General features: G+C 37.5%; 22 protein-coding genes, 3 long non-coding RNA genes and 11 other non-coding genes across 50 annotated transcripts; 10 read left to right on the top strand and 26 right to left on the bottom strand.

The window, feature by feature from the left end:
* Nucleotides 1–104,663: 104,663 nt before the first annotated feature.
* Nucleotides 104,664–126,474, bottom strand: lonp2 (lon peptidase 2, peroxisomal). The gene is made up of 15 exons (XM_039691774.2): nucleotides 126,121–126,474; nucleotides 124,225–124,459; nucleotides 122,431–122,562; nucleotides 122,192–122,314; nucleotides 121,949–122,106; nucleotides 121,520–121,614; nucleotides 118,166–118,424; nucleotides 116,142–116,283; nucleotides 114,254–114,404; nucleotides 113,942–114,068; nucleotides 113,442–113,569; nucleotides 109,162–109,280; nucleotides 107,628–107,835; nucleotides 106,844–107,028; nucleotides 104,664–106,767 (listed from the first exon to the last, which is right to left on the bottom strand). The coding sequence occupies exons 1-15, from the start codon at nucleotides 126,351–126,353 to the stop codon at nucleotides 106,546–106,548; spliced, it is 2,517 nt and encodes an 838-aa protein (XP_039547708.2). The 5' UTR covers nucleotides 126,354–126,474; the 3' UTR covers nucleotides 104,664–106,545.
* A 2,119-nt stretch (nucleotides 126,475–128,593) lies between these two features.
* Nucleotides 128,594–136,134, bottom strand: il34 (interleukin 34). Of its 2 annotated transcripts, none has more exons than XM_039693403.2 (7): nucleotides 135,834–136,134; nucleotides 134,294–134,403; nucleotides 132,830–132,936; nucleotides 132,053–132,130; nucleotides 130,725–130,925; nucleotides 130,087–130,249; nucleotides 128,594–129,423 (listed from the first exon to the last, which is right to left on the bottom strand). In XM_039693403.2, exons 2-7 carry the CDS (start codon nucleotides 134,331–134,333, stop codon nucleotides 129,380–129,382), a joined length of 633 nt encoding a protein of 210 aa, XP_039549337.2. In that variant the 5' UTR covers nucleotides 134,334–134,403; nucleotides 135,834–136,134; the 3' UTR covers nucleotides 128,594–129,379. The 2 variants fall into 2 exon arrangements, with proteins under 2 accessions (XP_039549337.2, XP_088972545.1); XM_089116419.1 differs by lacking the exon at nucleotides 135,834–136,134 and adding an exon at nucleotides 134,481–134,665.
* Nucleotides 136,135–138,358: 2,224 nt separating this feature from the next.
* sf3b3 (splicing factor 3b, subunit 3) lies at nucleotides 138,359–161,062 on the bottom strand. Its single transcript, XM_039692066.2, has 27 exons — nucleotides 160,904–161,062; nucleotides 160,303–160,424; nucleotides 159,204–159,359; nucleotides 158,950–159,120; nucleotides 158,663–158,835; nucleotides 156,948–157,089; nucleotides 156,097–156,209; nucleotides 155,676–155,813; nucleotides 154,998–155,101; nucleotides 153,483–153,648; nucleotides 153,039–153,134; nucleotides 152,777–152,849; nucleotides 150,435–150,586; nucleotides 150,097–150,252; nucleotides 149,853–150,008; nucleotides 149,596–149,739; nucleotides 148,636–148,758; nucleotides 148,396–148,550; nucleotides 147,739–147,913; nucleotides 145,515–145,720; nucleotides 145,213–145,369; nucleotides 144,760–144,885; nucleotides 143,309–143,521; nucleotides 143,117–143,215; nucleotides 141,657–141,800; nucleotides 140,151–140,255; nucleotides 138,359–139,154 (listed from the first exon to the last, which is right to left on the bottom strand). The coding sequence occupies exons 2-27, from the start codon at nucleotides 160,370–160,372 to the stop codon at nucleotides 139,014–139,016; spliced, it is 3,654 nt and encodes a 1,217-aa protein (XP_039548000.1). The 5' UTR covers nucleotides 160,373–160,424; nucleotides 160,904–161,062; the 3' UTR covers nucleotides 138,359–139,013.
* Nucleotides 154,150–154,226, bottom strand: LOC120494327 (small nucleolar RNA SNORD111). The gene has a single exon (XR_005625844.1). It is a non-coding gene; the product is annotated as a small nucleolar RNA SNORD111 (small nucleolar RNA).
* On the bottom strand, nucleotides 156,296–156,373 carry LOC120494326 (small nucleolar RNA SNORD111). The gene has a single exon (XR_005625843.1). It is a non-coding gene; the product is annotated as a small nucleolar RNA SNORD111 (small nucleolar RNA).
* A 1,959-nt stretch (nucleotides 161,063–163,021) lies between the features above and the next one.
* Nucleotides 163,022–194,805, top strand: st3gal2 (ST3 beta-galactoside alpha-2,3-sialyltransferase 2). Of its 3 annotated transcripts, none has more exons than XM_039692068.2 (8): nucleotides 163,022–163,349; nucleotides 171,565–171,704; nucleotides 176,260–178,155; nucleotides 179,322–179,515; nucleotides 184,834–185,013; nucleotides 186,278–186,323; nucleotides 186,483–186,602; nucleotides 188,001–194,805. In XM_039692068.2, the coding sequence occupies exons 3-8, from the start codon at nucleotides 177,682–177,684 to the stop codon at nucleotides 188,172–188,174; spliced, it is 1,188 nt and encodes a 395-aa protein (XP_039548002.1). In that variant the 5' UTR covers nucleotides 163,022–163,349; nucleotides 171,565–171,704; nucleotides 176,260–177,681; the 3' UTR covers nucleotides 188,175–194,805. The 3 variants fall into 3 exon arrangements, with proteins under 3 accessions (XP_039548002.1, XP_039548001.1, XP_039548006.1); XM_039692067.2 differs by having other exon boundaries at nucleotides 171,565–171,694; XM_039692072.2 differs by lacking the exon at nucleotides 171,565–171,704 and having other exon boundaries at nucleotides 176,260–176,400; nucleotides 176,887–178,155.
* A 1,600-nt stretch (nucleotides 194,806–196,405) lies between these two features.
* Nucleotides 196,406–210,588, bottom strand: LOC120493789 (alanine--tRNA ligase, cytoplasmic). Its single transcript, XM_039692642.2, has 21 exons — nucleotides 210,494–210,588; nucleotides 207,598–207,765; nucleotides 207,327–207,515; nucleotides 207,050–207,195; nucleotides 206,773–206,964; nucleotides 203,115–203,259; nucleotides 202,899–203,044; nucleotides 202,708–202,816; nucleotides 202,423–202,573; nucleotides 201,589–201,713; nucleotides 201,147–201,291; nucleotides 200,882–201,060; nucleotides 200,679–200,792; nucleotides 200,311–200,517; nucleotides 199,905–200,089; nucleotides 199,479–199,587; nucleotides 198,266–198,379; nucleotides 198,052–198,171; nucleotides 197,884–197,970; nucleotides 197,664–197,777; nucleotides 196,406–197,179 (listed from the first exon to the last, which is right to left on the bottom strand). The coding sequence occupies exons 2-21, from the start codon at nucleotides 207,739–207,741 to the stop codon at nucleotides 197,000–197,002; spliced, it is 2,901 nt and encodes a 966-aa protein (XP_039548576.2). The 5' UTR covers nucleotides 207,742–207,765; nucleotides 210,494–210,588; the 3' UTR covers nucleotides 196,406–196,999.
* A 1,455-nt stretch (nucleotides 210,589–212,043) lies between these two features.
* Nucleotides 212,044–226,102, bottom strand: tgm2l (transglutaminase 2, like). Of its 3 annotated transcripts, none has more exons than XM_039693007.2 (13): nucleotides 225,962–226,102; nucleotides 218,491–218,667; nucleotides 217,650–217,880; nucleotides 216,990–217,108; nucleotides 216,227–216,355; nucleotides 215,837–216,014; nucleotides 215,103–215,241; nucleotides 214,772–214,875; nucleotides 214,433–214,675; nucleotides 213,486–213,752; nucleotides 213,232–213,392; nucleotides 212,697–212,833; nucleotides 212,044–212,569 (listed from the first exon to the last, which is right to left on the bottom strand). In XM_039693007.2, exons 2-13 carry the CDS (start codon nucleotides 218,603–218,605, stop codon nucleotides 212,392–212,394), a joined length of 2,001 nt encoding a protein of 666 aa, XP_039548941.2. In that variant the 5' UTR covers nucleotides 218,606–218,667; nucleotides 225,962–226,102; the 3' UTR covers nucleotides 212,044–212,391. The 3 variants fall into 3 exon arrangements, with proteins under 3 accessions (XP_039548941.2, XP_039548942.2, XP_039548940.2); XM_039693008.2 differs by lacking the exon at nucleotides 225,962–226,102 and adding an exon at nucleotides 223,838–223,948; XM_039693006.2 differs by lacking the exon at nucleotides 225,962–226,102 and adding an exon at nucleotides 219,795–220,127.
* trnal-cag (transfer RNA leucine (anticodon CAG)) lies at nucleotides 224,017–224,099 on the bottom strand. The gene has a single exon. It is a non-coding gene; the product is annotated as a tRNA-Leu (tRNA).
* Nucleotides 225,019–225,101, top strand: trnal-cag (transfer RNA leucine (anticodon CAG)). The gene has a single exon. It is a non-coding gene; the product is annotated as a tRNA-Leu (tRNA).
* Nucleotides 226,015–232,679, top strand: pllp (plasmolipin). The gene is made up of 4 exons (XM_089116420.1): nucleotides 226,015–226,146; nucleotides 229,104–229,277; nucleotides 229,379–229,483; nucleotides 231,970–232,679. Exons 1-4 carry the CDS (start codon nucleotides 226,015–226,017, stop codon nucleotides 232,075–232,077), a joined length of 519 nt encoding a protein of 172 aa, XP_088972546.1. The 3' UTR covers nucleotides 232,078–232,679.
* On the bottom strand, nucleotides 232,655–235,822 carry arl2bp (ARF like GTPase 2 binding protein). Its single transcript, XM_039693011.2, has 7 exons — nucleotides 235,554–235,822; nucleotides 235,213–235,282; nucleotides 235,071–235,132; nucleotides 234,752–234,858; nucleotides 234,566–234,651; nucleotides 233,799–233,895; nucleotides 232,655–233,594 (listed from the first exon to the last, which is right to left on the bottom strand). The coding sequence occupies exons 1-7, from the start codon at nucleotides 235,672–235,674 to the stop codon at nucleotides 233,487–233,489; spliced, it is 651 nt and encodes a 216-aa protein (XP_039548945.2). The 5' UTR covers nucleotides 235,675–235,822; the 3' UTR covers nucleotides 232,655–233,486.
* A 1,772-nt stretch (nucleotides 235,823–237,594) lies between these two features.
* arih1 (ariadne ubiquitin-conjugating enzyme E2 binding protein homolog 1 (Drosophila)) lies at nucleotides 237,595–254,530 on the bottom strand. 2 transcript variants are annotated; one of them, XM_039693274.2, is made up of 14 exons: nucleotides 254,037–254,530; nucleotides 252,169–252,236; nucleotides 251,924–252,068; nucleotides 247,283–247,375; nucleotides 246,316–246,371; nucleotides 245,730–245,796; nucleotides 244,642–244,748; nucleotides 244,304–244,346; nucleotides 243,002–243,073; nucleotides 242,785–242,915; nucleotides 241,649–241,706; nucleotides 241,289–241,549; nucleotides 241,097–241,209; nucleotides 237,595–240,089 (listed from the first exon to the last, which is right to left on the bottom strand). In XM_039693274.2, exons 1-14 carry the CDS (start codon nucleotides 254,319–254,321, stop codon nucleotides 240,005–240,007), a joined length of 1,584 nt encoding a protein of 527 aa, XP_039549208.1. In that variant the 5' UTR covers nucleotides 254,322–254,530; the 3' UTR covers nucleotides 237,595–240,004. The 2 variants fall into 2 exon arrangements, with proteins under 2 accessions (XP_039549208.1, XP_039549207.1); XM_039693273.2 differs by having other exon boundaries at nucleotides 241,640–241,706.
* Nucleotides 254,531–257,457: 2,927 nt separating this feature from the next.
* Nucleotides 257,458–270,194, bottom strand: prmt2ip (PRMT2 interacting protein). 2 transcript variants are annotated; one of them, XM_039693272.2, is made up of 4 exons: nucleotides 269,958–270,194; nucleotides 265,130–268,033; nucleotides 261,673–261,709; nucleotides 258,736–258,923 (listed from the first exon to the last, which is right to left on the bottom strand). In XM_039693272.2, exons 2-4 carry the CDS (start codon nucleotides 267,990–267,992, stop codon nucleotides 258,872–258,874), a joined length of 2,952 nt encoding a protein of 983 aa, XP_039549206.2. In that variant the 5' UTR covers nucleotides 267,993–268,033; nucleotides 269,958–270,194; the 3' UTR covers nucleotides 258,736–258,871. The 2 variants fall into 2 exon arrangements, with proteins under 2 accessions (XP_088972548.1, XP_039549206.2); XM_089116422.1 differs by lacking the exons at nucleotides 261,673–261,709; nucleotides 269,958–270,194 and having other exon boundaries at nucleotides 257,458–258,923; nucleotides 265,130–268,022.
* Nucleotides 270,195–274,815: 4,621 nt separating this feature from the next.
* ppcdc (phosphopantothenoylcysteine decarboxylase) lies at nucleotides 274,816–283,339 on the bottom strand. 2 transcript variants are annotated; one of them, XM_089116423.1, is made up of 6 exons: nucleotides 282,938–283,339; nucleotides 281,682–281,777; nucleotides 281,396–281,524; nucleotides 281,131–281,299; nucleotides 280,807–280,899; nucleotides 274,816–275,152 (listed from the first exon to the last, which is right to left on the bottom strand). In XM_089116423.1, the coding sequence occupies exons 1-5, from the start codon at nucleotides 283,076–283,078 to the stop codon at nucleotides 280,826–280,828; spliced, it is 609 nt and encodes a 202-aa protein (XP_088972549.1). In that variant the 5' UTR covers nucleotides 283,079–283,339; the 3' UTR covers nucleotides 274,816–275,152; nucleotides 280,807–280,825. The 2 variants fall into 2 exon arrangements, with proteins under 2 accessions (XP_088972549.1, XP_039549354.2); XM_039693420.2 differs by having other exon boundaries at nucleotides 280,793–280,899; nucleotides 282,938–283,338.
* A 591-nt stretch (nucleotides 283,340–283,930) lies between these two features.
* hacd3 (3-hydroxyacyl-CoA dehydratase 3) lies at nucleotides 283,931–289,052 on the top strand. Its single transcript, XM_039692733.2, has 11 exons — nucleotides 283,931–284,139; nucleotides 285,374–285,416; nucleotides 285,496–285,569; nucleotides 285,702–285,866; nucleotides 285,935–285,983; nucleotides 286,077–286,187; nucleotides 286,384–286,511; nucleotides 286,622–286,734; nucleotides 287,939–288,045; nucleotides 288,134–288,265; nucleotides 288,459–289,052. The coding sequence occupies exons 1-11, from the start codon at nucleotides 284,059–284,061 to the stop codon at nucleotides 288,533–288,535; spliced, it is 1,080 nt and encodes a 359-aa protein (XP_039548667.2). The 5' UTR covers nucleotides 283,931–284,058; the 3' UTR covers nucleotides 288,536–289,052.
* Nucleotides 284,832–286,174, bottom strand: LOC148977432 (uncharacterized). Its single transcript, XR_016145386.1, has 3 exons — nucleotides 286,038–286,174; nucleotides 285,339–285,924; nucleotides 284,832–284,862 (listed from the first exon to the last, which is right to left on the bottom strand). It is a non-coding gene; the product is annotated as an uncharacterized LOC148977432 (long non-coding RNA).
* On the bottom strand, nucleotides 289,005–296,221 carry ints14 (integrator complex subunit 14). The gene is made up of 12 exons (XM_039692732.2): nucleotides 296,120–296,221; nucleotides 295,378–295,666; nucleotides 295,141–295,248; nucleotides 294,072–294,227; nucleotides 293,076–293,194; nucleotides 292,824–292,966; nucleotides 292,502–292,594; nucleotides 291,463–291,607; nucleotides 291,155–291,288; nucleotides 290,653–290,771; nucleotides 290,496–290,561; nucleotides 289,005–289,709 (listed from the first exon to the last, which is right to left on the bottom strand). The coding sequence occupies exons 2-12, from the start codon at nucleotides 295,597–295,599 to the stop codon at nucleotides 289,455–289,457; spliced, it is 1,560 nt and encodes a 519-aa protein (XP_039548666.1). The 5' UTR covers nucleotides 295,600–295,666; nucleotides 296,120–296,221; the 3' UTR covers nucleotides 289,005–289,454.
* A 261-nt stretch (nucleotides 296,222–296,482) lies between these two features.
* slc24a1 (solute carrier family 24 member 1) lies at nucleotides 296,483–311,688 on the top strand. 2 transcript variants are annotated; one of them, XM_039692110.2, is made up of 11 exons: nucleotides 296,483–296,785; nucleotides 297,602–298,795; nucleotides 300,757–300,819; nucleotides 301,243–301,351; nucleotides 305,145–305,195; nucleotides 305,391–305,474; nucleotides 305,980–306,068; nucleotides 306,871–307,131; nucleotides 307,217–307,306; nucleotides 307,430–307,596; nucleotides 308,134–311,688. In XM_039692110.2, the coding sequence occupies exons 2-11, from the start codon at nucleotides 297,752–297,754 to the stop codon at nucleotides 308,381–308,383; spliced, it is 2,208 nt and encodes a 735-aa protein (XP_039548044.2). In that variant the 5' UTR covers nucleotides 296,483–296,785; nucleotides 297,602–297,751; the 3' UTR covers nucleotides 308,384–311,688. The 2 variants fall into 2 exon arrangements, with proteins under 2 accessions (XP_039548044.2, XP_039548045.2); XM_039692111.2 differs by lacking the exon at nucleotides 305,145–305,195.
* A 58-nt stretch (nucleotides 311,689–311,746) lies between these two features.
* Nucleotides 311,747–349,370, bottom strand: dennd4a (DENN domain containing 4A). 3 transcript variants are annotated; one of them, XM_039692105.2, is made up of 31 exons: nucleotides 349,129–349,369; nucleotides 342,964–343,305; nucleotides 341,284–341,530; nucleotides 340,390–340,459; nucleotides 339,863–340,032; nucleotides 338,988–339,226; nucleotides 338,802–338,868; nucleotides 338,609–338,667; nucleotides 336,717–336,861; nucleotides 336,453–336,628; nucleotides 335,234–335,334; nucleotides 333,997–334,218; nucleotides 333,237–333,382; nucleotides 332,698–332,724; nucleotides 330,266–330,399; nucleotides 329,052–329,184; nucleotides 328,735–328,941; nucleotides 328,473–328,601; nucleotides 326,230–326,374; nucleotides 323,767–323,889; nucleotides 321,726–321,845; nucleotides 319,972–320,840; nucleotides 319,519–319,744; nucleotides 317,194–317,285; nucleotides 316,932–317,107; nucleotides 316,743–316,848; nucleotides 316,092–316,310; nucleotides 315,824–315,941; nucleotides 314,796–314,958; nucleotides 314,639–314,703; nucleotides 311,747–313,526 (listed from the first exon to the last, which is right to left on the bottom strand). In XM_039692105.2, the coding sequence occupies exons 2-31, from the start codon at nucleotides 343,284–343,286 to the stop codon at nucleotides 313,390–313,392; spliced, it is 5,154 nt and encodes a 1,717-aa protein (XP_039548039.2). In that variant the 5' UTR covers nucleotides 343,287–343,305; nucleotides 349,129–349,369; the 3' UTR covers nucleotides 311,747–313,389. The 3 variants fall into 3 exon arrangements, with proteins under 3 accessions (XP_039548039.2, XP_039548041.2, XP_039548040.2); XM_039692107.2 differs by lacking the exon at nucleotides 321,726–321,845 and having other exon boundaries at nucleotides 349,129–349,370; XM_039692106.2 differs by lacking the exon at nucleotides 332,698–332,724.
* Nucleotides 349,371–354,618: 5,248 nt separating this feature from the next.
* trnaq-cug (transfer RNA glutamine (anticodon CUG)) lies at nucleotides 354,619–354,690 on the bottom strand. The gene has a single exon. It is a non-coding gene; the product is annotated as a tRNA-Gln (tRNA).
* A 404-nt stretch (nucleotides 354,691–355,094) lies between these two features.
* On the top strand, nucleotides 355,095–360,294 carry rab11a (RAB11a, member RAS oncogene family). Its single transcript, XM_039692632.2, has 5 exons — nucleotides 355,095–355,287; nucleotides 356,585–356,780; nucleotides 357,142–357,335; nucleotides 357,468–357,548; nucleotides 358,029–360,294. Exons 1-5 carry the CDS (start codon nucleotides 355,248–355,250, stop codon nucleotides 358,163–358,165), a joined length of 648 nt encoding a protein of 215 aa, XP_039548566.1. The 5' UTR covers nucleotides 355,095–355,247; the 3' UTR covers nucleotides 358,166–360,294.
* Nucleotides 359,203–474,158, bottom strand: megf11 (multiple EGF-like-domains 11). Of its 3 annotated transcripts, XM_089116424.1 has the most exons (26): nucleotides 473,897–474,158; nucleotides 452,304–452,424; nucleotides 450,455–450,578; nucleotides 445,764–445,865; nucleotides 445,181–445,281; nucleotides 433,150–433,242; nucleotides 401,103–401,349; nucleotides 399,360–399,480; nucleotides 397,464–397,600; nucleotides 396,327–396,539; nucleotides 394,091–394,265; nucleotides 388,183–388,303; nucleotides 386,988–387,151; nucleotides 386,749–386,851; nucleotides 380,217–380,363; nucleotides 377,913–378,047; nucleotides 371,826–371,954; nucleotides 371,045–371,173; nucleotides 370,214–370,342; nucleotides 369,894–370,022; nucleotides 368,477–368,710; nucleotides 367,939–368,057; nucleotides 366,879–366,933; nucleotides 365,080–365,139; nucleotides 364,257–364,466; nucleotides 359,203–362,929 (listed from the first exon to the last, which is right to left on the bottom strand). In XM_089116424.1, the coding sequence occupies exons 3-26, from the start codon at nucleotides 450,568–450,570 to the stop codon at nucleotides 362,754–362,756; spliced, it is 3,345 nt and encodes a 1,114-aa protein (XP_088972550.1). In that variant the 5' UTR covers nucleotides 450,571–450,578; nucleotides 452,304–452,424; nucleotides 473,897–474,158; the 3' UTR covers nucleotides 359,203–362,753. The 3 variants fall into 3 exon arrangements, with proteins under 3 accessions (XP_088972550.1, XP_088972552.1, XP_088972553.1); XM_089116426.1 differs by lacking the exon at nucleotides 371,045–371,173; XM_089116427.1 differs by lacking the exon at nucleotides 370,214–370,342.
* LOC148977433 (uncharacterized) lies at nucleotides 429,970–453,726 on the top strand. Its single transcript, XR_016145387.1, has 4 exons — nucleotides 429,970–430,121; nucleotides 430,254–430,354; nucleotides 431,056–431,166; nucleotides 453,018–453,726. It is a non-coding gene; the product is annotated as an uncharacterized LOC148977433 (long non-coding RNA).
* Nucleotides 474,159–477,402: 3,244 nt separating the features above from the next.
* Nucleotides 477,403–491,275, top strand: map2k1 (mitogen-activated protein kinase kinase 1). The gene is made up of 11 exons (XM_039683934.2): nucleotides 477,403–477,806; nucleotides 486,457–486,667; nucleotides 487,304–487,450; nucleotides 488,090–488,167; nucleotides 488,288–488,339; nucleotides 488,435–488,559; nucleotides 489,069–489,276; nucleotides 489,718–489,782; nucleotides 489,900–489,958; nucleotides 490,294–490,339; nucleotides 490,428–491,275. The coding sequence occupies exons 1-11, from the start codon at nucleotides 477,724–477,726 to the stop codon at nucleotides 490,539–490,541; spliced, it is 1,188 nt and encodes a 395-aa protein (XP_039539868.1). The 5' UTR covers nucleotides 477,403–477,723; the 3' UTR covers nucleotides 490,542–491,275.
* A 341-nt stretch (nucleotides 491,276–491,616) lies between these two features.
* Nucleotides 491,617–495,210, bottom strand: rpl4 (ribosomal protein L4). The gene is made up of 10 exons (XM_039683935.2): nucleotides 495,096–495,210; nucleotides 494,260–494,431; nucleotides 493,972–494,078; nucleotides 493,334–493,472; nucleotides 493,011–493,135; nucleotides 492,793–492,922; nucleotides 492,455–492,611; nucleotides 492,149–492,232; nucleotides 491,850–491,970; nucleotides 491,617–491,775 (listed from the first exon to the last, which is right to left on the bottom strand). The coding sequence occupies exons 1-10, from the start codon at nucleotides 495,096–495,098 to the stop codon at nucleotides 491,680–491,682; spliced, it is 1,134 nt and encodes a 377-aa protein (XP_039539869.1). The 5' UTR covers nucleotides 495,099–495,210; the 3' UTR covers nucleotides 491,617–491,679.
* Nucleotides 492,040–492,108, bottom strand: LOC120487899 (small nucleolar RNA SNORD18). Its single transcript, XR_005624510.1, has one exon. It is a non-coding gene; the product is annotated as a small nucleolar RNA SNORD18 (small nucleolar RNA).
* LOC120487900 (small nucleolar RNA SNORD18) lies at nucleotides 492,334–492,401 on the bottom strand. The gene has a single exon (XR_005624511.1). It is a non-coding gene; the product is annotated as a small nucleolar RNA SNORD18 (small nucleolar RNA).
* Nucleotides 492,674–492,743, bottom strand: LOC120487903 (small nucleolar RNA SNORD18). Its single transcript, XR_005624514.1, has one exon. It is a non-coding gene; the product is annotated as a small nucleolar RNA SNORD18 (small nucleolar RNA).
* Nucleotides 493,807–493,906, bottom strand: LOC120487901 (small nucleolar RNA SNORD16). The gene has a single exon (XR_005624512.1). It is a non-coding gene; the product is annotated as a small nucleolar RNA SNORD16 (small nucleolar RNA).
* On the bottom strand, nucleotides 494,153–494,219 carry LOC120487898 (small nucleolar RNA SNORD18). The gene has a single exon (XR_005624509.1). It is a non-coding gene; the product is annotated as a small nucleolar RNA SNORD18 (small nucleolar RNA).
* On the bottom strand, nucleotides 494,504–494,601 carry LOC120487902 (small nucleolar RNA SNORD16). Its single transcript, XR_005624513.1, has one exon. It is a non-coding gene; the product is annotated as a small nucleolar RNA SNORD16 (small nucleolar RNA).
* A 378-nt stretch (nucleotides 495,211–495,588) lies between the features above and the next one.
* zwilch (zwilch kinetochore protein) lies at nucleotides 495,589–503,746 on the top strand. Its single transcript, XM_039684148.2, has 19 exons — nucleotides 495,589–495,745; nucleotides 495,896–495,935; nucleotides 496,015–496,104; nucleotides 496,202–496,320; nucleotides 496,403–496,593; nucleotides 496,711–496,790; nucleotides 496,882–497,037; nucleotides 497,142–497,213; nucleotides 497,376–497,469; nucleotides 497,617–497,669; nucleotides 498,462–498,564; nucleotides 498,649–498,728; nucleotides 498,828–498,984; nucleotides 499,144–499,172; nucleotides 499,268–499,404; nucleotides 499,619–499,714; nucleotides 500,035–500,150; nucleotides 500,255–500,351; nucleotides 503,553–503,746. Exons 1-18 carry the CDS (start codon nucleotides 495,696–495,698, stop codon nucleotides 500,344–500,346), a joined length of 1,755 nt encoding a protein of 584 aa, XP_039540082.2. The 5' UTR covers nucleotides 495,589–495,695; the 3' UTR covers nucleotides 500,347–500,351; nucleotides 503,553–503,746.
* lctlb (lactase-like b) lies at nucleotides 500,504–509,359 on the bottom strand. 2 transcript variants are annotated; one of them, XM_089116428.1, is made up of 15 exons: nucleotides 509,150–509,357; nucleotides 508,862–509,051; nucleotides 508,567–508,727; nucleotides 508,389–508,476; nucleotides 508,191–508,300; nucleotides 506,286–506,414; nucleotides 506,102–506,197; nucleotides 505,960–506,014; nucleotides 505,722–505,883; nucleotides 505,375–505,646; nucleotides 505,065–505,191; nucleotides 504,564–504,763; nucleotides 503,424–503,487; nucleotides 501,802–501,846; nucleotides 500,504–501,668 (listed from the first exon to the last, which is right to left on the bottom strand). In XM_089116428.1, the coding sequence occupies exons 2-15, from the start codon at nucleotides 508,989–508,991 to the stop codon at nucleotides 501,553–501,555; spliced, it is 1,755 nt and encodes a 584-aa protein (XP_088972554.1). In that variant the 5' UTR covers nucleotides 508,992–509,051; nucleotides 509,150–509,357; the 3' UTR covers nucleotides 500,504–501,552. The 2 variants fall into 2 exon arrangements, with proteins under 2 accessions (XP_088972554.1, XP_039540083.2); XM_039684149.2 differs by lacking the exon at nucleotides 501,802–501,846 and having other exon boundaries at nucleotides 509,150–509,359.
* Nucleotides 509,360–510,579: 1,220 nt separating this feature from the next.
* On the bottom strand, nucleotides 510,580–513,009 carry snapc5 (small nuclear RNA activating complex, polypeptide 5). The gene is made up of 4 exons (XM_039684150.2): nucleotides 512,874–513,009; nucleotides 512,258–512,373; nucleotides 512,107–512,181; nucleotides 510,580–511,447 (listed from the first exon to the last, which is right to left on the bottom strand). The coding sequence occupies exons 2-4, from the start codon at nucleotides 512,345–512,347 to the stop codon at nucleotides 511,274–511,276; spliced, it is 339 nt and encodes a 112-aa protein (XP_039540084.2). The 5' UTR covers nucleotides 512,348–512,373; nucleotides 512,874–513,009; the 3' UTR covers nucleotides 510,580–511,273.
* An 18,540-nt stretch (nucleotides 513,010–531,549) lies between these two features.
* On the top strand, nucleotides 531,550–548,869 carry LOC148977434 (uncharacterized). The gene is made up of 3 exons (XR_016145388.1): nucleotides 531,550–531,649; nucleotides 536,608–536,698; nucleotides 547,942–548,869. It is a non-coding gene; the product is annotated as an uncharacterized LOC148977434 (long non-coding RNA).
* The last annotated feature ends 27,847 nt before the right edge of the window (nucleotides 548,870–576,716 follow it).

Consider the following 576,716-nt stretch of genomic DNA (forward strand, 5'->3'; position numbering starts at 1 on the left):
CGAAATTTTGAATTTTGATATCTCAGCTCTGGAAGGGTCTAGATCATCCATTTTTGCACTCAGGTCTAAGTCTCACAGCCCTCTATCAGAATCCAGAGTTTTGAGAAGATTGGAGAAACTTAATTTTTCGCCCAAAAATGAAAAAAAACGAAAGGGGTAACACTGTCGTTTTTTTTTCGGGTCGAAATTTTGAATTTTGATATCTCAGCTCTGGAAGGGTCTAGATCATCCATTTTTGCACTCAGGTCTAAGTCTCACAGCCCTCTATCAGAATCCAGAGTTTTGAGAAGATTGGAGAAACTTAATTTTTCGCCCAAAAATGAAAAAAAACGAAAGGGGTAACACTGTCGTTTTTTTTTCGGGTCGAAATTTTGAATTTTGATATCTCAGCTCTGGAAGGGTCTAGAGCCTCCATTTTTGCACTCAGGTCAAAGTCTCGTGGCCTTCTATCAGAATCCAGAGTTTTGAGAAGATTGGAGAAACTTAATTTTTCGCCCAAAAATGAAAAAAAACGAAAGGGGTAACACTGTCGTTTTTTTTTCGGGTCGAAATTTTGAATGTTGATATCTCAGCTCTGGAAGGGTCTAGATCATCCATTTTTGCACTCAGGTCTAAGTCTCACAGCCCTCTATCATAATCCAGAGTTTTGAGAAGATTGGAGAAACTTAATTTTTCGCCCAAAAATGAAAAAAAACGAAAGGGGTAACACTGTCGTTTTTTTTTCGGGTCGAAATTTTGAATGTTGATATCTCAGCTCTGGAAGGGTCTAGATCATCCATTTTTGCACTCAGGTCTAAGTCTCACAGCCCTCTATCATAATCCAGAGTTTTGAGAAGATTGGAGAAACTTAATTTTTCGCCCAAAAATGAAAAAAAACGAAAGGGGTAACACTGTCGTTTTTTTTTCGGGTCGAAATTTTGAATGTTGATATCTCAGCTCTGGAAGGGTCTAGATCATCCATTTTTGCACTCAGGTCTAAGTCTCACAGCCCTCTATCATAATCCAGAGTTTTGAGAAGATTGGAGAAACTTAATTTTTCGCCCAAAAATGAAAAAAAACGAAAGGGGTAACACTGTCGTTTTTTTTTCGGGTCGAAATTTTGAATGTTGATATCTCAGCTCTGGAAGGGTCTAGATCATCCATTTTTGCACTCAGGTCTAAGTCTCACAGCCCTCTATCATAATCCAGAGTTTTGAGAAGATTGGAGAAACTTAATTTTTCGCCCAAAAATGAAAAAAAACGAAAGGGGTAACACTGTCGTTTTTTTTTCGGGTCGAAATTTTGAATGTTGATATCTCAGCTCTGGAAGGGTCTAGATCATCCATTTTTGCACTCAGGTCTAAGTCTCACAGCCCTCTATCATAATCCAGAGTTTTGAGAAGATTGGAGAAACTTAATTTTTCGCCCAAAAATGAAAAAAAACGAAAGGGGTAACACTGTCGTTTTTTTTTCGGGTCGAAATTTTGAATGTTGATATCTCAGCTCTGGAAGGGTCTAGATCATCCATTTTTGCACTCAGGTCTAAGTCTCACAGCCCTCTATCATAATCCAGAGTTTTGAGAAGATTGGAGAAACTTAATTTTTCGCCCAAAAATGAAAAAAAAACGAAAGGGGTAACACTGTCGTTTTTTTTTCGGGTCGAAATTTTGAATGTTGATATCTCAGCTCTGGAAGGGTCTAGATCATCCATTTTTGCACTCAGGTCTAAGTCTCACAGCCCTCTATCATAATCCAGAGTTTTGAGAAGATTGGAGAAACTTAATTTTTCGCCCAAAAATGAAAAAAAACGAAAGGGGTAACACTGTCGTTTTTTTTTTCGGGTCGAAATTTTGAATGTTGATATCTCAGCTCTGGAAGGGTCTAGATCATCCATTTTTGCACTCAGGTCTAAGTCTCACAGCCCTCTATCATAATCCAGAGTTTTGAGAAGATTGGAGAAACTTAATTTTTCGCCCAAAAATGAAAAAAAACGAAATGGGTAACACTGTCGTTTTTTTTTCGGGTCGAAATTTTGAATGTTGATATCTCAGCTCTGGAAGGGTCTAGATCATCCATTTTTGCACTCAGGTCTAAGTCTCACAGCCCTCTATCATAATCCAGAGTTTTGAGAAGATTGGAGAAACTTAATTTTTCGCCCAAAAATGAAAAAAAACGAAAGGGGTAACACTGTCGTTTTTTTTTCGGGTCGAAATTTTGAATGTTGATATCTCAGCTCTGGAAGGGTCTAGATCATCCATTTTTGCACTCAGGTCTAAGTCTCACAGCCCTCTATCATAATCCAGAGTTTTGAGAAGATTGGAGAAACTTAATTTTTCGCCCAAAAATGAAAAAAAACGAAAGGGGTAACACTGTCGTTTTTTTTTCGGGTCGAAATTTTGAATGTTGATATCTCAGCTCTGGAAGGGTCTAGATCATCCATTTTTGCACTCAGGTCTAAGTCTCACAGCCCTCTATCATAATCCAGAGTTTTGAGAAGATTGGAGAAACTTAATTTTTCGCCCAAAAATGAAAAAAAACGAAAGGGGTAACACTGTCGTTTTTTTTTCGGGTCGAAATTTTGAATGTTGATATCTCAGCTCTGGAAGGGTCTAGATCATCCATTTTTGCACTCAGGTCTAAGTCTCACAGCCCTCTATCATAATCCAGAGTTTTGAGAAGATTGGAGAAACTTAATTTTTCGCCCAAAAATGAAAAAAAACGAAAGGGGTAACACTGTCGTTTTTTTTTCGGGTCGAAATTTTGAATGTTGATATCTCAGCTCTGGAAGGGTCTAGATCATCCATTTTTGCACTCAGGTCTAAGTCTCACAGCCCTCTATCATAATCCAGAGTTTTGAGAAGATTGGAGAAACTTAATTTTTCGCCCAAAAATGAAAAAAAACGAAAGGGGTAACACTGTCGTTTTTTTTTCGGGTCGAAATTTTGAATGTTGATATCTCAGCTCTGGAAGGGTCTAGATCATCCATTTTTGCACTCAGGTCTAAGTCTCACAGCCCTCTATCATAATCCAGAGTTTTGAGAAGATTGGAGAAACTTAATTTTTCGCCCAAAAATGAAAAAAAAACGAAAGGGGTAACACTGTCGTTTTTTTTTTCGGGTCGAAATTTTGAATGTTGATATCTCAGCTCTGGAAGGGTCTAGATCATCCATTTTTGCACTCAGGTCTAAGTCTCACAGCCCTCTATCATAATCCAGAGTTTTGAGAAGATTGGAGAAACTTAATTTTTCGCCCAAAAATGAAAAAAAAAACGAAAGGGGTAACACTGTCGTTTTTTTTTTCGGGTCGAAATTTTGAATTTTGATATCTCAGCTCTGGAAGGGTCTAGAGCCTCCATTTTTGCACTCAGGTCAAAGTCTCACAGCCCTCTATCAGAATCCAGAGTTTTGAGAAGATTGGAGAAACTTAATTTTTCGCCCAAAAATGAAAAAAAACGAAAGGGGTAACACTGTCGTTTTTTTTTCGGGTCGAAATTTTGAATTTTGATATCTCAGCTCTGGAAGGGTCTAGAGCCTCCATTTTTGCACTCAGGTCAAAGTCTCGTGGCCTTCTATCAGAATCCAGAGTTTTGAGAAGATTGGAGAAACTTAATTTTTCGCCCAAAAATGAAAAAAAACGAAAGGGGTAACACTGTCGTTTTTTTTTCGGGTCGAAATTTTGAATGTTGATATCTCAGCTCTGGAAGGGTCTAGATCATCCATTTTTGCACTCAGGTCTAAGTCTCACAGCCCTCTATCATAATCCAGAGTTTTGAGAAGATTGGAGAAACTTAATTTTTCGCCCAAAAATGAAAAAAAACGAAAGGGGTAACACTGTCGTTTTTTTTTCGGGTCGAAATTTTGAATGTTGATATCTCAGCTCTGGAAGGGTCTAGATCATCCATTTTTGCACTCAGGTCTAAGTCTCACAGCCCTCTATCATAATCCAGAGTTTTGAGAAGATTGGAGAAACTTAATTTTTCGCCCAAAAATGAAAAAAAACGAAAGGGGTAACACTGTCGTTTTTTTTTCGGGTCGAAATTTTGAATGTTGATATCTCAGCTCTGGAAGGGTCTAGATCATCCATTTTTGCACTCAGGTCTAAGTCTCACAGCCCTCTATCATAATCCAGAGTTTTGAGAAGATTGGAGAAACTTAATTTTTCGCCCAAAAATGAAAAAAAACGAAAGGGGTAACACTGTCGTTTTTTTTTCGGGTCGAAATTTTGAATGTTGATATCTCAGCTCTGGAAGGGTCTAGATCATCCATTTTTGCACTCAGGTCTAAGTCTCACAGCCCTCTATCATAATCCAGAGTTTTGAGAAGATTGGAGAAACTTAATTTTTCGCCCAAAAATGAAAAAAAACGAAAGGGGTAACACTGTCGTTTTTTTTTCGGGTCGAAATTTTGAATGTTGATATCTCAGCTCTGGAAGGGTCTAGATCATCCATTTTTGCACTCAGGTCTAAGTCTCACAGCCCTCTATCATAATCCAGAGTTTTGAGAAGATTGGAGAAACTTAATTTTTCGCCCAAAAATGAAAAAAAACGAAAGGGGTAACACTGTCGTTTTTTTTTTCGGGTCGAAATTTTGAATGTTGATATCTCAGCTCTGGAAGGGTCTAGATCATCCATTTTTGCACTCAGGTCTAAGTCTCACAGCCCTCTATCATAATCCAGAGTTTTGAGAAGATTGGAGAAACTTAATTTTTCGCCCAAAAATGAAAAAAAACGAAAGGGGTAACACTGTCGTTTTTTTTTCGGGTCGAAATTTTGAATGTTGATATCTCAGCTCTGGAAGGGTCTAGATCATCCATTTTTGCACTCAGGTCTAAGTCTCACAGACCTCTATCATAATCCAGAGTTTTGAGAAGATTGGAGAAACTTAATTTTTCGCCCAAAAATGAAAAAAAACGAAAGGGGTAACACTGTCGTTTTTTTTTCGGGTCGAAATTTTGAATGTTGATATCTCAGCTCTGGAAGGGTCTAGATCATCCATTTTTGCACTCAGGTCTAAGTCTCACAGCCCTCTATCATAATCCAGAGTTTTGAGAAGATTGGAGAAACTTAATTTTTCGCCCAAAAATGAAAAAAAACGAAAGGGGTAACACTGTCGTTTTTTTTTCGGGTCGAAATTTTGAATGTTGATATCTCAGCTCTGGAAGGGTCTAGATCATCCATTTTTGCACTCAGGTCTAAGTCTCACAGCCCTCTATCATAATCCAGAGTTTTGAGAAGATTGGAGAAACTTAATTTTTCGCCCAAAAATGAAAAAAAACGAAAGGGGTAACACTGTCGTTTTTTTTTCGGGTCGAAATTTTGAATGTTGATATCTCAGCTCTGGAAGGGTCTAGATCATCCATTTTTGCACTCAGGTCTAAGTCTCACAGCCCTCTATCATAATCCAGAGTTTTGAGAAGATTGGAGAAACTTAATTTTTCGCCCAAAAATGAAAAAAAACGAAAGGGGTAACACTGTCGTTTTTTTTTCGGGTCGAAATTTTGAATGTTGATATCTCAGCTCTGGAAGGGTCTAGATCATCCATTTTTGCACTCAGGTCTAAGTCTCACAGCCCTCTATCATAATCCAGAGTTGTGAGAAGATTGGAGAAACTTAATTTTTCGCCCAAAAATGAAAAAAAACGAAAGGGGTAACACTGTCGTTTTTTTTTCGGGTCGAAATTTTGAATGTTGATATCTCAGCTCTGGAAGGGTCTAGATCATCCATTTTTGCACTCAGGTCTAAGTCTCACAGCCCTCTATCATAATCCAGAGTTTTGAGAAGATTGGAGAAACTTAATTTTTCGCCCAAAAATGAAAAAAAACGAAAGGGGTAACACTGTCGTTTTTTTTTCGGGTCGAAATTTTGAATGTTGATATCTCAGCTCTGGAAGGGTCTAGATCATCCATTTTTGCACTCAGGTCTAAGTCTCACAGCCCTCTATCATAATCCAGAGTTTTGAGAAGATTGGAGAAACTTAATTTTTCGCCCAAAAATGAAAAAAAACGAAAGGGGTAACACTGTCGTTTTTTTTTCGGGTCGTAATTTTGAATTTTGATATCTCAGCTCTGGAAGGGTCTAGATCATCCATTTTTGCACTCAGGTCTAAGTCTCACAGCCCTCTATCATAATCCAGAGTTTTGAGAAGATTGGAGAAACTTAATTTTTCGCCCAAAAATGAAAAAAAACGAAAGGGGTAACACTGTCGTTTATTTTTCGGGTCGAAATTTTGAATGTTGATATCTCAGCTCTGGAAGGGTCTAGATCATCCATTTTTGCACTCAGGTCTAAGTCTCACAGCCCTCTATCATAATCCAGAGTTTTGAGAAGATTGGAGAAACTTAATTTTTCGCCCAAAAATGAAAAAAAACGAAAGGGGTAACACTGTCGTTTTTTTTTCGGGTCGAAATTTTGAATTTTGATATCTCAGCTCTGGAAGGGTCTAGAGCCTCCATTTTTGCACTCAGGTCAAAGTCTCGTGGCCTTCTATCAGAATCCAGAGTTTTGAGAAGATTGGAGAAACTTAATTTTTCGCCCAAAAATGAAAAAAAACGAAAGGGGTAACACTGTCGTTTTTTTTTCGGGGCGAAATTTTGAATTTTGATATCTCAGCTCTGGAAGGGTCTAGAGCCTCCATTTTTGCACTCAGGTCTAAGTCTCACAGCCCTCTATCATAATCCAGAGTTTTGAGAACATTGGAGAAACTTAATTTTTCGCCCAAAAATGAAAAAAAAACGAAAGGGGTAACACTGTCGTTTTTTTTTCGGGTCGTAATTTTGAATTTTGATATCTCAGCTCTGGAAGGGTCTAGATCATCCATTTTTGCACTCAGGTCTAAGTCTCACAGCCCTCTATCATAATCCAGAGTTTTGAGAAGATTGGAGAAACTTAATTTTTCGCCCAAAAATGAAAAAAAACGAAAGGGGTAACACTGTCGTTTTTTTTTCGGGTCGAAATTTTGAATGTTGATATCTCAGCTCTGGAAGGGTCTAGATCATCCATTTTTGCACTCAGGTCTAAGTCTCACAGCCCTCTATCATAATCCAGAGTTTTGAGAAGATTGGAGAAACTTAATTTTTCGCCCAAAAATGAAAAAAAACGAAAGGGGTAACACTGTCGTTTTTTTTTTCGGGTCGAAATTTTGAATGTTGATATCTCAGCTCTGGAAGGGTCTAGATCATCCATTTTTGCACTCAGGTCTAAGTCTCACAGCCCTCTATCATAATCCAGAGTTTTGAGAAGATTGGAGAAACTTAATTTTTCGCCCAAAAATGAAAAAAAAACGAAAGGGGTAACACTGTCGTTTTTTTTTTCGGGTCGAAATTTTGAATTTTGATATCTCAGCTCTGGAAGGGTCTAGAGCCTCCATTTTTGCACTCAGGTCAAAGTCTCGTGGCCTTCTATCAGAATCCAGAGTTTTGAGAAGATTGGAGAAACTTAATTTTTCGCCCAAAAATGAAAAAAAACGAAAGGGGTAACACTGTCGTTTTTTTTTCGGGTCGAAATTTTGAATGTTGATATCTCAGCTCTGGAAGGGTCTAGATCATCCATTTTTGCACTCAGGTCTAAGTCTCACAGCCCTCTATCATAATCCAGAGTTTTGAGAAGATTGGAGAAACTTAATTTTTCGCCCAAAAATGAAAAAAAACGAAAGGGGTAACACTGTCGTTTTTTTTTCGGGTCGAAATTTTGAATGTTGATATCTCAGCTCTGGAAGGGTCTAGATCATCCATTTTTGCACTCAGGTCTAAGTCTCACAGCCCTCTATCATAATCCAGAGTTTTGAGAAGATTGGAGAAACTTAATTTTTCGCCCAAAAATGAAAAAAAACGAAAGGGGTAACACTGTCGTTTTTTTTTCGGGTCGAAATTTTGAATGTTGATATCTCAGCTCTGGAAGGGTCTAGATCATCCATTTTTGCACTCAGGTCTAAGTCTCACAGCCCTCTATCAGAATCCAGAGTTTTGAGAAGATTGGAGAAACTTAATTTTTCGCCCAAAAATGAAAAAAAAACGAAAGGGGTAACACTGTCGTTTTTTTTTTCGGGTCGAAATTTTGAATGTTGATATCTCAGCTCTGGAAGGGTCTAGATCATCCATTTTTGCACTCAGGTCTAAGTCTCACAGCCCTCTATCATAATCCAGAGTTTTGAGAAGATTGGAGAAACTTAATTTTTCGCCCAAAAATGAAAAAAAAAACGAAAGGGGTAACACTGTCGTTTTTTTTTTCGGGTCGAAATTTTGAATTTTGATATCTCAGCTCTGGAAGGGTCTAGAGCCTCCATTTTTGCACTCAGGTCAAAGTCTCACAGCCCTCTATCAGAATCCAGAGTTTTGAGAAGATTGGAGAAACTTAATTTTTCGCCCAAAAATGAAAAAAAACGAAAGGGGTAACACTGTCGTTTTTTTTTCGGGTCGAAATTTTGAATGTTGATATCTCAGCTCTGGAAGGGTCTAGATCATCCATTTTTGCACTCAGGTCTAAGTCTCACAGCCCTCTATCATAATCCAGAGTTTTGAGAAGATTGGAGAAACTTAATTTTTCGCCCAAAAATGAAAAAAAACGAAAGGGGTAACACTGTCGTTTTTTTTCGGGTCGAAATTTTGAATGTTGATATCTCAGCTCTGGAAGGGTCTAGATCATCCATTTTTGCACTCAGGTCTAAGTCTCACAGCCCTCTATCATAATCCAGAGTTTTGAGAAGATTGGAGAAACTTAATTTTTCGCCCAAAAATGAAAAAAAAACGAAAGGGGTAACACTGTCGTTTTTTTTTCGGGTCGAAATTTTGAATGTTGATATCTCAGCTCTGGAAGGGTCTAGATCATCCATTTTTGCACTCAGGTCTAAGTCTCACAGCCCTCTATCATAATCCAGAGTTTTGAGAAGATTGGAGAAACTTAATTTTTCGCCCAAAAATGAAAAAAAACGAAAGGGGTAACACTGTCGTTTTTTTTTTCGGGTCGAAATTTTGAATGTTGATATCTCAGCTCTGGAAGGGTCTAGATCATCCATTTTTGCACTCAGGTCTAAGTCTCACAGCCCTCTATCATAATCCAGAGTTTTGAGAAGATTGGAGAAACTTAATTTTTCGCCCAAAAATGAAAAAAAACGAAAGGGGTAACACTGTCGTTTTTTTTTCGGGTCGAAATTTTGAATGTTGATATCTCAGCTCTGGAAGGGTCTAGATCATCCATTTTTGCACTCAGGTCTAAGTCTCACAGCCCTCTATCATAATCCAGAGTTTTGAGAAGATTGGAGAAACTTAATTTTTCGCCCAAAAATGAAAAAAAACGAAAGGGGTAACACTGTCGTTTTTTTTTCGGGTCGAAATTTTGAATGTTGATATCTCAGCTCTGGAAGGGTCTAGATCATCCATTTTTGCACTCAGGTCTAAGTCTCACAGCCCTCTATCATAATCCAGAGTTTTGAGAAGATTGGAGAAACTTAATTTTTCGCCCAAAAATGAAAAAAAACGAAAGGGGTAACACTGTCGTTTTTTTTTCGGGTCGAAATTTTGAATGTTGATATCTCAGCTCTGGAAGGGTCTAGATCATCCATTTTTGCACTCAGGTCTAAGTCTCACAGCCCTCTATCATAATCCAGAGTTTTGAGAAGATTGGAGAAACTTAATTTTTCGCCCAAAAATGAAAAAAAACGAAAGGGGTAACACTGTCGTTTTTTTTTCGGGTCGAAATTTTGAATGTTGATATCTCAGCTCTGGAAGGGTCTAGATCATCCATTTTTGCACTCAGGTCTAAGTCTCACAGCCCTCTATCATAATCCAGAGTTTTGAGAAGATTGGAGAAACTTAATTTTTCGCCCAAAAATGAAAAAAAACGAAAGGGGTAACACTGTCGTTTTTTTTTCGGGTCGAAATTTTGAATGTTGATATCTCAGCTCTGGAAGGGTCTAGATCATCCATTTTTGCACTCAGGTCTAAGTCTCACAGCCCTCTATCATAATCCAGAGTTTTGAGAAGATTGGAGAAACTTAATTTTTCGCCCAAAAATGAAAAAAAACGAAAGGGGTAACACTGTCGTTTTTTTTTCGGGTCGAAATTTTGAATGTTGATATCTCAGCTCTGGAAGGGTCTAGATCATCCATTTTTGCACTCAGGTCTAAGTCTCACAGCCCTCTATCATAATCCAGAGTTTTGAGAAGATTGGAGAAACTTAATTTTTCGCCCAAAAATGAAAAAAAAAAACGAAAGGGGTAACACTGTCGTTTTTTTTTTCGGGTCGAAATTTTGAATGTTGATATCTCAGCTCTGGAAGGGTCTAGATCATCCATTTTTGCACTCAGGTCTAAGTCTCACAGCCCTCTATCATAATCCAGAGTTTTGAGAAGATTGGAGAAACTTAATTTTTCGCCCAAAAATGAAAAAAAAAACGAAAGGGGTAACACTGTCGTTTTTTTTTCGGGTCGAAATTTTGAATTTTGATATCTCAGCTCTGGAAGGGTCTAGAGCCTCCATTTTTGCACTCAGGTCAAAGTCTCACAGCCCTCTATCAGAATCCAGAGTTTTGAGAAGATTGGAGAAACTTAATTTTTCGCCCAAAAATGAAAAAAAACGAAAGGGGTAACACTGTCGTTTTTTTTTCGGGTCGAAATTTTGAATTTTGATATCTCAGCTCTGGAAGGGTCTAGAGCCTCCATTTTTGCACTCAGGTCAAAGTCTCGTGGCCTTCTATCAGAATCCAGAGTTTTGAGAAGATTGGAGAAACTTAATTTTTCGCCCAAAAATGAAAAAAAACGAAAGGGGTAACACTGTCGTTTTTTTTTCGGGTCGAAATTTTGAATGTTGATATCTCAGCTCTGGAAGGGTCTAGATCATCCATTTTTGCACTCAGGTCTAAGTCTCACAGCCCTCTATCATAATCCAGAGTTTTGAGAAGATTGGAGAAACTTAATTTTTCGCCCAAAAATGAAAAAAAACGAAAGGGGTAACACTGTCGTTTTTTTTTCGGGTCGAAATTTTGAATGTTGATATCTCAGCTCTGGAAGGGTCTAGATCATCCATTTTTGCACTCAGGTCTAAGTCTCACAGCCCTCTATCATAATCCAGAGTTTTGAGAAGATTGGAGAAACTTAATTTTTCGCCCAAAAATGAAAAAAAACGAAAGGGGTAACACTGTCGTTTTTTTTTCGGGTCGAAATTTTGAATGTTGATATCTCAGCTCTGGAAGGGTCTAGATCATCCATTTTTGCACTCAGGTCTAAGTCTCACAGCCCTCTATCATAATCCAGAGTTTTGAGAAGATTGGAGAAACTTAATTTTTCGCCCAAAAATGAAAAAAAACGAAAGGGGTAACACTGTCGTTTTTTTTTCGGGTCGAAATTTTGAATGTTGATATCTCAGCTCTGGAAGGGTCTAGATCATCCATTTTTGCACTCAGGTCTAAGTCTCACAGCCCTCTATCATAATCCAGAGTTTTGAGAAGATTGGAGAAACTTAATTTTTCGCCCAAAAATGAAAAAAAACGAAAGGGGTAACACTGTCGTTTTTTTTTCGGGTCGAAATTTTGAATGTTGATATCTCAGCTCTGGAAGGGTCTAGATCATCCATTTTTGCACTCAGGTCTAAGTCTCACAGCCCTCTATCATAATCCAGAGTTTTGAGAAGATTGGAGAAACTTAATTTTTCGCCCAAAAATGAAAAAAAACGAAAGGGGTAACACTGTCGTTTTTTTTTTCGGGTCGAAATTTTGAATGTTGATATCTCAGCTCTGGAAGGGTCTAGATCATCCATTTTTGCACTCAGGTCTAAGTCTCACAGCCCTCTATCATAATCCAGAGTTTTGAGAAGATTGGAGAAACTTAATTTTTCGCCCAAAAATGAAAAAAAACGAAAGGGGTAACACTGTCGTTTTTTTTTCGGGTCGAAATTTTGAATGTTGATATCTCAGCTCTGGAAGGGTCTAGATCATCCATTTTTGCACTCAGGTCTAAGTCTCACAGACCTCTATCATAATCCAGAGTTTTGAGAAGATTGGAGAAACTTAATTTTTCGCCCAAAAATGAAAAAAAACGAAAGGGGTAACACTGTCGTTTTTTTTTCGGGTCGAAATTTTGAATGTTGATATCTCAGCTCTGGAAGGGTCTAGATCATCCATTTTTGCACTCAGGTCTAAGTCTCACAGCCCTCTATCATAATCCAGAGTTTTGAGAAGATTGGAGAAACTTAATTTTTCGCCCAAAAATGAAAAAAAACGAAAGGGGTAACACTGTCGTTTTTTTTTCGGGTCGAAATTTTGAATGTTGATATCTCAGCTCTGGAAGGGTCTAGATCATCCATTTTTGCACTCAGGTCTAAGTCTCACAGCCCTCTATCATAATCCAGAGTTTTGAGAAGATTGGAGAAACTTAATTTTTCGCCCAAAAATGAAAAAAAACGAAAGGGGTAACACTGTCGTTTTTTTTTCGGGTCGAAATTTTGAATGTTGATATCTCAGCTCTGGAAGGGTCTAGATCATCCATTTTTGCACTCAGGTCTAAGTCTCACAGCCCTCTATCATAATCCAGAGTTTTGAGAAGATTGGAGAAACTTAATTTTTCGCCCAAAAATGAAAAAAAACGAAAGGGGTAACACTGTCGTTTTTTTTTCGGGTCGAAATTTTGAATGTTGATATCTCAGCTCTGGAAGGGTCTAGATCATCCATTTTTGCACTCAGGTCTAAGTCTCACAGCCCTCTATCATAATCCAGAGTTTTGAGAAGATTGGAGAAACTTAATTTTTCGCCCAAAAATGAAAAAAAACGAAAGGGGTAACACTGTCGTTTTTTTTTCGGGTCGAAATTTTGAATGTTGATATCTCAGCTCTGGAAGGGTCTAGATCATCCATTTTTGCACTCAGGTCTAAGTCTCACAGCCCTCTATCATAATCCAGAGTTTTGAGAAGATTGGAGAAACTTAATTTTTCGCCCAAAAATGAAAAAAAACGAAAGGGGTAACACTGTCGTTTTTTTTTCGGGTCGAAATTTTGAATGTTGATATCTCAGCTCTGGAAGGGTCTAGATCATCCATTTTTGCACTCAGGTCTAAGTCTCACAGCCCTCTATCATAATCCAGAGTTTTGAGAAGATTGGAGAAACTTAATTTTTCGCCCAAAAATGAAAAAAAACGAAAGGGGTAACACTGTCGTTTTTTTTTCGGGTCGAAATTTTGAATGTTGATATCTCAGCTCTGGAAGGGTCTAGATCATCCATTTTTGCACTCAGGTCTAAGTCTCACAGCCCTCTATCATAATCCAGAGTTTTGAGAAGATTGGAGAAACTTAATTTTTCGCCCAAAAATGAAAAAAAAACGAAAGGGGTAACACTGTCGTTTTTTTTTTCGGGTCGAAATTTTGAATGTTGATATCTCAGCTCTGGAAGGGTCTAGATCATCCATTTTTGCACTCAGGTCTAAGTCTCACAGCCCTCTATCATAATCCAGAGTTTTGAGAAGATTGGAGAAACTTAATTTTTCGCCCAAAAATGAAAAAAAAAACGAAAGGGGTAACACTGTCGTTTTTTTTTTCGGGTCGAAATTTTGAATTTTGATATCTCAGCTCTGGAAGGGTCTAGAGCCTCCATTTTTGCACTCAGGTCAAAGTCTCACAGCCCTCTATCAGAATCCAGAGTTTTGAGAAGATTGGAGAAACTTAATTTTTCGCCCAAAAATGAAAAAAAACGAAAGGGGTAACACTGTCGTTTTTTTTTCGGGTCGAAATTTTGAATTTTGATATCTCAGCTCTGGAAGGGTCTAGAGCCTCCATTTTTGCACTCAGGTCAAAGTCTCGTGGCCTTCTATCAGAATCCAGAGTTTTGAGAAGATTGGAGAAACTTAATTTTTCGCCCAAAAATGAAAAAAAACGAAAGGGGTAACACTGTCGTTTTTTTTTCGGGGCGAAATTTTGAATTTTGATATCTCAGCTCTGGAAGGGTCTAGAGCCTCCATTTTTGCACTCAGGTCTAAGTCTCACAGCCCTCTATCATAATCCAGAGTTTTGAGAACATTGGAGAAACTTAATTTTTCGCCCAAAAATGAAAAAAAACGAAAGGGGTAACACTGTCGTTTTTTTTTCGGGTCGTAATTTTGAATTTTGATATCTCAGCTCTGGAAGGGTCTAGATCATCCATTTTTGCACTCAGGTCTAAGTCTCACAGCCCTCTATCATAATCCAGAGTTTTGAGAAGATTGGAGAAACTTAATTTTTCGCCCAAAAATGAAAAAAAACGAAAGGGGTAACACTGTCGTTTATTTTTCGGGTCGAAATTTTGAATGTTGATATCTCAGCTCTGGAAGGGTCTAGATCATCCATTTTTGCACTCAGGTCTAAGTCTCACAGCCCTCTATCATAATCCAGAGTTTTGAGAAGATTGGAGAAACTTAATTTTTCGCCCAAAAATGAAAAAAAACGAAAGGGGTAACACTGTCGTTTTTTTTTCGGGTCGAAATTTTGAATTTTGATATCTCAGCTCTGGAAGGGTCTAGAGCCTCCATTTTTGCACTCAGGTCAAAGTCTCGTGGCCTTCTATCAGAATCCAGAGTTTTGAGAAGATTGGAGAAACTTAATTTTTCGCCCAAAAATGAAAAAAAACGAAAGGGGTAACACTGTCGTTTTTTTTTCGGGGCGAAATTTTGAATTTTGATATCTCAGCTCTGGAAGGGTCTAGAGCCTCCATTTTTGCACTCAGGTCTAAGTCTCACAGCCCTCTATCATAATCCAGAGTTTTGAGAACATTGGAGAAACTTAATTTTTCGCCCAAAAATGAAAAAAAAACGAAAGGGGTAACACTGTCGTTTTTTTTTCGGGTCGTAATTTTGAATTTTGATATCTCAGCTCTGGAAGGGTCTAGATCATCCATTTTTGCACTCAGGTCTAAGTCTCACAGCCCTCTATCATAATCCAGAGTTTTGAGAAGATTGGAGAAACTTAATTTTTCGCCCAAAAATGAAAAAAAACGAAAGGGGTAACACTGTCGTTTTGTTTTCGGGTCGAAATTTTGAATGTTGATATCTCAGCTCTGGAAGGGTCTAGATCATCCATTTTTGCACTCAGGTCTAAGTCTCACAGCCCTCTATCATAATCCAGAGTTTTGAGAAGATTGGAGAAACTTAATTTTTCGCCCAAAAATGAAAAAAAACGAAAGGGGTAACACTGTCGTTTTTTTTTTCGGGTCGAAATTTTGAATGTTGATATCTCAGCTCTGGAAGGGTCTAGATCATCCATTTTTGCACTCAGGTCTAAGTCTCACAGCCCTCTATCATAATCCAGAGTTTTGAGAAGATTGGAGAAACTTAATTTTTCGCCCAAAAATGAAAAAAAAACGAAAGGGGTAACACTGTCGTTTTTTTTTTCGGGTCGAAATTTTGAATTTTGATATCTCAGCTCTGGAAGGGTCTAGAGCCTCCATTTTTGCACTCAGGTCAAAGTCTCGTGGCCTTCTATCAGAATCCAGAGTTTTGAGAAGATTGGAGAAACTTAATTTTTCGCCCAAAAATGAAAAAAAACGAAAGGGGTAACACTGTCGTTTTTTTTTCGGGTCGAAATTTTGAATGTTGATATCTCAGCTCTGGAAGGGTCTAGATCATCCATTTTTGCACTCAGGTCTAAGTCTCACAGCCCTCTATCATAATCCAGAGTTTTGAGAAGATTGGAGAAACTTAATTTTTCGCCCAAAAATGAAAAAAAACGAAAGGGGTAACACTGTCGTTTTTTTTTCGGGTCGAAATTTTGAATGTTGATATCTCAGCTCTGGAAGGGTCTAGATCATCCATTTTTGCACTCAGGTCTAAGTCTCACAGCCCTCTATCATAATCCAGAGTTTTGAGAAGATTGGAGAAACTTAATTTTTCGCCCAAAAATGAAAAAAAACGAAAGGGGTAACACTGTCGTTTTTTTTTCGGGTCGAAATTTTGAATGTTGATATCTCAGCTCTGGAAGGGTCTAGATCATCCATTTTTGCACTCAGGTCTAAGTCTCACAGCCCTCTATCATAATCCAGAGTTTTGAGAAGATTGGAGAAACTTAATTTTTCGCCCAAAAATGAAAAAAAAACGAAAGGGGTAACACTGTCGTTTTTTTTTTCGGGTCGAAATTTTGAATGTTGATATCTCAGCTCTGGAAGGGTCTAGATCATCCATTTTTGCACTCAGGTCTAAGTCTCACAGCCCTCTATCATAATCCAGAGTTTTGAGAAGATTGGAGAAACTTAATTTTTCGCCCAAAAATGAAAAAAAAAACGAAAGGGGTAACACTGTCGTTTTTTTTTTCGGGTCGAAATTTTGAATTTTGATATCTCAGCTCTGGAAGGGTCTAGAGCCTCCATTTTTGCACTCAGGTCAAAGTCTCACAGCCCTCTATCAGAATCCAGAGTTTTGAGAAGATTGGAGAAACTTAATTTTTCGCCCAAAAATGAAAAAAAACGAAAGGGGTAACACTGTCGTTTTTTTTTCGGGTCGAAATTTTGAATTTTGATATCTCAGCTCTGGAAGGGTCTAGAGCCTCCATTTTTGCACTCAGGTCAAAGTCTCGTGGCCTTCTATCAGAATCCAGAGTTTTGAGAAGATTGGAGAAACTTAATTTTTCGCCCAAAAATGAAAAAAAACGAAAGGGGTAACACTGTCGTTTTTTTTTCGGGGCGAAATTTTGAATTTTGATATCTCAGCTCTGGAAGGGTCTAGAGCCTCCATTTTTGCACTCAGGTCTAAGTCTCACAGCCCTCTATCATAATCCAGAGTTTTGAGAACATTGGAGAAACTTAATTTTTCGCCCAAAAATGAAAAAAAACGAAAGGGGTAACACTGTCGTTTATTTTTCGGGTCGTAATTTAGAATTTTGATATCTCAGCTCTGGAAGGGTCTAGATCATCCATTTTTGCACTCAGGTCTAAGTCTCACAGCCCTCTATCATAATCCAGAGTTTTGAGAAGATTGGAGAAACTTAATTTTTCGCCCAAAAATGAAAAAAAACGAAAGGGGTAACACTGTCGTTTATTTTTCGGGTCGAAATTTTGAATTTTGATATCTCAGCTCTGGAAGGGTCTAGATCATCCATTTTTGCACTCAGGTCTAAGTCTCACAGCCCTCTATCATAATCCAGAGTTTTGAGAAGATTGGAGAAACTTAATTTTTCGCCCAAAAATGAAAAAAAACGAAAGGGGTAACACTGTCGTTTTTTTTTCGGGTCGAAATTTTGAATTTTGATATCTCAGCTCTGGAAGGGTCTAGAGCCTCCATTTTTGCACTCAGGTCAAAGTCTCGTGGCCTTCTATCAGAATCCAGAGTTTTGAGAAGATTGGAGAAACTTAATTTTTCGCCCAAAAATGAAAAAAAACGAAAGGGGTAACACTGTCGTTTTTTTTTCGGGGCGAAATTTTGAATTTTGATATCTCAGCTCTGGAAGGGTCTAGAGCCTCCATTTTTGCACTCAGGTCTAAGTCTCACAGCCCTCTATCATAATCCAGAGTTTTGAGAACATTGGAGAAACTTAATTTTTCGCCCAAAAATGAAAAAAAAACGAAAGGGGTAACACTGTCGTTTTTTTTTCGGGTCGTAATTTTGAATTTTGATATCTCAGCTCTGGAAGGGTCTAGATCATCCATTTTTGCACTCAGGTCTAAGTCTCACAGCCCTCTATCATAATCCAGAGTTTTGAGAAGATTGGAGAAACTTAATTTTTCGCCCAAAAATGAAAAAAAACGAAAGGGGTAACACTGTCGTTTTTTTTTCGGGTCGAAATTTTGAATGTTGATATCTCAGCTCTGGAAGGGTCTAGATCATCCATTTTTGCACTCAGGTCTAAGTCTCACAGCCCTCTATCATAATCCAGAGTTTTGAGAAGATTGGAGAAACTTAATTTTTCGCCCAAAAATGAAAAAAAACGAAAGGGGTAACACTGTCGTTTTTTTTTTCGGGTCGAAATTTTGAATGTTGATATCTCAGCTCTGGAAGGGTCTAGATCATCCATTTTTGCACTCAGGTCTAAGTCTCACAGCCCTCTATCATAATCCAGAGTTTTGAGAAGATTGGAGAAACTTAATTTTTCGCCCAAAAATGAAAAAAAAACGAAAGGGGTAACACTGTCGTTTTTTTTTTCGGGTCGAAATTTTGAATTTTGATATCTCAGCTCTGGAAGGGTCTAGAGCCTCCATTTTTGCACTCAGGTCAAAGTCTCGTGGCCTTCTATCAGAATCCAGAGTTTTGAGAAGATTGGAGAAACTTAATTTTTCGCCCAAAAATGAAAAAAAACGAAAGGGGTAACACTGTCGTTTTTTTTTCGGGTCGAAATTTTGAATTTTGATATCTCAGCTCTGGAAGGGTCTAGATCATCCATTTTTGCACTCAGGTCTAAGTCTCACAGCCCTCTATCATAATCCAGAGTTTTGAGAAGATTGGAGAAACTTAATTTTTCGCCCAAAAATGAAAAAAAACGAAAGGGGTAACACTGTCGTTTTTTTTTCGGGTCGAAATTTTGAATTTTGATATCTCAGCTCTGGAAGGGTCTAGATCATCCATTTTTGCACTCAGGTCTAAGTCTCACAGCCCTCTATCATAATCCAGAGTTTTGAGAAGATTGGAGAAACTTAATTTTTCGCCCAAAAATGAAAAAAAAAGAAAGGGGTAACACTGTCGTTTTTTTTTCGGGTCGAAATTTTGAATTTTGATATCTCAGCTCTGGAAGGGTCTAGATCATCCATTTTTGCACTCAGGTCTAAGTCTCACAGCCCTCTATCAGAATCCAGAGTTTTGAGAAGATTGGAGAAACTTAATTTTTCGCCCAAAAATGAAAAAAAACGAAAGGGGTAACACTGTCGTTTTTTTTTCGGGTCGAAATTTTGAATTTTGATATCTCAGCTCTGGAAGGGTCTAGATCATCCATTTTTGCACTCAGGTCTAAGTCTCACAGCCCTCTATCAGAATCCAGAGTTTTGAGAAGATTGGAGAAACTTAATTTTTCGCCCAAAAATGAAAAAAAACGAAAGGGGTAACACTGTCGTTTTTTTTTCGGGTCGAAATTTTGAATTTTGATATCTCAGCTCTGGAAGGGTCTAGAGCCTCCATTTTTGCACTCAGGTCAAAGTCTCGTGGCCTTCTATCAGAATCCAGAGTTTTGAGAAGATTGGAGAAACTTAATTTTTCGCCCAAAAATGAAAAAAAACGAAAGGGGTAACACTGTCGTTTTTTTTTCGGGTCGAAATTTTGAATGTTGATATCTCAGCTCTGGAAGGGTCTAGATCATCCATTTTTGCACTCAGGTCTAAGTCTCACAGCCCTCTATCATAATCCAGAGTTTTGAGAAGATTGGAGAAACTTAATTTTTCGCCCAAAAATGAAAAAAAACGAAAGGGGTAACACTGTCGTTTTTTTTTCGGGTCGAAATTTTGAATGTTGATATCTCAGCTCTGGAAGGGTCTAGATCATCCATTTTTGCACTCAGGTCTAAGTCTCACAGCCCTCTATCATAATCCAGAGTTTTGAGAAGATTGGAGAAACTTAATTTTTCGCCCAAAAATGAAAAAAAACGAAAGGGGTAACACTGTCGTTTTTTTTTCGGGTCGAAATTTTGAATGTTGATATCTCAGCTCTGGAAGGGTCTAGATCATCCATTTTTGCACTCAGGTCTAAGTCTCACAGCCCTCTATCATAATCCAGAGTTTTGAGAAGATTGGAGAAACTTAATTTTTCGCCCAAAAATGAAAAAAAACGAAAGGGGTAACACTGTCGTTTTTTTTTCGGGTCGAAATTTTGAATGTTGATATCTCAGCTCTGGAAGGGTCTAGATCATCCATTTTTGCACTCAGGTCTAAGTCTCACAGCCCTCTATCATAATCCAGAGTTTTGAGAAGATTGGAGAAACTTAATTTTTCGCCCAAAAATGAAAAAAAACGAAAGGGGTAACACTGTCGTTTTTTTTTCGGGTCGAAATTTTGAATGTTGATATCTCAGCTCTGGAAGGGTCTAGATCATCCATTTTTGCACTCAGGTCTAAGTCTCACAGCCCTCTATCATAATCCAGAGTTTTGAGAAGATTGGAGAAACTTAATTTTTCGCCCAAAAATGAAAAAAAACGAAAGGGGTAACACTGTCGTTTTTTTTTCGGGTCGAAATTTTGAATGTTGATATCTCAGCTCTGGAAGGGTCTAGATCATCCATTTTTGCACTCAGGTCTAAGTCTCACAGCCCTCTATCATAATCCAGAGTTTTGAGAAGATTGGAGAAACTTAATTTTTCGCCCAAAAATGAAAAAAAACGAAAGGGGTAACACTGTCGTTTTTTTTTTCGGGTCGAAATTTTGAATGTTGATATCTCAGCTCTGGAAGGGTCTAGATCATCCATTTTTGCACTCAGGTCTAAGTCTCACAGCCCTCTATCATAATCCAGAGTTTTGAGAAGATTGGAGAAACTTAATTTTTCGCCCAAAAATGAAAAAAAACGAAAGGGGTAACACTGTCGTTTTTTTTTCGGGTCGAAATTTTGAATGTTGATATCTCAGCTCTGGAAGGGTCTAGATCATCCATTTTTGCACTCAGGTCTAAGTCTCACAGCCCTCTATCATAATCCAGAGTTTTGAGAAGATTGGAGAAACTTAATTTTTCGCCCAAAAATGAAAAAAAACGAAAGGGGTAACACTGTCGTTTTTTTTTCGGGTCGAAATTTTGAATGTTGATATCTCAGCTCTGGAAGGGTCTAGATCATCCATTTTTGCACTCAGGTCTAAGTCTCACAGCCCTCTATCATAATCCAGAGTTTTGAGAAGATTGGAGAAACTTAATTTTTCGCCCAAAAATGAAAAAAAACGAAAGGGGTAACACTGTCGTTTTTTTTTCGGGTCGAAATTTTGAATGTTGATATCTCAGCTCTGGAAGGGTCTAGATCATCCATTTTTGCACTCAGGTCTAAGTCTCACAGCCCTCTATCATAATCCAGAGTTTTGAGAAGATTGGAGAAACTTAATTTTTCGCCCAAAAATGAAAAAAAACGAAAGGGGTAACACTGTCGTTTTTTTTTCGGGTCGAAATTTTGAATGTTGATATCTCAGCTCTGGAAGGGTCTAGATCATCCATTTTTGCACTCAGGTCTAAGTCTCACAGCCCTCTATCATAATCCAGAGTTTTGAGAAGATTGGAGAAACTTAATTTTTCGCCCAAAAATGAAAAAAAACGAAAGGGGTAACACTGTCGTTTTTTTTTCGGGTCGAAATTTTGAATGTTGATATCTCAGCTCTGGAAGGGTCTAGATCATCCATTTTTGCACTCAGGTCTAAGTCTCACAGCCCTCTATCATAATCCAGAGTTTTGAGAAGATTGGAGAAACTTAATTTTTCGCCCAAAAATGAAAAAAAACGAAAGGGGTAAGTAACACTGTCGTTTTTTTTTCGGGTCGAAATTTTGAATGTTGATATCTCAGCTCTGGAAGGGTCTAGATCATCCATTTTTGCACTCAGGTCTAAGTCTCACAGCCCTCTATCATAATCCAGAGTTTTGAGAAGATTGGAGAAACTTAATTTTTCGCCCAAAAATGAAAAAAAAAACGAAAGGGGTAACACTGTCGTTTTTTTTTTCGGGTCGAAATTTTGAATGTTGATATCTCAGCTCTGGAAGGGTCTAGATCATCCATTTTTGCACTCAGGTCTAAGTCTCACAGCCCTCTATCATAATCCAGAGTTTTGAGAAGATTGGAGAAACTTAATTTTTCGCCCAAAAATGAAAAAAAAAACGAAAGGGGTAACACTGTCGTTTTTTTTTTCGGGTCGAAATTTTGAATTTTGATATCTCAGCTCTGGAAGGGTCTAGAGCCTCCATTTTTGCACTCAGGTCAAAGTCTCACAGCCCTCTATCAGAATCCAGAGTTTTGAGAAGATTGGAGAAACTTAATTTTTCGCCCAAAAATGAAAAAAAACGAAAGGGGTAACACTGTCGTTTTTTTTTCGGGTCGAAATTTTGAATTTTGATATCTCAGCTCTGGAAGGGTCTAGAGCCTCCATTTTTGCACTCAGGTCAAAGTCTCGTGGCCTTCTATCAGAATCCAGAGTTTTGAGAAGATTGGAGAAACTTAATTTTTCGCCCAAAAATGAAAAAAAACGAAAGGGGTAACACTGTCGTTTTTTTTTCGGGGCGAAATTTTGAATTTTGATATCTCAGCTCTGGAAGGGTCTAGAGCCTCCATTTTTGCACTCAGGTCTAAGTCTCACAGCCCTCTATCATAATCCAGAGTTTTGAGAACATTGGAGAAACTTAATTTTTCGCCCAAAAATGAAAAAAAACGAAAGGGGTAACACTGTCGTTTTTTTTTCGGGTCGTAATTTTGAATTTTGATATCTCAGCTCTGGAAGGGTCTAGATCATCCATTTTTGCACTCAGGTCTAAGTCTCACAGCCCTCTATCATAATCCAGAGTTTTGAGAAGATTGGAGAAACTTAATTTTTCGCCCAAAAATGAAAAAAAACGAAAGGGGTAACACTGTCGTTTATTTTTCGGGTCGAAATTTTGAATGTTGATATCTCAGCTCTGGAAGGGTCTAGATCATCCATTTTTGCACTCAGGTCTAAGTCTCACAGCCCTCTATCATAATCCAGAGTTTTGAGAAGATTGGAGAAACTTAATTTTTCGCCCAAAAATGAAAAAAAACGAAAGGGGTAACACTGTCGTTTTTTTTTCGGGTCGAAATTTTGAATTTTGATATCTCAGCTCTGGAAGGGTCTAGAGCCTCCATTTTTGCACTCAGGTCAAAGTCTCGTGGCCTTCTATCAGAATCCAGAGTTTTGAGAAGATTGGAGAAACTTAATTTTTCGCCCAAAAATGAAAAAAAACGAAAGGGGTAACACTGTCGTTTTTTTTTCGGGGCGAAATTTTGAATTTTGATATCTCAGCTCTGGAAGGGTCTAGAGCCTCCATTTTTGCACTCAGGTCTAAGTCTCACAGCCCTCTATCATAATCCAGAGTTTTGAGAACATTGGAGAAACTTAATTTTTCGCCCAAAAATGAAAAAAAAACGAAAGGGGTAACACTGTCGTTTTTTTTTCGGGTCGTAATTTTGAATTTTGATATCTCAGCTCTGGAAGGGTCTAGATCATCCATTTTTGCACTCAGGTCTAAGTCTCACAGCCCTCTATCATAATCCAGAGTTTTGAGAAGATTGGAGAAACTTAATTTTTCGCCCAAAAATGAAAAAAAACGAAAGGGGTAACACTGTCGTTTTTTTTTTCGGGTCGAAATTTTGAATGTTGATATCTCAGCTCTGGAAGGGTCTAGATCATCCATTTTTGCACTCAGGTCTAAGTCTCACAGCCCTCTATCATAATCCAGAGTTTTGAGAAGATTGGAGAAACTTAATTTTTCGCCCAAAAATGAAAAAAAAACGAAAGGGGTAACACTGTCGTTTTTTTTTTCGGGTCGAAATTTTGAATTTTGATATCTCAGCTCTGGAAGGGTCTAGAGCCTCCATTTTTGCACTCAGGTCAAAGTCTCGTGGCCTTCTATCAGAATCCAGAGTTTTGAGAAGATTGGAGAAACTTAATTTTTCGCCCAAAAATGAAAAAAAACGAAAGGGGTAACACTGTCGTTTTTTTTTCGGGTCGAAATTTTGAATTTTGATATCTCAGCTCTGGAAGGGTCTAGATCATCCATTTTTGCACTCAGGTCTAAGTCTCACAGCCCTCTATGATAATCCAGAGTTTTGAGAAGATTGGAGAAACTTAATTTTTCGCCCAAAAATGAAAAAAAACGAAAGGGGTAACACTGTCGTTTTTTTTTCGGGTCGAAATTTTGAATGTTGATATCTCAGCTCTGGAAGGGTCTAGATCATCCATTTTTGCACTCAGGTCTAAGTCTCACAGCCCTCTATCATAATCCAGAGTTTTGAGAAGATTGGAGAAACTTAATTTTTCGCCCAAAAATGAAAAAAAACGAAAGGGGTAACACTGTCGTTTTTTTTTCGGGTCGAAATTTTGAATGTTGATATCTCAGCTCTGGAAGGGTCTAGATCATCCATTTTTGCACTCAGGTCTAAGTCTCACAGCCCTCTATCATAATCCAGAGTTTTGAGAAGATTGGAGAAACTTAATTTTTCGCCCAAAAATGAAAAAAAACGAAAGGGGTAACACTGTCGTTTTTTTTTCGGGTCGAAATTTTGAATGTTGATATCTCAGCTCTGGAAGGGTCTAGATCATCCATTTTTGCACTCAGGTCTAAGTCTCACAGCCCTCTATCATAATCCAGAGTTTTGAGAAGATTGGAGAAACTTAATTTTTCGCCCAAAAATGAAAAAAAACGAAAGGGGTAACACTGTCGTTTTTTTTTCGGGTCGAAATTTTGAATGTTGATATCTCAGCTCTGGAAGGGTCTAGATCATCCATTTTTGCACTCAGGTCTAAGTCTCACAGCCCTCTATCATAATCCAGAGTTTTGAGAAGATTGGAGAAACTTAATTTTTCGCCCAAAAATGAAAAAAAACGAAAGGGGTAACACTGTCGTTTTTTTTTTCGGGTCGAAATTTTGAATGTTGATATCTCAGCTCTGGAAGGGTCTAGATCATCCATTTTTGCACTCAGGTCTAAGTCTCACAGCCCTCTATCATAATCCAGAGTTTTGAGAAGATTGGAGAAACTTAATTTTTCGCCCAAAAATGAAAAAAAACGAAAGGGGTAACACTGTCGTTTTTTTTTCGGGTCGAAATTTTGAATGTTGATATCTCAGCTCTGGAAGGGTCTAGATCATCCATTTTTGCACTCAGGTCTAAGTCTCACAGCCCTCTATCATAATCCAGAGTTTTGAGAAGATTGGAGAAACTTAATTTTTCGCCCAAAAATGAAAAAAAACGAAAGGGGTAACACTGTCGTTTTTTTTTCGGGTCGAAATTTTGAATGTTGATATCTCAGCTCTGGAAGGGTCTAGATCATCCATTTTTGCACTCAGGTCTAAGTCTCACAGCCCTCTATCATAATCCAGAGTTTTGAGAAGATTGGAGAAACTTAATTTTTCGCCCAAAAATGAAAAAAAACGAAAGGGGTAACACTGTCGTTTTTTTTTCGGGTCGTAATTTTGAATTTTGATATCTCAGCTCTGGAAGGGTCTAGATCATCCATTTTTGCACTCAGGTCTAAGTCTCACAGCCCTCTATCATAATCCAGAGTTTTGAGAAGATTGGAGAAACTTAATTTTTCGCCCAAAAATGAAAAAAAACGAAAGGGGTAACACTGTCGTTTTTTTTTCGGGTCGAAATTTTGAATGTTGATATCTCAGCTCTGGAAGGGTCTAGATCATCCATTTTTGCACTCAGGTCTAAGTCTCACAGCCCTCTATCATAATCCAGAGTTTTGAGAAGATTGGAGAAACTTAATTTTTCGCCCAAAAATGAAAAAAAACGAAAGGGGTAACACTGTCGTTTTTTTTTTCGGGTCGAAATTTTGAATGTTGATATCTCAGCTCTGGAAGGGTCTAGATCATCCATTTTTGCACTCAGGTCTAAGTCTCACAGCCCTCTATCATAATCCAGAGTTTTGAGAAGATTGGAGAAACTTAATTTTTCGCCCAAAAATGAAAAAAAACGAAAGGGGTAACACTGTCGTTTTTTTTTCGGGTCGAAATTTTGAATGTTGATATCTCAGCTCTGGAAGGGTCTAGATCATCCATTTTTGCACTCAGGTCTAAGTCTCACAGACCTCTATCATAATCCAGAGTTTTGAGAAGATTGGAGAAACTTAATTTTTCGCCCAAAAATGAAAAAAAACGAAAGGGGTAACACTGTCGTTTTTTTTTCGGGTCGAAATTTTGAATGTTGATATCTCAGCTCTGGAAGGGTCTAGATCATCCATTTTTGCACTCAGGTCTAAGTCTCACAGCCCTCTATCATAATCCAGAGTTTTGAGAAGATTGGAGAAACTTAATTTTTCGCCCAAAAATGAAAAAAAACGAAAGGGGTAACACTGTCGTTTTTTTTTCGGGTCGAAATTTTGAATGTTGATATCTCAGCTCTGGAAGGGTCTAGATCATCCATTTTTGCACTCAGGTCTAAGTCTCACAGCCCTCTATCATAATCCAGAGTTTTGAGAAGATTGGAGAAACTTAATTTTTCGCCCAAAAATGAAAAAAAACGAAAGGGGTAACACTGTCGTTTTTTTTTCGGGTCGAAATTTTGAATGTTGATATCTCAGCTCTGGAAGGGTCTAGATCATCCATTTTTGCACTCAGGTCTAAGTCTCACAGCCCTCTATCATAATCCAGAGTTTTGAGAAGATTGGAGAAACTTAATTTTTCGCCCAAAAATGAAAAAAAACGAAAGGGGTAACACTGTCGTTTTTTTTTCGGGTCGAAATTTTGAATGTTGATATCTCAGCTCTGGAAGGGTCTAGATCATCCATTTTTGCACTCAGGTCTAAGTCTCACAGCCCTCTATCATAATCCAGAGTTTTGAGAAGATTGGAGAAACTTAATTTTTCGCCCAAAAATGAAAAAAAACGAAAGGGGTAACACTGTCGTTTTTTTTTCGGGTCGAAATTTTGAATGTTGATATCTCAGCTCTGGAAGGGTCTAGATCATCCATTTTTGCACTCAGGTCTAAGTCTCACAGCCCTCTATCATAATCCAGAGTTTTGAGAAGATTGGAGAAACTTAATTTTTCGCCCAAAAATGAAAAAAAACGAAAGGGGTAACACTGTCGTTTTTTTTTCGGGTCGAAATTTTGAATGTTGATATCTCAGCTCTGGAAGGGTCTAGATCATCCATTTTTGCACTCAGGTCTAAGTCTCACAGCCCTCTATCATAATCCAGAGTTTTGAGAAGATTGGAGAAACTTAATTTTTCGCCCAAAAATGAAAAAAAAACGAAAGGGGTAACACTGTCGTTTTTTTTTTCGGGTCGAAATTTTGAATGTTGATATCTCAGCTCTGGAAGGGTCTAGATCATCCATTTTTGCACTCAGGTCTAAGTCTCACAGCCCTCTATCATAATCCAGAGTTTTGAGAAGATTGGAGAAACTTAATTTTTCGCCCAAAAATGAAAAAAAAAACGAAAGGGGTAACACTGTCGTTTTTTTTTTCGGGTCGAAATTTTGAATTTTGATATCTCAGCTCTGGAAGGGTCTAGAGCCTCCATTTTTGCACTCAGGTCAAAGTCTCACAGCCCTCTATCAGAATCCAGAGTTTTGAGAAGATTGGAGAAACTTAATTTTTCGCCCAAAAATGAAAAAAAACGAAAGGGGTAACACTGTCGTTTTTTTTTCGGGTCGAAATTTTGAATTTTGATATCTCAGCTCTGGAAGGGTCTAGAGCCTCCATTTTTGCACTCAGGTCAAAGTCTCGTGGCCTTCTATCAGAATCCAGAGTTTTGAGAAGATTGGAGAAACTTAATTTTTCGCCCAAAAATGAAAAAAAACGAAAGGGGTAACACTGTCGTTTTTTTTTCGGGGCGAAATTTTGAATTTTGATATCTCAGCTCTGGAAGGGTCTAGAGCCTCCATTTTTGCACTCAGGTCTAAGTCTCACAGCCCTCTATCATAATCCAGAGTTTTGAGAACATTGGAGAAACTTAATTTTTCGCCCAAAAATGAAAAAAAACGAAAGGGGTAACACTGTCGTTTTTTTTTCGGGTCGTAATTTTGAATTTTGATATCTCAGCTCTGGAAGGGTCTAGATCATCCATTTTTGCACTCAGGTCTAAGTCTCACAGCCCTCTATCATAATCCAGAGTTTTGAGAAGATTGGAGAAACTTAATTTTTCGCCCAAAAATGAAAAAAAACGAAAGGGGTAACACTGTCGTTTATTTTTCGGGTCGAAATTTTGAATGTTGATATCTCAGCTCTGGAAGGGTCTAGATCATCCATTTTTGCACTCAGGTCTAAGTCTCACAGCCCTCTATCATAATCCAGAGTTTTGAGAAGATTGGAGAAACTTAATTTTTCGCCCAAAAATGAAAAAAAACGAAAGGGCACTGTCGTTTTTTTTTCGGGTCGAAATTTTGAATTTTGATATCTCAGCTCTGGAAGGGTCTAGAGCCTCCATTTTTGCACTCAGGTCAAAGTCTCGTGGCCTTCTATCAGAATCCAGAGTTTTGAGAAGATTGGAGAAACTTAATTTTTCGCCCAAAAATGAAAAAAAACGAAAGGGGTAACACTGTCGTTTTTTTTTCGGGGCGAAATTTTGAATTTTGATATCTCAGCTCTGGAAGGGTCTAGAGCCTCCATTTTTGCACTCAGGTCTAAGTCTCACAGCCCTCTATCATAATCCAGAGTTTTGAGAACATTGGAGAAACTTAATTTTTCGCCCAAAAATGAAAAAAAACGAAAGGGGTAACACTGTCGTTTTTTTTTCGGGTCGTAATTTTGAATTTTGATATCTCAGCTCTGGAAGGGTCTAGATCATCCATTTTTGCACTCAGGTCTAAGTCTCACAGCCCTCTATCATAATCCAGAGTTTTGAGAAGATTGGAGAAACTTAATTTTTCGCCCAAAAATGAAAAAAAACGAAAGGGGTAACACTGTCGTTTTTTTTTCGGGTCGAAATTTTGAATGTTGATATCTCAGCTCTGGAAGGGTCTAGATCATCCATTTTTGCACTCAGGTCTAAGTCTCACAGCCCTCTATCATAATCCAGAGTTTTGAGAAGATTGGAGAAACTTAATTTTTCGCCCAAAAATGAAAAAAAACGAAAGGGGTAACACTGTCGTTTTTTTTTCGGGTCGAAATTTTGAATGTTGATATCTCAGCTCTGGAAGGGTCTAGATCATCCATTTTTGCACTCAGGTCTAAGTCTCACAGCCCTCTATCATAATCCAGAGTTTTGAGAAGATTGGAGAAACTTAATTTTTCGCCCAAAAATGAAAAAAAACGAAAGGGGTAACACTGTCGTTTTTTTTTCGGGTCGAAATTTTGAATGTTGATATCTCAGCTCTGGAAGGGTCTAGATCATCCATTTTTGCACTCAGGTCTAAGTCTCACAGCCCTCTATCATAATCCAGAGTTTTGAGAAGATTGGAGAAACTTAATTTTTCGCCCAAAAATGAAAAAAAACGAAAGGGGTAACACTGTCGTTTTTTTTTTCGGGTCGAAATTTTGAATGTTGATATCTCAGCTCTGGAAGGGTCTAGATCATCCATTTTTGCACTCAGGTCTAAGTCTCACAGCCCTCTATCATAATCCAGAGTTTTGAGAAGATTGGAGAAACTTAATTTTTCGCCCAAAAATGAAAAAAAAAACGAAAGGGGTAACACTGTCGTTTTTTTTTTCGGGTCGAAATTTTGAATTTTGATATCTCAGCTCTGGAAGGGTCTAGAGCCTCCATTTTTGCACTCAGGTCAAAGTCTCGTGGCCTTCTATCAGAATCCAGAGTTTTGAGAAGATTGGAGAAACTTAATTTTTCGCCCAAAAATGAAAAAAAACGAAAGGGGTAACACTGTCGTTTTTTTTTCGGGTCGAAATTTTGAATTTTGATATCTCAGCTCTGGAAGGGTCTAGATCATCCATTTTTGCACTCAGGTCTAAGTCTCACAGCCCTCTATGATAATCCAGAGTTTTGAGAAGATTGGAGAAACTTAATTTTTCGCCCAAAAATGAAAAAAAACGAAAGGGGTAACACTGTCGTTTTTTTTTTCGGGTCGAAATTTTGAATTTTGATATCTCAGCTCTGGAAGGGTCTAGATCATCCATTTTTGCACTCAGGTCTAAGTCTCACAGCCCTCTATCATAATCCAGAGTTTTGAGAAGATTGGAGAAACTTAATTTTTCGCCCAAAAATGAAAAAAAACGAAAGGGGTAACACTGTCGTTTTTTTTTCGGGTCGAAATTTTGAATTTTGATATCTCAGCTCTGGAAGGGTCTAGATCATCCATTTTTGCACTCAGGTCTAAGTCTCACAGCCCTCTATCAGAATCCAGAGTTTTGAGAAGATTGGAGAAACTTAATTTTTCGCCCAAAAATGAAAAAAAACGAAAGGGGTAACACTGTCGTTTTTTTTTTCGGGTCGAAATTTTGAATGTTGATATCTCAGCTCTGGAAGGGTCTAGATCATCCATTTTTGCACTCAGGTCTAAGTCTCACAGCCCTCTATCATAATCCAGAGTTTTGAGAAGATTGGAGAAACTTAATTTTTCGCCCAAAAATGAAAAAAAACGAAAGGGGTAACACTGTCGTTTTTTTTTCGGGTCGAAATTTTGAATGTTGATATCTCAGCTCTGGAAGGGTCTAGATCATCCATTTTTGCACTCAGGTCTAAGTCTCACAGACCTCTATCATAATCCAGAGTTTTGAGAAGATTGGAGAAACTTAATTTTTCGCCCAAAAATGAAAAAAAACGAAAGGGGTAACACTGTCGTTTTTTTTTCGGGTCGAAATTTTGAATGTTGATATCTCAGCTCTGGAAGGGTCTAGATCATCCATTTTTGCACTCAGGTCTAAGTCTCACAGCCCTCTATCATAATCCAGAGTTTTGAGAAGATTGGAGAAACTTAATTTTTCGCCCAAAAATGAAAAAAAACGAAAGGGGTAACACTGTCGTTTTTTTTTCGGGTCGAAATTTTGAATGTTGATATCTCAGCTCTGGAAGGGTCTAGATCATCCATTTTTGCACTCAGGTCTAAGTCTCACAGCCCTCTATCATAATCCAGAGTTTTGAGAAGATTGGAGAAACTTAATTTTTCGCCCAAAAATGAAAAAAAACGAAAGGGGTAACACTGTCGTTTTTTTTTCGGGTCGAAATTTTGAATGTTGATATCTCAGCTCTGGAAGGGTCTAGATCATCCATTTTTGCACTCAGGTCTAAGTCTCACAGCCCTCTATCATAATCCAGAGTTTTGAGAAGATTGGAGAAACTTAATTTTTCGCCCAAAAATGAAAAAAAACGAAAGGGGTAACACTGTCGTTTTTTTTTCGGGTCGAAATTTTGAATGTTGATATCTCAGCTCTGGAAGGGTCTAGATCATCCATTTTTGCACTCAGGTCTAAGTCTCACAGCCCTCTATCATAATCCAGAGTTTTGAGAAGATTGGAGAAACTTAATTTTTCGCCCAAAAATGAAAAAAAACGAAAGGGGTAACACTGTCGTTTTTTTTTCGGGTCGAAATTTTGAATGTTGATATCTCAGCTCTGGAAGGGTCTAGATCATCCATTTTTGCACTCAGGTCTAAGTCTCACAGCCCTCTATCATAATCCAGAGTTTTGAGAAGATTGGAGAAACTTAATTTTTCGCCCAAAAATGAAAAAAAACGAAAGGGGTAACACTGTCGTTTTTTTTTCGGGTCGAAATTTTGAATGTTGATATCTCAGCTCTGGAAGGGTCTAGATCATCCATTTTTGCACTCAGGTCTAAGTCTCACAGCCCTCTATCATAATCCAGAGTTTTGAGAAGATTGGAGAAACTTAATTTTTCGCCCAAAAATGAAAAAAAAACGAAAGGGGTAACACTGTCGTTTTTTTTTTCGGGTCGAAATTTTGAATGTTGATATCTCAGCTCTGGAAGGGTCTAGATCATCCATTTTTGCACTCAGGTCTAAGTCTCACAGCCCTCTATCATAATCCAGAGTTTTGAGAAGATTGGAGAAACTTAATTTTTCGCCCAAAAATGAAAAAAAAAACGAAAGGGGTAACACTGTCGTTTTTTTTTTCGGGTCGAAATTTTGAATTTTGATATCTCAGCTCTGGAAGGGTCTAGAGCCTCCATTTTTGCACTCAGGTCAAAGTCTCACAGCCCTCTATCAGAATCCAGAGTTTTGAGAAGATTGGAGAAACTTAATTTTTCGCCCAAAAATGAAAAAAAACGAAAGGGGTAACACTGTCGTTTTTTTTTCGGGTCGAAATTTTGAATTTTGATATCTCAGCTCTGGAAGGGTCTAGAGCCTCCATTTTTGCACTCAGGTCAAAGTCTCGTGGCCTTCTATCAGAATCCAGAGTTTTGAGAAGATTGGAGAAACTTAATTTTTCGCCCAAAAATGAAAAAAAACGAAAGGGGTAACACTGTCGTTTTTTTTTCGGGGCGAAATTTTGAATTTTGATATCTCAGCTCTGGAAGGGTCTAGAGCCTCCATTTTTGCACTCAGGTCTAAGTCTCACAGCCCTCTATCATAATCCAGAGTTTTGAGAACATTGGAGAAACTTAATTTTTCGCCCAAAAATGAAAAAAAACGAAAGGGGTAACACTGTCGTTTTTTTTTCGGGTCGTAATTTTGAATTTTGATATCTCAGCTCTGGAAGGGTCTAGATCATCCATTTTTGCACTCAGGTCTAAGTCTCACAGCCCTCTATCATAATCCAGAGTTTTGAGAAGATTGGAGAAACTTAATTTTTCGCCCAAAAATGAAAAAAAACGAAAGGGGTAACACTGTCGTTTATTTTTCGGGTCGAAATTTTGAATGTTGATATCTCAGCTCTGGAAGGGTCTAGATCATCCATTTTTGCACTCAGGTCTAAGTCTCACAGCCCTCTATCATAATCCAGAGTTTTGAGAAGATTGGAGAAACTTAATTTTTCGCCCAAAAATGAAAAAAAACGAAAGGGCACTGTCGTTTTTTTTTCGGGTCGAAATTTTGAATTTTGATATCTCAGCTCTGGAAGGGTCTAGAGCCTCCATTTTTGCACTCAGGTCAAAGTCTCGTGGCCTTCTATCAGAATCCAGAGTTTTGAGAAGATTGGAGAAACTTAATTTTTCGCCCAAAAATGAAAAAAAACGAAAGGGGTAACACTGTCGTTTTTTTTTCGGGGCGAAATTTTGAATTTTGATATCTCAGCTCTGGAAGGGTCTAGAGCCTCCATTTTTGCACTCAGGTCTAAGTCTCACAGCCCTCTATCATAATCCAGAGTTTTGAGAACATTGGAGAAACTTAATTTTTCGCCCAAAAATGAAAAAAAACGAAAGGGGTAACACTGTCGTTTTTTTTTCGGGTCGTAATTTTGAATTTTGATATCTCAGCTCTGGAAGGGTCTAGATCATCCATTTTTGCACTCAGGTCTAAGTCTCACAGCCCTCTATCATAATCCAGAGTTTTGAGAAGATTGGAGAAACTTAATTTTTCGCCCAAAAATGAAAAAAAACGAAAGGGGTAACACTGTCGTTTTTTTTTCGGGTCGAAATTTTGAATGTTGATATCTCAGCTCTGGAAGGGTCTAGATCATCCATTTTTGCACTCAGGTCTAAGTCTCACAGCCCTCTATCATAATCCAGAGTTTTGAGAAGATTGGAGAAACTTAATTTTTCGCCCAAAAATGAAAAAAAACGAAAGGGGTAACACTGTCGTTTTTTTTTCGGGTCGAAATTTTGAATGTTGATATCTCAGCTCTGGAAGGGTCTAGATCATCCATTTTTGCACTCAGGTCTAAGTCTCACAGCCCTCTATCATAATCCAGAGTTTTGAGAAGATTGGAGAAACTTAATTTTTCGCCCAAAAATGAAAAAAAACGAAAGGGGTAACACTGTCGTTTTTTTTTTCGGGTCGAAATTTTGAATGTTGATATCTCAGCTCTGGAAGGGTCTAGATCATCCATTTTTGCACTCAGGTCTAAGTCTCACAGCCCTCTATCATAATCCAGAGTTTTGAGAAGATTGGAGAAACTTAATTTTTCGCCCAAAAATGAAAAAAAAAACGAAAGGGGTAACACTGTCGTTTTTTTTTTCGGGTCGAAATTTTGAATTTTGATATCTCAGCTCTGGAAGGGTCTAGAGCCTCCATTTTTGCACTCAGGTCAAAGTCTCGTGGCCTTCTATCAGAATCCAGAGTTTTGAGAAGATTGGAGAAACTTAATTTTTCGCCCAAAAATGAAAAAAAACGAAAGGGGTAACACTGTCGTTTTTTTTTCGGGTCGAAATTTTGAATTTTGATATCTCAGCTCTGGAAGGGTCTAGATCATCCATTTTTGCACTCAGGTCTAAGTCTCACAGCCCTCTATGATAATCCAGAGTTTTGAGAAGATTGGAGAAACTTAATTTTTCGCCCAAAAATGAAAAAAAACGAAAGGGGTAACACTGTCGTTTTTTTTTCGGGTCGAAATTTTGAATTTTGATATCTCAGCTCTGGAAGGGTCTAGATCATCCATTTTTGCACTCAGGTCTAAGTCTCACAGCCCTCTATCATAATCCAGAGTTTTGAGAAGATTGGAGAAACTTAATTTTTCGCCCAAAAATGAAAAAAAACGAAAGGGGTAACACTGTCGTTTTTTTTTCGGGTCGAAATTTTGAATTTTGATATCTCAGCTCTGGAAGGGTCTAGATCATCCATTTTTGCACTCAGGTCTAAGTCTCACAGCCCTCTATCAGAATCCAGAGTTTTGAGAAGATTGGAGAAACTTAATTTTTCGCCCAAAAATGAAAAAAAACGAAAGGGGTAACACTGTCGTTTTTTTTTTCGGGTCGAAATTTTGAATGTTGATATCTCAGCTCTGGAAGGGTCTAGATCATCCATTTTTGCACTCAGGTCTAAGTCTCACAGCCCTCTATCATAATCCAGAGTTTTGAGAAGATTGGAGAAACTTAATTTTTCGCCCGAAAAATGAAAAAAAACGAAAGGGGTAACACTTTGATTTTTCGGGGTCGAAATTTTGAATGTTGATATCTCAGCTCTGGAAGGGTCTAGATCATCCATTTTTGCACTCAGGTCTAAGTCTCACAGCCCTCTATCATAATCCAGAGTTTTGAGAAGATTGGAGAAACTTAATTTTTCGCCCAAAAATGAAAAAAAACGAAAGGGGTAACACTGTCGTTTTTTTTTCGGGTCGAAATTTTGAATGTTGATATCTCAGCTCTGGAAGGGTCTAGATCATCCATTTTTGCACTCAGGTCTAAGTCTCACAGCCCTCTATCATAATCCAGAGTTTTGAGAAGATTGGAGAAACTTAATTTTTCGCCCAAAAATGAAAAAAAACGAAAGGGGTAACACTGTCGTTTTTTTTTCGGGTCGAAATTTTGAATGTTGATATCTCAGCTCTGGAAGGGTCTAGATCATCCATTTTTGCACTCAGGTCTAAGTCTCACAGCCCTCTATCATAATCCAGAGTTTTGAGAAGATTGGAGAAACTTAATTTTTCGCCCAAAAATGAAAAAAAACGAAAGGGGTAACACTGTCGTTTTTTTTTCGGGTCGAAATTTTGAATGTTGATATCTCAGCTCTGGAAGGGTCTAGATCATCCATTTTTGCACTCAGGTCTAAGTCTCACAGCCCTCTATCATAATCCAGAGTTTTGAGAAGATTGGAGAAACTTAATTTTTCGCCCAAAAATGAAAAAAAACGAAAGGGGTAACACTGTCGTTTTTTTTTCGGGTCGAAATTTTGAATGTTGATATCTCAGCTCTGGAAGGGTCTAGATCATCCATTTTTGCACTCAGGTCTAAGTCTCACAGCCCTCTATCATAATCCAGAGTTTTGAGAAGATTGGAGAAACTTAATTTTTCGCCCAAAAATGAAAAAAAACGAAAGGGGTAACACTGTCGTTTTTTTTTCGGGTTGAAATTTTGAATGTTGATATCTCAGCTCTGGAAGGGTCTAGATCATCCATTTTTGCACTCAGGTCTAAGTCTCACAGCCCTCTATCATAATCCAGAGTTTTGAGAAGATTGGAGAAACTTAATTTTTCGCCCAAAAATGAAAAAAAACGAAAGGGGTAACACTGTCGTTTTTTTTTCGGGTCGAAATTTTGAATGTTGATATCTCAGCTCTGGAAGGGTCTAGATCATCCATTTTTGCACTCAGGTCTAAGTCTCACAGCCCTCTATCATAATCCAGAGTTTTGAGAAGATTGGAGAAACTTAATTTTTCGCCCAAAAATGAAAAAAAACGAAAGGGGTAACACTGTCGTTTTTTTTTCGGGTCGAAATTTTGAATGTTGATATCTCAGCTCTGGAAGGGTCTAGATCATCCATTTTTGCACTCAGGTCTAAGTCTCACAGCCCTCTATCATAATCCAGAGTTTTGAGAAGATTGGAGAAACTTAATTTTTCGCCCAAAAATGAAAAAAAACGAAAGGGGTAACACTGTCGTTTTTTTTTCGGGTCGAAATTTTGAATGTTGATATCTCAGCTCTGGAAGGGTCTAGATCATCCATTTTTGCACTCAGGTCTAAGTCTCACAGCCCTCTATCATAATCCAGAGTTTTGAGAAGATTGGAGAAACTTAATTTTTCGCCCAAAAATGAAAAAAAACGAAAGGGGTAACACTGTCGTTTTTTTTTCGGGTCGAAATTTTGAATGTTGATATCTCAGCTCTGGAAGGGTCTAGATCATCCATTTTTGCACTCAGGTCTAAGTCTCACAGCCCTCTATCATAATCCAGAGTTTTGAGAAGATTGGAGAAACTTAATTTTTCGCCCAAAAATGAAAAAAAACGAAAGGGGTAACACTGTCGTTTTTTTTTCGGGTCGAAATTTTGAATGTTGATATCTCAGCTCTGGAAGGGTCTAGATCATCCATTTTTGCACTCAGGTCTAAGTCTCACAGCCCTCTATCATAATCCAGAGTTTTGAGAAGATTGGAGAAACTTAATTTTTCGCCCAAAAATGAAAAAAAACGAAAGGGGTAACACTGTCGTTTTTTTTTCGGGTCGAAATTTTGAATGTTGATATCTCAGCTCTGGAAGGGTCTAGATCATCCATTTTTGCACTCAGGTCTAAGTCTCACAGCCCTCTATCATAATCCAGAGTTTTGAGAAGATTGGAGAAACTTAATTTTTCGCCCAAAAATGAAAAAAAACGAAAGGGGTAACACTGTCGTTTTTTTTTCGGGTCGAAATTTTGAATGTTGATATCTCAGCTCTGGAAGGGTCTAGATCATCCATTTTTGCACTCAGGTCTAAGTCTCACAGCCCTCTATCATAATCCAGAGTTTTGAGAAGATTGGAGAAACTTAATTTTTCGCCCAAAAATGAAAAAAAACGAAAGGGGTAACACTGTCGTTTTTTTTTCGGGTCGAAATTTTGAATGTTGATATCTCAGCTCTGGAAGGGTCTAGATCATCCATTTTTGCACTCAGGTCTAAGTCTCACAGCCCTCTATCATAATCCAGAGTTTTGAGAAGATTGGAGAAACTTAATTTTTCGCCCAAAAATGAAAAAAAACGAAAGGGGTAACACTGTCGTTTTTTTTTCGGGTCGTAATTTTGAATTTTGATATCTCAGCTCTGGAAGGGTCTAGATCATCCATTTTTGCACTCAGGTCTAAGTCTCACAGCCCTCTATCATAATCCAGAGTTTTGAGAAGATTGGAGAAACTTAATTTTTCGCCCAAAAATGAAAAAAAACGAAAGGGGTAACACTGTCGTTTTTTTTTCGGGTCGAAATTTTGAATGTTGATATCTCAGCTCTGGAAGGGTCTAGATCATCCATTTTTGCACTCAGGTCTAAGTCTCACAGCCCTCTATCATAATCCAGAGTTTTGAGAAGATTGGAGAAACTTAATTTTTCGCCCAAAAATGAAAAAAAACGAAAGGGGTAACACTGTCGTTTTTTTTTCGGGTCGAAATTTTGAATGTTGATATCTCAGCTCTGGAAGGGTCTAGATCATCCATTTTTGCACTCAGGTCTAAGTCTCACAGCCCTCTATCATAATCCAGAGTTTTGAGAAGATTGGAGAAACTTAATTTTTCGCCCAAAAATGAAAAAAAACGAAAGGGGTAACACTGTCGTGTTTTTTTCGGGTCGAAATTTTGAATGTTGATATCTCAGCTCTGGAAGGGTCTAGATCATCCATTTTTGCACTCAGGTCTAAGTCTCACAGCCCTCTATCATAATCCAGAGTTTTGAGAAGATTGGAGAAACTTAATTTTTCGCCCAAAAATGAAAAAAAAACGAAAGGGGTAACACTGTCGTTTTTTTTTTCGGGTCGAAATTTTGAATGTTGATATCTCAGCTCTGGAAGGGTCTAGATCATCCATTTTTGCACTCAGGTCTAAGTCTCACAGCCCTCTATCATAATCCAGAGTTTTGAGAAGATTGGAGAAACTTAATTTTTCGCCCAAAAATGAAAAAAAACGAAAGGGGTAACACTGTCGTTTTTTTTTCGGGTCGAAATTTTGAATGTTGATATCTCAGCTCTGGAAGGGTCTAGATCATCCATTTTTGCACTCAGGTCTAAGTCTCACAGCCCTCTATCATAATCCAGAGTTTTGAGAAGATTGGAGAAACTTAATTTTTCGCCCAAAAATGAAAAAAAACGAAAGGGGTAACACTGTCGTTTTTTTTTCGGGTCGAAATTTTGAATGTTGATATCTCAGCTCTGGAAGGGTCTAGATCATCCATTTTTGCACTCAGGTCTAAGTCTCACAGCCCTCTATCATAATCCAGAGTTTTGAGAAGATTGGAGAAACTTAATTTTTCGCCCAAAAATGAAAAAAAACGAAAGGGGTAACACTGTCGTTTTTTTTTTCGGGTCGAAATTTTGAATGTTGATATCTCAGCTCTGGAAGGGTCTAGATCATCCATTTTTGCACTCAGGTCTAAGTCTCACAGCCCTCTATCATAATCCAGAGTTTTGAGAAGATTGGAGAAACTTAATTTTTCGCCCAAAAATGAAAAAAAACGAAAGGGGTAACACTGTCGTTTTTTTTTCGGGTCGAAATTTTGAATTTTGATATCTCAGCTCTGGAAGGGTCTAGATCATCCATTTTTGCACTCAGGTCTAAGTCTCACAGCCCTCTATCATAATCCAGAGTTTTGAGAAGATTGGAGAAACTTAATTTTTCGCCCAAAAATGAAAAAAAACGAAAGGGGTAACACTGTCGTTTTTTTTTTCGGGTCGAAATTTTGAATTTTGATATCTCAGCTCTGGAAGGGTCTAGAGCCTCCATTTTTGCACTCAGGTCAAAGTCTCGAGGCCTTCTATCAGAATCCAGAGTTTTGAGAAGATTGGAGAAACTTAATTTTTCGCCCAAAAATGAAAAAAAACGAAAGGGGTAACACTGTCGTTTTTTTTTCGGGTCGAAATTTTGAATGTTGATATCTCAGCTCTGGAAGGGTCTAGATCATCCATTTTTGCACTCAGGTCTAAGTCTCACAGCCCTGTATCATAATCCAGAGTTTTGAGAAGATTGGAGAAACTTAATTTTTCGCCCAAAAATGAAAAAAAACGAAAGGGGTAACACTGTCGTTTTTTTTTCGGGTCGAAATTTTGAATGTTGATATCTCAGCTCTGGAAGGGTCTAGATCATCCATTTTTGCACTCAGGTCTAAGTCTCACAGCCCTCTATCATAATCCAGAGTTTTGAGAAGATTGGAGAAACTTAATTTTTCGCCCAAAAATGAAAAAAAACGAAAGGGGTAACACTGTCGTTTTTTTTTCGGGTCGAAATTTTGAATGTTGATATCTCAGCTCTGGAAGGGTCTAGATCATCCATTTTTGCACTCAGGTCTAAGTCTCACAGCCCTCTATCATAATCCAGAGTTTTGAGAAGATTGGAGAAACTTAATTTTTCGCCCAAAAATGAAAAAAAACGAAAGGGGTAACACTGTCGTTTTTTTTTCGGGTCAAAATTTTGAATGTTGATATCTCAGCTCTGGAAGGGTCTAGATCATCCATTTTTGCACTCAGGTCTAAGTCTCACAGCCCTCTATCATAATCCAGAGTTTTGAGAAGATTGGAGAAACTTAATTTTTCGCCCAAAAATGAAAAAAAACGAAAGGGGTAACACTGTCGTTTTTTTTTCGGGTCGAAATTTTGAATTTTGATATCTCAGCTCTGGAAGGGTCTAGAGCCTCCATTTTTGCACTCAGGTCAAAGTCTCGCGGCCTTCTATCAGAATCCAGAGTTTTGAAAAGATTGGAGAAACTTAATTTTTCGCCCAAAAATGAAAAAAAAACGAAAGGGGTAACACTGTCGTTTTTTTTTTCGGGTCGAAATTTTGAATGTTGATATCTCAGCTCTGGAAGGGTCTAGATCATCCATTTTTGCACTCAGGTCTAAGTCTCACAGCCCTCTATCATAATCCAGAGTTTTGAGAAGATTGGAGAAACTTAATTTTTCGCCCAAAAATGAAAAAAAAAACGAAAGGGGTAACACTGTCGTTTTTTTTTTCGGGTCGAAATTTTGAATTTTGATATCTCAGCTCTTGAAGGGTCTAGAGCCTCCATTTTTGCACTCAGGTCAAAGTCTCGTGGCCTTCTATCAGAATCCAGAGTTTTGAGAAGATTGGAGAAACTTAATTTTTCGCCCAAAAATGAAAAAAAACGAAAGGGGTAACACTGTCGTTTTTTTTTTCGGGGCGAAATTTTGAATGTTGATATCTCAGCTCTGGAAGGGTCTAGATCATCCATTTTTGCACTCAGGTCTAAGTCTCACAGCCCTCTATCATAATCCAGAGTTTTGAGAAGATTGGAGAAACTTAATTTTTCGCCCAAAAATGAAAAAAAAAACGAAAGGGGTAACACTGTCGTTTTTTTTTTCGGGTCGAAATTTTGAATTTTGATATCTCAGCTCTGGAAGGGTCTAGAGCCTCCATTTTTGCACTCAGGTCAAAGTCTCACAGCCCTCTATCAGAATCCAGAGTTTTGAGAAGATTGGAGAAACTTAATTTTTCGCCCAAAAATGAAAAAAAACGAAAGGGGTAACACTGTCGTTTTTTTTTTCGGGTCGAAATTTTGAATTTTGATATCTCAGCTCTGGAAGGGTCTAGAGCCTCCATTTTTGCACTCAGGTCAAAGTCTCGTGGCCTTCTATCAGAATCCAGAGTTTTGAGAAGATTGGAGAAACTTAATTTTTCGCCCAAAAATGAAAAAAAACGAAAGGGGTAACACTGTCGTTTTTTTTTCGGGGCGAAATTTTAAATTTTGATATCTCAGCTCTGGAAGGGTCTAGAGCCTCCATTTTTGCACTCAGGTCTAAGTCTCAGAGCCCTCTATCATAATCCAGAGTTTTGAGAACATTGGAGAAACTTAATTTTTCGCCCAAAAATGAAAAAAAACGAAAGGGGTAACACTGTCGTTTTTTTTTCGGGTCGTAATTTTGAATTTTGATACCTCAGCTCTGGAAGGGTCTAGATCATCCATTTTTGCACTCAGGTCTAAGTCTCACAGCCCTCTATCATAATCCAGAGTTTTGAGAAGATTGGAGAAACTTAATTTTTCGCCCAAAAATGAAAAAAAACGAAAGGGGTAACACTGTCGTTTTTTTTTCGGGTCGAAATTTTGAATGTTGATATCTCAGCTCTGGAAGGGTCTAGATCATCCATTTTTGCACTCAGGTCTAAGTCTCACAGCCCTCTATCATAATCCAGAGTTTTGAGAAGATTGGAGAAACTTAATTTTTCGCCCAAAAATGAAAAAAAACGAAAGGGGTAACACTGTCGTTTTTTTTTCGGGTCGAAATTTTGAATTTTGATATCTCAGCTCTGGAAGGGTCTAGAGCCTCCATTTTTGCACTCAGGTCAAAGTCTCGTGGCCTTCTATCAGAATCCAGAGTTTTGAGAAGATTGGAGAAACTTAATTTTTCGCCCAAAAATGAAAAAAAAACGAAAGGGGTAACACTGTCGTTTTTTTTTCGGGGCGAAATTTTGAATTTTGATATCTCAGCTCTGGAAGGGTCTAGAGCCTCCATTTTTGCACTCAGGTCTAAGTCTCACAGCCCTCTATCATAATCCAGAGTTTTGAGAACATTGGAGAAACTTAATTTTTCGCCCAAAAATGAAAAAAAACGAAAGGGGTAACACTGTCGTTTTTTTTTCGGGTCGTAATTTTGAATTTTGATATCTCAGCTCTGGAAGGGTCTAGATCATCCATTTTTGCACTCAGGTCTAAGTCTCACAGCCCTCTATCATAATCCAGAGTTTTGAGAAGATTGGAGAAACTTAATTTTTCGCCCAAAAATGAAAAAAAACGAAAGGGGTAACACTGTCGTTTTTTTTTCGGGTCGAAATTTTGAATGTTGATATCTCAGCTCTGGAAGGGTCTAGATCATCCATTTTTGCACTCAGGTCTAAGTCTCACAGCCCTCTATCATAATCCAGAGTTTTGAGAAGATTGGAGAAACTTAATTTTTCGCCCAAAAATGAAAAAAAACGAAAGGGGTAACACTGTCGTTTTTTTTTCGGGTCGAAATTTTGAATGTTGATATCTCAGCTCTGGAAGGGTCTAGATCATCCATTTTTGCACTCAGGTCTAAGTCTCACAGCCCTCTATCATAATCCAGAGTTTTGAGAAGATTGGAGAAACTTAATTTTTCGCCCAAAAATGAAAAAAAACGAAAGGGGTAACACTGTCGTTTTTTTTTCGGGTCGAAATTTTGAATGTTGATATCTCAGCTCTCTGGAAGGGTCTAGATCATCCATTTTTGCACTCAGGTCTAAGTCTCACAGCCCTCTATCATAATCCAGAGTTTTGAGAAGATTGGAGAAACTTAATTTTTCGCCCAAAAATGAAAAAAAACGAAAGGGGTAACACTGTCGTTTTTTTTTTCGGGTCGAAATTTTGAATGTTGATATCTCAGCTCTGGAAGGGTCTAGATCATCCATTTTTGCACTCAGGTCTAAGTCTCACAGCCCTCTATCATAATCCAGAGTTTTGAGAAGATTGGAGAAACTTAATTTTTCGCCCAAAAATGAAAAAAAAACGAAAGGGGTAACACTGTCGTTTTTTTTTTCGGGTCGAAATTTTGAATTTTGATATCTCAGCTCTGGAAGGGTCTAGAGCCTCCATTTTTGCACTCAGGTCAAAGTCTCGAGGCCTTCTATCAGAATCCAGAGTTTTGAGAAGATTGGAGAAACTTAATTTTTCGCCCAAAAATGAAAAAAAACGAAAGGGGTAACACTGTCGTTTTTTTTTCGGGTCGAAATTTTGAATGTTGATATCTCAGCTCTGGAAGGGTCTAGATCATCCATTTTTGCACTCAGGTCTAAGTCTCACAGCCCTCTATCATAATCCAGAGTTTTGAGAAGATTGGAGAAACTTAATTTTTCGCCCAAAAATGAAAAAAAACGAAAGGGGTAACACTGTCGTTTTTTTTTCGGGTCGAAATTTTGAATTTTGATATCTCAGCTCTGGAAGGGTCTAGAGCCTCCATTTTTGCACTCAGGTCAAAGTCTCGTGGCCTTCTATCAGAATCCAGAGTTTTGAGAAGATTGGAGAAACTTAATTTTTCGCCCAAAAATGAAAAAAAACGAAAGGGGTAACACTGTCGTTTTTTTTTCGGGGCGAAATTTTGAATTTTGATATCTCAGCTCTGGAAGGGTCTAGAGCCTCCATTTTTGCACTCAGGTCTAAGTCTCACAGCCCTCTATCATAATCCAGAGTTTTGAGAACATTGGAGAAACTTAATTTTTCGCCCAAAAATGAAAAAAAACGAAAGGGGTAACACTGTCGTTTTTTTTTCGGGTCGTAATTTTGAATTTTGATATCTCAGCTCTGGAAGGGTCTAGATCATCCATTTTTGCACTCAGGTCTAAGTCTCACAGCCCTCTATCATAATCCAGAGTTTTGAGAAGATTGGAGAAACTTAATTTTTCGCCCAAAAATGAAAAAAAACGAAAGGGGTAACACTGTCTTTTTTTTTCGGGTCGAAATTTTGAATGTTGATATCTCAGCTCTGGAAGGGTCTAGATCATCCATTTTTGCACTCAGGTCTAAGTCTCACAGCCCTCTATCATAATCCAGAGTTTTGAGAAGATTGGAGAAACTTAATTTTTCGCCCAAAAATGAAAAAAAACGAAAGGGGTAACACTGTCGTTTTTTTTTCGGGTCGAAATTTTGAATGTTGATATCTCAGCTCTGGAAGGGTCTAGATCATCCATTTTTGCACTCAGGTCTAAGTCTCACAGCCCTCTATCATAATCCAGAGTTTTGAGAAGATTGGAGAAACTTAATTTTTCGCCCAAAAATGAAAAAAAACGAAAGGGGTAACACTGTCGTTTTTTTTTCGGGTCGAAATTTTGAATGTTGATATCTCAGCTCTGGAAGGGTCTAGATCATCCATTTTTGCACTCAGGTCTAAGTCTCACAGCCCTCTATCATAATCCAGAGTTTTGAGAAGATTGGAGAAACTTAATTTTTCGCCCAAAAATGAAAAAAAACGAAAGGGGTAACACTGTCGTTTTTTTTTTCGGGTCGAAATTTTGAATTTTGATATCTCAGCTCTGGAAGGGTCTAGATCATCCATTTTTGCACTCAGGTCTAAGTCTCACAGCCCTCTATCATAATCCAGAGTTTTGAGAAGATTGGAGAAACTTAATTTTTCGCCCAAAAATGAAAAAAAAACGAAAGGGGTAACACTGTCGTTTTTTTTTTTCGGGTCGAAATTTTGAATTTTGATATCTCAGCTCTGGAAGGGTCTAGAGCCTCCATTTTTGCACTCAGGTCAAAGTCTCGTGGCCTTCTATCAGAATCCAGAGTTTTGAGAAGATTGGAGAAACTTAATTTTTCGCCCAAAAATGAAAAAAAACGAAAGGGGTAACACTGTCGTTTTTTTTTCGGGTCGAAATTTTGAATTTTGATATCTCAGCTCTGGAAGGGTCTAGATCATCCATTTTTGCACTCAGGTCTAAGTCTCACAGCCCTCTATGATAATCCAGAGTTTTGAGAAGATTGGAGAAACTTAATTTTTCGCCCAAAAATGAAAAAAAACGAAAGGGGTAACACTGTCGTTTTTTTTTCGGGTCGAAATTTTGAATTTTGATATCTCAGCTCTGGAAGGGTCTAGATCATCCATTTTTGCACTCAGGTCTAAGTCTCACAGCCCTCTATCATAATCCAGAGTTTTGAGAAGATTGGAGAAACTTAATTTTTCGCCCAAAAATGAAAAAAAAAGAAAGGGGTAACACTGTCGTTTTTTTTTTCGGGTCGAAATTTTGAATTTTGATATCTCAGCTCTGGAAGGGTCTAGATCATCCATTTTTGCACTCAGGTCTAAGTCTCACAGCCCTCTATCAGAATCCAGAGTTTTGAGAAGATTGGAGAAACTTAATTTTTCGCCCAAAAATGAAAAAAAACGAAAGGGGTAACACTGTCGTTTTTTTTTCGGGTCGAAATTTTGAATTTTGATATCTCAGCTCTGGAAGGGTCTAGATCATCCATTTTTGCACTCAGGTCTAAGTCTCACAGCCCTCTATCAGAATCCAGAGTTTTGAGAAGATTGGAGAAACTTAATTTTTCGCCCAAAAATGAAAAAAAACGAAAGGGGTAACACTGTCGTTTTTTTTTCGGGTCGAAATTTTGAATTTTGATATCTCAGCTCTGGAAGGGTCTAGAGCCTCCATTTTTGCACTCAGGTCAAAGTCTCGTGGCCTTCTATCAGAATCCAGAGTTTTGAGAAGATTGGAGAAACTTAATTTTTCGCCCAAAAATGAAAAAAAACGAAAGGGGTAACACTGTCGTTTTTTTTTCGGGTCGAAATTTTGAATGTTGATATCTCAGCTCTGGAAGGGTCTAGATCATCCATTTTTGCACTCAGGTCTAAGTCTCACAGCCCTCTATCATAATCCAGAGTTTTGAGAAGATTGGAGAAACTTAATTTTTCGCCCAAAAATGAAAAAAAACGAAAGGGGTAACACTGTCGTTTTTTTTTCGGGTCGAAATTTTGAATGTTGATATCTCAGCTCTGGAAGGGTCTAGATCATCCATTTTTGCACTCAGGTCTAAGTCTCACAGCCCTCTATCATAATCCAGAGTTTTGAGAAGATTGGAGAAACTTAATTTTTCGCCCAAAAATGAAAAAAAACGAAAGGGGTAACACTGTCGTTTTTTTTTCGGGTCGAAATTTTGAATGTTGATATCTCAGCTCTGGAAGGGTCTAGATCATCCATTTTTGCACTCAGGTCTAAGTCTCACAGCCCTCTATCATAATCCAGAGTTTTGAGAAGATTGGAGAAACTTAATTTTTCGCCCAAAAATGAAAAAAAACGAAAGGGGTAACACTGTCGTTTTTTTTTCGGGTCGAAATTTTGAATGTTGATATCTCAGCTCTGGAAGGGTCTAGATCATCCATTTTTGCACTCAGGTCTAAGTCTCACAGCCCTCTATCATAATCCAGAGTTTTGAGAAGATTGGAGAAACTTAATTTTTCGCCCAAAAATGAAAAAAAACGAAAGGGGTAACACTGTCGTTTTTTTTTCGGGTCGAAATTTTGAATGTTGATATCTCAGCTCTGGAAGGGTCTAGATCATCCATTTTTGCACTCAGGTCTAAGTCTCACAGCCCTCTATCATAATCCAGAGTTTTGAGAAGATTGGAGAAACTTAATTTTTCGCCCAAAAATGAAAAAAAACGAAAGGGGTAACACTGTCGTTTTTTTTTCGGGTCGAAATTTTGAATGTTGATATCTCAGCTCTGGAAGGGTCTAGATCATCCATTTTTGCACTCAGGTCTAAGTCTCACAGCCCTCTATCATAATCCAGAGTTTTGAGAAGATTGGAGAAACTTAATTTTTCGCCCAAAAATGAAAAAAAAACGAAAGGGGTAACACTGTCGTTTTTTTTTCGGGTCGAAATTTTGAATGTTGATATCTCAGCTCTGGAAGGGTCTAGATCATCCATTTTTGCACTCAGGTCTAAGTCTCACAGCCCTCTATCATAATCCAGAGTTTTGAGAAGATTGGAGAAACTTAATTTTTCGCCCAAAAATGAAAAAAAACGAAAGGGGTAACACTGTCGTTTTTTTTTCGGGTCGAAATTTTGAATGTTGATATCTCAGCTCTGGAAGGGTCTAGATCATCCATTTTTGCACTCAGGTCTAAGTCTCACAGCCCTCTATCATAATCCAGAGTTTTGAGAAGATTGGAGAAACTTAATTTTTCGCCCAAAAATGAAAAAAAACGAAAGGGGTAACACTGTCGTTTTTTTTTCGGGTCGAAATTTTGAATGTTGATATCTCAGCTCTGGAAGGGTCTAGATCATCCATTTTTGCACTCAGGTCTAAGTCTCACAGCCCTCTATCATAATCCAGAGTTTTGAGAAGATTGGAGAAACTTAATTTTTCGCCCAAAAATGAAAAAAAACGAAAGGGGTAACACTGTCGTTTTTTTTTCGGGTCGAAATTTTGAATGTTGATATCTCAGCTCTGGAAGGGTCTAGATCATCCATTTTTGCACTCAGGTCTAAGTCTCACAGCCCTCTATCATAATCCAGAGTTTTGAGAAGATTGGAGAAACTTAATTTTTCGCCCAAAAATGAAAAAAAACGAAAGGGGTAACACTGTCGTTTTTTTTTCGGGTCGAAATTTTGAATGTTGATATCTCAGCTCTGGAAGGGTCTAGATCATCCATTTTTGCACTCAGGTCTAAGTCTCACAGCCCTCTATCATAATCCAGAGTTTTGAGAAGATTGGAGAAACTTAATTTTTCGCCCAAAAATGAAAAAAAACGAAAGGGGTAACACTGTCGTTTTTTTTTCGGGTCGAAATTTTGAATGTTGATATCTCAGCTCTTGAAGGGTCTAGATCATCCATTTTTGCACTCAGGTCTAAGTCTCACAGCCCTCTATCATAATCCAGAGTTTTGAGAAGATTGGAGAAACTTAATTTTTCGCCCAAAAATGAAAAAAAACGAAAGGGGTAACACTGTCGTTTTTTTTTCGGGTCGAAATTTTGAATGTTGATATCTCAGCTCTGGAAGGGTCTAGATCATCCATTTTTGCACTCAGGTCTAAGTCTCACAGCCCTCTATCATAATCCAGAGTTTTGAGAAGATTGGAGAAACTTAATTTTTCGCCCAAAAATGAAAAAAAACGAAAGGGGTAACACTGTCGTTTTTTTTTCGGGTCGAAATTTTGAATGTTGATATCTCAGCTCTGGAAGGGTCTAGATCATCCATTTTTGCACTCAGGTCTAAGTCTCACAGCCCTCTATCATAATCCAGAGTTTTGAGAAGATTGGAGAAACTTAATTTTTCGCCCAAAAATGAAAAAAAAAACGAAAGGGGTAACACTGTCGTTTTTTTTTTCGGGTCGAAATTTTGAATGTTGATATCTCAGCTCTGGAAGGGTCTAGATCATCCATTTTTGCACTCAGGTCTAAGTCTCACAGCCCTCTATCATAATCCAGAGTTTTGAGAAGATTGGAGAAACTTAATTTTTCGCCCAAAAATGAAAAAAAAAACGAAAGGGGTAACACTGTCGTTTTTTTTTTCGGGTCGAAATTTTGAATTTTGATATCTCAGCTCTGGAAGGGTCTAGAGCCTCCATTTTTGCACTCAGGTCAAAGTCTCACAGCCCTCTATCAGAATCCAGAGTTTTGAGAAGATTGGAGAAACTTAATTTTTCGCCCAAAAATGAAAAAAAACGAAAGGGGTAACACTGTCGTTTTTTTTTCGGGTCGAAATTTTGAATTTTGATATCTCAGCTCTGGAAGGGTCTAGAGCCTCCATTTTTGCACTCAGGTCAAAGTCTCGTGGCCTTCTATCAGAATCCAGAGTTTTGAGAAGATTGGAGAAACTTAATTTTTCGCCCAAAAATGAAAAAAAACGAAAGGGGTAACACTGTCGTTTTTTTTTCGGGTCGAAATTTTGAATGTTGATATCTCAGCTCTGGAAGGGTCTAGATCATCCATTTTTGCACTCAGGTCTAAGTCTCACAGCCCTCTATCATAATCCAGAGTTTTGAGAAGATTGGAGAAACTTAATTTTTCGCCCAAAAATGAAAAAAAACGAAAGGGGTAACACTGTCGTTTTTTTTTCGGGTCGAAATTTTGAATGTTGATATCTCAGCTCTGGAAGGGTCTAGATCATCCATTTTTGCACTCAGGTCTAAGTCTCACAGCCCTCTATCATAATCCAGAGTTTTGAGAAGATTGGAGAAACTTAATTTTTCGCCCAAAAATGAAAAAAAACGAAAGGGGTAACACTGTCGTTTTTTTTTCGGGTCGAAATTTTGAATGTTGATATCTCAGCTCTGGAAGGGTCTAGATCATCCATTTTTGCACTCAGGTCTAAGTCTCACAGCCCTCTATCATAATCCAGAGTTTTGAGAAGATTGGAGAAACTTAATTTTTCGCCCAAAAATGAAAAAAAACGAAAGGGGTAACACTGTCGTTTTTTTTTCGGGTCGAAATTTTGAATGTTGATATCTCAGCTCTGGAAGGGTCTAGATCATCCATTTTTGCACTCAGGTCTAAGTCTCACAGCCCTCTATCATAATCCAGAGTTTTGAGAAGATTGGAGAAACTTAATTTTTCGCCCAAAAATGAAAAAAAACGAAAGGGGTAACACTGTCGTTTTTTTTTCGGGTCGAAATTTTGAATGTTGATATCTCAGCTCTGGAAGGGTCTAGATCATCCATTTTTGCACTCAGGTCTAAGTCTCACAGCCCTCTATCATAATCCAGAGTTTTGAGAAGATTGGAGAAACTTAATTTTTCGCCCAAAAATGAAAAAAAAACGAAAGGGGTAACACTGTCGTTTTTTTTTCGGGTCGAAATTTTGAATGTTGATATCTCAGCTCTGGAAGGGTCTAGATCATCCATTTTTGCACTCAGGTCTAAGTCTCACAGCCCTCTATCATAATCCAGAGTTTTGAGAAGATTGGAGAAACTTAATTTTTCGCCCAAAAATGAAAAAAAACGAAAGGGGTAACACTGTCGTTTTTTTTTCGGGTCGAAATTTTGAATTTTGATATCTCAGCTCTGGAAGGGTCTAGAGCCTCCATTTTTGCACTCAGGTCAAAGTCTCGCGGCCTTCTATCAGAATCCAGAGTTTTGAAAAGATTGGAGAAACTTAATTTTTCGCCCAAAAATGAAAAAAAAACGAAAGGGGTAACACTGTCGTTTTTTTTTTCGGGTCGAAATTTTGAATGTTGATATCTCAGCTCTGGAAGGGTCTAGATCATCCATTTTTGCACTCAGGTCTAAGTCTCACAGCCCTCTATCATAATCCAGAGTTTTGAGAAGATTGGAGAAACTTAATTTTTCGCCCAAAAATGAAAAAAAAAACGAAAGGGGTAACACTGTCGTTTTTTTTTTCGGGTCGAAATTTTGAATTTTGATATCTCAGCTCTTGAAGGGTCTAGAGCCTCCATTTTTGCACTCAGGTCAAAGTCTCGTGGCCTTCTATCAGAATCCAGAGTTTTGAGAAGATTGGAGAAACTTAATTTTTCGCCCAAAAATGAAAAAAAACGAAAGGGGTAACACTGTCGTTTTTTTTTCGGGGCGAAATTTTGAATGTTGATATCTCAGCTCTGGAAGGGTCTAGATCATCCATTTTTGCACTCAGGTCTAAGTCTCACAGCCCTCTATCATAATCCAGAGTTTTGAGAAGATTGGAGAAACTTAATTTTTCGCCCAAAAATGAAAAAAAAAACGAAAGGGGTAACACTGTCGTTTTTTTTTTCGGGTCGAAATTTTGAATTTTGATATCTCAGCTCTGGAAGGGTCTAGAGCCTCCATTTTTGCACTCAGGTCAAAGTCTCACAGCCCTCTATCAGAATCCAGAGTTTTGAGAAGATTGGAGAAACTTAATTTTTCGCCCAAAAATGAAAAAAAACGAAAGGGGTAACACTGTCGTTTTTTTTTTCGGGTCGAAATTTTGAATTTTGATATCTCAGCTCTGGAAGGGTCTAGAGCCTCCATTTTTGCACTCAGGTCAAAGTCTCGTGGCCTTCTATCAGAATCCAGAGTTTTGAGAAGATTGGAGAAACTTAATTTTTCGCCCAAAAATGAAAAAAAACGAAAGGGGTAACACTGTCGTTTTTTTTTCGGGGCGAAATTTTAAATTTTGATATCTCAGCTCTGGAAGGGTCTAGAGCCTCCATTTTTGCACTCAGGTCTAAGTCTCAGAGCCCTCTATCATAATCCAGAGTTTTGAGAACATTGGAGAAACTTAATTTTTCGCCCAAAAATGAAAAAAAACGAAAGGGGTAACACTGTCGTTTTTTTTTCGGGTCGTAATTTTGAATTTTGATACCTCAGCTCTGGAAGGGTCTAGATCATCCATTTTTGCACTCAGGTCTAAGTCTCACAGCCCTCTATCATAATCCAGAGTTTTGAGAAGATTGGAGAAACTTAATTTTTCGCCCAAAAATGAAAAAAAACGAAAGGGGTAACACTGTCGTTTTTTTTTCGGGTCGAAATTTTGAATGTTGATATCTCAGCTCTGGAAGGGTCTAGATCATCCATTTTTGCACTCAGGTCTAAGTCTCACAGCCCTCTATCATAATCCAGAGTTTTGAGAAGATTGGAGAAACTTAATTTTTCGCCCAAAAATGAAAAAAAACGAAAGGGGTAACACTGTCGTTTTTTTTTCGGGTCGAAATTTTGAATTTTGATATCTCAGCTCTGGAAGGGTCTAGAGCCTCCATTTTTGCACTCAGGTCAAAGTCTCGTGGCCTTCTATCAGAATCCAGAGTTTTGAGAAGATTGGAGAAACTTAATTTTTCGCCCAAAAATGAAAAAAAACGAAAGGGGTAACACTGTCGTTTTTTTTTCGGGGCGAAATTTTGAATTTTGATATCTCAGCTCTGGAAGGGTCTAGAGCCTCCATTTTTGCACTCAGGTCTAAGTCTCACAGCCCTCTATCATAATCCAGAGTTTTGAGAACATTGGAGAAACTTAATTTTTCGCCCAAAAATGAAAAAAAACGAAAGGGGTAACACTGTCGTTTTTTTTTCGGGTCGTAATTTTGAATTTTGATATCTCAGCTCTGGAAGGGTCTAGATCATCCATTTTTGCACTCAGGTCTAAGTCTCACAGCCCTCTATCATAATCCAGAGTTTTGAGAAGATTGGAGAAACTTAATTTTTCGCCCAAAAATGAAAAAAAACGAAAGGGGTAACACTGTCGTTTTTTTTTCGGGTCGAAATTTTGAATGTTGATATCTCAGCTCTGGAAGGGTCTAGATCATCCATTTTTGCACTCAGGTCTAAGTCTCACAGCCCTCTATCATAATCCAGAGTTTTGAGAAGATTGGAGAAACTTAATTTTTCGCCCAAAAATGAAAAAAAAACGAAAGGGGTAACACTGTCGTTTTTTTTTCGGGTCGAAATTTTGAATGTTGATATCTCAGCTCTGGAAGGGTCTAGATCATCCATTTTTGCACTCAGGTCTAAGTCTCACAGCCCTCTATCATAATCCAGAGTTTTGAGAAGATTGGAGAAACTTAATTTTTCGCCCAAAAATGAAAAAAAACGAAAGGGGTAACACTGTCGTTTTTTTTTCGGGTCGAAATTTTGAATGTTGATATCTCAGCTCTGGAAGGGTCTAGATCATCCATTTTTGCACTCAGGTCTAAGTCTCACAGCCCTCTATCATAATCCAGAGTTTTGAGAAGATTGGAGAAACTTAATTTTTCGCCCAAAAATGAAAAAAAACGAAAGGGGTAACACTGTCGTTTTTTTTTTCGGGTCGAAATTTTGAATGTTGATATCTCAGCTCTGGAAGGGTCTAGATCATCCATTTTTGCACTCAGGTCTAAGTCTCACAGCCCTCTATCATAATCCAGAGTTTTGAGAAGATTGGAGAAACTTAATTTTTCGCCCAAAAATGAAAAAAAAACGAAAGGGGTAACACTGTCGTTTTTTTTTTCGGGTCGAAATTTTGAATTTTGATATCTCAGCTCTGGAAGGGTCTAGAGCCTCCATTTTTGCACTCAGGTCAAAGTCTCGAGGCCTTCTATCAGAATCCAGAGTTTTGAGAAGATTGGAGAAACTTAATTTTTCGCCCAAAAATGAAAAAAAACGAAAGGGGTAACACTGTCGTTTTTTTTTCGGGTCGAAATTTTGAATGTTGATATCTCAGCTCTGGAAGGGTCTAGATCATCCATTTTTGCACTCAGGTCTAAGTCTCACAGCCCTCTATCATAATCCAGAGTTTTGAGAAGATTGGAGAAACTTAATTTTTCGCCCAAAAATGAAAAAAAACGAAAGGGGTAACACTGTCGTTTTTTTTTCGGGTCGAAATTTTGAATTTTGATATCTCAGCTCTGGAAGGGTCTAGAGCCTCCATTTTTGCACTCAGGTCAAAGTCTCGTGGCCTTCTATCAGAATCCAGAGTTTTGAGAAGATTGGAGAAATTTAATTTTTCGCCCAAAAATGAAAAAAAACGAAAGGGGTAACACTGTCGTTTTTTTTTCGGGGCGAAATTTTGAATTTTGATATCTCAGCTCTGGAAGGGTCTAGAGCCTCCATTTTTGCACTCAGGTCTAAGTCTCACAGCCCTCTATCATAATCCAGAGTTTTGAGAACATTGGAGAAACTTAATTTTTCGCCCAAAAATGAAAAAAAACGAAAGGGGTAACACTGTCGTTTTTTTTTCGGGTCGTAATTTTGAATTTTGATATCTCAGCTCTGGAAGGGTCTAGATCATCCATTTTTGCACTCAGGTCTAAGTCTCACAGCCCTCTATCATAATCCAGAGTTTTGAGAAGATTGGAGAAACTTAATTTTTCGCCCAAAAATGAAAAAAAACGAAAGGGGTAACACTGTCTTTTTTTTTCGGGTCGAAATTTTGAATGTTGATATCTCAGCTCTGGAAGGGTCTAGATCATCCATTTTTGCACTCAGGTCTAAGTCTCACAGCCCTCTATCATAATCCAGAGTTTTGAGAAGATTGGAGAAACTTAATTTTTCGCCCAAAAATGAAAAAAAACGAAAGGGGTAACACTGTCGTTTTTTTTTCGGGTCGAAATTTTGAATGTTGATATCTCAGCTCTGGAAGGGTCTAGATCATCCATTTTTGCACTCAGGTCTAAGTCTCACAGCCCTCTATCATAATCCAGAGTTTTGAGAAGATTGGAGAAACTTAATTTTTCGCCCAAAAATGAAAAAAAACGAAAGGGGTAACACTGTCGTTTTTTTTTCGGGTCGAAATTTTGAATGTTGATATCTCAGCTCTGGAAGGGTCTAGATCATCCATTTTTGCACTCAGGTCTAAGTCTCACAGCCCTCTATCATAATCCAGAGTTTTGAGAAGATTGGAGAAACTTAATTTTTCGCCCAAAAATGAAAAAAAACGAAAGGGGTAACACTGTCGTTTTTTTTTTCGGGTCGAAATTTTGAATTTTGATATCTCAGCTCTGGAAGGGTCTAGATCATCCATTTTTGCACTCAGGTCTAAGTCTCACAGCCCTCTATCATAATCCAGAGTTTTGAGAAGATTGGAGAAACTTAATTTTTCGCCCAAAAATGAAAAAAAAACGAAAGGGGTAACACTGTCGTTTTTTTTTTCGGGTCGAAATTTTGAATTTTGATATCTCAGCTCTGGAAGGGTCTAGAGCCTCCATTTTTGCACTCAGGTCAAAGTCTCGTGGCCTTCTATCAGAATCCAGAGTTTTGAGAAGATTGGAGAAACTTAATTTTTCGCCCAAAAATGAAAAAAAACGAAAGGGGTAACACTGTCGTTTTTTTTTCGGGTCGAAATTTTGAATTTTGATATCTCAGCTCTGGAAGGGTCTAGATCATCCATTTTTGCACTCAGGTCTAAGTCTCACAGCCCTCTATGATAATCCAGAGTTTTGAGAAGATTGGAGAAACTTAATTTTTCGCCCAAAAATGAAAAAAAACGAAAGGGGTAACACTGTCGTTTTTTTTTCGGGTCGAAATTTTGAATTTTGATATCTCAGCTCTGGAAGGGTCTAGATCATCCATTTTTGCACTCAGGTCTAAGTCTCACAGCCCTCTATCATAATCCAGAGTTTTGAGAAGATTGGAGAAACTTAATTTTTCGCCCAAAAATGAAAAAAAAAGAAAGGGGTAACACTGTCGTTTTTTTTTTCGGGTCGAAATTTTGAATTTTGATATCTCAGCTCTGGAAGGGTCTAGATCATCCATTTTTGCACTCAGGTCTAAGTCTCACAGCCCTCTATCAGAATCCAGAGTTTTGAGAAGATTGGAGAAACTTAATTTTTCGCCCAAAAATGAAAAAAAACGAAAGGGGTAACACTGTCGTTTTTTTTTCGGGTCGAAATTTTGAATTTTGATATCTCAGCTCTGGAAGGGTCTAGATCATCCATTTTTGCACTCAGGTCTAAGTCTCACAGCCCTCTATCAGAATCCAGAGTTTTGAGAAGATTGGAGAAACTTAATTTTTCGCCCAAAAATGAAAAAAAACGAAAGGGGTAACACTGTCGTTTTTTTTTCGGGTCGAAATTTTGAATTTTGATATCTCAGCTCTGGAAGGGTCTAGAGCCTCCATTTTTGCACTCAGGTCAAAGTCTCGTGGCCTTCTATCAGAATCCAGAGTTTTGAGAAGATTGGAGAAACTTAATTTTTCGCCCAAAAATGAAAAAAAACGAAAGGGGTAACACTGTCGTTTTTTTTTCGGGTCGAAATTTTGAATGTTGATATCTCAGCTCTGGAAGGGTCTAGATCATCCATTTTTGCACTCAGGTCTAAGTCTCACAGCCCTCTATCATAATCCAGAGTTTTGAGAAGATTGGAGAAACTTAATTTTTCGCCCAAAAATGAAAAAAAACGAAAGGGGTAACACTGTCGTTTTTTTTTCGGGTCGAAATTTTGAATGTTGATATCTCAGCTCTGGAAGGGTCTAGATCATCCATTTTTGCACTCAGGTCTAAGTCTCACAGCCCTCTATCATAATCCAGAGTTTTGAGAAGATTGGAGAAACTTAATTTTTCGCCCAAAAATGAAAAAAAACGAAAGGGGTAACACTGTCGTTTTTTTTTCGGGTCGAAATTTTGAATGTTGATATCTCAGCTCTGGAAGGGTCTAGATCATCCATTTTTGCACTCAGGTCTAAGTCTCACAGCCCTCTATCATAATCCAGAGTTTTGAGAAGATTGGAGAAACTTAATTTTTCGCCCAAAAATGAAAAAAAACGAAAGGGGTAACACTGTCGTTTTTTTTTCGGGTCGAAATTTTGAATGTTGATATCTCAGCTCTGGAAGGGTCTAGATCATCCATTTTTGCACTCAGGTCTAAGTCTCACAGCCCTCTATCATAATCCAGAGTTTTGAGAAGATTGGAGAAACTTAATTTTTCGCCCAAAAATGAAAAAAAACGAAAGGGGTAACACTGTCGTTTTTTTTTCGGGTCGAAATTTTGAATGTTGATATCTCAGCTCTGGAAGGGTCTAGATCATCCATTTTTGCACTCAGGTCTAAGTCTCACAGCCCTCTATCATAATCCAGAGTTTTGAGAAGATTGGAGAAACTTAATTTTTCGCCCAAAAATGAAAAAAAACGAAAGGGGTAACACTGTCGTTTTTTTTTCGGGTCGAAATTTTGAATGTTGATATCTCAGCTCTGGAAGGGTCTAGATCATCCATTTTTGCACTCAGGTCTAAGTCTCACAGCCCTCTATCATAATCCAGAGTTTTGAGAAGATTGGAGAAACTTAATTTTTCGCCCAAAAATGAAAAAAAAACGAAAGGGGTAACACTGTCGTTTTTTTTTCGGGTCGAAATTTTGAATGTTGATATCTCAGCTCTGGAAGGGTCTAGATCATCCATTTTTGCACTCAGGTCTAAGTCTCACAGCCCTCTATCATAATCCAGAGTTTTGAGAAGATTGGAGAAACTTAATTTTTCGCCCAAAAATGAAAAAAAACGAAAGGGGTAACACTGTCGTTTTTTTTTTCGGGTCGAAATTTTGAATGTTGATATCTCAGCTCTGGAAGGGTCTAGATCATCCATTTTTGCACTCAGGTCTAAGTCTCACAGCCCTCTATCATAATCCAGAGTTTTGAGAAGATTGGAGAAACTTAATTTTTCGCCCAAAAATGAAAAAAAACGAAATGGGTAACACTGTCGTTTTTTTTTCGGGTCGAAATTTTGAATGTTGATATCTCAGCTCTGGAAGGGTCTAGATCATCCATTTTTGCACTCAGGTCTAAGTCTCACAGCCCTCTATCATAATCCAGAGTTTTGAGAAGATTGGAGAAACTTAATTTTTCGCCCAAAAATGAAAAAAAACGAAAGGGGTAACACTGTCGTTTTTTTTTCGGGTCGAAATTTTGAATGTTGATATCTCAGCTCTGGAAGGGTCTAGATCATCCATTTTTGCACTCAGGTCTAAGTCTCACAGCCCTCTATCATAATCCAGAGTTTTGAGAAGATTGGAGAAACTTAATTTTTCGCCCAAAAATGAAAAAAAACGAAAGGGGTAACACTGTCGTTTTTTTTTCGGGTCGAAATTTTGAATGTTGATATCTCAGCTCTGGAAGGGTCTAGATCATCCATTTTTGCACTCAGGTCTAAGTCTCACAGCCCTCTATCATAATCCAGAGTTTTGAGAAGATTGGAGAAACTTAATTTTTCGCCCAAAAATGAAAAAAAACGAAAGGGGTAACACTGTCGTTTTTTTTTCGGGTCGAAATTTTGAATGTTGATATCTCAGCTCTGGAAGGGTCTAGATCATCCATTTTTGCACTCAGGTCTAAGTCTCACAGCCCTCTATCATAATCCAGAGTTTTGAGAAGATTGGAGAAACTTAATTTTTCGCCCAAAAATGAAAAAAAACGAAAGGGGTAACACTGTCGTTTTTTTTTCGGGTCGAAATTTTGAATGTTGATATCTCAGCTCTGGAAGGGTCTAGATCATCCATTTTTGCACTCAGGTCTAAGTCTCACAGCCCTCTATCATAATCCAGAGTTTTGAGAAGATTGGAGAAACTTAATTTTTCGCCCAAAAATGAAAAAAAACGAAAGGGGTAACACTGTCGTTTTTTTTTCGGGTCGAAATTTTGAATGTTGATATCTCAGCTCTGGAAGGGTCTAGATCATCCATTTTTGCACTCAGGTCTAAGTCTCACAGCCCTCTATCATAATCCAGAGTTTTGAGAAGATTGGAGAAACTTAATTTTTCGCCCAAAAATGAAAAAAAAACGAAAGGGGTAACACTGTCGTTTTTTTTTTCGGGTCGAAATTTTGAATGTTGATATCTCAGCTCTGGAAGGGTCTAGATCATCCATTTTTGCACTCAGGTCTAAGTCTCACAGCCCTCTATCATAATCCAGAGTTTTGAGAAGATTGGAGAAACTTAATTTTTCGCCCAAAAATGAAAAAAAAAACGAAAGGGGTAACACTGTCGTTTTTTTTTTCGGGTCGAAATTTTGAATTTTGATATCTCAGCTCTGGAAGGGTCTAGAGCCTCCATTTTTGCACTCAGGTCAAAGTCTCACAGCCCTCTATCAGAATCCAGAGTTTTGAGAAGATTGGAGAAACTTAATTTTTCGCCCAAAAATGAAAAAAAACGAAAGGGGTAACACTGTCGTTTTTTTTTCGGGTCGAAATTTTGAATTTTGATATCTCAGCTCTGGAAGGGTCTAGAGCCTCCATTTTTGCACTCAGGTCAAAGTCTCGTGGCCTTCTATCAGAATCCAGAGTTTTGAGAAGATTGGAGAAACTTAATTTTTCGCCCAAAAATGAAAAAAAACGAAAGGGGTAACACTGTCGTTTTTTTTTCGGGTCGAAATTTTGAATGTTGATATCTCAGCTCTGGAAGGGTCTAGATCATCCATTTTTGCACTCAGGTCTAAGTCTCACAGCCCTCTATCATAATCCAGAGTTTTGAGAAGATTGGAGAAACTTAATTTTTCGCCCAAAAATGAAAAAAAACGAAAGGGGTAACACTGTCGTTTTTTTTTCGGGTCGAAATTTTGAATGTTGATATCTCAGCTCTGGAAGGGTCTAGATCATCCATTTTTGCACTCAGGTCTAAGTCTCACAGCCCTCTATCATAATCCAGAGTTTTGAGAAGATTGGAGAAACTTAATTTTTCGCCCAAAAATGAAAAAAAACGAAAGGGGTAACACTGTCGTTTTTTTTTCGGGTCGAAATTTTGAATGTTGATATCTCAGCTCTGGAAGGGTCTAGATCATCCATTTTTGCACTCAGGTCTAAGTCTCACAGCCCTCTATCATAATCCAGAGTTTTGAGAAGATTGGAGAAACTTAATTTTTCGCCCAAAAATGAAAAAAAACGAAAGGGGTAACACTGTCGTTTTTTTTTCGGGTCGAAATTTTGAATGTTGATATCTCAGCTCTGGAAGGGTCTAGATCATCCATTTTTGCACTCAGGTCTAAGTCTCACAGCCCTCTATCATAATCCAGAGTTTTGAGAAGATTGGAGAAACTTAATTTTTCGCCCAAAAATGAAAAAAAACGAAAGGGGTAACACTGTCGTTTTTTTTTCGGGTCGAAATTTTGAATGTTGATATCTCAGCTCTGGAAGGGTCTAGATCATCCATTTTTGCACTCAGGTCTAAGTCTCACAGCCCTCTATCATAATCCAGAGTTTTGAGAAGATTGGAGAAACTTAATTTTTCGCCCAAAAATGAAAAAAAACGAAAGGGGTAACACTGTCGTTTTTTTTTTCGGGTCGAAATTTTGAATGTTGATATCTCAGCTCTGGAAGGGTCTAGATCATCCATTTTTGCACTCAGGTCTAAGTCTCACAGCCCTCTATCATAATCCAGAGTTTTGAGAAGATTGGAGAAACTTAATTTTTCGCCCAAAAATGAAAAAAAACGAAAGGGGTAACACTGTCGTTTTTTTTTCGGGTCGAAATTTTGAATGTTGATATCTCAGCTCTGGAAGGGTCTAGATCATCCATTTTTGCACTCAGGTCTAAGTCTCACAGACCTCTATCATAATCCAGAGTTTTGAGAAGATTGGAGAAACTTAATTTTTCGCCCAAAAATGAAAAAAAACGAAAGGGGTAACACTGTCGTTTTTTTTTCGGGTCGAAATTTTGAATGTTGATATCTCAGCTCTGGAAGGGTCTAGATCATCCATTTTTGCACTCAGGTCTAAGTCTCACAGCCCTCTATCATAATCCAGAGTTTTGAGAAGATTGGAGAAACTTAATTTTTCGCCCAAAAATGAAAAAAAACGAAAGGGGTAACACTGTCGTTTTTTTTTCGGGTCGAAATTTTGAATGTTGATATCTCAGCTCTGGAAGGGTCTAGATCATCCATTTTTGCACTCAGGTCTAAGTCTCACAGCCCTCTATCATAATCCAGAGTTTTGAGAAGATTGGAGAAACTTAATTTTTCGCCCAAAAATGAAAAAAAACGAAAGGGGTAACACTGTCGTTTTTTTTTCGGGTCGAAATTTTGAATGTTGATATCTCAGCTCTGGAAGGGTCTAGATCATCCATTTTTGCACTCAGGTCTAAGTCTCACAGCCCTCTATCATAATCCAGAGTTTTGAGAAGATTGGAGAAACTTAATTTTTCGCCCAAAAATGAAAAAAAACGAAAGGGGTAACACTGTCGTTTTTTTTTCGGGTCGAAATTTTGAATGTTGATATCTCAGCTCTGGAAGGGTCTAGATCATCCATTTTTGCACTCAGGTCTAAGTCTCACAGCCCTCTATCATAATCCAGAGTTGTGAGAAGATTGGAGAAACTTAATTTTTCGCCCAAAAATGAAAAAAAACGAAAGGGGTAACACTGTCGTTTTTTTTTCGGGTCGAAATTTTGAATGTTGATATCTCAGCTCTGGAAGGGTCTAGATCATCCATTTTTGCACTCAGGTCTAAGTCTCACAGCCCTCTATCATAATCCAGAGTTTTGAGAAGATTGGAGAAACTTAATTTTTCGCCCAAAAATGAAAAAAAACGAAAGGGGTAACACTGTCGTTTTTTTTTCGGGTCGAAATTTTGAATGTTGATATCTCAGCTCTGGAAGGGTCTAGATCATCCATTTTTGCACTCAGGTCTAAGTCTCACAGCCCTCTATCATAATCCAGAGTTTTGAGAAGATTGGAGAAACTTAATTTTTCGCCCAAAAATGAAAAAAAACGAAAGGGGTAACACTGTCGTTTTTTTTTCGGGTCGTAATTTTGAATTTTGATATCTCAGCTCTGGAAGGGTCTAGATCATCCATTTTTGCACTCAGGTCTAAGTCTCACAGCCCTCTATCATAATCCAGAGTTTTGAGAAGATTGGAGAAACTTAATTTTTCGCCCAAAAATGAAAAAAAACGAAAGGGGTAACACTGTCGTTTATTTTTCGGGTCGAAATTTTGAATGTTGATATCTCAGCTCTGGAAGGGTCTAGATCATCCATTTTTGCACTCAGGTCTAAGTCTCACAGCCCTCTATCATAATCCAGAGTTTTGAGAAGATTGGAGAAACTTAATTTTTCGCCCAAAAATGAAAAAAAACGAAAGGGGTAACACTGTCGTTTTTTTTTCGGGTCGAAATTTTGAATTTTGATATCTCAGCTCTGGAAGGGTCTAGAGCCTCCATTTTTGCACTCAGGTCAAAGTCTCGTGGCCTTCTATCAGAATCCAGAGTTTTGAGAAGATTGGAGAAACTTAATTTTTCGCCCAAAAATGAAAAAAAACGAAAGGGGTAACACTGTCGTTTTTTTTTCGGGGCGAAATTTTGAATTTTGATATCTCAGCTCTGGAAGGGTCTAGAGCCTCCATTTTTGCACTCAGGTCTAAGTCTCACAGCCCTCTATCATAATCCAGAGTTTTGAGAACATTGGAGAAACTTAATTTTTCGCCCAAAAATGAAAAAAAAACGAAAGGGGTAACACTGTCGTTTTTTTTTCGGGTCGTAATTTTGAATTTTGATATCTCAGCTCTGGAAGGGTCTAGATCATCCATTTTTGCACTCAGGTCTAAGTCTCACAGCCCTCTATCATAATCCAGAGTTTTGAGAAGATTGGAGAAACTTAATTTTTCGCCCAAAAATGAAAAAAAACGAAAGGGGTAACACTGTCGTTTTTTTTTCGGGTCGAAATTTTGAATGTTGATATCTCAGCTCTGGAAGGGTCTAGATCATCCATTTTTGCACTCAGGTCTAAGTCTCACAGCCCTCTATCATAATCCAGAGTTTTGAGAAGATTGGAGAAACTTAATTTTTCGCCCAAAAATGAAAAAAAACGAAAGGGGTAACACTGTCGTTTTTTTTTTCGGGTCGAAATTTTGAATGTTGATATCTCAGCTCTGGAAGGGTCTAGATCATCCATTTTTGCACTCAGGTCTAAGTCTCACAGCCCTCTATCATAATCCAGAGTTTTGAGAAGATTGGAGAAACTTAATTTTTCGCCCAAAAATGAAAAAAAAACGAAAGGGGTAACACTGTCGTTTTTTTTTTCGGGTCGAAATTTTGAATTTTGATATCTCAGCTCTGGAAGGGTCTAGAGCCTCCATTTTTGCACTCAGGTCAAAGTCTCGTGGCCTTCTATCAGAATCCAGAGTTTTGAGAAGATTGGAGAAACTTAATTTTTCGCCCAAAAATGAAAAAAAACGAAAGGGGTAACACTGTCGTTTTTTTTTCGGGTCGAAATTTTGAATGTTGATATCTCAGCTCTGGAAGGGTCTAGATCATCCATTTTTGCACTCAGGTCTAAGTCTCACAGCCCTCTATCATAATCCAGAGTTTTGAGAAGATTGGAGAAACTTAATTTTTCGCCCAAAAATGAAAAAAAACGAAAGGGGTAACACTGTCGTTTTTTTTTCGGGTCGAAATTTTGAATGTTGATATCTCAGCTCTGGAAGGGTCTAGATCATCCATTTTTGCACTCAGGTCTAAGTCTCACAGCCCTCTATCATAATCCAGAGTTTTGAGAAGATTGGAGAAACTTAATTTTTCGCCCAAAAATGAAAAAAAACGAAAGGGGTAACACTGTCGTTTTTTTTTCGGGTCGAAATTTTGAATGTTGATATCTCAGCTCTGGAAGGGTCTAGATCATCCATTTTTGCACTCAGGTCTAAGTCTCACAGCCCTCTATCAGAATCCAGAGTTTTGAGAAGATTGGAGAAACTTAATTTTTCGCCCAAAAATGAAAAAAAAACGAAAGGGGTAACACTGTCGTTTTTTTTTTCGGGTCGAAATTTTGAATGTTGATATCTCAGCTCTGGAAGGGTCTAGATCATCCATTTTTGCACTCAGGTCTAAGTCTCACAGCCCTCTATCATAATCCAGAGTTTTGAGAAGATTGGAGAAACTTAATTTTTCGCCCAAAAATGAAAAAAAAAACGAAAGGGGTAACACTGTCGTTTTTTTTTTCGGGTCGAAATTTTGAATTTTGATATCTCAGCTCTGGAAGGGTCTAGAGCCTCCATTTTTGCACTCAGGTCAAAGTCTCACAGCCCTCTATCAGAATCCAGAGTTTTGAGAAGATTGGAGAAACTTAATTTTTCGCCCAAAAATGAAAAAAAACGAAAGGGGTAACACTGTCGTTTTTTTTTCGGGTCGAAATTTTGAATGTTGATATCTCAGCTCTGGAAGGGTCTAGATCATCCATTTTTGCACTCAGGTCTAAGTCTCACAGCCCTCTATCATAATCCAGAGTTTTGAGAAGATTGGAGAAACTTAATTTTTCGCCCAAAAATGAAAAAAAACGAAAGGGGTAACACTGTCGTTTTTTTTCGGGTCGAAATTTTGAATGTTGATATCTCAGCTCTGGAAGGGTCTAGATCATCCATTTTTGCACTCAGGTCTAAGTCTCACAGCCCTCTATCATAATCCAGAGTTTTGAGAAGATTGGAGAAACTTAATTTTTCGCCCAAAAATGAAAAAAAAACGAAAGGGGTAACACTGTCGTTTTTTTTTCGGGTCGAAATTTTGAATGTTGATATCTCAGCTCTGGAAGGGTCTAGATCATCCATTTTTGCACTCAGGTCTAAGTCTCACAGCCCTCTATCATAATCCAGAGTTTTGAGAAGATTGGAGAAACTTAATTTTTCGCCCAAAAATGAAAAAAAACGAAAGGGGTAACACTGTCGTTTTTTTTTTCGGGTCGAAATTTTGAATGTTGATATCTCAGCTCTGGAAGGGTCTAGATCATCCATTTTTGCACTCAGGTCTAAGTCTCACAGCCCTCTATCATAATCCAGAGTTTTGAGAAGATTGGAGAAACTTAATTTTTCGCCCAAAAATGAAAAAAAACGAAAGGGGTAACACTGTCGTTTTTTTTTCGGGTCGAAATTTTGAATGTTGATATCTCAGCTCTGGAAGGGTCTAGATCATCCATTTTTGCACTCAGGTCTAAGTCTCACAGCCCTCTATCATAATCCAGAGTTTTGAGAAGATTGGAGAAACTTAATTTTTCGCCCAAAAATGAAAAAAAACGAAAGGGGTAACACTGTCGTTTTTTTTTCGGGTCGAAATTTTGAATGTTGATATCTCAGCTCTGGAAGGGTCTAGATCATCCATTTTTGCACTCAGGTCTAAGTCTCACAGCCCTCTATCATAATCCAGAGTTTTGAGAAGATTGGAGAAACTTAATTTTTCGCCCAAAAATGAAAAAAAACGAAAGGGGTAACACTGTCGTTTTTTTTTCGGGTCGAAATTTTGAATGTTGATATCTCAGCTCTGGAAGGGTCTAGATCATCCATTTTTGCACTCAGGTCTAAGTCTCACAGCCCTCTATCATAATCCAGAGTTTTGAGAAGATTGGAGAAACTTAATTTTTCGCCCAAAAATGAAAAAAAACGAAAGGGGTAACACTGTCGTTTTTTTTTCGGGTCGAAATTTTGAATGTTGATATCTCAGCTCTGGAAGGGTCTAGATCATCCATTTTTGCACTCAGGTCTAAGTCTCACAGCCCTCTATCATAATCCAGAGTTTTGAGAAGATTGGAGAAACTTAATTTTTCGCCCAAAAATGAAAAAAAACGAAAGGGGTAACACTGTCGTTTTTTTTTCGGGTCGAAATTTTGAATGTTGATATCTCAGCTCTGGAAGGGTCTAGATCATCCATTTTTGCACTCAGGTCTAAGTCTCACAGCCCTCTATCATAATCCAGAGTTTTGAGAAGATTGGAGAAACTTAATTTTTCGCCCAAAAATGAAAAAAAACGAAAGGGGTAACACTGTCGTTTTTTTTTCGGGTCGAAATTTTGAATGTTGATATCTCAGCTCTGGAAGGGTCTAGATCATCCATTTTTGCACTCAGGTCTAAGTCTCACAGCCCTCTATCATAATCCAGAGTTTTGAGAAGATTGGAGAAACTTAATTTTTCGCCCAAAAATGAAAAAAAAAAACGAAAGGGGTAACACTGTCGTTTTTTTTTTCGGGTCGAAATTTTGAATGTTGATATCTCAGCTCTGGAAGGGTCTAGATCATCCATTTTTGCACTCAGGTCTAAGTCTCACAGCCCTCTATCATAATCCAGAGTTTTGAGAAGATTGGAGAAACTTAATTTTTCGCCCAAAAATGAAAAAAAAAACGAAAGGGGTAACACTGTCGTTTTTTTTTCGGGTCGAAATTTTGAATTTTGATATCTCAGCTCTGGAAGGGTCTAGAGCCTCCATTTTTGCACTCAGGTCAAAGTCTCACAGCCCTCTATCAGAATCCAGAGTTTTGAGAAGATTGGAGAAACTTAATTTTTCGCCCAAAAATGAAAAAAAACGAAAGGGGTAACACTGTCGTTTTTTTTTCGGGTCGAAATTTTGAATTTTGATATCTCAGCTCTGGAAGGGTCTAGAGCCTCCATTTTTGCACTCAGGTCAAAGTCTCGTGGCCTTCTATCAGAATCCAGAGTTTTGAGAAGATTGGAGAAACTTAATTTTTCGCCCAAAAATGAAAAAAAACGAAAGGGGTAACACTGTCGTTTTTTTTTCGGGTCGAAATTTTGAATGTTGATATCTCAGCTCTGGAAGGGTCTAGATCATCCATTTTTGCACTCAGGTCTAAGTCTCACAGCCCTCTATCATAATCCAGAGTTTTGAGAAGATTGGAGAAACTTAATTTTTCGCCCAAAAATGAAAAAAAACGAAAGGGGTAACACTGTCGTTTTTTTTTCGGGTCGAAATTTTGAATGTTGATATCTCAGCTCTGGAAGGGTCTAGATCATCCATTTTTGCACTCAGGTCTAAGTCTCACAGCCCTCTATCATAATCCAGAGTTTTGAGAAGATTGGAGAAACTTAATTTTTCGCCCAAAAATGAAAAAAAACGAAAGGGGTAACACTGTCGTTTTTTTTTCGGGTCGAAATTTTGAATGTTGATATCTCAGCTCTGGAAGGGTCTAGATCATCCATTTTTGCACTCAGGTCTAAGTCTCACAGCCCTCTATCATAATCCAGAGTTTTGAGAAGATTGGAGAAACTTAATTTTTCGCCCAAAAATGAAAAAAAACGAAAGGGGTAACACTGTCGTTTTTTTTTCGGGTCGAAATTTTGAATGTTGATATCTCAGCTCTGGAAGGGTCTAGATCATCCATTTTTGCACTCAGGTCTAAGTCTCACAGCCCTCTATCATAATCCAGAGTTTTGAGAAGATTGGAGAAACTTAATTTTTCGCCCAAAAATGAAAAAAAACGAAAGGGGTAACACTGTCGTTTTTTTTTCGGGTCGAAATTTTGAATGTTGATATCTCAGCTCTGGAAGGGTCTAGATCATCCATTTTTGCACTCAGGTCTAAGTCTCACAGCCCTCTATCATAATCCAGAGTTTTGAGAAGATTGGAGAAACTTAATTTTTCGCCCAAAAATGAAAAAAAACGAAAGGGGTAACACTGTCGTTTTTTTTTTCGGGTCGAAATTTTGAATGTTGATATCTCAGCTCTGGAAGGGTCTAGATCATCCATTTTTGCACTCAGGTCTAAGTCTCACAGCCCTCTATCATAATCCAGAGTTTTGAGAAGATTGGAGAAACTTAATTTTTCGCCCAAAAATGAAAAAAAACGAAAGGGGTAACACTGTCGTTTTTTTTTCGGGTCGAAATTTTGAATGTTGATATCTCAGCTCTGGAAGGGTCTAGATCATCCATTTTTGCACTCAGGTCTAAGTCTCACAGACCTCTATCATAATCCAGAGTTTTGAGAAGATTGGAGAAACTTAATTTTTCGCCCAAAAATGAAAAAAAACGAAAGGGGTAACACTGTCGTTTTTTTTTCGGGTCGAAATTTTGAATGTTGATATCTCAGCTCTGGAAGGGTCTAGATCATCCATTTTTGCACTCAGGTCTAAGTCTCACAGCCCTCTATCATAATCCAGAGTTTTGAGAAGATTGGAGAAACTTAATTTTTCGCCCAAAAATGAAAAAAAACGAAAGGGGTAACACTGTCGTTTTTTTTTCGGGTCGAAATTTTGAATGTTGATATCTCAGCTCTGGAAGGGTCTAGATCATCCATTTTTGCACTCAGGTCTAAGTCTCACAGCCCTCTATCATAATCCAGAGTTTTGAGAAGATTGGAGAAACTTAATTTTTCGCCCAAAAATGAAAAAAAACGAAAGGGGTAACACTGTCGTTTTTTTTTCGGGTCGAAATTTTGAATGTTGATATCTCAGCTCTGGAAGGGTCTAGATCATCCATTTTTGCACTCAGGTCTAAGTCTCACAGCCCTCTATCATAATCCAGAGTTTTGAGAAGATTGGAGAAACTTAATTTTTCGCCCAAAAATGAAAAAAAACGAAAGGGGTAACACTGTCGTTTTTTTTTCGGGTCGAAATTTTGAATGTTGATATCTCAGCTCTGGAAGGGTCTAGATCATCCATTTTTGCACTCAGGTCTAAGTCTCACAGCCCTCTATCATAATCCAGAGTTTTGAGAAGATTGGAGAAACTTAATTTTTCGCCCAAAAATGAAAAAAAACGAAAGGGGTAACACTGTCGTTTTTTTTTCGGGTCGAAATTTTGAATGTTGATATCTCAGCTCTGGAAGGGTCTAGATCATCCATTTTTGCACTCAGGTCTAAGTCTCACAGCCCTCTATCATAATCCAGAGTTTTGAGAAGATTGGAGAAACTTAATTTTTCGCCCAAAAATGAAAAAAAACGAAAGGGGTAACACTGTCGTTTTTTTTTCGGGTCGAAATTTTGAATGTTGATATCTCAGCTCTGGAAGGGTCTAGATCATCCATTTTTGCACTCAGGTCTAAGTCTCACAGCCCTCTATCATAATCCAGAGTTTTGAGAAGATTGGAGAAACTTAATTTTTCGCCCAAAAATGAAAAAAAACGAAAGGGGTAACACTGTCGTTTTTTTTTCGGGTCGAAATTTTGAATGTTGATATCTCAGCTCTGGAAGGGTCTAGATCATCCATTTTTGCACTCAGGTCTAAGTCTCACAGCCCTCTATCATAATCCAGAGTTTTGAGAAGATTGGAGAAACTTAATTTTTCGCCCAAAAATGAAAAAAAAACGAAAGGGGTAACACTGTCGTTTTTTTTTTCGGGTCGAAATTTTGAATGTTGATATCTCAGCTCTGGAAGGGTCTAGATCATCCATTTTTGCACTCAGGTCTAAGTCTCACAGCCCTCTATCATAATCCAGAGTTTTGAGAAGATTGGAGAAACTTAATTTTTCGCCCAAAAATGAAAAAAAAAACGAAAGGGGTAACACTGTCGTTTTTTTTTTCGGGTCGAAATTTTGAATTTTGATATCTCAGCTCTGGAAGGGTCTAGAGCCTCCATTTTTGCACTCAGGTCAAAGTCTCACAGCCCTCTATCAGAATCCAGAGTTTTGAGAAGATTGGAGAAACTTAATTTTTCGCCCAAAAATGAAAAAAAACGAAAGGGGTAACACTGTCGTTTTTTTTTCGGGTCGAAATTTTGAATTTTGATATCTCAGCTCTGGAAGGGTCTAGAGCCTCCATTTTTGCACTCAGGTCAAAGTCTCGTGGCCTTCTATCAGAATCCAGAGTTTTGAGAAGATTGGAGAAACTTAATTTTTCGCCCAAAAATGAAAAAAAACGAAAGGGGTAACACTGTCGTTTTTTTTTCGGGGCGAAATTTTGAATTTTGATATCTCAGCTCTGGAAGGGTCTAGAGCCTCCATTTTTGCACTCAGGTCTAAGTCTCACAGCCCTCTATCATAATCCAGAGTTTTGAGAACATTGGAGAAACTTAATTTTTCGCCCAAAAATGAAAAAAAACGAAAGGGGTAACACTGTCGTTTTTTTTTCGGGTCGTAATTTTGAATTTTGATATCTCAGCTCTGGAAGGGTCTAGATCATCCATTTTTGCACTCAGGTCTAAGTCTCACAGCCCTCTATCATAATCCAGAGTTTTGAGAAGATTGGAGAAACTTAATTTTTCGCCCAAAAATGAAAAAAAACGAAAGGGGTAACACTGTCGTTTATTTTTCGGGTCGAAATTTTGAATGTTGATATCTCAGCTCTGGAAGGGTCTAGATCATCCATTTTTGCACTCAGGTCTAAGTCTCACAGCCCTCTATCATAATCCAGAGTTTTGAGAAGATTGGAGAAACTTAATTTTTCGCCCAAAAATGAAAAAAAACGAAAGGGGTAACACTGTCGTTTTTTTTTCGGGTCGAAATTTTGAATTTTGATATCTCAGCTCTGGAAGGGTCTAGAGCCTCCATTTTTGCACTCAGGTCAAAGTCTCGTGGCCTTCTATCAGAATCCAGAGTTTTGAGAAGATTGGAGAAACTTAATTTTTCGCCCAAAAATGAAAAAAAACGAAAGGGGTAACACTGTCGTTTTTTTTTCGGGGCGAAATTTTGAATTTTGATATCTCAGCTCTGGAAGGGTCTAGAGCCTCCATTTTTGCACTCAGGTCTAAGTCTCACAGCCCTCTATCATAATCCAGAGTTTTGAGAACATTGGAGAAACTTAATTTTTCGCCCAAAAATGAAAAAAAAACGAAAGGGGTAACACTGTCGTTTTTTTTTCGGGTCGTAATTTTGAATTTTGATATCTCAGCTCTGGAAGGGTCTAGATCATCCATTTTTGCACTCAGGTCTAAGTCTCACAGCCCTCTATCATAATCCAGAGTTTTGAGAAGATTGGAGAAACTTAATTTTTCGCCCAAAAATGAAAAAAAACGAAAGGGGTAACACTGTCGTTTTGTTTTCGGGTCGAAATTTTGAATGTTGATATCTCAGCTCTGGAAGGGTCTAGATCATCCATTTTTGCACTCAGGTCTAAGTCTCACAGCCCTCTATCATAATCCAGAGTTTTGAGAAGATTGGAGAAACTTAATTTTTCGCCCAAAAATGAAAAAAAACGAAAGGGGTAACACTGTCGTTTTTTTTTTCGGGTCGAAATTTTGAATGTTGATATCTCAGCTCTGGAAGGGTCTAGATCATCCATTTTTGCACTCAGGTCTAAGTCTCACAGCCCTCTATCATAATCCAGAGTTTTGAGAAGATTGGAGAAACTTAATTTTTCGCCCAAAAATGAAAAAAAAACGAAAGGGGTAACACTGTCGTTTTTTTTTTCGGGTCGAAATTTTGAATTTTGATATCTCAGCTCTGGAAGGGTCTAGAGCCTCCATTTTTGCACTCAGGTCAAAGTCTCGTGGCCTTCTATCAGAATCCAGAGTTTTGAGAAGATTGGAGAAACTTAATTTTTCGCCCAAAAATGAAAAAAAACGAAAGGGGTAACACTGTCGTTTTTTTTTCGGGTCGAAATTTTGAATGTTGATATCTCAGCTCTGGAAGGGTCTAGATCATCCATTTTTGCACTCAGGTCTAAGTCTCACAGCCCTCTATCATAATCCAGAGTTTTGAGAAGATTGGAGAAACTTAATTTTTCGCCCAAAAATGAAAAAAAACGAAAGGGGTAACACTGTCGTTTTTTTTTCGGGTCGAAATTTTGAATGTTGATATCTCAGCTCTGGAAGGGTCTAGATCATCCATTTTTGCACTCAGGTCTAAGTCTCACAGCCCTCTATCATAATCCAGAGTTTTGAGAAGATTGGAGAAACTTAATTTTTCGCCCAAAAATGAAAAAAAACGAAAGGGGTAACACTGTCGTTTTTTTTTCGGGTCGAAATTTTGAATGTTGATATCTCAGCTCTGGAAGGGTCTAGATCATCCATTTTTGCACTCAGGTCTAAGTCTCACAGCCCTCTATCATAATCCAGAGTTTTGAGAAGATTGGAGAAACTTAATTTTTCGCCCAAAAATGAAAAAAAAACGAAAGGGGTAACACTGTCGTTTTTTTTTTCGGGTCGAAATTTTGAATGTTGATATCTCAGCTCTGGAAGGGTCTAGATCATCCATTTTTGCACTCAGGTCTAAGTCTCACAGCCCTCTATCATAATCCAGAGTTTTGAGAAGATTGGAGAAACTTAATTTTTCGCCCAAAAATGAAAAAAAAAACGAAAGGGGTAACACTGTCGTTTTTTTTTTCGGGTCGAAATTTTGAATTTTGATATCTCAGCTCTGGAAGGGTCTAGAGCCTCCATTTTTGCACTCAGGTCAAAGTCTCACAGCCCTCTATCAGAATCCAGAGTTTTGAGAAGATTGGAGAAACTTAATTTTTCGCCCAAAAATGAAAAAAAACGAAAGGGGTAACACTGTCGTTTTTTTTTCGGGTCGAAATTTTGAATTTTGATATCTCAGCTCTGGAAGGGTCTAGAGCCTCCATTTTTGCACTCAGGTCAAAGTCTCGTGGCCTTCTATCAGAATCCAGAGTTTTGAGAAGATTGGAGAAACTTAATTTTTCGCCCAAAAATGAAAAAAAACGAAAGGGGTAACACTGTCGTTTTTTTTTCGGGGCGAAATTTTGAATTTTGATATCTCAGCTCTGGAAGGGTCTAGAGCCTCCATTTTTGCACTCAGGTCTAAGTCTCACAGCCCTCTATCATAATCCAGAGTTTTGAGAACATTGGAGAAACTTAATTTTTCGCCCAAAAATGAAAAAAAACGAAAGGGGTAACACTGTCGTTTATTTTTCGGGTCGTAATTTAGAATTTTGATATCTCAGCTCTGGAAGGGTCTAGATCATCCATTTTTGCACTCAGGTCTAAGTCTCACAGCCCTCTATCATAATCCAGAGTTTTGAGAAGATTGGAGAAACTTAATTTTTCGCCCAAAAATGAAAAAAAACGAAAGGGGTAACACTGTCGTTTATTTTTCGGGTCGAAATTTTGAATTTTGATATCTCAGCTCTGGAAGGGTCTAGATCATCCATTTTTGCACTCAGGTCTAAGTCTCACAGCCCTCTATCATAATCCAGAGTTTTGAGAAGATTGGAGAAACTTAATTTTTCGCCCAAAAATGAAAAAAAACGAAAGGGGTAACACTGTCGTTTTTTTTTCGGGTCGAAATTTTGAATTTTGATATCTCAGCTCTGGAAGGGTCTAGAGCCTCCATTTTTGCACTCAGGTCAAAGTCTCGTGGCCTTCTATCAGAATCCAGAGTTTTGAGAAGATTGGAGAAACTTAATTTTTCGCCCAAAAATGAAAAAAAACGAAAGGGGTAACACTGTCGTTTTTTTTTCGGGGCGAAATTTTGAATTTTGATATCTCAGCTCTGGAAGGGTCTAGAGCCTCCATTTTTGCACTCAGGTCTAAGTCTCACAGCCCTCTATCATAATCCAGAGTTTTGAGAACATTGGAGAAACTTAATTTTTCGCCCAAAAATGAAAAAAAAACGAAAGGGGTAACACTGTCGTTTTTTTTTCGGGTCGTAATTTTGAATTTTGATATCTCAGCTCTGGAAGGGTCTAGATCATCCATTTTTGCACTCAGGTCTAAGTCTCACAGCCCTCTATCATAATCCAGAGTTTTGAGAAGATTGGAGAAACTTAATTTTTCGCCCAAAAATGAAAAAAAACGAAAGGGGTAACACTGTCGTTTTTTTTTCGGGTCGAAATTTTGAATGTTGATATCTCAGCTCTGGAAGGGTCTAGATCATCCATTTTTGCACTCAGGTCTAAGTCTCACAGCCCTCTATCATAATCCAGAGTTTTGAGAAGATTGGAGAAACTTAATTTTTCGCCCAAAAATGAAAAAAAACGAAAGGGGTAACACTGTCGTTTTTTTTTTCGGGTCGAAATTTTGAATGTTGATATCTCAGCTCTGGAAGGGTCTAGATCATCCATTTTTGCACTCAGGTCTAAGTCTCACAGCCCTCTATCATAATCCAGAGTTTTGAGAAGATTGGAGAAACTTAATTTTTCGCCCAAAAATGAAAAAAAAACGAAAGGGGTAACACTGTCGTTTTTTTTTTCGGGTCGAAATTTTGAATTTTGATATCTCAGCTCTGGAAGGGTCTAGAGCCTCCATTTTTGCACTCAGGTCAAAGTCTCGTGGCCTTCTATCAGAATCCAGAGTTTTGAGAAGATTGGAGAAACTTAATTTTTCGCCCAAAAATGAAAAAAAACGAAAGGGGTAACACTGTCGTTTTTTTTTCGGGTCGAAATTTTGAATTTTGATATCTCAGCTCTGGAAGGGTCTAGATCATCCATTTTTGCACTCAGGTCTAAGTCTCACAGCCCTCTATCATAATCCAGAGTTTTGAGAAGATTGGAGAAACTTAATTTTTCGCCCAAAAATGAAAAAAAACGAAAGGGGTAACACTGTCGTTTTTTTTTCGGGTCGAAATTTTGAATTTTGATATCTCAGCTCTGGAAGGGTCTAGATCATCCATTTTTGCACTCAGGTCTAAGTCTCACAGCCCTCTATCATAATCCAGAGTTTTGAGAAGATTGGAGAAACTTAATTTTTCGCCCAAAAATGAAAAAAAAAGAAAGGGGTAACACTGTCGTTTTTTTTTCGGGTCGAAATTTTGAATTTTGATATCTCAGCTCTGGAAGGGTCTAGATCATCCATTTTTGCACTCAGGTCTAAGTCTCACAGCCCTCTATCAGAATCCAGAGTTTTGAGAAGATTGGAGAAACTTAATTTTTCGCCCAAAAATGAAAAAAAACGAAAGGGGTAACACTGTCGTTTTTTTTTCGGGTCGAAATTTTGAATTTTGATATCTCAGCTCTGGAAGGGTCTAGATCATCCATTTTTGCACTCAGGTCTAAGTCTCACAGCCCTCTATCAGAATCCAGAGTTTTGAGAAGATTGGAGAAACTTAATTTTTCGCCCAAAAATGAAAAAAAACGAAAGGGGTAACACTGTCGTTTTTTTTTCGGGTCGAAATTTTGAATTTTGATATCTCAGCTCTGGAAGGGTCTAGAGCCTCCATTTTTGCACTCAGGTCAAAGTCTCGTGGCCTTCTATCAGAATCCAGAGTTTTGAGAAGATTGGAGAAACTTAATTTTTCGCCCAAAAATGAAAAAAAACGAAAGGGGTAACACTGTCGTTTTTTTTTCGGGTCGAAATTTTGAATGTTGATATCTCAGCTCTGGAAGGGTCTAGATCATCCATTTTTGCACTCAGGTCTAAGTCTCACAGCCCTCTATCATAATCCAGAGTTTTGAGAAGATTGGAGAAACTTAATTTTTCGCCCAAAAATGAAAAAAAACGAAAGGGGTAACACTGTCGTTTTTTTTTCGGGTCGAAATTTTGAATGTTGATATCTCAGCTCTGGAAGGGTCTAGATCATCCATTTTTGCACTCAGGTCTAAGTCTCACAGCCCTCTATCATAATCCAGAGTTTTGAGAAGATTGGAGAAACTTAATTTTTCGCCCAAAAATGAAAAAAAACGAAAGGGGTAACACTGTCGTTTTTTTTTCGGGTCGAAATTTTGAATGTTGATATCTCAGCTCTGGAAGGGTCTAGATCATCCATTTTTGCACTCAGGTCTAAGTCTCACAGCCCTCTATCATAATCCAGAGTTTTGAGAAGATTGGAGAAACTTAATTTTTCGCCCAAAAATGAAAAAAAACGAAAGGGGTAACACTGTCGTTTTTTTTTCGGGTCGAAATTTTGAATGTTGATATCTCAGCTCTGGAAGGGTCTAGATCATCCATTTTTGCACTCAGGTCTAAGTCTCACAGCCCTCTATCATAATCCAGAGTTTTGAGAAGATTGGAGAAACTTAATTTTTCGCCCAAAAATGAAAAAAAACGAAAGGGGTAACACTGTCGTTTTTTTTTCGGGTCGAAATTTTGAATGTTGATATCTCAGCTCTGGAAGGGTCTAGATCATCCATTTTTGCACTCAGGTCTAAGTCTCACAGCCCTCTATCATAATCCAGAGTTTTGAGAAGATTGGAGAAACTTAATTTTTCGCCCAAAAATGAAAAAAAACGAAAGGGGTAACACTGTCGTTTTTTTTTCGGGTCGAAATTTTGAATGTTGATATCTCAGCTCTGGAAGGGTCTAGATCATCCATTTTTGCACTCAGGTCTAAGTCTCACAGCCCTCTATCATAATCCAGAGTTTTGAGAAGATTGGAGAAACTTAATTTTTCGCCCAAAAATGAAAAAAAACGAAAGGGGTAACACTGTCGTTTTTTTTTTCGGGTCGAAATTTTGAATGTTGATATCTCAGCTCTGGAAGGGTCTAGATCATCCATTTTTGCACTCAGGTCTAAGTCTCACAGCCCTCTATCATAATCCAGAGTTTTGAGAAGATTGGAGAAACTTAATTTTTCGCCCAAAAATGAAAAAAAACGAAAGGGGTAACACTGTCGTTTTTTTTTCGGGTCGAAATTTTGAATGTTGATATCTCAGCTCTGGAAGGGTCTAGATCATCCATTTTTGCACTCAGGTCTAAGTCTCACAGCCCTCTATCATAATCCAGAGTTTTGAGAAGATTGGAGAAACTTAATTTTTCGCCCAAAAATGAAAAAAAACGAAAGGGGTAACACTGTCGTTTTTTTTTCGGGTCGAAATTTTGAATGTTGATATCTCAGCTCTGGAAGGGTCTAGATCATCCATTTTTGCACTCAGGTCTAAGTCTCACAGCCCTCTATCATAATCCAGAGTTTTGAGAAGATTGGAGAAACTTAATTTTTCGCCCAAAAATGAAAAAAAACGAAAGGGGTAACACTGTCGTTTTTTTTTCGGGTCGAAATTTTGAATGTTGATATCTCAGCTCTGGAAGGGTCTAGATCATCCATTTTTGCACTCAGGTCTAAGTCTCACAGCCCTCTATCATAATCCAGAGTTTTGAGAAGATTGGAGAAACTTAATTTTTCGCCCAAAAATGAAAAAAAACGAAAGGGGTAACACTGTCGTTTTTTTTTCGGGTCGAAATTTTGAATGTTGATATCTCAGCTCTGGAAGGGTCTAGATCATCCATTTTTGCACTCAGGTCTAAGTCTCACAGCCCTCTATCATAATCCAGAGTTTTGAGAAGATTGGAGAAACTTAATTTTTCGCCCAAAAATGAAAAAAAACGAAAGGGGTAACACTGTCGTTTTTTTTTCGGGTCGAAATTTTGAATGTTGATATCTCAGCTCTGGAAGGGTCTAGATCATCCATTTTTGCACTCAGGTCTAAGTCTCACAGCCCTCTATCATAATCCAGAGTTTTGAGAAGATTGGAGAAACTTAATTTTTCGCCCAAAAATGAAAAAAAACGAAAGGGGTAAGTAACACTGTCGTTTTTTTTTCGGGTCGAAATTTTGAATGTTGATATCTCAGCTCTGGAAGGGTCTAGATCATCCATTTTTGCACTCAGGTCTAAGTCTCACAGCCCTCTATCATAATCCAGAGTTTTGAGAAGATTGGAGAAACTTAATTTTTCGCCCAAAAATGAAAAAAAAAACGAAAGGGGTAACACTGTCGTTTTTTTTTTCGGGTCGAAATTTTGAATGTTGATATCTCAGCTCTGGAAGGGTCTAGATCATCCATTTTTGCACTCAGGTCTAAGTCTCACAGCCCTCTATCATAATCCAGAGTTTTGAGAAGATTGGAGAAACTTAATTTTTCGCCCAAAAATGAAAAAAAAAACGAAAGGGGTAACACTGTCGTTTTTTTTTTCGGGTCGAAATTTTGAATTTTGATATCTCAGCTCTGGAAGGGTCTAGAGCCTCCATTTTTGCACTCAGGTCAAAGTCTCACAGCCCTCTATCAGAATCCAGAGTTTTGAGAAGATTGGAGAAACTTAATTTTTCGCCCAAAAATGAAAAAAAACGAAAGGGGTAACACTGTCGTTTTTTTTTCGGGTCGAAATTTTGAATTTTGATATCTCAGCTCTGGAAGGGTCTAGAGCCTCCATTTTTGCACTCAGGTCAAAGTCTCGTGGCCTTCTATCAGAATCCAGAGTTTTGAGAAGATTGGAGAAACTTAATTTTTCGCCCAAAAATGAAAAAAAACGAAAGGGGTAACACTGTCGTTTTTTTTTCGGGGCGAAATTTTGAATTTTGATATCTCAGCTCTGGAAGGGTCTAGAGCCTCCATTTTTGCACTCAGGTCTAAGTCTCACAGCCCTCTATCATAATCCAGAGTTTTGAGAACATTGGAGAAACTTAATTTTTCGCCCAAAAATGAAAAAAAACGAAAGGGGTAACACTGTCGTTTTTTTTTCGGGTCGTAATTTTGAATTTTGATATCTCAGCTCTGGAAGGGTCTAGATCATCCATTTTTGCACTCAGGTCTAAGTCTCACAGCCCTCTATCATAATCCAGAGTTTTGAGAAGATTGGAGAAACTTAATTTTTCGCCCAAAAATGAAAAAAAACGAAAGGGGTAACACTGTCGTTTATTTTTCGGGTCGAAATTTTGAATGTTGATATCTCAGCTCTGGAAGGGTCTAGATCATCCATTTTTGCACTCAGGTCTAAGTCTCACAGCCCTCTATCATAATCCAGAGTTTTGAGAAGATTGGAGAAACTTAATTTTTCGCCCAAAAATGAAAAAAAACGAAAGGGGTAACACTGTCGTTTTTTTTTCGGGTCGAAATTTTGAATTTTGATATCTCAGCTCTGGAAGGGTCTAGAGCCTCCATTTTTGCACTCAGGTCAAAGTCTCGTGGCCTTCTATCAGAATCCAGAGTTTTGAGAAGATTGGAGAAACTTAATTTTTCGCCCAAAAATGAAAAAAAACGAAAGGGGTAACACTGTCGTTTTTTTTTCGGGGCGAAATTTTGAATTTTGATATCTCAGCTCTGGAAGGGTCTAGAGCCTCCATTTTTGCACTCAGGTCTAAGTCTCACAGCCCTCTATCATAATCCAGAGTTTTGAGAACATTGGAGAAACTTAATTTTTCGCCCAAAAATGAAAAAAAAACGAAAGGGGTAACACTGTCGTTTTTTTTTCGGGTCGTAATTTTGAATTTTGATATCTCAGCTCTGGAAGGGTCTAGATCATCCATTTTTGCACTCAGGTCTAAGTCTCACAGCCCTCTATCATAATCCAGAGTTTTGAGAAGATTGGAGAAACTTAATTTTTCGCCCAAAAATGAAAAAAAACGAAAGGGGTAACACTGTCGTTTTTTTTTTCGGGTCGAAATTTTGAATGTTGATATCTCAGCTCTGGAAGGGTCTAGATCATCCATTTTTGCACTCAGGTCTAAGTCTCACAGCCCTCTATCATAATCCAGAGTTTTGAGAAGATTGGAGAAACTTAATTTTTCGCCCAAAAATGAAAAAAAAACGAAAGGGGTAACACTGTCGTTTTTTTTTTCGGGTCGAAATTTTGAATTTTGATATCTCAGCTCTGGAAGGGTCTAGAGCCTCCATTTTTGCACTCAGGTCAAAGTCTCGTGGCCTTCTATCAGAATCCAGAGTTTTGAGAAGATTGGAGAAACTTAATTTTTCGCCCAAAAATGAAAAAAAACGAAAGGGGTAACACTGTCGTTTTTTTTTCGGGTCGAAATTTTGAATTTTGATATCTCAGCTCTGGAAGGGTCTAGATCATCCATTTTTGCACTCAGGTCTAAGTCTCACAGCCCTCTATGATAATCCAGAGTTTTGAGAAGATTGGAGAAACTTAATTTTTCGCCCAAAAATGAAAAAAAACGAAAGGGGTAACACTGTCGTTTTTTTTTCGGGTCGAAATTTTGAATGTTGATATCTCAGCTCTGGAAGGGTCTAGATCATCCATTTTTGCACTCAGGTCTAAGTCTCACAGCCCTCTATCATAATCCAGAGTTTTGAGAAGATTGGAGAAACTTAATTTTTCGCCCAAAAATGAAAAAAAACGAAAGGGGTAACACTGTCGTTTTTTTTTCGGGTCGAAATTTTGAATGTTGATATCTCAGCTCTGGAAGGGTCTAGATCATCCATTTTTGCACTCAGGTCTAAGTCTCACAGCCCTCTATCATAATCCAGAGTTTTGAGAAGATTGGAGAAACTTAATTTTTCGCCCAAAAATGAAAAAAAACGAAAGGGGTAACACTGTCGTTTTTTTTTCGGGTCGAAATTTTGAATGTTGATATCTCAGCTCTGGAAGGGTCTAGATCATCCATTTTTGCACTCAGGTCTAAGTCTCACAGCCCTCTATCATAATCCAGAGTTTTGAGAAGATTGGAGAAACTTAATTTTTCGCCCAAAAATGAAAAAAAACGAAAGGGGTAACACTGTCGTTTTTTTTTCGGGTCGAAATTTTGAATGTTGATATCTCAGCTCTGGAAGGGTCTAGATCATCCATTTTTGCACTCAGGTCTAAGTCTCACAGCCCTCTATCATAATCCAGAGTTTTGAGAAGATTGGAGAAACTTAATTTTTCGCCCAAAAATGAAAAAAAACGAAAGGGGTAACACTGTCGTTTTTTTTTTCGGGTCGAAATTTTGAATGTTGATATCTCAGCTCTGGAAGGGTCTAGATCATCCATTTTTGCACTCAGGTCTAAGTCTCACAGCCCTCTATCATAATCCAGAGTTTTGAGAAGATTGGAGAAACTTAATTTTTCGCCCAAAAATGAAAAAAAACGAAAGGGGTAACACTGTCGTTTTTTTTTCGGGTCGAAATTTTGAATGTTGATATCTCAGCTCTGGAAGGGTCTAGATCATCCATTTTTGCACTCAGGTCTAAGTCTCACAGCCCTCTATCATAATCCAGAGTTTTGAGAAGATTGGAGAAACTTAATTTTTCGCCCAAAAATGAAAAAAAACGAAAGGGGTAACACTGTCGTTTTTTTTTCGGGTCGAAATTTTGAATGTTGATATCTCAGCTCTGGAAGGGTCTAGATCATCCATTTTTGCACTCAGGTCTAAGTCTCACAGCCCTCTATCATAATCCAGAGTTTTGAGAAGATTGGAGAAACTTAATTTTTCGCCCAAAAATGAAAAAAAACGAAAGGGGTAACACTGTCGTTTTTTTTTCGGGTCGTAATTTTGAATTTTGATATCTCAGCTCTGGAAGGGTCTAGATCATCCATTTTTGCACTCAGGTCTAAGTCTCACAGCCCTCTATCATAATCCAGAGTTTTGAGAAGATTGGAGAAACTTAATTTTTCGCCCAAAAATGAAAAAAAACGAAAGGGGTAACACTGTCGTTTTTTTTTCGGGTCGAAATTTTGAATGTTGATATCTCAGCTCTGGAAGGGTCTAGATCATCCATTTTTGCACTCAGGTCTAAGTCTCACAGCCCTCTATCATAATCCAGAGTTTTGAGAAGATTGGAGAAACTTAATTTTTCGCCCAAAAATGAAAAAAAACGAAAGGGGTAACACTGTCGTTTTTTTTTTCGGGTCGAAATTTTGAATGTTGATATCTCAGCTCTGGAAGGGTCTAGATCATCCATTTTTGCACTCAGGTCTAAGTCTCACAGCCCTCTATCATAATCCAGAGTTTTGAGAAGATTGGAGAAACTTAATTTTTCGCCCAAAAATGAAAAAAAACGAAAGGGGTAACACTGTCGTTTTTTTTTCGGGTCGAAATTTTGAATGTTGATATCTCAGCTCTGGAAGGGTCTAGATCATCCATTTTTGCACTCAGGTCTAAGTCTCACAGACCTCTATCATAATCCAGAGTTTTGAGAAGATTGGAGAAACTTAATTTTTCGCCCAAAAATGAAAAAAAACGAAAGGGGTAACACTGTCGTTTTTTTTTCGGGTCGAAATTTTGAATGTTGATATCTCAGCTCTGGAAGGGTCTAGATCATCCATTTTTGCACTCAGGTCTAAGTCTCACAGCCCTCTATCATAATCCAGAGTTTTGAGAAGATTGGAGAAACTTAATTTTTCGCCCAAAAATGAAAAAAAACGAAAGGGGTAACACTGTCGTTTTTTTTTCGGGTCGAAATTTTGAATGTTGATATCTCAGCTCTGGAAGGGTCTAGATCATCCATTTTTGCACTCAGGTCTAAGTCTCACAGCCCTCTATCATAATCCAGAGTTTTGAGAAGATTGGAGAAACTTAATTTTTCGCCCAAAAATGAAAAAAAACGAAAGGGGTAACACTGTCGTTTTTTTTTCGGGTCGAAATTTTGAATGTTGATATCTCAGCTCTGGAAGGGTCTAGATCATCCATTTTTGCACTCAGGTCTAAGTCTCACAGCCCTCTATCATAATCCAGAGTTTTGAGAAGATTGGAGAAACTTAATTTTTCGCCCAAAAATGAAAAAAAACGAAAGGGGTAACACTGTCGTTTTTTTTTCGGGTCGAAATTTTGAATGTTGATATCTCAGCTCTGGAAGGGTCTAGATCATCCATTTTTGCACTCAGGTCTAAGTCTCACAGCCCTCTATCATAATCCAGAGTTTTGAGAAGATTGGAGAAACTTAATTTTTCGCCCAAAAATGAAAAAAAACGAAAGGGGTAACACTGTCGTTTTTTTTTCGGGTCGAAATTTTGAATGTTGATATCTCAGCTCTGGAAGGGTCTAGATCATCCATTTTTGCACTCAGGTCTAAGTCTCACAGCCCTCTATCATAATCCAGAGTTTTGAGAAGATTGGAGAAACTTAATTTTTCGCCCAAAAATGAAAAAAAACGAAAGGGGTAACACTGTCGTTTTTTTTTCGGGTCGAAATTTTGAATGTTGATATCTCAGCTCTGGAAGGGTCTAGATCATCCATTTTTGCACTCAGGTCTAAGTCTCACAGCCCTCTATCATAATCCAGAGTTTTGAGAAGATTGGAGAAACTTAATTTTTCGCCCAAAAATGAAAAAAAAACGAAAGGGGTAACACTGTCGTTTTTTTTTTCGGGTCGAAATTTTGAATGTTGATATCTCAGCTCTGGAAGGGTCTAGATCATCCATTTTTGCACTCAGGTCTAAGTCTCACAGCCCTCTATCATAATCCAGAGTTTTGAGAAGATTGGAGAAACTTAATTTTTCGCCCAAAAATGAAAAAAAAAACGAAAGGGGTAACACTGTCGTTTTTTTTTTCGGGTCGAAATTTTGAATTTTGATATCTCAGCTCTGGAAGGGTCTAGAGCCTCCATTTTTGCACTCAGGTCAAAGTCTCACAGCCCTCTATCAGAATCCAGAGTTTTGAGAAGATTGGAGAAACTTAATTTTTCGCCCAAAAATGAAAAAAAACGAAAGGGGTAACACTGTCGTTTTTTTTTCGGGTCGAAATTTTGAATTTTGATATCTCAGCTCTGGAAGGGTCTAGAGCCTCCATTTTTGCACTCAGGTCAAAGTCTCGTGGCCTTCTATCAGAATCCAGAGTTTTGAGAAGATTGGAGAAACTTAATTTTTCGCCCAAAAATGAAAAAAAACGAAAGGGGTAACACTGTCGTTTTTTTTTCGGGGCGAAATTTTGAATTTTGATATCTCAGCTCTGGAAGGGTCTAGAGCCTCCATTTTTGCACTCAGGTCTAAGTCTCACAGCCCTCTATCATAATCCAGAGTTTTGAGAACATTGGAGAAACTTAATTTTTCGCCCAAAAATGAAAAAAAACGAAAGGGGTAACACTGTCGTTTTTTTTTCGGGTCGTAATTTTGAATTTTGATATCTCAGCTCTGGAAGGGTCTAGATCATCCATTTTTGCACTCAGGTCTAAGTCTCACAGCCCTCTATCATAATCCAGAGTTTTGAGAAGATTGGAGAAACTTAATTTTTCGCCCAAAAATGAAAAAAAACGAAAGGGGTAACACTGTCGTTTATTTTTCGGGTCGAAATTTTGAATGTTGATATCTCAGCTCTGGAAGGGTCTAGATCATCCATTTTTGCACTCAGGTCTAAGTCTCACAGCCCTCTATCATAATCCAGAGTTTTGAGAAGATTGGAGAAACTTAATTTTTCGCCCAAAAATGAAAAAAAACGAAAGGGCACTGTCGTTTTTTTTTCGGGTCGAAATTTTGAATTTTGATATCTCAGCTCTGGAAGGGTCTAGAGCCTCCATTTTTGCACTCAGGTCAAAGTCTCGTGGCCTTCTATCAGAATCCAGAGTTTTGAGAAGATTGGAGAAACTTAATTTTTCGCCCAAAAATGAAAAAAAACGAAAGGGGTAACACTGTCGTTTTTTTTTCGGGGCGAAATTTTGAATTTTGATATCTCAGCTCTGGAAGGGTCTAGAGCCTCCATTTTTGCACTCAGGTCTAAGTCTCACAGCCCTCTATCATAATCCAGAGTTTTGAGAACATTGGAGAAACTTAATTTTTCGCCCAAAAATGAAAAAAAACGAAAGGGGTAACACTGTCGTTTTTTTTTCGGGTCGTAATTTTGAATTTTGATATCTCAGCTCTGGAAGGGTCTAGATCATCCATTTTTGCACTCAGGTCTAAGTCTCACAGCCCTCTATCATAATCCAGAGTTTTGAGAAGATTGGAGAAACTTAATTTTTCGCCCAAAAATGAAAAAAAACGAAAGGGGTAACACTGTCGTTTTTTTTTCGGGTCGAAATTTTGAATGTTGATATCTCAGCTCTGGAAGGGTCTAGATCATCCATTTTTGCACTCAGGTCTAAGTCTCACAGCCCTCTATCATAATCCAGAGTTTTGAGAAGATTGGAGAAACTTAATTTTTCGCCCAAAAATGAAAAAAAACGAAAGGGGTAACACTGTCGTTTTTTTTTCGGGTCGAAATTTTGAATGTTGATATCTCAGCTCTGGAAGGGTCTAGATCATCCATTTTTGCACTCAGGTCTAAGTCTCACAGCCCTCTATCATAATCCAGAGTTTTGAGAAGATTGGAGAAACTTAATTTTTCGCCCAAAAATGAAAAAAAACGAAAGGGGTAACACTGTCGTTTTTTTTTCGGGTCGAAATTTTGAATGTTGATATCTCAGCTCTGGAAGGGTCTAGATCATCCATTTTTGCACTCAGGTCTAAGTCTCACAGCCCTCTATCATAATCCAGAGTTTTGAGAAGATTGGAGAAACTTAATTTTTCGCCCAAAAATGAAAAAAAACGAAAGGGGTAACACTGTCGTTTTTTTTTTCGGGTCGAAATTTTGAATGTTGATATCTCAGCTCTGGAAGGGTCTAGATCATCCATTTTTGCACTCAGGTCTAAGTCTCACAGCCCTCTATCATAATCCAGAGTTTTGAGAAGATTGGAGAAACTTAATTTTTCGCCCAAAAATGAAAAAAAAAACGAAAGGGGTAACACTGTCGTTTTTTTTTTCGGGTCGAAATTTTGAATTTTGATATCTCAGCTCTGGAAGGGTCTAGAGCCTCCATTTTTGCACTCAGGTCAAAGTCTCGTGGCCTTCTATCAGAATCCAGAGTTTTGAGAAGATTGGAGAAACTTAATTTTTCGCCCAAAAATGAAAAAAAACGAAAGGGGTAACACTGTCGTTTTTTTTTCGGGTCGAAATTTTGAATTTTGATATCTCAGCTCTGGAAGGGTCTAGATCATCCATTTTTGCACTCAGGTCTAAGTCTCACAGCCCTCTATGATAATCCAGAGTTTTGAGAAGATTGGAGAAACTTAATTTTTCGCCCAAAAATGAAAAAAAACGAAAGGGGTAACACTGTCGTTTTTTTTTTCGGGTCGAAATTTTGAATTTTGATATCTCAGCTCTGGAAGGGTCTAGATCATCCATTTTTGCACTCAGGTCTAAGTCTCACAGCCCTCTATCATAATCCAGAGTTTTGAGAAGATTGGAGAAACTTAATTTTTCGCCCAAAAATGAAAAAAAACGAAAGGGGTAACACTGTCGTTTTTTTTTCGGGTCGAAATTTTGAATTTTGATATCTCAGCTCTGGAAGGGTCTAGATCATCCATTTTTGCACTCAGGTCTAAGTCTCACAGCCCTCTATCAGAATCCAGAGTTTTGAGAAGATTGGAGAAACTTAATTTTTCGCCCAAAAATGAAAAAAAACGAAAGGGGTAACACTGTCGTTTTTTTTTTCGGGTCGAAATTTTGAATGTTGATATCTCAGCTCTGGAAGGGTCTAGATCATCCATTTTTGCACTCAGGTCTAAGTCTCACAGCCCTCTATCATAATCCAGAGTTTTGAGAAGATTGGAGAAACTTAATTTTTCGCCCAAAAATGAAAAAAAACGAAAGGGGTAACACTGTCGTTTTTTTTTCGGGTCGAAATTTTGAATGTTGATATCTCAGCTCTGGAAGGGTCTAGATCATCCATTTTTGCACTCAGGTCTAAGTCTCACAGACCTCTATCATAATCCAGAGTTTTGAGAAGATTGGAGAAACTTAATTTTTCGCCCAAAAATGAAAAAAAACGAAAGGGGTAACACTGTCGTTTTTTTTTCGGGTCGAAATTTTGAATGTTGATATCTCAGCTCTGGAAGGGTCTAGATCATCCATTTTTGCACTCAGGTCTAAGTCTCACAGCCCTCTATCATAATCCAGAGTTTTGAGAAGATTGGAGAAACTTAATTTTTCGCCCAAAAATGAAAAAAAACGAAAGGGGTAACACTGTCGTTTTTTTTTCGGGTCGAAATTTTGAATGTTGATATCTCAGCTCTGGAAGGGTCTAGATCATCCATTTTTGCACTCAGGTCTAAGTCTCACAGCCCTCTATCATAATCCAGAGTTTTGAGAAGATTGGAGAAACTTAATTTTTCGCCCAAAAATGAAAAAAAACGAAAGGGGTAACACTGTCGTTTTTTTTTCGGGTCGAAATTTTGAATGTTGATATCTCAGCTCTGGAAGGGTCTAGATCATCCATTTTTGCACTCAGGTCTAAGTCTCACAGCCCTCTATCATAATCCAGAGTTTTGAGAAGATTGGAGAAACTTAATTTTTCGCCCAAAAATGAAAAAAAACGAAAGGGGTAACACTGTCGTTTTTTTTTCGGGTCGAAATTTTGAATGTTGATATCTCAGCTCTGGAAGGGTCTAGATCATCCATTTTTGCACTCAGGTCTAAGTCTCACAGCCCTCTATCATAATCCAGAGTTTTGAGAAGATTGGAGAAACTTAATTTTTCGCCCAAAAATGAAAAAAAACGAAAGGGGTAACACTGTCGTTTTTTTTTCGGGTCGAAATTTTGAATGTTGATATCTCAGCTCTGGAAGGGTCTAGATCATCCATTTTTGCACTCAGGTCTAAGTCTCACAGCCCTCTATCATAATCCAGAGTTTTGAGAAGATTGGAGAAACTTAATTTTTCGCCCAAAAATGAAAAAAAACGAAAGGGGTAACACTGTCGTTTTTTTTTCGGGTCGAAATTTTGAATGTTGATATCTCAGCTCTGGAAGGGTCTAGATCATCCATTTTTGCACTCAGGTCTAAGTCTCACAGCCCTCTATCATAATCCAGAGTTTTGAGAAGATTGGAGAAACTTAATTTTTCGCCCAAAAATGAAAAAAAAACGAAAGGGGTAACACTGTCGTTTTTTTTTTCGGGTCGAAATTTTGAATGTTGATATCTCAGCTCTGGAAGGGTCTAGATCATCCATTTTTGCACTCAGGTCTAAGTCTCACAGCCCTCTATCATAATCCAGAGTTTTGAGAAGATTGGAGAAACTTAATTTTTCGCCCAAAAATGAAAAAAAAAACGAAAGGGGTAACACTGTCGTTTTTTTTTTCGGGTCGAAATTTTGAATTTTGATATCTCAGCTCTGGAAGGGTCTAGAGCCTCCATTTTTGCACTCAGGTCAAAGTCTCACAGCCCTCTATCAGAATCCAGAGTTTTGAGAAGATTGGAGAAACTTAATTTTTCGCCCAAAAATGAAAAAAAACGAAAGGGGTAACACTGTCGTTTTTTTTTCGGGTCGAAATTTTGAATTTTGATATCTCAGCTCTGGAAGGGTCTAGAGCCTCCATTTTTGCACTCAGGTCAAAGTCTCGTGGCCTTCTATCAGAATCCAGAGTTTTGAGAAGATTGGAGAAACTTAATTTTTCGCCCAAAAATGAAAAAAAACGAAAGGGGTAACACTGTCGTTTTTTTTTCGGGGCGAAATTTTGAATTTTGATATCTCAGCTCTGGAAGGGTCTAGAGCCTCCATTTTTGCACTCAGGTCTAAGTCTCACAGCCCTCTATCATAATCCAGAGTTTTGAGAACATTGGAGAAACTTAATTTTTCGCCCAAAAATGAAAAAAAACGAAAGGGGTAACACTGTCGTTTTTTTTTCGGGTCGTAATTTTGAATTTTGATATCTCAGCTCTGGAAGGGTCTAGATCATCCATTTTTGCACTCAGGTCTAAGTCTCACAGCCCTCTATCATAATCCAGAGTTTTGAGAAGATTGGAGAAACTTAATTTTTCGCCCAAAAATGAAAAAAAACGAAAGGGGTAACACTGTCGTTTATTTTTCGGGTCGAAATTTTGAATGTTGATATCTCAGCTCTGGAAGGGTCTAGATCATCCATTTTTGCACTCAGGTCTAAGTCTCACAGCCCTCTATCATAATCCAGAGTTTTGAGAAGATTGGAGAAACTTAATTTTTCGCCCAAAAATGAAAAAAAACGAAAGGGCACTGTCGTTTTTTTTTCGGGTCGAAATTTTGAATTTTGATATCTCAGCTCTGGAAGGGTCTAGAGCCTCCATTTTTGCACTCAGGTCAAAGTCTCGTGGCCTTCTATCAGAATCCAGAGTTTTGAGAAGATTGGAGAAACTTAATTTTTCGCCCAAAAATGAAAAAAAACGAAAGGGGTAACACTGTCGTTTTTTTTTCGGGGCGAAATTTTGAATTTTGATATCTCAGCTCTGGAAGGGTCTAGAGCCTCCATTTTTGCACTCAGGTCTAAGTCTCACAGCCCTCTATCATAATCCAGAGTTTTGAGAACATTGGAGAAACTTAATTTTTCGCCCAAAAATGAAAAAAAACGAAAGGGGTAACACTGTCGTTTTTTTTTCGGGTCGTAATTTTGAATTTTGATATCTCAGCTCTGGAAGGGTCTAGATCATCCATTTTTGCACTCAGGTCTAAGTCTCACAGCCCTCTATCATAATCCAGAGTTTTGAGAAGATTGGAGAAACTTAATTTTTCGCCCAAAAATGAAAAAAAACGAAAGGGGTAACACTGTCGTTTTTTTTTCGGGTCGAAATTTTGAATGTTGATATCTCAGCTCTGGAAGGGTCTAGATCATCCATTTTTGCACTCAGGTCTAAGTCTCACAGCCCTCTATCATAATCCAGAGTTTTGAGAAGATTGGAGAAACTTAATTTTTCGCCCAAAAATGAAAAAAAACGAAAGGGGTAACACTGTCGTTTTTTTTTCGGGTCGAAATTTTGAATGTTGATATCTCAGCTCTGGAAGGGTCTAGATCATCCATTTTTGCACTCAGGTCTAAGTCTCACAGCCCTCTATCATAATCCAGAGTTTTGAGAAGATTGGAGAAACTTAATTTTTCGCCCAAAAATGAAAAAAAACGAAAGGGGTAACACTGTCGTTTTTTTTTTCGGGTCGAAATTTTGAATGTTGATATCTCAGCTCTGGAAGGGTCTAGATCATCCATTTTTGCACTCAGGTCTAAGTCTCACAGCCCTCTATCATAATCCAGAGTTTTGAGAAGATTGGAGAAACTTAATTTTTCGCCCAAAAATGAAAAAAAAAACGAAAGGGGTAACACTGTCGTTTTTTTTTTCGGGTCGAAATTTTGAATTTTGATATCTCAGCTCTGGAAGGGTCTAGAGCCTCCATTTTTGCACTCAGGTCAAAGTCTCGTGGCCTTCTATCAGAATCCAGAGTTTTGAGAAGATTGGAGAAACTTAATTTTTCGCCCAAAAATGAAAAAAAACGAAAGGGGTAACACTGTCGTTTTTTTTTCGGGTCGAAATTTTGAATTTTGATATCTCAGCTCTGGAAGGGTCTAGATCATCCATTTTTGCACTCAGGTCTAAGTCTCACAGCCCTCTATGATAATCCAGAGTTTTGAGAAGATTGGAGAAACTTAATTTTTCGCCCAAAAATGAAAAAAAACGAAAGGGGTAACACTGTCGTTTTTTTTTTCGGGTCGAAATTTTGAATTTTGATATCTCAGCTCTGGAAGGGTCTAGATCATCCATTTTTGCACTCAGGTCTAAGTCTCACAGCCCTCTATCATAATCCAGAGTTTTGAGAAGATTGGAGAAACTTAATTTTTCGCCCAAAAATGAAAAAAAACGAAAGGGGTAACACTGTCGTTTTTTTTTCGGGTCGAAATTTTGAATTTTGATATCTCAGCTCTGGAAGGGTCTAGATCATCCATTTTTGCACTCAGGTCTAAGTCTCACAGCCCTCTATCAGAATCCAGAGTTTTGAGAAGATTGGAGAAACTTAATTTTTCGCCCAAAAATGAAAAAAAACGAAAGGGGTAACACTGTCGTTTTTTTTTCGGGTCGAAATTTTGAATTTTGATATCTCAGCTCTGGAAGGGTCTAGATCATCCATTTTTGCACTCAGGTCTAAGTCTCACAGCCCTCTATCAGAATCCAGAGTTTTGAGAAGATTGGAGAAACTTAATTTTTCGCCCAAAAATGAAAAAAAACGAAAGGGGTAACACTGTCGTTTTTTTTTCGGGTCGAAATTTTGAATTTTGATATCTCAGCTCTGGAAGGGTCTAGAGCCTCCATTTTTGCACTCAGGTCAAAGTCTCGTGGCCTTCTATCAGAATCCAGAGTTTTGAGAAGATTGGAGAAACTTAATTTTTCGCCCAAAAATGAAAAAAAACGAAAGGGGTAACACTGTCGTTTTTTTTTCGGGGCGAAATTTTGAATTTTGATATCTCAGCTCTGGAAGGGTCTAGAGCCTCCATTTTTGCACTCAGGTCAAAGTCTCGCGGCCTTCTATCAGAATCCAGAGTTTTGAGAAGATTGGAGAAACTTAATTTTTTGCCCAAAAATGAAAAAAAACGAAAGGGGTAACACTGTCGTTTTTTTTTCGGGTCGAAATTTTGAATGTTGATATCTCAGCTCTGGAAGGGTCTAGATCATTCATTTTTGCACTCAGGTCTAAGTCTCACAGCCCTCTATCATAATCCAGAGTTTTGAGAAGATTGGAGAAACTTAATTTTTCGCCCAAAAATGAAAAAAAACGAAAGGGGTAACACTGTCGTTTTTTTTTCGGGTCGAAATTTTGAATGTTGATATCTCAGCTCTGGAAGGGTCTAGATCATCCATTTTTGCACTCAGGTCTAAGTCTCACAGCCCTCTATCATAATCCAGAGTTTTGAGAAGATTGGAGAAACTTAATTTTTCGCCCAAAAATGAAAAAAAACGAAAGGGGGTAACACTGTCGTTTTTTTTTCGGGTCGAAATTTTGAATTTTGATATCTCAGCTCTGGAAGGGTCTAGAGCCTCCATTTTTGCACTCAGGTCAAAGTCTCGTGGCCTTCTATCAGAATCCAGAGTTTTGAGAAGATTGGAGAAACTTAATTTTTCGCCCAAAAATGAAAAAAAACGAAAGGGGTAACACTGTCGTTTTTTTTTTCGGGTCGAAATTTTGAATTTTGATATCTCAGCTCTGGAAGGGTCTAGAGCCTCCATTTTTGCACTCAGGTCAAAGTCTCGCGGCCTTCTATCAGAATCCAGAGTTTTGAGAAGATTGGAGAAACTTAATTTTTCGCCCAAAAATGAAAAAAAACGTAAGGGGTAACACTGTCGGTTTTTTTTCGGGTCGAAATTTTGAATGTTGATATCTCAGCTCTGGAAGGGTCTAGATCATCCATTTTTGCACTCAGGTCTAAGTCTCACAGCCCTCTATCATAATCCAGAGTTTTGAGAAGATTGGAGAAACTTAATTTTTCGCCCAAAAATGAAAAAAAAACGAAAGGGGTAACACTGTCGTTTTTTTTTTCGGGTCGAAATTTTGAATGTTGATATCTCAGCTCTGGAAGGGTCTAGATCATCCATTTTTGCACTCAGGTCTAAGTCTCACAGCCCTCTATCATAATCCAGAGTTTTGAGAAGATTGGAGAAACTTAATTTTTCGCCCAAAAATGAAAAAAAAACGAAAGGGGTAACACTGTCGTTTTTTTTTCGGGTCGAAATTTTGAATTTTGATATCTCAGCTCTGGAAGGGTCTAGAGCCTCCATTTTTGCACTCAGGTCAAAGTCTCGTGGCCTTCTATCAGAATCCAGAGTTTTGAGAAGATTGGAGAAACTTAATTTTTCGCCCAAAAATGAAAAAAAACGAAAGGGGTAACACTGTCGTTTTTTTTTCGGGTCGAAATTTTGAATTTTGATATCTCAGCTCTGGAAGGGTCTAGAGCCTCCATTTTTGCACTCAGGTCAAAGTCTCACGGCCTTCTATCAGAATCCAGAGTTTTGAGAAGATTGGAGAAACTTAATTTTTCGCCCAAAAATGAAAAAAAAAACGAAAGGGGTAACACTGTCGTTTTTTTTTTCGGGTCGAAATTTTGAATTTTGATATCTCAGCTCTGGAAGGGTCTAGAGCCTCCATTTTTGCACTCAGGTCTAAGTCTCACAGCCCTCTATCATAATCCAGAGTTTTGAGAACATTGGAGAAACTTAATTTTTCGCCCAAAAATGAAAAAAAACGAAAGGGGTAACACTGTCGTTTTTTTTTCGGGTCGTAATTTTGAATTTTGATATCTCAGCTCTGGAAGGGTCTAGATCATCCATTTTTGCACTCAGGTCTAAGTCTCACAGCCCTCTATCATAATCCAGAGTTTTGAGAAGATTGGAGAAACTTAATTTTTCGCCCAAAAATGAAAAAAAAACGAAAGGGGTAACACTGTCGTTTTTTTTTCGGGTCGAAATTTTGAATGTTGATATCTCAGCTCTGGAAGGGTCTAGATCATCCATTTTTGCACTCAGGTCTAAGTCTCACAGCCCTCTATCATAATCCAGAGTTTTGAGAAGATTGGAGAAACTTAATTTTTCGCCCAAAAATGAAAAAAAACGAAAGGGGTAACACTGTCGTTTTTTTTTCGGGTCGAAATTTTGAATTTTGATATCTCAGCTCTGGAAGGGTCTAGAGCCTCCATTTTTGCACTCAGGTCAAAGTCTCGTGGCCTTCTATCAGAATCCAGAGTTTTGAGAAGATTGGAGAAACTTAATTTTTCGCCCAAAAATGAAAAAAAACGAAAGGGGTAACACTGTCGTTTTTTTTTCGGGGCGAAATTTTGAATTTTGATATCTCAGCTCTGGAAGGGTCTAGAGCCTCCATTTTTGCACTCAGGTCTAAGTCTCACAGCCCTCTATCATAATCCAGAGTTTTGAGAACATTGGAGAAACTTAATTTTTCGCCCAAAAATGAAAAAAAACGAAAGGGGTAACACTGTCGTTTTTTTTTCGGGTCGTAATTTTGAATTTTGATATCTCAGCTCTGGAAGGGTCTAGATCATCCATTTTTGCACTCAGGTCTAAGTCTCACAGCCCTCTATCATAATCCAGAGTTTTGAGAAGATTGGAGAAACTTAATTTTTCGCCCAAAAATGAAAAAAAACGAAAGGGGTAACACTGTCGTTTTTTTTTCGGGTCGAAATTTTGAATGTTGATATCTCAGCTCTGGAAGGGTCTAGATCATCCATTTTTGCACTCAGGTCTAAGTCTCACAGCCCTCTATCATAATCCAGAGTTTTGAGAAGATTGGAGAAACTTAATTTTTCGCCCAAAAATGAAAAAAAACGAAAGGGGTAACACTGTCGTTTTTTTTTCGGGTCGAAATTTAGAATGTTGATATCTCAGCTCTGGAAGGGTCTAGATCATCCATTTTTGCACTCAGGTCTAAGTCTCACAGCCCTCTATCATAATCCAGAGTTTTGAGAAGATTGGAGAAACTTAATTTTTCGCCCAAAAATGAAAAAAAACGAAAGGGGTAACACTGTCGTTTTTTTTTCGGGTCGAAATTTTGAATTTTGATATCTCAGCTCTGGAAGGGTCTAGAGCCTCCATTTTTGCACTCAGGTCAAAGTCTCGTGGCCTTCTATCAGAATCCAGAGTTTTGAGAAGATTGGAGAAACTTAATTTTTCGCCCAAAAATGAAAAAAAACGAAAGGGGTAACACTGTCGTTTTTTTTTCGGGGCGAAATTTTGAATTTTGATATCTCAGCTCTGGAAGGGTCTAGAGCCTCCATTTTTGCACTCAGGTCTAAGTCTCACAGCCCTCTATCATAATCCAGAGTTTTGAGAACATTGGAGAAACTTAATTTTTCGCCCAAAAATGAAAAAAAACGAAAGGGGTAACACTGTCGTTTTTTTTTCGGGTCGTAATTTTGAATTTTGATATCTCAGCTCTGGAAGGGTCTAGATCATCCATTTTTGCACTCAGGTCTAAGTCTCACAGCCCTCTATCATAATCCAGAGTTTTGAGAAGATTGGAGAAACTTAATTTTTCGCCCAAAAATGAAAAAAAACGAAAGGGGTAACACTGTCGTTTTTTTTTCGGGTCGAAATTTTGAATGTTGATATCTCAGCTCTGGAAGGGTCTAGATCATCCATTTTTGCACTCAGGTCTAAGTCTCACAGCCCTCTATCATAATCCAGAGTTTTGAGAAGATTGGAGAAACTTAATTTTTCGCCCAAAAATGAAAAAAAACGAAAGGGGTAACACTGTCGTTTTTTTTTCGGGTCGAAATTTTGAATGTTGATATCTCAGCTCTGGAAGGGTCTAGATCATCCATTTTTGCACTCAGGTCTAAGTCTCACAGCCCTCTATCATAATCCAGAGTTTTGAGAAGATTGGAGAAACTTAATTTTTCGCCCAAAAATGAAAAAAAAACGAAAGGGGTAACACTGTCGTTTTTTTTTCGGGTCAAAATTTTGAATGTTGATATCTCAGCTCTGGAAGGGTCTAGATCATCCATTTTTGCACTCAGGTCTAAGTCTCACAGCCCTCTATCATAATCCAGAGTTTTGAGAAGATTGGAGAAACTTAATTTTTCGCCCAAAAATGAAAAAAAACGAAAGGGGTAACACTGTCGTTTTTTTTTTCGGGTCGAAATTTTGAATGTTGATATCTCAGCTCTGGAAGGGTCTAGATCATCCATTTTTGCACTCAGGTCTAAGTCTCACAGCCCTCTATCATAATCCAGAGTTTTGAGAAGATTGGAGAAACTTAATTTTTCGCCCAAAAATGAAAAAAAAAACGAAAGGGGTAACACTGTCGTTTTTTTTTTCGGGTCGAAATTTTGAATTTTGATATCTCAGCTCTGGAAGGGTCTAGAGCCTCCATTTTTGCACTCAGGTCAAAGTCTCGTGGCCTTCTATCAGAATCCAGAGTTTTGAGAAGATTGGAGAAACTTAATTTTTCGCCCAAAAATGAAAAAAAACGAAAGGGGTAACACTGTCGTTTTTTTTTCGGGTCGAAATTTTGAATTTTGATATCTCAGCTCTGGAAGGGTCTAGATCATCCATTTTTGCACTCAGGTCTAAGTCTCACAGCCCTCTATGATAATCCAGAGTTTTGAGAAGATTGGAGAAACTTAATTTTTCGCCCAAAAATGAAAAAAAACGAAAGGGGTAACACTGTCGTTTTTTTTTTTCGGGTCGAAATTTTGAATTTTGATATCTCAGCTCTGGAAGGGTCTAGATCATCCATTTTTGCACTCAGGTCTAAGTCTCACAGCCCTCTATCATAATCCAGAGTTTTGAGAAGATTGGAGAAACTTAATTTTTCGCCCAAAAATGAAAAAAAACGAAAGGGGTAACACTGTCGTTTTTTTTTCGGGTCGAAATTTTGAATTTTGATATCTCAGCTCTGGAAGGGTCTAGATCATCCATTTTTGCACTCAGGTCTAAGTCTCACAGCCCTCTATCAGAATCCAGAGTTTTGAGAAGATTGGAGAAACTTAATTTTTCGCCCAAAAATGAAAAAAAACGAAAGGGGTAACACTGTCGTTTTTTTTTCGGGTCGAAATTTTGAATTTTGATATCTCAGCTCTGGAAGGGTCTAGATCATCCATTTTTGCACTCAGGTCTAAGTCTCACAGCCCTCTATCAGAATCCAGAGTTTTGAGAAGATTGGAGAAACTTAATTTTTCGCCCAAAAATGAAAAAAAACGAAAGGGGTAACACTGTCGTTTTTTTTTCGGGTCGAAATATTGAATTTTGATATCTCAGCTCTGGAAGGGTCTAGAGCCTCCATTTTTGCACTCAGGTCAAAGTCTCGTGGCCTTCTATCATAATCCAGAGTTTTGAGAAGATTGGAGAAACTTAATTTTTCGCCCAAAAATGAAAAAAAAACGAAAGGGGGTAACACTGTCGTTTTTTTTTCGGGTCGAAATTTTGAATTTTGATATCTCAGCTCTGGAAGGGTCTAGAGCCTCCATTTTTGCACTCAGGTCAAAGTCTCGTGGCCTTCTATCAGAATCCAGAGTTTTGAGAAGATTGGAGAAACTTAATTTTTCGCCCAAAAATGAAAAAAAACGAAAGGGGTAACACTGTCGTTTTTTTTTTCGGGTCGAAATTTTGAATTTTGATATCTCAGCTCTGGAAGGGTCTAGAGCCTCCATTTTTGCACTCAGGTCAAAGTCTCGCGGCCTTCTATCAGAATCCAGAGTTTTGAGAAGATTGGAGAAACTTAATTTTTCGCCCAAAAATGAAAAAAAACGTAAGGGGTAACACTGTCGGTTTTTTTTCGGGTCGAAATTTTGAATGTTGATATCTCAGCTCTGGAAGGGTCTAGATCATCCATTTTTGCACTCAGGTCTAAGTCTCACAGCCCTCTATCATAATCCAGAGTTTTGAGAAGATTGGAGAAACTTAATTTTTCGCCCAAAAATGAAAAAAAAACGAAAGGGGTAACACTGTCGTTTTTTTTTTCGGGTCGAAATTTTGAATGTTGATATCTCAGCTCTGGAAGGGTCTAGATCATCCATTTTTGCACTCAGGTCTAAGTCTCACAGCCCTCTATCATAATCCAGAGTTTTGAGAAGATTGGAGAAACTTAATTTTTCGCCCAAAAATGAAAAAAAAACGAAAGGGGTAACACTGTCGTTTTTTTTTCGGGTCGAAATTTTGAATTTTGATATCTCAGCTCTGGAAGGGTCTAGAGCCTCCATTTTTGCACTCAGGTCAAAGTCTCGTGGCCTTCTATCAGAATCCAGAGTTTTGAGAAGATTGGAGAAACTTAATTTTTCGCCCAAAAATGAAAAAAAACGAAAGGGGTAACACTGTCGTTTTTTTTTCGGGTCGAAATTTTGAATTTTGATATCTCAGCTCTGGAAGGGTCTAGAGCCTCCATTTTTGCACTCAGGTCAAAGTCTCACGGCCTTCTATCAGAATCCAGAGTTTTGAGAAGATTGGAGAAACTTAATTTTTCGCCCAAAAATGAAAAAAAAAACGAAAGGGGTAACACTGTCGTTTTTTTTTTTCGGGTCGAAATTTTGAATTTTGATATCTCAGCTCTGGAAGGGTCTAGAGCCTCCATTTTTGCACTCAGGTCTAAGTCTCACAGCCCTCTATCATAATCCAGAGTTTTGAGAAGATTGGAGAAACTTAATTTTTCGCCCAAAAATGAAAAAAAAACGAAAGGGGTAACACTGTCGTTTTTTTTTTCGGGTCGTAATTTTGAATTTTGATATCTCAGCTCTGGAAGGGTCTAGATCATCCATTTTTGCACTCAGGTCTAAGTCTCACAGCCCTCTATCATAATCCAGAGTTTTGAGAAGATTGGAGAAACTTAATTTTTCGCCCAAAAATGAAAAAAAAACGAAAGGGGTAACACTGTCGTTTTTTTTTCGGGTCGAAATTTTGAATGTTTATATCTCAGCTCTGGAAGGGTCTAGATCATCCATTTTTGCACTCAGGTCTAAGTCTCACAGCCCTCTATCATAATCCAGAGTTTTGAGAAGATTGGAGAAACTTAATTTTTCGCCCAAAAATGAAAAAAAAACGAAAGGGGTAACACTGTCGGTTTTTTTTCGGGTCGAAATTTTGAATGTTGATATCTCAGCTCTGGAAGGGTCTAGATCATCCATTTTTGCACTCAGGTCTAAGTCTCACAGCCCTCTATCATAATCCAGAGTTTTGAGAAGATTGGAGAAACTTAATTTTTCGCCCAAAAATGAAAAAAAAACGAAAGGGGTAACACTGTCGTTTTTTTTTTCGGGTCGAAATTTTGAATGTTGATATCTCAGCTCTGGAAGGGTCTAGATCATCCATTTTTGCACTCAGGTCTAAGTCTCACAGCCCTCTATCATAATCCAGAGTTTTGAGAAGATTGGAGAAACTTAATTTTTCGCCCAAAAATGAAAAAAAAACGAAAGGGGTAACACTGTCGTTTTTTTTTCGGGTCGAAATTTTGAATTTTGATATCTCAGCTCTGGAAGGGTCTAGAGCCTCCATTTTTGCACTCAGGTCAAAGTCTCGTGGCCTTCTATCAGAATCCAGAGTTTTGAGAAGATTGGAGAAACTTAATTTTTCGCCCAAAAATGAAAAAAAAACGAAAGGGGTAACACTGTCGTTTTTTTTTCGGGTCGAAATTTTGAATTTTGATATCTCAGCTCTGGAAGGGTCTAGAGCCTCCATTTTTGCACTCAGGTCAAAGTCTCACGGCCTTCTATCAGAATCCAGAGTTTTGAGAAGATTGGAGAAACTTAATTTTTCGCCCAAAAATGAAAAAAAAAACGAAAGGGGTAACACTGTCGTTTTTTTTTTCGGGTCGAAATTTTGAATTTTGATATCTCAGCTCTGGAAGGGTCTAGAGCCTCCATTTTTGCACTCAGGTCTAAGTCTCACAGCCCTCTATCATAATCCAGAGTTTTGAGAAGATTGGAGAAACTTAATTTTTCGCCCAAAAATGAAAAAAAACGAAAGGGGTAACACTGTCGTTTTTTTTTTCGGGTCGTAATTTTGAATTTTGATATCTCAGCTCTGGAAGGGTCTAGATCATCCATTTTTGCACTCAGGTCTAAGTCTCACAGCCCTCTATCATAATCCAGAGTTTTGAGAAGATTGGAGAAACTTAATTTTTCGCCCAAAAATGAAAAAAAAACGAAAGGGGTAACACTGTCGTTTTTTTTTCGGGTCGAAATTTTGAATGTTTATATCTCAGCTCTGGAAGGGTCTAGAGCCTCCATTTTTGCACTCAGGTCTAAGTCTCACAGCCCTCTATCATAATCCAGAGTTTTGAGAAGATTGGAGAAACTTAATTTTTCGCCCAAAAATGAAAAAAAAAACGAAAGGGGTAACACTGTCGTTTTTTTTTTCGGGTCGAAATTTTGAATTTTGATATCTCAGCTCTGGAAGGGTCTAGAGCCTCCATTTTTGCACTCAGGTCAAAGTCTCGCGGCCTTCTATCAGAATCCAGAGTTTTGAGAAGATTGGAGAAACTTAATTTTTTTTCGCCCAAAAATGAAAAAAAAAACGAAAGGGGTAACACTGTCGTTTTTTTTTTCGGGTCGAAATTTTGAATTTTGATATCTCAGCTCTGGAAGGGTCTAGATCATCCATTTTTGCACTCAGGTCTAAGTCTCACAGCCCTCTATCATAATCCAGAGTTTTGAGAAGATTGGAGAAACTTAATTTTTCGCCCAAAAATGAAAAAAAAAACGAAAGGGGTAACACTGTCGTTTTTTTTTTCGGGTCGAAATTTTGAATTTTGATATCTCAGCTCTGGAAGGGTCTAGAGCCTCCATTTTTGCACTCAGGTCAAAGTCTCGCGGCCTTCTATCAGAATCCAGAGTTTTGAGAAGATTGGAGAAACTTAATTTTTTTTCGCCCAAAAATGAAAAAAAACGAAAGGGGTAACACTGTCGTTTTTTTTTTCGGGTCGAAATTTTGAATTTTGATATCTCAGCTCTGGAAGGGTCTAGATCATCCATTTTTGCACTCAGGTCTAAGTCTCACAGCCCTCTATCATAATCCAGAGTTTTGAGAAGATTGGAGAAACTTAATTTTTCGCCCAAAAATGAAAAAAAACGAAAGGGGTAACACTGTCGTTTTTTTTTTCGGGTCGAAATTTTGAATTTTGATATCTCAGCTCTGGAAGGGTCTAGAGCCTCCATTTTTGCACTCAGGTCAAAGTCTCGCGGCCTTCTATCAGAATCCAGAGTTTTGAGAAGATTGGAGAAACTTAATTTTTCGCCCAAAAATGAAAAAAAACGAAAGGGGTAACACTGTCGTTTTTTTTTTCGGGTCGAAATTTTTAATGTTGATATCTCAGCTCTGGAAGGGTCTAGATCATCCATTTTTGCACTCAGGTCTAAGTCTCACAGCCCTCTATCATAATCCAGAGTTTTGAGAAGATTGGAGAAACTTAATTTTTCGCCCAAAAATGAAAAAAAACGAAAGGGGTAACACTGTCGTTTTTTTTCGGGTCGAAATTTTGAATTTTGATATCTCAGCTCTGGAAGGGTCTAGAGCCTCCATTTTTGCACTCAGGTCAAAGTCTCGCGGCCTTCTATCAGAATCCAGAGTTTTGAGAAGATTGGAGAAACTTAATTTTTCGCCCAAAAATGAAAAAAAAAAACGAAAGGGGTAACACTGTCGTTTTTTTTTCGGGTCGAAATTTTGAATTTTGATATCTCAGCTCTAGAAGGGTCTAGATCATCCATTTTTGCACTCAGGTCTAAGTCTCACAGCCCTCTATCATAATCCAGAGTTTTGAGAAGATTGGAGAAACTTAATTTTTCGCCCAAAAATGAAAAAAAAACGAAAGGGGTAACACTGTCGTTTTTTTTTCGGGTCGAAATTTTGAATTTTGATATCTCAGCTCTGGAAGGGTCTAGAGCCTCCATTTTTGCACTCAGGTCAAAGTCTCGCGGCCTTCTATCAGAATCCAGAGTTTTGAGAAGATTGGAGAAACTTAATTTTTCGCCCAAAAATGAAAAAAAAATGAAAGGGGTAACACTGTCGTTTTTTTTTCGGGTCGAAATTTTGAATTTTGATATCTCAGCTCTAGAAGGGTCTAGATCATCCATTTTTGCACTCAGGTCTAAGTCTCACAGCCCTCTATCATAATCCAGAGTTTTGAGAAGATTGGAGAAACTTAATTTTTCGCCCAAAAATGAAAAAAAAACGAAAGGGGTAACACTGTCGTTTTTTTTTCGGGTCGAAATTTTGAATTTTGATATCTCAGCTCTGGAAGGGTCTAGAGCCTCCATTTTTGCACTCAGGTCAAAGTCTCGTGGCCTTCTATCAGAATCCAGAGTTTTGAAAAGATTGGAGAAACTTAATTTTTCGCCCAAAAATGAAAAAAAAACAAAAGGGGTAACACTGTCGTTTTTTTTTCGGGTCGAAATTTTGAATGTTGATATCTCAGCTCTGGAAGGGTCTAGATCATTCATTTTTGCACTCAGGTCAAAGTCTTGCGGCCTTCTATCAGAATCCAGAGTTTTGAGAAGATTGGAGAAACTTAATTTTTCGCCCAAAAATGAAAAAAAACGAAAGGGGTAACACTGTCGTTTTTTTTTCGGGTCGTAATTTTGAATTTTGATATCTCAGCTCTGGAAGGGTCTAGATCATCCATTTTTGCACTCAGGTCTAAGTCTCACAGCCCTCTATCATAATCCAGAGTTTTGAGAAGATTGGAGAAACTTAATTTTTCGCCCAAAAATGAAAAAAAAGCGAAAGGGGTAACACTGTCGTTTTTTTTTCGGGTCGAAATTTTGAATTTTGATATCTCAACTCTGGAAGGGTCTAGAGCCTCCATTTTTGCACTCAGGTCAAAGTCTCGCGGCCTTCTATCAGAATCCAGAGTTTTGAGAAGATTGGAGAAACTTAATTTTTTCGACCAAAAATGAAAAAAAAAACGAAAGGGGTAACACTGTCGTTTTTTTTTCGGGTCGAAATTTTGAATGTTGATATCTCAGCTCTGGAAGGGTCTAGATCATCCATTTTTGCACTCAGGTCTAAGTCTCACAGCCCTCTATCATAATCCATAGTTTTGAGAAGATTGGAGAAACTTAATTTTTCGCCCAAAAATGAAAAAAAAACGAAAGGGGTAACACTGTCGTTTTTTTTTCGGGTCGAAATTTTGAATGTTTATATCTCAGCTCTGGAAGGGTCTAGAGCCTCCATTTTTGCACTCAGGTCTAAGTCTCACAGCCCTCTATCATAATCCAGAGTTTTGAGAAGATTGGAGAAACTTAATTTTTCGCCCAAAAATGAAAAAAAAAACGAAAGGGGTAACACTGTCGTTTTTTTTTTCGGGTCGAAATTTTGAATTTTGATATCTCAGCTCTGGAAGGGTCTAGAGCCTCCATTTTTGCACTCAGGTCAAAGTCTCGCGGCCTTCTATCAGAATCCAGAGTTTTGAGAAGATTGGAGAAACTTAATTTTTTTTCGCCCAAAAATGAAAAAAAACGAAAGGGGTAACACTGTCGTTTTTTTTTTTCGGGTCGAAATTTTGAATTTTGATATCTCAGCTCTGGAAGGGTCTAGATCATCCATTTTTGCACTCAGGTCTAAGTCTCACAGCCCTCTATCATAATCCAGAGTTTTGAGAAGATTGGAGAAACTTAATTTTTCGCCCAAAAATGAAAAAAAACGAAAGGGGTAACACTGTCGTTTTTTTTTCGGGTCGAAATTTTGAATTTTGATATCTCAGCTCTGGAAGGGTCTACAGCCTCCATTTTTGCACTCAGGTCAAAGTCTCGCGGCCTTCTATCAGAATCCAGAGTTTTGAGAAGATTGGAGAAACTTAATTTTTCGCCCAAAAATGAAAAAAAACGAAAGGGGTAACACTGTCGTTTTTTTTTTCGGGTCGAAATTTTTAATGTTGATATCTCAGCTCTGGAAGGGTCTAGATCATCCATTTTTGCACTCAGGTCTAAGTCTCACAGCCCTCTATCATAATCCAGAGTTTTGAGAAGATTGGAGAAACTTAATTTTTCGCCCAAAAATGAAAAAAAACGAAAGGGGTAACACTGTCGTTTTTTTTCGGGTCGAAATTTTGAATTTTGATATCTCAGCTCTGGAAGGGTCTAGAGCCTCCATTTTTGCACTCAGGTCAAAGTCTCGCGGCCTTCTATCAGAATCCAGAGTTTTGAGAAGATTGGAGAAACTTAATTTTTCGCCCAAAAATGAAAAAAAACGAAAGGGGTAACACTGTCGTTTTTTTTTTCGGGTCGAAATTTTGAATTTTGATATCTCAGCTCTGGAAGGGTCTAGATCATCCATTTTTGCACTCAGGTCTAAGTCTCACAGCCCTCTATCATAATCCAGAGTTTTGAGAAGATTGGAGAAACTTAATTTTTCGCCCAAAAATGAAAAAAAACGAAAGGGGTAACACTGTCGTTTTTTTTTCGGGTCGAAATTTTGAATTTTGATATCTCAGCTCTGGAAGGGTCTAGAGCCTCCATTTTTGCACTCAGGTCAAAGTCTCGCGGCCTTCTATCAGAATCCAGAGTTTTGAGAAGATTGGAGAAACTTAATTTTTCGCCCAAAAATGAAAAAAAAACGAAAGGGGTAACACTGTCGTTTTTTTTTTTCGGGTCGAAATTTTGAATTTTGATATCTCAGCTCTGGAAGGGTCTAGAGCCTCCATTTTTGCACTCAGGTCAAAGTCTTGCGGCCTTCTATCAGAATCCAGAGTTTTGAGAAGATTGGAGAAACTTAATTTTTCGCCCAAAAATGAAAAAAAAACGAAAGGGGTAACACTGTCATTTTTTTTTTTCGGGTCGAAATTTTGAATTTTGATATCTCAGCTCTGGAAGGGTCTAGAGCCTCCATTTTTGCACTCAGGTCAAAGTCTTGCGGCCTTCTATCAGAATCCAGAGTTTTGAGAAGATTGGAGAAACTTAATTTTTCGCCCAAAAATGAAAAAAAAAGGAAAGGGGTAACACTGTCATTTTTTTTTCAGGTCGAAATTTTGAATGTTGATATCTCAGCTCTGGAAGGGTCTAGATCATCCATTTTTGCACTCAGGTCTAAGTCTCACAGCCCTCTATCATAATCCAGAGTTTTGAGAAGATTGGAGAAACTTAATTTTTCGCCCAAAAACACTGTCGTTTTTTTTTCGGGTCGAAATTTTGAATTTTGATATCTCAGCTCTGGAAGGGTCTAGAGCCTCCATTTTTGCACTCAGGTCAAAGTCTCGCGGCCTTCTATCAGAATCCAGAGTTTTGAGAAGATTGGAGAAACTTAATTTTTCGCCCAAAAATGAAAAAAAAACGAAAGGGGTAAGTTTTTTTTTCGGGTCGAAATTTTGAATGTTGATATCTCAGCTCTGGAAGGGTCTAGATCATCCATTTTTGCACTCAGGTCTAAGTCTCACAGCCCTCTATCATAATCCAGAGTTTTGAGAAGATTGGAGAAACTTAATTTTTCGCCCAAAAATGAAAAAAAAACGAAAGGGGTAACACTGTCGTTTTTTTTCGGGTCGAAATTTTGAATTTTGATATCTCAGCTCTGGAAGGGTCTAGAGCCTCCATTTTTGCACTCAGGTCAAAGTCTCACGGCCTTCTATCAGAATCCAGAGTTTTGAGAAGATTGGAGAAACTTAATTTTTCGCCCAAAAATGAAAAAAAAACAACGAAAGGAGTAACACTGTCGTTTTTTTTTCGGGTCGAAATTTTGAATTTTGATATCTCAGCTCTGGAAGGGTCTAGAGCCTCCATTTTTGCACTCAGGTCTAAGTCTCATGGCCCTCTATCAGAATCCAGAGTTTTGAGAAGATTGAAGAAACTGAATTTTTTGCCCGAAAAAAAACAACAACAGTGGTACCCCTTTCGTTTTGTTTTTTTTTTTTTTGTGAGAAAAAATACGTTTCTCCAATCTTCTTGAAACTCTGGATTCTGATAGAGGGCCATGGGACTTAGACCTGAGTGCAAAAATGGAGGCTCTAGACCCTTCCAGAGCTGAGATATTGAGATATTTATAATGGCATAAATGCTACATGGGACCTCAATATCTCAGCTCTGGAAGGGTCTAGAGCCTCCATTTTGGGGGGATCGACCCAAAAAAAAAAACGACAGTGGTACCCCTTTCGTTTTTTTTTTTGTGCTAAAAAATAAGTTTCTCCAATCTTCTTGAAACTCTGGATTCTGATAGAGGGCCATGGGACTTAGACCTGAGTGCAAAAATGGAGGCTCTAGACCCTTCCAGAGCTGAGATATTGAGATCCCACGTAGCATTTATGCCAGTATAAATATCTCAATATCTCAGCTCTGGAAGGGTCTAGAGCCTCAATTTTTGCACTCAGGTCTAAGTCCCATTGTCCTCTATCAGAATCCAGTGTTTAAAGAAGATTGGAGAAACTTATTTTTTCGCACCTTGAGGTAAGCTAAAACATATCAAAAATTAATTTCAAAGTGAACCATCCCTTTAATATAAAATATTTAAAATATTCATATTTAAGTTGCGCTTTAGATTCAAGTCAAATCCATATGTTCTTTTGGCCGGAAGTTATTTTACTTTATAAAGTTTTAAATATGGATATTTTTCTTACACCTCCATCTTCCTCATTACTCCACATAAAGTCAACATCTGAGATAGTTTCATCAGTTAAATGTTCAAGCACTTCAGAACTGTATATTCTGCACATGAAAAAGTTTCATCTGTGATATATGTATTTTTTTCAATCAGCATTACTGAAAATGTGACTTCAGTAACAGGCTTTCAAACCTACTGTCCATTCTAATGGACAGACACATTTTAAAAAATACAGATTGTACAGATTCCAGTTCTACAGTTGATTTTTAACTTTAATTAATAAGTTCAATCTTTCTATTTTACATACAAACTATAAAATACTGGCAAAAATATATACAAAATGTAAATACACCATAGAAAATGTTGCTTGCTTCTGTGTTTGGAGTCGAGTGCTACCATGCTTCTCTTCAATGTAGAGGTTTTTTTATATATAATTACTACATGCAGAGCTTTACTGGCATTTGATTGGATGACAAACGTCCAATCTCATGGACTGCAGGCTTTAAACAAGGTGAAATGCTCCAGAAGTTAAAAAAAGGGGGCTGACATGTGATGTCCATTGTAATGGACGCAGGGTCTGAATGGGTCAAAGGATAATCTTATGTTTTATTTTTTTATGTATCACAAACGTCTGAATTTATAATACTAAATGCTTTGGAAAGTATTCTACATGTTTAATAAATGTTCCAGCTGCCTTTGCTTACACAAGGAAACAGTATGGGAAAGCGCACCCAGGTAAAAATAAGAACTTGACAAATTCTACAAACAATTTTAGTTTGCCAACTGTTAATAATAATAAATATATATATAATATAATTATATATGCAGCAGGCGCATGACGGCAGAGAGGTAAGGTATTATATATGCAGCACGCGCACGCGTTGTTTTAGTGTAAATATTTATTTTTGTTAATTATAAATGTAAAATGATGGAAAGCTATGAAATCATATTTGTTAATTTGGGCCATATTCACAAAACATCTTAAAGCAACACCACGTAACTTTTCCTCAGTGAATTGTCCTTTACTGCTGTCATAAAAAATGTAGCCTAACACATCCTACTGTCGCACGCTCGCTGTTTATCCAGCACCAGCTTTTAAATCATGATGACAATTCAAAAGCCAAGTGGCTGCTAGGTATCTTACATGTAGTTGCAGTCTACTGTCGAGTAGGCTCCACCTATCGGCAATTGTAGCGCTTACCGTAAAGCAAGTCAAATTTGTAGTTTACTTGTCTCATTCGGACTACAGAAACGCGAACCGATGTGGCAATCTTACATAGCGTGGTTATATCAGATAAAGGACCACAAAGCGGTGGCATAAGAGCATTTCACCATGTCACGACTTGAACCACTCAAACGATTTTGAAAACATTTTAAGGTAAAACTTTAAGGCTAAAAGTAGCTCTTAACTTGATTCAGGAGAAACTCTTAAAAATAATAGGGGTCTCAGTCCTAATTTTAGTTAGACCCATTTGTTTTGGCTTAGTTACAAACAATAGAGAGAATAAAACATTCCGGTCAAGTTGAAAATAATGTCCTATTGTCGGCTCCAATAGCCTTGTGGGCACCTCAGGTGACCCGAGTTCGAGTTCAGACTCCTATGCCGCCTTCGCTTCCTGTCTACTCATTGTACTATCATAAAAAGGCAAAAAGCCAAAAACAAATCTTTAAAAGAAAATAATATTCGATGTGGCAGTTCAAGTTCATACTTCAAGTGATCGAGCAGAGTAAAATAAACGCATTGAGGGCTTTGAGCTCGGAATTTAGCCCAAACCCAAAGCCCCCCATTTATATATATATACATACCTCCTCTCGAACTGATTGGATAGACCATTTGAAAAAAATTCTATATTTGAATATTGCAACATAACTCGTTCTGCAATATTTCTGTGATTAAACCACTGGCAGAGATCGCTCCCCTATCAGCCAATCACTGTGGGCATAGTTAGTGTGTTGACATCATCCATAGCAATGAGGTCAGTGCCACCCTTTCTCCAGCTGGAGAAGCTTAAGATTTCTCTCTGTTTCTTAGCAAAAATTGGTCACCGAAGCTTTAGGTAGACTATTTTTGCGAATAGGTTTTCAGAGGAAACTCTTAACTAAGAACTTCCCTTACTGCTTATTTAGGAGAACTCTTAGTGGTAAAATGTTTTGTGAATACAGCTAGTGGTGCATTTAAAAATGCTGATCTAACTAAACATAAATGGTCAGATTATTTTACCATTATGCTATTGAATGGTCATTGCTGCAATGGTGACTGTAAATTCATAAAAAAGAAAGAATGATGGTTTGAAGGAGCAACCAATTCTAGGAACATTTCCTGTACAGACACAATGAGTTTTCAGACAATTATTTGATGCTAACCTAAATTTAAAATTCCTTTTAAATTGTACTTAGTTGTCACCATGCAAAATTAAAATATTCCAGCCCTCATATCAAAGAACTTTGATATTCATTCATTTATTTCATGAGGATAACTAAATATGTTTGTTAAATCGCAACTTTCAAAAAAATCAAAATAAAGCTGGATTAGTATCATTATCTACAGTATAAATTGTCAGACAAATTTAGTTGTAAGTTCTATAGGAACAAAATTATACCCACTCTCTTATTAATTTTATTATTTATACCCGCTCTATTATTAAATTAGAGGTTATTAAATCAATGAATTAGAGTACAAGCGCCTAAAGCTTATAAGTGCACAATGATGACAAACTAAGTGCAGAGTGTTCAACTTTCTCTAAGAGAAAAAAAAGGTTTCATATCTAGCAACAACAGTCTCAGAGTTTACTAACAACTTGTGGATGACTGACAGCTGAGGGAAAGCCGCCATCAAAGGCCGCATTCAGGACTTCATCCAGAGTGCTGGCGAAAACAAAATCCAGATCAGTTCGCACATGGGCTGGGATCTCCTCTAAATCTTTCTCGTTGCGCTTGGGGATAATAACGCGTTTCAGATTGGCCCGGTGAGCTGCCAAGACTTTATCCTTTATTCCTCCTACCTGTAGAGAGACAAGATATATCATGTCAGCTCGGACATTCAGCATCTCTGATGATGAACGGTTTAAGGTTGCTCACCGGCAGAACCAGTCCTCTCAGAGTGATCTCTCCTGTCATGGCCACATCAGAGCGCACCAGACGCCCACTCAACAGTGAGGCCAGGCACGTTACTATGGTAACACCAGCAGAGGGTCCGTCCTTAGTGACGGCCCCTGCCGGGAAGTGCAAGTGGATATCGGTACCCTCCAGGGGATCAGCGCTGCCTACAACATCATCATTCAAACACAAACATTGTGATAAAGCAGTCTCGCTCAATCAACTGTGAACATAAAATGTGGTTGAACTAAAAGCGGAGTCAAGCACAACTTATGTCCATAAATGACTGCTGTAAGTATAGTCTCATACAAAGGTTTGGGGTCAGTAATCTCTTATTTGGAAAAAATAAAACATTTTATCCAGCAAGGATGGATTCAATTTATTAAAAGGGGCAGTAGTGCAATGTTATAAAAGACTATTTTAAATAAATGCTATTTAGATTCCTTTAAAAAGTCCTGACATTATTTTATACAGTTTCCACAAAAATATTAAACAGCACAACTGTTTTCAGGAGAAATTGATTGATGTTTCTTGAGCAGCAAATCAGCATATTAGAATGATTAAAGACTGGAGTAATGATGCTGAAAATTCAGCTTTACCATCAAAGGAATAAATTACATTTTAAAATAATATTCAAATAGATCAAATGTAATAATATTTCACAATATGAAATATTGTTTTTTCTGTACTTTTTACCAAATAAATGCAACCCAAACTTTTGAACGGTAGTATACATATGTTTGGATAGTCAATGTCTATTACTAACCATTGGAGAGGAAGTAAGTCTTGGCATTGCTGCGGAGCCAGCTGATCGCTAGATGGGCAGATTCCTTCATGACATCCCCCAGCTGCCCCGTCAGGGTCAGCTGACCTTCTCCTTCCATACGACTGGCCTCCACAAACATGATCTCTCCACCCATAGGAGTCCAGGCTAGCCCGATTGCCACACCTGGTAGGGTCAGTCGCTCTGAGACCTACAAACACATACAGCTCTGATTACATACTTCACATGCTTATCTTAACATGGCAAAACAAATTATGTACATATATATATATATATATATATATATGAACTACCAGTTTTGGATCAGTAAGATTTTTTATGTTTTTAACATACATCTCTTCTGCTCACCAAGGCTACAATTATATGATTAAAAATACCAAACAGATACTTTTTCAAAAAGTATCACTACTTTATCAAGCAAATTGATACTTTTTCAAAAAAAGTCACCACTTTTTCAAAAATGAATCACTACTTTTTCAAGTGAATCGATACTTTTTCAAAAAGTATAATGTAACAAAATGTAACAAATGTATATTAACACTAATAAGTGAATGTAATAAGTACAATTTGTAACTATAATTACATTGTAATAAATGTATAATCAGACTGCAACAAATGTATAATTACATTTTTACACTACTTTTTCCAAAAAGAATCGCTACTTTTTTCAAAAAGACTTTTTCAAGTGAATCGATACTTTTCAAAAAGAATCGCTACTTTTTCAAGTTATTCGCTACATTTTCAAAAATGAATCGCTACTTTTTCAAGTGAATCGATACTTTCATAGTTCTATACAGTTACATTGTAATAAACGTAGAATTACATTGTAACGTATAATAAGACTAAAAAATTTATTATAAAAAAATTCTATGAAAAAAAATATTTAAAAAAATTCTCAATTTTAAATTTTTTTAACTTCAATTAAATCAAGGAAATTTCTCTGGCATTTGTTTCTTTTTGCTGTATCAAAAAGGTACCGAACCGTGACACAAGTGCATCGTATCGAACCGAACAGTGAATTTTGTGAACCGTTATACCCCTATGTATCCAAAGCAACTTACAAATGAGAACAACAGAAGCCCCATTAAAAGACAGACAGCTTGATTTTATACATGTCCCTTTCAAAAAATTAAACTTTTGCCTGTTTATATACTTGGTAAACTAACTTCAGAAAGCCGAATGCTAACACAAGGGTTTGAAGGAGAAGATGTGTGTGATAGTTCAGTAGAACTGAAACAGGCTACTCTCTGACTGCCTCTGGTCTTCCCCTGTCCCGTCCCCATAGGCATGGCAGGAATGCAGCCTCCATTACTAAGAGGAGAGAGCACTTTTCGGAGAAACACAACAGCACACACAGGGCCGGACAAATGAAGAATAAAAAATTTCCTTCAGAGACACAGAAAGAGGTGCAACCCAATTTGCGTAATGCACTATTCTAAGCCATTTTGTTGTAGTATAAATAGTGTTCACAGTGAATATTGCAAAAAGAAAAAGTGCGCATTTGTTTAATACTAACCTCCATTTCAAAGAGTGGCGGTCCAAGAATATCCTTAAGTGCAATGTGGTCAATAACGATTGGCATCTCTGGAGGTGCCGCTATCTCAGAATCCTCCACCTTGTTCTCTGTATTCTGGTCTAAGGGATATAGATAGAGGGAAAAGGTGGGAAACTGGCGAAAACTTTTTTTCTTAAATTTAAACCTGTACAACTGGTGTCAAAGTAAAAGAGGTTTGACATTTCATGAACTAAAAGTAAACTCCATTTAAGCAGAGATAAAAGCATATTTAGAAAAGTGAATTGCAAGAGGGGAAAAAAGCACCAGCACATCAGTTAACATGTCTATTTGAGGCTTTTCAGTCAGGAAAGTGACAGACGTTGAGGCCGAAGGGGGGGAAGTGAACAGAAAATGCGAGAAAGAGAGCTGTCTGAAATAATGGAGAATTATAGGCTGTAGAGAAATGCCACAGGGGTCCAGCTAAGGCGGAGAGCAGGTGCTATCTTAATTTTGGGAGGAAATAAAAAGGTATTATATCTTTTAATATCATACATAATAAGGAAAGCAGCTTTAGGGTGTATTTACAGAGTGTGTTCATGTGTTTATTTTTCTGAAAGCAAGTGTTGTGTATTAGCCCTTGGCAAGACATACAATTATGTACATGCCCCTTGCTGCCCACAAGTCATGTGACCAGACTGTTAATGACATGCAAAGGAGGCGAATCATGTTCTGAGAACAAAGAAGGAAACAGCATATCTCATTCTTGAAAGTTATAATAAACTGTATTAAGATTTTATAGTGCATGATTGGTCAGTGCACATTCTTCCAGGGAAAAAAGTTTTCCACCTTATTTTTTACTAACATAAACCAAGACAATCGAGGACAAAAAAATTATTTTTTAAAAAAATTATTAACCAATAATATCATAGCTCACTTTTCATAATGAATTTAATTCCGAAGGATAAAATTAAGTCCTGCCCAGCATTATTTTTGTCTTATTTAACATTATTTAACTTATTTAACATTATTTAACTATATCTTTCTTCGATCAGAAATGATTTTACAGAATTTATCATATTTATTTTATCATTGCAGGTGGAATGTAAATGTAAATGATTAGTCCCTGCATATTTTTTTAATAATTTTGAAGCAGCACTTTTTATTCAATCCAAAGCACAAATAAAAATATTTATTATTATTGTTAATTTAATTCATTTTTATTTCATTTAAACCCAAGAAAATATATTTTATTATAATAATGAAATAAGTATGATACTTTTAATTACTATTTAAGTATTTATTTTAACTTTTTTATTTAGTTTACACATTAGAAAAACGAATAGTGCTTTTACAAAAATGCTGCATTTTTATATTAATTATATGGAGCACAACGCTTCATGAGGACATGCATGTTGGTCACATGACCAGACAAATTCTTCTTGTTTTATTTATTAGTAACTGAAAACTTTTGCCTGATGCTACATGCACAATATATTCCATATCACGTTTTTGAATAGTTTCACAAACCAAAAGTACACCTTTAAAAAGCATCAGACTTTCTGCTACCTGACCAACTAATTCTTTCAATTTCCTAAACCATAAGAGGGCCGAAATGTTCTGAGAGTGGATATAACAGCAGGAAGCACATGAGACAGCTGTCATGATGTAAAAACTAGGAATAACACCTGCTACAGCGAGCAGCAGACAGAGCCAGAGAAACTGAATACAAAATAAAGCAAAGCCAAAATGAACCCCTGACCCTCGTCACTCTAAATCTCATCTCACACATGGGCCATGCAGGAGAGGATTGGGAAACAGAGTTGGGGTACATTAAAATCTAAACAGAGTGTTAACTGGCCTGGCTATTGCTTCTGTTATAGAGGAGCAGCTGCAGCGGGACAGCGAAGGGGGGTTGTAAGGCCGTCTGTTAGCACGCTTTACCCTCCTCCACCCCTCTGGGGGCCCATGTTTAGAGAGATTGATGACCAATATGTGCATGTGTGTACTGAGGTTCTCATAATGTGTGAGACTAGTTTAACTGACTGTACGTTAGATATTTTCTCAGCATGGGTTTCCTACACGTGCTCTTTAGTCTTTAGAGGTTGTGTGTACTTGATTCTGTCTGTGTGGCACAGCAAGGGTAAGTATGTGTTATGGATTGTGCTGAAGTCAGTCATCTGTATGTGGCAGAATGCTAAACCATTCCTGAGTTGCTGCTGTTGGGGAGCGAAGCACAATACACTTACAGAAACATTTCTTGAGTTAAATACATCCTTACAAAGTGTCTTAACAGCTGCGAACCTAGTGGTTCATCAATATAGGGATTTATAAGGACAATACAGATTCCAATCATATCTAAATAGCAGGGTGGAGCCGACATAAAGGGAACTACTACAAACATTAAATGGCCAAAAGGCTAAATCTTTCCAGATTTTTTGACTCATTTAAATTTTGTAATTAAATGTTTTTGAACAGTGTTTAATAGTAAGCAGTGTTTCCCCAACCATTGTTTTGGAGGGGTGGCCCAGTGCAGTTTCATTTACCTCACACACACACATACACACACACTAAAACAAGAGGCCTTTGCAAATATTGAAATATGGCCATCTTCTTTAAGCATGACTCTTTGGATTTATATGATATGGTAACACTTTACAATAAGATTCCAATTTTAGCTTTAACTAAGGTTAATAAATGTTGTAGAAGAATTGTTAGTTTGTTAATATCAACATTTAGTAATACATTTTAAATTTAATCTGTTACAATTGAATTGCTCAAATATTAATATATGCAGTAAAAACGTATATTACATAATGCATAGTTCATGAAAGCTAGCTAATACATCCTTGTTAACAAATGGGACTTGCAAATTGGTACCTATGAAATTTACATATGTTTATAGGTTATAGCTAAAGAATAATAGTTGACCTGTAATATTTTAATGTTCAAATAATATTAATGTAGAGTTTGTTCTGTAGAACTTCTCATTTGAATGTATTCATATTTATATATTTATTTCATTTAGCACATTTCAGTTCAGCACTGTTTTACTTGGAGTGTTATGTTTGTTTTTAATCCAGCATCCATTAAAAAAAACTATCGGTCGATTAATCGGTTATCGGCATGTACGGTCAAACCTAAATATCGGTATCGGGAAAATCCACTATTGGTCGACCTCTAATTAAAACTTTATTTTCATGTTTTAATTTTAACAGTAGGCTAAAGCTCATTGTGCAGCACGTTGTTTGACAAAAAGTTTGTTTAATTTCATATGGTAAAAAAAATTTAATTAATGTTTTACCTCTTCATTTGATCACTAGAAAAAACACAACACCAAATTTGTGTAAGAAAATAAAACATTTCATAGAATCTTTTAATTAAATATTGTATAGGCTAAGTTTAATAATTGTATTAGTTTCATGATTTTAATTAATTAGACATTCAAATTTTTATTGTGGCGCTAAAATTATTTTATTTTTTTATAGCGCTTTCACAAATATATATATTGTTTCTAAGCGGCTTGCTTTGACATGTCTTTTGATTACTAAAAATGTTACACTAAGTTTCCTTAACACGCCCGCTCCGCAACACTAGTAGTTTCGTGGGGTCTACCACCCTGCCTGAAAAAAATCCTTGGGGAAACACTGGTAAGTGTTTTATAGTTAGGTAATGCAACATGTTTCCAGAAGGAATGTGATGATGATGACGATGACATTTTCCCATTGGCAATGCTGCCTATCAAATGCTTACACTCGTCTCGTCAGTCAGCTCGCCTCACTCACGTCATGTGATAAATCTTACTTCTGTGCACTGCTTTGAGCAGACGTGTTTTTAATTAATCGTATTGTCTGTTTTCTAACGGAACTAAACCATTTTTACTACTATAAAAAATCAAAACAACAGCGGGGGGCTGTGCAAGTGAGGTAATCGGTGTACGGCTGAACACAGTAACACCGACCATCACAGCAAGCCTAGTTTCCAGCAACATGTACCTTTTCCTGTTCTCAAAGAAAGCAAAATACTGCACAAAGTGTCATCCAAGCCAACCAGAACATACTTATCATGTAATGTGTAGCTATGTGGTGCAGTATTTTAATCCAATCAGACTTCACTGTTGGTGGAGACAGCCATCGAGATGCATCAAAGACCAGAACACACTGGGACAGACAGTTTTCAATCTTTGCCCAAAGGCTACTATCATCAATCCAGAGTCTACGACTGAAGCAGAGCCTGGGGGAGCTGTTGTAATTCCAGCCATAAACTACAATGATGTGTGAGAGGAAAAAAAATCCCACTTTTACCTGCAAGCTGTTCCGTGGGGGACTCTGCTCTAGAGACCTTATGACCTTCAGCGACCTTCACAGCCACCGCTCGACAGATGGCTCCGATCTTCCTCTCCAAAGAGCGCACGCCTGCCTCCCGTGTGTACCTACAAACACATTCACACACAAATCTTTCTGTCATTTACTGCTGGCACTGCTGGGCCAGGGTCATGTATTGATTGCTTTTTAGCAGATAATCATCCCCAAATTAGCAATCTCTGAGGTAATTAATTAGTTTGCAGTGCAAATGTCTCTAATTGACGATCCCTGGTGTACTACAGACTTTTAGAGGAGAAGTTTGGCAGCCTGTCTTAAGATACGGTTTTGAAGGAGAGCGTGAGACAGCAGAGGATCTAGTTTATAGGAGGAGACCTAAACTGCCACACTGTTCCTGTTTAAAGTGCCATTATCAGCCTGAACCTTGAATCTTCAGAACACAAAACGCATGTGTGTGTGTGTGTGTGTGTGTGTGTGCATACTTGCTGATGATCTCGTTTGTGGTGTCCTGTGGGATCTGGAGCTGTTGCGGGGTCAGCCCATGCTGCTCCAGCTGATGAGGGATCAGGTGCCGATGGGCGATTTCTACCTTCTCCTCCTGGATGTACCCTAATGAGACACACATGCTGATATTCAGAACACAAATTACTATCAACCAATCAAGCATTCAACTACAAAACCATCTGCTCAGTTGTAGGATAGACATAATTGAGTTAAAAATATTAATCATTAAAAATGTCACATCATCAACACCACTTCCTGCTGTGTTTTTTTGTCCGCTATTGAACTCTGACCTGGCACCTGGAGGACTTCCATTCTGTCCAGCAAGGCAGGGGGGATGGTGGCCATGGTGTTTGCGGTGGCAATGAAGAGGACCTGCGAGAGGTCAAATGGCACGTTGAGGTAATGGTCGGTGAAGCTGTGGTTCTGCTCCGGGTCCAGAACCTAAAAAATGACCACAGTTAATTTGCACAAATTTAGGTATTAACACAAAAATTAGATTTAGAAATAGATCTCATGATGAACTGTTGATAATTCAATCATGATTCTCATGATTTGGACTGCTCTGGCCTGAGGAGGTAACCATAGCAACAGGCTCCTCAAACCACTTCTGTTAGAATCAACACTGGATGGTACATCGACAAAACAAACACGGTCATTATTGTTTTATTAAGGATTCACATATCATCATACAGTTCCAAAAAAGCTTCCCTTCCAATCTGTTATTAATATGTTAAACATTAAACAATTTATTAAAATCATATTTTTTACAACACCATTACTAATCTTTAATTACATCTGAACTGTCATCTGAACTAATTACACCTCACACATCTGAACTATACTTCATCATGGTAAGGGTGAGTGTTTACCAAAGCATTTCTTGACAAGTCCTCTTTTTTTCAATAGTTTGCTATGGGAGCCAGTAGAGTGTCTACTCCATGCTAAATATCGCGCTTGGCTTGTTTAGCTAATCATGAGTCGATTCTTTAAAAAAATTCGTAAGTTTTGATTGTAAGCATTCACACCAAGGACAATAATTATAACCATAATGATAAAGATAAAGTTTTAAAAAACATTCTCAATTTAAAAGTCCACACCACAACTATTATAATGGCACAGTTGAATGATATCATTGGAATCACTTTTCAGAGCATTTTTTTTCCCGCAAATGAATGAGCCTTTGTGTGAACAGGCATTTAGTCAAGTAATAACACCGCTCCGAGATGCACCATGAGGTATGACACATGAGATGAGTTATGTGCCGAATTTTAATACTCAGGGTTAAGGGTTTAAAACAAGATCGTTATAGCTATAAACAATCATCTTTCAAATATTTATTTTGAAATGCTGTATACTATCAGCCTGTGACAAGCTAAATCACAGAGCTAAGCTTTCTGCAGAGTTTGTTGTCAGGTCATGTCTGCCGCCCTGTGATGAACTTTCCTATCTCCTGATCCTATCTGAACCTCAATGAAAGCCTCACATGCTTTACAGTAGGAGATGAACGTCACTGTCGTGATGCTTTTTGAGTGGCGATCTTCTGATTACGCGATGCAGACTGCTGATCTATGGAGAAATTGTAAGATACAATTCTCTCCCTCTGAATTATTGTAAAAGTATGTCATGCCAAGATTAAGATCAGATACATGGATGTTCAGAGCATGCATGGAAAATATTTGGATATTTATCTCAGTAAATAGTGATGTGTATGTGATCTTGTGTACAGCAACTAGTACACAATACAACCTATGGTATGTGAGCACTAACCTTGCATGCAAAATGATCTTGTAGACCACACATGAAAACATTTAAAAAAAAAAAAAACTTTTTCTTTCAGTATCCTGGCATATGTCATGCAGTGAGTCTGGGTAATACCATCCTGGAACAGAGCGAAGTGCCCTGTCGGCTTTACACTATTCCATCTCAAGTTTTTCAATTTGAAATCAGATCACAGTATCACATCCATCGAGTGCCTTTTAAAACTTTTATTTAGCCTTAAACATTTATACATCCAGCCTTCCATCCTTTCATCCTTCCCTAGTACATCCATCCAGGCAAACTTTATTTTTATATTTCCCTATGACTTTTTATGTATGTATTAGGATTTTCTTGTAGTGTGAGACTGTGGTCAATACAAGGCAAGTAGAAGTGCTGTAACCTAGATGTAGTTTCTCTCACCTCCAGCAGGGCGGCAGCAGGATCTCCCTGTAGGCTCTTCCCAAGTTTGTCCACCTCATCCAATAAAAAGACAGGATTGTTTACCCCAACAGTCTTCAGTCCATTTATAATGCGGCCAGGCATGCTACCTACGTACGTGCGTCTGAGGACAAAAACACGTGGAGATAAAGTTGGACTGGGGAAAAAATTGCGAGATGGAGAGGTAAAAGATGGAGTGGAACATGACAAAAAAAAGATCTATATCAGGACTGAGGTGTGCAAAAAAAAAAAAAAAAGGTCTATATCAGGACTGAGGTGTGCAAAAAAAAAAAAAAAAAAAAAAAGATCACAATCTTGCAACTGTTATGATGCAGTTCTATTCAGGTCACTGTACTTTTGGTTGTCAGTAGGTGTTCCTGCTCCTGGAACATAATTGGTGGGCTGAGTAGCTGATCAAAAAAAAATAATTAAATGAATAACGTCTTGACAATGTTGCTGGATGGCGCTTGAGTGCATCTGATGGGGTCGAAAACATAAACTGTAGCATTTCATCCCACTGAACTTCCAAATAGGCAGGATACAAAGACAGACAGGATGGAGTTGTGCTCTAATTACAGTCATTAGGGGGTGTAAGACTGTCATTAAACTTAAACACCCCACTGTAGTAAACTAATGCAGACTCTTTTAAAGAAAGGTGTTGTGAAGAGACAAACGCAGAGTTTAAGGGGGAAGGTCTCGTAAGAGGACACATTTTCCGTAGGAGAGTGTGAGGTTTGACATTGACCAATCAGAAAACACAGAGGCTCGTCCAGGCCTGCAGGGTGTCGTGATGTTATCACCTTCTAGTTTCTATAGTGACAAGAGATCAAAGGGAACATCAAAAGAAATCACAATGCAGGTCAAGGTTTAAAGTTTCTCTTGTCACTGAAAGGTCACTACATCACGTCTCTTTGGTGGGTTCATCATTGCCTCACACCTCAATCTGACACATCTATATCACTGCAAGCTTCACATGTTGGTTATGACTCACCATTTGATTGCAAAACAAAGCTTGAATGGCTTGAGGTTTAAACGTCTGAAGGATCTTGGATTAGTAACGTAACACCTGAGTTAATCACAGTAACATGAGGGTTGGGTAACAGGGTTTTAGCAATGTGGTGGAAACCTTTTTTGTTTATATAGTAAACAGTTTAAGGTCATTATGGGTTTTTTTGGTAAGAAGTAATACTTTTATTCAGCAAGGATGCACTACGTTGCGACAAATTGACAGTGAAGACTTTTACATTGTTATAAAAGAAAAGGTCTGTCAAATAAATAATGTTCTTTTGAACATCTATTCATCAAAGAATCCTGAAAAAAAAGTATTCTAAGTGTCCCACGACACACTACGTCAAATGGATCGTGCCAAAATCAGGCTAAAATCGGACAGTATGGGCTGTCAATCCTTCAAAAAGAACTTGAGGTAAAATATTGTTTTCTTATATATTTTTACTTTTAGTCTTAACGTTAGCACCATCGTCTCTCTTTCGTTTGGCCATTTTTGAAAGTTGTGTACGAAAAAGCTTCTGTGCTCCTATTGGTCAACCTCATACATGTGACGGAACCGTCGTGGACGACCGTTAAAAAAATTAAACATGCTAGTCTTTTTGTCGTGATGTCGTGATGTAGGTTGCCGCCCACTATGACAGAGATGATATGATCGAATCTTGCGTCACGACGCCCGTTGTCGTTTACGAATCCCCACGACACCCTACATCAAACGGATCGTGCCAAAATCGGGCTAAAATTGTGTGATCTGAACCAGGCATTACAGACCTCAAACTATATGTATTATTCGTGCAGACTTTTGGCAAGTCTGGTTCACACAGCTTATTCTGGCCAAGAACAGCTCACAAAAGGACTTGACCTGCATGTACAATGACCAACTACAGTTTCTTCCTCAAAGCAGTCTGACACTGAGGTTATATGTATCATGTACCATTGTCTGTTTAAAGATCAGACTTTGAGTCTACTACCATTATCCATTATGATGACCTCTTTCTTACCTGTGGCCACGGATGTCAGACTGATCACAGACTCCCCCCAAGGCGATGCGGTGGAACTCTCGACCCAGTGTGCGAGCGATGGAACGCCCAACGCTGGTCTTTCCCACACCGGGGGGTCCTACAAAACACAGTATGGGACCCTTGAGGGTATTCTTGAGCTGCCGCACAGCCAGATACTCCAGCACCCTCCTCTTCAGCTTCTCCATGGCATAGTGATCATTATCCAAGAGCACCCGCGCTGCACGGATGTCCAGGCAATCTAAGTGGATAACAATGAAACATTTAATAGAATTAAAATATTGAGTATAATAAGATTTTTCTAAATGAATACTTTTATTCAGAAAGGATGCATTGCATAAAAAGTGACACTAAAGACAATTATAATGTTACAAAAAATTCAAATACATTTTCTTTTGGACTTTTTATCAAAAACAGATGCATCAGGGTTTCAACAAAAATATTAAGCTGCACAACTGTTTTCAGCATTTATTATAATATGAAATGTTTCTTGAGCACCTAATCAGCATATTAGAACGATTTCTGAAGGATCATGTGACACTGAAGACTCAAAATGTATTCAAATATAAAAAATTTAAATTATAATAATATTTTACAATATTACACTTTTTTACAGTATTTTTGATAAATGCATCATTTGATAAAATAAATGCAAAAAGACTATTTTTCAAAAACATTTTGCAAACCCTAAACAGTTATTGTAGCCCTTGATTGCACGCATGATGTAAAAATTGGGAAAGGAATGTGAGTATTTTATCAAATACATATGCATCTCCACTACCTCATGTAATAAGATACAGACATATGTGCAGCTGTCTCATAAAGTAAAACTTAAACTGGGCACAGAATTTTCTTTATGGTTCTCACAAATCATGAATCGTCCATTTCTTCATTTACAGGAGAACATTCCTGTAAGGGCAGACCTCTCTATTCCCAGCTTTCAGATGCTGATATAAACCACTAAATCAGTTTTCTTCTAATGCTGTCCCCACCCTTGAGTGCTGAGCTTAAAAGACTGTGAAATGCACTTCGTGTACATGAGACTTTCCCAGCAGAATTCCAGCCTCAAGGTCTGTAACACATTTAGCAAGGGAAATTCAGAGGTGTGTGTATGGGAGCATTCAATCACATGCGCATGTTTGTTTGAGCTCTTCGTAGATAGTCAGAGATCCTATTTCAAGGCAAGCTATAAGCTTAGGATAATAGGTAATGCATACACTTTTTTACATGGCTTTAAGTCTGCCAGTAAAATTGGCAAAACAAAAAATAATAGCTGCAATCATCCACATATTATATTACATATTATAAAACAAAACAGAAAATTAATGAATAGAAAGGTGTTTAATGTTTCTCAACATATGGTTCAACACTCTAGCTATGCTTGGCAGGATCATGTACTGTACTGGAGTCCCTCATGTGGCCATGCACAACATGAAAAGAATAACACGTGTAAACAGCTCAAATGCCTCAAAAGCAATTCACTCACAAAATGAGGTAAAAGTCTCCCTCTGCTGATGGCTAAGCAGTGTAAGCAGACTCTACGATTGATTTTACATGAAAAGCTTAACTAAAACGTACAAAAATGTTATCAACAATTAAAAATATTCTAAAAATGTATTTAACATAAAATTTAATTAAACTACAATGCTTTAAATTAATTTTCCAAAAGTTTATTATGCATTTAGTGTATATATACACTACAGTTATTTTATGAATATACTAATACTTTTATTCACAAATAACATTAAATTAAATAAAAATTAAGAGTTGTTATATTCATAATATTATATTATATTTATATATATAATATTTGTTTTTTAAACGTTCTATTTATCAAAGCATCCTGGAAAAAAATGCATCACCTTTTAAAAAATATTAAGCAGCCCAACTGTTTTCAACATTGATGATAATAATAAATGTTTCTTAAGCACCAAAATCAGCATATTAGAATGATTTCAAAATCATCATGTGACACTGAAGACTGGAGACTTAAATTACATTTAAAAACATCAAAATATAAAACAGTTCTTCTTTATTGTCATGAAATGACTGTTTTACTGTATTTTGATCAAATAAATGTAGCCTTTATGAGCATGAGAGATTTTTTTCAAAAACATTTTAAAATCTTACCGACCCAAAACTTTTGAACTGTAGTGTACAAAACATTGGTAAAACATTAGCATGGGTCATTTAGAAATATACAATATATCTACAATTAAAAATTGTCAAACAAATAGTTACTAATTTTTAATTTAAACATTTATGTATGGATGGAGTAATTAACATTATGAAATACTACAATAAATAATGCTATAGTTTGACTTAATTTAATAATATAATGCTACATACATACATACTTATATTTAGTATTATATAAAATATATTAATATAATAATTTGAGGTTTAATTAATGCCCGACGAGGTGTCCATTGTCAGGTTTTAATGGACGACGGCGAGGCGTGAACCGGCCGATGCGCAGCGGAGGACGGTTGCCTCCGCCGAAGTCCATTAAAACCTGACAATGGACACCTCGAAGGGGATTAACCCGCTTATAACATGGTCACTTGCCAAATAAAACATTTTTAAAACATTAGCTGCAAGTGTATATTTTAATTAGGCTAAATCTAGTTTTTTTACAAATAATAACTCGCCTGGTTTATTTAGCAACCAGAGATATTTATAGTCCGCTGAGCTTGTAGAACCCTTCAGGTTCAAAAATAAATTTTTTTATTTTTTTATTACACATAAAACAATTAATCAAACAAGCTTCTTAGGCTTGAAACGCTGTATTCTCCTCCTGCCTTGGTTGTCTGGACTGCTGCGTAAAACTCCCGCAGGGTCTCATTCAGAGCAGCAGCGGTGTAATTTTCTTTGTGACGTTTCTCCGTTTTATTCACATTTTTCTTTCTTCAGCAGCATCCCAGTCGTCAAAGTGGTCATATTCTCCATAAATGTTAAAAGAAATAACAAAGTCGCTCATTGTTGTATTAGTAGGCTATGTAATATCTAACTAACGTTAGATGTTTGTTTTGATAGAGCAAATTGTTAACGGATACTTTGACTGCCTGTTGCTATGGTTACTCACAGCTGTTGTGGGCAGCGCATTTATTTATTAATTTCGAATAGTAAACAGGCAATTTCACCAGAACTACTTTCCTAGGTGTCCTCTATCACTTTTTAACGGACACCCTGCAGCCAATCAGAATCGAGTATTCACCCAGACCATGGTATAATAGTTAATAATAGCTTATAACAGTTGCACTCCAAAACCAAAAATGCATGTATACAAAAATACAAATACATTTTATTTCATTTTATATTAGAAAGCTTTCTTACCTGTAGTGCTCTTGCTCCAGGGCAGCTCTACCATCATCTCCAGATAGTTCCGGGTGAGGGCATACTCTGGCATGGACTGTGGCATCTTCTTTAAACTGTGGCAAAAAAAATGTGTTGTAGATGAGGAAGAAATCCATATAGGATGCAGCTGAGGAGGGGGAGTCATGAATGTAGTAGTTTACTTTATATTAGCATAATAGTAGTATACTTTATTGACTTTATTTATAAGATAAACTGTTATTCAGCATTTGTACAGATACAGGAACAAAGGAATTCTTATATGAATGTGCCATTAATTCAAATAATGATTAAACTGTAAAGAAAATGACTTCATTTGAATCAGTCTAAAAACAACTGCAAAAAGTCCCTTGCTGTCTATTGCGTAGGCAACTGTGAAATGCGGTTTAGTCTGAAATTACCAGTACATACCGCCTGAGCTCCTTGAGACACACGCGCAGTGCAGCTTCTGGCATAGCTGCTCCCTTCACCTTCTTCTCCAGCAAAACATTGTCATCCCCATCTTCATCCTCCTCATCCAGCGAGAACTGACGACCTGGGAACACACCACCTTTACGGATGGCCAGCACCTAGGAGAAAGGACAAGAACTGTGATAGTCCAGGAAGTTGTGGAGGAAGGTGACTGTGCAGAAAGAGAAACAAATGCTGGCCTACCCTTTTGTCATCATCAGGTCTGAGTTTGCGTGTCTTTTGCAGTAACTTGAGCCCTTCAATTTGTCTGGTGAGCAGAGGAAGGGCCTTCTTAAACCGTTCCTCCAAGTCTATTGCATCCAGCACCTGACAACAGCACATTCAGAAAACACTTATAAAAACAAATGTGTTTAGGTTTAAACATGGTGCATGATCACAGTAGGACTCTAACCCTTGCACAATAACCCTTATTACTGTCGCACCTGCAGTTTCTCTTTGTTGGAAGTGCGGATCATGGAGGCCAGGACATCCGGTAGGGTTTCTCTAGGCAGACTGTCCAACAGACGCCGGAGTTTAGCCACCACAGGCACAGACATGTCCAACATCCCAACCAGCTGGACAAAGAGAGGCCAGAGAACACGGTCAATACACTGAATGAAAAGCCTACATGCAATGAATCATTCTGTATCATTTGGCAAAGAATGAAGCCTTTACATTCATTCAGTTTCAATGATGACTCATTGTATAGATGATTGGTGCCAAAAGAGAAAACCACTCACAATTCCATTCATCTTTTCTTCAGTCATAAAAAAAGAATGTCTTTGACTTTTTTTAACATATCTTTTATATTTTCTGAAAACTTTGACTGCCATCAATTACCAATATTTGAATTTATCAAAAAATGTATCAAATTCTAATGTTGGTTATCATACCTCAAAGAGGTAATTGGTAAAAATGTAAAAAAAAATAAATAAATAAATAAATATTCAATCTATATATATATATATATATATATACATATATATATATATATATATATATATATATATATATATATAATTAATCAATTGATTAATTAATTATATATACGTATATATATATATATATATATATAATTAATTGATTGATTAATTAATTATATATACTACTATTGATATACATATATATATATATTAGGGCTGTGCAAAAATTAATTGCGATTAATCGCATCCAAAATAAAAGTCTGTGTTTACATAATATATTTGTGTGTGCTGTATATAATTATTTTGTATATATAAATAAATACACACACATGCATGTATATTTAAGAAAATGTGTTATTCATATATAAAATATTTATATTTATATAATATAGATTATGTATTTTTATATATATACAGAATTTAAGCGCAAATAATTCTTAAATATATACATGCATGCATAGGTATTTATTTATACAAAATAATTATATACAGCACACACAAATATATTATGTAAACACAGACTTTTATTTTGGATGCGATTAATCGCAATAAATTTTTGCACAGCCCTAATATATATATATATATATATATATATATATTACCATTAAAAAAATCAGGGTCAGTAAGGTGGTTTTTTTTAAGGAAATTAATACATTTATTCAGCATAGACACATGTAATTATGGAAGCATGTTTCGGCCACAGGAAAAAAAATAATTCAAAGATAATTGTAACTTTTTATCTCACAATTCTGACTTTTTTCTCACAACTGTGAGAGATTCAGAATTGCAAGATATGAACTCACAACTGTGAATTTAAATCACAATTTGGAGAATTGTGAGATATAAACTCGCAATTGCGTGTTATAAAGTCCAATTCTGAGGAAATAGACTTTTTTTTTCAGCATTAAATTTTTTTTTCTCAGAAAGTTTATATCTCACAATTCTGCCTTTATAACACACAATTGCGACTTTATATCACACAATTCTAAGAAAAAAAGAAGGGTCATGAAGGATATGTGACACTGAAGACTGGAGTAATGATGCTGAAAATTCAGCTTTGCCATCACAGGAATAAATTATATTTTTTTAAATATTACACAGTCACTTTGATCTGTAATAATATTTCACAATATTACTGTTTGTTTTTGGTCAAATAAATGCAGCCTTGGTGACCAGACTTCTTTCAAAAACATTTACAAAATCTTACTTAATCTTATATTACACACAGGTGTATCAAGTGAATAATATCTGTGACTTGTGGAAAAAGTTATTTTTATAGACTGTTAACAAAATCACATCACAAACGCTGCTGACCTGTACAGCGGCCTGATGGAATCTCTGTGCCAGTTCTCCCAGCTCTCCAACAGCCGGATCTCCCTCTGTGTACTGCTCCAGCTTGTCTAGCTGTTCCACCTCTGCCATCGGGAAAGGTCTCTCTCTAAGCAGTTGGGTCACACGAAAGCGACACAAGCCCGTAATGAGCAGTGTGTAGTGTGGTTTTGGCCAGTTGCTGCCTACGACCTGTACTGCCAGTCCTGCTGTGCCAATACTGAGACAGAAGACAGAAGCAGAGATATATACAGTACTGTGTAAAAGTTTTAGGCCACCATTAGATGTTGTTTTAGCAATGGTATAATCACTATATATAATTATTTCACAGTCTCTTTATTGGAATATGACCAGAAAATATGGCTCCTATAGGCTAAAGTGGCAAGTATTTCTCTTAAACATATCAAATGGAAAAGGACAGGAAGAACAAGAAAAGTTTCGAAATCTGATAACTCACGGTGTTCCGGACGGCTGTAAATTTCTACTCACTGTGTTTCGGACAGGTAGAAAGAGTCATTTCTAATCTAGAACGCATACATCTCAACAACTATAAGCTGGGTTGATCGGAAGCGAAAGAGGACGAGGCAAAGATGACACGGATAGGCTATATATAGATGCAATGACGTGAAGTGTTTATTTAAAGAATTTGCGGAAAACGGTCTAGTGTCCGGAATACTGTGATGTCCGGAATACGAGTCTACGTTAGACGTTTCTGAGAGTTTCTACTTTGAGAAACAAGTCCAGGAGGTCACATTAAATCAGAGATGCCCAAACTAGGGCCCGCAGGCCAAAGTTGGCCCGTGGTATCCTTTGATTTGGCCCGCCATACCATTCGAGGAGAGGGGACTTCTTTAAAATGCCAAACTTTACAAATAAAACTGCATTAGTTAATCAGATTGAAGTTGTTATATATTAATTTTAAATATTATAAAATAAATAAACCCATAGCAACTTTAATGTAATACCGTTTGATTTATGATGCAAAATTTACTTTTGGCCCACGGCCCACAATCAAGTTTGATTTTTGGACCTTCGCCCTTCATAGGAAAAAGTTGCATTTATTGTTTTGCAATAAATTCACCCCTGCAATAAATAATGATTTTTGCTTAAAGAAGCCAGTTTGGTCTGATTTTTTGTTTGTTTTACTTTTGTGTACATAATTCCTGTATTTTCTGTATGTATCTTAATAAAGAGAGGACATTAAAACATTGTTAAAACAAAAAAGCTGGTGGTGGCCTTTTGCACAGCACTATATATATATATATATATATATATATATATATATATATATATATATATATATATATATATATATATAGCCTATATATATAGCGACTTTCAACAATTTGTTACATTTGTCATTTATATGACTTCCAGGCCTGTATTCCTTTCTTATATGTAAATCTTTAAATCTTTTACATTAAACCCTGACTGGTTTACCCTGACTGACATTGATCGCTGAGCAGAGACTCGTTAGGTTAAAGTCCATCTGTTGCTCAAACGATTATTCTAGAAAACAAACACTGTCGCTACAGCAGGTCTCTAGCATGTAAAAAACATTATAATCAGGCATGTGGTTAATGTTTATACATTATTCAACTAAAACACACAAAGCTACAGTTTAGTGAATACAATATTATAATGTCTCAATGTCAGTCATCATCACCAGTACAAACATTTATATGGTAATGGTTACCATTGGTAACCATAAAGATTTCGGGAAAATATCAAAGTTACACATTATAAAATAAAGTTTATAATACAATAAAAGTAACTTATTTATTATAGAAGCATAATAAATGACTATGGTTTCATAACGACAGTTGCATCACACTGGACCTGCAGCGGGTTTGACAGTCTTGACAGCGCAGACCGACCAACCTGTGCAAAGACGGGAGCTCATCGCTGTCGTGCTCGGGGTCTCTAGTGTTTGGAACAATCCCTATGATGGTGCTCTTCAGCGAGGTCCCCTTTAGCAGTCTGCTCTTCACCAACTGCATGTTTCTCGCCGTGTCGACGCTGATTCTCATGGTCGAGCCGGGTAACAGCACTCCATCATGAGTACACAGCAGAGGCAGCCGGCTGGGTATTTGAATACCACTGTTGGATGACATTGTGCAAAGGCTGGGTAGACGTTTAAAGTTTAAAACTTGTATTCGCAGTGAACTACGGGTGTAAGGATGCCTTCATCATCTGACAGACTGGACAAAACGATAACAGGAAGTTGGAACTACGGCAGATAAACTAGAACAATCTTTGGAGTGCAAACGAAACGCCTACTTTTGAGAAACCCCGCGGAACGTGGCCAAATGTACACTGTGTACTCTCTTACTTAGGGGACGACATTGCAAAATCAGAAAAAAATATTGGAACATTTGGCTAAAATGGCTAAAAATTCACGCGGCAGGGGTAAAATCTTTAGGATAGATGGCCCAGGCCCAATGATAAATTTGGAAATTTTGTAATCACAATTTTTATTCTCTTTTATAGCTATTCAATTCTATTCTATTGACTAGCTTTTGTTCTACTTTTTAGAGGAAACAGACAAGAGCAAAAAGGTTGAGAACCACTGCTAAAGAGGACAGAAAAGGTCCAGCGCTTCACAGGATCAAAACAAGCAATTATTATATATTATTATAAGTTCTATTATAAATTATTATAAGTATTCATTAATATTTTTAATTACCTTTTATTTTTATATTTTCAGTTTTCAGTTTAATTTGAGTTTGTTTTAGCTATATATATATATATATATATATATATATATATATATATATATATATATGATTATGAGTAAAAATAAAGCTAATCAGAAATATATATATATATATATATATATATATATTTCTTATTAGCTTTATTTTTACTCATAATTAGTTCAACTTATTTTATTTCAGTTATTTGCCAATGCAATATTTCTAGTTTATTATTATTTTAAAAATGCAAAAGTTTTCTTTTAGGGTTAGAGTGTTTATAATCAGCTATATAAAATAATTTAGGGTAACACTTTATTTTACTGTCCTGGTTACATACACTCACCCAAAGGATTATTAGGAACACCATACTAATACTGTGTTCGACCCCCTTTCGCCTTAAGAACTGCCTTAATTCTACATGGCATTGATTCAACAAGGTGCTGAAAGCATTAGAAATGTTGGCCCATAGTGATAGGATAGCATCTTGCAGTTGATGGAGATTTGTGGGATGCACATCCAGGGCACGAAGCTCCTGTTCCACCACATCCCAAAGATGCTCTATTGGATTGAGATCTGGTGACTGTGGGGGCCATTTTAGTACAGTGAACTCATTGTCATGTTCAAGAAACCAATTTCAAATGATTAGAGCTTTGTGACATGGTGCATTATCCTGCTGGAAGTAGCCATCAGAGGATGGGTACATGGTGTCCATAAAGGGATGGACATGGTCAGGAACAATGCTCAGGTAGGCCGTGGCATTTAAACAATGCCCAACTGGCACTAAGCAGCCTAAAGTGTGCTAAGAAAACATCCCCACACCATTACACCATCACCACCAGCCTGCACAGTGCTAACAAGGCATGATGGATCCATGTTCTCATTCTGTTTACGCCAAATTCTGACTCTACCATCTGAATGTCTCAACAGAAATCGAGACTCATCAGACCAGGCAACATTTTTCCAGTCTTCAACGGTCCAATTTTGGTGAGCTCTTGCAAATTGTAGCCTCTTTTTCCTATTTGTAGTGGAGATGAGTGGTACCTGGTGGGGTCTTCTGTTGTTGTAGCCCATCCGCCTCGAGGTTGTGCGTGTTGTGGCTTCACAAATGCTTTGCTGCATACCTCGGTTGAGTGGACAGTTCAGTCAAAGTTGCTCTTCTATCAGCTTGAATCAGTCGGCCCATTCTCCTCTGATCGGCCCGTCTGGCACCAAAACCATGCCACGCTCAAAAATGCTTATATTACCTTTCTTTCCCATTCTGACATTCAGTTTGGAGTTCAGGAGATTGTCTTGACCAGGACCACACCACTAAATGCATTGAAGCAACTGCCATGTGATTGGTTGATTAGATAATTGCATTAATGAGAAATTGAACAGGTTTTCCTAATAATCCTTTAGGTGAGTGTACTAACCCTCAACCAAACTGTAATCCTACAGTGAGTACATGTTGTTAATTAATATTATTCAGTATTTAAATATGTAATTACACTTGTCTCAATAAAGTGTAACCTAATTTAGCCAATGTCGTCACCTTCATAAAAAGTCTTCTGATATCTATCCCTGATATTGTCAGGTACTGTATGTGTGTGAAAGGTGAGTGTGTTTGTAAAGTAACCAAACCCATAGCTTCAAACAAATGATACATGTGAACACGAGGGGGTGATAGTGGGAGATTTATTTCCAAGCCATGTTACAACAGTTACCAGAACATTCTGTGGCAGGAGTCCAAATAAATAAACTAGATTAAAATCTGTGTATAAAACATATGCAAACCTGATATCAAACCCTATTGGTCACCTTAAAAAGCTTTTTATTGGACTACTTTGGTGCAAACTTTCAACATTAAACCAGCAAAGCACAAAGTAAAGAGCCAACGGGTAAAAGCAACAGTGCCGACTAAGCCAGCAGTCAGCACAACATTTGCATGCAAATGATATGTGGACAAAAGAAGCTCCATGTAACTTATACATCTTCCCTAAAAATGTCCAAGAACATTTACAATGTAGCTTGATAATATACTGTTTTGGCATTCACCAAGGACAAAATATTTAATTTCCTCAGAAATATAAGTCACAGTGGCAAAGACTTTTTTGGAATTACCAATAGAAAATACTACAGCGAAGAGTCAAAGCATGTCTCTTCCATAGAACATGAATCTTTTTAGCAAAATACTACATCGATATGCAAGTTTGCGGGCGGGTGGACGGAGGTGCGAATGTTCTGAATGATGGAGAGCAATAGCTGCAGGGTCATTAGAGTGTCTTCCAAGTGGTGCGACGGTTGTTGGAGTTTTTTCCATATGGACAACACCGGTGGAGACAGTCAATGACTTCACTAGGACAAGAGGCACACAAGCATGCTGCGTGTCACTACATAAACAGGTAACACCCTTTTACACCAACACCAGCAACATGAAACAGGATCGGATCCGCTTAGATCTGCTGCTATGTTGTTTTCTTCTCTTTCCTCCGGTTGAGGACTTCACAATCTATAAATATACAAAGAGAATGAGCTCAGAAAAGTGGTCATATATTGGTGTCACATATAAAGATAACAAAAACAATGTACATGATCATACTTGTCTTTCTCCCAAAGAATTGGTAGAAAGCATAGACCGGGGCATGTTCAGACTAGTAAAAAACATGTGGGCTTCTTAAGGTACTCTACATCCTTCAGACAACCTCAAAGCCTGAATCATGCCACGATCTCATTCATCATGGAGGGGATAAAGATGTTGATTCAATCCCCTAAAAGTTTTTCTCATTCACAAAGGCTGATTTTTGACCACAGACATGCACCAACAAGCAGCAAATGTTTCCTTTTGCTACTGTGTGCATACATTTTGGGGTTGCGTAAGGTTATCAACAAAAACTTGGTGGACTGGTGGAAGAACCCTTCTTGCGGTTGGACTCCAAAATTCCCCAACTGTTCCAAGTGGTAGCAATCATTAGATGGACCTCAACAGTCTTGCCTCAAACCCTCAATGAGTAAGTCAGTACCATCATTCCCAAAAAAAATTCCAAATGTAAAAACAAAGTAGTCTCTGTTTGTTGAATTACTTCACTGGGTCTTTTAACCGATCAATGTTTAGCAGATCAATATTCTACAGTCCTACAAATGTAAAAACAAACAATAAGTTCCATTCACTTACAATCATAATTGTCATCCTCTTTTGAGAAGCACTCTTTGAATAGGCAAAGCATGGTCCGATAACTGTTATCCAGTAGTGACTTGGGTTTCACAGACTTCCATCCCTGGTAATATGGGTCCGTCAATCGATCCCGGATGTTTTCTATGCTCTCTGGAAGAACTCTCTTTTTTGAAAGACACAAACATTTTGACATGATGAATTTAAATACTAGACAAATTGCTTGCATAAATAACATCAGTAACACAGATCCACAGATTACCAAATCTAAGCCCCAATGTAAAAAAAATATTTGCATGATTTGTAATCATAACATTTTTTTCTTTTGTCAAATCAACTTAAATAATTTATGTAGCTCATATAACATCATATTTGGAGTTTCTGATGATTAAATCAATCTCCTTCATTGTATTAACTCAAATTTTCAATTTCAATCAACTTAAAATTTTAAGGTTACCTAAAGGCAACCAGGTTACTTAATTTTTTAAGTTAAATATGTATATGGGGGGTTTATTTTCCATTAAAACTGTATTCATAAAGCAGAAAAAGAAGTTAGCTTTGGGATACTGTGAGCAGTGGCTGCCAGAATGATTTACAACGTAATGCTGTTGAGAAAGTAGAAATGACCTCATTGTTCTAACCTCTGGATCTACTGGATTCGAATCATGAAATTTTGCCTGAAAATTTCTGAAGAGGTTCTCCAGATTGAAGAGGTATTTACGCCGTGTAGGATGTCTCTCTGGCAGCACCCTTAAAACCCTCTTTATACCCTGCTGACTAATCAAAAGCCACAAATCCTGTAGATCTCTCTTCTGCACAGGTTCATCTTCATTACTCGTATTCTAGATAACAGAGAGAGTGAGAGATGAAGAGAGGAGGAGAAGAAGAACTATAATGAGGGAAATGTTCAGTTATATTAGAATGGTTGTGATCTATTAGACATGTATTCTTTTAGTGTCAGAATCTCGTAATATTGAAGAAAAAAATAGTTTTAAGGTCACAGGAGTTACACAGCAAATTTACAATTTATAAATAATTTAAAAAATGTAACTATTTTGTGTTCTGATACATTTTTCTATTTTTTCCCCCTTTATACAAGAAAAAAAACACAATTACCGAGGTTATTTCTACAATAAAACAGGAACATTATTATTAATATAGATCAAAAATTATTATTATATAGCTATCAGTTCTGGAAATAAAAATCTTTTATTCTCCAAATATTTTTTTATTTCCCCCTTTTTATAACAGAAACTATATAGAATATAACAATATAACTTATAATAACTTATAATTCTTAAGAAAATTACCTTTTGGGTTTGGGTTTAATATATTCAGTCCATTCACTCAAATAAAATTTAAAGAAAAATTATTTCCATCATATATATATAGCCTATATATACATCCATTCTTCAACCATAGGTGGCTCCGATTTTAATCATTTTCTATAATCTTTCTTAATTTAATGCTATTTTAAATTAAATTTTGACATAAAGGTTTCATTCTTAATTCAGTCAAATTGAATATTCAATTTTCATTATTGTATGTTGTAAAATATTTATGCATAGTGGTAGTATATGTTTGTATATATATTTGGATGCTGTAGTACATTTATGTACAGCCTTATAAAAATGTTATAGTAAAATAATACATTTTATATAATACTATAATACAATAATTGACAGTGTTATGAATTGTAATTAGAATTGTTTCGGTGAGATTCACCCCTGTTTATTTGCAAATGTTGAGTCATATGCCTTCAAAGCCGTGAGAAACCCTAAAATTGTGACTCCAATCTGACTCTTTTTGTAAGTCACGACTCACGAGTGTTCAAATCTCGGGTGAAAGCCGGCAAACAGGAAAAATGAGCTAATTAGTGTGGGAAGTTGTGGCGAGTGTGGCTTTAAGCCATGATGGAAAGTGAGTCAGAGGTTTAGTTGGGGACAGTGTCAGTAGGATAAAGACTTACCAGTCTGCTGATGTTGCGTAGTCTGAACACCTCCTCATAATGCACTTGAATAGTATAGTTAATAGGAAAGTTCATTTTCTGTAAAAAAAAATAAAATCAAAAATAAATGTAAAACCTCGCATCCTGCCTCATGCTATACATTTATACAACCATATTTTCTTCTTTTTTATATGTCTGTTCTCAATATCAATATCTTGTTCAGAATATAACACTACCCCTGGTTTCACAGACAAGGCTTAAGCCTAGTCCCAGACTAAAATGCATGTTTGAGCTGTTTTAATTGAAAGCAACTTGCACTGATAAATCTATATATATATATATATATATCTAATATATCACACCAGCAATGAGTTTTTCATTGGCACGTTTATAAAAGCTACATAAATCCCCTAATTGAACTAAAGCTTAACCCTGGCTTAATCTAAGCCATGTCTGTGAAACTGGGCCAATACGCAGCAGCGCCATCTTTGATTTTTAATGAGAATGAAAGCGAGGCTGTGAGGGATAGACTTGCATCTCTTCAATGGGCTGGATTGTTATTTAATGTGTTTTCGGATTGTTCTGCTCACGAAACACTGGAAAAATATCTTTCCAAGAAATGTCAGTTGACAAAAAACTCCCGACAATGTAAGCAGTGGAAAATTGTAAGTAATCTAGCCGCTTTATTCAGCTTTTTACAGCGGATGCCATTGGAAACACGGTAAGTCTATCCCTCACAGCCTCACTTTCATACCTGTCATGGCGCTGCTCTGAATAAGGTCTATGGCATCTATTTACCATAAATCGTCTCCGCAGGGTTGAGTTTAGGCTGTTCCGTACTGTTCTCAGAGGATCGCAGATATTTGGTTCTGCACTCGTGCACATTGGTAATAGACAAATAAAACCTAGAGGGAGAGAAGCAGAAAAATAATGGCTTTTAAAATAATGCCATTGCCAATCATGAAAACATCATGAAATCATGGCTGATTTGTACTTCAACTTTACATCACAATATGCATGGCATAACACATTTTGGCTATATTTAAAACACATCCAGCTTCATTTAAAACAAACAGTTTCTCTGTAATTAAAAGGCCTGTACCTTGTCTATGTCTAGTATCAACACAAATCTTCATGATAAATTTATTCAGAACATTTTAGTATAAATTTCCATTTATTGATCATGACTATTAAGTACATCACTTTTTACTTTGTTTTGATGACTTTTGTTGTGATGTCTTTTAGCAATGACGCACAAAGTTGCATAAATAAATTCTCAAAAGTTGGTTCTGTGACAAGTCACAAACCTCAAACCACAACCCGACTTACAGAGAAAAAGGTGCTGCAAAAAAAAGCATTAGCCATAATGCCACAACAGAAGAGATTTTGCATTCCACAAAAGCATAATATGCATGAGATGAGGGGAGCTTTATCAAGCAGATGAACTGTGAGGCTGATCCTGGATCTATTTTGGAGCTTTTATTTGCTAAAGATAAGTGATTGTGACTGGCTAGCCCTGGGCAGAAAGACAGGGCACAGGCCTTCATCTGTCACTTCGCTGTGGATCACAGTGCGGCTGGCCTCTGTGGTTGAGCTGCACTATAGGGCAGTTACCCAGAGACTGACAGTCAGCAAAGTCTCCGAGCCATGAAACAGACTTCCGAGGGCCAGAGGAATTTGTTATGCCGCAGAACCTGGGCTATTTACTGGTGTCCGACCACTCAACCCCCACCTCCCATCAAAGTTATTCTGGCTTTTTTGGCCTGGTATCCCCCTCATTGCCCTCTCTTTTACCTTATGCATCTGTCTATCTGTCTATCCGATCTCTCTCTCTTTTTCTGTCCTGAACACAGGATGTGGTGAAATTAACAGTCACGTCTTAGTCCTTCGGTGGCAGCACTCATCTCATGTGTTTAGCTTGACACTCATTTCAGAAGAAACGAATGACAATATACGCAGATGTAGAAACCACACAGCAAACTGTTGCCTAAGATAGTTCACATAATCAGCCGGAGAAATTGTTCTCGTTTGGACACGACAGTGGTGTTTGTCCTTTTTGCGTAAACGCACGAGTCTCTCTCCATTTAGCGGAGGGAAGTAATCAATCACTTTAAACACTTTTTGCAGTTCCACTTGTGAAGTATTTATGTCTAGTACTGTCAATTCCAAATTTCCCACACAAATGAAGATCCTCAAAGGTCATATTGGCACAATAGCCAGCATTATGCAAATTAAATCACATAGTTAGTGGACTTTACTTACCCAGCAGGCCCCTGAGGAGCCGGCATTCAAAGTGGATCATGGTTCTGCTTAAGCTCTGCTTGCACTGTAGTATGAGTCTGGATTACAGAAAATTCTTATGCACGCTTGGCCTATTAAAAAAGAAAGACAGAATACAGTCAGAACAAATATCAAACTAGATTGAATGGCAGTTTTTTTCTTAACTTGCCATTAAATGACTTTTTGTTGGACACGCATCTGAATTCATTTACTCTCCTTCTGGATGATAAAATACTTAAATATTGAAAAAGACTGATTCGGCATATCTGATTTTAATGGGCAAAAAGTAGTAAAAAATCCAAGTGAAGCAGGAAAGGGGTTCACTGCTCATCTGAAGGGCTGATGCTATCACAATGTTCGCCTGTTTTTCTCCTACGCCTGTGCAGCTGTGTAAAACAAATCCAGATGTTGTCTCTTTTTGCTTTTTTTGAAAGGAAAAATTAAAATTCCTTTTAGTCCTATTGGGAATTTAACAACATCTTGACATGACAAGCAAGTTTCTGACTAATATCCACGTGATGAACATGTGGAGCAAAATGTTGTTTTTTAATCAACATTTTTTTGTAGCTTTATCAGAAATATTGTATAATAATATTAAAATTTATAATACTTGTAAGTTTAAGTTTATAAATATTATTTATAAACTTATATTATTAAAATAAATTACATTTTTTTAAATGCATAAATATGGATCTGTAAAGCAGAAACAAGCCAGAACAAATAATATCCTTTATGTAACATATTTTATCTGACATGTTTTAATTGATATTTTAACACAACTTTCTATTTCTATTTGATTCTCCTATTCTAAAGTAGATTTTGACTTAACCCTTTTTTAAAAAGTCATTGTAGAAACTGATACTGATAGTAGATCAAAACTGATAGATCAGTAGATACTGATATTTCTGTTTTTTAATAGTGTTATTTAAGCCAGCTCATTTGCCAAATAGGGCCTATATTCTGGTTATGCCTTTAGATAAACTTATTGAAAGACTTGAGATGCTATTTTTACCTTTTTTTTTCTAAATAAATGTATAACTCAATTCACATTTCTAACAATTTTTAATTGCAAGATGTGGGTCATGCTGTTTTCTTTTCTTTTTCGTACATACAACAGCATAACGTTTTCCTGTGCCTACCTTATTTTGGACATGCACAGAAATAAATAAATGTTTAGTTCTAATATAATTCTGAACTGTGTGACTCAAAATCCTGATTAATACATTCACTGCACCATTCAGAAGTAGATACTGGAATAATAAGCATAAAATATGTTTTTTGCATTCACACAAAACTTAACATCATAAAAGTGTTGATGTATCGATCGAATTTTGTTGTCAGAGCATCTTGTAAATTCACCTGTAAACTAATCTAAATCAGAAGCGATCTGTCAGTAGACCGCGTTAAGATCTTGGCTTAGACTATATGAAACGCCTTGTTGCGCTTCATTCCCAATCCCATCTAAAACGCATTAACACGCAACACAATTTAACAGCTCAAGGAATACAAATAAACCACAGACCTTTCGATTCGATGATGGGCTGTCTCACAAGGAAGCCATCTGCAGTGTAGGCTACCTTCAATAAACAGCAATTGTTTGCTTCAACCTACTAGATATGACCGCTGACAATTCCAAACCTGCAGAATACTGGACGAAGTAGTAAATTCGCCCCTTTTCAATGCAACGTCCACCCAAATGTCTCGGAAACTCCCTTTTCTTTATGTTACGTCTTTATGTTAAGTCGCTATGTACACCCGCCTACAGACTTCTCCGCGCGAACAGCACGAGAAGAACACGCTGAGTAAAGGAGAGCGACAGTCGATGAGACTGTTACTTTCACTTTTGGGGCTCCATAAACTATTAACTCATCAGTGACTGGATGTGAGCAAAATGCTTCACCTTCATGAACAAAACTAAAAATTAGAGACCTTTACTGCTAGTGCTGCCTTTGTTCGAACATTCAGCCATGGTCCGAACTATGGGTAAGTATGACCCCCCCCCCCCCCCCCCTAATTAAAGTGTACAATTTTGGGGGTCTTAAAAGTATTTCCCCCCTCATATGAGTTGGCTAAATACGTTTCATTTACCACAAAACGCTAAATTTGTACGCTGCGACGCGAGGAGGCAACCATAGAAGCAACTGCTTAAATGCTCAATCGTCTGTCATTATTTATCAAATTATTATATCTTTAAAAATAACAAATGGGATCTTATCTTACTTTGTTTACAAAAAAAAAGTTTAATATTGTTAATGTTAACTGGACAAGACAACACTGTACTCAAAAATGTACTGGGCAATAACAACAAAAGCTAAAGTTGACCCACCTGAAAGTGCATACTGCACTCAACCTCTGCAGCAGTTTATTAAATATAAAAGAGTAAAAATGACCATAAAATTGACACCAGCTAGAAATTGGTCTACTTGAATATTACAAAACACATCAGCCAACAATAAAACCTTTATGAGTAAAGAAACAAGCAATCATCAAGCATCAGTACAACAGTGTCTTCTTTGCCCATTCTCCCTGTAAATCGCATTCACCCACACACATTACTAATTTATTCCCTACATTTACTGTGGTTCTGTGCTGGCAGGCTTAGTTGGCACAGCTTTACACTTTTAGGAATTTCATGACAACACATCTTTTTTCGGACTCTGAAGCTCCTCATCTCGCAAGACAATGGACAATGGACAAACGGCACACTACACACTTGCTTTGTCGTATGATGGCTTTGTCAGTTGCCACAATGGCCCCCTTGTTTTGCAGTACCTATAATCTTTCTTTAGGGGCACAATCCCTTGTAGATAGAGCTATCTTTGCCGTCCTAACAAAGGCCAAATCCACTCAAGACCCAACGAGAGGGACATTCCGAGTCCCCCATCCAAACCTTACACCATCTGTCAACACAGATTACATCATATCAATATGGAAATCCCCCAAAGGAAGATTAATGAAATAAAACTTTACCAGGTTAGAAACACCCCCCCAAAATATCTCAACCTACTTTTATGACTCTTTATTTTATTCGTTAGCAGTGCGGGCTCTGAGACCAGGACTGTTTTCAATGGATGGGCCCCATCATTACACACCCCAAGAATAGTCCTAGTCCCCCACAATCTTGGGGTACATTCACAATACTTCAACATACAATCTGAATTTGTTGACTTAAAGGAACCAGGGTTTATATAATAAATTACAGTAATCATGGTAACAGCAATCAGAACCATCTGATGGCACAGACAGAAGCTATTTGAGGTTACCGCAACATTAAATGTTTAAACTTAGAGATGATAAAAAAAAAAATGACTGTACTCACTTGACTAGAACAACATCAGTTTAAAACTCAAGTGTTAGACAAACTTGAAAACATTGTGGCTTTCCTCATATTGCTCAATTCTGTACCTTCATTCCACAGCATGACTGCATTTTTGTACATTAAGAAAAAAAACTATGAATTCTTCTTAAGGGGTCAATTTAACTGGATTGAAGATGGAGAGTGGTACAACCTGGTTCTTTAATATTGTGGGCTTTAGTGTGATTAGGATGTGACTCACTCTGATACTAATACATCACACTCTGTCCTCACTTTTGTCAGGGTCTACTGACCAAAGCAATTAAAAAAAGAAAATTACACAAGATTGATTCATATAATGGAAAACCTGTTGCCAAAAATAGTGAACGTCCACTCCAAATATAGCCCTGACAGTAAAGACTTCTTGCACACTGCCAGTGTTGGTCAGTCATCTTAATATGACATAACATTTTTTCAAATCAACACATTTAAGTATGGAGTCAGGTCAAAAGTGTATATAAAAGAATTAAATTACTTAATATTTGGTGAATTCGGTGAGATGAAGCCTGACTCACTAAGTGTCTAAGACTGGATAATTTCAAGGCAAACGCAAAATGACTCACTGTCATTAGATGAGATGAAATGAGGAAAAAAAAAAAAAGAAAAAAAAAAAAAAAAGGAAAACAGTGAAAACCTGCTTTGCTTGTGGGCTCAGTTAACGACAAGTCTTGTGACAAACACGGAAACACATGAAAATGTAAAAAAAAGTTTATTTACAAATTCTTTCACACTTCATGACATAAACAGCACTTCCTTTTTGTAGGTTTGGATGATTATGGCTCTTCTCAAAAAAAGAAAAAAAAAGAAAAAACTTAAACCACAACAAATTTGCTGCTTCCACAGAGACAAAAACTAAAGCTATTTTACAATTTCACTGTTTTTACAAGAGTAGGACCAGATTTTTAACCTTTGAATGATACACAATTTAAATACTCAAGATGTGAATGATGTAATGTTTTATGCAGACTGGTTCATACAATTAAACGTGGATTTAGCTATAAAAGGTAGCTTTAAAATTAGTAATAGACATTTTAAAGTCTATCCATATACAAGCCACATTGATGAAGTCTTATGCATGAAAACATTCCTCAAGTAAGCCACTCAAGTGAGATCTAAAAACTGAGATGCTTTGTCCTTAGCACAGTACCAACAGTCATTTCATGCAGGAGAAGGTCATTGACCACTAGGACTGTGACAGCTTCCAGCTGGCTCCAGTTAAAGGGGGAACTTCCTTCCGCCGTGACCAAAATGTTACTATACTTGTGGTTGGAAAGTTGAGACCACAGCCATGGGAAGCCCAGAAAAACAATTGATTTTCTCATGGTGCTCCTGCCAGATGTAAAGACCCTAGAAGGCATAGCGTGTTCTGATGTCTTCCAATTTCTTCGACACCTCCGGAGGGGTGCGGTCCAACTCCTCAGAGACACTCTTCTGTTTATGGGGGTCCATGGAGTTAAACTGCTCACACAGGTCTCCATCGATCACATTCTAGAAGCATACAAGCAAAGTCAACGAGGAAAATGACCAATAAGGGACTTAAATAGTCTGACTCTTTGCAAAATAATGGTTTATTGGTTCTCTTTTAAGAGAGAGTGAAAGAGAGAGAAAGTCAGTCAGAGGACAAAACTAAAAAGTCAGAATGTTAGTTCAAAACTGTTTTTATTTATGCGTTTATTTTCATTTTGATATATAAACATTTTCATGCATTTGTTTACTGATTTATTTATTGATTACTTGTTCATTGCCTATGTAATGGCCAATGCTTTGGCAATACTGTACAAGTCATGCCAATAAAGCTAATTTGAATTTGAGTGAGAGATTTTCATTGGTATACTTCAACCTTAAAGGGATACTCCACTTTATTTTTGGAAATAGGCTTATTTTACCACTCCCCCAGAGTTAAACAGTTGAGTTTTACCGTTTTCAAATCCATTCAGCCAATTTTTTGATATTTAGAAAAATATCAGTAACCAGACAGTTTCTGGTCTAATTGACTTCTATAGTATATTTTTTTTCCTACTATGGAAGTCAATGAGACCAGAAACTGTCTGGTTACTGATATTCTTCTAAATATCAAAAAATTGCCCTTTTTTAAAAGTCTTTATTTTGGTTGTACTAGAAGTTTTCCATGCTTGAAAGGTTAAAAAAACTGTTGCTGCGCCTCTATTTTCCAGTCTGTCTTTAACACCGTTTAGTTCTCTAAGAAGCACTATGAAGCTTCCCCTACCAGCGCATTTCCGAAATGTTACACCCCTTAACATAACCACAAGTTTAAATACACTACTAACACAACTCAACCAGGCCTTGCCCACTTTTTTGTGTGTGGCCTTGGGCAGGATTTATTGAAATGGTGAATATTGTGACGTGTACGTCCCCAGAAGAAAACTCAGTCGCAGTATCGGTATCAGATATAAAAAGGGGTATCGAGCCATCCCTGGTTAATACTAAAGCTGTGTAATGTATTAACTGTGTGCTGGTCCTTACCTTCACTGGGAAATAATATGAGCGGAAGCTGAGATGATCACGACCACACAGAGGGGGAAACTCAGAGCGCATGTGCATCTCCAAGTGCTGGAAGAAGTCATGATCCTAAAGACAGATGAGACATACAATTTAACCTTATTCAATTACAAAATTATAATGTGGCCAAAATTTATTCAATGAGTTTGATACCTAAAGTTGCACTATACAAGTCAAGGTCTCAACTTTGATGGGCTGAATGCAAGTGCCCTGATCAGAGGCCTTCACCTCTTCCGTTTTAGTGGTTTTACACTTATGAAAGACATTAGCACTCCTCATGCAATTATGAAAGACCATTGCACATTAGCACTCCTCATGCAAGGACTAGGTAACACTAGTGATTCACCAATGTAAAAATTGTGGCCGATAGCGATAACCAATATTAATATTGTTGTTATGGCCGATACCAATATTTACCGATGTCGATATCTCTGTATAGAAAACACATTGCAAGGATTATGGCTGCACGATATTGGTTAAAAAAAAATGACATTGATATATTTCATTTTTCTGCTATATAAAAAAAACTATTTCACCAGATGACTTGAATTGCTCTATTAGGAAAGAATAAATCATTCTAGAATGACTGGGGTGGTTTTGTCATGGTTTAAGTAAATCCGCATAGGGGTAATATTAACAGAACATTACCTAATGTAGTTAACTAGACTTTAATAAATGGAACCTTATTGTAAAGTGTTTCTGATTTATGTCTCTTGAGTTTAGTGTTGGACAGATCAGTTGTTTTAACCATTCATAAAAGTGAATCGGTTCAAAGGAGTCATTAGTTTGCAAATCGGACGTGTCATTAATGGACCACGGCACACGTAGTGTGATTATCCAGACATTTTACGACATCGCACAAGATTTGTCTCAACACAGAAAACATTTCATCACTAGATTTAATTTTTTGGTTGTTGAAAGTGTGGTTTGTCATCTGAATGTGTGGAAAGCTTTTCAGAGAAGATAAGGCAACATTATTTTAGCACAATTCACTACCAGTGGTAGTACAGAAAAAAACAAACCAAAAAAACTTCAGTCTTCTGACATTTTACCATTGTGTATTCTCAATGTATTGTGTATTATTTGTGTATGAGATAATCAGTCAACTCAATTCATTGATATGCGCAAGGAAGGGGGAGAGAGAGAGCAAGACAGTTGAAGACGACGAGAGTACGCCCGTGAGACCGGGGCTTTCACTCTCTCTGCTCATCTACATTCACTCACAAAAATACGCCTTAGTAAGGCTGACAGAAAACAGCAATTAAGTTCGTCTTCTTGCGCTTGATGTTTGAACTGACAGGAATTGCGCTTGTAATGCATGTACTCATGCAAAAACAAACATCCCCACACTCACATCAAATACACAAATGATTATCGGCCCTATTTTAAAAATCGGAACGATACAAAAAATTGACATTATCGGCGGCCGATATATTGTGCACCACTAGTTAACATTTTAAGGAACTGTACCTCGTGAGAGGTGAACGGCACCAGGATGCCAATGCCTCCCGATAGCGTGGTGTACACCAGAGACTCTGATCCTCCAGGGATGAGGGTGGTTTTCTGGAGGGACAGCAAAGTCTCTCCTATGTGATAGTTAATAATCACCTCAGCCTGTGATCAACAGGGAAGAAAAATGACAGGTATGGATTAAATTGGGTCTTCAGAAAGCATGTTTGGTGTCACAGGCAAGAAATTCACTTCCATATATCGTATTAGAGGTCTTTGCTTGCCTCACGATCCGATTACGATTCACAAGGCGACAATTAGATCATAAAAGTGATTCTCGATACATCACAATGCAACTTTTCCTTTAATTCTTTTATTAATAATATTATATGAATATTCAACATTAATTCTTTGTTATTGAAAAAAAAAGAAAAGATGCAGATAACAAACAATAGAACAAATTCAATAAAGAAACAGTGCATTATTTTTCATTTTATATCTATTTTAACAAACAAGTAAGAAATACAGGACTTGAACAATCAAAATGTAAAAAGTCACTGGACAGTTAATCCAAAAATTGTTTGTTTATAGTTTAACGCCATGCCATCTACCCTGTCTATATTCATGGCAAGAAAGATTAAAAATGATTAAGATAGGTTTTCAAATTTTATTTAAGAGTTCTTTTATAAAATCTTTTCTTAAGAGTTAACTGAAAAACAAAGAGTTCAATCTATCACAGTCCATCAAAATATGCTTAAGTGATAACGGATTGCCACAAAATTAAAAATAAATTGATTATTAAAGCTACAAGAGCAGTGGGTGATTGCCTCTTATCTTTTATTGTTTAATTAACATTAATTGCAGCAGGTTTATTATATTAAGACCTAATATATCAAAAAACAAGACATCTATGAAAAAGATGTTGGATTATTAGACAAGAGAGTCTGTGTGTAGTCTGAAACAGAATTAGATTAACAGATTCAGTAAATTACAATTAAAAATCACTTAAAAAATACTACTATCAGCTGATAACTGATATGGTCATGATATAGTGTGCATCCCTAGTCAAATTCCACAATAATGTTTACCCCAACCCACCCAGTCCTAATTACACATGCTTTAGGTATGTCCGTCAAAGCTAGACGCAAGTCATTGGTGTGCAAATAGGGACTTTCCCTTGTGTCCAACTAAACATTTCCATGCTACTAATCTGCACATAATGATCTCTGGCGAGAGGACAACATTTGCTGCTGAGGTTTCACAGAACAAGAGCAGGGCATGGACTCCAGCCAAATGTTTTGGGGTGCAGGTCTGTGTGTGTGTGCGTGCAGAAGGAGAACCGCAACCGCAAAACCAACCAGACAGACAAAAACAATGAGAAACAAGTGGTTAAGACAGCTCAGTGCCAAAGGTCTTGCGAGCAATTTTCAGGACCAGTAGGACATGGGGTAATGAGTAATGAGGGTAGTAGAAAATTCTACCTTTTGTGATGCTCCATTGAGCAAGCCTCTGTCCCATAATGCCTTGTTCCCTGTGGGGTCCTCGTCAACATCATCGCTGGTATTGGGGGGCAGGCGAACCTGAATATTTTTTTTTGTATGAAATTAGTATGCAGTTTACTTCTGTTGCAAATATATACAGATGACACTTGACAAACAGGTGACAATACTCACAACACAAATATTTCCAAACTTATCCGCAGCAGCCATGGTGTCATAATCGAGCAGGCAGGCGGTTGTGACCCAACGAGGATATGTATCGTCAGCAAAGATGATGAGCTGGTTCTCGTTGCGCCTGTAGCGCACCCAGAATAGACTCTCCTGAACATCAGACACAATCACACGCTGCCCAATAGTGTGGATGCCCGTCACCAAGTTAGGAACATGCTGCAAGAATAAGAAAAGGAGTTAAGTTGAACCACTTAAAAAAAAAAAAAAAGTCAAAAACACAAATATAACCAGGGATGCAAACACATGTATGCTCAAAAAAGACACAGGTAATCAAAGCCCGTGCCCCGCGGCAAATATTCAAATATTTACATTGCCACCAACACCTGCCATCCCTGGCCCACCCCTTTAGGCACATAGGCTATAGTAAAATTAAATTCAGATAAAAGTTGACAATAAAAGTTGACAAGAGGTTGTAACATTAAATCAGAGCACAAAGGAATTGTAATTTCTGCTATTATCAATGTAATCTATTATCAAAATATTTATTAGTAATACACTGGAAATTTAATTAATAGAAATGTGAATATTTGGTTAGTATATTGATTTACGGTGTGTGCTCCTAAATTTTCTGGTTGTGCCCCTTAAAATTCTCAGTTGGGGACCACTGTTCTCCTAGTGAAAAGAGTTAGTCTGGAGCCCTGCAATGTGTACATTTTTAGGTATTTTATTATCTAAAATCAATATTTTTATTCATAAATATGTCCTCAATCGTGTACAAATACCTCTACCAATTATCTGACTTATCCTTGTAAACGAAGAATTTATAATCTTTATATACATGGGACGGGTAGGTCCACAGTGGCTTCCATGTAGTTCCGTCATCTTGAAAAACTATAATAGCAGAGAGGGACAAAAAGTACTAGGCCAACGCGTTTCCACAATGAGCCAGCAGAAAACTGAAGGAGCAGCAGTGAGAGGCGCTTTTCAATGCCCTGGCAAGTTTCACAGTCAGTAATTCATACTGTAACATTCATTTGTTCGTTGTGTCAAGTTGCAGTTTGTTTAAAATAACAAACCTGTTCACCTGAGGGAACACTCCATGAAGTGCTATTAGAAGACATCCTGTCATAGCTTTTTGGTACATAACGGTTACCGTAGATACAAAACGCATTTGAAAAAGCGAGGCGGTGGAGAGCACAATTAGTTTGAATGCAAAATACCATTTCACCGCTTCTACACATTGTCCCTTTAATTTGAACATTGCAGTGAAGTACTCTACCTTATAGCAACTGTCAAACTTTGTGGTCTAAACTTCTGTTTCAATGTTTGTCATGTGGTCATGCATCAACAGCAAGTACAAGAGTTGTCACTTACATGACTTTTATATTATTCAAAGCTTTAAGGGGAAGAAAATCATTTCCTCAGAAAGAAAAAGTGATTCTGTGACTCCTCACCTTGTTTTCACACTTGCGGAGAAGTTTCTTCTTTCCCAAGTCATAGATGCGCAAGAGTTTGCCCACTCCAATCAACACTCGTCCCTGAAAGGGAGCGATAGCCAGGGGTACATCCTCCACAGGTGTCTGTCAATCAGAACCCATGTCTTAGTTCAAATCTTGTTTTAGAGGAAGTTGATGAACAGAAATGTACCTTTCAACATATGGTTATGATATGCAGCTTGATCAAAGCATCATTAAAGATTTAACTGGACCATAAACATTCAAACACTGCATTTTTGGGTCGTGGACTAAACACCTACACCATAAAGTCAAATTTTGTGATTTGCTAAGCATAAATGGATTTCATGGGCACATTTAAAGATTTGCGGGGATTTCCACATTCCTGAGCCCCTAGCTAACACATGAGACCAATCAGTAGTTTCATTGCAAGTCACTTCCTGCTTCACTCACCTTGTGTAAAAACTCCAGCTTGTCCCCACCTCCAGTTAGCCGATAAGTATAAATATATCCTCCACCAACGGAGCGTGGATTTAGTATCATATCTCTGGCAACGCCCACTAACACATACCAGTCATCGCCTCCACCGGAAAAGCGACATATGGCCACACTGCAAAAAGACACATGTGAAGAGGAAATAAGATAAGAGAAATAGGTGGGACATGGAAGAGACTAACTTAACAGCAGAAAAGCAAAGTCCACGTAATGCTGTCTGTCCGATACTTCCCCTTTAATCCATAACTCAGCTTCCTCACCTGAAAGCTGCCTCGTTCTGCTCCAGCTGCACCAGATCCAGTGTATTGCCCTGGATGGGGTTGATCATGCGTACTAGAGAAGCCCACTGCCCAGAACCTGCTTTAGGTGCCCCAAAGATGGCTTCTGGCAGGTTCTCATTCAAGAAAGCTGCTGCCATTTCTGCAGCCAGCTCTCTCTCATCTTCCCCCGCTGCCTCCACCATTTCCTGTAGAGCAAGAAAAAAAATTATTTATACGATGCAATATGGCTAAAAATAAGTGTAAACCATTACGTGATTGTTTAGAACCTAATGTTCAAATCTACGTTATTAATTAGCTGCTAACAGGAGTATCACTGTTCGGAAATGGCTGTGGGTATTTGCTACCATTGAGACGTGAAAATCAGTGAGCTCAGGCTCTGGTGTAGGTCACCAAGTTTAAATTCATCCCAAAGGAGTTATGTGGGGTTCAGGTCTGGGCTTGTGAAGGCCAGTTAAGTTCCACCACACCAGAACCACTAAATCATTTCATATACAGGGCCATTGTCATGCAGAAATAGACTAGTGCCCTCCATGAACTGTTGCCACAATGTTGGAAGCACAACATTTTCTAGAATTTCAATCTATGTAGTAGCATTAAGATTCATATTCACTGGAAATAAAGGGCCAAACCAAACCCTTTAGTTAACTTCATGTTAAGAAATACATTCAGAAGCAGTCATTTTAGACCACAGTTGTGGACTGTTTATTCTTACAAGATATACTGATGCAGTCCTGCCAATGTTTGAGTCTGATTTAACTTTGAGGGACCACCACAGTAACCACGGCTTGCACATTTTACAGTATTTGTCACTTTTACGGATCGTCAACGTGGAATTACCCCTGCAAACATACGCCATGATGAGGTGGCCGCAAAATAGACATGACTGACAACTAAAATTTTGTCTCAGACAATGATTAGACTGGGAAATGAGTGTATGTGTCAGACAAGAAGATAAAGGAACAATAGATGGAGATAAGGAGAACATTTTAGAGGAAAGGAGATGAAGACAAAAAGCGTTGAAAATTCAGTAATTTACTCACCCTGTTATTCCAAACCTGTGTGAATTTCTTTCTCCTGCTGTACACAGCCATGTGATCAGCAAAAGACAAGAGGAAAACCTGAACACGCTAACTGTTGGGGGCGTGGTCAGGTTGTCCTCCATTTTTGTCTTTATAAAAATATTATTTATTATAAAATTAACAAAATATACAAGATTTGATGCAATACATTCTTTTGTAATGTATTATTTCATGATTATATATTAGATTTATTTTTACATGTTATAATAAAGTATTAATAGAATTCTCATTAATAATGTTAATGATCATCATTAGTTATTTTTATTTTATGTTACAGAACAATAATAAAATGTATGATCATTTCTTTCTTTTCAAAAATTTTGGCGTGAAAACAGCAAAGACACCTTATCGCTGGCCTTTATGGTTAACAGATTTCTAAACGATCTTCATGACAAATGTTATAAATATAAGCGACTCAAACAGTACTGTAGCAGTACCGTTACTCTGAATTAAAATTGAAAACGCAGTGCTGTAACAGTACTCTGAAACATGCAGAACAAAGATTATTTATATTCTTGTATAATTTTATATTTAAACCGTTACGTGATTTTCCCCCCTAAACCCCCTGAGGCGGGATTTCCGCTGAACTGGTTTGAGGGAAAATAAATAAATAAACATCAACAGTTGCGATTTTATGATCGTACTAAGCCATTTCAAATTCTCACCACCATGCAGAGTAGTTTGCGCGGCGCCGTCAGAAGCATTAAATGCATGAAATAAATGTATTAGAAACTTAACATTTTGCAGTGTATTTAGTAATTGTTTAAGGCCATTTCACAATTTTAAATCATCATACAGTAACCACACCTTACCAAAACCATTTCTCACATTTACGCAATTCATGTGGGACTTGTGGGTCATACTATTCAGGGTGGAAATCCTACAAAAAAATCTGATCCCTGAATGGTATTTTTTCCCATACCATAGAAGTGAATGTGGCCCCATTCACTAATTACCCCACAAAGTTTGGTTACCCATATTCTTAAAAATGCATATTTTCGTTTTCAGCTGAAGAAATAAATTCATAAAAGGTTTGAAAAAACTTGAGGGCGAGTAAATTTTAATTGTGATTTTTGGGTGAACAATCCCTAAAATGTTGCCAAGTGAAGGCCAAGTTCACTGACCTCAGCCATCTGCTGCTTGCGCTGGGCTTTGGTAGCTTCAGTGTAGGCATTGTGGTCTGTCTCAATCAGGATCAGGTTGTTCGTTTCTGGGTGGATGACAAACTTGCGAGGTGTATACTGCAGTGGGAATGCCACCTGGTTGAAGACGGCACCCAGTTTCTCAAGAGCTAAAATTCTGAGGGAGAGATGGATGGATGGATGAGAAGGTAAACCCACAATGCAATCAATTTTAAAGAGATAAAAAAAAAACACACACACATTTAGACATCAGTTAAAGATTAAATTCAAGAAGCCAAAACCTATTTTCTATTTCAAACCATGTAGATATAAAAGAGGTCTCTAGAGAAAAAAAAATGGCAACTGATACAGATCTCCTAAACAAACAGGAAATGTTTCACTGACTCTCACTGATTTCACAGAAAGTTTAGAACCAGCATTTGCTTCATTTCCACACATTTAAGTAAACATTTACTTTTAAAGCTATATCCGAATATCAGATCAATTGGTAAATTATAAACATCAAAGGATTAAAACTACTGGAACTGACATCTATGAAACCAACCACAATATGCTTGACATTAATGTCCACACAAATCTGTGACACTTTAAAAAGTTCAGATTATGGACTGTATACACAGTAGGAGTACATGCGTTTACCTCAGTGTGTTGGTGGAAATGGCGACAATACCCTCAGGACACTGTTCAGAAGCGAAGCCTGATGCATACTCTAAGGTTTCATATGACAGGGGGGTCAGGTGGAAACGAGACTGGTATGAGTAACTCAGCCAGGAACGACTGGACATGGCCAGAACCTGCGCAGTCAAAGATCACATGATGATCGGTAAATTGGCAAGCTGTGCAACACTGCAACATAGATAAATAGCAGACATGACTCACAGCTTCTTGGCCCTGCATCCGGACTCTGAAAAGCTTGACGGGACGAGAGCCGAGATACCGAGTTCGAGTATCGGACAGGTCCCCGGTCACTGGATCCAAAACAGTACGCAGTAACACTCCGTTCTAAAACAAAGAGGTGATTATAGCAGGAAGAATGACAGTCCAGGAAATTAAGGTCATCAATTAACAGGAAAGTGAATCATATTGCAGTTCTTTTGGCCTCCTTTCACAGGCTTTGTTCCAAATAGCACAATTGAAGTGGTCTTGTGATGTTCACGGTGAGCAAAGAAAATGCCCCATTCGCATTTTTAGATTGACAAGGTTTTAGGTTGACATGTGTGCCTTCCATTAAAGTCAAGATGAAACAGAGGAAACAAATCTTTTTCATATTACAATTCACATCTGGCTGACTATAGAAAAAGTAGTACTGCTACATTATCCATCAGTTGTTGATTGGATGCAAGCAGATCTGAATGAGAGCATGCAGTCAATTGTAAGAAAGGGCAAGGTTTAAGCATACTAAATGATTTGAGAAATTTTGCATATACCAGAGAGTAGAAAAAAATGAGTATGAAATAAAACTTAATATTTCTTGGAATCAGCAGTTGAAATAATTTCAAAAAAGTTCTGATATTAGAATAGAACTACATTGAGGTAGCTGCATTCTTTTGAAATACCAATCTCTACTGTAACATTCAAAAATGTAAAATGACGGGATTTAAACTTCACAGTTCAAAAACCAGTTTTTGAAAAAAGGGTTTATATATATATATATATATATATATATATCAGTCTAATGTGTGCATTTACTGCACTATACTGCGTTTATGCACCGCATGTATATAGCATCATAAGGTGGATTTTGTTTATTGTTGAGAAAAACAGATAGGGAAGCCACTGGATTGGTAATATAAAGGGATTCGGGTCCATTCCCAGCAAGAGCAAGCAAGAGTTTCTTACCTGCAGGCCAATGTTGAGGTATAGGAAGCCGATGGTGCCCTTTTCTCCTAGTTCATCTTGTTTTTCAACTCCACCCATCTCCACAATACAAAGAGACTCCGGCTGGGCGGGAAGAGCCTGCATACTCAATGGCTGCAGACAGTCCTGTGCAACAAAGATTACAAACATCACACACAGAATTTGTACAGCCAGTGCTCAGTGTGCAGTGACTAGAATCCTTGTTTGATGCCAAAATCAGCTGGCAAATAGCAACTTACAGATGGATCCAAGGAGATGATACGAACAGTATTGTCCACCAATCCAACTGCCAAGAAACGTGAGCGCTGTTCACCAGGTGGCACATTTGCCAAACTCATGCACACCACATCTGCAGACATCTCCTTCCTTTCGGTGTATTCATTTAGCTGCCCGGACTGTAAAGAGAGAAACAATAATGGAAAGACAATCAAACAAAAGATGAAAATTCAGGTGATTACGAAAGACAAATGACCACAGACATACCGGGTCCATCTCAAAGTAGACCAGTTCTCCTCCGGTCAAGGCAATGACCACCTGCCTCTGATTGACAGCACATCGAACGATTGTTTTCTTCCCTGGAGTCTTCCATTCATTCACTCTCTTATCCGCACGGATGTGACGGATCCCATCGGGATAGACCTTTACCCAGCAAATGAAAAAAAAAACCCCAATCAAATGAGAAAATAGTGTAATATTTTGTAAGCATAATGGTTTTATCTACTTGTTGTGCAAAAAACAGAGATCAGTGTAATTTAACAAGCAAAGACAAAAGGTTCAATGGAATATTGTTCATGCATGTTGGTCAGGGAGACGTCGCTCACTTGCACAAGTGCATCTTCCCCAAGCAACGAGCAGGACAGGGTAGGTGTTGTGCCCAAGAAGCCAGAGTCTGTTACTTCTTCCACAGTCTCTCCAATAGAAAGCACCAGGGTGGCATTAACGAAAGACACAATGATGTAGGCATCAAACTCATCTGTGAACAGGAAACCCACAATGTTGAAACAATTCTTTGGTTGGAAACTCTGCCACATATGGGCTAATTTACAACCATAAATGCAAACCAATACTACAACATAACAAAAAAACGTCACTCGAAACCCATCAGTCATTATGAGCAAATGACAATTTTCATTTGTTTTTAACCATCTCTTTTTGTAATGGTAAATGAACAACACGCAGTGAATAAGGCCCTATTGAGAATGAAAACATTAGTCTTGAGAGGTAAGAAAATTTCTGCAAATTCAAAATGAAACTGATTCCCTCAAACACACCGACCACAATATAAACCTTGCAGAGCTCAGGCTGCACGCACAAGCCAAAGAAATCTAAAAGCAAATCACATGATTTCAGAGAAATATCTGGCCGACAAGTGGCAGTTCCTGAAGGCCCAACTTGCGCTGTGCATGCCAGACAAATATTCCTTGTGTGTTGATCCAGTAGAATACGGCTTAGTTTTTCAGCATGCTCTGACTTGTAAGAACTTCATGCTTCAAGGGGAGAACCTAGAACACACTCATCTATGCATGTAAGCCCTTTAATCTTACGAAAAGAACTGAGCATCCAGAAAACATTATGTGGACCTGCAAAGGGTTTAAATGCATTCCTACAAGTGACTTTAAGAATGATGCGTCTAAAATCACCACCTTTTTTTCAGAGAAACATTTGCAGAAAATCATTTCAAACAAGTTTGCATAGTTCATGAGCAAGCACACACTCTACATAAGAGGTCGACCGATTCATTGGTTTTGCAGATATATCGGTAATGATGCAGAACGGAGACCACAAGCTGCACAGAGAGCGCTTACGCTTCTGATGTGCTTAAAACATGACAGCGAAACAGTATGAATGCAGAATACTACAGTCCATGTTGCCATTTCATTATAAAGTAATTACTTTGTTGACTAGATGTTGCATTGGCAGAAAAAGTACAGATGTATGTTTGTCGTCAAGGCTGTGAGGACTACCTCAACTTTAAACAATGTGACAAAAACACAAGCACATGTGGTCCAAATATTTAATGTCGCAATTGTTACCATAAATTTGCATTCAGCTGGTCACTTTAATGCATTCATTAGCCAACGAAGGTGCATATTTAAAGCTAGTCACGCGATTGCTTTTCTCAACATGGATGTGTTTGATTCTCATTTGACTCTATTCTTCATCACCGCAAAACATATTGTCTTTTTGATTAGATAATCATCAAGTGTTCTAATATAGAAGCAAATAAGAGAGAGACCATACATGTAATGTACATTTATGCAATTTTAATGCTCTGGCCATTGCAGATATTTAAAGATGGCCATCTTTAAGCATAGCAGACTCTTTGGATTTATATGAAGTGGTAACACTCTACAATAACAGACCTGCCAACCTTTGGGTTCTATAAAAAGGAAGCTCTACCAGCTTCTATAAGATAGTTATTGCACGGAAACTTGCTGAAAATGCCACACAGAATGTTTCTTAGTAAGCTACACAGTTCTAAATATTTATCTAACAGTCTTAAGTTACCCATTATCCTGACCTGAGCTAATTTCCTGAATCAACCAACTCACATTTCTTTTCTTTCTTTTCATTCATGATGACATTAGTCACCTGTTGTTGCTTCTGGCGTATCATCAGTGACTGTCACGATGTATTTTTTTTTACAGTCTATGGTCGCAACCGCCATGCCTGCTCATTAGAAATTTCAGTGAGCTATTTTACACAGGCACGGTCCTGCTCCTCCCTCGTTTATGATTTTTAACCACATGCTGTCTATACAGGAAATTACAGCCATGGGTAGGACATCATCCCACACTTCATGAACTTGCACTCCATGCTTTCACCAAAGACGATAACGTGACGTATAGATCTCTTTCACACCGTGTTGCCAGGACCCGCCCCGCTCTGCTTTTGATAGGCTTGTAACGTGTTAGATCTGTGCTCCTCTCATATGATTGGTAGGTGAAATCAATTGACTTAAAAATATTAAACCACATACAAGTTCACATCCACCCCACCCCCCCCTCCCACTTTTTTTTTATATTCAGTATCCATTTTAAAAATATCAGTTGATTAATCGGTTATCGGCACGTACAGTTAAATCTAAATTTCGGTATGGAAAAAAAAATAAAAAAAAATCCACCATCGGTCGACCTTTACTCTATATGAGCTGATCTCATACCTTCTACATGTCTCCTGACAGTCCACACAGCATTAGGGTTACCAGGCAGTTCAGAAACTGCCATTTCTGACACCTAGAGTAAAAAAAAAAAAAAAAAACCACAAGCACAAGCACTTTAACACATCAATAGTCTCTGGAAAAACCTAGAATCTTATCTGTTAAAACCGCATTAATTGCGTAGGTTTTATTTGATGCAGGAGGTGTCAAATTTCCATTTAGCAACCATGTTGTGAGAATTGTGACTCCTGGCATCATCACAAACCTCCAGTCCATGTCTCAAAACTCTCAGTGTAGATCGGGGTCCTCTGCCACATGCCACATACAGCTGCGGGGTATCTTCATTAGCCAAATCAGCAATCTACAGAACAATAAAATCATTAATAAAAAGACTTAATAAATAAACTCTGTGGGTTCAACACTTCCTACAGAGGAATCTGTTCCCATCATTACATTACAAGAACTGATGTAAAAAGACGGGGGAGTGGGTGAAGAGTCAGAAGCATTCACACGCTCAATTACCCATACTGATGTCTGACTAAACACTTTGCAATTTGGTAACGAGAAAATGGCAGTTCAATACACCACAGTCAAAGAACTCATTCCTTTCCAAACATCTGTTCTCATGCCAACTTAAAATCCCACTTCCCATCAGTAATTCCCAGCTTGAGTATGAACATCAGATTTCAAATGCATCACTTTCACACACCTGGCAGGACATGATGGGGGAAAGATTTTCTTGCTCGTCCACTAGCACAAGGTTCTTAAGGGGACGTGGTTGAAAAAAGAATGTGTCTCCTTCCTCCAGAGGCATAGCAGAAGAAAACTCAGGTTCCTCATCATCATCACCCAAGTGGGCAATCTGATACAGGTAGCTAACAAACAAAAAGTTTTAGATTCAGACTTCCAAAGAACACAACCTGTCCAACAGTACTGATTACTGAAAAGTTTAAGGTTAAACAGAAAAGGAGAAGTATGGCTACATTCAAACTACATAGGTTTCAGGTTACTGAAAACTACTGCTTCCATACATTCCACCCTCTTGTTACCAGCTTCTATAAGCTAGTTACTGCACTGAGACTTGGTGAAAATGCCACCAAATCAGAAGTATTCAGTTATTATTAGGGCTGCATGATTTGTGGAGAAAAAAAATATCTAATTGCGATTATTGCGGTTAAAAGTGCAATTTAAAATGTGATTTTGTTTAACCAACTGAAATTAAACATACACACACATATACAGTTGTGGTCAATTAATGGCACCCCTGATAAATATGATCAAAAATGGCTGTAAAATTGCATGTTTATCCTTTTGATCTTTCATTCAAAAAATATAACTTTTCAGACATGTAAAGTATCACAATATAATAAGAGCTAGTGCACAGATCAGATATCATAACAATCTCATCAAACAGTCAGAGAAGAGACATGAAGATAATCATCATTTCTGACACACTGGAGAACATTACTATTTCAATCTAAAGCTTGGGGTCCATAATATTTGTTTTAATTACATACATCTCACCTAAATGTTTGCTCACTCATTTTATTTGTGTTTTTACAATGGAGTGTTTTTTTACTCAAGAGTTTACAAAACACAAGGAAAACCGATAAAATAAAACAAATAAAAGCACAAATAAAAACAGAATAAAGAAAAATGAAATAAGGATACACTAGTATTCAAACGTAAAATAACAGTTTTTAGTCTTGATATAAATTAAATGCATAGGCTATTAATCCTGATTCCTTTATTAACATTAATGACACACTGCTGCTGTCACTTTATAAGCGAATGCACAGTTCTATTATATTGTTACACATCAACTGCTTATGTTTAAGACATAACATTTTACTCAAGCTGTATGTAATGCGGATTTACATGTGTGCAGAGAAAATGTCTCTCAGAGAGCGCGCAAGATGAGACATTTTACTTGGTAAGACTTAAGATGTGCGAATGTGGGGTGAGAGAGAGAGAGAAATCACTCATGCTGCTGACACGTTGCTTTTTCAAATGCTATAAAAGTTCTAAGCGACTCAATCTTGCAAGTACTTTTAAAGTTGTAGTAACTTTTACTGATCACACTGTGCATACATTTATTAAATGAAAAACTGCAGCCTTTGTGATTTTTTAATAGCAATTTTGGTTTGATTTTTACTGTTTAATCGTGCAGTCCTAGTTATTGTTAGGTGAGTGATAAAATGTGCAAGATATAAAAGTGACTTACTGGTTTCCAAATTCTGAAGAAACAAACAAGAAGCCAGTCTTCAAAACACACATGGCTGTGGCCACTGGAATGGTATCGAAATACTTCATCCTGATCTCGGTCACCTAAAATATGAACAGACTATGTAATCCAAATACATAGCATCTCACTTACCAGCATTTCAACCTCTCGTGTGTGTGTGTATTCTCACTCTCAAGTTCAGTGGAAACTCAATGTTATATTACAGAATTCAGTCTGTAATATTGAGTTTCATTCAGTCAGATATAGAAATTGTATTGCAGGTGTGCAATTTTAAGCAGTTTTGTTTTTTTACTGTGGTTTACACACTTTTCTCTGCAATGCAAACATTTGTTTAAAGGGTTTAAAGATTGTATAACGTAGGAACATTGACTGTTCACTGAATAATATTTGCTTAAAAGTAAATGTTTAGCATCAACTGTGTGTTCAGGTAATGTCAAATACTCATATTTCTTCAAAGCCTTGGTTGAAATGTTCCACGTCAACCTTTAGATGGCATTTTATTGCACTCTTCAAAGGAGGAAGTTAGAAATTCTGCCTTTCCGTTTTGAATGGAACAAGTATTTGAGAACCATTACATTTTCACTTGCTTGAAAAACCTCTATGCCCAAGAAGTAAAGAAACAGATGACAGTCACGGTCATTAGCTCTGTGTGCTCACCATCTCCTCATCAGTTTCCAGTGTAACCTTGAAGATGTCACCTTGTTCTGTCTGGGCTAGAAAGAAAAACATGGATTTGGTCTTGTGGGTAGCAGAGCAGACAAAGATCATGCCCCTCTCAGGATCGTCCAGGTCATTCTAAAAAATGCAGAGAAAAAGAAAAAAGTGCTGTGGTCACATCTCACATCAGTATAATCTATTCTACAAACACAATGACTGAGAACTAAACAACCATACAAGGTCCAAAACGAATATTATGATCAGAGGTCTTAATGAGTCTTCAGTTCAATAGTCAGAGAAGAGACATGAAAAGCTCATCATTTCGATAATAGCCGTCAAGCTGCGATTTAGACACCAAGTTGATGTTTAGTGTATTGTGCCCAAACGGATTGATGCAAACAGGCAGACGACACAAACTCACCCTCCTGCGTGGGATTGGGCAACGGATGTCCGGCTGGTCACCAAAGTTTTTGTAGGTGATATAGTTCTCAGAGCAAATGAGCACACCGCTGGGACCATCCGAACCTCCCGGAACTACAGCAGACAGGGGAAAATTGTCAGATTAACATAGAAACTTGGCTAGATTTTTCTCCTCTGAAAGCAAAATTTCCCATAAGTCCATGAAGATCAGATATCATAACAATCTCTTCACCAAACAGTCAGAGAAGAGACATGAAGATATTCATCATTTCTGACACACTGGAGAACATAACTACTTTAATCTACAATAGCATTCAATATAATATTATCATTTTTTTTTTTTTAAGAATCCTCTAAAACTGATTAAAAATACAGTAAAAACACTAATATTGTAAAATATTACATTTTCAAATAATTTCCATCATTCAGAAATCATTCTTAAAAAGCTTATTTGGTGCTCAAAACATTTTAGAATTATCAGATTAATTATAAGGTTGAAAAAGGTTGAACTGCTTAATATTTCCTTGGGAATTTCTGTGTTTTTAAGGATTTTTTGATGAATGGAAAGTTCAAAAGAATAGCCTTTATTTTGAAGTAGAAATCTTTTGTAAAATTATAAACCGTTAGTTTTGATCAATTCAATAAATATTTTCTAAAAAGTCGTTTCTTTCAAAAACAATTATGCATTACTGAAAGAATCACTTAAAAGCAGGTGAAACAAGTGTTAGATAAAGGTTTTGCAACACGTTTGAAACAAGTGTTCGGTAAGTGTTCTGTTAAAGGTATCGCAACACATTTTGTGAATTCTTATCCAACAAGCATATCTATCTTGACATTCTGAAGGGTCCGAACCTGTGATGAGGAAGTTGCCGTGTTCTTCCAGTGCCTCACTGTACTTGCGAACGACATGGTTGAGGCCCAAGTCCAACTCATAAAAGGTCAGAGTCTGCTGTGTGTTTGCCGCAGCTTCTCCGGTGGGATCATTATCTGCCTCCTGCAAAACAAATTACAACTATGGGTTAGAGACATAAAGCACTAGTATTTGAAAAATCATGAACAAATTAAGTAGCATTAAAATTGGTTACATGCAAATACACCTCAACCTTTAAGACCTAACATCCAACACAATATTTGACGGACATCCATATAGACTACTAAAAGATATTTCTGCAGTGATTATGACAGGACTGTTTAAAAAAAAAAAAGTTTATTCCTTTATTAAAAGAAACTGTGAAAACTGATTTAAAACTTAATTTCATGCTTCTAGAAGTTAATCATCTTGATTTGATCTGTATAAACATTTTAATTTATATTAAGTTCAGATCATATCGCAATATTTATATTAAAGGACAACTCCGGCGCAAAATTAACCTTTGGTCTAATTACACATTGTTACCTAGTCAACCGTTATCTGAGATTTGTTTTCATGATTGCCGAATGTAAATAGTTTTATCTCTAAAAACAGTTTAGCCTATAATGCTAGTATAACGCTAGTATATAGGGCATAGAGTAATGACAAATAAAAATCGCTTGTTATTACCACTAACAAGGCTCAAAATGGCCCCACACCAACACGACAGCATAACAAGGGTCCCTACATACAAACCGAAGCATTGAGAACTTTGTCAGTGTCCATACAGTTTAATAAGAAGATATTTTACACACACAGTCAACTTCGCGAATACAGGAAGAAGCCATCTTTGAAAAATAGTCTCTACCAGTCTATCTACGAACACCGATCCATGTGCGCTGGTGAGATGTGAATAAGGTGATGAGGTGAGCGCGAACAGTAGGCTACTTGTACATATTGAAGAGAAGAAAACGGTTCGTGTTGTTCGAAAACAACGGACCGTATGAGATTCTGCACAGTTCAGCGCACTTGGATCGGTGTTCGTAGATCGACTGGTAGAGACTATTTTTCAAAGATGGCTTCTTCCTGTATTCGCGAAGTTGACTGTGTGTATAAAATATCTTCTTATTAAACTGTTTGGACACTGACAAAGTTCTCAATGCTTCGGTTTGAATGTAGGGACCCTTATTATGCTGTCGTGTTAGTGTGGGCTATTTTGAGCCTTGTTAGTGGTAATAACAAGCGATTTTTATTTGTCATTACTCTATGCCCTATATAGGCTAATATAGGCTAAACTGTTTTCAGAGATAAAACTATTTACATTCGGCAATCATGAAAACAAATCTCAGATAACGGTTGACTAGGTAGCAATGTGTAATTAGACCAAACGTTCATTTTGCGCCAGAGTTCTCCTTTAATGTATTACTTTAACTACCATTCTGCAGCCCCCATGGGCAGTTTGCTCTAGCTCCAGTCCCTCTGGCCAAAAACCAAAGCATGAGAATGGGTTCTCAACTCTGGCCCTCAAGATCCACTTTCATGCAGATTTTCAGCACAAACCCTAATCAAACAAACCTGAACAAGCTAATCAATGTTTTCATAATTACTAGATAGGTACAGGCAGGTGAGTCAGTCAAGGTTGGAGCGAAAACTGCAGGAAAGTGGGATCTCGAGGGGCAGAGTTGAGATCAGATGATTTTTCAAGAAGGATTCTGACCTCATAGTCCATCTCCAGGCAGGCAAACATGGGGTTCTCAAAGCCCACGTCCACACCAACCACATGGTAGACAAGTGTATTAGCCTTATGGGCCTCTAGAGGGGAGGAGATGGTAAGGCGGGCAGCTGCATCTCTGTTCAGGATGTATACCAACTTCTGCTTTTCTGTGGCACCTGGGAGAGGAAAAAGTGCATAGTTCAAATTATTAAACGGGTTACATATGAAAATGCTGCTTTATTGCATTTGCTTTTCAATGCATATTTTGATTATCAGCTTTCTAGTTATACCTATCATAACAGCTCTGCCTTTTGGGTCCACAGCGAGGAACTGCCCAGGCACGATACGTCTGCAGCCACTCTTGCCAAACGTCTCTTGGTGGATCTTTTCAAACATGTTCTTGGAGGGATGGTACTCCAGGATCACAATACGTCCAGAGTCACTCCCCACCACAACATAGTCTAAAATTACATAATGAGATCCATGAAATTAAATTTTCTACATATGAACTATGCAAAACAACAATTAGAACCAAGTGTCTCACCTTTAGTTCCACCTGTTAGCCTGAAGGCCATGAGGGACCGGATTACACCAAACACCTCCATAGTAAGCAGAGTGTGGACCTTCCCTGTGTTGGCATCAGGACGCAGCAGTTCCAGGATTTTCCCACGGGAAACAACAATCTCCTGCTGTTTAGTTCCTAGTAAGAGAGAAACACCACTTAGGATTTAAACATCATGCTTAGTCACCATGAAACCAAAACTGACAATTTCTGTTTTTTAAAGGGATTTGTAGTATTTATTATAAAAGGATTACCCCAAACACATCATTATTATCTGAAAATCCATGCACCCTCATAATATTTAATCAAAATAACTTCCCCTCCAACTTGCAATGACATATCTAATGACATGTTTAATGGCGCAAGGGCGAAACAACCTGTCAATCACATAATCCGCAACAGTCCAAAACAATTTCCGGTGAGCAAAATCAAGCCCCGCCCTACATTCTTCTTGTTGGAGATACATATCATAATAAAGTCAACCCTAATTCAATCTCAAATTTGATACAGCAATAATTTCTCCAACAAAATATAAGTAAAGCACACTGCTTTTAAAGTCCCCATGTGGTGAAAAATCAAGCTTTTAATATTGTTTATCTATGTGGAGTTTTTAATATGCTTTTAGACAAACCATTTGCAAATTCACAAGTCAGCACCATCACTGAGTATTTTCTCTTTAAAACTGCTAGGGCTGGCCAAAACTTTTATTTTGAATGCGATTAATCGTTGAACAGCCCTAAAAACTACAGAGAACTGAAGACATTCTCAAAAATGTCATTTGAAATTGATGATGTCACAAACTACCTTGTAACTAATCATGTCAACGTGATCATTCAACGAGTGGATCTCTGAGCTGGTGTGGGTGAGTGGAAGCAGAGCAACTTTGCACATTCATACTGTAGAACCGCTTATACTAAATTAGGCAAGGGTGTAGTTACATTCAAACTATTTTAAGGCATGACGGAAAAGGAAAAAAAGTTTAAATGTTATTTTGTTGATCAAATGAGTTAAGGGATAAAATGATTGACTACAGGGGGACTTAAAGAAATTACCCATGACTCAGTGTTGTTCAGTGACGTACCTGAGAAGTTGCCATGGATGGCATGGGAGATGCCAGTTGCCCGCTGCAGGGTCAGGTTGTACAGAAACATGGCTGCTGTCACTGGACCTGAGGCTCAGGACAAAGAGCTAAACCAGCACCACCTACAAGCATATGCCAAAGAGATTAAGTACCGAAGTAAACAATGGTGAGGACAGCAAAAAGACTGGTTACAAAGCAATAAAAGGAGTTTTTTTCCATCTAGAAACTGTATACCTAACGTTACACCTACGTGCTGGTGTGCGGAAATTATAACTTACGTTACATGACGGCATTCAAACTAAATTTAGGGTTAACATGTATTAATAGACCCAAGTCAAACCACATTTGTGTAAAACAAACTGAAAACTGCATTTTGAAAGCACAATAAGCTAAATGAGTGTTCCTGTAGTAGTACTTCATGTAACATACTAATTTACTGCCAACGGCACTTGAAATTGCAAGCGCTAGTCAGTCCATTCAGCATTAGCTAGTTGGCTAACAAACTTTGTGAAAATAAAGGTTATAACTATAATTTACGAACACAGATTTTAGTACGATTAAGCAATATGGGTTATTCTGGAATCGTACGAAGCATATTTACCGAAATAGCAACCAGGATGTTGTAGATTTCAATCAGATGAGAAACTTATATTTTTCATTGGCCTTGGTCGCTCGTTATTTCAAACGGCGCTGAAACGACAGAGGGCCTCCTAGTTCTGTGGCGCATAGAAGTGTTGTCCGAATATGTGCCTGAAAGGAAAGATCGACCTCAAAAAGATTTGGTAGAAACGTTTAAAAAGCACTTCTTCTGTATTTCTCTTTTATATATTTCTTAGTTTTATGTTATAATATTTGATTTGATTATTTTGTTTTTATTTAATGTCTTTTTATAAAGCCTTGTATTTTATAAACCCATTTACACTGAGTCTAGCATCACAGACAGAAAAGGACTGTACAAGCTTAAAATTGTATACATTTACCACGGTAACCATTTTTTTCGCCTAAGTAACAGTTAGCTACTGCAGTCCCCGGTTTTGGCCATGTCTTAAAAAATATATATAGGTATACTTTTTTTCTGAATTATTCGGAAAGCTTTTTAAAACTGTTCTAAGGAGCTCCCATAATTATCTAACCATGATATTTTGGTCAAAACTGACAGCCATTAAAAAACCGTAACCAGTTTCTTCCGAAAAGAAGGTCGCCGAAGTTTCAATGCTGCCTATCGGAATTATAATTATAACTACTAGTGTCCAAGTTTAAACGTTGGACATGAACATTCAAGACAAGATTTGAATGCGATTAGTTCGTAAACACGACATTAGAAGTGGGAAGTAGGAAATTTCCGACTGCAAGAAGTGAAGGCAGCTCCCCCTCTCTCCTCCTCTCTTTGGGTGTGCGTGAGACGTGGTTGTGTGGAAATCCCAGAAAATAACCACATACCGGCAAAATGTTTCATTCTTTCCATTACAGTATGAAACGATTATCAAATGTATATCACTACGCTACCACTATTTATGGTTAGAAATCGCGAGAGAACTACTAGCCTACCGTCATGCGTTTGACTAATAGTCTTAACCATTTATGGCAATATGTATTTAGGCGTAATATTTAATTCTAGTTGATCTAGTAATTATTTTATTCTAGTTTAATGTTTCTCTTTTTTAATTTAATTTATTACATTTTAATTCTATTTTTTTTAATTAGGCTTTATGCATTATCACTGGCACCTATTTTTTTTCCTGCCAATGCATTGTGTTTTATTTTTGCATTGGCAATATTAGGCCTATATGTAAAACAATCATGACAATAAAGTTTTCTGGACTGTAATATATATATATATATATATATATATATATATATATATGATTTCTTATCACAACTTTTTTTTTCTCTTGTCAGATCAACTTTGAATCTTACAGAGGCAACAGTTTGTAGACCTGATCACATTTTTTTATCTATTTTTGTCTGTCATTTATGACCAAATAAAATTCGATTAAAAAAAAGTGTGTGAAGTTTACACTTTGTCCAGTCTCAGTGTAGTGCAAAAAAAGGCATGAATCTTTTCCACAAGGCGGCAGCAATGCATCAACTGGGACTTGTCTGGAATGCACAATGAGAATTAATTCCATATATATTGCCACGTATTAAAAACCATAGGCCGACACGAGGAAAAATAACAGCCTGAATGCTACTTCTAATATAGCATCTCAACATCATAAAAAGTAGCCTAATGTAGCCTATGTGTCTGTAGGTTATGCAAATATAGCCTATCCTATTTTTTCAGGACAGTGATTAGATTTAACAACAGATATGAATATACGAGAAATATAGAATATGTATGTAGGACTATACATTCATCTATAGAGAGAATATATAATTTTACGTTGTGGACAGATTGAATGTATATTCTCCGAGCATCCTCAATCACAGCACTTAGCGGTCTGCTGTGAATTCCATCTGTTCCAAATGCATTGTGGGAAATGTAGTACAAAAAGGCTCATGACTCGCACGCAACACTTGCCACCAACTTACACCACTTTTCAGGTGTTGTGTAGATAAATACACAAGAAATAATGAATTGGGTAAGTCACTTAAGTAACTGCACGAGCAAAGTAAAGGTTCGCAGTTAAGTAATACATCATTTAAAGAACTACATATCCCACTAGACTATAAAGGCGATTGGAGAATGTGGGGTAAGGGTGTCTTGTTGAGGGGGGGGGCAACACACGGACTACACGCAACGTTGTGAGAATTACATTGTTGCACATTATCCAAGGGCTTAGAGACGCTAAAATAACGCACAACAGGATTCTGTGCACATCTGCATTGCATTGGCTATGTGGACGCTGCAACAACTACCGACAAAGAATTCATGTGAACAATCTGATGGAAGCTGAATGCTCTTCATTTAGTGCAACATCTACAACAGTCTGCAGAAATTTACATTCTAGGGAGGAAGAGAAGTGGGTGTCTTCATATCCAAAAACTGCCTCCGTTTTAAGAATACATCATGATGAAAGGTTATGCATCTTAAGAGGCATTGCGAGGTAAGAAAAGCATGAGCATCATAACATTTGTGATTTGTGTCTATTGTGTGAGATAACCTGTTGTGGTCAATGCTTATGTGGTTTTCAGTCCATTAATGTCTCATCCCTCCTTTTTATTTTGAAAGCACATAGTCCCAGATTGTGTAGCTAGAGTGGTCCATGGCCCGCATCATGCATAGAGGCACTCAGGAGGGACCCGTGGCTTACCCCTTTGTGTCCGAACCCATCTCATTTATGTGAGGGTCTCATTCCACTAAACCCACCCTTACCGATCTGCCAGCGTTGCTTAGATACAGGAAAGAAAGAAGGGTAGTAAAGGATTTTCTTGAGGTTGATGTGACAGGGTGACCTAATCAAGTCTTTGTCTAGCGCTTGTGCAGTTTGTTCAAAGTAGACACAACTGAACTCCTTAAATGTGAATGTAAACTCAATAAAGTATGTTGTCCAGAAAGACAAGAAAAATGTATTAAAGATCTATAACATCCAGTTTCTTTTCTCATGGAAACTTCCATTTTTTAGACGAAATCACTTTAGCGATCCGATTCATGGCTGTATCAGAGTTTTAACCTCACTTGTGCATTAACAAACGTTGTGCTTTAAAGGTTTTCATAGATTTTTGCTGACCAGTATTCCATCCCCAAAGAATTGTGCATTTAGCAAACATCATAGATAAATTGGTTATTAGTGGTTTAAACTAGATTTGCTTAACATTTCTGTAATATATATATATATATATATAGAGAGAGAGAGAGAGAGAGAGAGATTTTGAAGAAATGCAATGTTTTTTACATTTGTTTATTGTTATTTAAAAAAAGTCTGTTCTGACCATACCGAGTTGCATAACACCTTACCAAGTTATACTCAATTGGTATTAACTGATTAAGGTTCTTTTTTTATTAATATTTGAATTATATTTAGACCGATAAGAATTTTGGCATCATGGCATTTCAGATGAGTGGGCCTTAAGCCCATTTTATGGTGCTTTAACTTCTACTATATCACAATATTTCAGTATCTAAACACAGGCTTTTGCTGCAACACCTTTAATTAATATCTGATTCTATCATGACATTGAATTTGCCCTTTGCTAATTGTTCCCTTTTCAGTGACAGAATTTGAGGACAGTTGCTGTTTGGGTTAATTGCGTGACTGTGGTGATAGGGCACTCTTTTAGCCTAGAGTTTATTTGATGAAATATGATGCATACTGAAAAATGCTGTATAGGTGTATTTTAAAACAAGTCAATTTAACAAATAATTACATAGAAACAACACTTTGAATTACCATGATATTTTAAAGTAATGGAATAGTCCTGTAAAATAATAATAATAATACAACTAAGAACATTTATTTGGTAACACTTTACATTAAGGTCTCATTTGTTAACCGTTCATGCATTTGTTCATTAACATGAACTATATATTCTTATAGCATTTAGTAACCTTTGTTAATGTTAGTTAAACCATTTTTGACCTCAAAAATGTATCAGTAAATGTTGACATTAATACATGTTGTAGAAGTATTGGTCGTTATTATACTAATTTAGTAAACTATTAAAATAGTAAAATGTTACCATAAGTTTTGTTGTTTTGTACAGTGTCAAGGACACATGCACTCAAAAATAAATCTGTTTCTCAGCTCACCATGCATACGCAGTCCAGAAAGCAAATGGCCCAGCTGAGTTTAGCATGACGAGTTGTAGACATCCAGTGTAATGTTTCCCAAGGCTTAATGGAGGATCATCAATTTCTTATTAAATCTTCTGCGACGGTATGCACAGTGGCTCAGTGCTGAAACTATATAATGAATAAATCATAGCATTGAATATTTTAATCACTTGATGTGTGTAATGGTTATGTTAGTTCTGTTTTATTGTCATTGTGTTTTGGTTTGCCTGTGTCTGCTAGCCAGTTTAAGTGTGGTAAGACTTGTTATTTCTCCCGTCGTTTTCCTGCACTGTAAAAAAAATATTTTCATGATTTGTATTGTAATCACAACATTTTTCATTTGTCAAATCAACTTAGATAATTTATGTAGTTCAGATAACATAATATTTTGAGTTTCTGATGATTAAATTAATCTCCTTCATTGTATGAACTAAATTTTTCCATTTCAATTAACTTAAAATTTTAAGGCAACCAGGTTACTTATTTTTTTAAATTAAACCAACAATATTTTTTTACAGTGCAGTTTTGGGGGCCTGAAAACACAAACTTTTAAAAACGGGTTTTAAAATGCACATTTTTGAAAACGATACCGTTATCGTATGTGTAAACTACAAAAACATGAATTTGTAAAAACGGTGACATCTTGTGCATGTGTATTACATGTACAGTATAAAAGTGACTTTGCCAAAATACTGGCCTCGCAGCATGACACGTTTTTTTTTTATCGTTTTCAAAGATCCATGTGAACGGGGATCATTTTGTCAGGAAAACTTTTCAGTTTTTAGTACATTGTTGTTGTGTAAAGGTGCACTCAATGAAACAATCTTTAATAAACTAAACGATCATTCAAATGGTGCATACATTTTTTATGAAGTGTTGTGAGTCTCCTGCCATGCATGTTGTCAAACCACATCGATGCTGTGACAATGTGTTTCTTAAACATGCATGTCCTTGAGTTGGAATTACTGTCTAAACTATTCAAATGTAAAAAAAAAAAAAGTTGCTGCCTTAAATTTTTTAAGTTCTATAAACTTAAATGTAGAAGTCATTTCAACTTAAATTACGTTAAAATTGGCTTTAAAATAAGTTGAATCTTGATGGGTTAAAATAATGTAAAAACACGTTTTCATGACTTACTGACATAATTATTTGCAGTGTTGTGTACAACAGTGGAATAAAAAAGAACTTTGTGTGATAGATTGGAAACTTGTCTTGTTTGAGCAACTGTTCCATATGACAGATGTTCATCATCTTCTGTAACTAGGCTATCATAGTACCTTGGGAATTTTAGGAGCCAGCAAAAGTCCTGCTGTCTTAGCCTTAACTAGGTTAACACTGTACAGAGGGAGGACGCTGTCAACGAGTCATATATGAGAGCTTTTAAATGGGTTACTCTTTGGGAAACCTTTTTCTATCATCATGGGCTCAAATTGGTTAATTCAATGAACTGTGACAACACCTGAAATCCAGCTATATCAACTTAAATAGCTCAACTCAACATTTACAGTTATGTTTGCCTCTTCATTTGGAGACCACGTGGATTGTACAGAAAATAACAAATAGGGCACCTGCTGGTGAAGCCAAGCGTTATCTATATATCTGCGTGTGTACTGGGTTTCTTTTTCCCAGGGAGACCTGCTCCCAAACCCAAACAGATGGAATAGTTTTCTTTCAGATGCTCATCATGTCAGATCACTGTAATGGTTTCACACACAGTTTCTGCCACAGTATATATACATATAAAAAGATAATTAGGGCTGTCAAACGATTAATCGCATCCAAAATAAAAGTTTGTGTTTACATAATATATGTGGGTGCACTGTGTATAATTATTTTATACATATTTAAATACACACATATGCTTGTATATATTTAAGAAAACGTTTCATGTATATACTGTATATAGATTTATATATAATTTATATTATATATAAATATAAATATTTTATATATAAATAATATTTTTCCCCTAAATATACATGCATGTGTGTGTATTTATATACATATATATACACAAAATAATTATACACAGTGCACCCACATATATTATGTAAACACAAACTTTTTTACTTTGCGATTAATAGCGATTAATCCTTTGACAGCCCTAATAAATACACACACATGCTTGTATATATTTAAGAAAAAGTTTAATGTATATACTGTATATAGGTTTATTTATATAGAATTTATATTATAATAAATATAAATAATTTATAAATATTTTTTTCTTAAATATACATGCATGTATTTATATATATATATATATATATATATATATATGAAGAGTTCAGATGCAAAAGCCTCTAAATGCCATTTGAAATTTTCTTCTTTAATGATGATTTTTATCAAACTTGTATATTTGAGTTCAGTAATTTCACTTTAATAACAATTAATAGGTAATTATCATTGCCATTTAAGTGAAATCACTGAACTTAAATATATAAGCTTGATTAATTATCATTCTAGAAGAAAATTTCAAATGGCACTTAGAGGCTTTTGCATCTGAACTCTTCATATATATATATATATATATATATATATATATATATACAAAATAATTACAGTGCACCCACATATATTATGTAAACGCAAACTTTTATTTTGGATGCAATTAATCGCGATTAATCGTTTCACAGCCCTAAAGATAATTGCGACTTTTTATCTAGCAGTTTTGACTCTCACAATTGTTTATATTTCACAATTTCAAGTTTATCTCTTGCAGTTCCCATTTTATAATTCACAATTCAAAATGATACCTCCGGATTGTGATTTTTTTTCTCAGACTTGTTAGGCAAACTCGGAATCACAAGTTATAAAGTCTGAATTGTGAGATGGAAACTCGCAATTGCAAGAAAAAGAATTGCAAGATAAAAGATTTTTCGTGGCAGAAACAAGATTCCATCTGCAACATCATTTGAGTTCAGGAAGGTAACATGACATTCTCACCTTTCTATACATTTGAAAACATAAGATTGATTAGATTAATGCAGTGTGGCACTAAACAAACACACACTACTGTAGCTTACCTCATTTACTAATCGTAAATTAATCCAAATGACGCGTTAACAAAAATAGATCTGGGATTTATTTTAATTTTGGAGCTCGCCATGTAAATCACTCTGGAAAGCAAATAGCCAGCCTGAGTTGAGTGTAAATATGAGTTGACATCTAATTGATAGATTAAGGGAAACTATAATTGGCACACAACCTTATAATCACACATTGCAGCACTTTGGTCAGGTAAGGGTTAACTGTGCCAGCAATGAGGGTGATGCTCCGGAGCCAGCGTTGCCCCTGGTTTTCCTCTCGATCGATGGGCTCTGCGACAGGCCTTGGCATCTGGCCCCAGTCTAGGTGGCCTGAGAGGATCTGTACTGGATGAGTGAGGGAGAGAGAGACACAGGAGAAGAAACACTTTGTCATGCAGAGAAAGGGATTAAAAACATTGTTAGAAATGGAAAGGTATGACATAGAAAGGGGCACAGGCTGAAAGGGCATCCTTTTCTGTACTTGCCAAATAGAAAGAGATACTGTCGATAGATCAGTAGATCCGCAGATGCATGGATAATTCATGAATACGCCACTGGGGAAAAGTGAGGAGATGTGAAAGAACAACGGAGACAAGGTCAGTGAGGAGCAGGTGGTCAGGTTGACCACATATTGTTTCCATTTGTCTGCTTTTTTAGGGATGATTTCAAAGTGCATCATTTAAAAATACAAGGTTTTATTTAGGGCTGCATGATATATCGCAAATGAATTATCGCAACTGCATGCAATAACTGCATGATTTTAACATTTAAAAAGAGAGTCTACAGACTGTAGACAAGTGTGGCATGCTAAGCGAAGTACTTATGCGCATTGAAAGACGATTCTCGGACAGCGCGCAATCCCAAATTCAGTTCTCTTCCTCAGCTTATAAATGCCCGTCTTGGCCAGTATTCACATAAACACAGTCAGTTATGTCTTAAATGGAGAAAAAAGCTCCTAAAGTGACTGCAGCCTAATAAACCTGCTTCCGACTGTTTGCTTAAAAGCTTTTAAAAAAAATTTTGCTGATAATTTACTCATCCCCATGTCATCCAATATGTACATCTTTCTCATCTTTCTTTCTTCAGTCGAAAAGAAATTAAGGTTTTTGATGAAAACGTTCCAGGATTTCTCCATATAATGGACTTCATTGGGAGTCAAACGATTCAAGGTTCAAATGAGAGTTTCAGTGCAGCTTCAAAGAGCTTCAAAGGGCTTTAAAGACACCAGACGATGAATAAGGGTCTTATCTAGGACCATTCGAGTCATGACTCGAAAAAAGTTTTGTTCATTTTGATTTACGAGTTTGAACAGGAGAGTCACGAACGCTCATCACAGAACAGAGCAAGGCGACCATTTGTGCTTATAAAACGTAAACTTTTTAATTTATTAGCGAAAGAGCGATCTTTTTACTAGATAAGACCCTTATTCATCGTCTGGTGTCGTTTAAAGCCCTTTGAAGCTGCACTGAAACTCTCATTTGGACCTTGAACCGTTTGGTTCCCATTGAAGTCCATTTTATGGAGAAAATCCTGGAATGTTTTCATCAAAAACCTTAATTTCTTTTTTAATATTTTGATATTATTTAAAATCACTCACTGCTCTTGACTGAATAACGTTTGTAGCTCCAATAAGAATTAGTATGTAATTCATAGTGAAGACTAGGCAGTGATTTATTTTTTACATAAATGTATGATTATTCAATTTCTGTTGTTAAAGAAACCTAATGTAAATAAGTCTTTCTGGTACTCTAAACCACCAATGTTAAAATGACAGTTATTTGATTATTATATATGATTTTTGTAATTGATAGGTCACTCACTTCACCTGTGCTTATGCCTTAAATCAAAGTCAATGTTCCTAAATAGGAGCTACACACATACTGCATTTTAGAGCCTGAAGCAAGGGATAGGGTGCTGAGTCAGATACTTGGGCAGCCTCAGCTGTTAAGAGCTCCCATAGCACACAAACACATATTTCTGGTGAGGCAGTTTATGCAAGAACAAGACAGTGACTGTACCGTCCATTGTTGCAGTGACAAGAAGATCTGTCCTGTTCAATCGTTTTTAACTTCTATGGTCTGTTTGCTTCTTCTTTGAGATGCTTTATGCTCTGATTTAAATGGTAAGATGGAAAACTTCAGTATTCTTCCCAGGCCTTTGAGATCCGTGAGGACTGTTTTCTACAGCAATGTGGCTGTGGCTTATCATAGTTGATCATAATAGACCAGCTTCTGCGGGCTGGACACGGTGGACCTGACTGGTGTTGGCATCCCCTGTGGATAGATGCAGAAAAGCATGATGAAGGGTCAACAGTAGCTCGAGGAGAATGACTCAAGAGGGCATGTTAGCTCATTGCTTTTGGCCACAAACACAATTCATGAGTACGGACTGCTTGGCTGTATGCTGATAACTGATCCAGTGCCTCCTCAGGGTAATGCCACATTTAGAATGGATATGAAATATATTCTCAGAGTTAAAAGAAAGAAAATGTGTTTTTTAGATGAGAACTTAAAGCTTTTTATCTATGCCCAAGATAATTGTGACATTAAGTTAATCAGGCAGAAACTTGTTGAGATGAGTCAAAATAACACCTAAGGTTATATCTAGTTCTACTTTCATGTTTGGAGCACAAGGCTAAATTAATCTTCCCTTGAGAGAGTATAAAATAAGATGAAACTGAAAAAATAAAAATAAAATGAGAGCCAGTATTTTCTGAAAGGAATGGGAAATAAACATGACTGAAGCTGAAGGCTACATAAAATGCATTTGAGTCTTGAATTTGATTAGAGATGTAGGCATTTTCACTTGTTTTTCTGTCATTGAGTTGGTTTAAGGCTTAGGGTTACGGGCTTGATGTGAAACGTTATAGTTTTTTGTGATTAGCGTGACTGTGATGGTAACTAGGACTAACCGGGATAAAAAAAAATTTAATTTTACAACACATCTTCGAATTAAGTTCAGTATGTGAACTCTGTAAATTACTCTGCCACATTCCCAAGAATTAAATGCCATTCCTCTCACAGTTATAGAGTTTCACAATGTCGACTGAACAAAGAATCATTGAAGAAAGGCTGACACCAGATCACCTTGGAAGAAAATGTGGATTGAAATTGATAAATCATAAATTTAGTCAGCATTTTTAAATGGGAAAAAAAGAGACAACAATCATACTTTTCTCCCAAGAGAGGTCTAACAAGCAATAATGTATCCAGCTTTAAAAGGGTTTAATCCATTAAACATGAAATTAGATTAAGCCTTAGGGCCAAGCCGTTGAAAATTACTATTTTATGATTAGATTAATCCTCGGCCGAGAGAGAGTGCGCGCTTTGTCAGTATATTAGTTAACCCTAGTCACTGGACAGGCATCGTTTTTCCATCCAATCTGATTACAGCGCAAAATTGGAGCATTTACTGTTGAATATTTGAGAACAACCTGTCCAGCATGTGAGTCGGAGAAATTGCAAGCCCACCCAGTATGTGAATGTCTGCTCTTCTCTTTCAATTACATTTCCATTGCAGCCAGCTGTGAGGTTTCGTTGCCAAGGCAACTCAGACACCCACTCTATAGTGCTCGGCTCACCCTTGCTGATCAGGCACATTGGTCAAGACCCACTAAAAGCGACTGAACAGCAAGAGAGGGAAAGAAAGGGTAAGCTAAGGTCAATGGATGTTTTCTGTGTAATACCTGTATCAGAGTTTGAAGGAGGAAGAAATGGAAAAATTGATATTCGTGTTCTCTGCCTGAATTGATCCTTGAGAACGTATTACAAGCATGTGTCATATGAATATGTGTCGAGTCAAGAATGAGTGTTAATATGTTGAGCACAACTGTGAAAGCAATATCTGTTTAGGTGTGCTGACCAAAAGAGAAAAATAATGGTTCCATATCTCAAGTGCCTGTTTGTTGTGAGTCTAGCAAGCAATGTGTGCTGATGGCTTTATAAATGAGAAGACTGTCATTTTAAGATATTGGATGGGGGTTGAGGATGTGATACTTGGTGAGAAAATGAAGCATGAATTGAATAGACTGGCAGCATAATTCTGCTTTAAGAGGATTTTGCCTTTCATTTGAGATTTTATATTCTATATGGTCTACTGATTTCCATACTTTTTTTAGACAGTGCATCACACTTATTTGCTGGTCATAAAACTCTCATGCCGTTTTTACTTTGGTTCTGAAACAGCATGTATAGAGAGAGCATAGATTAATTTAAACAAATTGCAATTGAAATTAATATAGAAAAATGAAATTATAAATAAACTATTAGCCAATTATTATTAACCAACTATTATTAATTATGATTCTTTTTTCAATTAAATTTTAGTAACCACAAAAGTTTAAAAGTTACAGTTTGTTAAAAGTTTTCACTGATTATTTGTCATGTTTTGATAAATGTAAACATCCGCACTATATATATATATATATTTATATATTTTTTATTTTAGTTTAAAACTAACATGAACCAAACCACTGCCCCAAAAACATTAGGCCTTTGACAGAATTATTTTTAATAAGTAAAATGTCATTAAATAACCGCACACTACATGCATCTACTCACTGAACTACATTTGAATTTTAGCTTATTACTTTAGCTTAGTACTGTACAGACTAAAGGAGTTCAAAATCGAAAAGATAAATGGAACAAAAAGTTTGCGTAATCCAACATAAAAGTAAAAACTTGGGCGCGTTCACACATTTCAGAAAGTCAAACCTGATCGCACTCCCGTCGCATAACCTTCGCAGCAGCATGAATGAGTTAAGGACAGGGTGTTGCAGAAATAAACATTATTAAACTGGAATTGATAACGGTGTTAAATGATTGTGCATGCAGCCTATTTCACTATTTCTATATTTTAAATTGTGGGCGACAGTTTGTGTGAATGATTGTTTTCAACTGATTGTTGTGAGTTTGAATGTTCATTCATAGCCTAATGACAACTTTGACTAAATTTGTTTACAAAGGAGCCGTTGTTTATGCTCACTGGGAAACGCGAAGCTAACGTTATCATGCTATTGTTGCGTCCTTGTATGGGAGCCTCAGGTGGCGAAACGTTTTATTGTGTTTTGTTCTCTTTTTCTGTATTATATGAAAGCATTTATCTAACTTGGCAAAATACACCTTGAATGAAGTATCAGTAAAACTACAGGGGGAGGGGACGGGATGAGGAGGAGGGAGGGTCTAGCTAGCCTCCGCTTTGTTTGACAATACTTCGAATGTCAATAAGAAGTGTCGTCACCGAACATCGCTTAGAGCACCTCAGAGCATAACGCCTACTGACCGAATTATTTTAAATCGAATATTTATCGCACACCACTCATCCACTTACTGACGACAAAAGATTACGTTGTTGGCTATACATAAACTAAAGGAGTTTGACATAGAAAAGTATGGAACAAAAAATTTGGAAGCCCACATAAAAGTCGAAATTTGGGTGAGGTCATGCTCTCATTGCACCAGCAGCAGAAAAAAACACGATTAAACCTATGTATTTTTTAGCGGCCTTTACCGGTGATGTTTCAGATTGCAACCAATTTTTACAAGAGTGCTCGTGGTCTTGCTCGTGCTCGAACACAAGCTCATGGTACACGACCACACTGAGACTTTCAACACACCGGAGAAAGTATCAAACAACATGGTGGAAACTCATGTAAACTCGCGCTGAAACGTTACAATAATAGGCTACTTTTATCAGCTTGACATTGAACTAATGCTCCATGCTCATACCATAATGTTACATTTGTGGTGTTATCTAGCATAAGGCATTTCAAGGCATGTTATCTAGCATAAGATACACCAATAGACTAACTATTGGTTTATCTTTTACAATCAGCAATATCAACATAGGTGAATGTATAATATGGTAACGAAAATGGTTAGTGAACTAGACTGAACAATTTCAGAGTAACAGTAAGATCGTAGGAAGGAACATTACTGTACTGAACGTGTCTGGAAATGTGTATTATAAACAATATGATAGTAGTGGGATGAGTGACGTTAGACAGTAGATCTAGTACATAAAATAAAAGTTACATCCTAAAGCACCTACTTTTTGTTATCAAGGAACAGTCTTTTGTATTAATTTCATGTCTCATATGTTGTAGTTTACCTTGCTATTTCATTAGTTTACCATTATTTCAGTATATCTGAAAACTTGTAATTTATCACAATAAAAATAGCAGAGGTCTCTCCATTATTAAAACGCTCTGCCGATGTTGATCCGTGTTTTCGTCCTAAATCGATGCGATTCACGTTTGGCCTGATGAGGTTCAGCAGATACATTTTTGTTTTTTATATTTATGTTTTATATTTATGTATTGGTGTTATCAGACTCCATGTCGTACTCTGCAGTGCCTTCGCATAGACTGTACATAAAAAGGAGAGAGGCTCGGGAGCGCGCATACACGTCACATCCAATGGATTTTGCAGAAAATCCGACCCGGAGACTTCAGGAAATAGAAATACTGGCCTTCATAGGTAATAGCAAAACCTGACAAGTTACAACCACTTCACACACAGGCAATAAAAAAAGGATTCATTTTAGAAGAAAAGTTACATATAGCACCTTTAAATGACTGTGAATGCAGCCTCGTTCCGTCTCTCTCTTCATAATGTGTGCGGGCGTCTAAAAAGAAGTAGCGCGTTTAAGGTTGAGAACATCTCAATCAAAGAAGTAGACATTTACCTCTGCCGGAGACACCCACGCATGCAATCACAGGCACGTGATTTAATCTGTAGCCACAGAGAAAGAAGCACGAGCCACCTGTTTGTTTGATATGCTGTCTCAATATATTCTTCTAAATCCACGGTTAAAATGTTGGCATCAAACTGATGTGTGTAATGTAAATATTATTATTCTGCTTTTATTGTCAAAACTGTTCTTACAAACTTGCATTTAAATGAATGTTAAAACATGCACACATTGGTTGGTGTTATTCTGTGTGAGCAGTGAAGTCCATGCCCATGCCTGTGCTCCACATATTCAGCTCTGGTAAATTAGCTCAGCAGATGCTCTACTGAGAATATTCAACATAAATCAGTGGTCACAAGAGAGCCCCAAATATAGAAACACTTCAACTGTGGTGTCTTCACAAAATTTGTGTGAGGGACAGATATCAGTGAATATTATTAAAATGAAAAGACAAGGGGGGGGGAAACGAGGATTGGAAAAAATTAAATATGAATTGGTGGCAGAAACAATAAGGATACCTGAGCAGCAACTTTTGGTGCATTATGACAGGTATTGCTTACAATGCTTTTCTTTTTTTCTCATGTTGGCAACAAAAATCTGAGATCACTTTATTTTGTATTCGTTTCTAAATTAAAACTATTTTATTTGGAAATTATTTTATCAGGGTTAAATTTGACTTTTGATTCAATTACGTTTGTTTTGTTTTTTAATCAAAAGGAGTTCATATAAACAGAAATGATTGGTGACCTAGAAATAGCGTCAACAATTTTCATATTCATTTTGCCACTTTTTCAGTAGTTTTACGTTTTTTTAAAATTCTTTCACGGTGTCTCAGACTTTAGGACCTCCTGTACATTTGTAGAAACATTTGTGGTATGTTGAAAAATCATGCATTAAATGTTTTTCAAAACACCGCTTTATACAGTAGTTCTGTGTACATTGTAAAGTTGTTCTGTGTAAAGTATGAACGAAGGTCTTACGGGGTTGGGGGTGAGTAATTAATGACTTAATTTTCATTTTTGGGTGAACAAACCCTTTAAATGCAGAAAAATGTCTTTGGAGCAAAACACATTTTGGCATGTAACCGTGTGAAATATCAACGCATTCTCATCCTAGGGCGTCATCTAACTGACGCAATATAACACGCTTCGGTTATGGGTAGGTTTAGGTCTGGGGTAGTGTTAGGGTCAGACCACTAGGAGGCGCCTTCTGGCCCATATATATCTGCGTCTCATATAAATGCTGCCATGTGCGTCGGATTTAGACGAAATGTCAAAAGCGTCAGTTAGATGACGCGTTGGGAGGAGACCGGGCTGGAAATATATATATATATTTTTTAAATATTACTTGCCAAAAATTTGCTATTTTTTGGCAGTTTTCTGAAAGTTTGAATATGAAAATCGGTCTTAGAATTTGTGCTACTAAAAAAATCTACACAGTTTAAAATAACAACATTATGAATTGTATCCCTTGATATATGCTCTACATAATTCTGCATTTGTCCGTCTGTTTGTTACCCTGTAGTTTGGAACGCCACCCTAAATCAAGAAGAGCAGCTGAAGACAACAGCCGCTGGATTCCACTATGATTCTGATGCACTGCAGCCTCGCCAACTGACGGGTTTTCTCGACAGCAAGGTGGCAAAGAGCAACCGAGCTCACACAGGTGGGCCAGCAGCATCCGAGAGATTATAGATTTGGAAATTACAGAACAACAGCAGGTCAGGGCACATTGCCTTTTTGTAATCCTAGTTTTCCACCTCACCAATTCCGTTAAGAGCTGTCATCGTGAAATTGGCAGGCGAGTCCTGCGACGCAACACATTTTCGCATGCACTCGACTGATCACATGCTCCTCTAGCTGCTAGAAAAATGCAGTATTAGAGAAGAAAATCTGATGGAGTGATGGCTTTTTTTTGTTTGCCTTTTTCTATAATCCAGCTCATTGGCTCTCAAATCCCTTTTTTGTTCTTGAGCCATTAGATTCTTTTAATCGTCTTTGTTGCCATCTTTTACTCAATTTTTTTAATTTGGTTCCTTTGTATCATCCACTGACCTGGAAAGTCAAGTGCTCAACTTATCAAACTATGATGTAGAATATCCTAAAGTGCTCAGTTAGACTGGAATGTTCAAACCCCACTGCTGTTTTCCAGACAGTTGCAAATTGAAGCGAAGGGGAGGAAGTGAAGTTCCTCAAAGAATAGTTTTCATTGAAGATATCATAAAGATCAAGGATCAAGACAAATGCGGTGACATGTCTCTGCACTTTCCAGGATACTCGACTACAGATAAATGAATGAGATGGAAAGAGTTTAGAGTGTTGTATTATATAAAGCTATTGAAGATGTCTGCAAAAGAACTTCATTACAAGTCTGTGAGAAAACTCCACCCTTTTCCTCCTCTGGCTGTGAAGTTCAGCACGGTGGCTCGGTAGACAGAGCGTACGGACGCGGTCAAACCGAATTACAGCGACAATCTTGGACTCATAGAGGACTGTAATGGAACAGACACGGATGACAGCCTAGCTTGTCTGGCACTGAGATGTCAAAACCGCAGAGAGGGCTATTCTTCCAACTGTCACTGCAAGGAGAATAGAGCAGATCACACACACGCCTACAAGCAGACTGATTTTTTTTTTTAGAGGCGAAAGACTGGTGTTTGTTTGAACCGTGGCAGTTCAGAAGCGTGAAAGAGAGAGCTGGAGGAGATCACATGGTGTAGGGGGAAGGGACTGAAAATAAAGAGCGGTAAAAGGCTCCACGGCAGCGGTGACACTTTAAAAGAGAAGGCTGACAGACGGCGGATCAGAGTGGTAGTTCACGGGCGAACAGTTTTGTGAGATTCACACACTTTTGGATTTAAAGCTTGTGTCGCTCAGTACGGCAAGTAGTACTGAGTCCAGGTTGGGCACGGTGGCAGGGGCCGGTTTATGGCAGTGGGGCGGGCGCATGCCGTCTGTGGCTCCGCAGCGAGAGGGACGCTTGGGCTGGGGATGGGCCACATGGGCACGAACTCCAAGGACGGGTGAGCTGAGGCCCTGGGCGCCCGTTGGAGCTGTGGCGGCAGGAGAACGCGGGGGCATGCGTTGCTCCCTGCGCTTCTGTGTGGTCTTGGGATCCCTGGCCCTCCTGTTCCTCACCTCGCTCTTCTTCTCCTTCTCCCTGAGAGGAGGAGCCGGGCTGCCTTACTTTGAACCCCCGGGATGGGAAGAGTCGCGCAGGGTTAAGCTAGTTCCCAGCTATGCTGGTTCCCACCGAGTGATCCCAGCTGAGAGCGCTCAGCAGAAGACATGTGCCTGCTCTCGGTGCGTGGGCGACCCAGGCGTTTCCGACTGGTTCGACGAGAACTACGACCCAGACATCTCGCCTGTGTGGATTCGGGACAACATCCAGCTGCCTTCAGACGTGTACTACTGGTGGGTGGTAAGTGATCTTACAGTTACTCAGTTGCAGCTTTTATATTAGGAATCCATTCCCTTGACATGGTTAGACTTTGTTGTGGTTCGATTTCGTGAAATGCTTTTGACCTCGTGCAATAACTAAATGGCAAAAACAAAATGAAATGATGGCAAAACAGTCTGCAAAACTTCCAGTGTCCTTAATTAAGGGACCTATTTTATTGTGCTTTTTTCCTTTTTAATGAGAGATGTTAGCGGTCTGCACTTGTGCTTATGCATCATGTTTAAATGACACGAAGCCAAGAGAACATGAGTAATGTCTGAAAAAAGTGTGTCAGCTGAAAAATGTTAGTCTGTAATACTTGTGCTGGGTAAATTATAAGCAGGGAGGGTGGAGGACTGCATTAAGCAAAAGAAACAGAAAGATTTGGGGATGAGGGTTGGGAAAATGCCTGCGCTTATGGAAACTACAGAATTTTGCACTTCAAAAACATGCTGTCACAATGCTGTTCTAGGTGTTTGCTTACTGGTAATTAGAAATAGCCCTGTAAAAAAAACTCCACATGTGGGGAAAATCAAGCTTGTAATGTTGTTTAAATGTGAGTATATATATAGATTCTGCTTTACATTTACAGATGCAAATATACTGTATCTTAAATTAATATATACTCTATACTGGTTAAAATTGTGGGGGTTTGTGAGATTTTGTAAAATGTTTTTGAAAAAAAGTCTTTATTGCTTACCAAGGATGGATTTATTTGATCAAAAATACAATTAAAAAACATCTGTTGGTGACCGTGTCTCATATAAAACACAATGGCTTCCATCATGTAGATGGGTGTACCCAGAGAACATCTAATAATTATAAGCTACAATAGAGACCTGATAAACTGGGGGCAGTGAGGAGGAGAAGGAAAGGAAAGAAAACAGTGAATGAAGGGATGTCAGTAAAATACAAAAGAAACGATTTTAGGTCTGGTCTTGAACGTGTTTTTAAATTTTTATTCCTCACCGCACAGGGCTTTATTGGCACAGTGGCTAATTGGCTGCCTGGATGTTTATTTTAGTATGCATGTGTGCACAGGCAGGTGTGCAGATGGCTTGAAGTTAAAAGATAACTGCCCAACCTTATGTCAGTTTCTTTCTTTCTTCCTACCTCCCTCCCTTGTCTTCCCTCTGGGACCTGTACAGATGTTGCAGCCTCAATTCAAACCCCACAACATCCAGCAAGTTCTACAGAGGCTGTTCCAGGTCATTCCAGGCCGTTCCCCATATGGTTCGTGGGACCCTGCCCGCTGTCTGCGCTGTGCCGTGGTGGGGAATTCAGGAAACCTCCGCGGGGCAGGTTACGGTCCAATGATTGATGACCACGACTCCATCATGAGGTGAGTCTTGAAATGCCCCTGAAAAGGATTAGGGAAAGAAAACAGTCTTTTGAAATGAAATCTAAATACGTATTCAAGATTATGATTGGGTTTTTTTGAAACAAGATATTACAGCAACACTAAGTAAGAATTTTTACCTTAAAATAATGTTTTCAAAATCGTTTGAGTGGTTCATCAAGTCGTGACATGGTGAAATGCAGTTATGCCACTGCTTTGCGGTCCTTTGTCTGATATAACTTCGTAACTTCGTTTCTGTAGTGCAAATGAGACCTAAGAAAAACTACAAATTTGACTTGGTTTACGGCAAGCATTACAATTGCCGATAGGTGTAGCGTAGCTTACTTGACAGTAGACTGCAACTACACTTTCATAAAATCATGCATTAAACTCTACCTTGTCTGTGGCCATTGTTGATTCTAGGGCTGGGCAGTATGACGGTATAAATCGTTACCGCGGTAGAAAATGTCAATCCTAACAGATTTTTTTAATTCCGTGAGACGTGTAAAAAAGTGGGCGTGGTTAACTCGTGTGCAGCGTGCGTGAGACTGAAACAACACTGAGATTTGAAGAAGACGTGCACGTGCACACACACGCACTGAGAGGGAGTGTGGTGTGTTCACTGGGCCATGGTCAAATAATGACGCAGTTACAAGGTGTGCATAATTTCAACTACTTAGTCAACACTAACAGTAGCTGCTTTTCGGTTTTCATACTGTTGCTCTCCTCCTTCAATTCACTTCTGAACTTCTCTTGATTAAAGCTCAGGGTGACGGGTTGCCAGATATCACAAAAAGTGCAAAACAAGCCCCTTAAACGCCGTGTATAAGCAGACATGGCAAAAATGTACCGGGGAACACATTTAAACATAACTATTACTATCCTACAAAATGAAAAGGAAGTAACTAATTTATTATGAATAGAATAGTTCAATATAAAATATTCAGATATTATAAACTGACTGATGAAGTAAAGCATAACATGAGATTGAAAAATATTTAGCAACACTTTATTTAAAGTCTAACTGCACCTATGTTTTGTTTAATATATTTAGCTATCAAAATAGTTTAACAAATCAATAATTTACCAAATAAAAGAAAAATAAAACAAGGTGAAGTAACTAATTTCTAAAAGTATTTGGGTTTATTTATTATCCAAAGCCATTTTTGTCGTTTTTTTCGAGAATAACTATATAAATAACTGTATTGTGAAATATATCGTTACCATGAAATAAAATTAGTCAATTAGCTCCTAGTATTAGCTCATAGCCGTTGCTGGGTAAACAGAGAGCATGCGCGTGCGACAGTAGGCTGTGGTAGGCTAAATTATTTACGACAGTGGTAATGGACAATTCCGCTTCCAACCTGTAGGGTGACCGCAGAGGAAAAGTTGCTTGGTGTTGCTTTAAAAATGTTTTTTAATACTATTATCTTTCAGTTTAGTTTTTCATTTTTTTTTTTCAGTTTCAATAATTATAATTATAAGTGAAATGTGTACTTCTATAGCAAAATTAAAGGTTTTTTTTCAAATGTGGTTCCTTATCACCATCATCTTCTAATGGTTGATCAAGATCGTTCCTTTGCAAATTTAGAACATTGGTTGAATTTCAGCCCAAGATAAACAAACAAAGTTATATTCTGAAAGCACATTTCCACAGAGTTACAATTTTTCAAGAAACATAAACCTACTAATTAATTATTAGTTATATAGAAGATTTATAATAATGATATAACATTCAAAACAATTACATAACTTTCTAAGGAATAAAATGAGGAACCAACAGAACATTGTTTGATGAAAGAAAGCCGAATCTATATATTTATCCGTATCAATATATTTATAGTTTTGTCTATTTTATAGCTTATAGCAAAGTTTTTGAATCAGGAATGTTCGCCTTACTTTTAGTATGCAATAAAAATCCTGTTTTCTGGGACAATGATCACAGCCAGATATGGTGGATTGACATTTGCAATTTCAGGTTTCAGTCGAATGAACATGGAAAAGGGCAGATTGTGCATATTGCTGCCTAAAGAAAAGACTAAAATAATGGCACTTCGGGAGACAGAACAGTGTATGCTTAGTAGAGATCAGAGAGACAGAGAGGCTGAAAGAGACGGAGGTATAAATTGATGTGCTATTTCAGTGAAGTCTTAAATTAATCCCGTCCTCCTCCGAATCCATCTATTTCTTCTGCCCTACAGCATCTGTCTCCTCGTCTCTTTATTTGTTTAACTGCTGTCTGCTCTCATTTTGACACTGTTTAAGAGATGGTTTAAGAGATGGTATGAGTTTTCTTCCCTAGTCGAATGTGTTTGTTGCTGTTTATTGGCTCATATAGTTTGAATTGTCTGAAAGGTTTTTTTAAATGGTAATTAAATTGTACTTTGCTTGAAATCAGATAGCATCCATCACTCAAAAAAATATATGTTGGCTTTAGTTAATTTTGTTTCGTAAACAGGTTCCACATAACTGGGTTACGTTAAACAAACATAATTTGTTCATGTAACTTCAACATCATGAAATTAAGTCATTTTAACCGACCCAATTTAAGTAGTCTCAACATGATTTTTTTAAAGGCTTCCTGACATGATTCAGGTTTTTTTTTAATTCATTAATCCATTAATATTTCATTTATTTTAGTGACACATATTTAAATGGATAGACTATAGCAAGCTATTTGCTAGCAGTAGCACATATTAGCATTTTAAATGCTAAGTTTTACATGCTCCATCATCCAAAGCATTAGAAAAGAGTTAAATCAGTCAACAACCAAACAAAATGATCCACTCTTCCCCACAATGGTAACCCACTGTAATTTAAATGGTTCTAATAACCAATGTAATTTTACATTAAACACAATTACACACTATCAAGTCTTCACCTTTTCTAAATTTCTCAAAAAAAAAGAAGATAAAATAACACTTCATTTTAACATTTATTCTCTCTTAACCATATGCAAAGCATGCTGGGAAGTAACAAGCACTGCCAAGTTTCAGTTAATGCAAAACAAATCAATCATGTAATCCAACACAAACGGATTAAGTAAACTTAAATTGTACATATATTTAAGCAGATTGAACACAATCAAATTAAGTTCGGGCAAAATGGCTGTTGGCTCGCACTATACTGCCACCCTCTGGTTGTACGAAATTTTTTACTTAAAATAAATGGTTTGTGTTTAGACAACATAGGGATTTTGTACTGTTAAGTTGAGACATAATTACATAGACCTTAATAGAAAAAAAACATTTCAAGTCAAAAAAACAATTATTATAAGTAAGCTAAATATAAATATATTATGTATTAAGTGCACAACCTTCCTAGTTCACTTTTTTGAGTGTTGTAGCATCCATGTATCACATGTTTTATATTACATACTGGTGAATAATTCTGTATAATTATTTGTGATTTCATTGTATAATAATGTAAATTCTTACAGGTGAAAATGGGCAGGTGTGAAAACCATTGCTATGAAAAAGAAAAAAAGAATCACCAACTGTATTACTAAACGCCACAACCGAGCTATAGAATAATAAACCTTGTGGTTTCATTAATAACATCTTCATTTCAAATGAGTATTGTGGTTTCCAGTTTAAGCCCTGTGTTTATTAAAGATTGATGATATAAGAAGAAAAGCACTTGAGATTTGATTGGTAAATCATCTGCCTGGCTTTGAGTCTTAAGAAGATAAAGAGAGAAACAGGCGGACATGTACATTTGTTGTTTCGCATTAAAATCTCCAGGACTATTACATCTAAAGCTTTTTAAATTCCTGCTGCCTGAATACAAGCTTGAGATTCTACATGTTACAAAATCCTGGTGATGTAAGGTAGTTCTCTGAATTCGAGTGAATACATGTAGGATACAGATAGAGAATGAAAAATGGTTCAATTTTTTTCTTTTCCCCTAATCGGCACATTTTTTTGAGAGGACTTGAGCTGTGACATATAAAGTCTCTTGCAGTCTGTTTCCCTTAAACGAATAGCTCGCCCAGAAATGAAAATTGTGTCATTTATTCATCCTCATTCTCAAGTCTTAAAATCAATTTGATCAAATTTAAGGCAATAAAAGTCTTAAAAATCCTAAGAGGAATAGCAATGTCTTAATTATCACAAGGTCTTAAATTTAGAGACGAACTGTGATGTCATGAGCATGATGTGATTATTAAACTTCAAAGGTGATGATTTAATTAAATTAATGTGTGAACGCTGCAAGTCAAAATGTGGGGCTATTGCATGTTCTTCAGGTTTGCCGTTTTAGAGCAGTTTTAAATCAATGAATATCACTCATTTATGCCAAAAATACCATGCTTATGATCTACTGTTGATGACTTATAACAACGTTTACATTATGACAATGTTTGCAATGAAAAGCCTATAGGGATGGCTCGATAACACAATTTTGGCTTCGGTACGATACCAGAACCACGGTACCTCGGTATCGATACTAAATCGATAACACAGTCGAAAAAATAAAATGTATAACCATGTATCTCAGCTTATTCTAAAAAAAGACTGGTTTGATACACCGTGTTGTGACCCGCGTCATTTTCGGTAGCGCACTGCCGCCTACTGGAGAACTTCGGAACAGCAGCCCATCAAATACGAATTTAACAAAATGATATTGTACCTTTTGAAATGTATTTTATACCGGTATTTTTGCAATACCAGTATACCGTGCATCCCTAAAGCCTAGACATTTCAAAATACAAATATTGTTATATCATTTGTGTACTTTAGTGACACATTAAACTGGATCTGGCATTTAAAATTTCAGTATATAGCCTACATTTTACTGGTATCTGCAACAATCTTTTTAAATGCATAATAGTATCAGCAAAATCCAATATTGATTGATTTCTAATTCATTTGTATTAAGATGACATGAACCAATTTCGGTAGTAATGTACTGTATCGAATAATACCTTGGGTATTTTAAAGTTGAATGTGTGCTGCAGCTTGTTTAATTAAAATAAGCTGAGATACATGGTTATTTATGCAGGTCTTAAAAGGTCTTACATTTATTTGATTTTAACAACTCTGCAGATACCCTGTCATGTTTTTCTTCTTCTGTGGAACACAAAAGGAGAATTTTGAATAATGTCCTGATTGCTTTTTTCTATGCAATTAAAATGAGTGGCGAGGGCTTCCAGCTGTCTGCTTTTTTTGCCGCTCGCTGTCAACCTGAATGCGCTTTCTGTTTGTTAATTTTACTCTATGATGGGGAAAATAATGAAATGCCAAAGTAATATGCTTGTTTCAGTGAAAGTGAGAGAGGATTTACTTTTCACGGTCTAATTCAGTTGGATCTGTGTGTTCCAGGATGAACCTGGCCCCCACTGTAGGGTACGAGGAGGATGCCGGCAGCCGTACCACACACCACTTCATGTACCCAGAGAGTGCCAAAAACCTGGCGGCCAACGTGAGCTTTGTGCTGGTGCCCTTCAAGACTCTCGACTTGTTGTGGATCACTAGTGCTCTCTCCACCGGCCAGATCCGCTTGTAAGCGCAATGACACAGACACGAAAAAAGCAAGATAGCCGCTGATATTATTTTTTTATTATCTTTAGTTAATTTTAATTCAATATATTTCTTTCTTTTATTTATTTTCTTCCTTTTTTCCCCTTTTTCATTTTATTTATATTTTGCAATTTTATTATGATAAAAATAGGGTAACACTTTACTTGAAGGGGTGTGCATAAGACTAACATGACACCTTCATAATCTGGACATGACATATGTTATGAATATGAAGTAAGTTTTATGCATGTTTGTGACAACTGTCATTAAGTGTCATTCGCTTAGTTATGACATTTTTAATGCAAATATGACGTTGTTTGAGATGTCTTTGTTATGCCACCTTGACATAAACCAATACCTGTCAGTGTCTTTGTCATGGCAACTTGACATTACTTAGACAACACAACCTGTCATAAACATGACATAGCAGATTAATTATCAAACTTAAGAAACCACCTAGCTTTATGGGTTAACATAACGTTAAACTGTCAGGTGGTTGGTTTTGACATTGAAGCCATTATAACATTTTAATCACAAATTCAATCAGTACCACTGTAGAAAAATATTCATGACACAGTTATAATGGCCTCATGACAGCCAATGTCAAAGCCAACCACATGAGAGTTTAACCTAATGTAATGTCAAGTTATTATGACAAAGACACTGACAGGTTATGATGTTATGGTTTATGTCTAGATGTCATAACAAAGACATATTTGCTTTCAAATTGTCATTATTTAGCGAAAGACACTTAATGACAGTTGTCATAAACATGCATAAACCCTACTTCATATTCAAGACATGTCATGTCATGGTTATGAAGGTGTCATGTCAGTCTTGTTCCTTCAAGTAAAATGTTACCAAAAAAAGTCAATCTCATAAATAAATTAGTATTTCAGTTCAGTTTACAGACGCAATGTGGATTTAATTCAAATTTGGTTGTCAATTCCTGCATTTTGAGTAATGAGTTGCAGAATGCCATAGTATATAGCTGGAGCATGGCCAATGAGACATTGATTATATTCTGTCTATGAACACACTGCAGTGCTCTGTACCCATAAATTCATCATTCAAAGCACACACACACTGCCACACATCCGCACTTTATCAACAATATTCTCCACTTCACTCAAAATCAATAGAAAGTTAGCAGCAGTTCAACTCAAGTTTTTTATGAAAAGATGAAGAGATGCCAGAAGGAGGGAAGATATAACTTAATCTTTCCAAATCGCCCTCTCTCTCTTAGTACTTACGCTCCAGTGAAGCAGTTTCTGCGTGTGGATAAAGACAAGGTAATATATTCCCATCCTGTCTCTGAAAGATTTATATTCTCTGAATTAAGACACTCTTTAGACCCTGAACAATAGAACACTGTCAATCTCACATTGAGTCTTTATCTGTTTTCTCTGTGCTGCTATAAATTTGCATATATATCAAATAATGTCCTGTAGGTTCAGATCTTCAACCCAGCTTTCTTTAAATACATCCATGACCGATGGACACATCATCATGGGCGCTATCCCTCCACTGGCATGCTCGTCCTGTTCTTTGCTCTACATGTATGTGATGAGGTAAGACCTTAGGGGGGCATGATAAACAAACGCACACACACACACACACTTTATTTGGTACACTTTCTAGTATCGGGTTGGACCCCCTTTTGCCTTTAGAACTGCCTAAATTCATCATGGCACAGATTCAACAAGGTTCTGGAAATATTCCTCAGAGATTTTGCTCCATATTGACATGAACATCACACAGTTGCTGCAGATTTGTCAGCTCCACATCCATGATGTGAATTTCTCGTTCCATCACATCCCAAAGCTGCTCTATTGGATTGAGTTCACTATACTCAAATGGCTTTCCACAGTCACCAGATCTCAATGTCATGTTCAATAAATCAGTTTGAGATGATCTGAGCTTTATGACATGTCACATTATTCAGCTGCAATGGATATTACAGTATCCATTGGTGTTGGTGTGGTGTTTAATCAATGCTCAATTGCCAAGAAAATATTCTCCACACCATTACACCACCAGCACAAGCTTTAACTGTTGATACAAGGCAGGATGGATCCTTTCATGTTGCTTACACCAAATGTGACTTCATCATACTCATATTCTAGCCAGAATATGAGTCTGAAACTGCTTCATTGGGCTTTGATATGAGGCGTGTCTTAACCGAGCCAGGAAAAAACAACAACTCTGCACTCAATTGGATAGTCGGTTGACCTACAACCAATCAGAGCAACGCAGTAAGGCAACTACTTTGCATTTCTTAGTTGTCAACAAAAGAACTTACTTATTTTATAAGTGAAATAACGAGTGTTGCTAGTTCTTTTACTTGGTCCTCCATGAGTGCGACCAAAGGAGAAACCACAATGACCACAAGCTTTTCATTACGTCCCATCTTTTTAGCGACCACATTCTTATCAACCAACAGAGCTAACCGAACAAAATGGATGAAAAATAAATTTTTAGTATGAAACAAATTATCTACGAAATCAGTTACAAGTAAAATGTGCTGCGGATATTCTGTATCACAGCAACGAAACGTCTCAAACGGAAAAAACGCTGCGCTGCCAAAACGCTCTCAAGCGCCCAAAGGACGGCATCTTCAGCAGAGCGTCTGGCGTTTTCAGCTGGATAAAAACGCTCTAGTGAACACACGGCCTAAATGCTGTGAGTTGCTGCCATGTGATTGGCTGATTAGATATTGGTGTCAACGGGCATTTGAACTAGTGTCCCTAAGAAACTGTCTTAATTGTGTGTGTACACTACGATTCAAACGTTTTTGAAATAATGTTTTGGAAAGAAGTCTCTAATGCTCACAAAAATATACTAATATTGTGAAATATTATTACAACTTTTCTTTGACGAAGTTTTCTATTTGAAAACTATTTAAAGTTTTATTTACATTTCCAAGCATTCAGTGACTGTAAATTCATTTCTGCCTCTTGACTCCATAGGTGAATGTATTTGGTTTTGGGGCGGACAGTCGGGGAAACTGGCACCACTATTGGGAGCAGAACCGCTATTCTGGAGAGTTTCGTAAAACAGGTGTCCATGATGCAGACTACGAGGCCCAGATCATCGACAAGCTGGCCAAGGCTGGCAAAATCTCAGTGTTTCCTGGAAAGTGAATCTGGGCACCAGGTGCAAAGAAATGGACCAACTGATGGACTAACCATAAACAAAACCACCCATTATCCACTTGACACAACTAGTGTGCCTGTTAAACGTGATCAAGAAGTAGTTTCATGATCTTTTTATCATTCTGTGCTGTCCTGAGGGGTCAGGAGTCTGGACAGTGTCCCCCATAATGTGGTGGTTTTGAGAGGAGATGCTAGTAAATGTGCGTTTCCTTGCAAGCATACCTCAACTGGGACAAGGAACTTGACTTGGAAAGGAACACTAATATCTCACCACTAAACAGCATGTTAGCTATATGTGCTGGGAATGGAATAAACTCATATTTATGACTTTTGTTGAATAGTGACGATACGAGAACTCTCTCCGATGTGTGCTCACGCCGAGGCCTGACAGATGAGTGAGACATACTATCACCATAGTGTATCATAGTACTCTAGTGGTTTTCTGTGATTCATTGAAGGGGCAGTTCAAAAAAAGAAATTCTGTCATCACTCTCCCTCATATCGTTCCAAACCTGTATGATATATATATATATATATATACTTTAATTTAGGGCTGGGCGATATGGCCAAAAAAAATTATCACGATAATTTTTTTTATATCAGTCGATATCAATAATTATCACGATATATGTCAAATATTTATTTTTTTCAAGTTTAAAGGCAGATTTTTGCAACAAAGTTGAATAAACCAGAGTGTTAATTGTGTTTTTAAACTACTCTTTAAATTTATGTTCACTAACAAAAACAGTAACATCGTTTTTTTTTCCCTTTTTTTTTTCTTATGCAACAACCACATTTTTATTTGGTAAAAAGTAATATTCTGACTGTTTGAGTTGCATTCAAATTAACCATTGGTCATTCAGTATCATGCATTTAGATCATGATAACCACAGATAAAACCAGGTATAGCCTATAACTTAGCTCCTCACTAACATGGCATAACTTTGTTTTCTGTATTTTTTGAATGAAAAACAATAGCCTGATAGCTAAATACATTATTAAATACTGTACTTATATTCCATTAGTCATAATACATTGTCAACATTAATAATATTATACAATTCAATATGTATATCCCACATTTCATGATGCAGTTAATATTACTAACCTTACAGTAAATCCATGGTAGGCTAAATGGATTCAGTATCAATTCAGATTCTGACTGTATCGTTGCACGCAGTGTTTCTCCTTTTTGTCAGCGGTGTTTAATCTGCCTTTAAACTGGTTTAAACTTGACATTTGTGTTCTTCGCTGAACTCAAGTGCTTCTCACTGGATCTCGTGAGCAAAACGATCAGAGGCGCGTCTGCGTGAGCTCGCGCTCCGCTCAATGCACTGCCGTTTGGACTTTGAGCCGAGCGGATAAATGCTCCGTGTGGCGCGCGCGGTTTAAATGAGTTTCGTTCCGCTTTTTTGACGCATAAATATTATCGAACATTTATCGACCTCTTGATATCGTTTTATCGAGGAAAATTATATCGCGATAATTATCGTTATCGTTTTATCGCCCAGCCCTACTTTAATTATTAATATATATATATAAAAAAACTGTTGTCAATGAAAGTCAATGCGGCCCAAAGTTGTTTTGCACCATTGGATTTGAAGAAGAAAAAATGCCACAGAGACATTTATCAAAACATCCCCATTTGTGTTTCTTAGAAGAAAAAGTTGGACAGGTTTGGAATGACTTGAGGCTGAGGAAATCATAGAATTAATTTTTTTTTAGGAGAACTATCCCTTTAACTAAAAGCTTGGACATAATGGCGGGTCGCTTCACTATTCCTCACGTCATCGGGCATAAACCAAGCTTTACACTGTCTTATAAGATATTTTATGTTTAGTTGTTTGTGTTTAAAATGATCCTGCTAACAGTTTGCTATCACTGTGTGCTTGCATCAGTCAGAACAACTTTGCTTTTTGGTTCGTTTTTTGTTTTTGCTAATTACATCTGAGTACTGATCGTTCTTCTGGTCTGAGGAGGATGGACAGATCCTATAAAACCAGATACCACTGACACAGTCCAGTATGAACACATATGAGCAATATTCAGAACACGTGGAGTACATTTAGAAATCAACGCTAATAAAGCTGTGGTGATTGTTCTCGAGATGCACTGTGAACGGTAGTAGCGCTTCGTTGTTGATCTACAGCACTTAAATCTAACCTACTGAAATAGTGTTAAATGATGGAAAGGAACTGCAAAAAGCATTGAGAGAAATAAAACATAAGCTTTCATTTATGAAGCCTGATGAATTTGCGATACAATTTAAAGTTAGGGTTAGTTCACCCAAAAATGAAAATTAAGTCATTAATTACTCACCCCCATGCTGTACCAACCCTGTAAGACCTTCGTTCATCTTCGGAACACAAATGAAGATATTTTTTTATTAAATTTGAGAGGTAGATCACTGCTACATAGGCTGCCTAAGGGATCGAAACTTGACGGCCCAGAAAGTCATTGAAGAAAATGTTTAATTATTCCATGTGACTACAGTGGCTCAACTATAATGGTGTGTTCACACTGAACGCAAATTTAATTATTTGCACAAGTAGATTACATACAAAGTCAATGCAAAGACGAGAATAGACGCATCATTCGCCGGGCGTTGTGAATTGGGCGACGCGTTTGCCGCTAATGTCTTCCGCGTTGAATTTGAAAAATTTGAACTCGAGCGAATGTTCAAGCGTCTAACTAGATGTGTATTTGACGCTCTATTCGCATTCACTCGCATTCATTTCTTGTATGCCTTGAGACGAGAATTCAAGAGATTTCCACAAGCATGCGCGAGAACTGCGATCTCCTGCGAACTACTTAAGTTCAGTTCTCACGCATGCGTCGTGGAAATCTCTTGAACTCTGTGAGGCCCAAAAGGAAGAAAAGGAATAGTCAAATAAAGTAGTTATTTTTGTTTGTTTTTTCGCACAAAACGTATTCTCGTCACTTGATAAACTTATCGTTGAGCCACTGTAGTCACATGGAATATTTAAACATTTTTTTCATTGACATTGACTTTCTGGGCCGTCAAGTTTCAATCCCTTAGGCCTATGTGGTAGTGATCCACCTCTCAAATGTAATCAAAAATATCTTCATTTGTATTCCGAAGACGAACAAAGGTCTTAAGGGGTTGGTACAGCATGGGGGTGAGTAATTACTGACTTAATTTTCATTTTTGGGTGAACTAACCCTATAAAACTGGCTGACAGATTCGTAAAATTGATGGATCTCATTCACAAATGATTTCTTGAAAGCATGACACTCCTTTGCTGCTGTTCAGTCATTTACCATAAAAATAGGTGATTTGTTTATTTGTACAGTTTTTCTTTCTTATACATTTTTAAGACAAAGGATAACGAGAAAGATCCATGTGAAGGCCAAGTGTTTTCTACGGAGGCCCTAAGGGAAATGTTTATTTGGGGGGGTGGGGGAGATGAGCTCGGAGGATAAGTATTTCAATGCTTTTGTTTGCACAATGTTTGCGTTCTCCTGGGAAACTTTGTATTCACGCTCAAAACTTTTGATGTCTTTGTGAGCAAACACAAAGGGATGCAGAGGTTTTGCGAGTGAAAGCAAAAGTCTCGCGAGAGATGCAAGTCAATGCATGGTTTCGGGGGAACGTAAAACATTATGAGAACGCAAAAGAAATATGATATATTTTACCCCCCCCCCCGCCCCCCCTCCCCCTTTGGAGGTCCGTAGCTTTCTGTTTAGGCCTAGTCCAAGTTTTGACTTTCAGGTGCAGTAGTTCTTTTTCAAAATGTAGACATATCAGCTATTTCAGTGTGCAAATGCACATATGTTACATGCTTGGGTGCCTTGTCCTCGCTTCTGGACACATCCTCTCTCCAGAGCACCGTAAACCTCATTATAAGACGCATAAACACGTTATTGTTCCTTTAGACTTCTTACAGAGCATTTATTGACACACCTTCGCACACGCACAAATCTGGGCTCTAAAATAGGGCACGGATTCTATACCACCAGCTGTCCTGGCTCCACCCACACATGATTCGCGGCTTCTCGTGTGCGCCACCATCTCATCCTCTTGTCTGTTGTACTTTAAGCTGAGTGCCGTGCCTTCGGGATCAGGCTGGGAAAAGCTCTCTCACCTGAAAACTTTCTCCCCACTTCATTTTTTAAAGAGCTACCTACCTGCATCCGCTTTCACGTCAGAAAAGTCCTCAGAACCTTTAGAAAATTTAGACTTGTGGCACACAAGTGCTTTTATACATTGTCAATAAAGTGTAATCTTCTTTTGGCGACTATAAAACGGCGAACATTAAATGTACAGTGCTGCAGTGGCTTTATTATATTTGACCTATTCTGATGGATTATTATAAGGCATTTTACAGTGAAATTCAAATATCACGGACACGTAGGATGGCTGCCTAATACATAGGTAGAATATTGAGACGTGCAGTTGGTCACCAAAGACGTATTTGACACCAATTACTTATCCTGAATTTTTTTATGTGTTGTTCAGAAAATTGTGATTTAGAAAAATGCTGGCTTGTGAAGTTCTTGTATTGCTCTTAACAGTATTCAGTAATCCTATGGTTCTAGTGGGCTATGAGGGATGTTTCTCTTCTTGTTTTTGTGCCACATCGTAGCCTGCCGAATGATATTCAGGCAAACCTCAAACAATTTCTGAAAGATTACATTATGTCCAGTCCACCTTCTCCGTTCTCTCTATTTGAAATGTTCTGTCTGTGGCCAAATTGCATGACGAGAACAATTCGAAATTGGCTTGTTCTCTTTATGCTCTTGCCAATGTTATAAGCACTAACTTATTGGTCTTTGTGGATCCTTATTGTCACACTGAGAGAGCTTTTTAGGACTTCATATCATCTGTTTACAGGATTAAATGATGCAAAGTTGTCTGGCTGGTAAAAATGATATGAATATTAGGCTTACACAGCCTGTAAAGACTTAAAATAGTTGTACACTTTTGAAAAAACTTTTGCTGAAAATTTACTCACCCCCGATGTCATCCAAGATGTCCATGTCATTCTTTTTTCAGTGGAAAAGAAATAAGGTTTTTGATGAAAACATTCCAGCATTTTTCTCCATATAATGCACTTCAGTGGGAACCAAACGGTTCAAGGTCCAAAAGACACTTCCAGGCTATGTTTACACGGAAACGATTCTGAAGAGAAAACGCAAAAGTGGCGTTTGTGTTGTCACTTTTTTATTCTGCGTTTAGACGAGCGTTTTGGGTGGGAAATCCGCGTGCATATGACCCAAAGTGTGTGAAATTCAATAGTATGCACTCCAGGCGGCCAGGAGTGCAAACTCCAACAACACCAAGTCCGCGCTCAAGCAAGCAGACTTTGCGTTTTTACGGTTTCGGGAACGCGGCCGTGGAGCGTTTTTAAGATTTCCACTCTTGAGGGTGGTTTCACTTTTTTTGTGTTTTTAAGCCCCAAAAACGCCGTCGCCGTGTAAACGAAAGGCACATCCGATAAAATATTTTTATGTTTTCACCCGCGAGCATTCTCGTGTAAACAGGGCCTCAGTAGGCTACAAACTGCTGTTCAAAGGGCTTTAAACGATTCCAGACGACGAATAAGGGTCTTATAAAGCAAAACGATCGCTCGTTTAATAAATAAATAACAAAGTTTAAGTTTTATAAGCTCAAATGGTCGCCTTGCTTGCTGTGTACTGCGATGCACGTTCGTGACTCTCCTGTGTCCTGTTCAAACTCGTTCATCAAAATGAACGAATCTTTTCCCGAGTCATTTGGTTCATTCAACGAACGAAACGAACGAATTGACTCAGAAAAAGATTCGTTCATTTTGATGTACGATTTCAAACAGTTGAGTCACGAACACGCATCGCAGTACAGAGCAAGACGACCATTTGAGCTTATAAAACGTAAACTTTGTTATTTATTTATTAAATGAGTGATCGTTTTGCTTGATAAGACCCTTATTCATCGTCTGGAATCGTTTAAAGCCCTTTAAAGGAAACCACCCAAACAGATCAGTTTACACTGACTGAAACTGTCTTGGGCCTTGATCTGTTTGGGTACCAGTAGTAAAGTGCATCAAATGGAGAAGATCTGCTGTAATATTTTCATCAAAAACATTAATTTCTTTTCAACTGAAGAAAGAATGACATGTACATCTTGGATGACATGGGGGTTAGTAAATTATCAGCAAAAGTTTTTTGAAAAGTGAACTACTCCTTTAAGTTTTCCACAATCAAACACATGATCGTGCCTCCAGGATAGATGTTGAGTGAGGGAGGCAGGTTCATTTAGTTTTCTTGACATTTTTGCAAGGCTTTATGGTAGATTCCCCTTTTTATTTGAATGAATAATTAAAATGGCAGCAAAACTGAGGTGAAGTTAAAAATGAGGCTACAGTATTTAGATCAATAGTCAATTTGAGCAGAACACACTCCACTATAATGCTGAATCCAGTTCTTCATTTGAAGGAAGCCTTCAAAAGACTGTACATATCCTCACTGTGCCACTGTGTTTGCTTTCATTAACTTCTCATTAGTGCTGAGAGTGTCTTTTGGTCAGTGTTTTTTTTTCCTTTCACAACCACAGTCTTTGTGTAGTTATGGACTGTTTTTAATCTTTATGCTACTGTAAGAAATAAACATTTAAAAATGGTTTCTTTGTGTGCTTGGACATTTATTTGCAAGCAAACGATTATTTGATGCAGTACATTTTCATTACAATCTCAGTCTTAAACTCTTGATTTGATTGAAATCAAAGTTTATGCACTTTTATTAGAATATGTATTTATTTATCATTTTTCATCTATGTCCCAGTGTGCTATGAAACTTCCTACATGGAAAAACAACATGTAAAAATGTCCAAAGCAGGTGTTTCATTTTATTCTGTTAAAATGTTAAATGTTTTCTTCATGCCCTCAATATCATGGTCCATCTGGTTATTCTTTTTTAATATTGATTAAAAACCGCACAAACATCAGTAATGAATAATGGATTTGTTGAATTCTGGGATGTGTGGGATCAACACTGTAAAAAAAAAGTAACTGTAATTACATTAAACTGATCTTAATATATACAATATATAATACTAATATTGTATAACTTATAAAAAGTTGAAAATTGCTTAACTTATTATACCTAATGTACAAAAGATGTTATAACTTCTGATAGTTAAACTTCACATTGAATCCCTTAAGCAATAAATTACTTTAGACATTTTCACTCTTTTGCCTTTAAAGTTAGTGTGTCTGAGCTTGACTGGAGCATGCCTTGAAAGTCTGGTACACCTATTCATAGAAATAGCAAAAAATCATATTCTATTTCAAATTTTAAGAGTTCAGAATAACAAAAATGATCGTCAGGTTTTCAAAATACGTTGGTATGGTTGAGCAGCAGCTGTGCAAGAGTGGTATTATGAAAAGTAGGGATGAATTTGGTGAATTATTGATACATGTAATTACTTTTAGATGGATGGATCGAAGGCCTTATTGTAAAACTCCCCAAGAAATGTGTTCTTTAGAGTTGAGACAATTGGAGTGGCAATTGCTTTCAGTCCCATTAAAAGTTCTTCTATAAAGAAATGACAGGCTTTAAACTCAGACAAGAACAAGCCAGATTCAGAAATACAGACCAGGGTCCGTATTCATAAAGATTCTAAGAATCCTCTCAGAAAACTCTTAATTTAGCTTAAAAAAAAAAACAATCTTTTGAAGACTCTGATTGGTTGGTTGTCCAAGAAGGGGGAAAAAAAAGTGATTTTAAGTATTGGATCTATTCCAAGCATGCAAATTTTTTCTGGAAATCTGGAGGTCTGGAAATCTAAGCCATGCAGCACCACCACAAAGTTACGCTTGTACAGCTTTATCATATATTGTATATTCTGGCCTATAAAAAATCATCAATGAACTGTAAAAGGAGAACAAAGAGTCAAGTGATATTGAGCCGTCCGATGGCTTGGGCATGTTCTCAGAATTGACCAGGCAGGCCCAAATCCCAGACTTGCCTGAGATGGACACCACCTGGCAGAAGAAAACAAGGGCGATCTAAAACGTCAAGGAGACGGAAAGCGATGGCAGAATTAAAGGAAATGGGTCTGACATGGGGCAAGGCGCAATACACCACAAACAATCAAGCCAAAAGTTGACTTGTGTCTAACTCAGGACGAACGGGAGTAAGTAAGTGTGCTGAAATAATCATAAGCAGTAGCTTTAATCACAATCCCATTCAAATAAACACCACTCCACTGGATTCATTAATGCATTTGAAATCATTGCATTTTTATTACTGTTCACTAGTGATACATTTCATGTGACTGATGATGAATGACTCATTTTCCCAAAACAGGAGCTATAAGATCTATTGAAAGGTTAACAGTGTTGGCATGAATTTGTCTGAAATATGAAGACATCCATCCAGTTAAAGAGACAGACCACCAATTCTACAAATGTAATGAAAATCTTAGAGAGAAAAAAAAGACACCTTCTAATAGAATGATGACATGAGGATGATTTTAGCTAGCAACATTGAACTGTCAATCTAAATGTAATTATCCAATCAGAAAACATGCACAGCCCCATGTGCTTTGGAGTCAGGACGGATTGATGGATCAGTTGATATATGCGTGTGGTCCAGCAGTTACCTAGTTAACTGAGAGAGGATGCTAATTATTTCCTTTACCATCCATAATTGACAAATTACACATTCTGTACAGTTTTTACATTTACCAGCCGGGAATGTCCAATTTGTAAATTCAGCAAGCATAGCTGGAACAGGACAGGAGGAAGGTTAAGACCAAAATAAGGACAACTTTTCAGATTAAACTCTACCTTCACAACGCTATCTATTTGTCCTTAATTTTCACCCAGTTTGAGGTGGGCAAACTGATTGGCCAGCTGCAGAGCCTCCTTTATGCAGTGCGTGTTTCTACCCGTGGCCTGGGCAGACATGTCTTTACCGCCTCCTTTTCCATCCAGAAGAGGGCACACTTCCTGAACCCACTCGTTGGCCTTCAGGCCCCGGTTTGCAACATCCTGGAAACACCCAAAGAGCAAATTGGTGCTTTTAAATTGATACTTTACACATGCATTAATGTGTTACTTTAGTCACATGCAAGTCAAAATAATACTTAACGAGCATTAAATGTCAAAGTGAACACAAAATGGCATTTGAAACCCATTTTACTTCTGAGGTCAGCTAAAAAGCCAGCTATTACATTTCACTGAACATAATGTACTACGCACTAATGAATCATTCAAAATAAGACTAGCAATGTGTATTAAGAAAATAGACTACTGATCAAAAGTTTGAGTTCGGTAAGAATTTTTTTCTTTATGCACATACAGGATGTATTTATTTGATGGAAAAAAAAATCAATTTATTGTGTCCTTGCTGAATAAAAATATTGATTTCTTTCAAAACAAAAAGAAATCCTGAGCTTTAAAGTAGATCTTGATAAATATTTAAAAAGAAACCTAAGCCAGCTCACAGAATAAGTTTCTCTCTGACCCCGTTTACCTGAGGAACTTGGCACAAGCAGATGATTTTTCCTGCATCGTTGTCCACAGCAAAAAGCATAGCAGCAGTCTGTGGTGAATTTGTCTTCAGTAACTTCAAAGACTCATTCAAAGCCTGTGGAAGCACGGAGAAATCATTTAGACGTTCACTTAAGCCTACTTAAAAACTGCATTCATTTCAACTATAGATCCCAATTTTGAAAAAACAGTGAGACTTGCACCTTTGCAGACGCTCCACTCTCCATCTCCATCACAATTAGAGGTTGGTTAGGTTTGCTGTCGATGATCTCTTTAGTCTTTTCCAGGACCTAAAAATTAACCATGTTTTCACAGCTGGTCTCAATAATCTCGGTGACTAACCAACCAATATCTGAAACATGTTTTCTTACCCTCTTCTGTACATCAGCCTTGCTGGCACGGTCCAGGTCATCCATGATCTTTTTAAGCCCTTTCAGTGAATCCCTCATCTCATCCTTCTGCCACTGAGAGATCACTGCAGTGCCCAGGGACTGAATATATATATATATATGCATAAATTCAGTACACTTAAAAAAAGGTTTATACAATACAAGCAAGAGCAGAAGATGTTTGAGTTGAACTCACCTCTGTCATATCAGCAATCTCCTTCTGAACGTCTTTATTTGGGGAGGTCTGAGCCTTCACTTTCTCTGCCATGGCATCTAGACCTGACTTCAGGGCATCAGCTTTCCTCTGGGCCTGACAACACAAACATCCACATGTCATACACTATAAGGAATGGGAATCATAAGGAACTTCTTTATTCTGCTTCCTAAATGAGTCAATAATTGGTCCTAAAAATATACTATACTAAAAATGATTTTAATGTTTGTTGTTTTTTTTTTTTTACAAACCACTGTTCTGATTGTGTATTTATTTACACATTACTATATGAAATACCAGTCAGTAATTATATTGATTTAACTGACTACACCAACCACACTGTGCGTGCAAACAAAAAAAAATATATATAAATGAAAAAAAGACAAGTGACATTTAATCTTTGAATTATCTCAGGTCTTCCTTTCAAAGCACATTCAAATCATACAGCAAGAACCGGTTTTAGATTCCCCAGCCTCAATGTTGTGCCTGAACTCGTTCATTGAACGATAATTCATGAATTCGTTCATATTTTGGGCATTCCATCCTCTGAAGTAGCATATTTTGAACTGAACATACTGTATTACTGCCTGATGAACGTTACTGTGAACTCGTTCATTCTGGTGTCTGTGAACGCACGCTCTCTCAGTTCAACTTTGTTCAGTCGGGCGTCAGATTTCAATAGAGAAAACCCCGGCTAAAACACACGTAAACAGGTCTTAATATGTAGCAAAAAAAAAAAAAACACCCAATCTGGCAACAACAGCCACCAGTGTCGCACCGCGGCTACCGCATCAAGACAAGAGCATGTAGTCGACAAACCATAGAGGAGGCGCTGTTTGATATGATCAGTTTTAAGGTTGGTGAAGATGGAAAAAAATTGTACATTTCCCGCCGATAAAATAACTGCTGTCTGTGGTTCTATATGGGCTGTGGCAATAATAATTTAAAAAAAATTAGTTTGCAGCAACATATGGAAAAAAAAAAGAGAAGAACTATGAACTAGTTCGTTTTTGGAACTGTGAACTTAGTTCAAAATTGTGAAGTATAAACTATGAACTGAACAAGTTCATTTTAAAATTTTTGAACTGAACTTTGAACTAGTTCATGTAGAAAGTGAACTTTCCCAACACTGCCCACCCTACATCACATGCTATAAAGTATCAGTCAAAAATAAAAGCGTGTGCGCATATCCAACCTTCTGAGCCTCTGTTCCAGTCACTGCCACAATCCTCCTGATTCCTTTAGCAATGGCCTCTTCTGATACAATCACAAATGGAGCAGCGTGACCAGAGTTCTGCAGGTGCCTATGGGTAACAAAGTTTAATAAGAAAACTACGAGTAGCCATACCCCCAAAACAGTTAATCCATTGGGGCTAAGGAAAATCTTATGTAACATTGGTTTCATAAACATTTTAAATGCATTAATAATAAAAATAAATAAATAATAGTAGTAAGTACATTTTCAAGAAGCATAGACAGGACCAAATTCAGAATATTACACAAAGTTGATCATTTATGTTCATATCTACAGAAATCGTCATGTGCTACACATGAATGAAAGCGAGGAGCTGAGTAGGCCTACTACTGCAATATTTGAAGTTTATAATTTTAAAGTTCATACGTTCCACCGCAGAACTCGATGGAGGTAAGTGAGCCGGCAGGGCTATTTGGATCGGCCAGCAGCTCCTCCACTGGGACGCCAACAGACACCACTCTAACAGGATCAGGGTACGTCTCATCAAACACTGCCCGCAGACCTTGGATGGCTTTAGCTGCAGCAAGGGGAGCATCCAGAGCATAGACCACCTGAAGAAAGTATTTATTTCAAATTGTGAGAGAAAATATGAAAGAATACAAAAGTGACCTCAAAGACAAGTAAACTATATTTCTGCTTTCAACAGGATAACTTACAATAGGTTACCGTTTTGTTTTCGAACTGTGAATACATGTAAAAAAAGTTTCAAATGGTATGAATATGAAGGTTTCATTAAAAAAAGGGCTTTGAAAGTCTGTTGAACGGTCCTAACCTTAGCGTCGCGAATCATGTTGGAGGCGATCTCTTCTGTGCGGTGCACTTCATCTGTGCTCATTGCACCTTTTGCTGTGAAGTCAAAGCGCAATCTGTCTGGAGCAACCAAAGAGCCCCGCTGATCTGCCTCTCCCAAGACTGAACGCAAAGCAAAGTTAAGGATGTGTGTGGCGGTATGGTTACTCATGATGGGCCTACGACGAGCCTGAGAAGGAGAGAAAAAGAGAGAGGGGAGTCATGTTGCATTCTGTGCTCTCTCAGTCCACATTATGTTCCATATTTGCCTATAAACGTACACAATAACACCCTATTCATCTCTCTTGTTTGTCTGAACCAAACATTTTTAGTAGTCACTTGGTTACATACCTCATCCACATGCAGAGTTAGGCGGTCTCCAACCTTCAGTGCGCCGTATACTGTACCAATATGCAGCACGTATCCTCCACGGACCTGAGTATTCTTAACAGTGAACTCCATCCTCTGAAGTAGCAAAACATGACAGCAAAATAAAGCATAACTAAACTTAAGCATCTCAGCTTCTTTCCACATTACCACTCTCAGTTTCTTACATCCTCAGCAGAGTCGTTTTCACGGAGCATGTAGCCTTCATCAAAACTCTGCCCACCCTGCTCGGCGTAGAAAGAGGTCTTGTCGAGCAGGACTCCGCACTCTTGACCTGTGGTCACTTCATCAACAAATGCACGCTCCCTCCTGAGAGCCAACACTGTGCCCACTGTCTGTTCAAACACTGAGAGAGACACAATGTCACAGGCATGAAAACCTACGCATAATCAACCGTAAACCCAACAGGAATAGCTAAGGTGTAACTCGTACCATAGTTGCCATTATCATCTGACGTGTACTTGTACTTGGGGCTGTCGTCAGTAGCAGCGACATCTTTTTTTCTGAGCTCATCAATGGCGTAGATGTCCAGCATGATGTGGTCCTCGTCCCCAGAGCCTTTGCCTTGAGACTTTAACTGTGTACACATTTTTAATTTATACCCATTTATATTAACAAAACACCAATTGTTATCAGTTAATAGTGGACATTGGATTTTTAATTGTGCATGCTAATTTTTACATTTAAATTAACTTTGGTGTCATTATAAATAAGTCAAAAGGAAATCGGCCAAATGTTACATGTGAATTTTGGCACCAAAACATTACAGTTGTAGCATAAAAGATGGATTTTCAGTCCTCTGTATTCTACAACTATTAAATTATTCTGCGCTTAATGAAAATTGCAGTGCATAAAAGAATGAACTAATTTCCACCTGAGCAGCTTTCTTCTCCTCCTCAAAGGCCTGCCTGTCCACCCCCATTCCCCTTTCTTCAGCGATCAGGGCAGTGAGGTCCAGAGGAAAACCATATGTATCGTACAGTAGCCAGGCTGTGTCACCTACACAAAACAATGACAGATTTATACAATACAATACTACAAAATTAGTCTTTATTTCTTTGCTTCCAAATGTTTAACAATAGAATTTTAATTTTTGGTTGAAAAACACCACAGAGAAACCTTAAAGCCTCTCTTAAAGCCTTGTGCTTAGATAAACATGGAAGCGACTGAGAGCAGCTGCCTATTAGTGGGCACCGTATATACCTGGTACTCGGTAGGGCTGTCAAACGATTAACCGCGATTAATCACATCCAAAATAAAAAGTTTGTGTTTACATAATATATGTAGGTGCACTGTGTATAATTATTTTGTATATATGTAAACACACACCCATGCTTGTATATTTAAGAAAAATATATTATTTATATATAAAATATTTATATTTATATACAATATAAATTATATATATAGTATATACATGAAAATATGTCTTAAATATATACAAGCATGTGTGTATTTATATATATAAAATAATTATACACAGTGCACCCACATATATTATGTAAACACAAACTTTTATTTTGGATGCGATTAATCGTGACAGCCCTAGTACTCGGTACTACAGAAATGGTGGTATCGTCAAATTTTCAAAAATTTAAATATCAACTTGGTACTTTTGACAAACCTATACTGTACTTATATATAATCAAATGATTTACAGATCTGACACCGCCTTAAAATAACATCTGTGTGGTAGTATGTGCTTTACCTGGAATAGTCTTGCTGTCTCCAAGACTCTGGATCTTGCGGTCTAGGATACGGCGTCCCCTGCTAAGGGTTTTGAGGAACTGTGCCTCTTCCTCATTGATGATGTCCTTAACCATATCAGGATCTTTCCGCAACTCTGGGAAAGCATCACCCTGTAGAGAGCCATGAACCATTAAATGACCATCAAAGATAGAACTGAAATTATTTAATGAAAGTGCATTTCAATAGTGCAGACAGGAGGTTCCTTATGCACATAAAGTTATGAGAGAAAATTTTTTTTCATTACCAGGGACTGAACCACTACATCTACTAAGGAGGCGAAGAAACCCCTCTGTGCACCCAGCTTCTCGTGAGAGTATCGCACTGCACGACGTAGAATTCTTCTCAGCACATAGCTGTGAACACAAAAACAGGGTCACATATACATACATTGGGTATTTATCAAGTACAAGGCAAACTATAACACCATCACCTCACCCTCTGCCTGTGTTGTCAGGTCTCCCGCCATCAGACAAGGCGATAGTAATGGTTCGGGCGTGATCAGCCAGGACACGGTATGCCATGTCGATACCATCGGTGTCTTCAGAGCCAACCTTTCCTGTGTATGCCCTGGCACCTGTGCCCTGAAAACCAAGAAATTTTTTTCAATTACATGCAAAAGAGAGTTTTTTTATGTGTTTTTTATGATTGTACCTTCTGAATGGCTTCAAAATAAGGGATGAACAAGTCAGTGTCGTAGTTGGACATCTTGTTTTGCAGTACAGAGACCAAGCGCTCCAGTCCCATCCCTGTGTCAATGCTCTTCTTGGGCAGAGGCTTTAGCACGGTCTCCGACTCCCTGCATGGATATGCGTTTAGAACAATATGTGAATACTTACAGTATGTTTGTGTAAAGAATTACAGGTTTCAATATGGCGGCAATGTTAAAATTCAATAATAAAATTATACTACCGTTCAAAGGTTTGGGGTCGGTAATATGTTTTAAAAGTTTTGAAAGTCTCTTATGATCACCATGGTTAAATTTATTTGATCAAAAGCATAAGAGATGTAGTGTATCTGGACTGTGATTGGCCATTCTCCCCAAAAAAGGTGTGAACTCCATTGTCCTTAAAAGGATGAAAGGCCCTCAGCAACACAAGAGAACCATTTATGTTTCTGGTATCATTTAAAGTCCCCGTGAACCGGAAGTTGCAAACAACTTTTCTCCAGTGTTGTGACATATTTCCGAGAGAAACGGAATACTAAATGAGGCAAAATAGTGGGCGTGGCTTTTTTTCCAACTAGCACCTGATTGGATCTAGAAAAATGGGTGTTTCATTCTGAAATGGAGGATGACGCAAGTTTACACACTGTCAATCAATGCTCGCTTGGCGCTCGCAAACACACAGCAGCTGTCAGTTGGAGGGGTGTGGTTATGGACGTTAGGGAGACACCCAAACCGTAAAGCCTACGTCATCGGGCAAGGTCCTCCAATGCAGAGGGGAGGGGCATTTTCAAAATTTGATTAAAGTTTACAAAGCCCAAACATTTTTTTGTATGGATTGACTTGCATGTATGAATTGTTCACCACTAAACGATCAATTTAGGCAAACAAAGTAAGTATGGCCGATTTTGATTTCATGGGGACTTTAAAGCCCTTTGAAGCTGCACTGAAACTGTCATTTGGACCTTGAACCGTTTGGCACCCAATACGCCTTATTCACAGCAGCGCCATCTTTGATTTTTAATGGGAGTGAAAGCGAGGCTGTGAGGGATAGACATGCATCTCTTCAATGGGCTGTACTGTTATTTAATGTCTTTTCGTTTTGTTCTGCTCATGAAACACTGGAAAAATATCTTTCCAAGAAATTTTAGTTGACAAAAAACTCCCGACAGTATAAGCTATGGAAAATTGTAAGTAATCTAGGAGCTTTATTCAGCTTTTTACAGCGGATGCCATTAGAAACACGGTAAGTCTATCCCTCACAGCATCACTTTCATACCTGTCATGGCGCTGCTCTGAATAAGGTCTATGAAGTCCATTATATGGAGAAAAATCCTGGAATGTTTTCATTAAAAACCTTAATTTCTTTTCGATTGAAGAACAAAAGACATGGACATTTTGGATGACATGGGGGTAAGTAAATTATCAGCAAAAGTTTTTTTTTTTTTTTAAGTGAACTACTCCTTTAATACTCATGGCCAGAGAATAACTTCTCTTAAAGGCACTCTATGCAAGATCTGTACCTTAATATAACAGCTTCAAAGTCGTTTTGGTGGTTAACAAAGTCATAGTAGGGCGAATCATCCTGGTAGGAAAGCTTGGGGGGGACGCCGCCGGAAAAACCAGCCATGCAAGTTTGAGAGTGGTGCCCCTGACACAGCGCGTGAGAATCACGAAATGGTTTACGGCAACGACGTCACACGCATCAACAACATCATACTGTATGAAGCTACTTTCGAAACAGGGAAAGAGAATCGGACCGTGCTAGAAACCGGACAAGAGTCCACTCGGTCGGGCTTTCACTCGTTGGCGCGAGCTTAAAAGCTGCACTGGATTGTAACTGCGATGCTGACCTGGCGATCTTGTTGATGGACTTGTAAGTAAATCTCTTATAAACTTGTTTGTATTTGTATACTAGTTGTTTCTATATTGTATGTTGCTGCACTGGCTTGTGGTATGTAATTTTTTACGGTGCTGTTCATTCATCCGTTGTTGATAATAAGACCAGTTCAATAATTCTCACATGTCTATAGCTTTCGATTACCAGAGCTGTAAGCAGACTTCCTAAAAACAGTCGTTTCTCTTAGTCTTGTTGTTTTTTCCGTTATGTTTTATTGTCGAGCTTGCCACAAGAGCTAGTTTGCCAGCTGAACTCAGGTGTTGTGATGTGTATTTATCACGTATCTTTAGTCCTGTGTCTGGTTCGGATTTCTTATGACGTGTGTAAGTTACTGTTATATCAAGTTTATCTGACTAACAGTACACTTCCCGACTGTAACTTCAAATTGTGTTGATTATGAATCAATCAAATCTTGACGCTGTTGATGTTGATTCTTGCGATTACCATGAGGACTTGAGTCAATATCTCACATAATTATTAGGACATATATAAGCCTAGAGGTTGTAAATAATTGAACACAATTTGCTATTATGATAAATTGTAATCATGTCTAAATCATAACGTCCAATGTTATGAAATAATGCGACGTACATTTAACTTGATTGATGTCATCTGACATTTTGTAATTTTAACATTACAATCAAAAAACATGAATGAAATTATACAGTAGCCTATACACTATAGGCTATTTACTTCTGATTTTGCAGAAATCATGTAAAAACGCTATAAGCCAGCAAACGCGATAGGCAACTTTATTTTTAAAAAGCAGTCTAGCACTTGACAGTAGTTCAGTAGATATGCAGTAACAGGGGAATAACGGTTATTTACGACAGTGCAAGTACACCACAGCGGCTCTAGAGGTCACTGTTTTACAAAAAAAACAGAGAGTGCATAGTGTGCCTTTAAACATCTATAATAACTTTCATGAGGTTTGATGAAGGTCGGACGATCAAGTTTTGCTGGACAAAGCAGATTATTCGATAATAAATTGACCCCATGTAAGGTTATCCTGACAATCGATCTATCCTAGACAATTGGCATTAATATTTAATGATCATTCGTTGTGGTTGATTATTGATTTAAACAATTGATCTAATTTTGCCTATATTCATGACCTGTTACTAAAAAGATACTCCCTTTATTTGAGCTAAGAATCGCTACAGAGATATTAAAATGTAATTTATTCCTGTGATAACGAAGCAAAGAATTTTCAGCATCATTACTTCAGTCTTCAGTGTCATCTGATTCTTCAGAAATCATTTTAATATGCTTATTTGGAGCACATGAAATATTTACTATTGAAATTATGTTGTTATGTTGTGTTGAAATCAGTTTCTGTTTGATATTTTTGTAGAAACTGATTTTTTTGATGAAAGTATTTTGCTTTAAGAAATGCTTTGTAACATTATAAATATCACTACTGTAATTTTCGATAAATTTCATGCCATTCAATTAATATATAGCCTACTTTAAATAAATTTTATCTATATATAACTTTAAGTGATAACCAATAAAGGGCTAAAAAAAACACCCTTCCATTGAACGATTCAAACATTCAATTTGTCTTAAATATGAATTAATCTACTTCATATTACATATCCAATATAAGCTGACATCAATTAAAAAACATCTCTAATTCCAGTCAATAACTGATATATTGTTCATTCATATGAACAATACATTACAAGAAGTGTCTTAATAAAGTATTTACCATTGTTAGCAATAGTTAACAAGGAGCAGTAGTTTACCTGTTAAACTGGATGAACACCAGGTTCCAGATTTCAAGCACATTCGGGTCATCCATGTTGACCAAGTGGGCGGCATCTCTGCCTCCAATGCGATCAAAGTGGATCTCGCTGCACGGTCCACATGGACCAGTGTCACCCATCTCCCAGAAATTATCTTTCATACTGCCGGGCAGAATACGGCTCTCCTCCATTCTAGGACCGAGTCAAGACAATTGAGAAATATCTTACTATTATACATCAATAACTCAATGCACCTTATACATATTTGGGTACTCACCCCAAGTCCAGCCAGATCTGCTTGCACTCTAGGTCAGCTTCCAGGCCTGCATCAGCATGACCACCAAAATAAGTCACATAGAGGCGTTCAATAGGTATGCCAAACTCCTGCGTCAGCAGCTCCAGTGCCATCTTGCAGGCCAGGTGCTAGATATAGAATGGACAAAAAAAGAACTTAAAGGATGCAAAGAGAAAAGACCAAAATTATTTTTTAGAGCACATAAATATAAAAAAGAGTATCAGTACTATGAAAATATAGATCTTTCTCTCTCTCTTACTTTGAAATAATCTCCAAAGGACCAAGAGCCTAACATCTCAAAGAAAGTGTGATGGTACACGTCTTTGCCCACATCATCAAGATCATTGTGCTTCCCACCAGCACGAATGCACTTCTGTGTGTTTGCAGCACGGCGAAGCCTGGCCATGGGGTGGGATGGGTCGATGGTGTTCAGGAAGATGGGCTTGAACTATTGAGAAGATGAAGATAACAATGAATTTTCTATAACAATTTAGACACCCATTCATGTAACTAAGCTTAAATCTCCTAACCTGGTTCATCCCAGCATTGGCAAAGAGCAGAGTGGGGTCATCTAGCGGAATGGTGGCTGACGAGTGGACATACTGGTGCTCATAGCGACGGAAGAAGTCAATGAACTTCTCACGGATCTGTGCAGCAGTCAGCGAAGAGTCCATGCTGGTTGAGTTTTTCTCAGGGGACTAGGGATATAAACAAACACAGTGAGTCAGAAACCGGTTTTACAAAAACAATGGGTGGATTAAACATGTAGCTGCAGCTTGTTAAACTATTCAACATCAACAATCAAGAATATGCAATTTACACCTGCACACCTCAGGATCACTACATGATCTGCATTCACAGTTCACACCGGGACATTCAAGAGACAAAGCCGTTTAGTGAGGAAGTAAAGCTTGAAAAAACCTATTAAACAGACAACATTCTCACAGCAAGGCAGTGAGCAATTGTGAAGGCCAAGTATGGTAATCTACAGTATACTCTGAATTTGTCCTCTGCATTTAACCCATCCAAGTTAGCGCACACACATTATTAGCAAGACACACACACCGCAAACCATGGACAAACACCTGTAGCAGTGGGCAGAGTGATTGGGTATTGGGTGCCTTGCTCAAGGGCACCTCGGTCAAACTCATTTCCTTCCGGTATTGAGAGTCAAACCCACAACCTTCAGGTTACCAGTCTGACTCTCTAACCATTAGGCCACGCCCACAACTACCCCCAAACATGAGCGCAAACTTGAGATGTGACTATTTTTTCCATTAAACCATCATTCTTTTATTGCGGCTGCAAATAATATTTTATAATTACTTAATGTTTTTCTTTCAGGGGTCATTTGTGTATATATTTATACTTTAAAATCATTTATTTTACCATGGTAAAATAGCAGAGGGTAAAGGCGGTCTCACCAATCTGAAAGTTCTGTGCAACTACCACTATGGGCAAAATGGAAAAATTGTATGCAAATGTTGAGATATTAGACTTGAATCTTCCTCACAGGAATATAAAAGGACGCTCCTAAGCAGGTGGTGCCTGTATGCAGCAAACAATAGACATCCCTAAAGTATTTACAGCACCACTCCCATAACAACTTTATTCAAAACATAAAGACAGCTTTTTCCAAATGACAACTACATAACCACACCAGCCAATTATGCCAGAAACCGCATTCATTGTAAGACAATTAACTAAACTGCTTCAACATCTGCATGCTGAGAACCAGAATTTCCTTGCTATAATGGCGTGGACTTGAAAATAGTTTTTTTTTTTAAAACAAAGCTGAAATTGATTTACAATCAATTGTGCTCAACAATAAGGAACACGATTTCACATGTCTAGTAAATGGTTTTACTGGACCCACGACCCATCATGTTTTTATGTGTCAGATATACCATATGGACATAATGGTACTGTTGATTAAAATGCTAAATTTGATATTACATTGTGGGTTTAAATGAATTGGCTTGGACAATAGTGACACCAGCATAGCAATATTCATGATTGTGAAGCTGAAAATACAGAATTATTTTAGTCGAATATGCTTGCACTCTTTCACTGACTAGATATATAAATAATGTCGGACACTTTTTACAGGTAACATCAGACATTCGGCATTATCAGATCAGGACTCACAAATATTCCCCCATTGCATTATTATACATTATAAATAGCACTTTAATGTAGTACTGACTGACACTAAAACTCTGAAAACTTTTTTACTTTATTTTTATTTTGGGGGGACTATACACGACGATACAGATCGTCACTACCCACGGTACGTATTGTTGCATTTTTGTATTGCGATATATTGTGGCACGATATATTGATAAACCCCTAAGTGATGCTCATGTTACTTCATAGGATTAAAATTAAAAAAAGCTTCTACTAAACGATTAAATGTAATCAATAATAATAATAATAAGCATAATATATTAAAACAACAGCTATATTCATATACTGAAAATACATAAATGACTTTTATTATATTCCCAATTAATAAATGTAAATGTAATGATGAAGCAGCACAGGGCAGTGAAGAAGAACTTATTTCGTAACCTTTTATTTACATACTAATTAAAAAAAAACTTACTGATATTAATTTAAATCTATTTTAAAGCAAAGACCTGATAAAGAATGCAGCAAAAAAACTAAAAACCTTCAAATTCAAAAGAAATGACTGGTACATCCTTTTTGTTTAATCCTGGACAATGCTTTGTGAAGGAGATGAGAAACGGGCACTCAACATGAGGCAAAATTAGTGAGCAAAACAAGTCAACAGACCATGACTGGCACACAGTGAGGTTCACCTGACAACAGAAGAAAGCTTTGGCACATAAAAATGTGAGATGAAGAGCCATAGATAATGATGCTCTATGAACCTAGAGGAAGTGTAACACGATTTACTACAATACGAATAATACCTACAAAACCCAATTCACATTAATGCAGAACCATATAAAAGCAAATTACATGATAGTTGTACACACATATAAATAAAAACTAAATCGTATTATTATTATTATTATTATTATTATTTTTTTTTTGCTGCACTGCAACCAGTGCACTGACATAGGCCAAACCCATAGACTACAAGGTAACGCTGACTTGTGCACATAAACATCTCCATCATGATTTGCATGATCTGGATTCTGCATTAGACAAGTAACCCAGTCATTATGTCAAAGTAACTTACATAAATTGTTGAATGGTAACGTTACAGTCTTTCAGATTTATTTTACAATAGCATGCTTCCTCTAAGCACGAGACAAGGCAAGGCTATGCTGCTGCCAATCCAGTCATTCACTAAAACATCATGTAACTTAACTGGATTCATACAGTCTCATGATACGGACCATCAAGATATATAGTAAATAGATTACATATAACGTAATGAAACAAATATAAACTTACGAATAATAATCGTACAGCCGCTTCTGAAGCCAGTCACACTACTTCTCACGCCGGTTGAAACCAAAAGGAGGAGACAGGACAGACGACAATGTACCGCCCACATCATAGATGATTGGTTGAAGAAGAGTGATGTTTTTGTGTACGTAGTTTCTATTGGTTTAGGATGCTGTCGATCAAGACAAAGACGGGACTGGATATGTCAACTAAGGACGGAACTGGATGATGCAATGATAAAGTAACAGTGCATTGATATTTACGTTCTTATTTATTATCTTTATTTTTTAATACAATCTTGATTTATAATCTGCTTATTTTCTACTGGTTTATTTATTTTTTGTAAATTGTTTTACATAGATCATTATGCGTGGTCATTTGTAACTTACTTTTCCACTTCTTCTTCTTATTTTTATTAGTAATAATAATTCATAATAATAATAATAATAATAATAATAATTATTATTATTATTATTATTATCATACAAGAATTCAAATGGATGCATCAGTATATTCAAACTGTGATGTGATAAAGGAATGAAATATTTTGTACAATTATTGCAAGGTAAAAGTTTACAATAATAATTATTAATTATAGTTTTTTATTTAATTTTTAAAATTAAAGTTAGATAAATAAAAAAAGCACTTTATATTGTGTAGATATTTGAGAGGGACAGTAAGCATTTCCTCACAGCAGGCGGCGATAAAGATCTTTAAAATTTTAACAACTTAAAATTCTTCTTTCAAGAAACTAGCAGGAGAAATATATAGTTTTAAGCCATATCATTCACATGACAGTGGCGCTACTAAAATCAGAAATGTACCTGTAATAAATGTCACCTGCTCATGTTCAGAGGTGGACAGTAACAAAGTACATTTACTGAGTAGTAGCTTTGAGTATTACGTCAACATCCAACGTCAGACAGACACTGAATTTTGCTTGAAAATGAAAAGACATCAACCTCATTTTAATTTTTAGCTTTGGATTTGGTCTTCTAAATGCGAATTTTGTCATTTTTTGGAGCACACTAGCTTATAGATAACAGTAGGCTAGCCTATATTAAAAAGCCAAAACACTTTAAACAAGGAATAGCCTGTTCCAAAACTATTTGAGGGAACAGCCATTTGGGTGTCCGAAAACATTGTGGACGTTATGTGCACTTATTTAATTTCACATACAATCCCACTACTGGAACTGTGTTCTATAAATAAATTTGATATGAGGGATATGAGGGTAGGCAGGCAATACATACTGTAGATTCAGAGGCATATACTGTAAGTATTACAATAATAAAACAATGCAATTACATTTACTTTTGATACTTTTGTACTAATAAAAACGAGTACTTCTGTACTTTTACTTAAGTAAAACTCAGTCTTTACAACTTTGTTTTACTTATAATGGAGTAATATTTGACCAGTAGGATCTGCACTCTCATTCAAGTAAGGAAGTTTTGTACTTTGTCCACCTCTGATTATAATATAGCCAAACCTAAAATAACATTGATAAACAGTGAACACTTGGGCAAATATAAAATATATATCTGACAGTCATATTTACATGCATGTATTTATTATTATTATTATTACATAACATTTATTTCAAACACAACAACAACATAATCCAGAAAGTACAAAGTAAACAATTGTTTCTGGGCATTTTACATGTAGAAAAATAGCTTTTGTGGATTTTATATTCAATGTCTGTATGAAAGCATGCAAAGATATCATTTATGCTCATAAAGTAATTATAAAGGAAATGTTGCATGTAAACAAAATGTAAACAAATAGCAAACAAAACGTAACAAGCAAAGAAGCTGTATGCAAGCCAAGTATAGTGCATTAAAGGTATTATTTACAAACACACTAAATGATTTATGGTTCTCTAAATTCTATTTGCTTGTCTAGATTTCTGTGACAGCATTCATATTTCGCATTTTTGTTCGAACAATGATAGAGGCTTCTCCCTTGACATCTCTCAGTCTGTCTGAGTCAAAGTCGACAAGCAGTTTCCTCAGGCCAGCACGGGTGGGTTTGAAGGAGAATTTAACTGTCACACCTTGACCAGGTCCAATCTTTCCACTAGAGAAAGAGAGATATTAACAGTCAACCATAACTTGGATGTCTTGGATCATGTCTGATGCACTTTAGGAAACTCATACTGGATCCTAGAATTCTTACTTGTGTCATTTCTAAAACTAGTACTTACTGTGTTTTTATTTCTCTGGTCTCTGTTAGTCCTGCTCCCTCTGCGGTAAACACGCCTCCTTGAAGACTAACAGGCAAAGGATTGGTGAAGGTGATGTGTGCTGTCAATTTGCGTGATACAATCGCATTTCCAATAATCTGAAATGAAGAAAAAAAACATTGATTAGCAAAAGTGGTCAGTAAAGCCTCTCTCATCATTTACTCACCCTCATGCCATCCCAGATGTAAACAACATTATTTCTTCAGATAAGCACAAATGACAATTTTTAGGAAAATAATCCATCTCCGACTGTCCATATAATGTCATTGAACAGGTGCCGCTCAGTTGACGCTTGAGAAACCACACACAGTGAGCCTACGACCCCAGTGGATGAATCAATGTCTATTGAAGCAAAATGATAGGTGTGTGTAAGAAAAATACAAAAAAAAATCTTTGTTTGTGTTTATCTAAAGATGAAGAAAGAAAGTCTTATACATTGGGGATGGCATGAGTGAGAGTACATGATGAGAGAATTTCGAATTTTCCCATTAATTACCTTGATATGAAGTACTGGCATTTTTAAGGGGATATTGATTTCTTGCAGGATGATGTTGTCTTGCTCAGTGGGTTGAAGGAGGGCTGTGACCCTTATCATGTGATGTTCAGACACACACGCCCCATAATGGTCATACTGAAGTCGCAATACTTCTTTATGAGCTAAAAAATGATGTAAGATAATTGAGAAATTATTGTTAACTGCAAACTTTGTTTGCAGATGCCATATGTGCAATCATAATTTTGTTAGTCTACCTTTGTGAGCTGGTAATGTAAGAGAGGACGTCTTTCTCTGGCACTCTCCGCGGTGGATACTATTGTAGGTTATTGCGTTCGACGTGACTGTGAGTTGTGCATCTGTGTCCTCCCTCCCAGCATTATACACCTCTATGAACACATCAAAGTCTGTCCCGTGTATAGCTGGAGCGTGCTTGATGAAAAGCTCAAGCTGTCCTGGGACTTCGTTCTCTCGGCCCACTTGTCTTCCTGCCTTTTTATAAACCTGTCGCTCCTTCATTGAGCCTGTGGTGGGAAAAAGGATAAATATCAAGTGTCAAAAATTCCAAAATCAGTTTGCAAGGACAAATATACATAAAATGATTTTCTTGCCAATGTGTCTTATTGTGAATAGCTCGAGGGTGAAATGTCTTTCTTGTTTATGCCAGCATCATCGAGATGTAATTTATAGTATAAATAAAAAAAGAAATAAATGGTTAAATAAATAGAATTTAAGACAATGACCTTAGAGTCACCATGAAATCAAAATGGACAATTCTTGTTTTTTTTTAAATTGAATATTACAGTATTTATTATGATTTATCCATGCACATTATTTTTTTCAAATTAATGTGCCCTCATAATCTTTAATCAAAATTACTTCCCCTCCAACATGCAATGACATTTCCAATGACGTCTTTAAGGTATCTCATGAGGGCAAGACAACATGTCACTCACATGACTTCACAGCAATAGTCAACCACAATGATCCAACGATCCAATCAATTCATGATGGACAAAATCAAGTCTCGCCCTTCATTTTTTCTTGTTATGGCACAATACGGTAGAAATGACTATTGCAACTTCCGTTTCATGCAGAATTTAAAATCAGAAGAGATGTCATAGATCATAAACTCGTTTAGTTTATTAAAGAGTGTTTCAATAAAGTTGAAACAAATGAATAGATTCGACTTGCTGGACATTACCTTCAGGATATTTGTAATTAGCAGTAATGTCCTCTCTGAAGTCTCCATACACACTCTTAGTGCTAATGTTCCGTCCAATAGTTTTACTGTTTTGGGACACTTGAGATCGTTCCCCATCTGGATGAACAATCCAGACAATCAGATCTGCGTTCACCTCAGAAAACACAAATGGGGTGTCGTACTTCAACCCCACCTCTCCTTCCTTGACTGCACGGACTGGGCAAGGCCCACAGCAGAAAACTCCTATAAGAACATGGAAGCAGTCAGAGGATGTAGTCAAACTAATATTCCATTTTTTTTACACTTTAAGGAGTAAAGCTTCCTTATACGAAAGATTACCATCACTCCTTTCTTGAGGCGTTGGATCTAGCACCTGCCATCCATCGTAACCTTCTGGGAGGTCATCACGTTTCATCCAGGACTCGACCCAACAGTGGTAATTCCTGAAAAAAGGATGAAGCTTACAGATCAGTGACTACAGAGGAGAATGTTTTTGCTTAGAGTTATTCTTTATGAAACGTATGCTCTAATTAAGTATCAACGTTGTCTCAAATATTTCTCCTGTAGTTGCTTAGGAGAAATAAATACAGACAGAAATGAAACAACTGTTGTCATGCAGAAAGACAGGCTTTAGAGCTGTACGTTTTATGTGGATAATATCAAAACTTACCAGATGCTGTCCTTCCTTCCTTCAGACACACTTTCAAGTTGATCATCGAAGAGATAATCCACAGAAATGTTTGCATCGGTGTCATGAGCAGATGAGTAATTAGTGATGCATCTGGTTGGAATGCCAAGACAGCGGAGGACTGTGGAAAGGCGAATTTACAGATCACGTGCTAGACATAATAACATTAGTACGCTATTCTGAATTTAGCAAATGATTCATAAACTGCTCTGATAGTTCAGTTCAGAGAAGAATTTTAGTATTCACTAAATCAACCGCCTCATTCATTCGGGAATCAGACTACAGTGTGTTCAGCAGCACTATGTTTTTGACTCATTAAAATGACTCATAAGAGTCACTTGTTTGTGAATCGGACTGCTGGTCGTGTATGTTTTGATTCACTACTAAAAGAACCGTCTCAAACAGTCATGAATCCAACTGGTACTGTATTTTTGATTCATAAAGAAACCTGAAACCAGATATTTGTTCATGAATTGGTCTGCCCTGATGCGTTATATACGTTTGGTCGACTAAGAAGGACCATGTCATTTGTTTGTGAATCGGCTGCCCTGATTGCGTTGTACATTTTTGCCCACTATTTCGATGGCATTTTCTTTTTATTGCATCACTGCAAACCCAGAAAACCCGGAACTCAGGTAAAATATGATTTCTTTTGTCATGCTGCTAAAGATTCAGCAGCAGGAAAGAAAAGTGACACCGATTCTTTTTTTCCTCACCTGTGCATGCCACTCCTGTGAACACCCAACACTGCCCATAACGTACTTTCTGACCTCCACCCTCACTCCAGCGCCTCAGGATGGGCACACTGCCATTCCAACGTGTGGGTGCCACCCCATCACTGTACTCTCCATCCCAGCGCCCAGATACCACCCCGCGGTCATCATTAGCATTCACCTATTAATGCAGATTATGTGATCATAATCATCTTCTTCTTATTCTTTAAGAGTTTTATGGCGGCTGGCAAACCAGATTATGTGATCATGTAAAGTAAACCACTTTTTATAGTGTAGTTTAGTTCAGTGAAAAGGTCATTTATGCCTGAGCAAATATGATTATAAAAAGAGGTGGAGACAAAGAATGACAAAGAATGTTAATAAATGCCTTACCATGGCAGTAATAGTCCTGCTAACATAAACAGGGCTTGCTCTGTTGACAATGTCCATCTCTGAGTTTTTCATGGCAGCAGGCGAATTGTCCAGAATTTCAAAGCAAATATCCACCACATCTTTCTCAAACTGTTTGAAAAGAAAATGCAAGGATATGAATATCTTGTTTTGCTTGCATCAGTGTTAAAAAGTAAGCTGAGAGGTATAGAGGTTTTCTTAAAGGAATATTGCGAATTAAATACAGTTAAAGTAAGCAGCTGACATGCTGTTGGTTACCACAGAAAACAACCATAGAAGCTGTTATCCGCCTATATGTGCATATTTGTTTATATGATTGAGATTATTGTGGTAAATGCTGTCTGTAGTGCCTAACTTGCATTTTACAGAGAAAGCCCATCATAATGTGGTGAATTGAGTTTTTCTTGATCGCCAAGACCTTCAATTTCTGTCTGACTGAAAGGGGAGACTGAGAGTCACTTGTTTGTGATACAGATATTGTTGCTAAAATGTTTTACATCTACAGAGAGTGATTACACAGCAGACATGCGGTTCTCCTCCCACCGATCTGTCACAATTCACACTCTGCCTCATCTGAATTCCACCACCATGCAACATCACCCATAAATCCTGACTGTGTGTCAGTCATCTCAGGCCATGGCACTTTCTCAGAGAGGGCACTGACCACAAGACTGACTAAACACATAGGGACTATATAAATTTGGATCTTATTTGGTGAGCACGTGTGAATGCATTTGTAAATTACCTGCCCAAAGTTCCAGGGCACAGTGGTGATATCATCCCAAGAGCCCTGGTACAAGATCCCATTTTCATTTAAAATGTACTCATGCAGCAGTTCCTCACTGGGAAGGTACACTGAGTCATCTACATGAAGAAAATATAATTGAGATTTGTGCGTAAGCCCATAATGATCACATATGTAATAATTATTTAGAATTTTGTATAACAGCATTCTTTCAGTGTGATGTTTTTAAATATAATTTGAATATTCTTGGCTTAGCAAAACATTTGATAGCATGCAGACTACAATTTTTAATCCTAATTTGTGTAGCTATAAAGAATCTAAGTAGACAAAAACATTTAACTTAATAGCAAGGACATTAACTATAGCCTACTATAAAGTTTTAATAATCGTTGTAAGTAAAACATTGACAGCTAATCAGAATCCACAAGGCTTTAAAGAACTGGTGAATTTTGATCACATCAAGGGTGATTATTAAAAGGAGAACTACATACGTTTTAATAATTGTTCTAATTCTATGAGAATAGGGACGTCCATTACACACAGCGTTAAAATATCTACCATCTTCCATTTTAAATGGAAGAATACAAATTAAACGTTTTACAGAAGAGACAACGTCGGGAATTTAGATTTTTCAGGAGAGGAATCCCTTTAAATACTCACCTTTGCACCAGGGATTGAAAAGCAGGTAGAAGGTCTGAGGCTTGGTTTGCTCCTGGATCTGCCCATCAGCCGAGAGCAAAACCACAGTCATGCTGTACAGACCCACAGGAGCATCAGCAGGGCTGTGGAGGGTCAGCATCACCTCACCCTGAGCATAACGCTGACTGAACCACCATTTCCCATGATCCTGCTCTGAGTCTGAAACCTTCAAGACCACTTCATTATTCTTACCTGTAACACACAAACGTATGTACAGAAATACTTTTGAAAAATACTTTTGAAAAATTATGGAATTGTGGAAACTAACAATTACATATATTGGATCAATTCCAAATATATATACGTATCCACATGTTAAAAGATGCATTGTGCTGTCTTAAAGGGCACCTATTATGCAAAATTCACTTTTACACGACGTTTGAACGTTTGAATTACTTCTTGTGGCCTCCTGCGTATCCACAACGAGAACAAATAATAGCAATGCAGTATAAAACTGGTCGATTTCAAACCAAGGCCTGGTTTCACAGACAGGGCTTAAGTTAGATTAAGCCAGGATTATGCCTTAGTTCAATTAGGGCATGTTTACAAAAATAGAAGAAAAAAAACCATTGCTGGTGTGCATATTTTAAGATATTGGTATGTCAGTGCAAGTTGCTTTCAGTTAAAACAGCTCAAATCTGCGTTTTAGTCTAGGACTAGCTTAAGCCTTGTCTGTGAAACCAGGGGCAAATGTACATATCAATTTAAGATAATATTACAGGTTCAAGCCGCAGTCCAAATCCTGTAAACCATCTGTCTTTCTCGCTGCTTAATCTGTTACTCTCTCCATCAGATTACTCACCCAGGTGTAGTATGAGGTTGAGCTGGTGGTCTGGGATCTGTGGGATGTGCTCAGTACACTGCAGGACTACAGAGAAGGGCTGACCTCTGCGCACCAGCAGACGCTCCATGTCCATCTCCTCTGTGCGGTGAGCATGGTTATTCTCATAACACTGCAGATCTAAGTCACTCTGTATGGCTGGACACAAAAGAAATGAATAAATATACTATATCCAATATTCTAAATATTCACTTGTTTGTAGTGAGCCTCTGAAATGCTCTGTTGCCTAATGGTGCATGCAACATTTTATATATATATATTTTGATTATGGTATAGTTTAGTGATGACAACATTTGTTTTCCAGCCTTGCTGACAAATTTGAAATATGCACTGGAAATTTCACACACAAGAAGTGATTCATGTCCTAATTTCCTTCTAAGTGAAGTATTGGTTTTAAATCTTAACTGATATAACTCCAGTATTGACTTGCATTATATTTGCATACATTATCTTTGTATGTATATTGGGGTCTAAAAGTGTGGGACAGAAAAGTTATGACAAAATAAAATGAATAAGACTTTTTTAAGATCTAAGGCTCTCATAGGCTCTAATCAAAGGTAAGCAAGTTGTTAACTTCCACAAAAAGTCAAAAGTTCTTAAAAAGGCGAACTTTTTATTCTTACGGTACTTTTGGGAAACGCAGCCCTGACCTGAGCCCTGATGCTACATTTACTTTTAATGTTACTACTGTAGCATGCAAATTTATTTTTCGCTTTCCAAGATGAGGCTATAAAGCTCAGACCTCACAAAGAGATCCGATACTGGACCAAATAAAATATTAGTCTGCCAACAAGTCAGTGGTCCGTTTCCATATTTATTTTAACAATGCAGAGCATTTCTAACCCACCTGCCCAACATGAAACACAGCCAACAGAAGTATTGCCACCATGAATATTTCACTTGGACCTTTAGCATCTTATAATTTAGCTGTTTGAGAAATTATATTTATTGAAATTGTGTAATAATCTTTTCATTTTAACCAGGGTAGAAAGACCACATTAGTGGAATATAAATTAAAACCTGCAGTTTCCTCCACTAATGAAAAAATATCATTCCAGCCCTCTTGGCAAAACTCTTGAATGCACTTTAAACACCGTTTTTATAACATCAGTATCTTGACAGTAATTAATTAGTAAACAAACATATTATATTTAAAATGCAAGTGTGTGTAACAGTTGTTACACTATTATTGCTCTGAATCATGAATATACTTTGAACTTAATAATACAAATATAAGTGACAGAACATTAAAGTGACTCTCTTACCATTATGCCTGGCCATTGATGGATTAAGTCTAACACTTCTTGTAAGTGATCGGTGAGGCTTTGTAAAATCCTGCTCTTGACGTTTTCTGTAAATTTATCCAAGTTAGCTGTCTTCCCTGTAATACCTTTGCTTTTTTAGGATCCGTTTTATAACGAAAGATCATCCACGCCCCCTGACGCCCCACCGTCTCAAAAGTTGACTGTCCTTCTTTCTGCAAAAGACACACCCTGACTCACACTTGGCCTTTATGATCTCTGACATCACACACACATACAAGATCCTCAAACAGCCAGAAGTGCTGTGTACTAAAGACAGTGATTTGTGTGTATAGCTCTACCTCTGCCTCTGTGGAAAAAGGATGAAGGCTAGGGAATTTACTACAACCAGCGTAATTTCTGGAAACACGTCACTACTGGAAGCACTCTGTTTTGCGTAAGGGCCAGGGTTACACACAGGGGCCTTTGTTAAAAAGAGAAGTTCTGATGGTTGGATGACACTTCCATAATATTTCATAGATTTACTCCACACCTCTATTTTCCGGACTCATAGTCAGTTTCTTTCTATTTTTAATTCCTCTGTAAGTTTCCTATTTAACCATGGGAGAAAAGAAAAATTGAATTAACACGTGTTTCTGGGTCATGTGAAGGCCTCAAATGTTGGATTTAATAAGGCTAAACTTTTTCCTGGCATAAAAAATGAAAATCAGGCATTTGACTTTAGTTCAGTTTTATTTCAATGTTCAACAGCATGAAGGCAAATGGGTCATCAAATATTTTCAGAGACTTAATCCACTCAAATAAATCCTTTCCTCCACAAACTCTCCGTCACATGCACAATATAACAGTTTCACATATATTATTATCTATAATGTATAAAGTGTAATGCACTGGCATGAAATGCCTGACGTGTCAGATAAGGGTCAAAGAGTCATATTGCGGAAGCAACTAAAACCTGTGACATAATTTTGTGAGAAATTTCCCTACTATTTGTGGAGTTAATTAAATTCCATTAAGCTCCCTCACTGATGTTATGACAGCATTAAACTTTTAACAACTGGGAGTCACATAGATCATTTAGAATTCTCTTTCCCAAAATAAAGTCATGTGTCTGCTGTATTGTCTGGAAGAACAATGACCTCTGCGGCAGTGGATTCTCACCATGCTGTGACATTACTACAGTGCTTTTTGATTACACAGGCACACAGAACGGTCTCTGTCTTGCTGATATGATGGGAAGCAACAACACCATACCACACCTACACATAAAAAAAACAAGCATGTGTGTGACACTTAGATGAGGAATGTCGGAAAGGGTAGTGTTCAGAAAAAAGACCCACACCACCTCTTCCATAAAGCAAGCACAAAGATTATGTACAGAGATTTTTGTTGAATTTCACATTACGCTCTAACTGATGAATCATCAAAGAGTTATCGTCACACAAGTGAGGAACATACTAGTAAAAGATTCTGTTAAATGAATGAATGTAAAGAAAGAGGAAGGTTCAGAGGAAACTCGCATAGTCTTACTACTGTAATCTGTCAGACCTCTACTGTACGGAAACCAATGCAGAGGCATTGGAACAATCTGAAAAGTGTTTTTTTACTGAATAAGTAAAAAATTATTGCTAAAACCTTGTTTAAAAAAACTAAACTATTTACTTGTCCTTATTGTTCCACATGCTGAGTTTACAGTAAACGCCATGATTCTCTTTTGCCACTGACAGAATTTCCTATTTTTCCTACAAATAATATTTTTTTGTAGTTTTCCTATTTGAATTGAAGTTTTCAATTCTAAATGGATTTTATATTTATGCATAACTCTTCAAATACAAACTCATAAAGTATTAAAGGTGCTATATGTATTTTTTAGAGGCCTCTATCGGTGATGTTTCAGATTGCAACCAATTTTTACAAGAGTTCTCGAACACACCGGAGAAAGCATCACAGAACATGCTGGAAACTCATGTAAACTTCCACAGAAACGTTACAATAATATGGTACTTTTATCAGCTTGACGTTGAACTAATGCTCCATGCTCGTAACATGATAATGTTACATTTGTGGTGTTATCTACATAAGGCATTTCACTAACTATTTGTGTATCTTTTACAATCAGCAATATCAACATAGGTGAATGTATAATATGATAACGACAACAGTTAGTGAACTAGACTGAACAATTTCAGTGTAACAGTAAGATCGTTGGAAGTAACATTACTGTACAGAACATGTCTGTAAATCTGTATTATAAACAATATGATAGTAGTGGATGAGTGACGTTAGACAGTAGATCTAGTACATAAAATAAAAGTTACATCCTAAAGCACCTACTTTTTGCTATCCTGGAACAGTCTTTTCTATTAATTTCATGTCTCATATGTTGTAGTTTACCTTGCTATTTCATTAGTTTACCATTATTTCAGCATATCTGAAAACTTGTAATTTATCACAATAAAAATAGCAGAGGTCTCCATAATTCAAACACTCTGCCGATGTTGATCCGTGTTTTCGTCCTAAGTCGATCCGATTCACGTTTGGCCTGACGAGCTTCAGCAGATTCATTTTAGTTTTTTATATTTATGTGGAGTTTGTGTTGGAGTCTGTGTTGTGCTGGAGGCAGGAGTGTTTTGGTGTTATCAGACTCCATGTCGTACGCTGCAGTGCCGTCATATATAAAAAGGAGAGAGGCTCGGGAGCGCGCATACACGTCACATCCAATTGGTTTCGCAGAAAATCTGACCCGGAGACTTCACATATAAATAGGAACACTGGCCTTCAGAGTTAATAGCAAAACCCAACAAGTGAATCATTGTAATGTGTGATTACAACCCCTTCACACACAGGCAATAAAAAAGGGATTCATTTTAGAAGAAAAGTTTCATATAGCACCATTAAAGTGGCCCTTTTTACAAGATGTATTATAAATATCATGTGTCCCCAGAATGTGTCTGAAGTTTCAACTCAACATACCCCACAGATCATTTATTATACCGTCTTGTAATTGATGATTCCATTTTTAAATGGAAAGAAAAACATTCCTGTTTTCTGAGGCACACATCCGAAGCACACGCACAGAAACGTGTCCCGTGATTATTAAACTAAGTTCTCTTTCCCAATGTGCATATTAGATCTGTGTATTAAAGTGACAGCAGTGGTGTACATGGTGCTAATTTGAATCGAACAAAAGAAAAAATTAACTTAATTTACTCACTGCTTTTGATTGAATAACTTTAGTAGCTTCAATAAAAATATATTTATTACTTGAATGTTGCTGCTAAATAGAGAGACTAAGTCCCGCCCCTCCGCTTCCGGCTCATGGGACCTTATTTCGGAAAAAAATATGTGTGGTAGTCAATGGCGAGAGACAACTTATCTTTTTATTCCGTCTGAATTGTGCCCTGAATTACACATATGATGTTTGTCAATTTAAAAAATAATTCCGAAAGTCAAAAACGTCGCAGTTTGTCATAAAACAGAAGAGTAACATTTAGTTTTATGTGAAAATCGCTCAATGAACTACATCTCCCGGGAAGCGAAACAACGAACAAGATCCACTGCTTGTGTGTGTGCGGTCTGGTACAAAACACTCAGGTATGACGGCGTAACGTTACGAATATAACGTAAGATTATAGAAACAATGACATACATTAGCCTCAGTAAAGTTAGCTACATTCATTGAGAGAAAATGTGCTCCTTTGGGGTTTGTAGTCTTTGTAATTACATATTTTCACAGTCTTATACCTCAACGGTTTTACATCAGACTGCGACTTTCTTTACTTTAAAATGTATCTTTTAAATTGACAAACATCATATGTGTAATTCAGGGCACAATTCAAACGAGATCAAAATATTTGTTGTCTCTCGCAATTGACTACCAAACAATATTTTCCGAAATATGGTGGTTAACCGGAAGGGGAGGGACTTAAGCTATATAAACGGACTGAGTTACTGAAGGGAGGAGCTAAGCTAATAGGGCAGATACCGTCGCCAGTTGTGAGCAAACAGTTAATAAATAATTCTTTAACATATAATCATCCACTAACCTGCAACAGTCCTTTCTGTACTGTTCTCGTTGACTCAGGTCATTTTTAGACACTTTTCTGCAGAGGACAGATGTAAAACTTTGCTGTTGTCGTTTATTTTTGCTGAGATATACTCTCTGTGAGGTATGAGATAGACTTTGGTCCCTGGAAAACCATCCAGTTAAACAAAAAAAAAAAGTTGTCAGAAGTGGGATTCGAACCCACGCCTCCAGAGGAGACTGCGACCTGAACGCAGCGCCTTAGACCGCTCGGCCATCCTGACACTCAGATGTGTGGCGGCTTTTTCGCCGTCTAGTGGTGGTGACTTTATTTTTCTCATTTTTTTCTTGTTTCAGCCATACAATTTATGTTATGTAGATTATATACTACATCATAGTGTTAATGTTTTTGTGTGTGTGTGTGTGTGTGTGTGTGTGTGTGTGTATCCTGTGACATCTAGGGTGGCCATTTCTATAACACCAAAAGTAAGGACAGTTTGCAGGATTCAGTGAAGCGAGTAGTATGAAGCTGCAGACTCGGAGACCTGCATCTACAGTCCCCCACCCAGAGTCCCGCATTCTCAGACCCCTCATTTTATCGAATCGTAGTAGCCTAACGTTACTCGTTTGATTTATTTTTTAATCAAACTACGTTAGCTCATAGATACAACATATGAAGTCCATTTAATATTTGTAAAGATAGTTTGTAACAAAATTTGAGCCGTTAATTTATGTTTTTTCGCCCTCTTCCCCCCGAAAATATTTTGATAAAAAATAAAACATTGTAGCAATATAATATCACATACTATTTTTCAGAAGATAGTACAATTTGTAATTGTATCCCTTCCATCAGTAACAATGAGTTTTGTTGGCACATGCATTAAGCAGGGAACGCAAATATTTATTTGGATAACTAAATAAAACGAGACCGTAATATTGCATCCTATTGTTTTCAATTGCATTTGTGTGCGGTTGTAATACGATCTTTCGAACAGCAGGAGGAGCTGTCTCAAAAAACGAGGGTCTGTCTGCTGGGGGACTGTAGATGCAGGCTCCGAGACTGCACCTTCATAATATTGGAGTGAAGCATTGCTGGATATAATATAAATTGTATGGCTGTTTTTAACCGTTTCATTAAAAAACAACAAGAGAAAAATTAGGTCACCACCACTAGTCCACCAAAAATTACACATATCTCACAGTGTCAGGATGGCCGAGCGGTCTAAGGCGCTGCGTTCAGGTCGCAGTCTCCTCTGGAGGCGTGGGTTCGAATCCCACTTCTGACAACCTTTTTTTGTGGTGAAAAGGTTAACTGGATGGTTCTCCAGGGACCAAAGTCTGTCTCATACCTCACAGAGAGTAGATACCAGCAAAAATAAACGACAACAGTTTTACAACTTTCCACTGCAGAAAAGTGGCTAAAAATGACCTAAGGTCAACGAGAACAGTACAGAAAGGACTGTTGCAGGTTAGTGCACGATATGTTAAAGAATTGTTTTTTAACTGTTGTATATAACGTGAGTTTCAAAGCAAGGAGTGCAATGAATTTTGTGTATAGGAAAGAGTATTGTACATAATAAACAGTTTCATATTTAAATGACGAATGTTATGATTGTTAAAAGTAGCCATTACTTTCAATTATACTGTTTTAAAAGCTCCGTTCTATGTTGAAAAAGTGATAAGATTCAATAGCTACAGGAACAAATTTTGCACTGTTGTTGGGTAGCTTTAACATTCAAAGTCCACCACGACCATATATATACGGTGTTGTACACACAGTATGTGTGTGTAAAATTGTGTTAATTTGTTTTACTTGTAATACTTGTGTACATGCAACATATCCTCTTCTGTCAATGAGTATGTCGATTTAAGGTTTTTAACCCTTAATTGTAACTTATTGTTTGCTATCCTGCTGTTTCCTTTTTTATAAGAGGAAGGGAGAGGTTTCTCACTTTTATTATCCTTACTGAAGTTATTTATTACTTTGTCAAACAGATGTATCCACCTAACCTGCATGATCACATTAAATACATTAGGTGTGCAGAGGTAGGTAGAGAGAGAGAGAGAGAGAGAGAGAGAGAGAGAGAGAGAGAGGGGGTGAAAGAGAGAAAACCAAGTTGCTAGGTAGTGACAACACCTGCATTACCTGTTCTGGTCTGTCTCCACTCAGTTTCAGGCTTTCTTTTTTACTGAGAAGAAATGGCAGATTTTCCTGGTAAGGTCAGCACTCAGACGAGCTCTCAAGAACCTCAAAGAAGTTATGGAATCCCATCGAGTGTTGACATCGACTTCATTAAGGGCATTCCTGGTATTCTTCTTTTGGCTGAGATTGTAAGTTGGAAAACATGTCAATTACATTTTCTGTGCTTTATCATACAAAGTGTTTTTTACTCTGCTTTTGAAAACTATATCTTTCTCCCTTCATACACTCACACCCACTTTTCTATGCTGTTTCTTCATTCTTTAGACATAATGCTGGGTTTCCAGTATTGAAATACTGAGACATTGTCTGAGACGAAACTAACCAGGCCCATGTACAATGGATTATGGTCATAATGATCCATACAACTAGGATATTTTGCCAGTGTTAGATTTATTACCACACACAGTCCTGCATGCTTACACAGAGTTTGCATATAGGTAAATGTAATGTTTACATTTTGGTACTTGTATTAGGTGTGTTTCACTGAACTATGTCGCTGTGTTATTTAGAAATATTAAAACTAGATTCAGCAGTACATATGGACATGCAACTATCAAGACAAAGCATACAGCAAAATATTTATCTGACTATGAGAAAACATAAATGACTAATTAAATTATAAAATAAACATTTCTGAATATCAGTATTTAAAGGGTTAGTTCACCCAAAAATGAAAATTCTGTCAGTATTTACTCACCCTCATGTTGTTCCAAACCTCTATGTGTTTATTTGTTCTGCTGAACACAAAGGAAGATATTTGGAAGAATGTTTTAATCAAACAGATCTCATTCCCCATTGACTACCATAGTAGGAAAAAATACATACTATGGTAGTCAATGGGGAATGAGATCTGTTTGATTAAAACATTGTTCCAAATATCTTCCTTTGTGTTCAACAGAACAAATAAACACATAGAGGTTTGGAACAACATGAGGGTGTGTTAAAACTGACAGAATTTTCATTTTTGGGTGAACTAACCCTTTAAGAAGTTGATCTTATCTATCTAATCACCGCTTATTGGGTCAATTACCCTAATAAAATGCTTCCCTCAAAACAAAGACATAACTTATGTAATCATTGTTGAATTAGTACATATAAATGCAATAATATTGAGCTTTAGTGAATATTTGACCTGAGATGTGTCTGTTTTTAGTCTTTATTCTGTGGAGCAAGTCACAATTGTTGTTTGTTGGTATCTTGTGTCAGACACAGCCTGAAATCTGAGACTTTCATCAGATGAATAATACATCATGAACTTTTGATATTCATTGTACAAATGAATGTCATTGACACCATCTCTTCATATAAAAAAATATATTTCTGTATTGGCATTTTCTGTACTTGTTTTTATTTTTTATTTTTAAAGTATAACTGTGATTGTGAAAACATTCCTGAGGACATACATCAATACTTCCAATTCTAAATATGATATAATAATATCATAAAATATACACTCACCGGCCACTTTATTAGGTACACCTGTCCAACTGCTCGTTAACACTTAATTTCTAAGCAGCCAATCACATGGCGGCAACTCAGTGCATTTAGGCATGTAGACATGGTCAAGACAATCTCCTGCAGTTCAAACCGAGCATCAGTATGGGGAAGAAAGGTGATTTGAGTGACTTTGAACGTGGCATGATTGTTGGTGCCAGAAGGGCTGGTCTGAGTATTTCAGAAACTGCTAATCTACTGGGATTTTCACGCACAACCATCTCTAGGGTTTACAGAGAATGGTCCGAAAAAGAAAAAACATCCAGTGAGCGGCAGTTCTGTGGGCGGAAATGCCTTGTTGATGCCAGAGGTCAGAGGAGAATGGCCAGACTGGTTCGAGCTGATAGAAGGGCAACAGTGACTCAAATAACCACCCGTTACAACCAAGGTGGGCAGAAGAGCATCTCTGAACGCACAGTACGTCGAACTTTGAGGCAGATGGGCTACAGCAGCAGAAGACCACACCGGGTGCCACTCCTTTCAGCTAAGAACAGGAAACTGAGGCTACAATTTGCACAAGCTCATCGAAATTGGACAATTAAAGATTGGAAAAACGTTGCCTGGTCTGATGAGTCTCGATTTCTGCTGCGACATTCGGATGGTAGGGTCAGAATTTGGCGTCTACAACATGAAAGCATGGATCCATCCTGCCTTGTATCAACGGTTCAGGCTGGTGGTGGTGGTGTCATGGTGTGGGGAATATTTTCTTGGCACTCTTTGGGCCCCTTGGTACCAATTGAGCATCGTTGCAACGCCACAGCCTACCTGAGTATTGTTGCTGACCATGTCCATCCCTTTATGACCACAATGTACCCAACTTCTGATGGCTACTTTCAGCAGGATAATGCGCCATGTCATAAAGCTGGAATCATCTCAGACTGGTTTCTTGAACATGACAATGAGTTCGCTGTACTCAAATGGCCTCCACAGTCACCAGATCTCAATCCAATAGAGCATCTTTGGGATGTGGTGGAACGGGAGATTCGCATCATGGATGTGCAGCCGACAAATCTGCGGCAACTGTGTGATGCCATCATGTCAATATGGACCAAACTCCCTGAGGAATGCTTCCAGCACCTTGTTGAATCTATGCCACGAAGAATTGAGGCAGTTCTGAAGGCAAAAGGGGGTCCAACCCGTTACTAGCATGGGGTACCTAATAAAGTGGCCGGTGAGTGTAAGTTATCTAATGACCATCACCAAGATGATTCACACTCAATCACTATATAGTATGTCATCAACATTAATTAAAACGCCTTTACGTTTAGAAAAGCCATAGTGAAAATACACTAAAAATTATAACTAAAGGTTTTCTTGATTTAACAGGTTTCCCCCAAAATTAAAATCCTGCAATCATTTAGTCACCTTTGTGTCTTTTTGAAACATATATGGCTTGCTTTCTTCTCTGAAACACAAAAGAAGATCATTTGGAAAAAGGTTTTTTTGGCCAATGTCAAATGAAAGTCAATAGGGTCCAATGCTGTTTTTTAAACTCCACTGACTTTGTTGTAAGGACAGACAATAAAAAAAAATGTTTGGGTGGATTATCTCTTTAAGCGACCGTATTTTTCCTATATCATCCTCTGTTTAGGTTGTTGGATTACTGGTTTGGGCACTGATCGCCAGTACTCCACTCTCCTCTGCATCTGCTTATGTCTGGGTCATGCTTGTCAGCGTGACTCTGTGGCTTTTGAGCATCGCCCTGTTGGTTGTACTATTGCTGAGGTTTCATCAGAGTCTACCCTCAATACCCTGGCCTTTGGTGGTGAGACTTTCACTCGTCTCATAGAGGAGATGGCATATTTTAATCAAGACTTTGTTGATAAAAATCAAGTTTGTAATCATGTCTCCCTTTCTTCCTTTTAGCTCATGGTGTTTTACTCAGTCGCAGCTGTTCTATATCTAACTGCCTTTTTGGCTAATGCTGCATCCGTTCCATGGTTTTACCGTGGTCATCTGGGAACTTCTGCAGTGAGTGAAAACATCTCTTGAACTCACACTCCACACAGTCACACACAATGTCCTGAAAGAGGTGTGTCTGACTGTACACTACACACCTCATTTCTTAAGTAAAGTAAGGTGTATCTAAAGCACCCACTGATAACAGGTCAGGTGATTAAGATGTCAAGACCTAACAAATTACCTATAAAAGTATGAGTTAGTACGAGTTTTTTTATTTCTATTATTATTTAAAGAAATTAATTATCAAAGAATCAAGAAAAAAATTAATTCTGGTTTCCACACAAAAAAAATTAAACGGCACAACTGTTTTCACCACTGATAATAAGAAATGTTTCTTGAGCAGCAAATCAGCATAATAGAGTTATTTCTGAAGGATCATGTGACTCTGAAGACTGAGGAGTAATGATGCTGAAAATTCAGCTTTGCCATCACATGAATAATTTACATTTAAAATATATAAATATATAAAAACGTTTATTTAAAAAAAAAAAAAGAATTGTAACAATGTTTTATAATATTTTGATCAAATAAATGCAGCCTTGGTGAGCCTGAGAGCCTTCTTACTAAATTTTGCCAAAGCATCTAATCTGAAGCAAGGCCTTCAATTTAACTGTATAAAGCATGTTTCATTACTCAATACAGTATTATAGATCAAATAAAAGGGTTTTAGGAGATGGTAAAAATGTGAAACTGTCAGATGAGTTTAAAAGCAAGGTTCTGTTGAGTAGTATTTTGGTATAGTATAATGGTTTTATTTGGGCTTTAAAAACCACATGGGCCAGAGTCCAGATTAAAATGTGGAGCAAGCACATGACAACCCCACTCTTCTCTACAGTGGAGGAGTGTAATCACAATTTATACCTCCTCCATGTGTAAAGGTTAACAGCTTAAAGGGCTGGTTAAGTATGATTTCACCATTCTAACTTTAGTTAGTGTGAAATGTTGCTGTTTGAGCATAAAAAATGCTCAAAGTTACAAAGTTCAAAGCAAAGGAAGATATTTGCTTTGAAAGAAAAGGACTACAACTAACGGCTGGTAGGGACTACATGACATTCCTCCCTGGTTAGTGACATCACCAACCTTAAAATGTACATAAACCCGCCCCCGGGAGTGATATTTTTTTCCCCAGGATGGGTAGGGGAAGGGACAGTCTTTTTTGCCTTTGATTGGCTAGAAGGTCTCTCCTCTGATTGGTTATTTGATTTGGGTAAGTGTGTGTGTGTGTGTGTGTGTGATGAGTAGTTTTAAGGGTCTGGTTAGTGTGTGTGTGTGTGTGTGTGTGTGATGGGTAGGTTTACAGGTTGTGTGCAACTTCCCACCTGAAGAGAGGACGTTTCACGGCCAAATCAAATGAACAATCAGAGGAGAGCCCTTCTAACCAATCAGAGGTGAAAAAAATGTACGTAGGCCTACCTCCCCCTACCATCCTGGGGGAAAAAAATTAACGCCCGGGGAAGACAGTCCATGTTGAGAAGAAAAGTTGTTGAATAAGAGTACATTTGTGAGTCAACTCAAAGTTTAGCATCCATCTTTTCACATGTTATAGAAATTCACTCTGTGTGCATCTCACAACAGTTCCTATATAAGCGATTTACAAAATATCCTAATTGAATATAGTTAACTTCACATCAGCAACATAAATTCATCAACTGACCCTTCAGAGACGTCCTGTTGCATTCTACATGTTGTCACTTCTTCTTGAGTCTCTCCATCTTTGTGTCTGCATGAGGTACGCTAATTGTAATCGCAGCTGTTAAGAACAGGAGCTCTTGAAACCCCGCCCTCTGCAGCAGCTAATTTGCATTTAAAGGGCCAGGCTCAAAATTTTAACATGCTATATAAAAATATCTGTGGGCTATTTTGTGCTAAAACTTCACAAACACACTCTGGAGAAATGTCCCATTTCTACCTACTTAACTTCCACTTGGTTTTGAGGGTGAATTGACAACACGCTGACATCAAACGCCCATCCATTTACAAAACCAATCAATGTTAAGATATGGTCAAGATGCAGCCACATAAATGATGACAGGACACAAGTATGTCACGTAAAGTTCTTTAGTGCGCTCGCAAAATTGCAGTGTGAAACCATACCAAAACTTTCTGAAAGTATAAAATGTTTCAAAAGGTGAACTTTGGTTTGGACCTTGGTGCGGACTTTCAGGTGTGAAAACACCCTAAAGTTTCTAAATTATTACAGCATCTTTAAAACTACATATCTTCTCAATGACTGCTTATATTCATAAATGTAAAAGAGAATTGTGCCCTGAAATCATTTATCTGGGGTTTAGCTTGTATTACGGCAAGTGTTAGTTCTCCCAAAATTGAAAATTCTGTTATATTTACTCATACTGATTTTGTTTCCAACCTGCATGTATGCTCTTTGGACCCTATTAACTTGGTATTATATATAATTATTATTTTGTGAAACTTCATCTTAGACTTGAGTAAAATTGGTAAGATCTTAATTTTTCTTAATATATTTCTTCTTGCAGTTCTTTGCCATAGTGGTGACCCTGTTATATGCAGCTAGCAGCTACTTTGCCTATTTGGGCTGGAGGGGTGAAGGGCAAAACGCAGCGGGAAGTACAGTGCCTGTGTAGACCATCCTCTGATTAACACTGTCATACTCCGTGTGAGGACACTTACTAGAGGATAATACTCGGATGATTTGGTATTGCTGAAAATCCTCTTCAGGAACGTCCGACAACCCTTCAGAATAACGGTGGCCAGCATAATTGCAAGATGGTTTGTAAGATGGACATTGTGTGTAGTGAGAGTCACCACCTGCACGTGCAGCATGTTTGGAGTCTATAAGTTTTTTTGTTTTATTCAACACGGCGGTATTGGTTAAAAGTGACGACATTTATAATGTAACAAACAATTCTATTTTAAATAAATGCTGTTCTTTTGAATTTTCTGTTAATCAAAGAAACCTGAAAAACAAATACAACCATGTTGCCATCACAGGTATTACATCCTGTTTTAGTTGTTTTAAATGTTTTTTTCCCCCCGCGAGATTACTGTTTTTGTTGTATTTTTGACCAAACATCCATGGTTGAGCATTGTAGAATCCTTCAAAAACTTAAAAAAAAATCTTACCAACCTAAGCACAAATATGTTCTTGCAATATTGTACAGTTATGCTTGAGAACGAAATTGATTCATTGTTTTGATGAAATATGATTAAAGAAAAATTGTATTTATTTCTTCTCGGGCTCAAATATTTCTATATATACAAATAAACAAATATACACAATTACACAACGTTCATCTAGTAGGAACAACACATTGTATGTAAACAAGGGAGCAAAAAAGATGAAATTTGCACTGTATACATCAACAAAATATATTATTTTAAAAAGCTCACTTTCACAATATATGAGATAAATCCAAAACATGGACTCAACATCACATTAAAAAGCATGGAACACCTACGAATTTATTTGCATTGTTTCTGGTAATTGTATAAACATATATATTTTTTTAATAATGTAATATTTCACCTGGGGAATCTTCAAGCCTTGTGAATGTTAAAAAGGGGTTTTCAGAAATGTTGTCATATTAGGCACATTGTATAATACTTTTTTAATGAAAAGCCCTTTTTGATTGTCAAGTGAAAGGAATTATTTTGGAATCTAATGATATATAAAATGGAGGGGTTCTTGTGTGAAAGTATGCAATGGCAGCTTTGAGATGTTGAGGCTCATTAAAACTTTCTACATCAACTTGGTCAGAAACAGAAATAGTGTTTTGCTGCACTGTAGGCCAAAACAAGATATGAAAAACTAATCCAGACTGGGTGGATTTAGTGACAGATCATGAGAATACTGTTAAAAGAGTCTCATTGAATGAGCTGACGGTTAATCTCAATCTTACTTCTAAACATGAACAAAGATTGTCGTCGGTCACTTTAGTATTAATGTTCGTTTTGGGATGAGTCGGAAAGGAAGTTTTAATGTATATTCATTTTATAAAGGGGAGAAATACATGAAATCCCCAGTTTTAATGGTTCAGCTCGATTGTGAAGCCATGCTGGAGGTCAGAGGTGAAGCTGAAGCAGAATTTAATGACTTCACTACCAGTCCGGTACTAAGGTCCAATCCTCTACCCTCCTTTTCCTATAAACAGAACGGGAAAATGAGTTTCTGCCACAGACTACTGGCACATTTATAGGTTTTGTTCATGGTAGTAGAAAAGTAGGCCAAAGTGAATTAAGCAGAACAGCATTTCTCTTAAGTGTAGAAGAATCGGAATAAACATTATTTTACATTATACATCCTGTATTTTGAAGTTTAAAGAAAAGAACAGGTTTTTTTACTTACTGCTCTGTAATCAATGAACATCTCTTTAAAGGCCATAAAGTCAGTGAAAGTGAGCAGCATGTCAAGTATGTCACCTGACACTTCATCTTTGTGCTGTCTAATTGAAAAAGAGAAAAGGATTACAAATCATCAGGTAAAAGTCACTAAGTATAAGTCACTCATGTAAATACCTCCATCTAGTGGTAAATTATGTGTATTACAATAAAACATTTTAGAGCAGAGTTTTTTAAACTGGTCCAGGGGGCTGCAAAAACAGTGTGTGTGTGTGTGTGTATATATATATATATATATATATATATATAAATAAGATAAAACTAAATATATAAATAATAAAAAATTAAAATAAATAATACATCTATCTGTCCAGAAATAAAAAACTAATGATGTAAAGTGATAGAAGCTAAATATTTTCCAAATATTATTTTATACATATTTGTAATATCATTTTTTATAGTAAAAACTGGGACATTATACTTGAAATATATATATCTGCCTTTCAAGTTTTAGGATGGGGGTCCCTCACATTACATGATCATATTTATGGGCACATGGCATAGGTTGCTCTAGTCTTTTCTGTATGGTTAAGTTTAATATAAATAATATATATATATATATATATATATATACCCACACAGTATATATATATATAATATAGAACAGTCCAAACTTTTGAATGGGACTGTATTTATACACATACATGTATTGACAGTCACTGTTAAGCCTGAGGATTATACTCGGGTTTAGAACAGCTGGTGAATTCGCCGTACTTAAGTGAATGGGTGAAGGAATCCATGTTGAATCCAGGAATTCGCTCTACCAACTGCTGTTCCAGATGCTTTTCTAGAATTTCAATCTGAAATCACACAAAAATAAATAAAAAAATGACAGTTTAATATTTCCATCTCAACAAGGGTCACAAATGTATGATATAAAAACTCAAAAGTATCACGTACATATTCATTAAATATAGGTGTATAGCTGAGCTTATTCTCCTCGGACTCATCAAACTCAAGGTAATATTTCTCCATGAAAGATTGCTGAAGATATTGGAATTCATCCTCTGTGGAGAAAATGTGTTAGTTACAACTTGGTGAATTTCATGATAACTAGGTCATATTTCACCCAAACCCATATGTCTATATATACTAAAAGCACATTTTCCACATAAATTCTGGGACATGTTTTTGTCTTGTTAAAGATGAATTCTACTAGATTATTTTCATGATTTAAAGTTATGGTCATAAGTGATTTAATAAAATAATAGATGAATACCCATAATAATGTCCTCGATGTTCCCAATTACCATGTCAAATTCTGCATCAGCATCTGATGATCTGAAGGGACAAAATATTATGGATGTGTAAATTTGATAAAGCTGTAAGCATTTTCACAGAAAACAATCTTTATAACTCACTTTGAAACTGCAAAGTCCTCTTCTTCCAAATTCTGCATGTCAACTATGTTCTCGATACCACTCAGCAGATCTTTTGGGTTTCAAAAAAAGTTGAGATAAAGAAGTGTAAATAACGTTACAAAAAGCACAGCTAAAATTTTAAATATCCGGCGAACAGTCGCGACAGACATGATGGCAATCATGAAACTAGTCTGCCAGATTTCAGCAAGCTAACGTTAGCTGGTTGTAGAGCAGGTTCATGGCTGACGCACTGCAACTTTAAAGACGCCAGTGCACAACCAAACGGGAGTCGATGATTTTTCAATTCGCACGTTTATTAATATTTTAAAACAATTAATCACCTGTCTCTTGTGAATCCATCCTAAATAGCCCCAACGTTCTTCCTGAAGTCGCTGCTGCCACGGCAACGGGAGAACGCGTACTTGTTCGAAATGTTTCCGGTAGAAACAACTTTCCTTTCATTTAGTTCCGCCTCTTTGAGACACAGGACTGTTCGGCTACCATATGGTGGCTACTCAAAAAGATTTTTTTCAGCCACTTCCTGTCATCATCAATGTTTTTACGACAACTGTCACTCACTACTCGATCAGTACATTACCGCCACGATTTGTACTGTACTTATCCTGCATTTGCGAAAAAAAGAATTCTTTTGCATTTTATGTTAAAATTCAAGAATTTCTCTTAAAAGTTGAAATGCCTAACAATCACGAGGAGCGTCGGAAAGTGAGACACCTGTTGTCTGCGAATTTTATCGTCAAAGGTAGCTATGGCTTAAACTAATCTAGGAGTACTGTAGGCTTTAGTTCAATTGTGTTATGTAACAATATATCGTAATACAAAAATCCAACTACGTATCGTGTGTAGTGACAATGAATCGTGGATAGTCCCCCCAAAATAAAAATTATCTACGGAGCTACGGATCAAGTAGCTACAACCCCTCTACTGCCTGCAGTACAGTGAAATTCCACAAGATGGCAGAATACACGTATCAAAATAGATACAACAGGTTTTCAAAGAAACTGCATATATGCACAAGCGTTTTATGCTTGCGTTTATATGCGTTTTTATGTTTTATGCAGTTCGATAATATTAGATAGATAGATAGATAGATAGATAGATAGATAGATAGATAGATAGATAGATAGATAGATAGATAGATAGATAGATAGATAGATTTTTTTTAATAATAAATTTCTTCATATGTTTTAGCTTACCTCAAGGGCATCCAAGATGTAGGTGTCTTTGTTTCCACAGTATTTTCAATTTTGACATTTTTCAGTCAAATCGTTGTTGTCTATCAGTCATACACTGACTGGAAGCTAAGGGGGTCCACCAAAGAGCATGCACAGAGAAGTCAAAATTTAAACATGATTTAATGACTCGTAAATGTAAGTACACATTAATGGCCTAAGACACGAAACGAGCGGTTTTTGTGAGAAAACGAACAGTATTTATATCGTTTTTAGCTCTTGTAATCATAGCCATGACGGCACGGGCACTTTGGTCTGCGCATGCGCCGGAAGTGATCGCTTGCGCGCCTATGTCACTGTTTGTTTATACATAGATTTCGGAAGTTTTACCTTTCACCAAACATATTTAGATGTACCGAACTCGTCTTCCATTGTGGTTTCCCCATATCTAAATATGTTTAGTAAAAGGTAAAACTTCCGAAATCTCCGTGTAAATATTGAGTGACGTCACACGCAAGCGATCATTTCCGGCGTAACATTAAACTGATTCAGTTCGGTTCAGTTGGACATTGCACAACTGATTCAGATCACTTGTACGTCACTGTGATTACACGAGGTAAAACGATATAAATACTGTTCGTTTTCTCACAAAAAAACCTCGTTTCGTGTCTTAGGCCATCAATGTGTACTTACATTTACGAGTCATTAAATCATGTTTAATTTTGACTTCTCTGTGCATGCTTTTTGGTGGACCCCCTTAGCCTCCAGTCAGTGTATGATAGACAACAACGGTTTGAGTGAAAAATGTCAAAATTGAAAATACTGTGGAAACAAAGACACCTACATCTTGGATGCCCTTGAGGTAATCTAAAACATATCAAAAATTAATTTCAAAGTGAACTATCCCTTTAACAACTGTCACAATTCTTCAGTTTAGTTACCTCAGTTAATATTCGTCTCCCTATTGTGGACATTTTCATTGTGAACATTGAAATCAAAACTACTCCCTCTCAAATATCTGTTATCTACGACATATATGAGCTTTATTTGTGGACTGCACAATCCTTTGGACGAGGCTCTTTTATATAAAGCATTAAAACGCTTGTGTTAATGACAAACAATCCAAGCCAACCAAAACCTAGATATGCCAAACCAGCAATAGCTTGAAATAAACAAATGCGCACAAACTAAAGCAGTTTGCAACATTTTGCACTTTAATATTTGTTTTCTTCAAAAAACGAACAACTAATTTCGTACACATTTGTACACTATGTATACAATAAATCAAAAAAAAAAAATAATCGCATAAAGAAAGGATACATGTAGAAAAGTATTAAAAGTTTTTGGATGTCTCAAAAAAATGAGAGTAGCTGCTTTTTGTTATCTTGAATGTTAATTTTGGATGCCCATGAACTACCAGACATGATCAAATAGGCATAACTGAAAAGCAAACAGGCCGGAAAGAGACCGTTACACACACACACACACACACACACACACACACACACACACACACACACACACACACACACACACACACACACACACACACACACACACACACACACACACACACACACACACACACACTGCATACAGGGGCAGTATAACCATTCCATGTTTTTGCAGAACAAACCATGCATTCCTTTGTAATGGAAACTACAGGGACCTGCAAAATAAGTAGCCAAACTTGAAAGATTTTCCCATTTATTATTCTGCAATAAGCTTGCATGAAATGTCTAATTCTCATTTAATAGTCAATTGATGTATGTTTATACCTGGAAGACCATCTCGGGCACTCACAACTTGAAAACAAACTGCAATCATTCCCAGCACACAAAGTAAAACGATTAATAGGCAAACACAAGAGAATGACATTACTTTAAATCAAGAATGCATTTTAGGACATTTATTTTCATGGCGCACATTTGAAATGAAAAAAAGAAAGAAAAGCCAATATGAATCAAGCTTCCAGCAGAATTCACCAGTTTGAGACTGACACTTTGGTGTTCTCTGAATAAACCAACTTGATCTACAATGACACCGTCCTACCTGTGTCTGTCCCGGAACCCCACCCCAGTACCCCTGAAGAGAGGGTCTCAGTGCTTCAATGATAGCCACGGTGTTTCCACACACACACAATTTGTACATTTTTGCATGAACAAAGTGTACACAAATGCAACATCACAGTACAAAGGTTACATCACATTCTCTGCAAACTATCATGACTCAAACGGTCCTTTGGAAACCCATCCCGGGTGCAAACGTGTGATTATTTTACTAAATTAATTTAAAGCAGTGTGGAGATAACAGTGACTACTAGTTCTGCAGTGTGCAAAATTTTTAAAAAAAAATGGATCGTGGGAAATGCCTAACCCTGTTTGTCAATGGCTCAGTCAGAACACTTGATAACAGATGTCAAGAAAGCAGCTCAACAGGCCCATCGGTTCAATTTAATCTACGTGAATGTTGGGCGGAAAGAGAAAGAACCTCGAGCCGGGGTCAGGGACGAAGAATTAACTTCAGAGAGACAAAAAGAAAAAATATAAAAGGTTATATGAGTGAATGTCACTCAGTTTGGCTCTCAGAAATCATTCAGAACTCTTAAAATCATACGACCCTAAATCTACCTAGGAGAAGAATAACAGCAAAGGCAGAGCAGAGAAAACCACTGTTCTGTTTGAAAAAATGTAACTCTTGGAAAAAGCAGCGAACATTAAACTACCCCCATTTCCTCCAACTGTAAAGCCAAGAAGCTCCCACAAAACTTCTAGTCGGCAGAAGCGCACCACCTTGGCATGATCTGCTGGATTTGGCAGAATATAGCCCTGCTCCGTCCCTGAGGAGCAAAGGGGAGGAGCGGAGGGAGACTCCCCATTTACGTCAAGCATATGTCAAGTCCAAACCTCCTTAGAGGGGCGATCCAAGATAGGAAAGACACTCAATCTACACAGCAAATATACATTTTTTTTTTAATATCTGTAAAGATAAATATCTTTTAAAAATGATGCAAACACATGCCACTCTTACTCTTTAACTTCCATGCATATGCATTATTTACAAATTGAAAAATACCGATTTTTGCCTTTTTTTCTTCTTTTTTTTTTTGGTGTTTTTTGTGTCCTATGCCACTAACGTCTGTGTGCCAAAACGTCGTCTCCTTACAATCAACATTCAGCAAACCCAAACACGGATCTCTCCAGACATGGTCAGAATTAAAGCCATTTTGAAAACAAAGTCCATTTTCCACACACAAAAAGATTATATAAAATAAAGTCAAACGGAACACGTCCACAAACATAACTGATAAGAAGGGAAAAGACCTTACAATGCGAGCTTTTTGTTGGATTTCTCAGTCTTGCGCTTCACGCTGCTAACAATACTGTTGAACATGTAATATTTGTATTTTTTTATATTCTCTAACTTTTTCATTTAAATATAATTTACTCTTATGCTTTTCATGGAACAAAAATCTGGAAAAATTCTGCAACGCAGGGTGGTTTGCCAGGGAGCGAGGTCTGTGCTGCTCTCTCTTATCATTGCATCAGCGCTCTAGTGGGTGGAGTTTTCTCTCAGAGAGTCTGTGGTGTGGAGGTGTAGCCTCAATCCTCGATGTACTCCCACAGGTCCTTGTCGTAGCCTTCGTGAACGTGTTGCAGGAGCACTCTCCGTCTGCTCTCACAGTATCTGCACACAGGAGCATCAAAACGTGGATTGTTAAAAAGGAACAGAGAGTGAGGCCAGAGAATCAAAAAGTTGCCTTTGCAAACTGGGGTCTAGGGAGCTAGACTGTCTGTGGAAAATTTGAGTGAATGTTTTGTTGTTTTTGAAATGTATTTTAGGGATGTCAATGTCGACTTAAAGGAGTAGTTCACTTTTTAAAAAACTTGCTGAGAATTTACTCACCCCCATGTCATCCAGGATGTCCACATCTTTCTTTCTTCAGTCGAAAATAAATTAAGGTTTTTGATGAAAACATTCCAGGATTTTTCTCCATATAATGGACTTCAGTGGGAACCAAACGGTTCAAGGTCCAAATGAGAGTTTCAGTGCAGCTTAAACTCTCATTTGAACCTTGAAGACTTTGGTTCCCATTGAAGTCCATTATATGGAGAAAAATCCTGGAATGTTTTCATCAAAAACCTTAATTTCTTTTCGACTGAAGAAAGATGGACAAGGACATCTTGGGTGACATGGGGGTTAGTAAATTATCAGCAAATCAGCATTCCCTGCTCATGAAAACCCCCAATATACCAGCAAACCAATGAGAATGCGGGACAATGATGACGATACATAACAACAGAGCGTAGGCACCAAAGCTGTTGTGGATCCGCTTACCCAAAGCTCTCCGTAAGTGGTAGATTTGAAGAAAATTACGGTCGTTTGGCAAATCAATAAATGACAGACAGTTACAAACGTAATACCAAAATTGTATCATTCAAGCTTTAAGGTACACATCAAACAAGGGAATTTATATTAATTTATAGCGTTAGTATTAATTAGCGAGTCCACAAATGGCTTGGTATGCCCCTGAACATTTTTTTTTTTTTTTTTTTTGCACATTTATGAATATTTTTGCAGCAAAAACTGCTAGCAAACGTTGTATTGGACTTGTTGTGAATGGGTCTTAAATCCATGCTTGTTATAGTCAGACAAATGTTAGTGTTAAACAAAATTTCTATTTGTACACTTACCTATATTTATCTTGTACTTTCTGCTTAATGTCCTGCAGAGAATCTTGGGAGATGTCTCGTTCCAGATATCCAGACAGAACCTCGGTGGCGTTCTCCAGATCTGCCTGGTTATTCTGGGTGCAAACACATTTTCATTTTCATTTTTTTGACAACACAATTCAATCATATTACAAATGGCCATCTCTGGTATACCTCGAAGATGATAGACTGGTTGTTCTTCTTGAGGTAGAATGCAAAGACGTAGGTGAACATGAGCGTGGAGCGGCACTGGCACAGCACGTCCACGGCCTTCTTCAGAAACTGCACCTCGATCCACGACATGTTGTGCTGCTGCATCTCCTCCATCTTCTGTTTGACCTGGGCGTACAGCTTGTGCTCGAAGCGCAGGCTCTGCATGTGGTTCATGTAGCGGTTGCAGTAGAACAGGTACCTCTGCAGGGCTGCTCTGGAACGCTGCGCAACACAAATCAACATAGGATTAGAAGAATGTTTAAGATTGAGAACTAAATTTGCATATTCAAACACCAGCACAAAAGGACTGACATTATTTACCTCTTGAGCATCCCGCGCTGCCTTGGCATCATCCTCGTTGTAGCGATTACAGTTATACCTATGGGTAAAAAAAAACAAAAACACACACACATTCCGAGAATTAGTTCTATTAGCCAATAATGTTTTGCACATCAATAAACAAATGTAAATTTCAACAAAATCTGTTTACAAACACATCATGAAACATTAAATCAGATTTTCAGTGGTCGCCAGCTAAATGAGTCACTTTCCCTAGGTGATGTTTGCAAGTGATTTGTAAACGGTTGACTGCATGGAACAAGGAGAAGGGGAAAGCTCGTCTTTGAGCTCTCGGGCTTAAGATGGACCTTACTGATCCCAGGCGTCATATGTAAACGTCACCTTGGGAGAAGGTAGAATAGTAGCATTTAGGTTAACCTGAGGGAAATTTCACTTTCTTGTGAAAAACGGAGATTGAAAGTTGTACTTTTTAGTTTAAATCTTTAGACAAGCATTACATAACAGTAAAAAGCAAGCTTAATGAAAGACCTTTGCAGTGAATCACCAAGAGGGAGCAACATTTTTTTGGAATCTGGTTACTTTCACCAGTGCATAGTGAAACATGGAAAACACGGAGTGGAGTATTTACAGAACACTTTGAATTAAAGTCACTCCACAGTTTTCATATGCTCTCATTGGGGCATTGCATTCCCAAGCTTAGAAGATAACTACGTAAAGTCCAGTAAAGGTGAATGAGAAAAGACTGCAATATCACAGTTTTGAATCACAATGAACAAAATTGTGTCCTTACATATAAGAAAACCTATGGAAAAAGTTGAAGGAGAACAGCACACATATACAGACTGAAGAGCAGCTACTGTTATTGCCGACTGGTAAGGAGTTGTTTGAGTTACGCACACCTTATAGTTGCTGAGCTTCGCCATACCTTAATTCACATCATTAAAATGTGATTGGCAAGTTGAGATACTGCGTATAAAATCAATAAAAGTGATTATTAGCTGTTTGTGACCAGTAGCCGCAAAGTATATAAGGTCCAGGTTGGGAAAAACTGCAATCCTTGCAGATAAATCCTAACAGCCCAGAAGATATGCATATTGTCTTTACAACCTTAAACCACCGACAAATAAAAAAAAAAAAAAAAACATCCATCTATCTACCATGCAGAGCCATGTGGCTCCCAGGGCCCCAGGCAAACCCAGCAGAATTCTGCTTTGCAGTTCTGGTTTCGGCACACCATGTGGTTGCAGCCACCATCTTTCTCTATGGTGACGTGGCATTTCGGACATTCCTGCAACACAACGGCAAGATGGCTGTTATTCATCTGGGTCATCACAAAAAAAAAAATCACCACACAAAGTGAGTCTAACCACTGACCTTTGTATTTGCAGCGATCCAGTTTGATGTCTCACTGTCATCATCACATTTTTTAATCCATTTCCTTAACCACTGGGATCGAGAGGTAAAATAACATCAGAGGACAAACAAGAATCAAAAAGTGAGGTATTCATGACACAGAATATTACATAAAAACATGTGCAAGAGCAGGGAGTTGCGGCAGTGCTTATGAAGGGTTAAATGTTCTCTCTCAATGGAAGATGATTGTAATCCCCATATGAGAAGCACAAGGGACTAGAAGATTCCTTTGTTTTTGCCAAGACTACCCCCACAATAACAAGACAAGTCTCTGAAGAGCCTCTTAATGCTGAGAGTAGGAGAGGTGGCAGTCTGCTAGCTGTCTTTGTTCAGAGAGAAAAACTTGCCATGCCAAATCAACATTTTCCCTGCTTTCTACACAGTTAATGTGCATTACTTCATTCATTGCTGTCCTTTCACAATGGAGAGTCACAGAGCAAACAAACAGCAGACACCTTTTACGGTTCATGCTGAACTAAAACAATGAGCTACTGTGTTCATGCTATAACTACCCTAACTAAGAGCTCGCAACCTGTGATGTTCTACAGTGCAGTTCACATCCACCGATTCAGATTTATGCATTTCTATGGCAAAACTATCAATGTGAAATGAATCTGCAGCAGTCAGGTGGTATCAGCGCTTTTTAAGCTGTTTATGTTCATTATTATTGTTGTGTTATGTGTATGAGGTAATTTAAGGCTACCTCTTGTTCATGTGTTTTGGAGAGGCTTGGCTTTTGGAGGATGGGGTGGGATCTTACGATTTCAGAGCTAGCTTGCTATTGCTAGCCTCTCCGAAATTACCTACCCTACCTTAAATGGCAATAGAACTGTGCATTCCACTAATAAAAAAATCTACTCATTATTCCTCAGAATTTAGACACAGTGGGTGTTTTGGACCTACATTTTGTAAAAACACTTCAATGTGAAAAATAAATTAACAAGTGTATTTATAGAAAAGTATGATCCAGGTTTTTCTGTCAGAATTAACAGTAACTGCTAAACTGTGAAAAACACAGAAGCCATTGTTGACAATAAAAAAAAAACGTTACAAGACACAAAACCATGACTCAATGTATGTATATATAAACACTGATAGCATTGTTGTGCAATTCTAGTTGATCTTAAAGGGATAGTTCACAGAGGAAAGAAATTCATATAAGTTTGGAACAACGTGAGGGTGAGTGACTGATGACAGAATTTTCATTTTTGGGTGACCTATTCCTTTAAGGATTTTTAAAAATACAATGAGTCCTCAACATACCTTACACTTCACTGGGTCGTGCCAATTTTCTCCACAGTTGAAGCTGCAAATGAATTGAGAGCACATAAGCATTCTCTGATCTAGCACAAACATAACAAAAAAACACTGTCTTTTAAAAGTGTGAGTGTATATATATATATATGTAATGGCTCTTATGACTCTTCTTTGCTTAGTAAAATTAACAGGATGGCACTGGTAATCTTATCCATTCATCAAAACTACCCGAGTTCTAGTGTCACTGGCTTGATCAGGTCTGCCATTAGCTGTTGGAAGCCCTAAACCTGATCTGAGGCCACATACTTAAAGTATTTGATCTCATTATCAGTTCAGTGTCTTACCAAAACTGCCGACCACATTTGCACCGTACAGGTTTGGCATCTGGGTACTGTACTTTGACAACGTGATGACAGTCAGGTGCAGGACACCATTTTAACAGTCGGTTACACTGCAGATAAAGAGACCAGAATAAACCAAATTTACAAAATCACAAGTGATAATGCTTCCATATCTGATGATTCATGTTATTCAGCATTATTTGAGAAATGTCTTGTTTCAATAAAAGCAAAGAAACCTGACCTTTAGTACAAATTGTTCACATGATTTGATGACCAAGAAATCTTAAAACATCTTAACCATTTCAGTAAAAATCTTAAAGGGATACTCCACCATTTTTTTTCATATTAAACTATGCTATTCCCTTAACTAAGATGAGTTGATACATATTTCTTTCGTCTCAGAGCGTGCACTAAATCGCTCTGTGTTGCGGCAAAACTTTGTTAGCACTTAGCTTAGCCCAGTTCATTCACTAGGATCCAAACAGAGAAGCGACCAAACACCTCCACGTTTTTTCCTATTTAAATACAGCTACACGAATAGTGTAACTCAACAAAGAATGGTGACATAAAATAAAACGCTGCGCTTTTCTAAGCGTGTATTAAAGTGGATAACTATATTGTATGGCAGAATACCACAGCAAGTGCTTGGGAGCACTTCGACTCGGCGTAGTAATATCATCACTCCTGAAAAATCCTCTCCTCCCTCTCTGGAGTGATGATATTACTGTTGTCTAAGAGAAAAGCGCATCGCTTTATTTTGTGTCACCATTCTTGGTCAAGTTACACTACTCGTGTAACTGTATTTAAATAGGGAAAACGTGGAGGTGTTTGGTCGCTTCTCTGCTTGGATCCTAATGAATGAACTGGGCTAGTTAAGTGCTAACAAAGTGGATGAGACACAAACCTTTGGTGTGAGAGACCCAGGTTCGAATCCTCTGACACATATAGCAATCGTAAGTTGCTTTGGATAAAAGCGACAACTAAATGAATAAATGTAAAAAACGGTGGAGTATCCCTTTAAAGCTTTTATTTCGTTTTTTTTTTTTTTAATCCCAGATTACACTATATAATATAATGGAATGAAATCCCACCTCTACAAAACTATTGGTTATTAAATGCTGGTACTTCAACTTCACTTTCGAATCTGTAATCAGTCGCCTGTTGAAAGAATTAAGACATATTTAGATCAGACAAAAAGACACATGCATGCTTCAACAAAATATATTTATTTTCCACCAAAGGCTACAGAGAGCATATAAAAAGGATCAGACCCTGTACATGCGTCTAAAAAGCAGCAGGGAGATCATATGTAGGTTAAAACAACTTTGCGGATCCAAAATAATCTAACTGAATGTACAGGAGGTGCTGTGTTGTGACTCACACTTTTCCAGCAAGACAGGATAACAGAGTGTCCTACTTCTGAATAGGAATAAACTATCAGCTCATACCCATAATATACTTCAGAACATCTTATGAGACTTTTATATATCACAAGCAATGGTGACTTGAGACAAAGGGAGAGGAGACCGACTACTCTTAGAAAAATACATTGGAGGAATTTCAATGGCATGATTTTTGATATGATTCTAAAAAACAATTATAATACTGAGATTTTTTTTTAAATGTTTGGAGGATGTTAACACAAAAATAATACTGATTTATTACTCAAACACTTACATGACTGTGTTGTCATCCACCAGAATATCACAGCTATGAGCAGGACAAGAAATAGTCTAGAATGGAAACAAACAAGCTTATGTTACAATAGGTTAGAGAAACAAAAAATGTCAGTTGGCAGAAAAAAAAAAAATCTGCTACGGCCACTGAATAGCTTAACAGCTAAAAACACAACCGCTGCAGTATTTACATCAGCTTGTCAGAGAGATTGGCTGCCTTCTCATGTGTATTTGTGTAAGAGCGAGTGCTCTCAGAAGAGAGACTGCATCTAATAGGAACGCAACAAATGCCAAATGCACTTAAAATGCTATCAATATAGTCTGTCACATTCACATGAGACAAACAGTCAGTCGGTGTCAAAACATTTAATATGTGTATTGGACCTTGCAGTGTAAATGCAGCGACTGCCAGTTATGTCTACAATATAAAGAAAGCAATGTCTACATATGAATTGTGAAGAAAAAAAATAAAAATCACTGCTCTTCATTTACTTTACTTAAAGCAATGTTTACTTAATTAAGAAGTACTTCTCGGCTACGCTACAGTTCAAAAGTCTGGGATTAATACGATTACAATTTTTCTTTTATTTTTATTCGGCAAGGAATCATAAAATTGATCAAAACTGACAGTAAAGACATTTATAACATAACAAAAATATTCAATCAAATGCTGTTCTTTTGAAGCATCTATTCATCAAAGAATCCTGCAAAAAAGTATTGTGGTTTTCACAAAAATATTAAACAGCACAACAGACATTTTTAAAATCCTGCTGACCCGAGACTTTTGAACTGTAGTGTATACTATTAAACTTCAAATGTTTAAAGAAAGGTGTGTTTATTTTAGTTTTGCTGTGGCATTAAGAGCCATGAAAATCCACTGGTATTGGTATCAACTACTGACATTTTGGTATAATAAGTTATAACAGCCCAATCCAAAGGCTATGTGTACTGAGAGCTGGAATATGTACCTGTCCCATTCCTTCCTCTATGATTTTGGTGGTTAAGTAATCGCCCCAGCACTGCATGCAGAACTTGTGCCCACATTCCAGACCAGTGAAGTACTGCAAAAGAACAGCCGAAACCAAATCCACATTTAAATTCAGAAGTAACATATTAATAACACAAGTTCTGAGAACAATGTAAATGTTTAAATACAACTTCATTAGGGCTGGGCTAAATATATTAATGAACCAGCTGGGGTTCCCTGTATAGTTTACAACATTTGTTTGTGAGTTTATATATATATATATACCTCCCTGTTGTGTGCCCATGAAATACAAGGAGCATTTTTCTCTTCAACAGATTGATAAAACCAACAACACTGTTGTTTAGGCTGCTCAGATAGTGATCTTATGAAGTAGTTCTGAAAAGGTGACATAAGTGTCAGGAATAGCCAAAGTATCCCTTAGTCATGCATTTTAAAGTCTCATTTGCGGTGGGCGATATGACCAAATTCTTACTTCATGATATGAAAAATTGTATTTCATGATAATGATACACATCACAATATAGTTATTTTGTTTCTCATTTCTGTCCTATTGTACCTGAAATAATAATGATGTTCAGGTACAATAGGTAGTCATTTTTTTTTTTTAATCAAACAAAATTTTAAAAAATAATTGTACAAAGAAAGTTCATAAAACATTTCAAAAACTGCGAAATGTATCCTTGTCCAGAAAGGAAATAAAGACATCAAAGTAGTCCATGTGACGTCAGTGGGTTAGTTAGAATATTTTGAAGCATCGAAAATACATTTTGGTCCAAAAATAACAAAAACTATGACTTTATTCAGCATTGTATTCTATTCCAGTTCTGTTGTCAATCCGCGTTCATACGTCCACAGTGACACTGCTGATGTATTATCAGCGCGCCCAAGCTTCATTTACACTCTGAGGTAGACGCACGCTGTAAATAAAACAATATTTCGACACAGAGGAAGACATGCATTTTTTTGCCCAGCCATATTTATTTGAACCCGAAAACATGGACGCACCAGATACACGTCAGCAGCAAGCGTCTTACGTCATCAGCGTCACTGCGGACTCGTGAACGTGTACTGACAACAGAACCAGAAAAGAATACAATGCTGAATATAGTAATAGTTTTTGTTATTTTTGGACCAAAATGTATTTTCGATGCTTCAAAACATTCTAACTTACCCACTGATGTCACATGGACTACTTTATTTCCTTTCCTTTATTTCCTGGACAAGGACAGGACAGGACAGTATACCGCACATACAGTTTCAAAGGAGGGACAGAAAACTCTCAGACTAAATCTAAAATATCTTAAACTGTGTTCCGAAGATGAACGGAGGTCTTACGGGCTTGGAAGGACATGAAGGTGAGTTAACTAAGCCTATAACATCGAGCACGACCCAAATTCACAATCGCCTTCTGCAGGCAGCTTTCTGTGCGCGCACTTTGGCAGGGTGCCAGTCAGCTTTATATCTTTATATAAAGATGTAAAATATATCTTTATATTTTCATTCAACTTTCATCACTCTGAAGTTTCAATAGTGCTATATATTTCCATACAACGATATACACATTATAGCAAAATCTCTAAGGATAGACAATACTGTGGTCTAGTGCTTGAAATTAACAACCGCCAACCAGCCAAATAAATGCAGGTAAAAACCAATATATTAAATACAGCGTATTGCACAGAATCTGTGCATATCTGGCTTACTTGAACATGAACTTCACTACGCAACAAAAAATAACAGCGCGCTTTGAATGTTGAATGTTGGAAAATAACAGCGCGTTTAAGCAATAGCGAAGATTAAAAAGCATTTGTTTACAGAAAAGACAATGTTATTTTCCAACATTCAACATTGTTATGTTAATTATATTTACATTTTTTAAGAGGACGTAGTTAATCTGGTTAATTTAGTCTTTTTTGGCTAATAAAAGTTCTGAATGACAGGTAACTTAAAAATTTAGAAGCCAAACAGGCCGATAAGTTAAAAAGTTAATTTCAAACTCTGGTGGTAACAATACATATTGTCATACCACCCAGCTCAAGTTTCAGGCCCCCTGGTAGTAAATGCCTGGTTCTCTCTCTTGGGACAACAGACAACACAGGCAAGAATAAATCAGCTTAATATTTGTGGTAGGACTGACGCAAGCAGAGTATTGCTTACAACAACATCACAAGTAGTTTAACAACACTGTGCAGACGGCACTAATGGTATTTAGGGAACATCTCTTGGGAACAGAGTGGTGGTCAGCTTTATGAAGCAATCTGAATTCGACATTGGGTCAAATTAATCATCCTAATAAACTGATATCCTGCATTCACCCGCAATCAGATTAAGCTCAGTTAAAGGGATAGTTCACTTTGAAATTAATTTTTGATATGTTTTAACTTTCCTCAAGGGCATCCAAGATGTGTCTTTGTTTCCACAGTATTTTCAATTTTTGACATTTTTCGATCAAACCGGTGTTGTCTGTCAGTCATATAAAGCAGTTTTAGGGGGTCCACCTCAAAGAGCATGCACAGAGAAGTCAAAATTAAACATGATTTAATGACTTGTGAATGTGAGTACACACTGATGGCCTAAGACACGAAACGAGCGGTTTGTGTGAGAAAACTAACAGTATTTATATAGTTTTTACCTCTTGTTAACAGCCGTAGAACTGATCTGAAGCAGATGTCCAACTCAACCGAACTGAACCGTCTCCAGACGTTATGCCGGAAGTGATCTCTCGCGCGTCTACATCATACATTGTTTACACGGAGATTTCGAAAGTTTTACCTCTCACTAAACACATTTAGATATACGGGAAATCGCAATGGAAGACGATTTCGATATATATCTAAATATGTTTCGATATATGATTCAGATCACTTCGACGGCTGTTAACAAGATGTAAAAACTATATAAATACTGTTCGTTTTCTCACACAAACCGCTTGTTTCGTGTCTTAGGCCATCAGTGTGTACTTACATTCACGAGTCATTAAATCATGTTTAATTTTGACTTCTCTGTGCATGCTCTTTGAGGTGAACCCCCTAAAACTGCATTATATGACTGACAGACAACACCGATTTGACCGAAAAATGTCAAACTTGAAAACGCTGTGGAAACAAAGACACCTACATCTTGGATGCCTTTGAGGTAAGCTAAAACATATCAAAAATTAATTTCAAAGTGAACTATCCCTTTAAGCAGAACTCAACATTAAACTTATGACAGTTAAATTTCCCAAAGATGAAGTTAGCTGTGACCCCAACTCACTGACCCTTTACTTCGAGCAGACAAACAGTATGGAACATTCACCGGTTGCTATTCCAGTTAAATAATTCAGTCACAATTCAAAGCAATAAATAGGACAGTTTCCAAATCCTCTGATGCTTAATCCAGAGTTTTCTTTCAAGACAGCCACATGAAAAAGTTAATCAAAACAATACATGCATGCCACAATTAATCTATCCTTTCCTTTCCCTGACATACACACAACACTTCTCAAGGTTTCCTGCAAATCCAAAGACCCGCCTGTTCCTCTCCTCAGCTGCTTTGTATACAATTTGAGTAATCCAGTGAAGAGATTACTGACGAAAAGAGCTTGTTAGAAATCCTTCCTGACGGCTGAGACACTGTAGTGTGTAGCACAGAGTGGCAAACAAGAAAACACAAGACATATCCAAATAATACTGCATGCATACCACCTTCACATACCCCAAAATGCAACAGCATCCAATCCACATGGTAAACAATCTGTTCACACGGCTAAGCGATTCAACAGATCCACTGAAATAAACAGCCACAGATGGAATCTTCAGATGTTGCATTTTATCAAATGATTTTAGGAGGAAATCTATGGAATTCTGTAGAATGGATTTAAATATAGCAAATACACAACTGTGCAAAAGTTTGGGCTCCAATTTTGTTTATGAAAGTAATTAATACTTTTATTTAGCAAAGACACATTCAATTGATCCAAAGTAAAAGTGACTATTACCAAAAATTAATGTTTCATATAAATACTGTTCTTTTGAACTTTCTATTCATCGATTCCAAACAATCTTTCAACTAATATTAATGAGAAAATGATATCCGTTAAAAAGTATATGAATAATATATATATCATTTTATTAATTATCAAAAAATTGTCAATAAGAAATGATTCTTAAAACTTAGCATAATAGAATGATTTCTGAAGGATCATGTGAGACTGAAGAGGAATGATGCTGAAAAATTAGCTTTGCCATTAAATAAATACATAACATTTTTTAATATATTAAAACATTTTAAATTTGTACAAATATTTCACCATTATTTTTTAATGTATTTTTGATCAAATAAATGCAGCCTTGGTCAAACATAAAAAAACAATCTTTCCAAAACCAAACTTTTGAACAGTAGTGTATATTAAATAGAAATGAGAGTACCACACTTTTTTATTGACTAAAATTATTAATCAAATTAGCCAAACAGTCAAAGAAAGAACATCCCAGGGATAGAGAGGATGTGCAGAACAGTGTGAGTGATTTCATTTCATGGCACAGATTTCATGCGAGTCTGCTAATAAAATACCAGCACAGCAGCCGTGGAAATAGATTCATCTGAGGCAACGAAAGCGACTTGCGCTGAGGGCACTGACCGAGTTAGGATAGTTGAGATAGCAGATCTGACATGGCATGTCCTGTGCCGACGATCTTGTGTTCATGAGGCGTGTCCGAGACTTCTTGCTGGGGTTTATAACATGACACTCTGAAAACAGCTTGTCCAGGTTACCATCAAAGTACCTGCAAAAGAGATAAACGTTGCTGGTTCAGTATTGAATAGAGACAGGTGTTAGCTTACTAATAATCTGGTGGGAGGGAATAGACCACAGAGAACAATTACCTTTCCATCAGCTTTTCTTTGTCCCAGTTGAAATGACTAAGTAATATTCTAGTGATTGTAGCAGGATTCTGTAACAAAAGACAAAGGCATCAATTATTTTATATTCAGCAAGTGTGTGTCTGTGTGTACAAGACTACACTATAGTTCATATAAAGTATATACTATTACTTTTTACTAACAGATCAGTTATACTTTTGACCACCATACTGACAAAACAGTAATAAAGTGAGTTAATGGTCACAAACACCTAATTTGCAGCTTAAATCATTGCTAAATGAATAATTTGTCAGGAAAACAACTGATATTAATTATTGCCATGCCATTTTTATTACTTGACAACATATGAATGAAAGCCCAAATAACTGAATGTTATTTGAATGTCTAATACACATGTAATATATGTGTAAATATTGCACTACTAATGTCACAGTGCTGAATGTTACAACAAATACTAACCCCTTGTGGGGGGGGGGGGGGGGGGGGGTAGTATTTGTTATCAATACAGACTGCAAGGACATCTTGGGGTTTGTGGACAATGCTTCAAAGAGCAGCAATGGCATGTTTTTTTTATTATTATTAAGACAACATAGTGCATTCTTGCTTGCCAGGGAGACAAAGCTAGTACCACAAAACTCCAAAACGTTTATCAAAGTGTATATTGACAAGGCAGTCCAGAGGGATACGAGGAGACATGACCAGCATAAGCTTCAGAATTTCACAACCATCCCTGAACTAAACCAGGGTCTTCATTGGGTTCAGTTGAAAAAAATGTCAGGCGTGTTGAGAAAGCTTGCACTGCACAGGGACAAACAGACAGATTAAACTCCAACACAGAAATGGGTGTACTGTACTAGATCTATTAAAAAGCACAGCATCACTCAGCTAACTTCAACTTATCACAATAACAGCATGCACACATAAAAAGGCGTTTGCTGACTGCATAGAAGGTGCCAATCTGACATATAAACGCAAAATATGTAAATTAACCAGCATAAACAAAACAAAACAACCAAACTGCGGTTAGCAGAGTGAAATGTCGAGCTTCACGAGACTGTAAACAGCCTGTGGCTATGACTCTGCAGCTGAAAGCAAACATTAATCATGACTCAAATTCACTTTGATAAGCTATTTTAAGATGTTTAATCTCAAACATAACCAGCCATGATGAAGCAACGGTTCCGCCATGTTGTTGTCGGGAGCAACTAGACCTAGGTAACTCACGTATGCTAACGCGACATAACCCATATCCCAGCTAAACAGATGATGAAGAGGACACCTTCTTCGTCGGAGTATCAACAACCAGACATAAAGACATGTGAAACATATGAAGACATCGCAATATAGCTTTTTTTAATGTACTTAAACAAGGGACTGTTTGCTCGTGGTTAGCTTACTAAGCTAGTGTGACCAGGAACAAGGGGATTCAAATTAAATGGAGAGATTTACAATATCATTATTTTACTTTATGTGACGTGGTTTATGATAAGTTTAGATGCAAACGTGTTTGGCAATAGAAATGCACTTTTGTTTAAATTAATCACATTGAAGGGAGACATGTCAGTCAGCATGATTTTATATGCAGGTGAACTAAAAGCTAGTTAAGCATCTTATGTCATTACTGGATGAGTTGAGGACAGGGTTGACGCAAACATGCTCCTTCATACCCACGATCATGACCATATATGTATCCTGTTGTTGACGTATCAACACTGTCTTTTCATTCACTTAAGGACAACTGGTGGCTTTTTCACGTTTCGTGTTGCCAACGGCGGGGCAAAGTTTCCCAGAACGGTGTAAAAAAACTGTCTTTTGTTTTAACGGGTATTCCAGGGCGATCTGAGCCCAGAGGGTGCCCTGAAAACACTTACCTGGATGACCTCGTTGACCTCCCTTATACACTCCACCATATGCTGCAGGATCTGTTCGGCAGTAAGAACTTCAAAGCGGTAATCTTCCTCATCCTGCCCGGGCCCGAGGCCGCTTCCCCCGGTATCCCCGCAGTCGTCTCGCTCTCCGCCGGCCACAACGGGATCAACCAACTCCACCTCGCCGAGCTCCAGGGTGTCGTCCGCGGTCTCATCTTCACCGCTGTCTTCGCTGCATTCCTCTTCCTCGTCGTCGAATTCGTAATTGTAACCCTCGTCTGAGTCCATGACTGGGTTGCTTTTAATGTAGCGACACGCCAAGTGAGATAAGTTCGATATGTATTATTTGGCAGACAGAGCAAAACAAAACGAGAATACTTCTTTAGCTGCTAGCATTCCAGTTTTTCCAGCAGCAGAGAAAACAACAACAGAGGAGCGACGCTGCTGCTGGCCCAACAAAGAGACGCAGCGTCACGGGCCGACGCCGAGTGACGTCATGTGCGTGAAACAAAACAAGGAAAGTTGTTAGGCAGCTGCATTAAACTGTCGATTTGCGATCATATAATTAATTTGAAACTACACTAAGATTTAAAACACAGTTTGAAGAACTAAAATAAGTGTTTTGTATATTTTAAATTATTTACAGAAACAGTTCTTCGTTTGTTTTTTGTTTTTTTGGGGTTTTTTTTTTTTATCTTTGTTTCTATTAAATATTGTTCCAGAAGAAATTTAAATATACATTATACATACTTCCCAATTGGGGTGTGTGGCACTGGTACGGATTAGTGTATCTAAAAAGATGACATTTTGCATTGAAAATAAACATGGTAGCCTACAACTAATAATTATATTTGGTAAACATCATATACATACGAAATGTTTCAAATTCAGTACATTTTAGAAATGTGAATCTCATTGCATTGCTGGATGGTTTTTTATTTTAAGTGTTGTGGAATTGCATTGTCTCCTTTGTTTTACTTATTTTGTTGTCCTGTGTCTTTTTACATTACATCTTAGGCTATATAAAAATAAATCTTAATTTTGTTGTTCAGTGTTTCTAAAAAAAAGACAAAATGGCTATATTTTATGATGCAGATTACATGTCACGATAGCATAATAAATAATGATTCCCTGTCTCTCCACAATAAAGGAGGTCAGACTCTTTATTAAAATTATTTGACCTATTTTTTGAGTGGTCCCTCTTGGTATGATGTTCTGATCAATGGGCTATGCACGCATAAGTTCCGCATTTGACGTAAGGATGCTCGTCCATTTCCGGTAGTGTAGATTAAAGCGGAGGAAAATCGGAGAAAACGGGAGAGTCTTCAATATTTACTGTCCTCCCGTCTTTGAAACGAAACGTACATACGTTTAGATGTAATTTTATATATAGTTATGTTTATTTACTATAATTTAAAAAAGAAGCATAAACACAACGAGGGGTGTCTGTTTTATCTGTTTTTGTGACTAACGTTTCATTAGTATAACCATGGAGTATAAAATTCAATATAAATTCTCGGTATTGCATTGGACTCTACGATCGGCGGAAGTTATCGAGCATCCTTAATCCTTTACCGGAAATAACGCCGTGCATACTGCATAGAGCCCATTTCGTTAAACTTTAAACGCGTATCACCTGACTTACCAAAAGCTTATTAATTAGAAAAGGCCAAATCAACCGCGACATCTAAAAGCCTGTGTAGCCTAATGGTCCAGAAATAGCATACCTTATTTTTCTGGTGTTGGGTTGTCCTTGTAGCTACTGATCACTGATCGAGTAATGCGCCTTATTCACGGCAGCGCCATCTTTGATTTTTAATGAGAATGAAAGCGAGGCTGTGAGGGATAGACTTGCATCTCTTCAATGGGCTGTACTGTTATTTAATGTGTTTTCGGATTGTTCTGCTCATGAAACAGTGGAAAAATATCTTTCCAAGAAATTACAGTTGACAAAAAACTCCCGACAATGTAAGTTGTGGAAAATTGTAAGTAATCTAGGAGCTTTAATCAGCTTTTTACAGCGGATGCCATTGGAAACACGGTAAGACTATCCCTCACAGCCTCACTTTCATACCTGTCATGGCGCTGCTCTGAATAAGGTGTATTAATGACAGTTGTCGTAAAAACATCGATGATGACTGGAAGTGGCAGAAAAAATTCGTTCTCGCACATGCGCAGTACAGATCGTGTTCCGGTACGGATCGAGTAGCGACAGTCATAAAGTAGATAACATTACTACAATTTGACATTACTGTTTAGACATAAAGCACCAATAGTTCACTTTGAAATTAATTGTTGATATGTTTTAGCTTACCTCAAGGGCATCCAAGATGTAGGCGTCTTCCACAGTATTTTCAATTTTGATATTTTTAGGTCAACCCGTTCATGTCTGTCAGTCATATAATGGAGGTCTATGGGGTTTAATTAAACATGATTCAATGACTCATAAATGTAAGTACACATTGATGGCCTAAGACACGAAACGAGCGGTTTGTGTGTAAAACGAATAGTATATAGATTTTACCTCTTGTAACCACAGCCAAGTCCAAGTGATCTGAGGGTGCGGGCGCTTTGTGGCTGTGGTTACAAGAGGTAAAAACGATATAAATACTGTTAGTTTTCCACACTAATCACTCGTTTTTTGTCTTAGGCCATCAATGTTTACTTACATTTATGAGTCATTAAATCTTGTTTAATTTGGACTTCTCTGTGCATGCTCTTTGAGGTGAACCCCATAGACCTCCATTATATGACTGACAGACATGAACGGTGAAATGTTTTCAAATGTTTGAAATGTTTTCAAACTGTTAGGCTTAATACATTTTTTAGATTTTTTAGATAATAGATCTTTTTTTTTTAATCTAAAATCTACACTGTTGTAAGCAAAACGTTCCTGATGAATCAAATGTGATAGAAAAAATATATCACAAACAAAATGACTTGGCAATTTTTTTTTAAATTTTAATTCAAGGCTTAATAAACATCCAATTTCCAAAAACATATAATTTTCTGCTATTTTTTTTAATGTGTCAAGCTTTAAATGGTTAAAAATCTGGAAAAATGTAGGCTAGTGTGGCTTTCACAAATTTTTTTTAAAAGTATAACCGTTTTTATAGCAAGAAATACCTGAGCAGCAAATCAGCACATTATGATTTCTGAAGGATCATGTGAAATGGAACATCCAGCTTTGCATCACATAAATAAATAATTTTTCACAGTTTTAACAATATTACAATTTTTCGTCTATTTTTGTATCAAATAAATGCAGCATTGGTGAGAATAACTTCAAAAACATTAAATAGTACCAAAATCATGCACAAAGTTACAACTATCTTTATTAACTCTTAAAGTAGGAACACGTTTCCATAAATAGGCCTATTCACTAGAGAGCTCTTTAAAAAACGTCACAATGAAATCTCAAATGTCAATTTAAGGATGTTTATTAAAAAATGAATTGGAGCAAGCCACCTTTTAATTTTTTTAAAAAGGGTTAAAAATCAGGTACATAACATGACAACAGCCAATATAAAAAAATAGTTATTCTGTAAACAGTTAAACATCTTGCTTTACAGCATTTCCTTGCAATCACATGGAACAGTTTTCAACATGTCAGCTGCTGGGAATGTTTGCCAACAACTTTACAGCAAGAACTGAAACATTGTTGACACCAGAAACAAAGATGAGTTGAAACTGAACACACTGTAACTTAAAACGTGTCAAGTTTTTGCTTGCAAAAATTCATCCAAAACTTCGCTCATCAATTCAAATTTTCACAGTTCAACAATTCAATCATATTCACAGTTTAGAATCAATTCAGTTCTCAGGTGCAAAATAAAAACAATAATACCGTCAACAAGTCTTAGTTCTCAACTTTCAACCATCCTTTCTTATAGTCTAACAGCAACTCAAGATAGTACTGCCACTCGGGCTCGCTATCATATTTGACCTCAAACACAGTTTTCAGAGGGTTGGTATGTGGCTCATGGATGCGCAGCACTACTCCTCTGTACCACACTTCTGTTTTGTCGTTTTCCTCGTACAAGTGCCATATCCTCTTCCCCACCAGTTCAGGATACCTGTTGTCCATGGCCTGGTGGGCAGACTGCACAGCGGAGCGCAGGACCCATCTGCGCCGGTGCTTGGAAACATGTTTTTTTGAGAGGTAGGGATGGTTTTGAGAGTACGAACTGAAAGAAAACTCCCTGTCGGCACGGCGTCTTTTGTGCTGGGATGATTTGCGTTTCTTTTTCCTGTAATGGTCACTGTCCGTGTGTCTGAACCCTGGAGTTTCGGAAGAATCTGTGACCTTCTGGTAGTGGGGGACTCTGCCCCTGTGACCCTCATTGTAGAAGACCTTCCTCAGCTTGAGGACCATACTGGAGGGCCCTTTGGACAAGCCTTGAGCAGACCCTGCTGAGCTGGATCTGCGGCTCTGAAAGGACATTGACGACGTGCTTTCACACTCTTCGGTGCTATCAGAGGAGAGGTCATCAGAGGTCAAAGGTCGCGCCCAGGAGGAGTTCTCAGGCTCTTCCTGGGTTTCATCTTCAATGTTTACCTCCACATGTGGTCCCCTGTCATTGCGCGTCACAAGAGACACTTCCCATTCATCTCTCTCTATGGAACTGACGACGCTCCACCTCGCCGGTTCCTCAGAGAACTCATCCTCTAGTGATGAACTGGTCTCATCTAAAAATGTCCTCTTGGAGGAAATCTTTACTCTCCCTTTCTTTTTCTTTGTCTTCGGGCAATAATTGTCCACCCATGTGGTTTTCGGGGAGAGTGGTCTGGAGGACTCCGGGTAGAATCCTTCAGTGCCATCCACAAAGTCGGACGATTCATCTGAGCTGTCCGTGCTCTCTCTCTTGAAGGTTAAGCTGGTTTCTGCTCCTGTAGGAAGAAAACAAACTGGAATTTAGTTTCAGCATTTGTTAAATGACCACTATTAAAGCTAGATTATTATAATATATGAGAAACCAGACATGGTATGGGTTTATACACTCATACGTTGAACTAAGGGACAGGTCACCCCAAAAATTACAACTGCCATCATCTAATTAGCCACGTCATTCCAAAAGGTATGTCTTTCCTTCTTCTGTAGGACATTACAGAAATTCTTTGAATAGTTTTCTTTTTTTTTTTAAAGGGGTAAAAAAGTAAAAAAAGATTCAGTAAACATACACATATATGAAAAATCTAATTATGTTTAAATATTCCAATTTTCTATAAAATATATTTTTAAGTCATACAGGTTTAGAACAGATTGAATTTTCTTTGTTGGGTATTATATCTCTTTGGACTTGATCATTTATCATTCAATCTTTTAAAATGATAACATTTAACTCCGCGTTAAACACAAAGTGCAGATAACACATGTAAACAGTAGTTATCTTCTCTAAAAAAATAAAGTCCAAGCAACTTGATAGAGCCTATTTGAATGTATGCAAGCATAGGGAGAATTTCAGCGAATATTGAATATTCTATGGCTTCCAACCAGTTTTATGGACCTTTATGGTGTGTTTTTTGGAACAGCCAGGAGTTTATCTTTTGTGTTCGAGAAGACCAAATAAATCATACAGTTTTGGAATGACATGAGTGCGAGTAGATGAAATAAATTCATTTTATTATTTGTAATTTTTTTTGGTGAACTAGTATTAAAGGCCAATTACACAGGACACGTTCTTGCATTCTGTCTGAAATGTTGTTAGTGACCATGTAAATGTGTCAGACCGAACATTGAGATTTGCTTTGCTCCAGAATTTTTATATAAATTTTTATTTTAAAAACCTATTTATATGAACACACCTCATAAGCGATTATCTTTTAGTCATGCATTAACCACATGCATTCTTGAAGCAACACAACCGGAGCATTAATAAAATGTAATTGAACAGGTTACTATTAATAGAAGCTATATTACCCACCCATGTCAATAAGAACAATAAGCCATTTAATGAAACAGAATAGGTGAAAAAGCAATTAAATGGTCTCTGAAATTATTATTTATTTTTAAAAAAGGTTAAAATGTTAGAAAACTGCAGAAAAGAGGAAATAAGAGGAAAGAGGAAACAAAAAAAAGAAAGAAAAAAATAGGGATGATCTCCTAATTCTTACGCATTGTTGTGGTCTGGGGAAACCCGAAAAACAACTTTGCTGAAATAATTTTGTTCCCCTTCATATAAAATGGCACAAGACCTGACTTTGTTGACACATATTGTAAAACAATATACAGTACAGTACTTTCAGATGCAGTCAATAATACAAATCTAATATTGTATTTGTATCAAGATACCAGCGGTCACGTGACAAAAGAACAAAAGACTCGAAAGATGAACTAATCATTTCTGTTTTTGCATTGAGCCAATGGGTTCGCATCCAAAATAAAAGTTTGTGTTTACATAATATATGTGGGTGCACTGTGTATAATTATTTTTATTATATATATATATATATATATATATATATATATATATATATATATTATATATACATATATATATATATATTATATATACATATATACACACACACATGCATGTATATTTAAGAAAAAAAAAATATTTATATATAAAATATTTATATATAATATAAATTATATATAAATCTATACAGTATATACATGAAAATATTTCTTAAATATATACAAGCATGTGTGTGTGTATTTAAATACATACAATAATTATAATTATACACAGTGCACCCACGTATATTATGTAAACAAACTTTTATTTTGGATGCGATTAATCGCGATTAATTGTTTGACAGCCCTATTTGTGACTTAAAAAAAAAAAGACTCGGACCTGAAACTTTGTCTTTCCAGACCGGTACAGCAGTGCATTCAAATGCATATGGGGCTGTGTCACATGGCCCAGATCAGACACTGACGAGACTGAACTAGCGTAACGTCTCGAAGTTCGAATCCGAAGAAACGAGAGGCGGGGAACAGAGGCGATCAATTTGAAATTGCAAAAGAAATAACTTCTCGGATCAGGAGATGAGGTGAACTAACCATAGGGGAACTAACAGACTGCACCAGCCTGACTTAAGACCCAACTAATCATTTAATTAAACATTTCGGTTTCTTATATTTTGGCTTTGGCTGCATTACCTATAGTTTATTTGTAATCAACTTTTTCGTAAGTACTAGATATGTTGGGCTATTTAACATGACATTTGAATTATATTCTGCTGAAATGACTCGAAACGAGATTCAAAGATCCGAGTCAGTAAAATGATCTGAACTTCCCACTACTAGTAGTACAAAGGAAAAAGAAAAAACCATCTGAAGTCTGTAACTCATAACAGACAGCGGCCACCTGGTGGTCTGTAATGGCACTGCAGGTGAGAAATGTTCGCCAGTGCATATGGCAACCCCTTCCATCCCCCACCCGCCTTAGCATTCCCCCAAAAGAATTCTAACTTCCTTCCTTTAAGTGCACGCATCTGAAACTGAAAGATATCCTAAAGCGTCTTACTGTTCCGTTCCAGACTATATCTGATCAGAAAACACCTGCAACACAACTGCTCCAGGAAGAAACATGAGTGGTTCAAAGATTTACAAAGTGTGCTCTACAACTGTCAACGAGATCTGTTTGTGACTGGAGAGAGAGTTTTGGGGGACGAAGTAATAAGAAGGTACCTGGGCATTTTTTGGACACCATCTGTAGCAGTGGAATCTGCAACAACAAACGTGTATCAAATCAAAAAAAGTATGACAAAAGTATGATTAAAAATAAATCATAAAACATGAACAATAAAAGAGATGTCACCACAGGTATGCACCATGTATGTAATTAAAGAAATTAAAGTAACTGTAAATTATAAAAAATAATTCAAATAACAGAATAAAATAGGTTTTTATACGCATTTAAAAAATATAAAATGTCTAATAATTTAGCAGTTTAAAGACTTGATCTAGGACTAAACTTTAATATCATGGATTATGTAATATTGAGCCTCCTATCTAAAGAGTAAGAATTCAGCCAGAATGTGTAATACAATAAACCAACAATCAAGACACAACACAATTTGATCATTCTTTTACTTAAAATGTGGAACTGAAATTTAATATTTCTAAAATTATAACAAAGTTTCAGTATTCACAGTTATCCTTCCATTTACTATGAAATGTAACCCTAAAATAATATGTTTAGTATGAACAAGTCATTAAAATGTTTTCACTCCTCATGAGTCATGACAGCTTTTTATTTGAAGAGACCAGTTACAAAACTAAAAAAAAGGAACCATAAATCTGATCCGAATATGCTGCAGTATGTTTTAGGCAATGAGGATAACAGTACCGTAACTACCATAGTGCAATATACAAAAACGAACTATGATTCGTTCATGAAAAGTTGTATTAGGGTTACACCAATATTAAAATTCTGACCAATACTACATACAGTTTCAAGGTTGATATTAAAATTATGTACTATTTTTTGTAAATAATTTAAATAAAAAAATATATTACATTTTTACTTAATTTATTTAAACAAAATAGAACAGAATTTTAATATCAACCTGCAAAAGTATTTGTACTCCACACCCCGCCTTATATTAAAATACTTTAAATTACTTTTTTTCACACCAATCTACACCCCATAAACCATAATGACAAATCAAATAACAGATTTGGAACACCTTTATTTAAAAAGAAAAACTGAAATAAATACATTGCACGCATGTACTTGGTTGAAGCACCTTTACACCCTCAGGTTACAGTGTTTTTTTTTTTATAAATGACTACAATGGGTTTCATGCGTCTTCACTGAGGAGAGGCTTGAGTCTGGGCGTTCAAATCCCAGATAAGTGGAGTGTTGCAGTGATGTTTGTCCTTCTACAAAAGAGGTCACTCTTCTTAGTCACCACTCTAACCAAGGCCCTTTACCATCGATTGCTCAGAGTGGCAAGAAGGCCAGCTCTTGGAAGAGTCCTCGGTTGTGTTTCCCAAAAGCATTGCAAGTATGGATTCACCAAAATTTTTGCATAGATAAATTATCTTCCGAAAAATTTTATTTTTTGTTTTTTGGATGAAATTGAAAAAAAGGCCAAAAAATGAGCTGAAAATACATGCCGCCCAGCGAGGAGCTCTGCTCAAGCTGCTCACGGCCCAAGTGAACTCTCCACTCATGTACCGCTCATTCTCACCGGAAAAGCAAAGTCCACTTAAATAATGTGGTGACATGAAAATTCTCTGTAGTAGACTTTTTTTCTGTTTGCAATAGCACCACTTTGCTGTAACATGGTGTGGTAATGCCATGCTGCTGGGCAACGCTGTTGAAATGATGTTACCCTTTCGTTCACTGATCCACTCCCCTATGGAAGCTTGTTTCCACCACAGAATGAAAAATAAAAACGGTACTTGCGACTTTTTCCTCACAATTCTGACTTTATTTCTCAGAATTGTGAGATATGCAAAGTCAGAATTGCGAGATATAGTCAGAATTGCGAGATATAAAGTCAGAATTGCGAGATATAAAGTCAGAATTGTGAGATATAAAGTCAGAATTGCATGTTATAAAGTCAGAAATGCATGATATAAAGTCGCAATTGCGTGAGATAAAGTCAGAATTGCGAGATATAAAATCAGAATTGCAAGATATAAAGTCGCAATTGTGTGTTATAAAGTCAGAATTGCAAGATTTAAAGTCTAAATTGTGTGTTAAGTCAGAATTGTGAGATATAAACTATTCTGAGGGGGAAAAAGTTAGTCTTTTTTCCCTTAGAATTGGCCTGATAACTCACAATTGTGAGTTTATATCTCACAATTCTGAGAAAAGATGTCAGAATTTCGACATATAAACTCACAATTATGTGTTATAAAGGCTGAATTGTGAGATGTAAATTCGCAATTGTGAGAAAAAAAGTCAGAATTGTGAGATAAAAAGTCACACTTTTTATAATTTTTATAACACACAATTGCGACTTTTTTTCTCACAATTTTGACTTTATATCACGCAATTCTGACTTTATAACACGCAATTCTGACTTTATAACACACAATTGTGACTTTTTTTCTAACAATTCTGACTTCATATCTCGCAATTGTGAGATAAAAAGTCAGAATTGTGAGATAAAGAGGCACACTTCTGTCATTTTTATAACACGCAATTGCGACTTTTTTTCTCACAATTCTGACTTTATATCACGCAATTCTGACTTTATAACACGCAATTCTGATTTTATAACACACAATTGTGACTTTTTTTCTAAAAATTCTGACTTCATATCTCGCAATTATGAGATAACAAGTCGCAATTATTATTTTCTTTTTCTTTATTCAGTGATGGAAACAAGCTTCCATACTCCCCGCTATCTGCTCTTATAATAATAGATTTTAGGACAATATTTTATTTTGATAAGTGGTAAATTAAATAAATACAAATAACAAATAAATTATTATTACGAAAAAAATATTTTCGGTTTTGGTTTTCAGTATAGAATTTTTATTTCGGTGCACCCCTAATCGTAAGCCTAAGTCGATCATAGAGCCATTGCTACAAGTGGTCTCTATGATCAACTTAGCTCATGCCTTTGAGAAACACAGCCCTGGTTGTTCCTAACTTCTTCCAGTAAGTATTATGGAGGCTGCTTCATGCTTCTGTGTAATGCAGCAGATTTTTTTTATAGTCTTCCCCAGATCGGTCTCAACACAAAGGTCTCTTCCCCAGATCGGTCTCTGAGCTCCACATGCAGTTTTTTTTTTGAGCTCATGGTTTTTGCTCTGATATGCATTTAATGCTGTTAAATCTTTTAGTGAGAGTTGTGTACTTTTACAAATTAAATCGTTTTGTTTTTTTTGCTTTGTCATTATGGTGCATGGAGTGTAGATCGATGTGAAAAAAAGGAGTCATTTAAAGTAGTTTAACAAGGCAGCAACAATTAATTTTGATCAAATTACATTTAAAATTTACATTTATTAAATTTAGGTGAGCGTTACTTGAATACAAATATAATCTAAATGTAAAAATAGAGAAAATGAGCATGTACAATTAAATATCCAAACTTAAATAACGGCTGTTAACTGACACAGTACCAACATTTTGTGCATTCCAACGTCTTATGCTATTTATAGTGGTCAACCATCCAGCACTCACCAATGAACTTGCAGACGTTGTCATGGTAGAGAAGGTTGAGGACATCAGGGTATATATCTGGCAGATGTTTAAGGGACAGAAGTCTCCGGAGTTTCGAAGAGAAAGCCTTTCTGTGGAGTTGAGTGAGCTGCCTCTCCTCTGAGAGGGTGGTGGGCCTGAGCTCCACTCGATGCTCTTGCAGGACCTGGTCTATGAATGTGCCTTGAACCTGAGGAAACAGCACCTCTTTGACCACCAACATGGGAATGAACACCGCACCAGCCCTCATGACATGAGGAAAGGGACATTCGCGGCTTTCAACGTAGCTTTGAAGCTGACAGACCACCTTTTGAAGGGACGCTTCCATCTCTTCACCTTTCAGCCATAATTCCCTCATTTTCAACCCCAAGAGACAAGACACCTTCTGAGCTTTGCCTGACTCTCGAAGGTCCAGTTTGCACAACCAGTCCCTGAGCTCCTGACACGGGGTTCGAGTAACACAACAGTATATTAGCCTACAGAGGGACTGGTGAAGCTCCATAAACTGATTACGGGCATGTTTGCTGCTGCTCATAAGTGGTTTGTCCTCCACTGGAGACTGAGGAACCTCAACAGGTTGTGTTGCTGGAGCTTTAAGGATCGCAGGGATGACTATCTTAAAATTTGATAATTTAAGGCAATGAGGTGGGATATTAGTGAGAGAGAATTTAGTCAACGGAAATGGCACTGGAGGTGTTGACTCCATGTCATCTTTCACAGCATTCTTGCATGTGGCTGAAGATTCATACTTTTCTACTAAGGGTGGGTTGCTTTCTTCTTCAAAGTCATTTTTTACTACAACATGACAAGGAAGAGAGCCAGATATAGTTGTGTCCGACTCCCTTTGCTCTTCTTTGACCGCAGGATCATGAGCCTCATGATTCATCTCCTCAGCAATGCTCACTTTCATTTCCGACTGATAAGACACGTCATCTGGTTCCAGTTTTTCTTTTTTGATCTTCATAGTATCTGGAATTTCAACTAGATTGTCACTGTTAGCTGGTGACATTTGGGCTTCTTGTTTCAACCCGAGGTCCCTTTCACCTGAATTTGGTTCTAGATCACAGTTTTCAATTTCCGGCTCTTGTTTAAGCCGGGTCGCTTCAAGCTCTGGCTTTGGACTTTTTGAATCTCCTAGGGAAGTCGACATGCCTGTAGCTTCAAAATAGACTTTATAAGGAGCCAAGCTAAAAACTTTATTAATAACTGGCATCGGTGGGGAGGACGGTGACTGAGGCTCATCATCTGACAACTCATGGGTTGAGTCAATCTTTTGCTTTTTACCGTCCGTGTGTGTTTCAAGTTCCTCTCTGTGCCTTTTAGCTAACACATCTTGGTCAGGTGGATCTGAAACATGATGCCTGTTCTTAAATACCTCTTCAGAGGACTTCATAGGAAATTCTTTGGAGCCGCCAACAACAGGAAAACCAGTTTCAGACATCTCTGAGTGTTCAAGGGTAGTGGCGTTACTGAGACGTCTGTAGTGCGCTGGAGTAGGATGGAAAGCCCCAGAAGTTCCAGACTGTCTATAAAGCTCCCGAGGGGAGTCGGGTGTTTGCACTCTTCGTCTAGAAAAATCAAGTGGTCGCTCTGATTGATGCACTTGGAAAGGGGGATGTGGCTGCTCATGCATGGGTGCTTGGCTACTATTTAAATGCACCCCGTAAGGATGATAATTAGGATATTTTGAGATCAGATGATGGTGTGGGGGGGCAACAGAGCAGGACGGTGACATCAAGTCAGCTTGAGGGGGATGAAACTGATTCATTTGATGATGTTGACTATGCTCATCTGTAATAGCATTGTGATCTGTTCGGTAAGCCTCAGGGTGACTCTGAGGATAATAGACATTGGGACACAGAGGCATACGTGTGTACTTAGATGTTGGAGGATGGTTCTGATATACTTTTGAAGGAACTCCACGGTGTGCCATAGTCCTTGGGTCATACGCATAGGGAAGACCCGTGTGCATCTGTGGACGAATTGGGGCACGGTGGCAGTACTCTGGCGTAGCACCAACAAACGGGCGTTCAGTGTTGTAAGTATAACTCGGTTCCATTAAAGGAAGAGCTCTCCTGCTCACGTTTGATCCGATACCACGGTAGCCCTCTGTCTTTCCGTCCTTTATAGCCTCCATACCATGCTCTAACTGCAAAACCCTCTGTTGCATCAATGCTTCCTGGCCCTTTTTGTGCAGGTAAGCAAGACGGTTGAAATGAGCAGCCCATTCACCATCATATATGTGAGGGGACATCCTATGAGGTCCATGTTCAATGCTGTAGCTATGCCCTGTAGTGCATCCACGCTCAGTGCAGCAGGGGCTATGACCGTATACTGGTTTTGGAATAGCCAGCCCAACACAGCTTTCTGCATCTGACCCTCCAATGTGACCCTTGGGAACTGCCACTGGTGAGATGACCCCTGCTGCTCTGGGACTGTGCTGTCTGGGACTGCTGGCATAATAGGCCAATCTTTGCTTCGCTGCCAACTCTTGCGGTAGAGCACACCGGCCACCACCAACATCCACTGGGAAAGACACTTTATCAGGCCTGTAAACAGCTGGAATTGTAATTGACCCCTCCGTGGCCGAGGAACGAATCCTTGGACTCGGCCCATTTCTCACGCAGGTTTTTGAAGAGCCCCATGGAGAAGGAAAGTCAAGAGTGTCTTGTCCACTGAGAGAGTAAGGGAAATAAGCCCTGCTGATTGGTAGAGCTTTATCTTGGGAATAGTGTTGTAGGCGGTCGGCTTTAGGGTGCCCCACGGGGACTACAGTGCCCACTGCACCTTCCATATTACTTTGAACTACAGGGTTGATGCAGCTCCGTCCCTGCTTACTGCTCATCTTGGATTCACAGGCTCTGACTTGACCCAGCTAAATCATATCTATACAAGAAAATAAGAAGAAAAGTTGGGTGTATATGTTAAATTATCATTATCAATGTTGTACAATCACTGGAATAAGTAACCTGACAAGAGTAATATATGAAGAGTTCAGATGCAAAAGCCTCTAAGTGCCATTTAAAATTTTCTTCTAGAATGATCATTTTTATCAAGCTTGTATATTTAAGTTCAGTGATTTCACTTAAATGGCAATTATAATTACCTATTAATTGTTATTTAAGTGAAATTACTGAACTTATACAAGTTTGATAAAAAAAATCATTAAAGAAGAAAATTTCAAATGTCATTTAGAGGCTTTTGCATCTGAACTCTTAATATATATATATATATATATATATATATATATATATATATATATATATATAAATAAGTCAGCCAGGTTCACCTCTGTGGTTTATTTATCTACTTAGAAACACCTTCCTTTCTGTGGTTTTGTTAAAACAGTCGCTTAGCTGTACAGTTCTTCATTCTATTTTGGCAAATGTCACATGACAGGATCCTCCAAACATTAGGAAGAAATGTTTGAGCGGTAACCACAATAAGAAAACAACAGGCACTTTTCTGCTTTACAACAGTGGGTGCACCTTACTTCCTTTGAGTGCAAGAGCGTATTGCATTTCGGCAAATATATCAAAGTAAATTATGTGTAAATATACACAAATGTTCTGGCACATGCATTTTGAGTTCAGTTAGGACAAAAAGAAAATATAACAATTAAGGATATACGTATTCATGTATACACAATCATTTCTAATTGCTCTTACTGCTTTTACAATCAATATTATGTTATCTAGTAAATTAAACAAATTGGAAAAATAATTGAATTATGTATTTTGACATGTTATTCATATTCATATAAATATCTTTATATTTTTATAATGTAAAAGTTTCAAATTAAACATTTATTGTATTTTTAAAACTTAATATTTATAAACGGCAATAGCTACCATTTGAACAGTGTTCACGTATAGGGGAGATTCATTCCCTTCTGTGATGTTCCCTAATGAGCAAAGAGAGCATAATGATGCTCACAGGAGGGTAACACAAGCCTTGACACTGGCAGTGAAGGGGGATTTAAGTGGTTTATCAGTGGTGGAGACAGTCAGTCCCCAGGTGAGGCCACCCAGAGGTCTCAAAGTGATGAAACAACCCCCAACATCTTTCAGCATACTGTGGATGTGTTCCAAAACCTCGTGAGTTGCCTACGTAGTGCGCACTTGTGAGCATCATAGGCGCGTGCCGCATTAGGACGCGGCCATAATTTCTAAATAAGACTATTATGATTGATGCCAAAGTAACACAGAAGACCTATGTGAAGAGCTAAAACTTCCAGTTACCGAATGTTAACATAAACATAAAAATTATACTGTGAAACGTACTCAACCTTTTTGCACCCTGACACATTGAAGACAAGACTCTATTATGTGAAAGAAGCGAATATGCAAATTCATTCATGCAAATCCAAGTTCAGAGAAGACACCATTTTTGGGTCACGTTATGGATGTTTTGGTAAACATCCATCAACATTTAGGCTACCTGATCTAAATATTTGTATTAGACACTTCTATAAACTGGAGGAAAACAGCGACAAAACTTCAGGAGCCTGCTTCGATATGTGGAGGATTCGTCGTAATTAAACGTACATTTAAATAAACAATGTAAACTGTGTTTTAATATATTAACTTACACTGTGTTTACTTCGGATAATTTTGATAGTGTATCATACCCGCTGAAAACCGGTCTCAAAGTCCAATGCCAAACTTTACACCCGTAACACCACAACTAAACAGTTGTCAACATTCATCTGTGTGTATTGATCATGTTCGTAAAACTTCGTCAACCTTCGCCAACAAGTTCACGTTGTAATAACTTCTAAACCAACTTTTGTTTATACAGCAACACTCACCTCGTGCACTGAAATTCCTATCCGTCCGCAACCAATCCATGACAACTGAAAGACCCATAAGTATTATCCAAACGATTTGGGAGCGTATGAAATATTGTTCAAGAGAGCAGAGAGAAGAAGCATGCTGCTTTAACGTCGCTGCTTCTTATTTTCCGAAAGGTTATTTAGCACTAGCAGTCGAAGTATGTCGGTGGCAGCACGTATAGCCAATCGAACGGCGACAGTGAGAAAGAGGGCGGGGCTTAAACGCACAGGCGGTAGCAGTTAAATCATGCGTGACAACATATGACAGTGATAAACATGTTTAATACATTATATTTTGTCTTGGTTGCACTGAATAAAAAAATTCAGAATTTTTGACAACATAGATTATTAAAGAAAGTTAGGGTACAGTCCATAGGTCTGTGAAAAAAGCCTTCTGCATTATATTATTATTTAAAGAATATATTATTTAATTTAAATCTCATATCTTTACAGATTAAATTACTAGAGTTTAACTGCAAAACATGAGCAATGTTCTCAGAATGCCTGGTATTCATGGCCACCTTTAGTTTTAATGACAAACTCCACAAGTTTGTGACAAGACATGATGATGATGATGATGTTCTCCAGCATGATTTGAGAATGATCCAAAGAGCATCTTGTGCTTCACTTGAAGCAATATATATATATATATATATATATATATATATATATATATATATATATATATATATATATATATATATATATATATATCAGACGATCTGTACAAAGGTTCACAATGATTAAATCTGACCTAGAAAAAATATTCTTCATTCTATGTCAGTTATATTATTCAAAATCTCCAAACTTGTCTCTTTAGGTTTAAAAAAAAAACATTACAGATTATTAATGTTGTCTCAGATTTATGGATGCCTATTTTCTTGAAATATTGTGATGTATAAGTGACGCTGCAGATTTATTGCCCTTAAAAGTCACTAAAAAATCTCATTAAAACATTAGTTTTAATAGGAAACAGAAGACTAATTTTAAAAAAGGATGTTTACTATCAACCAGTGCCTTAACAGCCATGAGAACACACATATCCTTTAGGCCTATATGTGGTTTGTGATGTTTGACATGTCTATTCACACACCTCTGCGTGGAAATATCACCAACTGTCAGTTTAAGATGGCATGACAAACTTACAACAGGTTTTGTTGCTCCGCTAACTGAATAGCTTTTCTTACAAGGGATGAAATGGAAATGTAGCCTGCTTAGACAGACAGGGCTCCTTTCTTCATGCAATATTATGTCATTCATGTAAAATCTCAAAGTACCAGTCAGTGCTTGGAATGAACAAACTGACCAACACCTCTCACCATCACATTTCTACAACAGACGGAGAAGCTGAGAACTTAGTGATTCTGACACAATATGTGATAGGAAATTATGATTATAAACTCACAATTAGTATGAAGAGATACCGTTTGATTCAGTTTAAGGATAGCGTTTGATTGATAAAGTTCATATGCCTCATTAGTCCAACTGTAGATGTGTTATACAAGTTTATTTACTTGGAATGGAGTTTATTTAGTCGGAAATTTATTTGGAATGGTGACGAACTTCATGAGTTTATTTACCTGACATCTATATGCTCTGCTGGATTTGTGTTTGCTCAATAAACTCATGCTAATGCAAAAGTCAATATGCAGAGGAATATATTAGTGGCAGAACAAAGGAAATGATGCAACACTCTTTTAACAAGTCTTTGTCTTTCGTCTCACACATAGAAGTGATCTAAAAAAACAAAAACAAATGTTTTACTCCTCTGAGCACTGGCATCTGTCCACATTTCTGTCTGTCTAGGAATGAAATACGACCCTTTTTATCTATCCTGAGACGCAGATGTTTCCAGTCGTCACGCTAACACAATTTCAGGACAATAGATCACGTTGACCTAAAAAGAAAGAACTAAACACGATATAAAAAAATGTAACAGGAAATCAGCTGTCATGATTCTCCCATGACCAGGCAACACTGCCTTAAAGAATGTTCCTCAAACTGATGTGTCAGACACCATAAATTAGACAAGTTGTAACTTCTTGTTAGGACTTACTGCTCATGTGCTCTTTCACAAAGCTACCATCACCCCCTGTTCAGACTCATAACAGAGCTGATAGGTAGTCCAAACATTGCGGTTGGGAATGATAATTTCATTTCAGTGTTTATGCTCACAGGTTCTTGCTTATCCGGAAGGTGCAGCTAGAGGGAAAAAAGGGAAGGTTTATGTTCTTCTACAGTCAGACTGATTGGAGAATGAAATGTAATAATTACTCTGATTAAAAACACCAAAAAAGTGCATCTACTAAGAGTAGTGTGTGTGTGGTTGGGGGGGGGGGGGGGGGGGGGGCATTAGATAAAATAAAGTTGTTGACCATATATAGCCCTAATCCTCTACATGAATCCACCATGTAAAAGGAGACATTATACTCTGCTAATGCTGGAAGAATTCAGAAAATTTTGAAACTGCACTGGATGTAAATTACACAGCGCTCATTGTAATATTGATTTTGAAATACTGCTGTACAGTAGTTTTGTTAAGTAAAAGAACTGCTGTTCTTTTACTTAAATATATGCTTAAAGTCGGCCCGAAAAGGAAGTCACGATAGTCTTTTTATTTATGTTTTTATTGTCCATCGGGAATTGATTGGATCATAAGATTGTTGTCGTTTGATATTGCTGTGATCTCATGTGAGTGACAGGTTGTCCCATCGCACTGGTAAACACCAACTTTTTTAATAAAGATTGTGAGGGCACATTATTATTATTATTATTTTTTAAATAATGATGTGTATGGATAAACCATTTATAATAAGAAGTGCAATATTCCTTAAAAAATACGAATTGATTGAACCCATTTTGATTTCATGGTTGAATATAACACTTAGGCACAATTTTTTTCTACCCCAAACGACGTTTTCTGAAATAAAAATAAAAAGTTCCCATCATCTAAATGGCATGAGAGTTGATTTCGTGGTTGACACTTGCCTATTCTACAAACAAAAAAATAAATTGGAATGATATCTGGTTGTATGTTAGCGTGAAAATAAAAAAGTCATACTCTGGATGCCTCCTATTTAAAAAAAAATATTGATATATTTATTTATATACATTTAAATAATACCTTAAATTCCCCCAACACTGCACAAATGTAGAGTAAAAACATTAATAAAGTGAGTAATATCACATTTGTTTGACAAAAAATTACATTGAATTTTAAACCTATCAAAAATTGAAAAAGTTGATAGCGTGCGCACGTTATATTTTCAGTGATTGTTAGAATTAAAATGGACGGGAAATACCAAGCGTTCACTCAATATGTTCTATTACCTCCTTATCGTCGCAAAGGTCAAGAGCTTTGATGTCAATATGCATGCTAGTATCAAAGATATTGTATCATCCATAATAAATGGTTGAGGGCAAACAAGTATAGTCAATAACGTCTGCAGCACTTCCTCTAATTATACGTGTAATCATAGAAGGATGTTTTATACGCACTTTGACCCAGATAAGTAATAGTAAACATTGCTTGGAAGGACAAAGTAGCTTTAATTCATTACCTCGCACGCATAAATCAGGCTCATGAGTTATGCATTTCCACTATAGTCTTATCATACACATGACAATTTTACTACAGAGCACTTTAGAAGACACTTCTGCAATAATAAGTGAATTCAAATGTTTCAAACGCTCTTAAACATTTTGAAGGGTATTGTAAGAATAATTGGGGCCTGAGTGACCCCAGTGTCCTGCCATGGTAAGCTAGAAGAGTAAATATATGTCTTAAAGGAGTAATTTACTTGAAAACTTTTGCTGATAATTTTCTCACCCCCATGTCATCCAAGATATCCATGTCTTTCTTTCTTCAGTCGAAAAGAAATTAATGCTTTTGATGAAAAAAATCCATCATTTTTCTCCATATAATGCACTTCAATGGGAACTAAACGGTTCAAGGTCCAAAAGACACTTTCAGTTCCTGTTCAAACTCGTTCATCAAAATGAACGAATCTTTTTCTGAGTCGTTTGGTTCATTCAACAAACGAAACGAACGATTTGACTCAGAAAAAGATTCGTTTATTTTGATGAATAAGTTCGAATAGGAGAGCCACGAACGTGCATCACAGAGCAAGGCGACCATTTGAGCGTATAAAACTTAAACTTTGTTATTTATTTATTAAATAAGTGATCGTTTCACTTGATAAGGCCCTTATTCATCGTCTGGAATCATTTAAAGCCCTTTGAACAGTTTGCACTGAAACTGTCTTTTGTACCTTGAACCGTTTGGTTTCCATTGAAGTCCATTATATGGAGAAAAATCCTGGAATGTTTTCATCAAAAACCTTAATTTCTTTTCGACTGAAGAAAGAAAGACATGGACATCTTGGATGATATGGAGGTGAGTAAATTATCAGCAAAAGTTTTTTTTAAAGTGAACTACTCCTTTAACATGTCAAAAAACGAGACACGTTAACATGTGAAAAACGAGAAGAGAGCACGTTCCAGTGAGAAGTGTAATTCTATAACCACCCAAATCATTTTGAGTCAGTATTCAAGAATCCACCCCATATATATAGTTATATACATTTTTATAAATTTACATATAAAAATGTTCATGCTCACGTTAGTTCACAGTGCATTTAGATATAGGTTTTGATTTTAAAAATGTATCAGTAAATATTAAGATTAACACTGACTGAGATTAATAAATGTTGTAAAAGTGTTCATCAGAATCCCTGCATTTCAGGTTCGACACAACACAGATAGCAGAGATGTCCGTCATTTATTGAGCCCTCGTTAATGGTTGGTCATGGTTTAGGAAGCCAGATTTAGGTCATTTATTAACAGAATGTAATGTGTTTATTTTAGCTGCAAAATAACTGACATGTGGAATGAATAATGGCAGTTAACTGGCTGTCAGAAGCTTTACTGTCAATACACATTTTTACCCGATTTCTTTCGTTTACAGTACTGATGCTAAACATCTGTCAACTGTGTCTAATTGTTTGCACGTCGTTGAGATCGCAACTAACGTACATACAAGTTGATGTCCTCCGTAAGACCGAATGTTCCCCAGGGAGTGATTTTTCTTCAGGAACTGGGTCTCTAAAGGATTTCCCACAACACCTTGCACTTCCAGTTTTCATGTGACCAGGTGTTCTTTATTTAAAACCCTATAAGGAAAGATGAAAACAAATGAGTTCTCACAAATGTACTCATTGTCCAAAAGATTAAAAAAACATTTTTTTGCATAATGTGAAGCTTCATAACTTCCCCATTTTTCTTATACACAAAACATTTACCATTTTATCTAAACATTACAAACAATCCAAGTAGAGAACAATTTCAAGAGGGAGAACAAAGGTCATGAAATAACTCGGCTAGATAAAACGAAAAAGGAAGCCAAAGTTAACATGACGGTTGTGACATATTAAACGGTTCCAGGGAGGGGGAGGGGAGAGTATGCACAAACGCCTGATGTTCAACATGTGACCCTTAGTTGTCACATTTGACACCATAATCCTATTTCTATTTAACTGAAATAACACATTCAAAGGTGAGACTTTCTCTGAGACTGCGTGGTCTAACACAGACAAGCTTTCTGCCAGTTACAATAAGGAAATTGAAATATCAGCAAATAACCGGAAGAAAACAACAGAAAATATGATAGTTAGGCAATAGTGAAAAGTCAATGATTGCTATGTTTATCAGGAACATCTTAACAACTGTTGTGATTGTAGAAGCTCAAATAAAATCAATTCTTAATATATGATATAAAAAGAATATATTGGTAATACTTTAGAATAAGGTTTAATTTAATAACATTAGTAAAGCATGAACCAATAATGTTTCACTGAAGAAGGCTGATTGCCGAAACGTTCGATCTTGATCTTCATGTGCTGTGTTACATAATAAAAATGTGCAGTGATTTGATTTTTGTTTGATTTGTTGACCTATGAATACAACTTTTATTAAACTTAGTTTATGTTCATATCTACGTTTTTAAATCAGTATCATTGGCATCAGTAAATATTATGAACTAGTATAACAGGGTTTATTCTCAAATATTTCCTGTTGTGTTCATTTTGTTTTTAGCAGCAGCAGCACATTCATGCTAGTTTGAATGTGTTTACTTTGAACATGTGATATGTTTATGATAAGTGATGAAACCATGCCAGTTCATGCGCTATGAGTTCACTCAACTGTAGAGTTACATCAGCCATGTCTATATTACATTTCAGCTACCTGGGGAAGAAGCACCAAGGGCCCGTCAACATCCCTAAAGGACTACAGGCAGGAAATGTGACAAGTGTTTACTCAACCTGACACCTCCAACATCAAGCAATCTGCTGGGGTACCTGAGCCCCAGGTGTGTATGCAAGTCTGCAAGGTTTGTGTGTGCATTTTAAAATCATAAATTCGATAGACATTCACACATAGAGAAAAAAAACACATTAAATGTTAATTATATTTTGTTGTTGTCCTCAAGAGTAAAAGGAGACTTGAACGTAAGTGCACCAGTATTGTGCAATAAATGGGTTCTTGATGTTTCGCAATACATGATGTTTCCTGTTTCCCCTGCACAAATATCTTTTTAGCGAACCGACCTTGAATAACACCGATCCGTGCCATCTACAACCCACATGTGACTAAGAATATTTTACACTTATTTAGCCCGCCAAGAGATTAGAGCCTCCTCCACATTATGCTTTGTTGATTTCACCACTTTCCATGCTTGACAGAGGTTTCCCCTCTGTCTGGCTTGGCAGCCAATGACAGGAGGACAGCGCATCAGATTGGGGACTGTGTGTAAAGCAGCACATCTGATGACAACACCTTAGCTGTTTTGCTAAGCAAATAAGGATGAACAAGTGTTTTGATTAAATGTTAAAATGTAATCTGCCAGTTTATGTATCGTTGACTGAACTAACACGAAAATGATCGATCCTTTGATACAATGCAGCAAAGTTCATTTCTATATTTTGCACAAAACCTATTGAACAATTACAACATGTAATGTAAATGGGTAAGGTGTCACAATGGAAGTCATTAAACAGCATTTTGTTTCTGCATAATTTAAACAGAACAGCAAATTTGAAGCATACAATTATTAATGTAATAGTTAAAATGGAAAATGTAACAAAATATGAAAATATTGCATTGGTAATAATTTTATAAAAGTTATATACACTATACAATTTATTAGAAACCTGCACAGCTGCTTGTTAATGCAAATATCTAATCAGCCAATCACATGGCAGCACCTCAATACATTTAGGCATGTAGAGATGGTCATGATGATCTGTTCAAATTCAAGCGGAGCATCAGAATGAGGAAGAAAGGTGGTTTAAAGGAGAACTCCGGCGCAAAATGAACCTTTGGTCTAATTACACATTGGTACCTAGTCAACCGTTCTCTGAGATTTGTTTTCATGATAATCGAATGTAAAGGGTTTTATCTCTAAAAACTGTTTAGCATATATGTTAGAATATGGGGGCATTTAATAAGTAAAAAGAAATCTCAAGTTAATACCGCTAACCAGGCTCAAAATAGCCCCACACTAACACAGTAACATAATGAGGGTCCCTACATGCAAAACAAAGCATTGAGAACTTTGTAACTGTTTAATAAGAAGATATTTTATAAAGACAGTTCACTTCGTGTATACAGACAGGAGCCATCTTGGAAAACAGTCTTGACTAGTCGAACCACGAACGACGTGCCAAGTGAGCTGAACTGTATGAAGTTCAGCGAACTTCTGAACTGTATGAACAGCGTTCGTGGTTCGACCTACGCTATCTCATGACCAATTTGTACGAATTCGACGCATAATTAAAAAGTGTCTAATTCGTACGATCTCACTCGTACGAATTTGTACGATTTGTCTAAACCCACGTGATGGTTAGGTTTAGGGGCGGGGTAAGGGGTAGGTCATTCGTACGAATTCATACGAATTGGCCAATTCGTAAAATATGTTCGATTTAGCAAAATAACCTAATAACCTTGAAATAACCACTCGTAACAACCGAGGCCTGCAGAAGAGCATCTCTGAACGCAAATAACACCAAACCTTGAAGCAGATGGACAACAGCAGCAGAACAACACACCGGGTGCCAAAACGAGTCAGATAAGAACAGGAAACTGAGGCTACAAATCACAGGCGCTCACCAAAATTGGACAATAAAAGATTGGGGAAATGTTGCTTGGCTTGATGAGTCTCGACTTCTGCGGCAAAATTAAAAATATTTTCTTATTTTCTAGCAACATTTAAATGCCACAGCCAATCTGATTATTGTTGCTGACCATGTCTATGTAAGACTGGTTTTCCTGCTGAGACAAAAAATGAGATCAAACACTGCAATAAAACAATAAAATTCACTAATCTGAGGAGAAGATCTCAATGAAAGAGCATAGGACACTGCTTTAACCAGACTTTTCTCCTGGCTTATCTACAGTATGAGCCACCCTCTCCCTACTGCCCTCCTTTCGCCCTGGCTCAAGTCGCTAAAAAATTCACAAACAATATACCACTTTATCTTATGATTCTATTGTTTCTTCCCTTTCATCTTTGGGATTGTTTTAAATGTCTGATTGGTAAAATGGTCTCAATTATCACAGCAGTCTCTTGTTTTATGAGAAAGATTGAACACTTTTGAATTCTGATATATATTTTTGGTTATGAGAGAAATTAGTGTCACTGATTAGAGATCAGAAATTATTTTAGTCAGTATTATATATATATATATATATATATATATATATATGTCTCTTGTTGAGAAAGATTGAACACTTTTGAATTCTGATATATATTTTTGGTTATGAGAGAAATTAGTGTCACTGATTAGAGATCAGAAATTATTTTAGTCAGTATTATATATATATATATATATATATATATATATATATATATATATATATATATATATTCCCCCTGAAAACTGTTAAATGCTTGGCTTGATGTTAATGACCGCAATAAATATTTCCACAAATAAACATGTACACAAATAAAAAAATTGATTGAGAATAAATTTTAGGCATGGCAAAGATAAATTTCCCTTTTAACTCTTTTACTTTAAAAATCTGGTCAGGATAATCCTCGAATAATTATTCTAAGAAATTCAACACTTAAAAATGAGGAGAAAATAAAAGGGTAACACTTTACAATAAGGTTCATTAGTTAACATTAGTTAACTACATTAGTTAACATGTACAATATGTGAACAATACTTCTTCAGCATTTATTAATCGTAGTTAATATTAATTCCAACATTTACTAATACGTTATTAAAATCAAAGGTTGCATTAGTTAACATTAGTTAATGGACTGTGAACTAACATGAACGCACAATGACCAGCTGTTTGTATTAATTAACATTAACAAAGATTAATAAACACTGTAACTAATGCATCGCTCATCGTTAGTTCATGTTAGTTAATGCATTTACTAATGTTAACTAATGAACCTTATTGTAAAGTGTTACCAATAAAAGGATAATTAAACAGTATTGCTATTATAATCTATCATATAAACCTATTTATTTTTTACATATTCCATAAAATCTTCCTGGGGGACAGAAATGTTTCCCTAATTGAAAAATCACCCATATACTTCACTCAATAATTTTACGAAGCCTTAAAAAACATTTTTTTACTATTATTTTGGACCAAATCTAAGGTAATCATATAGTTGTGCATCTATGGTGCATCTTGGCCAAATGAGACCATACTAGTGGTTAACCACATAATAGATGGAACCCATTTCTAACGGCAACCTGCAAACAGGATATGCATCTGAAAAAAAAAATATATATGGAGGTGTTAAGTACATCAGCATCTTCTAGTTCAACCTGAGGCTATTTTCATGACCGCTTGCTACTGTTGCGGTTAGAGGCCCCTCACTCGACCTCTGAGACAAGTGTGAGTTCACAGAGAACATGTATCCCAAATCTAGATCACATACACTTTAAACATTTAAAGCAGTTCTTTATCAAGTAAACTACAACCAGCCATGAATATTTAGTTCCCTTCTAAATAGCCTGTGTATCTCCCTATTGATCATAAGTGTTACATGGATTTTGAAGTCATTACTCTGATATCATTCCATGACAATACACTAGTATCAATAAATGACAATACACTGTAAAAAAACACACACAAAAAAACCCTGATAGACCAACAGAATGTTGTCCCATTTAGTCAAACAACAAAGAATTACGCAGCGTGAATAACTTATACGTCATGATCTTAAGAGCTCATCTTTTTACGTTTGTTGATTGTCACCATTCCTGAGGTTTGTGTGTCCAGTGCTGAGATCCTGAATATGTTTGGTTTGTAGGACAATTTCTCCTTCACAAACAAAGATGCATGGATCATTTAACACAATAAGTGTCCTAAAAGTCTATATGTAAAGCTATCAAAGTGTTAACTTATTGGCTGAATGAGGAATTTTGCCTTTAGTGAATGAGCAAATTTAGATTGACTAAACAAAGTCATGTTACTAGGAAAAGTTTTTTTTTTTTTTTTTTTGGTCACACATTGTGTATAAGCTACCACTGAAAAAGTGATCTGGAAATGAAACAATACTGACATTCAGCTAAGCTGGAATTTTTTCAATATCGAAACAACTATTTATTTTAAATTTCTTTGCAATTCAATAGATGTAATACATAGAGCCATTACAAAGAACTTTACATGACAGAAAAATAATATGTTTGTTTGTTTCTCAGTGCTATGTCAGCTTTTCATGGCAAAATCCAGGTTAAATGTAATAGAAGATAGACCATGGATAATAATAATAACGATGTGTGGATAACCTTGTGTTTCCGACCTGCTGGCCCTGTCTAAGGTCATTCAGGATGTTTCTGGGTGTACTGTTTGATAGTTTCAACAATAGTTGAAACCTCTGCCATGGCACCTTTACCTGTGAAGATACAGAGGCTGGAATGTAAGACGGACCAAAACACAAGAAAAAATTATTAATTAAATCCTCAGAAGCATGCTAATAAAAAGCCTGTCATTTAACATCTGTTTGATCTTCAGTTAATGAATAATGCATGACTGATTCTCACACACCGATGAGATTTTTTTTATCTGTTCCATTCTCCCTTATCAAAGCAATTGCCTCGTAAAAAAACACATTCTTGGAAGATACCTTCATCTCCACAGACAAGTTTTTTAGAAATGCATGGTATCTCAACGTAGCCGAAGCTTTTCAGTGTGGCCACTTGCTGTGCAGTGATAGGGTGCCTCCACATGGCTGTGTTCATAGCAGGACAGAAGAGCAGAGGTCGGCTGGTGTCCCAGGCCCGCACCACACATGTCTGTCAGCAACAAAATGGGTAAGTTTACTTATATAGTAATGCATCTAAAGAAAATCCATATAAAAGACCAGACAATGTCATTAATACTTTACCTACCAATAGGTTGTCACATATTCCACTGGCAATTTTGCCAAGTGTGTTGGCATCCAGTGGAGCAATCACTAAAAGATCTGCCCAACGTCTAAGTTCGATATGTAGCACAGGGTCAGAGCGCTTTGTCCACATCTAGCATAGAAATATAAGGAAAGCCTTTCACATCTTCTACTAAAACTCTCACATCAGGTTAGTTAGTGTATTGATGTAACATCACAGCAGGAAACAATGTAATAATGTTGTTTGATTAATGAAAATGCATCTCTTCCTCTTCAAAGGCTGTACTCACCTCCCACTCATCCTTATCTCTGTACACACAAACAGAGACTTCACTGATATCGTAAAAATGAGTTGCATGTTCTGTGGTGACCACACGTACATCAACCTAGAAAACAGAACGGGAAAAAATTATAGGTTCACCGAAAAAAAACAACAACAACTCCTATGCAATTTATCCCATCCCTCAACTCGTATTTGACTGACACTTAAAATCATTAAACAATTCACAAAACAAGGCTATGAACTTTTTTTTTATGTTTGATGTTTGTTTTTTTTTGTTTTGTTTTTTGAACAAATTTTATTTACTCATTCATTTATCCCTAAAACCGTATTCTGGAAAATGTGGGCAAAATAGTTTTGATTTATTTTTAAAAAATATATCAGCGGTACAAGACTTGGCTACTTTTTCTACGTTTTTTTTTTTTTGACTCAATTATACAATGTTAAATGGGTGAAAAAAAACCTCCTTAATCTTGTATTTGGGTCAAAAATGGGCACCTATAGAAATGAACGGGAAAAACTGTAATTTAGAGCATTCTAAAATCAGCCAAAATAAGACACCAGGTGACAGCAAAGTCACTTCATCTTTATGTTTTAGCTCTAAGAACTTATTGGAATGATATTTTAATGTAGTTAAATAAAATAAAACATAAAAATAAGCATAATTGACATAGTACTTTTTGAAGATTTTTTAAAAATTCCACCAAAATAAAACAACAACAACACTATAATGGATAGACAAAACTTCGTCGAAGACAGTGATATAACATTTATAATAAATAAAAATTAGGACCACACCTGAGTCCTCTGTGCCCACATTTGTCCACAATTACAGGATTAAGGGCTATAAAGTGAATATGGTTTGAGGGCTACTTGGAAGTCAAATAAATTAAACAAATATGTTAAATTTATGTGTAAACCAAATAAATAAAAGGACAAACTATTATGCTTTTAATATCCTCCATTTAATTTAGGGAAAAAAATGGCAACATCCACTCAAACCAAAAGTATATATATAATTTATAAATATATATATAATTTAATTAAAAATTGAAAACCCAATATGATTTCTATCTTACAAATTTTGAGTTCATTATTTATTCAATAAATCATGACATGTAGTAGTCATTTTAAATGACTTATAATGTTAAAAAATTGCACCCTCTAGTGGACAATGTGAGAAATGAAAATAACATTGGAGGACATGCTCTGTCAGCTTCAAGCATGCATACACAGTTTGAACTGTCGGAATATAAATACACTTACCCCTGGAATCTCAAGGAGTTGAGTTACTAACAAAGGCGCCTTGAGTGCAGCTACACTGCCGGTCAAACCGACCAGAACATTAAACCTTGTACTATTTGTTTGCAAGTCTAGTATACGATTAGATTTAGAATCCTGCTGCATTATATCAATCTTATAGCAATCGCAATCTTCGTGTTAACTATAAAAATGTTCTATTCGATTAGCTCTCCCTTTCTAAAGCATTTCTTTTGCAAGGTAACGTTATGGTATTTGTATAAATCCATCTTTAAACCATAGCACGGGATGAGGAATTTAATTGAACACTTAAATTGCACATTTAATGAGAAACATTTACAGTCCGTGCACGTTAATGGTCGCTCATTCTGTCTTCAGGTTTTATTTTACTTCCGTAAACAGTGGAGCAAACACGACGTCACCGGACGTCACAGCGCCGTCACTGGGTGGAAGTGGACACAGTAAAATGCTCCATGAAGCTGGCGAACAGATAATATTGCTACATGTAACTTAATAGTACTTACGCCTTTATCTATGGAAATTAAATTTCCAAAAAATAAATTCGTGACGAATTATCCTACCCATAATCCATAAGTGCAACTCAATTACATCATATATTTTGTATTTCATGCTTATAATAATAGTCTATAAATCCATGCACATCGCAGATGTTCTTAATTTATTTGTAGCTAATGTTGCACATTTTATGTATTGTCGTTATTTTAGTCGATTACGTCATTCCCAGTGCTTCATGGGTAGCGTAGTTCATTGACTCATAAAAGACGCTATACTCAAGTCTCGTGCCTTGTGTCTTTTTCTCTTATTTTCAAATGCTTCATTTATTTAAAACCAATGTTTGAAATTATATTGGTCTCATGGCTGGGTGGGTTGGTTCAAGGCATAAAAGTCAATATTGCGGAGTTTAAGAGAACATAAATGAGAAACTTCCGGAAAATTGAAAAGTGGGCGGCGAGTGTTGCTTTTACATGCGCGCACGCGCATTCAAAGAATATTCTGGACATGTCAGATTCGCTGGGAACGTCTTCCGGCTGCTTGATTCAAGATTTACACTGCCTGTCATTCATTGTTAGATCTGAGTAAAACACATTTTAATGTGAATATTTGCAATGCAGGCTCTCACACCTCACGTGTACTGGGCACAGCGGCATGGGGAGATATACCTGCGAGTGGAGATCAGTGATGCACAGGTAAGAAAAACTTGCTTTTACATGCTTTTATAATTATATCATACTAGGCAATTTTTCTCATCTTCTTTCTTTTCGCATTTATTGCATTTAATATGTATGCATATCCAGATTTTTAGGTTACAGAACCTATACTGGATGGTGTTAGGTTGATATTCTTTTGAATAACAACACCTCCTGTAGGTCTGATGATGACAGGACTTGCATGAAGCCTAGATCAGAATAAAGATGAAGATTACGGCAAGGGAGATCAGCACTTGATCCTACTGGACCACTAGCCATCTGGCTCAGTTACAATGGCAGGACATGTTTTATTTACTATCCAGTTTCTGACAGAAAGAGGAACTGCCCCCTTCCCCCTCATTGCTTTCTCAGGGCAGGATATATTGACCTGTCCTCTCATTAATGTAATGAGAGAAACGCATTTTACAACCGAGAGCTCTGGAACAAAGGTGGTAGGTGATGTGGTGTAGTAATACGGTTGCTATGGCGTCCCTTTATGCAAATAAATTTGTGTATTGTACATGTTAGAATATCATTACATTGTTCCTCTTAGTGTGTCTCCATATAACTCAGAAATGCAAAATAAATGTTAACATGCCAAAACCTAATAACACCAGACCAGACACACTTTTTAATTGGCCAAGAAATTAAAGGAATGATTCACTTAAAAATCTGTCATCATTTATGTACTCACCTTATGTTGTTCCAAACCGTTATGAGTTTCTGAATAAAAGAAGATATTTTGAAGAATGTTGGTAATCAGACAGTTGATGGACCCTATTGACTTCCATAGTAGAAGGAAAACATTTTTTTTAAGTGACCTATTTTTTTTAAATCAAGTACCATAAATCAGTGGGTTTTTTTACTCCAATACCACCAATTCTCCATGTTTTTCAAAGGCACCGTGTTTGCAGTTGAATTTTTTTTAATTAACCTAACATTTGTAAAGCTTGGCATAATTAGAAAAACTCATATTCATAAAAATGCCCATGGAGTCATTTTTCAAGGTCTAAAAATCATACTTTTATCATGAAATGAAGAAAAACACAGTTGTTCAGAGGGGAAATAAAATAAATATCGAAGCATTCATTACTGATGCATTATTAACTACATATTATAATATCTTTCAGATGCATGGTGCATTTGAAGGCATTGTATATTAATATAACAGGCAGTGGGAGGAGGAGCTTGAAACTTACCACTTCTTTTTTTTTCACTCTGTTTCTTATCGCAGAATCTCAATATTGGTGTAGAAGAGAACATCCTTCACTTCCGAGGTACATCTCATAACTATCCATCAGCTGGATGCTCTTTCTCTTCCGTTGTGTGACTTTTATTTATTCTGCTCTTTTTGAGGTCAAGGGCATGGAGCGAAAGGAGAAAATGAATACGAATTTAGCCTGGAATTCCTAAAACCGGTTAAGCCTGAGGTAACAGCTATCAGAAACTGCATGTAAAATGTAAAACGTGTGGTTGCACAATGAAGCGCGGTGCATTTGCCTTGGTTTGCTGCCATGTTCTGTTCTTATGTTGGAACCACATGAAGATGTTTGTGTTCACAGGTGAAGCACAAATCCACCCAGCGGCAGGTGAATATCACGGTAAAGAAGCAGGAGCACGTCTGGTGGAATCGCCTCACTAAGCAGGAGAGGAAGCCTCTGTTTTTAGCACCCGATTTTGACCGCTGGCTGGATGAGTCAGATGCAGAAATGGAGCTCAGAGAGAAGGTAAAGAGGTCTGCTATTTTAAGTTATACTTGAGGAGTTTCACAGTCTGATGTGTTTTCTGTTCACAGGAAGAGAAAATAAACAAAGTTAGCGTCGAGTCAAGGGTTCGTAAGGACCGTGAGTATATTTTTAATTCTAAGAGTGTGAAATAAACACATTGGATCAGCTTACCAAATAATAACCGTGCATTCGTTATTCCTTTTTACACAGCTTATCTTGGATTGAAAAAGGGTTTTCTCTTTATGTACAACTTGGTCCAGTTCCTCGGCTATTCATGGATCTTTGTCAACATGACTGTACGTCTGTTCATACTTGGGCAAGGTTAGACTCTTTAAAAAGATGCATTTGTTTGTCACAAAATACATTTCGTTTGAATTTTTCTGAGAAGGGCCTGCAGGTCTGTTATGCAAATGTTTGTTTTGAATTTATATATAGAAAGAGCATCTTATTGCACATGAACAGTGTCAAAACTCAGTGTTCAGTATGGTCCTTACAGTTTTTTTTTTCAACCCAACAGATTCTTTCTACGACACGTTTCACACCATTGCCGACGTGATGTACTTCTGTCAGATGCTGGCAATAATGGAAGTTATCAATCCTGCTGTGGGGTTGGTTAAGACTGGAGTCATGCCTGCTTTCATTCAGGTATGCCTAGTGCACAGCACTCCATGCTTTAGTTGCCAATTAAATGCACTATTTGTTTTGAGTATTAACTTTCATGACAGTGAGAATTATTTACATTTCTCTCGTTAAAGGTGATGGGGAGAAACTTCATCCTTTTTGTCATATTTGGTAGCTTAGAGGATATGCAGAACAAGCCAGTGGTCTTCTTTGTCTTCTATCTGTGGAGTACGATTGAGATATTCAGGTAATATTAGTGTGTGATCTTCTTGTATCATGTTTAAGAGCAGCTTCTGCTAGTGGTGTGGAAATGTAGGAGTTGGTGTCAATGTGTGGTATGAATTTCTTTATCTGCAGGATATCCTTTTTTGATTTTTTTTTTTTATGGGCCAGATGTTACTAATTATTCAGCTTCCTATGTGCGTTCCTTAGTTTAAGTAAATGCATCTTCTCATTGCTAAATATACTGAAAATTAGAACCTAAATCATAATTACAGAATACAAACTATATTAGAAAGATGTTTGTATTTGAGGCTAATGGTTTTAGGTAGAGCTTTCATGGACTTTGAGCAGTGATGTTGTGTGTGTGTGTGTGTGTGGTGTCTGTACTCTGTACAGCCGTATTTTTTTCTACACTTCTTCCTCTATTGCGATAAAACAAGTAGTTTTCTTCCTGTGGGCTCACACACAACATATCACTATGAGACACGCATCCGATTGCCAGTAGTGAAATGTCACACTCATTACCTCAAAACTAGGTTTTAAGTAGTTAAATAAAAATGAGAATAGATATCTGCGCATATCTGAGTTTTGGATGTTATAACATATTTTTATTTCTAATAATAATTTTTATTAAAATAAATAATATATATTAGAGTGAAAACGTTTGGGGTCACTGCGATTTTTCTTCTTTTTAAGAAATAATCTTATTAAGCAAGGATTCATTAAATTCAGCCATTAATTCATAATGTTACAAAATATTTATATTTCAAATAAATGCTGCTCTTTTGAACTTTTCATTAGTTAAAGAATCCTTTAAAAAAAATCATGTTTTCCGAAGATATATTAACTGTTTTCAACATTGATAATATTTCCTGAACTGCAAATCATCATATTATAATGATTTCTGAAGTATCATGTAACACTGAAGACTGCTGTAATCATACTGAAAATTCAGCTTTGACATCATAGGAATAAATTGCATTTAAAAAAATTAAATAGAAAAGGTAAATTGTAGTACTATTTCACAATATTGTTTTTCTATTGTATTTTTAATCACATAATTGCAGCCTTTGCGAGCATAAAAGACGCAAAAATGTCAAAAAAGTTAAAATAAACGTACCAAATACAAACAGTAGTGTATATTGAGCCCTACAGTTTGGTCCTGCAAGCGACTTTTGTTAGATAAAAACGGATATATCTAATCCTGCTTTTGTAATAATGAACTATAGGTATCCTTTCTACATGTTGGCCTGCATTGATACCGAATGGAAGTTGTTGACTTGGTTGAGATACACCATATGGATACCGCTGTACCCTCTTGGAGTGCTAGCTGAAGGTATGTGTATCTGTAGACTATCATAAGGAAAACTCATGAGACAGTGAGAACTGACAACTTTTCTCATGCTCTCTTATGTTGTGATCAGCCGTGGCGGTGGTCCAGTCCATCCCAATCTTTGACGAAACCAAACTCCTCAGTATTCCTTTGCCTAAAGCCATCGGCTTCTCGCTCAGCTTTTCCTACATCCTGCAGCTCTACCTGGTGCTCATGTTTCTGGGTAAGGTCCACAAAAAAACATGCTACTAATGAAACTATGGTCCTCACGTTTGACTAAAGCAACTTGTCCAGTTGCTACAGTAGAAGAGGATTGTTAAATCATCTTATAGATATTTTAATTAATAGCATATAGCCAATTCAATATTTTAGAGCTGAGCTTTAATTGGCATTATTTTTATAACATGTAATTTCAGGCCTCTTCATCAACTTCCGCCACCTGTTCAAGCAGAGGAGGAGACGGTTTCGCACAAAAAAGAGGAAAGCAAACTGAGGGAAAGGGGACCACATGCTCTATTCCTCTTATCTCTCTTTTCTTTGATTTAATTTGCACCTCCCTTTTCTCTCTTTATATTTTCCCTCTTGTCACTGAGATTCATTATTGAGGCAAAACCATGTCAAGTGCATTTAATTTCTACATACTGAAAATTATTATTATAACACTACAGATTCTTACCAAAAGAATTCTAACCAGAACCATGAAGGTATTTATACATTTCATGTATGTTTGGTGGTTTTGTGTTGTTTGGTGTTGTAGATTAGCTGTGTGACAGGCTTACTTGACTGAAACGCAGAAACATTTTCTTCATGTCAATCCCTGAGATGTGTTGTAACAGTCATTTCTGTTGGCACAAAGAAACAACAAGACAGACCATGAACCTCAGGGAAAACCTCATAAAACATTCAAGTTACATGGGAAGAGCCAATTCAGTGTCATTGGATGTGGGATCTGGACATGAATGTGTAAATGCAAATGAAAACGTTTAATTAAATTTCAGTGAAACAAAACATCAGATGTCTATCATTAAGCATAAAGTACATTTTTCTATTAGTCAATGTTAGAAAAAAACATTATATACACAAACATTTACTGCTCTGAAAACAGATTCTAAAACCATCTAAATGCATTTGCCTGTAAAGCAGATTAATGTTTTTCTTTCCTCGAATCGAGTGCTCAACGTCATCATTTGTCACAAAGTCCAAGGATTCCTCTTATTTGAAATCTATCACCAAAACAGCAAATCCCAACCTTTGTGGCACTACTAAAACATTGAAATGCCACATTTGTGTGATCCTGCTGTTGTAACCCATTTTCTGTGGACAAACATTGCTTGTTGAGCAGAGTTTTTCGATGAAGCCACATTCCTCTATAATTGCTCAGGCAGTTGTCCATTGAGTATTGTTCCTCCATCCTATATTCGCTCAGCTCCTCCTCCCCCTGAGAAATCAGTGAGCATGGGAGTGATGTTGTGTTCGAAGCCCGCGTATTTCGAGTCTCCGCTACTGGCCAGTTTAAGCTGCTGAGCAGCGTGTGACAGCTGGAAGGCGGCATCAGGGTGGGCAGAGTCAGGCAGAAGAGTGCACTCCCTCTCCAGAAGTTCAGCCATATTCTTCAGAAGCTCCCAGAAACCAAAGGCGAGAGCGGCCTTCCGAAGGCGGTTCAATTCCTGCAGTGATTCAAATACAAATGTACCACAAAAAGTATTTTAACTAGAGCTGTCAAACGATTAATCGCATCCAAGCGATTAATCGCACCCAAGTTTGAGGAAACCTGTCATGGACTGATATATGATCCTTTTAATTAGTTAAAATTAGGGCTGATTAATCACATCCAAAATAAAAGTTTGTGTTTACATAATATATTTGGGTGCACTGTGTATAATTATTTTGTGTATATATATATATATATAAATACACACACATGCATGTATATTTAAGAAAAAAAAAAAATTATATATAAAATATTTTTATTTATATATAATAAAAATCCTATATAAATCTATATACACGAAAATATTTCTTAAATATATACTAGCATATGTGTGTATTTATATATATATATAATAAGTATACACAGTGCAGCCACATGTGTTATGTAAACACAAACTTTTATTTTGAATCGTTTGACAGCCCCAATTTTAACTAATTAAAAGGATCATAAATCAGTCCATGACAAGGGTTCCTCAAACTCGGTCCTGGAGAGCCACTGTCCTGCAGAGTTTAGTTACAAGACAGACACACCTGAGCAAGCTAATCAATGTCTTCAGGATCACTAGAAACTCACAGCTAGGTGTGTTTGATCAGGGTTGGAGCTAAAATGTGCAGGACAGTGGCCCTCCAGGGCCGAGTTTGAGGAACCCTGGTCCATGATATCCATAAATTGTCATTTTTTATATTTATATATTAAATCAATTTACTTATAGAAAATTACATGCATGCATACACACACCCACCTTATAGAATGTTTGCGTTTTTTCGGGCAATTTCCTTGCATTACGGAGAATTTTCTGTACATCTGTCTGCAAATGTGATTATTAAAAAGTTTAGTTCTAATGACATTTAATCAGTGTCAAATATAAATCATTTGTAGTGTAGTGATCAGATGTATACCTGCAGTCCACTGGCTTTAATCCAGACAGTAACATTCTGAGCATAGCTTCTCTTGTGTTTCGGCTGTATGGGAAAAGGACTTTTACTGTCATCTTCACCATAGGGATTTTCAGCAGCATCTGTAGGTCAAGCAAACAAATAATCATGGTGAATAATTATTTATTCCGTTGGACGGTAAGCAAAACCTTATGCAAAACAATGTGCATGTAGGTGAGAAAACGTCTAGTCTCAGAAGGAAGCAAAGCATGAGAGGAAAAAAAAATGTATTCATGCAAATGTGTGGTACTAATGTTATCCCTGACCCTTGTGTATTTACCTACAGGTTTCCTAACTGTACTCGGTGAACCGTCTAGGTTGCTATCTTTTGTTTCAATGTTTTAATTATTAACTACTTGCACACACTGCATAATGCAATAGAATGCAGTTCATTTTTATTCCATTTGAACAGGCCTTTTAAGTGTGGCCGTTACAACAAAAAAAAAAATTAGCGAAAACATGCTACCTGAGGCAGGTCCGAGATGTGATATTCTGCCCAACCAAGGCAGAGGCTCTGAGCCGAACTCAAAGAGTGACATCATTAGATTGGACTTCTTCTTACTGTCTGCCTGGGAATAAAGCATTCCGAACCATTCTGGCCTGATAGAGGAAAACGCAGTTATAGACAGGGCAAACCTTTATTAACTTATTTATTAACCTTTATTAAACCTATAGTAACTACATCATTTTATCTCAAATGTGTTGGTAATGAAAACAAAACCCCTCATTTTGAAAAATTTGGAAACAGTGGGATATTTTTATATTGCTCCTTACCCTAGTTGTACAAGCGCCACCATTCCCTCCACCTTTAGGCTGCCATGTAGAAGAACGCAGAAGTTTGGGCTTTTTCCAGCCATCTGATTTGTGGAGGTCTCTTCCTCGGTCTCATCAGAGGTCCCCGTACCCATCTCATCCCCCTCTGTCAATCAAAAGAATTGATAAAAAAAAAGACAAAACCAGCTTTAAAATGGGTTAAAACTACTTAATATTAAAGCAACACCATGGAACTTTTCCTCTTCGGTCGCCCTACTGGTCAGAAACGAAATTGTCCATTACTGCTGACGTAAATAGTTTAGCCTACCGTCGCATGCACGCTCGTTGTTTATCCAGCACCGGCTTTAGAATGAACGATGTCCACAGACAAGGTAGATTATGTTGCATGATTTCATGAAAGGATGATGTATTGCGACATTAGAAAGGAAGAAAAACGAAATAATGACTATTGTAACGTTTGACGTAGAGCAGTCGAATTTTGTAGTTCTTTTGTGGTCGGGTTACTACCCGAACCCCGGAGTTTCAAAGTGCCAGTAAAAGCGATACAGACCCTGTCAGGCTATGGCAAATGTGCCTTTCACCCTGTTTTGACTTGATGAACCACTGATAAGATTTTGGAAACATTATTTTAAGGTAAAAAGTGCTACATCGTGTTGCTTTAAGATGTAAGCCGACACTATATTTCTCATTTTATTTGATCCCTCAACAAATGTCATTTTTATTTATGAACCAAGATTCTCACGGTTTTGGAAAACCTAGATATACAAGGACATTTTTAAAAGTGTGATTGGAAAAGTCATGGAAATGAATAAAAGCTTAAAAAGTCATGGACATTGTTATAATTCATGTATAATTATTGGATAGAAATTAGTATTTGAGAGAAAAATAGTAGTAATTAAAATAATAATCAAACAACTAGAAAAGTGAATTCATTGGTAATAAAAAGTCTAAATGCTGAAGAACATTCAGTTATTGAATCTTCTGAAGTGATGGAATTTAATTGATCATGTTAATTATTTAGAATTTTAATTATACTGACCTTTGTTCACAGCAATAGGCAGGACCAAGTGCCTGGATAAAACCGGAGGGCTGGAGATGTCTCCAATCTCAATAAAACCCACAATCTCCAAGTCTAAAATAAATATACGACAACCATTATGTGCACTTTCCTCCAATTACCTCATTATATAGAATCTAGCATGATTAGCAACATATAAAAATGATTTACAATTATTTATTTATAAATACATTAAACATAATATTACATAAATTAAACATTCTCACATAAAATGCTTTTGTAATTAGTCAAGAGGAAACACAATTTAAAAACGTTTACATTACATTAGATTCTCTGCTCGTACCTGTTTGCACTGTTTTGGGCAGGGGATCCACTTCCTCATCTACGATCACTGGCTCTGGCCTGGGAAAGACCTGCACATCAGAGGTCAGGTTCCCACAGCGCAGCACCGCATGGAAAGGAGAGTACGCCTGGTCAATCAGCTTTCTGGCAACACAAAAACACAGTGATGCTGTTCATCACAAAATGTTGACTAAACAACAAAAATACCAGAACATATTTAGTGGTATTTACACAAAGAAAAAACATCACTCACCCAAACATAGACTGGACACTTTTGAGACAAAGGGGTCCCTCCATAGTGTATATCTGACCCTCTCCGTCATTCATATTAATCAGCTGCTCTAAGTTATCCATACCATCCGTAGCTTGGAGCTTCAGAGGACATCAAAACAATAACATGGATTTAAGCACATAAAAGGGAAAAGATTTTTCCATTACTAACTTTTTTAATCTAAACATTTTTTGTTATAAAAACTCTATTATAGTTTTTGTTTGTAATAAAAACTATAATAGAGTGGTGCCGTTATGACGTCAATTTGTGGGCCAACCAGCAGTTAACGTCACCCTGGTTCCCTTGATGAAATAGGATTTTCCCAAGGCTTTTGAATTATACTTAAAAACAAGCTCTGTGATCAAAAACTATTTATGATACTTACCTGTTTTGTCCATCAAAATAATTTTCACAGATTAACAACTGTTATGATTTTTGAAACCTAAATGCAGTTGCCATAAGTAAAAAGCTAAAGCTAGGCTATAAACAAACTACACCATGGTCACGTGGCTTCAACGTCACCATCACTAAGCTTTAGACAACTCTTTCAGTTTTTTTCCTAACAAAGTTTGAGTTAGAATCATTTACAAGAACACAATTATAATATAATAAGCAAAACAAGAATTTAAAAGCTGACTGATCTTATCTCTTCAACGTGGTGACATTTTATAAAGCCAACTGCCTCTGTAGTCCCCTTTAGCCACTTGTTAGCAATCGCTAACGTTAGCAAGATATTTAACAGCTTAAAAAAAATCACAAGTGGCGTAATACTGCTGTATTTTATTTTGTAGAATACAACAAGAAAATGGATTTGGGTCTTTCGAGTAACCGGGACGGGACTTCGGGACACTGGAACCAGAAGAGCTCAAATGCTAACTCGTTTCAGCATTTTGGCCTATAAATCATACTGGCACCAATCTTGTATCTGAATGACACTAAAATAACACTGGTAAGGACACTGCAAAAAGACTGAAGTACCTCCTCTGCATTGGCAATGCACATGACATAGAATTTGGAAGGGAATGGGAAAGGAAGTGGGAATTTCTTGTCCTCCACACGTTGTTTCACTGTTTGCAGGGAGTGACGCAAAGATCCACGACCAATGCCCAGAGCACCATCAGTGACCAGCACCACCTAAAGGCCACCATAAAAACAACATAAACACTGATCAACAACGAAAATGCAGTCACAGCAATTAATTAGTACATTTAGCATTATATATAAAAATGGTCTTCAGAAAAAATCATGGTACAATTATTGTACTGTATATTCAAATATATTATGTTTAATGTTTAGACTCCCACCTAAAGTGCTTATGTGCACCACTACCATCATACTCTACCAACGATTATAAAAAATCATTCCTAACAATTTACTGAACAGATTAATCAGACATAGTGCTGAGGCATAACATGATCAATTTTGAGCAGTACATTTATATCTTCAACTTACATTTTTGTATATACTACATTCATTGTATTGTGTACAGTAGTCCATAAAATATTTTACATAACACTGTTTTTTTCATACTGCATTTATTCTGGTCCTGGTTGTTATTCCAATATGTATACTAGTAGTTTTTTTATCAATAGAATATTTATAAGAACAGCATCTTTATTTTGCTTTTTCACAAAATGATTTAGCATTAGCATAGTTTTAAACATTGATAATAATTAGAAATGTTTCTTAAGCAGCAAATCAGCATATTAGAAGGATTTCTGAAGGATCATCATCATGAGACACTGAAGACTGGAGTATTGATGCTGAAAAATCAGCTTTGCCATCACAAGAATAAATTGTATTTTACAATATATAAGAATACAAACAGTTCTTTTACATTTGATTAATATTAATCTTTGTACTGTATTTTTAATCAAAACAATTACAGCCTTGCTGTGCATTAGAGATTTTCGAAAACATTTAAAAATCTTTGTTATTGCAAACTTTTAACAAGTAGTCGTGTATATGTGAGTGTATATGCCTGATTAACATATTGAATATGCCATAATATCTAATATTTTTAATAAATTGGATTTTTTTTTTTTACCTGGCATGGGCAAGCGGTTCCCCACTCCTGCTGTACTACATTACTAACACCTTGTAATGCAGCCTCTAAACAGGTTTTATCATAGTCTTCAAGGTTGTTCAAAGCTTCCTGCACAACAATGAATGAGAGATAACAATAAGACCCCCAACAACTATTACAGATCATAAGGGCTCATAATGATGAATTAGGTTTAAGACATTGCATTTACATTATATTTAACACATGTTCTGCTTTTACCTGCAGAGTATTGTAGTCTCTAGTGAATGGCACCATAAGCTCCCAGAGCGAGGAGAAGGCAATAAGTGAAGTGAACTCCATTCTGTAGTTTGTGGCCATGTGTTCAAACAGCATGGTCAGTCCATGAACTGCCAGGTTCTTTCTCTGAAACTCTTCACTGCCCTCCACTGACACCGGTCGTGTCATGGACAGCGAAGAGTCCATAAGAACCACAGTAGGCATGTTTGCAAACTCTTCTCTTTACAAACAGTTATGAATGTAAACAGTTATGACTGTATGCTTGAGATGTCTGTATAAAAACAGGAGCATATGTTAGTGTGGCAACAGAAGCTTCTGCTGCAGTGTACATAAAACACACGCATATAAAATCATTTTCTGATTTTGGTTAAGTTACACTCTTTGCTGATTTACACGCGTCTTTGCTGATTTAAACTGGTCTATTTAGTCCCCAAATCTGACCAGTTTACAGTATGCAAAACCCTTCTAAAACTAGCCAGGGAGGGCTGGGAGACCAACACTTTCTAAAAATAATTTCCCCATGTAAAGTTAACAGAGCAATCAAAGTAAATAAGTTAAAGCTGTTGAGTGTTACTGTCAGTGTCCAACCAAACGTTCTCGTTTAAATATAAAAAGAAAACCATCAAATTATCTTAAAAGTCTTAAGAATATGTCCTTCCCATTTCCAAATTCAGCTCGTACAATACCCAGTTTAGCATATTTCAATAAAATGGTAAAATTTTACCCATCGCTGAAAATCCCTTCTTCCTAACCAAGTGTGCGCCGTGATAAGCGGACCGTTTGGAAACAAAAGAAACACGCCAACTCGTTCCTAGCCAGGAAAGCGCTCGAGAAAGTGATTTTTAAAAGTTGTATCCTAAAATAAAATCTCTCTTAAAATAAAAGATAGAAAAACTAAAGAAAATTTCAGGAGATAGCCTATACAGAAATCTACAAATTTAGGAGAATGTCTTCAATTAAAAAAACAAAACAAAAAACAGTTAAAATTCGATTTAAAATCTTGAGGGCTCACTAATCTGTAATCCATAATAGCATCATAATTATGTAATAATATAATATTCTCCAAAAGATGGTTTAGACTTTAATTTTGTATTTTAATGACCAATTTTCACGTGTCTGACTCTTTACCATTATGAATGAGACGATAAGCTAAATAATTGGGATATTTGTTCAAGGCATATGCCTAATAAGAGAGAGTGGAGAGAGTAGGCTACATCTAATCCTCTTAACAGACTCCAGGTATTAGGTATTGTGCTGATCCACGCTGAAGAGCTGTCCTGCGGTGCGTCCTGCTTGACCTGTAGCCGCTTCACAGCATCCGTGCCTTTCCCTGCAGCCCAGCTGTGAGACAGCAGCGCTCAACTCACCGCGCGAGCCTCGCTTTGCACCGGTAGGTCTCTTTAGCGTGTTCGCAATTAGGCTACTGCTATATATATATTTTTTTTTTACAGTAGCCTATATGAAGTTTTAATTTAAATTGTTAATATGGTTCATTTATCCATATTAGTATTTCTTGTAGTTCAATGCTGATATAAAAATACCCGCTGCCACCAAACTGTCACACTTTACATTTCAGTGTTCATGCTACTGTTTTTACAATTGTTTATTGTTTTTATGCTGCTTCTGAAAATGACAGTGCTAGATATTCTTATTAACGGTGGACAGAAACTATAATATAAATGAGACGGATATATTCCATGATACTTTTGTTTAGACGGGATTTTTAAAGAAACGCTTTTCTAAAAATGAATTAACTTAGACGCAGTGTCAAGTTATTATTATTATTATTAAGGGGCAATTTTATCCCTTGGAGCATTTTTATGGCGTTTTCCCTAACCATTTATACTATGCAGTGCTCCACTCAGTTATGTGATAGATATACAGATTGATTGATTGATTGATAATGAATTAAATGTATAAAAGGTTACATAAATGATGATACAAGGGTAATTTACTACTTTCAGTGGCCTTTTTGTCAATCTTCAGAAGTTTGATTTAAACAATTCACATGAGTGCCTTTGACGACGTTATTTATTTTTAGAAAAGCTAGAATTGTTAAGATATTGTTAATCCAATGCAATGTGTTGGTTAGATGAGAAACACATATCAGAAAAAAATGTAATAGCAACAGTAATCTGCAGATCCTACATTCAGTGTTGTCTGTCCAACTGTTGCACTCAGTATTCCTCCTTTTATCTACTGTAAGGTCTGTGAGAGTAAACCTGGACGACAGAGAAATGAGATGAAACAGTCTGAGAGAGATATACCCCTGCATCTTTTGGGGCGAAATTCTGGATGTTCTGGGTATCATTGCCCTAAAAAACAACTCAGTGGCCATTAGGAAACACACTAGAAAATGTTCCTGACTCGAAGAAAGAGACTTCAGCTCAGCCGGATTATATTTCTTCTGTCTGGGGTTTTCCTTTGTTCTTTATATCAACTCACTATCAGAGCCAGACTTCCAGACCCCTGGCCCGAGCCCCAGAGAGCAGGAGACCCCGAAGATGGCTCCGGTCTTGCTCTGGATGCAGGACTGTTGGAGATGCCAGAGGTTGTGACTAATTTGACCAGTGTTGAGCCAAAGAACACCGACCACACAGATGTGGCCCAGCCGTCAGAGACAGCAACAGATAGACCCATCCAAACAACGTCTACAACAGAGGAGCCTACAACAACCACAAACAGGACAATTGTCCACTGCATTTATGTGGATCCTAACCTTCCAAAACCCACCCCGGTTCCCACTCCAGAAACCGATACGACCACTCTGGTGCCCAACACTACAGCATCCAGCCCTGGAGAAGCACCACACATGAAGGGCGAGTACCCGGTGGACATCTTCTCCATTGAGGATCGACGCAGAGGCTGGGTCTCGCTCCACATCTTTGGAATGATATACATGTTTGTTTCTTTGGCCATTGTCTGCGATGAGTTTTTCGTCCCTACGTTGGGGGTCATCACAGACAAACTGGCCATCTCAGACGATGTGGCCGGGGCGACCTTTATGGCCGCTGGAGGCTCTGCTCCCGAACTTTTCACTTCCTTGATCGGTGTCTTCATTTCTCATAGCAACGTGGGCATTGGAACCATTGTTGGCTCGGCTGTCTTTAACATCCTATTTGTGATCGGAATGTGTGCGCTGTTTTCCCGGGAGATGCTTTACCTCACCTGGTGGCCTCTCTTTCGGGACGTGTCGTTCTACATCGTCGATCTCATCATGCTCATCATCTTCTTCTTGGACAACACCATTATGTGGTGGGAGAGTATGATGCTGGTGAGCGGTTATGCTCTCTATGTTATTTTCATGAAGTACAATGTTCAGATAGAGCGCGCCTTTAAATATCAGCTCATGAAACACAAGAACATTGTGAAAGTCATCGCGGTGGAAGAACCTGAGAAGGTACGCTTCATTACTTTTGCCAATAATATACACAATTAGAATTAGTCTTTGGCTGTGTTATTTGTGTCGAAGTTTTTTGCTGAAAAATCAAGCATGAATTTCATGTTGGTCCAGGCTGGTTAGAGCTGCTGGTCTAGCATATTATACTGTTCTCAAGCTAAACTGAGGTGGTTTAGCTGGTCCACTTGAGCTCCCGCAACCCATGCTGGGGACCATGCAAACCAGCGTCCCATGCTGGTCTCCAGGGGTTCCCTTGTGGTCTCTGGGCCCCCTTGCTAACTTCTCAGCCAATTTTCTCTGTACATAGGGTGGATGGCACTGGCTATACTATTAATTTGAATTCAGAAATGACAAACATGCTCATAATAAAACGGGTCATTGTATTTGTAAATTGGGTAACTCTTTATTTTACAGTACTTGTAATTAGAGTTTACTTACCTAAGAAAGTACTGTAAAATAAGTAACTTTATCGGTTAAGGTTAGGTGTAGGAGTAGGTTCAGGTTTAGTATCTGGTCATAACCCAGTTATTGTAATTGCTATTATAAGACATAGTAATATGCACATGCACCACTGGGACTGTAAAATAAAGTGCTACCGTAAATTGAAAAATGCAGCATTGCTGGTCACACTATTTACATTTATTAATTTAGGAGACACTTCTATCCAAAGTGTGAGTTTAATACACATTTTATCAATACTTGGATTCAAACCCAAAACCTTGTGCATTAATAGCACCACGCTTTACCATTTGTGCTTCAAAAACATGAAGAAACAAGAAACATTTATTTCTGTTTAGGACAGTGTTGATGATAGGACAGTGATGAGGAACCACTATAATATCTGCTCATGGACGTGATAGCAGCGATATAATAGCATCCCACTCAGGTGAATGTGAGTCACTTATGTTTATTCATTGAACAGATACGCATGGGTTTTCATTTTCCTTTGATAAACAGAAATGAAAAGGATCGCTTGTGTCTGCTGGGGCCAGACATTGTTAATGAGTTGTCTTGCAGCAGGCGAGGTATTTGGAGCAGGTGCATTTGGCTCACAGTGACGGCCCCATCTGATTTAGTGACACTATCACATCACATAAAGAAATGGTGTGGTCATTTTCACAAGTTCCTTTCTTCATCCTGAACATCTATCAGCTTAGAAGAGATCAACACTTAATAATCTGTCATAACATCTCTGTGATCACACTCACCTGAGAAGGAGACTTTAAGCTGCAGTAACAAACAGTCAATGGGTTATTATTGTAAATGTGTCTCATTCGGTGAAAAAACATTAATAAGTGGAGGGATATTATTATGTGATCAAAGTAATACTAAGATAACACTGTGGCTCTCTGATCCAAAGATGTTCACTTAATCCTATGGGTCTGATGTGATGTACAAACTGTGTAACATATAGAGTGTTTAAATCTGATGAGTGTGATTGAAGCTTATATAGTGTAAGAAGGCTTACTAGACCCAGAGGGCCTAGATCTCTATCAAACTAAACCCACTGGATTGAATTTATCACAGATAAGTAACAAGTACAGCAGTAACGATAAAATACAGAATTTCATATAGTTTACTGTATATCTTTGCTTGCTCACTTATGTTGTTTTTGAATGTAAACTATTAATTTTTTTTTTTTACGATAAATAAAGCTGACATAAAATGCTAAAGTTAAATGTTAGATGAAAAATGAACAAGAAAACATAACACAAAAGGTCAAATTAGAAATGTTGCCTTGGCAATTAACTGCACTAAAAATGGCAAAAGACAACAATTAAAATGAAAAGTGAAAATAGAAAAAATAAAAGCCAATTTACAATATTAATAAACGTGCGTGGTACATCCTCTTTGTTCAATATATTGATTGGTCTCCTTTTAGTCTTTGAGGGAACGTGAATGAACAGTAGAATTAGAAGTGAAAGTCAAAGGTCAATGTTTCAATCTGTTTTTGCACACAGGACAACGGGACTTCGGCTGAAGAGAACAGGCCGCCTAAACCAGAAGACACGGATCGATTAAAGGTAATTGAAAATTTGCAAATATACGTTAATGTATAAATAACATACAGTATGTAAATATGTCAATAGGTCTAGATTCAAAAATCATTGTAAAAGACAAAGGGTGTGATTTATCTGGCACTATTGTCACCAAATGGAACTACAAAAAAAATGTCTGTTCCTGGGAAATCAGCCCTTCAGATGTTTTTTTTTTTTTATAGTTATCAAGCATTTTAACATAAAAAAGACGCATATCAACAGATACAGACATGATAGTCTTGAAAAGATTGCATACATTTGACTTGTCCTATCATATGAATATGGTATTATTAAATGAAGTAACATACTGTTACTTAAATACCATATTTATATGAAGTCCATTTGGCAAACAGTATTTGCAGGTTCAGATATAAATTCTTTCGACACGATCATATTTCTCCTGTGTAGCTGAAGCCCACTTTGCAGCGCGGGGGCAGTTCTGCCTCTCTGCACAACAGCACCATGAGGAACACCATCTTCCAACTGATGATTCACACACTGGATCCTCTTGGTGAGGGTAAGAGCCCTTCAGTGTCTGAACCCTCATAATGATAACTCATTAAGCAAACACCGCACGGAAGCATTACAAATTTCAATTCTGGAGATTTAAAGCGACAGTCCACCCATAAATGAAAATGTGGTCATTATTTACTCACCCTCATGTAGTTGCAAACCTGTATGAATGACTTTCTTTAACGGTACACAGAAGATATTTAGTAGAAGATTGGGAACCAAACCATTGACTTCCATTGTAGTATGGACAAAGAAACTCATTTCTCAAAATATATATATTTTTTATCTTCTGTTTCATTCAGTCATTCAGTTTTGGTATGGAAAGAGGATGAGAAGATGATGACGGAATTTAGATTTTTGAGTGAACTATGCCTTTTAGAAATGTTTGAAAAGGATTTTTGAGTTAACATTAAAAGATCAGGAAACGTCTATAAGAATGTATTGCTCTTTTGTTACTTGAAGACTCAAATTAAGCCATTTATACAAAGTGCTACTGGTTTACTGGAGGAATTAGCTAGATGGATTTTTTTATAGACTGTTTTGTATATCGAAACACAAATTGTATATAGCTCAAAATACCAATCATATGATATAAGCCTATATTCACTCAGGCATGTGCTGTAAGACGTTCAGAAGTGTAGCAGTAGAGTCCCTTTGTCCTTCTCCTAGTACAAATGGATTAGCAAAGCGTGTTCCATATTATGACAGCACTAAATCCAGATTGATACTAAGAAGATAAATAGCTCTTTCTCAGTCTATGGAGTGGAGAGTGATTCATAGTAGTGAGACGAAGGATGGGCCCACCGCAGAGGCTCTATGACATTTTGTCAAGTCACATCAATGTATATGTGACCATTTAAACATACACTATATTATTTTCGCATTGCACATGGGTTCTCCCTGGTGCCGAGGTCCCGGTGGGTCAGTGGTTCGCTGGCTGGGGTTGGTCCCCTTGACCTTCAGCCTCTCCTCAACACCTGCACTCCCAGGGTCCTCACAAAAAACCTCACAGTACTATGTGGCTCCATCATTAAGCTGCTTTTGATTGAGCTCATAAAGGTTGAATGAGAAACAGCTTTCCCATTCAGCTCAATCCTGTTATTGTGATAGGGTCCCTGATGTAGTCAATGAGATCAATTTAAAGGTTCTGTAAGGATCCACTGGAGGCAAGTTGTAGCGAGAGAACCCAAGTGCAGTTTTATTCAAAATAACACAAGATAAAACAAAAACTGTGGACATAGACTTCCAACCAGTGGTTACAGGTAACAATACTTCACAAAGAACACATGGCAAACATGAGGGCTTAAATACACAGATTAATGACAAGACAAGGGACACCTGTGAACAATGAACAGACGATTAACCAATGACAAGACACATGGCAGGATTACATGACAAATAGGGAATCACATGACAGACATGGAACATGACATGAACAAAACCAAAACGTGACAGGTTCATTAGTATGAATCTACATTTGGGTTGATAAATAACTGACAAGCACTTAACATCTAGTGAATATTTAAAAAATAAAATAAAAACGGACGAAACATGCTTCAATCATCTCTCCTTGGCCTGTTATATTGAAAATGTATGTTTGATGTATGATGTCAGCTATTGCTAAATTATGGCTCATCATAGACTAGCTAACCACAAAGCTAGCTAATGCCACGATCATCAGTGGAAGACCGCTAACGATTACATTAATGAGCTTGGAAACCATAATGAACTTTTTCGGCCTAAATAAAGTAATAATTACTGTATTTATAACTAGCATATCTCTAGTTACAGTCCCTGCATTGTAAAATGTAAGTTATACTTGCGAGGAGTGAACATTTAGACATAGAGAAAAAGTATCAAACGTATCTTGTGCAGAAAAGTTAGCTTTTCTTTTACACGTGTGTGAAATCCAACAATATTTAATAAAAAAATGTTTTCGGCCGATATATCGGAATATCCGATTTTAAAACCCAAAAATATTTGTATCAGTATCGGCCTTCAAAATCCTTTATCGGTCGGGCTCTATACAGCACATAACTTTTACAATATGTGTAGTGATCCAAGACGCGTGTCGTGATGCAGAAACTTTGGAAGTTTGAAGTTTTTACAGACATCAACGTTCTCAAAATCGCACAAATCATTGAAACGACTAAAAACACTGTATTATGCTTTCAGGCTAGTAGTTGGCGATGCCACTTTGCAAAGAAAAACAACGCACCAGACTGAACACGTCATACACATGAAGTCACCTTTTTCACAAATGATGATAACGCTATCGTTTCACTTTGTAACTGATTTTTAAAAGTTAGCATTTTCAGGCCCCAAAAACGCCATTGTTGGGTAAATGAACAGCAAAATGAATACAAAGTTTTCAGTTTCTTGTTGAAAATGGTGTTGTGTAAAGTAATGCCTAATCTCAGTTCTAGGGTTAGTTCACCCAAAAATGAAAATTAAGTCATTAATTACTCACCCCCATGCTGTACCAACCCCGTAAGACCTTTGTTCATCTTCGGATCACAAATGAAGATATTTTTGATTAAATTTGAGAGGTGGAACACTGCTACATAGGCTGCCTAAGGGATTGAAACTTGACGGCCCTGAAAGTCATTGAAGAAAATGTTTAAATATTCCATGTGACTACAGTGGCTCAACTATAAGTTTATCAAGCGGCGAGAATACTTTTTATGCGAAAAATAACAACAAAAATAATGACTTTATTTGAATATTCCTTTTCCTCCTTGTAGGCCTGAGACAAGAGTTCAAGAGATTTCCACGACGCATGCGCGAGAACTGCGCAAGAAGTAGTAGAATAAGAACGCAGTTCTAGCGCATGCGTTTTGGAAATCTAAAGTCGTTTAATAAAGTCGAATAAAGTCGTTACTTTTGTTTGATTTTTCGCACAAAAAGTATTCTCGTCGCTTAGTTGTGCCACTGTAGTCACATGGAATATTTAAACATTTTCTTCACTGACTTTCATGGCCGTCAAGTTTCAATCCCTGAGGGTGCCTATGAGGTAGTGATACAGCTCTCAAATTTAATAAAAAATATCTTTATTTGTATTCCGAAGATGAACGAAGGTCTTACGGGGTTGGTACAGCATGGGGGTGAGTAATTATTTACTTAATTTTCATTTTTGGGTGAACTAACCATTTAATCGACACTCTGAGTTCACAGGAGAACACAGGAGCAAACACATAATTCACACATAAAACATAGATGATAACAAAAGACAAAACCAAACAGGGAGTATAAATACTCTGAGAACTAAATGAGACGCAGGTGAAAATCATAAGAAATCATAGAAACAAACTACGGAGTAATGAGTAACCAGGGGAACCGAAACTAAACAGCAGAAAGAAAAGGGAACAAAAGGAAACAGAATGTAAGAGCCCACATAACGGAACAAAAACCAGACAATAACAATCAACAATCTCTAAATATAAATATATTAAATTATATATATATATATATATATATATATATATATATATATATATAAAGACTATGGATTGTGAAATAATTTGTTCCAAAAAATAATGTCATAATTCAAGAAATTAGGCTTGATGATCCAAACATTTCTTCATATTTTTCATGAAATTCACAGTTTATGCATTTATACTTTGACCTGTCCATATTTTTCTTTAAATAAATCCAATTATGAACTTTTAACACTTAACGATGCCGCTTGCTGGTATCCAAGTCAGTGCATACATGAGTAGTTTTAAAGGGCATTTGAAGATGCATTTGTAAAACTCACCATGGTATTTATTGTATATGAATCTACTTTTACTCATTAGAGTCAGTGTTTAATGGAGATGCAAAGGCTAGAAGCTCTTTGGGATGTAAAGGTAAGGGGCTTAGTGTTTGTGATGTCATTCTTGTGATGTGATTGCTTTTTTTTGTCGTAGCCAGTGAGATGACGTGAGAAAAATGACGTTTTGTGAAATTAGGGCTTTTGTCATTTGTGGTACTGCCATTGTTGACCCTGACAGTCTCAGTCAAAGTCTACATTCAAGCTATATTCTTCCTTTCCTGGTTTGCAGTGAAATTTAAAGACAAGGCTCAGATTTTGAACGACATGGCCCGGGGGAAGGTAGAAAACAAAAAGAAGGAAAAATCTGGTGAAGGTGAGATTTTATAATCTTAGTCTGTTCTATTATGATTGCACAGACCTTTGTAGACAGGACGGTGCATTGTCCTACCTCACAGATGAGCTCTGTTGCATATTCAAAATGGTTATTAATGTTGCATTTCCACAAGCAGTAACGTACCAGCTGTGTGCTGGATGAAAGGTACAAAGAGAGGGCACGCTGCCAAGAGTTTGGCCCGTTTTGCCCTCCACACAGCATCCCACATTCCATATTTCCACCTTTTGTTTCTGCTTGAGAGCTGATTTGCACATTAGCTGACATAATGACCAAGCTCCATCTCATGAATTAAGCATGAGTGGCTTGGAATCACTGCAGATTATCTTGTGTGGTGTTTGAAATTGCCGCCAAATGAAAATAGCAACATTACTCACTCCTATTGAGGAAATCTTCACTCCACACCTGAGAGGAGCTTGTAGCATTGCTGGCTTTAACAAGTAAATGCAAACTTGATTGATATTTTTACTATCCTGGTTTAAATAAGGTGAAGGTCAAACGGAGCAGCAGCCCAAGGAAGACGCGGCTCCAGGAGCCAAGGAAGAAGACGCCGGTCAAAAGCCTGAGGCACAAAAGGTGGGCCAATTGCATCTCAAAAAAAGTGTGGAAGAAGAAACAGGAGCTCTGAGAAACTTGTGTGCTTTTAATGAGCTTATCAATTCTTTGCCTTGTTGTAAAGCAGACAGGGACCATATGTCAAACATAGTATGTGATTCATATTTCAGATATAATTCACCCAGAAATGAAAAGCCTTTGTCATTTACTCACCCTCATATCATGACTTCCTTTCCTCCGTGGAATATAAAAGGAAAAGCTTTGAAGAATATACTAGAATGGCATTCCAATAAAGGAGAACTCGAACTCCATCAATTTAATGGTGTTATTCTCCATGATGTGTTTAGAAGAGAAATATAAATGGCTACTTCATTTCCTAATCATTATTTTTATCCATATTTTTTGATAAATCAAATAATTCAGTTCCCAAAACTGGTCTGAATGATTCATTCACAATTCGGTTCTCCTCTTAAGTTCAACTCTCACACTCAGTCGTAGCATTTTTTTGGGTTAGCAGTGCACTGGAGCTAAAGATCATCTTGAATTAGATTAAATAGCTACTTTTATAATGCTTTTATTGTGCTTTTGCATACGTTTAAGCTTGAAAGCTCTGGTGGTCCCTATTTATTATAATTGCATGGAAAAGAGTGAGCCGTCTTTGTTCCACAGAAGAAAGAGGGTCCTACTGGTTTGGAGACATGGAGTGCAAGTAAATGATTATAAAAACACATTTTTGGGTGAACTATTACTTTGTTTTCCTAATTCTTTATTTTCTGTGAGGGTATTATGTTTTTTGCCAGTCTCTTTCTCGCTCTGTGTTAAGGAAGGAGACACCGCAGCAGAAGGAGGCTCAGAGAAGCCAGGAGGTTCAGATGATTCAGAGGATGATGAGGAAGATGACAGTGATGAAGAGAGCGATGAAGACAGTGATGATGATGACGACGACGATGATGAAGAAGAGGAAGAAGGAGAAGAACCTCTGTCCTTAGAGTGGCCAGACACTAGACGCAAACAGGCCACATATTTGTTTCTATTGCCCATTGTCTTTCCACTGTGGCTGACAGTTCCAGATGTCAGAAACCCTGTGAGAACCAATCACATGTTGTTCTTGTATACTTGTTTTACTTGTTCACATGTGATAGAACTGACATATATATTGTGCTTCACAGGCATCCAAGAAGTTCTTTGTCATTACTTTCCTTGGCTCAATAGTATGGATTGCTATATTTTCCTATCTTATGGTGTGGTGGGCACATCAGGTCAGTATAGAAACCAATATTTATTGCTAAAATGTATTTGGACTCTTAAGCTACACTTAAATGCCGCTGAATTAGCAAATATAACCTAAAAAAGTAGGCATTTATCAAGATTTTATCTCCTAGGTGGGTGAGACAATTGGCATATCTGAGGAGATCATGGGTCTTACCATTCTGGCAGCAGGAACATCAATTCCTGATCTAATCACCAGTGTGATTGTGGCTCGAAAAGGCTTGGGAGACATGGCTGTCTCCAGCTCTGTAGGCAGCAACATATTTGACATCACCATGGGGTAAGATGACTGAAAAACTAAATATTCAGTGAGTCAGGTGTTTGATAGTTTAGTATAGTTCCCTCGGATGTTAGTCATTGCTTACGTTTTGTGTAACCCCACCACCCGGGTCCTACTCTCCCTACTCTGTGCGAGCCTCGGACCCGGGTCTCCGCCGTGAGAGTCGGTTGCTCTAACAAGGAGGCTAAAGACTGCAGCCTCTAGCATGTCGTCTCTGTTACATTTGCACGAGAGCCCACTAGAGTCGCAACCCTTGAAATGGGAACCCTTAAACACCCTAAGCCAGGGGTAGGCAAGTTTGGTCCTAGAGAGCCGCTGTCCTGCAGAATTTAGTTCCAACCCTAACTTTGTTTGGAACTAAAATGGCCCAGCACAATACTTGAAGACAAAAAACGTAAATTAACCTGTTTTTGAACTATTGGTTTTTTTTTTTTTTTTTTTGTAATAGTGCACTTGCAATGTTGCAATCGAATACATACTGAATAAATCATTCTTGTGTCTTATTGCTTAAATATACATCACCTCTCACTGTTACAGACTGCCGGTGCCATGGCTGATGTACTCGCTCTACCATTCCTTTGCCCCAGTGACTGTGAGTAGTAATGGGCTATTCTGTGCCATTGTACTGCTCTTCCTCATGCTCCTCTTCGTCATTATCTCCATCGCTGCCTGTAAGTGGAGGATGAATAAAGTGTTGGGATTCACCATGTTCATCCTGTACTTTGTATTCCTGGTGCTCAGTGTCATGCTAGAAGATCGAATCATTGTATGTCCCGTGTCCATCTGAGCACACCTGAGGTTTTCATACACCTTAATGTTCACTCACGTACATGAGGTACAATCCTGCCATTTGAAACGTTCTGAACTATAACCTGGCATATAGTATATCTCACATTTAAAGCATACCTGGACACACTGTGTTGACTTATTCTGTATTACGCAAGATCTTTTGTAAAGGGATGCAAAAAAAAACTAGTAACACTTTTTTTTTAGCTCATGTTAAATTGAATGCAGTAATATCAGAAAAATCACAGGTCCTGTCCCAAATGGTCACCATTTGTGGCATCCATACTTTAGTGATGTAATGCCATATGGATTTGTGGCTGGTAGACTGCATGTGGGCCCACCAATCTGGGCTTTGCAAAAGGGCACATTAAGGCCACATACAGAGGCACACTTGAGCACCCTTTTGAAATGTAAAATGACAAATAAGACACCCTACTGCCCTGTGGACTTGACAAACACACTATGATTATGATTGCGTAATCAAAGGTCACAGAAGTGTTCCAATCAAGACAGAAGTAGCCAAAACTTTTCTCATATTCACTTGATGATTTGTGAAAATCAATGTTTGAATTCAACCATTTTTTATATTGGGATTAGCCTATACCAAGACATGCATGCAAAACATGCCTTCAGACTGTCAATTTTTGTGAATGACAACTGCATTTCGTTACACGTATGAGTCTCGAAATGACCCGTTAAAACTACAACTTGTAGCATCTCGAATACTGTCTGTATGAACATGCAATGAGAGACAAGCCCAAATTATCTTACCAGTGACCATAGCGAGAGTGAGCAAAGTAGAATATCAAAGATAAGATGGTGACATCCATAAAACTGAAAAGTCCAATCAATTTTGATACCACAAGAGTCCAATCGAGCCGCGAGTTAGCCTATCTGCTATAGGCTATCTGTGTGGTCGCGCGCTGAACACAAAACTTACGGGAGCAGCTCTGACCGGTGGAGCTAGATCACTGACTGATCTAAAACCTTCAATGACACATTCACAGCTAATTTCTCATCGAAACCACATACGAAAAATAAACCAGCAACACTACTTTTGTGAGCGGTGCTCTCACCCCGTATGACGAGTTGTTGCGGTTGTTGTGAGTCTTGAGAATTTGATGTGAGTTCGTTTATAGAATGCGGTTGTCACGACTCACTCCCGTAAATAACCGAACCGTGTGTGAATGGAACCGTATTAAGATTCTGTGTGAATGTGGCAACATACACAATCACTGGTAAGCTAACTTACATCAGAAATGTACAATAATAAATTCACAAAAATAGTATTATTACCATGTCAAGCAATGTCAGAAGGTGTTGCATTGAGGCCTGGTGTCACAAACAGGGTTTAGATTAGGCCTATAGTTCAATAAGGATATTTAAGTAGCTTTAAACATGTCTTTGAAAAAAAAAACATTACTGGTTTGCATCTTGAGACAGAACAATGGCACTGACATATTTTAAGATACATCAGTGCAAGTTGCTTTCAGTCAAAACAGCAACATGCATTTTAGTCTGGGACTAGGCTTAAGCCTTATCTGTGAAACAGGGAGCGAGTTTATTGACATAGAACTCATGTTTAATGCGATATTTTCATCCTTACATCTACTATACAATATGTTGTTAATCTGGAGCGTATTTACATTAGTGAATAAATACATAGATCTTTATGAATGACTTGTGGTTAAAGGGATAGTTCACCCAAAAAATGTAAATTCTGTCATTAATCACTCGTCCTCATGTCATTCCAAACCTGCAATAATTTAGTTTATCTTTAGAACACAAATGAAGATTTTTTTTAATTAAATATGAGAGATTTCTGTCTCTCCATAGGCAACTACCACTTTTATGTTTTTAAAAAAGTTCATAAAGAGATTGTATAAACTAATACATATGTAGGCCTATCGAGCAGTTTAGTCAAAATTTTCTGAAGAGACACAGGTTGCTTTATATGATGAACAGATTTAATTTATGCTTTATTCATATAAACATTGATCATCGAACATGAACATAAGCTCAACCGAACCTTCAAGTTAAAACGTGCTGTCTAGCGAACATGCTTGAGCTTCTACTTACCACAAAGGATGTGTGAGTTGAGTTGATGAATATTTATGACTAAAAGCCTAAATTCAATCATATAAAGCAACCCGTGTCTCTTCAGAAAATTTGGCATCAAACCACTTCATTCATATGGATTTGTTTTACTATCTCTTGAATATTTGAAGCATCAAAGTTTCATTTGCGTAGGAGCGGAGGGACAGAAGCTCTTAGATTTCAATGGTCTTCAATTTTGTTATGAAGATGAACAATAGTCTTACGGGTTTCGAACGACAACAGTGTGTGCAATTACTTCATTAAAGAATTCGCATTTTGGGGTGAACTAACCATTTAAGGGTGCCCGAGATTCTGGGTTCTAATCCGCACGTGTATTTGATTTTTTCTCTCATTAAAACAAAGATGCTCATCAGTAATTGTATCAAGACTGATTGTGTATCAGGGACATGTTTGTGTGCATTTTGTTTTGTGATTTCACCCAAACAAATAAATTCTGTTCTTAATTACTCACCCTCACGTCGTTCATATCCGTATATTTTTGATGAAATCCGAGAACGCCAGTTCGCACCTTATTTAACACAAACGAACAAGTTGCTAATCAACTGGAGATATGTTTTTTTATTAGGTACATCCGCGCCGCAAGATGTTTCAAAAAGTGATGGGGACAAACTTGACCCTTGTAAGAATGGGTGGGGACATGTCCCACCAGTCTCAAATTACGCCTATAATTGTGTCCAATCATGAAACATTGCTTTTTACAACAAAGAACAAGTTTCCAAATTGTTTTGTTGAACTTTATATTGTAATTGTATTTGATGTGTGTTTTCAGCTAGCTATGGGTGATTTATTATTTTTAAAGTGTCTGCAGAATTCACCACATTGGGAGAAATTGTGAGCTTATTGTAAATGATGTAATTTAATCATTTTGCAATGGAATTATTTTTGTAACATGGAAAATTGTCATTAGCAAGCATTTTAAATGCAGATGTTGTGCTGTATGTAAAATATGATTTTTTCCATCATAAATGTAGAATCTCAAGCATGTAACAAGAATTCTTTACAAATTCTAATGTAATCAGGATGACTGATATAAACAGTTGTGTATTTCCATACAAATGTCACACTGCTGTTTGAACAGTTGTGAATAGAGGGAATGATTGTTCTTTTCGAATGTCTCTCTTGTGAGTTGCTCTTTGTAAATATTCACTTGTTGGGTCAGTACAAAATTAAATGCCGTTTCAAATGCGACTTTCTGCCCCTTTCTTTCATTGAACAAACCAGTGACAGCAACAAAAACATACTGGAATCGATTTAAGTGTGTTTACTTACAGTTCTAAACAATTTTAAAGACCTGGCTCAGATCTGACATAATGATATACAGAAATATAAATTAGAAGTAACAAAAGGAGTGATATGTAAAGCACAATGTAATATATCACCTTACACATTAACTGCTTTAAATTACTGTAGCTTGTCATGAAATAGGTCAGTTCGTTTCACTACCATGCCATATGAATGTAAAAAGCAGGTGATAGAAAAACTGCTAAAATATTAACAGCAGCATAAATTGTACATTTTTGTAGTTTTACACAGCATCAGGTCAATAAACAAAGTTATTAGGGCAGTATTATCTGTTTGTTTGTTCACTTGAGGCATTAACATCAATATGTCATTGTGTATAATTATTTTTTTTCCATAATCCACTGCGCTTGTTAGGAGCATTTAAACTTGAAAAATCTTAAGCACACAACTCAAAGTGCATCTTCAATTAACATTATGATAAAAAATGAAAAGTATTAAAATATAATAGTTCCAGTTACAACATATTTAATTTGAAAAGAGTTAACTGAGTAAAAATAAGTGCTTGTATGCTTCAGGTACTTTGCTTTATGGAGCTTGACAACAGGGACCCATGTTTATGCATCCTTGCACAATATAAAGCAATGTTTAAAAAAAAAATGACGTACCTTCATGGCACACATGAATGTGTGTAAAATGCTGACTTCATATTTATATTAACAGTCCATTTTTTAACTCTTTATAACCTGTTGGAAACTTGTCTTCATACTGTTCTTTGCCCCAAGGTAAGGCGTTTCTTAGTTCAAAAATCTCATCAAACATATTTCTCAACATGTAAACTGTGAGTCAGGAGTTTATATTTGGTCCAGTTCTGTACCTCAAGACAACAGTGTCACTGACGGACGGTCACCATACGACTGGTCTCCAGGACCAGGACGACAAACAGCACACGCTCAAAAGAGGAACCTATACACTACGAACAGTCTTTACAAATGGAGACATGTCAATTAACAAATTCCAGTCTTAAAATATAACTGTATAATACAAATATTCAAAATAATAATAGACTATGTACACAAAAGTCTCTTAGCATGTGAAATATACAAGTTCCACTAGACGCCCAAGAAAGGACTGTGTTTGTTGGGGTCGCCCATTGTGCTTCTACGCGTCCTAAACGTGATCAGTTTGATTGTTCTACAGCTACTGGTCCCGAATCCACTCCATGATTCACTCAACGTGAACGGATGGAGCGATGGAATGACCTGAGCACAATGATATTGCTCCTAATCTACAATGACCTCTGAACTCAAGTTTACCTGAGCGGTGCTAGACGATTCGAATACGACCCAAAGCTTCCAAAGTGGGTCGAGGGTCAAGACGTTAGGCAGAGCAAAAGTGAAGGGGGAATATAATTATCATATACATAATAAGGTGGCATATTCACAGGAAGTGTATGAAGAACAACAGTCACATAGACAGACAGGAACGGTTTCGAAGGAGTCCTCATGGGAGCCAGAGGTAGCTTTAGTAACGCTGAATGTTCAGGATCGCAGGAATGAAAGAGTTGCTTCTTTGGATGGGCCTTGGACATCTAGGATGCCTTCCTGTGTGATGGATGTGAGGAAGGAGGGACGAATGAGAGGAGGTGAATCACAGATTGGGCAGCCCAAATGTTCTCCTGCACTCCATGACTCCAGCGCTGGGTGGCCGGTCACAATTGTGGGTCATTTTGACCTGGCTGGGTGTCAAACGGTCATATGCCATTTTGTATTCACGATCGAAGGCATCTGTGAGAATAAATGAAGATGTTAGTAATGATGCTAGTGCTCACGTTAAATTCATTGATGTACTTTATCCTTACAAAATGTGAGGTCAGCAATATTTCTTTTTTAGGGTTTTTAAAAGAAGTGTCTTAAGGCCTGTTCACACCGGGACGAATTTCGTGTGCGTTATTCGCCGACGTTTAACGCCTCGTGACTAAACAAAGGGCGCCAATGTGAGTGTTCACACCAACGCGTAAAACGCCACGCATAAAAGCGCCATTTTAAAAAAAAACGCCTCGGGTTCGTTTTTTTATTTTGACGTGCCGCGTTAAAACTATCCGACCAATGAGATTGGCGCTTTTGCTCACGTGTTTGAAGCTTCTGAAGTTACAGTAAATCACAACTTGGGGGCGCCAAAACACAAAACGTTCTTGCCGAGCACACACATGCAACGGCGAAGAAGATATACGCGTCACCGTCTACACTACACAGCCAGGAAGAAATAAGACGAGGAAGATGTAAGGCAAGATGAATGTAGAGCTGCTGTTCTCGTTGGTGCTAGAACATAAAGAACTATATGACAAACGTGACAGGGACTACAAACATCTTGAGAAAAGAGAACTGTTATGGAGTGGTATTGCAGCGCCATCTAATGTCAGGGAATGAATTTGCATGTTCACTCGGCTCAGTGAAAATCGCTTGGGTGTGAACACAAAAACGTGTTAAAAAAAAAAGCTGACTAATAACGCACGCTGATATTCGTCCCGCTGATATACGTTCTTGATAAAACAGTAAAAACTCTAATATTGTGTGAAATATTATTACCATTTCAAATAATTGTTTTAATATATTTTAAACATTTATTATTACCAGTCTTGACAACTGCTTAATAAATTGGTAGAAATCATGATACATTTTTCAAGATGACTAAAATGGCTACCCACTGCTCTGGGTGTGTTTCACGGTTTGCTGTGTGTGTGCTGTTCACTACTCACTACTCCTAATGTGTGTGAGCTAACTTGGATGGGTTAAATGCAGAGGACAAATACTGAAAAAGGGTTACCATACTTGGCCTTTACATGTCACTTAAAGAACAGTATTATAAATTCTATACATGACCAAAACAGTCAACTCACCGATACTTATGCTACTCTTGCCCAAAGCCACTAAAGACAGGAACAGGATGTCTCTATATAAGCTCCTAAATATGAAAAAATAAAGAGAAATTAGTCATTAAAACTAGCTTTTTTAACTAAAGATTGTTTCTTTGCTCATGCACATTTATTCTCCTACCGTTGCCTTTTGAAGCCCAATCTGGTGCCTAGTATCTGCAGTATCTGACTCATGGGCTGATAGACATCGTTCCTCTGGATGCTCTTCACGACCCCCTGCAGCAGCTCTAAGCTCACAGCCTGCTCCTCCTCCCACAGGGCGGCAGATCCCGCAGGATTTGCACCTATTAAAAAACATGAACACACTGATGTAGAAGGCCGGTACCTGCATGCAAAACTACTGCTACAGCTGCTAAAGTGTTTTAAGGAGGTTTTTAGTTTCTATAGGGTTGCTGGGTTGGTTGCTTACCGGCCTAACTAAGAGTTGTTATTGTAACTAAAACCATTACAAATAAATGTCAAATAAAATAAAATAAAAATGATTAGATGAAATATAAAAATATAATGAGCCTAATCCATTTACAGGAATACATTTTGGGGGTCTGAAAATGGCAACTTTTTGAAAACGATTCTGTTATTGTCTCAATGTAAACTACAAAAACACAAATTTGTGAAAACGGTGACGTCATGCGCATGTGTATTACATTTTCAGTCTATAGGCGAGTAGATTTCCTTTACAAAGTGGCATTACCAACAACTGACCTAGCAGAATGATACACCATTTTTAGTCCTTTCGCAGATCAGTGTGTATAGGGATCGTTTTGACAAAGCTGTCGTCTGTACACCAAAAACCAGTACCACCTCAATAGGAGTCGGATCAAGATCCAAGGGGCGGAGTTGGGTAGTTTTAGGTCTATGTAATGTGGGAGGAGTTGGATCTGGATCCGACTCCTCCCTGTGGATTTCATGTTCTGCAGTGAGTGAGAACCATCTCTCAAAAACCGCAAAGTTGTCATGTATATGTTCCCATAGAAAAATAATGCCACACATCTGCTAAAAAAAAAGGCTCATTGTTTGGGGCATAACTCATGTCCAAAGCATAAACAGGATTATTTGTTGCAATTTTTTGTCCAAGAACCACTTGTGTGCACATTTAGTCATAAAGCTCTCTTTTCACTGTGCAAATGAGTTAGTAGGACATATTCTTACAATATGATTTCCAGAGCAAGTAGCAGGGCTGAATGGGGTCCTGATGCAGTCTGGGGTTGTCCCACAGGATCTGGACCAAGACATTTTTACTGTCTTCTGATGCAAAACTTTGCAGAGGCTGCAAGAAAACACATACATAACATTGATTCAAGCTGTTATGAAGAAATGCAGTGGCATCACCAACAGTTTCCAGCATTTACAACTATTCATTCATTCATTAAAAAACAAATGGGAAAAGGAAGATCATGTAAGAATTCTTGAGACCCACCTGAGAAACTTTGCTGTAGTGTTTGGAGCTCAGATAGAGTCCGGGCAGGCTGCTGGGCAGGTCCAGCCTACGGAAACACCACACCAGATTCCAGAACACAATGGGGTGGTGATCCACAATAGCTGCAGATGAGATGGCCTGATCGCCCTCGTTTTCCAGCAAGCTCTCCAGTTCTTTCCAAAGCACCAGAGGACTCAGGTAGGGAACGGTGACTGGCTCCTACAGCACAGAAAGACTAAAATTACTACCAGCCTAATGAACTGAACTAACTTTTGAGTCACAAACATACAATTATAATATTACAAAATATCATTTATTCCCGGAAAAAAAAAAACCTGGGTACACCCTGGACAGTGTGTGGGAAATGCGCTCTATAAATAAACTTATACTCATGTACCACTCTTATTCTGTACTAAAAAAAATGTGTGGGCCTTTGTGTATGTTTTGGTTCTGCGTTTTGCCAGCTTGATGTTAAACATTATATAAATCGCTCTAGAACATCAGTTGCAGCACGTTTCACATGAATCAAGATTTATATTCTGGAAAACATGGTACATTGTATTATATATCACTATTAATACCATAATAAAGTGATGATTACAAATATGATTCCAAAACACTGAAATTGTAGACTGAGAAATGTATTCTTACCGGGTCTTTTTTGCCATTGCAGGATAGATTGCCAGTGACATCATAAACTTGTGGAAGTTCATCGTCGGTGTCTGTCTGGCAAGTATGTGTGTCTTGAGAGGGGGATCTGAGTAGAAACCAAAGAAAACTGTTTGAAAAGGTGAATATCTCTACAGAAATGTTTACTGATTTACTTGGAGACCAAATTACCTTTCCTGGTCACCCAGGTTTCTGATTTCCACATTGAGCAGGGGCAGAAATGGAGAGCCGCAAAAAGGGCACGTGCTATTGAGGTTGGAGTCGTCAGCTGTCCAACCAGCCATGATCTCTTCATCATACACCAAACTCTCACAGGTGTTACAGTGTGAACAACTGGACATACGTACCTAGAAAGCCAATCAAAGTTAGCCTCAATAGCTCCTGCTACAGCAATCCTTAAACATATGCGTCATTCAAAGTAAGTAAAACTCACTTCAATGGCGTAATTCTGCGTGGACTGAGTGAAGCTGGAATCTGAACACACGTCTGAGGTCTGCAGAGCTTTCGTTATAGTCAGCGATGGACCTAAAGGACGAAAGACAAATAAAAGTCACTCTCTGTGGGAAAAGGCGCTTTGAAGAGCTGATGTTTTTCATCAGAGAACAATCTTCTCCAAAAACAAGTCTCATTGATTTCAAGGTGATTGCCAGCAGGGATTATGAATGCTAATTCTGATGGTGCTGAAGGCTCTACAGAAGTCTGGGATGTGGATGTGAATGATTGGGGAGCACTCCAGCACAACCCCCATCAGCCTGATTAAAGAGCCCCTCTCAGACCCCATTATTGCAGAGCCAGACACACTCACAGGCCCTGTCTACTGGCCTACTTCTGCAGCTGCTGGAGCAGAAACAATGAACAGCACACAGCAGTCCATGTGCAAAAACATGCTTAATCACCAACCCATAACATCTACTGTAGCATAATGGCCCAGAAGACTACAAATAAGGTAATCTTTACAAATGAATTATTCGCATTTAGAACGACCCCACCTTCACATGCATTTAAACATATCTCCTTCAATTGGCTTGCTTCTTAAATTCTACACTTTAACCTTGATAAAAGACCGAAATACAGAGTATTACTCATCATGAGAAGCCAGATGAGTAATTTTTTAGCACAGCGTCTATTTTTAGTCTATTTTATTCAGGGGAAACCACAAAGATCTGCCCGAATAGAGGGGAGGCGTTTCAAATGAACACGAGCTACTTATCAATATTAAATGTGCTGTAAGTAATTCCAGCTATTTTGCTAAGATCCACCATTTTGCTTACTTCATCCACATGTCCTCAATTCACTGTCTACAAAACCCAATGTTGGAAAACCCAAACAGAAAATTCAGAGTTTTTTTTTTTACTAAATTAAATAATCTGCTTTTATATTGTGAAGAAAATTATTTTAATGCAATATTTTATTTTAATGCAACAGTCGTCAAGAGAAACTCCTTAGACATACATAAAACATTTTTATCAAAAAACTATATGCATATAAAAAAAAGTGTAAAACCTTAAAAAAACTAGAACAGTCAATAGGATAGAATAACCGTGATTAATGCCATAATCTCTGACCAGTGTATAAAAAAGTGTAATACTTTAAGAACTAGAACAGTCAATAGAACATCACAAGTAAATTTCCCATTCATTTCTCCCATTGACATTTTGTAAAATCCGTATCTAAAGAGTATAAGAGCATGTCTGAGGATATCCAGCAACAGCTGAACTCTACAAAATATCATTTCGAGTGAAAAAACAAAGAGAAAATCCAACAAAAGTCAAGGGTACAAGCCTGTGTTCATATTTTCATTTCCGAGTACCTCACTGAAATCGACTGAAGCCACTGTGAAAGAGCCTTTTGAGTGAATTCCAAATCTGAAATTTTTCCTCCAGTGAATGTGCAGGGAAACTCCTTTTCCTTGATTTACTGAAGCTTATATGTAAAACGCATTTGCAGCTGCACATGCTAAAACATTGAGCATCTGGCTCGCTCATTGGCTGTGCTGCAGCAACTGCACATCCAATGGCGCGGAGGCGTCTCTGAGGTGCGACCAATGAACTAGCCCTACGTCATTACATGATCTTCAGTCTTCACGAACCTTCGCGGGGTTTACCCGTCAGTTACACGACTTCCACCAATCAGATGCATTACTGTGGGATTGTTCAGGATTGTGGGTAATGAAGTACTTATGCAAGACATTGCAAATTAAAGGCATTTATCTTAAAACAAAGTTAGTGCCCCATGAACTTTTGCCGTTTATATGAGCATATACAATCACTTAGTACAGCCGTGGCTGGTTTTAAGTCTACCAGGTATGGTTACGTTTTTATGGCTTATATCTCAAATGTCAAAGGAGAAATTGTATTGAATTCTTACTTCCAGCACGGAACTGTGATGCTGTATAGGATAAAATAACCGTGATTAATGTCATAATCTCTGACCAGTCCTTAAAGGGATACTCCACTTTTTTTTTAAAATATGCTCATTTTACAACTCCCCCAGAGTTTTACCGTTTTCAAATCCATTCAGCCGATTTTCTGATATTTAGAAGAATATCAGTAACCAGACAGTTTCTGGTCTCATAGTAGGAAAAAAATATACTATGGAAGTCAATGAGACCAGAAACTGTCTATTTACTAAATATCAAAAAATCGTCTCAATACATTCAAAAACGGTAAAACCCAACTGTTCCTCTGGGGGAGTGGTAAAATGAGCCTATTTCCAAAAAAAAGTGGAGTATCCCTTTAAAAAGTCTTTAAACACTCACCAGTGAGGGAGGACTGGCGGAAGAGTCGAGGTGCTGCGGATGGGCTTTCTAGGCAGTGGCCGCTCCTGTAAGGGCTTCTTTTGGGACGCATGACGGGCTGAGTGGCATCACGCTGGGGGGAAGAGAGCCCCTCAGGGTCTACACAGGAGTCACTCTCCATCAGAGAGGAGCAATCGGGGTCACCTGACCCTATTGAAGACACACTGACCCGGTCAGAGTTTAAATCCTGGTGAGGGTGAGAAAAATTAGAAATGAGTAAGAGTTTTTTTTTTAAATAATTTAAATATATATATTTCTTAGTATTACAACTGCTGCTTAATATTATCTATTATCTATCTATTATCACTTTTAATCTATCTAATGCACCTGGGAAAAAAAGGTAGCGGTGAAGGGAGTCGGCAAAAACAAGGCCTTCATTTCCAGAACTTCATCAATGGTTAATGTCATGAATACCTGTGCAATGGACGTCTGGGAGGAAAGCCGTGAATACAGTCGGCTGGCTTTCTCAGCGACGCCCTTCCCAGCAGAGAGGAAGCTGCTCTTGAACACGTCCAGGGTCGGGGTGAGCAGAGAGTCCATGGAGAAAGAGGAGGGAGTAGGTGAGGAAGGGGAGGCCAGGGAGGTGGGCCGCGGCTCCCTGACCCTTCGCACTCGTCCCTGAGGAAGGGAAGGCGAGGAGAAGAGTCGTGTTCGTGGCTGAGGTTGGAGCTGAGAGGAGCAGGGAGAGCTGTGTGGGGACGGGGTCTGGTGCCCCTTGAGGTCCACACTGAGAGACCGCTGGCTTAACGGGCTACTCATGTTGTTCATGTAGTGATGAATCTCCTCAGCCAGGTCTCGGCGGGCGGTGGGGGTGTCCGCATTATCCCTGTGGACGTTAGTCTCAGCCACCATGAGGGACAGAGGATCAAACCCTGCTTCAATACCCGTCCTCTTAACCACTCGACCAAGAGCGCCACTGCAGCTCACGCTCCTCTCCACGCCGATGTGCTCCCTCTCCATGGCAACACTCTTTTCCATGGCAACCATGCAGCTAGCAGTCCTCTCCACGGCAACTTTGGATGGGCTCACAACGCCCCCCACTGCTTCCGTTTCTATCAGTGCTTCAACAGATTCAGTACAGAGTCCTTCTACCATCTTATTCGGGGTTAGATCCAGTGTTCTGGGCCTTACAGGCTTTTCTCCGAAAATATCCAGGGAGTTTGGCCTTTTTGTCTTTGGGAGGGCTTCAGAAAGGAAATGACTGGTTTCACCATTGGTTGCAGATGGATGGGTTCTAACCAGAAGGGATGAATCCTCGATCTTTGAAAGGACAGTCTGAGACACTGAACATTGAGATGAGAGGAAAAAAACAGCCACTTGTTAAAAAGAAGCAAATAAACAAGTAGTTTAATGGCTTGCAGTGCCACACATTACCATTAGGTGGAAGCAAAGAGGTTGCATGTATAAAATTAAATACTAACTGCCTTCCTATCTTACCTATCTTTGCACACACAGCATAGGTGCAGATCCCAAAACACGAAACATTCTCCATTAATTTTATCCGATCAAAATCAGACTGAGATTCAGGAACTTTTCTGATTGGTGGATCTCACATCGGCTCCCGGTGACTCATAAATACACACCATTATATAGCATTACAACACAACAACCTGACATAAAAGCTTTCTTTTTTTGCACGATGATAAACTGAATTTTACATAACTAACTCGGGACAACACTCATGGAAAGAATTTGTTTTTTAGTTTGGTTGGTATTGTAATATAGGTGGAGGGTGAACCAACTCTAGAGTGATGCCATGCAATTCCACTTTAAAAACAAATAAATTGAATAGTTTCACATTAGCTATATTGAAATGACCATAAACAATATTTATAATAGTTTATTCATCTAATTTATAAATATACTATCATTCATTATTAATTCACGTGTGTTCCTAAATTGTTAACTTAAATGGTAAAGTTTGGGGTTGGCTGCATTTGACCAAGGCTGCATTTATTTAATCGAAAAAACAAAGCAAGCAGTGACGTTGTGAAATATTATTGCCAATTAAAATAACTGCTTTCTATTTCAATGCGTTTTAAAATGTAATTTAATCCTGTGATGGCAAAGTCGTTTTTTTGTTTTGTTTTAGCAGCTATTTCTCCAGTCCTCAGTGTCACACATACTCTTTGTATGTTTAGGGACACAAGAATTCTCCCATTACTCACTTGAGCAAGAGTTTCTGTCCTTCTTCTCTTTCATGTCTGGAGATGAGTTCTGCTCCTCACCTCCTCCTAACCTCACCTCCTCTTTAGACAGAGAGTCATAGCCCTGATCAGACTGACCACCTGGAATCAAAACAATACACAGAAACAAACACTAAGACCGCTGGTACTCAACTGATTTTTCTTCAGGATCTAAAGTTGACACTGATGGACAAAACACATTTAGAATAATCTGGGTCTTAATTTTAGTATTAAGCAGTATTTTTTCCTTCTATCAGCAACAGACAATTCAGAACAAAACACTCCTGAACAAAAAAATGGGCAAAACATAATAGCCTGCAAAAAAAAAAAAAAAAAAAAAAAAAAACTCATTAATGTTTCATGTTGGTGAGATTTTTTGCAGGGCTAAATGTGATGGAATCTTTTTGATGGCTGACAAATCTGTATTGAATATTTTAGTTTTACTTGACAGATTTTGGATGAATGATGCTTATGAGAAAGTTCTTTCAGAACAGAACATCATGACCTATGATAACATAACATCAAAAAGGAGCACTAATTTACTCACACATTTCCTGCAATCGGTCAGAAACACACTGAAAGACCCTCACAGGGTGAGTGCTTCTGAGCTACACTGAGAAAGCAGATGGGGCATAAAGTTCACATCATAGTCCTGCCACCAGAGGTGAGCTAAAATAACACCATTAGTCATTCCTTCTTTCCTTTCTCGCCTGCTCAGTCAGACTCCTGCTACACTGTTGTCTGCTATCGCTCACTTACTGAGTCTCTTCCATTCAACCTCTCAGATCTCCTCCGTGAGCATCACCGCCTATAGCTTTGGAATACTTCCAAAAGCTGTTCGAACATATAGAGGAGCTTTCTTCTCTGTCTTTTACATATTCTCAGATATGGGTGTCAGGCACCTCCAGTAGTCCTGCTTATTTCTTTTCATTTCATGACTTTGTTTAACACAAAGGAAGATATTAAGAAAAATCTCTGTATTCTGTATATTTATGTTCATATAATGAAAGTTAATGGGTCTAATGTTGTTTTGAACTATTTTAACTTTCATTTTACAGACAAAAATGGTTGATAATTCTTTAAAATATCACTTTGTGTTCCACAGGAAGATTTTGAGTTACATGAGGGTAAGTAGATGATAGGTAGACCCATCTCAGTTAAATGATACTGTAAAAATGTAACACATTAATGTTCAAAAGTTTGGGAACAGACAGCTTTTTTTTTTAAAACAAAACAATTATTCAGCAAGGATCCATTAAATTGATCAAAAGTAACAGTAAAGACATTTATAATGTTCCAAAAGATTTTTATTTTAAATAAATATTGTTCTTTTTGGAATTTCCAATCAAAGAATCCTGAAAAATGTATAATGGTTTCCACAACAACATTAAGCAGCACAACAGTTTTCATTGATGATAATAATAAATGTTTTTTTTTGTCTACCAAATCAGCATATTAGAATGATTTCTGAAGGATCATGTGACACTGAAGACTGGAGTAATGATGCTGAAAATTTAGCTTTGCCATCACATAAATGACATTTTTAAATATAGTAACCATCTATTTTAAATTCCAATAATATTTCAATTTTTCTGTATTTTTGATCATTGCAGCATTGGTGAGCATACAATACTTCTTAAACAATCCTACTGACCCCAAACTTTTGAACAGTAGTTTATTTCCTAATGAAATCATTCATTTGATTAAATTTTTTTGTTTCAGAAATTGCATTCAAAATTCATTTGGATCATCTGAGGGGGCATGTGAATGTGTGTTATGCTTTTGTTCACTAAACCAAATGTGTTATACTAATGTGTGCATGAAAAAAGAGAAAAGACTGAAAGAGAGAAAAAAAAAAAACGAGGGAGAGATGTCTTTTCACTCCCACAGTGAAAAATAATGATTCTCCTAGAGACTTCTGATGAGTTTGAAAGAGAGAGAGGCACGTCCTGTTGTGCCGAGAGCGCAGTGGAGGACTGATGATGGAAGGAGAACACAGACAGACTGAAAGCAGCCCGGGTACCTGTGCTGGATCTGTCATCACTGGAATCCATTTTAGTGAAGTCAGTATCAATGGAAGCTCGCTCCGCAGAATCGTTAGAGCTGTCCAGGCTGCCATGGCTGACACTGTCGAGATCACTGGCATCTGCTCAGAAGAAAAGAAAGTTAGCTGGAGAACTAACAAGTAACATATTTCAAAACACAAAATTTTTCTGCCTAAAGATTGCATCATATTTCAAAGTGGCAACAGAGCGAAAAGAGCAATAAAAGTACACAATCAAAGTGACTTTTCTGATCCAAAAAATAAAAAAATCAGCCACCCACATGATGAGAAGAAGTTGAAGCACATAAAATATCAAGTTATAATAATTATCCCAAAAGATAAAAGAAAAGGAATTTATTTTACAAAAGAAAATAATTTTTTGTTTACCCAAGCAGTCATAAAGTTATATATACATCTTCTACATCTAAATCAATAATTCAGCAATATTAGGAAATATAATTGAAATTTCAGCAGCCATTACAGTTCTCAGTGTCACATGACCCTCAGGGATCATTATAATATGCAGATTTGGTTTTCTAGAGCATTTATTTTTACATAACATTAGTATATTATCAATGTTGAAAACAGTCATGCTACTTAATAGTTTTTTTTGGGAAACTGTAATCCTTTTTTGCAATAAACTTTGTATTGTATCAACGTTTAAGTCTTTCCTGTCACTTTTGATTAATTATAATTTGTTTAAAACAAACCTTACTGACCCCAAAATTTAAATAGTTTGTGTTACTTTAAAAGGGTATTCAGATGCAAAATTCACTTTTATATTCATATTTATATTTGCATATAAATGTGTCTTTGCACTGTGTGGACACAACCAGCATACAATGTAAAAAATCCATTCACACCTTTTTTTTAATCCTCAAAAAGCCTAAACACTCTCAATATTCATTTTCTGAGGAAAATGATGTCATATTGCCGCCCACAACTACTGAGAGACTGTCCCGTATAAGAATATTTCCTCCCTCAGCCATTTGTATACTGTCCCCCAAGGCAGCACTTTACGTGTCTCATTTCGACCTGCCCCACAGGAGAGGGGGGTGGGGTGAGCAGTTGCTCATTATCATTTAAAGAGACATGCACCGAAATGGGTCGCTGTGAACAGGGCTGTTTTTGAGGAGGTAAAAAGCGTGTTGCTTTACACAACCATTTAGGAATTACGTTACAAACTTTACATGAAGACCCTAAAGAATCATACCAACTTGTGGAAAATGGGCATCCGATGACCCTTTTAACATAAAGGACTGGACAAATGCATTGGAAAGTACAGTAAATGGCTCCAACAGCATTCAACCAGCCAATCGGGACTTTAGTACTTTGTGTGCGAGATTATTTCGATCTGCACGACAAGGCTGCAGTTGGTTGGGGGTGGTGCGTTGAGGCAGCTTGTTTTAATTACTAAAGCCCTCTTGTGCACTTCTCAAATATGCTGCTTACTGTGTGAGAAAGGAGATCACATCAAGTGCAGACTGTGAACTGTGGTGGCTGAGGAGGCGGCTATCGACTCTCATCTTAATTGGACCCATTAAAGCCTCTCTGGTTCAGCAGGCAGTGCTGTATAGGGCCCGAGTGAGGAGGGGTGAGATAGCTGGGAGATGGTACCTCCCTCAGGGCACAAAACTCAAGTAATCCTGCCTCTGTGTAAAATGATGGAAAGTTTTTGTGACAGAGCGAAATTATATTGAGTCCATGCTCCCTTTTGACTAGGCTTGTGTCTCAAAGAAACAAGTCTGATTCGTTATATAACTATTTTAACATAAATGTCCTGGTGTGGAAATAGTCAGAATGATTATTACTTTTTTTTTTTTTTTTTTAGAAGTAATGAATGTAGCCCAATGACCTGGCCCAAACTCAATTGCCTTTGCTCAATAATGAATTATGTTCCAAAATCTAGTGAGCTGCCTTGGTGTCTCCATTGAGAACTTCCTAACCAAAATGGATTCTCAAAATCAGCCAATTTGGAAGGATATTCAAAGGCAAATTCTAAGCATAATTTCTTCTCACATGAAGCGCGTTGAGACTCAGACAATTGATTTCAAAAGAATTTGCCGACAGCATTTTCCTAAGCTAACACATGTTGGGTAAAATAGTCATATTATAATATATATATATATATATATATATATATATATATATATATATATAAAAATAGCCATGATTGAGTAAATTGGGTAAAATCTGTTTCAATTTTAGAAATATTTAGATTTTTTTTTTTAGATCTTCATCCTCCATCTTGGATGGATTCTGGAGCTTTTACAGTACATTATGAGACCGTCAATGTTTTTTTCCTTAGTTTTTTTTAATAATTTGTTGATCTTTGAAGGCAGCATAATCATGTGTCATTTTTCTGGATTGAATCTGACTTTGCAGGCTATTTAGAGTGTGTCCACTTCTGTGAAATGTGTGAAATGGAGTTGGGGGTTTTACCAGAGAGATGGGTGTCTTTCTGTTGGGTGGTCTGCCTCCTCCATACTTGTTTGAACAGCACCACACCCCGAACCACATTTCTCAACTTTCCCCACAGGAAGTATCCCCCTCTGGTTGAGGAAGGCCACGTGCTCTCCAGAACGGCCTGGGGAGAGAAGAACACCACAGTAAGACACACACACACACACACACACACACGAAGATTAACTAAATAATTCTACCCCCTCTTATAATCATAAGTAGATTGTGTTCTCTCTCAAGGACTAGCTGTAATTACTTTGATAGAATTGGAACAACACTCAGCTGCCCAGACTTATGTCTCTGTGAGTGTGTCCTCTTAGTATTTTGGGACAACTTGTGAAGCCCACAGGGAAATTGTTGCTAGTCTACACTTATGTGTAATGAAAGATAAAAGGCATGAGAAAAAGATCACATACCATTCTGCCAGCTTGAGGCCCTCAAGTATCAGTATATAACACACCTATAAATTGGTTTTGCAGATTTTTGCAGAATATCAAAATCGACTGCTGGCAGTAGATCCTTTACCTATTTAGCACCAAAACTTTGGAACGGTCATCCTAGCATTTCAAACAGTTCAAAGCTAGACTAAAAACACATCTCTTTGACCTAGCATACACAGAACACATTATAGACTTGCATAATTCAATGTTAGGATGCATAGATTAGGTCAGGTGGAATCGGAAACACTTCCCATAAATCCTGATGTACTTGTTACATTTTAAGAAGAATGGCATCTACGCTAATATTAGTCTCTGTTTATTCCGAGGTATACTGCAGTCCACCGGATCCAGGCCGTATCCAGATCTGATGAAGGACCTGCACCTGGATGCGACGACAACGCAGTCCTCCCCTGTGAAGGCCTCCTTCCCTTAACTTCTGTACAGATAATCGTTGTTGGGATAATTCCTTTTCACAAGGCTACACTGAAGCGATAAAATTCTGTATTATAAATTTTAAGGCCAGACAAGTAGTTTGTTGAAGGTCGTTTTTTTAGGGAAGGACTACGAACATGCCTGAGCACATATATTTAAATGCACATACCTATAAAATAAAATCTTAATACACATGTTCACGCAATCAGTGTTCTCACAGGATCGCGTTTTTAAAGTTTGCATAGAGAGAACTTTTCTGAAATTTTCTGTTAATACGGTGTCGTGTTAGCGGGTTAATACACTCTGGGTATACTGGGTTGTTTTAAGCCAATTTTAGGTCAAAGATGGAGAAACTCAAACATTGGGTAAAAAATGTAATTTAAAAATGTAACCCAATGGCTGGGTTTGTCCGTATTTGACCCAACATTGGGTTAAAACAACCAAGCATTTTTTAGAGTGTATCTTAAAGTATAAAGTTAATAACTAATGATCGTTGCAATGGAAGTGAATTAATCAAAAGTATCTTTAACTGGAAAATAACTTTATTCTAGAGCTGCCATAAAGCCAAAACAATCTGTTACTTTAATTTCCTAATATCACTATAAAGCCACTTTGGAACAATCTACATAGTTAAAAGCACTATATAAATGAATATGACTTGATTTCTGACATTTAGAATGTACATTAAATGTACAAAGTACATTCTAACATTAAAATGTTCAAATGTTTTTGTTGCATTAGATATCAAACCAAATGGTGTTTGCACAAAATTGATGCCAGGGCAGTGGTTAGGACCCAAAAATGGGTTGCAGATCTGTCCTGATTATGTCTGTTCTAGTTGTGGCTACTAGAAAAAGTGCAAATAAATAAATTGCAACTAACCATATAATTAGATAACAAAATAAATGTTCATCAACTTTTAAATTAAGTAGAAATAATTGAGTTGTTGTTGATGTCTTTTTGTTCTTTTTCCACTCAAACACTGATATTTTGGCGAAAATTAATCACTTGGAAAAGGCTAGTCAAATTAGGCACATGCAACTTGGACAATTTGAGTGACATTTTTTCAACCTCAAAAACCAGAAAAACACCAGAAAAAAGAAAGTACTACCCAAACTGGTTTACTTGGAAGGATAAACATGTCATTTAGATATTGATCTAATTAAAAAGAGTTTTTGGGGGGACTGCATGTATTTGAACAGGAAATGGCATCAATATTCCTACATATTGATTAATGTGGCGTAACACGAAACCAAAAGTAATTATGCCTTGAACAGATCTTTTATGTATATATATGATTATTTAGATTGCAATTTGTCTCAATGTAGCACAAAAGAAAACTGTGCTCACCCTGTTGTAGTATCCATAGGTTATGGCATTAGGCTGCACTCCGGCTTTCTTCATCTCAAAAAGAACCCGGACAGCCAGAACAGGCTGTCCATACTGCCCACACAGCTGCATCAGGACCCGGTAACATACCTCCATTGGAGCAGAAACAAACCATTACTTACAAAACTACAACACAGGCGGAAATTTCCGCTGTCTAGATTCAGTACAAACGATACTCACAAATCAACAAAACCAATCAATTGAGACGGTTAGGCGACTTTACCTCATCAGGGGGCTGCAACTTTTTGTCCTGGATATTTCTCAGCACGTCGTAGGCAGTATGCAGCACACGCACCTTAGAGTGACAGGCACTGACATACGCGGGCAAGCAGATGAACCACAGACCGTGACAATGCCTGAGAAGACATTTGGACCACATCTGTGGGATGGAGGAGTACGTCTTAGCCATCCTCTGGGCTGATTTGATCTCCTACAGAGGGAGGATCACAGAGAGGACGGGCATTAGAGAGGAGGGGGAAAGACTTGACAGGTGGGATCATGGGGTGTGATCTGGATGAGATTAGTGTTTGAAATACCAACCTGTTGGGAGCGCCTGAAAATGGCAGCTGGGCTGATGGGACTGATGTGTCTCACGGCTGATGTTGCTTTGGGGACTCTGGGACCATCCTGAAGCTCACAGAGTTGGGTGTTCAGTACAGGGAACCCACTGTAGCTGTAAGAGATCAACAGTATGAACACTGTTCTATCTTACTTGATAACCAACTTGATATTGGTTGATATGTTTAGTTTATTTATTTATTAAAAGCACAACAGTACACTATGCTGCACAAATTGCAGGCAAAACCATGTAGTTTCTGGAGCTTTACAGAAGATAAAACTAAAGATAGGATTGCAGATTTTAAAACGTTTCTAAGTTAGGTTTAAGTGAAAATAATATATATAATCAAGCATAAATGTGTACTATTCTATACAAGAAGAATAGTACACAATATAATATAATATAATATAATATAATATAATATAATATAATATAATATAATATAATATAATATAATATAATATAATATAATATAATATAATATAATATAATATAATATAATATAATATAATAATATTCTTTGGCAATTTTAAATGTGAAAACTATACCAGATTTCTTAAAATTAAAATCCTGTTTTTTCCTAAATTCAATTTTTTTTCCTAAATCCTAAAAACTAAATTTGGATTAATTCAATTAAAAATCCTTTCAAGGGTATTAACAGATTAGTAGTTTTACAATCCAATAAAATATGTTCCATTTAGATTTTTAATAGAAATTAAATTCACAGAATGTATAAGAAAACAATAGGAAATCTTACTAAAATGAAATGACAAATTATTTAAAAACAAAAACAATGGCAAAATATTTGCATGATTTTTCAACTATGAACAGCTTGCCACGTAAAGACAAAATTAAAAATAGCTAAAAATAGGCTAATATTCAATATATGGGACAATAAATGTCAACACACCCCATTGTAACAAAATAATACGAAATCCCAAAATAACTGATCCACTTAATAAAATATAATCACATTCTCTCGGAGGAGAGTGTATTATTGCTTTAGTGAGAGTTTCTGGGGAAAGGATCCTTAGAGAGGTGTATTCTACACGCTGCATCCTGGGAGAGGTTTTGAAGGGGATTACGCTGGTGCTACAATGCCATCTGTGGTGTGGTGAACTGTTTATTAGCACAGTATTTATACACAATGTGGATGGGAGTTTGTGAGCCAGAATGCCAGAAACGACTGTCGTACCTATGAACCATAGGTGGCTCCTCTCCTTCTGGAAGTGCCGGCAGCTCTGGTGGGGTGATGTAGACCGTGTGCTCGCTGCGGTGGGATTTGTCAAGTTCAATAAGCCTTGTGTCCTCTGGCTTATCGCTGTCCACCTAGAGTAAAAACACACCTCATTGGACATGGACTCTTTTACGTTTCCACAAAAACACACAGTATAAGCAATGATAACCCATGATGGAGAAAAGATCGTGTTTTAGGTAAGACGCTACGTGTTTGTTAAAAGTGGTCACTGAATATAAGGTGGTAAAATAAGAAGTAGAAAGAGGAACTGGAGAATATTTATGGCAACTGCAAGTATTAAAAAAAAGTCTTTTTGTTCTATTATCACATGCTAACTTACTCCATATTACTATATTTTTAAACAGACTGATCACATGTCAATCCAGGGCTATATTTTGGGTCAGAATTGAGAACTGAATCTGGAACAAGACACACATACTGCCATTCAACCATGCCAAGGGATTTTCCACTGTCTGGACATGCTGCAGTGCAGTTAGCCAAGAGACTTCAAGCGCAGATCATCTGACCTCAGATCAGACAGAGCACAAGTTTTAGTGTAAATGAGCCTGATAATCTCCCAAGCTGCTGTGTCCGACTGATCTCACATCTGCACCAAGAAACTTTGATCCTCCTAGAGTCCACCCAATCCTCCCCATCTGCCACAAAGCACTAGAAGTGCACTGACCTGGACTTAATGCTTAATGTTGTTTTGCTTGAGGCGCATGAAACCATTCCAGTGCAATTTATAGGCTAGCCAGGGCTTGGAGGAGCCACAGTGCATTTAGCCTTCAGACAAAGTCTGTCTACAAGACCTGTAAATGGACTATAAATGCATCATAAAGCCCATGCCACTATACTACATTGGAAATGAGGGGTGCTATCAAATAAAACATGACTTTATATCTATTGATAGAGAGAAAATCACTTTAAGCCTCTGTAAAGCATCCTCAGAGTCAGCAAAAGGGTTTTGGATCGTTTGTTACAAAGTTATTAGACAGACAATAAGAGCAACAGGACACAATCGAGCTCTTCCTGGGCTTGCCAGATGAGTCTCCCTGAGAAGGTTTTAGATCAATCAAACGGCATCGATGACTGTGGCTACAATTAAAGTGCTATGTAATGCACCAGGACGCCCAAAGCCACTTTCCGTCAATACGGTCCAAAATAAAGTCTGAAACCGTATTAATCCCCATTTTTAACAAAGTAATAAGTTTAAGCAGGTCCTTTTAACTGAGTCTGATGCATATTTTTTTCTGTTAATGACTGCTTAATATGTAAACAATATAAACAATCTTTAGGACAAAGATTGGATCCTGCTTTTTAAGTGGCTTTTTAAGCAGAACACTATAATTGTTCAATTAAAATCAAGTATTCCAGACAGCTGTGTACTTATAACACTGTAGCCTTAAAGGAAAAACTGCACCAAAAATTTCACTCAAATGGTCAGAGGGTGAAAAATTGTGTATGATGAATGAACTTTAAGATAAGTTCTGGATCACTGAGGTGTTACACTATAACCAAGTTGCTTTCAGGATACAGCGGTACGTGGTTTGTCCTTTACTGCTCTAGTTCCTTTAAAATGTCCTCTGTGAACATAACCCACAAACCCATGCCAGTTTAAATCAACTCAAGCTGTCATTTTCATTACCACCACAGTGCTAAAGAACTGTCCTCCAAGGTTCTCTCGAAAGGGAAGGACATGCCAGAGCAGGATAAGTGTGACTTTCACTGATGGCAGCATAATTGAAAGTGTAAGGCAGAGAGCTGCACATTCATCTCACCAAAGCCTTGTAAAGAGGACAGGTGAGAGATGACCCCCGTGCCTATAAACAAGAATAAATTGTGGGGTCTTGTCGAGAAAGATATAAATGTACTACAAAGGTACAAAACAGTCCTCCAAGAATATATTTGTCAGCACTTTAAAAACGAGGCAGTTCTTGAAGATATAACTTCAGTCTGAATCATACCGAGAAAGGGGACAACAGTTGCGAACATAAGGAGATACAAAATAGTGTATGGCACAGAAAAACTAATTATGCATGCAGGATCTCAGTGGTTCTGCAGAGACTATGATCTGAACAGCAATGTTTTTAAATAATGAAGGCAGACGGCACACATCTTCAAAACCAAGATTCATACTACTATATCTCACTGGTGAGACCACGTAAAAAAAACAGGTCACCGCTGTCAACTGAGGTAAAAAAAAAACTAGGGTGAGCATTTTTTAACAGTCTTAATGATGGTTTAGATGTTAATAATAAATTAATATGTGAAATGTGAAAGACCTTTTTTTGCAATCAAGTTAAATTATTCTGGTGACTATTTTCAGTTTTGCTATTCACATATTCCCCCCGTCAGAAGTAAAAAGACACTAAAATTCAGCAACTCACCTTCCCTCCTTTCTCTGTGCCGAACAACTTTCCAAGCAAGCAAGTAAACAGTTTAAAGAGAAAAGAGAAAAGAAAGTAGTAAGAAATTTAAAAATAATAGGACTGGATGAAAAGCCAGAAAGGAGAAAAGAATGAACAAGAGAACAACACTCTCAGAAAATGAATAGCCTGACATTAAGCCCAAGGGATCATAACACCACAGCTAATAATGACAACATTTCCCCTTACTGTTCTCACAAATCAAGCTGTATGCACTCCCTTGAGCTTTGTATTTTCACATGCTCTTTGCTAAGCGCATGGAGTTTAGTTGAAAATGGTAACTTTTTGTAAGCCTTGTAAAAGCAGACACACTGTAAAAACAATTGTTGTTTGAAATATGAAGTTGTACTAAGTGAAAACTCTGATATTTGAGTTGACTAAACCTAAATAAGAGGCAGCACAATTGAAACATATTTTTTTTAAATCTAGTGGGGCCTCTAATCTGGATAAAAGCATGAGATGCATTTCTCAGGGGGTTATATAGACCCAAGGATTCATACCTTGTCAACACAGTCATCAAAGAAAGCAAGGCTCGCATCCTTATCGCTGACAAAAGAGCACTCTTCGATGAAACGAATGAACATCTGAGTCTTGGTCATGAGGGAGTAAAACTTTTGGTGTGATCGATCACGACTCTTCAAAAAGCCTGAAAAAAAGCCATATTCAAAGTCAAGGACATCAAGCAATAAGTCTAAAATGTGTCATTACAATAAGAAAAGGTGACCGCATTCATTATTGATCCCTATAATTCACTGCCACAGTTGTCGACTGCGATTAAACATTTAATCAGTCAAATTTAGGAAGGCGTGTCGCGAATTGCGCTTTAGTCGCTAGAATGTCATCATTGAAAAAGCCTGGGTAGAGTGTAGACAGAGTGAAGGATGCAACACACTCTAGTTCATTGATTACATAAGAGGCTGCAGATGTGTTCTCAGACAGTCTATTAATCCCTGCAGTTTGTTGGACCTGTCAGGCATGTCTAATTTCCAATGGGGCTTTATCAAAATCGTCACAATAATTTCAAGCCTGATTTAAGCCAGACACTACAGGCACAGGGCCAGATTCGAGTATTCTGAGCAGCTGCTGAGCTTCAGCATTCCACTAATGTACCACAGTGTACTTTTCCGAAACTTTTCCGTTCCGACACTGATGACGCAACTCTATAACAGCTGTCCCTGAACAACTATCAACATAAACAACTGCACTGATACAATGTGAAAGGAGAAAGCTTCAAGCATCATGTCCATATTGGCTGCTCACCTTGCAAATCAAAGAGTGAACTGGCGTCAGTTGCTTTCTCAGACGGAGCTTGAGTGATGGGCAACAGGTACGAGCGGTAGCCCTTCAAGATGGCAGCCATGAAGCGCAGAAAAGCCTCCTGGATCTCCAGCTCCAAGGTTTCCAGACTCTTCCCACCACTGCCAGGTTCTCGCTCGGTCATGAAGGCCTCCATCTGTCCTTCCTCACGGCTTAGCTGATAACCTGCGGAAAATTGATGCTTAAGTCACACATTCAAAAAGATAGAAATAATACTTTTATTGCATTAAATTGATCAAAAGTGACAGCAAAGACATTTGTGATATTACAAAATATTTCTATTTCAAATAAATGCTGTTCTTTTGAACTTTTTATTCATTAAAAAAATCCTGAAAAAAAGTATCACAGTTTATGATAAAATATGAAAAAATACGATAATTTGTTGATTGAGGACCAAATCAGCACATTAGAATAAAAGTCACAAACAAAATTTCACAATTTAACTGTATTTTTGATCATATCAACTTTTATGCCTTGTTGAGCATAAAAGACTTTAAACTATATCTTACCGACCCCAAACTTTTGAACGTTAGTTTATAAAAGTCAAATTTAAAACACAAAGAGATTTACATTTAATTTGCAATGTCTTTTATACATAGCATATCTCACTCAATAATGAAGATATAGTAGGATCTATTCAAGATAAGGGCATACTATATAAGCTCCTCTCATAAGAGCTTAGGCTCCGTCTGTTATTAAACATCCGTATCAATGGACACATAATGTTCTCCATAAAACATATGGGATCACAGTCACTTAGCACAGAAAGATACATCATTTTTATCACAGTATCTCAGTGTTTTTCCTAGTACTGCAAGATGGTACATTCTGTACAGGATATTTTGGAGAACCAAATATACACTGAATAATTGGGTTCAAAGACTAAAGCATCAATCAGCTCTTAGCTTCCAGATAATATCCCAGCATTTGAAAAAATCCAACTCTATCTCTAAATCTCATCACATCTCAAGGATGACTGCATTTTGCTCTGACTCTGTCAAGCATTCGTAAAATATTGTAAGGTAATATAAATGATACTGTCAGAGGCCAAAAATGAGAGCAGAATGCCACTTAGAATGGCATTTGCCGTGCAGTCAAGTGAACTAATATTGCCTTGAAAGGGACAGAATTAAGTGAACTCATTTCTCTGTTGACACCACAGTGACCCGCCCTCACTAACCCTCATCCAGTTGCTGGTGGAGATTGCTGAGGGTGTTGATCAGATGTTTACAGGCTTTTCTTGGCAGGATCTTCCAGGTCAGGGATCTGCGCTCTTCTTTTCTGAAATAGGCCACACATGTTTATCATTTAAGAGGGTAAAAAGCAAAGGGAAAAAGAAGTTCAAGCATGTGAACAACAGAACTGTGGGCTCCTTGATATTTTAAAGGGTTAGTTCACCCAAAAATTAAAATTAAGTCATTAATTACTCACCCCCATGCTGTACCAACCCCGTAAGACCTTCGTTCGTCTTCGGAACACAAATGAAGATATTTTTGATTAAATTTGAGAGCTGTATAACTACCACATTGGCTCCTAAGGGACTGCCTCTTGACGGCCCAGAAAGTCAATGAAGAAAATGTTTAAATATCCCAAGTGACTACCGTGGCTCAACTATATGTTTATCAAGCGACGAGAATACTTTTTGTGCGAAAAAACAAACAAAAATAACGAGTTTATTCGACTATTCCTTTTCTTCCTTATAGGCCAGAAACGAGACTTTCTTAGATTTCCACGACGCATGCGCAAGAATTGCGATCTCCTTACACTACTGATCAGTTCAGTTCTCGCGCATGCGTCGTGGAAATCTATAAGGAAGTCTCGTTTCTGGCCTACAAGGAAGAAAAGGAATAGTCGAATAAACTCGTTATTTTTGTTTGTTTTTTCGCACAAAAAGTATTCGCGTCGCTTGATAAACATATAGTTGAGCCACGGTAGTCACTTGGGATATTTAAAAACATTTTTCAATGACTTTCTGGGCCGTCAAGAGGCAGTCCCTTAGGAGCCAATGTGGTAGTTATACAGCTCTCAAATTTAATCAAAAATATCTTCATTTGTGTTCCGAAGACGAACGAAGGTCTTATGGGGTTGGTACAGCATGGGGGTGAGTAATTAATGACTTAATTTTCATTTTTGGGTGAACTAACCCTTTAATGAAGCTTTTACAGCGTTTGCAAACTTACTGACAGACAAACAACACATTTGTTCAACACATGGTAAGGTCCTATCTTTACATTCCTCACGGCTTATATATTACTATCCTTTTAACCATCTGCATAATGATAAAGATCATAATTATATATTATTTGGTCGATTTATGTGGTAAAAAAAGTCAAAGGTCAAAGGTGAGGAGAGGCTCTCACAGGAATTCAGAACTATGTCACGGTCAAAAGGTCACTCACTGAGTTATAGTGTTGGTGTCCAGATCCACACAGCTTATGTCCGTCGGTGGCTCATAGAGGTCAAAGTACCGCGAATCCACCCCTACGATGAAAGGACATGGAGCACTGAGCACATCTGCCAGGGCCAGCGGGCAGAGAGGAATGTATGGACATGGCCAGTGGAAGGGAAAAATCATCTGTCGGACAGGTAAAACAAGTTACGGCAAGACAAAACCATGCAGGATTGGTAAAGGCATGAGTGAAAATCAATAGTCTTCCACTCACCGATACCAGGGCCTCGGTGACGCTGGTAAGAACGGCCGGACGTAAGGAGTGCACCAGGATCTTGTGTTCAGTCACAGCTAACACAAGCAGAGTCACTGCATTCTTCGGGCCGAGGTTCAACAGTAGTGTGGAGAGCCTTCCGCCACTGTGGGCGAAAACAGGCATGTAAACAACACATACAGTACAAAACAAAACAAAAAAACACTTAATCTGCCCAGCAAACACAGAACGTTCCCCTAATGTTCCCGAATGGTCCCATGAGAGTTATACTATCCTTAAGGGAAAGTTCTAGGAACGTTCTGGGAACCAAAAACTAATGTTCCCAGAACATTCCCAGAACCTAAATTTGTTTGCTAGGTGCTTCCTGATCAATATCTGGCATTGTACATTATGAATATTGTTGGATCTTTGACTAATTCGCGTTGTTTCTCTTTGAGTTGCTTTGGATAAAAGCATTTGCTAAATGCATAAACGTAAAAATAAACCAAACCAAAATGTTATATTGTTTCAACAAACAATGGAAAAATGCAACATCCTTACAAACTGCTATAGAACTTGAGCTGATCCTGCCACAGTGATTTAGATAAATACTTTTAATCTACATGAATCATTCTTTACCTTTCAAGTTAAATTGTTTGAAATGATTAAAGATAATTTGGTACTGTCCTGTTATCCGGACCCCACGATGGCCTACCCCTAACCCCGCCCCTAAACCTACCCGTCACTGGGGTTAAGACCAATCAGGGACGAGGGCCTACCCCTAACCCCGCCCCTAAACCTACCCGTCACTGGGGTTAAGACCAATCAGTGACGAGGGCCTACCCCTAACCCCGCCCCTAAACCTACCCGTCACTGGGGTTAAGACCAATCAGGGATGACTATAGTTCCGAAATGGTATATGGTGGGGTCCGGATAACAGGAAAGTACCGATAATTTTTTTGTTTAAATGAGTAGAATGTTTCTGCAGAATGTGTAATATGATCTGCAAACCTGATTGCGAAATATTGCATTAGAAGTCTCCACTCACATTAAACATGCTATAAAGTTACCACACATAACCAGGTCCTGCTAAAATATAATTTCCACACTTCGTGCTTTGCTCAGCATTCATCAGACATGTTCAGTGTATCTAGGGTGACACCACCATCAAACAAACCAAATGTGGGACAATTATAAGTTTGTGTGGGACAATGTGGGACATGTTACCAACACTAAAACATACCCTGAAACTGTTATATAATGTCTATCTAACTTGATAAAAACATTTATATTATGCCTTTCAGCTGATAAAAATGATTGGTTCTTTAGACCCTTCCAGAAAAAAATCTTCCACAGGAATCATGTAGATAAATATTTTAGAAACAGTTCTGACCAAGTCACAAAAATCCAACAAAATTAACAGTGAACAAATAAAATATAAAACACCATGAAATTAGATTATATATTAAGAATATTTTAAAAATCCAAACCAAAAACTTTCATATTTTTAGAAAGGATGTGATTTAAAACAACCACACCAGGTTAAACAACAACAGATAAATTCCGTTTAATTAAAATGTTAATTTACCGAATTATCCATTTATTTTCCGACAGGGAGCATATGAAACGAATCACCAGTCCACATTTTGATTGACAGCCGTCACAACCTACGAGTTGCCGTGTTTACTCCTTTCTTTTCAACCATTGGATATTATATAAAACACAGCTGTTGTATTTGTACTTATGACGAAGAGCTGAAAACTACGCAGCAAAAGTAATAAGTAAAATGCTTTCTTAAAAAGGCGGGACATTTCCTCAATATGTGACGTACGGGACAAGGGGGGGAAATTCCATGCAATACACGGCAAAGCGGGATGGGTGGTCACCATAAGTGTATCTTGTGTCTGACTTACCTCAGGGGGAGCGGAGAGGAAACAGGCTGGCTCAGCATCAGGCTATCATGTGGAGACAACTGTGAAAAACAAGCACACAAACAAGTGAGATGAGGGCCAGGGTTAGCAGCTATTTGACCACATAATGTCATTTGTTTTGACACATTCAAGAAGGACAGTGCTCAAACAAAGACACGATATGCACAAAACTCACCTGCACCAGGATCCGTGGCCTTTGAGAGGAAGGAAAAGGAACCTTGTGCATGAAATGGGAAATATGCCTGAGAGAAAAATCAGGAGATATAAAACAAATTACTATATAGTGGCTGCAAAACGTTTTTTTGGATATTTAAATTTCAGCTCTAGCCCAGCAACCTCCAAAATTGTCCTCAGAACTCACTTCTCAATGGGAAGAGTGTGTGGACCTGAGATGGAGTATCTGTAGAGGAAGGTCAGGAAGTTACGGAAAGCATCAAAAAAGGGCCAGTGAGAGAGAAGGCAGATGCTTTTGTTGGTGTGGACAGTCATGGATCCATCGGGCCTGAGTCCGTTAGCCTGCAGGCCGAGCTGAGATCGCTGCTTCTCAGTCAAACGCTCTTCTGGATAGGGCTCATAAAACTGTATGGCGGCACCATAAACCTGAGAGCACAAGACATACACCGTCATGAGACATAACTTCTAGGAATTGGGTTGGTTTACAGTTTCATAGAACAAAAAAAAAAGAAAAAGCTGTCTTGATTTTAGCCTATTTTAGCCTACTTGAAAGGAATCACCATCAATATCTGCTTTTCTCAGATCTACCCAGTGAAAAAGTGATACAAAAGATTTATTTTTGCAGCCTTTCAGTTCAGGAATATCTTAGCTTAGCGATGTTTCTTTGAAGTCGCTCACCTAAATACTGCAGCACAAATAGCCTTGAGACTTATTCAGCAGTGAGGAGAGTGAGCCAAGTGTACTGATGTGTTTGACATAATTGAGCTGACCCAAACAGCACTTTAGCAATGCATTATTAAACAGGCCAATTACACATGTTCATCTTATTTTCAATTCTTTTCTGAGGCCCATTATTCACAGGCGCTTTTGATATTCCGCCTGTGCCGGTTTCTAGCTGCTTTAAATTCTTTGCACATTGCTAAAGCAGACAAGACAATTCACCTTCTACTGTGTCTGATTTTCCCAAAGAATGATGGTGCTGCAGTGAGAAGAAAACCTGCTGAAAATCTGAATGTCTGTGTGTATTTGAGTGTGCTCGTGCGTGGATTTTTGTGCCCGTACCTTTTCTCCAGAGGCGCCTGTGAGAACGAATGTTGAAAAGACGGGAAGAGAGTATTTGGTATGAGAGGGCCAGCACTCAATGGACACTCCCATCGGTAGGCAAAATAGGGGCACGGATTCGGGCAAAGGAAAGGAATCGTAGTCCTCCTCTGGATATCTGGACAAAAGACCTGTACATACCATACAGACCATCAATTAGGTTGTAGAGCTCTGGTAAAGACAACAATTATTACTGATCACTGAATCGTTTGCCCTGTAATTAATTACTTGACCCAGACTTTTATATGACAAGCTAAACACAGGCAGCAGCTAAAGCCTAGAACTGTATACTGTGAGTACTAAGCCTAACAATGACATCATGTTGTTCTTGCTACTTAAGGGAGTATCAGGTTTCACTCATCCGCAATAGTATCCCTCTGTTCTGATGGTCTTCACTATAAACGCATCCTGTCCCTCCTGCTGCTCATTGGAAAATGCACAACAAAACACACAACTGTGAAAACCAACTCAAGACTGAGATACAGTACCTGCTGTGAATGCAAGTGTGTTGGTTTTGGCCAAAGATTTTTTGTAGCACATGTACACAGAGGATCCCCACTGTAGAAGCAGGAAAAATAGAAATTAAGTTGATTTCAAATTTTATACAGGTATATACACGGCTGCTTCTTGCGGTCTGATGTTATTTCTCGTAATTTCTACCCAAATACATTTTGTTTTTTCACAAGATGCACCAAGGTTAAAATTCTGGCCGATATTGACAAGCCAATAATAATAGTTATGTTATAGGAATGTAATGTCCTATATTGCCCATGTTATGCCCTCTATTAAAATTATAGGGTCAAACTTAAAAATACAAAACAAAACTAAAATTAATTGTTTTAAATTGATTGTTGAAATGACTGAATTTAATTTAATTGAATTTACTTGTTTTATAAGTGAATTTAGGCGTCACAACATTGCATACATTATGTAATACGAATAATTTCAGTTTCGGTAACTATGAGATAAAAAAGTAGAAATGATGTAATGAAAGCAGAAAACTTAAATCAAATTATAAGATTAAAAAGTCCAAATTTTGTTGAAATTATGACATACTAAATAGAAATGTAGCATACTAAATCAAAATTAAAAGATTAAAAAGTTCAAATTATGAATTTCTTTTTACTTTTAAAGTCATAATTTAGATTTTTTTTTATCTCAAAGTAGGTCAACTATATTTTATATATAAAAAAATATACATTTATTTTATATTTTATTTCAACTATATTTTATATAATTATGAATTACTAGAGCATATATATATATATATATATATATATATATATATATATATATATATATATATATATATATATATATGGTGATGGTTTCTACCATCATCTTTTCAGTGGTGTCGGGTGACTGTTGCACTGAGCCCTCACCATACTGCTGTTGAGGTTCTTGTCCACTTTGCAGAAAGCATGTGGTGGTGTCTCTCCCTTGCCAGGAATAATGACACAGATGTCTGTGACAGCCAGTGTGGAGTTAGAGTGATTTTCAGAAGCACGCCGATATGTGATGTAGATCCTTTGAGAAGAGGAGCTACTGATATTGGCGGGGCGGCCAGAGGGCGTGGTCTGTATTATTTGACAGTCCGGCTTCAATTTCTCCTTCCACTCATAAAGGACGCTAAGAATCATGAAAGAAAGGACATGAGGATAGTGAATGCCTAGAATGCCTAGTGATATTGAACAAAAGTGAAAGCACAACAGTTTCCAAAACCAACTGAGCTGGCCCACTGTCTACTACTGCCTATTTTTGTAGCTACCTTAAAAGACAGCATCATAAATGGTACTCCATAAATGAGTGATTTCAAACTCCCTACATAGGGAGCAGCTCAGTTAAAAGCCATTTAAAGTAGCATAAGAGCCTACAGTTGATTCCAATAGTATTGAGTGTTAGCATGTTGCTAAGATAACTACATGATGTTTAACAAAAATAAGCACAAATATTTTGCTTTTTCATGATACTTTCTAGTATTGAAAATAATTGGGTATAGGAAATAACGTTGTCTACAATCTTTTTGGCGCAACTAAGAGAAGAAAAGCTGGTTAACTACTGTTTAAAACAGTAAAAACATTAAAGGGGTGATGAACTGAGAAATCAAATTTTGACATCTAAGAGGTTATCATATTATAAGAATATCCTGTAAGTTTCAGAACTGAAAATGTCCTTGTTGGTCCAATAAAAGCTTATATTGACACCAGCCTCAGCAGACGACTTGTTTTTCAAAGTGGGCAACTATGACGTCAAAGAGGATAAAACACCACCCCTTCAGAAGAAGATCAACGCCTACTTCAACACGGCCAGTTTAGCCCCGCCCACCGATTCGCGTATTACACGCATATCTAAATAACATAGATGCCTACCTGGTGATGACAAACCGGATCGAGCTACCGCGCAATACAAAATATTGTGCAGTGCCTACTGATGAGGTAAAACATTGTCCGTCTGTTCGCTTCATTTCACTGAGGATTGTTTTGTAAACAAGACTGGATTTGCAGACCAATTAAGATTAAAGAACGGTGCTGTGGCGTCTATATTGGATCTGACAGGAATTGTGCAACACACGGACTCTGGGTCGAACATGTATGGGCGAATCATTCCGGTTGCCATTTTACAACATTGGTGAGTTGAAACTGTTATCCACTCACAGCAGTGGGCGTTTACTTCCAAGTCTTCAATGCGAGACGCCCATAAAAAAAACGAGTGTTTTTCAGCTAGGCTCAAAACTAGGGTCAAAACTTATTCATTTTGATGTTTTTGAATGCAAAAACCAAGCGAATGTCATAAGTTGACCTCAGACAACAATATAATACAATTTAAAAAGCAAGTAAAAACATTAAAAGCCAATCAGAATCCACCTGAATTTAAGGAGCTTGAGTATTTAAAGCGACAGACAATATAACTGCAATGCACTTATAATACACAGAATGTTCTTGTGCTTTGTTGTGGGCATTAATATAGTTCATTCATTATAGTTATCTTTACAGTTATCATTCTTGGTGTGAATGACCTGAAGTAGGTTTTGGTACAAACATGTCTGAAGTCTAAAGCCTTACCCCAGGTCTGTGAGTGGCGGTTTGTCTCTGCCTCTCCTGTAGCAGAGGAAGATCTGCGGCCCCATGAGACTTCCTCCATTCAGTTCGGCAGAGAGTCCAGAGGGGGAGCATTCCACACAGGTAAACCCTCGAGGTACCTCTTCACCTAGTGAGCGAATCACCACCGTCACATCAGTGATGGGCGCCTTGAGCTGTGCTGAGCTCCGGTGACCACCATCTTCCGGGTGGACATATTCATCAAGAGGCTTAGAGGAGTCGGTGAGTCCTGCCACAACAAAGTAGTCTGCTACACGAAGGCTTTTCTCCTCCATTTTCATCCCCATAGAATGAGGACTATGTGTGCTGGAAAAACAACACAACGACGTGAAGAGGGTGAGGGAATCGTGACATGCTGCAGACTATAATACTGTTAATGCCAGGTGCTCAGATTCAAATATCCTTACAAATGAAAACATCATTTTTCAAACCGGGAGGGGTTTAAAAACCAAATCAGCACAGCACAGTGCAACTTATAAAACACTCATAGGAAATACCACATTTTTACATTTAGTCCCCTATGTGCTTACAAAAGGATATGACTAGCATTACACATCCACAGATGCAGAGCACAACCTCATGTAACAATCTTTGCGAGAAATATAAACTAGACATACGGAAGCAATTACCCGTTCCTGCTTGGATAAAAGAATATGCCTTATTATGCTTTTGAGCATGAGTCAGAGTTTGTACCCGTGGATTAAATGCACAGGAACGGAGAAAAAAAACATAAAAAGGAAAAGAGCTCAGAAAATAAAGGGAATTCCTTAAGACTGAATCAATGTAAAGTTTGTCACTTCAAGCATCACTAACACTAAATCCACTGATATTCCCCTCTCTTCCAGAAGAGGCCTGGGGCTTTTACAACACTCAAGTTGACACATACTCGATCACACATGACTGATGCTCACATGCCTTCATCGTACCAAAAATAACAGGCCATACAGTAACACCAAATCACTTATAAATAGGCTATAGTTATCTCTAAACTTGAACTCAACCATCTAGGTGTGTGATGCTCTCGGTGTATGCATATGAAAGGTTTTTATTTTTACCTACAAAAGAGTATTATTACTTTTGAAGGCCGATACCGATAAAAATATTTGCTCGTTTTAAAATCCGATATATCGGCCGATACTCTTTTTTTTTTTTTTTTCGGAAACCCGCAACAAAACATTAACAGATTTCCTTAACATTATTTATGTGTAGTTATTTATGAGTTTTAACTAAAATAATATGATCATGCATTTTAAAAAGAAACTTGTTTCTTTTATTGTCACAACAGAACAGACTGATGATAGTGGCATTAGCTAGCTTTGTGGTTAGCTAGTCTATGATGAGCCATAATTTAGCAATGGATAACGTCATACTGCAAATTGAAAAACAGAGATTTTGAATATAACAGGCCAAGGAGAGATGACACGTCTCATTGCTATAACTGTCACGCGCTATTAAAGAAATACTTCAGTCACATTGTCAAAAGTTAAAAGCACAGTCAGTCAACTACACTGTAACAACGTGACGTACTTATTACTAGCTAATTCCGCTTCACTCTCGGCTTATTTAACAGCAGCAAAACTGGATGATAGTCACACTTTTTTCATGCTTATTTGAGTTGGGGGTGTCCTTTTAATTGTTATTCAAGCAATGTATGTCTCGTGACCAACTCGGGATGGTGTAGAGTGCCCTCTGGTGGACAAACTATACTCCAACACTCATGACATGGTTCAAGCGTGTTCCATCCGTTTTTATTTTATTTTTGAAATATTCATTTACCGGCCATTAAAACTGCCGATACCGAAAGTTTGGAAAATGCCTAATATCGGCCGATAATATCGGCCTGCCGATATATCGGTCTGGCTCTACTTTGAAATTAGTAAACAGCAGTAGTATTTTTCCCTGAACAAGTACTACCATACTACCATAAAAATAAAATACCATAGTAGTCAACATTACAGTAACAGACACCGTCTAAAAGGTCTTTGATGGCTTGCAGCTTTATAGCAAATGGCTTCTTTGTGATTTACAGTAATGGCCAACAGAGTCACGGGACACGGCTTAAGAGCTTAGGAATTGAAACTGACCTACTGACTAGTTGTTTTGTCGTGACGGAGTGTTGAAGTGAAGAAATTTGTCAATTGAGGAACCGGTGGTGCTGTGCTGACGGTGTAAAACGGGAAGTTGCTGTTTCTAATCAAACATTTTGGAAATGGTGACAAGTCATCTGCAGATTTCATGATCCCAGTTAGATGCCGAGAATAAATAGAGGCCTTAAAACTCTAATCCTTCTCATCCTCATAAACCTTTTGGCTTTAAAGGAGGACTCTCTACAACATGCAATGACAAAGATGCACACTTTGTTCCAGATGTCTCGACTGTGGCCGTTTTCACATGTTCTGCTCAACAACATCACATACAAAGAAAACATAATCCCATCAAACTACTTGCATAAACAATCGAAGACATCAAGATCTAATCACACCCACGTTGTTCTAGAAAGATAGATACCACGTAATGTTCTCCAGACAGATTGAGAAGAAAATATAGCAGATGTGTCACATGTTACGTGAGAGATTTAGGATTATATTTAGACATAATCTCTCGGTCCAACAACCACGCCATCCGCAGAGGCTGGCTGTGCCCTCTCCACCATCAGAAGAGAGAAATTATAATCCTCACCATGGCAACCATGAAGAAAAGCCAGTGAATATTTAGCATTCTCCTTAAAATGCAAGGGGGAAAGAAAATACTTACATAAAACTAATAAAAAAAGAGTCAGAGATGAGCAGAAAGCTAGATAATGATGCAATAATGAGGACCTCACAATCACACGTCAACAGTTAAATAACAACTGCTGGTGAGGAAAAGAAAGGCAAGCTTAAATTGACAAGTTAGAGCTAAATTCCAGGCAAATTGCAGAGAATTATACAGTTATAATATTAAAGTCAGGCACGCTGTACTGGAAAGCCCTGAGGCACATTTCATCGTTATGTGATGCAATTATAGACACTCTTGCACTGACTCAACACTTTTCAGACAACTCGTAGGAAGTCGCTCCCATATTGAGAAACACCATGGTAACGTCAAAAAGAGAGACTCAAAAACGCCCGGAAGTGCGTTGGAAATGGCTCTTACATCAGAGATACCCGAATGCGTCCTACGCAGAGGAAATTCATGGACAAGTCGTGAAAGAAAATTACACTGCGTGTCTGAGCCATACAAATAAGGAACTCCTTCACCAACTTCATACTCATCATTCCGAAGAATTGGAGTAAGAGATCGATGGTTCCCTTTTCCAGTTTAAATGACTGGACAAGTTCCAGACCAGTAAACACAGCACAGAAAGCACAACGCAACAGAATGATACCTCAGAATAGGAAAACAGCCTCACATAATGGACATAAATCTGTAAGTTGTAAGAGGTTGTGAGTGGATGCATGATGTGATCTTGGATTTGCACACAAAGTACTGGTCCATTAAAAAAAAAAAATTATTATTACTTTACATAATATCCAGAAATAAAAAGATGTGCACAACCAATAAACTAAAATTACTTATTTAAAAATTATAAATGCATTATTTATCAAATGATAAACAACATTTATGTCCATTTATTTTTCGATTGCTCACTTTTCAGATAAAATCCGAATATCTATTGTAATTAAAGCAGCATATTAAAAAACTTCAAAAAAATATGCAATAATATTTTATATATTTAATTTTAAAATAGAATTACCTAATATTATAATAATACATAATATTCAAAATAAAAATAAAAATCTCACTGTGATGTTTTGCCCAATCCTGACCTAAAATTAATTTGACACCTTTGCTCATGGCATTAAAGGAATAGTTCACTCAAAAATTGTCACCATTTAGCCTACTCACCCTTTAGTTTTTCCAAACCTGTATGTTTCTTTCGTCTGCAGAACACAAAAGAAGATATTTTAAAGAATGTTAACCAGACAGTTGACGGTAGCCATTGACTTCCATAGTATTTTGTTTTCCTACTATGGAAGTCAATGGCTACCGTCAACTGTCTGGTTAACATTCTTTAAAATATCTTCTTTTGTGTTCAGCAGACGAAAGAAACTCATACATGTTTGGAAGTGGAACAACTTGAGGGCGAATAAGAGATGATGGCATTTTTGGCTGAACTATGTTTTAAAACCACTTCAGCAGAGAGCAGCATTACATGACTCATCATATCAGGGAAAAGCCTTGTCCCAAACAAAACACCGTTTTCCAATAATTTTAACTAGAACTGTTGCATGCTTACGGCTGTTGACACGATACGCCTTGCCCTTCTTTCAGCAACCTGTAGCGTGTAGAAGCCACAGGATAAGCCAATTTAACAGTCTGCCCATAAAAATGAGCATGATCTTATCCAGCTGTGCTGGAGCTATGGGCTGTGGCCCTGAGTAAGGGCTCCATGGGCCAACAGGCTCCAGATACTGCACAGCTCTGGGACAGCAGTGAGGCCTGGAGGAAAACACAAGAAGGGGGAACTATTGCAGCACATTTGGCCGAGCATCTGGTCCTGCTTAAGACACAGGGCGGACATTTGATTCCTTTGCACCATGCCGGGAAACAAGCAGACATCTGCATACTTTGGATAGGAGGAGGCAGGCAAGCTATTTCAATGTGGAAATGTTTTGTCAAGGAGACTTTACCAAGGTATAGGACAGGCAGTAATTCTTCTCCAACTCCATTTACTGTAACATTTGTGTTAAAGGAATACTCCACTTTTTTGGAAATAGGCTCATTTTACCACTACCGTTGTAACGGTTTTACTGTTTTTGAATGTATTCAGCCGATTTTTTTGACATTTAGAAGAATATCCGTAACCAGACAGTTTCTGGTCTCATTGACTTCCTTAGTATATTTTTTCCCTACTGTACTAAGTCAATGAGACCAGAAACTGTCTGGTTACTGATATTCTTCTAAATATCAGAAGATCGGCTGAATGGATTTGAAAATGGTAAAACTCAACTTTTTAACTCTGGGGGAGTGGTAAAATAAGCCTATTTCCAAAAAAAGTGGAGTATCCCTTTAAGACCTTTTATAAAGTAATGTATTTGTTTAACTTGACAAACTTGAAACAGCTAAAGTTTTGAAACAAATCCTGCTTTCCAAAGTGGATGAGAAAATAAAACCAAACAAGAATTGTATTAGTCAAAATGTCTCAACATACAATTACTGTAATATCATGATGCATTATAAAAGGAACACCCAATTGAAATTAAAGAACATTGCTAAAATACATTAAAGTTAGTCTAGCAAAGACTGTTATTAATTACAAAATATGCAATTACAGTGACGTGAAATGCAAATGATATACAGGCAAATATCACACTTCAACATCAGGACAAGCTCATGAAATTTCTCTGAATCCAGATATAAATCACAACCGACTCTAAATCCAGGATCAAAGCTAAATCTCCAAAGTAGATGATGGATGCTTCGAGCAACCTCTGAAATACCTTTGCAAATTTGTCATGGTTTGCTCAACATTACATGATCTCACCAGACAAAATGCATGAATCTCTTTGTAACTCTGATATTTGAGCATATATATCATCTAATAGCAGTAGCACACATTTCCTATAATGCCTATTGTGGTTATGTCCCTGCAGGAAAAACAGATCCTCTTTTGAATTTTGGATACATTTTAGGTGCAAGTAAAAATAGAACATTGCACGTTTAGCTTAACTAATAAACAAACATGAGAACATGGTGAAATAAATACATATGAAGATGATACTGCATCCAGACAGCTGGGCTTGGTCAGCCTTACAATAATTCATAAATCATAAGGGCCATGGCATTTAAATCAGACACATATGAATTATAATAACAGACACATTTCTAGATTTACCAGAAAATGGTGTTATGTGATGACAACCATCACACGGTGTGTAAATACACGATCAGAATCAAAACAAGCGCACAATTATCGACGTGTGATGACAGGTGCCACTCCATCTCCGGTCAGTCTTACATGTTTATACAATATATTGCTTTAAAATTCCTCAAATGTATCGTTTTATCACCCATTGACGCTTAACATTTTTAAAAGAAACAAATGTCCGTAACCATTAAATAGAAATGAGCATAGCACACACTCACTGTTTCAGTAGGACGACGATTCAGAAGACACGCTCATTGAAGCACGCGCCGTTATTCTGATTAATAATCACAGAACGGAAGAAGGGAGTTGTGTATTTCCATTCATTTTCATCAAACAAATGAGTTATTCCTCCATCACGTATAAACAATCCCTCTGGGAGGGTTGTGCCTCATCTTCTCTATACGTTTTCAGAGATGCGCTCAGCTCGAGACTCGCGCAAGCGCTTATCAAAACCTGCCAACGGGGCACGTGACTGCCAGCACCCGTGACGTCATTTGAGCATTCCGGGGACTGTCTGTGGTTTAATGGGGGCGTCCCGACAGGTAGTCCATATAAAGCCTGTGGTGCTGAATGTTATCGACAAGAATGTGTTTAAAAGTGTTGGACTTGGTTGCAAGATTTAAAGATACAGTGATAAAATAACACAGTTTTAAGTGTGAGAGACTCTATGGTGAGAGATAGTGACTACACAGACTCGGCATATTTGGCCAATTAACAGACGCAGTGGTATTTTAGCATCATTGAGATAGGCCATAGCCTATATACTATTATACTCTTTATTACTTTTCAATGTATGTTTTCCGCTTTCATTTGAATTATTTTGGTTAAATTTAAATGATTTTGTCATTTTTGTTACCCTAGCTATTGATTTTATTGATTATTATTTCAGTTTAGCTTAGTTCAGTTAACATTTATTTTATTTCAAGTAGCCTAACAATTTATATATATATATATATATATATATTATTTTTTTTATTGTTCAGCTGAAAATATTAGCCTACTAGTAGTGAAAAAATCTATTTTCGATGTATTAGAATGGATTTTTATTTATTATACATTTTTACTCTTAGTGATATTTGGGCCCAACTATTACAATTATATCAGCCACCCTGCTCTTTATACTGGTCCCATTAAAACCCCATATCGATTGACCATTGTTGCATTTCCATAATATGTCAAGTCAATGTATTTTATTCCATTTTGTACTATTATAATTGCCATTAGTTATTGCGAGAGGACATATCACCTTATGAATGGTTCAGTTTATGGGAGTACAGCTGTTCTAGGCTATAGGCCCTGAGGGGCTCACTAAGTTTGTTTGCAAAACTTGGTCCTACACTGGCTTTGAAAAAGGTGATGCAGCCTTAACAAGACAGAGAGAGATTTTTAATGGTGTGACTGCCAACAAAATGTGCCTCTGACTTAGATATTCCATGCCACTGTAGGTGGTCAGTAACCTCAACTAACTCAGCTTGTTCAAAAACGTGTCTTCTTAACTGTCAATATAGCATAAGGTCTCTTGCTGCAATGAATCCCCTAAAATAGCAGGATCTGTGGACAATATGGCAAATAACCACTGACAAAAAATTGAGAGACTTTTTAAGAGGTGAACTTGGAAAAACTATTTGGACATATGCGATTCTACTTTAGAAAACATGTGTGGGGGTGGGAGAATGTTTGTTTAGAAAGTTCAGAGGTCAAAAGGTGCAGGAACTACTGAAGGACAGTCTTCAAAGTGCTTGAGCTTTCTTCATCAAGAAGACACCCAGGCCAACACTTCTTAAACCCAGATAAATGATTTAATAAAGCAGTTTTAGTGGATGCCGACTGGCCACCCAGCTGGCTGTGCAAACCCATAAACATCAGAAGGATTAGGACATCCACCAGCCCCTCGTGTGTGTAATAGTTGTTCCAAAGGCACATGCTGGCCACCCAAATGGCAGGACTAGAGACATCAACTTCTATGCAGCTAACAGGAAATGTTCTCAAAACTTTGGCTCATATGTTCTGGCAAGGTTATCTCATAGTAATGAACAAATGTTGTTTAATGTTAGCTTGTTCAAAGTTATCTGGTCTTTAAAAAATGTCAAAACATTAGCACAAAAACGTATAGCTACATCATTCATGGAAGTTCCAAACATATTTTAGTTGGATGTTGGATGAACTTCTTCAGAGAACATGAACGGAATCGAATATTCCCTGTACGTTCACATAACCAAGATAAACAAACATTAAAAAAAAAAGCTGGGTCGTTTTGAACACGTACATGGAAACATTAAGAACATTTTCATATTGGGAATGTAACTGGCAAAATGTTCTTAGAATATATTTTTTGTTATATAGCTTGTCATTTTGATTAAAAAAACAAAAACAAGTCATTTCTTTGCCTGCCTTATAAACTTCAGTCTGCTGTGGAGTGGAATATTTGTGCTTTCTAACAGCCTTCACAGAGTAGTTTTCAGTTGTATTGTCTGAAGTCAAATCTAGAGCTGAGCTTAATCATTTGCCATGCAGCTGAACAAACGGATTGGCTTGAAGGCTACATGTCCCTGGTCTCCATCAGTGTTGATTAAAGGTGCTAAATGAAGAGTTCAGATGCAAAAGCCTCTAAATGCCATTTGAAATTTTCTTCTAAAATGACCATTTTTATCAAGCTTGTATATTTAAGTTCAGTAATTTCACTTAAATGACAATTAATAAGTAATCTTCATTGCCATTTTAGTGAAATTACTGAACTTAAATATACAAGCTTGATAAAAATGACTTACTTTTAATTCTACCATGCATAGCATAAAATTGGTTTATGTGTTGCATATATGTATTCTGTTTGTGTCTACCTCAGTGTGTCTATAATTTCCCTGAGGAGCCGAAGTAATGTTATTGTTTCACTGTGTGCTTGGGTTTGACTGGAATAACTAATAAACCCAAACTTGAAATGTGAATTTAAATTGGCTAAGTGGATGACATTGTTTGGTTAAATGCATGGAAAATCAGACAAGTAAGTAGGCCTACTTTGAAATACTTTTGCAAAAAAAAATGTAAGCATTTTAAGACTCTGAGGATTCTAGAGAAGGTTGACCATGCATAGTGGTCATTACAGTGGACAGCTATTTTAAAAGCATTTTCTTGGATTTGCAAGGGTTTTGATTGCAAAGTTGCACATCAATCTCTTCAGTGGATCCTATACATTGCAACCAAGTCATTGTGTTTCAATTTGGCCTACAAAGTCATAACTTCAGCACTCTATTGGGCTATACCTTTAGCACTCAAAATGTATTTTTCCAATATTTAATTCATAGAACAAGTGAGATTTCAAAACTATTTTGACCAGTGAACTAAGAAATATCTGTAGTTTCCATTTCAGACATCTAGTCATTTTACGCAATGGGTAAAACATCATCGACTTGCAAAAACAGTAGGCCTACTTTCGAACCGTAAAAGTTAATTCTACATAAAACATTTTGATTCTTCTAATAGGCCTATATAATATATTGCTAGAATACAATTTATTTATTTATTTGTTATTTATTTACAACTAAGAAATTTCTAAGAGGAAAATACCATAAAGTTTTGCAGTGAGGAAACCCCCCAACTTGTCCAACAGATGATTCTTTTCAAAGTTGAGTCAACAACCAGTAACATTACTGTCAGACTTACAGAACATACATCAGAAATGCTGATTACAGTCCTGAGATTCCGCAGAGCTTCTAGATAAAGTCCTACAATATGAGTCTGGGTGATGTAATATGAAAAATTAAGTAAAAAGGGTGCATATACTTTGCTGGGATAGTCATCTAAGTACAAAACATTCTCATAATCATAACACCAGTCATACTTTTTGTGTATTCAAAGAGCATTTGATCGGAAAACTAAAATAAAAATAATAAAACTAAACTAAAATAAAAATAATAAAATGAATCTGTAGGCTATTCAACAGAGTATGAGCAAAGGGCTGGCTAGCTAAATAGAACTGAAATTGGCATTAAAAACATGTGTGGTAAAGCATTGCCAGGAAATGCATATGGTTGTCTATTATGAGTCACAGGTTTGGTTGCTATGATTGTGTAACCAGTTATGAATGTGACATAACTACAGAATGATTTGGCGGCATCAAAAGGTTCAGACTGTGTTTAAAATGTTTTGTCATTTTCAAACTATCCACTCAATATGAATGACATAGCCTACATACTGTACAGGTAATATGAGATGAAATATCTGTTCAAACTAAATTTTATTTTGAGTCAGTGTGAATTATGGGGACTTTCCCAATTCCCATCTACGCCTTATTCACGGCAGCGCCATTTTTGATTTTTAGTATGAATGAAAGCGAGGCTGTGAGGGATAGACTTGCATATCTTCAATGGGCTGTACTGTTATTTAATGTGTTTTCGGATTGTTCTGCTCATAAAACACTGGAAAAATATCTTTGAAAGAAATGTCAGTTGACAAAAAACTCCCGACAATGTAAGCTGTGAAAAATTTTAAGTAATCTAGCTACTTTATTCAGCTTTTTACAGCGGATGCCATTGGAAACACGGTAAGTCTATCCCTCACAGCTTCACTTTCATTCCTGTCATGGCGCTGCTCTGAATAAGGTCGGGGACTGCAACAGCACAACTCCTTACAATCACGTGTTCAATACATTTCAACCATTTTGGTGTTTCTGTGTGACTGAAGATATGCACAACACTGCACCCTAGTGGTCGTATGGAATTATTATTATTTTTTATGAATATTGTGAGACGCTTAGCAGAATGCTTTTACTTTAGACAAGTAAAACCTCTTTACACCTTTCATTTTTTTATCTTGGAAATCTTGTAGCCTAATCTTGTGTGTAAAAAAAAAGAATAAAAAAGTAGCGAAATCCGTTATACAAATTTATCAAAGTATTTGAGCTACTTTTTGGCCTTTGAGTCATGATTTTAGAACAGGTCTTTTCATGCTCATGTTGTGCATCAATTAAAAAGTTACACATAGGTCCATAGAGGACAAAACTGTCTGTCAAAAAAACTATCATAAACATGTGAAGCTTGGGAGCACAGACTTAAGTTTGGTCTCATTTTAAAGAAGATTATTGCTGAAGTCAACATTTAAAGAATGAATAAGTCAATCCCAAAAAAGTAATACAGGTTTAAGTTTAGGAAAATTATTTATGAACATTATTTTATATAAAATATATATTTTATGAAACAAGTTAAACTCTAAAACAGCTAGAAAATCAAAGCCATTAATCTAAATAAGTCGTGTTCAAATTTTGAGGTTGATATCTAAAAAAAAAAATGCTAATTTTTCGGTAAGATTTTGTTTGGACCCATTACCAGATTTTCCCCATTCGATGCCTATGCAGAAGCAGAACTCAGAAATAAAGCGATTATTTGCTTTATAGGCCAAACCTGAAAAAAATCGTAAAACATTTTATTTGAAGCATTGCAAACAGACTGAAAGCCTCTTAACAAAGATTGCATTATTTTATAGTTGAATGGCCATGGGATTAAAAATGGAAGTTTACATAGGTTTCAATGGGGACATTTTTTGTAGGCTACCTAGTGCAAAATTGAGGGGTTTTTTTATAGTAAAATTCCAATAAATTCCTAATTTTATACAGTTAGCATTAACGCAGGCAAAGTGATCGAAAAACAAAACTGTCCATAAGAACGTACAAGGGTTAACTATTATCGGGAAAACCAATTTCTAAGATATAAAATCATAGGTTCCACCGAGATTTGAACTCGGATCGCTGGATTCAGAGTCCAGAGTGCTAACCATTACACCATGGAACCACCCTGTCGATAAGATGAAATCTACAGTTTTAATAACTTGTTTTTGTGAAAATTAGCTCGTTTGTTTCCTTCAAAACCGCTATCACTATAACGTATGGCCTAAACAACCCACAAGAATTAAAACTAAATTAAAATGAACTCCTAAGAACACAATGATATCCGGGACATGCGACTGTGCTTTTCTGTTTGTCAAAAGCACGTTTCATATTAACATATATAACCATTTTAATCACCAATGCACGATCCACAACCATTTAGCTGTTTTATAGATTATTAAGATATACATTAAACAAGCTATACAATACATTTACGTACTGAAATACTGCTATATAAAAGAAAATAAATATTGTAATAGGGCTTTTATTTTGACAGCTTGTAAAGGCCCTAACCCGGAACACTTCAGGGAACGCTCACTGGTTCGCCTGCTTGCTAACGTGTTAGCATGGCTACTGCCTAATCACAAATACACTGCAGTGCAGTAGCGGAGAGGACAGGGACGGGTCGGCTACACTTTTGCTTCACATTCTTCCATTGTTTGCGCTTTTGTTTTAATCGAAATGGGGACGCGAGACGACGAATATGACTACTTGTTTAAAGGTTAGTACATACAACATTTGCGTCAACTATATAAGTTAAAGCGGCGCTGATCATTGTGGTTATTGTTAGATAGTGTGGTTTTATATTAAACACATAAGGCCAGCTAACCGGCTAGCTCACTTCAAACAGCCCAAAACAACTCATGCTCATCGGCTGGAATAGTATCATTTTAGTCTTATATTACTCAGTTACGCCGCACTCTGTCTATACAGATGTTGGTTAATTGACTTCATAAAGCACAGTTTACCGAAGATCGGACCACACCTTGAAGCGGCTAGCTGAAGTTAGCTGATATTGTCGCTGGAGGGGTTTAACGGAGCAGGCGGAAATGGGAAACGGCCTGTATTCCCAGATGTTTTTCCAAGCCTGTATGACCGACTGACTTCGGTGGAAGACAAAAGGAGATATTTGGGGCAACTTAAACCACCGTTCGCTTCCATTATATATTTTTCCTTACAATTAAAGTGAAAGATGTACGAGGCTGTCATTCTGCACTGCGTCTCCTTTTGTGTTCCACCGACAAAAATATTATCGTTTTGGTGGAACAACATTAACACATTTTGGGTGAACTGTCCTTAAAACAATTATTTTGTGTCAGCTTATAGTTACTGTTATTTTTAAGGAAATACAAGGTATCAGCTGACGCGACCTCTCTTTGCTTATGTTATCGTTGTTTTTGTCTTTTTTGCATGAAATAACGTGACATTTTTTATTTAATCATTTTATAATAAGTCCATAAAACAAGCTGTTCCCTATTCAGTCATCTTTGAAATGCATTCATTGTTCTCGGAGTTTGTGAGGTTTCTTACCATGTTGTAATCAAGAAACGACGTGCTAACGTGAATCATAGTGATCGTCAACAACCTCTCTAATCTAGTTTAGTCATGTTCGATGTTATAAATAAATCTTCAAATTAGCCTAGAATAGCTAAAAATGACCAAAAATGGTCATGTCTCCCACATTGTGACTTTTTAAAACGTATTTAAATGCACTTCACTTTTAAATTATGTAATGTGTCGACTCATAACTAAGCGCTTAGATAGTTTCCAAACATGAGGAGGTTTGTTCCTATATTTTATTTTAGACCGAGATGTCTTTGATTTCACACTCCTATTTAAATGCCTAGTTCATGCAATTGGCTAAATGGCTAATTCATGCAATAATTAAAATTGTCATCTACTCACTCTCATGTTTTTCCTAACCCATAAGACCGTTGTTCATTAAACACAACTGCAAATTGGCTGAACTAGGTTATGGTGTTATCAGATATAAACCATGATGTTTTTTTATTTTAAAGTGGTCCTGATTGGAGACTCTGGTGTGGGGAAGAGTAACCTTCTGTCTCGTTTCACCCGCAATGAATTCAACCTTGAGAGCAAAAGCACTATCGGAGTGGAGTTCGCTACACGGAGCATTCAGGTGGATGGAAAGACGGTGAAGGCTCAGATTTGGGACACAGCTGGACAGGAACGCTACCGAGCCATCACCTCGGCGTAAGTGTTTTTCCTTTATGGACAAATCTGTTTTGTTTGATAAAGTCTAAAAGCTTGTTCACACCAAGCACCGTCAGTTCTATAAGCTTTTAATGATCTTAGGGAAGTCCACACCACAGATAAAATGATAACAGCTCAGAGGAACGATATTGTTGAAATCACTTTCAGAACGATTTTTTGTTGTTTGAAGAACGAATCCACCTGACTTTTTTTTTTTAAAGAGTTTGAGTAAAGTCAAATATGATGTCAGTCAAAAATGAAAGTTGTTTCAGAGGGGAAGCAATTTTCTATATTCTGATGAACTATTATGAAGACAAACTTAATTGGATGATTGAATCATTTTCCCTGCGTTGATGTACAGGTATTACCGGGGAGCCGTGGGGGCCCTCCTAGTGTATGACATCGCCAAGCACCTGACCTATGAGAATGTGGAGCGTTGGCTTAAGGAGCTCCGAGACCATGCAGACAGCAATATCGTCATCATGCTCGTGGGCAATAAAAGCGACTTGCGTCACCTCCGGGCCGTGCCCACCGACGAAGCACGTGCATTTGCAGGTTAGATCTACAATAAAGACTTAAAAGTGGACCTTTAACTCCTGGAGTGTGTTCATTTGTTCGGTTTCTTTGTGTACTCTATCAGCTTGTTACCATGAACGTTAATGTAGCCTATGTTCCCCATGTTTGCAGAGAAAAACGGTCTGTCCTTCCTAGAGACTTCAGCTTTGGATTCCACCAATGTAGAGACTGCTTTTCAGACCATCCTGACTGGTGAGTCGTATGCTTTGCAAAAGAGCGTTTCAGCACACGTAGCGGATACTAATCAGTTTACAAGGTTAAGGATGATAAACCTTTATTTATGTACAATGACAAGTGACAAAAAACACTAAACAGGCTTGAGGAAATGTTTAAAATGATAAAAAAAGGAAGATTGTAAATGATTGGCCGAAGGCCACATCCTTATGAATGACTCATCAAAAGCCCTGACTTGGTCGGGTAGGTTTTTCTAGCCTGACGTGACTGCAATAGAGAGTCTCTGTGGTCTCTTTTGCTCCTCTGTTTTGCTCCTGGCATCTGCAGAAGAAACAAATAATAAATGTTTCAAAGGCATCGCAGTCAGTTGCAATGCTGTAATTGTGTCCGGTAATAACTGTAGGGTTTATAGGCTTTTACGGCAACACAAAGTCCACATTCATTGCCAGTTCGTGTTGTCACTGTGTCTTAACATCAATATCCTCTTCTGTCCCATAGAAATCTATCGGATCGTATCCCAAAAGCAGATGTCCGACCGCCGAGACAATGACATGTCACCTAGCAACAATGTAGTGTCCATCCAGGTGCAACCTACTGAGAATAAACCAAAGATGCAGTGCTGCCAGAGCATCTAGCGGCACCCGTACCATACCCCCCCCCCCCCAAACCCCAACCACCCACCTGCAACACCCCCCTCCCCTCCCCCCTTCAAGACTGCTTTGGGTCTGAGATGCAGCTGCACAACTAGGCTTGAGCACAGAGGCTGGTTCCAAAGCTGGAATCTCAAAGGGTCACCACCTGCAGTCTGGACTAAGCTTGTTTTTTTCCCTCCCTCCTTCCTGCCATGGTAGGCTTTTATATTGCCGAATTTTAATAATCATTTGTGCCGATCTTCACTGAAATGTCTTAATATATAATTTCATTCGCAAACGTGTGAGGTTCGCTCATGTATGTCTTTAGTAGCAGCCCCCCCTTGTCTCTGGGGTGGAGGGGAGAAACGTGCAGTATTGGAGGTTTTGCTATATTTAATGTTGTGATTGTATAGAGATGATGTACCTGATAGATGTTAGATGACGATTAGGGCCCAAAGACCACAGTCTTCACCTTTCAGCAATCTTCCAAGTGTGGTTCGCATTGCATGTACAGTCCCGGCACGGGGCGGCACCGCATCACGTTCTTGATTTCACCATCAGGCCAATGGAAGAGGCCTTAAGGCACATAGCTACTGCGCTGTTTTCTCTTCGCCATTCATTTGCATCGAGGTAGAATAGTGGTTTTAGTGCCTTTTTATGATGGAACATTACACGGACGCTTTCATGCATGTGCTTAAAACGCAACACCTCCTCAGCTGTCCATGCCAGTGTGGCGAGGCCTTCATCACGCGCTAGAATCACACTGTAATGTAGTCCGTTATGGACTTTTTCTTTTTGTGTTACCAGCCCTTTCAGTTGTTGTTTTCGCATAGCAAAAGTTCAATTTGTAATAAACAAGAATTGATGTCATAAATGCAGATTGTTTCCTAAAGAGGGGACCGAACTACCAAACAGGCACAAGTTCTCTTTGAAACACTACCACAGACCTATTCAGAATGAAAAGAGGGAAAACTTCCCCTAAACGCAACGTTATCTCTTAACATCACAACCTCAAACCCATTGTACTTTTGCAGGTCACGCTCTGTCGTTAAAGTCGGAACAGGAAAAACACGCAGCAGTGAATAGCGGCCAGCTGACGGCCGCATCACATGAGAGCGCTCTAGGGAATAGACTGGATACTTTCTCTTTGTTTTTATTGCACTGAATGTAAAATATCTCCCGCCACTACAGTTAATGATCATAAGACCTGTAACTTGTATTTATTCCGTGGTAGTCACTTGAATCGAGTTGTTAGCCTTTTAATCTTGGTGGCGAAGTGATGGCGTTGAGACACAGTGTGATCATTTATGAATGTATTATGTGTTTTAGCCTACAAAAAAAGTCTTTGTCCTGATTCCAGCAGATGAGGAAACTACCACAAGCTGTGATGCTCGTCTTCGCTTAATGGCTGTCTAATAAAATTTACTCCGACTGAAAGACTGAACTAATAATGCATGTTATATAACGGGTGACCTCGGGGTGGGAGAATACCGTAGACCTCAGCAGTGGTTTATTTTTCTTCATCGATCCCTTTGAGTTTAATTACCCTAGCACTAGGTAAAGCAACATAGTTTGCTAAGGTCATTCCCATCAGAACACATTCCAGGTGGAATTGAAGGCCCTTAAAGGCTGCAATGTAATTACTGAATCAGACTGAACCGACATTACTGCATGCTAGTCATTTGACTGTTTTTAGTGAGTCTCCTATATCTTATAAGCAGCACACACAGTACTTATCGCCATCGAGAGAAAAAGACCTGGTGATTATACAAGCGTCAGGGTCCGTTTCTGTTCTTCTAGGACCCTGATTGTGATTGTAGGACTGTTCTCTAGTCTAGAGGCAGGGGTCTCTGGTGCTAACAGGGGCCAGTGCCAATGATGTGAGGGCACAGATGGCACGACTATGACCTGCCCATGCACTGCACATAGCTGGTGTGTCCTAGTAAGATTACCCAGATATTACTTTTCTGACTGTCGGATCTTTCACGTATTGCCTCGAGAACCTTATTTCTTTTTGTTTCTTTTGTCTGCACTGTACTGTGATTTTATTTTGTATTGTTATGATTATACTATTACTCTGTCACCTGTAATTCCAATTTAAAAGAGCAAATAAAATATGTAGTTAATTCAAAGCTTTTCTATTACTTATATATTGTTTAACCTTTCTTAGCTTAGTTTTCATGTAACAGGTTTATTATCTCATTAATTATGCCCAGTTACTTTATTCCTTTTTTTATTTTATTTCAGTTCCTTAAGGCATGGCCACAACGTCCTGATTTCTAAAGATAGTAAAAGTGGTCGGTTTATTTAAAAGGGAGCAGTTATACAGTATGTGACATGACGTTCAGTGCAGACGCACCAAATTATTATTTTCATGGTAAATGAACGATATCAAAATCCTACTGTTTTGTCTAAATAAATAAAACACTAAATATATCTAGCTAGCATCACAACATTATAATTAACAATATAAACTATTCATTTAGAGATTTGCTTAAAAATACATGAAACTATTCATGTTTTAAAGATTAACCTGAAAGGGATAGATGTTTTTATATGTTTTAGCTTACCTCAAGGGCACCCAAGATGTTGATGTCTTTGTTTCCACAGCATTTTCAATTTTGACATTTTTTGGTCAAACCGTTGTTGTCTATCAGTCATATAATGCAGTTTTAGGGGGTCCACCTCAAAGAGCATGCACAGAGAAGTCAAAATTAAACATGATTTAATGACTCGTGAATGTAAGTACACACTGATGGCCTAAGACACAAAATGAGCGGTTTGTGTGAGAAAACGAACAGTATTTATATAGTTTTTACCTCTTGTTAACAGCCGTCGAATTGATCTGAATCAGATGTCCAACTGAACCGAACCAGAGAATGTCTAACCGAACTGAACCGTCTCCAGATGTTACGCCAGAAGTGATCTCTCGCACGTCTACGTCAATTCACGGAGATTTCCGTATAGCTAAATATGTTTAGTAAAAGGTAAAACTTCAAAAAATACCATGGAAACAAAGACACCTACATCTTGGATGCCCTTGAGGTAAGCTAAAACATATCAAAAATTAATTTCAAATTAGACTATCCCTTTAACTTGAGAGAGTCAATTATACAGTCTAGTGGTTATTACACAAAAATATGACAGCCGAACAACGTGATTAATCAACCTTCTGACAGCTTACAAAAATGTAAACCAGCAATTAAACAGTAAGAACATTAAATAAACTGAGCGATCTTGAACAATTCATAAAAGTGCATGAGGAAACACTGCTGAGCTGTAGAGATGATTGGTTTGATGAAATGTTTTTTCCCCTTTTATTTATGAATGATTGTCACTATGTTATTGCTATTATGATGTTACGCAGCCACTCAAATCAAAGCTGCAAAGCTATAATCACCTAACAAACTGAAACACAAGGAAAGCGACATGTCTCCAAATCTATTTATACTGTTTTTAGGACACGTATGAGTCTATTTTGTCATTAGAGCTAACATATAATGTCGACTTTATATATTAATACTGTGCACAAATAGCACAAGCACATGAAAATAATTGGTCACTATGGGAATCATTTTTTCATGCTACTCCACCCCCCCCCCCCCCTTTAAATATGTTTAACTTTTACACCATAAAGAAAAACATCACTTGCACGAACAAGGTATAAATAAACATCATAAATACATAACCACAAAATAATACCTTTCAAGGTCTGCTAACAGATGTTTTAAAAATGTAAACATACATAGAAGAAAAACTAAACGTGATAGCTTCACAACTTAATTCCAATTCTTAAGACGTACACACTGATAGCAACAGTCATAAACGTCTATGTACAATAGAAAGCACCAGGTTGTTACACAAATGAGCATTATCACAGAGCTCATGTTGACCCCAGGCTCTCCTCATAAACTTTTATAAATATTTCTGAGTGGTAGACGAATGTACAGTATTATAAAGTCCTGGTCGGTACTTCCTCATAACGGTAACCGTCTTTACACAATAAGAACTCTTAATATTTCTTATTTTAAACCATGCTTTTGTCTCTAAGGTCCAGACTAAACGCTCCAGGGTGAAAAAGAGGTCTGCCCCCCTCACGGTCACCACCACTGCCAACTCCAAATTAAAAGTTCTGGATCATTGAGTCGCATTGATTATCTGTTCCAGTGCCTTTAAGAATCAATATAGTGAGTATGTTTCCATGAAAACCTCTCAAACGCTCCTTTATTCCCTCCAAATGTCTTTTCGTAGACCTATAAGCAAAGAATGCTTTTCTACCCTTGTATTTCCTGATTTTATATGTAAAGCTTGTTTTAAAAAAAAAAAGTCTCTGAGAGGGGGTGATGAATAATCGCTGGTGTCCAAATCTGGAGCTCTTGTTCTGGTATACAGTCCATTTCTCAACGGAAAGAGGAATACGGTCTCCACCTGTGTCGTGTCCAGTATAATCTACTCATGCATCTGTACTTGAATGTGTGTTGGAGAGGAAGAGAGATAAGAAGAGAGAGAGAGAGAGGTTGAGATTGTAAAAAAAAACGAGGTCTGGGAACTGTCAGTCTTGCGTCCCGTGTTTTTGGGGCAGGCCTGGGCTCTACAGCAGGGAGCTCGGGGGGCTCTCTGGAGGGGGTGGGGTGTGTGTGGGGCTGTGGCGCATGGGCAAGATGTCATAGTGGCTAGGAATGTGGCTGTTCCGCGGGAGGTCGTAAGGACTCTGGGAGAATCCGGTCGCCAGGCCGTTGGGTCCCTGAAGAACACTCACTGTCGGTTCTGAGAAGGAAAGGTTGCCAGAGGTGAGCGGCTCGATTTCTGAAACTCTCTCTGAATCTTTAACACATAGCTTTCCATATGGTGTACATTACATTATAAAGATCTTCAATAAACAAGCAATAAACATTAGTCCAAAAATGGAGCTGCTGGAGTCAAAAAAATATGATCATATGACACCAATTTTATCATCTCTGCACTGGTTATCTATTAAGTTTAGTATCGATTACAAAGCATTACTACTGACCTACAAGGCCTTAAACGGTTTAGCTGCTGTGTTTTTATCCAATCTTCCATTGGCCTACAATCCATCATGCTCTTTAAAGGGATAATTCACTTTGAAATTAATTTCGGATATGTTTTAGCTTACCTCAAGTGCATCCAAGATGTTGGCGTCTTTGTTTCCGCAGTAGTTTCAATTTTAATTTTTTTAGGTCAAACTATAATGGAGGTCTATGGGGCCCACTTCAAAGAGCATGCACAGAGAAGTCCAAATTAAACAGGATTTAATGACTCGTAAATGTAAGTACACATTGATGGCCTAAGACACGAAACGAGCAGTTTGTGTGAGAAAACGAACAGTATTTATATCATTTTTACCTCTTGTAACCACAGCCACAAAGCGTCCGGGCCCTCAGATCACTTGGACGTGGCTGTGGTTACAAGAGGTAAAAACAATATAAATACTGTTCGTTTTCTCACACAAACCGCTCGTTTCGTGTCTTAGGCCATCAGTGTGTATTTACATCTACGTGTCATTAAATCATTAAATTTAATTTAGTTTAATTTGGACTTCTCTGTGCATGCTCTTTGAAGTGGACCCCATAGACCTCCATTATATGACTGACAGACAAGAACGGTTTGACCTAAAAATATAAAAATTGAAAATACTGTGGAAACAAAGACACCTACATCTTGGATGCCCTTGAGGTAAGCTAAAACCAACGCATTCTCATCCTTTAACGTCATATAGAACGCTATATGCAAAAACGGCGCTATACTACGCACATGGCACCCGTTACCGTTAATATAACACGCGCTGTGAGGGCTAAGTTTAGGTGTGGGGTAGGGTGTGCGTGTCATTCACGCTAAAGGATTTATAACGTCTTGGGTTCGCGTGTTATATTAACGATAAAGGGTGCCATGTGCGTAGTATAGCGCCGTTTTTGCATATAGCGTTCTATATGACGTTAAAGGATGGGGACGTTAAAGGATGGGAACGGGCTGGCTAAAACATATCCAAAATTAATTTCAAAGTAAACTATACCTTTAAAGAGAGAAAAATGATAAAACAGAGAAGTAAGTATTCCTTTGCTTTGATCAGACTCACCCACGTCATAGACGTTCCTGCTGGCAGTGGTGAGGGTTGTGCTAGTGCTGGAGCAGAAGGTCAGGTCTCTGTGTGCAGGAGACTTCATCTCCACGTAGCTGCTTTCAGCGTGCTTGCAGGCCAGGCCGGGCGGGTCTCGGATGGTGGCGTACGGGTTCTCACTATTTAGGGAGCACGAGCTGGAGCTACACATGGAGGCTTTTATGTAATCTACACACATTACAGAAAGATATTAAAAGATATCTTATTGCAATGTAATCACCACATCATCCTCAGGGAGAGAAAAATGTAATACATGTTATTACATATACAAATGGCTATAGGAAAATTAAGTTGCGTTCAAGACAATCTCTCGGCAAAGATGCAAAATAAGCACTTTCCATGATGTACAGTTTAGAAACAGCATCCCAGGGCGAATTTTTCTGATGAAAGTTAGACTGGAAAATCTTGTTACAGCAGTTAACATATAATGTTTGTGTAGAGAGAGAGTAAAAGATAGAGGTGGCTGTATTACTGTACATCATCCAGAAATATAGAGGAAGTGATTAAGTTGTGCTTTATAGAAAGAAGGAAGTGATGGCACAACAGTATTTATAAATCTCTTACACCATTTAAAATGTAACGCATTTGCGAATGAGTCACATGCACATCCAGTGTGATCACTATAGTACTGAATGTACTAATCTTTGAAAGTCATTCTTCATTTTTAAAAAGAAAGTGAATGCAGTTGTCCTTGTTAAGGGGACAAACATGGAAAAGGACATCTTCTGTGTAGTGTCAGTGTCCACAAATTACATCAGCAAATGTCCAACATGGTCACTACCTTTGGTAATTCGGGTGGTTTTGCTGTCCCTCAGTGTAAGTGTGTCTCCTCTTGATACACCTAATGAAGCACATGAACACATTCTCAGTAAATCATGATTTAAAAACAGTATGGGAAATGGTAAAGCTATAGGCTATGCCCTTTTGAATGAAATATTCTCATAAAACCTGCATTTACTTATATATTTATTATAACTGTTTTCCTTTTTAATATATTTTAAAATATAATTTATTCCTGTGATGACAAAGCTGAGTTTTCAGCATCATTACTCCAGTTTTAAGTGTCACATGATCCTTCCGAAATCATTCTAATAGGCTGATTTGAAGCTCACAAACTTATATGTTTCATCCTTAATCCTTTTTTTAATATTTTTGTGGAAACCGTCATATCTATGATGAATAGAAAGTTTAAAAGATCAATATCAATGTAAAAATGTTTCAAAGTAACAATGTAAAAGTCTTTATATCAAATTGATTAATGATTAATTTCTTAAAAGATAGTGTATATGTATATTATCAAATTTATATGAAATATCATTGTTTTAAATTAAAGCTATTTACCGTAAATGAAATGTTATAACATCTTTCTACATATAAATATTGAAATATATTAGTAAATTTTCTAGGACAATCAAACATTTTTCCAACCAACATGAGACTCTATTCTATAAGCACCCAGGGGAAGACCTAGTATTATCGTATGGTTAAATTATTTGACTTTATGATAAAGATTGTTATTGCAATTAGTCAGAAAAAAACAGAAGGAACAGGAATTACTAACAGAAAGGAAAGTCTTTCCATCCACCTACATGTAAAAGCAAAAGCAAGCATTTAAACAATACCCAACCTAGTAACTCTTATGAGTACTAGGAGTTAACCTTTAACCAAATCACATCACAACTCATCACGTTTCTCAGCTGACTACCCAGAGTCTGAGACATGCCTTAAAGGTGACGTCAAGTTCGATAAATGAAATTCTCAAACAGTGCACCAAAACCCACACTGCAATATTAATTTGGACATGACAGCAGTAGAGTAACAGTGTGTGCTCAAATGGAGTTTTCCTCTATATAAAGTTTAGTCTGTTCAAAGAAAAGGAGTGTTTGTACTTTCACTTGATTTGAAAGCAAAACTGTCCAAGAAAACTTTTGTCATCTTCATCATAATGTAACAACTTTTGGCTCAGGCTTTGAAATAACTTCCCGTTTATAAAAAAGACTGTCATCTACAAGTTAAATCTCTTCAGCACTGTGATTAGAAATCAGGGAAATGTCCCAGGTGAAACCCTATTTTACTTCCTTCTTCTATGGGCTTGCAAAAGAACATGATGGAAATACCCATCCTCGTACATCCTCGTCTCTGAGGCCTTGTGTGCTGTGCTGTGCCGAAGCCTTATCAGCAGACTTGCAGGTGGACATAATGGGGTGAGGTGGCTTGGGATGGGGTGTCTGAGAGGTAATGAACTCTCTCCCCCCTAGTCTGAGTGACCTTGGATAATATAGGCAAAGCCTGACCTTCCACCACATGGATGTGCCACCTAAAGTACGGGCTTATTAAAAACACAGCAGGAGGAGGTCTTACTCCAGTGCCAAAAGCACCGTCTGCCTGGTGTTCATGCAACCCCCAGGAATGAGTAAGTAGTTTAATTCTCTGGTGCTTAAATGGAGAACAAATGTCTTATTTGTTTTGTGGAGAAAATAATGATATATCTGATCCATTTCAAATTGCATGAGTACTTTTGTCTGACAGGAACAGATGGTTTGAGTAGGGGGTGAGAAGAAATTAAGTGAGTACACTGACCCAGGTCGTTGAGATTGCAGTACGCTCTCCATTCTGAACTGTTCCTGTCTCCTTTCTAAAGGGAAAAAGAGACAAAAAACATCAGACACTCTGAAAGACCATTGCCCTGATAGACTTCAGCAATGTAATGATTTTTGACCTTTTTTGGTTTCATTAAGAACAAATAAGATGTAAAATGTATCTCACTGGCATGACTACATAACCTAAAAAGTACTGTCTTAGGAAAAACAACACATTTTAAAACCAAGTCCAAGGCTTCAAAATAACTGTTTCAATATATTTTAAAAAGTAATTTATATATATATATATATATATATATATATATATATATAAAACCCACCACATGGTGAAATTTGACATATTACAGGCTTTGAGACCTTATTAAAGCTGGGTTCAAGCCCTTCCCAAATCTGTTTTTATTTCTTTTATTGTTTGTCTGTAAAAAAAGTTATGGTTATTTGAAGTTGGCTGATCGCTATGATTTTCAGAAATGGAATTTTGAAAAAAACAGGTTTAATTAACGGTCACGTCCTGCTAGCGGGACGACTTTTTTATTGCCTTTTTTCATATCACATATTTTAGTAATCATCATAGATTAGGTATTATTCGAAACCCAATTTTGACAAAAAATGACATTCAATCTATATTTAGACCTTACTGAAAACGTACCAGCCCGACATCCGAAGGGTTTTCCCAGATTGCATCACATATATATATATATATATATATATATATATATATATACAGTATATATATATACACACAGTATATGTCAAAGCTCGACATTATAGCTGAAAGTGTACAACTTTATATCCAACTTAGGATCATTATTTCCTCTTGATGCAAATTAATCCCTTTAACAAATAAGTCTACAGATACTAAGTGAATACGTAGAGCTAGCTATTGTTTCTGAGTCATGTTGTAGCATACATTTCTTTATGAATTATTTTAAGCACAAGAGCAGCCACTATTGGCCTAATATGGTGCTTGAAAAAAATTCAGTTTTTGAAAATAGTTTAACTACCAAACCTATATGGATTCCTGACCATAATGTACTCACCTTAAGAGTGAGAGTGCCGTCCAGGTTGTTAGTGATGGAGGACGAGATGTTGCACTGCGCCACAGTGTGGTAGCTGGGGTTGGAGAAGCACTGGCCACTGCTGCTGCTCTGAGATGTTTCTAGGGTAGAGAGCAAGACAGCAGTGTTCAAAACTCCTACATATCACACTGTACAAGTACACAAACAATGACCATCCTGTTACTGCAATAACAAAGTAGACACGGGCAGATTAATGGACAGAAATTCATGATACTTAACAGAATTGATGGAGCCATTTATAGCCAAATCAATAAAACTAGCATCTATGCAGCTGGCATAAAAAATGACAATAGATATGCAGTATTTCCACATGATTAACATACTTCAGCAAGGTTATCAGCTTACAGTATGACAAGTGTGGTAGCAACCAGGTTGCCCATAATGCAATGCTGAAACTGCTGCTTTCACTGCCAATTACTGAGCTGGCAAAAAATGCATCTTAAGTTGTTTATTGCAGCTTATTCAATATTTGATGATTAGTCTCAAAGGGGTTTCTCACCAGAGAGGGAGTAGTCAGTGTTGGTGACACGCAGGGCTGGTGTGTATGAGACGCTAGGCATGTCCTGGCCTTTGTCCCTCTGTCTCTGCCTGAACCAAACAAACAAGCTGAGCATAGCCATGATGATCAGAAGCAGGAAGATGATGCCCATGACAGCACCCGCCGACTGGCGCTCTGAACCCAGAGCAGGACTGATCTTAGTGTAGGGGTTCAGCTCCTCCATCACTAGAGCCGCTGGGACACAGAATATGATTATTTTGAAATCAAATGGAGCCGATCAGAGTACTTCATTACCAAAAGTACAGGTACAACAGAATTCTCCCATACATGCTAATCTCTTGTTTCAAGTACGATAGCAGACACCACAAAAAGTGCACGGTGCACCACTCACATTTTCTTCATAATATATCAAAATCTTGTTTGTAGTCCATTAACCAGGGCACCAAATTTGGTCCATCGGTATCATCTGGGGGACAACGTCTCGCAGTGATTTTTTGCAAGGTAAAAAGGTTTCGGCCTAAACTGTATGCTTTTACTCAGAAAATGTATAATATACCTTTTTATACTTTTTATTACATGAATAAATAGGATTAATAGGATATTCTATTTGTCCATTCTATTGGCTCTATTCTATTTTGAAGACTTGTGCTGGCTGCACAAGTCTAATTTAAGGCTCTCACAAATAAATAGTATGGGTGTATTATACTGTACATTTTTTCTGAGTCATCAGAGTGCCTTGAGTATTGAAGTTGAAGAGTTTTGTGTCGCTGGTGTTCTTTCATGACACATGGATAAAAGAAAGCATACAGTTTAGCAGGAAATTGTGTAAAAATGTGTGATATTTTTGGTTTAAAGAAGTCATGTGACCTCTGTGTTTGTCAGACAGATTCAATACTGGGCTTAAATGAAAGCCTAAAATGTCCCTTTCCAACGATACCAAGCACCATATTATAGAATATTGACAAAATCCCTAGCGTGTGCCTAAACCAGATATACACCAGATTTCAAAAACAGAATTTATTTAGGGGGTTAGTAACTTCATGAGCTGGAAAAAGTGATTTCGCTACCACCCCTGCACTGTTATCGTGATTTTTCTAGTACTAGGGGTGTATATCTTGCCAAAAAAAAAAAAAATGATAGCATTCCCGGAAATTATGCGTGCATATAGCCCATATTGTAATACATTACTTTTAAAAGTAACTTTCCCAAACACTGTCAGTGTTTTTATATGTAGCTCCCAGGATGTTCTGTGTTGTTGCTAAGAGTTTAACTGGTTGTTTAGTGTGTTGCTAGGGTGTTCTTTGCAGACTAATTGGTTGTTAATGTGGTTGCTAGTGTGTTCTAGGTGTTCTAGATTTTACCCGGTTCCTTCGTTTAGTATAGCATTTTGGAATTTTCCATCAAAAAAGAGTGGTACCCTGGTCACAGCGGATTCCTTTGTATCCCGGGCTGCAGTAGCACGTTCCGGTCACATAGTCACAGGTGGCGTTGTTCATACATTCACACAGCTGCTGACAGCCGTAGCCAAATGTCCCGGGAGGACACTCTGAACAAAAACACAGACGAACACCATTAACTAAACATCACTGCTTAACTGTGTAAAACAAGCACTCAGATAAATGTTGTGATGGACTGCCTGAGATGGTGGATGAGGAACACACGCACACAGCTAAAGGTCTCTTTCGAACCGACCCCCTAACACAAGAACACACAATTCATAAAGGCCACAACACTCACTCTGTTCACAGTTGGTCCCAATAAAGCCAGTCCGACAGGCACACTGGCCAGTGATATGATCACAGTCAGCTCCATTTTGACAGCGGCACACCTCTGCACAGTCTCGCCCATAAAACCCTGAGGGACAGCCTGAAGGAAAGAGATACCCTGCTACATCATATTAACCTACAACACACAGTTGGTGTATTCTGATGGGGCCGGCAAACAGGAAACCCAGAGTGTAAGAGAAGCCGCAACATTAGAATTTGGCAAATTACCAGAATTCATGTAACGTGTACCTTTCACAACAGCTTCGGACACGAATAGCAATATTCGTAGACAAACACAAGAACAGTACATAAATACACAAGCATGCAAAGACAGTGCGGCTAGATAACAAGCCTACTGGAGCAAACATTGCAGCAAAACACAAACTGATTTCATCACTCCTCAAGACTTTATATCACTGCCGTTATAAAAAAAAAAACTTTCAAACAGAGTGGCAGCAGAGGAGTGATCATGAAATGATTGACGTAATGAATGAAAGATGGATTTGGATTTTAGCAGGCGTGATGCTGATGGTTTTTGATTTCAGCCTTGAGCAAGGTCATTTAATGAGTTAAATGACTGACATGAAAAAATGTGCATTTATTATTAAAGACCACTCTGTGGCATCAGGACGTCACTCTCTGGTGCACTTCTGAAATACTGCCAACAGATGTCACTGTCTCACTTTAAGTTCATGAAGTGTGTGGGAGAGGGTGTTGGTGTATATGTGTATATTCGAGATTTGTTTAATTGTACATGTAATAACAGTGAATGTGAGTGTATTTGTGTGTGAGGGAGACTCACGCTGCGTGCAGTAGAGGCCGGTCCAGCCCAGGCTGCACCTGCACTCTCCGTCGTAGGCACTACATTGGGCTCCGTTGTGACAGTTACATGAGTTCAAGCAGTCAGGGCCCCACTGGCCTATGGGACAAACTGCGGAGCCAGAGACACCGTCAGATACAGATGTGTATTGTGTTCGAATATAAAACACGTGTGTTAACGCACATTTACAGGGCTATACAAAATGATGCATTTGATGTAAAATTAGCATGTTTTGCAAAAATAAAGACGAAAATCACATTCAAATGAGAGCCGTAGCCACAGTATAAAGTTAAACCTTTTAGTCAATTTAAAGCTGAAAATGTCACTGTTTGGAATTAATAATTGAAATCCCTCACTTTTCCCACAGCCAATCCTCACCCCTTCACTTACAGCAAACAGCGTTAGATTAACAGCTCGAGAGGGGAGGGAGAAAAGCGAATAAGCCATAAATTCTCCGGGACATTGTTGCTCTCGTCCCCATTTCATATTGCCGCTCTCTTGTGCGGTGTGAATTATTGAGAGTGTGCTATCAAGTAATTTATTGAGGAAATTGTTGATCTCCATCAGCGGTGCTTGTGGGGCATTTGGCAAAGAAAAATGGACGTGGTTATGATTTACATGGCACTATGACATGAGACGTCCATGAGAGAGAAATGAATGAAAGTGAATGGGACAGAGTAGTCGGACCATACACAGGGAGTGGGAGAAATAAAGAAGGCGAAACTGAAGACAAAAGCAGAGAGAAAGACAAATCGGTTCATACTCTGTGAACAGTCGTCTCCAGTCCAACCTGGGAAGCACTGGCAGGAGCCGTCAATGGGATTGCAGGTTCCATTGTTAGTGCACAGACAGATCTCAGCACAGGCTTTCCCGAATTTGCCACTGGGACACACTGATGGGACACAAACAAAGACACATAAAACAACACTTAAACCTGTGAGTCGTTCTTTCAGGTAATCACAGAAAATCTGTAGGATTCTAACAATGTTTTTACTCCTTACACTGATCTTTGTGCGTCAAATATTTACATTCAAATTACAGATCCTTCCGAAATAGCTTTTGCTTTCTCAGTGATGTGAAGGATGTGAAGTGTGTCAGCAGCGGCACTAAGCAAAATTATTGAAATGATGTAAAATAATAATGATTATTTCCTAAACTCTACTGCAGCACCATGTTTCGAAAAAGACAAAATGGCTGTGAACAAGTATTTGATTAAAAATACAATAATATTGGGAAATATTATTAGATATTCTTTTATTCACAAGAAGACAAAGTTCATTTTTGTCCATCAAAAATAATTGTATTGAACTGATTTGGAGCTCAAGGCATTTTTCTTATTATTCTAAATGTTGAAAACCGTTCTGCTGAATGTGTATGTGGAAACAGGAAAACAAGAATTTAAAAAATAACAGCATTAATTGAATTAGAAATCTTTTGTAACATTATAAATGTCATTTTAATGCATCCTTGCTGAGTAATAAAGTATTCACTCATTTAAAAACGAAATCTTACAGACCACAATCTTTTGAACAGTGGATCCAGTGATGTAATGCAATGTTTTTGACTTGAATAAAAGTCGTTTAAATTGTTTAGTGTACTGAAGTACTATAGTTTTCTGAACTTTAAACTTTACTGTAACATCTTGCAATTCCCCATTTCAAACTTTTCGTAGATCACAGATCATCATGCTATAATAGTGCTGGATGAGTAGTAACTGATGATAAACCAGAGTGACGCGTGAAGTAGTGATTGTAGGTCGTGTGTCTGCGTGCATTTCAAAGCTCGATCACCCTTCAAACGTGTGCTTCTGTCACACTGTCCAATTATCCGTCTTCGCCAGCTTCACTCGGCTGTACTACAAAATTAAAATTAGAGCTTGTGTACATATTTAATAAAACGAACATTTCACCACACTCTGACACTTGCCTCCATTATAAATTTCAGTTGAGTTCAAAGCCCATCATGTTTTGTACCCCTCTCCCTTCTTGTTTCGGTGAGTTCACAGCAAGGTACAAACAATGAGATACCTCCAATTCCCTCTCATGCATGTCTTCGGCTTCTCATGAGAGCTGGAATACGCCGCACAATGGAATCAGATGTTCCAACCAGATGAATTGTCCATTGAGGTGAAGCTGCGACTAAATCTTTGAGCCACTGAGTTTTAATAATTATATTTCCACACACTTCTCATTTTGTGCAAACTCTTTCAACTAATTCAAAGCTTCCTCTTATTAGTTAGCGACCCCCTCATGTCACGGGCTCCGTTTCATTCCAACTGTGACTAGCCGAAGTTCATTAGCTCGCTTTGAGACGGGTGAACGTGGGCTCAAGACATACGAGGACGCCGGCATAGACCAAACTACAAAAAAGTAGGTATGTGGGCTAGCCACGATTGCCCCCGAGGCCTGCCTTTCTTCCAGTAATTATGATCTGGACAAATTAAAACAAGCCTTTTCTCGAACCTTCTCCTTCTTCTGCTTTAACATATTAAATATTTATTCACGAGACAGCTCTGAAAGCAATGAAAGTGAATTCTATATATTCATGCAGCCTTTCCTTAATTCATGAAAAGACTGGTTAATTATTGTGAGATGGTCTATCTATATTTCATCTGAATGTCTCAGTTGGGTGCGCTGTGGTTTGGTTTATTAGTTCTGAGTTGGAAATCTGCCTCATTGACCTAAAACTTAACTCACAAACCCATAACTGTCTGTATAAAAGTCGACATGGAGTAAATATTTACAGTGCTATTTTAGTGACCGAGGACAGCGAGCAGCGTAATTTAGCTAACTTCGTCCATCCTTCGTATTATCCAAGTAAATCAAGAGCTTAGGGTTTGGTTCTGCTAAAAAAGTTATTTAATTTCATATTGACAATTTCATAGCATCTTTTTCCATTGACAGCCATTCAAAAGGTGACATTATATGAAGAGTGAAATTACTTAAGTGAAATTACTGAACTTAAATATACAAGTTTGATAAAAATCATAATTAAAGAAGAAAATTTCAAATGGCATTTAGAGGCTTTTGCATCTGAACTCTTCATATATAAACACTACCGGTCAAAAGTTTTAGATCGGTAAGATTTTTTATGTTTTTAAAAGAAGTCTCTTCTGCTCACCAAGGCTGCAATTTGATAAAAATACAAAAAACCAAGGCACCAATTTGATAAAAAATACACCAAGGCACCAATTTGATAAAAATACAAAAAAAAAAAAACCCAGTAATATTCTGAAATATTATTACAATTTAAAACAACGGTTTTCTGTGAATATATAGTGAAGTGTAATTTATTCCTGTGATCAAAGCTGAATTTACAGCATCATTACTCCAGTCTTCAGTGTCACATGATCCTACAGAAATTATTATAATAACATTTATGATTATTATCCATGTTGAAAACAGTTTTTTACATTTTTTTCAGGATTCTTTGATGAATAGAAAGGTCAAAAGAACAGAATTGATCTGAAATGGAAAGCTTTTGTAACATTTACCACTACCATTCAAAAGTTTGGTTTCAGTAAGAATTTATTTTTTTATTTTTGGGGGAAAGAAATTAGAAAATACTTTTATTCATCAAGGATGAGTTAAATTGATCAAACGTTACATTATATTTTAAATAAATGCTGTTCTTTTGAACTTTCTATTCATCATAGAATTTTGGGGCGGAAATGGTAAACGACTGTTTTTAACATTGAAAATAATAATTTATGTTTTTGAGCATAAAATCAGCATATTAGAATGATTTCTGAAAACACTGAAAACTGATGTGTAATCAGCAACAGTAATGATGTTGAAAATTCAGCTTTTTAAATTATTAATTTAAATTAAGAAAACAGTCATTTTAAATTATCATAATATTTCACAATATTACTGTTTGTCATTTTTTTTTTCATCAAAAAAAGCAGCCTTGGTGAGCAGAAGAGACTTCATTTAAAAACAGAAAAAATCTTACTGATCTAAAACTTGACCGGTAGTGTATATATATTTACATATATATTGCAGATATAGCAATATATTACAGTAGATGTTTTGACATTAACCAAAGGTGGTGGATTTCAAACTTTTTAGCTTTATGCCAAAGCAGCGAAACTCCCATTGTGATGAATAAGAATGTTAATGTATAGCTCTCTGCAGGTATTGTAGACATCCTAGACATAAATCTTGAAGAATGAAGTATATTAGTGGAAATTAACACATCATTGTTTCTACACTATCTCTTGTTTTCCACAGAAGCTCAACAAAAACAGAAACCAGTGATATTGACCTGACTCTTCAGTCTTTGTGTCTCGCTCAGAAGAATGTGCTCAGCAATATTCAGATTTCCTCTGAAGGTTATTTGTCAGAGTGTCAGTGATAATGCCAATTATTTTCAGTATGGCGGAGGCGCAGAGTCAGCGTGGCGTTCTGCAGATGGGCACGTTGCCAATGGCAGTGCACACGCAAACACACACACACAAAGTGCCCTATGGGTCGAGGTGACACATTTTGGGTGACAGGTAACAGTTATGTATATAATCCTAGAGAGAACCACAAGACCATCTTTACATACCAATCAAAATGCATGTAAACATACATTTACAGGACAACTTTAAGGTACACGATTGTGCCGCACTATTTTATCTACATAATTGATTCTGGTTCACTGTGGTTCATCAGCAGGGGAAGTAGCAACTAAAAGAATAGACCTTTGGAGTGATGTCATTACAGTTAGTGTAAATTGCCTCAAGAAGTGTTTCCTGCTTACGTGATTTTTTTTCACATTTTGAAAAAGCATAATTGAAAACCATGTAAATCTCAGCTGAAAATTCTCACTAACGATAAAAAATAATTGTATTTTAATCAATGTATTTTTAAATGCGTTTTTAAAAATACCTTTAAAGATGTTCTGTTATTTGCTGCAAAACAAATTGCTGTAATTTGACTATTTACTGATGCTACAAGCAATCTAAACAAAACCGTTTGTTAATCCATGTCAGCCGACTAGATAATGTTACCTTGGTGACAAGTTTAAAACAGCAGAATTTGCAACGACACTGTTCAAAACACAAAACCGTTTTTAAAACATAATAATTACCATATTGTAAGTGACAGTTCTGTCAACTGACTGGAAACACAGCCACATTGGCCCCTGAGAGTTGTGTAAAAAAATCCACCAGAACTGTAAATCATGTGGAAGCAACAATAACGTGTCAACAGTTTTGCAAAAACTGTCTATTTCTGGCACATAATCATGAGAAATGGATACCTTGGTGTATTGATTCAGTTAAAGTGTGTTTCCATTAGAACAATACTGTAAGGTGGTCAGTCACAGTGATGGGAATAACGGCGTTATAAATAAAAGGCATTACTGTTTCCCCCGTTACAACGCTGTTTCCGTTAATGACAATAAAATGTGGCGTTACTATAGCCTAATTGAGCTCACTGAAGCGGTTTCCATCCGAATATAGGCTCTCTCTCCGCCATAGGACCTGCAAAGTTTTTTCTCTGGTGTGTGTGTGTGTGTGTGTGTGTTTATGAGGCGCCGGACTGGACTAAAGCGAAGCGAACGCCGCGAGAGAGACCGAGTGTGTCCAAGCATTATATAGTCTGTTTATAAATAAATGACAAATGTCAGTATTAGAATAATCTCTGTAGCCTATTAGTATCATCTGCAACGTTTTAATTAATTTACATGGTTATAAAAATAAAATCTAAAAAATAACCTGTAGGGAACGTTTTGGGAATTCGTGTTCTGGGAGCACTTCTTGTTAAACTTCTTATCATTTTAATTTTCACAACAAATAGTGTTTGTATTTTTTTTTTTTTATTATTTATTCATTTTTGGTACATTTAAGCATAATTCGTTTTTTTTTTTTAAACAAATAAAAAGTTCAAAACCTAAACCTAAAATTATGTTTTATTGTTCTACTATAGTAATGATAATATTTCAAATAATATATTGAATTTTATAGGTGTCTCTCACATTGTCCCACAGCAACATTACGATAATGTACAATGTTTTATAATAATAATAGTTTATTCAATAGTGTCCATTTCATTAATTTTACATATTTAGTATTAGGTGCATCCAAGTTATTTGACATAGGCCTATTTAACTTTTAATTTTTTTTAAGTAACGCAATAGTTCAGTGGTGGGAGACTCGAGTCATATGACTTGACTCAAGTCAGACTCGAGTCGCAATTTTCTGGACTTGAGACTTACTTGACTAGATCTCTGAAAAGACTCGACTTGACTTTAGACTTGCTCCTTGTGACTTTAGACTTGACTCGGACTTGTGCATATACTTGAAATGACTTGAAATTAAAAAAAAAAAATCGAAAAACTCAATTAAAAAAGCTCAGTCTTTTTGCGGGCGGGAGTGGGACGAAACTTAAATGTTGCGGTCGGGAGAAAGTAATATAGAAAGTAGTTATAACGAAAGTAGAAAGTAGTTATAACGACCCACGTATTAAAAATTTAAATAATTTAAATGATTAGATTCGTTTTCTTAAAATTTCCATATAATCTTTTGTATTATGGGATCAAATCACCTGGATATTTAGAGTGAGAACATACAAACTTTGGCATACAGTACTAATTTAGAACGCAATATCTTTTTATTTATTTTTTTACAAGTTACTCAGTTACTCACAAGTTTACTCAGTTACTATTTGTGAGAAGTAACTAGTAACTTTAACTAATTACTTTAAGTAACATGCCCAGCACTGGTCAGACAGAGAAGTGACAATACTTCTCTCGTACCTCTCTGCAAGCAAAACTAGCCTCCAAGGATCTGAGGGAGTCCATGGATGAGGAAAATAGAGAGAGAAAGCAGAGAAACTGAGGGAAAGCAACAAGAGCTACTTGCCTTGGTTGCAAAGTGAGCCGAAGAAGCCGGCCAGGCACTCACAGTGACCCGTGATGTGGTGGCATGGCCCCGTGCTGTGCACACACTGAGGGCATGACTGGCTGCAGCGGTGCCCATAGAACCCAGGAGGGCAAACTGTGAAGGAGAGAAACAACGCAGAAAGGTTGGAAAGATTTAGTGGGAAGGCAAAGAAAGACAAAATAGAGATTAGACACAAATGAAAAATATGAATACAAACTCGCATTATCAGAAGGACATACAGGGGGAAAAAAATGGTACAGTGCACATATAACCATTAGAATTGTCTTGTTACCCAGTAAAAATATTATTATTCCATGAAAAGTTTGGAATCAGTTCAGTATGACTATTATTATTTCTATGACAGAACTACGATTTTTTACTTTATTTTAGCAGCAAGGATGCATTTAATTTATCAAAAGTGACAACAAAGACATTTATAATGTTAAAAAAGATTTCTATTTTAAATAGATATTTTATTTTGAACTTTCTATTCATCAAATGATTTTGAGAAACTAGTGCTTAATATTTCATACAAATATTAAGCAGCACAGCAGTGTTCCAGATTGATCATAATAATACATGTTACTTGATCAGCAAAGCAGCATATTAAAATGATTTCTGAAGGATCATGTGACACTAAAGACTGGAGTAATGATTGACATCACAGTGATAACAGTTCTATTAATACAATTTTACAGTATTACTGTTTGTACTCTATTTTTGATCAAGTAAATGCAGGCTGGGTGAAAACTGAGAATAAGAGACTTCTTAACATACCGACCCCAAACTTTTGAAAGGTAGTGTATAATTGAGCTCTTCATTTAACCATTACAACAGTATTATCATCGATGGCCAACTTAGATTTGAAAGGTTCATCCAGGTACAATTTTTTAACCCCAAGTCAAGGAGGCACTGTCACCTGAACTAGCATAAGCAGAAATAATGAGGGGGTTTTGTCGGCCTCACGGTCCCGCTCATCGTTTCACAGAGCATGAGGGCTCAGTCTGTCTCTGTCACTCAGCTCTGTCCAAGATGGGAGCTCCTGTGGTTCATTTTTCTTCATTAGAGTCTTGATTTGCTTTAATTGCTGTAGATTTGTGTAATGCAGGAGTAGTGTGTGCTGACCTTTTCACCATGGGTGGTGGGCTTTAGTAATTACGATAATTGTACAACAACGAACAGTGTGGTGAAGATTAATCACATTCCCTTTCCCTTTACTCTGTAATCTTTGAACACACACACCTGCACTCACAACTCCTTACAGGGCGAATCTCACGAAACATTCCCAGACACTCTCATCATTCTTCAAAAAAAATAAATAAATACATGATAAATTGTAAGAATTAGTTTACTGATGTTGTTTACTAAAAGCATTGGATAATGCATAAAATCCCATTCTCATTACTATAATATAAATAAAGTTCCAAACATAGGTTTGGGAGGAGGCTAATCATTCAGTCCTCATGTCAATCATCATTACGAGCGGACGGGAGCAGCAGTCATTACGCCATCCCATGCAGTGACAATTCTTCCAGCATCCCTCCACCTCCCCATCCCCTCCTCTATTTCTATAATTGTTCCTCTACACAGTACAATTACAGGAGGGTTGAGATAAGAGCCCAAGCCGAGCCTCGAGGACGAGACTCCTTCGAGGACAGCGAGCCATGTTTGTTTACCATTAACTATCAAGCCTGAATGGGTAGACGAAATTGTGAAATAATATATAATTTAGGTTGTATTAGTCCATCTAAAAGTATACATCATGTTAGTACTGTACATGTTGGACGTCTTAAAAATGTAAAAAAGCAATTTTTATTAGAAGTAAAAATGGAATGGATGAATGATAGATATGAAATTCCCCTGCCTCCTGCCATACAGACTAACTGCTGTAGTATTTTGTTTTCAATCTTTGAAAATGACAAGCAATCAGTCGCCTTATCTGTGGTAAAGAGAGACAGCAAGAGCGAGACGAAGACGACCCCCGAGAGGCTGAGTAAACACTCCTCCTCATGGAGAGGCTGATGAGAGCCCCACATGGACACTGCATCTCTACAGCGATCCAGGGCTGAAGTGATTAAGATGTGTGTGATTAAAGATTTGTTCATGACTCCTCCCTAAGTGCATCCCTCTTCAAGCGTCCCCACTCCACTCCCAGAGGGTCACCGTCTGGATGTAACAGTTGTGACCCCACTAGTTGTTTATCGTCTTGTTTGAAGTGTGTTCGAATCAAACACTTGTGCGACAAGCTTTGAGAAGGTGACAGGAAGGAGAAAGGAAGCTTACTTCTCTTGCAGGAAGTCCCTCGGTAGCCAGGAGCGCACACGCAGGTTCCGTCTTCAGGAGAGCAGGAGCCTCCGTTCTGGCACGAGCAGGTCATGGAGCAGTTAGGCCCCCAGAAGCCTTGAGGACAGATGCTGTCACAGTGGATGCCTGTTAAAAGAATGAGCGAAGCATTAGAGCTTGTTGTCCAAGTGCTTTCCTATTTTCTATTACAGCAGAAAAAAAAACGAAGTGGGGATGGATGCAGACAAGTGACATAAACAAAAACATAATAAATCAGATGCTTGCTTGAAAAAGAGTCAAACCATGTATGAGGGGTGAATGCCTGAACCTTGAGGCCACTGCTTTTGTAGTAAGCTAGTATAACATATTCTATTGGGATCGCAACAGAGCACCAAGCAGTCTTCTCTGAGAGCAAAGTCCTGGTTTCAAAAGATTTGGGGTGTGTGTAGGTTCAGGCATCTCTTGGCCGCAGCACTGGCCCGCTCTGTGCTGTGCTCTGCATGCATTTTTGATCAGACTGGGCCTCCCTGCCAGTGTAGAGTGTTCATTAACAGGGCCAAGTCCCTCGAGTGGTTGGTCCTCCTCTCCCATTCTCTTTCAGCATGGTTTGTGGATAGATTTCCACTAGGGACATGCTCAAGTTCACACGCACAAATATATAAAGAAGAGACCTACTATATTGTTTCAAAGTGTTGTAATGTAATGACATTATCTGGTCATATTGGGGTTACAACACAAAAAAATAACAATAACAATAAACACACACTCTCACAAGCTTACCAAAGAGCTGCCATAGTAAGAAAAAAAAGGTAAATACACACTATGTGTGATACTGTGTGATAATAATAATAAACAATACAAATTTATAAAATATGAATATACTGTATATGACAAAATATATAATAAAGTACACTGATCTTCAATAAATAGAATCCTATCACAGATAATATACCCAGAATAAACAAATATTTCAGTTATATGAACACCAGTGTGTGTGTATATAAAGAACAATATTTATTTGAATAAAATATATAAATGTTACTGCAAAGAAAATTTTTATTCTAATAGATTTATATTATAAATATATTTAGTTGCCTTTACTAATCAGATTAAACCATATATTATTATAAAATTATATATATAACACAGTATTAGTTTGGTGTTCCTAATATTGTGTGTATATATATATATATATATGTAGCCATCAGAGGATGGGTACATGGTGGCCATAAAGGGATGGACATGGTCAGAAACAATGCTCAGGTAGGCCGTGGCATTTAAACGATGTCCAATTGGCACTAAAGGCCCTAAAGTGTGCCAAGAAAACATCCCCCACACCATTACACCACCACACCAGCCTGCACAGTGGTAACAAGGTATGATGGATCCATGTTCTCATTCTGTTTACGCCAAATTCTGACTCTACCATCTGAATGTCTCAACAGATATCAAGACTCATCAGACCAGGCAACATTTTCCCAGTCTTCAACTGTCCAATTTTGGTGAGCTCTTGCAAATTGTAGTCTCTTTTTCTTATTTGTAGTGGAGATGAGTGTTACCCGGTGGGGTCTTCTGAAATTGAACAGGTGTTCCTAATAATCCTTTAGGTGAGGGTATGTGTGTATATATATATATATATATATATATATATATATATATATATATACATACATATATATATAAAGACTGATTTGCAGTTTTAACCACGTTACAATTGATGTCAAAATTAATATCAGTTCATTACATCTCATTCATTTCTACCACTTTCTAAGTTAGCAGTAACCACATGGAGCAGAGCTTAGTAAAGGGGCAATTGGCAGAACTAGTGTTTATTAAAATAGTGTTACTATTAAAATTCCTAACTATAAATAGATATATTTATTAAACAATTGTGTCGCCGCTGCCATTATAAAAGCAATCAGCACTACAATGATTTGACCACGGTTATGCCCTACACCATTTACCTTTAATAAAATCAGTGTAATGCTCAGCTTCCAGTGACTTACTGCTTTAATAATACAACTTAAATAAATTAGCATCTATACATTTCTCACTCCATAAGCAAGATGGCATAGAAGGGAGAAATGATGTGCACACATTTTCTCACACACATCCTTTCAAGCTGAAAGCTCAGGAACCTCATTTGCAATTTTCTTTGACAGAGACTTTTCTGAGCGAGTGGCACGGCCCATTAAAATGGAATTAGTCCCAGGTCTTTGAATTAGACCAGGTCTAAACTTCAGGGACAGGCATCATAAGTGCTCCACCTCTGTGGCAGAACAGAGAGGTGTCCGGGTGGGGGGCAACAAGGATGTGCGATTAAGACAACGCACATCAAAGCAGGGGTGAGCCTGTTTGAGCTTCTGCTGGGCGGAAAAAAAGTCCTGCATTTTCTTTATTGTCAGCAATGAATGTTAATAGAAGAGTGCCCTGAAAGCCTAACAGTGACAAAAAGAGGGGCTTTTGAGCATAGCGTGGGAGAAGAAAGAGAAGAAGTGACTGTCTGCATATGAGACTTTTCTATAGCAGAGAAATGCCAGGGGGACCAGCAGCCAAATTAATGAGTGAAGAGCAAGTACCATCATAGACCATCACTTTCCACCACACTTTACATGTTAAGTGGACACACGAGTGCACATGCCTGCACACGGGTTTCTACAGGACACTCGGTGTTATAGGATCCTTCAGTCTAGAGCCCCTGGAGCTGCTAATATTGCACGTACACGTTCTTTGCTTTCTCAGTCTATATCTCTCCTGGTTATTTTGTCTCTTTCTCTTCCTCCTACTATTAGACACAAGCACAGGTTTTATTGAAAGTGACCATTTAATTCCAGTCTCACACATCCCTCTCTTTCTCTCTTTTGATAAAACAAAGCTCTCAGCTTGTCTGTCCTTGGGCATGTCTTTATATGCTTTACTCCTCTGTTCTGTAGCCATTCTTTTCCTTTATATCTCCCAACTACAGCTCTTCAAGCTATTCTCTTAACTTTCTCACCTTACTGCTTCATAATTAATGCATTCTTTTGTGATAAATGTAATATATATATATTAGGGATGCACCGATCCACATTTTTTCACTTCCGATCCGATCCCGATACCTGACTTTGGATATCGGCCGATACCGATACTTTTCCGATACCAGAGCTGTGTTTGCTTTAACATTATTTATCATTATTGTTGATTTTATATGATGCTGAAATAAACTCCTCTCTACAAGCAAGGATGATATGTACGTATGTATGTCAATATATATATATATGTCTTTATATGCTTTACTCCTCTGTTCTGTAGCCATTCTTTTCCTTTATATCTCCCAACTACAGCTCTTCAAGCTATTCTCTAGCTTTCTCACCTTACTGCTTCATAATTAATACATTCTTTTGTGATAAATGTAATATATATATATATATATACTGTATAATATTATAATGCGTTTTTTCTTCATTTTCCCACAACCATTGTTACCCTCTTTCTGATGCTTAGAATTAAACAGGAATATTTTTTCTGCTTCTGTAACTTTGAGACTTCTATGTAAATGATTTTGTGATTATAATTTTTCAGCCAATTTCTATGACCTTTCAAGTTTGAGATTAATGGTTGAGGATTCGTAACAATCATTTTAATGGATCATTCTATTTGACTATTTAATGAAAATAACCAAATCATAATAACAAGTTAAACATTAATAGAGCTTGCAAGTTTAATATTTAACCAATCAATATTTCACAGCAGAGAGAAGCTTAAAAAATTATATTTACTATTTTTTACTATTTAATTATATTTCATTATATTTAAGAATTAGTAATGCTCTGCAATTTTAAATAAATGGTTGTTTGAGACTGGGGAGACTGGGGACTCAAAACCCCATTTATGACTCCGTGTGAGATTCCTTATCATATGTTCTGTTGCAATTTCTTGCTCAGTCTCTCTCTTAAAGTCTTAGACCTGTGTGTCTAGCTCTGTCTCTCTCAATAGCTTCCATAAATCACTGCTCTGCATAGTCTCTGTGTTCAGATGCTCGACGTCTCGGAGGCCTATTTGCACCCTGGTGACTCCATTAGGCCTGGCAGATGGCGGAGACCTGGGCAGGATACAGAGCATGAGATTTCAGCGTAGCTGGCTCTTTCTAGCAGATAATGAAAGCCACATCATTTCCCAGTCCACATGGCCAGAATTTGGAGACCTGAACGGAGAGAGTTTTGGAAGGCCTGCAGGCAAAGCCATATCTACCAATTCAACCGTTTCATTTTCTCTTGTTGTATAACATGTTCACATGCCACTGTTATGTTAAAGAACTCGTCAACACAGCCCTTCAGTGATATTGGACACGCAGTGCTGAGACCACTGCAACAGAAGGTGTAAACGCAGTGTGAAAGCTGTATAAGCAAGCCACAGAACGACGGCTTCATTCTGGGTCAGCGCAATCTAATTAGGTAACATGTTCAGCAACAGTTATTATAAATACTTCATGCTTTGAGAGATTTCATATTAATTTGCCTGCAGGCTGTGTCCTGTGATTACATCTTTTGAAGGCATGATGGTCCTGTGCAGAATAATCTGAACAAAATGCACACACACAAACACACATAATATAGAATTACTTTAGGAGCTGACATAAAAATGTGCTATTGCTTTGCAATTGAAATAAAATGAGATTTCATATGTTTTCATAATTATTGAAATAAATATCATGCATTTCCCCCTGGATGAAGGCAGTTTAAGGATTAATATTTTCTGGATTAAAAAGACAGACAACATTGATTTTATTGTCTCTTGTTTACATTAAAAGATTAAATTGATTAATATTGTGATATTTATTGGAAAAGCCATTATTATAAACACTTTTGGTCTGATTTTTAAGGAGCTGCCGTCATCACTTTCTTCCTGACTGCTCTCCTCACTATGACACTATTTGCTCACTATAGAAATTAAATACAGGTTCAAGCTGTATTTTTTTATTTTATATTAACATTAATGACACAGATAACAGCAGGACTATTAGGCTGCTGTCACTTTAAGACCGAATACACGGACCGAATATACTGAGCTAACACACATCCGTTTCCTTTTTCAACTTCAATGACATAACCGAGTGAATACTCGCCGAGGTGGGTGCTATCTATGTGTGCGGCTGTGTGCACATATAACAACTTTTTTCGCCTCTTGTTTCGTATTTAAAATCCTTTGAATGTATAAATTGGCAAGAAAAAACACATCCAACTGAAAAATCTTCACTCTATGATGACATGCGTGCCGAACTGTGGGGCCTGATCCGTATGGATCTCGGTTTAACTGTGATCCTTTGCACCCATATTAACGACTACTAATTAATGAACACACTTGAAGAGTGTGACAGGGACACGTTTACTTACTGGCGTAGGATTTTTCTTCATCTCTGGTAATAGAGCAATCTGTTTATAAGTGAAGAGTTCAGATGCAAAGGCCTCTAAATGCCATTTGAAATTTTCTTCTAGAATGATCATTTTTATCAAGTTTGTATATTTAAGTTCAGTGATTTCACTTAAATGGCAATGATAATTACCTATTAATTGTTATTTAAGTGAAATTACTAAACTTAAATATACAAGATTGCTAAAAATCATCATTAAAGAAGAAAATTTCAAATGGCATTTAGAGGCTTTTGCATCTGAACTCTTCACTTATAAACAGATTGCTCTATTACCAGAGATGAAGAAAAATCCTACGCCAGTAAGTAAACGTGTCCCTGTCCCTCCAAAATTTTGGTGAATATAACAATAAACCCTTGATTATAACAATAATCTACAGCAGATGTTTCTGGGGGAAAATTATTGATATATTAAATTTGCCTCATGGAGACATAATGTGGTATCGTGAGACATCTCAATGTCTTCAAATCTTTGCCAGATGACTTTTATAATGAGTAGCAGTAGTATGACTTGTCTGTTTCACACAGCTTGTGAAGAGAGCGCTGTAGCGTAACTGAAACAGCAGGCTCTCACTGTGCTTTCACACCGACTGTGTTTGTGCAGCGTAACAACTGCAACTCTATACAGAAAGTAAAGTAATTTCTGGGTAGCCAGATTACAAGGTACAAGCATTTCCTATAAGAACAGCCATGATACTGTATATAAAATAGGCTATTGATATTTAGTACTTGAACATGTTGAAAATCACCATGAAATCTATTTTACATGAAGAGAGGGTCACATTTACCTCCAAATACAGGTAATTAATCTACATGGAACAAACCCAAACCTCAAAGCGTATCTATAAACTAAAATATTTATACTAAACTCAAAAAAAGGCTGGGTTGTTTCAACCCATTTTTTCATCAAATAAGCAATAAGTGACATGTGAAGGCCAAGTATGGTAAACTCAGCATTTGTAGAGGACAAATGTTGAATTAGTATTGGTTATCATACTTGGCCTTCACATGTCACTTATTACTTATTTGATGAAAAAATGGGTTGAAACAACCTAGCCTTTTTTAACAATTCAGGTTTCCTATTTTGACATGTCACTGTGATTATGTCACTGGTCTCACACTCACCTGTCCATCCTGGCAGACAGCGACAGAATCCACTCACAGGATCACATCCATCAGCGTGGTTACAGTCACAACGCTCGCGACACTCCAGCCCGTATGTGCCATCCTGTTTAACCACACAGACAAACCATCTTGTTAAGCTTAAATTGCCCTGTCATGACAAATATTTATAAATCAAATGGCCAAATGGCTGCTAGCCTCTGGCAGAGAGACAATGGAACCAGTCCCAGGAAGATACTCACGGGGCAGGATAGCTGGCAGCGGTCCCCTCTCCAGCCCGAAGAACAGGTACAGGAGCCACTGATTGGGTCACAAGCTGCACCATTGGCACACAAACAAGTCCGGTTACAGCTCAAACCCCACGTCCCGCTGGAGCACAGGATTGAGCAGTCGACACCCTGCCAACCTATAGGGACAGACATTTGTTAATTTATTTGTCAACTCAACCGTTGGTTCCTTCACTTGTTTATTTGATTAAACAGACTTTCTCTTTTTGAGTTCTATCCAAATAAACCTTCCCTGGTTTATAACAGAGTTCAATTAGTAGAGCGGGAAGCAGGCAAAGTGAGGTCACATCTTGTCAGAAGCCAGAGGATTCTCGTCTCCCTCGGCTCACACGGCAAAGCAGTCAATGAGTGGAATATATGCATGGTTTGAGGTCAACATGAGAGCAGAATGAGATAGGCAGAGAAGTTGTGTAGCACACTGGGGTTCTGCATTATGAATGGGATGAGGATTTTAAAGGTACTGTCTCTAATGAGCTCCCTCCTAAACTGAAGGGACCTAAGCGAATATTCTTTTTGTGCAAGCCTTTCCGGACAAGTCCATGTTTATGCAACAACTGAGGGCCGTCCCGCAGGTACGGTTAGCTGCGGTCAGCCAAACGCTGAGTGCTCACAGGGCTCTTGTGGATTCACACCACATTTTTTATGCTTTTACAGCCTAAAAAGGCCATATGTGTATGTAAGTGCTAAGTTGTTATGCATCCTTTGAAAGTGACCTAAAGGGACTTTGGATCCTTTGATACTGAAACACCAGTTTTTTTCCATAATGACAGAGATGGATATATGGAGAACGGATGGGTATATTATATACTATTTTTTGGGAGTGTCTGATGTGTAGTGTCCAGAAAGTGTTTGGAGCATAATGGGCTTGCTAGGCATGCCGAATGTCAATTTATAGACAGGGTTAATTCTCTAAACATTGGCGTCTGTTTTAGAGGGGATTGGAAAATGATTAATTCGTCCTAGAATAATCAATTGTAAAGATCACAACTTTTCCTTACTATTTGATTGCATATATTGATTGCATATGGATTTATTTGAACAGGTCAATCTATAGTTTTGTTTTCAGGTTGGATGCAAACCCACAATCTTGCATGATTTTCTCACTATTAATTTCTTTGTAAAGGAAGAAGGAGAGCACATTATGCCGTACCTTCTTTACAGATGCAGGAGCCATCGATTGGTAAGCAGGACGCCTGGTTGTGGCAATAACAAGTGGAAGTGCAGTTAGTACCATATAGTCCCGGCGGGCAGGTTTGGGAACAGTCATCACCCTGAAAAACACACACAGCAGAGTTGTTGAACTACACACAAAATATACATTTATACAAATAAATAAATCACATTATAATGTCCATATTACATTTTCAAATAATCGCTATTGCTCATAAAGGGATAGTTCACCCAAAAATGAAAATTCTGTCAGTATTTACTCACCCTCATGTTGTTCCAAACCCTGTAAGACCTTTGTTCATCTTCGGAACATGAATTAAGATATTTTTGATGAAATCTGAGAGCTGGATCACTCCTCCATACTAAGTCCATAGGCTTCTTGAGGGATTGAAACCTTCCGGCCTCGAAAAGTTATTAAAGACATTGTTAAAATAGTCCAAGTGACTACAGTGGCTCAATCTTAACTTTATCAAGCGACGAGAACATTTTTTGTGCGCAAAAACAAACATAAATAACGCCTGGATCACTCCTCCATATTAGTCCATAGGCTTCTTGAGGGATTAATAACTTTTCGAGGCCGGCAAGTTTCAAAGACATCGTTAAAATAGTCCAAGTGACTACAGTGGCTCAATCTTAAGTTTATCAAGCGACGAGAACACTTAACTACTTTATTTCAACTATTAATTTCCTTCTCTCTGGGCGATCTGTTGTTGTACGTCACACGCAGTCTATGTGTGACGTTTAACTGACTAGAAGCCCAAAGAGAAGGAAATGAAAAGTTGAAATAAAGGCATTATTTAAGCTTGTTTTTTCGTCGCTTGATAAATTAAGTTTGAGCCACTGTAGTCATTTGGACTATTTTAACGATGTCTTTAATAACTTTTCGAAGCTGCCAAGTTTCAATCCCTCAAGAAGCTTATGGACTAGTATGGAGGAGTGATCCAGCTCTCAGATTTCATCAAAAAATATCTTAATTTGTGTTCAGAAGATGAACGAAGGTCTTAAGGGGGTTAGAACAACATGAGGGTAAGTAAATACTGACAGAATTTTCATTTTTGGGTGAACTATCCCTTTAACTTGTCCCAGACATGTATGACGCCCAAATTGTGCAGCACCCACCTTAGCAAACCCCTAGCAATGCCTTGGCAACCACCCAGAACAACCCTACAAATGGATAAAAATGTGCAAAACCACCCAAAAGATTTCAACGACTACATACATAGCAATGCCCTGGCAACCACTAACAACCTAGGCAGGCATACATTTTTTTATAGAAAAGGTAAGATTCTAGTTATTAGAATTATTCTGTACTTATGTAACTTAACACTGCAACGTGAGAAATGTGTTGTGAAGTGTGACACTAAATCCCATCTGAGGATTCCATAAAACTTTCAACAGGAAATTTCCTGCAAAACATTCTCTACAACAAGGCAGCATATGAGTTAGATGCATTTTCAAGCGAGTTGAAAGTTAGAGAGCACATTTGCACAGCAGAAAAACTGAAGTCCGTGTGTACCTTGTGTCCTTGTTGCTATCACACAGAGCTCAACGCTAAAGGCCCGCTTTCCCCAGCTGCATTAATGAGCTGACAGCCCCTGGCCCTCGGCACCTCCATCCATCCCCCAGAAAACCATTGCTGATGACTGACAGACACTGTGTTCTTAAACCCTGTTTCCTAGCCAAACAAGACCAGCACAATCTGCGCTTTACCAGGCTCAGCAGGGAAGTCGTCTGCATCCCAGCGTCAGTCATCACCGGTGTCTTCTTGCCTCATCCCTGGCTCTGACTGACAGCTGACAAAATGATTTAGACTCCCAATTAGTGGGGTAATGGCAGTGTGCCGTGCACCTCTTGCCTCCGTCTCCCCTGTGCCGGGGATTGAGCAGCAAAGGACCCGCTCTCTCATTATCATCTGGAACTAGGTCTAAGAGGAAGGCAAGATAAGATATACCAACGGACGTCATGGGCACCAAGACGGACTGATTCTCACTCTCTATATATGTTTTGTTTCTCCCCCTTTCTTTCAATCAGTCATAATTTATCTCGCTCGCTCACTTTGATACAATCATCTCCAATATTTTCTCTGACTCCCACTCTTTTCTTTCTTGTATGCTCTCTCTCCCACATTCCCCCATTGTATTCCCCATTTCAAATGTTCTACCTCTCCATCTGCTTCGCTCGTCCATCCACTCCCCACAAGAAAAGCTTACATCTGTGGATTAATTTTTCATCAATCTACGTGCAGTTATCTTTGTTCCGTTCAAAAGTGACAGCAAGCAGACTGCTAACAATGGCAGTTCTGTTCAGCGGGAAAAAAAGACTTAAAACTATCGGTGCAGGCAGCCGAATATGGGGCGAGAAAGTTAGTTTGTTCGACTTTTCAGAAGACCTGCAATTTACTGGTGAATGGAGGTAAAAGAGCCTCTGGCTCACAAATGACCACAGGGATTTATTGAGACCCATGAATGCTCCAGATTACACTGACACAGGCCTGAGAGCACTCATTCAACTGGGTGACTAAACTCCTCTAAAAGCAGGACATACTGTATGCATATCTATTAGCATAAATAAGTAGTACAATCAAAGAGCTAGAAATGTCTTCAAACTTTGATTGGTAGATTTTAATATTCAGTGGGGTCCAAAAGTCTGGGATTCATTTTATTATATGAAAAAATTATAATTTTTAGGATATATAAATATACATATGTAAACAGATAGGCCTACTTTTTGACGCAGGACATCATGGGCACCAAGAGGGACTAACTCTCGTTCTCTCTATATATATAGGTTTTGTTTCTCCCCTCTCTTTCAATCAGTCATCATTTATCTCACTCGCTCACTTTATTACAATCATCTCCAACTTATGCAGATACTTTTTGAACAATTCTCAAATCATGCAGGATAGCAACATGACAAAATACACATGAAACAAAAAAGCATCAAATACAATTGAGGATAAAAACACAATAAAGTCCAGGACTTATTTCCGTCGTAGTCCTCAAGCATTTTTACGCCAGTGAGTTTGTGGATTTTTTCTCTCTTTGTTAATACTTCTGTTTATTGTTTGAATTATTATATTAAAATAATAATATTATATATCTTTGTTGTGCGCTTATACTGTAGCCAACACTCCATCACTATAATATAATATAAAATAAATTAGACAAAAAGCTAAATAGCAAAAGTTTCACTAGAAGTCATTCATTGAATATCTATTTATACAGTATAGCATCTATTATTTTAAAGGAGTAGTTCACTTTAAAAAAAAAAAAACTTTTGCTGAGAATTTACTCACCCCCACGTCATTCAAGATGACCATGTCATTCTTTCTTCAGTCGAAAAAGAAATTAAGGTGTTTGATGAAAACATTCTAGGATTTTTCTCCATATAATGGACTTCAATGGGAACCAAAGGGTTCAAGGTCCAAAAGACAGTGTCAGTGCAAACCGCAAACTGTTCAAAGGGCTTTGAACGATTCCAGACGATGAATAAGGGTCTTACCAAGCGAAACAATCACTCATAAAAAAATTAATAAATAAATAACAAAGTTTAAGTTTTATAAGCTCTGTGATGTGCATTTGTGACTTTTCATTTCTTTTCATTTTCATGAACGAATCTTCTCCAGAGTCAACTCGTTCATTTAGCTCGTTGAATAAACTAAATGACACGAAAAAAAGATTCGTTCATTTTGATAAACTCAGAGTTCGAACAGATGAGTCACAAACTCGCATCACAGAACAGACAAGGCGACCATTTGAACTTATAAAACTTAAACTGTTTTTAAGTGATCGTTTCGCTTGATAATACCCTTATTCATTGTCTTTGAACAGTTTGCGGTTTGCACTGACACTGTCTTTTGAACCTTGAACCCTTTGGTTCCCATTGAAGCCCATTATATGGAGAAAAATCCTGGAATGTTTTCATCAAAAACCTTAATTCCTTTTCGACTGAAGAAAGAAAGACATGGACATCTTGGATGACATGAGGGTGAGTAAATTATCAGCAAAAGTTTTTTTTAAAAGTGAACTACTCCTTTAAGCATTAAAATTCCTACCAGTACATCTATGCATTCAAGTAAAGTGTCATGAAAGCACATATGAGCATGGCATGTGTGCTTTCATCGTAGTTCTACAAGCATATTTGTTCCCTCGTTTTCCCACCTGCGTTCTCTCCAGAACCAGCAGCACCAGCACCAGCATACATGTTCCTTTCCCACACCTATAAATATCCCTCTCTCAGAACTCTATGAATGAGAGTTTCAGTGGCCATTACCTCTTATTTTCAACCCGACTGCATTTCAAATGTCAACCTTTGCTGTTCTATAGGTCCAAATGGAATGGCTCGGAAATAGAGTATTGTTTCCCAATTCTATTGCATCTCGGTCAGACGCCTTGGCCAAAGCTCCTCAAGCAGTGTTTAATAGAACTGGCAGCAGGCCCCTCCAATCTAACACAAAGAGCAGGTGGTGAAAATGAAGATACAGTCTGTGCCTCCGCCTGCTAGTTCAAATCGCTGTAGTAGCACTGCCACAGGACACAGCAACAGGCCAAGGCAGGAGTTGGCTACAGCCTCTGGTACTGAGTCTTTCTTAATCATCCCCGCTGTTCTAGTCTTTACCTGCGGCACTGTCTTTATTTTATCTGCTTTGCAACATTTTCATTATTTCTGAATGCAGCAAGAGTAAAATCAGTTCAGTGGTGGGGACTATACTTGAAACTGTAGTTTTTTTTTTTTTTCATGCTCTTTCCTTGCATCTTATTGCTTTCATTTTAGCAACACCTTTGTTCATCAGAGGGAACGGAGCGACCAGCTGGATAACAAAACATTTAGTTATTTATGTCATATAAAATCTTGTCTAGAAATCCCATTCTATTTTGGAGTGCATGTCTCTAGCGCTTCTTTCTGAGTTTGACAAGGTTTTGTGTTTAGAGTAACCCTGCTGATTAATAAGACACGAGCATTGTGAAAGTAGCATTGCTGAACTTAAAGACTCTCACACCTTGTTCCCAGCCTCCCAGCAGGAGGTGATGTGTTTATGTGTGTGTGTGAGAGAGAGAGACCACTATAGAGATCATTTTCAAAGCAATAAACTGTATTCGCTGACACTTCTGCTTTAAGTATGAAGGCACACAAACTTTTCAAAGAAAGATCAAGGAAAGTGCTGACTAGAAATGTTCTCTGAGAGGTGCTTCCAATTTTTACTTAAAATCCAAAATCATAAACCTTTATTATGTAATTATGAATTTTGCCACCTTCATATGTCATATATATGGCCATATTTAGACTTAATGGTGAACCAAGACACATTGCTGTTTACACCTGTGTCTCAAATGTGTATCTGATTTTGACGAGAGGGTCACTGATCTTTGGAACATAAACTTATACTTACTGATGATGTTACTGTATGGCGTTAAAAGCACAATATAAAATAAAATGTTTAATTTTAACTTAACTATTAAGATGATTTGTTCAGGATTCTCATTGGAGGGCTTTACTGAGATTAATCAATCATATATATATATATGTACAAAAATATATCCGTTTTACAAAAAGAATCAGATCAGACAGGTATTTTCATTTGAAGCCATATGTAATCAACAATTAAAATCATTTTATTCAGTGTAGTGGTTGATTGACAGGTTGGTAGGCGGTTTATAACCATTGTCCAAGACATATTGGTGTTTACTCTACTAATGAGGGGTTTGAGTGATGTTAATGTCAGACGTATAGGAATGGAAACTGAAAAAAGACCATCCTTTAATTCAAAACATTTGCAGCTGTAATCGTCAATGCTCAGCAGTCAATTTCAGGTGACAATATTTCAGCATGGCAAGATTTACTAGTGTTTAATGACTGTAGACAATGATAAATGATAAACATGGACTCACTGTGTAGCCTGGGGCACAGATACAGGCCCCAGTGAGACCGTGGCAGTCTGCTCCATTAGCACACTGGCAGGGCACACTACATCCTTCTCCATAGTAACCTGGGGGACAGGTCTCATTGCAGTATAGACCTGTCCATCCTGCTGTACAAGAGCATTCACCTGTCAGGGGGTGGCAGCTGAAAAAGAGAAAGACAGATAGACATTTAGGTCCAAATATGCCTGAAGATACACTGTGTATACGGCATCTAAACAGAAACACTTTGGTTTCCAGAACAAGGGAGCCAAATCTGAAAACTAAAACCCATTGAGTTCATCCATCCTTGTGTCTGGGAGCTCCACTCAGATAAATGGGATGTCCTTTCTCTCCTTCATGTAGTAATGAGCCCCAGTGTCTCAGGGCTTAATCTACCCATACCAGGCATTAACATTGCATTAGCCAGGAACGAGGCTAAGAAATAATGAATGAAGCACAGGTCGCGATAAAGAGCAAGTGCTATGCTACTGTTGAAAGGTGTTCAAATTTTTACTTGCAAGTCAAATGAAGTCAAATGGACTCAAATGGAGCTCTTTACTCACCCATGGCTACAGAGGTTAACTCGAGAGGAGTTGGCTGGAAAAGTGATGAGTGTAGGACTGAAGGCTCTGTTTAACCATAGGAGACTCAACAAAGATGTATTGTTTGTGTGAAAAAAATTTCGTCAACATTTAATCACCCTCAAGTTGTTCCAAACCTATGAGTTTCTTTCTTCAGTTGAACACAAAATAAGATCTTCTATGGTAGTCATTGACTTCCATAGTAGGAAAATAATAGTATGGAAGTCAATGGCTACTGTCAACTGTCTAATATCTCCTTTTGGGTTCAACGGACGAAAGAAACTTTACAGATTGAGTAAACGAGGGTGAGTAAATTATATGATAATTTAAATGTTTGGGTGAACTGTCCCTTTAAGTGTTAAGTGTGAGTTTGCTGTTTAGATGTGGAATTTAGTCAAATTAATGATATAGTATAGTGTTCCCTGAGCCATACTTGTGCATTGTATACATAGACCAACTTTTTTAAAATCGCACAGAAGAAATGCAAAAATGTGCCACTGACAAATGATACGGAAACAAAACAAAAATGTTCTTTGCAAGAAAATAAAGGGCATTGTAGGCATGCACAAATAAATTTACCGCATAATTCAAGCCAAAAATTATAGCTGATATTTAAATTCTTTGCTATTTTGTAAAAAAAACAAAACAACAACAACCTACAATTGATTTAAATACTAGATATATTACATCATTTTTTTACAATTACAAATATTACAATATTACATTAAGGGTGTCACGATTTTGAAATTAAAATCTGAAATTGAAATGAATTCACAATCTCGAACTTCGAATTAAAAACTGGAATCGTCGATGCCACGCCCCCACGCGTTCAACTTGCCAAGCGGAAAAAAACACGCATGTTGAAGTGCTGCGAGTCTATGGTCAACCTCCTCTAACTTAGCTACTTAGCCATTCAAAAGATAGCATGGCAACTGCAAATGCTGGAGACCCATCGACAGAACTTGAACCCCCTTCCTCTTTCATTGAAGTCGGAGGTGTGGAAGTTTTTTTGAATTATGTTGACAACGTTTGCGCTTCAAAAAAGCCACAGTTTGCAGCATCCCAAGTCTTGCGAAAGTTCCGGGAGTCTCCCGCATATTAATAGATCCCTGATGCACGCAAATTAGTTCAAATCTCCCAGAATCTAGAGTGAGCGAGCAAGAGCGAGCGTTCATGCCGAGACAGAAAAAACTGCTCCAAACAGTATTGCGCGCACGGCAGAGAGAGAGAGACCTTGCATGTGTGCCTCATGAAGCGCATGTAAGACAGAGAGCATCCTGATTGATAGAATCGAAAATGTAATCCAATCGAGGATTTGGAGAATCGTTACACCCCTATATTACATACACAACATCAACATACAAAATGAAAATAGATATTTATTTTGAGATTAGCTGAAGATTTAATAGTGTTATCAAAATATTCTGTTTTAAAACATTAACTGTAAGTAAGCATTAGATAATGGTAAAGGTAATCTAAATGTAAAAATACTGTAGGGCATCCAAAACTGAAACATCCAATATTGGCTGTACCAATAAAAAAATTAATAAAAAAAAAATCAGCTGATAACCATTATGGTACAAATATGCATTACTAGTCGATTGTTTCTCATCAGCTCATCGGTTATCAGTGGAGTGTCTCACCTGAGTGTGTTAGTGGAGTTACAGGGGCAGTATTTGTCACAGATGAGACCGTATAGGCCTGGTGGACAGAACCTGTCCTGGCAGTGAGGCCCTTTGAATCCTGTATCACACAAACATGCTCCGTTGATGTGGTAACACTTGGCCCCATTCTGACAGTCACAGTGGAGGGCGCACTGGGGTCCGTAGGTGCCGACCGGACACTCTTCCTGGCACCTGGGAACATTTGCGACACTTTACAGAGGGAAGAAAAGCCCAATGTTTTGTACACATTATTCGTTAGTCAGAGCACCTCTGGAAGAAAAAGGAGCCCGTCAGAATAACACAAGCAGAATTAGTAGACTACAAAGTTATTCTAATCTAAGGGTCAAGGGTCAATGCTCTGGGCAACTTCTTAGGTTCATCAGCCCCTTGGCTTTGCCTACTGGGCGACAGAAAACTAAAACTGCAGTCATTAATTACCGCGAATACAATTAGACCCAGGCTCATTCTCTCTGTTGAATAGCAAAGTGACTTAAGGAACAATGACTTCCACAAGATCTTCAATATACAATCCTGGCAGAACATCAATCTTGAGTGTCCAAAGAAGTCGTTAGGAGACAGATAAATAGCTCAATTAAATTATAAAACGGACTAGGTATGTTTCATGTTGAAATTACACCAGCGTCGTTTGCATCGGGTGTGAGAAGGGAGGAGGGGGTACTAATGCAATCTGAGATTATTCCTGCTGGGCTAATTCACCTGTCACGGACCAAATGAATGAGGGCAATTTTGTTAAATATTAGAGGATAAGAACTGTCTGTCCTAAAAGTGTTTTCATTCTGCAGACAATCACTTTAGTGCGCCAATAAACCCTAAGCTGCTGCGGACGACACTGTGAAATAAAGGTGGATCCTTATAAAACTCCATTACTGGTAATTAATGGGCAAAAACTTAACAGACCAGTGCGGATCTTAGAGTGGGATCAGTGGACACAGGGAATACAAACACAGAGCAGTAAAAAAACAATTAATAAATTATTTAGACCTAAATTGTGCATGCTAGGAAACAAACTGCTTTTGTGGTGGTTTTAATAACACAAAGGAATAATAACAGAAATAAGATCAGAAATGATTTTCACTAATTTGGTATCTCTTTTACCTGTGGCCACTGTATCCAGCCATACACTGGCACTGTCCTGTGATGTGGTCACACAGTCCTCTGTTGCGGCATGAGCATTCCTTGCTGCAATTGATCCCATATTTGCCAAATGGGCATGGCTGGGCACACACAGACCCCTGTCGAGTAAGAGAGCACAGAAAATGCACATTTGAGAATCATATCAAGTCCATTCAAAATAGAGCCAGACCGATATATTAGGCATTTTCCAAAATATCGGTATTTGCAGTTATAATGGCCGATAAATGAATATTTAAAAAATAAAATAAAAACGGATGAAACATGCTTCAATCATCTCTCCTTGGCCTGTTATATTGAAAATGTATGTTTTACAATTTGCAGTATGACGTTATCTATTGCTAAATTATGGCTCATCATAGACTAGCTAACCACAAAGCTAGCTAATGCCACTATCATCAGTGAAAGACCGCTAACGTTAAAATGAATGAGCTTGGAAACCACAATGAACTTTTTCTGCCTAAATAAAGTAATGATTACTGTATTTATAAACTAGCATATCTCTAGTTATTGTAAAATGTAAGTTATACTTGCGAGGAGTGAACATTTAGACATAGAGATAAAGTATCAAACGTATCTTGTGCAGAAAATTTAGCTTTTCTTTTACACGTGTGTGAAATCCGACAATATTTAATAATAAAAAAAATATCGGCCGATATATCGGAATATCAGATTTTAAAACCCCAAAATATTTGTATCGGTATCGGCCTTCAAAATCCTTTATCGGTCGGGCTCTAATTCAAAATGACCAGTGAAGACTAATTTAAAAGAAAAAATTACAATTCTGTCATCATTTACTCCCACTTCAAACCCATATGACTTTCTTTCAAGGAGAAATGCCTTAGTCATTATTATTCACTTATTATTCACAATCTTCCCCTTTTCAAATCAAGAAAATTTAATAATAATGATATCTATGTTGGCGTCCACACCAACACAAGATAATGTTCTGTTTATTATAGGCACACCGCGGTTATGTCATTTGTGCCTTTAAATGCTTGAGCTCTTTAAAGTCGGGTGGATTCCGACTGGCTGTCAATGTTTCTATTGTTCATCAGCTGAAAAGTGTTTCAAACAATATTATTCATATGTGTCATTAATGTTGTAGTTGTGTGACCTTTGATATTCTAATAGGATTAGAACAATTATTAAAACTTTATAGTTATAGTAGTTTTTTTTAGTTGTCATTTTGAAGCTTGAAAAGGACATTCGCTTTTATTTTTTGAAACGAGTAGCCAATACATTTGTTAAACTTAAAATATAACTTTCAAAATAAAAGTTCTTGAGTCATTGAGATTTGGAATACATGAGGGAATAAATGATTTTTTAGTGAACACACAGTACATAGAATCATCCATAAAGATAAACAATCATACATAAAATGTATGCACGTAGACATGGATATACATGTATAGAAAACTTGTGTTTTTGATTTGTCCTCTTTACGAATTTAAAATTATGCAAAAAGAGCAATAATGAGACTTCACACGATTTGCTCCTTAAATAACTTCAGCCGCTCTGTGAGACTCAGATTAGTGCAAATTCGGATTGTGCACATTCAGATTCTCCTCCACCCCTTCTTCATTTACCTTTTATACTCTTTCACCTTCCCTCCATTCACTTAACCCTGCCTTACTCCTAATTACTCCCTCTTCTCCTTTCTTACTTTCTTTTAAGTGTGACTCACCTCTTCAGTATCTCGCCCTTTTATTCTCCTTCACTCGCTGCCCCTCATTCCTTATCATCTAACTCCTCATCTTTATTCCCCTCTGTTTCTTTTCTATCTTTTATTCTCTCTGTCACTTTCTCTTTGTCCCTCACTTCTCCACCCTTTTGGTCCCTCTGAGTGCAGCATCTTACCGTCCATCCAGCAGGGCAGGAGCATTCTCCAGTGATGTGATGGCAGGTTCCTCCGTTTTGACAGGGGCAGCGCTGCTCGCACTGTGGGCCATGACTTCCAGAGGGACAGCGCTCTCCACAGCTGCCGAACCACAAGAGCAAAAACATGAAACTCGGGCAGCCATTGCAAAGGATTGCAACATAAAACACAAGAATGTTCAAAGACTTTAGAACAAATACTTAAAAAGGAAAGAAAAAAACATTTCTTTTAAGTACCCTCACAAGTACTTCACAGCATTTCCACTATGCTATTGTTAACAATGAATATATATAAAGAATAAGTACATCCAATGATCAGTATGGGAGACTGGGGCTAGTTGTCACATGGGGTACCTATAAGGTTTTGGGTTAAAAATCTCTTTCTTTGTTGGTTTCTTCTGACACCTAGTTCAAATTATATCCTCCAAACTGCAATATTTGTTAACATTTTTTCAATGAATTTTGGGTAAATAGGTGAATTGACCACAGTAGCACACATTAAACGGTTTTAAACATTTTATCAATTTCTGTTAACCCAAAAGAATTGATATTTAAAGAATTAAAAATATGATACACTTTAGTTTGGGGTTGGTAACAATTGGTCTCTTAAAATACTCAGGAAAGCTGAATTTATTTGATCCATAATAAATTAAAAACAGTAATATTGTGCCATATAATTACAATGTAAAAACAGTTTTTGTTTTTTGTTTTACTTGGATATATTTTAACTAGGGCTGTCAAATGATTAATCGCGATTAATCGCATCCAAAATAAAAGTTTGTGTTTACATAATATATGTGGGTGCACTGTGTATAATTATTTTAAATATATAAATACACACACATGCTTGTATATATTTAAGAAATATTTTCATGTATATACTGTATATAGATTTATATATATAATTTAATTTATATATAAATATAAATATTTTATATATAAATAATATTTTTTCTTAAATATACATGCATGTGTGTGTATTTATATATATAAAGTAATTATACACAGTGCACCCACATATATTATGTAAACACAAACTTTTATTTTGGATGCGATTAATCGCGATTAATCATTTGACAGCCCTAATTTTACCATTTAATTTCTTTTTTTGTGATGGCAAAGCTGAATTTTAATTTCTTATTATTATCAATGTTGAAAACAATTGCGCTACTTAATACTTTTATGGAGACTGAAACCATTGTTTTTAAGATTCTTTGATGAACAGAAAGTAGAAAAACAGCATTTAACTTTTTTTGGGGAACATTATAAATGTCTTTACTGTCACTTTTGATCAATTGTTGAATAAAAGTATACATTTCTTAAATAAAAAAACACAAAACTCTCATTAACCGTTAACATATTTTGGAATCTTTCCATGAATTATATTTCTGTACGTTATTTTTTTTTCATATTTCATTAAATGTTTTGCACCAGAACTATTTTACTGTTCATTTAGAAAAACAGACTATTTAATGACAGGTTCCCATTGTGACAACACAACATGTCATAAAAGGTTAATGTGTGTTTCCTTGGCAATGATGGAGGAAAGGTTGAATAGCTATTTTGCAGTCAAGAGGTATGAGCCTATACAGAAATTGACTTTTAAAAAGAAACCAACCCTTTTCACTAGAGTTACAACTCCTCTATATAAAGAAAATAATTCAAGAAAGACATTTCAACTTTCATATCTCTATATTGACAACCTGTTTTATCTCTGGTACTCACATGGGGCCCATGTAGCCTGGTGCACATATGCATTCCCCTGTCTCGTGGTGGCAGGTGGCACCGTTGAGGCATTGGCATTGCAGCTGGCAGCCTTTTCCATAGTAGCCAGGCTCACATTGATCCTCACAGCGCCAGCCTTGGTAGCCGTCTGTGCAGACACAGGCTCCTGTGATGGGGTTACACAGTGCCCCATTCTTGCACTGACAGCGGTTGCTGCAGTGGGGACCCCAGTGGCCACTTTCACAACCTGATACACAAAGAAGAAGAAAGGATGCTTTTTTACACCAGCCAACAAAATTGCCACCATACTCCAGTTAGACTTAAGGGTGGAAATTCTCGCTGATCAGTATGACACAGTTGTATTAAATTCTGAGCAACAGGTTGTGAACCGGTGAACTGTAATCCTGGAATTGCCAATACACAAGATTTGTGAAGTCATAGAATTTTATTACAGAACATATGCTGAAGTATACAGGTTTGCACAGTGTTTTGTCAATACAAGTGAATCCCACTGTGAGAGGGGGTTAGCTGAAGCATAGATTATTTACATCCGCTCATATATTCTCTTTAAATTATCAACGAGCTAATGTAAACGCTATCAATAACATGGTTGAAATTGCAAAGAGCTAATCTTGCAAAAGCACCTAAAGTGACCCAGAGATGCTATAAAAGACTGACTTAATCATTCTAGTGTTAGGCATTAGCTAGCATAAATAGGGCCAAAACCACCATAGATATAGATTTTGTACATTCTTGCATAAATGTTACTGCATGCATCTGGAGATATTTTATGAGATTCTGAGACGTCTTGTGCTTTCCCTCACCTCAAAATCAGTGCTAGCAGCTAACTTTCTTTCTGCATCATTTTTGATATACTATACACTACTGCTCAAAGGTTTGAGGTCATTAAGATTTGTTTTTTATAAGGAAATTAATCATTTTAATCAGCAAGGACATATTAAAAGTGACAGTTAACGCATTTAAAATGTTTCAAAAGATTTCTATTTCAAATTGTATTCTTTTGAATTCTCTATTCATGCATAAAAGTAAGCAGCAGAACTGTTTTCTACATAAAAAATAAATGTTTCTTGAGCATCAAATCAATTATTAGAGTTAGAATTAACTGAAGACCGGAGGAATGAATGCTGAATATTAGGGCTGCAACTAATGATTATTTTGATAATCGATTAATCGGACGATTATTTTTCAGATTAATCGGATAAAAAATTATATTTGATTTTTGGTTTATTATAACTAAATAAAACCCTAGATTAGGGTTGTGTCGAGCAAGACGAAGGTGAGGGACGTTAGAGAAGCGAGGTGCTCTCTCGAGTCCCCCGGCCTTGTCCTGCTCGCCACAAGGGTATTTATGTGTAAAAGTGTACTTTAAAAAGTGCGAAAGCCAGACATTGAGTTTTACTACTTTCAATATTTCAACCATGATTAATGTAAAAAAAAAAAAGACATCCAACATTTTAACAGATAACACAGACATGTTGTTCAGAATCAGATGTGAAGATATAAACTAAAAACATCTCAAATACATAATTAATTTAATTTTCATTTAAAATTAATTGAATTATAAGGATGAATTGATAAAATAAATATAGAAAGACTGAAAACAAGCGTTTGAACGTAGAGCCGCAGTAGATTACGTTTGAAAAACAATTAAAACTTGAGACAAATGCTATAAAAAGAGAACGGAATAGAGGTAACCTACTAACTTTTTTCTATATTTTTAATCAAATAACTGCAACCTTAGTGAGCATCAAAGACTTCTTTCAAAAACATAATTTCCAAAAACTCACTTATCCCAAACTTTTTGGATGGTAAAGTACATGTAATATGTAATTTAGATGATGGTTTCATTCAATTGTTTCAAGCATACAGTCCGTTTAACCTCACAAACTAGTCCATATTTAACTACTAAGCTACCAGGCATTTATCTAAGCTCAGAAAGCTGTTTTGAAAGTGGATAAAGCCCTAATGAAGACTGCGTGTCGTTGGACACCAGCATCCGTTGTCTATGCTAGACAAACATGAGTTGGATGATCAGCACTTAGAGAAGACAGCATGGCACAGAGGGGGGTCATGGAACATCCTGCCGCTGTGGCGAGTCTTTCCCAGGAGGTGCGACGTAGGCAGCATTAAGTAGCTCACAGAGGGCAGGAGGCACGCTATTGATTTGAGTAAATCTGACATGGACGAGTTCTCCTGTCGACTGAGCTCTCACACCACACAAATGACCAGGGCACATTAAAGGCAGGAAACCTGCAGGAGGTCAGCGAAGATGGATGAGCCGCTCATCGTCTGCTCCGCTCGCAGTCAATCAGCACTCATCACGCTTCTCTCAGTTCTCCCACGCTGATGAGAGAAAAAGAGCAGAAAAACACAAGACATCCACTGTTTGCCTCTCTCACCGGCCCCCGGATCTCGTCAACTCCCCATCAGCCCCAAAGTGAGCGCTTCACTTTCAAAGAAGCCTCATACTGGGACGCACACAGTTTCCCTCCCATTCAACATGGCAAATTCACTCCGCGTTGGCTCAGAGTCCGCACGGCCTCTTCATCAGCAGCCATTCTGAATCATTGCGGAGGAGGACAAATAAAGTGGAAATCTAGACAGAGCTTAATTTGCAGAAGTCCCTTTCTCTGGTGCTCAGACGCAGCACAAAATGTTGCCATTGAAGACTCAAAGCCTCTCCCCCCCCCCTCAGCGAGACGCCTCAGCACATTTCCTCCTAAAGCCCATTATCTCGGTCCGTCTCTTCTGCGTTTAGTTTCAGACTTGCCGTAGATAGTCTCTCACTGCAGGCCTTCTGACAGCATTTAGCCATGATTAAAGAGTCAGAGATCATTTGGTGCCACGGGCAAGGCTGTAAAACACACAGTGTTATTCCTATTTCTCTGTGTTTAAAGTATCTGAAAGAAAGCTTCCATAAGTATGAGTCTAATCACAGAAGAGATGAGTAAAGAGTGGATGAAGCCTCCTTTGGGGCAATGGATCTTGTGTGTGGGAAGAGATTCAATGTTATAAGTACACCAAACGGCTGACCTGTAACACAGCCCCTATTAAAAGTGCTCAGGATTGCACAAACAGGCTAATCAAAGGGTGTGTTTGGGGAGACAACCCATGCTCTTCTTTGCAACAAACTTGCACTTAAAGGCATCAGGACTGAGTTGTGAGAGTGCATCTGTGTACTGTACTTTGATAAGCAGGAAAATGTAATGGCCTGATCTGATCAGGTGGTCGGGAAAGATCTCAGGGCACAGTAGTGCCAGAATCCGTAATGTTGCCACTTGAGGTTCTCCCATAAGCGTGGCGAGCCTTATTGCAAAACAAGTAAAATCCTTTCAGCTGCAGGCCTGATTCAAAAATTATTAAGGCTGACAAGAAAAATACTGTGTGTGTTTTGGTGCTACGTTCTGCCTAGAGCTGTGTGCATAGCTAAATAAACATGAACATCACAAAAGGCTAATTAGGGAGACTTCCAAAGTCTAAACTGTTGTATTTTCTATGAAGACTAAATATCTCACTCTTGTGGAATCTGAAAGCCCTGCTTACGCTGTCTTTTTTTATTAAGAATACATTTCTTGTCATAGCCATGATGGTAGCATACACACACAATCACTCATCATCACTGTAACCTCATTACGTCCAATAAAAAAAAAAATCCTAATTATAGTTATTTACCTAAAGAATGGATTCAGAGATAACTTAGAAAACATAAGATAATAATGTTGTCATGGAATTATTTAATATGTATTCGTTTTAAATAATAAAATATTGTTAAATGCCTAAAGGGAAGTTGGCATAGTTTAAAAGAACTTTGTGTCTTCTCAGATCTATTTGGTAAAAGCACATTTATTCTAAATTCCCCAAGACCAGAAGCCTCTAATATCAGACCCGACCACTCATCAAAGATTTGGACCCACTCTGTCTTGCTGCTTTTCTCTCTCTGCACAAAAGATGATAACATAGCGGCTGCACCTCACGGTTAAGACTCCACGTCAAATGAGGTAGAGTGACGACTACAATTGTAGGGAGTTACCGCTAGCTTCGTAGCTCTCATTCCCAAACTGGAAGCCTGATTAAGCGATTTTGGTTTATAATAATAATAATTAATTACAATAATATATCGCCTTTCTGGACACTCAAAGCGCTTCACATAGAGGGGGGAATCTCCTCAACCACCATCAATGTGCAGCATCCACCTGGATGATGCGACGGCAGCCATATTGCACCAGAAGGCCCACCACACACCAGCTTACTGGTGGAGAGGAGATAGAGTGATGAAGCCAATTGGTATATATTGGGATGATTAGGAGGCCATGATGGACAGAGGCCACTGGGCAAATTTGGCCAGGATGCCGGGTTATACCACTACTCTTTCGAAAGACATCCTGGGATTTTTTTGTGACCACAGAGAGTCAGGACCTCGGTTTAACGTCTCATCCGAAGGACGGTGCTCTTTGACAGTATAGTGTCCCCATAACTTTACTGGGGCATTAGGATGAGCACCCCCTGCTGGCCTCACTAACACCTCTTCCAGCAGAAACCTGGTTTTCTCAGAAGGTCTCCCATCCAGGTACTAACCAGGCTCAGCCCTGCTTAGCTTCAGTGGGAAACCAGTCTTGGGTACAGGGTGATATGGCTGCTGGCTATTCCAGCTAGCCCTGAGAGGAAGAGGAGAGTAGAAAAGTTGAAGGATCATCTCATGAGGTAGTGATGTGATTGTGTTCAGCCAAAGATCTAGTCCTCTGTGCCACTAAGCAAATGGCCTATGCCATTGGCAGCTCTTTGGCTGCTATGGTGGCGACAGAGATGGATCTGTGGCTGAACTTATTGGGCATAGGGGAGAAGTATAATAATTTTCTCTTTGATGCACCAGTCTCGTCCTCAGGGGACTTCAGAACTGGCATTGAGACTATGGTGGAAAATTTCAGAAAGGCAAGAAGGCAGTCCACTGCCTTCAGGAAATGTATTCCTTTCCGGGTCCAAGCTCCTTTTGGCACATCTGACCCTACGCCGCGAAACTAATTCCCGGAGGGAAGGTCAGAAGAAGAGTGTGGCTGCCCCCGCCACCCTCCAAGGAGTAGGGGGCAAAGGCACTGCGCCAGCAGGAAGCCAAAACCTGATCTGACTCAACGGGTGATTTATCAGATTGGTTTTTTAAAAAAAGAGGCTATTTGCTCCTCTCTGAATGGTTTGGTTCAAGTATACTCTCTTTTTTAACTGTTAAGCTTGGAAGATGAGAATAGAGATGGATTAAAGGGTTAGTTCACCCAAAAATGAAAATTCTGTCAGTATTTACTCACCCTCATGTTGTTCCAACCCCGTAAGACCTTCGTTCATCTTCGGAACACAAATTAAGATATTTAAGATATTAAGATCACTCCTGCATACTAGTCCATAGGCTTCTTGAGGGAATGACTTGCTGTCCTCGAAAAGTCATTAAAGACATCGTTAAAATAGTCCAAGTGACTACAGGGGCTCAATCTTAAGTTTATCAAACGACGAGAACACTTTTGTGCGCAAAAAAACAACAAAAATAACGACTTTATTTCAACTGAACAACATGAGGGTGAGTAAATACTGACAGAATTTTCATTTTTGGGTGAACAAACCCTTTAAGTTGCAGAAAGCGGTCCACCCTCTCATTCTAAAACCTCACTCAATTCATCATATTGAGGCTATGCTTCCTTGTGAATGGGTTAGTGCCTATCAACGGTCAGTGTGGGGCCTTTGACAGAGCAGAGGTGGACTGTATCTTGGTTAGCGATCTATTCTCTTACCTGTCACCCTCGGCTCATTAAGGCTGTATACATAAAAGCTGTGGATTTTTTCCTCACACTCTACCTTCGGTTTAGCGTTTACTAGGAGCTGGTGAACTGTGAAGATATGTAGAGTTGCTGCATGCAACTCTATATCTCATTTGTTGCTTGGATCAGCTTATTATGCTGAACTTAGTACGGTGGAAACACTGCTCTAGGCTATTGGCTGTCCTATTGAAGTCCCCATAGCATCAGCATCGAAAACCCAGCTCCCTGAGAAGGGAATGAGACTTAACCCTAAGATGCTCTTATCACATGCATGAGTCAAGTATGGCACATACAAATTTTTTTTATATACGTTGTGCCTAGTTTTAAAGCTGCAGTCCGCGCATTTTTCTCTTTGTCTCCATCTCTGTTCAAAATCTGCAATTGCAATTATTCGCGGAATTATCAACTTTACGCGAGTTGTACTTCGACACCCTCGACACGGCACAGCACAGATGAACACGATGTATGGATACTGGCACTCAGAATCACAGATTATTCTTTTTGGAACTATGACCAACATCAAAATTTACACCAGAAAATGTCATCTGAAAAAGTAAGAAACATCTATGTACCATCTGGTTCTGACATTAGATTAAATCGCGCTGAATCGCTTATATCACGCAACCCCGTGCAAATTATACTTTGTTCTCAAATTGTTAATGTTAACAACGTCAGTATAGCGTGACTACATGTAATGCCCTTTCGATATGTATCCTTGTTTTCACATGTGTCCGGTTGCAGTCTCTTTTTTTTTGTGTTGCCACTCCATAGTCAAAGGGTGCAAAGGGTGAATCTCCAGGTGTCACTGGTGATTGTCGTTTGGTCCTTTCTGGATCCACCATCAAATTGATCATTTTAATTATATAAAGTGCTGTGAGAAAAGGCTATAAATCTCCACCTCCAACATACTACCCCTCCAACAACCCCTTTATTTACATTTATTCATTTAGCTGACGCTTTTATCCAAAGCGTATATACAAGTGCTATATATGTCAGAGAGCAACTAGGGGTTAAGTGTCTTGCTCAGGGACACATTGGTGTCTCACAGTGGATTCGAACCCGAGTCTCTCACACCAAAGGCATGTGTCTTATCCACTATGCCATTACCACCCCAGTCCATGGTACAGATGTGGACAGGTACTTTATGCAGGCAAAGAAATGCTCGAATCTCCCAAGGAAATCCACCAGTACCACTGGAATTAAAAACATTATTACAAGCTTAATATGGTTTGAATCGAGCTGAGGCAAGCAGATAGTTTTGAACACTGGCTGGTTGTGTATTTTCTCAAATATGCATTTTGGATCATTTTTAACCCAAAAATAGCTACGGACTGGAGCTTTAAATCAATATATTAATCTTTTCCCAACCTGCCATTTACCCTTATATCATCCAAGAGATGGAACGTAGCCATCTAGATGTTTGTAACAGAGCCAAGGGTTTGTGAATCAGATAGCACTGTACAAGAGTGTGATTACACTGACTCTATCACAGCACACAATGCCTCTAGGGCCAATTACTACTTCCTTGCAACCAGTCCAGCCCATTCTACTCCTTTAATTAAAGCTCCAGCGATGGAGGGGAAGACTCAGTCAACCCCTCTCACCCAAGTTTTAGCGTTTGTGGTTAATGACTGGAGGAAGTGCATCCAGACAATTAAACTTCCAGATAAATGAAGATTCCAAACCTTGGCAGCTGAACTCCTCTGTTTAGGTTCATCTCTGCTATGCTATGATGAATACAGAATGGGAGTTTGTCTCTACATGACAGAGTGTCTTAATTACTGCGAGTCAATGTCATAGCTCTGTGCGCTACGTGACTCAAGTCCGACTCCATGCCTGATGACGGTAAGAGTGAGAACTGTTTTGTGTCAGTTGAGTTTGTTCTTCAGAGCACTGGCTATAAAGAAACCTTGTTAAGCCAGAAAATGTTAAACAGTGTGCCGCTTCAAAGAAGGCAAGAGTAAATTAAAGTATATGGGTATGGTGCCATAAAAGATACAGTGTTAAAATATGCAGCAAATCCAATTTGAGGATTTCCAAAAACAGTATTATTTAGAAAAAAAAATATTAAACTGATACTGATGATAAACTGATGACTAAACTGATGATATATATATATATATATATTAATTGTGTTGACTCAGAACTTTTAATTGCAGCATTTTTAGAAGTTCAACAAGGTTGTTGCACAGTGGTCTCTCGTCTCATAGTGTCTCCTTTTTGTGCATGAATCTTTTTAATTACATCAAGAATTCAGTTACGATTTGCACTCAAAATTCCAAATCTTTTGCTATTTTATTTAACATGTAGGAAAACTAAAAAAAAAGTTTAGGCTCTCAGTCCTTCAGTGTGTCAGAACCGAAGAGAAGGGAAAACAAGGTAACAAAATATCCTGAATTTTGAACATAAACAGTTAAGAGAGAATCTGATGCGTGTATCTGTGCATGAGGCCTTAAATTGACAGCAGCCTATACAGCTGCTGCCGCTTGTCAGATACAACTTTTGATTTTAATAATGTATTAGTAAATATAGATATTTACATATAAATATAGAACTGTGATAAAATCATGAATTGTGACTGGTGTTCCTTTTAAGTTATTGCAAGATTACAGTACGTCCAAAACTCAGCAACAAGAGTTCTCACCTCCACCAGGCGTTCTGCTCACATTAATCCGGTGCTTCATGACATACACTAGTTACCCGTGGCATCTTGTATCCACTTTAAGGTATTGCTTTTAACATTTAAGGCACTAAACGGTCTTGCACCCACATATTTGTCTGATCTACTTTTCACCTACTGTCTTGTACGCTCTCTCAGATCAACTGAACTTGGTTTATTGTCCATCCCTCGTTTTCGATTATCTACAGTAGAAGGTCAATTAGTGTAAATGCGCCAACATTATGGAATTCACTGCCCCTTTCACTTCGAAATATTTCATCAGTGACTGCATTCAAGACACAGTTAAAAACATATCTAACACGTATTTTGTTTAAATGTGATTATATGTATCCTTTGTGATTGTAAGTTGTGTGTTAGTGTTTAAATGTATTATAAATGTACCTTGAGCTCTGGAAAGGCGCTATATAAATAAAACTTCTTCTATTTTTTAAGTGAAGCAAAAATATATATAGTGCATGCTTTTGATTCACTAAAAAGTTATTGTTGAGTTATTGTTCAGTAATTGGACTTCACTAGAAATGTTTCGCTGCATACACATTAGACGAACAGGGCTAAAGCTCTTTGATAAACATTTACAAATATAGCTTTATTTTTTTTTTTTGTAAAATGACGATTATTTAGTACACTAGGATGATAAATGTCTCCTGGACATGCTTTTAAACGTACAGTTGTAAAAGCTGCCAATACTCTCACCGTGAAATGGCCCACTGGGCCCTCTAAAGCTCTACTGACACTTATCACTAAGTTATTTATTTGTGCGCTGAAAGAGCCGACTGTTACAGAATGAATTAGGGATACATTAGGGAATTTAGGATACGTTATGTGGGGTGGGGGAGCTGATGGATGCTATTCTAAATATACAGTAGGAACTGCCAATAGTCATGTGGGGTGGATAGTGCTGAGTTATAATATCAGAGGGGGGAGCGCTTGTACTGCAGCTGCCAGGCAGCCTCAACGGACCGGGGCGTCCCTCCTACTCTAATTTATCTCAGACAAGCCCCTGCTACATGTTTCCTTTTCCCCAGTTGAGAGAAACAGCATGGGACCTGCCAGCCAAAGCCTCAGGGGAGACACACAGCATAAGGATGTGCTGACGTCCTATCTTTTTACGCCACGACTCATGCTACATTATAGTTCACATGTAACGACTTTTACCGTACTGTTTTGTGATGTATTACAGTATCTGCAGTTAATTAACATTATGTCAACAAACTTGTACATGTTAACAGATTTAAGATCTGATTTAGCAGTTACAGGGAAGGCACTTTTATTAGTAAAAAAAAACATATTGATTTATGCACTACTATTCAAAAGTTTAAGGTCAGTAAGTCTTTTTTTAAGAAATTAATAATTGCATTCAACAATTAAACTGATTAAAAAAACGTTCACATAAAAAAATTCCCCTTTCTATTCATCAAAAAATACAACTGTTTATAACATTGATAATAATAAGAAACGTTTCCCAATCCCGGGCGATTTCTGAAAGATCATATTACATTGAAGACTAAAGTAATGGCTGCTAAAAACAATCTGATTTGCCATCGAAAAGGAACATATGACACAAGATATATTACAATTTTAATAATATTTCACAATTTTTATCAATTAAAACCTTGATAAGAGTCTGAAATATAAAATCTTACTGAACCCCAAACTTTTGAAAGGTAATGTACTTTATCATAAGATATAATGCTAAATGATATCCAATATAACATGGCTAAAGAGAAACCCAAAGCAAATCACCTAATCTACGGGCCACTAAACTCTTTCAACCGTTTAAACACCTAGTATCCACAGAAGATTGTTTAGAGACATCTATACCAAATTAAGCACTGACTAATCACTGTCTAGAAAAGACACTCCCCCTGTGGATACAACAAGGTCATTTGTTCGAGATATATCTCTAGGATGTGAACTCAGATCAATATCAGCCTTGAGAAGTCACCTTCTATTCAATACAGTGCTAGAGCAAAAACAGCAAAACTGCAGGATGGCACTATCTGATGGCATCATCTTTTGCGGAGGGATCTTAGAAGTGAATCCGGCAGGCACAAGTTGGGTCATTATTACGCTCCTGAATAATTTGAGAAAAGCCATGACCTAGTGCAGCAAACCAGTAGCTTATTCAACAAAAGTCAGAAGGGTCCTACTCAGCAGATTGTTACACGGGCCGTTGCTTTACCAAATTAATAATTCTATCTTCCTCTCCTCCCTTGGGAAAAACACAAGCTATATTCTCTAAGCCACGAGGCACGAAAAGAGCGTCTTTTACATCTCTCTAACCAGTAAGGAACGACTCGAAATAAAGATATGCATGAGATGGAGATGCACAAGACAAATGTGAGATGAGCAGTGACCAACAATCGCTGCTCTTGAGACAATGTCAACCCAATAAAGCCCACTCGTGCTGCGCTTAATTTGCACCCATCGATTTCCTATTTTCAATTATTAATTCTAATTAGGATGAAGTAGATGGTACCAGGGGCCATGACAGAGGGTCGATGATGGAGAGGCCCGGCAGATCTAGGCGAGTGATCCACATACGAGAGAGAGTGTGACGCTACTCTACACCAATTCTAGATTTTGATGATAGAGCACATAGATGAAGTAATTTAAAGCCAATTTAAACAGTTTTTCACTCAGCATACATCATTATTTTATATTATTATATATCCCAATCTAGGCCAAGTGGTTATCCTGATCACGTTAGCTTTGATTCCTGACCTCAAAGACTGAAACTCTTTCACCAGGGGGCAGTAAACCACATAGTTCAAGCACGGGTCAATAAGCGGCTGTGTGCCCACCAGGCGTCGACACACAAAATGGTGCTTCGTGATGTATGTTTAATTATGAAAATGCTACAATGTGGTGACAGTTGCATCCCTTCCTCCACCCAGGTCTGAAAACAGCTATGATGCACAACCAATAACCCACAATGCATTCATCAAAAAGCATGGCCGCCCATTACATCAAACTTGCAAAGCTACAATCTGAAAACTTAAGGATAATTTTAATTGGTGTGAAGGACTAATATGCAAAACATAAAAAACCCGAAAGGTTGTAGTTAAAAAAAAAACATACCGTAGCAAACGAAGCAAAAATTAAAAAACGGAAGAAAAAGAAGCTGTTTTCTCTGGTACTGGGGAATTTTCACTTGGTTTGCATATGAGCCTTTTTCTAAACCATAAGACTGCTCGTTATGAATCAATTAATAGAACCACTTGACCATTCTGCCAAAGCAAATAAAAAGAGAAATGAAGTCTCAAAAATAAGGCAATTAAAACTCATGTGTGGACAGGGACAATGACAGAATAATGTAGTGTGAAGATCTCTCCTGACCTACACTGCCAATGCTTTATGGGTTTCCATGGCATCTGCACCTGCGGAAAACTGGTAAGGGGGGAGGACAGAAATGAGGTTATGTTATATATCTTTCCTCGAGTTTGCTGCTAGTCTACGGAGCATGAACTCATTCTGCAGGCAGTACAAAAGCCCTATATACAGCGTGCACAGAAGAGTGAGTCGAAATGGTCACTGCGATTTTGCCAAGACATGGTCCTGGATCAACATTCCTTTCCAAAATGTAGTCCTTACCCAATCCCTACCCCTAAAGCTAACCTTACCTATAACTTTTGCCTAATATCATACACTCTTAGAAGAAATGGTTCTATTTAGAACCAGAAATGGTTCCATCCCGCACTTCATATATGGAACTCCAAAATGGTTCTATATAGAACCATTTTTTTTTGGGTAAAAGGTTCTATTGGCCAAGTATGGAACCCCAGGGTTCTATATAGAACCCAGAGGAATCCTTTTTTTAAGAGTGTATAGAACCTTTTAGGGGTTCCAAATACATAGCACTGATAGAAACTTTTCTTCTAAGAGCGTAGGGTAATGATAGGTGAATAACACTGTAAACGTGTCCCTCAAAACTGATTGGTTGATTGGAAAGTTGATCCAGGATCAACAAAGATGTTGATCCAGGAACATGTGGTACTTGGTGAAATCACGTTCCCCGCAAAACATGTTTTTGTTTCCTCTTCAATTGATTCACACTAACAATGCATTGGTATGTTGGGAAGGATGGTAGTTATTATAGCAGTGACATCCTGACTTGAAGGCACCATAATTTCAATATAAATCATCTTTAAATGTAATTTCTACATTATCTACATGCCAATCGACATACAAAACAAATATTTTCAAAAATAGAAGATGTAAGGCTAATATAAAGTTACCATATACACATACTGTATATATGCATGTGCCTACAGGCAAATACAAATGCTATTAATAGACAATGCATGGTGAATTATCTCACTCAATCCTGCTGTGGGAATAAAGTTGCCTGTGACTGCTGTTCTAGGATCTTCTATAAAAAGTAGAACTACAATTGAGATAGTAAATCAGTGGCTGCAGGAAATCTCGTTCTACTTAGATTGCAAGCACAATGAAAAAGTCTTAATTAACGTTGGATAAGGTTCAGTTGGACACTGGACAACTGATTCAGATCAGTTGGACATGGCTGTGGTTACACGAGGTAAAAACAATATAAATACTGTTCGTTTTCTCACACAAACCGCTCGTTTCATGTCTTAGGCCATCAATGTACTTACATTTACGAGTCAATAAATCATGTTTAATTTTGACTTGTCGAAATGTCAAAATTGAAAATACTGCGGAAACAAAGACACCTGGATGCCCTTGAGGTAAGCTAAAACATATCAAAAATTAAATTCAAAGTGAACTATCCCTTTAAATAATTTGTCTCGAAGATCTTGCAAATGTTGTGAATGGTTTACAATAGATAATGAATGTCTCTCGGGGGTATGCAATCTTTTTTAAGCATGTTTTTAGAAAAACATTTCCACCTTCTTCACTTCATAGCTTTACCCTGCAGTTTGTTCACCAACACAATATATGTACATGAGAACTGATTGGTTCATTGTTTCACACAATTACCATTCTTGTGTCAATACATTAGAAAAGTCTTGTGGTCTTTGAGGGCATTCTTCTGAGCACCATGGTTCGAGATTCTGCGAGCGCCCCTGGTTACAGTGCCACATCAGCAACCCAAATCGACAGTGGAAAAGATCTGAATTTTTTTGTTCCAAGAAACTTTCCCAACACTTTTCATCGCACGTACACACACAGATCAGTATAATTGGCTTTTAATGATCTGACATTATGCTAATGTTCATCGTAAGGAGATAAATCTTTGCAAGGGTTTACGATTCTCGGCAGGTGGCCTTCTGCCCACCAGAGCCATGGAGATTAAACACGGAGGACAGACTCAGGAGAACAACAATGATGTGCTCCATCATTGAGGGTCAGAGTGCAGCGCTTTCTGTGTGAATCAGTTTGCGTGGGAAAGAACATTATCTTTGCAACCATGACTTCATGTGTTTACATCATCTACATTAGGCTTGAATTAAAACAGCCATTTCTGTTGTTGCATTTGTAAGCAATTAAATGTTGTCATCGTTGGATTAAACAAGTGGGTTGTTTTAAATCATCTATAACCAATGCAATGCAAACAGCCCTTTAAAAATGTAATGCTGAGAGTTAAGGTGTTTTGAGAAATATTGGGTTCTTAGGAAATTGCCACTTGAGCTCCATCAGAGAGCTGCCCACTTAAGGAAGGACCACATTAAGGCTTAATTAGCATAGTGACTGGCGAGGCAAGAGTGGAGGTAAGGGAACAACCTCAGTGGCCAAAAAAGGCTTTGGAATGAAGAGACAGCTTCTGTGGTCGGGCTCTAAGGGGTCTGTGAAGTGGCCAATGTGTGTCAATCAAAGCTGTCCCTCCACTCTCTCGTCTACTCAACAGTCACATGAAGAACCCTCAGGAGAGTCGCAGCCTCTCAGGAAAAAGGTTGGCAGGTTCAGAGGCGCAGAATTATCCGGAATGAGCGGCAAGATCTCTAAATGCAGTTTTGTTCTTCTCGTCTTTGGGAACTCACCAGGGCCTATGAATTATTCCTGTGGATTCTCAAAGTCACAGTGAAGTCAAAGGTATACATCAGTGACTCCCTGAGAAATCAATTGTGTATCTCCTACTCTAACTGACAGTCAAAAATAGATTTGAAGAAAAAAGGCTTGTTGCTAGGGAAGTTTTAGATTGAGAGTTAATGGATTAATTAGTCATGATCTCTTGCATGGCAATAAAACAGCTTGGTACTAAGAACAACTGGCAATCACAAGACTCCCAATGCAGTTATTTGTTAAAGGGATAGTTTGACAACAGAATTTAAATAAAGTCGTAGTTTTTGTTATTTTTAGACCAAAATGTATTTTCAATGCTTCAAAACATTCTAACTTACCCACTGATGTCACATGGACTACTTTGATGATGTCTTTATTTCCTTTCTGGACAAGGACAGTATACCGTACACACATTTTCAATGGAAGGGCAGAAAACTCTCGGACTAAAGGCCGTTGCACACTGAGTCCGAAATTTGCGTATGCGTTTTTTTCGTGTTCGTCAGCCTAAAAATTCGTCATGCACAGAAACCTTGCACACTGAGTACGATGCGTATTTATTAAACCTTTGCGGGGAAAAAACGCACAGTAATGGATTCGTCAAGCAGTGAGGATGATTTTGTTGCCCTCTCTCTTATTGAAAAGAGAAGAATGAGAAAATATTGGGTCCATCCAATCCTGAAATTGAGAAGAGAGGAAGGATAGTTCCACCTCTTTATCAGGGAGTTGCGAATTTATCCCGAACGATTAAAAATTTACTTCAGAATGCCAGTGGGACAGTTTGATGCTTTGCTAGTGATTCTGGAGCCACATATTAAAAAGAAGATTCGTGAACCAATCGATCCTGAACAGAGACTGGCAGTAGCCAATGTCTAAGGTATGGACACACACACACACACACAGTCACACACACGCGCGGCCCGGCGAAAGCGCTATGGCAGATAGAACAGCTGTATAGGCAACAGGTTAAATATTGTACCCAAATAATACATTAATTATCGAATTGGCTGCTCATTCACACCTTAATCGATCCAAAATCTCAATCTGATTGAAAGGGGAGGTTTATTCCTTTTCTAATCCGATCGAGAGAACATAAACACTTGTTTGAATTGAAAATGATGTGCAGAACGAACTCTCACCAGCCCTGAGTTTTTAAAAAAACTCTCAAAATGCTGGCTGTGGATGCGAAAAACACAGAAAATAGAACCCGATCTGAACTTATTTATGACGGACACAAGTTTCCGAGGCAGTGCGCAAGCGTGATTGACATAACGTGAGGTTGAATTTTTCCGTGCAAAACGTGCAGAAATTTCAGATGCGAATTTTGGCCTTAAATCTAAAATATCTTAAACTGGTTTCTAAAGATGAACGGAGGTCTTGCGGGCTTGGAACTACATGAGGGTGAGTCATTAATGACAACAATTGTCATTTTTGGGTGAACTAACCCTTTAAACCCTAATGACAGATCGAGTTGCAGATGTCTGATGAAAAGACAAATAGAATGTAAAAAAACCCAATCTGATTTATTCATTCTATGGTGAAGTTTGCTAGAGAGAGGCTGCCGTATTGATCAACCGAAGAAAAAAATCTTTTTATTCCTCCAATGAACAAAAGCAAATGATCTTCTCTAAATCAGTCTTAAAATTAGTCTGGCTCACAATAGCTGGTAGTTACTCTTGTAGATGTGCAACTGGGGAAAAGGGATCAACGCTGGACAAGATATTTACAAAATAAATGTAATGTAAGGCTTTTGTTGCATAAGTCTTTATCTTCACAACATTTTCACATAATCTACATGTGAAAAAGCTTATGCTTGCTTAAAGCTGCAGTCCGTAGCTTTTTTGGGGTTAAAAAAATCCAAAATACATATTTGAGAAAATACATAACCAGCCAGTGTTCAACGCAATCTGCTATCCACTATCTGGTGATACTGTTGCTCTGCTGCTACTGGCACGAGTCTGGCGGTTGTGTAGAGAGGTTTAGATAAAGGGGTTTAAGTGATTAATTATCAGTATCTAACCTGACGAAAATGTATTTATTCAATGTTGTTTGCATTATTAAATTGCATCTGCAGCAGCATTGTGAACTTCTGTAAAGATAAGTTTATAGCCATTAACTTTTAAATGCATCATTACATTCAAATAGCAAACACATGAGGAGAGTCTCCGCATGAAAGACCCACGACTGGCAGATGATCATGCTACAATAACTCTCTCCGAAATGATAAGAAATTATATTAGATTGAATGGAGGGTTTTAACTGTGACGAGATGATTGACAGGGCAGTTTACGGTGATAGGATGCACGCATAGACAGTAAAAGAATTGAACATGATTTCAACGGAGAGAATTGAAGCCCAATGAGTACTCACTTCCTGATAGTCAAGCGCATACCGCAGGCTCAAACTGAGCTTGTCGGCGTAGATGTGACGTCAGCAAACGTTCTGACCTTCTAGTAGCTGACCCGAAACAAATCTGAATTGAAATCTGAAACAAATCTGTTGTTGAAATATTTTGTCCCATTGCTTCAATGAACTCTCTATCTATGGGCTTCTCCCTTTACTTTATGCCTCCATGTCCACCCAATTGCCTCATAGACAGTAAAAGATTGCCTACAAGCTTCTCCTTCTGTCTATACGGTACCTTCATGTGTGACAGAGAGTCCCGTGGTTATGACGCAATGGTTAGCCTATTTTTTACAAAAACGGCTTCTACGGGGCCATAACGTAAGATACAAAGTAATGGAGTAATGTAATTGTCGTGTTTCTTTAAAAATACATAATGGACAAATGGAGTCTTTGGACGCCTCAGATGGAAAATTATTTGCTGTCAAAGTGACGCCAAAATGAATGGGAGTCAATGGAATGCTAACAGCAGGTGATAGTCTGCTACAATGGCGGCTCCCAGAGGAAGCTTCAGTTTCTGGCAGATGGATTACCCCCTTGGATGCATGCGACAGAGCTGTCCGTTAAAGATGACGAAGTAGTACTGTATGTCGCTTTTGCTACAGACTCAAAAGTATGTACTTTTTCTTCACAAAAAGAGTACGTACTTTTATGGCGTAGTATAAGTAGGCGAATTGGGACGCAGAGCTAGTCTTAATCTGCATTGCTATTTGTACTCGTTGTGAATAAGCAGGCCACACGAAGTAATTCTTTTTATTCTTTTTATCACTTTTACTCACGACATGTCACCTGGCAACATAGGATTCGATTCATTACGCTAAGCTAAGCTAACGACGGCGCTGCCAGACTCACGCACTGAGACAAAAATGCATTTCCCCACCTATCTAAATGTAGGGGAGACAGTGAATAACCCCAATTTAAAAAAAAAAAAAAAAAACAGTGGAGTGTTCCTTAAACTATTTTATTGCAGCCCTATCCAGTAACCTTGAATTCCCATGGTGTTTATGCAAAAGAGTAGCACATGTGAAATCGCGGAAGCCACAAAACGTTCTTTAAAACTCTCCTTTGAAACTTATCGTCTAGATGCCCTTTCTCAGATGCACAGATCACAAACCCCATCCCTTTGTTCATCTTATTAAGCCTTACCAATGTGCATCGGCCTTTCTCTTTCCCTATGCTCTGAGGCAAAAGGCAGGAATTTAATTGAATTTCAGGGCTTTTAATGTCTGCATCAGGATAATCAAAGCAAGCCAGTCGTGAGTTGTTTATCATGACCTTGGGAGCATTAGCAAGGCCACATTCATAGAGATAACCGTTGTCCTGAGTTTAAAAAAAGGAAATAATAACATTATTGCACAGGTCCGACTTAGTCTTAAAGGGGTTATGAATTGGATTTTTTATAATGTATTATAATGTTTCCTGACATGCACTTATAATTTTAAAGGGTTAGTTCACTCAAAAATGAAAATTCTTTCAGTATTTACTCACCCTCATGTTGTTCCAAACCCTGTAAGATATTTTTGATATCTTTGAAGATAAATTAAGATATTTTTGATGAAATCTGAGAGCTGGATCACTCCTGCATACTAGACCATAGGCTTCTTGAGGGATTGAAACTTGCCGTCCTCGAAAAGTTATTAAAGACATCCTTAAAATAGTCCAAGTGACTACAGTGGTTCAATCTTAACTTTATCAAGTGACAAGAATACTTTTTGTGCGCAAAAACAAACAAAAATAACGACTTTATTTTAACTATTCACTTCCTTCTCTATAAGCCTCTAGTCAGTTAACGTAGTGTGATAGCGTAGAGCTACGTCACACGTAGGCTCATTATTGGCTGACGCTGGTCATGTGTGTGATGCGCGTCACGTAAAAAAACAGAAGCTTACGTTATTAAACTAGTAACCTGACTCGAGGCAGAGAGAGAAGTAAATGAATAGTTGAAATAAAGTCGTAATTTTTGTTGTTTTTTTGCAAACAAAAAGTTTTCTTGATGTTTGATAAACTTAAGGTTGAGCCACTGTAGTCACTTGGACTATTTTAATGATGTCTTTAATAACTTTTCGAGGATGGCAAGTTTCAATTCCTCAAGAAGCCTATGGACTTAGTATGCAGGAGTGATCCAGCTCTCAGATTTAATCAAAAATATCTTAATTTGTGTTCCGAAGATGAACGAAGGTCTTAGGGGGTTGGAACAACATGAGGGTGAGTAAATACTGACAGAATTTTCATTTTTGGGTGAACTAACCCTTTAACATGATTTGTACATCAAATGTTGTTACAATTTAGAAATAAATGAAAATGTCCTACCCTGATTTTAGCCCTCTGATTTGAACACTCTGTTTGAAGAGGCATGTGAGACTTTTAAGTCTTCAATTCATGAGTAGAACGGCCTCTAAACTGTCACAAGATCAAGGACATTTTTAGTTTTCAATTCGTGACGCCATTAAAGCTCAGTCAATCACAATTTTTTTAAATCTTCAGGCAAAGATGCTATATTTCTTAACTTCAAAACTAACTTATGGTTAATGTGAGAAAAATCAGAAATACTAGAGAATCTGTTTCTTCTTTCACAATGTCACAGAGGCCACAGTCTTTTAAACATAGTGTTCTTCTCAAAGGTGTTGCAAGTTCTCTACTAACTGAAAAGTATAGCTTTCTTCCAAAGTAAGCATAGCACACAAATATTGGTTGAAATAGTCTGTTTTTAACTCAAAATCCATATTTTTCAGAATGTAATATAATTTATGTTTCTTCATAATCATATTAAATTCATTTTTTTATTAAATGTGTCGCAGTGCATTCTGGAATGTGGTGCTGCTTTACAATTTGGTTTAAACTGAGGGCCAGATTTACAAACAGCGATTGACGTGCAAAGAAAAATTAGCGCTGGAAAAGCGGACAGTTATTTTTGCAGCTGACCTTTTTGCATATGCATTTGTAGGAGTTTCCCTGTCAGACGCTAAATAAATGATCCATTTCTGTATGTTCCTTAATTTGCGCCTCGTCGTCAGATCATGCACAGAACTTTCCACTTCCATCTGCACATTTTTTCTGAATTGCGCTCTCACGCTAATTTGCTCGGTTTAGTACTATCTTAAGAGCACAAAATTAATTTGTTTACTGTACCTTCATGTTGGGAGCCTGCTTATGCCTTTACAACGTCTCCATTGGGAGCCAACTAGGGTTTGAAAGCTAAACAGAGCCTACATATGTTAATATGTATTTTATATATTATAGCTGGTTGAAAACTGTCATTTAAATGTGAAGGCTGTTGTTCTTTGCCCTTAATCATGCCAAAACAAATTGTTCTCCAACAACCTTCTTAAGAAAAGTACGTAACAACCGACAGAGAAGAATGGAGCAGAATTCAGAATAAAACCCCTGTTACCTTGGGGCCTGAAGCACAATTTGATTAAAAGTTTGTTTTTCTTCCCTCTCCACAGTTACGGAGGGGGCGCGTCGATGCAGCACTGACAGTTAATTGGACTTGGCAGGGCCAGGAGTTCATTCGTCAGCATTGTGTGGGGTTTGCCAGAGAGGAACAGGACAATCAATGTCCCACAGGACGGCCAGTAATCAGTGCAACACTACCATGGAGTGCAGGGTTAAACATCATGAGACTGCAGGTGCACGAGAATCTGAAGCATACAGCTAATACTATAACCCCCACACCCCACCACCACCTATCTCAACAATATAATCAGCAAAGCAAACCCAAGGACACACAGCAGAGGCAAGGCATCATGGGGTAGTGCCCCAAGAACAAACTTGTCTTATCACAATTTATTACTTTTTACAGTACCATGAACAACCAAAAATACCAAAACTCTCTCTCAGTTGGACAGATGTGGTTCTTTGGAAGTTATTTGATTCATCAAGGTCATTCCTAACCTAGTATGCATGTAAATTTTTTTGCACTTTAAATTTGAAGGCTGCCTTTAATCATAAACAGTGACGTAAATGGTAAATATTCGTGCAATTTGCAGGAAATCCTTCGAAAACATGCTAACACAAAAACTATATATATATATATATATATATATATATAAATAAATAAATAAATATATATATATAAATAATATAAAATATATAAATAAATAAACATTTTGAAATGTTGCTTGGGAAAAAACTGAAAGTTGAAGTACGGAAATTACTTAAACTAAAACTAACAAAATTAAATTAAAGCTTTACAGAGAAATACCAACAACAACAAAAAACTACAAAAACATAATAAAAAATGTATATTAAAAACTAAAATAATAAATATTATAAATATAAAAAATAAAATACAAAATAATAAATGTTTAAAAATGAATATACTATAATATTATAAAATAATATATAAAATTACACTGAGATACAAACATATAGCGAAAAAAATATTTCTGTAAGTTTCAAGACATCGTCTAAGAAGTGAAAACACATTCCTTTTAGGCTGAAAAACAACAGCTCAAACAATAAGCTTTAATAAGCAGATGTGGTTCTTTGGAAGTTATTTGATTCATCAAGGTCATTCCTAACCTAGTATGCATGTAAATTTTGGACTTTAAACTTTGAAGGCTCCCTTTAGTCACAAACACTGACATAAATGGAAAATATTGGAGCAATTTGCAGGAAATCCTTCAAAAAACATTCTGAGACTAAAACTATATATATATATATATATATATATATAAACATATATAAATAATATACACACACACACACACACACACATATATATATATGAAGAGTTCAGATGCAAAAGCCTCTAAATGCCATTTGAAATTTTCTTCTAAAATGACCATTTTTATCAAGCTTGTATATTTAAGTTCAGTAATTTCACTTAAATGACAATTAATAGGTAATCTTCATTGCCATTTAAGTGAAATTACTGAACTTAAATATACAAGCTTGATAAAAATGGTCATTTTAGAAGAAAATTTCAAATGGCACTTAGAGGCTTTTGCATCTGAACTCTTCATATATATATATATATATATATATATATATATATATATATATACATATATACACACACACATATGTAAATAATATAAAATATAAAATAATATAAATAAATAAAAACTTTTGAAAATTTTGAAATGTTGCTTGGGAAAAAAATGAAAGTTGAAGTATGGAAATTACTAAAACAAAAACTAACAAAATAAATACCCAAAAAAAAACTACAAAAAAATAATAAAAAATGTATATTAAAAACTAAAAAAATAAATATTATAAATATAAAAAATAAAATACAAAATAATAAATAATGAATATACTATAATAGTATAAAATAATATATGAAATTACACTGAGATACAAACATATAGCGAAAAAAAATATTTCTGTAAGTTTCAAGACATCGTCCAAGAAGTGAAAACACATTCCTTTTAGGTTGAAAAACAACAGCTCAAACAATAAGCATTACTAAGAACAATTCTGATGAATTGTTTTGTCTCACTTACAATTAAACAATACTTAAAATATAAAAACGAACTTGATACATCAAGGAAGAACAGGCATGTACAGTGGCTCTTTATTTGAGTATATACAAAATTTTATATCTTGTTCACTGCATTAATAAATAATAATATTAAGTTATAATAAAAAATAATAAATCCCCAAGGTTGACCATAACATATTTCTAAAAGTGTTATCCAATTTATTAAAATGTACTTCTTTAAAATTACTTATGCATTTTTCATTTCACAAAAGTTACAGAATTCTATACAAAAGGCACAGGAATGACCCAACAATATTATAAAGAATACCTGTGATGACTTACCCTTGAAATCAAGTCCTAGAGACTTGTGTGAGGCCATGTGTTTCATACAGCATTAAGTAGCTTGTGAGAGATTTCAGTTCCCTTTCCTAACATGACCTCTAATGCCAAGAGCAATTTCTCCTCAGAGGCTTCAGAATTAACATCACAGCGAGTAAAGAGATCATCAAATGTAATGATCAATGAAATAAATTGAATCCTGTGGCACTAAACTTCATAAACATGGAAATCAACCCCAAAATCAAGTGTGACTCAGACTATGAAATGACCACAGCAGAGCCCGGTCCTGCATTAGTATGCTGACAGCAGCTTGTGGTTGCGCTGTCATCACAACATTTCAGCTAGTTTAGTCCACACAAAGAAGTGATGGAGCTTTATAATGTCCTCATTCAATTATGCAACCTAAAGGCTGTTTAGACTACAGACAACATCCCAGAATCTGGCTTTACGTCCTTTGTGGACATCTACTTGATGGTTATATCCAGCGAAGGGAGGCATATATAAAGTGATGTCTGTGCATTCACAGGCGCTGCTATCATCTCTGGCACTCATCAAAATAGCTGGACCTTTTCTATACAGCGTTCATTCGAGAAAGCCGCTGACTATGTTTGGAGTTGTTCCTGTTATCAACAACGCACAATATGGAAATACTCATGGCAGAGAAATATGCAAGCTACAACAGTCCATATGGGACATTACTCTAAAATTAATTGTGCTTGAATCCAACAAAAGCTGCATTCAGGAAAGAGCTAAACAATACCATAGGGGTAGTTTTGGGGAGCTTGTGTGTTTCTGTGTGTGTGTGTGTGTGTGTGTGTGTGTGTGAGGGCATAGGGTTTGGTCCATTATGGCTGGTCAATTAATAAGTGCAAACAGTAGGGAACAGTCACATGGGCACCTCAACTCCACCGACGACAGCCATTAAAAACACAACCGCAATGATTTATACAACCAATTTATATAAAAACACATCATTTATCAATGCTCTAATAATAAAGAAACACCCTGAATCCTGAGTGATTGGAGCAAACTCCCAACAAGAAGCTTCACCTTTTGATTTTTAGTACCCATTATATTTTTATTCTATACTCATCCTGAGCATTTCGAGAGTTTGAGGTCAGTCACAAAGTCTCCAGTCCCTCGCTTTTAACAACAGAGATGTGAAACCGGCTTAGGCTGTGAGGCTCAAGGGGGTGAACTTTGTGTCTGCAAACACGCACACAAACACCTGGGCAGTGTTGATCCAAAGAGGGATGTAGAGAGGTCACTGAGCGAGAACCCACTCCCTCGCCACCTCTCACAGCGTGCTTTGATTCTTCAAAGTCAGAGGAAAAGTCTGTATCGATGATCATTTTCCGAAAGCCGTGAGAAAGAGACGCTGACAGGCTTTTTAAGGAAACCCTGTGCGTAGCAAGTGATCACATTCATTCAGCTATATAATGAGGTATCCCACTGATTCAGTTTTGTTTTTCCTCCAGCACAGTATAAATGATTTGTGCTTACAGATGAGACAGATGAGTTGTCACCGTGTTTGGAATGCACAATTACCGTGAGTGATCAGGTTCTGGACTTTTCTGACACCTTTTTGTTTGTTTGTTTGTTTTATTCGCATGCCACTAAACCATGGGAAGGACACTCTTTAAAAGCAAAAAGTATGACCTGAACAGCACATCTTTATGTATATTCTTGATGGGCATTTAATTTCAAAAGAGAAGAGAATTAATAGAGAGTTGGTCCAGCCTTAGCAGCCATGTATACGTTTCTAAATTTCTTCATTCAAATTTTAAAGGTGCTCTTCAGAAGATTTTCCCTAGTGGTTAAAATTAACAAATGTTGAGTGAGTACATATATAATTTGAACTGAGAACTGTGTTCCTATACCCAGTTTAGTCTACTGCAATTAGAGCCCGACCGATAAAGGATTTTGAAGGCCGATACCTATGCAAATATTTGTTGGTTTTAAAATCCGATATTCCGATATATCGGCCGATATTTGTTTTTTTCCCCCCCTAACATTAGTTATTTGTAGTTATTTATGAGTTTTAACTAAAATATGAACATGCATTTTAAAAATAAACTTGTTTCTTTTATTGTCACAACAGAACAGAGTGATGATAGTGGCATTAGCCAGCTTTTTAAGATGACATTTTGTTTAAAGCTGTAATGATACAGAAATAATGACATATATCAAAGTGTAAAGGATTATCCGAAAAAAAGGGTGACGGGGCTTTTGTTCTATACATCGGTTGTTAATTGGATTTTGAGATATTGGCATTGCATTCAAAAGTTGAGGCAAATAAACATACATTGGATAAATTGCTCACAATAAGATCTATAATTTACTTACAAAATAAACCAAGGGAAATGTAATTTCATGCCAACTTTGAATTCAACCACCCAACGTGTGCAAATGGTTTAGATTTTCTGCTGCTCATATAAAATACAAAAATAGGATAAGAAGGTTAAAAGGGTAAATGCTCAAGATCTTTTCATTTACAACTTCCTTTTCATTTACAGCTGATTTCAAAATAAAAGTAATTAATTTACTGTATTAATTCATAATCCAATCATGGATATATAAATCACTATTAAAACCACATATTTACTATAACATCAACAATGAATTAACGAAACAAATCAATGTAAACTTAAATCCGTGTAACCTGCACTGCAATTACCTTTCTAATTTAGCTTTTGTCCAGACTAGTCAAGTTCTTCCAGACCACACTACAGTAGGTAAACCATTGATTTTTGGACCTTGCTTTGTGCACAGGGCCACTGCTGGTCATGCTGTAAGAGAACAGGTATGCCCCATTCTACTACAGTAATAGCAAATGGCTGAAATAGCTAAACCAGTTAAATGGAAGAGTTTCCACATACCTCTGGCCATAGTGTATATGCAAGCACACACACAAACACACATATATATACAGTATCACATGTCCTCTCTTTTCCATACTGTATTACACACATACTGTAGACAACCTCACACATTTACATTAAACAAAGCCAATAAAGCTCTTATAAGTGTGAGAAAAGAGGACTTGCTGGTGCGGAGTGTCTGTATTTGGAGCTTTTGAGAGCACAGCAGATGCAGTGCAGAGAGATTAAAGGAGGCAAAGAGAGGAGAGAGGGATGAGAGAATAGGGAATGAGAGAATGATTTATTTAACTGCTTTGTAGATGACTGAGGAGAGTCGGTGAGTGTGTGTCCTTCTTTCCTGTGCTTACTTTCACTTCTTGCCTCTCTTGAACATTGAATAGTTCTTCCATTTCTTTGTAGTATTTATTCCTTCTATGTAAAATTTTATCTCGACTCTAATCACACATCCATCTGTCGCATTTAATTCAATTCAGTTAAATTCAAAGTTCAGGTACGTTCAATTCGCTCTCTCTCCCTTTGACGCATATCATGTCAACATATTCACGCGGCTTTGGAATGGCACCATCTGTTTGAGGGCCTCTGTTGATAAATGAGGTGTCGTGAGCAGGTGAGCCCTGAGGTTCCCCGGCGGCGACCCCTTCCCTTCCATTTCTTCCTCAAAACCCACGCACATTTCTTTTACATCATCACAACCAGCACTAATGCAGAGAAATTGGCTCCTAAACACTTCCCAAGACAACTGCCATTAGAAGTCATTAGTTGAGAGTGCACTGCATAACTACAGTACCATCACAAATCTGGCTAAACCAAGTCAAACCAAGTCTGTATCTTAGTATGTACAATCTAACCTGAAATAAATTGTTTGAATAGCAGTATAGAAGGTAAAAGTCAAGTGTTAAAATTATGACCGGTTGTTATCATTTGTACATGAATGCCGATCAGACATGATCTGTCTCTTATCAACCGCTTAATGTTCACTTAATATGAAATGATGTTTTGCTCTCTTGCCAGTAGGTCCTACTGTTTTGTTGCCATGGCAGTCAAGCTGCCACAAAACCTGACTATAATATTCTGCAATGCAAATGTTACTGTGTCCCACTCAACACCCTGACTGGGCAATGTGGGGGGAAAAAAATCATATCATAATATATTGTGTAACCTCACAGAGAATTTCATTAGCGCTGCAGACAGCTCTCTTACAATTACCCTAAAAAAATGTAAAGAAAAAATCTTTACAAGCATTTAATCTAAAGAAAACAACTGTATTAATTAGTCATTTCCCATTATTATAATTTTTTTTTTACATTTCAGTAAATATTGAAATTTACGTTCTTCAGTGGAATTAATTATACTGGAATATGTCTTCTCAAAAATGTATTTGGAAAATAATTGACGACAAAAATAAAGCAAGCAAAATGAGGAAAAATAATGAGTATAGCTGTCATATTTCTGAAGTAAATGTAAAGTGAAGTGAAAAGTCAAGTGGGATAAAACATAACCAATGGATTTTCTTACTTTTGATGACCCACAAATGTCATGATCCCATTGTCTTGAAATATTAAGGTAGCTTCATATTTTCATGTTTAAAGACCTATTCATAGTACTGGAAATGTGAAAAACCAGTGCGATCTTACACTGTATCTACACAACAAAAACAAAAAGAACCCATTATAATCAGTGATGCCGCCTACACTGAATGCAGCGTGGCACATCTGATGACCTATTCTATTTTTTCATGTACTCCCAGCGCACGTGATACTTCTGACATTAAGAACAACTGGATTAGCAACGGTCGCTTTGTCAAGTCCAGCCTATAGCTGTTGCAATACAACACAGCAACAGTGTTACTCTCACATGTCAATTGGTTTAGGTTCATTTTCATGGACTTTGAGTTTGTTTATCATCAGTCACCTGTTTCCTTTGTTTAAGTTTTCCTTAAGTTTTATATAAATTACCATGGCATTTCATTTGATCATTACATCTTTTAGTTAATTATCATGGTCGGCTATTTTTTTGCGTTTAGACATGTTGTTACACTGTGTTTGATTATCTGAATTATTCTTTTATTAAATAACTTTGGACTGGAACTTTGACTCACCTTCGTCTTTGGACTCCTTAAAATGTGACAGTTATACAATATCATTCAAAAGTTTTTTTTTTATTAATTGTTTTTACGAAGTCTTGCTTTTGTTTTGGGGGTATACTAGAAAATCCTTTCATGCTTGATTTTTAAAGTTTGAAAACAGAAATGTTGATTGATAATCCTGTGTGTAAGGTAAATGCTGTCCCATGCAGGACCTCAAAAGACAATTTCTTGATTGACTCCACTAAACCAGAATCAACATACATCTAAGCAATTATATGGGCATAGTGCCCATGTCCATGTTTTAATCATATTTAATAAAAGCTTTGAGCCAAACTGGTATCCACATTTCTGGCCATAATGACAAGCTAGACACTGATGAATATGTAGCGATCATAAAGACTACAGCTGCTGATATACTGTCTCAAAAACTCAATCTTTACCGCAGGCTAATCAATATGAAATGGGGAAATCTGCAGATGCTTTCTGGAAAAACTCCCCAAACTCAGCATTCTCTTTGGTCCTTCAGTCCACCAACTCTAATGCGTTGAAAAAATGATCAAATAAATAACTATGTTGCCAAAGCAGCGGAAGTAAATTTGACACAGGAATCTTAAATAGACCGTGTAAAATGAGTGCTTCACTTTAAGAGCATAATTCAGATTTGTGTAGAAGCCTTTATGTTGCAGATGACCTTGCAGTGACTTGAACCTGAAGCTTTCTGAACGATCCAAGGTTATATTTCACATTTGCAGAGTGACAAACTTGACGGCTACATTGTCTTTAGGCAATGGCAGATTGACCTCAGCAGGAGCGAATTGACAGGCCCTTTCTATTCTCCTCCCTCTCTTTCTCATTCTTTCATTTCGTTTTTATCCCTTCATCCTGGCGATAAGCTCCACCTTTCAGTTTTCATTTCTGACCCAAATAGCAGGCTCCTAGTGGGTGCTGCTCCAGTAACGCTGGCCAGCCTCTTTGATGCTGCTCCAGAGCGTCAGCGCAAAGCTCGTCACTTCAACTCTCAAGCTCTTCAGTCGCCCAAAAGCAGCTCTGTTTTTCATAACCATATCATCCCCATTGCTTAGCATTATCCTATATACTCCATTCATTCAGAACGCACATAATACTCGGCTTTATCACACTCTCATACCTCCATATTGACTCCATCAGCAGGCAATTCAGTCGGTGACCGAAAGCCCTGATTGTGATTAACGATCTATGACTATTTGTCTCTGTTAGCTAGGAGGATCCTGAAATGTGATGACGGAATCCACCCCGGGACAGCCGAGGTTCCCACCACTCATCCACGCATGAGGGAGAGAAGGAGAAGAGAATTTTACCTTGAATGGCAAAAAGGAAAAAAAAAATGATGCACCATTTATGTACGAGTGAAAAAAGAGGTCAGATTTAATTTAAAAATTGGCTCCCCTTCCTCATTTCTACAGATGAAAGCTCATAAATGAAAAAGCCTGGCCTAACGCCCGGTATGGAAATATTAAAGTTATGAATAATGCTTCTGTCTCAATCACCAGGTCTGTTTTAATAAGGCGGATTAGTACAGAACAGCACCTGCTCAAAAGAATGTGTTGCTCTCAGGCAGACGTACCCAAGGGAGGGTCTTCGAACTTCAGAGGTGGGTTCCTTTCCTCGGTCCCCCACCGAGGAACCTTGTTCCTGCAAGTGGATTTAACGGTAGAAAATCGGTCTAGGTCATTAGTGGTGGACGTGCCTGCGCCTCCTCCGCTGTGGCCAGTGTCTCAGAAAGAAAGCTGGTGATTTACAGACTGTTCGCAATCATGAAATGGATCCTTTGTTAATGAAAATGCCCATAGATCCATACAGAGCCTTCTGCAACCATCATTCACTGGTAAATATGGGCAGTAAGTGAGCCACAACCGAGTCAACAAGCCGGAAAAAATAACGAATTGGGTCAAAACACACGTCTTGAATGAGAAAATCAGCATATCAGTCGTCATGTACGTTGACAAGAGCTGTACATCAGTGACTGATGTTGGACAGAAAGGACTATAGACATTTACATGCATACTTCAGCGCAAATCTAAGGTCAAGAAGTTTGCAGCCCTGCTGTAGTTTACATGAAAGAGGTTTAGTTTGTTGTCCCAACTGCCTTCAAGTTCCTCTAAACACATAAATATTAAACAAGTCAATATCTCTTTCTCACTTAACCTCTAGTCTCTCCTACAACCTGCTTTTTCATCATTTAGTTGATTAGAGAGTGAATGTCGATGGCTTCCTATATTGTCCCGCAATGTTTCATCCATCGAGGTATGGCCTGTTAACCAATTCATTATCCAATTTGTTTTTCACATGCAGATTGATTCCACCCTGTGCACTACTTATCTTTCTAATTGTGATGAAGACCATTTCACCAAGTACTGGGGCAAGAAAACAGGCCAGCTTTGTCTAATCCATCCATCCATACAGGTACATCCATCAATCCACCCATCCATCCATCAACTTATCAATCCAGCAATTTATTCATCTATCCATTCACTCTTCCATTCATTTGTCCTTTGGTCACTTATCACCCTGACTAGCTTTGTATTGAGTATAAGGTTGCAACAACTAATCAATCAAATTGATAAACAATAATGATTGCAATAATGATTATTATCAAGGAATTTAGACTTAATAAAAAACAAGTAAACTGTAAAAAAAAATATTTTCAAGATTTTTTCTTTTGTCAAATCAACTTAAATAATTTATTTAGTTGAGATAACTTATTATTTTGAGTTTCTGATTATTAAATTAATGTCCTTCATTGTATTAACTCACTTTTTCCAGTTCAATCAACTTTTAAGGAAACCAGGTTACTTACTTTTTTAAGTTAAACCAACAATATTTTTTTACAGTGTAGTTCTACGGAAAATAACTACACAAATGGCAGAGATCCCAACATATATTTTACTGTTACATCCATCAAAACAGTTTCTAACTACAAGTAAGCAGTTCTGCTTTGATTGTTAAACTTTAAATACTCAGATATGGATCATGTATAAGATTGTTAAAATAATCCACTCATTTTCGACTAAACAATTCATCATTGGAATTCACATTAAAAATATTGTTTTCAATTAACCATAATGAATTTAAATCCTATTTGTAAAGCAAATATGTTATTTATAATTTTAGTGTGTGTACCGAATGAAAAAAAAAGTTTTAAAAATTAGTTCAAATGGCCATTCAACAATAAAATTATATATTTGAAATATAAACATTTTTTAAAACACACACACATACACGCAAAGAAAGAACACCCTGTTGAATTCTATTGTTTTACATATCAGGGCATAATAAAAAAAATCATCTGGTCCTTGGCAGGTCTGATAAAAAATAGGTAAATACAACCCCAAATGAACAACAACACAAGACATATTACACCGTGTCATTATTTATAGTACACCTTATGATTCAATTGCTTGTATATATATCAGTGGCATGCAGTGGTGTTCTGAAATGAGGAGGCAGTTTCTTTTATAAATCAAATTTAAACGCTTGTCTCAGTTACACTACCAGAAATGTTGTGGTATATAAACATTATTTTCACCATCAAAAAAAAGAAGAAGAAAGAAACCAAATATATATATATATATACAGTATATATATATATATATATATATATATATATATATATATATATATTTATATATATATATATTTATATATATTATTATTATATAAATACAATATATTTAATATATATTAAATATATATATATATATATATATATATATATATATATATATATTATATAAATATAATATATTTATATATATTAAATATATATTTTTACATTAACAATGTAATGAATGATCTATTTATTTAGACCAAGTATAAATGTCAACAAGTAGCTGCCTTGAATAAGAACTCAAGTCAGTATCAATTTAAACAAAAAAAAATATTTGTGAACTGATCTTCACCTACTCTTTCTAATAATCAACTTATTTTCAGATCATCAATCATCAAGCTCGGTAAACACGATCATAGGCGGAATTCATTGCGTGAACCAATCAAAGCTGTAACTTGAACTTTTGGTGTCACAGAATTTGTGCCAAAGTGATTTACAGTATTCACCTTTTAATGTCACACAACTAGAAAATTGGAAAAACATGGAGAAATTCAATAATCCCCAAAACTAGTTCATACAGTAGCTGTCATTTTCCTCTCAGAGCTTTAGCGCAGAGAGTAACCTTTAAATGCAGCTGCACAATTACACATTCTTCCACCATGATTTCCAGCTTTACTTTTTAATACAGCTGGCACAAGAAGAGAGAGGAGCGAGTAAGTGAGAAACATGGTATATTTGCTGTGGCATCTGGGGACTGGTGCAGCCATTAACTATGTGAGAGTGAGAGGGCCTTAATGAAGTGAACTGTGCTCTCAGAGTTAATGAGAGAGTGAACTCACCACTAGAGCAGTCCAGTCCTCCCCAGCCTGGCTCACACTGACACGTATCAGGAGACACACACCGACCATGGGCACACTCTTCGGTACATCGTGCTATCAGAGATAAAACAACAGAAAGACAAAGAAACAGAAAATAATGCTTCAAATACGTCGCAGAAATAGAAAAAAATATCTAGTAAAACACTTTGAGGAGAATGAATGTGGTTTGAAATCATTATTAGGCAGAAATGTGAATAAGCGCAGGATGCTTTACAGACACTGTAGGTCTGTGCCCTCCCGTAAGACATCATTTAGACGGCCGCAAATGTCTGTTGATGTGCTGATATGGAGGATAATGACTGCACTGGCTATTTTCCAAAGATGGCTGTCACCGATGCCTCCTCGCCAGAGCACGTGTTTAAAACGCTCACTCCGACCACATGCTAAACAATTCCCTAAGAGATTGAGTCCTTGGTCAACATCTCATGAACCGGTTGTTCCATGCAAAATGAGCCGACGTAAGCAGCCACAGCCGCAAGGAAACAAGCTGTAAATCCCTCCAAATTTGATCAGCCTGCACTTTGCCACAATGCTCTAACACAGCGCCAGCCAGCCTTCATGCTGTTTACAAAGTGTGCAGTTTTCTTGATCATTCCTATTGAACACCACAGCATCGAATTGATTGTCTATAGCATTAGTATTCCTGCCCGGGACCTCGCATTTGGCCAGATATTTAGATTCAGACAAGTAATAAGAAAAAATATTTTCCACTTTTTATGCTTTTCAGGATGATGAAAAAGATGAATTAGAGGGAAAATATATAGGCATGAATAATGTTTAAGGGAGTGAAGGTCACCTGGCCAGCAGGACTCAAACCGACAGGCTCTTATCGGAGTCAGGAAACAGTCGACCCCCAAAGATTCTGGAACAATCCACTTTGATTGGAATCAGTAGTGACTCTACAAGTAAGGGCGGAAGAGTGTATAGTACTTCTAGAGATTTTAGCGGGAAGAAGGAAAAAAAAATGCTATGGCGTGTCCTTATCTTTGACCATGAAATATGTGAAGGTTGGTACTGCCAAGTTAATGTGGCCGGTCATGCATTTTGTTGAAAGAAACTTGATAAACACTATGTGATGACTGGCATTTATCTTTTTCGGTTAATATGGTTATTAAGATTCTCTCAGAGAAGTCTTTCCTAACCGCAATAAAACAATGAAACACAAACTGAAAATTTAATGAATTTAGAAACTCATAAAGTGTTATGTAGCAGTATAGTGGAGTGTGTATTAATCTGCATAAATCAATTCAAGGGATTGGTACTGGGACTTCTCCGCCCTTTATACTTCAATGTGTTCCTCTAAACCGCACAAGAACCACTCAGTAAAGAGCAATATTTCAAGTTCTGTCACGTTCACAGGAGCCCTGAAGTATGACACAAATCTTAAATGTCAACACCTCGGGAACAGTGAATTATTTTGGTGCCCACACATTTTGTGGTGCTTATGATAATATCCTTTTTCCAGTAAATTGTTTTGAAATATTACTATACATATTTAAACTGAGGGGGAGGGGACAGATTTATTATTTTTATTCAAGGGAATCTTGTAAGTAACAAAAAATATTTTTTTAGTAAATTTAGAATGCACTGCATTTGAAATAAAATAAATTATGGGTGGAAATTTTTATATATATTAGTGCTGTCAAACGATTAAAATATTTAATTGCGAATAATCGCATTAATGTCATAGTTAACTTGCGATTAATCGCACATATTAATCTGTTCTAAATGTCTCTTGATTTCTTTTTTCCCATTATTTTTCTTTTTTTTTTTTAACAACGTTGCCATATACTGTGTTCAATTTTTACACTAACATTCTCACTTGGATCAAACATTTTCCAACAATAAAAGGGTGAAAGAAATGCTGATGAGGTCCTGATATTGACGAGGGGGCGGAGAAGTAGTTCCATTCGAGTCATTTTTGTAGGCATTAAACTTCCTGAACTTTCAGCGCAGCAACTTTGCAGATACTGCTCATGCATCAACAGCAACATTACACTATTTAAAATGAAAAAAAGTGAAATCGCAATCAACCACCCCTTTAAAGGGAATGGAAGATGAGACTCTGGTTGGTTTATTTCACATTATGCCCAAAACACACCCATTACACATTAAGAGAATAGGGACAACCCTTTCAGATCATGCGACGTGTGCGCCGACCATTTTTCCAGTCATTAAACTAGCAAAAGTCCACTTGCGCCCTTGCGCTTTAGACCATGTGCTTAGATCGTTAAAATAGGGCCCTAAGAGACTTCTTTCAAAAACATTTAAAAAAACAAACTTTTAACCGGTAACTTGTGTGTGTATATATATATTTTCAGAATGAAAATAAACATCATTGTTCAAGCAAATAAAACATGCTCATATGAGTGAATTAATGTGTGTGCATGTTTTGATGTTGGCACACACTAAAGCTGGATGCAGTAGGTAAAGGATGAGGCATGACTTTCACTCATTCCTGGCAAGCATAGCTATAGATTATCACTCTTTCAGTCTTTGACTAGGCCCTCAATATTGGACATAAGCACAGGAACGGGATGGGGAGAGGGAGAATCCCAAATACCCAGAGGATGGTGCTTAGAGCAGAAATGCTCCACACACAGAAAATGCTAAACCTGCCACTGGCAAATAATGCAGTATGGATTTACACAGCACTGAGAACTTGATATTCAGGCATGCCAGTTCTCCTCCAGCTTAAGAAAAAGAGAAAAAAAAACTGTAGCATTTTCTGCTGACAAAGACATCAATTTGACTTCTTGAAATCAATGGAGCGATGCAACATGCTCAAAAGGGAGGTTAAAAAAAACTCTGGTGATGAAATGATTGATTTTTGTTACAATCAGCAATTTCTGATCAGACAACTGAGAAGAAATGCTAATTGGTCACATCTTTTCAGGAAATTAAAATTAATTTATATGATGTATGTGAAAGGATAAAGAGAGCCTTTTCCCAAGACCTGAATTGATGTTCGTGTCTATAATACTTCAGAAAATAGCTTCTGCATTTTAATTAAAATTCAATGAATCTTCTTTCTTCTACACAAGAAAAAGACTACGTCTGCAAGCTCAAGTGAAAAATGATGTTTTTCATTTTGATAAAGAGCTAATCTCATTACACAGTTATCATACCGTGTAACAATAGAGCTAATTGTAATTGTCATGCATTATTACACTGAATACTCATCTGGCCAAAACATACCGTTTGACAATCAGTCAATCAATCAACACATTAAATCATCCAAGTTTATTACTGTATGCATCTACTATAACGTAATTGTTACATGTACTACTAATATGAACTTATTAATAATAAAACTAAAAAAGATTTCAAAATCAAACAAATGCATGATCTTATCTAATCCATCATTAAAACTAAGATGAGAAATCTACTTTGTGATGGATGGTCCATGGGACTTTATTAGAGCAACTTATCCTCCAGCAAGAAGCTGCAGCATGCACATATCATCATTAATACTGCATCACTAACTATTTGAGACTCTTTTGACCAGATGGCTACATGTAGTTTGGCTCCAAGAAAAGTCATTGCAGCTCAGTATGAGCAAGGTCTCTTCCTCAACATTAAATGCACAATTCACACATGCAAAGCAGTGCTAGTGTTGCAATATGGCAGGAATGAACTCATTGACTAAAGGTTCTGTGTTAAAAAGCATTTAAGCCCACTGACAGTATGGGATTTAAAGGCGGAGTGCATACGTTAAAGGAATAGTTCACTTAAACATTTAAATTCTGTCATCATTTACTCTCCCTAAAGTTATTTTAAACCTGTATGAATTTAATTTTTCTGCTGAACACAAAGGTAGATATTTTGAAGAATGTAGGTAACCAAACACTCCACGGACCCCATTGGCTTCCATAGTCCATCAACTGTCTGGTTACAAACATTCTTCAAAGTATCCATCAGTGTTTCCTCTAGGATTTTTCCAAGCTGTGGGGGCAGGCCCATTTCCCCGGTGGGGGGGCCTTGTCTCCCCAAAGTATTATAATCGATCATGCGCATCCCGTGTGCAGAATGATGCACTTGAAGCAACACCAAGTCACAGCAAGCAATGCTTCACATTGAAAAGAACATAGCGAAGGGATTATATCTATAATATGCTTAGTAGGGCTGGACGATTTGGGGAAAAAGTTATATTGCCATTGCAATTACTGAGGTCAATATTGCAATTGTGATATGCGATTCCGATATAATAAAATGGTTTCATGAGTCCAACTTGCTTGGTTCTAAAGTAAAATGCACACACAGATTAGTGATCATTCTGTGTATTAATGTTTATTTCTCAACTCAAACTACAGACAACAGCTAAATGATTGATAACACCTATAATGATCAATAAACCATCAACCAAACCATCATTAGAGTGAAAGCTATCAACTTTTTTAAAAAAATTATTAGGCTAAAAAAAAAATTAACAACTTTTAAATTAAGTGATCTTCAAACAATCCCCACATAAACCCATAATAAAAACCATATTTACCTGTGCCCTTCCTGTCTTAACAGGTAGGATACAGAAATTGAATAAAGTTATCAAACAGTCTGTGCTGCATGAATTATAAATTATATATAGAATAATCCTTATTAAAGCTACAAAAGTTCTTTAGTCAAGATCAGTGAGTAATTTTCTAATTTCCCTTTGTTCTTTTAACTTGACTGACAGAACGCTTTATTCGCTGCTGGCGCTTTAAGAGAACCCGTTGCCGAGACGCGGATCTCACATGCGCCTCATAGGCATAGCACAACTCTTTTCGTCCTTAAGACTTTTCTTACGTTATGAAGATACTCGACAAAACGACATTTTGGCATAATTGTGTGTGTTATTGTTCGTTCAAGCTCGAAAGAGAACTGTATTCTGGCACGCGTCAGTGCATGCGCATTATGGCGCGCGTCTCATTTAGGGCATTCACAGGCAGCTTTTCAGTTCTTGTCGTGCAAAATGCGAAAAGGCATTTGCACGAATAAGAGCAGGATCGTGTAACACTAGTCAAAGGATGACAAAAAAGAAGAGATGCTGCGCTAATAGCCCTAATTTGTTTATTTCATATAAAATCGCGGCATTTTGCGTTATATAATTGCATAGGTTTGAGATCGCTATTACGATTGCGATATGATTAATCGTGCAGCACTAATGCTTAGTGTATTCTATATGCAACAGTTTTTTGAGCCTTTTCTTTTAACAGTTTTAAATTTCAGTGCGCATGAAGAACAATAGCACTCTCTCGACTCCATGCTGTAATCTTACTTAAAGGGATTGTGAAAGGTATGGGCAATAAACTCCACTCCAGCAAGATAAAGTCATTTTATGAAAACCATAGACCTTTATGCTTTATCTACAAATGAAGTAATAATGGGAATATTGACCTTGAAGAGAGTGTCGTCGTGTCGCAAACGAACGCGACGAGCTGTGTGAATTCTGAATGGAGAATGACTGAGGCGAGATGACTTTCCGTTAACTTTAACTTAGCGACTAAAATTACACATTATGCAATGACTTTAGAAGTCTTGGAATATAGGGTGAAAACTTGATTGTGCTTTACAAAGTTTTTTATGCCTTTAGTGGGGCTTAACCAGGGGCGGCTCGCCCATAGAGGGCGCTGGGGCGCCGCCCTCCCTCCGACCTGTCTGTCTGTTTTTTTAATATATATTATAATTTATCATTTTGAAAAATAATCAATGTTAATTATATGCTAATAATGGTTTTACTTTGAAAAGTGTTTTGAACTCACCAGAATGATATTTGCATTCACTTTCGTTACTTTTATCATGTTGGTGTAGTAGTATAGCCAATAGGCTGTCTTCTCAGGGCGCCTGTTCGCTCAGCCCCACAGTACTGGAATTTAAGCCAATAGTTCCCCGGTTGCTATGCAAAAAAGTTTATATTTCGCCAATCAGCGTCGTCAAATTTTATGGTTTGGGGCGCTGAAAATATCGCCCACAGTATCAGATTAGGGGAGTGCACCGTGCACGCGCACCACGGGACATTTTTTTACCTCAGATGAGAGCAGAATGGCAGCGTCAGTGACGTCGAGTGGAAATAATGTAAAGTAAGTCGTGGGAATTGACCTGTCTGTCTCTGTCACTCACTCACTCACACACACACACATAAACACTGTTTCACACACATTTGATATTAAAATAGTTATAGGAATATTAATACCTGTGTGTTTGCTTTGTTTTTGATGTTTTTAAGTTCTGAGCTAGATTACTGTGTGTTTCATACTAGTTAAAATCAACTTTCTTCTCATACTTGGGTGTTACCCGCAAGAATGTTGTCCCACCCTCTCTTTCACAGCCTTTTCTCTCTCTCTTTCTCTAGTATCAACACATTGTTATCCATTATCCAATTGTCAATTTGTCAAAAATATGTAATCTACAGCTGGGGATTGATTAAACTTGATTGTTGTATTATCTATTATTTTTTGTATTACCTATATTATAATTTATCAATATTATGCGTTTGCACTTTTTTTGTCAGCACACAGAGCATAATAAACAACTTGTTCATTATCAGTAACTGTCAAACTGTTATTATTATTATTGTATTATTTGACCATTGGTATTGACTGGTTTAAGTTATTTTATTGGTATAGGTAAGGGCATGGCCTAAGGCCAAAAATGCACCAGAATGCAGGAAATCACATCTACTAAATTCAAAATTTTCTGGGGGGGGGACCCCCAGACCCCCCTCTTATTCAGCCCCCCCTCCAATATTTTTCACCAGCCGCCACTGGGCTTAACAAAATAACATAATACTATGCAGAATATCTGACGTCACTGAGAAGCTGTAGCCGTGGCGGGAGGATTTTAAGTGTGGCGGCCCGCCACGGGAGAATGAATGTAGAGGAAACACTGATCCATTGTTTTCAGCAGGAGAAATAAATTCATACAGGTTTGAAACAACTTGAGGGTGAGTGAATGAAGACAGGATTTTAATTTTTAAGTGCACTATTCCTTTAAAGAGCAACATGCAGGTTGAATTTATTTCTGAATTAATACTTTAAATTGTCTGCAGAGGTCTTTTAAAAACACACATGTAAACATTACTAATGAAATCTCATTTGATGTAGAGATATTGATGAAAATGTGCAAGGCTCTGGAATATGCCTTTCCCGCTAGCAACGTGTCATAAGACGTAGGCCGAGGCAAACAAAAGCGCTCGTGGTCCGCTTTCTCATTGTTGGGTGTTGATGTAGTTAGAGCAGTTGAGAGACAGAGTTTTAGATCGAGTTTTAGAGAAGACATAATTTTAAATTATTGTGTTTGTGCTGTCAGGACATCGTGTCCATAATTTTCCTTCTAGGAAAAACAAGGCTTTTCGGTCATGGGTGCGTTTTGGTGCGTTTGTTACCACCATAGGTTACCACACACTCGGTCGTTTGTGGCGCATATTTCACTCGCTTTAAATGGTATCACTAACTGCAGTTGAAAAGCAAATCCAGATAGCAAACTGACATTGAATCAACGTGGAAACATGACATCGAAACAACGTTGATCTGGCATTGTTTTGCTCATCAAATTAACGTTGAACCAACATCAGACGCGCCATTCTTCAAAACTAACTGAAAATCAACGCAATTGGTTTGCTTTCCTAACGTTCAAATGATGTTGATTTCAAGTTGATTTTCCGTTAGTTTTGAAGAATGGCGCGTCTGATGTTGGTTCAATGTTAATTCGATGAGCAAAACAATGCCAGATCAACGTTGTTTCGATGTCATGAGAAACGTCGGTTCCACATTGATTCAATGTCAGTTTGCTATCTGGGAACCGAGCTAAAGCGAACCAAGCCGAGTCTAATCACGCAGTGGAAACGCGAAGTGAGCCGAGCCGTACCGTATCGAGCGAGCCGTGCCATGCAGTGGAAAAGTGCCAATAGACTGTTGTTATTGTAGCTTAGGTATTGTCATTATTTGTTTGTTGTTATGGCATGGTCATTAGTCAATGTAGATAGTGCTAACCAGCTTGGATGGACTGCATAATCACTGTCAGTGTAGAAATGTGAGAAGACAGAACGGCTGGCTTAAATTAAGACAATCTAAATGGATGTTTAATCAAGAACAAAGTCGAACGTATGTTTGCTAAAGCAGATTTATTCCAAAACACCAAGGTACTAGCCATACAGTAGATGAACCAGCATTAGCCACGGTGCTAACTTACATGAACTCACCAAGTCGCTTGCCATATTTGCCACTGGTTTTAGCGACACCACAACTCTAACGTTACTTCTCTCCTCTGCCCAATGTTCCTACCCCGATCTCCCCCTGACTTCTATCTCGCCTAGGAGGCTCATAATTACAGGCCCATGGGCCATTATAGGCATGTTCGTCAACATCGGAGAACTCGGTTTCTTCATTCACATCCATTGTAACCTGAGCTTGAATTTGAACTCAAATTTAAATTTGACTTAAATTTGACTCCCTCGCCACTTCCGGTTAGTGCTTCATAGAAGCGGAAGATATTTTATCAGTTTTTCTCAAAATATCGTTAATGGCTATATTACTCCAGTTCAGAAAATCTAGTTGTTTTATCATCATCATACACTATGCTATATAGGGGTGTCCAACCTGCATGTTGCTCTTTAAATGACTCAAATGTTATGGGCACCTCAGTATGGGCACAGAAAACAACCTGCAAACATGTCACTTTCAAAGCAACAATAGGCAGTGTTGGTTTAGGTTTAGTTGGTTTAAAATGCAGCTAATGCACATGGGACTGATTCTACTTAGACAGCAGCTCATAAAAGGCACATGCAAGGATAAACCCTAAGGTTTTTGAGATCGAGAAGAACAGCGAAAAGCAAAGATCCACATATATGTGATGAAAATGGCTTTAATACCTTCTCTTGTCCCTGCGAAGTGAACATAGCTAGTTCCACAAAGCTCTTAATCCTGCCACTGAGAGCAGAAGGATTATATACAAAGCAGATACAGCAACAACAAAAAAAACGACCTCCACATAAAATCCACATACCTCTCTAAGGTGTCCACACGACCGCAAAAACACACCTAATTAGACTTTTTGCAGTATAATTACATTCAATGGTCAAATTATACACAGAAATCAAATAAAGTCAGGACAAAAATATGAACTATTGAACTATTTACTAAATGCCTAACAAATAGGCATATATCCACAAATGAAATAATAAAAGGAAGTAATTAACAATCAATGCCAAAAACAGGTAATCTATGGGAAGCAAAACAGATAAAACACAGCGTTTAGTGGTTTACTACTTTTATAAAACTATTACAAGCAAAGAAAATGCTCAATAAATATATATTTTTTAAAATAATCACAATAAACAATTCTTGCGTCAAGTAATTCAGTTCCTTAGACTGAAATTAGACTGTTCATGGTTTAATGTAAGGCACAGTAGCATCTTGCTGCATGAACAGAGTGAGAATACAATTGAAGTGCTACTGGTTTCAAACAAGGCTCGTCTGATCAAATCTGCTTTTATAAAGAATGTTTTGTTAATCTCCATGTGCAGCTATGTTTTAAACAGCACAGAGGAAATAAACGTATAGAGGTCACTGAGGGAAAAAAAAACATGTCTACCATCTTCTTCACAGATGGTGTGGTTCCATTACAGCAGCAACTGTTAACATGAAATTGTTGCAGCTATTGTGTGGTAATGAGAACATTATTGATTATTGTCATTGCCTTCTTCCACTCAAACCACCAGACAATGTCAAAACTGATCCCTATCCCAGCTGCACCTAATCCCATGGTTGTTAGTAGTGCCTTCAGGCTACAGGCGGAGCTGGACACAATCCCACTCAATAAGGACAGAAACATGAGATCAACTTTATCTTCAACAGACCATGGTCACTCGCAATCAGCCACAAAAAAAAATGTCTTGTTACTAAAGGTCATTGTTGAAACCTCTTCCTTTCTACACTGACCTTTAGTAACGAAAGAACAACATCTGGTGAACAAGCTGTTGATTTACATTTTTTTCTTATTGTTCACAATTCTAATTTTCATTCAAAGAAAATTCAAGAAGATTTATTCACATGCAATATTAGTAAAATTAGTACAGGAGTAGTACACCAAAATAAAACATTTGATCTTCAACTACTCACGCTCAACTTTTCTTTATTTTCTTTCTTCTGTGCAATTCAAATTGAAAACATTTGAAAAATCTAATCTTCATAGAATGAAAGTGGATGGCAATTAGGGGATCTCACATTTAAAATAAATAAATAAATACATTTATACTATATACAAATTATATTATATAAATCACCATAAAAGTAGAAAAAAAAAAGGTTAAATAATTACTCACAGAATGTAATTTCATTGCATGGAGAGGAGCAGTTTGGACATTCTGCTATAAAAAACTCCTTTAGTGTTCTTTCCATTTGTGAAAAAAAACAGGTCTCGAAAAATAACAGAAGTCTAGTTTATAGATGAATGAATTATTTCAAAGCTAAAAAGAGAAACAGTGTGAGAAAACATCAATTAAATCACTGCTAGATATCAAACTGCTCATTGCCTGCTGTCAAGAGAGCAAGGTGTGAAACAGTAAAATTAAAAATGTCCTTGGATAATAAAAAGCGTTTTCTGTGGCATATGTAAATGACTAAGCGTTTAAATCAAAAGCATTTACTGACAATGCCGGTTAGGTCCCTGTGACACAATGACAGCAAAACAGCTGCTGGTTCTCATGGCTTGTTCCATAGTAAAATGGAAAATTCTTTTTGATATGGTGGAATTAAAATGAAAATTAATTATAAATTAGTGTGACTTCATAAAACAGCATTGTGGGTTTGTAATCAGCATTTAAACGGACCACACCATCTGTGGCTTTTCCTTTTTTCTTCATATTATTGAACTGAAGATAATTTTTTATGAATCCTGCAGAGCTGGATATTACAGCGTCCCATATCAGGGCTTAATGTAGATCGTTAAATATGTTCATTCTCATTGGAGTCCATTTACAACGCTCAGGCTGAAGAATTACATGACATTATGCATATTAATGTCAAGATGCTTTAAGAGTGGACGAACAGTTGGCACAGAATACATTCATCACAATCTTACATATTTAGAACCTAAATACATGACCATAGGTCAGTGTTACAAAATGAAGAAAAGCCATCCACCCAGGGACAGACATCCATCAGAAAGCCTGTCCCGCCCTCTTGTTAATAACGCCGAGTAGCTGTGAGGACATCAAATCCCATTTGCTCTTAAGCTACGTGCGTTGATTTTTATCCCCTCCCTGGAGCTCGGTAAGACTGTCATTCACCTCATCACCTTGACACGGTCCTGTGTGAGGTCCTTTCACGCAGAGATTTTTGCATATTGTCAAACAACTGCTGAACCGTGCGAGCCAAAGGTCTGAGCTGACTGACGGGATTCGTTCATTTGTGATTAAAGCGCATTAAAGATTAATGAGTCTGGCCAGCACAATAACCAATCTTGAGAAACAAAACACACATTTACAGTCTTGGCAGTGTGAAAAGACAATAAACTAATATAAAAGCCGACATTTTTGACATTCATTGCTCATAAAATAATCTCTGAATCTATCATTCAGGCCACAGCAAGGGAAAGTTGTTATTTCCTTAATTAGCGTGTTATCTCCAGAACGAGAGGAATTAGGACAATGTATTTGCAGTGAATCACTCAAGATTCTTTTTTCTGAAAAAAATGAGCGATAACCAGATGCTATTAACAGTGTTGTAATGGCGTACTGGCAGTTTTTAAACTGAATATATGAGGAAACCCAATATGAGTAGGACCGGTAATGAAAGGCACAAATTATGCCTGAAGTATGCAGTTGCAAAAATGCCTCAAAGAAGTCTGAGATTTTGATGAATGCTTCTGGAGGAAGGAGCAGGGTTCAAGGCTTAAGAGGACATAGCTCAAGCAGATGAATGCTTTTATTGTGCTCGTAACCACTTGCAAGAAAGAGAAATTGAACTGTGCTTATTTAAGAGAAATAAGCGAGCAAAATATTAAAGACACTCACGGACACACAAGTCTCCACTCTCAAAGTAGCCAGGACAGCACTGTGATCGGCGACGGTACATGGTCCTCACCCCACGCCGATAAGCTGTCTTGTAGCTGGTTCTGAGATGGAAACACGTACACGTACACACAAGAGAAAGCATGAACATCAATAACCCGGTTGGTGAACTCCACAAGGACATTAGGACATTTCTATTTGTTTAATAATCCTAGAAGGTGGAAAGAGGAGAAATAAACATAATTAAAGTGAGTTAAGGAAAAGTTTCTGTGCTCGTTGAAGGACATCTCGCCTCTGAATGCTACACTGCAGCAAAGTGACTCATTGGGCCCACAGCTTTTAGCAGGGATACTGACGATAAAGTCTTTAATGCAGCAATTAAAACCGATGTAATGTCGGGTGACAGTCAAATGGCCATTTCCATCTCGACTCTGACCACTACAATCACGGCTGGTAACATTAACTCTCGGTGATAAAGACTGGCACACCGGCATCTTAATTTTTATGTGTCTAGTGGGAGAGTGCTGCTTGTTGCCATGGAGCTGAATTGTGACAACTGCAGATCAAAAGTCGGGGTCACGCTCACCTGTGTCTGGTGCATTTAAACCAATTGAGGATGTCGGTGCATCTGGTGTAGTAGATCTGGTCAAAAGGATGAGCGTAGGACTCTTGAACCGTCACTGCGTAGCTGAGAGAGGGAAAGACCAAAAATAAATGTTCAATCTCTTACTTAAGTAAATATCTTTTTTCCCCCTTTAAAACATTAAAACAAGTAATAGAGGGAATGCATTGACGTCACTTTCCCGCCGGAACAACCCCCCTCAGTCTGACTGAGTGGCAAAAGATCTGCTGCGTGACTGGGTTTAATAGGGGAAACTGCGAAAATGCGACTAAAACAAACAATTTTATCAATTTAAACTAAATGTTGGACTCAATACGGTGTTCCTTACAACTTACTAAAGATCCAGTGATCAATGGATATTGACATGCAGCCAGGAATCGTGTTGCCTGACATTTATGTTTGCCTGATTTCGACACCGGGGAAGTTAAAGCAATATAGACCTAAACATAAAGCAAATTTGCCTGTGAACGCTTTATATAAATACAATATAGGTAGGTCTAAATCAAGGTGATCACTTATATCAGTGTTGTCTGGAGTCTAGTTGTTTCTGTGAATTGCAGCGATCCATTTGCTCCATAGCAGTCTGTAAAAAATATACCTCTGATTTTTTGTCAAAATCTAGTTGTACAGTCAATCAAAAAGCTCTTTCCCACTTTATATGTGTTGTGTTTGTTTTTCGCGGCATTCACGCTGAAAACAAATACAGCCGCTCAGTCTTTTTGCCACTCACTGTGAGTAACAGTGACGTCACGCGCATACCCTCTATACATTTAGTATTTTTATTTTTTAACATGAAGACCTCTCATTGTCCAATACAATATTCAAAGCTGATTGAAATGTATTATTTTCCCCCAAAAACGTATTTATTAAAAGAAATTGGGAGTGTATATTTTAAATTAATTTAACAATTTATTTTGTGATTCTATAAGATTCAAGATTTTGTAAGATTATCAATAAAAATAATAGTTATTGAGGGGGGAAAAGAAATATGTATTTCAGTTTACATTTTGATTTTAGTTTGTTGCATTCTAATTACATTCTTTAAATAAAATTGTATAATTATGTCAACCTGTTGCCTCCTTGGAAGTTTTAAAATCAAGTTAAAATATGTTAAGTTACAGGGTCAATTAACAAAGGTAGATTTAATCCAAAACACAGTTTTATTGCGGCATTTGGGGAAGTTTTTATTTCATAAAATTGATATGTAATATCTGACATGGCTTGATACCTTGTACACATTTTTGTGGTAAGTCCTTTAATTGCATAATTGTTCATTTATACACTTATACACCTAAATCCTTTAATTGGCTGTTTAATGGCAGGAATCTACTGTGACAAATTACCTCATACAGTTGGACAACCTACCCCGCTAATGGTAAAAATGTGGTAAAGGAACTGTAAATTTAGTCCTGGGCATATAGTTTTGGTCTTTTTTTTGTAATCAGGACTTTTACGTATTTGCATATACAGTAATAAACCGACCCGAGGAATATTTACCAGAGAAAAATATGAAAACTTGCTCTGGGGACTTAAAATTTCCCAAACGTGATTACCGTGATGTTACTGAGAAACAAAGTATTTGCTGGTAGTTTCAAGTTTATAATCAACTGTATTGTGAAGATATGTAATCCAAAGAAACAAACCATTAAATACTTAGTATTCACTATTCAGAGATGTGTTCATCTATTCAGCTTGAACTTCAAAACTTGTTATCTCAAATAACGTGAAAAGCATAATGTTTCCCTTCAAAAGCTACAGTAACTCTAGGAAAAACAAGATGTATTATCACAAAATCCATGAAGAAAACATTACAAATGTATTGCCAGCAAAACGACATTAAAGCTCCGAAATATTCTTTCAGGAAACCAATGCTGAAACTCATTCATCTCTGCAGCCCTCTGTCCTCCTCTCTGCAGAGGCAATCGCTCCTGCTTATTTGTCATAACTGATAACACCCTTTACAAATAATCATTTTTCAAGCAATAGGTTCAATCAAAACAGATTGTTCTAGTCAACTGAATGCTGTTCTGCCTGTTTTATTTTACCAACATATCCTTACTCTCTCTCCCGACTCACATACACACTCTACAAGGTTGATAATAAGAACATCAATATTGTTCTGTGTGTTTAGTGACTGAACCTAATACCTGTAGGCAAGTGTAACCAGATCAACACTCCCAAACACAATCCTTTACATCTCTTCAACTGTGCCATTAAAAGTGAATACAGTCAATAGAGGAACAAACAAATGAAGATCCTCTAAATCTCTGAGATAACAGAACAGAGCTGAAATACACATTGTGTGTGTTTTGCGACTGATCCATACAGCTTGTAAACACATTCTTTTTGTCAACCCAGAAGGGGCAAATGTTTATCCATTGTTGTTCATCAAGTATCCATTCAACTCAACAAATAAGGCCATACTTCAATATGTAACATTCTGACAAGTATCCAGAATAACATTTTATCTCAGAAAACATACAAACACTGATGGGGAATCACCTATTTTTTCAGTAGCTCATCAGTTTTCAAAATGGTGTCATTTTTTTCTAGTAATAAGCTATTTTTTTAAGTAGTGATAATCTTGGCAAAACACAGCAAAATCATATTTTCACATTTTATTGGCACTGTTAGTTGGGCACTTATCAGAATACATATAGTACAGCTCTTCAACTGAGTGAACAGAGTCAGTAATGAAATGCATTGGAAAATCCAAGTACAGTGCTTGGACATTCCAACTATTTAGAAAAATGTACTAATACAAAATAATTCACCAATTCTAGCCCCACCTACTGTATTATAAAATGGAATGCACTTAGTTGTGTGTATTCAACTTATTGCGTAAATAATAATGTATCCTAGTTTTATAAGTTGCCTTTATTATAAATATAAGTCCTAACTGAGACAATCATAGTTTATATTTTAGCTAGCTACTTTTTTTAAAATAGTAGGTAGCCTGTGAGCAGTATCGCAACATTGTTTTTAAATGGTTAAAAATTGAATAATAATCATACTCAGGGACAGGGTATAATTTCCCAGGGTAAACATTTCCCCCTTTTTGGTCAATGTATCCCTGCCTCTACTTAATTATTATTTATAAATTTATCCCCCTCTCAAAGTGATCAATGCTACTACACTAGTAGCGAGATGGATCACAAAACTTGTCACAGGTCTGTGGTTTGATTAAAGTATATTTAATTTTAAAATGCGCTTCTTGGTCTGGCTCTTCTAGCTGCCGCAGCCATGCACTCTGTAATCACCATTCAACTCAATGTCCTGTCCACGGCGCTATCCGATTGGTTACACCTCACTAGTAATAGCCTATCAACAATTGCGAGATGGTTGCAGGTCCGCTGGGCAGCGAAAAGAAGAGAAGGCAGCATATTCAACATATTGCTGAAGCAGGAATAAACATCACAATCTGATTATCTGTTTCTATGATGACAAGCAGAGTGTCCCAGTCACACATACAGTGTTACATTCAATTGAGGCTAAAGCAAAGGTTTTTTGATCACTCTTGAGCATCTGGTGTGAGTGATTTCAGTGTTAAGTCAATGTAAAGACGCGTTTACGCGTCTAGATGTGCTGTGGCGTGATTGAGACGTTCAGTGCGGTAGATTGACTTCCACTGATAATTCTACTGTGATGGTTTAACTTTGCAATCAATGCGTGTTCAGCAGAGGCTGATATATTTCCTTCATTTATTAATAGCATGTTTTTTCGTTGTGCATGAACACAGTTCATATGTGTGGACAAAGATATTAGAGTAAAAATATTGTGTTGGGCTACTTCATGAGTTAAATATATATATATATATATATATATATATATATATAATTATATATATATATATATATATATATATATATATATATAATTCCTGCAAATGCAGTGATGAGGTTCATATTCTCATGATTTATTTTTATGAATAAGAATGTTTTAAAACAACCCCCCACCCCCTTCTGGTTTTTTTTTTTTTTCACAAAGCACACCCTGATTATACTTAATATTAATTATTATTAGGAGTAGTTCCTTTTCACATTTCCAGGGTTCACAGAAGTGGACGTCTTCATAGTAAACTGCTATAGTGGTGAATGTTTACTACCACAAATATATGTTCCCATTTGTTCAAATAGCAAAACAAGAAGAAGAAAAATTGTGTTTCTATGACTTTTCAAAAAAGGAAAATGGTGGTTAGAAGAGAGAAAGATTTTTCTGCCATCACTCCTTCAGCCGTTGTGTTAGAAACACCCAAAATGCAGTGTTAACTACTTTTATAGAATTTAATGGCATGGTAATAGAAAACAAAAGTATAGTGTTATAAAGGTACATTGATTTTTTTTTAAATAAAAATGTTGGTGTCAGCACAGTCTGTTAAAAGGGTCCACCATTAGGTAATATTGTATTATTAATTAATTAATTATACACACAATATACAATTTATGTACATTAAATAATTAATTTTGAACACCGCCACAACCCATTATAACTCAAACAATTACACAAACATAACTCACTACACTGAAATTTCAATCCTCTTTTGACCAAAACAAAATTCTGGCATGTCAGAGAGGAATAACTACGCAGTGTGAATCCTGCAATTGAGAAATGGATGGTAAAACGGAGTTTAACACAGGAGAGTGCCCCTCTCTCACCTTTCCCAGTGACTGCAGACATTAGGGTCATCTGGGTTGAGGCTCCATGCGCTGATAATGAGGCCCAGAACAGCCAGCACAGGCAGGGCTAATGGGTAGGCCCGTACCAGCCCCATGACTCCTCCTGAGAGAATGAGAGTGAGAAAGAGAAAGTAAGAGAGAGACAAGGGCACTTTTTGTCCTTTATCATTCTTATAAATTGGAGCCCTTGGATCATACTTGGAAGTAGAGTGAAAAGAGATGACTTTTTAAGAACAATATCAATGAATTCAAGAATTAGGTATGCATGTGTCTTTATATTCAGTTGACCGAAATGGGTCAACAGCCAATGACTACAAAGTGTGGTGGCAGATGGAGACTATGTATTAGAGACTAATACAATTTGATTAAAACAAATTAGATGTATACAAACATTTGAATGAAAACTTTCAACACATAATAATAATAATCTCAAAATGTCCAAATATTGTGCGATTCTGGTTGATACGTCAGTCTTTCTGCACCTTATATTCGCACATACTTGTGTGAGTGTATCACACTTAGCTCAGGATATAAATCCAATAAAAGTGATGAAGGACTCTTTAAGATCACACAGGGTGAACCGTTTGTTTAAACTGTCAAGATATTTCATTAGACACATGATGGGAGATGAGCATGTGTGTGTGATGAATTGACATGACAGAGACAGATTTAGAAGGGCACGTGAATGACACACTGCACAAGCATGAGTTGACGAAGCGTGAAAGCACTGATTATGTTAAACTGCAGGGAGTAATTGTAGAAGGACACAAGAACAACAGTTTGCTTGTTTCTCTGCAACTCTCCATTATGTACCTGATCAGGAAAGAGAAACAATTACTACCACTAACGTCCTGGTGAGGTTTAAGTGTGCGTGTTTGTACTTTACAAGCAAATAAACACATACTTTGTTCGGCCTATATACAGCACCCGATTTGTTAATGCCATTTAATGATTTGCATGACATGTCTTTGCTTAAAGACATGGTGTTTACATGGTGAAAGGTGTTTACAGTTCATTTACATCGATTTCACTTACAATAACAGTTCATTCAAAGGCGGAAACTGAAGTCATGTCATAAATTATGACAACTATAAGCGTCCACACCAGCGGATGATATCATTCTGTTTCTAAGCACATGCTGCTATTATCGTCTGCTGGATTCTGATTGGCTGTCAATGTTTTTATTGTAGTTCAGTTGGTTATTGTGCATTTCGGTGTCTACAAAATCACACCGTACGTACGAATACTAAAGTGATCACACCAACTGATAAGTAAATGTAAAATTTTCTTTGTTCGGTAAGATTTTGGCCGGTCATGGTCTTTACCACATGGTTGTACCACACTGCTTTTCATAAAAAAAAGCAAGCCACTACAGGTAAATTTTAAAGCATGACAGTTATTGAAAACACTGAGTGACATCCAAAATATATCAGTAAATGTAAAATGTCTGGAAGATGGCAAAAGAAATAAGTTTTAAGAGATGATCAGGCCATTTCTTCTAAAAAGAAAATTCTATGCATTATGACTCACTGAATTGCACCGTAAGATCACTTAGCCTCTAATCAAAATGCATCAGTGGCTCTCTTTTATCCCCATAGACTTGCGGTGGTTCTCGAGCATGAAAGATTATACTTTTGTCATGGCTTTAAGTAGGAGTACCATAATGAGGCATCTGACATCAAATTATTCTGTGCTTCCTCTTGAAGTGGAGGTGACTCTAATGAACACTGATTTCTAAGAATTAAAGCTGTGTGGATCCGACTGTCAGAATGGTTATTGCAAACAAGGAGAGACAGGAGCAAAGGCGATGGCTCCCGGTTGGACTCACCTCAGACCACGGGCTGCAGTCCCTGGAGATGTCTGGAAGATCACTGCTCGACTGAACCAGACAACCAAAGAGCTGGAGACCAGACAGACCAATAATCAGACTCAAAGCAAAGAGGGGGCACCTGGGTATTGAGAAAGAGAGAGAAGAAACACTTAGGGTTCAACTTCAGAACGAGAGCACAAGAGTGCAGAGAAAAGGTCTAAACGGCAAAAAAGAATAAAGATTGAGAAAAGGGGACACTCAGGAAAGGGACTTAAGCATTAGGATCTCCACAACGCGACAGCTGCTAAATCCCACATATTAAATCTAAACCACACCTCCTGTTTTGGAGGGGATGAAACACCGGGCTCATTCGCTTCCTGCTAACCCACAAGGGTGAGAGCTTACATTACCTTAAGGATCATGGAGTGTCAAAAACTCTTATCGCTACGCAAGCGTCACGAGAGCAGTCTCAACAATAGCAAAGGAGAACAAGCTATTCATGGTCATTAACGACACAATGACAAGTGCCGCCGTGCCGACAGCTCGGATCTAACTAGGGGCCTCGTATTCCTCAGCCTCATTACGCGGATCTTCATTATGCCTGCGTCGGGCCGTGGGTCATCTACGTGGGGTTCAAGACAAGATGAGAAAATATAACACTGCGGGTGCAAACAAAAGATGTAGTTTCTTCGCTGTCATCGTGATTCATTATTTATTCTCCTTCTCCTTCAGATGCAGAAGAGGGCGGGCAGAAAGCCGCAGGCGAGCACACAGAGTGGAACAAGAGCAGGAAGATGAGCTCGAAGCACACTGGAGGGGACAGGCTGTCTGGAAGTGACCTCTTCCACCGCTTCTCTGTCTACATGCTGTAAAGTTCAGCAATCAGACTGGGTCTTGTCTGTCCGTCTAAGTACTCGGTGGAGTGGAGCACCACTAAGACACCAGCCGTTTGAAGATACAAAGATAAAACGGAGGTGCAATAATTCACGCTGCTCGTAGCCTGCTCATGTTCTGTTGGATTTTCCTTAGGATCCAGAGGGGAAATTCTACGAACAAATGATGCTCTGAATTCGTCTGTTTATTAGTGGCAACAGACCCAAAATGGGATTGCATAATTTATCCCAATGAGGCCCTCAGGGTGGAATGTACAGGCAGATCACTGGACTCATTACAGAACATAATGAAGTGTGTAATTGAAAGCTAACTAAATGAAAGGTGAGAGTTAGACGGAATTGAAAGTTTAATTTCCATTTGAAAGAAGCTAACTCTGTAAATAATACAAATGAATACTGTAGCAACAGTATCTTGCTATCAGAAGGCCTCTCACCAATACATTTACATTTTCATCATCACAGAGTTGAAGGAGGATGATGGTTAATTTGATTAAAATTAATTAAGGATGCACAATATATTGGTTTTATATTTACTTCCGTTGAAAAGTTTGAGGTCAGTAAGATTTTTTTTTATCTATTTAAGGTCCATTTGATCAAAACACACAGTAAAATAGTGATACTGTGAAAACATATTACATTTTAAAATAATTGTTTTTTTTTATTTTAATATATTTCAAAATATAATTGCTTTCTGTGATACAAAACGGAATTTTCAGCAGCTATTACTCCAAACTTAAGTGTAACATGATCCTTCAGAAATCATGTTGATGTGGTGCTCAAGAAACATTTATTATTAATGATGAAAATATCATTAATTCCCTGGATATTTTGATTCATAGATAGAATAGATTTATTTGAAATAGATTTCTTTTGTATAACAATGTAAAATTCTTTACTGTCACTTTTGATAAATATAATGCACCCTTGCTGAATAAAAGTATTATTTTCTCTTAAAATCATACAGACACACAACTTTTAAACAGTATGGTCATAAGCCAATAATTGATATTGATTTTAATTGATACATTCTTTTTACCATTTGCCAATAATCCGCCATGACATGACAATAATTAATTGGCTTATCGTATTGGTATTTTAATATCGTTTCTCTCTAATATTAGTGAGGAAGTATTCATTTAAAACTTTACACCTCCATCCCACTTCAGAATTAATGTTTGAATAAAACCTCTCAGACAAACATGTAAGAGTTATTGAAATGACAAAATGCATTAAGCTCTGTTCTGCTGCCATATATTTCAACGGTTGTAGTATTACATGACAACCATGAGACAAATGGGTAACTAACAGTATTTCACCCGAGACCGTGATTCTGAAACATGAAGCCATACCATTTTACTTCTCATTAATGACTCTGTGCACATAGCACAATAACCTAAAACTAAAATGAATTGGTGGGCCAGCGTGTGTATTTGTTGTCTCACCTGCCTGCCTGTGCCTGACATTCACAATAGGAACAACATGTTTCATTGTCTCCAATTCACACACTAAAGATCCTGTTTATAAAACTCAAACTCCCTTGATGCTTCTTTTATCCTGCTGCACTCATTTTGGGATTTGAGATGCAGTACAACAATGCAATGGTCTTCAGATATGTAAGTAACAGGAAGGTTATACCACTCTGTGTCCAGTCACACGTGCAAGGAAAAGGGTACTTTAAAATACTCAAACAAACTCTGTATTCCCACCTTGTCAACCAAAGGAGACATTGACATGATTCAGGACATGCACGTATCAGAGCTCAATGCAATTAACTGGTCAATTCCCTGATCCCCCTGCATCTGAGCCCCTCTGTGAGTGATGTTATGGGTTTGCTGGCAGCTCGCACAACGATAAAGTAAAATCAACCCATCCACTCAAGACAGGAGTCATGACCGCATCTTAAGTTTATGTCAGCATGTCACCATGCTATGGTTATTTATTTCTGTCTTCATTTATTAGAAGCTAGTGACCATTTACATATAATCATCTAGAAACAGAAGTAATTGCTGACATTGGAGTGAGGACTCAGATGTGATGCTTGCCGTGAGATTTCAGCACTGATTTTAAATACAGCACAATGTTCTACTGTACTGTTTCCATCGTCACATGATTTCTGTCTTTATATACAGAACTATATTTGTTTTGTTAAAGGGATACTCCACTGTTTTTTCATATTAAACTATGTCATTCGCTTAACTACCTCTCTCGTCTCAGTGCGTGCACTCAATCGCTCTGGCGTGCGAGACACTTTGATAGCACTTAGCTTAGCCCAGTTCATTCATTAGGATCCAAGCAGATGAGCGACCGAACACCTCCACGCTTTCCCTATGTAAATACAGTAGTGTAACTCGACCAAGAATGGTGACAAAAATAAAACGTTGCGCTTTTCCTTGTCAAAGGCATAGTTAGCTAGTAAACTGTAGGCTATAGTAACTAATATTACTGACAGTAACTCACGATTGAGCACCAAACTGATGTGAACGCTCTATTGTTAGGGGGAGGGGCCTGCCTTAGTGCGTTATCTAGTGCGTCATTGAGCCCTGTTTTAGCCAAGCCCCCCCAAAAAAAATGCTTGCTATCAAAGTGTCTTGCGCGCCAGAGCGATTGAGTACACGCATAGACAGTAGATGTCACCTTGGCTACGGCAGTTCATTGGAACGAATGCGTCAATAGAGCCGCCATCTTGAAACAAGGGAGCCCCTCCACTTTAATGCATCAGCGTCAATGTAGACACAGGTCTAACAGAAATAAAATCACCATAAATCATCATGAATGCAATTTTTCTTGTTTTTTCTTTTTGGTTTGTTCCAACGGTCAGACATTTTTCAAAAAACATTCTTCCTAGTTCAGATTTCATCCGTGAACATCATACACAGCACAAAAGTCCGCCTACAGCAATGAATTCGAAGTAAAGGCAGAGATAGCAGCGTTACCTAGATACTTCCTATGACAAGACCCCTGTTCCAAGATGGCGGCGGTTTTGACGCATGATTAGAACCCATAGGTGACATCTAGTGTATATGTCTATGCTATGGAGACGAGAGAGGTATCAACTCATCTTAGTTAAGGTAATAACATAGTTTAATATGAAAAACGGTGGAGCATCCCTTTAAAACTAAATGCAACAGTTCAAACTGAAAAAAAACAAAAAAAAAACAAATGGACCATCTTTTTAAGGCAAGTCACAGCACTTATTTGAAATAGAAATCTTTTGCAACATTACAAATGTCTTTACTGTTTATCTTTATCCAATTAATGCATTCTTGCTGAATAAAAGTATTAATTTCTTTCAAAATATAAAACATACTACTGAACACCAAAATATTGAATGGTAGTACAAGTATTTTTCATTAAAGCATATTTAGCTTCTTTAGCTCAAATTAAAGAAAGAAACCTGTGGTTCATCTCTTCCCATTTACTGTATACTGTATCTCTGCAGTTCTGGCTTTAGAGAAATGTAGTAAAATGTTAAAACCTATATTTTGTTTTCATATCACTGACTATGTTTACATTTTCTAAGCCCCAATTAGAGTTAATTTGTACATTCCTAAATGTACAGTTCCACCTGTGACCCATTAAAATATCTGTTTACATACATTTGCGTCATACATATTCTGCATAAATTTTCTGTGCACGTGAAAAGATGCATTTTGTGTCAAGGTTACCACAGCATCAGCTTGTGAGACCTGTCAGTGTTCCTGTCAAGAGAAAGCAACAGCATCAGATGATTAAAGAATTTTGGCAACTCAGCATGGCACCCCAGAGCATAATTGGCTGATTTGCCTTAAATTATGCCAAGAAAGCTTTCTCCGCATTTTTCTTACTTTACTTAACAAAATTTCCATTGTGAAAGCAATTTATTTAAAGGATTAGCAATTGGAAAATATACGTTTGATCTAAATTATAATTTAGATCAAATTCAAAGTTGAAAAAAATGCTTTTTTATATCAAATATCTGATGCTTATTTGAAGTTTTTTATTGTAACTAAGCCATGCATGGTTGTTAACACAGCTGAAGAACAATAAGATGGGCAGATGGTTGAAAACTATGTTAACTCAAGCACACATAATAAAGTACTTTGATTATCACTTAAGATGTTCTCAACCAAAAGGTCACAGACTTTCTGGGGATTGACCCTGAAATATCTAACTGTTGAAGAAAGCCTCATTTAAGCATGCACCATTAAGAGAGCCATGGTCTGATAAATTGCAGTAGCGAAGTGTTTTCTTTGTCTGAATCATGTATGGTTTGTGTGTTTGAGTGCTCAAGCGTCCCTTACATGACTATCTACACACATCAGTTCTAATCAGGTACTAATCTGTCCTGATTTTGTGTCCAATCAATCTTAAAGGGTTAGTTCACCCAAAAATGAAAATTCTATCTTCATTTACTCACCCTCAAGTTGTTCCAAACCTCTATGTGTTTATTTGTTCTGCTGTACACAAAGGAAGATATTTGGAAGAATGTTTTAATCAAACAGATCTCAATCCCCATTGACTACCATAGTATGTATTTTTACCTACTATGGAAGTCAATGGGGATTGAGATCTGTTTGATTAACGTTAAACGCTAAACGTTACAAACTCTGCAGTTGTCCACGTCTGTCGCCATGGTTACATCATGGTTATGAACGAGGATGGCGCAGATATTGCGTCATTGACAAGAGACATTTTTTTTTCCCAGGACGGCCATTACTTATTTAAAATGGGAATTTCTCTGAAACAAAAAATCTTTGCAGACTTTTGATATATTGTAAGTAGGCTACACAACTGCCGTAAATACATCACACTGAGCAAGTGATTTTTTTAAATTTCATTACAAAATTTTTACATATTGCACCTTTAAGCAAAAAACTCAAACAATATTTTGCAAAGGGCAAAGAAAAACAAGTCATCAGATAAGCCAATCTCTTGATCAGCAGCACTCCATCCTGAATGAAGTAAGTGTGGATAAGAGAGCGTGGAACTGGAAAAACACAGTAGGGAAGCTTAGCAAATGCTCTAGGTCACTTCATTCTGGGCACATGGATTATTCATGTGGCAACCACTGATCATCATGACCCTCATAAATCAAACAATGTGGTTTCTCGCACCACCACTGAGCCCAATTTCAGCCTGCTAATCTCAATGCCATCTTTCATCACTATAACCTATCCGCAGTCTGCAACCCAAGACAGAACCGAGTTTGAGGGAATCGGTCTTTCATGCTGCTCTTATTTATTTTACCTGTTTATGCAGAAAACAATGAAAACTTTATCTCTCTTGTCATGCTGTGTGCTCTACTCCCAGGCTATCAAAGGCCTCCAGCCATTTAACTCAGGACATGGTTTCAGCATGGTAACATGGTTTCAGCACATTGGATGCCGTTTAAAGGAGATGCTAAATATAATTAAGAACATGTTTTTCTCTTATTTTAATATATTGGGTTATATAATCACAAGCAGTCAGCCGAGACCATTGTGAGTCTAAACAACATCATTGGTGAATGGTGACCAATTGTTATTGGAGTGTTTCTGATTTCTTAAACATAAATTATGTCATGCATGTTGATGAAGTAGAAAGACGTTAACATCAAAAAACACTTTGGACCCCATTAATTATGTAAACCGATATCGGATGTTTAATTGTGCATTGCTTTGATCTAAAAAATTAGAGGTATAGTTAACTACCCCTCATGTTGTTCCAAACCCATAAGACTTTCGTTCATCTTCGGAACACAGATGAAGAACATTTTACTGAAATTTGAGAGCTTTTTGTCCCTCCATTGGCAGCAACCCAACTACCACTTTAACGCTTCATAAAGTTCTTTAAGGTTTCGTAAAACTAATCCATATGAATCGAGCGATTTAGTGCAAATTTTCTGAAGAGAGTTATCACTTTATATGATAAACAGATTGAATTTAGGCTTTTATTCACATATAAACATTGATCAGTGAATACAAACAGAAGCTCAACCGAAACTGACCTGCTAGAACAAACCCCTTGCGAAAGGTCAAACGTGCTACATAACACATGAGAATGAACCTCATTGGTTCTCGTATATCAAGCGAATAAGCTTGAGCTTCCATTTACTACAACTAATGTGAGAGTTGAAGAATATTTATATGTGAATAAAAACCTAAATTCAGTTGGTTTGCAGTTGATTGCTGTCTTGATGCTCGCGAACAGCACTGAACACGCATTTTGGCCGGTACAACTTAATATATTATATATTTAGGCTATTATATTTATTATTATTATAAACATTTAATTAACTTCAGTATGCTGAAAAAACAAAGTAGTTATAATTGTCTGCTTTTTCTGCAGAATTTCTAGTAATGCGTCTAATTTTTCATCGATCTTAAGTTGTAAGGGGTGAGAGACCTTGCGAGTCACATGATTTTTGTGAAAAAGCCAGGTGTGGCTTGGAGGCACACATACTGAGACATTCCTTAAAATATCTTCACTTATGTTCCACAGAAGAATAAAAAAGAGAGCCACAAAGGTTTGGAACAACGACATGAGTAAATTTAATTTTTGGGTAAACTAACCAATTAATAATGATGTTAAATATAATCTTTAGCAGATCTCAAAATGAATAGGATTTTTTGTACATTAAAGGAATACTGGTTACTGATATTCTTCTATCAGAAAATCGGCTGAATGGATTTGAAAACGGTAAAACTCAACTGTTTAACTCTGGGGGAGTGGTAAAATGAGCTCATTTCCAAAAAAAAAGTGGATTATCCCTCTAAGTACATAACATTATTCTTAACTTCGCTAGTAGCATTTTAAAAAATAGGTTTTAATAGGTAGTAAATTTGCTTTTTTCTTTTTTTTTTTTTCATTTCTTTTCGGCAGAAAAACTAAAATAGAATTTTAATATTGCTAATAACGTTAGCCTATATAATTAACGGCTTACCAGTACCAGAATAATGGTGCATCGCTTATGCATAATTTATACAAGTGGTAAGCAGTGCCTTAAATGTTCTGTGCAAAACATAACTGTAGCATTTTTAATTATTATTATTTGTTTGTATATGTCCTCTTTATAATGGGACAGCATTATAATGAAAGGCTACAAAGTATATACTCTAACAACTTTACTTAAGCAAATACAAAGAAAGCAATGATTACAATTATTACTGAAGTTGAAAGCAAAAAATATATAAATAGCAGACAAGATCAACACTAATGAGGGATATGTTTTTAACAGCTCTCTCAGCCAGTTAATGTACCTTGTGTTCATTTGCTATTTCTGTAATGGCACGCCCTTTCTTGTGTCACACATCAAGTGTTAAAGTCTTAATTGGACTTATTTTGAGCAAGTGACTGAGGCCCTTCTTCCTGAAGTCAGTTCTGCTTCACTGATTCAAATAGTCTATAAGTCTGAAAGATATATGAAGAGGAAAAAAACAAACACAATAAAATCAGCAAGAAGTCGATAAGGTCATATTACAGTCTCTCCGCAATCAAACACATTTATTTGTGTTTCCTTTGTGGTAATTCTGTGAAAATGAATAATACAAGTTTGACCAGTATATCATTTCAATAATAATAAGATTAAAACACAATTAAATCTTGACACGACATCCCGCTGCCCCAGTCAAAGGGCAACAGCAGGGGTCTCTTGTCTCCCCACAAAGTGCCAAACAAGCTCGCCACAACCCAGTCAATTACTTTCTCTATGACTTCTCACATAATAATAGGACCATATGGATCTGGTGCATGTCATCAGGCAAATTAGAACAAATCAACATTGTTTCAGCGAAGGAGCCAGTGCTATGTTTGTATAGGAAACATCTTTGCGCTTGCAGGTTCAGCCTTGATACAGAAATGAAAGTGGAATATTAAAGCTCTTAGGGTCAGATTGAAGAGCGTTGCAGCAGTGCATACAAAACAAGGCGATCTGTTATTGCTTTACAGTTCCAGGGGACTCTCGGGCCATGGCTTAAATCAGCACAAGGTATAGAGACGGGTGTAGAGAAAAAGGTGAAAAGGAAAGATACAGAGAGGAAGGGAAGCAGGCTGAGTGGCTCACCATGAAATGCTGAAACAACAGCATGTCTGCCAGGGCAATTTTACAGCTCAGTGGTTTCACACCTCAGCCGTCGCCCTTCCAACACTGAACATCCAAGTCCATTCTGCATCTTCATTTATTTGGTGTCAGCGTCCGAGGACGCGCAAGGCTCGGCATGGAATCGGAAGCCTGTCCCAAATGTCTTCTGATAAGTGGTGTGTGAAGCCGACAAGAGAGGGAAAAGGCATTTTACAGCTTTCCAAAACCATGCTACGGGTGACTCTATCCTACATTCAGCAAATCATTATTAATGAGCTTTGAGCACAAAATACACACCAAGATCAGCCTCGGCACATTTGCTTCAAGCTTGATTTAAGTAAAGCTGTCCATCTTCGCTTAGTTCTTGCAAGACAGATAAATGCATTCAGTCTAGGCCTAAATCTAAACATCCAGCGGAAATAACAAACGAGGGCACTGATCTAGGGTGTCCCTCAGCGTGGAGGCCGATCTTTAAAATTTGACTAAAGCACTACGATTCCTGTATCACATTGTGAATTCTACAAAACAATCCACTGTTCAAAAATAGCTTGCTGCATTGCTTCCCCCCGACACTTCGACTTTGTCAAGGTCAAAGCTGTGATCTAATGGTTTATTAACAGGCACTGTTGCTGCTGTACTATCGACAGGGAAGTAAAAACCTGATTGTGACATAAGTGTTTGAAATATGGCAGTATGATTGGGGTACTTAAAAGACTAAGAATAAGGTTGATGTGCCCCTGGCTTCAAAAAGGTGACCTATTCTCTCCATCTTCTGTACCCACACTATTAAATATACATGCTCAAGTCATTGCAATGTCCTTGATCAGTGTTGGAGGTTAACATGTTACAAGTAACAGACATTTAGTAATCCATGATGGATACCATGAGATGTCAATTTACACAAATTCTCAAAATAGATCCTTTAAAATGAATGATCCATTGATCGATGAATCATTAGTTAGGCTTAATATTGCAATATGTGTCACACAACAGGGTCTGCAAATGCTGCTCAAAACACTGTTCCTCAGCAAATGAATGTGAAGGGTTTTTAGTCTAAATAAAGGGCTAGTAAAATTGTAAAATGAGTCAATGTAATTGATCATTTAATTAAATTACTTATTTAACAATCAAATATTTATAACGATTAATGCAACGGTCACCAACGCCGCCCCAGATGCGTGCAACTCCTGTTGTGGAAACTAAACTCAATCAATTTAGAACAATTTTTTTGACATTATAATGTTATGTATTGTAATAGGATAGTCCCAATCATAGTTATTATTAGTCATGCATTGCTGTTTGAGCTCCGCGTGCTGAAGATGAAGTGCTAAATGAACACCGGTTTAACTCAACAAAAATGCTTCCTAAATGAGATTAATCATATATATACAAAATAAACATTACAATAATATTGCACATAATATCTGCAAAAATTTATGAGAATGTACATGAACTTTAATTAAGTTTTGGCTTGTCAAAATGTAGTGGACGTGCTTTTCCTGGAGCAATCCGCACAAACAAGGCAACTAAACTCAAATAATTCACAATGTTTTATTGCAATATTGTTCTCTTAATAATGTAATATGACAGTCTCTATTTTTTTAGTCGTGCATTGCTGTTTGAGCTGTACGCACTACTGAAGCTGAAGCTGAAGCTTACCACCTATATAGAGCTTAGGTGAGCTTTATAGAGCGTTAAATCTTAACCAAATGGATCCAATTTGAATCAATCAGATATAGGCCTAAACAAAATAAACACCATATTACAACTTACATTTGCACAAAACAACAAGGCTGCAAACGCACAAGCACACTTTTAAAGTAAAATGGTCCCAAAAATAACTCTGGCGGGCTCGCTTCATTTTTCCTCGTTTTTCCTCGTGTGATTTACGTCAACGAGGCTTTATGGTGTCCTATTTTTCATTTTATGTTTCAGAAGTGTGCTCATGCATGCCCCCTCACTCCAAAAAAGTGAACTAGGTAGGTTGTGCACTTTACATAATATATATATTTAGCTTACTTATAATAATTGTGTTTTTTGACTTGAAATGTTTTTTCTATTAAGGCCTATGTAATTATGTCTCAACTTAACAGTACAAAATCCTTACGTGTTGTCTAAACACAAACCATTTATGTTAAGTAAAAAATTTCGTACATCCAGAGGGTGGCAGTATTTTGCCCAAACTTAATTTGATTGTGTTCAATCTGCTTAAATATATGTACAATTTAAGTTTACTTAATTAATTTGTGTTGGATTACATAATTGATTTGTGTTGCATTAACTGAAACTGGGTGGTGCTTGTTAGTTCCCAGCAAATTTTGAGAAATTTAGAAAAGACTTGATAGTGTGTAATTGTGTTTAATGTAAAATTACATTGGAATTGTTAAAACCATTTAAATTACAGTGGGTTACCATTGTGGAGAAGAGTGAAGCATTTTGTTCGGTTGTTGACTGATTTAACTCTTTTCTAATGCTTTGGTTGAAGGAGCATCTAAAACTTAGCATTTAAAATGCTAATATGTGCTACTGCTAACAAATAGCTTGCTATAGTCTATCAATTTAATTATGTGTCAAATATTAATGGATTAATGAATATAAAAAAATACCTGAATCATGTCAGGAAGCCTTTAAAAAAATTCACGTTGAGACTACTTAAACTGGGTTGGTTAAAATTACTTAATTTCATGATGTTGAAGTTACATGAACAAATTATGTTTGTTTAACATAATCCAGTTATGTGGAACCTGTTGACGAAATTAAATTAACTAAAGCCAACGTAATATAATTTTTTGTGTCCTTGATGTGCAGTTTTGCCGAGCCCGTAATCTCAAAGCTTACATCACGAAAGTGCAGACTCATAGGTAGACCACAGGTGTATAGGGTGCCATTTGGGACAAGGCCTTAAGAAAGCAGCAAAATCCAAAACTTTTTCACATGAGCTTGCATTTCTAGTCTCCCTCATTTGCATGAATTTAAATGCAAGTCAATGGAATGAAAAGTCTAGTGTGACCACCCCTTTGACATCTGGCAGAACAGAAAAGTTCATTTTTCTTAGATGGGAGCTTTATTTTGCACTAAACATGAAGACACATCTGCCAATATTAAAGTGTCCAATTAAAACATCTAGATGGAGGAGAGTGCACGACACACACACACGCGCACACACACACACACACACACACACACACACACAAATTCAGTATGCATTAACAAGCATTTCAGAACTGGGCTGAGAGTGACGTGTAAAATGTGAGAATTCATTAGGAACAAATAGTAGGACATCTTAGAAGAACCATCATAGGAACATTATTACAGTCTTGTGCAAAGTGAGGTAGTGCGATTAATCTCGCACCTCTTCCAACGTCGCGGCTTCCTCCACACAGGTCATTACGAGGGGTCCCTCACCACACACAGGCAAACAAATGAGCCATTACCGCCATCACTCAGGCTCCAATTAAACAACCCATGCAGCCCCTGCTCCTCACAATCACTGCCAATTAAAGCCCAACTGTGTGAATTCCAACATCACTAATTACATGAACGTGATAGAACTTTCTCACATTCCTATCTAAAATTAATTTCAAATATTGTTTAAAATTAATGAATAAATGTACCCTGCCCAAGGTAATCCACTCTGAGCTTTATGTGAATTAAATCACATTTTTTTAAAGGTTCAACGCCAAAACTCACTAAGAATGCTTCAAGGTAAAGTGCAATTATTAAATCAAGGCAAATATGTCTAGTCCAGGTGTAATTTGCAGTAGAAGCAAATGATTAGATCCTACCTTAAATCTGAACACTGAACCCCATCAAGTGGCCTGTACATTTAAAGCTGAGCCCCAAAAATGTTTTTTTTATCACAAGTTTCTCATGCACAGTCTCTCTTTCGATATCTTACCGGTAACTCTACCACTCAATCTGTTCTCCTTCGTTAACTCCAAAAAGACATGTGAATGGACAATCCACGGTTGCCAGAAGTAGTAGCTCTCATCACCACCTCCATTCACACAAGCAAGACGGATAGGAGTAAAAGTGGCCGGGTCAGAGATCACTGAATTATTCATATGACTGGCAGGTGTTGTTGATAGTGCAGCTCTTCTGCATTTTCAAGTCCCAGGTGTGGTTTTAACAGCTCTATGTTCTCGGCCCTGCCTATAGCTGCCATTGATTGCAGGCTAAAAACCCTGCTGCTGAATAAGCAAAGGAGCTTTACATTGTGGCACATGGTGCATCGCACCAATAACACAACAGATCCATCACGGGCCATGACACCCACTGGTGTGGAGGGGAGGGAGGGGCATCCAACAGTACTTCTGGGTTTAGAGTTAAAGACAGAGCAAAGAATAAATGACATTCAAACAGGACTGTTCAGCATGATTGAAGCTAATCTAATATCCCACTGTGCTCCTGATGACCGCTGACTCGGGAGACATGGATTTGAGTACAATACAAACTGCAATAAAAAAAGCATCGGGACTCTGTGGAGTCATGCATAATAATGTGGCTCTGAACTAAATAACTAAATGTTTTCCAAAACTTCAACAGCATGACATTTCTTTAAAGCTCGCGCTTAATTCCATTAATGTTTCTGTGGTTCAACAAATGTTTTCACTCAAAAAATACAATTTTTTTAATCTTATACTCACTCTCATGTTGTTCCAACCCTGTATAACTGTCTTTTTCTGTAGAGCTCAAACAATTAAGTTTTTTTAGTCCATAAAGTCATTGGTTTTAATATAGTTTTGGTCCTCAATAACTTCCATTATATTGACAGAAGCAAATGTAATATTCTTGAAAATGTAAGTTATACAGGTTTGGAATGACACCTCGGTAAGTAAATAATTCGTTTCCATTCATTTTTGGGTGGACTATCCTTTAAGGTGGTCTTGTATGCCCCTGTCATATGTTGTGGAAACTGGTAGGTGGACTGATATGTCAACAACAAACGCACATACATACACATATTGCAATTCAGAAAAGAAAAACAAAGCTGTGAAAATGCCCACGGCAATACATAGCATTAAAGGTCACAGTAGGTCACTTCTCAGAATCAACTGCCTCTGGCATATCAAAATATATAAGCATAAATGTCCCATGCTTGTTTTTTTCACTGAGACTTTTTCCATGTAAAAGGAATGAAAATAGCTTTCTTGGCTGAGGTTAGACTTTCATTAAAGACGATATAATTGGCCGCACATGTTGTGTATATGGAACTGTGCACTCATTATAATGTATGTGAAATATTAAAAGCTAGAACCAGTTCTTTGTAACAAGCTCTTGTTTCATTAAAAGTTCAAAAAAGAGAGTTGCACCATCAGTTCTGGAGATAATGGAGAACTGTTTTCCCTTTTGCTCAGACCTTTGGATGTCATCAAACACACTGTGCTGTTCTCTGTTACAAGTTCAATTGAGATGTCCCAGAGCACAGTTGTCTGGTCCAGGACAGGACAGAAGGAAACACCAAAAGCAATTTCCACCCAGGTGATCCGGCCCCAGGGCCCCAGCGGGGTTTCGACGAGGAAATTAAACTCAACGCTAGTCTCGCTGCTTGAGAACTCCAGTCAAATGAACAGCCAATGTGCAGCATTTTACCACTTCACAGAGAAAATATTAACAGAATAAAGAAAGAGGTTTCCTGCAGGGTGTGGAGTGAAGCAGCTCACGCAGAATGGCTAATGTCCTCTCTCCTGAGTGATGGAGACGTCTGCAGGTTCAACTCTAACGACTCCCGGAGCCTGTGCTGAGAATAGTAATTTACCAATCACGTAGTCCATACTTGAGAAGAGAACATGCTGGGTAGAAAAAAAAAAAGGGTGATAAGCTCAGACATATTCACAAGGCTTAGGCTACCCATTAGTGTGGTTCAAGAACGGCTGCACACAAACCTCTCAAAAGTAACTGAGAGCTACCATCAATAGAGGACTAAAAGGGAAACAGCAAACCGACTAGAACGGAGAGGAACAGACCTAGCATCACCCTCGGTAAATCCATTAAGATGTCTCACTATACAAGACGGATCCATGCTACACTGAGCTTGTTTAGGTCTCCCCATTGTGAGTGCTGGGACAGGAATAGCTTGAAGCAAAAAAGCATAAAGTTAATGGGGGACACACTCTCTGGGATTGCAATGGTAAATTATGACTCTCATAATATACAATTCAGGGGCACTCTTGGTTTACAGTAAAGGCTGGATGAAGTCCTTGGGCTATAGAGCTCATAATGGGTGCCGTAACTGAAAGCCTGTAATGTTAATGAATAACCAACTCGATCCAAATCTAAAATGATGCTATAACTCCAAAGATCCAGTGGAGCCAACAAGCAGATGGCCTGGTTTCTGTGAGCTACTCAATTTTGCATTAATGTAACCTTTCAATATAAGGAAAGATTTATAAGCTGCATTAAAAATGATGACCCTTACCCACTTCAGTTACAAAACAGAGCTGATTTAGTTTCCACACTTGCGATGATCCCCCATAAAAAGCGTCCTGGGGTGTGACGACATCTTACGTCTTGCGAAAGCAGGTCAGGGAGGCTGTGCGGTTCTGAGAGCTGGTCTTTATGGTAATACCCCTCTGAGATAAGTGGCAGATGTAAGCAGGACCATCAGCAGTATTTGTAAAAAGTCAGTGGATTCTCGAGGGAGAGCTGCTTGTCATTACAACCACCGGGAAAAGACCTGATGAGTGCATTATTCAGGACCCGGCAGAACCGCAGCTAAGAGGTGTGGAGTTGGCATCAGAGAGACGAGCTCTATTGAGCCTCGCTATAAGCTCACATCAGTGCTTGTTAATTAGCTTTGCTTAAAGATGCCCACAGCCGATCTTTATTTGATTCTATTCTTGTTCCCTCTGAACTCACGATTGTGTGACTTATCATTCATCATCTCCACAGAAACAAACTGCAGTTAGATATGAAAGATTGTTTCACTCAACCCTAACAAACTAGCAGTTGAAAACCTTGTGTTCATCAAAATTAGTATTATCATTTGCTCTAATTGGCTGGACAGGGAAGTACTACCCTTCAGGCTGCTTGTTGAAAACAATTACGTAAACTACAGCTCAAAAGATTGTGGTCGATAATACTTACTTTTTTTTTTATCTCACCAAGGCTGCAGTTATATGATCAAAACACATTAAAAAAAATTATTGTGAATGATCATTTAAAATGTGATCTACTCCTGTGATGGCAAAGCTGAATTTTAAGCATCATTACTCCAGTCGTCAGTTCGAATGATCCCTCAGAGATTATTCTAATATGCTGATTTGGTACTTAAGAAACATTTCTTATTGTCTTTAGGCCTAATCTTTTTCATGTCTTGCCTGGTTACATTTATTTCATAAACTATTTCATTTAGGAGCTACTTTGCCCTTCTATCCCCCAATTCTGCCATGGAATAAAACAAATTCGGACTTACTTATAACTCGCTATTGTGAGTTTATATCTCGCAATTCTGACTTATGCAATTCCTATACGGAAAAATGTCCGAAATGCGAGAAAAAAATTGTGAGATAAAACGTTGGAATTACCTTTTTTTGTTTTTTAAAAAAAGGAAACAAGCATCCGTACATGGCTGACTTTAATGGCTTTCTTAATTTGGCACTTGCTCGAAAAACTGTCTAAAATATTTTCCTCTTTGATGTGCTATGTTGGACAAATTCAGCACTGAAGTATTGTTTGATTATAAAAGAGTAGTCAGTCCAAACACAGTAACTATAAGCCGTTTCGTTCCCTAGGGACATTTTCACCATGTTTCATGCAAGTCCTTAGATTGACAACGTAAAATTACAGCACCATTTAAAAAAAAATCAGTTCAAGTCATTCATAAAGTAGCTTCGTTGGTCTTATTGTGCACAATTGACCTGTGGAGTGTGTGGACTCTTTTTGACACATTTCATACAAGCCAACCAAGCACTGTATTTTTTTACTCTTCTGTTATTAAAGACATGTTTGGCTCTTCTCTTTCAAATTTTCTTCCCAGCGGAAAAGTAAACACTAACCTCTAGGTTAACGTACAGAAAAACAAGTACTGACACAAAGATCTTAATCAAAGAAGTACATGATCTGCCATACTGCAGGCGATGACATGCAACACTGTAGTCCCCAATGAAAATACAGATTGAGTACAGCAGGAGACAAGGACGTGGAAAGGACGATACATACTGTCAAGAAAACCGTGGCTGTCCTTGATCTGATAATTTCTGTATACACGATCAGAGGAAACGAGAAACATACATCATGGTTTTCAATTACAGAGCAGAAGCTGACCCAAGAAAGTTCAGCTAATGGCTTTATATTTTTCATTAACATTTCTTAATGCTCCCACTCTAACCTCAGGGTATTTGTTCAAAGTATAATGTTCAATACGTTTTGGCTAAAATAACATCTATCAGGCAGCTCATTAAGAAATCAGCTTGATTTGCAGAATAAAGGTCAGGCCTTACTATGCTATTGAATGTTTCGTCTATACTGAGCACTGTCTTCAGTGCCATTGCATAGCATCCATTGTTACTATATTGTGCACTATAAAAGACATTAAAGTGTTAATGTGTACAATGTGGGCTATGTTTGACCTATAAATTGTTGTTTATATCAATTCAGAATTTGAATAAGAAATATAGAATACCCTGTTAAGGTAAAATAAAACAGACGATTTATTTCCTCTGAACCCCCAACAAATCATATGTTTAAAATATTACCAGACACGCATAATTAGGCGAACTCCAGTGAAGTTACTCAACTTCAGATTGGTCAAATTTGAAATGTCCATTCCAGTTTAGAAAATTATCCACTCTCATTCTAATTGACTGCTGTTTCACCCATCATTTGATGGTTTACATATTTTCATTTATTTCGAAAGTTTGTGCTCTACACACAAATGGAGCTTCAAAATCTTAATTTCATGGTAAAATTGTGACGTCTTTCTTCGAAAATCCCAAGCAACATCGCACTGTCTATTAAATGTTGGTCTCATGCAGCAGCCCTGCATGATATTGAAGAAAAATACAAAATTTGATATGCGATATGATAGAGCTTAAAGTGTGTAAAATAAACTTGAATTATATTTAAAATATCATAAAAATTATATGACCTACATACATGTTTCAAAGTAGGTGTCATTTTGACGTCAGTGTAAACCAAGGGGGTTTAGGGTTTCAGGTATGTCCAGGGTTTGTTTAACAACAGAATCTGAATAATCAAATGTAAAAAAATAAAACACTAGCTAAAAAGCTAAAGGAGCTAAAAACATAAATCTTAAGAGCAGCAAAACACTAAAAACTATTATACAATTCCACAATCTATAGCATTCTAATTCATACACAATACACCTAATCCAACAGCTCTCAACAACTCTTCCATTTTCCATATCCCTGTTTGTCAGTCATAAAGATTAAAGATACGAAAATTACATGAAAATGAGCAAACTTACACTAATGGAGACAAAGCAAAGAATCAGATGAGGGTCACAATAAAACAAGGCCATTTCATCCAGTTTCCATAGCAATTTGCTAAACACTAAAGATTACCTTCACACATAAACATTTTGGTAAAACATTCCTCATCACTGGAAATGGCTTTTCCATGAATATCCTAGCTTATATTAACATATAAATCCTCTAACACAATCCAAGCACAGGCCGAAACTGACGTCATACGAAAATAAGCCAACAGTTTGTGATACTAATGTTAAATTTATGTTGTTGCACTCCCATTTAACCTGGCTAGATAAAAATAAATAATCTTTTTAAATCTGAATACTAAAACAAAAGGATGCAGCTCATTTTCTCCATTGATCCGAGTCCGTGTATAGCCACAGAATACTAATGAAATCTTAATTTGAAAACTTCTCCTCAGCCTCAATTCGCCATCTCTAACTAATTAAAACGAATCTCATCAGTTATTTGAAAATCTTCAGGACTAAATCTTTCAGAAATGTACAAAAGCATGTCATAAATTTAAATTTGATTCAAAACTTAAAATGCCAGGCAAAGCAGAAAGTGCTTCGTCCTTGGGAATTCAAAACAACTATTAGCAATGCGCAACCAGACTCCCTTCATTAATCAGCACTAATTAAGACTATTGATTGAAGAAAACATCAGGATTTCCAGCTGAAAAGGTTTACTAGACTGGAAACTGGAAACTCTACAGGAGATGGCATAACATTGAAAAGAGAAAAAAGAGATTTCTTTGCCCTTGGCTCAAGCGTCACTTTGCAAAACAGCTCAGAAAATTAAACCAAAAATGCCCCTGCTTCCTTGTCATTAAGTGCTGTCAGGACGAATCAGAGCTCACAGGCCAGTGGTGCTACACAAAGCAGCGCTCAGTCTCTCATTGTTGAGAGTCCTGTCTCGCTTACCACATGCATGCTCAGTCACACAGAAGGTTAGACTTGACAACAACGTCCCCGGACTCAAAACACAACACACCAAGGTCATATTGCACTGGAGATAAGTGATGCAAGCAGTCAACATCATCAAACATTCTCATTATTTTCATATTTGCACTAAATCACAAATCTCGCAAATCGATTGCATCATTTATTTGGGTATTGTTCTGATTCTGTATCTTATTCGGTGAAACAAAATTTTAATCTCAAACAGTTTTGCACGTTTTCACCTTTTAAACATAGCAAACAGTGCAGGAAATACCTTGACTCGGGACTGAGCTGCATTCTAATTTTAGGTGCAATTTTTTTTTTTTACATTACAATATGCCAAAATGGGGGGGGGGGGGGGTGGACTAAACAAAACAATGCCGTTTTTAGTTTCTATTGAAGAAATCATTGGGCAGAATAAATAGCGGCAAACTAATGAATATATTCACAACAACACTGCTGTTTAATTAGACTAAAAGCTCAAGACTGAAAAAACAAAAGCTGCATTACTGTATTGGCAAAGTACATTTATGACTTTTTGACAGATGGCTGTAATGCAGTCTAGGCAAGCAGACTAACCAACATAGCCTTAGATTTGCCAGACTGAGGAACAAATCTTGAAAATCTGAGTCAGACAAATCTATGAACATATTTGCTGTGCATGCAACAAAATCAATGTTACTTTCTCCACATTCTGAATTTAATGCAGGTCACGTAACACACACTTTGAACACAAGAGCCAAAAATCCAACCTCTGACTTTTTTGTTGTTGTTGTCATTATCGCAATATGCAGCATCTTACACCATAAAGGGTATCAGTCAGTCATCTATGACATTAGTTTGAATTGAGAATAGTCAATGCTGATGTTACGTGACATTTAGTTTGGTTTTTAACAGCCAAAGCGAAAGCAACAGTCAAACAACCTGGAAAGCACAGTCAGACATGGAAAATCTTTATGTCCACACATTTAAAAAATGATATGCAGTCAAAAGATGTCCAACAAAATAGCACATAGCGACATAAACAGTGTGGTAATGAACACTGAAGAGCCAACCAATTATATTTTATATAGAGCTGTTCTTGTCTGAATAAAGGAATATTGCCACTGGAAAAAAATACTCTTCTTTATTATCTAAACCTGCTACATTTCGATAATTAAAGGACTGCATCTGTTTGGTTATGAACAGGGGCTCTAAACAGCTCAATAAGGCTGTCAAATTACTCAACAGAGCCATCTAGCGGCCCGAAAACTTTCCAGCAAAAGTAATGAATGGAAAGAAGACGATCCCGGGCGACCGGCGCGTCGTCTCGTCTCAAATGCTTTAGACCATGCCTTTGATTGAAAACAACAGTAACTCACATATATTATGAACGCTTGACGTATTAGCCAATTCAGTCTTCATTAGCATACATAAACTCGTTTTATGAATACCAATAAGTGTTTTACAATGAAATCGTTATTGCAACCCTTGTAAATTACTGTGGGCTATGGTTTCACCAAAATATTACGAGTAGTTTGACAGCGTGATATTATATAGCATTGAATTTAGTGCAGTAAGCAAAAGATTCAGTAACAACATTGTATTGGATAGATTAAGTCAGTATATTTGATTTTATTAACATACGACAACGCATAGTTTTATTATAACCATTCCCATAACGTAAAATAATTAAACCCCAAAGGCTGAATTGAATGAAGACACTGGCTGAGGAACTGCTACTGTACACGATACGTCAACTTTGGCTAAAATCTAGGAGAAAATCTAGCACGCTTATAAATAAAGACTGCAGCAATGTACGGTTGAGCAAAAGTGACAGCTCAATCGATCTCGTAACCCAAAATGAGCTAAAATTATATGCGATAAGGATAACAAATAATTTAATTTTCTGCTATAAAACATTTTATTTAATTTCATTAGCGAGCTTACAGAATAAAAACAAATGTCGTATAAATCTGGTAGGCTATTAGAGAGTATGAGATCATTATAAATCCACATATGTGCTATGTGTAGCTACTGACCAGTTTAATAAGATCAAATTATGCTTAAATCATAATGTTCAAAGGATATTTTATAAACTCGTCAAAAACTAAAATGTGTAAGACATGCGAGAAACTATTTCAATATAGTCAGCAATACATTTATAAACGCTGTTAAATTATGAACTGCTTGTAACGTTAAATGATTCAGCAACACAGAGTGCGTCTATATATCAAAATCTGATTATTTTATTGCAAATTATGTGTAGCCAACTAACAGTTTCAGGCTAAAGGTGCTTTAAAACCGAAATAGAAAATATGCAGCCTACCTTCTCCCGGTCCGTTTTACTTTCCCTGATGTGAATTCGCTTCTTGCTGTTCGTCCATAGTCTTCGTATTCGTAATCAAACTGTCCACTTTCTCGAAGGTAGTTTATAGCAGACTATATGAGGAAGAGTCCTGGGCTGTATTTTATTACATTCGACATAATGTTCGCGTTATTTGACCAGTATTGTCAGAGCGTTGCGCCGCGGTTCATCCTCTGTAACCGACACTGTTGCCGAATGTTTCTGCCTCTCGCGCGGCCTCATTTTAAACTCACGTGACGTCAGAGATCATGGTGCTGAAACTGCAAGCACTTGTAAACAACACGTAGGCCTACACGTTTATTTGGTGAAAACCCGTTCTCGGTGAACTTTTACTTTTACACTTAAAGCAAAACCACATTTTAGTCTTATTATTAGCCAAGTAGCCTATGTTCACACTGAAAATTCTCAAAAGAAAAACTGCTCTTCAAATAACCGGACGATGTAAGTTAAAATAATAATGCTTCTCATACTAAAAGGCAAAAAAATATGGTAGGCCTCTGTGAAAAGTATAGTGTTTGACATCGTACGTCTAGTAGCCTATTCTTATTGTGCTTTTGTGATTCACTCTAGGAACGCCTTTTTAACCATCCAATCAATTCCTATGCCATGGTACACTTCCTGCATATCAGATATAGCCTACCACACCACATTACATTCTGGGATATGCATTGTTTATTTATTATATATTAAATATGGGTTCCAAATTAGTGTGTCATATTGACTTGATGTTGAACAAACAGCAATGATTTCTTCATATATTCAGGTTGATCATTTTGAACACTTTTTTTTTTTTTGATAAATTAGAAAATTTGGCCGAGATATTAAAGCCAATAATTAATTATTTCCAGCTGAGAGACTTCTGATATGCACTGTTCTCCGTGATGTTTTTGAATGGCTTGAAATATAATTGGAGATGAAAACAAGTGCTGCACAAATCTGTTATGTAGGCTATACATAAAATTATAACAAGACGATTATAATTGTGTGCTTGGGACATGACTTTTAATGATGAGACTTTTGTTTTTGTAATCAGGCATTCAAAAATTATATAACATTTGGATTTAGATTTTTCTATGTTTCGGTTATCGGTTTTCAATTACCAAAATAATTCATATATTTAAAAAAATTATCGGTTATCGGTATTAGCCAAGATTTTCATATTGGTGCATCCCTCGGTTTCATCCATTTTACTTTAAAACATTGATTAATCATTTTACAATAGATTTTGATTCACACACAATATTTTCCATTTGAATTGAAGTCAACATACGCCACCATAGTTCTTCCCTATTGTGACATACATCCGATGTACAAAATGCTTTTGAAAAAATTAAGGGCATCAGGACTTGGTTTTGTCCATCGGGAATTCATTGGAACGTTGTGGTTTGCTATTACTGAGATCCCTTGTGACCTTGACCTTGTCCAGCGGTGGTTGTGCCAAATACTTAGGTCATCACTTATAATTATGAGAACATATGAATTAAAATAATAATAATGATTTGGCCAGATAAACCACTTATAATATTATTTCAAAAAATAGCAATTGTCAATTTTGATTTCATGGTGATTTTAATGTCGTATAAAATAAAAAAACAATCTAACCTGAATCCAGGGCCCATCCTTCAACAAATCCTTCATAACTTCATAATGTGCCAACACTGTAGCTCCACAAGGCAAGACAATGCAGACAATAAAATATCATAGATAATATACACAAGTAAATTCCTTCATAGATTCCAGATCTACACTGAACATGTACTGAATAAAAAATGACCTTCTCAGAAAAAAATAAAGGACAAGACCATTTATAACAGTGGATCAATTTCAGCAATATATAATTTTCTGTTTTTGCTTACTCTTTTAATGCATCTTTAATTTGACATCTCTTCAATTTTAATAATATCTGATGTTCCTAAGAGGACAAGATTTCTTGCATCCCTAAATGCAAATTCAGTAATTATCCAGATCTGCTTTTTATGAAATCACAGGGGGGAGCATCAAGAATGCTGACAGAGCAAATCTGCCTGATTTGCTGAATTGAGTAAATTGCTGATAAATTAAAAGGCTTTAGTCTACTGTTTAGTGTTTACAATGTTGCTGTACAATTGTTAAGAGTCACGACAGACGCAGCTAAATGCTTATTCAGAAATGATGGCTAAACATTTACTTACCATGCTATGCTAGTAGGCCTAACAAATGATTAATTCTCTATTTTATTAGAGTACAGATGGAAATAATCTATACGATATTGTATGCTTAAGAATAATATCAACCACAAAAGCTCTAAAATGTGCTGTAGATGAGAGGACGGTAGCAGAGATAAGTAATTAGGCTGAATCTGGACCGGTTCCGGCATGAAGATAAATGCTGAGAAAGACAACTTGGAAGGAGCAAAAGAGATGCATCTGTTTACTAAGCTGCAGACAGATTTAAGGCCTTGAGGAGTGTAGAGAAGATTTGTATACATATATGTTTAATCTCCAAATGGGACTGGTTGCCCTTCCTGTAAAATGTGATTGGAAAAAAAAAAACATTTGTCCATTTTGTAATAGATCTTTATTTGATCTTTATTTTCAATAGTATAGTATTAGGGACATCATTCTGGAACTGTTTTTATTTTCTGGTGTCCATCTTGCATGATAACGGTTCCACACAGTGAGACATGGACCTGACTTCTCTCAACCAATATGATTAGTTTTCTCTGTATAATTTTAAACTGGTTAAATTGTGTTTTTACACAATAGAGTTGAATGAAACATACAAAATCAATCAATAGAGTTGAATGAAACCAATTCTTAAATGCATCCACCATCATTTTCAAAGAGTTAAGGATGTAAGACCATCAAAATATGATGCAGTAATGTGTTAGTTATGTGATTATTTTATGTTTGTACATCCAGTCCAGTGTAAATGTGCTTCACCACAGGCACAGGCTTCTGCTTTTCTATTAAAATAACATTTATGGAAGTTATATGGGCTGTTTGTTTTGCAGCATTTCACTTTAAAGTCAATTCAAACTTGTAATAGTCTGTTATACTTCCCAAGTGCATGAGACCTGAATGGCAATATATTTAATACTTTTCTGTATCATCGGCTGTATCATCTATTACCAGGGTTTTCAACCAGGGAAAGATCTGCAGGGGGTCCTCATATGATCACAAACGAATATGAATAAACAATAATTAGACCAGAAAAGAACAAATGTGATCAGACTTTATAGCTTTTTATATAGGAGGTCTGAAAGTGCGGGTGTGTAAAAGTTGAAAATATGCTTTCATTTATTTTAAAGGTCTATATTCTGATACATAAACGCATAAAAAGTCTGGATGCATTGCTGACGATAGATTGTTGACATTTCTGGCCTGTTGACAACAAATCTGGAGTAATGACGCATTTACACCAGCAGATGTCGCCATTCTCCACACGCGTTCACGTTGTCCGGAAGACAGATGTAAATATTTTCATGACGTAAAGACGAGAGACAATCTAACAGTGCCCATCCTCTACTGTCGTACACCTCTAGAAATAGTCCGTTCCTCCGTGAATAATCTATTCATCGAATCAGCCTTCGTCCTGCCTGTCAGAGAACCATGCGAGATTGTCGCTGACAGCATTCTGTCTTTATTTATATATTTATTTAAAAGCAAACCGCGATTGCTAGGGTGTGATAGGCTATTCATAGCTTATGCATCATTGCTCTGAAGGCGAGTTGGTGTAGTCTGCGGATCAGGTTGCTCCTGTTTGAATTTTTCTTTTCTTTGCCAAGAAGCCAGCTATCAGGATTCATCATGCAAAAAAGGAGGAAGCCAGAACCAATCCAGCTGAACCCAATTCCAGATGGGAACGCTGTAAACGGAACCGGGGCCACAGAGTGAGTGGGCTTCTACGGTGTCATTTCATGGCGAATACGTTCACTTTAAGTTGCTTCATTCATGGATTTGACTCCAACGCGATTTTATAGATTTGCCATTGCTTAATATGATTTATTGGGTATTAAATTGTGGATATTTTTGAGGGTGTGTTGGTGTTTGTTTGAACGAAAGCCCACGAATGAATTGTATTAGTTGACTTGCATACTACCAAATAGGGGTGTAACAATATATCGTGCCATAATACAAAAATGCAACAATACGTATTGTGGAAAGTGGCAATATGTATCGTGGATAGAATAGTTTCCCCAAAACCAAAATTACTCTGTGAGAAAAAATTCAAGTTTGCAGAGTTTTAGTATCAGTACTACATTAAACTACTAAGTTAGCCTATATAATGTTTATTATATATATCTAGTCTATTCGCATATTCGTCTAATATTATTCTGTATTTTCAGCTTCAGAATCATGAATATTGTTATTCTGGTTTCACCATTGTCCTTGGGTTACAAGCACCAAGTCCAAGGATATTCATTTAAACCCACAATGTAATAGGCTATCAAATTTAGCATTTTAATCAACAGTACATTTTTTTTTAACCTGGCTTTTAGCATATGTCTGGAGTATCGCAATAATACCGTATCGTGATTTGTATCGAATCGTGACACAAGGGTATCGTTACACCCCTACTACCAAATATGGGTCATTTTGCAATATGGATGACTTTTTAAACATTCAATCAGATAATGTCAAATCAAGTCACATTGCTTTATACAAGAATGTTTAAAGCAGCTTCAAAGTAATAAAAATGAAAATGACGTTCAACTAAATCAAATGTGCTTTGCAGAAAACAACAGTACAGCTTAAGTCAGGTCAGTATTGATTCAGTTCAGTTTAAAAAATGTGCAAAGTTTATTAAGTATAAAATGACTACATAAGACAATATATCATTATTCAGCTCAATTCAGTTCAATTCGTCAATCAAGAAAGTTGAATCAGCTGAAGCAGCTCTGCAAAAACTGTTGTCGTCATCAGTGACGTGTTAGGGCTGTCAAATTGACAATATTACTCAATATTAAGTCTTTAATGTTAATAAATTGCATTGTGCCATCTCAAGCTAATTTCATAGATTGTAATATAGCTATGAGGCTTATAATAGGTTTGAGGATACTATGGTAGACGGTTGTTGTCATTATTTATTAACAAATAAATGCAGCCTTGTGCATAAGAGACATCCTTTGACCCCAGTATAGAATTATTGAATGTTGTTGTTTTAAGCATGTTTCTTAGTTTATGTATTGTAAGATATATTAATGAGGAACACTGTTTGAGGAATTGCCCATATATTAGTGTTGTTTAGTATCCACCAAGTGAACATAAAAGGTGCGCATCTCCTGCCACTAAGATCAATGAGAATACCTTATCACATTTGGACAGAGCAGTCCTCTGTATATATTGTTCAGCCATAAATTAGTGTAGAGGCCAAAAATCCAGGCAGTGTTTGTTGATCCTAGATGGATATGTAAATGAATGTCACAGCATTCTCTGAGCCCAAGTATCCACCAGTTTACCTCAGTAAGTAATTACGGAGGATTTTTAAGCTGACCACCATAGATACAAGTGATGGCGTATTGATTTGTTTGCCTGCTTCACATCCCCACAGACAGATATGGTGACAGTGAGGATCACCTCGGTCAGTGCTATACCTTCGTTTGGCAGACCTGTGATTTTTGTTCTTTTGATGTCGAGCCAATGGCAATCCTCACAGCCTGAGCCACTGGTGCATGTCATTGCCTCTTGTTTCATTGGGCTCATTTGAGGGCTCAGAGACTTTCCCCTCTTGTAGTCTCTCCATTTGGCATTAAGAGACTATTAATTATTTAAGGATAAAGTTTCAGTATAGTGTATAGAAAATGGTTATTATTTCTACATAAAGAAGAAGTATTAGCTGTGCTAGAATAGTGCTACAGTGTGATGTTTGTGAGAATGACGGTAAAGTAAAATTACATTCCTTCCTGAAGAGCAGGACAGGCTGTGTCAAGATCCCTTTGGAATGTGTGTGTGTGTGTGTGTGTGGTGGTGGTGATTCAATCCTGGAAGTCAGTGTTATAGAGAGAGGCTTGGAATGTTAAATACTGTGACAACACTTTTTGTCGTGGAAAGCCTCAAACATCTCAAAGAGTGCAGTTATGTTATTTTCTAAGTTCTTTCTTATTGCTTGAGAAGAACTTTATATGCATCACCTCTTTAATGGATTTGCTAATTATGTAAATTTGCTGTTAAGATAATATTTACGATGACTGGTAAATCAATTTACTCCTCATTGGAGCCAGTTACAATTGCATTCTTACTGCTATTAAACAAAGCTTTTAATTTTTTTCGTTTTTTTGTGTTTTGGTGACTTAAAGGAGTGGTTTAAGTCACCAAAAACTTTTTCTGATAATTTACTCACCCCCATGTCATCCAAGATGTCCATGACTTTCTTTCTTCAGTCGAAAAGAAATTAAGGTTTTTGATGAAAACATTCCAGGATTTTTCTCCATATAATGGACTTCAATGGGAACCAAACGGTTTAAGATCCAAAAGACAGTTTCAGTGCAAACTGTTCAAAGGGCTTTAAACAATTCCAGACGATGAATAAGGGTCTTATCAAGCGAAACAATCGCTCATTTAAAAAAAAATAACAAAGTTTAAGTTTTATAAGCTCAAATGGTCGCCTTGCTTTGTACTGCGATGCACGTTCGTGACTCTCCTGTTTGAACTCGTTCATCAAAATGAATGAGTCTTTTTCATTCGTTGAATGAACAAAATGACTCTGAAAAAGATTCGTTCATTTCGATGAACGAGTTCGAACAGGAGAGTCACAAATGTGTGTCGCAGAACAGAGCAGGGCGACCATTTGAGCTTATAAAACTTAAACTTTGTTATTTATTTATTAAATGAGTGATCGTTTCGCTTGATAAGACCCTTATTCATCATCTGAAATCGTTTAAAGCCATTTGAACAGTTTGCAGTTTGTACTGAAACTGTCTTTTGGATCTTAAACCGTTTGGTTCCCATTGAAGTGCATTATATGGAGAAAAATCCTGGAATGTTTTCATCAAAAACCTTAATTTCTTTTCGACTGAAGAAAGAAAGACATGGACATCTTGGATGACATTGGGGTGAGTAAATTAATTATCAGCAAAAGTTTTTTCGAAAGTGAACTACTCCTTTAACGCAACCAATATTCTACATTCAGATGTGTTGCATATATATTACCGTTCAAAAGTTTGGGATCTGTAAGTTTCGAAAGGAATCTCTAATGGTCACTGAGGCTGCATTTTATTTAATCAAAAATGCAGTATAAATTTAAAAGAACCGTTTTATATTTTAATATATTTGAAAGTATAATATATTCTTTTAAATTGTTATATTCTAATAGGCTGATTTGGTGCTCAAGTAACATTTCTTATAATCAAAACAGCTTAATGTTTTTGTGAAAAATGTAATATTAGACATTTTCATTTTTGCATGTGTCATTCACTTTAGAAAAAAAGTGTCTGACTTGCAATATGTTGATGAGGTTCATTTCTATTTAAAAGGTTATTGTCCACATTACTAGAAACCTTGTTTTATTAATTTGCCAAAGCCAGTTTTACTTTCATTTGGAACTTGCCAATGCTAATTTTGTATGCGGACAGTTTTGTTTCATCTCTCTCCATTGACAGCAGTACCTCTGTTGCTATATTGTTTCCCATGAGCTCTATGCTGCATTGTGTCTTTTTAAGATAATCAGTAGGAAACCACACAATGTAACAGTGTTACACAATCACACCACTCACACACCATGGCACCATCTGCTGCTCTCCATTTTACTTAAGAGCACTGCTGGGTGTATATGAATGCTTTAGTTTATCAAGAAGAGCTTGATTATTCCCATGCATTTCCTACCTGTTCCCTAATTCTCTTCTTATGTATGAGTTTAAATTGACGACAGCACAGATGTATCCAGAGGAATGATTTATGGAGCGTATAGTTAAATATTGACCACATCATCTCAGGTTTTGTGCGTAAAACAAATGGTTTGCTTCTGTCTAACCTCAGCTGATTCCGGCACTCCCTAGTGTTTACATTCACATTCCAAAGCACGACATGTGAAGTTGACCACTTATTTCCCGTGTTTGATCATAATGTATCCACACACACACCTTCAAAAACGCTGGAAAAAATGGAAGTGAAGTTATGATTCTTTCAAGTACTCTACAGAGGCTTTTCTGTGTTTGATCCTCAAAATCTTCATTTTTATGCAATTTTGTATCTTTTCTCAGAAATAATCTGCCCTTTTTGTGGTGTATCAAAGGGTAGACTAAATAATTCACTAGTAGGTTTGAATTATTTATTACATTAAAGGGATAGTTCACCCAAAAATTAAAATACGTTTTTACGTAATTAATTACTCATCCTCATGTTTTTCCAAACTAAGACTTTTGTTCATTTTTGGAACACAAATGAAGATATTTTTAATGAAATTTGAGCATTTTTTCCCTCCATAGACAACTTAGTCAACTGACATTTTGACGCTTCAAAAAGTTCATAAAGAGACGAGATATATTTATTAGAGCCCGACCAATAAAGGATTTTGAAGGCCGATACCGATACAAATATTTTTGGGTTTTAAAATCCGATATTCCGATATATCGGCCGATATTTTATTTATTTATTTATTTAAACTGGACATGATAGTCACAAATTTTGTCATGCTTATTTGAGTTAAGAGAACTGATGGGGATGTTCTTTTAATTGTTATTCAAGCAATGTATGTATCGTGACCAACTCAACGAGTGTTGCCAACAGGAATGGTGAAGAGTGCCCTCTGGTGGACAAACCATACAACTCCAACACTCATGACATGGTTCAAGCGTGTTTCGTCCGTTTTTATTTTATTTTTGAAATATTCATTTATCGGCCATTATAACTGCCGATACCAATAGTTTGGAAAATGCCTAATTTTGGCCGATAATATCGGTCTGGCTCTAATATATATATATATATATATATAATAATCCTTATGAATTGAGCGGTTTAGACATTATCACTTTCTGTTGAATTTAGGCTTTTATTCACATGTAAACATTTATCAACTCATCTGTAAGATTTTTTTCATGTTTAACCCTAAAACCATATTCTGGACAAATGTGGGCAGAATAGTTTTGATTTATTTTTTTTTTAAAAATACTTCCCTTGATCTGAGTGATACAAGACTTGGCTACTTTTCCTAAGTTTGCCTCCTGAACAAACACATTTTTTTACTCAATTCTACAATGTGGGTGAAAAAAAACCTCCTTAATCTTGTATTTGGGTCAAAAATGGGCACCCATAGAAATGAATGGGAAAAACAGCAAAGTCACTATTTATTAACCAATTTTCAAATGATAAATAATTAATTTGTTATGCATTATATGTTGTCATTGTTTTCCAGAAATTATTCATGTTGTTTTTATTATAATATAATAAATCAAGATAATTTTCAGATATCACTGAAAAATAAAAACCAAGCAAAAAAATAAAACAGTACATTTTTAACATGAAATGTGACAAAAAAAAATTAAATGTATCCTTTTTTTGTGGTGAGGCCAATTTTTACTGTGGCAAGTAAAAATTTCAACTACTGGATTGACTAGGCCAGCAGAAAAAATCTTGCCATGGAATCACTCTGGATGTGGAGTCCTTGTTCTACCTCCTACATTAACACAAGTTTCACAAGTATTTTTCTCCACTCTGGCATCTTGTGCGTCCTTCACCATTATCACGTCTCCACCACAGCTCATCCACGCCACCCACTTACACCCACACAGCAGCCTCGTAACCATGGTTATAACTGGCCTTGCTGTCAAAAATGAAAACACTTTGCCTCGTTCTGCATATAGATTAGATATAGACATCCTGGAGTACTTGCGCTGCTCTCATCCACCTGAGTCGTTCTGTCTGTCCTGGAGCAAAGCGTGTTGCAGTAGGTTGCAGACTGATCAGCACGGTTTGATGTAAATTTATGTGTGAGGGTCAATTATTGTGGCCTGAAACACTGTTCAACAGCAGGGCAACAAGTTTTCCATCTGAATCGGCTCAATGCTTAAAAGCCCTCGAGGCTCATAGCGTCCAACATTCATTTGAAGATACAGCCGCATCACAGATGTTTGCAACGTGTGCAAACATCTGCATGAAAGGTTATGTTTAAATAATTCCTAATTGGTATCAACATCTGAATCATAAGACATTTAACTGGTTCATTTGAAAAATCCATGCAGTTGGACATGGTGAAGAACAGTGTTGTTGAAGGAGATGCGGAGAGGATGGAGAGCAGAGGGTCATGGAAGTTCACTCTTCCAGCAGAAAGCTAAGGAAATACATCACCATGACAACAGGGCCAAGGGAAAGGCTCGCATGCTTAGAGGAACTCACTGTTTCCTCAAACAGAACTTTAGGAAGAAGATGTTAGAAAGCCACTTTGTACAATACCGTACCTACTTTACTTTGCTATATTTCTATTAAATCCTAAGCTAATCATGACAAACTATATATCGTTGGAAAGGTCTAAGACTGCTTTTTTGCTACAAATGTAGAAAGAGTAACCAATGATTTTTTGACAAGAGTGCACCTCAAAAATTTCTGCATCATAACAGGAGTTCTGACCTTTATCACAAAACGTTGACGCACACACCTTTAATAATTAAAACTTTGGTTTTAATGCTAAAAGTTCATAATAAAATTATAAAATTAAAATTATAATATTATATTATCCTCTAAAAAATTGTAATATATATATATATATATATATATATATATATATATATATATTATCCTCTAAAATATAATATTATCTTTTTTATCGCCTTTTTTATTATATCACATATTTTAGAAGTTATCATAAATAAGGTATCATTTTAAGCTTACTAACTCAGAATTTATCCTGTGAAAACCGTTTTGTAATTGTGCATTACATTACCAGAGAAACGGTACTCTACATTTTTTTGTCAGGCTCCTCCCCTTTTGGGCATAACACATTGTCAGAAAGGTCTGTGTCTCAAGGTTCCAGATTTTGTGACAGAATTGATATTTTGACAGAAATGTATTAATTTGTTAAGGCAGAATGTACACAACTAAATTCAATGGAATGTATGGCACCCGGTGGCTATTTTTGGTACTATGCCTAAACAAAATCTCATGGGAACTTTAGTTTTTCAAATTTGGAACATAACTTGGTTAGATATATGGCTTTGATTTTATAGTAATTTTAGGGTAAAAAAAATATTTTGTAAAATATGTATTTTATATAAAATAAAAAAATATATATAGTACAGTATATTTGATTTACTGTAAATTTAAACTTCCATAACTTTTTCCTACTTTCGTTTTTTAAGTGTGCATTCTTGAATTACAACCATTGAAGTTTGAATAGTGCATTTTAACCCCCATTCTCAAAAAGGGGTGACAGCTAAGGGGTAAAGGATGGGTTTCAGTATTTACAGTAAGAATGTATGTTCTCTAACTTATCTCAAGAGAGAAATCCTTCTTGTAGATTGACATAATAATGTTTAACAAAAAAGCAGGAATAAAGCTTTATAATGTTTTTATAGTACCTCAGCTGGATAAAATCGTTCTGAAAGTGATTCCATCTACAGTAGGGAGAACAAGTATTTGGTACACTTGGTACATTTTGCAGGTTTTACCACTTGCAAAGCATGTCGAAGTCTGTAATTTTTATCATATCAGTTTTTATCATTAATTAATTACTCAAAAATCATACAATGTGATTTTTTTTTTAGATTCCATCTCTCACAGTTGAAGAGTACCTATGATAAAAATTACAGACTCCTACATGCTTTGTAAGTGGGAAAACCTGCAAAATCGGCAGTGTATCATATACTTGTTCTCCCCATTGTATATCGTTTTCTCTGTGCCTCTATCGTTATAGCTGTGGTGTGAACTCTGCTATTCTTTAATTTTGTGAACAATTTGATATACAATAAATAATTTATTCTTAATTTGAAATGGCTTTTATTTTTATATCTTCAGTTTTCATTTTAATTAGTTTTTAATAATTTTATTATGTGCTTTTGTCATTAGTGTTTTTTTTATATTTCTATTTAGCTTTAATTTCTTTTTTATATAATTTTTAGTGTAATTTTAGTACTTGAACTTAAGCTTTTTCAGTTAGATGTCAAGGCAATACTAATTTTTTTCAGCTTTTTTTAATTAATGAAAATGATTTTAAAGAGCTTTAGTCTTAGTTCACAATAACAAAACTGCACTGAAAAATGCTTGTCATGGCACAATGCAGTTTTGTTCTATTTATGTAATCAAACATACATTGTAATGTATACAACAAAATGTAATGCATCTAAAAATATTTGAACTTGACTACACATATCCTGTGATGAGCATTTATTATATTTAAAATTTGAAATAATTTGAAATCCATTATATTTAAAAGTATGAAATTCTTGAAAAAAAACCTAACATTATGACATTTGTTTAATTTGTACATTGTTACATTTGTTGTTACATTTTTTTCTGCAGATTCTCATGACTATATTGATTCGTTGATTACGCCTTGTTGAATTGCTTCAGCATTTTAGAAATTAAATTAATTTCTCTCTGTGTTTGTGTTAGAACAAATCTGGAAGCTCTTCAGAAGAAGCTAGAGGAACTGGAACTGGATGAGCAGCAGAAGAAACGCCTGGAAGCTTTCCTTACCCAAAAGCAGAAGGTTGGAGAGTTAAAAGATGATGACTTTGAGAAGATTTGTGAGTTGGGTGCAGGCAATGGAGGAGTGGTCTTCAAGGTCTTACACAGACCCTCAGGCTTCATCATGGCCAGGAAAGTAAGTTATGGTGAAGCAAACTTTATATTTCAGTTCTGATTTTTAGAAGAAATATCAGTAACCAGACAGTCTCATTGACTTCCATAGTAGGAAAAAAATATACTATGGAAGTCAATGAGACCAGAAACTGTCTGGTTACTGATATTCTTCGAAATATCTGAAAATGGCTGAATGGATTCGAAAACTGTAAAACTCAACTGTTTACCTCTGGAGGAGTGGTAAAACAAGCCTATTTCCAAAAAGTGGAGTATCCCTTTAAAGCCAAATTACCAGTAGTCCACTACATAATGATGAAACAAATGTGTTTTAATATGAGAGCTCCCAGGGAAGAAAACCAGCTGAAGTGCAGTCAGCACATGAACTCCAAACAACTCATTTACACTCATACATGAAACTATGGAACTGACAGTATGCATGCAAAGAATCAGCTAACTATATAATGCAGAAACCCTGGCAAGAATTATGCTTTGCACGGCACTTATTAAGATAAAATCGCAACATGGTAAACATCAGGATGGATGTTAAACATTAAATAATGTCAAATTATGTCAATGTTTGTTTAATTTCCGGAGCTAGTTTTATTTATTTTTTATGAAAACAAACCTATTTTGTTCACTTTTTCTTATTTTCATGTAGTTGATCCACCTCGAGATCAAGCCAGCCATAAGGAATCAGATCATCAGAGAGTTGCAGGTGCTCCATGAATGCAACTCTCCCTATATAGTGGGCTTCTACGGGGCTTTCTACAGTGATGGAGAGATCAGCATATGTATGGAGAACATGGTACTGTGTCCTCTCTTGGTGTCAAACATAATACAGAGAAAAATATAAAAATATATTAGGTTCAGTACTTTACGGTCAGTAAGATTTTAATCATTTACTTTGTCAAGGATCCATCAAATTTATTCAAACTGACAGTAAAGATTTTTATTTCAAATAAATGCTGTACTTTTTACTTTCTATTCATCAAAGAATCCTGAGAAAGATAAAAGTATCATGGTTTCATTGATACCAAATATTAAGCAGTACAACTGTTTTCAACATTGATAATAAGAAGAAAAGTTTCTTGAGCAACAAATCAGCGTATTAGAATGATATTTGAAGGATCATGTGACGCTGAAGAGTAACGATGCTAAAAATTAAGCTTTGACATTACAGGAATAAATGACAATTTAACATATATAAAAATTGAAAACAGTTATTTTAAATTGGAATAGTATTTCACAATATTACTGTTTTTTGCTGTATTTTTGTATCTAATAATGCAGCCTTGATTAGCATAAGAGCCTTATAAGTCATAAGAGACTTAACTGTACATAAAGTTCAATGTCCTTTCAGTATCTCTTCACTGCCTTTGCTTTTTTAGGTACTATATAAGAGTAACTGAATATATCTCCATCGAATTCTTTTTTTTTTTTTTAGGATGGCGGCTCCCTGGATCAGTCCCTGAAGAAAGCAGGCAAGATCCCAGAACAAATCCTGGGCAAAGTTAGTATTGCGGTCAGTATCTCTAACCTATCTCAAAAATATCCTCGATCTCTTGTGGACTGTTTCCCAAAAAAGTAAGGCTGAAGTACAATGCTCAATGTTTCTGGACCTGTTTTCTTTCCATTCATGCAGGTGATAAAAGGCCTGTCCTACCTGCGGGAGAAACACAAGATCATGCACAGAGGTAATTGGTGGCATGCTACCTCAAACGGTCATCGGTTCATTTACTCTTTTGTTGACGCAGTTGACTGACGGGAAGACCTCTTCCTTTTCTTGCAGATGTTAAACCATCCAACATCCTGGTGAACTCGCGTGGTGAGATCAAGCTGTGTGACTTTGGTGTGAGTGGACAACTCATTGACTCCATGGCCAATTCGTTTGTGGGCACCAGGTCCTATATGTCTGTAAGTTTACACTTTCAGCAAAAATAAATATATGCATAAAAAATTTAAAGGAGTAGTTCACACTGATAATTTACTCACCCCCATGTCATCCAAGATGTCCATGTCTTTTTTTCTTCAGTCGAAAAGAAATGAAGGTTTTTGATGAAAACATTCCAGGATTTTTCTCCATATAATGGACTTCAGTGGGAACCAAACGGCTCAAGGTCCAAAAGACAGTTTCAGTGCAAACTGCAAACTGTTCAAAGGGCTTTAAACCATTCCAGACGATGAATAAGTGTCTTATCAGGCGAAACGGTCGCTCATTTAAAAAAAAATAACAAAGTTTAAGTTTTATAAGCTCAAAGGGTCGCCTTGCTGTTCTATGATGCGTGTTTCCTTTAATTTGGATTATCTCGGAGCAGCCATTTGTTTGTTCAGGCTCCTGTTTTTCATCTTATCTCTTCCTGTATGATAATGTTAATTTCCTCTCTGTATGATTCTCCTCCCTATTTTTCTGTGTCCATCTGTAGCCTGAACGCCTTCAAGGGACTCACTACTCTGTCCAGTCTGACATATGGAGCATGGGTCTCTCTCTGGTGGAGATGGCCATTGGACGCTTCCCTATCCCACCACCTGATTCCAAGGAACTGGAGCAAATCTTTGGTCAGCCCCTCGAGGGTGACCCCTCCGCCAGCGAGGCGTCCCCTAAACCCAGGCCCCCTGGTCGACCCGGCGGGTGTGAGTGGCTGTATACCATCCTATCTGCATGTACATGTACAAACTGATCAATTTTAAAGGGATACTCCACTTTTTTTGGAAATGGGCTCATTTTACCACTCCCCCAGAGTTAAATAGTTGAGTTTTATCGTTTTCGAATCCATTCAGACGATTTTCTGATATTTAGAAGAATCAGTAACTAGACAGTTTCTGGTCTCATTGACTTCCATAGTATATATTTTATCCTACTATGGAAGTCAATGAGACCAGAAACTGTCTGGTTACTGATATTCTTCTAAATATCAGAAAATCGGCTGAATGGATTCGAAAACGGTAAAACTCAACTGTTTTAACTCTGGGGGAGTGGTAAAATGAGCCTATTTTTCTAAAAAAAAAAGTTGAGTATCCCTTTAAGGTGTTTCTGACTATAAAACTTTTATTTTTATCTGTTTGTCCTGTCAGCATACGGTCCAGACAGCAGACCTCCCATGGCTATATTTGAGCTGCTTGACTATATTGTCAATGAGGTAAGTTTAAAGTGGTGCTTATAAGACTACTAAACCACTTTATGGCAGTGAATTAATTAAAGTGAAGATTAATTGGCTGCTTCGCTTAGGCTTAATGGAGCATTTTTCCTTTTTCAGCCACCTCCTAAGCTACCAAGCATCTTTGGTGCAGAATTTCAAGACTTTGTTAACAAATGGTAAGCAACGTTTTTTTGCATTTAGTTTTATTCGTCTAACCCATCTATATGGGTTCGATTTCCAGGCAACTAGGATACTTACAAAATGCAGTGCACTGAATAAAAACATATTCTAATCTAAATGCACAAATGCTTATTCAGAGGAGCTTGCTGCTCCATCTGGTGGTTGACTAAAAAACAGTTTGAAATATGTTGCCTTCTACCGAGCTACGGAGATTTGCTCTCAAAAGTATTGTTACTTCGAGACGTTTTGCATCCCATCTCATTTTATTTCCTTCACCAATATTTTGACAATTTTTATACTCTGTTTCTCAATGTTTTCTTGTTTTGCTTAGTTTAATCAAAAATCCAGCAGAAAGAGCAGACCTCAAGCAACTGATGGTAGGAACAATCATTTTCTGTCAGTCCTCATACACAGATATTATTTTCAATTGCAAGACTGCACCTCAAACATAATTGTCTTTTTCAGGTCCATCCCTTCATAAAGAACTCTGAGGCAGAGGAGGTTGACTTTGCTGGATGGCTATGCAGCACCATTGGGCTAAACCAGCCAGCAACTCCAACTCACAGTGTGGGAATGTGAGCAGCGCCATCTTTTTCTAAACCAACCATTTAGTGTTTCTTCACACACAACATCTCCAGTTCCACCCTCAGGCCAACAGTAAACTGACATCTCCTGAATCCATCCCCTCTTTTTTTTTTCTATTGTCTTGAGTATTAACAAGCATACTGCTGTAATAACAATGCATCAAACCTGATAGGGTGCTTGAAATCTGTTGTCAAATACTGGTTGTTCAATGCTTTAATCAATGAGTTTTTGTTTTACAAAATCAATGTAATTCTAATTGCAAAAGCTATCAAAAGGCTGTTGCACTGCACCAGAACATAACTGCAATGGATCCCCCTCTAAATGTGGACTTATGATATACTTCTCATCAGTGTTGTAGTACTCGAGGCTCGTCTCGGACTCGGTCTCGAGACCATATTTTAATGGTCTTGGTCTTGTCATGGACTCGTGACCATTTGGACTCGGAATTGACTCGTACTCGAACATTTTTTTTTTAGGACTCGGAATTATTCCCGAGTCCACTCGAGTTCAATTAAAAACATTTTTCATGATTATTAATGCATGTTAATAAAATATTTCTTTAAATTGATTGACACGCCCAGTGATCGGTGATTTTCTAGTGCGCAACTGCGCATGACAAATTGTAATAGAATTACTTTTAACACCACCTACTATGTGGCCTTTTTACCCTAAACTGATCATATTTTTTAAACTAAGTAAATTCAGTAAAAAAAAAAAAAAAAAAAAAAGGATTTCTCTAAGTAAATAAAAGTAAATTAGGTAATCGACCCTCACTGGTCTCGGACTCGACTCTCTATGGACTTGGTCTTGACTCGGACTCGACTCTCTCTGGTGAGGTGGTCTCAACTACAACACTGCTTTTCATATTCAGCTATCCCTGAAGTGGTTACATCTCATTGTTATATTTTGTGTTCTGCTTAATTTCAATATGGTGAATGTGCAGTCTTTAACTCAAAAGTGTGAAAAAAAGTCATTTAACTTACATTATATTAAGAGATTTATTTAACAAATGATAATTGATTGAATGTGGCAGTGCTTAAGTGGTATGCAGTGGATTAAAAAGGACAGATTTATCAATTTTCAATGGTTGTTTTATTTGAAAAGGATTTGTGATCGTGTCCGTTTATGAACCCTAAGCTTGAGCCGGGGCCGGCGCAGCTGCGGGCTTCTGAGCCTTGGTCTTCTTCACAACCCTCTTCTTCTTGGGTTTCAGCATCTTGGCCTTGATCTGTACAAAGTTCAATAGATTAGAAATTGCTCAGCTAGTAATTAGACAAGAGACTTGGTCATGAGGGAACTTACATCAGGGTTGTGTTCCAAGATAGCACGGCGACGTGCAGTCTTGGCGTAGGGGTTGAGCTTCAACATCACTCTCAGGTTCTTCAGAGGGTTCTTCTTGAACACTCTGCGATTAATTTTGCGGCTGCAATACAAAAAAAAAAAAAACAAGTTACTTGACTAGTACTGTAAGCCTTTTTGATTCAGAGCAAGAGGGCTCAGAACTTCCAATACAATCAGTAGTCAGAAACACGGACCAGAAGTAGGAATCTCATCATTGCAATATGTTGACAAAATGACAAATCCAAGTAACCAAAACATACTTAGCAGGACGAAGTGCCTTCTGGACTTCCTCACTCTTGATGATTCTATGCAGATCTGTGGTGCTCATTTTGTGCTTGGGCAAGCTGGAACATGACAAGGCAGTTGTGTTCAATATGTACAAATTGTGTATATAGATGCAAAATGTTGCACATTTAAACAAGTGGGGATTCAGACCACCACATGTCAACTCAGAACTTATAATGTTATCATTGTGTTCAAAAACACGGACTAAGTAAATGTTCATCACTGTTGTACAAAGCACAACCAGAAAAGGAAAAAAAGACAAAAAGGTTAAGGGAACTCACTTGTAGTCAACTTTAAGGGAGGAAGCTTTGCGCCAAGTGCCGTACAGGTTATCCAGCTTGCGGAAGGCACCCTCGGTCCAAATGCAAAAGCGTCCGATGTGTCCACCTGGAGCAAGCTTCAACAGGTCCAGTCTGCTCACGGACTGCAGTGTGACGCCTGCCAAAATATACCCTTGTTAATGATTTTACAACCATCTAGACAAACAAAATTGTGTTCAATTAGTCAGAACTTCCACTAAGATCATTTAATTCATAAACACGGACCTAGAAGTGGACCTCATCATGTATTGAGAGTAGTAATGAGAAGCAAATGTCAAATACAAGATCACTTTGCATACCAGGGATGTTTCTGAAAGCTCGTGTCACACCGTTGTCTTCATTGTAGATGATGCATGGTCCTTTACGCTGGATACGCCGTCGGTTCCTCATCTTACCCTTACCGGCACGCATACGCTGAGAAGCATAAACCTAGAGACCAGAAATATGCATTAAAAAGATTTAATTGTGGCAAACTGCAACATTTTCAGTCAATATCAAGAGTTTGAGAGTATCTCACCTTCTTGATGTCATTCCACGCCTTAAGTTTCTTCAAGAGAAGCACTGCTTCCTTAGTCTTCTTGTATCCTTCAACTTTATCATCAACGACGACTGGGACTTCAGGAATCTCCTCAATGCGGTGACCTGAAACATTTGGCATTGGTTACAAGTCAAGAAAACGAAATAAATTAAGTTTAAGCACGGTCATTTTAAAAATATTCAATATTTGCTACTTTCGAAAGGGAAAAACCAAATAGGTTTGATTTGGCTCTTCTGCAAACTGAGGATTCTTTAGCACTAAATTGAGAATGCTCAAGCATTATGAAGCAGTTGTTCACTCACCTTTTGCCAAGACCAGGGCAGGTAGAGCAGAAGCAGCCAAGGCAGAGCAGATGGCGTAACGCTTCTGGTTAACATTGATCCTGCGGTGCCAACGGCGCCAGGTCTTTGTGGGGGCAAACATGCGGCCACCACGACACATCTACACTGGAGTCAAGGGTCAACATTTCACACTAAACACATGTTCACACCAGAGCAAAATCTTTCAGACCAACACAAACATTTACATGTTGTCAAAAACTAAAATTGTACAATCTCTTTAATCAGAACACGCAGAAAACTGCAATGTAAGATCTGTGCTTTTTGTCAAATGCCCAGACCAGCTGCTGTAACAATACTAGCAAACTCCTACAGAAAGTCACAGCACTTGGTGAATGTGCTTTTCTATAAGGCACTTATTTACATGTTCATTCAGCCCATCTATCGCTTTTATGTTGGTGTGAACACCCCTTAATAACTAAATGTGTATGTAAACTTGCTCAGACTGAGAATATTCGTCAACCTTCCACACCAGCATGAGACAGCAGGCAACTGTCGCTGTGTGTAGAGTCAGACGCAAATTACACCATCACAGCAAGGTTTGCTTACAATCAAAGATTTGACAAGTTCTTCCAAGTAAATAGCGCGTTAGGTCAGGATACATTTCCGAAAGCACCCTGTCCGGAGCGGTGGGTACCACCACCACGCACACGGGGGATACGGGCCACGGCTCTTCCTGTGCCCCAGGATTCGGCGCTGGTCTGGTGACCTGAAATGACACATCTTTTGGAGTTATAACTGATCATACCATAATATAGAGAAATTTCAAAAACAAGACCAAGTCTCATCAGAACTTCTATCATAATCAGGTGTCAGAAACACGGACCGAAGTTGAATATCATCATTGAAGAAACTTTTTAACTCAAAACTTGTATTTACACATCACTCACCGGCCTGTTCGCTTACAGCATAGGGCTGGCGCTTGTTCTTGCGCATGTTGGTGTGCACAAAGTTCACAACATCAGGGCGGATGGGAGCCCTGAACACTGCAGGCATAACCACATTTTTGCCGGTTGTCTCCCCTTTCTCGGAGTAGACCGAGACTAACGGTCGGGCGCAAGCCTAACACAAAAAAGACGTATGAATAACTTCCATATATTTCCAGGTTTATTCATTAGTTAGAGCTTTTAATCTTGCTCAGTCTTAGTTTTCATCAACCTCCTGTGCCAGCATGAGACAGCAGGCAACTGTCACTGATCACAGAGTAGGACGCAAATTACACCATCATAGCAAGAGTACCATTTTTTAGGAAAATGAAGCAATAAAAACAGTGATAAATTGTGGATTTAAGTTCAGTCTTTCAGACAAATTGTCATTTTAAAGTAAACGATCCATTTAATACTTGCCCATGCTACCCAAAATTAAAGCGTATGCGCTCAAATAAAACTAGGCCACAACACGCAAATTGACGTTTCCAACAATGTTATTACATGTATTGTCAACTTGGCTGTTAAATTCTACTTGGATCACAAAGTAGAGAGTTCTAAAACAGAATAAATGTGTTCTTTATAAGAACGTCTGAATATTTGAGTCAGCTGCCAAACCATTACTACTACACGTGTATACATGCCGAACTGGATCAAAATGGCTGCCGAGATTCGCCGTAACGCGAGCATAATAGCTAACGCCAAACATTTCACCCAAAAACAACTCATAATGATATACATGCACGGAAAACAATGAAATTAAGAATGTTTATTGAAAAAAAGGCATTCATTGTGCTCACCATTATAGTAAGTTTTCACGGCACGCCAGGAACCACGCTCCTAACTCGATGGCGGCCACGGAGGAAAAGGAAGAATGCAGCACTACACAGGCGCTTGCATATCCATCCGACTGACGTCACTTCCGCCCAAGTCAGAGGTTTATAATATATAAGCTGATATAAATATATATATATATATATTTTATAAAATAATTTTAAATCATTCATTATTTATTGAAAATGAATTGCAATAAGTTAATTGTGATAAAATAATAAACGTGGCAGTATATTTTGGCACTATTTTTAAGTGGTGGAAGCTGGCGGATGGGTCATATGGAACTACTTACAATAATTGTGTCAAATATTTATAAACGTTTGGATTTTTTTTAGTATTTAATATCTTGCATTTAAGATGAAAATAGTATTGAATTTTATTTGAAAAAAATTGTTTTGTTGTTGAAGATTCATTTTTAATAACAATAGGCGTGGCAAAAAGACGTCTGCGTGAATGCGTCGTGGTGACGTACATTAGGCGCGCTGTTATCAAATCGTTTTTCATCAAAAGTTTTTCATTCAACCGGGGAGCATTTTTATCATATTTTTTATTTTACAACGAAGGGAATGGGATCCAAACTAGTTTCCGACGCAAACGCTTTTGTTAAATTTCTCAAGTGAGTAACTTAATTGTCGTTATGTTTTCTACTGCGATTAAACTTGAATAAAACTAGTAAATTGTCAAGTCTTTCATGTTTTACTACGTATAGTATATGTTATTTATGTAATTCACATGCTTAACTCATTTATTTCATTGCCTATTTTAGGTTATGTCAAGATGAAAGTAAAGACAACTGCACGTATATGGTAAAATGAATATGGATGCATATGTATAGAGAAGATGCTCAGTAACGTGTGTTGAAAATAAGTTGTTGCTTTGTTTCAGGATGATATTTCAGTACTGCTGGTGGAGAAGGAAGAGCTTTTACACAGCATAATCAGTGGAAATCAGCCTGTCTTTGTCTGTGAGAAAGCAGTAAGTCAGTTTGTGATTGCCCCCTATATACACACATTATGTGTCATTCCTATTTAAAGTAAACATTACATCATTTGTAAACTTATTTTATCAAAAGCAACCAAAGTGTGAAGCAACATCTTCAGAAACTTCAGCTGACACCAGTGTTGTTGAAGAGATACTTTATAAAGTGGAACAAGATCTGGGGCCTCAGCCTCTCTCTGTCATGAAAGCAAGGTAGAAGAAGCTTGTTGCAATATAGTATAATTAAAACTAGCATCGTGATTATGAATAAGCATAACTCACTTTTTTCAACCAGGCAGCTGCTGTCATGGTACACCATGGCTCATAACCCCAACATGCCCCAAGTGGAAGTCCCAGGCACTTTGCACCCTCTCTGGGTCCGTTGTGACAAGTCTGACCCATGTGCCAGTGCCTGGCTTGGAGTAGAAACCGTCTACAGTGGGAACAAAACCAGTGGTGTCAAACTTTATACAGTCTGCTGCAAAGGTAATAGCACTCATTACTCGTGTATAATGTTATGGATCCAATCCAGTAATTTTACGAATAAGATAATTCTTTGTTAAGAGAAACAACCTTCTATTATTATTTCCCAATTTCCTGCAGGTCCAACAAGAGATGAAACCTCTTTCACCACATTGGATGAGCTTAAACAAGAGCATCAGAATAGACACCATCCTACTACAGTAAAAAAAAAAAAAATTCTGTATAACTCCTATTGGTACTTCACTATTAGATATCTATTAAACCTAATTATCTGATTTTTTTTTTCTCCAGGTGGCGACCAAAGGCTATGCACAGTTCAACATGTTTTGCTCCATGAAAGAAGAAAGCATGATGTTTGAGTCTCAAAGCAGTGTGATAGCTAGTCTGACATGGAATAATGTGGAAAAAGTCTTGGAATGTCCTCCCTTGTCTTCTAAAGCAACTCTGGTCAGCACCTATTCATTTGCCCTTGACACTTTAGTCATTTAGTTTTGTTTACTGTATATTGGGGTTCTTAGTTTTTTGTTTTTTTGTTTGGTTTGATGTTACAGAATATCAAAGTCTCAGTTGGAGACATAAGAAGTCCATTGTATCAGACCCACAGAGAGATGGAGTTCCTTCTGGTAAGGAATTATTTTAATATTATTTATATACTATTATAGGGTTTATTTACATAGCCAGATTGCAGTAGTTCTGTTATAGATGGAAAAATGTCTCACTCTAATATATAATTACTTGCAATGTAATAATGATATCGTTATTTTTATTTTAAAACCTTTGACTAGGCTCTGGCAGAGGGTTTGAGAACGGGAGAAACTGAATGGTTGGAACCAATGGATACTCAGTCTGCAGTGGACCGGACCAGAGCACTTATAGAGGGTAAAAACAGTGAGATTGATCTGTGTGATATTAATACACCGAAAATAGATATGAATGCTACTGATTGTCTGTCAGTCTTGGCTTTATAGTGTGTGAAGTTTGAGGGCGATGGATTATTATGTTTATCATGTTTCCTTTTTATTTTAGATCTTGAGAACCTTGCTCATGGAGTACCAGGACACACTGGCAAACTTTCTGAGGTAAATTGATAATATAATAATCAGGGCCGGATTTACCTCAAAATGTGACATAGGCAAAATGAATTTTTGGATTTATATTGTGGTGTTATATATGATCATACATTGCATATGTGATGTGTCATTATTATTATATTATATTATATTGTATTATATTATATTATATTATATTATATTATATTATTAACATTTGACCAAAATCAACCTCAAATTCAGTTTTGAAGTTTTCGAGCTGTGAATGTCGCATTTTCATTAGAACAGCCACATCTGAGAGGCATTAAGTGCATCGTGTTATGTTTTCATCAACTTACAGGTTATGAAGTTAATTGTAGCTGTTGCTGTTTTTCTGTCTTTTGGCCAAAATTTCATGTCATAAAAGATGAAGTGATTCACATAGGCTTTTTAAGAGAGTATTGGCAGTGACTCAACATTAAATGCTAGACCAAGACACTCTTCTCTGCTCCTCAAATACATAAAACATATATATATATATATACTGTATATATAAATAACCAGGGTTAATATAGATATTTGCGTCATTGACAGGTTCTCTGTCAATGAAAGAAATTCTCTGATATAAAAAATATTTGGGAACTTTTGGGATATTGTAAGTACACAACTGCAGGAAATATCACACTACTCAAGTGATTTTTAGTATTACTAAAATCTAAAAAGGAGTAAATGGAGCTAAAAGGAGCAAATGGGAAAGTCATATGTGTCGTAATGACATCAGTGAGAAAATAATGACAGAATTTGTATTAATGGATGAACTATCCCTTTAATCTTTTGTAACAGAAACAGAAAGCTAAGGCAGATGCTGCTGCAGTTTTCAGCTCGATGGTAATTGAGAGAGGAGACCTGGATTTTACTGAACAACTGTGGGAGAAGATGAGGAGGAGTAAATATTAACATTGCAAAATTTCACAAACACAATTAAAACAATTTCACTGTAACTAAATAAATTACACTTTTCTTCTCATAGGTGTAACTTCATATCAAGACATAACAGAATGCCTGAAAATTGTGGTCAAAGCAGTGAAACTTGGTAAAATCAAACCATGGGTGTGTGTTACTGCATTGTGCATAAATGCATTATATTTTTTGGTTAAACATTGTGAATTTTTTGAAAATGGTATGTAATGAGTGCATCTTCCTCCTTAGATCCACAAAGACAGCAATAGCACTCTCAGTAAGTTGATCGTGCAGTCGTACCAGCAGCAGATTGACACCGTGTCTCTCACTGGCCTCACACCTGCTAATATGCTGCTGGAGTTGGGCCTGGACAAGATCAGGAAAGACTTCATTAACTACCTTGTTGGTACACTAACTTTCACATTTTAAATGTTGCTCTTTTGGTTTATAGTTCACTTCGTCTGTTAATTAGCTACATAAGAAAGTTGTTAATTTTTAGATGCTCAAAAATACTTTGAGAAGCAGAAGACTATAATACTTGATTCTGACTTTATTCTTTTTTTAGGAAAGGAACTTACAACTCTGAACTATTTGGTTGGAAACTCTTTTTTTTTTTTTTTTTTAAGATTTTGGTCGATATTAATATAATGTTGCTGGAGTGGTTGATGTATTTAATCTCAAATTTTCAGAGTTACTACCTGGACACTGACGTTGACCTGCAGGAGCAGGTGATACGAGTGAGGAAACTGCACCACCTGCTGGAGATCCTGGGCACCTGCAGTACTTTTCTCAGTCTTCCTCATGACCGCCTTTTCCTTTTCACTCAGTGAGCTTCCTACCCTTTCCCTGAATTGTGATTCAAAATGTACATAAGTAATATATTATTCCATTTTTCACAGGAAATTGTGGTTTATGATTTAGGGTGCGTTTTTCCATCAGAGAACGCTGCATTGCAAGAAATTAAAATAGAGAAAAAAAATCTAATTTCAGTAGCTGGGTCTTGGTAAACGTGTTCTAACCATGATATCTGATATTGTCAGGTCCTGTTTGCAGTACTATAAAACATCCTACTATGACGAGGACCACGTCTTCCAGTTGCAAGTTAAGCCCGCCCTCATTAGCTACTTTTATGAAAAGTGAGTTGATGCTGCATTTCTTATGAGCTGTCATATTGTCTCTGTATTAATTTCAGTGCTGTAATTGATTAAATGTCATATAGATTATGTAATCAGAATCCAAAAATGAAACTCATTTAGAATACAGTTACATTTTTATTTATTACATGATTACTTAATATTCACAAAATGGCAGTAAATTATTCAGAATTCATTGATTCTTTTTAGTCATTTAAATTTTTCTTTTTCTCAAAAGTTTTATGGAATTGCACACACAGACTGGCCACAAGTCAGGTGACTATTATTACATTTATTGGTGTGAATTTATGTTATTCTCTCAGGGAGCAGCCATTCTCTTGGGGTATGGAGGTGTCCAGTGGACAGGGGCCTAAGGAAGTCAAGACAGCATTGTACCTCAGTGACAAGCCCCTAGTAGACCACATCTGTTTTGACTTAGGTGAAGTCACCGATTTCCTTTTTCTTTAAATTTTCTTATATCTTTTGTTGTCCAGTTGAAAAGAAAGATGACATCTAAACTAATATTGTCACACACACATACAGATATGCCCCTGGATGAGTCTGTCAATGGAGAGTGTGAGAAGATGTCTTACTACAGGGCCACGGTGAGCTGTAGCCTCATCAGCTTCACTTAACACCGGTAAGACTTCATTTAATAGAAATGTACTCAGAAAATGTAGTAGAAAAGAAATTGTAATTTAAAAAAAAAAATTGTTGCAGTAGTTTTAATATGTTGCATTTATTGTGTACAATACTGTTCAAGTGTTTTTTATGTTTTTGAAAGAAGAGTCAAATGATCAAGGCTGCATTTATTTGAAAATAAAGTGATAATGTGAAATATTGTTCCAATTTAAAATAACTTTTTATTTAATATATTTTAAAATGTCATGGAACTTTCAGAAGCCATTACTCCAGTCATCTGTCTTCTAATATGATCAGTTGATGCTCATGAAACATTTCTTTTTATCATCACAGTTGAAAACAGATGTGCTGGTTAATATTTTGGTGAAAACATGATACAATTTTTTAGGGATTCTCCGATGAATAGAAAGTTAAAAAGAACAGCACTGATTTGAAATAGATATATTTTGTAACAGTATACATGTATTTCCTGACACTTTTGATCAATCATGCGTCCTTGCTGAATAAAAATGATCAATTTCTTTCAAAACAATTTTTTTTTAAATCTGACCCCAAACTTTTGAACAGTAGGGTTGAATGCAACTGGTTTAGTCCACATAGAAAGAACTGTGGAGAACATCCAAAACTGAAAGACTATTTGCCTATATCATTTAAAGGTACAATATGTAACTTTTTGTTGTTGTTGAAAATTAACTAAATTTAAATAATGATTCAAAATCAATCCTTCCTCCAAAACATGTTTTTGTCTTACCATCCACAATTCACTTAAGTAAGCCTATTATAAATGTTTATATTTTAGCCCTGTTGGGATGGTTTTTGTGGTAAACTTGCCCATGCATGTCTTGTCATATCCACAAATATAGAAAAGTCGCTCCTGCTACTTTGTCGCGCGTGTGGTGTGGAACAAATTGGAATTAAAGAACAAACAGTTTACAATTAGTCTATAACAATAACCCTTTTTGAGCAGTAGGATAACCATATTTATCCGCACAGTCCCGCAGTCTCGAGTCGAAGCACGACCAAAACAATGTACTTCTACAAAATGCATGCAGTTTTGTTTTTTAACTGCAAGAGGGCCAAAAGTTATAATGTACCTTTTAAATTCAGCATATTATCTTTAACCTTAGCATCCCTGCCTGCAAAGAGTATTAAATGAGAAACTGTCCGAATTCAGTTATTTTTCGTTATAAAAAAGTGAGCTAATTGCGTTTACGCAGCAGGAACATGAGAAACACAGCGCTGATCAAAATGCAGAGGGTGCACACCGTAGGAACCACAACCTCAGTCACCATCTCCATGTGGCTGGTTAAAGGATCTGAAACATATACACACAAACACGTTTATCAGCCCAAGCATTTTAGCACAGCACAGTCTTCACAGCATAACAGAGCACTCAAAGGGTTAATATAGTTATCTTCTAGCTGTGCTGTTTGTGTGTAATGGCTTACCATGAATAAGTCTTAGAATATTGGCAGCCGTATTCCGCTGTTCCTCTAATGAAGAGAGAGAAATAATCTTAGGATGTCACCAGGGCACGTTAACCCTTTGAGGGCCGCTGTGTAAGCTCACATTAAAGCAGCACAATTCAGTCAACTAGGTTATAAGAAAAAGGACGTCATCCACATCAAGCATCCTTGACATTTATTCATTTATAAACTGGCTGAAACAGTTTGAAATCTGAATGAGCAAAGTTCAGATTAAAAAGATTTTGAAATCTGAATAATCAGATGATTTTTTTTTGTTGTTGCTGATAATATAGAAACCTCAGCAAAACAAGCTAAAGCAGAAGTGAGTTTACTAATGTTTTAAATCAACAAGGCATTTTCGACCACAGAACTACCACTCTCTGAATATTTTCTCTTTATCGGCTCATTATCTGTAAACCCTAGAGATGGTTTTGTGTGGAAATCCCAGTAGATCAGCAGTTTCTGAAATACTCAGACCAGCCCGTCTGGCACCGACAACCATGCCACGTTCAAAGTCCCTTAAATTACTATTCATTCTGATGCTCTTGCTGCCATGTGATTGGCTGAATAGATATTTGCGTCAACAAACAGTTGGTGTACCTAATAAAGTGTATTATCTACTGCATATTTTGCAAAAAACTTTGTTGTTAAAAACAATTTTGTTGTTAAAATCCGTTAAGACTTGTGCCTTTTGGTCTTCTCTTTCAAATACTGTTTGTTTCAAATCAAATTTGTGATTTACCTCATAACTGGTTGGTTTGGTTGATGACTTATAACTCTTTAAGGAAGACTTTAGAAAAGAGAGATTATAAATTAATGGTAAAAAATACTTTCAGAACCAAGGCAGTTAAAAAAGTGAGCGAGCAGCACTGTTGCCCTCAACAGTATATAGAACATTGTAATGAAATAAGGTTTCTCGGTGTACTGCTCCTTTAAAGAGTACTTCAATAGCTGATCTGGCTTTTTCTTTATGTTGGCATTTAATTAAGATATGGGCTCTGAAGATTTAAGATATTTCAGCTTCTCAAGATTAGAGTAGGCCAGAACTGGAGTTGCTTAATGTTCTTTTTTATCCAACTACACCACAAAATCACTGTGAGTTTTTTTTTAACGACATTATCGGAAGTTTGCCAAGCCAAAAAGAAAAGAAAGAAGTTTTTTTCTTTACCCTAGTGTCTAAACTTCATCATGCACTGGCCAAACCTTTGGCATCTCTGCATGATCTTTATTTTCCTTGGATTTTTCATCTAGCTGGAGGGGCAAACAAAGAAAAATCCTGTTAGAGGTTTCAGCTCAGTCTCTGTTTCAGACCTCCCCAAAAGCCTTTGTCGATCCATTCTCATGGTAAGCATACCGGGTCCCTATGGACACTAGCGGCTAAGTAGAAACCTTGTCAAACCACAAATGAGGTTAGCATAATAAAGCACTGGAGATCCAGATGAAGACCAGGAATGTTCTCATGCACTGTTCAAGGGGAATTTGTACCCATTGAATTTGTTCTTGATTAAAGGCTACACGATTATTCCTTTCAGTCTGTGGTCAACAAATGGAATTTTTCCTTGTTTGCCCTGGTTCAACTAAGTTAGAATCAACGATCCACTGACCTGCAGCCAGGAGCTGATTGCTGGTGGAGCAAGTCTCTATAGCTTTCCTCTTCCAGTTCTCAACCTGCCGATGATGAGGATTCAGAGCATATGGTCATTGTCTCATTTAGTCATACTGTTCTCTTACAGATGGAGGTTTGCACAGATGGACACTCCTTTCAAGATTCTATTCTGATTCTTCTACTCTAATCTGTCCTTTAATGTGGCATTTAACATGGCTGTTTAAGTCTGTTAATTACACCACCTTTAATACATAATTTTATATATAATTGTTTATATAATCTGTTGTTTTGTGTCATCTGAAAATAAACATTTGGAACATGTCCAAGGCAATGAGTTGGAGTTTGTTCAGTAAACAGAGAAAATAATTAGAAAAAAAAGCATTTATATGGTAATTACTTTCTAATCTTGGGGGTTCTCCAACAATGAGGTTGTTGCCTTATTCCTCCTAAACAGCTATTTAATTGGAAAATGTCTAAATAGCATGTTTCAGTACCTCCAAAATGTTAGTACAAGATGGCAGTCAAACAATCTGGAGCAGAATCAGTTCATTTAAAATGTTAATTAGATCGTTCTTTAAAAATAAGTTTTACTATTTAACTGTGAGTGTGTGGAATAACTCTTTTTGTGTGTTTATGATTTAACAAGTGTCCTTGTAATGTATAAAACTGATATTTAAAGGGATACTCCACTTTTTTTTGGAAATAGGCTCATTTTACCACTCTCCCAGAGTTAAACCGTTGAGTTTTACCGTTTTTGAATGTATTCAGCGGATTTTTTGATATTTAGAAGAATATCAGTAACCAGACAGTTTCTGGTCTCATTGACTTCCATAGTATATTTTTTCTCCTACTATGGAAGTCAGTGAGACCAGAAACTGTCTGGTTACTGATATTCTTCTAAATATCAGAAAATCGGCTGAATTGTTTCGAAAACGGTAAAACTCAACTTTTTAACTCTGGGGGAGTGGTAAAATGAGCCTATTTCCAAAAAAAAAAAGTGGAGTATCCCTTTAATGTTAAAAGCCAAAACATTAAAAGAAGAAATTGCAACTTTTATATGCCTTCATAACTAGGTAGTCATAACCTCCATTCTTTTCTATTTAACACATAATGAACAGATGAACAGTATAGATGTTACCTCTCTTTGATTGGGAAATCCATTAGAATTAATGACGCGTTTGTAGAACTGAACAGAGGCCTTGGGGTAGCGAGGTTTATTTTTGTTCTTGAAGTCTACGTAGTACAAGCCGAACCTCTCTGAATAACCCTCATCCCATTCAAACTTGTCTAGCAGGGACCAGGCGGTGTAGCCCTTCACGTTCACTCCATCCCTGATAGCTGCAGGATAGCAAGAAATAAGATACAATGATAATTCCACACCATCATGTTGTTGCAAACCTGTTGACTTTCTTCTATGGAACACAAAAAATATATATTCTGACAAATCGTTTTGTTCATACAATGTAAGTCAGTGGGGTTCAATCTTGTTCTGAACCCCATTGATGTTCATTATTTGGAGAACAGTTGAAACATTCTTCAAAATATCTTTTGTGTTCATCTGAAAGAAAGCTATACTGATTTGGAACAACATGAAGGCAAAAAACTGATGAGGAAGTTCATCCATTCAATGATTAGTTACCTTTGAGCATCTCATTGATGTAATCCTTGTAATACTGAATCCTCCAGTCATCACACAGTTCTGTGCACGTCATCTTCTCTGAGACCCCGTTCTCAGTGATGAAGAGCATGGGGTTCCCATATTGAGTCTTTAGTCAAAGAGCATAAGTCAAGACTTAATTATATTTGATCTTATCATACAGATACAAATTTGTAGTATTCTTGACATGATACTGTCACAAAGAAATTAGTAATAAAGAAATATTTATGATTGAAACAAGATCAAGATTCATCATGAGGAAATATCATATGAAACCAATGGCTTTGTGTACCTTTATAAAGTTGAGCAGACGGCGAAAGCCCCAAGGAACCGAGTAAAGCCACTCTGAACCAGGATCGGGCCAACGTGGGTCGACCAGCTCCGCTATATCCCGATCTGAGAAGTAGGTGCCACGGTTGGATGGGAAGCTCTTTTGGGTGACGTAGCGTGTCGTGAAGTGTCCCACGCCTAGGAAGTCACAGGTGCCTTTGATGTAACTCTTCTCCTGAGAGGAAAAGGAGGGAAGGCGAGACGTTCCCAAGCCCTGCTGTGTACTTTTCCTCCCTTGGATACAAAATTGGCATTAATATGCTGAATTTTGCCATTCTTGACCTCACATATTCAACTTTGCAGGAGTACCTATGAAATCCTTCATCACTTGAGGATAATCTCCATGAAAGATGGGTGTAGCAAACCAGCCTATGTAAAACTGCACATATCTCTCAGCAGCCTCAATGTCCTTCTGGTTAGTGATGTCCACAGGCTCTCCCCAGTCCCCATACAGTGAAATACCCACCATACCTAGAGAAGAAAGCAGCCGGAGGGTTCAGAGGGTGTCATTTTTGATAAACTAGCAGACATTTGTAAGCTCATATACCTCTTTGTTTGCTTCGCCATTGAGAATCGTAAGTGTGCCAAACCTTAGCATGTGCCTGTTATTAAACCAACACAAACAGTATTGCATATGTCTCAATTTTGAAATACTATGGTGCAATGTTCTGCCAAGGGAATGATGTTACCTTAATGATGTGGTGAGCTGCTCTGTAGGCCCCCGTGCCCCTGAGCTTCAGTCCTGGAGCATGTTCTCCAGTTTCATATCCTTCCACCGCCACTGCCTGACACACATTGAGCACATTAATGAGCATATCCTTTACACATTAATTGAATTTGCTGGCATTAAGTAAAGATGTGTAGTGAGCATACCCATGGGTTATTAAAGGTTATCCAGTATTTCACACGGTCCCCATATCGTTCAAAGCAAAGGTTGGCAAAATCGTTGAAATAATTAATCATACTGATGTTCTGCCACCCACCATATTTCTCTTGCAAAACCTGTCCAAATGTACAGACATGATGATAAATGATAACACTTTCCAAAAGGGTTACAGAGAAATCAATTACATTGTCAATGCAGTGGATAGGTTACATTTAATTGATGTTTTTATTTTTACTTGTCAAAACTTGACATATTGTTGAAAAATAAATGGTTAAAGGTTAAATGCTGTGTTAACGTTTCACAAATGAAAACATGGATGTCGGAACAGACGAGAACGGCCAATTTGAATCCCATATTAAAAAGTTTGCCTTGTCCTAAATGAATGGCCAAAACGCATTTTTTAGTTGAAAATGATTCCGTGTAAATGGTCTCTAAGTCACTTTTTACACCAAGCGGCTTGTTGGTCAAAGTGGGGAATCCTTGACCAACTTTGCGTAGGCGCTCATGTGGAACTCCCCATCGCACTGATTCGCCCACAAACTTTTATCAAGAAACAGTAAATGTGAGCATATCTTAAAAGATGCATTTATTTTTGCGTTTTTCACCTACAGACGAGAATGTTGTCAAAACGATCCCGTTCACACGGATCCGCGAAAGCAACTAAAAATGCTGTATTATGCTGCCAGGCCAGTAGTTGGCGATGTCACTCAGACAAAGAACAGAGAGTGAACGTAGTAGAGTGCCGAATGATGACGTCATTTTCTAGGACAACTCGGAAGCTAGCTAGCGGCGCATCGGTTCCCTCGATCCAAAAGTTATGCATTTTCCCCCTAGACTTTTGGAAAATCGCAAAAAATGAGATTTTAACAAGTTGTGAACGTTTTGTCCAAAACCTTACACGTTTTGTCTATCAAGATAATCTTTACAAGTTAATCCAAAATGTATACATTTTTTTAAAAAACACAAAAAACGTAAAAAAAAAAAAAAACCCCACAAGGTTATAACTGTCTATGTCATACATCAAAAAGTGAAAATATTTAGAGGCTTTGTTCACCACAGACCTTATTTCAGGCGATTTAGCAAAAACCCATTCAAAAATCCCATAGACTTTAGAGCGAGGGAACCCGGAGTGCTACTGCTAAAATGCTTACTCACTTCCGCGTTTTGGCCTACAGAGTGACGTCGTAACTTTTTTTTTTTTTTTTTTTTTTAGTGACGTCGTAACTTCTGCACTCTGTACACATGAGCATGACGTCACCATTTTCATAAATTCATAGTTAACACAGAGGCAATAACGGTATTTTTTAAAAAAAATACTTGCACTTTGAATCCAGTTGGCTTTCAGGCCCCCAAAACAGTTCTTGCGTAAATGAACGGCCAAAAAGCTTAAAAAGTTTTCCAGTAGGCCTATTAGTTGAAAATGGTGTTGTGTAAACATCGTTTACACCTCAAATTCTGAGAAAATTTTGCAGGCAAAAAAAGGTACTTTTTGTTGCGAGCATTGAAGGACAGCTCACACACAGACGTCAATGTCAAAGTTTCTGAACACAAGTAAAATAGAATTTCTTTGTCCTTACGCGAAACTCCCGATCACGCAGATTCCTTGATTTCAGCCACGAAATGTGCCATCATGTCAAATTTTACAACATATTTTCTGGGGTTTTCGTAACCAGGCATTATTATTATTAGGCTTAAATACCCGTCAGCTGAACATTCAATATAGTCCAAGTAACAGAGCCCATTGAACAGAAGGTAGGGCCGATATGCCTCGTTTTAATTCGCAAAAAAATAAATATGCCGTTTAAGATCTATTCATTAAAAGAATGGTTAAAGAAATCATACCATATGATATTAAGCACAATATTAATAATGGATATATGCAGGGTACACACCTGTGGCAGGTCCCAATGATACAGGGTCACTATGGGAGTGATATTATTTTCAAGCAGCTCATTAATAAGAACATCATAATACTTCAGTCCTTTCTCATTCACATGGTCAGCTGTAAACACACAAAAATGGAAGTCGAATTTAATGGGAATTTATTCATATCAAATGTCCTACTTTGAGCCAGCACCACAGATACTTACACCTGATACCAGTTGGCATAATCCTGGGCCAGGAGATGGAGAACCGATAATGATTCAGATTCAGCTCTTTCATCAACAAAATGTCATCCTATACAAGAAAATGAAGCAAAAAGTTGTTGCATTTCACGCCCGGGACATTTTCATTGTGAATCAGCATGACGAGAGCAAACATGGGCACCTTGATTTTGTAGTATCCATCACACGAAGAGTCTCCAGTATCATTCAAGAACGTCTTTCCCTTCTTATGAGTGAACACATCCCAGATGCTCAGTCCTTTCCCATCTTTGTCCCAGGCTCCTTCTGTCTGATAGGCTGAACCGCCGGCTCCCCACGAAAATCCTGACAAATAAAGCAAAACAGTGAGGAACACGTCTTAAACATTCTTATTAGTCATTTTACTTATTTAACTTTTATTATTGCTTTCCCAAGCGCCTTTGTGGCTAAGGAAAAGGGATCCGGTATTGGTATCGTACCATTTGGAAAAGTGCCATAATAGAAGGAGTCGTGGTTGTTCGCTGACCAGTCGAAGTCCTCAGCCGCAGACAGACACAACACCAGCACAAGCACATGACACACTCGTCCAACGCGGTGTGACAGCATCATATTCCAGCGCTCAGCGGCTCTCTTCAGGACCACACTCTCCTGATCTGAGAGGTAGTTACCCTTTCACAAGACATGATTCAATGAATCACTATGACTAGAAACAATGTCTTTTGCTTAGTAATCAATGATCAAACCTCATACTGTTGATTTAAACATACCTCTCACAGAATCTGCATTGATCCCTGATTGAAGTGCCTTTAAAATCGATGAGAACTATCCTAGGGTTTGAAAGTTGACGTACAAAGTCTGTTACTGTTCAGCCTGGGTGGCAAAGCACTGTGCTGGACTAAAGGTGGTCCCATGACCTCAATGTAGACCCATAAGCCATCCTATTGAGGGTCAATGGACTGTGATCACATTTTGCAACGGTGGACAGATCTCTTACAAACGAGGGTTTCACTCTGTAAGCAAAGTTAATGTTGGAGAGGCTGATACTCTTGTGTTTACTATAACAATGACAGCATGGTGGGATAAAGTGACCCAAAATATTACACAGCAGGTATCAAGGATCTTATTCTTACTCCAATATTATTATTATTATATATTACATAACCCGAAAGTAAAAACTGCCTCATCATTTACTCAACCTCATACCGTTCCAAACCCGTAAGACTTTCGTTCATCTTCTGAACACAAGTGAAGATCTTTTAGATGAAATCTGAGAGCTTTCTGTCCGTCGATAGTCAGCTACACAACTGAGAATTTGACACTTCAAAAGGTTCATAAAGAGATCGTAAATCTAATCCATATGAAGTGAGCGGTTTAGGCCAAATTTTCTAAAGAGACTTGACCGCTTTATACGATGAACAGATTGAATTTGGGCTTTTATTCACGTATAAACATTGATCACTGAACATGAACCACTCAACCAAACCTGCGTCACACATGAGAATGGACCTCATTGGTTCTTGAAGAAGCTCACACACACTGCGTAACACGAGAATGGACCTCATTGGTTCCTGCAGAAGCTCAAACACACTGCGTAACACGAGAATGGACCTCATTGGTTCCTGCAGAAGCTCAAACACACTGCGTAACACGAGAATGGACCTCATTGGTTCCTGCAGAAGCTCAAACACACTGCGTAACACGAGAATGGACCTCATTGGTTATTGCAGAAGATCAAATGAACTGCGTAACACGAGAAAAAACCTCATTGGTTCTCGCATGTCAAGCAATCTAATCTCTTCTAAACTGCTCAATTCATATGGATTACTTTTACGATCTCTTTATGAAATTTTTGAAGCATCAAAGCAGTAGTTGTGTAGATGTCTATGGAAAGACTGAAAGCTCTTAGATTAATGACAGAATTTTCTTTTTTGGGTGAACTATCCCTTTAACTTGAATTTTTTTATTAAAAAATTGCGCCATCATCTGTGAATAGCCCATTTATATATTTGTGGCATCATTTTTTCCCAGAGCTGCCCTTGCTCTTTTTGTGAAGCGTAGCACATTGTTAACAGGTGTTTAGAAAATGCTGAATGCTCGTAGAGTTTTTACTGCGTTGCAGGTTCAAGCTGTGTTTTGATGGGGCAGAATCTGTACCTCATTATATCATTATTACTGGCCAACAGAGGAAATGCGGCTGTCTGATCATCATACTCGCCTTTATTAGCATGTACCAAGGGGTTAATGTAAAAATCTCATTCACACATCATACATTTACATAAAGGCAACACCAAAACACCAAACAATCTGCATCACTCCAGGTCTATTACGCTGAGCACCATCAAAATCCGCAGAAAAGAGGTTTTTCTCTAAGAAAACATAGAAACTCTCTGTATATTAACAATGAAGTACCAAAAAGTTATAATACTGGCTCAGCTAGAACAATTGTCATGCCCATGCATACACAACCTATTCCACACACTCAGTTTAAATAGAAAAAATACCTCAACATGAACATGAACATACATAATACTTATCATCAGCTTCATAATCATAATGCATCCAATCTGAAATCAATACAATATTAAATAAAGCCTGTACAGGTACAGCATCACTTGGTAAACACCATGAAATAGGATTGGTGCAATCTTTAATTTATATGTATTTAGAAATACATAAAGTGCAGGCTTGGCCAACAGCACAGTTATAGGAGGAGTTCTATTTGTGCTACACATATTTCTGGAGGATTTTATAGATGGTGAACCAACAGTTTATATAACGCAACACCAATCTAAGACGGAGAGAGCCAGTTACAGTTTCTTTCAGCATGCCAAATGTGCAGATAACACACCTAAACACAGGAGTAAATGATAATGCTCTCTTTGCAGGCACAGTCAGTAGTCGTCGTCTTCTTCCTCGTCTTCTAGCACCATATCAAGATCATCATCTGCATCATCGTCATCGTCCTCTTCCTCCTCGTCGTCTTCTTCCATGTCATAGTCTGTTTGAGCACCCAATACTAGTTTGGTCTGGTTGATCTCGGTCTCATCATCCAGGTTGACTTCCACCTGTGCATAAACAAATATAAATGTAATAAGAAAAAGACCTGAGAGATATAAAGGTCCTCATATTTAAAATGATAGTTCACCTACACTGCCATTCAAAAGTTAGGGGTCAGTAAAAATTTTTTTGTGTGTTTCTAAAATAAGTATTAATTTACAGTAAAAACAGGTATATTATGAAATATTATTACCATTTAAAATAAATGTTTTCTGTTTTAATATATTACATTTATTCCTGTGATGCAAAGCTGAATTTTCAGCATCATTACTCCAGTCTTCAGTGTCACATGATCCTTCAAAAATCATTCTAATGTGCTGATTTTGTGCTTAAAAAACACATCTTATTTTTATAAATTCAAAAGAATAGTATTTATTTAGAACAGAAATGTTTTCTAACATTATAGATGTCTACTTTTGATCAATTTATGCATTATGATTTGACGCTTCCCTTACGGACCTTTGCAGTATAAATCATAATTCAGTTTCGTTGTGTAAAAAAAAGACCAATGGTCATAATAAAAAATTAATACCTTAAAACAACATTGATATAAATTATTTAACAAAAATATTTTATTCACTATAATTTACTTTTTATAAAATATTCTTATGTTTGAGAGAACAAAATGTTTTTTTTTTTAATGTCTGAATATGTGGTGTTTATTTACCTCCGGGACAGGGGCTTCATTTGGGCTTTCTTCAGTCTGAGCACTGATCATTGACTTCAGGGTCCCCTCCTCAAACTGATGAACATAAACAAAGACGATCAGTTTTATGGTCAAAGATCACAATTAAATATTTAAATACGTTTGTTCTTGCCTTAAGTCTGTTGAGCTGATCTTGCAGCATGACTTTTATTTTCAGAAGAGTCTCCTCTTCCTTCTTGAGCTCCTGAAGGCGACTCAGCATAGTGGACGAGTGTTTCTACAGCATTACTGAACACAAAAACACGAGACAATGTCTTTCGTTGTTCATTACAACAGGGCATGGCCTCAGATTTCAGACACAAACATGCATTGCTCTATCTATATCAACCTTTAAATTACAGTTAAACAATGTTGACATTAATTGCAAGATCAAATCATAGATGGAATTGCTTGGTTTGTGAGTACATCATGTTCCTGATCTCCAGTGGTTTACACAGGACACAGTGGTTGATGTTGCTTTTCTCTGGGAATCACACTGTAATTCCATTAGTTATCGAGCAAAAAATATTATTCAGACACTTTAACAGTCATCTTATTAATGCATCTAAATAGTTATTTTATTTAAATTTTCCTATGTAAAACAGTATCCGACCCATCTTAGAATAATGTACCGTGTACAGTCAGCTCATTTAGCAAGAATGCTAGCGGAAATAAATACAGTTACAAGCAATTTATTTCTTTAAGTCTTACTCGGTTTTTAGCCTCATAAACAAAACGACATGACTTACTTTATTGGTTCAACACGCTCGGTGGAACATGCATGATTTAGATTAAACTGTTTATTTATTTTCTTCTCAACTCCACAGTTGTAGCATTCTGAAGAACATGTCACGCGCACTTTCAGCACGCATGCGCATAAAGCACGTGAAACTTTACTGTCTATGACCAGAATCATTTTGTTTTAGCTTCTCATTTATGTAATATATATATATATATATATATATATATATATATATATATATACACACAACATATAAATATATATTATATAATATGGATAAAAACATAATGTCGGATTATAATTTAGATTATAATAACATTCTAGATTATATTTTTAAATAAATGTATTTATTTATTATCAATTAATTTAATTAATTTATTTTAAAATATTTCCCTATTATTTTAATATTATTTAATATTTATATATTTTAATATTCTTATTTTATATGTTGATAATAGTTTATATTGTTTAGCTAATAAAACGGCAAATATAGCCTACATAAAAATGTAGGTATATTTTGTAGGCTTCAGAAAAATTCTACTGTTCTTCAAATAAAATGTATTTTTCTTCTCCTTTTATTATTATTATTATTATTATTATTATAAACCTGTCAATTAAAACTGTTCAACTTTCAGGCTTTCTCAAGCCAACATCAAAAGTTCGTTTACAAATTTTACTCATCTATTTAGAATTATTATAACCTTTTTATATTTAGTAAAACTTTTATATTGGCCTGTATTTCATTTTTATTTGTTTAATATTGTAGATTTTTTTAAAATAACTTTAATAGGCTATATTTTAAATTCGTTTAGAATGGTTTATATTTATCTTTTTAAATACACCTTACTTTACTGATAATAATCAGCATACCACACACAGCATATTATGCATATTATGCCACTCTGCAAGCAGCCCATTAGTGACGCCATGTGGTCAGTTTGAGGACAGGCGTAATAATACCATATAAAAATAGACATTTTTGGAGACACATCAAAGTCTAAGTAATATTAAACAGTATTCACGCAATTCATATTTATTCATTTTATGTATAGATAGATAACCTATATCTATATAGATAGCTATAAACAGAGAGCATACGGTATTCATTTCCATCTGTCCCCCTGTGTCCTCACCTGCATATGGAGATGTTTGAACTGGCAGGTGTCAACTTTACAGCACCAGGAAGCCTAATGCATTGCAAATGTAATGCATGTTTCAATGCCAGCACGCAAAACACGCACCTTGCTTTTTAGATGATTTGCACCACATTAAACATCTAAGCTGATATTATCCAATCATTGTCTGCATTTGTCTTTAGAGTGATACCATTAGAGGGCATTGTTCTTTTATTCAACTGCCTGATCTAATAAAACCTTCAGTGTCAGCTTGAAAGCAATGGATGCTCAGAAGGGCATCCAAGATTATTTCACCAGAACATTATTTATTAGGACTGTTTTTATGTATCGCACACAAAACATATTATGCAGTGTCCTTATGCATGTTTTGCATTATATGACTGGAATTACTTACAAAACATAAAAGGAAACCTTGCGTGATCACAAACTTAAAAGTCTTTATGCAACCTTTTTTGGGAGATTTAAGCTACTTACAGGCACCACCTTGACACATCAACCTGTCCAGGAGCCATGCACACGAGTTCGCACGTGCCCAAACAATTCCAAAAGAGGGGACATAAAGAAAACGCTCGTTTAAAGAAAACTCACATAAATCACAGATGGAACTCATTGATGTGAAGAAGAACATCTAAAAGCTCTCTTAATCAATCTCTCAAAATGTTAGGCGAGCCCATTAGGTTCTTTTATAGGATTCCTTGACTAAACCTATCCAGATGTGTACACTACACAGCATGTGAGCCCCACTGGACAGTGAACAAGACGTCTGAAAGATATTCCAGTGTGTTTCATGCATAAATCATGTTATATCATGCTACATATTATAAATTGTTTTTAAATATATATAATTTTTGGCGAACACTTAATTTCGTTTGTCCACTTTAGAAATTCTACTACCTATAAGTAACTTTTAACATATTTAGATATATCGAAATCGTCTTCCATTGTATTTAGTGAAAGGTAAAACTTCCGAAATCTCCGTGTAAACCATAGGTGTAAACAATGCGTGACATAACGCGCGAGAGATCACTTCCGGCGTAACGTCTGGAGACGGTTCAGTTCAGTTCGGTTCAGTTGGACATCTGATTCAGATCAGTTCGACGGCTGTTAACAAGAGGTAAAAACTATATAAATACTGTTCGTTTTCTCACTCAAACCGCTCGTTTCGTGTCTTAGGCCATCAATGTGTACTTACATTTACGAGTCATTAAATCATGTTTAATTTTGACTTCTCTGTGCATGCTCTTGAGGTGGACCCCCTAAAACTGCATTAACTTATACGACTGACAGACAACACTGGTTTAACCCAAAAATGTCAAAATTGAAAATACTGTGGAAACAAAGACACCTACATCGTGGATGCCCTTGAGGTAAGCTAAAACATATCAAAAATTAATTTCAAAGTGAACTATCCCTTAACTGTCATTAGAGTATTAGTAGACTGTCAGCTTAATATTTGCTAACACTTTATTTTGTTGGTCCCCCAACAGACATTCAGATGACTATAAGTAACTTGGCGACCACAAGTAAACTTATTCTCCTAACCCAAAGCCTAATACCTAACCATAACCTAACAGTCTACTGACAGTCTACTATAATATACTAATACTCTAATGAGAGTTAGTTGACACGTAGTTGAAAAGTTAATTAGTAGAACGTCTAAGTGACTATCAAAATAAAGTGTAACCAATTTGTATGTGCTTTAATCTAATAAAAAAAATTGTGGCAAGAGATTAAAAGCAATATTTTAAATTCAACAATAGAATTGAGTAATAATTAATCAAATTAATTCCTTAAAAGTTAAAAAAAACCTTACATTTAAGTCATCATTATGGTGATCAGTGTTTGTTTTACATTTGTTTTAAAATGAAGGTTTTTGAAAATGAAGGTGGCAATTTAAAATAAAGAGTTCTTAATTAATCGTTGACGTCTGTCTGTTATTATTATAGTTTTGTTTAATTTTTTTGGTGTAAACTTTACTCATTTTAAATGGTTAACTTTTAAGGAATAATTTGATTAATTTTACTCAATTCTAATTTGTTTAATTTAATTAATAATATTGCTTGTAATCTGTTACCACAATTTTATTGATTAGATAAAGCATATTCATTTTTACAGTGTAGTAGCAGAAGTATTTAATTATTTAAACCCATCCAGATGTGTACACTATGTGAGCACCACTGGACAGTGTAACACATAATCCACCAAACAAAGGGTGGTTGAGATGAGAACCCAAGTGCAGTTTTATTTAACGATTGTGGCAAAGTAAAGGGTTTGAATGGCTTGAACATGATCCATGATCACCAACTCACCAACAAAGCTAGACCAGACACAATGAGGACTATAAATACACAAAGACTAATGACATAAGACACACCTGAAAGTAATAACAAACAAACAAAAAATCACATGGGCTGCATCCAAAATCACATACTTCCAGTAGGTGAAAAACAGTATGTGACAAAAGAAGAAGCCTGTCTATGAATTCACAGGTTACTCATTCAGTTGACAGGCATAAAGTACCCGGATGACCTACTACCAGAGCCCGTCTAACGGAGAGCCTTGGCACTTCCTATTAGCTCCATTGTGCATCACCTTGGTTGCCGTTCCATTAGAATTCCACTGGAGGTGATCGCAGACGAGTGCAGAATGAATGGGAGTCTATGGGGCTAAACGGCTAAATGTGTCTCTTTCACCTGCTTGTCGTTAAATCAAAATAGATTTTATTGTTGATTCCGCAAATTCAATATAGATTATAAGCCAAAAGTCGAATGAATGAGTACTTATGTCCTTTTGATTTCTTACAGGTTAGGCCGTTGTTGGCCGGAACACGCTAGCATTCTGCTATTGTGTGACGTCATCACATTTTTGAACAGATTTTTAGAACAGATAAGTGAACTTAAAAATGCAGTGTATTTTCTTAGCCCTCCCTTTTGAATGCAACTTTCAAATTACAACTTTTCAAACTTTCAACTTTTCAAATTACAACTTTCAAGAAACCCCATTGACTCCCATTCATTCTGCACTCGACCGCAAGCGCCCCCCCATGGACAGAGACGCGTTACTGCAGCCAGTCCAGAACCTGGAAGTAACCAGCCAGTGCCAATTCTCTTCAATTAGACATTCTCTGCTACTACTTTCCAGCAAGATTCTTAAGTGTGCTTACGATGGAGTCTTTACTATCCCATGAGTCCATGGGAGAGGATTTGTGAAAGGCGGTGAAGTGACACAATTCTGTCCAGATTACATTCATACACATTCTTATGCTGATTTGGTGCTCAAGAAACATTTCTTATTATCATTATTAAGAAATCTTCCAAGGCGACAAGAACAACACTCCTTAGGCTAAACAACACTCGGTCCGACCTTTCTGCAATCCTCTGAATTGGTACACAGCGAATATGTGAACAAGCCAGTTTGAAAGATATTCCTGTGTGTTTTATGTATAACACATGTTAAAACAGTAATATTATATTTTAAATGATTATTTAATGATTTAAATGTCATTAGTTTTATAAATCTATTTATTTTTATATTTGATTTTGTTTAAATTATTTGACCAAGGACTGGCATTCCAGCATGATGCATTTTGCAAACTTTTCCGATTACATCATTGTGAGTGTATGATAGAACTGCATAGACGGGGCTTGCGTGAAGCTCATTCGTGCAAATCTCTCCTACTGATTCTAATCAGCTCCTCAATCGTTGCTTTCAATCTCCATGCATCTCACGTGAGGATGGCACCAGCAGACATGTTGTGGCAGATGTGGCACGTCCTTTTTAGGCCAGGTGAAAGCCAAGGCAGTGTTCGTGGCAGAGAGACCGCCTGGTGCTGCCATCCACAGGTGAGGTCAGTGGGTTTAGTGAGTGCACAGAGCTTGAATGATGGTCACTGGAGACATATGAGTCTCTGATAACACAAACCTGGCCAAGTTCACCCACCTCTAATGTCACGTCTACTCTCTTCCATGGCCAGACATCCAAAGAGGGCTTAGTGCTTGTGCGGTGTATGTCAGACTGGTCAGAAGGATGTAACTGGAGCGCTCCGTCAGTGCATGGGGAGCCCATAGTGTTGCTGCCTGCTTCTTTTGGGGTCAGAGAGGAGATGGTGCAGGGCTTACACAGCTGCCAGTTCCAAACACAGGCATGGGAGTGACTCACTGAGTGAATGTGCTGGTGGGTGATTCTCACGAAACATGGCAAGAAAAATATTTAAAGAGACACAAAAGAAAGACTATTCTAATCACATAAAAGTGTATTTATAAAATATAAATGTATTTATAATAATATATATATATATAAAAATATAAATGTATTTTTTATATATATATATATATATATATATATATAAATGTATTTTTTATATATTTATATTTAAATATAAATATATAACATATAAATGTATTTAAAATATAAGTGTATTTATAAAATATTTAAAATTGTAATTTCATGACTAAATCATTTATGTACACAATATTTTAAATGATAAATTATGACATAAAAAATATTGTTATAAATATAATTTAAATAAAACTTTACATTTTTTATAATTTAAAGAGCATTAAGCTTTACAATTATATACAGTACAGTATGAGTAAAATATAAATAAATAATTTGGAATAAATAGTTATTCTAAATAAATATAAGATTACATTTCAGAGCATAACGATTTTGTTATGAAATCAAAGGAAAGACAAAATCACATAAAAATAAACTATTTGTAAAAATGTTAAAAATCAAAACAATATACAATAATATGAAAAGATAAAATAAAATGTAAGATTACATTTCAGAGCATTAAGACTTTTTCATAATATAAATAATATATTACGTTGTATTAAACCACCTAATACATTGTATATTTCCATTGTTTAATAAAGAAATTATATAATAATTTTCAATAAATATAAAAAAATGTGTTCCAAAAATTGGAATAGTAAAATTACAGAAGTAAAAAAGACAATAGTAAAAATAAAAGCACATTGTGTCTGATGAAGACCTGAAAGGTTCATTTATTGTTATCTTTTTGTCCTGCACCTGAGCCCAAATTTGAATATTGGATGTGCACACCTTTTTTTTTTTTTTGCATATTTTTGATTCTTTTATAGATGCATTTTATGAAAACAATTCTTATTATTAAGGGTTGAAATATAATATATAAGCCAGACATTTCATGACAGGCTTCTTGAGATATTCAGGACATCATGGTGGGCTTAACTGTGGCCTCTGGCTCCGGAGACTAATGTGCTGCATATACCAATCTGCACCCCGCAGAGCCCCCAGTTGCCTTCTCCCTGTCATCACAGGGGCCGGGTTGCTGCTGGCCTGCATTTTCTCGCAGTGAGACCTTTCCTCGAGCTGGCTGGTTGAGTGCTTCAAGCCCAGTGCTGCTCTGTTTGAGGGTGCTGTGTGACTGAGGAATGTGGAGCTGGGCCTGCTGTTTGAGGGGCCTCACGAAAGGGAAAGGAGGAGGGGGGGGGATTGAGCCAGCAGGATTGACCTTTGGACAGTCGAGTCAGGAAGTTGTGACTCAATTTCACAAAGCTACAGTGATGGAGCGAAAAGCAGTGTAAATGGCAGTGTATATTCTTTTCATTGTTCTTCATATCAAATTGGTAACAGTGCCAAAGTATGTTGTCAGTCTTGCAATCAAACTCAAACAAACCATTTTCATGCTCTCTATCTGCTTTCTCATTCAAAAGATGTTTATTTGTAGGGAAGAACAACAAAATCCCGAAAAGGCCTGTACACAAAATCAGACCGATTTATACCGTTTACCATTTTTAAAGCTGGAGCACTAACCCCCCCACTATAAAATCTATTCTATAAATGAAAATGCACCAACAAACAAAACCATAATGTCCAGGATGTTACCCCTTGAGCCTATAATGGTGGAAGGAGCTCTGTGCTCCAAGGAAAAGGAAAAGTGTGGGGAGACTTCAGACTCTTTGTTTTCAAAGCTCCGTCTCAACCTTCACCTTTCCCATCCGTTCACTCTTCCTTCTACACATATCGACTCGCGTGCATTCAGACACGCACGCACACATGACACATCTGAAGTCTCGCCATATACACTTCTGCACGTAGGCCCATACAAGTGAACACAATTGTCCTCAAAAGACTCTATATTGACTCTATATTGGCCGCTGTTCAGAAGTGGAGGATTAATTCAATATAAACACTGCCGCCGTTAAACCACAAAGTGAGGCGTGATTCCTGTTTTGGGGGGAAATTCTATTTTTTTCCCAATTTTCAGTTTCACTTTCAAGGTGTGGCCTTGCGTTCCCTCTGCGGCGGTGTTCAAACACAGTTTACAGACTCAAGGCTGCAGTCCGTGTCTGCTGTGAAAGTGGGCGAGTGCGGATGTGAACACACTGAGGTTCTTTATGTGCGCTATGGTTTTCGCACCAAATGAATCACCTGCTTTGAGTTCCCGCTGTGGGTTATTATGACATCAAAGACCATGATTAATAAAAGAGTCTCAGACCATCATCAGAACGACCGCAGAAATGCGACTTGGTCAACAGAGTGGTCTGTGTCTGTCATCACTTGCTCTCAAAAGGGACGTACGAATCGAGAGTCCTGCCATTTGAAAAAGCAGATAAGACAAGCTTACCTTCTCTGAGTGACAAAAAATATGTTAGAACGTATCACTTTTATTTAGGAATTTGTATGGGAATCACAAGGAATCAATTTAGATTCCAGTTCGGTCTTTTGTGGATGTTGGAATGCATTCGATTACATGAGCGTCTACGAAAGCAATTTGTTTTCGACTACCTCTGGAACTGGTCGAAAGTGGACAAGCTCAAAGTGTTTTAGGCCCAGTTAACTCCTGTATTTAGAGTCGTCCACAAAGACTTGTTCACACTCGATTCACATACACGAGTGGACAACAACTCTGTCACCCAACGATTCTTTCTTGTATACAAACCACGTTTTGTCACGAACAATCACACGATAAAACGAACCGAAAATTACGCCAAATTATACCCAGCGAAGAATACTGACCTCAACCCATGCCTTGCTCTGATTGGCTGTAGCTCATGACATCACGTGAGGTTGAGTCGTGCGACATCTCTGGATATCTAGCATGCTAGATATTTTTCTGGGCTTGGCGACCCTGGTCTGCGAGGCGCCTGCGAGTGTCTTTGATGTGTTGTTGGCTCTTTCATATTAACAGATTGGCGAGCGATCATCACCCGCTAATCCCCCCCGGATTTGTACGTGATGAAATCCAGACCTGTCGGCGAGCTCAACGATTGGCAAATCTTGATAGCTCCGCCCACAAATTCATGGTCACCCTATGCAGCAAAGGAACCTCCCCCTCATGAGTGTTTAGAGGGTATGCATTGACGTCACTTTCCCGCCGGATGGAGCACACGTGGCAAAAGAGCCTGCGTGACTGGGTTTAAATTTAAATTTAAACTCAAATAAAACAAATGATTATTAGTTTGAACTTTAAGTTTGACTCGATATAGGATTACTGGTAAATTACCAAAGATCCAGTGATCCAAGTGCCTGATTTCGACACCATGTACACCCTGTATGATTGAGATTCACTAAGAAGCATGGGAATTGCACACACTGTACTGGACGTGCTATAGCCTTTGTTTTTGATTCACTAAGAACCGACTGCGCTGTTGAAAACCTTGAAATATGGTCAGTTTACTGCGGAATGCATGCTGGCATTGTTGAGAGGTCAAACGACTGATGTGATTGGATGTTGAAACAAGCTTTTAGTCCTAAAAGCGTCAGTCAAATGTAAGTCAATGACAAACTGTCACACTAAATAAACTGAGTGTGGAGGAGAGCACTAATCAAAGCAGCGCAAATGACGCGTGGTCCTATTCTGGCAATGAATCCATATGAGAAGTTACCACAGTAAAAAGGCCTGTTGATTTAGGCTGGACTAAATGGAGAGAGCTTCTTTATGTTACAGCCGGGGAACGCCTCAGATCACGCATGTGGTTTGTGTGAGTGTTTGGACTGCTGGTGATCTGATGTGGTTCGAGAGGGGGAGAGAGAGAGACAGTGAGCCTAAACTAGTATCCAATGCCAGTCACAGGAGCACTGCTCTGCCACAGCTGAAACCTTTAAACGAATTGACCACCCGTATGCAATTCTGCTCTAGGAGGCCTGTTTTAGAGAAGCTGGGGGGAGTGTAATCCCAAGCCGCTGGCTTTGTAGCTTTTGCCCCGTGGATCTCTAGTGAGGTTAACATACACATTCATCCAGGCCCATTTCTGCTACTTCAGACAAGCTCATACCGTGGCATTTCGTGTTAAAGTGCTCGGTAACGTCAGCACGCAAGACATAATTCTTGCTGTTTTCATTTGTCATTGTTTTCCTTTCTTCCTTCTCTCTCACACATCAATAATTCATTACAAGTCCATTTTTTCCTTCCCCTATTCATGTGAAGGCTTTTTAATTCCAGATAGCATTCTGCACGGCTGAGTGGAGCACTGAAAGATTTTTGGAGGGAAATTTTAACTGTATTTATTCTCTTTCTTCTGAATGCCAAAGGAGAGGAAAGGAGGAATTAGGAAACTATAAAACATAAATCCACCCTGGGAAAGGGTGAGAAAGAATCTATTCAGATAAATGTCAAACAGCAGTCAAAGGTCAGGTGCGTGTCCTTTATAAGTTCTTTAAAATGTAATTAACATAGGTTTTGAATGCAAAGTTCTAAGAAAAAAATGTTCAAACAGAAATAAAAAAAAATTGTCAGTATTTACCCACCTTAATGTTCTCAAATTTTTATAGGCCATTGGCTACAGTAACTTCGTTGGGTTTTTGGCACCGGTCAGAGCTTGTTTTCTCGGATTAAACACGCTAAATTGGAGTAAGAATGTCTGAGAAGTGACCTGCTGTAATCTGGTGACTGAAAAAAGCTTCAACAATGTCATGAAACCTTCAATGGTGTCTCATTAAAATCATCAATGACCTCCTCATCGCTGCTGATTCTGCACATATCAGCATCCTCATTCTCCTCAATGTCTCAGCAGTCTTTGACACAGTTTCCCATACTATTCTTCTCAACCGTATATCTGAATGTGTTGGGCAGCACTGTCCTGGCTCCAGTCATATCTGTCCAAGCTCCAAACTCCAGCTTTTACAGGTGTGCCTCACCTTTTCACCATACATGATCCCCCTCGGCCAGATAAAACGTCGCCATGGTCTCAGTTTCCAATGTTATGCTGATGACACACAGCTGTATATCAGAGGGTCGGTGATCTACTCCTCAAAGTGGATGGTTGCTCCATCTCTCCATCCAAAGAAGTGGTGTCAACCTTGGTGTCATTTTGGACTCCACCCTTTCCTTCCAATCACATGTCAAAGTCATTGCCAAATCTGCCTTCTACCACCTCAAAAACATTTCCAGATTTCGACCATCGCTCTCAGACTCTGTGGCAGAGTCACTCATTCATGCCTCCATCACTTCTAGTTTGGACTACTGCAATGGTGTCCTGTATGGGGTACCTAGCAAGGTCCTACACAGGCTACAATATGTCCGGAACTTGACTACCAGGATTCTCACACACACTAGGTGTGGCTAGCCTGGCATGCCAGACCTACATCAAGATGTTAGCTTGGCAACCTACATCAAAATGTCAATTTTTGCCGCCGCTAGGGTGCGTCTAGATTTCTAGGCTAGGTCGTGGCAGCACATCACCCCAATCCTCACAGGTTTCCGGTCAAATTTCGCATCACCTACAAAATCCTCCTCCTCACCTATAAATCTCTCCATGTCACTGCCCTCCAGTAACTTCTGGACCTCCTCCATCCCTACATCCCCTCACGCAACCTCCAGTCCATTGACAAGGGCCGGCTCTCTGTCCCTCACACCAGACTGTGGACTTTTGGGGACAGAGCCTTCAGCGTCGCAGCCCCCACCCTCAGGAACTCCATTCCCACAGACATCTCTCTTAACACTTCCTCTTTATTAAGGCATTTAATCCGGAATGACTTTTTCTTCTGTCTCTGCAGTTTGTGTAAAGCGTCCTTGGGTATTGTGAAAGGCGCTGATAAGGACTAGTGGGACAAATAAGCAGGAGAACTGACAGGTGTAAATTCTACAGTGCCAAATGAAATTATATAGTGGTGGGAAACTACTAAAGGTGTAAAAGGGTTACTGAGTGTTGTGCGTTATACCTGAGTATCGTCCATGGGATGCAAGGTAGTGTGAGGGTCCAAATCAGGGCTGGAAGGCCTGCATTTTCGCTGTCGAATGTAACTACACTGAAAAAAATAGTGTACAAACATTTTTCACTCAGAAACTGCTACTAAATTTCACAAACAAACAATGACCAATCATCTGTCTTTTACCTACAACCTTGAAAAATCTTTTTTTTTTACAGCGTACAAGGTCGATAGTCTGCATTAGCTTCAGGGAGAATGTGTGAACACACTGACAAAACCATTCATTTACAAACACTTCCACACTGAGGTCTAGCACCTGCAGTCCAAGTGCAACCCTGATGAACACACAGCTGTGTGTGAACAGTGCAACAGCGGCATTGCACACTTTGATCGACACGACACACAGGCAGCCCTGAGCTGCAGAAACATCACACATCTTGTCTGATATTCTGCATGCGCAAACTGTGAAATTCCAGCCGTGCGAAACTCAACCCGTGACAAATGATCAGCCAGGGGAATTCCAGTGGGTCCGTTGCCATACGGCAGGGTGTGTATGTGTGTGTGTGTTACAGTGGGTCCGTTTAGGTTCTGTGTGGATTCCTCCCAACCGCACACACTGATCCATTGGAGAACTTGGCTCTGAAGCCACAGAAATCCATTTTGGATTATTATATTAATGTTAAGAGGGGTGGGGTGCTGAGTTAACACTGACCTTTCCAAGTCCAGGAGACAACTAATTCACTCACTCACTTATAGACCACAGTTAAAGTCAATGTGAATTGATTTTGCAACCCATTTACTTTTATCTTCTGTAATGTGACATATTTATGAGTGAAGTAGGATATTCAACACGAAAATCATGATTTTATCCACTGTAAATTGATTAGTGAAAACTGAGGATGAAAAAGTCATTCCTGAGGAAGAGCAAGTTATATGAAAGCAATAAGGTACAAGAGGCTCTTACCTTAGAGACTCCGCTTTACATCGTACCAAACAACGCCCTTTAGCCGTTACGTATTCACGACACAGCACTTGCCTCGAGTACCTTATTGCTTTTATAAAACGGTTACCACACTAACAATATTAAAGTAAAAAAAAAATGTATTATTGCAACTTTCATGAAGTAAAATCAGTAAAAGCCTTCCTTCCTCTAGAAAAAAAGGTGAACAGCAACAACATTCCAATGTGTAATATGCAGGAAAGCTCAAATAAAAACAACATACAGTACAAACATGTTTATCATAAATAAAGCACAGCCATTTACCAATCAGATTCAAGAATGGGAACTAACCATTTTATAATTGTTTACATTTACAATAATATTCCAATTATCCATTCATTTCATAACTGGAAACAATGATAACTTGATTCAGTGGTTGATTAAGTAACAGCTCTGGATTGTGTTTCCGAAAAGGATCATTAGACAACTATGTCGCAAGTTCTGTTGAACTCTGTTGGTAAAGACGGAATTTGCGACCTTTTTGCTTTTGGGAAATGCACACCTGATGGATTCAATGTGTTCATTCGGTGAAGGATTCATCAAACTGATTCAAACGGTAACTCATCATGAGCTTGTGAGACTTTGACTGGCTCAAAAGAGACAATTTGTTCATGAATTGATTCAAAGGCTCATTAAATGTATATTTTTTGTGAATTTTTCAAATAAGACCAGAAACATATGTTCAAAAAAGTTAATTTTGGTTTTGATTCACAACTTTCAAAAATGTACATTAACAAAAAGATAAACTAAAACCCGCAGACACAGAGGGAAGGAGACCGATTAAAAGTTACAGATGATTACATTCTGTGGTGGTATGACATAATGCATTCAAAATTTAATATGCAGTACATTTTCACTCCAATCTGTCATCACTATTGGAAAGCTTGCATCTTATAACCTAAATACAGGGCTGTAATTTTTCTCTTTTTTTTTTTTACGGTATGCAATAATGTCAACATACATTCAATGCCACAGCGAGCAGCATAATCATACACTGTAGGTGTGAAACCTGTAAAATGTCCATTTATTTCCAAAGTCCGTTCAACAAACGCAGGACTGCGCAACTCAACAGCTGATGTCATTTCCTGCCATTTCCCAGCCTGGGCTGGATGCCACCAAATACCACTTTCCTAAGCCATGCTAAAGTCAAATGAGATCTCTAAATGATTGAGTCTTTTACAGCTCATTTCCAAACTTCCATTCACTCATGACATTTTCAACAGCTTTACTCGCTGCCCTTCCCTCACTACCTCCCTGGTACTTGTGTGACTGAGTCTTCTAATGGATTGATTTAATATAAAAATATGGAAAAATAAATGAAGTTCATGTGCCTGGCTGAGCAGCAGATGACATGTGGTCATCCCAAAACCAACAGTTGCCTCTCTCCAATAAGTACGGAGGTATTTCTGGAGCCGTGGGTCTACTCTGTCTCTTTTCATTTCACTCAAATCGAACTGGATGTTTACATGTTCAGAAAAAATGTTTTATGCTTTCTCTGTTTCTGGTCACAGGGTCTGGTATCCATCAACATCTTCTTGTGTTGAGGTTGAAGTCACAAGGCTGGTTCTGTAAGTAAGCCCTTTCTTTTTTCTTTTTTCAAAGATATCGACCATAATCTGGGGCTGATGATCTGTGCCAGAAAGAGACGGCTGCAGATTTCACAAGAATGCTTTCAAGATCTTAACAATTCCTGTGTATGTGTTCGACAAGGTGTTATCAGACCGATCTCAATCGCACAAGTCATGGAGTATGACTTCTAGTTCTGGCATGTCTGGAGGCACGCACACATCGGGGAGAAAAAGCCCATGATGTAAGGTACAAAAAGTAGGATGGTACAGTCAGAACTCATTCTGTGCCAGTTATTTCTTGTCCATCAGCTTGATTGTTCACCTAAAAATTGCAATTTTGCCATCATTTACTCACCCTCTGTATCAGGGGCGTTTCCTCCGATGAGGCAAATAAAATCCACAGTACAAAACCCCTCCAATGCAATATGCCATTAAAAGTATATAAATCACAAATTATTCTAAAGTGACAGAGGAGCATTTAAAATTCCAGTGAGAAGCAGAGTTTGGTGGGGGGTAATTGAGAATGAAAGGGAAAAAATCATGTGAAAAGAGGCAATGGCTGCATCCAAAATCTGGTTGGTCACATGATGTCGTCAACATAGTGAATGTTGCATGTCCAGACTACATTCATACACGCATTTAGAACGTATTGTTTAGCAGCCGTAAAGTAATTTCTCAATTAATATAACAACCAACTCAAGAGATTATGCGATTTCGGACGGAGCCAAAGTCTCATTCGTGCTATGATTGACTGTACTGGTTATGCTCAATCTGACCTGTGTTCCTGTTCATGTGACGTTCGGCATAAAGCGCTGCACGATAAACCCCCCCTTCTCGTTTTCTTGTACATTTTCTGATTGGTCTGAATGAAAAATAATGGTTTTAATGGAAAGACTAATTAAAACGGAAACAACTCACCCACTTGATATCAACTTTTTATGTTACGTTACATCTAAAAAGGTTATACTTTCCTTTACTCCACGTTGTAGAAAATCTTATTGAGTCTCATTGTCTTATTTAGTATGCAGTGTTTGTTTACTGAGCTTTGATTACTAATTATCCCAAAATACATAGCAGATGAACATGAGTTCACAAGAAATATGAAATTCGTTATTGTCCTTGAAGTTAATATTGTGGAATAAATGTAACAATTCTGAAAAATATATACTTTGTTTTAATAAATGGACCAATAGTTACATTGTTGATGTAAAAATACAAAATAGAATTGTTTAGGCTATTGCTCTTGTTGTTTTCTTGATAGTGTGAATCACTTTTTTTATTGCCGTCAAATCAATTAATCACGATTAATCGCTTCAAACATAAAACTTTGTTTATATATGTATGTATATATATTTATATATGTGTGTGTGTGTGTGTGTATGTATTTATATATTATACACACGCACGCACACACACTTTTATGTTAGATGTGATTAATCACGATTAGTCGACTTGACAGCCCTAGGTTGTTGTTTTTTTTACCCTGAAAAATGTAAGTGCAACTGAATTTATATATATATTTTTTTAATATATATATTTTGTATATATATATATATATATATTGCCACCTCATTTTTGAACCACTTCACCCCACTGACTGGTATGCATTTACAGGTTTGTTTACTTATGCATGAACTTTAGAGTCGAGTTGCACGCACAATTCCCTTTTATAGAGAAAGGCAGTCTGGAAAACCCACAGCACAACTGTTGGGTAGATTTTGGGCCTGCCGGAGAAAGTGTTGTGGAGGGGCCACGGGTTTGGTTGCTAAGCAATGAGGGGTGCGCAGGTTTGGGGTAATGAGTGAGAGCTGTCTGCTCAATGTTCCAGGTCTTGACGAGAACAGACATGCTGGCCTGGGACTGCCTGTGTGGAGCTGCCACCATGGCCACCTGCTCACAGCAATCATCACCAATGCTCAGGCCAGCCACTGATACAGCATACAGACCCAATTAAGAGCCCCTGCATATCCCCCTCCAACCAGCCATCACTAACACTCTTGCCAGCCTGACAAGGCAGCCTTTTTCCCCCCGAGCACAACTCTAATTAACAGCGGTGGATGAAGAGAGGCCAGGCAGTGTGGAGCTACTAAGAAGGCCCAGAGCTCTGGGCAGGTAATCAGCTTAAATACAGGTTTATTTCCTGTCCTCTACATCCTGCTGCGTCCAGCAGAGAGTGCACTCTTTTATCTGTTTATCTCCAATTTTCTCTAACTTGCATCATGTCTTTCAGACTCACTGTCACCTCGGCTTAAGTGCTGGGTCTTGGGCGGCCATCTCCTCCGATCAGATGCTTTCAGGAGACGGGCTTGCGGTTAGCTTCTGACAGTGTCTGAAAAAGAAAATATTCAAACAAATTACATGAATAATTCATTTTAAATAATGCTATATGAATAATAGTCGATTAAATAATCAGATAAATGCACCATTTTGAGTAATTTAAGGAATTGTTATAAAAAAGTTCATTAAAAATATGCGTGGTACTTGAGGTTGAAGGGATCCTGCTTTGTGGTCCCTGAGCTTTCCAAAGTTGAATATCCCTCTTAATAAGCAATCCAAAATCAGTCAGATAAAGTTTATGATAGTTGAAAATACTTGCAAAACACATATACACAAACTACTGCTGTTTGTCTAATGCGATGTATTATACAAACTCAAGGAAATGGGATCTATGTAATTGTTTTCTTTACTGTAGCCCTGGAGATAATGGAGGTCGGTTTGACTGTAATAGTAGAAAGAAAAGGCTGCAAATGACATTGTGAAATGAGCTCATTATAGCGGAGGATTAAGCGGATGCTGTGTTCCAGCAGCGAGCCCTGGACGGGGGAGAATTTCCTTTTTGTGTTGAGGTGTTGTTGTTGGAGGCCCGTGGATGGCTGTCGTATGAAATATCCTTTTCCCATGACTCTTGCTCCAGGCCCATGATTTGAATTTTGGTTTGGATAGGTTGGTTTCTGGAGATCAAGTTCAAGTTGGTAGGCAGTTTTTTTGAGCACTGGGTTAATATAGGTTTTGATTTTATAAATTTGATATTTGAAAATTTTTCTATCATTCAACAGGTTTGGAATTAGTAATTTAACTATCAACTATCAATACTGTGCTCTTGTGCTAAGCACCACTTAAAACTTAAGTTACCTCAGGGACAGGGTAACTATTAAACTAGTTTGCTAATTTAAAGTATCTCAGTCTGAAAAGCAGGCTACCCAAAACTTTTAATAACCAGCCAACAGAGCAGCAAACCAGCTCAAGTTAAGCCATTTTCACTCCAAGTTATGTTATACAGCAACTTTCAAACATGACAGTGCACAAAACTGCCTCCCAGAACTACAGTATATGAAACCATTAGAAAATAGTTTCTAAAAGATTTTTGATCAAGATGGTTTAAATGAGTCATTTCACAATATTGTTATCAAATACGTTTCTTTCGTTTAAATGTGAAACTATTTTTCCATCACGAAGAATTAAAGCCTGAAAGAAAAACTGAAGCACAAAACTCACCCTATGTTTTATTCGCTGCTTCCGGCAGATGGCACTGTTCGTCACATGAGCCTCCAACATACAATGCACGAGGCACATTCGGCCAGACACCAGTGAAATGTTCATAGCCTGGTATCAAAATAAATAATGACAGTAATTCACTGGTATTGTAAAAAACATTTTTAAATAGATAAATAAAAGTTTTTTTATTGCATATACTGACATACCTCATATGACCTGAGAAGGGGAAGGATAGCCTATCATCAAAAATATCAGATAATATTATGAATATAACACTAAGTGACTCAAAATAAAACCCAGATATAATCATATTTATATCTAATAGTTCGTAAGAATCCCCTAAGAGAATAAAGTTGTGATCCCTGTTAAAGTTGTGATCCCTGAGAGTTCAAGAGATTTCCATGACGCCTGCGCGAGAACTACGTTATTTTTCTACTACTCGCGCAGGAATAGTCAAATAAAGACGTTATTTTTGTTGTTTTTTTCGCACAAAAATTATTCTCGTCACTTGATAAACTTAAAGTTGAGCCACTGTTGTCACACGGAATATTTAAACATTTTCTTCGATGACTTTCTGGGCCGTCAAGTTTCAATTCCTTAGGGTGCCTATGTGGTAGAGATACAGCTCTTAAATTTAATCAAAAATATCTTCATTTGTGTTCTGAAGATGAACGAAGGTCTTACGGGGTTGGTACAGCAAGGGGGTGAGTAATTAATGACATAATTTTCATTTTTGGGTGAACGATCCCTGCTTCGCTAACTTGCAGGAGACAATAGCGGGGTTTAATTAAAACCCCAGTTGTGCAGGTGTGGGGCATGTTTTAACACTGCGTTACAATGGGCCCCTATTAGAAATATGGTATTATATTCTATACTTTTATGAATTCTATTGAGAAAACATGAGAAATAAAGACTGAGAGTCAGTTCAGAAATTATTAACTATTATTTTGCTTTGATCTATGCTGTGCAGCTGTGTTTTCCATGTTTGTTGTCAAATTCAAACATTAGTTTATTTTTAATTATTAAAAAATAGCAATATTGACGTTAATAATTGTATTTTATTAAGAAAATATTTTGTTTTAACTTGTATATTTTTTGATTAGATCATGATGTTACAATGTGCCCCGCACATGTTACAATGTACCACACTTATGGGGCATGTTGTCACATTTCACTTCCATTCTTTTTGGGTAAATCAAGAAAAAAAGTATACACTGTATTAATAAAACAAAACCACATAATTGTACTAGACATGTGGGAAAAAATAAATACTCTAAACCCCAAGTATAGATTTACACAAACTGAGAAAGTCAAAAAGCGTTACGTTGTGCCCCGCCTTCCCAACGTCATACAACAGCGCACCGCTCGTGTTTGTCGCGTTCTTCCACCGTCCGGAGCTGCTCTCGTCTGTTCTTCTGCGTGACTCAAGTGTGCACTCTACACAGTGGTAAAAAATATCTGTTTTACGTTGTTTATTGTACTCACTTCTCAATTAAACCTGTAAAATATAACTCTGTCAGACGTGATAAGATTTTCATCTGTTATCATGGGCGCCGCCATAATTGTCAATTGAACTCAATTCCAAACGCTGACCGTAAACATTGCCATTTGACATGGAAAATTTTCTGAATCGTAGCTGTTCTCCCAAAAACTGTTAAAGTCAACATGAAAACTTTATTGACATTTCTTATTTTTATGGAACATTAAAAAGTGCTGCTGTGTAGATTAGCCTACTTACAAATTGCAGTCCGTTACTGATTCCAAATTAGTTATGTAATCCTATGCGCATTACACATTTTAGGTAACCCGACTATATTTTTTGATATTTTTTTTATAACTTTTAACTTAACTCGTTTATAACATTAAACTGAATAGAGTCATAAGAAAGAAAGAAAGAAAGAAAGAAATACTATATTCCATTAGTTAGCAAAATGAAGTGTGTAACACATTAGATTACTTCAGGGTTTGTCTGGGGTTCTTTACGAATTGCAGGGAGTGAGTTAAATGAAAAGTTATTAATTAAATAAATAAATAATTAAAATTGCCATTGTAATTGTAATAATTACTGCCATAGTGTGAATAATGTTTAAACAAAATAGGGTGTAGCGAACCAAAATAAGAACGTTCTAGGAACGTTTCCTGTAGGTTATTTTTAGATTTTTAGGTTCCATTTTTATAACCTAAAGAGAAAGTTCCCCTGACCTTATTTCTATTTACCTTAAGAAAACTTACCTGGATCACCAATAGGGAACGTTCTTTGGAACTTTCTGGGAACGTAAAATTGTTAGCTAGGTTAAAGCCATTTCAGGGCATCTCTACTTGACTGTTGGTTTCACATAGCTACTTTTGAATCGTCCTCCAAAGTGCAAACTAATGTGGCTAGTATTAGCCATTAGTGCACAGATCCACCATCCAGGGACGTTTGGCATTCTTTACTTGGCTGGTTAATGCTGGTGGACCAGCTAAATCATGCTTTTCTCAAACAAAATTGAGCTGGTGTAGCTGGTCCATGCTGCGGACCGACAAACCAGCATCCCATACTGGTGCCAGAATTAAAAAGCAATGCTGGATTTTTCAGCAGGGTATTCATTCTTTTTTGGGGGATAACAATATAGAGATGACAGATATGCTTATTTCTAAAACTCCTGTGTGGAGTCTCATTTCTCTCCCTAATTGTCTGACAAACATTCAATTACACCTTTGACATGGCTATACTTGTGATTTGAGGAGTAAAATCTGGTCTATTTTGCAGTTTGGATCCACTCACAATACTGTTTGACAACTAAAATTGTACCTGCTGATTTGCCTTACTGCATATGTGAGCCGCAAGCCTGTGCCCCTCTCGGTTGTAATTCCTTTCCCCTTTAGTAGAAATCACCCACGTACACCACGATATATATATATATTTATACACACACATTTTTACATTTGGTTAGAAATGTAGATGGTCGGAGCAAGTAGGTATTGCAAGAAGAAGAAAAATTTGGGGGAAAATTTTTTTATTACATATTATTACAAAAAAGTATTTGTAGGATTGGCCCATGCCTGGCAGAGTCTGCACCAGGGGTCTGTGTCTCTGGGGTCTTGCATTCTCAATCAGTCTTTCCCTCACACAGCCCTTCAATATCCCTCTGTCTCTCACTCTGTGGGGCCACACTCTGGATGAAATTTCAGCAGGGTATGAGGGAATGGTTCACAGAGTTTAGCACCTTTTTTAACATAGAAAAATAAATGACTTCTCCTAATGTTCTAATTGGCGGTGGTTTGATGATCAGGTATCGTGGCCTTCAGGCTTGAAGCACCTCGTTGTTTTCCCCTGGTCTGCTGAAAGAGCTTGTCTGTACCTCTTAATGCTCTTACTTTTATTTTTTGACAGTTTTATACTTTGAGAAAGTTCTTTTATTCATTATAATTACCTTAAAGAGAAAAAAGATTTTGACCACTAAATCTGGATGGGAGAATGAAGAAAGTGAATGAGGAATTAAAAAGGACGTAGGCTCATTCTCTTTGTACACTCACCTAAAGGATTATTAGGAACACCTGTTCAAATTCTCATTAATGCAATTATCTAATCAACCAATCACGTGGCAGTTGCTTCAATACGTTTAGGGGGTGTGGTCCTGGTCAAGATCATATCCTGAATGTCCAAACTGAATGTCAGAGAATGAGACAGAAAGTTGATTTAAGCAATTTTGAGCGTGGCATGGTTGTTGGTGACAGATGGGCCGGTCTGAGAATTTCACAATCTGCTCAATTACTGGGATTTTCACACACAACCATTTAAGGGGTTTACAAAGATTGGTGTGAAAAGGGAAAAACATCCAGTATGCGGCAGTCCTGTGGGTGAAAATGCCTTGTTGATGCTAGAGGTCAGAGGAGAATGGGCCGACTGATTCAAGCTGATAGAAGAGCAACTTTGACTGAAATAACCACTCGTTACAACCGAGGTATGGAGCAAAGCATTTGTGAAGCCATGACGCGCACAACCTTGAGGTGGATGGGCTACACACAGAAGACCCCACCGGGTACCACTCATCTCCACTACAAATAGGAAAAAGAGGCTACAATTTGCAAGAGCTCTCCAAAATTGGACAGTTGAAGACTGGAAAAATGTTGCCTGGTCTGATTAGTCTTGATTTCTGTTGAGAAATTCAGATGGTAGAGTCAGAATTTGGCCTAAACAGAATGAGAACATGGATCCATCATGCCTTGTTACCACTGTGCAGGCTGGTGGTGGTGGTGTAATGGTGTGGGGGATGTTTTCTTGGCACACTTTAGGCCCCTTAGTGCCAATTGGACATCGTTTAAATGCCACGGCCTACCTGAGCATTGTTTCTGACCATGTCCATCCCTTTATGGCCACCTTGTACCCATCCTCTGATGGCTACTTCCAGCAGGATAATGCACCATGTCACAAAGCTCGAATCATTTCAAATGGGTTTCTTAATCATGACAATATGTTCACTGTACTAAAATGCCCCACAGTCACCAGATCTCAACCGAATAGAGCATATTTGGGATGTGGTGGAACGGGAGCGTCATGCCCTGGATGTGCATCCCACAAATCTCCATTAACTGCAAGATGCTATCCTATCAATATGGGCCAACTTTTCTAATGTTTTAAGCACCTTGTTGAATCAATGTCACGTAGAATTAAGGCAGTTCTGAAGGGGAAAGGTGGTCAAACACAGTATTAGAATGGTGTTTCTAATAATCCTTTAGGTGAGTCTATATTAGGAAGACGAAGAGTGTTGTTGCATATTCAGTATTGTCAAAAGGAGGCACCTATATAATTTATTGAACTTTATTTGATTGTCTTTATTACTCTTGTTTAAATGCATATTGATGACTGCACACTGTATGCCCTAAAGACAGAAGTAAAGTGTTAATTTGCTCATTATTTTATACATTTATTTTATAGTGATTTTATATTAATGAATAAGTTTTAATATTAACTTATTTTAAATATAGAACATATTTATTCATATATATATATATATATATATATATATATATATATATATATATATATATATTTCTTTACTTAAATATGAATGATAAATATAGCCTAATAAATATTTGTTAATACATAATAAATGGTCATTGATAAATCTTAATCATCAACAGTAATGTAACATTATACCTTAAGAACACCAGTCAGCCCAACAGAACATATGCTCAGAGTCTATTTTTATTGAAGCTTACAAGTCCAATGTGGTTGCTTGGCAGCAACTTCAGTGTGTTTGCCTGCTACTTGTAGAATCCAACACAAGAGTTTGTTTATGGTTTACTTAAAGAGCAAGGCAGTTCTAGCATTGTTTTCTTACTTACTTTTTTAAGAATTCCTATTGTGCAAAGGTTTTATGATAGATGATGTAAAGTTTGTGGAGAAAAGCTACTGTAGATCAATTTTTCTTTTGCAAGGAGGGAAGACAAGAATGTCAAAGCTCTTTTTTATGGTTTTGAGTTGAAAGAAATGCATTGGAATAATTTCTTTTATTTATTTGATTTTTTCCCCTTCTTCCTGCTCTGGTAAAAGCATGATTTCGTTGGCAGACCTTTTAATCTATGCCAGAATGGGTCCATGACGCTGCTTGCTTGTAAATCAGTGTTAGTAAACTGAATTAATGATCAATGAATCAAGCCTGCTCACTGCGTCCAGACAGCTTGGGCCTCTGCCCAACACCAGGCATGATCTACAGCTCAGCCATTGTTTGCATTCAACTACAAAACAGGGATTTGCTCTTCTTCTTTTTTTTTTCTTTTTACAGGGAAATGTTAGACTCCCTTGCAGGGATTTAATGTGTCTACTTGTTATCAAACTGTGGTTGTGTATCAAAAGATGGCTAAATGTCACGGACTCGTTCTGTATTCAAGTGCTGCTTTTCTTCTTCCTTAGTCTGAGTTTAATTAACGTGCAATACAAATATTCGCTTAACCTTTGCAGTTGTAGAAGGCATTACAGTGCCTCCCTATTAACAACATAGTTCAATGAAATGGCTATTTATAGTGGCCTCTGTTTGTTGTGAATGAAGCATGGTGGTGGTTATGATAAGCTTAGCCTGATTAGTATGGGAAGGGGTTTAAACTGTTCATAGCAGCCGAAAAAGAGTGCTGATATTGTGCATTATATTTAATATAGCCAACTGTGGTGGCTAATCAGCTCTGTTCAAAAGTTTGTTGCCGGTAAGTAAGGGTGTAATGTCACCCTCATGTCACGATTCGATGCATACTGAACTCATGATACAATATCGTTGCGATACTCCAAGACATTGTGGCTCAAGTGTACGTTTATTAGAAATTGTGGCTCAAGTATAATTTTATCAAGTGACGAGAATACTTTTTTGTGCGGAAAAACAAACAAAAATAGCGATTTTATTCGACTATTCCTTTTCTTCCTTGTAGGCCTGAGACGAGAGTTCAAGAGATTTCCACGACGCATGTGCAAGAACTGAACTGAAGCAGTTGAAGGAGATCGCAATTCTCCCGCATGGGGGTGAGTAATTAATGACTTAATTTTCATTTTTGGGTGAACTAACCCTTTAAAAACTAAAACTCTGAAGACTTGATTTTTTTTTTCTCATACAGTAATTTTTATTTTGGGTGAACTACACAATACATATTATCATATTATTTCACTATCCAAGATATATATTGATGCATCACTGTATTGTGATATTGTTGCACCCTATCTCAAGCCCTATTTCAAAAATATAGTAAAAAAAGTAATTTTGTGAAATATTGTTAACTGAAAATACCTGTTTTCTGTTTAAATATATATTAAAAAGTATTTTTTCCTGTGATTGCAAAGCTGAAATATCAGCAGCCATTATTCCAGTCTTTAGTGTCACATGATCCTTCAAAAATTGTTCTAATATGTTGATTTGCTGCTCTAACATTTCATGACATTTTCCACACATTGTCTGACTCATTGTCTGTTTATTGCTGCTGGGCCTTTAAGTCTTACACGTCTATGGTTTCTGTCTTAAAGGGACACTTCACCCAATTGCATTAAGCTTTGTATCTTTAGAAACCCAGTGATATTTTTGAATGGTCATGGTTTATTCCCTTATTTTCCCCTGAGATGGGAGAAATACGAATGTAAGTGTTTTACTTCCTGCTTAATATGACTTAAAAATCGTCATTTTGCGTCATAATAAGCAGGAAGTCACATTTCATTAAAAAGTGTACAAATAAGACTTCAAACATAAGCTCATTATTCAAGGGTGTGGGACCCACTCACCCGACAGGCCTATTACAGTTCAGTGGGTGGGACTTCACTTGCAGATACTGAATCAATATCAGCCTTCTTGTTTGGAAGCTAAGCTAACAAGCGCTGTGGATAGGAAGTATGATAATGACGGAAGAAACTAAACATGATATGGAAGAACAGGAATTTGAAATTCTGCTGCTCGAATCCGATGTTCATGTCCGTCTTTACGAGCTACAGTATAGTGAAGAGCAGCTGAGGCTGATGGAGGAACCGGAGGCGGCTGCCTGTCGCGGTCGAGAAGCCCATACTGGCTCGAGCTAAGGTGGACTGCTGTGCATGTGCTCTCGCTGTGAACTACGAACACAGATAGAGTCCGTCTGCTGCAGAGAATTTCAACAATGGCAATTTCTCCTGGACGAAATCTCTGAATCAGACGAGCACACGGACGTTTGTGTTGTGATGTGAACCATCCTAGTTTCGCCTGACTGAACGTCCAGGTATCATGTAGTAATTCACCATATAGAAATAAATACAAACGAGGAGTAATTCACTAATGAGTTTGCCAATGTAAAGTTAATGGGCTTTGTTGTTGTGGGAAGCAGGAGGCAGGAACCGGCGAACATTTAAACATTTTAATAGTAAATTGAACAAATACAAAACGAAAGTATAAGCCAGCAGCCCCTCATTGACGACTGCTGTAACGTTACACAAAACAGAAACACAACACATCATAAAATCAGGCCTGTTTCTCTCTCGATCTGCCGTCGTCGCTCCTCATTTTATGCTTTCGCTCCTCCGTGAGAGATGCGAGACCGGCGCGCGATTTCTTTCATTATCACTCACGCCACCGGCCTCGTGCCGTCCTTTTACGTCTCTCGCCATCGATTGTCCTGCTCGCCACAGCCAACAAACTAGAAATTTTGTGTGAAATGAATTTCAAACTCTGGTGACAGTTAACGTTAGCTTTGTAGACGGAAGAATGATTTCTCTGTTTGCGCTGTTCCGGATTAGTGGGTGTGGCTTGCGGAGCTGTCCAATGTGGTGCACTGTGGGAGTTGTTGTCCTACATACAAATGCGCCCCTCGGTTATTTTCTGTCTTTTCTCGGTCAAGAGGGCACCAAATTCAAAAATTCTTTTACATTTCGACTGCATATATGCTCCACTTTCAATAAAGATTAATGTTAAAATGGGTGAAATGCTCCTTTAATTGTCACTAAATAAAAAGTCGAATCTGTTTACCTCATTTAAGCAAGTGAACTTGTGTATTGCTTTTGTGGCAAATTAAGGTACCACACAGTTTGAGAGCAAGTGTAAATAAGTTAGTTTAATGGTTTTGTTGTCATATAGTGTATTTCTTCTCCCCTTCAGACCCAAGGTTGTCTGTTATGATAGATCAAAGTTTACTTTGTCATGGTCCGCTTTTTCTGTTCAAGCTGCAGGCATTTGTATACATCGGTGAGAGACACAAACTGCTGATGCTGTGAAAGTTTGTGCATTATTTATTATTAACTTTTTGTGGCATAGCTTGCTGTAGTTCTGCCACAAACCCCATGGATGTAGTTATCATCATACAATAATACAAAAAGACTTGCAGAATACACGTAATAGATGTTATTGAAAACAAGCTTACGTGTTAAGAAACATTGAGCTCATTGTTATGCTTGCATGTCAAAAATAACTCTGAGCAGCACTGTTTCCTAAATGATCCGTTATTTTGTCAAGGGTCCTTTTGCTAATAACCTTCAGCTGACCGGAAGAGAAAATGTTTTTGCAGGATTCAGGGTGGCAAAGGGTAAAAGAGAGAGACATTAAACTGTGTTTCCTTCATAGCTATTTTGCTCTTACTCTTTCTCTTACTTCTTCTTGCTATGCTATTGTGTCGCTGGCCGCTCTTTGAACCTGTGTAAGTTGTGTTGTAAGCAGGCCTGAGTGCTCTCCGTCAGCAACAGGTCGGTTGGAAGACAATACTGTGACAGGAAGAGGCTCTCCTCTGGCCTCCCAGACCCCAGCAACACTGCCTACGCTCAGGCCAAGAGCCTGTGCTGGGGGAATAATGAGAGGAAGAAGGGGAGGTGAGGCTTGAACACTCAATTACAGCTCAATTACTGTATCCTTAGAGCCAAGAGAGAAAAATGAGAGGACAAAACCGACAGATATTTACAGATGCTCTGTTCTGAAACCTAGTTAAAGGAGTAAAAAAAAAAACTTTTGCTGATAATTAATTTACTCACCCCCATGTCATCCAAGATGTCCATGTCATTCTTTCTTCAGTCGAAAAGAAATGAAGGTTTTTGATGAAAACATTCCAGGATTTTTCTCCATATAATGCACTTTACTGGTAACCAAACAGTTCAAGGTCCAAAAGACAGTTTCAGTACAAACTGCAAACTGTTCAAAGGGCTTTAAACCATTCCAGACGATGAATAAGGGTCTTATCAAGCGAAACGATCGCTCATTTAAAAAAAAATATAACAAAGTTTAAGTTTTATAAGCTGAAATGGTCGCCTTGCTCTGTTTTGTGATGCGCGTTCGTGACTCTCCTGTTCAAACTTGTTCATCAAAATTAACAAATCTTTTTTCGTGTCATTTGGTTCATTCAACGAATGAAATGAACGAATTGACTCGGAAATAGATTTTTTCATTTTTGTTCGTTTTTCTACCTTAATACCTAACTTAATGTCATTAAAAAAAATACATCACTGTTCCAAAGTTTGGGGTAAATCGTTTTTTTTTTTAAGAAATTGTACTTTGATTCACCTGGGACACATTAAATTGATCCAAAGTGACAATAAAACCATTTATAATGTTTAAAATTGCCATTTCAAATAAATGCTATTCTTTTCAATAAAGAATCCTGACAAAAACTATGTATTATTGTTTCCATAAAAATACTAAGCAGCACAACTGTTTTCAACATTGATAATACAAAATTGTTCAATTAAGCTTTGCCATGACAGAAATAAATTGCAATTTTAAAATATTCAACTTGAAAACAGTCATTTTAAATCATATTAATATTTCAAAAATACTTTTGATTAAATAAATGCAGCCTTGTTGAGCATAAGAATGATGTATTTATTATTTCTATTTCCTCTCATATTGTTTTCAGAACTTGCAGCACGCCTTATGAGGAGTGTTTTAAATAATTCATTTATGAGTCTTCATTCAAGTTATATGGGGTCATAGAAGATAGCTAGGTTTTTGGTAGCAAGTCCCCAGGTTTTTAAAACTGAGAAAAGGGTTGTCTATGGAGATCCTGTTCTGTTAAGAGGCTTGCGCTGCTCTTCTCATCTGTTTCCCCTTAACTGCTTTTTCATGTCCAGCCTAAACTAAAACACTCAGCTGATCTCCTTGACTAGTTTAATATCAGCATGCTTATTTATGGCCCTAAGCTGCAGAGTGAGGGTTTCAAAGCCAGTGTGCGCTATCTCTTGGGCATCTCCCAGGAAGAACATTGTCACTGTGTGGTCAAGATAAGCTGCTTTTCGAGGGATAAAGTGCAGATGAACACTGGTGTGGTTGTGTTTGGATAATTTAACAGGAGCTGTATGAAGAAAACCCCCTCATAGTCATCCAAACACTTGCGCGCCTTCAAGTCTCTCACAATACAGGCCTCGCTGTCCTTTCTGCTATTTTTGCATAAAAAAAGATGTTTCAAAAACATGTTGTTCTGATACTTTCCTCCATAACAGACCTCTTATCCGACCTCTTCTTGCTTGGTCTTAATGTGAACATAATGTGTTTTCCTGTAGCTTGTGTGCCAACCATGGTTTTAGAGAAATATGTTCTGTCCTACAAAGCCTTTGATTTTTTTTTTTTTGATTTTTTTATGGGATCTGCCAGTGTGTGGCATTTATTTTTCATGGATGGTCATAAGTATGCATAGACAGGATATCAACACCGCCTGGGTCTTTGTATAGCTCTCATCTCAGCATAACATTCGGCGGACACTCAAAAACAAAAACAGGCTCTTCTATACACACAAACACACACGTCATGCAGTCCGTTATTCTCACACCAGTCTTTCCAAAAGTCACTCTTAGCGCTGTTAAAACCATTCCGTTTATATTCCGAACTAATCCTTCTTTAAACACAGAATATTTTTCCTGTGTTAACTTCTCTGTTAATCACCTCAATGAAAACAACGCTTGAAGACCTTTTCAAAATTGGTGAAAAGTTTATTTTGTGTAGATTTTCTGTTTTATTTTTGATATAGTGTTTCAGAATATTTTCCACTGGCAACATTCCTTACATTATTAAGCATGTATACAAATATTAGTATTATGGACAAATTAGATTTTTACTGAAAATATGGAGAAGGCTTATTAGATTCACTCTGATTCATTTGCCCCAGTATGAAAGCTTTCTTTGTCATTCTATGCAGTGGAGCAAATAAGCTTTTTTATATTCATAGTAGAACGTGGATTTGGCTGTTTTCGTGTATCATTCTTTGCATGATTGTGATAACCATTACTTGTGTATTTTACAACATTTTGACCCCAACTTATCTTTAAATTAGAACAGTATATTGTGAATGCAGTACAACCTTTTATTTTGTTGTATACTATGCAATGATAAAGAGATTTTTGACAAAATGCATAGGGCTGTTTATGTACTGTTAAGTTAAAGGTGAAGTTCACACAAAAAATAATATTCTGTCATCATTTACTCACCCTCATGTGACTTTATTACTCATGTGGAGCACAAAAGAAGATCTAAAAGCCAATGCTGTCCAGTGTTGTTTTAGACCCCATTGACTTTCATTGTATAGACAAAAACTGTCCAAAAAATTCTTCTAAATATTTGCTGGTGTTCCGCAGTACAACAAAAGGGTGAGTAAATTATGAAAGAATTACATTTTTGCATGTAATGCAAATTTATCAAAAGTATGTCTTGCTTAAGGAGTATATACTCTATGAATAACTATATAGAGGTAAATTCATTTTTATTAGGAGTGTGTTTTCCTTCTGGTCATGGAGTAAAAGTAATTGTTATTGCTCTAAATTATGCTTACTACTTTTTAGTAATCCTATCACCTGAAAATACAGGCTGTGTTCATTCTAATATGAAACCCCCGGTCAGTCTCGGCCTTTTCTGCAACCAAGTACTGAATTAGTTTTCCACTCAAGTAATTTTTCAAATGGCTGGGCCAAAACAGCCTCCCTTCTGCTCATTAGCTCTTGCACCACCACCTGCACTACACTTAACTTAATAATGAGACCCAATCAACAGCAGCCCTGGCCGCACTCCAGTTGCATTGTGGGTGAGTGCGATGGAAAGAGTTGGATGTACCTGATTTACTAGTTGGCAGAGAGAATTAACAGAGATATGGGTACTACTTGTGAAAAAAATGGTAATTATTAAAGTTGTTAAAATACTTTCTCCATGTCCTGGTTTAATATTCAAAAACAATTAAAAGTGGCATTTTTAGGGGCTGTAGGTTGTTATCTCTGAAAAATATTTTTGTTGTGTTTGAGAATCCTGACTCATCAAGATTGACTTGCCAATGGTGTGAGATGGGGAGGTGCCGATCTATTTATACGACCAATGGCAGGTAGATTAGTTTTCGGGAAGCCTGTTTAAAAATGAAATGATCATAAAGGAAAGTTGGCATGAATTGGAGATTGACCCAGTCTATTTTCTAAATACACGTTATTGATCTTACTGTGAACGCTTAATCCATCCATATGTTTATTTATTTAATTTGACCTTGTAATTTTTAATTAAAGTGTCAACTCAAAACAACAAACTTATCTCTGGTGACGGATGCTGGACTTCTCAAATCATTTTGTCTGCATAAACCCTGCCCCTTTCTTATAATCAACTGCAATTGCTCGCATTCAATTGTATATCAAGACTTTAAACGATTACCTTTATTTAAAACTCTTGTCTTGTCCACAATCTTCATTTTCAGACTGATCTCATGAAGTAGCGTGTGTATGACACAGCAATTCGTATTTCCATTTTTGGCGTGCTATCAACACGCATAATCGCTTTTCAGCGTGTTTATGAACGCCGTTGACTTAACGTTATTACTATATATAAATATATGACTTACCTCAACCCCGTTCCTAAACCTAACCGTCACTGGGGTTAATGGCATTTATGAATGTTCCCTTATCATCCTAGGAAAAAAAAAGATCGCTCCCCAGATGTAGATCTACGTTTTCCTTCGTTTCGCTCGGACATTTGACGGCGTGTACAGACACGCGGAATCGCTTGGACATTAATGGCGTAGACATACACGCAAACACGCGGATACACGCGGATAGCTCAAAATGCGTGGAGATAACACGCCACTTGACTCGAAAGTGGCGTGTATGTTTACGCAAAAGTCATGATGTCATGTTGTCATTTTTATCGGTCCAAGTGGCTGCAGTGAACTCCGGCCAGTCATTAAGTCCATTAGGTTTGCCACATGTTGACCACAGGACTTTGGCATTGGTGGAGGAGAGAAAGAGGAAGAAAGACAAGAAAACAGAGAGACCGGAGCAAAAACATTTATTCATGGCTGTGTGTCTGACTGCACTAGAAATAGAAAGAAAAGGGAAAGGGAGGCATTGAAGTGTAGGCGGTTTTGAAGGGTCGATGGTGGCCTGAATGTTAGCTCAGCAGGGGCTCAATCACTGTCTTTAGGGATGATCCAGATAGTCTTAGGGGGTCTGTGCCCATTGCCCTCTCCTGATGGCCCCATTACAGCTTGGTCCTTTAGTCAGACCACTTTCCTCTGCCAGTTCACTGAACCCAGGCAGCAAGTACAAATAAACAAGAGCATGATTACATCCCCTTAAAACCCTGTTTACTGCCATTTATTTTTTGTTCCTGGTGGTGTTTTGCTTGGATTTCTACTAGTGCTGCTTACTGCATTTCTGAAGAAATACCACCCAGATCTTAATAGAAATCAGTTGCATCGGAGAAATGAAATGTGCTGCTCATTCTTGCCACGGTTGTTTGAGACTTGAGTGTTGTTTGCTTCAAAACACTTCACATGAGAATCAGCCAATGCATGGAGATTAAACTGACCTAATGTTGGCTTATTGCAAGATGATTGGTTTGGATCTTTACCGTGAAAATGCACTGATTGAAATACCATTGTTTTTTTTTTTGTTTTTTTTTTCATCTTTATGGTATGTGATGACGTGTTGGACAGCGAGAGGAAAGAATAATTAAATGAGAGGAACTCTTCAGATTTTCCATCCGAGAGAGTTGCAGTCTTTATATACTGCCGGAGACTGGTGCTAGGCGATGACAGCCACAACTTGCAAGAGTGTTGGGATAACTTCAGAGCCCAGTGTTTGTTCACCTGTTGGACCTGGATGGCCTGTGACTTCAGATGACATTGAATCATGCTGACCCTCACCCTGAGCTCTCACCACATTTGCTATTATGACTTCCTGAATCACATTACTGCTTCATTCATTCATTCATTCATTTGAATGAATGAACGTGGACTGTTTGTACAGTCAGTAGGCAGTGTTTTAGCTATCCGCAAAAACGTGCTATAAGTGATCCGCTGGGCCAAAGCACTGATTTACCATCTTAGTTTCACATACTTTATAAGTGTACTTGAGTTAAATTTATGCCACAATGTTTTATTTACATCAAACAAAGATTGTAAGCAGCTAGATTGCATGTCAGTCTCTTACGGTGATATACACTCACCTAAAGGATTATTATGGGCATTATGTATAAACAAATGTTATAAATCTAGGTAGATATGTTATGGAAGTGAGACTGGAATTGCTGCTGACTCTGTTCAGCGGTTCAGAATTGATTCTTTCTTTTAGGAGGCAATGTTTGTTGTGTATATTTTGATCTTGAGAAAATTTGGTTTTGCTTTATTTTTATGGCCCCTTTAACACATTCTGTTACGTTGCACCTACGTGTCTAATAACTCTCATTGGAGTGTTAGTAGAGTATTATTAGACTGGTAGAGTTAGGGTTAGTATAAGTCGACATGCACTTGCAAAGTTACTTATAGCTTATAGTTAGAAGAATGTCTGTTGGAAGAGCATCAAAATCAAGAGTTAGCAGATATAAGCAGACAGTCTACTAATAATAATGAGAGTTGGTTGACATGTAGTTACATTTACTTTTAGTCAACAGAATGTTCAAAAGGGACCAAAATAAACTTTGCAGACCTTTTACAGTTACAAACATAGCACTGCATAAAAGGCAATATTTGAAATGGCATAATAGGGACACTTTAAATATGTAATATGTCTATTAAACTACTGAGCTCTAAAACTACTGAACATATCAAGATTAAAATGCAAAATCATTCTGACAGCATGTTTCATGGGTTTTCAAGAATCCATCTACCATACAACGTCCTACTGTTCTTTGAACTCTTGAAAATAGATAGATACTGAGAAACTTCCAATGTATAAAAGAAGTCAAAACATAGATTTGTTTATGACTCCATTCGTAAAACTCCCTGTTTATTTTGAAATGGGGTATGCAGGCTTTCTTGTGCCCATGGTATGGACTCGTGCCGCAGAAATACTCATAAACTGCTGTTTGGCTCATTCTGAGAGCATTTTCCATGACCTGCCTTCTAACAGGCACAAAGCCGAGCATCTGTAAGAAAATTTCTGCTTTGCTCAGGGTGTTCTTTCTCACTTTCTTTCAAAAGGTTCCATATTTTTCTTATTCATTCTTTAATTTGTCTCCCACCATCAAATTTAAACACTCCATTTGTAAAACAGCCAGTGTCAGTTTCCTTCTCACTGTAAAGTGTTTTATTTTTCTTGCTCAGACTATTCCCTTTAAATCCCTTGCAGACCTAATAGAGAGATCAAAATATTCTTGACTAAATCTCTGATACTCTGGTTAAGAGAAACAGAATCTTAAGACAAAACATCGTTGGCTGTTGTTTTGCTTCAACCACAGCAACAGGAAAGAGTGACATGGAGGCAGTGTTTTGTTTTTGTTTTTTTTCTTCAGGGAAAAGACGTCAAACGTTCTTGTAACCCTTCTTAGGCATGACCCTGTCCACATTTTAGCGTTTCCTGTCACCTTCAATCTTCATTGGATTCAGTCTCCCTTTCTGCAGTGACATCAACAGGAAGTACCTGTGGCCTGCATTTTGTTACTAGAGAGCTCTTATCCAGAACAGTTTTGGGGTGTACTGGCCAACAAAGCTTTATTAATTTTTGGAACTTATTAATTTATTAAAAGCATCACTGTCCAATAAAAACATAAATAGTTTATCAGAGCCATATTTTTTCTGGCACAAAAAGTTACATTAAAAAGACTTATTTTCAAATTAATTAATGTTCCTCTAAATTAGAGGAGCGTAATTAAACTTAAATTGGTACATTTATACTAAAAACAAAAACACCCTAATTCATTTACATGAAACATCTGAACGAACTGATTCAGAATTAATCAAAGCTATATACACTATTTTTATAAGAGAAACCTGAAAACAAAACTGTTTCATAGTTTCGTCAAAAATATTAAGAAGCACAACTGTTTTCTGCAGTACGCTCACCCACACACACTATAAAGTATGCGTGGATGTTAAGAAACTTAAAGGAGTAGTTCACTTTTAAAAAAAACCTTTGCTGATAATTTACTCACCCCCATGTCATCCAAGATAATTTCATTCTTTCTTCAGTTGAAAAGAAATTTAGGTTTTTGATGAAAACATTCCAGGATTTTTCTCCATGTAATGTACTTTACTGGTAACGAAACGGTTCAAGGTCCAAAAGACAGTTTTCAATGCAAACCGCAAACTGTTCAAAGGGCTTTAAATGATTCCAGACGATGAATAAGGGTCTTATCAAGCGAAAGATCTCTCATTTAAAAAAAAAAAAGTTTAAGTTTTATAAGCTCAAATGGTCACCTTGCTCTGTTCTGTGATGCACATTCGTTACTCTCCTGTTCGACCTCGTTTATCAAAAAGAACAAATCTTTTTTTCGCGTCATTTGGTTCATTCAACGAACAAAATGAACGAATTGACTTGGGAAAAGATTTGTTCATTTTGATAAACGAGTTTGAACAGGAGAGTTACAAACATGCATCGCAGTGCAGAGCAAGGCGACCATTTGAGCTTATAAAACTTAAACTTTGTTTTTTTTTTTTTTTAAATGAGCGATCGTTTTGCTTTATAAGACCCTTATTCATCGTCTGGAATCGTTTAAAGCCCTTTGAACAGTTTGCAGTTTGCATTGAAACTGTCTTTTGGACCTTGAACCGTTTGGTTCCCACTGAAGTGCATTATTTGGAGAAAAAATGCTGGACTGATTTCTTTTCGACTGAAGAAAGAATGACATGGACATCTTGGATGACATGGGGGTGAGTAAATTATCCGCAAAATTTTTTTTTAAAATGAACTCCTTTAATGCAGAACCCCTATAATTTCCACGGGAGCATTGTCCTTGCAGTTTCAGTGTGTGTTTAGAGCAGGCCTCTACCGCTTGGACAATGCAAACACACATGATTATGGGGCAAACAGAGTTTAGGGAAATATTTGAATGGCACATTCTTTTTTTTTTTTCTTTTTTTTTTTTTTTTTAGATATATGGACGACCGCTGAAATGACATGCTAGAGACTCCTCTCCGCCCTGAGCCGAACCCTCCTTTGTTCCCCAGCTCGCTCAAGCCTCTAAATTACCATTGCTGCTGCCAAGAGGAGATGCAATGCGACGTTTCCCCTCCACCATTACAAGCCTTCTCATGTTGGGAAGACAAAGAACTTTCTGCACACAGTGACAACATTTTTGGGAGTTTATACCAAATACTCCCTTTTTTAAGATGCAACGAGTCTTGCTGTGAGCCATTTTGTAATTTATCATGTCTGTCTTTAGAGGCTAGTCAACTAATAAAGACATCAAAGTCTATGCTGCAATAGCTGCCCTTTACAAACAGGCTTTGATCACCATTATTTGATTATCCAAGTGTTTATCTTCTTGACTTTTTACCCAGAACTTCTCAGGACACAGAGTGCTCGGTCTGAACAAGAACAAGTGGGGCTCTTGAACTTGGATGGAAAAATTTGTTTATTGCATGCAGGGCTGTGCGCTGAGTTCTTGTTTTCTAAGTTGAAAAGTTTGTAGACACAGCCCTTTATGCAAAAAAAAAAGGAAAGAAAAAGAAAGTCCAGTCTCACCACAGCTGGACCAGCGCGATCTGACGTGATGAATTGGATGTGGGCGCGCGGGCCTGTGGCGAGGAACCGAGAGTGGAACTAATCTAAAGAAATGATTCCCTTCTCTAAAGCTTCGAAACTCGACACAATCTGGCACTCATTTGACAGCTTGAAGTTGGTAACTCTTAGCCACGGTTACAAATAGCAAGTCAGGAGGAATTTACTGAGTAATAAAGACTTTTTTCTACTCTCCTGAGTTAAAATAATGTTGTTCTGGATATAATCATCTAATTAGGGCAAGAGGCTGCTCTTGGAAAGGCTGAGGATCGCATTTCAAAGGGTCGTGTCTGCCAGCCTCCACACTGATGGTAAGATATCCAATGGTATGGCGGCGCGATCCTGTGAGTGTGTGTGTGAGACGGGGAGAGAGAGCATTCCTGTGTGCTTGTGTAGGGTTGCGTGCGACCGTGTGTCGCTCGCTCCACGAATAGTATGGAAGCCATTGTGCATGTTGGACCCTTATCAGAAGTCCATCTTAATCAGTCCTGCCTTATTTCAATCCGTGTCGCCTCTAAACTCCTAGTGCCCTCTTCATGGACCCAAAGTGGAGCTGTGATATCTTTCTTACCCGTTAAATGTGCTCCGTTTACTTAGTCAAGCACAAACTAGAGTTGTTCAGGGAGAATTTAGTGTAGGTGCCATATCTTGTAGACTTCCTTAAAAGTTCCTTAAAGGTAGGGTTGGTAATTTTCGGAGAGACTTGCAATAGCCAGCTAGTTTTGAAAGCATATGATCCCACCCACCCTTTAAAGCCACGCCTCCTTCAAAACAGATGAATACCTACAACAGGGTGCAAACAATAGAATAAAGAGAGATGTCATTAAAGAGTCGGTCTTGGACTCGGTCTCGAGATCATATTTTAATGGTCTTGGTCTTGTCATGGACTCGTGTGCATTTTGACTCGGAATTGACTCGTACTCGAACATACTGTTTTAGGACTTGGTCTTGTTCCCGAGTGCGCATGACTTGAGACTATAACGTTCGCGGCACGCAAATGCAGCAGGACCCAGGTCAGATGTGATGTGGAGCCTCTAGCTCAACTATGTATTGAAAATGTCTACCTTATCTTCTATAATTCAGATTGCATACAAGAGCCATACAGAATTTGTGTGCAGTAATATTATGTAAAAGAACACTTACTGATTGTAATAATTGTCATAATTATAATAAAATTACCTTTACACCACTATGTGGCCTTTTTACCATTATAGTGTACATGATTCCATGGTATATTTGGTTTACTGTTTGAATATGGTGCCAATTTTATTGTTACCACCAAATATTTTACATATTCTTGAAGATATCTTTAAGTCTGGTTTGAGACCTAACCTTAGGTTATCCAACCTCTCTGGTCTTAATTAGAACTTGACTCTCTTTGGTCTTGATCTCGTCTTGAACTCAACTCTCTTTGGTCTCAACTCGGACTCGACCCTCTATGGTCTCGCTCTCTACTCGGACTCGACTCTCTTTGGTCTCTGTCTCGACTTGGACTCGACTCTCTTTGGTCTCGGTCTCGGTCTCGACTCGGACTCGGACTCGACTCTCTTTGGTCTCGGTCTTGAATCGGACTCGACTCTCTTTGGTCTCGGTCTCGACTCGAACTCAACTCTCTTTGGTCTCAACTCGGACTCTACCCTCTATGGTCTCGGTCTCGACTCGGACTTGACCCTCTTTGGTCTCGGTCTCGACTCGGACTCAACTCTCTTTGGTCTCGGTCTCGACTTGAACTCGACTCTCTTTGGTCTCGGTCTCGACTCTCTTTGGTCTCGGTCTCGACTCGAACTTGACTCTCTTTGGTCTCGGTCTCGAATCGGACTCAACCCTCTATGGTCTCTTTCTCGAATCGGACTCGACCCTCTATGGTTTAGGTCTCGACTCGGACTTGACCGAGTCAAGTTCCTTAACTTCAAGCTGTCAAATGAGTGCCAGATTGTGTCGAGTTTCGAAGCTTTAGAGAAGGGAATCATTTCTTTAGATTAGTTCCACTCTCGGTTCCTCGCCACAGGCCCGCGCGCCCACATCCAATTCATCACGTCAGATCGCGCTGGTGCAGCTGTGGCGAGACTGGACTTTCTTTTTCTTTCCTTTTTTTTTGCATAAAGGGCTGTGTGGCTCTTTGGTCTCGGTCTCGACTCGAACTTGACTCTCTTTGGTCTCGGTCTCGAATCGGACTCGACCCTCTATGGTCTCGGTCTCGACTCGGACTTGACTCTCTTTGGTCTCGGTTTTGACTCGGACTCGACTCTCATTGGTCTCGGTCTCGACTCGGACTCGACTCTCTTTGGTCTCGGTCTCGACTCGGACTCGGACTCCACTCTCTATGGTCTCGGTCTCGACTCGGACTTGACTCTCTTTGGTCTTGGTCTCGACTCGGACTCAACTCTCTATGGTCTCGGTCTCGACTTAGACTCAACTCTCTTTGGTCTCAGCCTCGACTCAAACTCGACTCACATTGGTCTTGGACTCAACTTGGACTTGACTCTCTTTGGTCTCGGACTCGACTCTCTTTGGTCTCGGTCTCGACTCTGACTCGACTCTCTTTGGTCTCGGTCTCGACTTGGTCTTGAGCTGGTCTTGACTACAACACTGGCGTGAAGTGAACGCAGCATAAGCTTGATGTTGTGGTTCAGGATGAACTAAGGTGATTTCTGTCTAACTCATAGCAAGCCTAACAAGAGTTCATTAATCTCAGTGCTGCATTCTGGACATTAGGTTTCAGTGATGTGCACATATGGCTACTTTCTGCTGCACTTTCAAAGAGGACAGACTAAAAAACCTTGTTAAACTTTGTCTGGTTTAGTGGGAGTATAAAATAAGACTAAAACTTTTGTGGCCATTCTAGCTTTTGTTGCAGTTTTGTGTACGTAAGCCACAAGTTCGGCCACAAATTCAGCCACAAATATGCACTCCTCCAGCACTATTTTCTTGTCCATTTTGATTCTGCTATTCCAAACATGAGGCAAGCGCAATTAACAACCAAGGTTTGCTCTATCCAAGTCTGTCGTCGGTCATCAAATCAGGGTGAAATTTTGAAGGGGGCTGTGGAGGAAAGGGGGTGATAAGTTCAGAAATGTGAAACGAGTTGAGCAGTTCTCTCCTGATCCCCTCGACCAATCCAAGTGCAGCATGAACAGATTAACACAGAGTGAGCAGAATTATGGCTAGCTGGTGTGCAATGTTGTCTGAAACAGATGTAGGCTACAACTGTAGTGCTGTATAATGTTGCCTGCTTTACCCTCTTCAATCTGGCTTCCATATCTAGTCACTGAGAGATCCAGTTGTAAATCATCCCACTGCGAGCACACCTCTGTTCTCCTTTTCATGTAAATTCATATTAGTTGCACTAAACTTATGAGATAAGTCATCAACATTTCTGTTGAAATGTTTTCATTAACATGCTAAATTCGAGCCGAAGACAAAGTATAGAACCCCGTGAACTCTGCAGAAGAGCACCGTAACCTTTGGCAGCTCAGGCTGAAACCAGAAATATTTCCTCAGAGGCAAGCAGAGACGCTCTTTAGGTCATTGGATTTATTTGGAGCCTCTGCTACTACAGAGGTCACTGCATTAATTGATAATCTGCTCAGCCTCGCACACTCTGTCATCTCATATTTCCACAGTTGTAGCCACTTACAGGGCATTACATTCTCCCTGGGTTAACTCACAAGTATGTATAGGATTGCAGCGGAGGGCTGCTGCAGGGCTGTATTTTTAGAGTGTTGAGCAGGTGCGATAAATCTTTTTTTTCTCTTTTCCTTTTTGCTTCTGTGGTCACAAACAGTGGGGGAAGTTGGGACAGATGCAGGTTGCTGTCACTTCAAAGGTCCAGTCCTACCGACTGACATCCTTATTTAAAGAGAGACACACAGACTTGTCAGACTGATCAGCTGGATTGTTGCTATTGTTTCTTTCTGTGGTTGTGTGTGAAAAGTCTTTGTTAGAACATTTGGACATTATAGTCACAACTCGTAAATCTAATGGATTGTTGAGGGTTTATAGTTTTTTGTGTGTGTGTCTGTGTGTGTGTTTCGGTACCTATGTATCCTATCCTTACTAATTATTAATACATTACCTTTTTGAATGCATTAGCTCCATTATGTTTACAAATAACTCATAGTTAATTTAGTAGTTGCATTGACCTTACATTATTCGTATTTGGAAAAACTATTAAATTGGTAAGAACTTAATTAAATGTTGGTTTACTAAAGTTCTTGTTACTTATAATATAATATAATGTTTATTTATTTATTTGTTTATAACAACAGCAACAACAATAATAAAATAAAAAACATTATCTTATAATTCAATCATTAATTAACTAGATTATATTATTGTACTGTAAAAAATGTTATTTTTATTTACTTTTAAAAAACGCATGGTAACAATATTACACAATTTTTTTTTTTGAGTAGTTAAGGTTTGATTTCTTTCATGGAATCTACCTAAATAAATCATGTAAAAAAAAAACCAAATGATTAAATCTATGTCACAATGAATAGATTTTTTTAAAGTGAAATATGCTTTTTTTATTTTAAGTTGATGCTTAAAAGTGTTTGAATTATTGAAATAACCTGTTTATATTTGACTGAGTTATATTGCATATTTAAAAGACTAATACTGCTAACACAGCTCAGAATAATAGTTGCTGCACTTGATTTACAGTCAAAGTTTTTACTGAAAGATCAATTCCACATGCTTCGTAAGTATCATTACATGCAGTTATTCACATCCTAACCATAAGCCATATCTTCTGCACAATGGTACCGATAAAAGCTTCAACAAAACAGAAACTGTTTCAGAAGTCAAATATAACTGACCATTAAACATTAACAGATGTGTCCCTCAACTCACAAACACATAAAAATAACACTTAATTTCAATATTTCCTCTCCATTTCCAACCATGTGCAAAGCATGCTGGGAAATAACAATGGTGTATCTACAGTAAATAAAACCGCATAATTGAGCAAATTCTCTAAAATTAAATAGGTAGCCATTTCTCCTTAATTTAATTGAATTTAATTAGGAAAATGTATCTCTTGATTTTACTAGTGAAATCTTCTCAATATTTTCTATACAACACGGAACCACAGTTTTCTTAATGAAATATACACAATATTTTTAAGTATCCTTACTTTTTTTAATGAAAATTACAAGAGCCAAGATTATTATTTTTATTTTTAAATCTATAAGATTCCTTTTTAATGCTTTTGAAAGTTCTCTCTTATGCTAAAAAAAACAGTAAAATAATAATATTGTGAAATATTATTACAATTTAAAATAACTGTTTTGTATATAGTTTACAGTCGTGTGTGTCATGCATGTTGACCATTTTCTGCAATACCAAAGAGACATTTCTCATTATTATCAATGTTGAAAACATTTATTGCCCATTTTTTGTGTAAACTGATACTTTTTTTTACAGATGAATTCAAAGTTCACAATAACCACTTTTATTAGAAATATAAATCTTTTGTAACATTATAAATATTTTTACTGTCACTTTTGACAATTTAATGCATCTTCATTTAGTTTTAATAAAATCCTAATGACCACAAACTTTTAAATGGTAGTGTATGTTATATAAATATATTTATAAAACAATGATTGAACAAATCCAATAATTGTATTAGCTTAACTTAACTTTATGAATTTTTGATATTTGAAAAGATTGCACAAGCAGCATTCTGTTAACATACATATACTGAAACTCTTGTACTTTGTACTGTGTCTAACTGCACGTGTGACTATATAGCTGAGCTAATGAGCGATCCTTTGGCTTGCTCATACTGTTGTAAGAATTTGAGGCATGGGAATTTTGAAACTCTGTCGTGTAATATTACATTGTGGTTAGCATCTAAATACGGAGTTAGCTTTGAAGTTCTTGTTCTCGTTTTCTATATCACAAGACAGCAGAGCTAAAGTCAGCATCTGGTTCCAATTGAGTTGCATAAAGGGATTGGTTTATGTCTGTTGAATCAGTTGAAGTTCTGAAGGTGTCATTACAGCTCTGTGTTTCTATATTAACAAAATAGTACCCGCTAGGAATGCCATTAGTGACGAGGTTTGGAAGTCTAACAAGTCGAGAAGAGGATGCATGAGAAACTTTTCATATTTATCCACAGTATCACCACTCCCTTGTGTTGTGTAAAATAATATAGGGGTTGTCATGGTACCAAATGTTCAGTTGTCGCTACCAAAACCAGAAAGATTTTCCGGTTCTTTGTGCCAATTTTGATACCAGAGCAAAAGTGTTGAATTAAGTACTTTAAAATTGTTTAATCGTCCATTGTTTATCACTGGCAATCATCGCAGTTTCCAATTCAGTGACGCAGAAGAGCCCTTTCTTTCTAATCACAAAAACTGTCAATCTATAAAGAACAAACTGAATTCTGCACTCTCACGAAAACCCCCGTTGTATTAATAAAGCTGTTTAATTGTTCAGTGAATCTCTTATTTACATCGTGTTTACACTTTGTTATTTATAATTAACAAATAATCAAAGCATGTGGCTAGGGTTGAACAAAACCTTGTGATTTTATGGCCTATAAGCGAATTCTGACTAGCCTACCACTGATGGGCTATTGCGTTCACACGCTTGTGATTGGCTAAAATGATCACAGTAAAGAGAAGGTGCGTTCATGTCATGTCACAGTTACCGTAATTACAAGAATTGTCCTCTTAGAGCTTATACAGTAATTACAATTTCTAAGCTAAGAATTTTCGGAGAGCGCCTACTTTCACCATGTGACAGTTGTACCACCTGACCGCTGCAGTTTAATTTAGGCGTTGATGGTGTCGATAGAACGTAAACAGCTCTGAGTGAAACATCATGTGTTGTCACCCTGAAATTACGGTAATTACAAACTGTCTTATGCAGCAAGAAACCTTTGACGCTCAGAGAGCGCTTAAACAAACCTTTTTGTTTTTAACATATGCATTTGTACTTGGAGCAATATTATGTATAATGTTCTGTTGTTTACCATTAAGAAAAACGGCCAAACATATTATTTATTAATGAATCCACATTTAAGGCATGCACACTTTGCATTTACAATACCATTTCCATGTCTAATGAGCGCGTATTTGTTTGTCACTAATGGCAACTAACTGGCTGATGGAGGTTGGAGGGAGGTTAGATGTTGGGCCGGTGATGATGTGACGCATCCCCTCCCAGTGTTTGGGTTCCAGCGTGTCCTCAGAGGCGTCCGACGTCCCGTGGCGCTCTCTTATCTTAATGACCATTAACCATCATTGCTCTATGTCAAAGGGAGAGAAGGCGATGGAGAAGAGAGAGAGAGAGAGTGGGAGGGAGCAGAAGGGAGAGCCTCAGTTAGAGAATTCCTGACAGCTGATAAGAGGAAGTAGGAGATCCAGTTTACTGCACAGATAGGGCAGGAATGTGCTGCCAGATGATGACTATGCCCATGACTACACCACTGCCCCTATCGTACCCTGCCAAGAGCCATCAACGCTGCTTCTCTATTTCCTTCTCCCTCCCTCTCTTATTCTTTCTCTCTCTCTACGTCTTTTACTCAGGATGAGGGCTGTTATAATACTGCATATCTGTATTGGAGCATCATAAACTCATTTAGTTTATGGCTGCAGATTGAGAATATCAGAAACCTCTGGAGCATAACAGTCGGACAAAGAGAAACGTTGATTGTAAATAAGCATATTTCATTCAGTACTACTGAAAAGTATTATGTGCATTATGATTTAAAATGTATTATTTTACCCAATATTTGTGTTATGAATTTCATACTATATTATTAGTTATTTTTTAATTTACATAATAGAAGATACATTTTATTGTCTAAATAATTATCATGTTTTCACATTAATATAATTATCCCCTTATCTGTATATTTCTGTAGAATTTTATGATGATAATTGATAGTTTATTATTAATAGTTTTGTTATTATTATTATCACATATAAACATGAACATAAGATATCTGTATTTAAACTCATTTTTGATGATGATGTATAAATAATATAAATAATTATCATCTTTACCATTAAAATAAATACCACCTTATTGGTATATGCCAGAATATGATTATGATTATTAGAGTTTTGTTCTGATATCTTAGTAACATGCTAGCATCAAACTCTATTGCAATCAGATGCAAGACATGTCTCTGATGCGGAACGCTATATGTGTGAAGTGGCAGCTGGCTATGTAGGCAGCAAGAGCAACAGAGCTTACACCAGTGTTGTAGTCGAGTCGAGACCGAGACAAAAGAGGGTCGAGTCCGAGTCGAGACCAAAGAGAGTCGAGTCGAGACCGAGACCAAAGAGAGTCGAGTCCGAGTCGAGACCGAGACCAAAGAGAGTCGAGTTCGAGTCGAGACCAAGACCAATGAGGTCCAAGTCGAGACCGAGACCATAGAGGGTCGAGATCGAGACCATAGAGCGTCGAGTCCGAGTCGAGACCAAGACCAAAGAGAGTCGAGTTCGAGTCGAGACCGAGACCATAGAGGGTTGAGTTCGATTTGAGATCGAGACCATAGAGGGTCGAGTTCGAGTCGAGACCGAGACCAAAGAGAGTCAAGTCCGATTCGAGAACGAGACCATAGAGGGTCGAGTTCGAGTCGAGATTGAGACCATAGAGGGTCGAGTCCGAGTCAAGACCGAGACCAAAGAGAGTCAAGTTCAAGTCGAGACCGAGACCAAAGAGAGTCGAGTCCGAGTCGAGACCGAGACCAAAGAGAGTCGAGTCCGAGTCGAGACCGAGACCGAAGAGAGTTGAGTTCGATACGAGACCGAGACCATAGAGGGTCGAGTTCGAGTCGAGATCGAGACCATAGAGGGTCGAGTCCGAGTCGAGATCGAGACCATAGAGGGTCGAGTCCGAGTCGAGACCATAGAGGGTCGAGTCCGAGTCGAGACCGAGACCAAAGAGAGTCGAGTCCGAGTCGAGACCGAGACCATAGAGGGTCGAGACCGAGACCATAGAGCGTCGAGTCCGAGTCGAGACCAAGACCAAAGAGAGTCGAGTTCGAGTCGAGACCGAGACCATAGAGGGTTGAGTTCGATTTGAGATCGAGACCATAGAGGGTCGAGTTCGAGTCGAGACCGAGACCAAAGAGAGTCAAGTCCGATTCGAGAACGAGACCATAGAGGGTCGAGTTCGAGTCGAGATCGAGACCATAGAGGGTCGAGTCCGAGTCAAGACCGAGACCAAAGAGAGTCGAGTTCAAGTCGAGACCGAGACCAAAGAGAGTCGAGTCGAGACCAAAGAGAGTCGAGTCCGAGTCGAGACCGAGACCAAAGAGAGTTGAGTTCGATACGAGACCGAGACCATAGAGGGTCGAGTTCGAGTCGAGATCGAGACCATAGAGGGTCGAGTCCGAGTCGAGATCGAGACCATAGAGGGTCGAGTCCGAGTCGAGACCATAGAGGGTCGAGTCCGAGTCGAGACCGAGACCAAAGAGAGTCGAGTCCGAGTCGAGACCGAGACCATAGAGGGTCGAGACCGAGACCAAAGAGAGTCGAGTCCGAGTCGAGGCCGAGACCATAGAGAGTCGAGTCCGAGTCGAGACCGAGACCATAGAGGGTCGAGACCAAGACCAAAGAGAGTCGAGTTTGAGTTAAGACTAGAGAGATTGGATAATCTATGTTTGGGTCTCAAACCAGACTTAAAGATATCTTCAAGAATATGTAAAATATTTGGTGGTAACACCAAATATTGGGCGGCAGTGGCTCAGTGGTTCATGTGGGTTGTCTACGAACCGAAAGGTTGGTGGTTCAATCCTCGGTTCCACCTGACCAAGTGTCTCCTGCTAAACAAGCCCGTTATTTCAGATACATCAGCTCTCTGTGTGCATTATTCAGCTTTTAGCATTACAATGGCCGTGTCAGGCAGAGAAATGCAATCCTTGTCAGACAGTGTGGAAGTGAGCCAGCCAAACACAAAGAGCATTTCAACAGTGTGGTCTGGGCCACAAGCCTTTTTAAATTAATTATAGATCAGTATGGACACTGTGACTTGGTGAATGGGGCACAGGGCACGGTTGCATGCTAAGATTTGGTTCAGAAGAAGTCAGACTTCTTGTTGAAATATGAATGGGAGAAATTTTGACAATTAGGTTGTAGTAAAGGCAGCCTACCTTTTGTTTAAAAGAACCAATCCCCTTTTTGATACAGTAAAGGCTAGAATGCACATATACACCAGAGACTCTGGAACTAGATTTGCTCTTCTATCTTGTCTCCTGTCCTCTCATCCTATTTATAATGTCATTATAAGGGTATTTTGGCAGTAATATTAATAGTAATATTAACCCCTTTTATAACAAAAAAAAGTTCCCAAAAAGTGCCTTAAAGCAAGCACAAAATTCACTGAACCACCAAGAGCTGGAATCTATTTGTTTTTTGCACCGTCTTCCAACAAAACATTCAAAAATGAGGAAAAATAAGGGAGTTGGTTACATTTGGCAGACCTTATTAACTTTGCGTAATTAAATGCCTAAAATCATACCACTTGTACGACATGATTAAAACCAGCATGTTTTCTCCCAACATGGATTTGTTTTCCACAATCTGATAAGTCAGCCGCCCAGGCTCACTTTTGATCGGGTTCAAAGGATGCTGAAATTCAACGTAAAAGCATTACAACAATCATGCGTCTTCCTCTGTATTGCATCCCACGATCAGATCTGATTACCGCTTCCTTTGTAATGCATATGGACAAACTTACTTCCACCGTTTGAATAGGGCATTGCATCCACAACAATTAAACGGTCATTTCAAAAGAATGCGTCAAGGTCTTTTTGGCTTTCGCTGAGACGTGAACGTGAGCTTTGTCACTGTGGCAGGATGGAAATGAGGTTATGTGTGTATGTGTTGTCATGGGTCACGTTACATAGCCATCACCGTTGACCTCTCTCCTCCTCCAGAAAGAGGAAACAGGAGGACACATGGGCAGCAGGCTAGTCATCATCAACCCCTGAACTGAATTTGACCCCAATTTTCATGTTCAGCACTGTGTAGCCAGGCACGTTCACTTGTTCATACATGACGGGAGACTTATTTATTCAAGTAATGTCTCGCCAACTGCATAGGAGGAAACAAACCTTGAGAGTCAGATTATTATGATGTGTCATTAACAACACTGTGATGATGCAACAAAAACTGGCGACATGGCAAAGGATCTGATCTATTCTCGTGTCTGAGCATCTCCGACAATCTTTAAACAATGGCTGTGGTTTTTTCGAGTTTTCCATGAATTATCTCCTCATCGCGCCCTGATGATAGCGCAGAGACTGGCGTCTGAGCCTGTGATCGCTGTCAGGAGGAGTATCTCTCTTTCTCTGTGCAGCGGAGCGTGGCATAATGGAGGCGGTCTGTCCTGGGGGTGGGGAACCCTTTGTCGTGAGAAAAAGTACAGAGTCAGTCGCTAGCCTCTGGGAGTGTGTGTGTGTGTGTGACTGTGTTTTTGTGAGTGAGAATGAAGACAAGATGGCACCGGCGGGAGGGCAGAGCAGACTGGAGCCAGTAGGGAGAGGCCAGTGGTATTATCACCGGCTCTGCTCGCTCTGGTGACGTGATGAGCCCTTATCTCCATCGTCATCGGACTCTTTGTCTGCCGCTGAGTCATGGCCTGTCCTGCTCGCGGCCCGTAGAGGCAGGGTGAGCCGCTGTTAGTACGGTTGATCTTATGATCTTGGTGGGTGCAGCAGTAGGACATCTCGCCTGTGGCCCCATCGTGCATGCCCGCTCCTTAAAAGGCAGCACGGAAACTGCTCGAGGAAGATCGTTGCGCTCCCCTTAAAACCCCCCTAAAAATATATCCTTGGTTGGTGACGTCTCACTTCACGTCGTTCAGATGGATGACAAGTAGCAAAAATATATTTTTTTTGTGCCTATCAGACTCAATTCCTTCTTAATTGTTTGCAGTTAGAAAAGCAAATCAACATATTATTGTTTTAATACTAAATATGATTTATATCATATTTACAAATTTGCACTGGCTTCTGGTTGAGTGTCAAATGCCTACATATCTTGCTATTTTATAACTTTCCAATCTTCATATCCACACTCCTACTCGTACTATCATATCTTCATCAACTTACCTAGTATTCGTCAGAACACATATGGGGTCTAGAGACTATAAGTTATGCTCCTCATTTATGAAATTTCCTTCCTCTGGATATTAGTCTTCATACTTTTACTTTTTATCTCATCTCAAAACTCACCTAAACAGGCTTTTTTAATGACTGCACATGTATTTCGCTTGCTTTTTATATCTTTCAGGTCCTTATTGTATATATCGCAGGTCCCACTTTATATTAAGTGTCTTTAGTACTAACTAGGGCTGGATTATTTATATATATATATATACATATATATATATATATATATATATATATATATATATATATATATATAGCAATTTAGTTTTTAAATCTGATTCAAATCAGATTTTAAAAATATGTTTTATTTTTTAAATCTGATTTGAATCAGATTTTAATATATATATATATATATATATATATATATATTTAGTCTGATTGCAATCAGTCCTAAAATAAGATTTATATGCAGTGTGAACAAAGTCTACTTTTCATTGTTTCCCATTTTGGTCCACACCTTTTCCTAACAAACTGTTCTGTTTGTTTCTAGTACTCTTCTTAAAGAACATCTTCAGAATGTTGTCCCACCCATGTCTTCCCGTTAATTTATGTTCTGCTGGCAGAAGCATGACTGAAAGTGCAAAGGGTTGTCAGTACACTGTTAACTTCTTTTAATCGTTTGTTTGCTTTTAATTGTACTTTAATCTGTTTGACCTTGTACGCTTGCTTGCCTCTCCATAAACCCTAATAAACTGGGTTGAGCAATCATATCACGCTTCTGTCAAGGTCTCCAGTTTTATGGTTTTAGCTATACATATTTAGGGATAAGTGAGGCTGGAGGGTAAAATCACAATGTGCTTTCTTCAGATCGTGCGGAAATTCATAGTGAACACCCTATAACTATGCAAACAGAAAAACAGGTAGTGAGTATGTTGGGGCTTTACTGTGGATTAACCAGTCTGGACTGGTACAGTCATTAAACCGCTCCTGAAAGAGGAAAAAGAATGCAATGTTTGGAATCAAAATATTTCATTTTTAATTGTCAGTTTGGTTGCAATTTTCCTGAGCAAAACATTTGCTTGTGTTGCCAGACAACAGATTTCAACTGTCTGTTTTTCAGGCAGGTTTAACTGGTCGTTGATTTGGATCCTGTAATGTTTCAGTGGTGGTTGTTTGGAATGGCTTTTCCTTTCTTGGACGGACCACCTCTGAGAGGAACTTGTTAAAAGATATTGAATTAAAACAGATTCTTTAGGATAAACAAACTGTGGCCCCTTTGTATCGAATGTGCATGTTAGCTTCTCCTTTCTGACCTCATCCTGTGTTTGACGAGTTGATCCAATGCCATGACAGGAAGGAATGGTTAGGACCACACCATGTGGAATAGAGGACTTTGTGAAATGGGTGATTGGATGGAATTAAAGACCTCAACCCATTCGCCAATGACGTTTAGTGAAGGGTCTTCTTTGCTATGGGCTTGTCTTAGAAAGTTTGCATATTATGACTGTTATATTGAAAACCACGTATCACTTCTAGAGTAAATACTAGTGTAAATCTATATCTATCTATTGTGTATATAATGTGTACACTTTTCAGAGTAAATTTATGTGCCGTTATGTATGTTCTGATATTTTTATGTATGTTCTGATATGTTTTGGTGGGCTCTTATTCTTTATTGCATTAATCACTTTTTCTCCATGTAGTGCTTTCGTTTCATCTCTGCCACCCTCTCTGCCTCCTCCCCCCATTCCCAATCCCGTGCCAGACGGCTTGACACCTGAGAGCTATGATGCTGTTATTCCACCTCACCCTCCCGAATGCAGAGGACCGTATTTCAGGAGAGCCCCCTGTTTCCTCCGCCCCCTACTCAGGCTCTGTTCAGTGTCTGTCTGCCTGTTCCAGGTCAGCAAAAATAAGCAAGAGCACAAAAGAAACCGCCGTCAGTCCTCAGGCACTGACTGTGAGGTAGAACGACAGAGAGGGAGAGAGTGAAAGAGAAAGAAAGACTCGGTGCCAAGTCTGAGAAAGATCATCTGACCTGACAGCAGCATGAGCTGTATTATACCTTGCCTGATGTGTTTATTTAATGAAGAAAAAAAGTCAAAGTCATAATAACTGCAAACAATTATTTTAAGTATTTTTAAAAGGGAAAAAAATAATAAAAAATTCGATATAAAATAACATTTTTTTTCAGGAGAGCCCCCTGTTTCTTCCACCCCTACCCAGTCTCTTTTAATATAAAATAAATATATATTTATTTTCCTGTTTTATATATATACGAGACAGAGACAGGCAGAGAGACTGAGATATTTGAAGCAGATGTGGGTTTAGTCCAGAGCTGAGCCAAAGCGTTCTTGCTGTGTTATTGACTGCCAATCTTCTGGCATGTTTGGCCTATCAACGTCTCTCAGGCATGATGATCAATAGTGATAGTAGGAGGTATTTAAAGCTGGGAGAGAATTTAAGGCATTGGGAACATGGCATATTTTGTGTTGTAGAGATCAAATAAAAACAGACAAGGATGCTCTGGAATTTAAAGTGATAGTGCACCCAAAAATCCTTCTCCCTCATGACATTCCAAACCCATATAACTTACATGGGAACACAAAAGGAGATATTTTTAATAGCTTTTAAATCACAGTCATGTTTGTTCACATTTACATTTTGTAGCAAGAGTTTGACATAGTCAGCACATGGGACAAGTTACTTAAACTCGAGTATAACTTTTAGAATCTATAAATTCAGAGAGTTCCGTCACCTCTCTTCCCGGGTCTGACCAGCTAATGTCTGCGTCTCTTCCCCTGCTCCCCACACTGATGTGGCCCACTGATACATTTCACTCTCACCAGGCAATTAGGCAGCTCTGCCCTTTTGCTGTGAAAAGAGCGAGGGAGAGAAGAAAAGAGGAGAGATTAGGGCTGGGAGGAGAAGCGGTCAGGGGAGGGCAGGGTGCAGTCAGAGTGTCTACTTCCCCAGGCCCTGGTCCATTCTCTTGGCTGCCGCCAGTGCCTTTCTTATCAGCCTGCTCAGCTCAGCACAGAGAAGCTCAGCGCAGCGGCGGCTCAAACAAGAAGCTGTTTATCTGAGCTCAGCCTTGTATCTACACTCTGGCTCCAGTCAAATCTGCCTGGCCAGACCAGTTCCCAAAAACACAGTCTGCAGGGGGGGGGAAAGAAAGAGGTTACAGAAGGATAAATCAATAGAGAAGCACCCTCTGTCTCCACACTTCACTATCCCACAGTCGTTCCGTGCACGGTTCTTGTCTTTATTATATTCTGTCCTGTCATCATTGTTTCCTTCTCTGGGAACTTAAACAAAGGAACAAGTAAATAAACTCACGCATGTATGTTGCTCTTGAGCTTTGATTTTTTTGCAGCGTTATTAGTTCATTAAAACTGAAACCATAAAAAAAACATTTTTGTTACTTAAAATTGAATAAATGACCTGAAATAAAATAAAATATAAAAAATGTATTTCATTTAATCTAGCCAAGGCAACATTTCTCACATTTATTTAATTTAACTTTAACTAAATTAACTAAAACAGAAATTAAAAATTATTAAAAAACTATTTTGACATACATTTTTTGTTTTAATAAAATTCCAATAGAATAGCAACAAAAAAAACATAACTAAAACCTTAAAGGGTTAGTTCTCCCTAAAATGAAAATTCTGTCAGTATTTACTCACCCTCATGTTGTTCCAAACCCAAAGACCTTTGTTCATCCTCAGAACTGAGAGCTGGATCACTCATCCATACTAGTCCATAGGCTTCTTGAGGGATTGAAACTTGCCGGCTTTGAAAAGTTATTAAAGACATCGTTAAAATAGTCCAAGTGATTACAGTAGCTCAATCTTAACTTTATCAAACGACGAGAACATTTTTTGTATGCAAAAATATAAACAAAAATAATGACTTTATTTCAACTATTCATTTCCTTCTCTCTGGGCGATCTGTTGTTGTACGTCACACGCATCACACACATGACCAGCGTCGGCCAATAGTGAACCTACGTGTGACGTTTAACTGACTAGAGGCCCAAAGAGAAGGAAATTAATAGTGGAAATAAAGTCGTTATTTTTGTTTATATTTTTGCATACAAAAGATGTTCTCGTCGTTTGATAAAGTTAAGATTGAGCCCCTGTAGTCACTTGGACTATTTTAACGATGTCTTTAATAACTTTTCAAGGCCGGCAAGTTTCAATCCCTCAAGAAGCTTATGGACTGGTATGGAGGAGTGATCCAGCTCTCAGATTTCATCAAAAATATCTTAATTTGTGTTCCGAAGATGAACGAAGGTCTTACGGGGTTGGAACAACATGAGGGTGAGTAAATACTGACAGAATTTTCATTTTTGGGTGAACTATCCCTTTAACTAAAATGAAAATGGAAAATTTTAAAATGAAAAGAAGTTCAAAATATTAATAAAAATAATATAACACCTCAAAGATACTAAAATACACTGATTTGCATAGATTCTGCTGTTGAAAATACGAGAATGGCAGTGGATAATGTTGCATTGGCTTTTTATAAACCTGTAAATCCACATTCACACAGAAGCAGAGTCTCACTGTCAGACGTGTGTTTGGAAAGCTATACGGTTCATAAACACTTTGGTAATGAAAGCATCATATAACCAAAGGCTTGACTAATTCAATTTTTAAATTGAGTTAGGTGTATACATGCTCTATAAACAGAACAGACAATCGAAAACCAGTCTTATTAATATGGACAAATGTATGGCATGTTTTATCAGTATATTAAGGTATTACTATTAATTAAATGTCAGAAAAGATGGGTTTTGTGTGGTGGAAGAGCGAGACTGTTTGGTTTTTAGTCAGAGGAGAAACTGACATTCAGTATATGCATAACATTATTGAAAGCAGTGGGTGCTGCCCAAAATACTTCATAATACAATGTAAATGCTTAAAGATGCAGTACCAAGTGATATTTATTATCATTATCGGTCACTATAGAGTTAGAGAAAGGGATTGACTTTTGTTACCTAACAGGACAATTTGAGAGTCAGGAAATATGGATGCCAATCCCATGCTCTGACTTTATTAATGTATCTCAATAAGTTTCAAATGCCTACAGCTTGGCATTCCTGAGATGTGGGGTGAAAAAAAAGAGAAGCCTTAATTCCTCTATTATCACTCTGGCAGTCTGAAAGACACCAGCAGAGAGATATGCTTCAGCTATCTGTTTCTGTTTGAGAGGAAGACAGAGACTGACGACTTATTTGAATGGTTAATGTTGAGGAAATGAAAGTCTTACTGACCCAGAGCAATAAATGAAAGCACACTTTAAGCACTTTTTTGTATGACTGACAGTTACATCAGTATGTTTTCACATGTGTTTTTAACTACCTCTGAATGTAGTTTGAGTTATCCAATCCCAAAACATTTTGGACCTCATTTACACCTTTATTTAACCCTTTATGCTTGAGATTAGATCACAGATGTGTGACTTTAGGCATAAAATGGGGTGGTGATGGCGCAGTGGATAAGACACATGCCTTTGGTGTGAGAAACCCAGGTTCGAATCCACTGAGCAAGACACTTAACCCCTAGTTACTCCAGAGGCGTGCGAACTCTCACATATATAGCAATTGTAAGTTGCTTCGGATAATTATTGAGATTAAGATTCTTAGCCCTCCTTTTTGCTCTTTCAATCACATAACTTATGTAGGCCTAGATTCCATCTCCGTTATCACGAAACCCACAACACATGACACAAAAACAGCTCCGATCATGACGTCCTTCATCCTCCGGTTGTTGCCGTTGTTGAATGCTGCACTTAAATGATTTTTCTGACCAGCTTACATAACTTCAGAGTTCCTACTGGTGGACAGGAAAATGGCCCTATAGGGGTAAATGCAGTTCCCCTTCGTCCTCAATTCAACGCCCCTATACTCAGGGAAAGAGGGTTACATCCGTAACCAAGACCCTATTTACACTTTATTCAGCTTACGAAGCAAAATGGTTTTCTCTTTATATCCCACATGTCCCTGTGGGCATTTTGGCATAGATTTTGACCCAAAACACCAACAAGAGATGAGGCTTTTTTTTAACATCTGTGGTCAACATATACAATATACATAATTACTGTCGCCAGTTTTCAAAAACACACTCAGGACTGCATTGACCCACATTGTTTAGTTAACCTAAAAGAATTTTAAATGATGAGACATAGATAATACAGTATAAAAAGGCTGACACTTTCTATCTACAGAGAGTGCTGCAAAATTTTGAGACTTTCGCAATGCTTTCAGAACCTATTTAAACGGCTGTAATTAAATCAAGGGGAATTATAATTAAAATGTGGCCAAGGTTCCATTGTGGGTGTATGTGGAACTTTGGATGTATATGTCATGATAAAAAACAACAACAAAAAAAACATGTGTGTGTTTGTGCTTGGAGATCAACTAACCCTCAGCAGGAGTCTCTGTAATATAGTTTACTTTATATGCTTCAGTTGCCAATATGCAGCTCGACACACTATATATTATTTGCCTCATGCGTCAGCTTTAACATTTCAGTTTCATCTGATTTTTTTTAACGGCTGACAAAAAAGCCTTTCATTCATAGAATAAGGTATATGTAATCTATAGCTAACATCTTCAAGGCGCCACTCTAAAATTTTTAGCAATCATACTGAGAGAGCAGTGATCTTATGTTTACTTAGTCAAGTTCAAGAGCCGGCTGCAACCATTAAACAGTGGGCAGGATAGAGAGGGACTGATTGTCTCCCTGCTGATAATCACGAGACGGAAATGACTCCGTTTGTGTTTATCAAGCGCCATAACACGTCTGAGAGCCTGCATGCATAATGATTGATTATTCAAATGATGACTGAGACATGTCAAGTACAGGCTTTGGTCTTACTGTGACCAAAAAACAGACACAAGAAAATGTATTAGACAGTTGCGGCACATTCGTGTGCTGTATTACTTCGGTGTATTTATTTTTATATGAAAATTTTTTATCTATAAATATGAAAAGCTGTCAATCTGCTGATATCTGCACTGAATTTGCTAAAGTTAAAGTTTGTCTTTAATCCTTGACCTTCATATTTCCCAGAAGTCCCGATCCTCAGAGGGAGCTTAATTATTTTCTTCTGGATGTTGCATAAATGGCCCAGTGGGTAGATCTGAGTCCTACCCACTGGATCCAGGCGTATTTTTACCGCTGGTTTGGGAAATGCAAATCCACAATCATGCAGAAGAGCATGGTTCTAATTACCATCCTTAGATTGTAGTCTTTCAGGGCCAGTCTCTCTCTCAGTCCTGTCTCATCAGGGTAAGCATAGTGGTTCTGTATTCCTGTTTGAGTGCTCTCAGCTTGCCTTCAGCTGTAATTTTGCCCCTCCTTGCACACAGTGGTGTCTTTTCGCTGATTCTTGAGACACATTCCACACTTTTCACTTTTATATTTATCAGAGATGATCACTATTATCTTCTTGTACGAATGTAACATCTCATTTACATAAAAAAATATAATCTCTGTGAGCATGAGAGAGTGGATGTGTGTGTGACAGTAAAATATGTAAAAAAATTATTGTCAAATTTGAAAGCGGTAAAGCTGAATTTTCAGGATAATTATTCCACAGTGTAAAAAATATTGTTGGTTTAACTTAAAAAATGAAGTAACCTGGTTGCCTTAATTTTTAGCTCATTGAACTGGAAAAATTGAGTTAATACAATGAAGTAGATTGGTTTAAGCATTAGAAATTGAAAATATTATGTTATCTGAACTATATAAATTATTTAAGTTGATTTGACAAAAGAAAATAATCCTTCAGACCATATTCTAATATGCTGATTTGGTGCTCAAATAAAATTTCTTATTATTATCAATTTTGGAAACAGTTAAGCTGCCAAATCATTTGTGGAAATCCATGAAACCTTTTACTTTTGATGAATAGAAAGTTCAAAAGAACTGAATTTTTTTTTCTAACATTATTAATGTCTTGTCTGTGACTGCATGATCAAGTACAAGTTCTGAGAATGTTCTGTTCTTATAGGTATAAAACATGCAACGCTTGGCGTAAACTGATGTCAGGGTGATTGTTAGTTTGTGGCTCTGTGAGTGTGTGCACATGTAGGCCTCTGGCACGACTCCCTCTGTGGCAACGCAATGAAAGATTTTATGAGTTCACATTCAGAAATGACAGAGAGCTGCTGGAAAAACAGAGCCCTGCAGGCCACTTTTATTAACCCTTCTTGCAATCTCATACATGCTCCTCTGTGTATCCTTAGCTTTTTATCAGTACCTGGCTTTCATATAATTCATATTTCATCAAGCTCAGAACAACGGTCATTGCCTATATTTTTCACTAAACTTGCCAGTATGAAAAAATACATGCTAATATTCTCATCTTCTGGAGTGTCTTTCTGTGTCAGAAAAGTGGAACAATATATGAATATTAGTTTTGTCAGTTGAGTAGAATCAGGGTTTATGACTCGAAAGGAATAGCTCTAACAAACAAAGCAAATGTCATATATGTACAGTATCTGTTCTGATCATAAACATTTTTATTTCAATCAAACCCTCATAAAATCATAATTACATTCAGAATTTTTATTTACGATTTTGATTTGAGGATATTTATTGACATTCTTTTTACTCCATAATAGTAAAATAGTTTTTTTACCCAAAGATGAAAATTATATCATGATTTACTCACCCTCCTGTTGTTCCATACAAAAAGATTCTCCATCCTTGCTGTCACTGTCTTTCATGAGAGAAGTAGCAATAATGAATTATTGATCCAGTTGACTAAATGGATTTGACTGACAAAGGCATTTGTGTCAATTTAAAAAAAAAATCTTGTAATATACAGTAGCATGTGATTCGGTCTGACCACTTTTGTGATACTTTTACAGTGCTTTGCTTTTTATGAAGCTTGAAAGTCTCTCCGTACACTCTTATATAAAGTTTTTATATTGGTATCAATGGCTCCATGAAAAACCTTTAACATACATTGAACATTTCCTAGAAAAATCTGTCTGTTAATTTTTAAAATTGTAAAAAGGTGTAGTTAATGAAATTGATAACTTTGGAAATTGGGTAGTGGTTTTCTAGTTCCCAGTATGCTTTGTATAGGACTGGATAAGGAGAATAAATGTTGAAATGTGTAATTTTATGTGTATTTTTTTAGTAAAAGGAAAGACCTGTCAGTATTTAATGCTGTTATGTTTAAAAGAGTTGTTGTAATGTTTAAGATTTTGTTTTTACCATTGAAGAGTAGATGACATGAAAGTAACACTAAATTTGATGACTGTGCTAATTCCAATGTGATAAGTAATATCCTAATCTTTAAATATAAATGAACACTAAATAAGTTACATGTCCCATGTACTATGATGATAGCTGTGGATTTTAACTGAAACTGATGCGATTAATCGGTCCCAACTTTTTTGAGTAATCAACTTAAAAATGTGTGTTTATGTTAGAGATTATTAAGTTCCTCGAACTCAATATAGTTTGTTGGCTGAAAATAATTTCATTCAAAGTTGTCATAACTGCAAACTGTTGCATTATTATTATTATTTTGAGCCAACACATTATTTTTGTAAAGTGCACATTCTGTATGGCAATATACTATACGGATGTATGCGAAAACCCGACTAAAACTTCTGAAACCTTTATTTTTAAGATTGCAGTCCCTTTTGTTCTATAGTCCCTGAACTGTTCGTATTTTGCCTCTAATCCATTGAATGGGGATAGGAGGCTAGTTTGTGTGTGTGTGTGTGATGTGGTCTGGGGCCTGGAGCTCCGTCTAGGTGGGTGGACAGCGCTACTGCGAGGCGCCTCTAGAGCTGGGAGCTGCTAGGCTACTGAGCTCTGTGTTTGTGTATGCAGCGCGGCTCTCTTATCTCTGGGCTGTACTGACGCCACTCTCTTCCTGTTTAAAATCCGTACTGCTGATTTTTCTCTTCATTCCTACTTCTGCTAAACTTCGCCTCCCTCGCTCCCTGGCCTCTTTCTTTTTTCTTTTTTTTTCCTTTTTTTTTTTTTTACTTAATTCGGCCCAACTATTCATGCTTTGTTGTTTGCGTAAATTTTCATATTAATTTCCATATAGATTACTAGTTGTCATGGCCATGACTTGTGCAAGAGACTGGAATGTTGTCTCCATGGACACTCACAAATGATTTGGACCTAAAAGTATTCAATTTTTAACTCGAATATCTAACTAAAGGGAAAGGAACAGAGGAGATATTTGCTTAATCGACAGCAGTGAGATCCCCAGAGCCTCCTTTTAGACAGGACATGCTAATATGGCAGCTAGACAGGAAATATCCACACGTATTCATACACCAACACTTACAGTACATGCCCATGGATGCATGAAATGTTTATAAAAGACTTCCAAATAGTGTAAAATGTGGTCCCTACATGCAAACCGAAGCATTGGGAACATTGTAAGTGTACAGACAGTTTAATAAGAAGATATTTTATGAAGACAGTCCACGTCGCGTATAAAGGAAGGTGCCATCTTTGGAAAACAGTCTCGACCAGTCAAACCACAAACGCCGTGCCATGTGAGCTGAACTGTATGAAGTTCAGCAAACTTCTGAGATGTTTGAACGGGATTCGTGGTTTGACTGGTCGAGACTGTTTTCCAAAGATGGCTCCTGCTTGTATACGCGAAGTGGACTGTCTTTATAAAATATCTTCTTATTAAACTGTCTGTACACTTACAACGTTCTCAATGCTTCGGTTTGCATGTAGCATTATGTTACCGTGTTAGTGTGGGGCTATTTTGAGCCTTGTTAGTGGTATTAACTAGAGATTTTTATGTTTCATTACTCTACGCCCTATAAACTAGCATTATACGCTAAACAGTTTTTGGAGATGAAACTCTTTACATTCGATTATTATAAAAACAAATCTCAGAGAACGGTTGTGTTATTAGACTAAAGGTTCATTTTGCGCCGGAGTTGTCCTTTAATGTACAGTAGATCTGTATTTACCTGCATTTCATTGTGACTTTAACGTTTCAATATTTTGTGCATTTTGGGTAATTTTATACATAAGGGGCTTATTTATGTAAATAAATCTCTATATTTATAATTATTGATTTCCATGATTGAGTATGTTACTTGTGTTATAGACATGTTAAGGTTGAGGCTTAATGCTCCTGAAGTAAAATGTGTGAGTATTTCTTATTTCAAAATACCTCAGATGAGTATAATTATATTTACTCTGCTATCTGTTACTCTGCCAACACTTACACTTATAAACTTTCAAAACACTTGGCTTTGGGAGGAGTTCATATTCTTCTGTTTTCGTTGTGCTTTTTTTCCTGACAGAAACCAAATCAGTACCATCTAAAATATATAAACTCTGCTTCAGGCTGTCTCACTGACTAGCCTTTCCAGTTGGTATTTAATGGACGTCACTGCCTGTCTTCCTCTCCCCCGTCTGCCACAGTCGCTTGGGTGGCCGCTTATGATGGCGCCATGCACTTGCGCCCCTCTGCCATACTCAGGAACGGCATGGGGGCAGCTTGCTATCGACGAGGGTTTCTTTCCTTTTCCTCTGTTTTCCATTGCATTTCCTTCCTCATTTTCCTCGATATTCTCTCCCTGGCAATGTGAAGACTGACACAGGCTTATTGAGAAAATGAACAGATAAATGAGGGGGAAATCCTCACTGGCTCTTGGATTCATGCAGCACAATGTCTCAATCTTGGCCTGAATCGCAGCCCTTATTAACTAAGAAGAGGATTCTCAATGTGGTTGACATATAGATATGGTGTAAGAACATTTCATTCATATTGTGGAACAGCTCGGGATCCTCAGGAGTATTATTACTGTCAGAGAAACTCTAGCATTATCTATCACTTCTGTTGAGACTGAAGTTTCAGATTTCTTCTGCTGAAAATGTATGATTACATGCTGGTGTTTAATGTTCAGATCTTACACTTCCAGGGTAGGTTGAGTGGTTCCATCCTACTAGTCTTGTTAAGAGGAAGCCATAAAGCATGTTAAGAGGAGGATTCATTACTGTTCTTTTGAGAGGTAAAACCTCAGTCTGCCATAAGCTTCACCAGCCTTATAGATCATTTCATAAAACTATGGACATTCACAGAACTGCGGCACAGTTTCCCGTCTGGTTCAACCCACGGATATTTAGATCACCTATCGAAAGAACAAAAACAAAGATTTGCAATCGGCACGTTTGGAGCACTGGCACTCCATTTACATAATCTGCCGCAGTATTTCAATCAATCAAAAAGGAAGGATATTCTAAAACGCTAAACGTGAAAAACGCTTAATGTGTCCTAATGTACTAAGCCAGTGATTTTATTTTTATTTATAATGTGTATACTGAATAATGCATTAACCCACATTAAGCATTTTCTTTGGTTTTCTATGAGAAACTCTTAATCGTTTTGACCAATGAAAACGTCTCGGTTACTGATGTAACCCTCGTTCCCTGAAGGAGGGAACGGGGGACGTGACGTCAACGTGACAACGTAATTGGGACCACTTCAGGGAGCCCTATCAACTTCGAGTGTTTAAGAACGAGCCAATGAACGTTGGTGTGCGTGAAAAGCGTCACACGCCCCGCCACGGATGGCATAGCGGCCCGGAGTGGGGTCTAATTGTGATGTGCAACACGTACCTGCTTCGGTCGAAGGGCGGAGTGAGTGTGCGGAGGCGTCAGTGTGTCCGGAACACAGCCACTGCTGCTCACTGGCGTTGAAAGAGGGGCTTGAGGGTGACGAGGCAAAGCGTCATTGACCGCCAAGCCCTCTCTCTTGGGACCCAGAGATTTCAGAAATTGCTCTTTTGCTGAAAATGTGGGTACCACTGGCCCGTGGGTCAGTGGCGGAACAGAAAAAAAAGGAAACAAAAGATTCTCAGCCCGGCCCTCCACCGGGGATGGACCTTCACCACCTCCTGAAGAGCAACTTGGTCCACCTCTGTGTCGCCCATCTCAGGGTCGTTTGCACCTGCGCTTGCCTCCTGGTTTGGCAGCAGCCTGGACGGACGTGGTCGACTTCCTGCGACCTGCTCCACGCTCCACGCTGAGGCCTGGATGGTGGCTGCTGCTCCTGAGACTTAGCGGGAACAGAGGACGCTGCAGGAGGTCGACCTTGGCGACGAACGGACTGAGGGTCTGCGGCTGGCGGACGGGTGGGAGCAGGTGTCCGCCGGGGCAGGATGTGTTGGATGGCCTCCGTCTGCTTCTGGGCGGCCGAGAACTATTGGGCAAACTCTCGACCGCGTCGCGGAATAACCCAACCTGGGAGAGAGGGGCATCCAAGAACCAACATTTATCATTGTCCATCATGTCCACCAGGTTGAGCCAAAGGTGGTGGTATATTTGTTATACCCTTTGCTGCGGGGCGGGGTGCGTGGCGCTTCTCACGTACGCCAACATTCGTTGGCTCGTTCTTAGACACTCGAAGTTGATAGGGCTCCCTGGAGTGATCCCAATTACGTCGTCACGTCGAACTTATAAGCAACTGAAAGGGAAACTTTACCACAGCTTTTTAAATGCTTTGCTATAGTCTGTCTTTCTAGGCAGTCAATGGAAAGCAGTCATAAGCTTTAAAGGGATACTTTTCTGTTTTCATGCAGTGATTTTTGTCAGTCTGAATTAATCTGATCCAATTTGATAGAGTTGTTTATATGTACTCTAAACATGTGCTGTACATCTATTCTAAACAAAATTTCAGTACATCAGTCATTTTCTGAAACCGCAAGCGTATCTGACCTTTTTGGTTTACATTCTAACGTTTGCCGTTATGATTTTTATGATATATTATATGACTCTGCAATTGAATATGAGCTTCCTGAATAGTATACAGACTCTGATCTACATAAAACAATATCATGCTGAATTTAATGTGCAGCTGTACGCTTGGGCTCCATAGCGTTCTCAGTAGTGACTCACACCTTAGTAGAAAACACTAGCCCCTGGCAGCCATGTTTTTGTAACAAATTGTCCTCAAGAATCTATGGATCAAATGAATTCAAGGATGTTTTTATATCAACAGTGAAAAAGCACAGTTTACTCAACTCCAAAGGAAGCAACAATAAATCAACCCCCTTCCCCCCCACCCCCCTCTCCCTTTCCCCCCCTCTCGTCCAGACACATTTCCTTGTGTTGTGTGTTTCTGATTGAATCATGTTGGGATTTTTACCATGACAGTGACAGATATACACCATACTACTGACAAAGTTCAGCAATGTATCCCAAGAGGGTCTTTGAATGCAGTGTAGTCTTTTAGTGCAGTGCAGGTATACTATAGTTCTACTAAAACCATAACAAACATTAAGTTACTTGAAATAAATAAATGTTAACTGTAATAAAATAAAAGATAGTCTTATTTTTCATTATCATTTAGTTTAACTTGATGTACTAAAATTATGATATGATTAATAAAAAGTAAAACTGGAAATGGGGGAGAAAAAAAAATCAGTGATACCACAATACTGTAACACTGACTAGCAGACAACCTCAAAATAAAGCTAGCCATTGATAGTCGAAGACTTCAGAGAGGCCGCCCCTAATTATTTCATTGCATTGTCTGTCTTAGATGGCCTTTCTGAGTACATAAACTCCACAAGGATATCCTCCCCTGCCACTGGCTGTGAGTTACCCATGAGGCTGTGGGGCTACTTTGGGCCGCCCATTGTGATCAGGCCTGTGCACTGAGGTCATGAGGGGAGCCAGACTGGCAGGCACTCTGCGGCTTCCTCTGAGATACCAGATCAAGTAAATCAGAATTAGAACTCGTTAGCCCTTCAGGAGCCCTTATGACTGAGACTCCTCGCTGAGCACCCGACGGGACCAGTGTGGGAAAAAAGGTGCTGTTTAGAATCTTTGAAGAGGCCGTGTCAACAAGCATTTCTTGTGTATTTGTTCCCCTGACGTGCATTCTTTTGGTGTGGTGAACTTGAGGCTAAGTAAGACTGAAAGTGTTTGTGTTGGTATTAAAGCACAAAGGACGAGGCCCATTAAAGAATTAGTTCACTTTAAATTGAAAATTAGCAGATGATTTACTCACCCCCAAGCCATCCTATGTGTATATGACTTTCTTCTTTCAGACGTAGACAATCGGAGTTGTATTAAAAAATATCTTTGCTCTTCCTACGTTTATAATGTCAGTGGATTGCAACCAACAGCTTGAAGCTAAAAAAAAAAAAACGTGCATCCAACCAATCGTAAACAAGCTCCAAATGGCTCCTGTGGGGTAGTAAAGGCCTTAGGAAGCAAAGTGATGAGTTTGTGTAAGAAAAATATTCATATTTCACACGTTTCTGTGATTTGATTAGATAAATATGTGCGCTGCTTGTTTCACAGTAATACATGGTACTGTGTTCATTTACATGTTGTCAACCCATTGTTCTCAGCATCTCAACAGCGTCTGGGTTCACAGGAAAGATGCCTCCACACAAACTCCAACTCCATCTCTTGAGTCGCTTGTTGTAACATGCATTTGGAAACACAACATGTGTCAAGTCATCTTCCCAAAGTCCTAATGAGAAGCACTTATAAACAGCCTGTTAAAGCTTTTAGAACTGTGGTTTTAGCTTTTAGGACATTATTATTGTTGTTGTTGTTATTATTAAATACTTGTTTTTTTTTATTTTACATTGAAATTACAATAGTACTGTAATAGTTACAATAGTACACTTTAAAAAAAAAACTTTTGCTGATAATTTACTCACCCCCATGTCATCCAAGATGTCCATGTCGTTCTTTCTTCAGTCAAAAAGAAATTAAGGTTTTTGATGAAAACATTCCAGGATTTTCTCCATATAATGGACTTCAATGGGAACCAAATGGTTCAAGGTCCAAATGACAGTTTCAGTGCAGCTTCAAAGGAATTTAAACGATCGTTCATTTAAAAAATAAATAAAAAAGTTTAAGTTTCATAAGCACAAATGCTCGCCTTGCTCTGTTCTGTGATGAGCATTCGTGACTCTCTTGTTCAATCTCGTTCATCAAAATGAACAAATCTTTTTTCGAGTCATGACTCGAAGGGTCCATAAGACCCTTATTCATCGTCTGGCGTCATTTAAAGCCCTTAGAAGTTGCG

This window comes from Pimephales promelas, chromosome 10 (genome assembly GCF_988280905.1).
Source record: "Pimephales promelas chromosome 10, fPimPro1.hap1.1, whole genome shotgun sequence".
Classification (NCBI taxonomy): Eukaryota; Metazoa; Chordata; class Actinopteri; order Cypriniformes; family Leuciscidae; genus Pimephales; species Pimephales promelas.

Coding starts and splice junctions, on each gene's coding strand:
- lonp2 (XM_039691774.2), bottom strand. CDS start 126,353: ATGTCATCCAACAGTGGTATTCAAATACCCAGCCGGCTGCCTCTGCTG. Junction 114,069..114,253: donor GGAAGTCCTCCAGGTGCCAG/GTCAGAGTTCAA, acceptor GTGTCTCATTAG/GGTACATCCAGGAGGAGAAG. Junction 107,029..107,627: donor GACTTACTTCCTCTCCAATG/GTTAGTAATAGA, acceptor ATGATGTTGTAG/GCAGCGCTGATCCCCTGGAG.
- il34 (XM_039693403.2), bottom strand. CDS start 134,333: ATGATCCACTTTGAATGCCGGCTCCTCAGGGGCCTGCTGG. Junction 130,926..132,052: donor TACGCAACATCAGCAGACTG/GTAAGTCTTTAT, acceptor TCTGTTATCTAG/AATACGAGTAATGAAGATGA. Junction 130,250..130,724: donor CGAATCCAGTAGATCCAGAG/GTTAGAACAATG, acceptor CTTTCAAAAAAG/AGAGTTCTTCCAGAGAGCAT.
- sf3b3 (XM_039692066.2), bottom strand. CDS start 160,372: ATGTTTCTGTACAACCTGACCCTGCAGCGGGCAACTGGCATCTCCCAT. Junction 150,009..150,096: donor TCTACTTTGAGATGGACCCG/GTATGTCTGTGG, acceptor CTCTCTTTACAG/TCCGGGCAGCTAAATGAATA. Junction 139,155..140,150: donor CATATTATTTCCCAGTGAAG/GTAAGGACCAGC, acceptor GTATGCTTCTAG/AATGTGATCGATGGAGACCT.
- st3gal2 (XM_039692068.2), top strand. CDS start 177,682: ATGCCGTCTGTGGCTCCGCAGCGAGAGGGACGCTTGGGCTGGGGATGG. Junction 178,156..179,321: donor ACGTGTACTACTGGTGGGTG/GTAAGTGATCTT, acceptor GGACCTGTACAG/ATGTTGCAGCCTCAATTCAA. Junction 185,014..186,277: donor TCCACCGGCCAGATCCGCTT/GTAAGCGCAATG, acceptor TCTCTCTCTTAG/TACTTACGCTCCAGTGAAGC.
- LOC120493789 (XM_039692642.2), bottom strand. CDS start 207,741: ATGGACTCTTCGCTGACTGCTGCACAGATCCGTGAGAAGTTCATTGAC. Junction 203,045..203,114: donor ATTTTGAAGCCATTCAGAAG/GTACAATCATAA, acceptor CTTGGTTTTCAG/GGCACAGGTGCCAGGGCATA. Junction 197,971..198,051: donor AGGCTGATGTACAGAAGAGG/GTAAGAAAACAT, acceptor GTTAATTTTTAG/GTCCTGGAAAAGACTAAAGA.
- tgm2l (XM_039693006.2), bottom strand. Junction 217,109..217,649: donor TTTCAATCCCTGGTGCAAAG/GTGAGTATTTAA, acceptor TTCTTCATGTAG/ATGACTCAGTGTACCTTCCC. Junction 215,242..215,836: donor CACAGGAGTGGCATGCACAG/GTGAGGAAAAAA, acceptor GCCTTTCCACAG/TCCTCCGCTGTCTTGGCATT.
- pllp (XM_089116420.1), top strand. CDS start 226,015: ATGGCAGATTTTCCTGGTAAGGTCAGCACTCAGACGAGCTCTCAAGAA. Junction 226,147..229,103: donor TTCTTCTTTTGGCTGAGATT/GTAAGTTGGAAA, acceptor TCCTCTGTTTAG/GTTGTTGGATTACTGGTTTG. Junction 229,484..231,969: donor GTCATCTGGGAACTTCTGCA/GTGAGTGAAAAC, acceptor TTCTTCTTGCAG/TTCTTTGCCATAGTGGTGAC.
- arl2bp (XM_039693011.2), bottom strand. CDS start 235,674: ATGAAAGGAAAGTTGTTTCTACCGGAAACATTTCGAACAAGTACGCGT. Junction 234,652..234,751: donor CACCTATATTTAATGAATAT/GTACGTGATACT, acceptor GTGTGATTTCAG/ATTGAAATTCTAGAAAAGCA. Junction 233,595..233,798: donor TGTTCATTGATTACAGAGCA/GTAAGTAAAAAA, acceptor TTCTGTTTATAG/GAAAAGGAGGGTAGAGGATT.
- arih1 (XM_039693273.2), bottom strand. CDS start 254,321: ATGGACTCAGACGAGGGTTACAATTACGAATTCGACGACGAGGAAGAG. Junction 247,376..251,923: donor ATCTCAACTATCCTAACTCG/GTCAGTGCCCTC, acceptor GTTCTTTTGCAG/TACTTCACTGGTCTGGAATG. Junction 241,550..241,639: donor ATGCTCAAGAGGTAAATAAT/GTCAGTCCTTTT, acceptor TGTGTTGCGCAG/CGTTCCAGAGCAGCCCTGCA.
- prmt2ip (XM_089116422.1), bottom strand. CDS start 267,992: ATGAGCAGTAAGCAGGGACGGAGCTGCATCAACCCTGTAGTTCAAAGT. Junction 258,924..265,129: donor CAACGTCTGCAAGTTCATTG/GTGAGTGCTGGA, acceptor TTCTTCCTACAG/GAGCAGAAACCAGCTTAACC.
- ppcdc (XM_089116423.1), bottom strand. CDS start 283,078: ATGCAGCAGGATTCTAAATCTAATCGTATACTAGACTTGCAAACAAAT. Junction 281,778..282,937: donor AACTCCTTGAGATTCCAGGG/GTAAGTGTATTT, acceptor TCTGTTTTCTAG/GTTGATGTACGTGTGGTCAC. Junction 281,300..281,395: donor GAATATGTGACAACCTATTG/GTAGGTAAAGTA, acceptor TGTTGCTGACAG/ACATGTGTGGTGCGGGCCTG.
- hacd3 (XM_039692733.2), top strand. CDS start 284,059: ATGCAGGCTCTCACACCTCACGTGTACTGGGCACAGCGGCATGGGGAG. Junction 286,188..286,383: donor TCTGTTCATACTTGGGCAAG/GTTAGACTCTTT, acceptor TCAACCCAACAG/ATTCTTTCTACGACACGTTT. Junction 288,046..288,133: donor TCTTGGAGTGCTAGCTGAAG/GTATGTGTATCT, acceptor TGTTGTGATCAG/CCGTGGCGGTGGTCCAGTCC.
- ints14 (XM_039692732.2), bottom strand. CDS start 295,599: ATGCCTACTGTGGTTCTTATGGACTCTTCGCTGTCCATGACACGACCG. Junction 291,608..292,501: donor GCCTATTGCTGTGAACAAAG/GTCAGTATAATT, acceptor TTTGATTGACAG/AGGGGGATGAGATGGGTACG. Junction 289,710..290,495: donor AAACGCAAACATTCTATAAG/GTGGGTGTGTGT, acceptor GAATCACTGCAG/GAATTGAACCGCCTTCGGAA.
- slc24a1 (XM_039692110.2), top strand. CDS start 297,752: ATGTTCCTGACTCGAAGAAAGAGACTTCAGCTCAGCCGGATTATATTT. Junction 300,820..301,242: donor AAGACACGGATCGATTAAAG/GTAATTGAAAAT, acceptor TCTCCTGTGTAG/CTGAAGCCCACTTTGCAGCG. Junction 307,597..308,133: donor ATATTTGACATCACCATGGG/GTAAGATGACTG, acceptor TCACTGTTACAG/ACTGCCGGTGCCATGGCTGA.
- dennd4a (XM_039692105.2), bottom strand. CDS start 343,286: ATGGGGATGAAAATGGAGGAGAAAAGCCTTCGTGTAGCAGACTACTTT. Junction 319,745..319,971: donor CCCAGACGTCCATTGCACAG/GTATTCATGACA, acceptor CACCCTCACCAG/GATTTAAACTCTGACCGGGT. Junction 314,704..314,795: donor TTGGGCTTCAAAAGGCAACG/GTAGGAGAATAA, acceptor TTTCATATTTAG/GAGCTTATATAGAGACATCC.
- rab11a (XM_039692632.2), top strand. CDS start 355,248: ATGGGGACGCGAGACGACGAATATGACTACTTGTTTAAAG. Junction 355,288..356,584: donor ATATGACTACTTGTTTAAAG/GTTAGTACATAC, acceptor TTTATTTTAAAG/TGGTCCTGATTGGAGACTCT. Junction 357,336..357,467: donor CGAAGCACGTGCATTTGCAG/GTTAGATCTACA, acceptor CCATGTTTGCAG/AGAAAAACGGTCTGTCCTTC.
- megf11 (XM_089116424.1), bottom strand. CDS start 450,570: ATGGGGCTGGTACGGGCCTACCCATTAGCCCTGCCTGTGCTGGCTGTT. Junction 380,364..386,748: donor CTGTCTGCCAGGATGGACAG/GTGAGTGTGAGA, acceptor TTCTTTTAACAG/GCATCCACTGTGACAGCATC. Junction 364,467..365,079: donor AACCACCCGAATTACCAAAG/GTAGTGACCATG, acceptor TAATGTGTGTAG/ATTACATAAAAGCCTCCATG.
- map2k1 (XM_039683934.2), top strand. CDS start 477,724: ATGCAAAAAAGGAGGAAGCCAGAACCAATCCAGCTGAACCCAATTCCA. Junction 477,807..486,456: donor AACGGAACCGGGGCCACAGA/GTGAGTGGGCTT, acceptor TGTTTGTGTTAG/AACAAATCTGGAAGCTCTTC. Junction 489,959..490,293: donor CAAGACTTTGTTAACAAATG/GTAAGCAACGTT, acceptor TGTTTTGCTTAG/TTTAATCAAAAATCCAGCAG.
- rpl4 (XM_039683935.2), bottom strand. Junction 492,923..493,010: donor CGTGGAATGACATCAAGAAG/GTGAGATACTCT, acceptor TCTGGTCTCTAG/GTTTATGCTTCTCAGCGTAT. Junction 491,971..492,148: donor AAGGCACTTCGTCCTGCTAA/GTATGTTTTGGT, acceptor TTTGTATTGCAG/CCGCAAAATTAATCGCAGAG.
- zwilch (XM_039684148.2), top strand. CDS start 495,696: ATGGGATCCAAACTAGTTTCCGACGCAAACGCTTTTGTTAAATTTCTC. Junction 495,936..496,014: donor AAGACAACTGCACGTATATG/GTAAAATGAATA, acceptor GCTTTGTTTCAG/GATGATATTTCAGTACTGCT. Junction 496,791..496,881: donor ATAGACACCATCCTACTACA/GTAAAAAAAAAA, acceptor TTTTTTCTCCAG/GTGGCGACCAAAGGCTATGC.
- lctlb (XM_089116428.1), bottom strand. CDS start 508,991: ATGATGCTGTCACACCGCGTTGGACGAGTGTGTCATGTGCTTGTGCTG. Junction 508,301..508,388: donor TATGCCAACTGGTATCAGGT/GTAAGTATCTGT, acceptor GTGTGTTTACAG/CTGACCATGTGAATGAGAAA. Junction 506,415..508,190: donor ATCATTGGGACCTGCCACAG/GTGTGTACCCTG, acceptor ACATTTGGACAG/GTTTTGCAAGAGAAATATGG.
- snapc5 (XM_039684150.2), bottom strand. CDS start 512,347: ATGCTGAGTCGCCTTCAGGAGCTCAAGAAGGAAGAGGAGACTCTTCTG. Junction 512,182..512,257: donor ATCAGCTCAACAGACTTAAG/GCAAGAACAAAC, acceptor TATGTTCATCAG/TTTGAGGAGGGGACCCTGAA. Junction 511,448..512,106: donor ATGAAGCCCCTGTCCCGGAG/GTAAATAAACAC, acceptor GTTTATGCACAG/GTGGAAGTCAACCTGGATGA.